This window comes from Eutrigla gurnardus (assembly GCF_963514095.1).
Source record: "Eutrigla gurnardus genome assembly, chromosome: 1".
Classification (NCBI taxonomy): domain Eukaryota; kingdom Metazoa; phylum Chordata; class Actinopteri; order Perciformes; family Triglidae; genus Eutrigla; species Eutrigla gurnardus.
The window spans coordinates 24838548-25401784 of record NC_139915.1 but is presented as its reverse complement, the minus strand read 5'-3'; the positions used below and the strand labels follow the sequence as shown (position 1 = coordinate 25401784).

The 563237-nt window shown below is 42.2% G+C and overlaps 16 protein-coding genes, 1 long non-coding RNA gene and 3 pseudogenes across 41 annotated transcripts in view; 9 read left to right on the top strand and 11 right to left on the bottom strand.

The window, feature by feature from the left end:
- Positions 1–14036, top strand: part of irx6a (iroquois homeobox 6a) — a gene marked incomplete at its 3' end in the record, with an annotated part of 16992 nt that extends 2956 nt beyond the window's left edge. Inside the window, exon 3 of the mRNA XM_084012241.1 lies at positions 13911–14036. Coding sequence (XP_083868367.1) covers positions 13911–14036 — 126 coding nt within the window. The remainder of the gene's footprint in view (positions 1–13910) is intronic.
- A 30403-nt stretch (positions 14037–44439) lies between these two features.
- mmp2 (matrix metallopeptidase 2) lies at positions 44440–57846 on the top strand. Its single transcript, XM_084003025.1, has 13 exons — positions 44440–44718; positions 44877–45103; positions 45992–46140; positions 46555–46683; positions 47356–47529; positions 48242–48415; positions 49590–49763; positions 50002–50157; positions 50428–50554; positions 53801–53937; positions 54409–54568; positions 54864–54973; positions 56678–57846. Exons 1-13 carry the CDS (start codon positions 44563–44565, stop codon positions 56779–56781), a joined length of 1977 nt encoding a protein of 658 aa, XP_083859151.1. The 5' UTR covers positions 44440–44562; the 3' UTR covers positions 56782–57846.
- A 782-nt stretch (positions 57847–58628) lies between these two features.
- On the top strand, positions 58629–70662 carry lpcat2 (lysophosphatidylcholine acyltransferase 2). Its single transcript, XM_084036097.1, has 14 exons — positions 58629–58913; positions 59293–59435; positions 61171–61388; positions 61932–62044; positions 62183–62243; positions 62811–62869; positions 63466–63500; positions 63672–63726; positions 64690–64772; positions 65121–65246; positions 65995–66148; positions 66767–66865; positions 67753–67894; positions 68076–70662. The coding sequence occupies exons 1-14, from the start codon at positions 58803–58805 to the stop codon at positions 68252–68254; spliced, it is 1578 nt and encodes a 525-aa protein (XP_083892223.1). The 5' UTR covers positions 58629–58802; the 3' UTR covers positions 68255–70662.
- Positions 70663–76854: 6192 nt separating this feature from the next.
- slc6a2 (solute carrier family 6 member 2) lies at positions 76855–237979 on the top strand. 2 transcript variants are annotated; one of them, XM_084035392.1, is made up of 15 exons: positions 76855–77188; positions 79089–79220; positions 80386–80623; positions 87859–87997; positions 88537–88671; positions 89254–89357; positions 91071–91195; positions 91427–91539; positions 92582–92710; positions 93517–93616; positions 94048–94148; positions 94869–95036; positions 96473–96544; positions 96796–96822; positions 237970–237979. In XM_084035392.1, the coding sequence occupies exons 1-14, from the start codon at positions 76894–76896 to the stop codon at positions 96817–96819; spliced, it is 1875 nt and encodes a 624-aa protein (XP_083891518.1). In that variant the 5' UTR covers positions 76855–76893; the 3' UTR covers positions 96820–96822; positions 237970–237979. The 2 variants fall into 2 exon arrangements, with proteins under 2 accessions (XP_083891518.1, XP_083891517.1); XM_084035391.1 differs by lacking the exon at positions 237970–237979 and having other exon boundaries at positions 96796–96938.
- On the top strand, positions 125737–144424 carry slc12a4 (solute carrier family 12 member 4). The gene is made up of 24 exons (XM_084008796.1): positions 125737–125903; positions 134444–134544; positions 134630–134761; positions 135142–135288; positions 135792–135846; positions 136161–136291; positions 136430–136671; positions 137000–137214; positions 137382–137546; positions 137803–137901; positions 138022–138079; positions 138194–138368; positions 138567–138685; positions 138832–138930; positions 139047–139166; positions 139346–139450; positions 140413–140581; positions 141275–141470; positions 141988–142157; positions 142339–142470; positions 142678–142785; positions 142983–143170; positions 143270–143403; positions 143518–144424. The coding sequence occupies exons 1-24, from the start codon at positions 125768–125770 to the stop codon at positions 143607–143609; spliced, it is 3288 nt and encodes a 1095-aa protein (XP_083864922.1). The 5' UTR covers positions 125737–125767; the 3' UTR covers positions 143610–144424.
- Positions 144183–152106, bottom strand: dpep2 (dipeptidase 2). Of its 2 annotated transcripts, XM_084008917.1 has the most exons (12): positions 152030–152106; positions 151445–151599; positions 151214–151340; positions 150937–151066; positions 150465–150615; positions 149912–149981; positions 148870–149046; positions 147279–147363; positions 147091–147166; positions 146379–146514; positions 144508–146159; positions 144183–144308 (listed from the first exon to the last, which is right to left on the bottom strand). In XM_084008917.1, exons 2-11 carry the CDS (start codon positions 151594–151596, stop codon positions 145977–145979), a joined length of 1287 nt encoding a protein of 428 aa, XP_083865043.1. In that variant the 5' UTR covers positions 151597–151599; positions 152030–152106; the 3' UTR covers positions 144183–144308; positions 144508–145976. The 2 variants fall into 2 exon arrangements, with proteins under 2 accessions (XP_083865043.1, XP_083865042.1); XM_084008916.1 differs by lacking the exon at positions 152030–152106 and having other exon boundaries at positions 151445–151985.
- On the bottom strand, positions 161108–163354 carry LOC311022956 (ribonuclease P protein subunit p25-like). The gene has a single exon (XM_084024586.1). The coding sequence runs from the start codon at positions 162491–162493 to the stop codon at positions 161609–161611; it is 885 nt and encodes a 294-aa protein (XP_083880712.1). The 5' UTR covers positions 162494–163354; the 3' UTR covers positions 161108–161608.
- On the bottom strand, positions 212393–348582 carry celf6 (CUGBP Elav-like family member 6). Of its 10 annotated transcripts, none has more exons than XM_084037557.1 (13): positions 348222–348582; positions 338945–339027; positions 255480–255528; positions 245361–245489; positions 241388–241467; positions 230652–230825; positions 229581–229728; positions 228218–228367; positions 227367–227429; positions 226696–226776; positions 223377–223520; positions 219129–219278; positions 212393–213408 (listed from the first exon to the last, which is right to left on the bottom strand). In XM_084037557.1, exons 1-12 carry the CDS (start codon positions 348469–348471, stop codon positions 219151–219153), a joined length of 1479 nt encoding a protein of 492 aa, XP_083893683.1. In that variant the 5' UTR covers positions 348472–348582; the 3' UTR covers positions 212393–213408; positions 219129–219150. The 10 variants fall into 10 exon arrangements, with proteins under 10 accessions (XP_083893683.1, XP_083893687.1, XP_083893685.1 ...); XM_084037561.1 differs by having other exon boundaries at positions 226696–226773; XM_084037559.1 differs by having other exon boundaries at positions 229581–229725.
- Positions 348583–382307: 33725 nt separating this feature from the next.
- Positions 382308–400535, bottom strand: LOC311018279 (protein mono-ADP-ribosyltransferase PARP6; the record flags this gene model as incomplete). 5 transcript variants are annotated; one of them, XM_084017162.1, is made up of 23 exons in its annotated part: positions 382308–383926; positions 384664–384748; positions 385352–385415; positions 385785–385864; positions 386696–386765; positions 388458–388530; positions 389794–389906; positions 390069–390117; positions 390598–390665; positions 391008–391073; positions 391403–391528; positions 391766–391858; positions 392129–392224; positions 392443–392574; positions 393021–393171; positions 394541–394690; positions 394915–394981; positions 395152–395242; positions 395449–395509; positions 396188–396282; positions 398232–398309; positions 398672–398831; positions 400292–400535. In XM_084017162.1, 22 exons carry the CDS (start codon positions 398672–398674, stop codon positions 383824–383826), a joined length of 1914 nt encoding a protein of 637 aa, XP_083873288.1. In that variant the 3' UTR covers positions 382308–383823. The 5 variants fall into 5 exon arrangements, 4 of the variants coding, with proteins under 4 accessions (XP_083873288.1, XP_083873286.1, XP_083873287.1 ...); XM_084017160.1 differs by lacking the exons at positions 398672–398831; positions 400292–400535 and having other exon boundaries at positions 398232–398339; XM_084017161.1 differs by lacking the exons at positions 398672–398831; positions 400292–400535 and having other exon boundaries at positions 391008–391070; positions 398232–398339.
- A 1390-nt stretch (positions 400536–401925) lies between these two features.
- On the top strand, positions 401926–419637 carry pkma (pyruvate kinase M1/2a). 4 transcript variants are annotated; one of them, XM_084013482.1, is made up of 11 exons: positions 401926–402034; positions 409465–409649; positions 409839–409930; positions 411949–412080; positions 412204–412390; positions 412516–412786; positions 413028–413178; positions 413776–413928; positions 415571–415737; positions 417601–417782; positions 418339–419637. In XM_084013482.1, the coding sequence occupies exons 1-11, from the start codon at positions 401988–401990 to the stop codon at positions 418443–418445; spliced, it is 1674 nt and encodes a 557-aa protein (XP_083869608.1). In that variant the 5' UTR covers positions 401926–401987; the 3' UTR covers positions 418446–419637. The 4 variants fall into 4 exon arrangements, with proteins under 4 accessions (XP_083869608.1, XP_083869609.1, XP_083869607.1 ...); XM_084013483.1 differs by lacking the exon at positions 401926–402034 and adding an exon at positions 404089–404223; XM_084013481.1 differs by lacking the exons at positions 401926–402034; positions 415571–415737 and adding exons at positions 405809–406095; positions 416171–416337.
- Positions 419638–419963: 326 nt separating this feature from the next.
- dhdh.2 (dihydrodiol dehydrogenase, tandem duplicate 2) lies at positions 419964–422838 on the bottom strand. Its single transcript, XM_084013516.1, has 7 exons — positions 422727–422838; positions 422263–422374; positions 421992–422155; positions 421471–421723; positions 420762–420886; positions 420387–420537; positions 419964–420144 (listed from the first exon to the last, which is right to left on the bottom strand). The coding sequence occupies exons 1-7, from the start codon at positions 422814–422816 to the stop codon at positions 420035–420037; spliced, it is 1005 nt and encodes a 334-aa protein (XP_083869642.1). The 5' UTR covers positions 422817–422838; the 3' UTR covers positions 419964–420034.
- A 1897-nt stretch (positions 422839–424735) lies between these two features.
- Positions 424736–429497, top strand: LOC311023045. The gene is made up of 2 exons (XR_014598173.1): positions 424736–424892; positions 427822–429497. It is a non-coding gene; the product is annotated as an uncharacterized lncRNA (long non-coding RNA).
- A 2022-nt stretch (positions 429498–431519) lies between these two features.
- On the bottom strand, positions 431520–435085 carry LOC311012705 (trans-1,2-dihydrobenzene-1,2-diol dehydrogenase-like). Its single transcript, XM_084008317.1, has 7 exons — positions 434839–435085; positions 434630–434741; positions 434366–434529; positions 433515–433767; positions 433143–433267; positions 432798–432948; positions 431520–432438 (listed from the first exon to the last, which is right to left on the bottom strand). The coding sequence occupies exons 1-7, from the start codon at positions 434926–434928 to the stop codon at positions 432329–432331; spliced, it is 1005 nt and encodes a 334-aa protein (XP_083864443.1). The 5' UTR covers positions 434929–435085; the 3' UTR covers positions 431520–432328.
- An 18689-nt stretch (positions 435086–453774) lies between these two features.
- hcn4 (hyperpolarization activated cyclic nucleotide-gated potassium channel 4) lies at positions 453775–508273 on the bottom strand. Its single transcript, XM_084021609.1, has 8 exons — positions 506913–508273; positions 490430–490853; positions 478613–478774; positions 475554–475772; positions 465987–466133; positions 465479–465719; positions 458004–458168; positions 453775–456188 (listed from the first exon to the last, which is right to left on the bottom strand). Exons 1-8 carry the CDS (start codon positions 507596–507598, stop codon positions 453928–453930), a joined length of 4305 nt encoding a protein of 1434 aa, XP_083877735.1. The 5' UTR covers positions 507599–508273; the 3' UTR covers positions 453775–453927.
- Positions 508274–510142: 1869 nt separating this feature from the next.
- rec114 (REC114 meiotic recombination protein) lies at positions 510143–517225 on the top strand. Its single transcript, XM_084039127.1, has 6 exons — positions 510143–510283; positions 511904–511993; positions 514936–515019; positions 515339–515512; positions 516691–516756; positions 516975–517225. The coding sequence occupies exons 1-6, from the start codon at positions 510206–510208 to the stop codon at positions 517137–517139; spliced, it is 657 nt and encodes a 218-aa protein (XP_083895253.1). The 5' UTR covers positions 510143–510205; the 3' UTR covers positions 517140–517225.
- A 136-nt stretch (positions 517226–517361) lies between these two features.
- The window catches only part of LOC311031861 (neuroplastin-like), a 220274-nt gene continuing 174398 nt past the window's right edge, over positions 517362–563237 (bottom strand). The window contains exons 2-10 of one of the 2 annotated variants that reach the window (XM_084038394.1): positions 543688–543770; positions 533365–533712; positions 528615–528789; positions 527254–527348; positions 523787–523920; positions 523356–523629; positions 518813–518834; positions 518625–518698; positions 517362–518532 (exon numbers count right to left, since the gene is read on the bottom strand). In XM_084038394.1, coding sequence (XP_083894520.1) covers positions 518638–518698; positions 518813–518834; positions 523356–523629; positions 523787–523920; positions 527254–527348; positions 528615–528789; positions 533365–533712; positions 543688–543763 — 1185 coding nt within the window. In that variant the 5' untranslated portion in view covers positions 543764–543770 and the 3' untranslated portion in view covers positions 517362–518532; positions 518625–518637. Of the gene's footprint in view, positions 518533–518624; positions 518699–518812; positions 518835–523355; positions 523630–523786; positions 523921–527253; positions 527349–528614; positions 528790–533364; positions 533713–543687; positions 544294–563237 lie in introns of those variants that run through there. The other variant, XM_084038395.1, reaches the window with a different exon arrangement.
- On the top strand, positions 545147–547714 carry LOC311012880 (calcium homeostasis modulator protein 6). The gene is made up of 2 exons (XM_084008670.1): positions 545147–546051; positions 546276–547714. Exons 1-2 carry the CDS (start codon positions 545587–545589, stop codon positions 546426–546428), a joined length of 618 nt encoding a protein of 205 aa, XP_083864796.1. The 5' UTR covers positions 545147–545586; the 3' UTR covers positions 546429–547714.
- On the bottom strand, positions 550001–551590 carry LOC311030220 (UDP-glucuronosyltransferase 2A1 pseudogene; annotated as a pseudogene). The gene has a single exon. The product of its transcript is annotated as a UDP-glucuronosyltransferase 2A1 pseudogene (transcript).
- On the bottom strand, positions 552912–555353 carry LOC311030457 (UDP-glucuronosyltransferase 2A2 pseudogene; annotated as a pseudogene). 3 transcript variants are annotated; one of them, XR_014599330.1, is made up of 3 exons: positions 555223–555353; positions 554894–554986; positions 552912–554741 (listed from the first exon to the last, which is right to left on the bottom strand). The product of XR_014599330.1 is annotated as a UDP-glucuronosyltransferase 2A2 pseudogene (transcript). The 3 variants fall into 3 exon arrangements; XR_014599341.1 differs by having other exon boundaries at positions 555293–555308; XR_014599352.1 differs by lacking the exon at positions 555223–555353 and having other exon boundaries at positions 554894–555120.
- Positions 557347–562110, bottom strand: LOC311030307 (UDP-glucuronosyltransferase 2C1 pseudogene; annotated as a pseudogene). Its single transcript, XR_014599319.1, has 2 exons — positions 562014–562110; positions 557347–559700 (listed from the first exon to the last, which is right to left on the bottom strand). The product of XR_014599319.1 is annotated as a UDP-glucuronosyltransferase 2C1 pseudogene (transcript).

Genomic DNA, 563237 nt, shown 5'->3' with positions numbered 1-563237 from the left:
TGTGGCTTCGTGTCATTTTGCCTGATGTTAAAGAGAAAAAACTTGTCGGACATACAAGTTGACCCATAAAAAAAGGACCGGATCCCCTGTGTTGGGCGATTATTTTTTTGTCATTGTGTTAAAAAAAAAAAGAAAAAAAGTGAACTTCTTCTGTGTTTGCCTATCATGGCATTTTTTTTCTTTTCTAAGAATACATTTTTCCCCAAGAGCCTCGATTGTCTGTGTCATGGTTATTTATAGATCCCGACGTCCAGGCGGCCAATTAAAACCTTCGCGGATGTGCATTTGATCAAAGTTGATCATCTTAACTCGACGCACGAAGCCGCAGCACCGATGCAAGGTCATAATTCAGAGGGACTAAGGACGTGAGTGAAATCCACAAGTTGCGGAAGAAAGGGGGACATCGTGCCTCTATTGTCAGCATCTAATCAGAAGTGGCGTCGAACACTTTGTTACTGTTCAGGGCCGAGCAGCGAGGCCGGGACATAGGATGAATGCTGCTTTGTCCCCTGTGTAGCGAGCCGCTGCGCTAACTTAACATTGTGTTCATTAAAAGGTCATTTGTATGATCAAACCCGGGCGGAGGAATTTCACATAGTCCATCAAAGTCCCTTTGATTTGACTGTTTTCGCCCCGTCTCCTGACTGGGACTAACTTTTTTGGGGGGACTCTCATACAGACAGCTGGAATAAGACGATCACTGCTGTCAAAACCGCGTCTCATCCTCACACTTCAAACTTTTAAATATCAAACAGATTCGCAGCGCAAGACAAAAAGTTTGCGGTGTAAAACTAATTGCAGTTGGTTTATTGATTTTGACCCGCTATTAAAAACTATCAAATTTGACAAGCCGGTGAAACTTCTCATGGGGCTTTAAAGAAGCAAATTAAAATACTGATAACTTGTGAACAACTTGCTTAAAGCTAAGAGGGGGGGACTATAATTTGAATTGTTCAAATAATATTATTCTATCAATGATGTCCTTGCCCTTTTCTGTTCCCTTTCTGACTTGATCTCCTGAATTATTATGACCCCAGCTGGCAAAGATTTACATTTTACGACTTAATTTGATTCCAGCACTGAAACAATACCTGAGAAGAGTCCGCAGCCTCGCAAAAATGACATTTGAGGCCGTGGGGCTATTTGTGGGATTAGTCTTGTAATAAAAGTATTTCCCGTATTAGGGCAATTCGGGGCTCAACTCGGAGGCGCTGTGGTCATCCTGTGCGTCCTTGACCAATGGCGGAGCCGTCAGTAATGCGCGGGGGCCTGCTAAATCCAGGGAAATCATGATGAAGAGGAGGACTATAATTTATTCCAAGTTCAATGTTCCCCTCTGTGTTAATCTGAGCCCTAAACCCAAACAACTACCATATATATATATATATAATAAATCCTATAATAAATCTATTTCTAAGGGCTGCATCTCTACTCGTGAACTCGTTCCATAAGCGATGACAAGGACACGTGAGAGCGACTGAAATCCTCTCCAGTTGATTTATTCTCCACTGAATGAAAGATGGTAACAAACACGCGTGGAGGCAAACAGGAAGCGGTTCACTCCACCTGATGTGTGGCAGAATTACAGCTTTTATCCATCACGAGCGAGTCAGGAGGCCGATACTGTAACAGTCCGTCTGATAATGACAAGCTGCTAACAGTGCGCCTCTCTCCTCCTCCTCCTCCTCCTCGACACTAATCACTCATGACGCCGGATGCGATGCTCTTTACGTTCAAATGTAGGCTAGGTGTGTATCAAATATTTACAACCAGATTTAATTAAATCAGAGGCTGTAAAGAAAAAAAAAAGCTGCCGTGTGCTATTGAAGGTAATGATGCATGCGCAATGGGATTAGCGCCACGGCGACGTACCTGAGGGGGAAAGCATACATAATGGCCATGATGGGCTCGTATAGCAGCGATATGCCCGAAGCAGCTAACAGGTCAATTAGTGTGTCGGTCCTATAGCCTATATGCGCGATTTGAGGCGCAGCTATAGAGCAGAGACGCAGCTGGTAATGGAAGCTGGTCTGGATGGATCCGAGAGCACACATCACTCACAATTAAATAACAAAATAAAAAAATAAACTTAAGTGAAGGATAAGTAAACAAAATAGCATCATTTGGGTGTTATGGTGTTGGTGGACACAGGGGGTGGAGGGGGGGAGGTAAGACGTTGTGTTTGTGTGACATCTTTAATCTGAGGCGAGACACCAAATCTGTCACAAACTGCAATATTACAGAATAATAGGTTCCTTAGGTAGCCTATATATGCACCACTGAATCTCTTTAACACACGCTTTGCCCTTGCTAAATTACATTTTCTGTAGGGAGGGGCTAGATGATGAGAGCACGTTTGCATAATCCAAAACAGATTTGAGATAATCTGTGAATGAGGCACAAATATGCAAAAAAAGAGGGAAAAACAAGCTAGGGTAAACATGAATAGGTTTGACATTATTAGTCTCTGACCATCCTTTGTATGACATCAGAGGGCGTCTTTATGATCATATGTTGTTATTATCAAACACTGTGTGTGTTCACACAGTCGACCCCCAGTCCTCCTCTACTGGATCATTGATCTTTTCTGGGCCAACTTGTGCCCTATATGCTCTTTTTAAATGAACAGGCCAGCTGACTGTCAGCAACGACAGGTGTTCTGTTCAAGTCAGTGTTGGGACATTAAGACTCATGGAAGTGAATCCCCTGAGACGAGTCAAAGAAACGTAATATCCAGCTGCATCAGTATTTTTTACTTTAATTTTTGTAGGTCACCTTAAAAGTTAATTATTATTTATTTCTTTTGCCTTGCACTATAAATGTCATTAATCATAATGTCGTTTTAGTCACTCACACAAGGCAGTGGTACAAATGAGACACACACTTTCAATTTGTAAGTGTCACATGCTTAAAATACGTAGGTGTGTGATCATCGTTTTGCTTAGAACATCAGATTAAAATGTTCACTTTGTAATAAAGTAAGCTTTTTGTAGCTCATGCAGAAACTACATACATGCACATTTTTTGGCAAATTTGAGTTCAAGGGCAACTCGGTCAAATCCTCCACGTGAATATCACTTTTGGCAGCTGAAATGTCTCGGAGCAGCAGATGCCATGAACAGTCATTTGGATCTACTTTATAAATATTCACTTCTTTCACTTTCTTTTGCTGCTACACATATTGTAAGACAGGATTAATGACAAAATAAAAATTTAAAAAGTATATGATATAATGTACATTTCAAAAAAGGATGGTGAGAGAAAGAAATAAAATCTTATAATAACAAACTTTGAGTGGCATGTGAGTGAAGCATCACCTGTGCATTTGTTATTTGTATTGCTATTTCTCTGAAAGGGGCTCTAAGGGGCTGGGAGTTGTTTAACAATGACTGTTACTGTTGTGTGTTGAACGATATAATACTACAGGTCAATGAGGGGTTAACCTCTGACAAAGCTCCGCCAGGACCATCCATCACATGCTCTTTACATTCAAGCCCCCCACTTAATGAGCATGTGCCTGCGGCGTAAAAAAGAATATGAATTATCCGAACATGATCGCAATGGCCTCTTCGGCGAAATGGGAGCCGCACAATAACAACAACAACAACAACATCTCCAACAATAATTTGCCCTCTAGTCTGACAAAAGAGGCAGCATGGAGGTGCCATTTGATGTGTCCCACGCTGGGCAGCTAAGGCTCGTAAAACAAAGTCTTTGTACCGGCGGCTCAGAGTTCAGACGAGGGGGACAATATACACACTTCATTACATTTTGTCAAAAGGCGCAATGAAATGTGTGTGGGACATTGTTCCTGTGCATGTCTCCCTCCATGGAATTTCTGATTGCCGATGTTGCTACAAGGTCTCCGCTAATGAGTTTTGTCAAAGACAATTATGGACTTGGTGGAAATGGCCAGAGAGGGGATGAAAAGCTGGCTTTGTGCAGTTTGGGTAGATGTTGCATTGCGACCCCGTGCTTCCTTCTGTACCCCGTGTTTGACCCGCACTGTTCGTGTCCGAAGGAATCCAGGCCCCCGCTCCGTCGCTGCTGCTGTACTCGAGGCGGAGTGATTTGCTCCAGCACCTTTGCCCTTTTTCATGCGGGTCCCCAAGTGGACCCGAATGAACCACATCAGATCGTGGCACGGAGTGACGCTAGTGCTGCAGCTGCCCATTTTCATTTCCCAGGGCCTTGATTCCTTTGTAGACCTCATTCCCTTTAAAGTAAGTAAGTAAGCACAGGAATAAGTCTTCTAAGCAAATTCTCAGTTTCTTTTGGCCTCTCATCTCACTTCACTGACAGTTTGTCGCTGCTTAATTGTAAATGAGGTGGCTAGCCACTCGCTCCAGTGATACAGCATGAAGGCATGATTTACCCCGCAACACAGTTTTGAATATTTGCCTTCGTGGCTTCTCTCCCCTGGTGTCGATCCCACTGCTAAACCACAGGGAAAGGTCAATCTCACTCCTGCACCATATGTAACTCCTGGAAGGGAACGTGGAAATGGTGCTCGGGGGGGATTATGTGAGCAAAGATTGCCATGCTTACTTTGAACACATCCATAAAAGAAGCAGGTCAAGAAACCCCCCGATCACACAATAAAAGGCTAACAGACGAGGAGGCACAATTAAATAAACTCTTCCCGAATGCCGACGCGAGAGGAGCTTTCATGCGCGGCCCACGCGTGTTGACTCCCCCTACATTGTACCCGCGGAGTGCTAAACTCTGTGCTCTCTTGTTCTTATTATCTTGTTTGTTCTTTTATGTTTGTCCGGTGGACTGGCAGTTTTCTGTACCGCTGACCTTAGATTGGCATCCCCACCGTCACAATAATCTCCTGTGTCTTTTTAATGCCCTTTAATAATCCCCCGCATCTCATTTTTAATCTCGCTCTCTTCCTTCTGTTTTTCTTCCCCTTCACGTCGGGCATCTGTTGGCCTTTAATGCCTTGCTTTTGAGTCTCCATTTGACTTTTGAACGATCACGTCATCGACCACAAACTAGACATGCGTCCCAAAATTCTCAACGAGCCGTGTCCGCTGTTGCTAAAGTCAAACCAAGTTGTAGTTATGAAAAATAACACACCGCATACGCAATAATATGAGTCACACGAAAGAGGAGGCCAGGCTCGTGTGAACCGACGGAGGCAGTGTGTTGACACTAACATAACATGAACAGTAGTGTTGTTGAGGTGGTGGATGGGCACGTTAACGTTAAAGTCTACACTGCCCCCAAATTATGTTTTATGGTTGAGTCCATGCTGTTCTAATCAACTTCTCTAGTCTTATAAACCCACTTTAGTTTGAGTCAGCGACTTGCTGCAGAACACAGTGGAACAATTAGCAGCTTGGGACCAAAACAGAGCTAAAAGTAGAGCGAGTGTTTTTCCGGCTTTTAGAGCCACAAGCAAAGTGCCATATGGAAAGTCACACTAAATTAAAATAGATTAATATATTGCACTACAGGCAAGAGGGAAATACTTATTTTTATGTATATATTCTTATTTATGTAAACTAATTGTTGAAGTTACCTAATCCAACAAACGTTTATATGAATCTTTAGTTGAATGTGAGCTGTTATTTAAATTCAATTACACAGCCGCAGTATAAATCAGTTTTCATGTAACATATCATTTGAACATTGTATGAAAACATAATGTGTATTCAGGTATTCCAGTAACAGTAAAAGTGTTTTTTGTTTCTTCTTATATAGAGTCTATGGTTTGTAGACGAACAGTCAAAAATACAGCATGTAACTAGAATATAGCGCCCCCTGTTGGAACCAAAGTCTCTTTCTATGGTCCCAGATTTTTATAGAAGAGATGACAATATTATAATGTTGCAGTCGTTCTGAAGCTGTAAAATGTCTTAGTTTTATGACATTTTGTTTTCAGTAGAGAAACAGAGACACACACAATTTAGCAACTTCACATTACATGACACAAATCACATTTCAGGTTGAACTTTTGCTTTCGGCTGATTTTCGACGAGAAGAATGTTGTCACAACGGGATTCTTTTTTTGTGAAACTGTGCAGGTGACAGCCTCCGGAGCAGTTCATTTGGACTGCAGACAGCAACAATGTTCGGCAACAGTGCAAAGCGGCGGCAGCGCCATCAATTCTCCTCAATTTATGTCTACCAATTTCCTGAGTTCAGCCTGTGCCAAACACCACTGCAGATTTGACAGATGAAGTCCAGCATGTGAAGCCAGACTCTCTTGGAGACTCTGCACCTGACTGTCCTGTCCCCCCCCCCCCCTGTAGCTGTTGCAGTATAGCGCCTATAATGAACAGCCTCCTCCACCGGAGTATTTGCACTACATTAGTTTCATCGGAAACGAATGCAGGAGGAAAACTCGCAGCAGGGCTGTGTAACAGTATGGCGTCGACAGCATTCTTCTCCAGCGGGCTCTGCTTGGGGGCCCGCCTCTCTGTGTGAAGCTCCTGCGTGGGATTAGACACCTGTGTGCAAGTCAAATGGTTGCTCGTTCTAATGGAGCCTCCACACCTGCCTGACGTCTGCATCGGCCCTGCTTACTGCTAATCATGGCCCTCATACCTCAAGTGCACTCACGCTGATGAATGACGAGACATTTCAAAGAATCTTCGTGATTACAGAACGCATCCTAACTGAGACAACGTGACCTCCAAAACATGCGTATCCAAAAGTGACTAAGAATGACGGAAGAGCACTCCGGAGCAATTATGTCATTTTGAATACCTACAAAAGGGCTTTTGAAGTACATTTCAGACACTGGGGAGAACCTCGCGGCCTGTAAATCAAATGACGTCCATTAAATACATTGCATGGAGGCCATGAAATGTGAAAAATGGCTTTGTTTTTCGCAAACAAACCGAACGGGGGCTCCCATCGAGCGGCATCGATGCACGAAGCCATGAAGTGCCCCAACAACAAGGCGTTGTTGGTGGCATGCCAGTCGTAAGGAATACGAGGCATCGAAGAGGGGCCGGGGCCAAACAAGCTCCGTATTCTACAGCAGCAAAGGTTAACAGCTGAGAGAAGAGGAGGAGAAGGAAGGGGGAAGTGGTGGAGAAAGACTGGGGAGGAGCAGAGCGAGGTGACACACAGACCACACAGTCTCAAAGTTCACTCTTAAACACAGTACGCTCATAAAAGTACAGGTCCCATTATTCACGGGTGGGATTTCTCTCTCTCTCTCTCTCCCTCGTAGCATGCAGGCAAACAGCCCAAACCCCCGAGCTGTGTCAAATGATGGAGCATCATAATTACGCCCTTTTTATTGGCCATCTTATTCCAGCTATGACTGATGCGGCTCCCAACCCTAAGTGTTTCCATTTGCACTTTCATGTGGCAAACGAGCAGAGAAGCCGCGGCTCGCCTGCCTTTCAAAGGTGGGCTGACAAATATTTATGGGCTGACGTGGAGTCACTTTTAATCAGAGGCTGGTGACCTGTTCCTGTGGAATCTGGCCGCTGGAACACGCTTATCTCCTCAGTAATAAATGAGCCTTCAAAGGGCCCACTGTGCTTGCATTATGCAGTTGTCTAAAAATAATAACTGACACATTTCTTTAGAATCACTCATAATCAAGAACCCAGAGGAGGCGGAAACGCAGATCCCCCAGTGTAACGTGGCATAAATAAATCAATGACCTCCCTCTACTGGTCAGAGGCCAAACTACAGTAGAGTGAATTACCAGCCCTGCTGTCTGCTTTCATGACCGGGGTAGGAAAAAGGTGAGCTATGGTTTGCCAAGGAAATGTTCTTACAACATAAAATATACTACCTAATTTTCTGTTTGTGTAGCCACACACTTCACATATTAAATTTGTTTTATGTATCCTTTTAGAGAAATTTAGGGGCATGAGAAATGATACACACACAAGGATGAAAAACAGACATATTGCATTTAGAGGACAAATTATCCACATCCCATGAACCCAAATCCCCATAAAACTCATGGATAACGTGTGTTACCTAGCGCCGGTCAAAAGTAAAGACGACTCATATCAATTTGAAAAATGTGCCGTAAATCCTTTGTATATTGGGGAGGCTGAGGTTGTGATGGATGGCAAAGGAAGCCAAGAAGAGATCTGTTGATGAAGCACTATTAATAGAAATTACCTCAAACTTCCAGACTTCGTATTCCAAGCCAGTCAAGATGTCCTGTAATCCTCATGCTTTTGGTTTAACTTCTTCACTGTCGTCCCTATCTGTAATCCCGCATGTTTTACGCTGTCTAGTTTGAAATCTAGATTTATGGCACCAATATGTTCTTTTCCATGCTTTAACAACCTATAAGGCATTATGGGAGGGCTCCCTTAGTGAAAACAGATATTTTCCCTCCATATTAGGAGTTATGGGGAGAGTGATCCTTAAAAATGAAAGCCATAAATCATTTCCCCTTCACGATTATGCCATTAACGGGAGCATGGTTTTGTCGTTTAGGTCATGCTAATAGTTTGGGCTTGAGGCTGTGGCCGTGGGGAAGACGCATGGAGCGACGCATGCTCCCCTCTGCCAGCGAGAGGGAGGTGTTGTGAGAGTCGAGTTTGTCTTGGTGGTCCTAGTGTTAGTGCTTCAGCTTTCTTAGCCTGATCACTACAGACGTTATCCGCATCTGCTCTGGATTTTGCCTTTCTTACCCCCCCCCCCCAAAACACCCACCCATCTTCCAATTGGAGTTTCTATATTGGGCCCTGGCTGTGGTCTTCCAGAGAGACCCCAACGACAAACTATCGGAGCATTTTGCACTCTACAAAAGGCACCGGATGCCAGCAGAGTACATATTAAATTTGTTACTAATTTTGAACTTGGCATGGTGGACCACGTAGCTGCCACTAGCTCACTGGAAGCAGGCGGGTTCAGCCCCACTGTGACCACAACCACAATACAAACAAAGCATATGGAACAGCAGCTCCCAGTGTACTACTGACAGTAAATGTTTAGAAAAGGAACTTTTAAAAATAACCCAGTGTAATAGAATTAGTGGGAGAGAGGCGCCTGGCGGCACGTCCCCCCCCCCCCCCCCTTTTTTTTCTCGACTCCTGTACCAGATTAAAATAATAGTTTGAGAGGCATAACCAAAACTAGGGAAAGGATGAGGCTGTTTGTGTGTTTTTAAGATCACTCTCGTGAGCTGCCTGTGGCCGGGAAATCCTGGGGCGTCTTTTCTTCACTCATTTTATTTGTGTGCCTAAAAGCTTCCTCAAAGAGCAGTTATGTTGCATGCCATGGTAGAGTATTTAATAAGGTGTTACATATTGTTCAGAAGTACTCAAATCCTTTACCTAGAATACTCTGTTACAAGTAAAAATAATGAAATCAATAATTAATTTTTGTAAAAGTACTCACTGCGTAGAATCATGACCGATTTCAGAATAATATGTATTATTTATAATTTATATATTCAGGTATGCAATTGTAAGGTGAATAACTACTTTGAATAGCATCTTTCATAATATATCATTATTTATTTGTTGATCATATCTTGTATAAAAAATCTTAAACAGCAAAGTAAGAAGAATTTGCGGTAAAAGTGCAACTACTTACTTACTAAATACAGAATATTAATCATACTTTCCACCACTGGTGAAAGGAAGCTCGCCGCACGAGGACTTGGATGCATTTGATTTCCTACCTTGTCAAGCAGCAGACAGTGAGCTGCAGTCATGGAGCGTTCAGTGTCACTGTGAAAATCAGCGCTATTAGCACCCAACAAAGCTTCATGCGGATTTTGGATCTGCAGCTTGCAGGGTTTGTGTCATAGGTGTGTGTCTGCCAGCGAGTGGCCATTTGACACGGTGAAACTGTGATATTCCCCTGGTTTCTCTCAGCTTTTGCCTCCTCTCTCCAGTCCATGCCTATTGTCTAAGTGGCTGTGTTAAACAGGATGTTGTTGCTGGCCCCGGCTGCATCGTCACCCATGGAACTGCAGTGACCTCTAGAGACAGCTCTCCCCACATACAGTGTGGAGGCAACCTGAGGTGTTTTGGCACAAATCAGGTGAAATGGTAGTAGGGGTGTGTGTGTGTGTGTGTGTGTGTGTGTGTGTGTGTGTGTGTGTGTGTGTGTGTGTGTGTGTGTGAGATCTAAGACTGTGGATAGCTCCGGGGGCCAAACGCAAGGTGTGATAAATGACAAAAACATTGGAAACCGAATCACACACATATGCAAAACCACATACACACACACACACACACTCTCACATCATTAAAAGTGCATGGCGGCCCTCACACACACACAGTTAAACAAACACAAGCAGACGAGACCCTGGGCCACCCTGCAGATCACCCTGATCAGTGTGGGAGCTGCGTCTCCTCTGATCTAATATGTTTAGCAAACATTCATTTATTCTCCCCCAATCAATAACACGGAGCAGCATGTGTTTATGACTCTGCCTCCACTCACTCAGTTCATCTGCAGTTCATCGAAGCTGAAACCCCGGTTTACCCTCTGGCCCGTCTCTTTATCTCTTTCACTCAATGTCTCTGCCATCTCTCTTTATATCACCTTTCTCTCTCTCTCTCACACACACACATACATACACACTCCTTTTATTTAATTATCAGCATTGTTTTGAACTTGCATTGAAACATTAAAATCTATACTTAGATGCCCGGAGGCGTGTGGTTTTTTGGGAGAAACACAATTTTATGTCATATTTTCAGAACAAATATGTCTCTCTAGAGTTGCGAGTGAAATCTTTGACACAGCGCTGCAGTACAAGGGATGCCAAATAGCATTTTAGATTCCTCTTAGCAAATGGAAAGTGTTTTGATAAGGAAGCAGATTGAAATATACACATTTTCATCGAGTGCGAGCGTTACCTTCATTTGCACTTTGAAAGTGGAGGGTCTCGAGCCCCCCCCCCTCTCCCCAAAAATGATTATATGGCATCTTCAAACACGCTGAATGATTCACTATGGAGCCTTTACACCCAAATTCCCAAGGTAGAAAATTATCCCGAATAAAACGTTCCAAAATGTAGCCATGAATCAATATCAGATGCAGGCATGAGTTTCATTGGAGGGGAAACCAGTGCTTGCTTTAACTCTCCGCTGAGAAACATAGAATAACTAGAAAAGTAGTAAAGAATAGAGCTCATTCATACTCCCAAGTGCCGTAAAGGTTTTTTATATGGGTAGTTATTATTGTTATCATAATTATCATTCTATGTGTACCATAAAAGTGGATGATGGAGGATATATGGATGGCTGAGGCCGTAAATACTGGTTGCCTCGGAGGGCTGTAAAGCTGTCCCCTCTTTTCTGTGGCAGAATAAATAACACGTGTGCACATGCTCAGTGCACATCCACACTCATCGGAAATCTGCTTTGTTCTGAGAGGTCAGCCAGCGACGGGATGGGAAGCTGCGGTTTGTGTAGATTTATATTCAGATTTTTTGTAAACTGGGTAAAAATTGTTTTAAGTGAAGGGACAAGATGTGTGAAACGCTCGCTGAAGAAACACGGAGAGACAATACATACCCCAGGTGTGCCTGTACTGTATGTGTGTGTGTGTGCATTTACAGTGCAATATGTGCTTCCCATTAGCCGCGTACAGTACAGGGGCCGATGCACAGATGCCCTGAGTGGTGCCATACGGCCGATGGCTCATTAGAGCTCAGATGGAAGACATGAATCAAAGGAGGAGAGGAGAGGAAACAATCAATCTGCCTAATGGGAATCCCCTGTGAGGAGCGTGGGCCAGCCTTCCCAGTGCAGCTGTTTTTTTTTTTTTATATATATACATATATGTGATCTCCCAGTTTAAACAACCCACCCAAAAATGTCCCCACGGCTGCCGTAGCCACCGCCACCGGAGAGCACCAAAAGCCCCACAACAAGCTATTAGCGCTGGGGGGCCTCCCACAGAGCGTGTGGGCGCCGCGTGGTGATGATGTGGTTTCTTAAGTGGAGGCCGGGAGACCTGGCGTTCCCATGCGTCTCCGGCATCCCCCCCCTCCGCACATGTGTCGTCCATATCCTCCATACCAAGGAATGACACCCGGCTTAATGTGGGGGGGGGATATCAAAGAAGCGGTGGGGACTGGATTTATAGCGTGGAGGGCGCCTGTGTGCTGGGAGGCATGCAGATATGGCGTGTTTACTGTCAGCGTGTGAGGGTTGTGGCCACGGTTAAGACATCATTGTTGTGGTAAAGCGTAAACAGCACTCCGTGAGGTCAAGGTCAGGTTCTCTCCCACAGTTTACCTGAACTTTCTCTCCTCCCACTTTAGTGTTCAGACGGCTTTGGCGAGCTTTGATCCGGTACGCCGCGTGCTCTCTGCTTATCTATTCAGCATGGGCTTTGCTAGCAGTGCTTTAAGAATCGAGTTATGCTAAGCAGAGGTTGATTTAAACCAGAGGTTGACCTCTGACCTGGGCTTAGAGGATAATGTCCCAGGCAAGGAGAGCAAAGTCCTGTTACCGTCCATGAATCAGGCCCTCACCGACATTATTTCAAAATTGCTTAGTTGCATGGAACTCCCTTTAGTGCTGAACGGACTTTCATAAAATTGATTTTCTGAGTACACCCTTTTAGCAGCTATAAGCTTGAAATATGAACCCTTCATTGCTGAAAGCATTTCATTTTTTTTTTTTTGCCCCTGTGACTAATGATCCAGGGAAGAAGTGTGTTTGAAATTCTCCTCGGCAGCCATTTCCATAATTAAACACTGCTAATTATAGAGCTTTGGCTGACTTTAAACAAACAGGCACAGTTGCCGAGCATGCTTTCACGCCTTCCGTTTGGAAATTTATGCAAATGGTGCCCGTATCGTGTGTTTCCTTAGATGAAACTGACAACATTAAGACACATTGCTCACGCTCGCGAAGATCAGACAGCGACGCCGAAGGTGGCGGCGAGGAGCAACATTGGCAGTTTGGAGGAAGTGTGCCCCCCGATAAGTACGATATCCTATACAATGAAGATCAAAGCTCCTACTGCAAAAGTATCAGATGATTGAATGCGTTCACATACATGTGTGGATGTGCGTTTGTGCATACATGAATATGCATTCATTCATTATCATGAGTGCCCTATGGTAGAACCCCCCCCCCCCCCCCCCCCCTTCTTGGCCAACAAACATTTCTGCATTGTTGATTCTAGTGTTATGATACTGCTTGTCAATTTATCAGCTGCTGACAGCAAGCCACTAGAAGCCATTATAGCAGACAAATGAAAATTATATATGAAGATTAACATCAAGTAATTTGTTAGGGAGAAAATAATACTGCTCGGAAATAAACAGCTGAAATAAACTTCCAGCTATGCTGCCAGTAATTCACATATCAACAGCATTTAAATTATTAAAAAGATTGGAAATCATAATTGGCCATATATTTTTCCCCCCATTCTTCTCCACACAAATGGCTCGCCTGGGGTACTTGACATTCACCAGTGGTTTGTAATGTAAATGACAGAACCTATTTTCTCCATATCTTAACAGCGGATGGAGTGATTGACTACTGAATATAAGCCATCCACAGGTGGGGGTCAATTATCATTTGAATAATCGAGCATCAGCGGCTGCCTGGCTTGGCTGTGAAGTGTGACACATTTTTATCTCTATGCATTTCAATGAAGTCAGACTGGTACATAAAAGGTTATCACCTAGGAAACATATTTGCCTAGGCGCAAGTTAAACAGGCAAGTGAGATCAGCATAGATATTCAATTTAACCAGTCAACCCTGACCTATAAATATTTCAACAAAACCCAATGAGGACCCCTCCCTCCTCCCCAACCCCCTTTTCTCTCCGTCTTTGATCCAATTCCATTTCAGCAGCGGGAGATACGAGGGGAAGAGAGGGAGAAAGGACGCGAGGGGGAAAGAGGGGAGGGTAGGAGCAAAAAGAAAGTCAAGCATATTGTAGCTTATCTATTAAGTGAATTGTTTAATGCATCTGCCATCTCTTCACCCAGGGGGACGGGCGCCGGGTGCGAGGGGAGAGAGGGGACAGATTCACACTACGGGGGACACTGGTGGCTCCAAAGTTGCGGAGGAGACGCAGACTAATCTATAGTTGTGAGCTGACAAATCTGGCCTGACACGGCGCTCTGTAGCGGGTGGACTCGGGAGATGGGCATTAATCACAGCGTGTGCTCTGCTGAGAGCTCCGGCACACTGGGGACACCTCAAAGTGAGCTGGAGGTTATGCAGGCGAGGGGGATTAATCAATACGGCCCCATAATAACAGCCAACCGCCAGCACTTAAAGCCCCACTGGTACCGAAGGCACAACACTCACCACTGGCCAGAAAGTATGCACACACACCTGTACGTCTCCCAGTCAAGACGTTCCTGCAGCCGGAGCACTCACAGTGCAGGAATATGTAGACACCTCGGGCAAAAAGGGAACGCATTCAATACAAATCCATTCAGTTTATAACTTTTTTTTTGCCATGAAGGGATTGGTACAAGAACAAGAGTAAGTATCTTTTCTCCTGTGGTTGCCATAATGGGGAGTGTGCAATGTTCAGACAATAAAAATAACAGTTTGGTGGGGCAATTTCAAGCAAAGATATTTGATATATGACAATTATTAGGCCAAAAAAAAAAAAAAAGGTTTGTTAGTCATTGTTGCACAAACCCTTTGACATCTCATGACTGCGCCTCTCATACCTGAGAGCCAGCCACACACGCTGTGCTGTGATTACAACGCTGCCTTGCCAACACCAAGCTGACAAGCCCTCTCAGCTGGGAGTTTACCGGGTTGGGTGTGTGTGTGTGTGTGTTATATAGCAGGCCAGGATGCGAGAGATAACTGCAGTCACCAATGTGCAAGGAGCTGAAAAACTGGCTCAAGTGTTCTGTCAATGGCCAGCGCCGCCGCCACCCCACCGCCCCTCCCTCTTTGTAGGAGTCTGCCACCCACAGAGACCTCGATCAGCAGCCCCCCTGCATGACAGCAGATCTGTCAGCCCCCCCGTTCCCTCCGTCCCCTCATTTCATACAGTCAGCGAGGGCTGGTTTAGCAGGAAGCAGACAGTGTAGCAGGAGGTGAAAACTCCAGCTATTTGTCAACGTGGCGCCCGTGTCAAAATGTCAGGCCCGGGGACATTCCCCCGTGCAGCTGGGCTGTTAGCTAAGGAGACAGGCCGTATGGTCGGAGCAGGAGCACGCTGTCACCGACCAGTCAAACTGCCCGACACCAGCAATCAAGAAACCCTTTTCCCCTCGCTCACTCTCCCCTCTTTATCTATCTATCACAACTCTCCTCCACGCTCTCACTGACTCGTATATCCGCAGTGTTTTTCTCTCTCTCAATCTCTCGGCCAATTCACTCTTCTCACTCTGTCATCCTCAGTTTCTACCATTTTTTCTATCTGCATCTTTCAGCACCTGCACATTTCCTTCCCTGTTCATAATTCATCAACTGATCAATCTATCCTTCTTTATCACTTTTCTTCAACCAAAATGGAAATGGAAAACCGTTTTTTTTGCCTCCTATCAATCAAAATTATTGAACTGTGTCTCCCTCTTTTCCTCAACATTGTTTCTTCCCCCACAGTTTTGAAATACAGTAGGATGAGGGGAAGAAATTAGGGGGAGCAAAACAAGTGCAAAAGGACCTGCCAGATTCTGGATAAGCTAGAGGCATGCATTAAGATTCAGCCAATCGCTGACAGGGTGCTGTTATTTCAAAAATATTATCCTTACGTTGTGAATTTTGTTGCTCGTGGCAGATAGGTTGTCAACAAGCCGTCCGGTTGAAATCTTCTACATTGAAATGGTAAACATCTTCATATTTGCTCCAAGTCTCAGGTCTGTTGGTAATGTCATTGTCCACCCGCCCGGCCAAGATACAATCCCAGAAGATTAAGAGCTGAAATAACAACAACAGAAAATCAAATCAAGTAACATATGAAACGTGAAAAAAACAACATTAACTGTATTCATGAGCAGCAAATTCATCTTTTCCTAAGCTCCTTTGACTTGGCATTTACTAGGAGAGGGTGGAGGATTTACTTTGGCAAAATGCAAACAGGGTATTTATGGGTCAAACACAGCCTAGCTGGCTTTATGGCAGATTACAGCCCTTTTTTTCCAGAGGAGAACACAAATTCAGTTTGATAGTGGTTTGACAACATTTTACAGCATTTAATTCGGATTCTTATTAGGTCATATAGTCAGTTTGGTGTGTGTGTGTGTGTGTGTGTGTGTGTGGTGGGGGAGGGGGGGGGGGGGGGGGGGGGGGGGGTGTTGGCAGATCTTTCATGCCAATTCTCACAATGTTGTTTATGTGTGGGTGTGTCTGTGTTTTGTCTCTTCGTCGGGCCTGTCTATCTCACCCCTCTTCTGTCCATTTTGTTTCGCCTATCTCACCACCCCTCCCAGAGTCCATCTGGTACCTTTGCTCCCCCTCAGAACACGGGCCGGTGGAATTCCCTGGCCTAATTAATGAGCAGACACTCACAGACGGCCAAAGGCTCACATGTCTGTCTCTGTGCACCACGCTGCCTCAGGAGGCCCTTTATTGAAAAGGGAAATAAATTAGATCAAATGGACAGAATGCACCGGCCAACAGCCTGAAATATCACACGTGGTTTGTGACCAATCAAGGTTTCGAAAGATGACTAAAGTTACAGCCCAATTTTGTTTGTGGTGGTTGTCAAAAAATGTGCTCCCATTTCACAGTATGGCGTTTCCTCCAGAATAATTGAATATATTACATATCATTCAAGGTGCAGCATATTCAGAAGGTATAACTCCCACAGTATTAAATAGAACAAGGATATGTAAAGAAATACAATGTGAAAAAGAATATAAATCAAAAACCAACAACAATCTAAACATCCAATTGAATATTGTATGAAAATATGACTAAAGAGAACTTCTCTGAGAGTGGCAGAAAGGCAGCATGAGGCTATAGTAGCTGCCAGGCCACCCAGAGAGCCACTCCAGGATCCCCAAAATCCTATCAACCATTTCATCATTCTCTCTCTTCCCAAGTGCCAAACAAGTTCTGGAGAGCTCCAAAGACAAGAGTGGAAGGAGTTGCAAAAAGATAGACGGGAAGAAAAGCTCCCTTGCAGTCGGTCTTTGGCAGAGAGAAAACGAACAAGAAGTGATGTGCTTGAAAATATTTGCCTTTTTCTTGTCTCCTTTTGAGTTGTGACATTATTTGTCATGTGGGACATCAATCATGCAGCGAGTTAATGACACATCCAGCCCATGAATCTTTCAGCTCCTTTCCCTAACCTCAACAAGGCATGCTGGGGCTGTTCCTGCTCAGCAGCTGCTGGAGCAAGGCTGCGCAGGAGCCCGGGCGGATTTGCCAGCACCGGCACTTTGATCTCAGCTTGTGGAACAGATAGCTGTGAGGCTGGGCCTGGATCTGGCTAGGCTGGAGTCTGGATGCTGCGCAGTACGAGGCACGTGCACAGTAGGCCCGTTCCCACAGGCTCCCCCCTCCCCTCCCCTTCTCACACCTAGGACCCTATATATGTTCCAAAAACAGTATTGCAATACCTTTTTTACATGTGTAGAAAGTCAAAATAAAAAATGCTCAGAATAAATTCAATAAAATGCACCAAACACAACCTGGATTAACAATTAACTGCACAGCCCTACTTCCGATCTATTTCACTCCCAAGGAGCCAGAATTCAGGAACAGCCTGCTCCATTCACACTCCCTGGGCAGCTCCACTGACATACTTTCCCTGCTAATGGGGCCACCTGCAGGTCTGCGTAGAGCCCCGTCCGGGCAGTGTCAGAGGGGAATGCAGACAGAGCAGGCGGTGACGTGGGCGGGTGGCGGTGCTGGGCATCTGTGACTGGCATCAGCATAAGAGCTCTTTCATTTCCCCCTGTTCTGCTGAGTGCCACGGGCACACACACAGAGCCCGGGCACGGGTACAGGCCAGGGCCCCAACACATGTCAGGAAATACTTTCTCTGTGATCAGAGCGAGCGGGGCCTGACTTAATGCTCCCCTGATATTTGGACTGCAATGTGAAAGCTAAACACCAAAAAACTGACATACATTATACGAAGATTCGGTGTGCTTAAACTGGCACACTCAAATTGTGTCCTTAGCTGCACATAAAACAACAACTCTGGTGTATATAATGATGATATGTGATAAAAAACAATATGATACATAACAAAAATGTTATACAATACGTAACAACATGATACAATATGGTTGTATAACATAATATTACACAACACGGTGCAGCCAAGCAGAACATCCGTGTGTTGAGAAATTAAGCCAACGTGCCAAAAAAAAACCCTGCAATTCTTCAAATGGCCACACAACTGGCTCCAAAAGTGAGTCAATTTCTTTACAGTTGAATAAAAATCTTTACAGCCTGGTACAAAAAGGAGTTCATTGAAAATGTCTGTGTTTTATATTATATTGAGGCTTAAACACGAGATGATACAATACAAGTAACAAAGCCAGATTAAATGACAACATGCGTCACTCGCCCATCAGCGTTTTCTGAGTCACAAATAACCGGTTGAAGAATTAATGGGTTTAATATGCTGTGTGACAATGCTGTGCTTTGGGGAAGAACGCGGTTTCGGTTGAAATGACTACCTCGTTAAAGTTAAGCGAGCTTTGTGATCATGTTACGACGATAACCACACGATTAAAGTTTCGGGAACAATTGTGGTCATACTCCTGTCATTGTCCCTTCAGCTTTCTCCTCCGCTTAACCTCAGTGTACACATAGTGTAGGCATGGCACATTATCACACAACACAATATAGTATGTATGACACAATAATGAACAATAACAATACACTGTAATATATTGTACAAATACAATACAATGTGATTTACGTCACTGTCCCATCAGCAAACTCACAGCACAGCTGCTCTGTTATAACTACACTTGAAATCAAACAAAAGTCTGTCATTAACTTAATTAAAACATCCGAGTCATACATGTTTACTCATCTAAACACTCTTTGATGATTCACGCATTAATGACAGGCACTTAAGCAGTCATTATTTGCAACAGAGACATATTCATCACTTCTGTAGCAGTGAGTCATTTAACTGCCAAATTCATAAATGAACATGTCGAACAATTTCGGAGAACCCTGAGTCTTCCACCTCAGGCTAAAAGCCATATTTCAAAGCAGAGGATAAGACTACGGCCAGACACAATTTACTTCAGCCTGTCTGATTAGAGACAGCTCACACAATAATTGCATTTTAATTTGTGTATTGAAAGCCATAATTATGAAAACAAAGCTCACAGTAGGAACCCGTTGGACAACAGCCATGAAAAGGGCATTCAATTAACAAAGCCTGGGAGTGTCTGCTACCTGGGCTGTAATTTCCTTAAACACCATCCTCTGCAGTTAAAGAGGGGTGTTAAAGAGAAAACACCATGCCGTCCTGACACACTGGGCCCTGCCTCGAGGCGGCTGAGCAAATTTATGGGTGTACTTTGCTCATTACACCAGAGAATAATCAGCCCTTTAAAACAATCCTATAATTTTCTAGTTCTCTGAAGTCCACAGGTCTATTCAAATCATTATGCCGCTCTCCTGTACATTGCAAGCGAGCGTACCTGTCTGTACACATGTGCTACGAGCTTGTTTCTTATTTATTGCACCTGCTTATGCATGTACAACGTGTAAATTATATGTTGGTGTGGCGTTTGCAGGTGCTTTTCTGGAATAATGATCAATTTGTCACCCTGCAGCTCATTTGTACAAGGTTGTACTTTTATAATAGGTCTGATAAAAGCACTTATTAGCATGTAAAACTTGCACTCATACAGAAATATTGTTGATTTTGACATTTTAAAGCTAATAGCTATACGGAATATAACAATGTGGTTTATGCTACAGTATTGGCATTAGATGACATTAGCTGAATAATGATGGATTTCTTAGTTGAAAATGGCAAATTAAATATCTGATTGGTGATGACCTCATATAGGTTACCTCTTTTAGGATCTGTTCTAACTCTCTCATATAAGCCTTAATAAGGCACTCATCAAATGACAGGAGATTTATGAACCCAATCAGTAAAACAGTAAATATCCAACCTGAAGGAGTCGAAATTCACGACTAAAAATATGAGTCATGATACTTTCACTGCAATAACTTGCTTTAAATGACCTCATCAATGGGCCATAATTCTCATGGACAGGCTACTAAACATACACACACAGCTATACACGCTTCACAAAACACTCCATCACCGAGAGCGGAAACCTTACCCTCTATTCAGAACAAAGTGGAAAAAACGCAGGCCGAGTTAAGAGGGAATCAAAAGGGGGAACGATTTTAGAAATTCAAGGGGATCAAATGGTAGCTTTATTAGGAGCTGAAGCTGCAGGGCTGGGTGGGAATGAAAGCCCGGTCTGTGCTGGGGCTTACTGGCCAGGTCAGGCGAGACACCCAGTGAGAGGGAAGCACTCAGGCCTGGAGGAGCCTTCACACCGTCAACCAAACCCTCCAGGGTCATCCCACCCTCCTGCCTTAGCATACCACTACACAAATGTCTTTCTCAACAGGTACAGTGGGCAGGGTGGGGGGGCGGCCAGGTAACCCAACGCTGATGGGACCACTCAGCCTCTCTGCAGGCAGGGCGGTCATTTTTTTGTGATCATCGTGTTAGCACGGCCGCTTATGAGATGGCGAGCTTTTAAGTGAATGGGCTAAATGAATGGTGAAAAAGGCACCGGGGCCCCCGAGCAGCAAAAGCAGGTGACGACAAATTCGGGTCAGAGATTGTCTTGCGTCTTGCAGGGTTGTGTGGAACAAATCCAATTCCTGCAGCAGGGACAGAAAGTAAAGCAGGCCAAGGAGGATATCATTCATAATTACAGGGCTTAGCCAAAGCAAATGCTCCCCCATGGAGATCTGCAACAATGGCCTTAATTACATTTTTTTCCTCCAACCCCACCTCAAAGTAAAAACACGGGATGACAAAATTTGGCATTGGGATTCCAGCTCATGGCTACTCACTGTGCCAATTTCACTTTTTTGCTTTTTGCCAAGACAAATCATATTAACATGTTACTAAAGAACACTAAAACCTTTTGGCTTCGCACCAGCCCACCGGTGCCAGTAAACTTCATTAAAGCGAAAAATGCTTTTAGGAAACCTTTCCTCAGTCGCAATTATAAATAAGTTCCTCAATGGAGCCCCCCGTCATGGGTGGGCTAACAGCCCAGGGGCCACTGGCGAGCAGACAACTGATCACTAGCCTGAATGGAAAGCAAGCCCAGGGAGCCGGCTCAAGTAACTGCTTTGTTGCGGAATAAATGTCGCCAGCAACAAAGTTTACAAAGGGCCATTTGTCAACATGTTTATGCAATAAAGGTCTATAACTATGGTGACGACAGCCAAAAAAAAAAAAGAGTATCTGAGCCCATCAGGGGGAAGAAAATCGCCTGTTCTGACATAACACCAAATAGCCTTGGTGGGGACTGGCTAATAGTGCTTGACTGAAGAGCACAAAAGCCTCAGTGGTTGATCCAGTGTGAACGTGTAAGGTGAGATGACTGGAGCTTCTGAGAACTACAATACAGGAGACTCTTACACATTCCCGCCAAAGGCCTCTGTCTCTGCCTGCCGTCACTACCGATTAAAGCAAACCTCTCTCACTTGCTTTCCCCTAATTAAATCTAACTAAAACACACTGAATATGCAATTCACAAGAAGTGTTTCACAAATCTGGCAACGCTCACAGTTTTTCCAGCCTCCGTATAGACCCCCAGAGGTATGGGCAGGCACATAATAACATATTAATTTAATCTTAAATTGCATTATTTATTTCTTCATTTATTTGCTTAAGAAGCACTCCCACATCGAGGAACGCGGCGTGTACTACCTGCCTGCAAATGAGCAATCTATTGAGACGTATGTGGAGGAAAACAGGTTACAGCTCGCAAACAAATACATTTGAGCAGATTTTTTTTTCTCAGAATATTGCCCCCGTCTCTCGGCTTCGTTGTTTGTTTTATTTCCTACAGTGGCCCTTGTATGCCGTCGTAGCTCAGCACTCAGAAGTCACAAAAACAAATCATTTTAAAGTTAAAATCGTGCAATATTCACAACAATATTTGGTCCCATAAGCAAAAACACAGGCCACAAAGACTTCCTTTGTATTTCTCTCTTGCCTTGATCAGCCCGAACATGGTCTGGTAGTTTAAAGACAATTAGAGATAATTATTAGAAACCACTTATTGGATTAAAGATTACAAGCCTGTACCTAAAGTCATTATAAAGTCTTGTATGTCAACATGCTTCCACTTTGCACAAATTGTTCAGCATGGCCACTTTTCTAAAAAAAAAAAAAAAAAAAAAAAGTAGCAGAACAAGATCTGGAGGTTTGTTTCTATTCAAACCATTCTTTTCATATCCTCATTAGATAAGAAGAGCTGCCGAGTGTTGAGATCCGCTGACAACCTATTAGGATCTTTTCATCCGCGGCTTGCCTCCCGAGACGCGCAACAGACGGGGCTATGAATGAGGGAGCTGTTCGGAGAGAGGCCAACCGAAGGCAGCTCGCCGTCTCCTCGCCATCTCCTCGCCACTCCATCACTCAGTGACCCCTACACAGGACACGCCAAACCAATCATAAGAGAGGCCTTTAAAAAAAAAAAAATCACCCTACCTGTCCCAGGCGATCCCTGGTCAGTTAGCGAACCCCTCCCTTGATAGGCAGGGGCTGGGGGTAACTGGAGGAAGGCCTTCTTTTCAGAGAGGCCCATTAATCTTTCTCTCCTTTCCCTCTCTGACACCTGAACCAGACCCACCCAGCGGCCGGCCGCTTCGCAAACAACCTCCTCTCTGGATCTGATCAGAGCCACGCGGCAGGCCACCCGCCGGCAACCAGCACCGCCAAACTACCTCCAAACACATGTAGGTAAAAAAATATATATACCGACACACAAACATCCACTTTTTCTCAGCTCACTAACAGGAAAACCATCTGAGGCTGACGCCGACAGCGAGCTGGTCCCGTCCCCTCATCCCTCCCGCACTCACACTCGTCTCCGCCTGACAGTGTCTGTCATTGTAGTCAGACGCCACATGGAAGGGAGTTGAGGGCCTTTAGAGATGACTTCCGACACTCGCTGCAAACGAGGAACCTTAAAGATGCTCTCGGGGAATGCGGGTTTTGCCTAAACGCGCGTTTGTTTGAACACACTCACGCACACTCAGGTGCGCCCAGATGTTATTCCTGCGTCGCTGACACTAAAATTGACGTTTCTAACCGAAACCCCTGATACTGGTGCTTTCCTCGTGAACCGGGGTTGGATGATGTGATGACAGTGAGTTCAAGGGATGCAGATGACGTGCAGTGATACGACAGCTTACAGCTGTGATACCTGTTTAGACAAACCCGCTGACAACAAGACGTGTCACTAAGCAAGGCTTTAGCACAGCCTATTCCCTAATAACAAGATGCGGATTTGCTTGCCTCAGAAGTATGGGGGGGGGATAGTCTCGGAGCCGCTCTTATGACGGTTCGCGCTAAGCCACAATGTTTACACAACCCCTCGGGGCTATTTCACTTGCCAGCACCAAAATAGCAGTCATCTCCCAAATCTTCTTGTGAGGAGAGAAAGTCTCATTGATGAGGATAAGAGGAGAAAGGGACAAGACAAGCTCGGGGATTAGAGGCCCTAAACTCCTGCACAGCACACTCCACCGTCTGGTACTGTGTATTGAGCCGTCTTGACAGGAGGGGGGGCCGTATGGCATTTGAAGAGGTGAGCCGGGGTCATGGAGCGTTGCTCAGCGGGGATTAGGAGGCGTGTGGCCCCCTTCGCTTTTAATCAAACCCTTCCAATCAGGTCAGATTACAATGGGATAAGCAGCTTCAGCACATTGTGTGGTTAATACTCCCCTCTTGACGAGTCTCCCGAAAGTCCCCCGTCTCCCTGCAACTAGAGGAGGCCTGCATTGTGTCAAGAGAATGCAAATTATTTTTCATTATTGCGTTTCGTGAAGTAGGTTAGCCAAAAGTGGTGAAGCAATATGTATTAATGTTGGACTTTATAAAGGACTTTTCTGTGATTTCTGCACACATCTTGTTTTCAGCTTTCAGGCGCTTTCTCCAGTCCTGTTTACACCCTTGCTCTTTTTTTGTGCCTCGGGGCAAATGCTCTGTCCTTTACTGCCCTCATGTTGCACATTTCATTCAATTTGAAGAAACCTTCGTATCGAGCAGGTTAGTCAGAACTAGTTCTTACTTGCTGCTCTTGAAAACAACAAGATCTGGCTGTCGGGTCGAGAAAAGAAAATCCGTTAATGTCATCGATGAGCGCGGCTGCTGGTTTTGATTCACACGCACCTCTTTAGATCCACGTCAGGCAGATCACAGAGGGGTTTTGTCACAGCTGACTGTTTTACTAGGGTTTTTTTTTTGTTCAACTCTGCAGAGCTTTTCTGAAGAGTTAGGTAAACAGTGTTAACAAGGTGGAGGTTTTCATGGCCTGACTGAAAAGAAGCCAGAGATGAGGCACTTCGCCGGCGCTACCATGCAGCACGATTATCATCCTTAATCTGGGAGTCAGGTTGCATACCTTCTGATTTCTCTGTTAGAACATGGAGAGAGGAGTGGTCCGTGGAACTTCAAAGGGGGGCAGGGAGACACACATGGCTGCTAATTTTTCAGACCGGGTATATGTGGCGAGAGCTCGGATTTGAGGCTCTCCTCTCACTTCAAAGCCGGGGCGCCTTAAAAGGTCTGGCTGTGTTTTGACGTGGATCTGCAGAGGTGAATGAGAATCAAGTACCCACTGCAGACCCTTCAGAAGTCAGGCTCACTCTGTTTAACCCCCCCGCCCCTCCTCCCAGACTCTCCCTCTGCACACACTCTCTCCTCCCTGCCTTGACAAAGAGAAGAAGAAAAACAAGAAAATTCAATAATGCCTTTGAGAGGCAGGATTACCTGAGGAGACGCCTGCGCTGCTATGCCGCGAGTGAAATCTCATGTGCCCTCCTCTCCGTCTGCTCTCACCCCCCCCCTTCCCACTCCGGCTCTCCCTTCTACTCCCGAACTTGGCTAAAGACAGCCCTCAAAAAGCACATCAAAACTCTCCTTTGATGCCGTGGCAGGCAATTAACCCCTCGAGTCCAAATTTACAGATTGCTGGGGATGTGACACATTTTGGATTGGGTTGGGTGGCAAGTGTGCACGTGCCATGCTCGGAGGGGTTTGCGGGATTGGGGTGGGTAGGGTAGGGTGGGTGGGGTGCATTGTTTGTTTGTTTTAAAGCGGGCTACTTCTTTAATGAAGCGATGCCGTGGCAGATTTGAGACAACCCATTTCTGTCAGTTTGAAAAGTAAAGTAGGGTAAACCTCTAGAGGAAGGGCGAGCTTCACCGGAGGAAGTGTTTGCACTCGATTATTTGTACTCCTGCTCACTTCTGATGAACAATGCTGCAATACGGAGGGAACAAAGGAGCCAGGCTCCTTACGAATCTTAATTAAGTCGTGGGCGCAGCCAAACAATGATGAGGTCTATCCCGATTTCAACTGAGTTTTTTGTGTCACTCCTCTTGTGTTGCTCTGCATTAAAAAAATAAATAACTGTGGTGGCTCAGAAGTGGTGGATGGAGATGGCAGATAAAGACCCTTGACTGATGTAGGCGATGAAGTTCAATGTTTTGGCACCGCAAACGATTTACAAAATGACTTTATTTCCGAGACGGGGGCAGGTGCGTCACGAGCGTTGCCAAGTTGCGCAATGACACCGCGGGTGCAGGTGTGACAAGTTGCTGGGCGATGTGACAAGAATGGCCTAGTGTGAGCCCAGTCACCCTGCCGTGCCGTGACTGGTGACCCCCAGCAACAGGGGCTGTCTGTCTGATGAAGTGCTGTGGCGGTTGCTGTTCACGCCGCTGACATTTAACAAATCAAAACACCGGAGAGCTTCAGCGCGAGGTGTTTGGCCCTGGCAGTGTGCGCACGCCAGATAAAACACAGCACAGGCCAAATAACACTGTTAAACCTGAAGGAAGAAAAAATTACTGATGAAGATGTGTGCGCACACAGATTTCTGTGCTTCGACATTTTATCATTCATGCAAGCGAGGACCCACCACAGCTTCCTCAGGGCGAGTCCCGTTTGTGGCTTGCACCCGCGGGTCTTTCACCTGCCAGCTTGAGAGTTAGCGACGCTGTCAGTCACGGCGGCGGGGCGTCCTCCACTCCGTTTCAGAGGCCTCGCAGTGTTTCTCTGTGCACTGCCAGGCACTAACACTCACAATTATCTAAGTTCAAGCAAACACGCAGCACTCTGATCTCGACAATTAGCACATATCACAGTGGTTGGGCATAAATCTGCAGTTTTCCCCCCTCTGCCGACGACCAATGAGTCACTATTTCCTCCCTTTGCTGCAGGCTCCCTGCCTTTTCATCCTGCCAGATACAGGCGAAGGCTTCTGATCTCCTCAAAACATTGTTTTACGGGAGGGGGGGCTTTTTTTTTCACGCCGCCCTCCCCTGGCAGACAGTGAGATTACACAGTGATTATAAGCATCTCAATATTGTATGACAGCCTCTTCCACGTGAGGGACTTACAATCATGTTTCATTAATTCAGCTTGAATGAAGCCTCATTTCAAGCATACAGGAGCTTAAGATTTATGTGAAATTAATAACATAACAGATGTCTTCAGAATACTGTATCTCTGGTATAAATAAGGGAAATTTGATTTTTTTTTTCTCCAAAAAATGTACGAATAAATACTTCAGACCTGCGTACAACCAGGCTTACAAGGGTGGCACCTAAGAGTTCAAGGAGCTCTTCACTTGCATCATGCACCGCGAGGTACCAGAGGGGGTGTCAAGTGACAGATTCGTATCAAATGGCCTTATCTAACACTGCCTCTCGGCTTTAATGCTGCCAAGCAATAGCAAGAGCATCGTGTCGGATATTTCAATAGCATGTAATCACCCGGGGATCTTGCTGAAACATGGTATGCATCAGAGCCTTCCTGTTTTTAATTTTCATGAGTTGCCATTACCTCTCATCTATTCTTTTCTTCTGTTACAAAATGCATCTGTGTTTCGAAAAATGTCTCACACACTTTGTTCAGGCTCAGAGAGTCCTACACAAGATCGCCTCAGGCCAGAACCGCTGTACTCCCTTTCCCTTTTGTATGCACTGTCTCTCTGCATAGACTAAATATGGGGACAAGAGCTTCACAGCCTACCCGTCTTGCATGGCGCTGCCCTCCCCAGGTGCTCCGCCAGAGCAGCTCAAACGGAGGCAGTGGGGAGACGCCATTTCTCTGCTTCAAAGAGGGGGGGGGGGGGAAGATAAATCATTCAGGTTGGGCTTTTGTTCCAATATGCCACGGTGCCGCGATCACAATCCCCTTTTTTTCCCCACTCTCTTTGTTTTTCAAAAAACTAAAGCGTCTGGATGTGACAGTGAATCTGACTTCCTCTGCAGGTTGTTTATGCAGCTCAATCACTATAATTCTCCAAATTTGAAATGACACCGTTGACGTGCTCGCTTTGAGAAAAGTGGAGCCGTGAGATCATCTTGTGCAAAGATTCGCCACTCGTCATTTAAAGAGACAAGTTTACACACACACTCCAGCAGTGTATATTACCAAACACTTAAATATGAACTAACAAAGTTTCAAACTATACAATACAAGGCAATAGGGTGATACAACAATACGCGAAAGCGCTACGAGGAAATGTGATTAAAATATGATTAGTGGAAGTTAAACTGACAATGATCAATGTTATTTTTGAAGCTATTCGAGTCGAGACAGATATTGATTGACTCTGTAATTAATTTAATCACATTTATTCAACTGAATTCAACTTTTTTTCCCATCCTTCCCGGAGAGGGCCTGTATTTATTCATGCTCTCAGCCATTGATGTGAGCCCTGTGTACGTCTTTGTCAGGCGGCGCTGCAGAAGTCCTGTCTACCCGAGCCTGCCACCGCCCGCCTGGTTAAGTCGTTTAAAGGAATACAATGCAAACAGAAAAAACAATAAAGGAAAAATCTTAGTTATTAAATTGGATATTGCGGTAATGCATAATCTAACTTCATCTCATTGGATCCGATGGAAATTCTTTGTTTAGCCAGAGAGTAGAGCTGAGGCACTGGAATAATTGAAAAACCAATTCAAATCTATGAGTGCCGGGTGTCTATGCAAAAGTGGGTGGATGGAAGAATGAGGTGTAGGGGTGCATTAATCTTTATAACACTATTATTTTTTTTTCATTTCCAGAATAACAATTGTCTGCTGTATAATGGGATCAAAGTGAGTTTGCTAATAATGTCTGAGGAAGAAGGGGGCTTACAGTATGTCAGTCAAACACTTTCTAATGGTGTCTAATTCAGCCTGAACCCAGCAACCCTTTGCACTGCTCACTCCGAGCTTTACACATCAATGGGCACAGTGGCCCTCGAGCTCCTGCCAAGAACACAGTGGTGCAGAATAAAACCGTGCATTGTGCTAAACTGTCTTTAATCTATTCACTGTTAGGGCTCGGCTAATGTTCGGTGTTCCTGTTTTATAATTACATCCGGACAACAACTAGTACAACCCTCAACATTCATCATACATTCGTTCTACATCGCAACATCACCGGTGAAGTTGTAAAGAGAAAGTCCCTTAAAAAGAAGCCAAGCATTCTGCCTGCATAAATTCTTCTTCTTTTCCTTTGATTGACATCAAGATACTTAAGGTCATGGAGGTGAGTTTGGAGATTTGGGGCAGGTGGTGTTGATGGGGGGTTTGAATGTGTATCAGCGTGACATGTTGTTAATTTACTAATAAATAGGGAAAGGGAAGGGTGACAGGGGGGTCCAGAAGAAGGAAAGTGCTCCTGCTTGAGGCCCCTGGGGTGATGTGTGGTGATGTGTGGAGAGACACGGAGCCCAGAAGCTCTGGCCACTTGCCAGCGCTAACTGTACTTCTCCCGCTCCTCCCCGCTGAGAGAACATCCATCTCCCTCTCCAGCCTGACACTCCGTTTATTCCCACATTCATTTGTCATGTCCCCAATCAGCTGGATGAATAGAAATGCTGTGACCATGATGAATGGTGATTCTAATTAAGACCAAGAAAAAAAATCTCTCAACTTGAGATGCTATTTTCTTTTTTTCCCCCCTCTACTCTTTCTGTTTATAACCCCAACCCATCTCCCCCCCCCCCCCCCCCCCCCCCCCCCCCCCCCTGCTGGAGGTGAGTGATGGCCTTTGCAGTCACTGTCAGTCAGCTGTAGGTCATCTGACAGCAGAGAGAGAGAGAGAGAGAGAGAGAGAGAGAGAGAGAGAGAGAGAGAGAGAGAGACTGGGTGGAGGGGCAGCTGAAGTAACTCTGGACTCGGGATGCTTTTGTTTGTTTGTTTGCTGTGTTTAAAACAAAGAGCGCATGGCATTGAGAATTCCATCTGAAGGAACTCCCCTCAGAGATTAGTTATTCAAAGGCATGCAAATGACATCGCCATGTGCTGGTTTACAAGGGGGTTGTGTTCATTTTGGATCTGCTTAATTGCTTCATTTCTAAAATAACTTCTCTGTTGTTTACCAGCACAATACAGATAAAGGCAGTCTACAGCAGAGCTGTAGCACATTTGATGCGTCCTTTTTTTTTCTCTCTCGTTTTTTTTTTGTTGCATTGTGTGTGCATTATTTCAGTGCTTGGTGTACAATGTGTTCATCAAAAATTCATGTGCTGCTTTTTAAAATACAGAATGATGTGGGTGAGGGCGTTTTGACAGCAATATCGCGAGCACAAAAACGTCTGTATTGAAATCAATATGGGCAACTAAACTAATTTACAATTTAATACATCTCAGTGTGTGATTCAAAGATGGGTTCCAGTGAAGGGAAACGCTAAACAACAGTTACTGCTACTTTGTGGAGCCAGCAGGGATTAAACTAGGATTTTTCTCTCAATCAATAGTAGAATAAACTATTGTAAAGTAGTACATTTAGATTTAAATTTGGTCATGGCTATCTCACCAGCCAGTTATCACTTGATATCTCTTGTTTTACCTTCTTGGCTGTTTTTCTATGGAAGAGTAGTGCAACAACTGTAGGTTATCATGTAACCTACTGCCTATAAGAGATCACCAAAACAATGTGGGGTTAAAGCAGAATTCAGTAACTACAAATTGCTGTTATTGCGTTTTGGCTTGGTTTCTAGAAAGTTCTGTTTTGCAAAGTTTAAAAGCTGTATTCACATAATAGATTTGGCCTTTCTTTTATAAATTCAACATATAGAGAAATCAAATCAGGTCTTTTCTAAATTTTGAGCAAACATTAAGTAACTGCATCTCGTCTTTGTACAAAAGTATTTCTGTCAGTTAACCATGAAAAGAAAAAAAGCACAAACCAATAACATCGGCATTTTCAAAGCCAAAATCAAGCCGAGATAAGAGCATGTGAATGTGTGTCATTATGCATGAGATTACATGGAGAAAGTGATAATCAATGGGCATAATCCAGGGGAGGAAGTCCAGCAGCACTCGTGTACCAGGGAGTTAATCACCTTGGTTAGGTGCAAAAAGGGCCAGATTGAATTACAAGAAAGCAGCGTATCTGCTGAAGTAAGCCATGCGTGACATGCCTGCATTCCCTTTAAAACATGCAATACTAGCAGGGGCCTCTGCATTTTAAAACCATTGAAAAGAATCAATTACTGTAAATGCAACAGGGGCAGCCAAGCATGTAACCCATGACATATCTACGCATTGCAGTTTGGGGAGCCTCAAGCTGCATTTGGACTATCTATTATGAGATTCTGTAGGGAAGCCAACATTATTCTAAACTAATACCCATAATACATGGCACATACATCCCCTCAATGATGCAGGATACATTTCTAATGCGTCTTTTGTGAAAGGCTAATATCAGCCCACAAAGAGTGCCAGACCTTTTATATCAGATAGGCCACATGGCGATGCATTCAGCACGATCATTTCCATCATAGCAGGGTAATGATGTTTTCCAATGTAATGAGAAAAAATACCACTGAAACCTACACATCACTTTTTTTTAATACACCATTGATGGCATTTTGGTAGCAGGTCGTCAAACCAAAAGTCTCCACTAGTGAAACTGTGTGTGAAAGCAAAGCTTTTGGGACCGCTGTCCTCAACTAAGCCTCTCAAAATAACCCCAATATTGCCCAAATATTCTCATTATGTACACGACATAACCTGCTTTACTTCCAATCAGCCCCAGAAGCCTTACTTCAGCTTTATATCAGCGGGAACACGCCTAATCCCGTGTTAAACGGAATAACACATAATAAAAGGAAAAAAATAAACATCATGCCGTGGTCAAGGCCTAAATCTCTTTTCCATGTCCGCCCTGAGTGGACAAGCAGTGATATTCATGGCGAAACAAGGCGGGGGACAAGCATCGCAGCTCCTCTTTGGGTGCCATCTGAGGACTGAACCACTGTTTTCGCATCATATCCCAGTGTATACAAGCTGTAAACCCGCATTGGTACGGCCTAGGCCCGTTGCTAACACTTGTATATCGGTCCTCTTCTTGATCAGACACACTCACAAATATTGATCGCTACAAATTTTTCGACATCATCCCCATTGCCGAAACAACAACCTTGAAAAAAAAATAAGGGGTAATTCAGTAGAGGATTGCCCGTCTATTGCTCTGTCTGTGTTGTGGAATGACACCCTCCCCTCCCCTCCTCTTCCTCAGTGCCTGTGTATGCTTATGCTGGCTGTTCTTGTTTGAGGGGCATTGCTTGATCATTCATTATTAGCTCACGTCTGTCAAAGCAAACAATGAATAGACTGCTCAAAATTGATGACTATATAGAAGTGCATATGAGCAAAAAGGCTTTCATTTAGTGCCCTACTCTCCATGTAGGAGGTGACAGCCATGATGGATATGACACTATACACCAGATTTATCTTGGAAATGGAATAATTATGCACTTAATGCATGACTGGTGGTCTGCATTTTTACAGATAGCTAACAGGCTAGGCAGCAGGATAAGCAGAGGGTGTTGGAAAGTAAAATCCCAGAGGCTTTATAGCCCCGGGCCCCATTGGAAATCTTTAACTACTGAAAAACACATTTTCTCCGGTCAAGGTTAAGATGCAAGTCTACACATGCCAAGCGACACCCCGACAGTGTCACCTCCACAGGGACGGTCGGCTCATTGCAAGGTGACCTTAGAACAGCTAATGGTGACTAATACCCCTGTAGAGGGAAGTTAAGGGTCATAACACTCCACACCACTTACAGGGGAACGACACGGAGACACCGGCGAAACACCGATCAATACGCTGCATTACAAATTCCACCATCTTTCTTTGTTCCTCTCCACGAGACCAGACACGGAGACACATAATGTAGAAATAATGTAGATTTCCATCCAATCTCCTGTGAAGGAAGAACACAAAACACCTGGCATGTAAAATGCTCGCTGTTTCAAGAGAATGACTTTCTATTACAAGTTCTCCGTTTGGCTGTTGCTCAGGGAACTGAACAAACAGCTTCACATGCAGCGCTGCCTTTATAATTGAATGTGCATTTTCCCAGACATCAAAATGATCTGAATGTTGCAGTGGAGGCCTCTCTCTTCATTTTACCTCAACCCAACTTCAGACAGGGTTTCTTCTTATACCATAGGGGGGGAGGAAGATGGAATCCCTCAGTAGTATCGCTGAGTGTTTTGTGTAACGCTAGACAAATAATCCTTCCTTCTCAGAGGCAGCAATGTATTTTACAGGTATCCGTCATCCAAGTGTCAATCCTGCCGACAGATTTCACACGCCACTGGCACCACTGCACCTCCGCCTGCTCGCTTCCTGATTGCATAAATACTCCCGGTGACACAGTGGACTGCATCCAATTCCACACCCGCTCGGAAATCTCAGGCAAGTACATGCACAAGTCATGAGGGTGAAAAACATTAACTAATAAATACAGAGTGCCAGTTAAGGACAGGGCGAGGCTTTTATCTGCAAGACTGGCTCCTCAACTCCTTACCTCGAGAGGTCCCTGTGTGATGCTCTTCATCATCAGCATAAAAATGAACAAAAGCTGAGAAATTTGTCATACGGAAAAAAGGGTCATCAAGGCGCCTAATAGCTCATATTAGCTAAATACTCTGTGTCTCTACACCTCACAGACAGCTACTCTATGATTAAAGTAATTGTGGTCATTAGCCTTGCATTTTTTAATAATAAATTCCCGGAGGCTTAGTATGATTACACTGTTGTGCCGAGGCCCTTTGAAAAGCCACAAATCCACCCTGGCGCTAAGCTATGTACGACAAATGTTACAATGCCAAATTCCAGGTACGGGATGATGAACAGTGGCTGAATAGGGAAAAAAGAGTTCCAATCCATCTGGCGGGCTCCCATTCATTTCTGCTCCTGTGGTTTTTGGAAGTGTGCGGTGGAGGTGTTCTGCTGTGCCTTTGATCAGCTGATGGAGACAATGCCGCTCTCTTCAGCCCCGTGGCACGGGGGTTTTACCTGCTGCTAAGTCAGGTATCACAGCCGGGGACCGAGCACCTTAAAGAAGCTTTAACCCTCCTCTGGATCAGGCTGACATGATTCATGTGGGCTGGGTGTGGATTTGAGTCCCTGCTGTGGCACAGCGTCTTTCATGTCAGGCTGTTTATGAGAATATGGAGATGGGTTTTGCGTGCGCACGGGTGTTCCTTAAAGCGGCGATACGACCCCGGGCTGGGCTTGATCCCTGACGAGTCAGAATCTACCTCTCGATGAATCTCTTGTAGCACACTTAATACCCATAAGAACATGGTGCACGAGGCTCCTCATCTTGGTAACAGAAAGGAATTTGAGAGCAGATTAATATTATGAACAGTAATATTCCCCCGGCGGCATCTGCATGCGCCAGGGATTACAGGGCTCTGGGGTGATTACCGGCAGGAGAAGAGGGGTTACAAGTCCACAAAACTTTTCATCTTCACCCAGGGCACAAGGGCACACACATAGCAAGACATTCAAACACATAACAACAAGAGCATGTGAATGTGTATCCGTGTCTCCTTAAATCTGTGCCTTGTTATGTTTATGACCCGTGTCATGATGCATTTTCTTATAAATAAAACCACCTTTTGACCCATATCCTGTACGTATCATTTCAATATGAAAGCAAAAATTCTGCATTCCTGAAAGTAGACAAAACATATCAGATGGACTGCATTAAATTGAGTCTAGCATTTGCCTGATTCCATCACTGGGCCTGTAATTCCTTTTTTGGTACACATTATCAATCATATGAATTACCCAACTCCATCCAATTTGAACAGAAGCCACTTTCTGTGATGATTTAATCTTTTTATTCACTCCCTGATGTGTGCGAGTACTCTGTTAGTTTAGTGAATTAAGAAAGGCAGCATACAAGGTGAAGGGTAGCAAAGCTAATCTCCCACAGGACGGCATCAGAGATCCCTCAGGGCTCCATGTCCGGCCCACTCCAGATATCAGTTTTCTGTGAAGCATGAGGAGCTGCCAGGTTTAAGGCCCTTCTCAGTCTAAGCCTTATTATTCCCCTTGCCACTGGGCTGACGCCAGGCCACGCGTGCAAAGCAAGCCAAGGAAATCGCCTTCAGGACTTGTCTTATGACAGAAGACTCAGCAATTTCCTCAGCACCTTTTGCGTGAGGATAACACGCAGTCCACTTGGGCCATGTGCAACCAATAAGTCGGCTTAATGAAGGCCAGGCCGTGTGGGCAGAGGGGGGCCGGAGAGGGCTAAGATGGGCCTCTCATGTCTGAAATTATCCAGAGGAAAGTGGTCTGACACGCTGTTCTGCTGCTAGGTGGTGGCGTGAAAGAAAAGAAACAACACTGTTTCCATTTAGAGTTAAGTCGGAATCACAGTGTGCCAAAGATTGCATACATTTGTGAAGGAAAAACAGCAGGATATTTCCCTTCTTTAGACTCTCATGTTGACTTTGTAAATTCCACAAGGTCTTTGGGATTGAGCAGAGGAAGGAAGGCAAGGGGCACTGCTGTACGCCGCCACGCCGAGTCTGAGTTTGTCAGCAGCTCATGAGCCCGAAGTTCAAAGAGCAATCTGATAGATAAGCTGTCTTGGCAGCAGTTTCCTCCCGTGTGTTTGCCAGCAGACTGCTTCTGTCGGACAGCACCCAGTAGTCATCAATTAGAAAACTGAAGGGTGCCATCCACACACAAGCAAGGCCACTATTTGGGTGTGAGTTGAGCAGATATAGTGTTGCTGAAAAGGCTCATAATCATACGGGACCAATAAAGAGATACGTAACATGATATGTGCTTTTAGTCAGTTAGTTAGATATGACCAGTCTGCAGCAAACTAAAGAAAAGGGAGTTTAACATTTGCGAATAGAAGAAGAATAAATCATGCATTCTATGACCTTTGTAGAATCTGATATAAAAGGAATATATCACTGGTATAAAAGGGGATTATGTTCCAGGCATACTGTATAGGGACAGGGAAGGGACTCCAACTGTCTTACAAAACCATATTTAAGTTTAAATGAATGTATTATTTGGCAGTAATGCATCATCAAAGTGATTAGACCTGTAAAAAAGTAAGTGGATAACTTAACCCAAGTGTGATGAAAAGAGTGGAAAACTGGATTGATTTTTTGCTCCCCTCTCTTCCTTACATTATACGTTGAAATTGATTGTTTTTTCTGTATCGGTAAAATATGCAGATGTAAAGACAATTTTGCAATTAAGTAATATATTTTTAAAGATTAAATTCTATTTGAATGCCATAAAGGCACTCAACTCAACAGGATTTTCATCCGCAGCAGGCAGCTGTTTTCAGCAATAAACCTCTAACTATCCCAACTGTCTGGCACCAAACAGCAAACAGACAATATGGTGAACATAGTGGATATTTTAGCGATTAACGAGCCAGATTTTTCAGGAATCGTTTGAAACCAAATCAAAGATAAAGGAAGTTACATTTGTATTTGCTTTGTCCAGCTGGACAGTTTTCCCTCCAGGGTCCAACATGACTCCAACAAAACCCCAGTGTTGCTCCATATCTGCCCAATGTATAAACAAGAAACTGTTTTCTAACAAGTGTGCTGTATCGACTTAAAAGATGATAATAATATGTCACTGTGTTCACAGTTTGATTCTGCTGCCCCCCAGTGGCAAAAAATAAAACCAGCAGGTTAATAGATAATTTTAGTGACATTTAAATAGTTAAAGATAAAGAAAGAAAATTAAAAAATCCAAATAAATAAATATTTATAATACCTGTTTTACTTGTGCATAATTGTATAAGACAAAGGCCTGCCGAGATTTCTCTGTCACAAATTGCTTTTAGAGAACAGAGTCTCAAGTCTGCAACAGCATGTGAGGAATTTAACAAAAGGCTAATGATCCTTAGACCTTTTACCTAAATATAATTTAAAGTCTTGTGTGAGGAAACATCCCAATTCATAATGCTTGAAATTTATCATTATTGGGATAATGCGTTGGATGAATTACTTTGCGAGCGCCAGGCGCCTGGAGGGTGACCTGTGACAATTCCATACAACACCTCTTCAGAGCTGAGGGAATTCATTTTCATCTCCCACTGGCTGTCTTAATCACCCTGTTTCATTGTGACAGAGAGTTCACTGCGGCTGCTCGCATTTCAAGAATGGGACTTTAAATGGGTTTCACCGCTGTCCCGTCGCATTCTTCCTGAGTAGTAACACGGATTTTAACCAAATTCAGACAGACGTCTTGATCAAAACAGCATCAATTACAGCTCAGTCTCTATAACGTCCTGCTTTTTCGATGACAGCCTATCATTTGTGAGGACAGGGTTTTAGAGGGCACGGAGGTGACGGGCAACATCACGTGGAATATAACTTTCACAATATCAATCACAGCTGACTGTGTGAAAGGTTGACAGGATTAGCATTAAGGACACATCATAGCAAACCATCTGTTTCAGCTCTGTATCCTCCTTAATCCCCTGATCTTCCATTGACAAGTTTCATATCCGCAATGAGATAAACAGATTTAAATACTAGATTTTAACAAAAAACAGTCCTAGCTGACTGTACTTACAGAAGAACATCAAATAAACACAATGCAAAAAAGTCTTTCAACATTAGCAAAAAACAGAAAAGACCATATTTGTTGTTCCGGCTGTTTGAATGACAATACGTCTGGGGTTAGAGATGTGGATGGAAACTGTGGAGTAAGAGGAGTAATGTAAGTGCAAGAGCAGGGACTGCTGCAGAAATCAATACCCCGGCATTTGCATCGCTTTGATCGTGTACAGCAGGACTGGGAGATTATAATACACATTCTGCCTGACAGGTCGATCATTAACACTAGTTTGCAATCTGCCTGTGCATCCACTCGTCCTGTCTGACGCCTTGGGAAACACAAGTGTTCTACATGAATGAATTTAGGAGGGCACATGTAAGACAGTGGCTGTAAGCGGGCCGAACAGCGCGCTGGTCGAGCGTTTGTCTCCGTAAATCATCGCCTGACTTCAATCACGCCTAAAGCCGGAGCCACTTTAGTAAAGAAAGAGGTGGAGGTGAGATCAAATGCTACGATTTCCTGAAAGAAAAACAAATCATCAGACCGTGGGTAGCTGAGGATAGATGGAATTTGGGTCAACAGTCACCATGTCGGAGGGCAACCTTTAGCCTTTGTCGCTCGCCGTGGTTCACCCTCCTGCCTCTTATCCAGTCAAGGGTCATTCTACTTAAATGATTTAGCACACTGATCCCAGAACACAAAGTAATATTTCATATGTCAGTGATATTCGCTCTACATATAACTTTCCTCGGCTCCCATTGGCGTCGTATTAACACAAACACACATGAAATGATAATACGGCCCCGGTTGTGGAAATCGCCGTCCACGAAACATTACAAAGATCTAAAATATAATAGTAGGGGATTATGCTTCGATATCAGCTCTGTGTTACTACTGTGTGTTGGGGGAAATACCTGCCCTCTTTCCCAATAGGATCAGCGGATTAATCTTGGCGAGACGTAACACACACAGATGGTCAGACAGGAAAAATTAGAAAAATATGCAATATGAATACATTTGTCTTGCGTAATATCAAATATGATTCATCTATCGCGGAGGTAATGGCTTGATGCATTGGTGTACTTAGCAAAGAGACAAAGTTAATTTCTTTATAGGCCAAATATTCCTACCAAGATCCCCCATAATAAAAATGATTCTACGGGGAATATTATATAAATTAAATGTAAGCCATCTAGCTGACTTGCATAGCAATAGCAACAGCGCTACCTTGTGCACTGATTCATTTCTAGTCACATTTCAATGCTGCAAACACAATGCACTCAGGAAGATATGTTACCGGCTGCCATATTTTATACAGTAATAAATAAAATCAAACGGGAACCACGAGATCACGTCTTTTTGCAACATATTTCAAGGTGTTAAAAGAAAAGGAGACCGTTGCATGAGTAATACCCATCAGACGTTTGACTTTGTTGATTATTAGGATGAATAGAGAAAGGTGATATGGTAATTTGGAGCAGCACGATCACTGCTCCCCAATGGCCAGTGGGCCTCAACTTCCTGACAAAGGTCTTTTTCAATATCCTGCAAACATGGACGGCGGCGAAGTGCATGCCATCCGGTACTAAAAACACAGGGGGCTTATGGGCTGCAGACACGGCCCGACAAGACTCAGATCACAGGTGGCGGCAATAGGAGGAGGCACGGTTTCCAGGGCCAGAACACTGGCTCATACATGGACACAACACTGCTGCTATATCACACAACAAAGCTGTTTTCATGCATATCGTGTAGACACCGGACTTGTGGTTTAATCAGCCGCATGCAACGTGAAATCAGCGATAAAACACCCATTCAAGTATGTTCGTATGTACTGTCTTTTTAAGAAGAGCATGAACCTAAAATGCGTCTTTCAACATCGGAGAAAGCTACATCCTGCATGCATGATAGTCCAGCATGTTTCTCGAAAGCCTGTAGGGTTCTGTAATTCAACCCTGTCGTACTAACAAGGTGACTAGGGGTCAAAGAGAAAGAAAAAAAAGAGAGAACTTTATTGAATCATGCTCCCTCACCTTCAGAGGTGACATCGAGCTTGTTATTGACAGGGAATAGGAAATTCACTTTTGTGTGGAATTTGTGACGGTGGGCCCGAACCATAATAATGAATGGCCTATTGAGCTTTAAAGGCATTACTGTGTTATCTTCCAGGAAGCAGGTTCGGTAAAGTGACTGTGGGGATTAGTTTGAGCCACTTCAAATGTGACTGATGTTTGAAATTAGGAGGGAAAAAAGGAAGAGAAAACAAATGAAGTCCAGCTGTTGAAATTTGCTGTTGTAATATAGCCATGCCAAAAGATATGCATCAAATCAAATTAAATCCTGTTTGCGTGCTCAAATCCGATTAAAGCTGCTTACCTGGATGTATTACCCTTTACCCGGACAAAGGCCCACTCCCCCCGAGGGACAAGCTGCTTGAGACCTCACCGGACTGAGTGAAGCATCTTCCCAAAACCGATGCATTTATTTAAAATGTTGATGATGATCTAGCTTGAAACTCTGGCGAGTAAGGAGATTGCGTGGCAATGAAAATATGTCAAAATGAGGCTCGGCAGGTTTTAAATCTGAAGGAGACGAGAAGGAGTTGCCAGGCCCGGTCGTATCCTTCCTTTAATGAGTGAAAGGAAATGATAGCGAATCTGATTTCCCAAAGGGTCGCAAGACTATTCTCATTCTCTCTTAATAGACGATTATTTATCTTCTGATTGTTTTCTCATTCCTAATTACACTCCAAGGGAGAAAAAAAGCGGCATTAGCATAAAAAGCCGGTGTTAATGTATGAACTCTGAGTGAGTTGGGGATCCTCAGATTAAGACAATCGCTATTCAGATAATCATATTGGCCCAGTGAAGGATGAACATTCGAGTGGAGTAATAATAATAATTATTGCTGGGGTTTACAAACTCATACGCTCAAAGTGACTAACAGACAGACAGGGGCTTCCAAAGCCGACATGTGCAAACAACATAATAGCTCATCTGTGGCACAACTCTCCGAATCAGGAGCATCAGACAAACGGCAGCATTTCAAGTGCCTTTCACTCACTTGCATCATTTCCTTTTATTCCAACAATCCAGGTAGCAATGCTTCTGACTCATGAATGCTATCCATTTACTGTGACGGCCAAATCAGATCACTGCTGAAAAATTCATCCCCCGGTGTCAACCCGAGCACAACAAGCAAGAGCCACGGCACTCCCAAAATTACCACCGTGAATATTTCAGAATTACTAAAAGCAATCCGAGGTAGACATTCATATTTCATCTGCGTGTCCGCCGCGTACCTCAAGATATCTTCAAGTAATTTGTTTTTGATGTCAGAAAAAAAGGCATCAATATTTCAATTTCTTAATTCCTCACGCTAACGGGCCATCAGGAAACACAGCATTAACAAACAAGCTGTTTAGTTGTCGAAGTCGGAAGCTCACATTTAACCTGAGAGCGGTGAGGATGTTTGGGTAATGTGTCACTGCAGAAGCCCTGGTGTGTTGCAGCATTGCAGAGAGCTTCTTCAAACATGAGATACTTGTAAACAAGCGGCCTCGCAGACAGAGAAGAAACAAGACAGGGAAATTAAGAAAAAAGCTCCCAGAATTAAAACTCAAAACAAGGCTTCAACAGATAGAGTGAGAGAGGGGAAAAAAGAAGGAGAAGCAAAAAGAGAGAACAAACTGAAGAGCTGCAGCGGGTCAGCCCTCCCCTCGCTTGCTTCTTCCCATCTGCTGTTGCCAGCCTCTGCCACAGAGTGGTGCCGACGCCGCTGTCTTGGAGTGAGGCAGGGCCAGCCCCGTGTCCTATAAACACACACAAATCATTTACATGCTGTACTCATCAAAGGCAAACTCTTCCTCATCTCCGCCGAGATGATCTGAGCTTCCAATATTGCATCTCAGAGCGTCGCGGCTAACCTTTGCATTCTGCCAAGAATGTGATTAATTTTTTAAATACAGCTGTTGACCTATTATTGAGATGGAGGGGAGCCACGGGAGACACTCATCTCCTCTCCTCTGTATAATGGAATGCATTATTGCATCAGTGTTTACAAGGCGCGCTAAAAGAGAAACAGAAAGTGGGAGAAAGCATTAAATAAAGCAATTGGGCTAATGTCGCTGTGGGCCTTGCACGCACGCACAACGTGTCAATCACAAACACGCGCCATTCTTTGATTCATCGCAGTTTGCTCTGGCAGTTGTATCTGAGAGAAGAGTGGTGACACAATGTGGAACAATAATTACCCTGCAGTGTTAAAGTCCTCCAGTGTGTCGGCGCGTTCATAAATAAAATATGTTCAAGATAATGGATTTATGCTCAATAATTCATCATCGGAATGTTTCCAAACCGAGTGATATAATATGTGTCACAGTGTTCTGTAACACAGTGCTTAGCCAAATTAAGTTATCTTGAAACGGATTTATTGACAGGGTTGTTGCTGCATTCATTTACTCAGCAACCATTGCTTTAATTACTCCTGCAGAGCAACATAAAACAAACAATGCCAATAGACTGATTCTAAACCACTCAGTGTCAGTATTACACACCCGGGCTAACTACGCATTCGAGCTGGGACCAAACAGCAACTGAACATTATGCACACCATCCCCTTCACAAGCACGCCGAGCGCCTCTCAGGGTTGGATTGAGAGGAGCGGGACTCTGATATTTGTCATTCATGACCTTGGTGCTAGCCAACCGTACAGGCAGTTTGGTTTGATGACCCATCAGAGAATCTGTCTGGGTCCTTGCAGGAGCCAGTGGACCGGGGTGGGAGAGAGGAGGGTGACATCCAGGGCTGCGGTCTGTTCAGCTGGACTGGGGTCAATCAGTGGGCCTGAAGACCCAGAGCCAGCTGGAGGACCATGATACGCCTGGCCCCCGTGTCCAGAATGTCCCATTCCCAGTCACAAGGGGGGGAGGGGGTGCTGGCAAGCTAGAGGAAGCCACTCATGCTCATAATTAATGACATGAACTTGGTGGTGTAAGGACCAGAACAAGCAAATTGCAGCATCGCGTTAACTAGCACGTGTATTACACGTCGAAATCCCTGAAAGTCATCCGAACTAAAAATAAATTGTCCGTAATGAAGGTGACATGTGTGATTTATGTGCTGCGGTGTAAAAACGTTGAAGTACAAATCGCCTCCGCTGTTGTCGAGCATCGCATGCGACCAAGATTGTGTTTAAATCAGCCATCTGGGCAACACACAAATACAAACGGAAGGGATGCACTTGCAATCAACAGCAACAAGACACATTTTCTTTTTAAAAAGCCAACAGTATTTCATCAAAACACACACACACACAAACACACACACACGTTGTGTGGCGCTTCAATCTAGATGGAGCTGAAGCATTCAAAGGGAGCAACAAAAAAAACAGAAAGAAAGAAAACAATTTACATGCAAATCAAACCTTATCATCTCAATCTCTTTATGCCACTTTCGCTTGCAAAATTGCATTCATATGCACAAAAGGCATTCAATTACTGTAGCTGTGGCTCAACTCCTCACATCTCAGCATTTTCTATTTGGAGAGGCAGGCCCATGTACATTTAATAGGTAGCCATTCTGTTTCCCCGGCTCTGCCAGAGATCACTGTGAGTGTGTCAGTTAGAGGAGATGGCAGCATGTATCAGTGCATGAAATAAAGCTCCTGCTCCAAAGTGACAGGCCCTGGATATTGTTGGAAAATGGATGTTAAATTCACTCTGCAACCACCAACAGCAGCCCCAGCTATGAAAAATTAACTGTACTCTGGCTAAAGGGAAGGGAAATTGCTTTGCTAGATATACCACAAAATCCTGTTTGTGAGCTATCCATCTGTCAGATCTCCTTTGGAAAAAAAAGGAGTCCTTCAGCTTTCTCTAGCCCATTAAAGAGTCCGCATTCATGTGCTGTTCAGAGTAATCCAGTATGAGAGCGGAAACAAAGATATGTCAAAGAGAGTTAGAGAAAATCCTTAATCTATACCGTTGACTACAAGTCAGTAAAAAAAAACCAAAAGACTGGCTCCAAGGGCCTCAGGAGAGAGGGAGATGCCAGGCGTATGTCAGCCACCAGAGGGCAGTGAGGCTCTTTGCTACCTCAACCCCAACTTACTCTGTACAGTTTATTTCTTTGTGTGAGTCACAGCACTGTGGTCTAATTTCTGGCAATGATAAGGAGCTTACACTCAGGCTGTGATGAATCAGCGACCAACATGGTTTCATGCAGCACTTGATAATGACCTCCGCGGAGTTGGGCACGGTACAACGGTTAAAGCAATAAAAAAAAAGGCACAAATGAAAATTTAAATAAATAACTTCCAGTGCACCAGAATGACTTTGGCGACATCTGCAAATATTTATGGCACAACACAAATTTTTCCTCTTGCTCATCTATACGGTGGCCTTTCATTTTCCAAACTGTATGTACAAGGGTTAGAGGTGCAACATACCATAATTAATATAGCAGCAAAGATCTATTTGCCATGAAAATATATAGAGGAGTAATGTCTACCTGAGCAGAATGAAGTCACTCTCATGTTATGAGATGTTGACAGACAAAAGACATGTCCCCAATCTCATATATAGCACCTGTAAGTGACAGACAGCTCTCAATTTTAACAAATTAGCTCCACACAATTTGGTGTATAGTTTTAATAGCAATGTATCAGGTGATCAATCTATTCATTAAATTATGAATGCAAAAGCTACAGATGAGAAAAGGATAAATCAGTGCAGCAATTCTGTGGCTTTAGTTCACAAATCTGTTCACTGGAGCCTTTTCAACCTGACGTGCGCTTCCACATCCCGCCACCAGATGTCAATGTACCACTTTAAATCAACGTTTGGCCTGTCTACAGCCCGGGGTCTGCGTTTCTCTGCTGACAAAGTCACATATCGTGTCATATTCACGTCAAGAAATAACAGCCGTGTGTCTGTTAAATTAAACAAGTGGATTAGAAAGACAGAATGAGGTAGAAAGTGCAAACCTAGTTGAATAAAGGAGATGGTTCCCACCTTAATGCCAAAATAGTTTAGGATAATATTATGACTGCTTAGCTGGAACATTTTTTTCATAATGTGAAAAACAACGCACTAAAGAGTTATCATGCGCAAATAGTGATGGGCATTTAGACGCATTTTATGTTCAGTTTCCCAATTTAACGACACATTAGTCTACGTTTACAGGCCGTTATGTAAGTGGTCTAATATGGAAATATGTATTCTAAAGGTTATAGATTAATTAACCATCACTTCTGGACATAACAGGCCATCTTTTAAATCCCCAGCACCTCTCTCCAAGTCATCCCGGGTTTGTAAAAACAAAGGCCGAATGAGGAGTCGATGGGGTTGATGTGAGTAATGATGAAACCATCCGTGTGTTTGAGTGCGGCTCCCCTGCTCCTATTACTCAGGCCGGAGACTGCGCACAACGCCGTCGGAGGGGGGAAAGTGCATGTGCAAGCAGAACTGAAAGTTCATAGAGCCGAGTTGCAGGATGTCCCGTTAAGGAGGAAAAAAAAATCCCTGTAGAGGAGCAGAAGCTACACAACCTGACGGCGTGAAAAGGAGAAGCCTGCAACCTAGAGCGCCTTTTATCATAAATTAACGGTGTGAAAATGGACTTTCCGACTATATTTAGTTGTCGTCGGATTGTTCTCCAAGTGTTTTTGGTTCAGTTCATCGCCTTTCAAGCAACATATGCCGCCCCTTCGCCTATTATCAGGTTTCCTGGAGACGACACTTCTCCCCAAACAGACAAAGAAGTTGCTCTGGTAAGTTTTATTGGTGTTTTTTTTTTCTCCTTTAAAGATGTTTAAGCGGTGAAGTAACAGTGTTTGCTGCTGAATTATAAGAGTTTGTAGGTTCAGTTATTTATTTACATCCAGGAGAGTTAAACCGTCTGTATGTCTTGTTTTTTTCCCTCCCTAAGCACTATCTGAATAAGTTTTACGGATGCCCACAAGACAGATGTAACCTCATGGTGCTCAAGGACACCCTGAAGCAAATGCAAAAGTTCTTCTCCCTGCAAGAAACCGGAGAGATTGACGCCAAAACCGTGGATATCATGAAAAAGCCCCGCTGTGGCGTCCCAGATGTGGCCAATTACCAATTCTTCCACAGGAAACCCATGTGGCAGAAGAAAGACATCACATACAGGTCAGGGGATTAACGTTACATACCCATTACTTACACATTCACAGAACAAGCATCGGGTTATTCTGCACTGTACGTGCTAAATTGTGTAAATTGTTCCCTGCAAGGCATTTTACAATGGGAGTGGGTCAAATAATGACATCATGGAAGTTTTTAAGCAGTATGGTTCATTAGAAAGGAAACATGACGACTGGGCCCGAGATGCGTTGCAAGCATCACCTCAGGACGTCATATAATGTTTGCAAATCACAGAAAGGTCAAATAACTTGACCCCACCCAGCTGCCGTCCGTCAATCCAACAGTATTTAGAAACTTGCAATATGACGGAGTCAGTCTGTAATTCCTAAATCTGTTTTATGTTAGTGCACAGAGGTATTAACGCAAAGCCAGAGTCTGTCCGATTTGAGAGCTGGACCACAGCTTGGCCCCACCTGACCCCCCCCCCCCCTCCTCTGAACTTCCAGTCCACCCCACCCCCATCCTCACAGCCGAGCATGCTTGCATCCAGCGTCTTGCTTACACCAGCATTCCTACGCAGTATGTGTCAGGTCTTTTGTTTTCGTTCCGTTTGAGGTTTTTACAACAATGTGGAATGGGTTTATTTATATCAGCGGTTTTGTGTGCCCCGATCATTCCAGGCCGTCTGCCTGTGTGTTTGGAAGGAAGCCTGCGGGCCAAAGACAACACAGATCTTAGACTGTTTTGAAAGAAAGGGCTGTGTAGACAAGCCTACACGGTTTGTGGCTGAACAGTGTTTTGGGGAAGCGTTTTCACCAGATAGACCGAGTCATGGCTTTTGAAAGACCTGAAGTTGAAGACCATCATATATATTGTGTCTATTTTGTCTTATTTGTTTCGTCTGAGAATGAAACTTGACTGTTAACTCCGTAGAATCCTCGGATACACTCCCGACCTGGACGAGGAAGTCATCAACGATGCTTTCTTCAGAGCCTTCAAAGTATGGAGCGACGTCACGCCGCTCTCGTTCGCCCGCCTCATGGACGGAGAGGCCGACATCATGATTAACTTTGGCCGCAATGGTACGCCATGTTTAAGGACAATAGACGGCATGTTAGGTCATAACCCGAGTTGGGGAACAGTTACAGCGACAGTGGCTCCACACAACACAGATTTTGTTCACACAGGTCATTCCCTTCATTGCAAATTAAACAACCATTTGATATTTATGCATTGTCATGATATCTTCTGGCCAGACATAGAGTCTGATTATTATAGTGGAACACAAACAAAAAACATGGCCACAAAACAAGAAGCAAAACAAAGGAATATTTATATATATTAACATGTCAAATATTTCCCCGACTATTACTTTTAGTATTTCCACTTACTAGCTAGTAGCCGCACATCTGTAGCAGTTGTTCCTCTATAGAAAGAAGTATATGACTTGTGCTATTTTGCCTTGACGTGTCAATGTGGAATGATGTCATCGACAGAGCACGGAGACGGTTACCCCTTCGATGGCAAAGATGGCCTCTTGGCTCATGCTTTTGCTCCAGGGCCAGGAATCGGGGGAGACTCCCACTTCGATGATGATGAGCAGTGGACGCTGGGAGATGGCCAAGGTAATGTGGAAATACCGTTTACCGATTCAAGCAGTAACGGTTTATAATTTGTATGAGTTTGTCTTATGAGGCACTGAGAGTCAAATAGGTGGATTTTGCATATCAATCAGTCTTTTATTCAAAACAAACTATTGACACAAAACAACATCGATAATGCACTTAACTTTCAACTACTTTGTTTGGATTTTTTTTTTTTTTACTTTGTCTGAACTTTCTGGCACTGGATGTGACAAACCTCAGCCATCTGGAAGCTGAATAGAAGAAAAACAATATCTCAGTTACAGGCATTTGTATTTGCGCGCATTGACCCAGATAGTTTCACGTATGTCCCATTATTCAGAATCGCCTTGTCTGAATTCATCATTTGTGTAGAAGTTAGCTTCTCCTGTCTCGTGGTGCAAAGAAGCCTCTTTTCTTATTATATCAGTGCCTTCGAAGGTTTCATCCCATTTACTACAATGCATGTGTGCCACATATGTTTCATATGCTATCCCTCAGTCTAGGTAGACACTTTTTTTCTATTTAGATCAAAACAATATTGTAGTTTATTTGCTTGAGATTAGTTTAGAAAATTGTAACATAATATTCATAAAATATTTCAAATGTTTGTGGTAAAAAAGAGGAAAAGTTATTGTTGACATGTGTCAATATGATTCTTAATCTTCTCAACAGTGGTGAAGGTGAAGTATGGAAACGCTGATGGGGAGTTCTGTAAATTCCCATTCCTGTTCATGGGCAAAGAATACAACAGCTGCACACCTCAGGGTCGCGACGACGGCTTCCTGTGGTGCTCGACCACTTACAACTTCGATGAAGAAGGCAAATATGGCTTCTGCCCCCATGAATGTAAGTTTGTGCTTCTTTTTTATTATTTTTTTAAATGTAACAATATGGTGTTGCGGTTCCTACAATACATCTCTGTATAGATTTATAATTTTGTGGCCCTTGCTTGACCTCCGCAGCACTGGTGCCCTACTTAGATCTAAACCTTAATTGAAGCAGTGGCATCTTCTTCGATGGGAAAGTTACACTTCATATCAGCAGCTGTTCTGCTGATTTTAGACAGACAGAAAGTAGGTTGAACAGTATGCCAGGAAAGTGTTGTTTTTTTGTGTTTGGAGTGGATTATGGAATATTTATTTTCCAAGTCACTGGCCCACTTTTGAACACTGGGCTTTGTTAAACATTTTGTTTATCTGTGTTGTATCGCTGTCCATGGTATGAAGATTACATGCCCATTATAATTATGTGCCAGTATACACATGTACCGAGTTGTTTTATATGAAAACACAAGTGAGGCTTATTTGTACTGGAGCTGTCTGTCCTGTTTTGTAGCCTTGTAGTGATTTTTTTTCTTTATTCAAATTTCTCCTCTGAATACCTTCATCTAACATTATCATCACTCAGGGGTTAAAGGGTCATAGTTGCTTCAATGGTCATGTAGGAATTTGGAGCTTATTTCTTCAAAGCTTTGAAATAAATTAAAAAATGTTGTATAATGATGTATTATAAGGTGACCTATAACACTAAATTTTATTCGTTGATATTTATTCCACAGTGCTATTCACCATTAGTGGAAACGCAGAGGGAGCTCCATGTAAATTCCCCTTCACCTTTATGGGGGAAAAGTATGACAGCTGCACCACTGAAGGCAGGGATGACGGTTACCGCTGGTGTGCCACCACTGAGGACTACGATGTGGACAAAACCTTTGGGTTCTGCCCCGAAACCGGTAGGTGGTTGTCATCTACTGCCTGTAAATGCTGATCGAATAGTAAAGTAGTGCCTCCAGTAAACCAGTATCCCCTATCTGTGCAGATATCCTGACTTGGGGTATACTAGTGTATACATCATCCTTCGTTAATGCATCCTGTTTAAGGGTTGCTCCAATGTTACTTTTGCACAATTTCAATATAAAAATATTTCCCTTTAATAGCACTATTATTTACTATGCTAGGTCGTATGGCATGATTCGTTGTGCCCGTGTGTTGAATTGTAACATGCATTACACTCAGCAGTACACTCTCCCATCAGATAACTTGCAGCATCCCAAATAGACACTCACATCACACGTGCAACTCACACTGCTGCACCTTCTGAGTCAAAGGACTATGTGCTTTCCTGTTAGAAGAGATTATATTTTATTTTTTTCATGCAATTTCAGTGAAGCAGCAAGCCTGAAGCGAAAGTGCAAAGTTTATACATTGCTAACACCTTAAGTAATCTAGTTTTCTAGTGGTTTTGATCTGCATGGAAAATACAGCTTGAGCAGTCATTTTATTCTCATTATTTCCCATAAATTCCTGTTCCCGTGGAAAGTGTCCACCATATATATTCCTGGAATTTTGCAGTGCATTTTACTGTTTGTGTTTGTGTTTTGATGTGCAGTGTTTGGTTCCCTGCTAGTGTTGGTCTATAGGAATGCTCCAGCTGGGGTTTTCAGTCTTGCTCGTGGTCTGCTGTATAACTGGAAGTATTTTAATGTGCGGTGGCTCTTTTTCCATTCCGTCAGTGGGACTGGCTTTCGGGTTGAGGTATTGTTACAGGGAGGGAGATAGACCATTGGAGCTTTCATCTGGTTCTAATTGATTAGGAAAGTTGCTTTGTTGTGAAGCCCTGTACGATAGCTTGTGCTGAATAAGAAATTATTTATTTTTTTAAATAATCAAAACAACAGTAAACCAGTCTGCCAGATTGAAAATAATCTCTCTTTGAAAGAAAATCAATTTGGGCGGGTGCTTTTTGGTTTTGTGCCCAGTGGATTAGGTATTGATGTCATGTGTGTTGTGCCAGTGCTTTCATGATGCTGTTTTCTAACATCATCTGCACTCACTTCACAACACAATTCAAAACCGGTTTCACTATGCATTGCACTTTTTACAGTACACTTTTGTTGCTCCCACTAGCCATGTCAACGGTGGGAGGAAACTCAGAGGGAAGCCCCTGCGTCTTCCCCTTCACCTTCTTGGGGGACACCTACGAGTCCTGCACCTCATCCGGACGCAGCGATGGCAAGATGTGGTGCGCTTCCACCAAGAGCTACGACGATGACCGCAAATGGGGTTTCTGTCCAGACCAAGGTATGAACGGAATTTGCGGACAGTCCTACTGTATGCATTAATTAGGACAGGAGAATAAAGGCAAAGGTCAGGTTGGTTGTCAGACTGACTTGTGCTGATGAGAAAAATTCACTCCCAATAAAAAAAATTCATATTTGTGTGTCCCACCATCATACTCCACAAACTGGTAGACTGCATCAGTATTTTCTGAAGGGGTCTTCACAGTTTACAGTTTATTCGTTGTGCTGCATGTTTCCAGGCTACAGTTTGTTCCTGGTGGCAGCCCATGAGTTTGGACATGCCCTCGGCTTGGAGCACTCTCAGGACCCCGGAGCACTGATGGCCCCCATTTACACTTTCACCAAAGACTTCAGACTTTCTAATGATGATGTCAGAGGCATCCAGGAGCTCTACGGTGAGAGGAAACGTTACATGTGGCTAGTTTCTCTGATAGGGATCAAACCTCATACTAGAACGTCTTTTCACATAATATATAGGTACTTTATTGTCCCCTTAGGGGAACTCTTTGTCAGTCATTGGCATGACAATACAAAAACAGAATCAACACCTAACCAGTCATAATCACAGTTGTTTGTATCGTCACCAGCATAGAAATATGATTATACTGTGATTGTGTAATCACTCCCTCAAAGATGAAATATTCTGCTAAATCTCTTACAAACAGGCGTGCCAACAGACAAGCCTCTGTCTCCGACCCTGGGTCCAGTCACTCCAATGGACATCTGCAAAGAGCCGGTTGTGTTTGATGCTGTAGCGCAGATCAGAGGAGAGACCTTCTTCTTCAAGGACAGGTAATCCAATCAAATCATGCAAGAGTCCTGACTTCAGCAAGTGTGTGCATGCTACATTAAGCCCAAATGAGGTAAGAGCGCTGGCAATTAATCCGTCATAAATCAGTGTTTGTTTTCAATATGCTGGCTGCAATGTTCCCATGAGCTCTCTGAGTCATAAATGTGATGGGAAGTCTGGTGTTTGCAAGTTTCAACAGCATCAAACACAAAAAACTGGTTCAATTTCTTGTTTCTTGATCTATGGGAAGAGCGACAAAGAAAAACCCTATAGTACTTCTGGCTTTACTCTCCAGTGAAGAAAGTCAGCCTACACAAGTTGGATTTTCATTTCCCCACAAACAGTGACCAGTTTGACATGAGGTCTCTTTATCATGATTGCTTCTCTTATTTGCAATCCTGTGCCACTTTAAAGGCTGTGGTTAAGATGCTTGTTTCACGACGTGACAATTAGTAAGAGGGGAAAAACAAACCATTCCTCTAATCGCACAGTGACAACCAAAATACTTATCAGTCGTAAACACAGTCTACAGTCCTCCCCCCCACCCCCAACCCCCCCACTGGCGCCAGTGAACGCAAAGTCTTGTCAGCTGACTGTGGCTCACTTCTAGCCAACCCAGCATCGAAGAGGAGTTTCATGAAGTGCTGTGGTCTTTGTGAGTCAGTGAATATTCCCGTAGGAAGATGATCGTTTTTATTACAGCAGCTGAAGTTTGTTAGGGACAAATCCCCCCACGGATCCACTCAGAACAAAAGCAATAATGTGGTCGAAAAGGAACCGATAACAAACGCGCCCTTGTTTGTTCTGATGTGAGAACGCTTCTAACTGTGCTATAACATCGACTCCATGCAATTCTATGTTTCACAGAGCTGTATACCTGTCATGGCCACAAACGTGTCCAAAGCAAACAGGCCAGCATACCTCCGTACCAGAGAGTGTCGCCTTTCAGTCAGCCTGCTTTTCCCCTCCGAGAACCTCATGTTAGAGACTCTAAGAAACAAGCCACAATCCTGCTCACAAGTCCTGCTTTAGTGCAGAAATGACTTTTCACCTCGCCGTGGCTCCCTTCCACACATTGGTAATCGTCAGAGCAGCACAGAAATACTTTGGCATCCCAGTCCCATGATCATTAATTAGAACGGCAATGCCAAAATGCAAAAAAGGCGCTTGTATGGTACTGGAAGGTATGGTATTCATTATGTATTTGCAGCTAGGCCAATTACAACATATAAACTATCATAATCCACAGCAATGATTTTCAGCAAGTGAGGGAATGCCATGTACAGTAGCTGAATATGTCAAGAATTACAAAGTTGCATACAGATATAATGCATTCACTTAAAATGAGTTGCTTTTTTAAAAATTGACATCAAAAGGTGGTACTTCATTGTTTGGCTGAATTCAGCAGCTCACCGTGTTTGATGGCTTCCATGTGTAACCATACAAGGCTTTGTGTGATGTTTTCAAGCAATGCTTCATTTCAGTGGCTATGTGAAAATGTTCCCAAGCACCAAAAGACTGGGAACTGGTGTGAACGGGGGAGAAATTGACGAGTAATCTCCAGGCAAGGAACATACAGTAGGAAATATTTCTGAAGTCTGCGATTAGTGGAGTGTTAGTACAGGGCCTGTTGTTCTGACCTTCACAGAGTGTTAATTAGTTGCCTGAAGGCCGCGTCAGGTTTGTAAGCTTTAAAGCCAAGTTTTATAGCTTCAGAGAAGAATAAAAGCTTTGCCCCCTGGTTTTGGCTCGCCTGTTGTAAAAGTAGGATCCCACCTTTTTCTCCTGCCTCAGCATATTTATGATGTAGGACATACCTTGACATGATGCAATGAGTAATACTTACAGTATCCTGAGCTCAGCATAAAACTGTCTGTCTGGAGGCTTAAGGAGGCAATTACACAGTCTGTCTCATAGAAGGTTTGTCCAGTCTACTCACTCGAACTGTGCAACTCTACAACGACTGTACAGTATTTACTTGAAGAAGCAATCCTCAAGCTTTCAGTCGTGTTTTATTTGGTGATACCGGTGGTTACTGTGGTTTAACACTCTTTGATGAGCTACTTCACTGTCCTTGTGAAGCTCTCGTGCTAGGTTGGCAATATGAATCCAGTAAAACAAATGACCATACTGAATCTAAAAGTATTTGATGGCTTTTGCAGAAGAAATGTGGTTTGATCTCGTGAAAATCTCGGATAGTTCAGTACCGAGAACACCCCATTAACTGCCTGGCCTTTCCACTGATGGCACAAACAGGTTTTCATTTACGGGAACTCACATACTTTACATTACTTAACCTTTACTGAACTGAAAACCTGAGTGACATACAAAATCCATTAAAGTGGACGTCGGAGTTACATCATGGTTGCACTGTAATACAGGTTATCAACCTGCACTACCACACAATCATTACAATGCTTGGATAAGAGCAAATGCAGGATAAACCGATGACCAACTTGAAGGATTGAAGTCTCATCAATGGTTTGGAAAGATCTCTTCCAGTAATGTAAATCATATATACTGTATATATGGCTATATCCTGTTAGTCTGTCCTCTTAAACAGACACCAGGCAGATCAATTATTTCCATTTTTTGTTTTTAATGAAATACAGACAGGAAGAAAAAGACAGAAAAGCCCTCTGGATATTGTTGGTACACTCCATGAACTTGACAAATTGATCCACAAGAACACTGCAAAAAATAATGCAATTTGGAGATGGTTGGGTCAGATTGAAATATGCCTCCTCTTTCCTCTTGAGAAATAAATACAAAACTTAAGCTGTATGCTAGTGAAGTTTCATTCCCATCTTCATTTTATCATTATTGAAACCATTTTTTTTTTTTTGCAATTGGCAGATCTATTTCTTTTTTAAAAAATAGGTCAGTGGAAAAAAAAAGTTTGGGAAGCTGCCGTTGTTGTGCAGCTGTGTATTGGAAATCCGGGCAAGATAGGTCTTGTTCCGCTGGCGTCTGCAACCTAAGTCCTAACGAGAACCAGATGCTCATGAATCAGGCCATTGTGGCTGGCTCGGCCAGTGAAGCACTTGCACTAAAACCTTTCACACACACACACACACACACACACACACACACACACACACACACACACACACACACACACACACACACACACACACACACACACACACACACACACACCACCTCCTCATCACCCCCCTCTGTCCTTCTTTCACTCATTTCATCCCCAGCTCATCTACCTTACGACCGCTCTTTCTCTTCCCCTCCAGGTTCTTGTTCAGGACAGTCAATTTCAGAAGCAAGCCCAGCGGCCCTATGCTCGTCGCCACCTACTGGCCAGACCTGCCTGCAAAGGTAGACGCTGCCTATGAAAACCCAGTGGAGGAAACATCCGTCTTCTTCTCAGGTACGCTGGAGAAAAACAAGAAACTGTGGAGGAATGGTCGATTTAGACCTCACTGAATATTGATGTCGTATTAAACTCATCCTCCCAGTACGTCTACGGTGATCAGAGAAACAGACAGTTCCACCTCCATGAAAAATGAAGAGGTGTCTTCACCGTTTCACCATTTAGATTGCTTAAACGGTGGCGTTTTTCTACGAACTGATACATGAGGAGAAGCAGGAATATTGGCCGAGCTCTCTTGTGTGCGGTGTGCACTCTTGGGAAACATGAGATATTCCACCATAGTTATTAGTGGTTTTTGATGCATTCTTTGCATTTTACCAATATGACAACCTTTCCTGAATACTGATGAAAGTTACATATATCCGGCAGCCTCCAAGACATTAACAGCATATTAATAAAGCATATGTCTTCAATGTTATTTTATCCTACTTATTTTATTTTTATTATTCACTAACTCTTCCCTCCCAGGCAACGAGATGTGGGTCTACAAAGCCGATGAGTTGCAGAAAGGCTATCCCAAGAGACTCTCCAGCCTCCAACTCCCCACTGATTTGCAGCAAATCGACGCCGCCTTCAACTTTAGGAAGAACAGGAAGACTTACCTGTTCGCCGGGGACAAATTCTGGAGGTGAGTTCAAGTAAAGCTAATGCAAACATGTGTGAGTCCTGAGCCTGTGTCTCACGCAGCCAAGCTTGTGTTGTTGGTATCATCACCTCTTGTTGCAATACCGGGCCACATCTGGATCTAGTTTAGTGTGACCTTAGCTGCACTGTAAACCACAACAGCTCTGTTAGCCCTTTCACAACTCGGAATTCACTGTGGACTAACCGCTTTATTGGTGTGTGTGTGTGTGTGTGTGGTAATTGTGAAGCACTCATTGAAAGGATTATACTGTACAAATGCACTTTTATTATGTTTACAGATATGATGAAGTAGCGAAGACAATGGACCCCGGCTTTCCCAAACTTATTGCTGATTCCTGGAATGGCATCCCAGATGGCGTAGACTCTGCCTTCAGTCTTAATGGCATTGGTAAAAAATATATATATATCTCTCTTTTTACATAATTTGTGAATTTAGAGGCTCTGTATGATTTAACCTGAAGCTACCAACGTTTATGAACTAAACTTAACCTATTAGAAAATGAAAGGACCATAATGGATGTTTTGTATCAGGTATACATCCCAAATATTACTGGAAACCATTTCCCAAAGTATAAAAGATTTTTCACTGCACTTTGCAAGCAGCACGGATTTCAAACCAAGACACCACAGAAGACTAAGAGGCTACTATGCACAGTGCTTTGAGCTAAATGCTACACAATTACAATGCTAACATACATATAGCAGGTTTAATGTTAACCACCATCCACATCTTAGTTTAGCATGATATCATTACATGATATTTAATTAAAGGCATTAGAATAAATGTCAGTGGAACAACAAGTCATTAAGTCATTACAGTCTATCCTCAGGAGGACATGAATGCATGTCCCAAATCTCAAAGCAATCATCCAGGAGTGGTCGAGACATTTCACCAAAACCCACAAATGTCAACATTGTGGTGGCGCTAGATGAAAGGTCAGAGGTTAACAGATGTCATTAGGATTTATCATCTGGGGACCCTTCGTGTTTGTACAACATGTATAGAAATACATCCAGTAGAAAGAGTGAGATATTTCAGTGGGCCGGTGTTTAGACAGACATTACCATGTCCCTAGAGGCTCATAACTCACCAGTGACCACATCATTTTGTGACAATATTAATACTTAACATTAACTAATCTTTGACAACATAAAATAAACTCTACACTAGTTTACCAATCCCTTTTGACACGGCTATGAAAAAACTGAAGAATTAAACCAACAATGCTCACTGTATTATTTGGAAATCATAGAATAGAGCCAAAATCGCCACGGGCATCCTCGGCCTCCGTTGGAGTTTTTAAGAAGACCGAAGGGGGAAAAGGGGATTTTGCGATGGTTGTGGTGCTTCGATTATAGCTGGATAGTGTGCTAGTTTAGTGTTCAGGCTGACATTCCTTCTGGTTAGATTGCCGGCACATCCAGTCAGCTCTATCAGCGAATCTGGCACTGTTCCTCTGTCAATAAAACCACTCATATATACCACATCCTAGCAAGCAATGACGCCATCTAGCCAGAAATGAAAAGAAGAAATGAAATGAAGAAGTCAAACTGCGGCCGAGGGGAGTAGCTGTGAAGTTAGGGAGTCATCTGTGGCCTGGTGTTGATAGAAGACAGTCAGAGGAGGTAACAGTTGCTTTATGTCTCTCATGCTTTCATTGAGGGTTAGCTTTTTGGGGTCATTGCAACTACAGTGGGAGAAATGTGGATCCTGTGCAGATTTTTGTTGATGGCAAGCAACCAGGGGATTTTTCCATCACTGCTCTCAGAACATACACGCATTACTGTGAGCATCACCTAGCCCCCTTGCCCACGCAGTGGACAAACATATTTCTATAAAGAAAGTCTGTGCCCCTTTACAGAGGTGCCTGTATGCTTCCTGATTAGCATGATTCAGAGAGAAGCTCGACATCGGCTTCAGCAGAACCGGATTTGATGTTTTTATTGGTGTCCCCTTGATGGAAAGTCATTCAACTGTTGTTTATTTTACTGTAAAGACACAGTAGTTTTCCCTTATTTTACACAAGCAATTTAAAATGGAAATTCTAACTTCAGCAATTAACCAAGTGTGCATTCTGCTTATCTCTAACAGATTACAGCTACTTCTTCAAAGGGAGCCACTATTTCAAACTGGAAGACAGCAGCTTGAAGATCGTCAAGCTGGGTGAAATCACAAAGGACTGGCTCGGTTGTTGAGCGTGTCCAAAATGTCTTGCAACTGGCTAATTCCTGCAATGACATCTGGCCTCACGAGGACATTGCCTCAGCATCGCAATACAACTTGAGGCCGCCGCTGTGCACACTGTTGTAAGTTTTTGTCCTGGCAACTCTGCACGTGTCTGAGGGAGACGCGTCCCTTCCAGCCTGTATAACCAGCCTCCAGCTTTGTAGACAGGCACCTCGGGACCTTCTACAAAGGCTGAACATAGGCAACTGGATATTTGCTATATTACTGTGTGATGTTGAATTTTTTTTAGTTGTTATGCCGATGCAGATTGATTTCAATATGTACCCCCGTTTGAATTGTTTTGTTTTATTTGTTTTTTTTTTAAACTCAGACATCAGGTATGTCAACACTGCAACGAACGCAGTGCTACACTGTGCTGTGAGATATTACCGTTTTTATACAAATTTAATTCTGAAAGACTGTTTTACACCATATGAGGAATTCATGTTGGCTTGGAATGACTTCTATGTCCAGTGTACCGAGTGTCGTTTCATAAATGTATCACTTTTGATTAATTTTTATCATTGTTGTGCAATACATTTGACAAAATTAATTTGCACAGTGTTTGACCGAAAATGGTGCTTTAGAGATTGCTTCTTTTTTGGCTTATAGTTCTATCTATATACAGTATATATACATTTTATATTCTGTGTAACTATGTCTACTTCGTATCCTCTGGATGTTAGAACGTAGTATTCGCAGGCACGCATTATTCTTCATTTGGTTAGCACTTTGTATAGGACTATCTAAGGGAACTGCTTAACGTGGAGGCCAAATCATTGTTAGGGGACCTCCATGTTGCATTCCCTTCACTAATGGTACAGGAAGACTAAAGGCACAGGTTGCCTCTGGAAGCTATATTGGTTTGCTGCATGATGGAATCATGACAAGAGTACCGCAGTAGTATTGTTGTTTTGTTTTTATATTTTACTTTTTTCTCTCTTGGGTTTTCACAATACAGTAATTGTGTTTTGTGTCGTTTTTTTAATGCTTGTGCACTTTGTTACTGTCGTCAATAAAGATGGTCAATATAATGTGGATCGGTGATGAACAGAGGAGCAACTTCCTATACAGCAGAAATAATTAAAGAGCGGGACTGGTGCAATTATGGGCCTCCACCATTAAGCTGAATTCAACTACTGTATTTAACCGACTAGTATTGCTGCAAAATATATATACATATATAGTGGAGTAAAATGTAGGCAATAGTCTCTGCTAAAGTGGAGTGAAGCACAAGTTTAAAAAAGGAGCACAAAATGAAAATACTTAGTTAAGTACAAATCAAGCACCTTAAATATTGTACTTACTGCTGCAGGCCTCCCAGAGAAAATAGACGACTTACTTTCCACCACTGCTGCGTAATATCTATGGAGCGGAGCCCAGACTGCCTTATTTTTTTATTTTTATTTTTTTTGGAGGGGGAGGATTGGGGATAATTGTTTATGAAACTGCGCCATCTTGTGGACATGTGTGCAAGTTTGTAAACAAATATGTGACTGTAACACGTCACAGTTTGCCCTGGAAACCGGCGCTCATATGTTATGCACAGATTGATCAAATACATATATATTTCTTAATCAGTAATCATATATATATATATATATATATATATATATATATATATATATCAAAAGCACACGTCTGCAAGGTATGTGTTTACTAGAATGCATTAAAGGACAAATAGCTAAATAGATGCAAAAATGGATGCAAATCCGCCCTGCATGTTCGGAAGAAAGAAAAAAACAACAGATCTGACGACCCGAGACCTGCTACGACCACGTTGGGGGCGGAGCTTGTGCGCGCGGAGAGACGCTCGTGTGGTTCCGCTCTCTCGCTGTGTGCTCGCGCTCGTCCGTCCGAACGACCGTCTGGTAAATGGGGCTGAAATGAAAGAGCGGGGTCCCCGGTGGAGGAAGTGAAATGATAACATAGCGGCGAGCTCGACTAAAAAAATAACACATTCGCCCGTCTCTTCGTTCGCTGGACCGCAATGCCGCCGCAGCGAGTGTTCACCCTGCCGAGGCAGCAGTCTCTGCTGCTGCCCGCGGTCATCAACCCGTTTGTTCAAGACACCAAACTCACCAAAGCTGCGATTATTAAAGTGAGTATGGCGTTTCGCATCAATGGTCGTGTAAAAAGGGCAAGCTTTTTGTAGAATTAGTCATCGCTGTTGACACCGTTAAGACACACACGAAACGTGTGAGGTTTCATGCACTGGCTGCTGTGTAACCAGGGCCTGTAATCTTCTGCAGCGAGGCTTTAACAATCGGCTTGTGAGGCACAAACAATGAGAGCCGTTGTGTGCTTTCTAGAAAGCCGCCGTCCAGTGATGTGGATTTCCATACTCGTGCACAACGTCTGCTGTGAAGAATGTCAACAGCCAGGGTGCAGTTATATGAGGCTTCCCTTTATATGGTATCAGCCTGTATGATGTGTGTGTGTGTGTGTGTGTGTGTGTGTGTGGCCCCCTCTCCATGCAGTGTGTCCTCCTGGGAATCTTCCTGGTCCCCATCCGCGCTGTCCTCCTGTCCCTGGTTTTGATGGTGACGTGGCCGGTGTCTCTCATAATAACCCTCAATCATCCTCTGAAAGGAGCCGTGGAACCAATGACCGGCTGGAGACGGTAACTAGGATACAGTACACCCATCCCACTGCAACACTGCTTCCCAAGGAGCTGGCCCCAGATCCTCCACACTCACCAGACCGGCATCTTATCACATCTACAACTTAGACATGTCATAATTGCACATTGCAGCTGATCATGGACATCAGATTTGTTTACTTGATATTACATTTTCTTACTTGCTTACTGAAGTAAATACAGCTTGGCCTCGTGCGTGTACTGTTCTCCAGGCTTTGGGATTAGAAACCCACTGGGACATTGTTCGTTTTTTTTCTTTTTATTACGTTCTTCTACCAGCGCAGCAATGTGCAAAGAAACTGCACAGGCAAACATTGGGACCATGATTTTCCCACCGTATATTAATTTTGGCTGACAAATGGCCTCTAACACCATTTTTTGCAGATGCCCTATCCAGCATATCTGACATGGTGCATTTCACAAAAGCAAGAAATAGCAGAAGCTGTGTGTTTCCTGGGTTCATAAACTCTACAAGAGAACGCAGCGACGGCAGCATATTCTCAAAATAATATTTCCTGTCATGACTTTAAGAATGTGCCACAGCATGCACTGCTGATCTAGATCATATCTGTACCGCAAGCATTACTTGAGATAAGTTCTCAGACAGCAGCGGGGCTTCATAAAACCAACAGATTTATCTCTTTATATATAGAAAGCATCATCTAATGGTTATTATCATTATGTATGTGTATTAAATTGGTCATCCAATTGGACCATATGAACACACTGAATATGTTTAAAGGTATTTAGCATGTCCAAATTCATACATCGATGTATTAAATGTACGTCTAGGAATACCAAACAGGGTGCGGCATTCTGAACCGTTATTGTGCAGATAGCAGCTGCTGTATACACAGTGTGAAGGGAAATAAAACTCTTGTGAGCGTATCCAGGTTTGACCATACATGGTGTCAGTGACGGAAACAAGAGAGTATCTTATCTTGCTCAACTGTTTATTGCTTTGCTGTTAACAGTCTCAGATATTCTTAGGAGGGGGGGTTAAAGCACTAAAGCTTAGATTTCACAAGATTTGTATTGTCATACACACAGTTGAGACATAGTTCACACTGAATGACATTCTTATTCTGCAGTTTCCCTTCACACAGGAACCTCAAATAGAAAATACTAGTAGAGAATAAAAATATATACTAAAAACTAAAGTATGAATGTATAACAATATGTACAAAAGAAAATAACGTGTTAACAGTCGCAATGAAAAGGATCAGATTATTAAACTGACTATTAAATGCCTTCTGCATGTTTAAGCAGACATGTCTTGGCCATAATAACGTGATCAGCTGATAGTACATGAGGCTTGCCATGCGCTTGCGTGTGAAGCTTTCTGCTTTCAAAACTGCGTTACGTCGGCGTTAAGTTTGTTGCCTCATTGAGCAGAAAAGATTAACGCGGCTTTAAATAGTCAGAGGTTTGTATACTTGGAATGAATAAAAAGTTTCACGCCATTATTCATAATTTTGTCTCAATCTTTACTACGACTATCTTCCCTTTCTCTAGATTATGAGGAAGCAAATGGTCCTTTTTTTTTAAGTAGAAAATGATGCAACTCTTCCTGTTGCTTAAACACTTCTGCAGGGTCCATTTGTGTACCGGTAAATGTAATTTAGCCTCCTGTCACATAATATCCCTGGAGGTGATAATAACCAAATAAACATTTGAATGTGGCTGAAATCACATTTTGAAACGGGTTCCTCTCCAGGTTCATGTGTCGCAGAGTGATGGCCGCCCTGGGGAGGACCTACTACTTCTGCATGGGCTTCAGAGTGGTGGTCAAGGGCAAGCAGGTGAACAGCAACGAGGCCCCCATCCTGGCTGTGGCCCCCCACTCCACCTTTTTCGATGGGATCGTGTGCATTGTGGCGGGCCTGCCCTCCACGGTCTCCCGTGTCGAGAACCTGGCCACGCCCATCTTTGGCAGTGAGATACTCATCTTTTGCTTCTTCTATACAGGAAAGGGGGGGTCTGCTTCTCTCAACCTCCAGCGCGTGTGTGCGTGTGTGTGTGTGTGTGTGCAAACATACACAACGGTGTGAAACATGGTTGTCATTTCCTGGTACAATTCTGCTCACTGTCGTCTTACTGCACAATTTCCCACGTTCTATATAGACTGCTCCTAATTACAGGGGGTTGTAATACATGTACAGTTCTCATCTTATACTGCCTGTTCGGATAGTCAGTCACTTTAACTAACATTTACAAATGTGCTTTGTGACGTAAGAATATTCTTTGGACTTTATAAATATTACTTTTCCATCCATATTTTTGATAGTGACACCACAGAGCTTGTTTAATATAATTAGCTGTCACACAACAGTGATATGATCCTGAAGTTAACATTGAATGAAATGACCTTGCCCTATTTAATGCTGATAAAAACCTGCAATTAACCAAGGCCTGTGCATTAAATTATCAGTGGAAAAATAGGCCAAAAACTATTTTTTTGTTGTGCCTGCTCTGCAGGGTTTGTGCGCTGCCTTCAGCCAGTGCTGGTTTCCAGAAAGGACCCAGACTCCAGGAAGAATACGATCCAGGAGATTGAGAGCAGGGCCAAGTCAGGAGGCCACTGGCCACAGGTCTGTCCACACACTAAGTACAATAAGCAAAAGCACGCACAGTGTTGATTCAAATAAGTACCACGTTTTCAAATGCCTATGGCAATGCTGCAAACGGCACACTTAATAAGACTTAACTAATGATGCTTTGTTACTCAGGTTCTGATATTTCCAGAGGGAACATGTACAAATCGTTCATGCCTCATCACTTTCAAGCAAGGTAAGATGACAAAACCAACAAAAAGAACTATGAAACAGTTCCTTCTGTTGCTTACAGCACGTTTTATGCTTATTTCCAGGTTCATACTTGTCATTTGGGTGTCCTACTAGAACACGTTTACATGCTTTAAAGTAAAAAAAACCCACCTAATTCTTCTCATACTGTCTGTCTGCATATACATATCGTCTCAAACACTCGTTTGTTAAGCGTCTGTCTCTTTAAGCCGACTCCTGAAAGCCCTCCGGATACACACATGTATGTTCACAAGCACAGTAAAATAGTTTATCATAATATGTCGCCTTTAACGTGAATCTGATCCACTGAGTTGAAAGGCTACACAATCGAAAATGAACACCTGATAGGACACCGCTCCATTCATTTATAACGTGATGCGGTTTGTCCATTGACTTTCTGTTAACCGATACCCACAGAACTGCCTTTGACTGAGGTTGGAGAGAGGGATCTTAGTTTTACTCCTATGTGACGTGATATGAAGCTTCGGCTTTGACTCATTCAGAATGAGAAGTTTCCTTTATGTTTTTCCCACTGTGTGTTCCCCACCTCTAGGTGCCTTTATCCCAGGGGTCCCTGTTCAGCCTGTGATTATGAGATATCCAAACAAACTGGTGAGCAATTGTGATTGTAATACAGCGTTAATATATTTCACCTCACATCTCGGCAGCCAAATTCATAGAGGCCATGCTGTACTAGTTTGCATAATTTATATCTTGTTAACAGTTCACACATATTTTAAGTGACATTGTCGGCATCCTCTCACGTTGTTTTCAGTCATTGCCATTTCAGTCTTGAACTTTCAGCAGCCCTAACGAGGGAGTGATAGCAACTCAGCATATGAAAACTTCATGTCACGATTATTTTGGCCAAAATTGTTGACTTTGGTGTAGTTACGCGCTGAGTCATGCCCTTTTGAAGTTCCCTGGCCGTATCTTGAAAACTAAAAAATAATTGGGATTGATTATATGACCCCGATAATCATCAAAATATGCTTCAAATACATTGTTTTTAGAAATGATCTCGAAAATTTACCACAATCGAGTTATTATGTGTGTTTTTTAGTTCAATCGGTGATACAATCCGATTCCCTCCCATCCCTAGTAGCTACGCTAGAAGCTGGGCTCTATCACACAACAATGTGAATGCCATTGTATCCCAATGTTAATGTTTTCTAAAGCTGTATGCATTCCACTCATTTCTTCTCCAGGATACAGTGTCTTGGACTTGGCAGGGTTTCAGCTCGTAAGTATGCTTCCTACATTTTGAATCGATATGCGTATTTGCTGAAGGTGGTATCTGCTCCTGCTTTTTCTTAGAGAATGAACATAATTACAGCACAGTAGCAGAGATATATTTTGCCTTGTATTGCAACATCTGTTGGTATAATGGAATCAATATATGTGTTGTGTGCAGGAGGACGCTGCTGCTTCTAACTCTGAGCCAGCTCTACACCACAGTAGAGATAGAGGTAACAGGCATTCCCTTTATGAGCATCCTAATATAATGGCAACGATAAAACTGGTTTTGGTCTTTAGATATATTATGTGTATATTTGATGGGAAGAAATTGTAAATTACTGGGGGAATTTCTTCAAATTTGGACTCAGGCTGGAGCCGATCCCAGCTAACATTGGGCGAGGGCAGGGCACACCCTGGACAGGTTAGGCTAGTCTATCACAGGGCTGACATGTAAAGACAGAAACATTCACACTCGCATTCACACCTACGGGCAATTTAGAGTCATCAATTAGACTACTCTGCATGTCTTTGGACTGTGGGAGGACGTTAACACCGGGAGAACACGCAAACTCCACACAGAAAACACCCAAACCCGGATTCAAACCCAGGCCCTCTTCCTACGAGGTGAAGAACACAAAAACTCTCTCCTGGCTGGACTCCCGGCCTCAGCAACTAAACCATTGCAGCGTATCCAGAACGCTGCAACACGCCTTGTCTTCAATCTACCCAAATTGTCCCATGTCACCCTCCCCTCCTCCGTGACCTCCACTGGCTCCCTGTTGCAGCACACATCCAATTCAAGACGATGGCACTGGCCTTCGCACTGGGAGGGTGCTACACTTCCGCAACTACAGCGCCACTTAGGACGCCGTTCGTAGCTGTGGTATGTGCTCGGGGCAGACTCCCATGCACTGACTACATGTATGTTTGCCTGGCTATGTAAACAAAGCACAGAGAGACTCGGATTACAACACACTCAGAGGGAGAGGGACTTCATTTTCTACTCTTTACAAATAGTTGTTTGCTTCCATATGAATGCCCTGAATATCTTGTAGAGAACCTTTAAATATAGTTTTAGTTTTTAGTTCTGTATCACACTAAGCACAAGATTGTGTTTTGTGCATTCAGGGATTTGCTTTCCATGTTTACTTTCTGCTCGACCTTCCTCGTGACCTTTTTTCTCCTTGTTTCAGTTCCTGCCAGCTCATATCCCCACAGAGGAGGAGAAGAAAAGCCCTCCTCTGTTTGCTTGCAGAGTGCGAGAAACTATGGCCCGGTAAGTGTTAATTAGTCCGAAATGCACATTCCACTGTGTGTTGCACAACGTACAACAAGTGTAGCAGAAAATTACAATTATATGAGTTTATATAAGTAAATACAAGGTTTAAGACATATGGAGTACATGTAAGTTGATGAGATAATTTGTTGAGCCGTGGAGAGTTATTATGTTAATTATGATGGCCGCGATTTAAATTGAACCAATAATTCTGCATTCTTACTGGCATTAGAGGTGCATTAGTAGTTCTCACATTGAGTATGGTTACTGCATTCCTCGTGTCCGTCTGCATGTGTTCCTGGCCTGCTGCATGCTGACCGCTGTATGTGCAAACACTCTGCTTTGAAGGGCTTTGGGAGTTCCAGTGACGGACCACACATATGAAGACTGCCGCCTGATGATCTCAGCCGGTGAGCTAACGCTGCCCATGGAGGCCGGCCTGGTTGAGTTCACCAAAATTAGCCGTAAACTCAAGTAAGAACATTTCACTTAATTACACCGTAGGCATCACCAGACAGGGATATTAACGATGACAAAATATGGTTTGGAAGTTTTCTTTTGGGTTCTAGCCCTGTAGGAGCAGAACCATATTTAGTTTGGGTCCGTTTATTATTATCGTTATTGTTATGATTAGTTGTCTGCCGAATCAGCTCAAATTTCTGTAACTAATAACCTGATCTTGAAAAGAACATACCACTCCACAGCAGAAATCGGATTGATTTCTGCTGTGAGGGGCCACACTTACTAGACTTTTAATAAAAACATTTTTGACATCTAAATTGTGGGTCTCATAGCTACCAGGTTTATTGCGGGATGGTATTTCAGCTCAGCAAACATTATCAAAAGATTAATGATATCTTATTTAGTTTTCAAGATATGGCCAGGGAACTTCAAAAGGGCATGACTCAGCACGTAACTACACCAAAGTCAACAACCATGGGGCCATACATCGCAAAACGTCCATGATATGAAACATGAAATACCTGAAACATACAGCAAAAGTTTAATTCAAATCAACCACTACGGGGTGCTACAAATGCAAAAAGAAAAATGAGTGTGGTATAACAGAAAATAGGAACCCAGAATGGCCACTTGCAGCTATATTTTGTCTTCGTTAACGTTGCCTATCACACACCTGACGACGTCTGTAGCTCGAGAGAAATTATGTAAAATGCAAAGTATGACATACACCACAACCTTCTCCTTTGTCCCGCCCCCTCAGTCTGAAGTGGGACAATGTGAAGAAGGAGCTGGAGGGCTTTGCAGCCATGGCCACTTCTTGCAAAGGGGGTCGGATCACCATCGAGGAGTTTGCCGCATTCCTTAAGCTGCCTGTCAACCCAGCCCTGAAGGAGCTGTTCGCACTGTTTGACAGGGTAAGAGACATGTATATACAATATTTATTTGTTATATCCCCAGAGCATCTTGGACCACCGACTAGTACCATCAAGAATGTCGCTTAAATAGTGAATTCTGGGTGACGGACTAAGTCTCGGTACAGTCAAATTGACATCGACATACCCAGCACAAAACTGTCCTGCACTATAAATAGAACGGTTGACATCATAATGTGCAACAATCTCAGTATTTCAATTTACAGAATTGCATGCATATTACATCACTGCCTATCATGTGTACCGATGAAAGTAAAATTGGGAGTACTTCATGGTGCGGGTTCAGGATTAATACAACCTGACAGAGGAAACTATGATCAGAGTAGTTTGGCCTCTTTCACTGACGTCAACCAGAGGTTTGAGTGGGAATCACAGTTCATCCAGTTCCATGAGCATACTTTTTCCTCTGAAAAATCACTTATCAGTTATTACATATTAGCCCTTTAAATTCCCATTTCTACACTTTAACATTCAAAATAGTTGATGTCAGACAAAAGTATATACTTGCAGACCATAAAGGTTGAAGTAGCATCCATCATGCACAATATTCTGTGGATTTACAGAAGTATTTGTAACCGATGTCCCTTTGTCCCCGTCTAGAACGGAGACAACACCATAGACTTCAGAGAGTACGTCATCGGCGTGACCATCTTGTGTCGACCAGCTAACACGGAAGAAGTGCTTCAAATGGCTTTCCAGGTACGACAGAAGCATTCACTGCTGAAGAACGTGCAGTGTTTTTATTTTTAATGTACACTGAACACAGATACATGTTTTTTAAATTTATTTCAAATGTCAAAATTAATATAGAAAGTGTCATACAAAAAACTAAATATTACAAAACTAGAAGGCATGGATATGAAGAAGAAGATGGGAAGAAGTATACATCTCTCATGTATTCCCAATAGATATATATTATAGTTTCTTGCATATTCATTTAATTTTACCCAAAAAAATATAAACATGGTGATATTTTAGTATTCAAACGATGAATTAATTCAGAATTTAAAATAAATAAATAACAAAAAAAAATTGCTATTAGTATCGAAGTATCCCACACAAGCTAGTACTGGACTGGATTTGATGAAATTTAAGTTGTAGCTATGTCAGTCTGAGATGCTTTAACTAGAACCTGTGACACATTCTGTCTATACTATATCCAAAGTATATAAGATGTGTACCTGTTATACTAAATATAAAAAGCAAATGTTAAAATGACAATAACCATAAAGCACTAAATCTAAGATAAATGATCCAGCCCTGCCTTTAGTTGACATTAGAGCACAGCAGTCAGTGCTGTAGGAAGAACAGATGCAGCGTTCAGAGAGGCTTGGATAATGTCAAGTTAACAATAACTGTCTGTTGTGGAGAGCGTGGAGTCATTTAGCTGGCCATAAGGTCAAATGTCGCTTTGGACAAACGGTTCTGGCGCTGTTGTAATGCGAGATTAAGTTATTTTTGTCTGACTAATTTACCAAAATTCAATTTCCCCAATCGTCTGTACGCTTATCTAACCGGCCGACCTATTGTCACGCCTTAAATGAACGTTATTTTTCCTGAACATGCCAAAATCCTCTCTCGTGTAGCTGTTTGACACAGATGAGGATGAGAAAATCACCCGAGAGGAGTTTACTGCTCTGCTGCGCTCGGCTCTGGGTGTGTCCAATCTGAACATGGCCAAGCTCTTCAAGGAGATTGATGCCGACGGCTCTGGTTTCATCACCTTCAGTGAGTACACTCTCACAACGCCAAGCTCCATTTGGGACTTCTAACCTCCATTTGCATTTTCCACTGGGACATTACAGAATGCAAATATGTGCAAAACATGTTTACAGTTACTGTTTTTACTTCCTCTTCTCCTGAGCTACAGTGTGTCCTAATGCTTTTCTCTGTGCCTGCGATTCCTCAGCTGAATTTCAAGATTTTGCCATGAGCCACCCGGAGTACGCCAAGCTCTTCACCACCTACCTGGAGCTTCAGAGATACCAAGCGATCCAGGAGGCGAATCCAGGGGATCTGGAATTAACCGGTCCGACCAGTTCGGCGGAAAAACAAGAAGACAGCACCTCTGACAAAAAAGACGACTGAGACCGGAGGACCGCCGCGAGCTCTCCTCGGCTGCACTGAGAGACAGAACACTGTACCGACTGCACTGAGAAGGGAAAAAGCAAAAGCGTCATCGGCCCTCTTGACTTTTAGCAGATTCAAATCATTTGCCACAGCAGAGCCACATTATAGGTCATGTGCTTGCCTTTTTATAGATCATTTTTAGAGTGCTTCTATTTTCAATTTTAGTGCCTTATAGAGATTTCAAAGAACCACTTCCCCAAGTCACTGCACAAGAAATGTCGTGTTGCGGACTCTCTTTTTTTTCCCATCTCTAAGGTTTTGTGTGCGTGTGTTGTGATCATGTGTTCATCAGAAGAAAAAAAAAGCTAGGCATAGGATGAAAATATGTCAGAAAACTCTCGTGGGCACTCCTGTTTTTAAAGGTGCTAAATTGAAAAATTCTGTACTCAGTGGAGTGACGGCGCCCCCTGTTCTTGTTGTAGTCGACCTTCAGGTTGACCCTGTCAGCTCTGTCAGTGCAGTTAGCTGTTAGCATCATTAGCTGCAAGCCGCCGACTCAGCCGTCACAATGTTGAGAGACGCGTGGAGGCCATCCCATCATCATAGATATGCTCTGAATTTGGAATTTAGCACCTTTTAATTTTTATTACCCTGCAATGTTTAGATTTCTACTGTAAGTGACAGCGTTTTGTGATTTACTGCCTCACTATGTTTTTGACTTGGATACATCGTTCTCTGCAGCTTCCCCTCCCCCGCCCCCTGCTTGGACTTAGATGAACATAGCTTTGTGTACCTTCTCCTTTGTCTTTGTGGTCCTCTGTAAATAAGTAAAGAAATTGCCAAACCAACACCTTTTTAAATATAAGCAAAGATTCCTCATGCTTCTGTGTAGCAGTATCATTAGTGTACAGTAAGCTTTATTAAGATCTCTCCAATCTGGCAACCCACAGATGTTCTGTATTAAAACTCTGTCTATGAAGAGCATACATGCTGTGCATTACACTTTTTTCCAGTGCTCAGGGACACAGACCTTGTAAGACGGCTGTATAATTAGCCAGAGGTTTGCTTTGCATGTGTATCTATTTGCATTTCTACTGAAGACTGTTGTTGCTGAGACAGCAGCACGTCTGTGTAGCTTTAAGTTTACTAAAGCAAATCAACCACTGAAAATAGGGCAATTTGTGAGCAAAAAGGCAACAGTGCTTCTTCACAACAGCATATCCCAGCGGGGTGTGCTTTCAGATTAACTAGCGGCTCTGTTATTTATTTAGCAAGGCACATTGCAATTATGTGGATTTTTTTCTTTTTTGTTAACACTGCAAACTTTGCTTTTTAAAATAAAACAAGAATACAATTTTAATCTCGCCAGTGTTTTTGTATCCGACACTGAGGAAACTAATGACTTCTGCAGACTTTGTCTATAATGAGCAAGGCAAGGCAAGGTGCAGTTAGGGGCTACGGATGTACCGCCGATACTCTAAAACACCACCAGGTGGCAGTAGTGACCCACATATTGTATGTGTGTGATTGTTGTTCTGCTTTCTAGTACCACTTTGACTTGTACACCTGTCATTATGGCCTGTCCTTTAAATTACTGGTAGAGCTCGACAGCAATGAAGTTAGAATCAGATTTATAGTGTTGCATGTAATGATGAGAGCCAATGCATACGTCTGCACATTTTACATTGAATCATAAGGCACTGAAACTGAAGATAAGGCATAATTTACATTTTGTTATCACCTTAATACTTTCATACCAGCAGACAATTAACGTCAATAGATCTTGACCATAAAAATAGAGATTGAAATGTTTTTGTTTAATGCACAATAGCAATATCTAAACTGTGTTAGTATGACTTATGCGCTATAACTGCTCAATTTGTCTGCATTGCGTCTCTTCATTCTGCCTCTTTGTGGCCCAACCTGTTTACGTTGTGAGTTGACTGAATTGTGAACATATGCAGAACCACTTTAGAATACATGTGTGTTTATCTTTACCATGTGAGTGTTTCCCCGATACCATATGTGCTTTTTTCTTTTGTTGCCAATTTGAAGGTAATTTCAACCCCAACGGTGTTTCTCGCACTTCTAGCATGGTGTGCAATGGGTTCTGTCTTATATCTGGTCTAAAGTTTCCAAATGTTGTGAACAACGTCCTTCCATTTTCTAAATGTAATTCTGGAAAATTTTATATCATTTATGCCAATGCCTGGATCTTTTTTAAATGTAATATTATTCAATTAGTTAATTTGCAGACAAGTGTAATATGATTTAAAAAAACATCATGAATCTGTTTCCGGAAGGGTACGTCAATATTAATTGATACATCTTTTTCTCTTTTTCCCAGTCTGCGGTGGACGGTTTTAATTTTCACATTTTGACAGTTGTTTCATGGATGTTATATTAAAGTCAATTTTAATAATTTATGTTATGTTTTGTGTGTTCATCTTGCATAGATTTCATGTTTTTACTTTACTTAAAGATAACTTAGAGTAACCTATAATCTCATAATGCACTCTAACAATGATTAGAATTCATGATGTAATAAAGTTTGGAATTTGTATCATTGAGTTTTTTTTGTATATATATCAGATTGATTGAGTGCCACTCCTACTCCCTGTTCAAGCTCTCTTTCTAGTGTTTGCTCTTCCCTTAGTCTTTGATTGGGGGAGCAAAGGATTATTATATTATATTAGTTTCCCAGAGTTGTATAGGGGAAGTTGCTGAGTCATTTTATTCCAGGAAACATGTCCACTCTCTATTCAAGTATGTGTTGAGGTTAGAATCTGCAAGTAAAGATGTGGATGAAAAGTCATCTTGTCTGTGGTTTAATGGTTTTCTGCATAAAAGCAAAGCTTACTGGGGTGTGGTTGGAAATTGGATAACAGGATGGATTTTAGTGAGGAAGTTATTGATTCAAGATTTCAAGATAAATAGTTGTATTGATCACCTCCGATATAATAATCTTATAATGTGTGCAAATTACAAGATAATTTGGTGTAACTCACATGTGAATAAGTAAATTAACAAATAAATAAGCATTTTCATCAGCTGGTCCGTTCCCCTTTCTAATAAATGACTTATCTATTTGCTCGTTTGTAAGGAGTCCACGGCGCTCATACAACCCTAATACATGCTGATCTAAATACAATCATGAGAGTTTTTAATTCAATGGGACTTTATTGGCATGAACGTGTCAGTAACAATGATGCCAAAGCTTCAAAATACATATCATTTGTCCAAATATTAGGACAGTGCACCATAAACTGTACTCTCTCTCCCTGCCTCTCTCCCCCTCTCCCCCTCTCTCCCCCAAACCCCCCCACCCCATTTGCACAGAGGAGGCTAAAATGAATGATGGAGAGTGGGTCGCTTCATTAAAAGCCCGCTGTTAGACAAACTGTGATTACCAGCTGTGATTTCCAACTCCGATTTGTTTTAACCTTTTCAAATGTACAGAGGCTCATTTCATTTTAATCAAAATTGATGAGATGCCATAGAATCCATTAAGTGACATTGTTTCCGCACTTACAACAGTGCGACTCCTTCCCCTACCCAGAGCTCCCGCTCTCCTCTTTGGCCCCCCACACAGCCCCCACATCCAACCTTCCTCTTTCCTCTGCATGGCTGTTGTATATTGCTGTATCCATTCCGGCCCTGCCTGGGGGGTGATCCTGTCGCAGCAGATTGTGGGAGATATGTGTTGGTAATGCGATTTGGTCTCCTCAGGACCCGAGTGAGTGAGCAGCCTCTGTTTGTGGACACAAGCTGGACATATGGATGGGTGGGTGGGGGCTCGCTGCACCGGGCTGGAAGGAAAGGTCAGAGCCGACAGGCCTCGCAGCTTAAGAGATGTGACACTACCGTGTTCCTCAATTGAACCAGGTAGACCTGCTTTCTCAGGCCAGATGAGAATGAGTCCTGGTGGATGCTCCACAACTTTAGACCCAGTCAGCTATTTGTTTAAGAAAGGCTATGAGGGTATTTTATCTGATGGGTACAACTTAAAGGGTAAATACTGTATGTATTGTAACAAGTTAATACATTAACTTAAAGTACTACACAGATGCCCAAGATCCAAGCTTTACCTGCATCACTACAACAACAGACTGACTGTCAGTGTGATGGACCAACAGATCATTTATAAAAAAGTGAAAAGGCATTAGGCCTCGTTAGCACGAGGACATTACAGCAGTGCTACATAAAAGGATTATTATTTTTGCTGCATGCTCCTATAGAATCGACCTTCCTGCTTATAACAACAGGATACCTGGGTGTGTCTTAACACTCCTGTGACCCTCCTTTGTCCTGCGTGACGAACGTGGTATGTCTCTAAACATTCAGCACAGTGTGCTTCAACATTACAGGTTATAGGTTAGTTGCTGGCTGGAAGTACAGATGAAGCCAAAAAGCTTTTAAAAAATGGAAATGTGAAGTATAAAAGTAGTCTATTATTCCTCATGCATGTCTGAAACAACACAATTTTAACTCTCTTTAACCCTATAATGCCTGACCTAGGAATAATGGACAGAAAAAAAAAAAAAAAATGATCTGAAGTATTTATTTGGACCCATAACAATATTAGTTAAAGGTCGTCTCTCTCTCTTTCCTCACGCATGACTGAAACAGTGCCTTTATAAAGGTGATGCCCATTGAAAACACCTTTCTCTAATCCAGCACTGGTACTGGGTTGTCGTGGTTTTTTTTGTGTTTTTTTTTGGCAAACCATCCAACGTTGGAATGTCCAGGATAATTTACAGTAGAATTCTCTGAATTTGAACAATGCTTGGCAGCATGAGCTACCTTTGTAAAGATGGACCCACTACGTTGTACAACTCATATGGCTGCTGTCCAGCTCATCAGTGCAAAGAGGTTATTGAACTCTGATGGGTGTTAGCTTCAATAGACGCAGGCATGGTGTGGATATCTACACATTTGTGTTCACGCACGCACGCACGCACGCACGCACGCACCGCACGCACGCACGCACGCACGCACGCACGCACGCACGCACGCACGCACGCACGCACGCACGCAAACACCACCCTTGACTCCTGCATTCTCAAGCCTGGCAAACTGTCTATTTCAGCTGTTCAGGGAGTTCCTCCAAACCTCATTGTTACGTTTCCTTATCACACCATATGACACCTTGTTGACTTTCTCTCCCCTATTATTCTCTCAGGGAAGTGATTGTTCCTCATTTCCTGTGTGATGGTTTATAGAAACAGTGAAGGTCCCTGCGAGGGCAAGGTTTGGGGAACCGTATGAAACGCCGGTGGTCCGGCAGACGTTATCTGCAGCGGCATCTTAAGCCCAGGTTTGTTGGCCAGCTTCATGTTTTGGGTGTTTCACATATCTGCTGTTTGATTCTTTTCCAGATGTTTCTTTGGATGGCTGGGCAACAACTTTTTCTTGCGTAATATTCAAGGATGGGTCAATCCAAGGTTGTGGCAAAAAAGACATTTGTCTTTTTTCTTGTAAGTGAAACTTGCCAAATAAGGCGTGGACGTGTTTATATATTGCAAGCAAACTCAAACTCATCCCTCTAACACATCACAGTGATTTCACATGTTTTTCCAAAGCAGTGTTACAGTGTCTCCGAGGACAATATGTCTTGTGCAACGAGTACATAAGGGAACATTAGAAATGTCCTTATGGAAATTTAAAATGCGTCTCTTATGGGAGATGTAAGTTTATTCTGAATCTTATTGTGAGACTTGCCAATCAATCACTTTTTTTCCTCCTCTTCTTTCAAACACTCACAGTTCAAAATGCAATAATGCCAACCCTCCCCGTTGTCAAGCCTCCCCTTTTATGCCCCCTAATTACTACCCACCATTCAAACTCAACTTGTGTGTGTCCCTATTGTGTTCTTTATCCACCAGTCCTCTTGGAGATTGAAGAGCTGTGACCAACTGAAAGATAAAACTCTTTGATATAGAGATGAAGGAGACTGGTTATTGTGTTAAGCGTTTTGAGGACAATGGCACCACATTCTCACAGGTTTATTATGGAGTGCAGGTCTTGGGCTGAAGTGGGAGATGCGGTGCTGATAAGGAAGTCGCTTTTACTGACCTGCACCCTTTTTTTTATTTGGTATACACCACATTTTCCCGGATGCCCTGCTGACATCTGACCCGCAGCTATTGCTTCTTACCAAATGTATACAGCATGTAGGGAATGAGACTTAACATTGCCGAGGTGCTTAAATCTTAAAGTCACTCGTAAAGCCCAGATAGAGAAGCTTATTAACACTCCTCCTTTCGTGAGGCCCGCAGAGAGTGAGTTTTAATGTGGTTCAAAACAAAACAAACGGCACTCAACGCTAAAACCACGACCTGATTACGACAGGGTAATTGACCTGCTCCTTTAAGTCTATGGAATGACAACACAAGAAATGTTAGACTTGGTGGTCAAAACGGCACGATAGGCCTTTTTTTCCACGGCAGACATTAACAAGAGTTAAAAGGACGGCGAAAAGCAGGAACCTGACATCAAAGTGTCCTGCATTGTTCCTGTCTTCCAGGCCTATCTGGAAAGTCTCAGTTAGGGTTGACCATTTGCACTATGGAGTTTATGTGCTTTGGTTATGATGTACTGGGCTGACTGGGCACAACAGAGACCGAAACCGCAGGGTCATGATGTAAAGAAGCAATGGTGCATGTCGACACAAGTAAGCAAGAAGGGATAGAAAGGAAGGGAAGTAGAGGTCTTTGCCGTGATCCTAACCGAAAGCACAGGTTAAATCCAGGCGGTCGTTCGGTGACTGCAGAGAGGCTGCGTCTTATTTCATTAGCTTCCCGTCCTCAGGTCAACATGGCAGAGCCTTCAGAGAGAGAAGGGATTCGTAATAATTGTACGACTGCTAGAAGGTGGAATCCAGGATGATCGAGGTGGAGGATGACATCATTTCCCTTGGGCAGTCCTGTACACCTCGACAGGTTCACTTCCTACTTGTTGTCTATCTCAATATGCACCTGTTTTACATCTGTAAGTCAGGGAGTGTTCCTATCAAACAATGCTAATGCAGATTACCGAACATTTTAAGAAACCCGGCAATTGAATGTACATCTTCACATTAGAACGTCTTTAGAAATACACTCCCATCAAACACGATTTGGTATTTCTTGGGTGGAGATACCTGATAAACACAAAACAAAGTGCAAACGAATAGAACTAATTCAGGAGGGGGAAAAAACAGTAATAACACATTATCCTTCCTTGTTACCTGGTCCTTTGCTTTCCCATCACTGCAGTTATTCAATCTCCTCAAACAAAACGCCCAAAACCAGCCCTATTAGGGGTTTTATAAAACAAGCACTGGAGAGCAAAGAGGACATTCATTGACTTTAATGGGATGAACTGATCAACCATATCTAATAAAAATCATTGCCCCTGGCTAAAGCTGCTGTAGAATTGAATTACACATAGAACACAATGCTTTCATGGCTTCTTAGAAAACTGTAATTCAATCTATTTAGTACAGAGAAGAAACAGATAAAGTCAGAATTAAAACATTTCAAAAAGTTTTTGCTGCATGTGAAATTCAAGCACTAATACGAAGCTGAAGGTAAAGTGCTCTCATGTCTCCTGAAAACAATTTAAATCCATGAGGCAATCTGAAAAAACAAAAACCAACCAGCCGTGATCCGTCTTTATTCTGCTCTTGGCACGGGAAACTCTTCATCAAATAAATACACAAGGCCATAGTTTATAACGGTCGGATCAGGGATTATTTGATTTATTAAAAAAGGTAAGGCGTGGGTTCATCCTGGACGGACTGTTGCACTGACAAGTCAGAAGCAGATGCACAAATTTATGGGAACTTGAGCTCAGACAAAAAAAACAACAAAAAAACAGAAGAAAAAAACATCATGCCAAGTCAAACATGGAGAGAAAGTGTTCAATTATAAAATATCACGTGGAAGAGAGAGAGAGAGGGAGAGAGTGAGAGAGAGAGGGGGGACGCCAATTTAAAAGCTCGCATTTGATATCCCTTCAGCTGGAGAAGACGAGTCTTGTAGTTGCTTCAGAATGGGCAGTCTTCCCTCAGATGCATCTGGACAACAGCAGCATCGGGTCATGGAGACGGGTCCCTAGCTCTACCAAGTACGGAGGACCACCTTTACGCCGCACACCTTCACCTTTCTTTAGTCACGGCGACATATTCAAATAACCAAGTTAAGCTTTATTCTTATGGGGGATGTTTTCAGGGGATTGTTTGATTGGGTTGCCTGTTTAGCGCGCAGTACGCCCTGCGCGCGCGGTGTGACGTGGGGAGGATTTCACCTGCTATTGCTGGGCATCAGACTACACGTGCGATGTTTTATCGTAACGCTGTACAGGTTTATCAGGTCTAGGAGGGATCATGTCACCTATCCCGCTGGCACTCACACGTGTATCGCTGTTACTGAAACTTTACGCACAAACACTAAACCTCTCCAAACTCTTTTGTTTGCCTCTCTTTCCCTCCTCTCTCCCTCTCCCTCTCTCCCTCCCAGCCCGTGTACGCGGAGGTAGCGGCTGTGGTTTCGGTTGGAGAACACTCGCTTGGAATCGCCGTCCTCAGGAGCGCCGACTCGCACCATCCGCGCCGCTAGAGACCCGCAAGGGGGGGCCGTGAGAGCACCTGGCCCGCGTGGGGGCTCCGTCCGAAGATGAATATCCAGGTGCTGCCGGAACACAAGCTGTCGTCGGTGGCCCCGCTGAAACAGTGCAATGTGGAGAAAAAGGAGGTAGAACTCATACTGGTGAAGGACCAGAATGGCGTCCAGTACACCAGTTCCTCCATCATCCCCACCCCCCTCCATGTCCCGGCTCCTCGCGGACTTGACGACGAGGAGAGGGAGACTTGGGGCAAGAAAATAGACTTTCTTCTGTCGGTTATTGGCTTCGCGGTGGACCTGGCCAACGTTTGGAGATTCCCCTACTTGTGCTACAAAAATGGAGGAGGTGAGTGAACCGTGGGTTTATTATCACTTCAACGGGTGCAGCTTCAAAAATGAGAAGGGGTCAAAAAAACTTAAGACGCGCCAAATTAGTCAGGTAATAAATCCGTAGTCACATAAGAATAACGGTAAAAGAAAAAGGCGGGACAGTGTCGGTCAGGTACATTGCTGCGTACCATATCAGCTTTTTTTATTTGCTGATGTTCTCCAGGAGTCAGGTGCTCTTATTTTTACTTTGAACTCAAAACAGCGAATGTGTTGTCAAAGCAAATAACACAGCCTTGTTACTCAGATTAGATTTAGATTGCAGTTGTCGTTATAGTGCCTTGTAATCTACAGGAATAAACTTTTTAAACGTCCCAGGAGTATTGATGGAAGTGTATTTACTGTGACGCGATGAAGGAAATACCTCATTTCATCCAGGCATGCACATGGGGAACCAAACTGTAAATTGACTCTCTGGGTTACTGGATACATAACCAGCCTTAAAACGACTGGAAGCTGAAGGTGCACTGTGGTGAGCGGGGAGAGTAACCAACAGGTTGTTTTATCTGCCTTTTGTTTGCTTTTCAAGTGTTTAAAACAAACTCTGTACTAATAAACTAATTACACTGTTATTATAGAATTGCCCACTAGGATTGGCTCCAGACCCTGTTAAGGGAATGTGTGAAGGCCTACAGACAAATGATGGATTGATATTAAAATTGCTTTAATGTGCCATTTTTTTGTTCTGTTAATCCAGCAGTTAATAAGAAAGTGTTTTAAGTGTACACAATGAAAAAAATGGCTCTTTTTGTAAAGGCATGAACAATTAGCGGCGCCGCAGTATACCGCCATTGATGAGAACCGTGATATATTATCATGAAATACCGAATGTTTATAATAATCGTAATAAGCGTATAAATAACCCAGCACCTTTTGAATACGTTTGTACCTATGGTGACACATTTTTGAGTGTAATTTATTTGCTGAAGAACAAAACGCACGATAAACAAAGTTAACAATAAACACAACACATACTTCAAATTCTCTAATAGATGTCACAACAATATTGTTTTTCGTGAATTCCTTTGGCCACGATAATAATGTAGGGGAAATCTGATATTCCTGATAGTGTAAAGACACTGCTCTGCTGTGTTTCATATCGCTAGATGATTAATGAAATGATTAATATCTGCTTCATTTAATTTAAAATAGATTGTAAGGTTTATATGTCTATTCTAAATGAAAATTGAAAAATAAGCGCCTGATCTCCGGTTTACTCAGTAAGTCTGAACACAAGAGGAACAGATCGCCGTCTTTCACTGTTTTCAAAACTACCGGACACTGAAGCTGCACAGTGTGTGGTGTTGCATCAACAAAGGATTGTCGTTTCACCGTCGCCGTTCATCAACAGAGTGCTCACTAGAACGTGAGCCCCGTCCTCTTGTTTGCCTTGTGTGTCCATTCACGTGGTTGAAAATCAACATGTTGTTGCTCAGTGCGCCCCCAAAGGGTCCACTCCACCGCTGGCCTGTCAATCATATTAGCCCTCAGCAAAATGTATTCATTGCTGTGGATAATGTGTCATTTGAGATGGACAATGTCAAGCACAATTCAATTATGGGAGGTCATTTCCTTGTTGGTGGATGTGCGACTGAGGCCCAGCATGAAAATAGCTGTGAGCCTTCCTGCACGCATGTTGTGGTGTGCTGGTTTTTTTTCTCCCCCCCCCAACACCACAATTAATTCCACATTTTGCTTGTTGAAATTAATTAATTCATAACCCTTGTTTGGCACTATACAAGACAAGACATTTGCTAATTATTCCAACTTCGTGGGCGACCCCTATACATATAAGCCACACAAGCAGGAAAACACTCAAAAATGTACAGAATTAAAAAGGTAATTATTTTTCTTTCCAGGTGCCTTTTTGATCCCGTACATTCTTTTCTTGGTCATCGCGGGGATGCCATTGTTCTACATGGAACTCGCCTTGGGCCAGTACAACAGGGAAGGGGCAGCTACAGTTTGGAAAATTTGCCCCATCTTCAAAGGTGAGCTTTAACACAAATACACATTCGCTCCGCTACACACACGTGAACCTTCCTCTAACCTCGACGTCGTGCTCCTCGGCGTCTTGCCCTTTCATTCCATCCCTGCGTCCTCGTCCTTTCACCCTCACGGGTTCATAAGCGTCACTTGTAACTAATCTCTCTGTCACGCTGCCTATTGCACTTTTTAACCTCTCTGTATTTTTTTTTTTTTATCTCTCTCCGCTTGTACTTCTAACCTTATACCCCCCGTCTGTTTTTTTTTTTTTTCAAATGTCAATTTCTAATTTGTGAGGCCGAAAGCAAACCGGGCTGGCGTCCACGGCATGAGAAACACAGGGGTCAATGTAATCACAAGCCAATCAATTAAAGTAATCAGAGACAATCAAAAATCTCAACTCAAGCAGGACCGATCATGCGCTTTTGTCCTAGAGAAGGCTTTGAGTGCATTATAAATGAACTGATGTATGTTATATATAATATAATATATATAATATACAAAATATATTTTCGCTTGTGGTATTGACTTAAACTGCCCCCGTACGTCAGCACTAAAAAGAAGATCCAAGAACTTTCAACTGGAAAAACAACAGCTACGCTTTCATTGTGAACTTTTACACAAAAGATTATTATTCGAAGCATCGCGTTTCAAACCTATGTCTAATAAGTATCTTGGCCTGCACTACTGAATCAGCACCAGCCTGTGCTTTTGTTGGCTTCGGGGGTGAGGACAGCTTGTTTTTTTCCTGCTGAGAATGAGCGGGTGATGGATTTATAGTGATAGCTTCTCCGTTTTCACGTAGGGATTTCACATTCCAGTGGGCACAAAACAACTCATCCCAGATCAAACTAAGATGAAAGTGCATGAATGATGGAAAAGCAAGCAAGGAGCCCTCGGTGGGATGTGTTTGAATGTGAGTGTAGCTTCCACTACACTGCTGATGGAACGGTGTGTGTACCGCATGGAGCGAAAATATGTTGTAAGGTGAACAAGGCCTCAGATATGAGGCAAAAATGGCATCAGTTTATCAGCAAAACGTTACTATAGGCAGCTATTATCTCTATATAGCACAGCTAACAGCGTGTGGAGTCCTGAGAGTTGCAATTACTAAATGAAACCTATGTTCACAGGAGAAAATATATCATAATATGACTTGGTGTTCCTCAGGTGTGGGCTACACTGTGATCATCATAGCCCTGTACGTTGGTTTCTACTACAATGTCATCATTGCCTGGTCCCTCTACTACCTGTTCTCCTCCATGACCAATGAGTTGCCATGGCTCAAATGTGGCAACTATTGGAACAGTGAGAACTGCACCGACCCCCAATCCTTCAACGCATCCACCCTCGGCAATGGGACGTCCTACGCCAAGTACAAGATCACCCCGGCAGCAGAGTACTATGAGTGAGTACTATTCATTTATCACAGTGACCCTTTTAGGCCATTGTGCACAATTTACATTGTATGCAAATATGTAATAGAAACACTTTACGATATCCTTCTCCAAGTTTCAACAGGACCATAATATCCTGTAAATCACACCTATTCATGAGTCAGACCCAATTAAATTCCCTAACAGCACAATCAATAGCAACAAAACACATCAGATCAAGTAACACAGTTGGTTTAATTTCTGTTGCTCTCATGTAACTCCCTCTGGCAACATCAGCTTTTTAAGACATGGAGGCTGAACCTACTCTGAGCTTGTTTAAGAATCAAAAAGTCAAGCTATTTGTTAAATGCTAAAATCCAGTGAGATCTTAATCACTGTTACATGGATAGAGGCTAATATTTTAATTACAGGACATTGATAATTGCAAAAACATCAAAGCGTTGGCCTGCATCCCGAATACGGCCACCGTCTCTATCTGCAGCATGTTTATCTGCAGCGTGTTTATCTGCAGCATGTTTATCTGCAGCATGTTTACATGTACACTGCTGTTCGTTGTCTATTCGTGGATGTTTGTTTCATTTGAACATTTAATGCCGATACAGTTTTGCTGAGTCAGCATCAGTGCTTTCACACGTTTTTTCGAAATAATACCATCTGCTTTTAGCAGTGTATTATGATTGTAATAAATAGTCCTAATCATCCACAATGCTTTATAACAACAATCATAACAAATTAATCATCTAAAATGACTAATTAGGCCAAGTATAAAGATTTGTGTTCTTTACTTAAATAATGTTATTCTGTTATAATGCATTATACAAAGAGTACAATGTATTACAACAATGGGAATTAAAATACACTGACCCTTGCAAAAAAAAAAAAAATACACAAATGTCAGCTATCCTCAAGTATTATGATTGACCCATTAAACCATTATATTATGCATGATGATGTGTTGTTATAAATCATGAATTTTCACGAGTGCTTATAATAATTATATAGTGCAATAAGCAGATTATAATGTGAGATTATAGACATGGGGCTTCATAGCAAATGTTACCAATGCTTGAACTATAAAAGGAGTATACATAAGTTCAAATGCACTCTTTGAAGTGCATGAAAAAAAGGCTCCATCTGTTTATACTTCAAAGACAGCCAGTTCTTCCTCAGCCTCTAGAAAGACTGACTGTGCAGCCCAGAGGAAGTCTGTGAAGGGACTTGGACAGTACAAGGGACACGTGCTAAGCGTGACGCATTGAATACATTGAGCACGCAGCCCAGCAAATAATTGAGCTTGTTAAACTAAACTAAACTAAAGTTCCACTCCCACTGGGCTGCACTGTCTCGTACAGTATGTTTACTTGATCAGGTTCCCTGGAAATCTTTTAAACCCCCCCGGGAGGCTGAAGAGATCAGCATTCACGTGAAAGCTCCAGCATTGTGAATTACGACACTTACAAAAAGAAAGTGATGCAACATGGAGCATTAAATCAGAAGGCAGACTATATATCCCACTGTGGACGTTTACAATTCTCTCTTAGTATGAAAAAGTAAATGTGCATAGACAGAAAATAGGGCACTTGCATGGGGTTAGGCTCTGCAGGGGGCAATAAATCCTCCTGCTTCCAGCGAGCTTTGAGCACAGGAGCAAAGCCAAGGCACAGCAGGACAGCGTGGGGCCAACTGAGTAAACAGTCTCGTCACCTATTACACTCTTCAGATCCACAAATCCTCTTGAGCCTACCGTCCTCAGCTATCACGAGCGTGTAGTTTGCAAAAATTAGACTTGGTTTAGACCAGAGCTGACGTGGCGTTCAGGTGCTCAAGCTTAATTTATTGTTGATAAAGTTCAAGTTATTCATGATAACATGCAACAGCACTGTGCGTGGTCATAAAGCGTATGCCTTTAATTTTAATACAAAAAGGGACGTGCAATTTCATTGATTCACCGACACCAATGACGACGACAGCAAAACAGAGTACTGAGACCACTTTGTGTCCTGAAAGCTGTCTTAATGGATTTTAAAACAGGGTGCTTTATTACCAAATATCATGTGAGGAACACTATTCCTATTCCCATACTATTCCCCAAAGTTATTCAATAAAAGTCAAAGTTTACACCATGTTGCTATGTGTAGCACTGAAAAACAAATAATCAAAATCATTGTTGAACAAGCTGGTACATCATGTGGAAGCTGTGGAGTGAAATGGGCTATCTGAATGCAACCAAAAACATGGTTTCTGCTCAAAACCAGACCTGAAAACAAGAGTTGTTGGCATCCATCTGTGATTCATTGGATTGTGCAGCCTTAAGAGCTCAGAGAAACCTCCAAAATGTAATTCCAAAATCACAGCATCGTGTCTTTGACCTCAACAGAATAAAGCGGTTCCGTCTCATCGCTTCCAGGCGTACAAGTCATGAAGCAGTCGGGCTACGCTTCATTATACCTGTCAGTGATTGAGCGGCTTTTGTAACCCCCCTCCCCTCCAGACTTTCTCTGTCTTGGTAATATCTATAATTTTCGGAAACCATCAACCTGACATTGGCGTCCACTCCCAGCAGGTCCAGGTGTGTGGAGGTGAGATAAAACCAGAGCTTACACTCTGATATTGTTCTTTCCTGCACATACACGGACGTTTCATTCCCACTCTCCGAGTCCCTGTGGGCTATGTTGCTTTTTAATTATGTCTTGTATTGATGTCCTGTTCGGGGTGTAACCTGCCTTCGCCCCAAAGTCAGCTGGGATTGGCTCCGACCCCCACGACCCTTAACAGTATACGTGGTTCCAGTTAATGGATGGATGGATTGATGTAATGTTTTCTTTGGAGGACCCGTTCAATAATTGTAAACATGTTCATGTGTGTCACTGCAGCAAATACCGTGGGACATGTGAATAGCAAAATCAACCGTAGTTTTTTTAACAGAGGAAACAAGGAAAAAATCAATAATAATCATCAAATCAATAATTTCTCGTTAATAATGTATTATTTCAACCACTTGCAATAGATCTGCTATTAATCAGAAAGTTGCAATATTTCTGTCTTATTGATAGTAAATTGTCTAAATCAACACAAGATTTGCTCAACTTGCTCGCTCAACTAGGCACGGCCATTTTTATTTTTATTCAACCAACTCTACACCTGCATTGCATCTGACTTACGTCATCAACCAAATATCCAATTACGAATGTAAAGCGCCTAATTGCCGTGCCCGCGTATATAACCGATTATAGAATTTATATGATTGCATCTTACACATCTCTATTATGGTCTGTTTTTTTCTAGCAACTCTCAATTACATGATTCATACAGACAGGAGTTTAAGTATTGTGTTTTTTTTTAAAAAAGTAGAGAAGGTACAAGGTATTCTTCTCGCAAAAAAAGTTAAAAAGCCTTACATTTTTTTGTGTTAAGATTGAGTTCCAAACAAACAGCCTTCCTCAGGGAGGACCCTCCGCACATTTCCCCAGTAGTAAATAAAGATGATTGCAAACATCTGATACTCCAACTGCAAATACGTCAGCAAGAAGCCAATAAACATATAGATGACAAATGTAAAGTATAACCTACAGAGTGGCTCTACAGGGAAAATAATGAAACAAATTAAGAAAACATAGATGGATGGACTACAAAACGGGGGGAAAGTCTTATTGATGTGTATTGATGTGTAAATCAATGTCTCCATTTAGTCCTAAAATTTCAGTCGATCACCTCCAGGATATACATTTTGATGGTGTCTAGGTCCAATAACCACAGGCTGTTTGGATTGCAGTTATGCATATAAAAGTGTGTAAAAGTGCCTCGCCGTAGGGTAATTATTCACTTCTGTGATTGCATACTTGTGCTCAGAGATTCTGTCTTGCAGTTGTCTGTTTAAAATATATAACTGTACATAGCAAACGTAGTGTTACAGTTAATTCTTAAAGTTTAGTCTTAGAGTTACTGAACTGTTTACATGCGTCTTGTGGGGGCCCTCTTGAAACGTATCTTAGAAGAAGCAGGAAAAACAATCCCGAGGGCTGGGCTTTGTTTTGTAAGCATCCTGGACAGTTTTTGTTGAGGTTGAGTAGCCTGCTTTTCAGACGTTTGGTCTGTCTTCCTATGTACTGTAGTGTGGAGCTGACCAACCTCACCCTTGGAAATAGTCAGAGCTAGGAAATTATCATTATACTATTAGTATTCACAAATATCATGTAACAGTAACAGTTTCCCCCTCAGAACCAGTCCTCCAATTTATTTGATCACTATAGTTGTTTTCATCCATGAAATCCTTTCCCATAAAGCTAAAAGGAGGTTAGTATAATTGAGAAAAACAAAAGCTCACATAGCAGAACCCGAACTTCAACATACAATTGGCCTGGGAAGAGAAACACATTATTTTGTGTTGTGTTAATAGTATTTTTATTTTTTATTTTTTTATCAAATTAAGTGTATGTACAAAACAACTTATACCTGGCCAATAAAGCTTGATTCCGATCAAGTGTGTACAAAGGGGACATGCATGTTTAAAATAATTTACATTTAGGTCATTTAGCAGACGCTTTTGTCCAAAGCGACTTACAATAAGTACATTTGTCAAAAGAAAGAAACAAAGTTACCACAACATATCATTGCCGATAAAGTAAGAGCTAAATGCATATTAAATCTACTTCCATCTATGAACACCACACTGCAAAATCAAGCAAACTTTTACATCTTTAGACAAAAAATCTTTAGACTTTCCATCTAAGGGTCCCTGCTGGCAGCCGTGCAAGATTCAGTTTCAAAATAATACGTTTTCGGGAATATAATTTTTTTTTTTTTTTTAAATGACAACACTGACCGCACCAGCTCATTTAATTAGTGCACAGTCTTATCCTTTCTCCTTGGATGTAGCCTGAAGCAACCACATCTGATTTCATGTCAAGGATAACTAGACTTGATAAATAGACCTCATTTAAACAAAAATAGATCTAATTACATAGACACTTTCACTCAATCTCACATGCAATTTATCACATTTGTTGGAAGGATTACATTAAAAAATAACACATAGTACATTTGTTATTAAACCAATTAGGTTGAAATTAGATAGAATCCCCCAGCTGCATTCTGATGCCCAAGTGAGTATGTAGTGATATTTATGTCCCATTTCTTGTTCTGTAGCCAACATGAAGACCAGGCCACATCGTGTGCCAGCCTAAAGTATACAGAGACCGACTAATGGCAACAGTGAGTGTTAGGATAGCAGCATAACCAGCTCGCTGAGTGAGCAGCAGATGTACAAAGAGGCCTTGAAGCATTATGACACAACACCAAAACGAGGCCTCCGGGGTCACAGCGTAGACTCTAAAATTCCCTTCCCATATTAAACGACGTCTTCGTGCCGCTATCTGCGTCCCCAAAGACCCCATAGCTTTGGATCTATTCATTATTCTTATCAGCCAAAGATAAGTAAATGCTGAAGAGGAGCTTCACAGATCCTCGGGTCCCTTCGGACTGCATGTATGAACATACTTCGGATTGCGTGTTCCTGAGGGTGTTTTGTCTCCGGCCGTTGTGTAAGCAAACTTAGATCCAAATCCAGTTCCGCTGTTTATCAACCCATAACATCACATGTCCACTTAATTGAATCTTTCTTGAAGTAAGATTTAGGACAAATGTGAAGGGAACAAAAGGTGCTTTTAAACCTTCTACAGCTGATTTGATATCCAAATAAAAAAACAAGTCGCTCTTGGTTGTGAAATACGCTGTGCAGCTTGATGTTCCTCGAAAGGTGCAGGTGACCATCTATGATGATGTAATGACTGTCCACAGTCCCTCCCCTCAGACAGTCTGAGTCTGCTGCTGGTCTTGTTTTTGTTTCTATCGGCTGAGACTTGGTGAATACAGTTTTCCAACATCCCGGTCTCACTGCCCAAACCTGCATGGGCTTATCATAAAGTGTCTGTAATCACCAAATTTAGCCTTAGTTATTTAACCCTCTTCAGCACGACATGGTCGGTCGATTCCTTAGGTTTTGTAGTTTCATATGATATCAGTAGCTCTAGCTTTTAGACTGAGCCTTCTAAAGCCAGTAAAATACATTATATTGATCTCAGAGGGTTTAAAGTAGCCAACAAAAACACAGGCATACCTGTGCAGCAGCGTTCACATGCTGAGGGTTGTTATATATTTATTTGCTCGTGAAAATTGCTCAGCTTTCATTCATTTCTGCGATTCTGGCCAGTCTATACAAGCCGTGGTGTTGGCCAGCATGAAAATCTATAAAGCAGCAAACACTCTTCAATTGCCAAATATCTTTGTGCTGTGTTCACTTTCCTTTCTGGCATTGTAGCGTGACCACCAAGGATGTCCTAAATGTAAGTGGAAATCCTTAGAAAACATTTGAATTCTAAGAATTTTCTTAGAATTGTGTCACGAGGAAGCTTTATGAATAATGCCCTGAGATGCACAGAAGTAATAGTTCCCAAATATTATGTAAAACATATTCTCATCTATTAGGCCCATTTTCTGTCACACTATTCTTCAGAGACTTTGAGCTGTAGGCAGGTGAGCCCCTAACTGCCACCAGATGACAGGGCAACATACTGAAAGCAGCTTCTGACACTTGACACATACTTGTCATTCATACATACATACTCTACTTCTTACTTATAATCTAGTCGTGCTAAATCGTACGCTTCCTTCAACCAGACGTTCAATGGATGAGCTTGCAGCTGGAAACAATATTTAGATAAGTGGAAAAGACACCATTTTTCCAGGTATAATATTTCTATACATTTTTAGACCAAATATTTAATCTAAATGAGTGTTGAGGGAAAAACATTAATTAATTTGTTGTTATTCTTTGGCCAGTGATGAACTGTATGTTGAAGGGAGTGTGCTGTAATGCATGTCTGAAGAGAGCCTCCATCCAGCACTTCTTCATCCCCACCTCAGACACCTGCAGTGTGGGCTGTTGTGCTTCGACTCCCCAGGCTGCTACAGAGCCTTGGTGGTCCCGTTTGACAAACGTGTCCCTAAATGTCAAAGATGTAGCCAAAAGAAATAACATACCATCGAACAATGACATGGGGTTATATCTGCAGGGTTGTGTTGAAAGCTCATTATCAGTGCTCATCGCTGTGCTGTGATTTATGAGACTTTTTTGTTATCTACTAATAATAAGAAGTAATTATTGGTTTCTCCCCGATGACAGTAGACGATATATCAGAATTTAAAAAAAGTTTGGGGATCATGATGGTTTATACATGTCTTTCTGCAGACGGGGTGTGCTGCATCTCCATGAGAGCAGGGGGATCCACGACCTGGGCCTGCCTCGCTGGGAGCTGACCTTGTGTCTCGTCGTGGTGGTCTTCATCCTCTACTTCAGCCTGTGGAAAGGTGTCAAGTCCTCGGGGAAGGTACGGGCCTGCACCGCCCAAACATCAATTGTTGCTTTTCACGACTTCTACTCCATTTGATCAAAAGAAAATACAGAACCCAAAGCAAGTGCGAGTATTTGCAGCTGGGATTTTCCTGTACAGAGACATTTCACAGACATCTTGTAAAAAGCAGCGCGGTATAAACTGTTGGTACTGGGTCAAAAAAGTCAGGGGGCGTTGATAAACAACTGAGGACTGGAGACTATTCTCCCACTCACATTCCAGCCGATGTAATATACTGCAGTTACTTGCATTCACGCTATGAATTAGCAAACACTAGGATTCATCTCACCAGCTACATATTGAGTGTACAGTCATGACATGCTGTATTAGTGTAGCACATCACAAGCACCTTACAGATTCAGACAGTAAAGTGAAGCTGTGGGATTGTCCCCCCCCTCCCCCCCCCCCCCCCCTTTTTTTTGTTAATATATACTGTCGGTTTGTTTATGGAATGGTTAAAAAAAGAAAACGTTCCTACATACATGTATTTTCCTTGTATCCCTGTGTCCATACAGGTGGTGTACATCACAGCCACCATGCCCTATGTGGTGCTGTTTGTTCTGCTGATCCGAGGTGTCACTCTACCAGGGTCCATGGACGGCATCAGGGCCTACCTCCACATCGACTTCAAGCGGCTCAACAACCTAGAGGTGAGAGACACCCCACCCATGGCTGGGGGTCACCATGGGATCACTGGAAAGCTGCAAAAAGGGAATGATTCTTACTTTCAGGATGAAATCACAGGTTTTAATGGTGGACAGAGATTTGTTGATGCCTGGTTTATTATTAACCACTAGGACTTTCAGATCTATCAATTTAGTAAAGCCTTATTTTTGGGTTACTGTAATTCACTCGTGGAGTTTCTCAAACCCTCAGAGTTTAAGGCTCGATTCCAAAAGGTGCCACTCATACAGAATGTGTGTTATTTGAATGAGACATACTTAAGATGCGATATTTCACCAACACCAACCGAGCTTATATGTGGCTAGTGTGGAAAAAAGTTAATTGTTTTGCAGAAATGCTCTTAAATTAAGGTTAAGCGTAACTAATTTAAAGGTTTTGCAAACCAGGACCATGTGTGTGGTCGGAATCATGGAGACAATGGCTTTAAAAAAAAAAGAGAGAAGAACTAAACATTTACCTTCAAGTCAGTCTCTGCTTGGTAGTTTAGTCTGGAAGCATCCGTTTTTTAGAAATTCAAAAGCTTTGTTTGTGCCTTCTTGTTGCCGTAGGTGTGGATCGACGCTGCCACCCAGATATTCTACTCGCTGGGAGCAGGATTTGGGGTGCTCATTGCTTTCGCCAGTTATAACAAATTTGACAACAATTGCTACAGGTAAGAGCTTGCACTTTATTTGTTTCGATAGTCCAAAACGAGTCCACGACAACACAACATCCTGCCGGCTTTAAGCAGCCGGACATTTACTGTGTGTAACCGAATCACGGAGCTGCGGATGCTTATCTGTGCAGCCGACCCCGCCTGGCCAGGTGTTAACAGGACAGATAAAGTCCAGGCCAGGAAGGGTTGCCAGATAGCAGCCAAAGGCTGTCTGTTGACTGGTTTGTCATAGTGCTGCTCTTTTTCAGAAAAAAAAGCAGGCATCATGTGAGCTTATCTTTCTTTTCCGCATTAATGGGTCGCATTGCGGATGTTGGAGGCAAACGCTGTCGGCAAAACTGCATCTTTAGCCTATCGTGTTTGTAAATTCACTACGCCCAGCGGACAAGACATATCTCTGTGGAGCTACACAAAAACTGCTAATGTGACACGATCTCACTGCTGCTGTACAGCTATTAAAAGAAGCAAAAAGGTTCTTATCAAATACATTATGTCCCAACGGGCAAAATATAATGCAAAGTGTCAACACGGATGTTTCCAAGCCAAATCAGTGCTGTGGTTTAAGGTAGAATCATTATGGACCCGTCCTCTCCTGCCGCTCTCATCTCCTCCACTCTTCTTACCCCCCCAAAATGGGGCCTCTCGCCTTCCCCTGCTTTCATGTCCAATTTAGGGAAGTGTGTGGACTGCTGGCAGGTGGGATTCACATTATGAAGCAAAGGAGAAAAAAATCTTCACCGGGTGAAAAGGCAGCAGTCCGGAAAAGCTGGCGCTGTTAGAAAAACAAGCGCTGAATACAGACTTTCGCTTGAATAGCCAGACAGAAATCTGCATTTGGGGGATAGTGCAGTAACTGAGTAGCAGCGTGACCTCCGTTACACCTACCTGGAAAAAAAACATAACCCCGGGAACCGAGGAAAAACATTAGGTATAAATGTTTTTATTTCTCGCCTGAAATCCCGGAGCAATCAGGAGAGGACAAGATGTGGATGTAGGACTGCTGCGGCTCGTTTAGTTATGTAAAATGCATGCTTTTAAAAACGTCTTGTTGCCTGCCAGATGCAAATAAAATATTCCAAGTGATTGATCTAAAATCATAAGTGAATTGAAACAAGTCAGTAAAAAGCTTATTTGATAGTTTTGTAATTAGACTATCCAGTTGTAAAATGTACATAAATTCCCTCTTACTTTCCTACCTTGCCTCAACAATAATCTGTATAGAAATGAATTAATTCATTTTAAGTGACACATGCTTGTGACATGAAGCAGCTCTGTGTGCATCGACCTGATCTACTAGACTGAAGATAAGCACCAAATAAAACCTAAAGGGGTTCTAACACTGCCTGCACACAATAGGAAATAAAACATCTGGCTGAAAGTCAGTGGGAATAAAATGCTTCATTGTGAGATTTCGGCCCCTTTGATTTCGACTGCGATCAAATCATCAACTTAAATCAAATTAACCTGAATATCCGTTTCTAAAACAGTGTTTGGCAGACGATCAACCCATGGAAGAGTTTAGATATCAAGTAACACATGGCTCCTTTTTAACTCACAACCTGTCTCTGGTTAAACATGTAAAGTTGGGGACTCCTTCGGCAAAACACAAACGTAGAACATCGGTAACCTGGGAAATACGAAGTGTAGAGATGAAGAAACCAGACTTTCTTTTGACCTTTTTTTTTTTGCGGTTGTGTTTTCTTTCTTTAGGGACGCTCTCTTGACCAGCACTGTGAACTGCGTCACCAGTTTCTTCTCAGGGTTTGCCATTTTCTCCGTGCTGGGATACATGGCTTACAAACACGGGGTGAAAATAGAAGATGTGGCAACAGAGGGTATGTCCAGTGTCCAAGATACAAACACTAAAGAACATTAGTAACACACTCCTGCACTACAAAACCACTGCCATCTTAAACACTGTGTACTTCTGTAATTCATCCGTGTATGACGTGAGTATATTTGTTATCCTCACTTGATATATTAAGTGTATACTGTTTGGTCATGAATACACATTTGCACATTGTAAACCTTGATTATGCGAAGTCATAACATTTGTGTGTCTACAGGGGCAGGATTGGTGTTCATCATCTACCCTGAGGCCATTTCTACACTGCCTGGCTCAACATTTTGGGCTATTGTGTTCTTCATCATGTTGCTGACTCTGGGCATTGACAGCGCGGTGAGTCCCGATGACGACTCCATAGAACTCAATTACTTTCTTAAGACCAGACGTAGAAATATTTTTAGCAGTTTCAAAACTTAGCAGAAAGAACAAGTATATAAATCGGAAATACAGGAAAAAAAGACACACGGTGCTTGCAAAAATTACTGGATGTAGGTTGACATAGTGCTTCAGCCTGTACTAAAGGAAAAAGGCATGGTTTTCCCCATGTGTGACCCAGTGCTAAGAACAGAGTAGATGTCGAAACCCCTTCGAGATAGTAATGGCATCCGCATATAATGATGGCAGACCTCCTTTGCAGAGTTGCCCATTTAACTTGACATTTGACAACTTGACATGGCCTTTTGTTTAACCCAAAGCACACATTTGCTTTGAATGATGTGAGATTACCACAATTAGTCTGCTATGACATTAAAATAACACAGTAGCACGCCTTCCAACTCAAATCTATCAAACACATGTCAGGTGTCATGTATTCCTGATTTTCCCCCTCTTTTTATACTTTCCCTGGTAGAAACTTGTAGAACGACAGTTCAGTATGTTAATGAAACAACATGGTTAAATGATGAATGTAACATCTAATAAAACATCCAGGCTTTAATGCTCACGTACATTCAACACGATAACACCAGTGACTTTGGTATTTGAGATAGCTACTGCCAGCTGTTCAACTGTATCCAGCACATCTGTGGTTTGCAAAACGACCAGTTCGATTCCTGGCTGATGGGTGTGGGCAAATTGTAGAAATTAAGAAATAAGAGTTAAGCCATGTGTAAGTTATGTGGTCATCGTTTATTTCTCTGAGGTTTTGAAAAACCAGCAGTAATTTAATAAAACATCTGCCAATGAGTCACTCACTAGCTAAATAAACAGGATAGTTGAATCCCTTCATATCTCTAGTAAATGTCCCCAAGTACTTAACTTATCCCCTCAGTCATTTATCAAGTAGATCAGATGAAGACTGTGTCAGTATCATATACAGTGTAAAGTACTAGTTTTCTTGCCAGCATGCAAAACTGATTGAAATTTCCATCTCCAGATGGGTGGCATGGAGGCCGTCATCACAGGCCTGACGGATGACTTCAAGATTCTCAAGAGAAACAGGAAGCTCTTCACTTTCGCCACGGCTTTTGGAACCTTCCTGGTCGCCCTCTTCTGCATTACTAATGTACGTATGATAAATCTCACACTTACAATGAATACTTGGACGAACTTTCGACATAATGCCTGCTGATGTAATGTTTCACTTTTTCTTCCAAAACCTAGCTTGGTGTAGTATTTGCACATGACTGAAAAGAACACTAGGAACCACCTACACTACAACATTACCTGGGGATCAGAAAGACATTTTTTAGATATTTAAATTTGAAGTGGGGATGTCAAAACATGGTGAATGGGAGCTTTAAACTGCATGTGGCTGCTGCCTGGAAGGAAGTCTCATGATGTGTTGTGACAGGAAAGCATCAGAATAATAAAAGCTTCAGAATAAAGGATCAAAAAGCACCATTGCATTAAATGTCTTGGGAGTTCATGACAAATTTGAATTTAAATAAAAGAAAAGGTTTCATTTTCTCTGTCCAAATTCATTCACATGGCACCAGCACTAAAAACAAACTTAGTGATCACAAAACCAGACTTTGTGGACAGAAAGGTATTATACTAGTGATTCACATGATTTCCTTCCCTTTATTAAATCAAGGGAACTGTTGTGTAGTGAATGATGCCTTTCCAATGCTGGATACAAATCAAAGAATTATTGTACATCTCTAACACACACAGTTTGTAAGGCTCATTTATGTTCACACGACATCCTGGAAGTGCTTACCTCAAACGGCAAAACAAGCATGCAGTATAAAGTCTGAGAGGCCATTACTTGTTAACTGCACACAAGGGTCTACTTCTCTTCAAAAGGGTACAGATTTATGTCCTGCACTCACACACTAAACTAATCTCTCCCTCTTCTCCTGTCTGCAGGGAGGAATCTACGTGCTGACCCTGTTAGATAAGTATGCAGCAGGGACCTCCATACTATTTGCCGTGTTGATAGAGGCCATTGGAGTGTCATGGTTCTACGGTAGGAAATTCTACTGTACTTTGAGTTTTTATAAAAAGAAAATAATGCAATGTATATGATATGATAATGATATTCCATAACTGAATAACATGCATGCATGCGGGGAAGAGACATTTGCAGGTCTATTTAACCTATCAAACTTAGGTTCTCTTCACCATCTGTAGACCCTTAGCTAGAAAAGCGAAGGTACATTTCAGAAAAGAAAACAATAATTTCAAATGCAACTGGGCAAAAACAATGCAAATGTTTGATACGGGGGATGAGTTATGACAGCTCCAGGTCAGCGAGGCCCAGGTCAGACCAGGACAATGAGGGTGTTGGCTCCTACTGTCCAGTGAGAATGCATACTTGGCCCAAAAGTACCTGCTATAATGCTGTAACTCTTCTCTCCACATTAACCTTTGCTCTGTAACGTTTTGTGCTCACTGCAGGTGTGGACCGCTTCAGCGAAGATATCGAGCGGATGATGGGCTTCAAGCCAGGTCTCTACTGGAGGCTGTGCTGGAAATTTGTCAGCCCGGCTTTTCTGCTGGTGAGATAACGGTCATTCACAAATGCCTGTGGGCCAACTTAAGCATTGAAACGAAAAACAAGTTTAGTGGTTAGGGTCTCCCAGAAACTGTCAATCAGAAAGGCCCTCAGGCTGATTCATTCATTCTAGCATGCATGCTGTAAATATGTTAGTTTACATGTCAGTTACCATCAGATGGTAAGAATTTCACTCCATACTGCAATGCAGGAGCACTGGTTCTTCCACGTGGTGAGGAAAAGGGACAGATGCTAAAGTAAACTAGAAGGGCACTCAGAGCGCAAAGCTCTGCCAAAACCAATCTGCACCAAAATGTAATGGGCTTCATTAAAATAATACCAGTTGTTTACCCGTAATTCTGCTGAAAAAAAAAGAAAGAAAAAGAAAAAGAATCACCATTATTTATATATATTTTAGCACATAGGGTACTGCCCCAGGTTTTTGTACTCAGAGTACACATTCATGTCAAAAATGTCCAACTTAATGGAGTGAAACAATTACACATGCCCCTCGCTGTTAAGTGTTCCACCATTGTGCTAGTGACCCACACCACACCTACCAATTATATTCCACTTCATCTAATCAATTTCATGTAGCATCCACGGACGTGCACTCTCGTTATATTAATGAGATGTCAAATATTGTAAAGCAGCTCTGATACAAATGGATGTAACACTATGTCTCTGTGCCCCCCCTTCCTCCCTCCTCCTCTCTCCATAACAGTTTGTTGTGATCGCCAGCGCTGTGACATCGTCAGGCCTGAAGTATGACGATTACGTCTTCCCGTACTGGTCGAACGTAGTTGGCTGGGGTGTGGCCATGTCCTCCATGCTATTTGTCCCCGTCTATGCCATATATAAATTCCTCAACACGTCAGGCACTTTGAAACAGGTCAGTGTGAATGTGTGGTCTTACTGCGATTCTATCCCGTCTCCTTCTCAAATGTCTTCTTGAACTTCACTCTAGAATTCAGCTGCCAGTATTATTACCACATCTCCTTCTAAATCACAATAATGAACTCCCTTTCTTCAACAACTTCATTGGCTCCAAATACCATATTGATTTCAAAATATTGCTTCTCACTTTCTAGGCCCTTTCAAGTTAAAACGTATTGACTCACTCGTAAAGGTTTATTATAATATATATATAATAATATTTGCCCACACCCATATGTATAATATTACAATTTAGTTTGATTTGATGATGTCTTGGTACATTTCTCCTAGTTTATAGTTGTGCCTGTAAGGTGTCTTGAAAGGCATCTATGAATGAAATCCATTATTATTATAGTTTGTACAGTATGGCACATGGGGTGAAAAAGACATTGTAATCAAGACATGTTTAGATATCAAACATTTAGACACTGACAAATTATTCAGGATCACTGAAGAGGAGGGAATACGGTAAAAATGGGTTCAAGTGACTCAAGCACTTTTTACAATGTATTCTGACATTGATGCTACAAATAGAATAGGATCTTGCACACAGTGTACTTGCAAATGGTACAATTGTTACTGAAGGACAAACAGTGTTTCTTTTCCCAAATAAAACTCAAACTACCTGATTTCGGAGTGAACTCTTTCAACTTTCGACGCTGGCACCGTGAGAACACTTTCAGATGAATAATCACTTCAAAGCATGGAGAGTTTATGATCGTAATCATCAAAGCATTGGAGAGCTATTTTCATCCCTCAGCAGTCAACCAGTGTCAGCTTCACTCTACTGTAACTATTATCACATCCCATTGGCATTTCCCGTTGGTACTCAGGCTTTCAAATTATTCTCAACTTCTTGCGACACACGTTCTTTCCGATAACTCCTGTCACTGCCTGTGAAGTTTGTCTCCTCCTTGTAAGAACCAGAAACTCTGAAGTTCTTGATAAGGATCCTTCACAGGTCACAAGAACAATTGGCATATTTGCACAGAGATAAAGTCCATAATGACTGTTATTAATGATTTGATTTAATTCCCTCTCGAGAGCTCCATGACAATATGCAGTGAAAAGTAATTTGAGTGAGAGGGGAAGAGAGAGTGAGAGAGAGGCTGCCGCAGCATACAGCATGCATGATAGACAAAGAGTGGGGGAAAAGTATACCGGCGCTTTGCACCACAGATACAAATGACAACGGCGGTCTATGATCAGACTAAAACAGGCAACTGAAAGGTGTTTGATCATCGCATGATAATCCTTGTGGAGATAATAAAAAAAAAGATGTATTAACAAAAGGGCATATGTGGCTTATGTGTGCCTACATAAACACACTTGTACACTTGATTTGTGAGAAGTGCTGTGAATGATGTGTTGTAATTCCTGTTTTCCCTCCAGAGGATAGCCTATTGCATCACCCCAGAACATGAACATCATTTGGTGGGTGAAGGAAATATAAAACAGTTCACAGTAAGTGCAAATGTTTGTGCTTGTTTGTTCACTTTTCTTTTCATTAATGTCATTGAAACATATTGCATTGTTTGGGAAATGACTTGTGCATGAACCATCGATGTTGACAGAAGGGGCGAAGGCCTTTTAAAGTGTGACTTACAAAAACAACTGAAACAACAACTTCTGAAATATCATTAGCAAGGAGAAAAGCAGGCATCAGTGAGTAAGCAAGAACAAGAAGGTAACCACCATCTCTTGTTTTTTCCCAGCTCAAGCACTGGTTGGCCATTTGATGATGAATCACCCAGAATTCCCTCATCCATCGTCACAGCTGGGGTTTGGAGTTCCTGTGTACCACCGGTGGTCAGACAGACGCAGAGAACCACCGTCTCCAACCTCTCAGCAGCCTGCCTCTTCTTCCTGGACATTTACTACCCAAAGCCTTTATCAACAGTAGCGTCAAGCACGTTGTTTCAGTTATACCTGCTTGAAACCATTCAACAGCTCCAGCTCATAAGGGAGGTGCACCCTATTGGGGGACAATATACTATTATTTTCCCATGGACATGTTTTTTTTCTTCTTTTTTTTTCTAAATACACCATCATAAATTATAACTTAAGTCATGATTTAGTTTGTGACGTGACTGTTACCTCCTGAAAGGGGCAAAAGCTTAAATTAAAACCAAAACAATCCAAATATTTCAACTTTTTTAAAGATTATTTATGATTCCGTTAATATTGGAAAAAGTCTCCGTTCTTGCTATTTTGTTGGCACAGTGGCTTATGTCTGTGTCAGTGCCTTATCAAGCGAGACACTCCACGTATCTTACACTCCATAGGAGGAAGAAATTAAATAAAAAGTGTTGACTCAGGAACCAACTCAAGCCACAGTTTGTGGATGGCAATCTCTCGATTTGAGCCTTGACCTTCGATGCTCAAGTCTGTTGACCTCCAGCTCATCAAGGTCAAGCTCCTTAGCAAAGATTATAACATATTTAGGTCTGGTATTGTGCTTTCATGTCGCATTCTGTTACAGAAAAGGGAATAATGAGCTTTAAAGAACCGAGGCAGGCTTCATTCACCTCTCATGCTTTGAAAGGCCAGACTCCCAACCAGGCCTTAATCTGAAAGAAAGACGAAGGCCGGACCAGGTCAGCGCCTGGCTGCTTACCGAAGGTGAAACAAAACCCATCAAAACTAAATGGCGGAACTGTTACCGTTTTTTTAATTTTGTATTACTGTTGTGTGACTTTTACTTTTTGTCTGTTCAGTGCTTTCGAGGAGTATATATGTGTTTTTTCCTCCAAAGAGAGAGTGAGTGTGTGCATATTGGGATTTTGTTGCCAACCGTACAGTAAGCTGTTAATGTACAGCACACACTCTTTCACTGTATATGACCTTAAATGCATTATAACAAACTCTTATATTTTCATTTGAAACATATCGTTTGATGTTCCACTTTTTGATCACCATAGAAGTGCCAATATGTTCCTTTAGGGATATTTTTGATTATCTTATTGAATTTCTCTTTTACTTCTGCCTAGGAGATTATGTTAACGCTTCAGTTTGTCTGTTAGTTTGTCTGTCTGTCTGCAAGATTACAGAAAAACGAATGGCCTGATTTTCATAAAACGTGCACGGTTGTGGCATGAGCCAAGGAAGACGTTTTGGGCCTTTTTGGCAGAGGTCTGTGCTCCCAGAGTGCCCTAATAGCTTATTTATAGGAGTTAAGTTCAATATTAAACATGAATCCTAACAGACCCGTACTGAAAGGAATAAAGCCACAAAGAAAAAAACATCAAATACATGTGGAATATATAAGACGATATAAAAAAATATATAAATATATTCTTTTGTTACGTATAATCTTGTATTTATCAAATTGTTTATAACAAAAACGTGAATGTAAAGTATTTTAAACGTAACTGTCCACAGTCATAACATGGTGTTTGATGTATAGTTAAGATGAACTATTTAGAAGAAAAAAAAGATTATTCCTCAGTGTAACCCCAGGCTACATTGTCACATGAATGTGAACAAATACACCTTGGCTTGGACTATGTTTACATAGATACTGTGTACAATACCAATGTCCTGTTGAACGTGAGTGACAACTATCTATGAAGAAGTCTAAAGTATTCACACTATGATAATAAACACAATTTCCTCTACACATGTTTGATGACCGTGTGCTCTGATTTTAATGTCACTTTTCAGAGACTTTCAGGTGTGTTTCCCTCAGTTACTGCTGACTCAGGGCTTCTCATAGTGGCTGACTGTGCTTTTCCACTCCCTCTCCCTTTGTCAGCCTGCTGCACCACCGCTGTTCGGCCCTTCAATGTCCATTCTTTGTGCCTTTGCTGGCTAAGCTACTATTGTTAATGATCCTCTGCTGCGCACACATACCAGGTTTCCACGCACACCAGTTAAACAATTTCAAATCATCTGCAAGACATAATACATACATAATGTGTTGGTCTTATGTGGGATGAATCTACTGTAGCTTACTCATAATACATTTTCTGTTTCCAATGTATCCTAAGTATACACTGAACAACAACAATATACATTATGAACAAAATCAAATCATAACATGATTTCATATAATGTGAACACACTTTAAACTACAGTAAACATACCTATGGCTTGCGTGGCTCATTTTCAAGAAACTGCGAAAGCTTATATTGCCTTTTCAGGATGAAAAACACCGGGGATTTAAGAAAATATGACTTATATTTGCAACTGTCGGTTTTGAACTTAACCAGAAAGAAAACCAAATCAAATAAAAGATCATAAGTATATATCATAAGTAGGCGCAAAGTGTGTGAAATTAGAGATTGTTGGCACTTACAGTATATTGAACAGAAAGCTTTTAAGCTGTCTGAAGTCAGATCATTTATAGCAGGTTATTTGTTGACTTAACCCGGCTTTGGTCTCTGAGTTGAGACACAAAAGCGCCAAAAAATTACATGCTTCCTATCCAACAAACAGCTCCTTGTAAAAAAAAAAAAAAAAGCCAGAGATAACCACTCTAAGATTAACTTTGTTAAGCCAGTGGAGATACGGCTTTGACCGTTTCTCACCCAACAAGCACTCCATCACTCGTACATAAGGGTTGGCTGAGAGGTGGAAGACCTGCAGCTCAGGCAGTCAACTTCAATATGCTCCAACTTCACCCACACGGTTTGTCTATTGCAGCAGCTCTGTGACTGAGGACCTATCCAGATTGTAAGCCACCTCCTATAGGCTCCATGTAAACCCACAAAGGATAAGCAGGTATTGATAATGGATGGATTCATGTCGTGGGCCGGGGCTGGAGTGAAAATATTTGTGAGCGTGAATCATTCCTCCTATGACAAGATTGTGTTCGTGGAGGTCTTGAATTATTCACGCTGTAAATCACTTGTAATAATGCATCTTAAATATAGTGTCATTCAAAACTAAATCTGTCTTATCTTTATCTGTTAAAAGGCATCCACACACATACAAGAGCCGAGGGTAAAAAAAAAAAAAAACACTTCTTGGCAAAGATCTCAGGAGTCTATTAGCAAAACCAATGGCCAAGACGGAAGAAAGGACAAGATAAGTTCAAAAAGGAAAACAAAAATAAAAAACCTCACCCGATAGCCGTTTATGGATTTTGGACTAACGAGTAGCAAGTGTTACAGTTTTATCGGAAAAGGCAAGACCAGAGCAAATTCCAGGAGACCAAAAAATAGGTTACTAGTAACTACAAGATAGTTGTTAGTTTCAGGAAATGTAAAAAGATAAATAAATAAAAAGCTGGACACTGACGACTCAAATATGTCAAAGTATATATTGACACTATCTCACCAGCTTATGTTTGTCCGTTTCACGGTGTTGTCTGTAATAGGCTCTGTTGCCCCATGTAACCAAGTTCTACTGTGAACTTTCCGACTACTGGAGGACTTACATCACTGCAGCAGAGGGAGAAGTGAAACCACAATCTTAGCACTTTAACAACATCATTCCAAGGTTCTATATTTAAGCTATTTAGTAAAACTAGTGATATAGCTTACTTGTGGAACACGATTACACCAAAATGTATCTGTGCAATTATTAAGACTTCTTTTATTTACATGACATACTGAGCCTGCGATGGACTGGCGACCTGTCCAGGGTGTACCCTGCCTTCGCCCAATGACAGCTGGGATCGGCTCCAGCCGCGACCCTGAATAGCAGGATAAGCGGTCGACAATGGACGGATGGATGGATGGATGGACATACTGAGCTCCACAATGTGAAATGTTCACATTGCCTCTGCTGCAGTATTCTTGGCAATGTGAGATGTAAAGAAGAATGACATGGTCCTACATGTGGTTTGGCTATGAACAGCCATATTTATTGAGTTATCTTTAAGATTATTTGGTCAATACATTTTCAAATTCAAACAATGCCATCTTCTTTTACACCAACCTAATTAGATATTGAACACTTCCATAGCCGATAATCGAGTCTTTCTGACTTTGATCTCATGTTTTCAAGTGGGGCTTTATTTGTCTGCATTTTGCGTCTCGTTTCATCTCAGTCCGGCTCCTTAATGCAGCAAAAAGGTCAAAACCACAAACTTTCAACAAATTTGTTTAGCCAATAAAAGTCAAGGCTGACCACCACAAACTGGTCTTTAATTGGCAGCTCTGTGCAGCACTAATGTGATTGGGTCAAAGTAGGGCCATTTGTAATGCTCTCTTTAGACTGAGGACTTGTTCTATACTCATAATCCAATTGCCGGAGAATAATCCATGTGACTGAGAATTCAAATCCCTCTGTGGTTGGCAGGAGAACTTCATGAAGAGGATCCTGACACAAGGAGATCAGTGAAAGTGATTTTATAGAAAGTTAAGAGCCCTGGCAAATGGTACAGGAGGATTACAGGCTGCCAGGTCATGGTGATCTCTGAAAGCTTTATTGTAGGCAACTGGACTTGTTTTGTTTCTGAAGACGTGTCTCCTCTCGTCCAAGTGGCTTCTTCATACCTAGTTCAGGTATTTAACTTCTCGTAGGGTCACCCAGCCCTCTGGGTAAGGGTTACTGTGGGCTTCACAAGCTGGTTGGGTTTAAAAGAGAATGTGAAGATCTTTAGTTCAGGAAAATACTCCCTTGTTTTTCTTGGAAATGTGAAGAAAACTCAGTGAGCGATGAGCTTTTCCACCCGGATGTCCAACTGTGACAACAATAATCTTTCAATGCTTGAGCTTTAACAAAATATTTGACGGTACTTGCGGCCATTTTTGATGCTCCAGTGCACGTTTTCCATTTCTGAATGCCAAATGTTATGATTAATTTCACATTTATTTCTTTTGTTGATGTTTTTTATTTTAATGAAACACTTCTAATGTGACCTAGAGTTAAAAAATGAAGGATTTATCAAGTGACCCTCAATTCTTCATTCAGAAGGCTCGGATGTCAATACCACATGGTTAACTTGGACAGTAATCACAGAACAGCTGTGGGCATAGCAAAGCCAGCAATGTTTCCAGGCAGAAAACTCCTAGATTATGCATTTCCTTTTTTATTTCTTGGGACACCCCAATAACTGTGAATACCACAAAAGAACTAAGCCCAAGTAATCTTCACACGAATCACAGAACTGCAAAGACAACGTGACCCGTTCTTCCTCCTTCATTCAATTCTTATTTATCCATAGTGGCAAAGGTTTCTATAAAAAGTAGCCTGTTTCCTGTCTCCAGAGCAAAAACAGACATCAATCTAATAAACATGAAATTTGATTCCCACATAAGATATGGGTTACATATGGCCACAGCTTCTCAGAACTCCGGCAAAACATTTCTGACCTCAGGTCATGAATGTGACCTGGACACTGAAGTTTAAATAAGCTCATGTTGAGAATAAACAACTGTTTATCTACCTGTTACGGTAAAAAGTTATTTTACAGAGGCATATCTGTGCCACCTCCACAGTGGTCATACACATTCAAAAAGTTTAACTACCGTGTCTGTCACAACATGTTAAAGTCTTACTCTTAAAGCTGCCAAATGTGTGTGTGTGTGTGTGTGTGTGTGTGTGTGTGTGAGAGTGAGAGAGAGAGAGAGAGAGAGAGAGAGAGAGAGAGAGAGAAAGGCCAATGGCGTGAGTAAGAACACACATTCTAACATGCCTGTGTGCATATGCATACTTTTACATGAACAGGGGTGCACGCATACAAATATTTGCGTTGCAGACCACAACAATCTGATCTTGGGGATCTCGGGTTACTCGGAGGTTGACGTTTAAAAATAGGCAGAGTTGCAAATACTCCGTTAATTTCACATAAAGCTCGCATACACAGACAGAAGCAATTTGCTACATTCATTGTAATGCGGTGTGAATGAATGGACAGAATTCAGTGTTTATGTAACACTGTATTAAATGACATTTCCGGGGGGAATTTCAAGGTGATTTACCAATTTACTAGAGGATAAGACGTCTGGGGATGTATGAGCGATCGGCATGTAAGCATGATGGATAACTCGGTCTGAACAAAATGTTTGCCATTGACACTGAGGACATTACTGTTTATTCAATCATTAAACAATCAAATAAAAAAAGGAGATTCAGTTATGCTGACAAGTACAGTTCAGTTATCATCTGTGCTTATCTCTTAAAACATCAACAGGAAGCGTTCTGTAGTTCTAGATCTGCCTTGCCTCCACATACAGGGTCAATCCAATCAGAACCAATGGGACTTGTAAAACAAAGTGCAAGGAGGATGCATATGTGACCGGGTGAGTTATCTCCCTCCTGGTCACTGCATGGCGCTGTGTCAGCCTGGCGCAGGTGAATGGGGGGACGGCACTGTTAGGTGATTTAAAACAGCTGTGTTGGTCGACATTTTCCCTCTCTGCTTCTGCTGTGCGGTGCGTCCGGTGAGCTGGCCGGCTACTTGTTTGTGTCTTCCCGTCGTATCATTAAGGTAGGAATTCTGCGTATTTGCTGGTTTGTGTTTGCTGTTATTGGGCCTGAGGCCTCATCCTTTCGCTCCGTTGCAGTGCTCGGAGCGGCGGCGAGCTGGTGGAGCGACGCTGTGTGTGTGATTGGGACAGGTGTGTTTGGTCGCTGTTCTCCCTCTCGGCCTCTGCTGTGCGGCGCGTTCGGTGAGCGGGCTGGCGTGCATGCCCGAGTCTCCCCGTCATATCACTAAGGTAAGCATGCCGTGTTAGTTATTGTTTGGTGTTTTACTTTTATTGGCCCGGGGGCTTCATCCTCCCGCTCCGTTGCAGTGCTCGGAGCGGCGGTGAGCCGGAGGGAGCGAGCGGTTCTGGTGGGCGCGTGTTGGGTGCAGTAGAGCTCAGAGGTAGGCTGCTCTAATTGTCTGCTGTTGCAGTTTTACATCATTGCGCTAGTTGTGACACTGTCTCTCTCTTGCTTTACAGCGGGGCGCTGTAACCAGCAGCCCCCACTCTCCTAGTTCTGCACACTATCCTGCGTCCTGGTGTGTTCCGGTCATCGGCCACCATGATGTTTGCTGCTGTTTTGTTTGGCTCGATTACATGGTTTTGATTAAATGATTGTTGTTGCCGACGATAGTGACCTCGGAGACATTTAACAATTTATTTCTTTGTTTTCTTGTTTTCCTTTTTTTCTTTTGTGGGGGGGGGCGGGTTTGATAATTGTTTAATTGTTTTCCTCTAATTTGTATTTGGATATTTTAAGAAGACTTCATTATGTTTAATTTGGTTTTGTATGATAAATAATCTCTAATTGTTTTTGGTGTGTGTGTGGGGAGGTCAGCTAGACTGCGGCCATCTTAATTTTTCCCTCTCTCCCTGTGGACAGGTGCTGTAGTCCAGCGCGGCGGCCCAATCCCTGGTGGTGGCTTCTTCATTTCTCCATTGCGTGTGTATGCAGTGTCACGGGTGATATTATTTTCTTGGTTTGTTTCTCCTTCCCCTTGGTTTGGTTTAGGGTCGCCGTGGCTGGCCCAGCCCGGTCCATTCCCCTTTCTTTGGCCCAGTCTTTTGTGAATGTGAAATATTTTGGCAACTATTGAAGTTTTATAGAAATAATATTGTGACAATAAATTATTATTCTTTTGATACCTGAACTCTCCCCTGTGGTGATTCGAGCCTGCGTGACCTTTTTCATTTTTATAAAAAAACAGTAACTATTTCCTGGGGCGAAACTCCCCAGGTGGCGTTGTTGGCAACCACACACCACTACTCACCACTCCACCTCGCCACACATACTTAAAAAAATAACACACACACACACACACACACACACACACACACACAGGCGTGTGCCATATAATGATTCCCTCTTTATTTAGAATAAGTGTAATGTAGTGTGCACCAGAGATAATCACGTGCTGTTCCGGCCCATTTATACGAAAGGTGCCAGACTGGGTCCAACAACTTGTGATGAGGAAAGAAAGATAAATAGTAAAAAGGTAGCCAAGTGCATTGCAGCTGTCTACACATGCTTTGGTTTACATGAATAACCACGACCTGTTTCATGCTTCAAGTCCATTTTCCTCCATTTTATGTGATGCTAGTTGTGTCTGAGTGCTGCCAAAACATGGGCTACCTACACACTACTACACCCTTTGGACTGAAGCTGCTGCTTTTTCTCTGCAAATATTCAGGTTTCATTATGCAGCATTAAGCTGTATAACACACACATTTCAACTAAATTGAGGCGTGAAGTTTTTGTGGTTTTGTATTATTATTATTATAAAATCTAAAATAAATGAACCTGTGGAGATTTTTTTCTACTATAGCAGTTTTGCTATGCGTTTGCTACAATCTGCTCCGCAAGTGTTTTATGAGGAAGGAATAGAATTTGTCACGTTTATAGACCTCAAGGTAGACGTAGACACTGTTCCTGATGAGTATCACTGACTGTAAACAACTTTTGTCTGTTTACATAAAACTCCACTTGACACCTTTAACCTCCAGAAATGTAATACCAAACTCTGCAGTCTTTAGTCCTTTTCTAATCCTTGTTTTAGGTGTCTTGTACGCACAGATCGTATTTTATGTATGTTTGAGTCTCACCGCCTGTTACTCCCCTCAAGTCGAAATCACGAAACCAAGTCGTTCCTTTATGTTTACTGGCATTTATTCACACGAATGTGCAACTGTGTGCTATGAGAACTAGACATACAGAAACAGAAATACATACAAACAAACAATTACTCTCTTATCGAGGCCACATACATAGCGCTACATGATGTCACGTTAGCTTTAACATTTAGTAGCAAGATAGCAACTGTACCTCATTGGCCGCTTTGCTTGAGGGAAATAAAAAGCAGGTCTTCAGTTCTTCTTTAAAAGTAAAATCCTCGCTTTAATGTAATGCACAAAATAAACTTGCGGAATACAACTTCTTACAATAGCGCTCTCTGCGCACTGAGGTACTTCCGTACCGCGAACGTGGTCCAAAACAACAGTGCCTTCAATAAAACCCGCCCCCGTCTGTCACTTCAGAACTTTGGTTCCTACGTGAGTTATGTCTCACTTCGAGACCGTAAGACTTGTAACTTCAAAGAAAACAAAGAAAACAAAATAAAGGCAGTTTGACATTAAATTGTTCTTAAGTCTTACTATTTATGTGTATGTATTAACTTGTGTATGTATTACTATGTATGTGTATTAACTTATGTATTTATTGATTGATTCAAATATATATTAACTTATTTATTTATTTAACCTATTTATTCAATTGTCGTTGATGGCAGCTGCACTCCCACCAAATCACTTGTGATTTCACTCATAACTTACAGACTAGTATGGATGATAATAAGACTCTTAGCAAGAAAAAATGTAGTTAGACTACATCACTCTGCTTCAAGCAAGGTGACTGGTCTTATGGATGGGCCTCTCCAGGTAGACCAACTTTCCAAGACGCTTTCCTTGCTTATCCAGTGTTGAGTCACTGATCAGCAGCTGTAGTTTCCTCACACATCCATCTTCACCAGGATAAACCTTTGTGACCTTTGCCAACTTCCACTCAGTTCTGGGTACAGTGTCGTCTTGCACAATCACTATGTCATTGATCCTCGCATTACTGTGTTTCCTTTGCCATTTCTGTCGCTGTTGCAGGTTCAACAGATACTCTTTCCTCCATCTGGACCAGAATTCATTGGCCAAGTATTGTACCTTGCGCCATCTTTTACGAAGATAAAGGTCTTCCTTTACAATCTCTCCAGGAGGTGGAAGAATGATGGAGGATTTCATCGTCAGGATGTGATTGGGTGAAAGAGGTTGTGGTCCTGTGGGATCATTCAATAAATGAACTGTCAATGGTCGGCTGTTGACGATTGCCGTGACTTCATAGAAATAGGTCCGTAGTGATGAACTGTCAAGTCTTCGGGAAGACTGATCCAGAATGGATGTCAACACACTTCTTATTGTCCGAATTTGCCTTTCCCAGGCTCCGCCCATGTGGCTTGCAGACGGTGGATTCATAACAAACTCACAGCCTAGCACCTTTAGGCGTTCTTGGTCCATCTGCTTTAATGCCTCTAGGAACTCGCGTCTAGCACCAACAAAATTAGTGCCTTGGTCACAACGGAGTTGTCGCATGAGACGAGCGATGGCCTTGACTAACCTTGTCCAACAGGAAAACTTAAGGAAGCGATCCAGCAGCGAAACTTCTGTCGCTGTGGTCTTGTGTACGAAGATGTTGCGTGCTTTAGGGTCCTCCACTGCTACGTCTCTCAACACAACATCTCCACTGGGAAGTTCTTCATGCAAGAGAAAGTCTGGGCCAGAAAACCAGTTGGAGGCAATGAGCTCCTTCGCCCTCAGGCCTCTCGACGCATGATCGGCAGGATTGTTTTCAGAGCTAACATGTCTCCACTGATCTGGTCTGTTACTGCCCTTAATCCGCTGGATGCGGTTTGCCACGAAAACGTGGAATCTTCTTGCATCATTGTTGACATAACCCAAGACAACTCTTGAGTGGTTCCAGAAGACTTCTTGAGCATCTATTTCCAACTCCTTTCTGAGCATGTCACTTGTACGCACGGCAACGACTGCTACTGATAGCTCAAGTCTTGGCACAGTTGTAACTTTAGTGGGGGCCACTCTGGCCTTACCCATCACTAAAGAACAGTGGATTTGTCCTGTTACGCCAATTTCCCTCAGGTAAGTACATTCTCCGTACCCTATGACACTTGCATCAGAGAAGTAATGGAGCTCATACCTTTGGACTTCCTTGAAATCTGCTGGGAGATAACATCGCTGAATCTTGACATCTGCTAAGTTCTTCAAGTCAAAGAGCCAGCACTCCCACCGTGGTCTTAGATAATCTGGTAGCGGATCATCCCATCCAACCTTATCCCGACACATCTGCTGTAGGATTTGCTTCCCAATCAGAATAAAGGGTGCGACAAAGCCTAATGGGTCAAAGATGGAGGCTACTGTCGACAAGACTCCTCTTCTTGAAAGTGGGCATTCATTCACCACTACTCTGAAGCTGAAGTGATCTGACGTGACGCTTGACACCTAGGGCTCTCTCCATCTGTGGTTCACCCAGGGCCAAATCAGGACTTCTTGAAGCGTCAGCACAGTCTTCCTTTGGAATGGATGCAAGCACTTCTTGGCAGTTGGAAATTAACTTGTGGATGCGCAGTTTTCCAGAACTGCAGAGCTGTCTGGCTTCACTAACTAACTGTTTGGCTTCTTCATCCACGTAAAAATTCCTTTCAATGAAGCGGATAGATGTTTCACTAAATCGTCCTTGTCCTTGTGCGGCAACGTGCTTGAGGCCGTAGTTTGCACAGACAGGTGACGAGGCTGCACCAAATAGGTGCACTTTCATCTGGTAGACTGATGGCTCTGACTTAAGGTCTCCGTTGTCCCACCACAGGAATCTTAGGTAGTCTTGATCTTCTGTCCTTACATGAAATTGATGAAACATGCGTTCAATATCGCACATCACAGCTACTGGACCCTTACGAAACCGACAGAGAACACCTACTAGAGTATTAGTTAACTCTGGTCCAGTGAGTAGATGGTCATTTAATGATACACCTTCAAACCTTGCAGAACTATCGAACACCACGTGGATCTTCCCCGGTTTCTGAGGGTGATAGACCCCATGGTGAGGAATGTACCAGCAAGGGCTCTTCGTGTTCTGGAACTTTCTCAGCATCTCCACAGGCTATGATGTCACTCATGAACGCAACATAATCCTTGTGGTATTGATTGTCCTTCTCAAATCTTCTTTTCAAGCACCTGAGTCTGTGATCTGCGCATTTCACATTGTTTGGCAGACATGGTTTTTTTCCTTAAATGGCAGGGGCATTTCACAGCATCCATCTGCCTGTATCTTTATACCCTCCTCCATTATTGAGATGAAGCGAAGGTCTTCCTGAGAGAAATGAGCATCTTCCACATTCCTTTCACTAAAATCTGACTCAAGAGCCTTCAGCACATCTGTAGGAGCGACGAGTTCCTTGACTTGCGTTCTATGTACTGAACTTGACTTGTTAGGTTTACAGGTGACTGTAGACAAGGTGTAACCTTTCTCACAACGATTCGATGGCTGCTTCCAAAGGCATCGCCGTAATCAACACAGGGGTTGACGCAACCAACTATGCTCCAACCGAGATCGGTTCTTACTGCAAATGGCTCATCATCTTTGCCTGATACAACTTCTCTGGGCAACAGGGCTTGAGAACAGTTGTACCCTATGAGCAAACCGATGTCACAGTCTATAAAAGGAGCAATTTCTTCAGCAAGGTGCTCTAGGTGAGACCATGCTCTTGCTGTTTTAGATGTAGGAATGTAACTTAGACTAGCAGGAATAAACTCTCGGGAATAGGTCACTGGAAGAGGGATTATCTTGGAGGACTGAAAGCCTCTGACCTGCAACCCAGTTAACTTCTGACTTGGAATAACAGTTTGTTTAGATGAAAATGTGGAGAGCTTTAATTGTACAGACTCCCTGTGTGTATCAAGAGTCTCTGCCTTTTCTTGTAGGATGAAGGTGCTATCGCTCTGACTGTCCAGAAGAGCATATACAAGAACTTCAGTCTCTGGTTTACTTGTTGTTGACAGCCAGACTGGCACTATTGTGGATGCATATGTGCTATTCCTGTTTTTTATGTCACTTGATTAGACGTAGCCATGTTCAATACTTCACTACTCTCTTTAGACTCTGTCCATTCATTTGACCTTTCTTTCTCCTTCAGGTGTTTTCCACTCTCTCTTTGTCCATGAACTTGATATTCCTTCTTTCCTTCCGCCTTGGTGTGGTCTTCATGTAAACATGTGGGATGTTTCCCCTTGCACACGTTACAAACACTTCTTCTTTCACAACTCTTTGAATGATGTCCCAGCTGTAAACATCCACAACACAATTTCTGTGTTTGCACATACTTAACTCGATCACTGATAGACTTCTCCATGAACTTTCGACACGTCTGAATGCCGTGATTTGACTTCTCACAAAACATGCACACCTTAGCGTCGCCCCTTTGTACCTTGGTGTCTGGTTTCTCTTCAGATCCACTTGCTAGCACCTTTGCACCAACACTTCGGACCTTGGGTGACTTCACCTTTTCACCATCACCAGACTTCAGAGCATAAAGAGATGTCATGGGGTTACAAGCTATCTTGGCCTCTCTAGCCACAAATTCAACAAACTTGCCGAAGCTTGGAAAGGACCGGGTGTCTTCTTCAAGTTCAATGACCTTTCTGTTCCATCTGGCGGTTAACCAGTCAGGAAGCTTGCTAAGCATTTTTTGGTTTTCGCTACAGTCGTTTAGGAGACATTGCTGCTTGACAGCCTCGTAGGAAGTCTGTGAATTCTCTTAATTCAACACTGTCTTTGGGTCCTATTTTTGGCCAGGAATTCAGTTTGTCTCGGACTGCTTTAGCGACCACGAAGGGGTTGCCATATCTTTTTTCCAATATTTCCCATGCTGACTCGTAGGCCTTGTCAGTGCCCAGCAGGAAAAAACTTTCAATTGCTTTCTTCGCAGGTCCTGTGACATATTTGCGGAGGTAGTAAATATTTTCATTTACAGGAATGTTCTTCCAACCTATATGGGTTTGAAACGACATCTTCCAGTCTTTGTATCTTATTGGGTCTCCATTAAAGGCAGGTGGCTCTGGCACTGGGAGACGGCTTGCATTTATGGACTCTGCTATTGCTTCGGCAAGTATTATCGTGCCACTGTCTTGATAAGTGGGCCTAGCAGGTTCATGGCTTGTGGTGTGGTGTCTTCTTATGTTCGCGAGTCTTGCGAGTCTCGCGAGACTTCTCTGACGGTAAGCGATTTGCGTCATTTCCTGTTTCTCCGTGATAGTCGCTACAGGCTGTGTTTTTCTCTCTAGCCTAACTCTGTTAATTTAACGTAGTTTCCCTGTTCAGTGGCTTACTACCGCCAAGTTTAAACTAAGCACACGCTATCCCTGCTTCAGCAGACACATCGCTCACTCTCTGAGTTGCCTCACTTAATTTGCTGTTGTTTATGCGCCATCTCTGCTAGCTACTTTAGCACAACAGCTAGCCTAGCGGCTACGATGGCTTCTCTCTTTCCCTGTCCTCCTTCTCGTCTCTCCTGCCCGGTGTGTCTGATGTTCAGCTACTACTCTGCCTCCTTTACTGATAACGGTACATGTAATAAATGTAGTTCACTTTTTGCTTTGGAGGCGAGGATAAATGAATTAGAAGCGCGGCTCCGCACCAACAATCCTCCGTCGGCTGCCGCTGTAACCAGCCAGCTGACGCTAGCTGTACAAGGTGCGGACCGACATAGCGTAGCAGCTAGCCGTCCCCGGCAAACCCCGAGCAGCCGGGAGGCTGGGTGAATGTCCGAAGGAGGCATAGTTCTAAACCGAAGCCCACGGTTAACCACCATGTTCACATGTCCAATCGATTTTCCCCACTCAGCGACACACCCGCTGAGAAGCCAACTCTGGTCATTGGTAGCTCCATAGTGAGATACGTGAAAATAGAGACACCAGCGACCATAGTCAAATGTGTCCCAGGGGCCAGAGCGGGCGACATCGAAGCTCAATTGAAACTGCTGGCTAAGGATAAACGTAAATACAGTAAGATTGTTATTCACGTCAGCGTTAATGACACCCGATTACGCCAATCGGAGGTCACTAAAATTAATGTTGGCTCGGTGTGCGAATATGCAAAAACGATGTCGGACTCCGTAGTTTTCTCTGGTCCCCTGCCAAACTTTACTAGTGATGACATGTATAGCCGCATGTCATCTTTCCACCGCTGGCTGTCGAGGTGGTGTCCAGATAATGATGTGGGCTTCGTTAATAATTGGCAGCCTTTCTGGGGAAAACCTGGTCTGATCAGGAGAGATGGCATCCACCCCACTTTGGATGGAGCTGCTCTCCTATCTAGAAACATCGCTGATCTCATTCGTAGTCCTAGAACATGACAAACCAGTGTTGAGACCAGGAAGCAGAGTTGCAGTCTTACACACTTCTCTGCGCCTCCTCTAGAGCAGTCACCCACCCAAAACCAAAACCACATAAGAACGGTGTCTGTCCCCCGACCAACCAAATTAATTAGGTCAAACAGAAGAGAGATTTCACATGAAAACCTAATAAAAATTAGCACTTCCGATGTAGTAAAACAAAATAAGAGAATTAAATGTGGACTCTTAAACATTAGATCTCTTTAATCCAAAGCAGTATTAGTCAACGACTTAATATCAGATAATCATATTGATTTATTCTGCCTGACTGAAACCTGGCTGCATGATGAAGACTATGTTTGCTTAAACGAAGCTAGTCCTCCCAGCCATATTAATACTCATATCTCGAGGCAGCAGACGTGGAGGAGGAGTTGCAGCCATTTTTGATTCAAGCCTGTCAATCAATCCTAAGCCAAAACTAAATTATAACTCATTTGAGAGTCTGATTCTCAGCCTTTCGCACCCAAACTGGAAAACAATGCAGCCAATTCTGTTTGTTATTGTGTATCATGCTCCTGGTCCATACTCTGAATTCCTATCTGAATTCTCTGAGTTGCTATCAAGTTTAGTCCTTAAATCAGATAAAGTTATTATTGTGGGGGATTTTAATGTCCATGTGGACGTTGTAAATGACAGCCTTAGTGTAGCATTTACTTCCTTAATAGATTCTATTGGCTTCAGTCAGAGTGTACAGAAACCAACTCACTGTCATAGCCACACTCTCGACCTCATCTTATGGCGTTGAAATCGAAAACTTAATAATGTTCCTCAAAATTCTTCTTTATCTGACCATTACTTGATTACCTTTGACTTATTGCTGCTGGACTTCGCTCATCTAGGAAAAAGCTACTACTCTCGGTGTCTATCGGATAGAGCAGTAGCTAAGTTAAAGGAAGTAATTCCGCCAGTCTTGAGTTCACTTCCATGTCTTAATGAAACGGAGGACTTCTATGTTAATCTTAGTCCCTCCCAGATCGATTCTCTTATAGATGAATCTGGAAGCCTACTGCGAATGACTCTCGACTCTGTTGCTCCGCTAAAACAGAAAACTATAAAGCATAGGAAGTTAGCTCCCTGGTATAACTCCCAAACTCGTAAATTAAAACAAAAATTGCGTAAACCATCTGGCGCTCCACCAAACTGAAGGAATCCCGCCTAGTTTGGCAGGACTGTCTTAAAATGTATAGGAAGGCTCTCCGTAATGCCAGAGCAGCCTACTACTCATCTTTAATAGAGGAAAATAAAAACAACCCTAGATTTCTTTTCAGTACTGTAGCCAGGCTGACAAAGAGTCACAGCTCTACTGAGCCATGCATTCCTAGAGATCTTAGTAGTAACAACTTTATGAACTTTTTTAATGATAAAATTCTAGCAATCCGCGACAAAATGACTTGCATCTTGCCTTCAATTGGAACCACGTTACCCTCAAACTCAGGAGTTTTAGAACTAGCATTAAGACCTGATATATATTTAGACTGCTTTTCTCCAATCAACCTAAACCAACTAACGTCAATGATCTCTTCTTCTAAACCTTCAACCTGTCTCCTAGACCCGATACCAACCAGGCTACTGAAAGAAGTCTTACCCTTAGATAGCGCGTCGCTATTAGATATGATCAATGTGTCTTTATTAACAGGCTATGTGCCACAGTCATTTAAAGTAGCTGTAATTAAACCTCTTCTTAAGAAGCCTACTCTAGATCCAGGGGTTTTATCAAACTACAGACCAATATCAAATCTTCCTTTTCTCTCTAAGATCCTTGAGAAAGTAGTCGCGAATCAGCTGTGTGACTTTCTCAACAATAACAGTCTACTTGAGGATTTCCAGTCAGGATTTAGAGTACATCATAGTACAGAGACAGCTCTGGTGAAAATTACAAATGACCTTCTTATTGCTTCTGACAAAGGACTGGTTTCTGTACTTGTTCTGCTAGATCTTAGTGCTGCATTTGACACCATTAACCATGAGATTCTAATATGTAGACTGGAAAAATTAATTGGCATCAAAGGAACCGCATTAAGCTGGTTTAAGTCCTATTTATCCAATCGATCTCAGTTTGTGCATGTCAATGAAAAATCCTCCAGGCACACTGAAGTTAAATACGGTGTTCCTCAAGGTTCTGTGCTCGGACCAATTCTTTTCAACTTATATATGCTTCCTTTAGGCAACATTATTAGAGGACACTCTATAAACTGCCATTGTTATGCTGATGAGACTCAGTTATATCTATCGATCAAGGCTGAAGAAACCAATCAGCTAGTTAAACTCCAGGCATGTGTTGATGACATAAAATCCTGGATGACCTGCAATTTCCTGATGTTAAACTCCGATAAAACGGAAGTTATTGTACTTGGGCCTAAACTCCTCAGAAGCTCGCTGTCTAAAGATATAGCGACTATTGATGGGATTGCCATCGCCTCAAATGCTACTATAAGAAACCTTGGAGTTATCTTTGATCAGGACCTGTCCTTTGACTCGCATATTAAACAAACCACGAGGACAGCCTACTTTCATCTGCGTAACATTACTAAAATTAGGCCAATGCTGTCTCAAAAAGATGCAGAAAAACTCGTCCATGCATTTGTTACCTCAAGGCTGGACTATTGTAATTATTTATTATCAGGCTGCTCTAATAAATCTCTTAAATCTCTCCAGCTGGTCCAGAATGCTGCAGCTCATGTTCTGACTAAAACCAGAAGAAGGGATCACATTTCTCCTGTATTAGCTTCTCTGCACTGGCTCCCAGTAAAATCCAGAATAGAATTTAAAATCCTTCTCCTCAATTACAAGGCTCTTAATGGACAGGCACCATCATATCTTAAAGAGCTCATTAAACCCTACTGTCCTGCTAGAGCACTACACTCTCAGAATAAAGGGTTACTTGTAGTTCCTAAAGTTTCCAAAATTAGAACAGGGGCCAGAGCTTTCAGCCATCAAGCTCCTCTTCTGTGGAACCGTCTTCCGATCCTGGTTCGTGAGGCAGATACTGTTCCCACATTTAAGAGTAGGCTTAAAACCTCTCTCTTTGACACCGCTTATAGCTAGGGCTGGCTCAGGTTTGCCCTGAGCCAGCTCTTGGTTAAGCTGCTATAGGCCTAGACTGTTGGGGGATTATAGTGACACACTGAGCCTCTCTCTCTCTCTCTCTCTCTCTCTCTCTCTCTCTCTCTCTCTCTCTCTCTCTCTCTCTCTCTCTCTCTGTATGTTCCCCCGGAGTCCCTGTGCTCTCTTGCCTAGCAGGTCTCCCTGGACCGTGGTGGAACCTGATCCGGACTGCACCGATGTTGTGGTCTTACCGCAAGTATTTTTAATTAAAGTAATTGACTAAAATCGGCATCTCTACTGTCACTAACTTGACTACTCCCGGGATCACTCCCGGGAGTCTGGCTATGCTTTCTGGTCCAGCAGAGTCCACTGAGGTCCTGACCGATGCAGACTGCTAACTGGCCTGATGCTGGAAACACCACATTGTAGCTCCACCTTCCCGCTGTGTGACTGCTCAACTACTCCTGCTTTTTGGTCTACGGCGACGTGGTTGGGAGGGATCCATCTCGGCGTGGCTGTGCCTGCTGCCAGTTTTGAGCCTATTCTAGTCCTGCTCAATGTGTTAAGTGTCCTGAGATGATTTCTGTTGTGATTTGACACTATAAATAAAATTGAATTGAATTGAATTATGGCAGGCTGTGAAGGCATATGATGCTCTAGAAGAGTCTTTGGTTTGGGTGAATGCCCTAACAGGTTATGATTATGTAGAAGCTCTGATATCTCTTCATCTGAGCTTGCATCTTGTTCATAAACTTGTAGTTTTGCCTTGGCAGCATTCATCCTTTTAGTTGTTTCTAAACGTTCTAACTGCCTGCGCTTCTCTTCTAGCAACTTTAGTCTTTCAGCATTTTCTGCTTTTGTAGTGCCAGTTTCTTTCTGTTCTCAGCTTCAAGTCTTTCAAACTCTTGTTCTTGAGCTGCTGCTTCCTGTTTCCTTGTGAGGACAGGCTTGAAAGTCTTGATGCCTTACTTGAGATATGTCCAGAGCTTGAGCCTTGGTGGCTTGAAATGGACCCTTGGGATTCCATAGATGAAAAGACTGAGCCAGTGTTAGTCCATGGTGCTTGCCTTGAATCCTTATTCATGTTGTCCTCAAGAAGACTACGTAGCCGCTCCATGATCTGCCTTGATACAGCGTCACAAGTGTCTACCCGACGGCGGGTGTCTCCATCAGGAAGGCTGTGTTGTCGTACATCTTCATAGCGTTGCTTTACCTCTAAATCAGCAGAATGAATTGTAGCACATCTTGTAGCAATTGTGAACTTGTAGCACATCGCTTGAGGATTGTAGGTTGAGTACCTTTCTAGCCTCCTTAGCAAGAACTTTCCACTTATCGTATGTTTTGATGAAGTGATGTTGAAGCCTTTTCAATTTGTCATTATGGAGTTCTTGACCCTTTTCGGTAAGTTTTCTTTTTCTCTGACTTCTTTCTAATTCTTTTTCTGCAGCACTGTTGGTTTCCATATTTAATTCAATTTCGTTTGAAGGGTTTAATTCGAAAGGTTCATTGTCAATGTGTTCGGACATCTGCTCTTCACTCTCACTCCTCATGTCTGGGTCTTGGGTTTTAGTTGCAAGGTCTTTACCATCCATTTTTGTATATTACTGTTGGTGGTTAGTGTGCCCTTTTATGTTAATCAGGCAGGGCTTCTAAATGTGCTCTAAATGTGTATTGATGTAAATGCTTTAAACTGTGTAAATAAAAGTAAGAGTGTAAATAGTGGAATGGCTTTAAGTAGCCTAGCTTGCTTGTATCTTAAAATTAAGTTTAGCTTACCTATGAATATTCCACTATAACAAATTACTTAACTTGTTAGCTTGTTAACTTGTTAGCTTGAGGTTCAAAATGCAATAACATCAATACGAAACCACACTGATACAAATGTCATGTCATAATTACCAACACAATGCTCTTAGGTTACCAGTGCGTGTACAGTCTTTGATGCGCCGTCTACCATGAAACGTCCGCGAAACTTGCTTGTAGCTCCGTCGACAGAGGGCGAAGATCATCATCCCACTGGCTCCCACTGGCTCCCACTGGAGTTCTCACTGTTATTCCCCTCAAGTCGAAATCACGAAAACAAGTCGTTCCTTTATGTTTACTGGCATTTATTCACACGAATGTGCAACTGTGTGCTGTGAGAACTAGACATACAGAAACAGAAATACATACAAACAAACAATTACTCTCTTATCGAGGCCACATACAGCGCTACATGATGTCACGTTAGCTTTAACATTTAGTAGCAAGATAGCAACTGTACCTCATTGGCCGCTTTGCTTGAGGGAAATAAAAAGCAGGTCTTCAGTTCTTCTTTAAAAGTAAAATCCTCGCTTTAATGTAATGCACAAAATAAACTTGCAGAATACAACTTCTTACAATAGCGCTCTCTGCGCACTGAGGTACTTCCGTACCGCGAACGTGGTCCAAAACAACAGTCCCTTCAATAAAACCCGCCCCTGTCTGTCACTTCAGAACTTTGGTTCCTACGTAAGTTATGACTCACTTCGAGACCGTAAGACTTGTAACTTCAAAGAAAACAAATAAAACAAAATAAAGGCAGTTTGACATTAAATTGTTCTTAAGTCTTACCATTTATGTGTATGTATTAACTTGTGTATTATTACTATGTATGTGTATTAACTTATGTATTTATTGATTGATTCAAATATATATTAACTTATTTATTTATTTAACCTATTTATTCAATTGTCGTTGATGGCAGCTACACCGCCCTTTTCAACTATCCTTTATAAAACTGTAGGCTACCTTCAGCTCCGACAAGCAGAAGCTATCGTGCCCGGCACCATACAGCAATGGTTAGCGATCAAAGTAAATAACTAGCAAACTGAAGACAAATGTTGGTTTATCAGAGTAAAATGAAATATTGATGGTATATTGTGGCTCTATTTGTTTTTAAGTTTAAGCAATTGAACCCTTGTGCCCAAAATATTTTCAGGAAAAAAAAAAAACGTTCAGAAGATCTCAGCAAATGGTGGGCTAAGCGACTATTAATAGAGTGGTGAATTGTTATGCAACACCTAAATAAGTTGAACTGTATTAGCCTGAACAATGCAATAGCCTACAGTTGAGATAAGCACATGATGGATGTGCTGTAGAAGTCTTGAGGATGTGGATCAATTGTGATTTATATTTCTGCTTTTTTAGCAGTTATACGCTCTAATGAAAGGATTCTCTACTAGTCAGACATTACACCTTAATTTGAATTTTACTTATTTCTGTCAAGAAAAATCTTCTTTGCAAATGTGTATAGCTTGAATTTAGTCTAAGCAAGCCATAGTTCAGATGGACCACAGGTCATGCCTGTTAGAAAAAGGAGATAGCTATCCTTTCTGTCCATTAACAGTGCTCAACTCTTCCTGTAAGGATTTCACAAAATGATCTGTGCCTCCTTAATTCTGATTGGACAAATCAATATAAGAATCTACATGTAGAATGTAGTATGGACCCTGTGCAATTCAGTCCATGTGCTGAGGTGTACATCAACACACCTACTGTAACATACATGATCAATGCATTCAGGCAGCTATTCAGCATCAAGTCTTTACGATTACAAATTGTTAACATTTTTTTGTTTACCGTTACGCTGAAAAGTACAAAGGTCAGATGATGTGCAGTGCTTATCTACAAAGATAAAAGCAGAACAGGATAGGAGAAACACAAACATGTCCTGTGGAGAGTGAAGGGAGAGTTTCTTTTTCAGCTAACCCTGAATAAGTATCTTCTTCTGATGTCTGGTTTCCTCTTCCACCCTTGTTTTCTCCTCTGTTTCTCTTTTATGCTAGCGTTTGTAATCCAGTTTGTGCTGGTTCCTAGTCTGCAATCTGTCACAGATGGGAGTTATGGTCTCGATGCTATCCTGTCCATCGGCAGTAGATTATAAAGCATGACATTTATCATGAAGCCTCAAAATACAATACAGTGTATGCCATAGAAAGTGGAATAAAATACTGGAATAATAAACTCCCTTGTAGACAACAGAATGAAAAATGCAACAAAAGTGGATTCATGTGGTACTACTTATTGATAGGACTGTACTTTCAGAACAGGTTTATGTGATTCAACAAACTGCACCTTCCACATCACAGCGAGTTATCCTGCTCTGCCACCATATTGCTGTGATAAGACACAACTCGCGCATTAAACGTGTATGAGAAGAGACATAGGGCATAGTTATCGGAGCTAATTTCTTATCAGAAAAATGAATAGTCTTAGCCGGGGCATCTGGTGTAGGTCCAATAAATTAGAGGAATGACGTGGCATAGACAGGGAATTATAGTAACTGGAAGAAAAAGCAGGTCTTTCACAAGATGTTCATAAAGTGGAAAAATACAGAAAATACATAAGATGCTGGTTATTACTGGCCCTTTTCACTGGCTGCTTTGGAAGGGCAAAGCACTACGCTGCTTCAGTGTCTAGACTGGGTTAATTTGTCAAATCATGTTATCTCTTGATCACATCTGATCAGTGTTTTACTAATATCCACCTGCTGTAGATCACAGTATCTCATAGAAATAGAAAATGTATTCGCTCAAAGTCTGCGAGTTGACCTGGAGGCTGACAAAGTTTTTGCTATGACCAGATGATGACATTTGGATATGCAAGATGTGAATGTAAATGTGTGTAAATATGGCATTAAATCAATAATCAATCAATCAATAACAAAAAGTGTGTAAACTGTACGGGTGGGAACCTCACAATTCGATTACGATTCAGAGGTCAAAGATTTGATTCTAAACTGATTATCGATGCATCAAGATGCATCTTGGAGAACGATATTGGAGTCTGAAGCCTAGCCAAAACTTTATATGCAGGCTTCACATCTGGGCCTAAGACATCATTCTCAGGTTTATTCTTCAGTCTTACAATTTGGTTTCCCATCATCTCGCAAATTTTAACTTAACTTCCACCAGTCAGTAAACAACTGTTACGTCATTTTGGCTCAGATGCCACACGCTGCTTGGGTGGTGAGGTGGTCTTGGTGTTTGGCATCCCATAAATCACAGGTAATAGTCAATGCCAGACAAAGAGATACAAAAATAAAAAGAAAGGGTTTTGTCTTAGTACATTTTCATTCATTGAAACTAACCACATTTTCCAACCAAAAACAGACACATTTTGTGTTTTTTGTCAACATAAAACACAAGACACTTGCAAATTTGAAAATAGATTTGCTCAAAATAGAAAGTACAGTTAGTGACAGAATATCAAAAACATTTCAGGCAAATGTGTTACTTACAATGCATTCACATGACTGAACATCACTCCAGTCTAGTGAAACTGAGCAAGTTCTTGTCTAAAGTAACAAATGTGTCACAGCTTTAAACCAAATCTAGCATGAAACATTCCAAAAAGTAACCACCAGCCCTCTGCACAGGGTACAAACAATCACTAATAACATACAATTACTTGACAACCAGGATAATAAATGTAAAATTGGGAGATTCCATATGTGTTCAGAGACCTTGTCCATAGTGTTGAGGTTCTCTGGGCGGCACACACACACAAGCACATTTTACCAATAGCAAGTAATATAATATGCAATAGCACTATTCACAGCGATCATTTTGCATTGTCGTAGCAGGAAAACCACAGAAGTTATGAACAGTATTAACATTGTCCAACATAAACTGTGCGAGTCAGCATGCGTATTATAGGCTAGCCTCCCAAAACCAAAGCAGCTAAATCGAACTCAAGCTATTATTTAATTAAGTGCTGTGCAAAATGTAATTGTCATTCATCCAATATTAATTTAATTACTTACAGCTTCTTCCCCACATTTCAAAATGTCTTCCATGAAAAGGCCTAGTGAAGGCTACAGTTCTGTTCACAGACGGGCACGGCGGCCATTTTTTTCAGTGAAGAGAAAGAGTGAGCAGAGAAAAGTGGGGTGTCATATGAGAAGACCACGGCCCTTCATGGTGGCAAAATCTTCAATAACCCCGTTGTTTCCCATTGGAATTGAATTCTCCCATCACAATATTTTGGCCAGCTATCTCCTTCCCACAGGGCTTCCAGGTAGGCCTATACTCTCTTTATTCTATGTGAGGTGCACACCCAGTTACAGTAGTAGCCCACCTTGAGTTTTTTGTAGACGGTTGATCATTTTGTACAGTTCAGGAAATCCAGACATCCACCTTCTGCTGCAGTTTCACTAGCTGTCACGGTGGAGGGAACACTCAAACAGGATTGGACCCAAACAGGATTAGGTCATAAGTGATTTATCGTAGATTCAGGTATAAATTGAAACATTCACAATAGGAAGGTCCGACAGGCAAGCAGAAGAGAGGAACTGGGCTGGTATAAATAGTGAATGCTTATTGGGAAAGTGACACCAGGTGAGCAAGAGTTGACTAATCAGGGACAGGTGAAACTAAAGAGGGCGGGGCAGACAATCAAAACTGGAGGGAAACACACAAAGACAGGAAGTCAAGTGATCCAGGAAGAGGGGAGAGGGGAGTAACATAAAACAAAATTGAGAATACATGACAGGAACAAAGAAAACAGACTGTAATTAATATTTTAAGCAATACTGAAAAACATGCAAACTCTCCAGGTTTCTTTCTTTTTTTAATGATGTTACCGATTTTGTACGGTTTAATTGGTGCAAATTAAAAATGCACCAATTACCAATGCACTAGTCTCATAGATAGATAGATAGATAGATAGATAGAATGATAGATAGATGGATAGATAGATAGATTATACAGAATGTAAAATTCTGTTTTATAACTGCCCTTTACCAAAGACAATCATCTGTAACTGCTGTTTTGAGGATGAGGAGATAAAAAAAATGCAACTGTGCGTTATTGGAACATGCCCACATGACCTTAACAATCAGGTTAAAGGCCCAGTCCCATCACATTTTTAAAGAGGATGCACAGCAGATGTAGGGATGGGAGACCGGTTCAGAGATTATTCCTGGAGACAAGCAATACGGTTAAACAAAGTATAAATCAATATTAAATAGAGATGATCATTTATAATAATAGAAAAAAATGAAGGTAGCAGTATAACACAAGTCAGTTAAACTTCAGGAATTCTATCTGTCGACCTGTCCAGGGGTGTTCGCCCAATGACAGCTGGGATCGGCTCCAGCCCCCCCCCCCTGCGACCCTGAATACAGGATACGCGGTAGACAATGGATGGATGGATGGAATTCTATCTGTTCATTTAGGAAGCTCAAGTGATTGTGAATCAGTTTCAGCTGCTCTGGTGCAAATGACGACAGGTGCAATGGAGACAAAAGCAAGACAACCCCCAGAACGGGAATGGTTTTGATGTGGTGACCACAGATGTTCTCTCCTTCTCCTCCCTGACTGCTGTTAGGTACCAGGATGAAATCATCAGAGCGATTGTCAGCTCTAACGTGGGTTCAGTGGGTCCTGGGTTCAGACTGTCCAGGAGATCCCCCAGGACACCACGATTTTGGTTTCCATTAACTATTACGTAACCCAGTGTACTTTATCACGTCTAAAGGCGGTTTGTTAATCTATCATTTGAGGGGTGAGTTATGCCCCATTGGCGGAATAAAATTCTCGTTATGTAATACAGAGACGGATTTTCCAGTATTCGCATTGTATGGCAGACCCAGACCCACAGACTGAAAGCACTAAAGGTTGCTCTCAGTCTCGCCATACAGATTGGTCAAGCTGCTTTGGAGACATTAAAAAAAAAAACATGGCCAACCTTTCAGTCACCATTGCTGCCAGGCTGCATACCATTCATTGTCCACAGATGCAGATCTTCAGTGCCAGAGACAAAGTGAAGGGGCCCCTGTGGCCACATCAAGCTAATGATGGCAGCCAAAGGTAATTGGATCAACTTAAGTCCCCTCAGGCACAGTATTAGAAAATCCTAATCAATGTCGAAAGACAACGAGTGCTTAGCTTTCCCAACCAATTAGATTAACCACGTAACTAAAAAACATTCATTCAAAACACAGAGAAATCCCTTCTTTCAGACGGTGGTCGGTACATGGTTGTCTTCAAAGTTGTCCTATCTCACGAAATATCAGGAACTAGACAGGGTGGCTGTGGGAAACGTTTGGTGTAATCAGGAAAATATGCACCATTTTCAAGAATCTTTGACAATGACATAATAGCCACATCAGTTTAAAAAGATGGTGTAACTATTAATTTAGTTTAGATTAGAAAAAGCAGATTACTTCAGATCTTTGTATCTGCCAACAGAGAATAACTTTTGTATTGTAAGCAGACGACTTTCCCTGTGACTTCTATAGTTTGGACTAAAGTTTGATTTAAGTCCTTAGAAATACACGTACAAGCACCAGAAAATGTTTGAATCCATGTTTTTCATGTGATAAAGGTTTGTTTACATCACTCGTGTTCCTGAACACCTGAGTAAGAACCATAAATGTTTACTGTATATGTTCAGGCTCAGTCTTAATTTCTGTTCAAGAATACTATACTTATTATTCATGGTGCCTTTTAAGAGAAAATCAAAGTGTTTTTATGACATCTGAGATTATGAGATTGGCTATACATTAATATTTGCCAAATCACAAATTGGGAGTTTATCTTGGAATACAACTTTGATGCATTTGTTAGATGTTAAAAGCAGGCCACCTAGAGGGAGGCCGAAAAGACCAAACGCATAAAGCAGATGTTTGCGGTATTGTAAGACTGCCATCTAGTGGGGGATAGCCATAACGGCAAGTCAGAAAAGTATACTGGTTGAAGTGATATAACAATCTTTATTAATTCAGGTAAACAGACTCCTCTCTTCTTGTGCTATCACAGCCGTTCAATTGCCACATTATGTGAAAATGCATGAGCCAAAATACACAATGGCAGTTGTCTTTACAAATCCAAAAGACATAGCAGCAAAACATGAATAGAAACCTTTTTGTGGGTCCTTTAAATGTAGTGTAAAACAAGTTACACGCCTGCCATCTTTAACCAAGGGACCAAGGGACTGCGGATGTAAATTAGCAGGCTTGCTAACTCCGACACATTTACATTTGTATTCACATACTGATGTTCATTAATGTGTATTGTCCCTTTCAAATAAATAATAATAAAAAAAAAAAAACCTCAGTTAATCAACCAATCAGTTAAGCTATGCTGGGTAGGCCCGGGTAGGCCCAGCAGTGATGCAGGACCAGAGCAGGGCAAATGTGAGTGGCTCCCATTATAGTAGTGTCTCACCTCAGTACCTTCACCAGAGTCTCAGACCTCTTCCTGTGCTTTAAATAAGTTGGCCAAAGTTGGCCCTGTGTCTTCTGGGACTGGTCCCTCCTACTCGCATGTCTTCCTGTAAAGGCTGAGTCATTGTGGTAGAAGAAAAGCCCTGTCTGCCTGCCTGCTGCTCACTGACCCTCACTTGTACTGCATGGGCTGGTCGCTCTATAGGAAATAACCTCATCATGTGTAGTCAGTCAAGAAAATGATTAATTTATTTTCCGTCAAAGCTGTTAAAGGTACATAGGTATCACTAAAACATATTGTAACCTCAAAGGAAATTCTATACTTCAGTAATTGTCAAGGCATCCTCAGCTTATTGTTGTCAATACATAAAACAGGGAAAGCCATCTCATGAGCAAACATCCCTGAACAGGTGACCAAGCCTGTATTTCAGTTGATTATTAATATATAATGTTCATCCTCAATTTTTGTTTCTCATGTATCCCATTACTCTTGAGTGTAAGGGTGTGTATTGTCTTAGTTTGCTGCGTATGCCTGAAAAAGGTCTTGTTTGTCATTGTGTGCCGATCCCAGTGTGCAGTAGCTCTTTATTTCCATACTCCGGCAGATGTAATTGTCCCTCCAACACCTCAGTCAAGTAAGTGAATTAAACTTGAGCTCTTTCGCAGACTATTTTCTAAAGTCTTTGTCTCTGCATGGAGGATAGTTGTTTCTTAAATTAAAGTGAAAAACCCCAAGAGACACTAACAGTTTTCAAAGCTTCTGCAATCCAAACAGAGTGGTAGCAAGCTCCAACACTGCCTCAAACAGGACCTCAAATAACAGCCTTTCTAGAGAGCCTTTGATGTGCTGCTTTTATGGCTGAGCACTATTCTTGGAAAGAGGAGGGTAAACTTCACCCTCTGTTAGTGATGTCATTGTAATCACCAAGCAGCCTGTCCTCACAACTTCAACAGGAGATTTTCTCAAGTCATCGTACATTACACTTTCATTTAGCATCATGTAATGGATGATTTAGCAAATGTTCATCCAAATGTTCAGATGATCTGCTGATTTTTCTTTCTTTCTTTCTTTCCATCCCTCCCTCTCTTTTCCACTCCGTCCTTCCACTTCAGCAGGTCAATTTGATAATTTTCCAGACTGCCACGTCGTGGTCTGTGTGTTTTGGGAATGGGCCGCGTACACCAGGCGACTGTGAACAGGACCTTGAACTAGACAAGGTTCACTCTGTTAGCTGTCATGATGACACAGGCAGCAGAAAGGGGGTCATCCTTCTTTCTCACCCTCTCACTCATGGCTCAGGGATGGCAACTCTAACTCCTCAATCAAAAATTGTGTCACTCCTACTTGAGGAGGGGTAGTTGGGTTTGGGGGGGCCTGAGACCTCCATACCCTTTCTGTTCACTCAAAAAAAAAAGTCCAGGAGGGGCCGGCCTGTGGGCGGGCAGTATGGTAATAGCCTCTAGAGGAAGTGAGCGCAGTGTAGTGGAATGTAGTTGCCATTAGTGGGAGTTGAGCTGAGGCTGGCTAACTGCTAGCCTGCTATGTTGAGTTGCTGAACCAGAGGACGCGGAGGATAGTGATGAAAACATGCCTCACTTCACAGTGGTACCGGTGAAGGATCAAGCTCAGGCCCGCTACGACAGCCTAGAGGGGATTAACTGGGTGGATTACAGGGACACTGGACAGGACTACCCTGATCATCAGGACTCTGTCAACTCTGATGGTAAGTCTCAGCTAACTTATTCTAAACCTCTCAGCTGGGACACAGCAGGACTAACTTTTTGGTTTTGAACTTGATAAATGTGTCCTAGTAGTGATACCACATGAGTCAGACCCAGCACAGTATGGGAAAGCCTTGCTTTGTCCTCAGAGCCCTCTGAACAGCTGGTTGTATGGTTACCATGGCAATTCTCCAGAGCCAGAAAGCAGGCTTCCTACAGCAGGCACGTCTGTTTTTTTTCACAGCTCACTCTGGGTAAAGTTGAAGGAAGACTACTTTCGAGTGTTTTCCCGCTCGTGGAAGCTTTTTAAATTGAATTCAGGGACAAATGAGTAACAAAGGGAATGACAACTGTGGGGGAAAGACACAACGGGGGTGGGTGTAAGTGGGAGGGGGGGCTGGTACCGCCGCAACAAGAAAAGGCCTCGAGGGCTTTCTTGCACAAAAGATGGAGCTCTCTTTGTGCCAAAGGAGGATTTCCTTTCACAGAGATTGGCTGATCAACAACACAGGAGCAGATTTCTCCCTTCTCACTTGTTTCTCCACTGTATGTATCAGTATGGAAGGGGGGGTGCAGTCCCAGACAAGGGAGGAAGGGAAGATAGAGCAGCGAGGAGTTTGTAGTCGCTGGGTTAAGTCAGAGCAGCACTGATTTCATTTGGCCGAGACAGCGAACCAACCAGGGGAACAGATATATATATATATATATATATATATATATATATTTTATACACATGGGTGTGGCCCTCCAATGAGGCACCCACGCTTTACATCCAGGAGGCCGGGCTGGGCACAAACCCACACTGACTGGCCACGCACTTATACCACCTTTACCATCATGGTAACTGTGAGCTCCCTACGTCTGAATAACATCGGAAAGGATGACTCCTCAGTTGAGCCTCCTGGAGTGAATTATGTGTGTGTGTGTGTGTGTGTGTGTGTGTGTGTGTGTGTGTGTGTGTGTGTGTGTGTGTGTAGGATTGGGATGCATTTGTTAAATGTGTGATTGCTTATGTAAAAATTTGCAAGAAAACTGCAGATGAGATGATCTACACTTCAGTGAGACATGGGGATCAAGTAGGCGTTTGAAGCATAAAAAGAAAGGAATGGAAGCACATGTTGACCTCACTGTCTGCTGCTCTGTATTTCTGGAATGCATGGAAGTTACCCTTTAGAGTCAAATGCCATTCTCAAACAGCAGAAGTGCAAGTTAATGCACTTATAAGAAATGGTACAAATCAGTAAAAACACATGGCTCTAACGTTGTACCCGAGCAGAACTGCGTTTTGATGATAGAGGGGGAAGCAGATGTCCTGATATAACCCTCAGAGTTTTTATGGGTGAGTTTCGTGCTTGTTACTGCCTCCCTTGTGTTCCTGCTGTCATAATTCTCTGTAACCCACCCGAGGAGGGCTTCCTGAAACCTGAGAACAACAACAACCACCGTGAAACTTGGCGGGTAGCTGCAAGGATGACTGTGTGCTGGAAAAAAGGGGGCAGGAAGCAGGAGAAGAAAGAAGGAAGTGTGACTGTGATGAATGATGAGATGGAGCGAAGGATGCACCGTATGTTACCATTAAGGTTCAAACACATGTGGGAACTAAAAAGTAAAAGCTCCACTTGATAAGAGTTATTTAAGCACCATACCTGACTTATCATTAAGCATAATGATAACATCTTAAGAGAGTGTGGCAAGTTCCGAACACGTATGAGATACTTGTTTGACATTATGACTTGTTCAAGCAGTAAAAAGTTGGGTGGGGGAAGTAATTGCTGTGGTGAAACCGTAGAGTGGCTGTGTGTGCTGGATGATTTCATGTTGGGAGTGGTGGGCTCTGAGACGGTGAATGTTGTGTGTCTCAGCTTTACAGCGTCACGTCTGCAGCAGGGTGGAAGTGACACAGTGCACGGTCTGTTTCAGGCTGTTAACCCGACTGTGTTCGGCCCAGCACAGAACCAACACTGCGGTCGTTGTAGCTGAGCAGCCGCTCCTCAGTCAGAGCAAATACTCTGAAGTAGCCTTCACATTTCAGGGAGTTTCTTGCAGAGACTTGCTCCTCTGAGTTCCTTACTGGTGCACCATTGTTTGTTTGGTACAACTTCAATTAAAGATGGCATTGTGTCATGCCAGCGATAGCTGGTTATAATCTTGTTGGCGCCATTTCTAGTTTGGAAAAAGAACAGTTTGTCATCCATCATGTTTTCTTGCTCATTTACTGTCTGTGTGCCTGCATTTCTCAGAAGTCTGATGCAGGAGGAAAATAAACCACCGCCTATGTAGTATGTGAAGTAAGGCAACAAATTATATCCCATGAGCTAAATAAAATTCTAAAAATAATGTGAGATAGATATGAATGTTGATTTAATAAATTACCCATCATTAAAATTACATTTATATACCTACACTCAATTCACTTCCTATGAATATGACATAGTCGTGTTATCCATTGTAAACATTTTGACTTGTTCAAGGTCTACTTTTCCTTTTGTTATTAGAGAGGAAAATATGTTCAGCTGGTCCTGGGTAAATATTGTAGCCATGTAGTGCAAATATGTCTTTTGCTCATATTGGCCTCAAACTAAACAGCTGCTTAGAAACGCGTGTGATGAGTGGATCATTTGGAGAATGCCGCGGTGTGTTCCCTGACTTCTCCCAGGAGAATGAGATGACCATTCCTGTCACGCAGTCTGGTGTGCCGCTTAGATAACCCTCGAGAGATAAACACACTGTGGTGGAGCAGAAATGTGGAACATATTATGTGATGACGGAGCTAGAACACATTCAGACAGCATCACATAAACACACACACAAACACACACACACACACACACACACACACACACACACACACACACACACACACACACACACACACACACACACACACACACACACACACACACACAGGAAGTGCAAGTCTCTGTAATACTATTTAGAGATCACCACAGCTGATAGAGAAGATCATGCTTCAACTAAAATATTTGTCACACATCATTTCCTATGATGCAACTGGCTTACAAATGTGATTACGTGCCATCTCGGGCATCTCTGGACAATCACAACAATGTGATAACAATGCAAGCGAAGCAGCTCAGATGTTGTTGTTTTCTTTCCAGTGTTTACTTCCAGTTCTTCCTAACAATCTCCTAGCAATCAAATGCATTCAGTGTTTTTTCTGTTTTTTTAAACAGATCAAAATAATAGTAGTACCCATGAAAAGATGAATATTTCAGTGTCCATGCATTATTTTTCATCTGTGTATGATGAATGCCAGACGACATGGAAGTGATTACGGCTGTAGTGCTTATCAGATTGTGATGACAAGATAAGAGCGTGACGCGTGAGCATATCGCTTTCAAGATTGCCGGCAAATTCTAGCAATTCCAATTTAACGGGTTTGTGTGTGCTTCCAGATTCTTCAGGCAGAAACGGGTTTGTTAGCAGCACTGATCAGGGAATCATCCTAGGAGACGTTACGTCAAGCAGAACAGCAACGGGGTGCTACTTCATTGTATTTACATAGCCTGTAGCTAAAATGTGTAATATTCTGTCCTTATTGAGACTCATTTTTTGACATAAGAGTGTAATGAAATATGAAATGTGCAATGTTCAGTGCTTTTGGGCATTGCCTTACAGTAACTATGTTTTCGTTAGCTCCCAAAACCTTGAATTAAAAGTGCCTTCATGGATGATTCTTTAGTTAGGAATGTGATTTCTGAAAAATGAACAACACCTGTACATACTTTCTTACCTCTGAAAGCCAATGCTGAAGGGAATCTTCTTGTTCACTTTCCCTGTTAGTAAAGGGCTGTTAGTCAGGATCCAAATACATTGGTGTATAGTGGGAGTAAATGCACGTATTTGGAACATGTAACATTTATGAGTACGAATGCAGCAAATGTTCAGCTTGAAAATCACAAATCAAGCCATTTTGTGAATACACCACTAGTAATCAATTCTCTTGGATAGACCACACTTTGGGTCTGTTGAGTCATTAGTTCTACACCAATTGTACCCATTTAGTTAATTTGTGTCTTTTTGAAAGTCAGTTGTAAGGCACCTCTTCCCGTCCACCTTTACCCCCCGAGGTAATCAGGCTGAGCTGCCGTCCTTTTCTCATCATTAGCACGCATCAAAGCTAATATGTTTTGCTGTACGGCTCAGCGGGTTAGCATTCCGATGCTCTGTTCAGATGCTGCTCCGCATGGAACACAGCCATTACAGCTAACATTAGCCTACTGCTACAGCACGACAGTGATTCTTGCCACGGGCTAGAGAGAGGGGGGGGAAGTACAAAGCAAAAAAAACAACCTCATATAAAGCTATATTTTTGAAAAAGAAAATAATTCAACTTTTTTTAAAACTTGGATTGGTGGTGTAGTTGTTCGAAAACCGGGTTTGGGTCGGCCTTCTGTGTGGAGTTTGCATGTTCTCCCTGTGTCAACGTTGGTTCAGTCCAAAGGTGGGTTTATTGATTACTCTAAATCTGTGCAAATGAATGGTCATCTGTCTCTATATATCAGCCCTGTGATAGACATCCCATGTCAGCTGGGATCGGCTCCAGCCCCCCCTGACCCTGAGGAGGATAAGCCTGGCATTTGGAAAATATGCCTATCCACTATGTTGACTGTCATAACAGGTGCACTCGCCACATCCCAGTTATGTTTTATTACTTACGACTATGACATGTACCATGTCTACGCTGTTGGATCCTGCCTCTACAGGGGTCCACTATACTGTAACTAACTTAATGCTAGCTGGGTTAGCGCTGCACTGTATATTAACTGTATCCTAACTGGCCTTTGCTTATGCTTCTGCTTGTAATGGAAATGAGGTTAGAGGTGGACGAGTTCCCACAAAGTAATACTCCAAATAAGTCATGCCAAAGTTTAAGTTCAGTATTATGCCTTACAGGGGAGCATTTGGATCATCTTACAGGCCCAGAAACATAAACAATGAGCTAAATGCAGCGTTTAAATGCAATGGGAGGTAATTAAATGAAGAAAGGAGCATGTGTCTCTTTCACTGTCTGTCCCTCTCTTTTCCACACACACACACACACACACCCACACACACACCTTCAAACACATAATCAGTAGAACATTCTTGCCAACTAACTGCACAACTGGAGTTAGCTAAGCTCTGCTACTTCTCTGCCTCTCAGTGTTAAGTCTTCAGTGTTTATTAAAAGGGGAAGTTTAGCAAAGAGGCTTTTTCTAACCCTAAGCAGCTAATGGACAGGGATATTGTTTTCCATGACTAATCAGCTTTAAAAAAAAAAAAAATGCTTTCCTTCTGCTTGTGCCAACGCCCTGTTTGGTGAAAAGTATTGAAGAAGTTTTGCAAGAGCCACTTTCTGCAAGTTGTTTGTTTGACCAAGAGCAAATCATATTGATGTTGTCTTTGTTGATTTTCCCAGAGACATCGTTTTTCGCTCAAGTCATGTACTTTACACTTTGAAAAGACTTGACAACGTAGCATCTTGTCTTGGAATTGATCTAGTTGTAAACACACAGAAATGCAAATTATACCCAGACACCCCTGACATATAGGCAGCCTGTCAAAACATTTGGTTTGGACTTTACAATTGAAAGGTGGTAACCAAAAGCATGGTAATCTGTTGTCTTGGATGCCTGCACGTAGAGATGCTGCTGGTCTATTCTATAGCTCAAATATAATAATGAATGTGTGCTTTTTAAAATTTGACACCTTGACAAATCCTCTCAATAACTGCAAAGTCAAACTGTAGCTTTTCTCTAGTTAGAGGGTCAGTGAAAAGTGAAAGTCATGTAAGCCCTTGCTTAACTTCCCTACCTTGATACAGCCTTCTGTAAAAGTGCCAGTCCTGCAGCATGGACAGTCTTTAATCTTCTGGCGGTGGGGGTGAGGGGGGGTGACATGTCCGTACACGTTGCTGTCAAGCCTCTGTGCTTTTCTGGCCACGCAGCAAGAACTCTTATGTGCCTTCATAACAAGCCAGTTAATCTTTAATCTTTTTAATTAGACATTTAATGTGAGGTTATTAACAAGAGAACCCCACTGTCTTCTCATTGTTCAAGTGACTTTTACTTTTGCCGGTCCAACGAATGGAATGAGCCGGAAGCTAAACTAGACTTTAGATTATTTGTAGTATCAGTATTTGGAGCAGCGACCGATTGAGTAACAGCTCCTGCTGGGAAACATATGACCATATCTCATTCTGTGGCTAATTGTGGAGCAACATCCATCTGCATTTCTCCAGAAATGCCAGACATATCTTTAAATGAACCAATGCATCATCTATTTTTTAAAGTGTGTGTATGATTGAACATGTTAGAAATGCACAGCAAATCTCGCCGTACAATGTGCAATGACAAAAAAGGCAGTCTCCCCTCATTGCTGTTACATATCCATATTACCATATATTTATTATGTCAGAAATAGGATTTTGTATCTCCCAATACACAGTATGCCAAAAACTAGCAGGATGTCCTGCTGCACCTGGTTGCTATTTTGCAGTTGGTCATATGGAAGCCTGCATGCTTTTATGGCTATCTTCACAGTCCTCTGTGGATTAGATATATGAGCAAGAGGGTCAAAGTTCATGGTGCAGTGTCATGACGTTGCATGTCCCAATTGAATACTTACTTAATGCAATAGCACATACTTTGTAAGGCCAGCTGCAGTATTTACTGTAAGTAAAAAGAAGAACTAAGTGATTTGGAACGCAGTGGTTGTATTTTTTATCCTGTGCCACTGACAGCAAGATGACACTAGAGGGCAGTGTTGCCATGTCTCATAACTCCCATCCAGCTGTGTAGTTGTGTGAGTATTTTGATATAAAACCTTGCTTTGGTTGAGGAAAATAAACATGTTATCTTCTGTCACAACATCGAATACATGTAAGATTGTATTGTTTCTTAATGGCTTGGATGAAAATGAATGACACCTCCAGATTTATACAGACTGAACACCAGCACAATATAGGAGTACAGAACACACCTCTTTGAGATGCCTTCAGTCCCACCCAAGGCTCTCCTATCCCATTGAGCAGACATGTGCACATGTGCGTGCGTGTGTGTATGTGTATGTGTGTGCCTGTGCTTGTTAGTCCACCTCTAAACCCCCCTCACCGTGCACCATGTGTTAAACCAGGCCCCCGAATGAGCATTCCCCCTGGGTGACCGAGTGTCCTGGATAGTAATCGACAATTCCCTGAGCTAGAGCACAGAGCACTCTGCTGCATCCTGCACACAGCTCATAACCATGCTTACCCAGAGTGATAGCAGTGGGACACAGAGCACAGGTGAGTGAAGACCAGCATGGAAGCTCAACCAACTCATTTACCCAGAAAAAAGAAAAAAAAAAAAGTTGTTGTATTGTCAACACTGTTGAGAATATTTTTTTTCATATTTCATGCCCACTTGGTAAGTTGGCAGAGCTTTTTGTTGCAGTATTAATTCGGGCTTTGAGATGCCACTGTTCAAGTTGACATGCTCTAATAACCCAAGGTTAGGTAATTTCTAGGTAATGAGGTGTGGACATGCATGTGAGTGTGAATGTGTTTTTGTGGGATTATGTTTGCAGCGCTACTTTGCATGCAATAATTGCCCCGGGCACTGCGCTCATCTCTGCTTGATTCCTTCCTTCAGAACTTAATGAGAGTAAAATCTAATTATATGCCTGTTTATCACCTGAACTCGGCTTTGTGGGTCCGTGCTGCTTTTGGCCTTTCATGCATGAGTTGCTGCACTGCATGAGTTGTGTTCCTGAAGTTTACTGCTACATGGAGATTATTAAGATGTTTAAAGTATCATTAATTACAGTTAAAAAAGCTGACTGAATATTGAAAAAGATTACCATGGAGAAATTTGGATCGAAAATAACATTTTGTTGTCTACTTTTTTTTTATCAATTACTGCACAGGCGATGGTGCTGGGCTGTATATGTTAGTAATGGCAAATATTACACAATCTATCACAATCCATCAAGATATTCTATTTTTAAAGCAAAATGGTGACACTGATTAAAACCATGACTGTGACTAATGACTGTGGACCCCTTGCATATGAAACTTATATAACTTAATGTTACCAGCCACATTATTTTACCAAGTATCCCATGTGATAGAACAAAGGTGATGTCATTGGGACCCTTTTAGCTCATAGCTCCACAGTTGAAATCCATCTAAGTCATCTTTTGTATAAACTAAAAGTGACCCAGAATGTAAGCTGTAAATTATACATTTATGTTTAAATGGATTTTCAAGTGAGCTTGGTTTATATTCATGTTTTGTGTTGTTTCATTAGAGAAGCCTCTGAATCAGTATACTGACACTGCTGGGCATCTTATATTATCCATGGACGTCTGGTTGTTACAGTAAATAAGCATCGTCTTAAGCAAGTCTGACGCGGAATCATTGCCCGTTTTTTACAAACTTTCGAAATCAGTGAAACACATTGAGTTCATGTTCCCAGGATGCCAATAAGAGCTGTTTTCCTGATCATGGTCATATAGCATTTTGAGTTTGTTGTTAACATTAACATGATCCTCTCTCTAACAGGACATGGGAATCATAAAGAAGACAGTCCATTTCTCACCAGTGGTGATGCTGCTAGCAAGAGGACTTGTGACTTCTATGACAGGAACTTGGCTTTATTTGAGGTCTGTTGTATTCATTTTTACAATATTTTTGATATTAGACTTACCTCGACCAAAGTCATTTTAACTTCTTCACCCCTTTCTTCAGGAAGAGCTGGACATCCGGCCGAAGGTTTCCTCTCTGCTCAGTCGCTTGGTCAGCTACACCAACATCACACAGGGAGCCAAGGAGCATGAGGAGGCGGAGAGTGCCGAGGCATCGCGGAGGAAGACCCCCAAGGTCAGGAGTCTGGGCTCAGCAGAGAAACACTATGTCCCTCTGTTTTTTGTTTTTTTTTAAAGTCACATGTTGTACTTTAGTTTTTGGAAGATTAGAAACATAATCTTCCACGTCTTCCCTGCTTCGCTATCCAAGGTCTGGTTTTGTATTAAGAGTTGTTGATTGATTGCTTATGCCTTTGCACGCTCTGCAGTCAGACCGTGGCTGTGTAAGACCTCGATACATGCAAAGAGCTGATAACGTGATTGAATGACCTTTAAAAAAAAGTACATCAATCAATAGAAATGATCAATACACTTGTTTCCTGAAATGTCATGGTCAATATTCTCCCCCTCTCTCTCCCTCTCTGCCACTCTCCTCCCCCTCTTTGTCTCTATCAGTCTCCCAACATGGGCACTCTGATGGGAGTCTACTTGCCGTGTCTACAGAACATCTTCGGTGTCATTCTTTTCCTCCGACTGACGTGGATTGTTGGGATGGCGGGCATCATGCAGTCCCTGCTGATTGTCCTCATGTGCTGCTCATGTGTTAGTATGAGCACACACATACAGACATGCTGTGCTGTACTGTACTGTAGGTTAGACCCCACAACAATGGGAGCCAGGTTGTATTGCTAAACCAGTCAATGGGATCCACATGGGTGTATTATTTAAAAGGGACAATTCACCCTGAAATCAATTTTTTCTATTTTTCCTCTTACCTGCTATTTGTCAGCCTTGATTGTTTGAGCGTTATTTAGTCATTTCATAAAGGGAATATCGTTGAAAGAGCATAGTTCCTACATTAAACTGCTCACAATAAGGTCTGTGAGTTTAACTAGCCAACTCACATCTTAACAGCTTTTGCTTTTTTGATTAATATCACTACATGAAATTCAATTGATTATGGGTTGAACTGTCCCTTTTAATATTACTGACTTGTGTATGCTCTATCTGTCTATTTGATCTGGGAATTTTAGTGTAAAAACCTTGCCATGACATCTACGTGTGTCCTTTTCCTTATGAATGACTTTTTCTACGTTCCTTCACAGACAATGCTCACAGCCATATCAATGAGTGCCATTGCCACTAATGGTGTTGTTCCAGGTAATATTCGAGCCTCATGACTCCATTGTTTACTGAAAAAATGCCTCAGCGTACTGTACATTTAACCTTCATCAATATTACAGATACTTTGTGAAATAGTTGAATTGGCATTATTGGGATATACATTTTTCAAATAATTACTTGCTGAGTCTTTGATATCTCCGGAACATGCTTTGAATTGATGCAAAAGTACAATTTTCCATGACATTTTCTTCCACTTGGGGGCAGCAGAAATGTACCGTTGTGTCCAGTGCATGCAGAACAGACTGTAGACCTTCTGGCTTTCTGTATAACACTTTGTTTTACTGCTTCAGCTGGAGGGGCATACTTCATGATCTCCCGCTCCCTTGGCCCTGAGTTTGGTGGAGCAGTGGGGCTGTGCTTCTACCTGGGCACCACCTTTGCATCGGCCATGTACATACTGGGGGCCATCGAAATCTTCTTGGTCAGTTAGCAAAAATATAATTTGCAGTTTTATTCCAGCGTGCAAAGATATGATTCCCAAATGTTCAAATATCCGTCATAACATGTTTTTTTACTGCACATTTTACAGTAACTGTCCTGTCATTTATTTTCTCCTCAGAAATATTTGGTCCCCCAGGCAGCCATATTTCACGCCACAGACACCCTTGGGAGTGACAGTGCCATGCTGAACAATATGCGAGTCTACGGCTCTATCTGCCTCAGTTTGATGGCTGTAGTGGTTTTTGTAGGAGTCAAATATGTCAACAAGCTGGCCTCTCTTTTCCTGGCCTGCGTGATTATCTCAATTGTCTCCATCTATGCCGGGGCGTTCAAATCCATGACTCATCCCCCAGAATTCCCGTAAGTCTGCAGAGGGAGTTTTCTTCGAAATGTTGTCTGAACAGAAAGCGGAGTGAATTATGGGGACCATAACACTGATTTATGGGGGAGAATGCAAATATTGTCCCTTCCAAATGGAGAATACCTGTTTCTGTATTAGTTTAATCATATTTTTTTTGTATTGTTATGATTCTGGCTCCCTTCCACAAACAATTACTTACAGTGTGCTTTTTCAGTCAAATAGCTTGACCATAATTCAACTTTATCAGTGATGAGAAAGGAGATGTGCAGTATGGAGATACTGGCTAATGTAGCAATCATTCTATTCGTGTCCATGTCATTGCTCTAGGATCTGCATGCTGGGAAACAGGACGTTGGTGAGAGATCGCTTCGATGTGTGTGCGAAGACCGTGATGAAGGGCAACATAACGGTGCCCAGTCAGCTGTGGGAAAGGTTCTGTCTGCCGGGGAACATGAGCAGCGCTCAGTGTGACGACTACTTCATCCAGAACAATGTGACCGAGATACAGGGCATCCCCGGACTGGGCAGTGGGATTATTAGAGGTACATTCATCATTAGTAACAGAGGGATTCATGTACACAGCAAAGGGAATTTTGCATTTTTACATATTATGCCATTGAATCAATGTCCTGCTTCAAGAATGAAAAGCACACAGGCTTTCCAATTGTAGTTTCTTGCCAATGATTTTATGTCTGCCCTCTGTTGATAGAAAACATGTGGGGCGACTACCAACAGAAAGGGGAGATATCAGAGAAGGCGGGTCTACAGTCGGTGGATACACACGGCGGCGCGGAGAACTTTGGCATGTACGTGTCAGCAGACATCGCTACATCCTTCACACTTCTGGTGGGGATCTTCTTCCCGTCGGCCACAGGTACAACAACATCATGAACCAGAAACAAACCTTAAACTTGAATCTATCATGCGCACATGAGTTGCAATATAATATCAAGACATTAAATACAAATTGTAACTTTAGCCACCAGCTATATTATATTTTATAGATTTTAAAACTTGCACACAATGAAATAAGTAAGCTTTAAACAGCTCACTCATCCAGCCAGTAGGGGGCATAGTTAAACAGCTTTTACATGTCATCTGTTTGACTGTATTGTGATTTTGTCTTGTAGGTATCATGGCGGGCTCCAACAGATCTGGTGATCTCCGTGATGCTCAAAAGTCCATCCCCGTGGGAACCATCTTAGCCATTACTACTACTTCACTTGTTTGTATCCTTATGTTTTTTGGCTAACCACAATAAAACGAATAATCATGCTCCTGTGATCGGGATAGGAAAGAAAATGTGATATATTTGTGTCACCTTGAACTCCTTGACCGGTTGTAATCAGATTTCAGTTCTGTGGTCCTGTTTGGGTCTTGTATCGAAGGAGTAGTCCTCAGGGACAAGTAAGTTCATCCGTGTCCTACTGCCAGTTGGCATTTTTATCAAAAGACTTTTGATTTAAAAAAAAGATAGCCTCGTCATATTCTTGGTCATATTTAATCAGCATGTACTTGCAGGTTTGGAGACGCCGTTCAAAAAACCTTGGTGGTGGGAACGCTCTCCTGGCCGTCTCCGTGGGTCATTGTCATCGGTTCCTTCTTCTCGACGGTTGGGGCCGGCCTGCAGTCCCTCACTGGGGCCCCCCGACTTTTACAGGCTATTGCCAAGGACAACATCATTCCTTTCCTCAGGGTGAGATAGCACGCTGTTGTTGATACATATCCTGTTCCTGAAAGAAAAAAAATGCCAAGACAAAAATAGCTACCAGAAACCTGACTGACATAACCTTTAATGATATTTGACTTGCAGGCACATTTGAATATGACGCAGTACCGAACATGAAGTGATTTGCATTGCTGCATATAAAGATTTTGAATTTTTGTGTTACAGGTGTTTGGTCACGGGAAGACCAATGGGGAGCCGACATGGGCCCTTCTACTGACCGGCCTCATAGCTGAGCTGGGCATCCTTATTGCCTCACTAGACATGGTGGCGCCTATTCTTTCCATGTAAGCGCACATACATACACCCCATCAGGCGCTGTGTGAATGCATTTCTTCATTTCCCTGTTTCGTTAAGGCTGTTGACACCATCGATGAGATAACATTATCTACTTCAAATGTGTTGGAAAATTCTCCCGGTCTTTATTCAACAGGTTCTTCCTGATGTGCTATCTCTTTGTGAACTTGGCGTGTGCCGTTCAGACTCTTTTACGCACGCCTAACTGGAGGCCAAGGTTCAAATATTACCACTGGTGAGTATCTTTCTTACAAGGGAAGGAAGTGCACTTCATTATTCCGGCTGTCACACTTAAACTGAATAAAGATGCAAAAACAATCACTTCTGGCTTTTTCTGTGTCACACCCGTAGGGCTCTGTCCTTCCTTGGCATGAGCATGTGTCTGGCTCTAATGTTCATCTCCTCCTGGTACTACGCCATTGTGGCCATGGTAATCGCCGGGATGATCTACAAATACATCGAGTACCAGGGGTATGTCTGGAGTCTAATTAGCATTTGGATTATTACAGTGCCTTCTTGTGTGGTACGGGGCTACGATGGTTGTGTTTCTGTTGGCATATTTGTCGTGGATGGCGGCAGACAGCCAGCCTGTGAAATTGTCTGTCGTCCCTTATGTGTGTTTTTTTTGTCTCTTCCGTGCACAACAACAGAGCAGAGAAGGAGTGGGGAGACGGTATAAGAGGACTGTCCCTTAGCGCTGCACGATACGCCCTGTTAAGACTCGAGGCGGGACCGCCGCACACCAAGAACTGGAGGTATACGGCTACACCTGCAGGAGATGCTCTTTGTGTTTTCCACACAAACGCCTTTGGATTGCATCTCCGAGCCATGTTGCATGTTGCCATAAGTTCACATCTGGTTTCATATATCAGCAGGACCTATAAACTCTAAATGACGCAGCATCAAACATTCCACGCTTTTTCTCTCAAAACATTCACAAATATGTCACATTTTTAATCAATATAAATATAATACAATAACGTGGATTAGAGAAAAGCTGCACGCTCGATCACAATCGTGTCAGTGGCTTTTTTTAGAAGTGTGTGGCACTCAGATGGACAAATGTAATAAAAATTAGGTTTTCTTCCTTTTATTAAAATGGCCTTCCAAAATGATGGCAATGCCATACAAAATAAACAACATGTGATAACTATCATCTGATGCATTTTTACACACACTGAGTAATGCCATCTGTCAAGGATATGTGTACACTTTTGGGAAGTGGTTTTCCGAGGAAGGGTTTAATTCTTTTCAGGTTGTAGCAAGTTTGCTGGGTATTTCCAGGGAAGTTAGCGTGTCATCTGTTTCTGTAAAGTTCTGCTGTGATGCTGCACTTCCTCTTATGCCACTCATATGAATGCAATAACAATGAGGTTAGAACTCAGTTATAAATAAATTTAGTTGACAAGAGAAAGTTACTTTAGATGTTTAGGTCACATAAAACATTTCTGTAAGGTATGTAGTGAGGACCGGATTCACAATGAAATACTGTCATATGTACCCTAATGTCTACACATTTTGACATTTCTATTTATCCCTGTTTAAGCTAGACTTTCCCCCAATGACCGATCAGTGTATCGTGTTTTCGATGAATGCCTACATGGCTGTGCTTGTGCATCCAATTCAAATCATTTAAATGTTTCTCAATACTTATTGCAAAGACACACATTTATGCAGGGTCTTTGACCCATAATGACATTGACTCTGTACATTCCAGACCTCAGGTGCTTGTGCTGTTGAAGCTGGATGAGGACCTCCATGTAAAATACCCTCGTCTGCTCACCTTTGCCTCGCAGCTGAAGGCAGGAAAGGGTCTGACCATTGTGGGCTCTGTCGTCCAGGGCAACTTCCTGGACAGCTATGGGGAAATGCAGGCAGCTGAGCAGGTACAATACTAGAAAGGGTTGTATGCTCTGCACGCCCCCCACACAATCATCCATTGTATTCTGTTGCTGACAGTGTTGCAACTAATTGTTACAAATGACCACCTTTTGTCATTTTGAAAAGCACAATGAAGCGAAAGCATGCTTCATTGTGAATTTTCCAATTTTTGTGACGGTTCTTCCTCAGCAACTGTTTTTCAATGTGTTACTTTAATCAAAGGACATGGCTGGAAACAGCTTGTTATTTTCACGACAATATGGTGCCAATGAGCCATTTCCGATAAAATAAGGCACTGGTGCGGGAACATTTTTCATAATGTGATGTTTGGTAAAAAAAAAAATATATATATAAACAAGTGAAGTTTGCTCTTGTTTATGTGACAACAACTGGTGAGATTAATGACTCATCCTTGATTCATTTAGTGCTAAGGCAATATTCATGCATCACAGGGAGGTAGTGAAGGTAAAACCGTATTAATTTAATTTCATTTCATTTCAACTGTTGAACATTGGTTTTGCTATATAAATCCTTATTATGTAAATATAAGGCACACACTTGAGGCTGTTAGGGCATATCATCTGTTAGATACTTTTCATCTGAAGCATTATGTATTTATTTATTTCTGAGTATGGTTTATCTGCTTACTCCTGATTGTGGACTTAAGTTCTGTTTGCACACATTTTTTTCCCTGCCAGGCCATTAAGAATATGATGGAGATTGAGCGAGTCAAGGGTTTCTGCCAGATCGTGGTGGCTTCTAAAGTTCGGGAGGGTATTGTCCACCTGATCCAGTCCTGTGGTTTGGGGGGCATGAAGCATAACACCGTGGTGATGGGCTGGCCGTACGGCTGGAGACAGAGTGAGGACCCTCGTGCCTGGAAGACTTTCATCAGTAAGAATCTCACTGAAGTACAAAATGACACTCAGCATCATTATTTTATTTTTTATTTCTTATTTTTTTATTTTGTTTATTATCTTTTTATTGTTTTTCCTATACAAACTAAATGTATGATTATTTAAGTAAATCTTAACACAATTATTATTATTATTTTCAATTATTTTTATTTTCTCCAAAAATGGTAAATAAAGATTATCAAAAATAAAGAAGGCCCTAACAGCATCTGCGGTACAGCCCCCCTTTTTAAATGACTGCCCCCCCTAATCAACTACATAATGTTTTCAAGAATAAGTAGGTAGTTGGCATGCACTCTCATGCACTTAACAAACAGCTCACTATTATGAACTTGAAGTCCCAGCAGTCGTGTGCTTGAGAAAGCTCATATGAATACGCTATTGGGAATGCATTTTGTGTTGGTTACCATCTGGCTCATGCAGAATGTGAGCCGTTGCTAAATTAATTTGTACAGTACAGTTAATATCCATGCCTCCGTGTTTTCATCTCGACTCAGACACGGTCCGCTGCACCACAGCTGCCCACCTGGCCCTGATGGTGCCCAAAAATGTGTCCTTCTACCCGAGCAACCATGAACGCTTCACAGATGGCAACATTGACGTTTGGTGGATTGTCCACGATGGGGGGATGCTGATGCTGTTGCCTTTCCTGCTCAAGCTGCATAAAGTGAGACAGCAGATATCTTTTAAGTGGTATTCCGATATACAGCTGTAGAGAAAAGTAACTGTAATCCTTTCAAACGTACTTGCTGTCCTTGAATAGTCTTTTCTAGTTTTTAGTTTGCTGTTAGTTTGAGTTTAAATTATGTTCTCTCTGGAAACAACACATGGTTATTTTTGCATTGTAGGTCTGGAAGAAATGTAAGATGCGCATCTTCACTGTAGCCCAGATGGACGACAACAGCATCCAGATGAAGAAGGATCTGGCCACGTTTCTGTACCAGCTGAGAATAGAAGCTGAGGTTGAGGTGGTGGAGATGGTGAGGATTCTTCTGACACCACAACTTGTGAAGTAGTGAAGAGGATTTATGTGGGGCTTTTTATGGCTAGAGCCAAATTTAACTTGGAAATAAAACCCAGATGCCCCTGTTTGTTTAAAAAAAATCAGGGTGTTAAAAAAATCACTGCTTTACTTTCACAAGTTGAATGAACCACTAAAACATTTTTTTTTTCAAATGTTTCTTTAGCATGATAGTGACATCTCAGCATACACCTACGAGCGAACGTTAATGATGGAGCAGAGGTCCCAGATGTTGAGGCAAATGAGGCTGTCCAGTGCAGAAAGACAACGAGAGGTGTGCTTTTTTGTTGTTGTTATGTTTATTCCTAAAATATATTTGCAAAAAAAAAAAGCATGATAAATCACTTGCATGGTGCAGTATGGCAACGTGGACTGCTCAGTTTTAAATCTGTTAATTACTAAAGGCTCCACTTTAGTTAAATACAATATATTGACAGCCACTTCTCATGATATTCCCAATGGCACTTGCAGGCCCAGCTGGTTAAGGACAGGCACTCTTTGGTGCGTATGGGAAGTCTATACTCGGATGAGGAGGAGGAAGTTGTGGAGGCTCCTCCGGAGAAAGTTCAGATGACATGGACAAGAGAGAAGTGTGAGGCGGAGAAGAGGAACAGGAACAATGCACCCGAGAACTTCAGAGAACTCATCAGCCTCAAACCGTGAGTTGTAGTCAGTTAATCTCAGTAAAAAAAAAGCATAGCATTTAAAGCCAATTCCTTGACTTTATTTCCCCCTCTTTTGCATCTTTCTCACTCTAGGGATCAGTCCAACGTGCGGAGAATGCACACGGCCGTAAAGCTGAACGAGGTAATCGTCAACAGGTCCCATGATGCTCGATTAGTGCTACTCAACATGCCAGGACCACCCCGAAACGCAGATGGAGATGAGAACTGTATCCTTTGCCAATCTGATTAAAAGAGGTCTTGTGATTGTATAATAGATGTTGGGCTGTAGTAAAAATCCTGTATTGTTTGGCTGGTTTACTTTCTTTAACGTGCAACCTCAGATATGGAGTTCCTGGAGGTGTTGACAGAAGGCTTGGAGAGAGTGCTGCTGGTTCGAGGTGGAGGTCGGGAGGTCATCACCATCTACTCATGATCCATTATTAGCTGCTGCACGGGAGAATCTGTCTCGTCGCGTCGCATTCCACCTCTGGAAAGGAGGCAGCAGCTGCTTTGCTGCCGGACAGCTCTGGCTCGACGTATGAATTTGACACTTTTATTGTGAAGTAGGAATTTTTCAGTACAAATGGTTTATTTTATTCTTGTAGAATATTGGGACACAATAGTGTACATATCAACGTGTATGTTCACCACTGCCATTCTTTACAAATAAGATCTGCTATTTTCTTCTTCTTCAGAAATCAGTATTTGTGTGTCAAACACAACCTTTTAGATAAGCATTTTGTTATTTATAATACCTCTTCATAGGTGATAATAAACCTATATTTGACTGACTATGGCAGAATAACCTGAGTAGCACACGTGTTGGTAGAACAGTTTTTATAATAGATTTTTTATTCTGAAACCGCTCTTGATCATTTTGGACGCACATCTCTATTTATTTATTTATTTTGTTAACATTTCCCCACTGAGGTAAAGAAGATGTTACTGTGGATGTTGAACACAGTGCTCGACGTTGGTTGCGCTGTTGAGGTGGCACGCCAGAGATCACGAAGCAAGTTTTTAAGAAGAGTTGTAATTTATGGATTTTTTTTTTTGGGACAGATATTTGTGTTGTTGATATGAGAGAAAACTTTATATGAATGACTTTTGAACCGTTACATTTGTACTTTTTCTACAGACCCGAAAAATATGGGGTCAGTTCAGTCTCATTAATAATGAATGCACAGAGAAGGATTAACAAATATATTTATGGATTTATATTACATTTATTTAAAACGAAATGTATTTGTGAGAAGAGAGTCATTTATATATAAATCACAAAATATATTTGTGAATCCTTCTCTGTGCATTCATTATTAATGAGACTGAACTGACCCCATAGAAAAAAACCTATGTGCACACAAAATTATGGCTTAATTTAAAGTTATAAGCCTTAAGATTTCTATGAACTCAAACATTACTTTTGATACCGTTTATGGTCTGCGTTTTTCTGCAGTAGCCATTCGATTATATATTCGCACTGAATGGCTATTCTAAATACCTTTCTATATGGTTGTTTTCATTGTGAGTCCGCCGTTCCCGCACAATTTAATTGAAATTGGCTTACTTCACATTCCTGCAATGTGAGTTTGCTCAGTTTTGCTTGAACAAATACACCAGTTGTGTTCCTAACAAAGTAGCTGCTTAAGGAGTGTTTTCTGTAGTATTAAACAGCACTAAGCTGTTAACCACAGGTATTGGCAAATCAACCACGGGTGAAATCTTAACGATTACATCTTTACGCAATTCTGGCCTCGGCTACATGACGCTGTTTTGTGGCTTTTTCTATGAAGCTGAGTATTTCAGGCCAGCACACGGTGTAGAAAACAACTGTTTATTTTCATGAAGACTAAATGTTCTGTGCAAGCCAATAATGTTTTATATGTAAGTGAACAAGCATGACACCCTGCGCAGTTATTAAAAAACTAATCACATAAAATTAAGAATGCTCCTAGTCTTCTCTTCACTTTAATACAAATAGGTTCACCGTCACTTACCACCCATCCAAATATACGTCTTTTGCTAATTAAAATTTTGGCATAATAAAAGCTTTAAATGGAAAATTTATGTTGGCAGTATTTTAGTGAAGAGTCTTCATTTTTGAAGTGCATTTTGAAGTGTGTTGAGGCTATTATGTCAAAGTGGTAATGTGAATATCATGCACACAGTGGAGAAAAAACAAGTTCACCGAAGAAAATTCCTATCAAATTTGTTGTCGGTACACGATTCTGAACCTTCACAATTTCACACAGTTGTGGTTTGCTGATCCAAGTTACAGATTTATGTATTTCTATGTACAATTTTCTGTTTGGCCAAAGGACAATGCATAGTTAAATATATTAATAATGTAACATTGTACACTTATATACCTTAGCGACCCCCCACAGTAGATAAAAAACACCTTCCCAAACTAAAATAAAAATAGGCAATTTAAAAGGGCCATCTCTCCAGTTTTATTGATCAGCTCTGTTTGTCTTCATGTCATAAGTTTCCAAAGAGATGATGTCATCACAGGTACAAAACATTAAATATGTAATAAATAAATACATTGCAAGATGAATGATCCAGTCCTTCCTGAGGACTGATGTTCTGTACATTTTATTGTATTGGCTCCTTTTAAAGAGGTTGGCATTTAAATAACCTTCCAAATGGGGCTACACATTGAAGAAGAATGTGATTCTCCTTTTATCTTTACTGACCTTTACCGAGTGCTTGGATGGCCCACAAATGGATACTGCAATCTGATTAAGGTCACCTTATTTATATTCAAAATGACGTGCTTTCAGGTGTTTCTCATTATTCATTCAGTCATAATTAGACTGGAAAGCAGCAGAACTATTGCAAGGATTAGCAGACATTTGGGTTCATGTTGGGCTCTGGAGGAGGGGCTAGGATGTCTGAGGGCCAGCCTGCATTGGTTTTGCACCTCCTCTACGGGGATCTGAACCTCACTAGGCTTGTTCGAACTCAACTGATCACGGACCTGGTGGGAAAAACAGTGAGACAAGAGAGGGAGATGATGCACACTTATTATACTATGGACATTTTCTCCCAAACATACAGCCTTTTATCCTTCTTTATAGCCAAATCACTCCTGCGGCCCAGATATTAAATGAAAATGTGCCTTTCAATTGCTTACATGCCCTTCATTTGTCAGAGAAGGCTGTTCTTTGACATAAAATATATTAATCTTCTAGCTCACCCTCTCCACCTCCTCGAACACTCGCAGGAAGTTCTTTCGAAGGACATCGGCCAACTCATCCTCAGTCCAGTTTCTTTGCAGGAGTTCCTGGATGAGGGCGGGATACTTCGACACATCCTCTAAGCCCTGAGGAAAGCTGTGAAGAAAAAAAACAAAACACATTTCACATCAAAGATATTATTTTGCAAAACAAACTACTCATTCTCAGACAGTTTTGGTGTGACAAAATACATCGCTTATCACAAAGTAACTATAATAAACACTGAAATTTAGTTTGTCAATATCATTTGTTTTGTGACAAGCCTGACTGGACTAGATTGTCTCTGGATGCAGGGAAGAAAAACAAACAATTCAATGTCCACCATTCTGCAGCAAATCTACTGCACCAGCTCTCTTTATGCCTGTTACAAGTACAAAGTCATTGATTTTTTTTTATTTTTATTTTTTTTACCATTTTTCAGCTTGGTGACAGCTGAGACAGCCAAATTGCTGATATCATGACAGGCTAACAAAAGCACAGTATTGATCTGGAGAGTGCCTGAACAGAGCTGCCCTACTGAGCTTTGTATTATTTTGGTCTGTATGTGTGTAAGTTGCGTCTGAAGATCCCCATACATGCTAGTCATGGGGTAGAGGATATGTAGATTTACTGCCCTTTGACTTCGTGCTTCCAGCTATCTGCACGTTGTGTTTGCAAATGAGTATTTCTTACCTCACAGCACCTTCAAAGTCTCCTCCAATTCCTATCGACTCGGCTCCGATTACCGTTTTGATGTGATCAAAATGATCTGTGAAACCCAGACAGAATAATAAATCACCCGAGAAATAAGAAATACAAACTACAGATTTACTTCATGACGGAGAAGAAAAAAAAAAAAAAACCCGACATGGATGCCTCACCAGCCACACGGGAGACGTTTGCTTCATCCCTGCAGGATATGAATTTGCTGTGAAGATTCACCATGATCATCCCCCGTTTCTTTTTCTGAAACGCAAGTGTGTGAATAGAAGTCTGGTGAATAACAAGACATACATAGGAGAAGCTTGAACTCAAATATTCTATATAAACACATTTTCCAGACACAAGAAGTCTTTATTTCTTTCATTTGCATTCACTGGCTGTAGTGTGATATGTGGTAAACATCGGGTTTATAGCTGTCTTATCTCTAACGCTCCATAACTCTGCACCGCTGTGAGTAACACAGAAATCTGTACTACAATCAGGATTGTGTCCCCTCAAGTGGGGGATGGGAGGGGGGCAGAGGTGGGTCGAGGTTAAGTAAGAGAAGTACATCCATGTTACTACGCTTTATTGATGTTCAGTCTTCATCTACTGCGACAACAGGTTCGTGTATTGTACCTGCTGAATTTACATTAAGAAGCAAATAAAAAACAACAACTCAGTATATTCCATGATGTTTTCAGGAGGATTTCAAAAACAGCCAATTGAAATTTCTAATTGTATACTGACATTTAGAATGAAATGCAGTACACCGAACGTGGCTGCTAACAACCACTGATATTAATATGAACAAAGTAAGACAAGCAGCAAATACACGTTTTAACATATATTGCTGTGAGTTTTGTTCAGCAGAAACAGAGGAATACATGATCAAATCAATAACCTGGGATGAGAATACATTTTTCATAATATTATAAAAGCGCTATTGGTGACAGATTGGTCTTCTATTGTAAGCAAATTCTATTCTAGACTCAAGTGGGAGGAAGTCAGTGGAAGTCAGTGATGAGTGGTTGCTATCAACTGAATGTGGGCTAATGGCAGCTGGGAGAGAAATTCAGAGGAGCGTTAGGGGAAAGAGAGGAGAAGACACAAGTAAAAATTGCATCATCTGATACTTCCTTCAAAATGTTGAACGATACATTCAGATTTGATTCTTTGATAAACAACCTCATAAAAATGGAGATAAAGCAGATGAAAGTATAGTGGAAATCGACTAAAGAGCAGTTGGAACAGTTGTTGGAGGAAAAACACTCATTATTTGTTTTATGTTCGGAACTGAAACACACAGACGACCGACTGCCAAATATAACATCCTAAAATATACAAAGCGCAGTCCATCTACTGTCTTCAAACTCACCCAGTGTGTCATTATCAGGCGTGTCGTGTTTGGTGAGACAACAGTGGAAATTAAACAAATGGTCACGGAAATTATAGACGACATGAGACAATGAATAGACAGCAACGAGATGTTAACTTGATTTCTTTATCCTGCAAATATACCCTTCGGATTTAGAATCAATTATACAGAATGTTAGTGGGCTGAAACGGAATAATTGGGGAAATCGGCTCGGAACTTTTTTTTTAATCCTGTAGATACACAAAAAAGCCAACATTGAAAATATATTGTATTGTTCTTTGTCTGATGTATAAATAAGAATTATGATTACTATAAATTAACCAGTGGCTTGATTACAATTCAATCAAGCAACTAAGCAAGCATTTAACCGCTCAGTGAATCAATTTCCTCACCAGATCGTGCAGCAGCCAGTCAGGTACGTTGCGTCCGTGGCTGCAGACGGAGAAGGAGGACGAATGGCTGAAAATAACGGGAGCCTTGGAATGCTTCAGTGCGGCCCAGGCAGTGTCCCAAGAAGTGTGGGAGAGGTCCACTATCATTCCTAGTCTGTTCATCTCCTCCACCACGGCCTTGAAAACACAGTTAAACAGACGTTGGCGGGGGCGTCAGAGGAAGTCAATTCAGCCGGCAACAGGAGACGGTCATATCTACATGCATGTAAACACAGTCATGCAAGAGGCATAGCATTTCCTATGCAGATCCACCTTTAATAATAACAACGTCTACTTTCTTTGGCACAATCCATTACTGCAGTGTCTCAAGGCTGAAGCATTTATATTCTATCATAGCATCTTTAAAAACTACAACTTATTCTACTGTACTACTACTGCCACTAATTCCATCCATCCATCCATCCATCCATTGTCTACCGCTTATCCTGTATTTAGGGTCACAGGGGGGCTGGAGCCGATCCCAGCTGTCATTGGGCGAAGGCAGGTTACACCCTGGACAGGACGCCAGTCTATCACAGGGCCGACATGTAGAGACAGACAACCATTCACGCTCACATTCACACCTACGGGCAATTTAGAGTCACCAATTAACCTATCCCCATCCTGCATGTCTTTGGACTGTGGGAGGAAGCCGGAGAACCCGGAGAGAACCCACGCTCACACGGGGAGAACATGCAAACTCCACACAGAAGGAACCCAGGCCGACCCGGGAATCAAACCCGGGATCCTCTCCCACTACACCACCGTGCAGCCCCTGCCACTAATTATAAAAAATAATAATAAGAATAACAGAACTAATACAGTGCTGTGTGCAGTATGTGATACACATAGCTTCTACTCTATTTCAAGTCTATTCTAATATAATGGTAATATGTTGTGACTGGTTACTTAAAAAGGCATTAGTTAGTACTCACAGGATTTGAAATCAGTCATCAAGACCAGCAAACATGTTCTGTAAACAATTACTGGAGAATGAGCTTACCTTCCCAAAGTGGGTCAGGCTGTTGTTCTGTCTTTGATAGACATTGTAATGTTTTGAGGATGATTCAGCCCTGCAATGAAAAAGAACACTGTCAAAGCCACAAATCATGAAAGTGTTATAGTGTCACCTCCACTATAACATCTATCCAAACACTGCTCCATTTAGGTCATTCAAATGGGCACATTAAGCTACATGCAATGTCAAGTTACAGAGAGTCCAAATGCAGGTTCATTTGCATAGAGGGAATAAAATGTAAACACATTCCACCTTTCCATTCAGCCAACCCTGTAAATAAACTCTTTAGCTACAAACAAAAAGCTTTTAGGAAAGACATCGTTGTGGTTAAGGTCTGAGCTGATGAACGTTTCAGGCAAAATTATTACAAAATAAATAGTAGTAACAGTTAGTGTCAAGAAATCTAGCAACAGTGTTGCTGTGCCTCTTGTATTGATACCCTGTTGAGTCATGTGGCCATCATTGCATTTCTCCAATATAGTATATAAATCATATGTGACAGTCTCAGTAAAATAATACATACAGAACTCTTACTTACCAGGGTGTATTGCAGGTATGTGTGAGGGCCATGGAGCGCACCCCAAGCTGGTAAAACATCCGCAGGGCTGGCAGACTGCTGTCGATGGAGTGACCCCCCTCTATGCTTATTAGACAGGCAATCTTACTCCTCATCTTAGCATTATTTAGCTCTGCAACGGCAGACACATGTATCACTCACACACTGGATGAACATTATCCAAAATGAACGCCTCCAACCAAATAAAATGATGAACGTCTCATTGTGACGATAAGATCATCAAAACTTCAAGGCTCATATTTTCAAACATGGACTGCAAATAAGACATGTGTAAAAGTATGGATAAATAAATTAAATAATCATGGATTACCGGTATTCATACTAGAAAGAAAACAAAACACTGATTTAAAATTGTAGATAATCAACTAGATTCAATCCCTCTTTCATCTCAATAGCGGTTTTGTAGTTAATTCGCCTGCGACGGGTACTGTACCCTTGGACGATGTGACCAACTCAAAGTCCTTGTACTCGGTGCACATGCGTCTGACCACATCTATTTGTTCCAGAGTCAGCCTCACAGCATCCTTCTCCTGGGCCCCACACATCACATAGACCGCAAACATCTGACAAAGGGACGGCAACATGACACAAGAGACATTTAAGTTACAGCTGACTGTTATTCTAGGTGTGATCTCACCACAATACATAATTAGAGGATGCTATTATACAAAGGGGGCAGCTTATACTTTAGAGCAGATCAGTGTCAATACCTGTGCCTGTACATGGCCTGCACGGAGACGGGTGATGTCTGTGGCCACTTTACTGACGTTATGAAGGTTGATTTGGCTCAACCGATTGTTGTGATGTATCCTCAGCTGGAGAGCTAGGTCATTATGACTGAGAGGTGGAGATAGAGGATGGAAGGAAAAAGGCGAGGCATTACCTCTTTGAATCCATTAGTCATATCCGTGAATGAACTTAGGACAATAAACATCCTTTACCCATCAATAAGAGGATATCGGGACATCAAGTCATGTACTCTATCTCTCTCAGAGTATCCGGACACCAAACAACACAGAGACGAGAGAACCGCCACAAGGGACTTCATCCAGAAGCCACTTGAAGGACTTGCAACACTTTTCCCTGAAGGCATATTCTGAGGAGAGAAAGCACACCAGTGCATAACAGTACATGAGTCATATGTATAACATTGTCTATTTTGGATGTCTGATTAATTATGGAAGGGAAACTAACAACAGGACACATAGAAGTCCCTTCTGTATGACATAAATAAGACATAAAACATGAGAGCATCACTGTAAACGTACTGCTTCATATCTCATGCATATTTGAGTCCTACTAGGAATACATTGCACTTTAACTGATGAGATTCAAATGTGTCTCTCCTCACTACTTATTAGACCATAAACACAGTAAACACACTACTAAAAATATTGTTGCCGTGTTAGCTATTTGATAGCGAATTGGTAAAAAATGCTCACTGGACACTAAAACAATGATACACCCTCATTTTCAACAGTTTGTATCTTTACTATAAAACAAAACATTTTAAACAATATACTCACCTGCAAGGCCGTTAAAAAGCAACTTGTTAACCACCTTGATGAACAACTGCATAAACAGTGTGAACTTTCCAGCTGTACGCCCAGTAAAATGTAGAACACTATACAAAACAGGCAGCTGTGCTCGCTGATGCATTCAAGTCCTAGCGGGAAAAACACCAATATTATATTATATATTTTTTTCTCTTAGAATTCAAAGGTGTTCAGCCAAAAGTAACACATGCTGCCATTATAATGACAGTAGCTCTATTTCTAGATAGAGCCTAACTTCTACCACTTCAATGCAGTTCTACTTCGTTATTTAATTGCTTTGCTTCTCACGAAGAGTAGAAATTTACGAGCAGCACTTGAAAGCACCGCAGGGACTTGTGAATTTCATGTTGCCATCTGTTGGAAAAATGACGTAATTGCTAGGCTCACATGAAAGGAAATACACATTGCCTTAATTACCTCTTATGCAGCTACCGTGTTTACATTTGTAACAGGTCGCTAGGCCACCGAACCACCATATTAAAGTTTTGTAAGAGTATTTATTCATAAAAAAGCAAGAAAAAACAACGTTGAACAACACTTATCCGAAATACGCTCTCCAAAAGTTCAAATCCTGCCCAGATTTCCACGGTGTCGTACGAGGAACGGTGGCCTTGGAAAATGACAAGTAAGTCGGAAAATATTATGCATTATTAAGCACACAAATAAATACATAAATTAAAAAGATATAGGTAAACAAACCCATTAAAAACAAAACGTAGCCTATATGTTAAAGTAGGCCAATTTATTGACGCAAACAAACTAGCTGTTTTGTTATTTGTTTCGTTCAAACTCTTCAACGCTTTTTGTTTTGTCACAGCTGAACTGAAGATGATTCAAGGAAGCTGAAAGTCTTCAAAAATAGGCGTAAGTGTAACGAAAATAATTTAAACATCCCACAAATGGCCAACCAACTTGCATTTTGGAGCCTTAAGCTGTTTATTTGAAGGATAGGGCCTCTGGTGTTGAAATGGACGTTAGCTTAAAGTTGATGTTTTTAGACGGGAATGTTCAAGGGGTTTGAATCTTTTTTAAGGGTTGTGGATGTTGGGTCCCACTGACTATCTGGCTGGGGCAGCATATGGATGATACCCAGGGTGAGTATTGAGGAGCGTCAGAGGACCTTTGACCTGTGCTGTCTTGTGTTGCAGCTAATTGTATGTAGGCCTACACCTGTGCTACTACTGTGACATGTCAAAAACACCAGCAAAATGCTCAAATCTCAAATGTAAAAGTGATGATTTGCAAAGCTGACAGCATATCGCACACAGCCACTTTCAATACTTTGATATAGAAACAATGTAATTCTTCAACCCATGAAGTCATGTGTTTGTTTTGTGTTTTTTGTTTCTCATGATGTCTATTGTGTGCCATTTTAGGTTTTTGGAGACGGTGGGAGTTTGGCGTTTGAAGCGCACAACAAAAACAGGACAAGAGCAAGATCCCGAGGTTAGATTTAATTTCTCTTTAATGGTTGTCAAATGTTGACGATAGTGCCGTCCCTGTTTTGTTTCATTGTGTGGGCAGTATGTAAATTGCCTAATTACAATAGGCTGTGTAACACATCACGACAGGTCCACGAACACCAACTTTTTGTATGCCGTTACATTTGTATGAGTTTGATTCTTTAGCAGCCAGCGGTAGAGCAGGTCTAAATAGTTTCCCAGAGTGGTGGCGGCAATGGTGAATGAATTAGCTGTTAATGGCTTTGTGGTAATTGTTTTTTTTTGCTTGAGTAGTACTTTGGTTTGCTTTGGAGAGAGGAAAGCTTTTTGCCTGTGGTGGGTAAATAGTGCGTGTTGTGGGAGAGCATAATAACAAACTGTTTAGGACTACACGTGGTGTAAAACAAGGATGGCGGAAAACAACCATTTGGCATGTGGTATATTAGTGTCTCATGAATGTCAAAATGCATGCATAGTAATAATCACATCTGTTGTTTAAGTATTTTGAGTTTTTTTAGAATGCAATATTAACCGTCTACAGACATTGATTCCTTCCGTACATACATCTGTGAACTGCAGCCTACAGTCTGGCCTGAAAGCTGAATGCGGATAACAACCTCCGCTTTTTTACGTACTTTCAAATTTAAAATGTGCTCGTGCCTAATGAAACCGTGGTGGATTGTGCAAATGTGAATGAGTTGGTGTTGATGGGGAGCATCGGGGTGCCACAAATGAATTTCAATTAATTTCAGTGGGAAGATGCAAAGTCTGATTCCGTGGTCCACCCACTGAGATCTGGCCTTGTAGTCTGTAATGAGGAGAGTGATTTGGCTCTGATTGGAGCACCCTACTGCTTCAATGCAGTAATCACAACTGTGTTGATATTACTCTACCAATCCTCCCACTGCGTGGAGTGGACCCCCAGCTGACACTGTTTGAATTCAAATTAACCAAATCATTTAGTCACATTGTCGACCTTGGTGTGGAATTTGACGAGCAGCAAAATCTCTCACATTTAGCTGAGTCTTCACTGTTCGACGATGGATCTTAAGTCAAATGATTTTCAATAGTGGAGCTGGCTACTGTGGTGGGAAGTATGGCTGCATGGGGTAATATCACTGTCAGGTAAACATCTTCAGAAAATGTATTTTTCTGAGTAATTAAGCCTTTCTTTAAAAACCCCTAATGAAAGCATGAAGCAGAAAAGTACTTTGAATCATCATGAGGAAGAAAACACCACTCAATTAGGAAATGTCTCACATGTATTTTACCACCACAGAATGGCACTGATGAATGGCAGACTGCACGATTAAATCCAAATCCACATTCAAATAGTCCTATCCAAAGTGAATCATTGTTTTAATTTAAATCTTGATATGATTCAAATGTTTGTAGGCTAGCATTGCGTTGGAAATGATAATGTTGCTGTGGAGAATTTAGTTGCAACATAGCAGGTTCTATAAAATACTTTGCTTGTGTGGAGGCTACATTCACACAACTCCGTTTTCGCTCTAAAATGTAATTTTCATATTAAAATGTTCTCTGTATTCAAAGCTCTCCATTTCTGCCTGTCCAGATTAAAATGCAACCCCAGAGTTTTCAAAGTAAAGCGACTTCAGCAGCGATTTCAAGCACCTCCTTTTTAGGGGTTCTAAAAGTAAAGCTGATACTTGGCATTAATGTGGCAAAAGTTGTGAGTCTGTCCCTCTTGATAGCTATAGCGAGCTAGCAAGAACTCTTTATTAATCCCAAAGAGACTATTAGCTGAGCAGTAGTAATGATGATGATGATAATAATAATAATAATAATAATAATAATAATAATACAGTTTTATATAGTGCCTTTCCAGATGCTCACATACATTTTGAAAGCTACTAAATCAAACAAAACAGAACAGAGCAAAACAAACAAATAACAAAACAAGTTTAAAGGTTGAATAAAAAAGTGAGTGTTGAGGGTGGGCTTGAAGGATGGAAGAGTGTTGGCCTGGTGATGCACACAGCTGAGTAATCACTTGGGGCCACTACTGGCTGGGAGTAGTGAGTAGTCAGTGGCAGTATATATGCAAGGTGTTTTGAGAAAGTCACTGCAACCATGGGAGATCCTTGAGCATGCAGCCATAAATGAACATCCAACATATTAAGCAGTTTGGTGCAGCAGTTTATGCAAGATTACTGTGGACAGACACAGAGAGGCACATACGCTCGCACTTCCACACCTGGTGGGACGAAGGGGCGAAGCAGATTAAATAACATTTCAAATATAAAATAAGACACTGAGAATACTAAAGATGGGACTAACGTAGTAAAAGTCAACTAGTGCAAGTTGAAGGTGCTATTGATAACATTAAACCACTAGAAGGCGAACTCTACCATTGTACTCGCGTCACGAGAAGTCGTTGCCAGTTCCGTCAACGATGTACGTGGGAGTGTGCATCTTTTTGTGTTTGTTGGCTCTGCCCCCACTGCTGGAAAAAAATCCTGGAAGAAACACTTCACCACATATTCTGCACCGTTATTTAATAAATGAGATAAACCGAGAACAACGGCTCATACCTTGACAAATTTCGCTGCACAACCTGCGTATTTTACGGTTGAGTGGAGTGAGACAGACAGCCATGACAAGTGATGAATCTTTTGTAGAGACATGAATTCATTTTGCAACATGCAGCTATAGGCCTACATTATAGATTTAGTTTACGTTGTGTGGTGGCGTTTCAAGATTCAAGGTCATCTTAGAATATGGCTATCTAGTTTTTGGTGACCTTTAGCTGGTCACCTAAGCAGTGGTGTCGTGCGGATGAACAACATAACTTATTCCTATTTATTGGTTATTGTTTTTCAGACGTTTAATCTAACATAGCTAATATGTGCTTACATCAGTTGTCACCTGTTGCCACAATACATTTTCACGTATTCTGCAGCCTGATGGAGCATCAGTCAGATACCAGTGAAGCCAGGCATTGCAGAGGCAGCCTCCTTTAGTTGCTTGAGCGCCTGTGATTGGTAATGGAGTGAAACTGGGCACTTAAAGTAAAACTCAAAGAGATACGTGATACCAACGTTGTTACACGATTGACTCACAGGCTCTTGTTCTAAGTGGCAACCACATTCATTTTAGACCCATCAAAACGATTTAATTATTAATTTGCAATCGTAACATTTTTTTTTCAGGAAAAGAAAAAATAAATTACGGCACCTTTCTAAATGCTCTGTGGATATATTAAAGTTATCTATGTCAAAATGTTGTCATTATGACAACGATAAAAAAATAGTATTTTGAGAGGTGTTCTGTCCAAAAGTAAGATGCATATAACCACTGTGCCTTCTTTTCAATTATTATATTGATCACACTTTCCAATTACCCTGATAACACTGAGTGGCAGCAGCTCTTCATCACTCTATCAGTTCCGAGTAGAAGGCCATAGAATGTTAATATGCAATCCAAGAGCACTGCACCTTATAGGTTCACCTCTGAACACAGCCAGTGTATTAGAGCATTTCACTCATCACAGCATAATTGCATTTTCCCCACGTGTGTGTGTGTGTGTGTGTGTGTGTGTGTGTGTGTGTGTGTGTGTGTGTGTGTGTGTGTGTGTGTGTGTGTGTGTGTGTGTGTGTGTGTGTGTGTGTGTGTGTGTGCGTTGGTGTCTTTCCTTTCTTCCTTTATTTCACAAATAGCAGTCCATGAGTGTAGAGTCTCCTGTTTCTCATCAAAGCCTTTGAGAAGAAACTCTGCTGAGTATATTATCATGAGTGCTTTTCATAATATAGGAACCCTCCTTTATGCTCCAAATTCGTTAAGCTAATTAAATCTGAAGTCCTCTCATTATTGCAAGGATGATGTTAAAAGGGTAGAATTTAGGTTTAACACTTGAAATTGAAGTCGGAGAAAAAGCAATATTTCAATGGGCTAGCACTGAGATTGCCATCAACGATTTAAAAAAAGAAAAATAACTCGGCCCACAGCTCCCATTTGTTTGCTGTAAATTCTGTGTTATAATGATATATGATTACAGATAATAATCTATTCTGTGACCATTTAGCATTGTTGGGTAAACCCTCTAGTGCACAAGGCCATAAATGTCTGTCAGATATCCCAATAATAGCATCCTTGAGCAAAGAGGTGGAACTTTTTCTCCATTTGACTTTGGACATATTCCTCCACCAGAGGGCAGCAACAGTCAGAACAATCCGTTGTTAGTTTTCTTTACCTTTGCAAGCCCATCCCTCATGTAAGATAATTATTTATAACATACAAAGAACTGACGGATGCATGCACGGTAATACATGCAGAACAGTGCATATATCATTTGAGAAAATACTTGTTTTTACCTAAAAATGTCACCTCAATCCACGTTTTATGTCAACAGCACAATACAGCAGTCACAAACCATTCACAATATATGTTGGTAAACAATAAGGTGATTTTTTTAGTGTTGCATGGGGATGACGGCTGTTGGTCTTTATTTATTGTGAATACGGTGTGCCCTGACTTTCTATCAGGGCTTTTGAAAGAATGCTGAAGACATTTTGGTCTCTGAACTTCTCATTTCTTTTTGCCCTGGATTCTGGCAGCCCCGTAGTCAATGTTCATTATCTGCTCTTACAGCTTTGACTTCAGCACAGCAATTACATCCTCAGCTGCACTGATTAATCCAACATGGAGGCATTTCACAAATGGTTTTGAAAAAGACCTTTCCAGACACTTACCAGGGAGTAGCTGTGGCGCGGCGTGTTTATGCAGATAGACTGCAGCCAGTCATATTTCCATAAGATGCTTTCAATAGCTGCTTGAGTGTTCTCTTAAACTCTAGTGTATACTGTGCGGGGAAACAACAGTGTGTCGGGAAAGTGATTAATTCAATCTATTTTACTCCTGACATAAAATGGAGGTCTGCCCTATGTCACGTTTTGGATAATGTGTTGGGTTAAGTTTCTCTTTTGTTTCCCTCTATTCCCTCCGTGGCCATTCGTTAATACGTCTCCACCGCTCTCTGCTTAACTGCTTAACCTTCCCATTCTCTCCTGACAATCACATAATCAATCACTGTCCCATTACTTGACAAGGCAGACAAAGCGAGTGTATGAGTGAGAAAAACCTTTTGGCCTGTCTCGACAAGCAAGAGGAATGTCGACTTCAGAGGGCTAACACGGGCGGAAAACATAGGCCCAGTAAATATTCAATTTAAAGGATTCCCAGATAAGGCGAGTTGAAAAATTGAGGCAGCACCCATTCTTCTAGATAAGAGAAGACGGAGCCATCTGGAGGCTGGGAGATAGCGAACTCCCACACCATCCCGGAGACCTCTCTCTCATCTGCTGCAGCGGCGGAGAAAGGGAAAAATAGAGTGCCAACACTTTCATTATGTTAACTTCAAAATGAATTTATTCATATTCGGTGCATGTCGTTATTGGCTTTGGTAAACAGACTGTTACTATTGTATCCGCCATAATAGATAACTACGCGCTGGTCAGTCTTATGCCGTAATGACTTAAGAACATACAAACTATTTTAGACATTATTCAATTAAAAATACAGTTTTCTTTGCATTACCACTTTATGTTCATCATTTAAGATAACTTCCATTTGTTCTGAAACAATGTCACCCCTTCTACAGTTAGGTGTATCTTTTAAAACTGCTGCATTAAAAGTTACCATGAGAGAAGCGTCACTGGTCCTTGAAGGCATGGGTCATTTGATTTTTTCTTTTAACTAGTCTGTTTCATCGAAAGATCAGATGTTTGAAACCGTTGCTGCCCACGGTTTGAATACACTGGGTATATAGTTCAAAGTGAACCAAACAAGACTGATGCATTTTAGTTGCAGGCCTGTATCTCCTCCAAATCCACCATGACTACACCTTTGAAAACAAACAATAAAGGACGAAATGACTCTCGGCTTGTGAATAATCTTGTCCGTATCCTTATAATGCACTTTCTTGACTCCTCCACCCTGCTATTTCGTTTCAGCCACATCAGATTTAGCTCCAGGATAATGCTTTTGTCAGTGTGTTTTATCTGTTCTCTCACTCAGGTACGCCATGATGTTATCCATAATTACCCCCCACCGCATTTTACACTCGGCCCAGAATTCCTAATGCTAGATGACCGATGCTGGGTCGATTTTTAAATGTACTTTTGCGGCATTATCTTTTTGACCCGCATCGCATGCTGACTATCCCATAGGCTCCTGGGTGATAGCTGTTAATTCTGCGATAACAACGACCTGAAGTGGTAACCTTCCCGCAGTCTCGAGGACACACAGTTTGCTACATATGTGCTGTATTGCAGTCACAGCATTTCTTTTTCAACCTTGGGTGCTCTGCTGTGCTCTGATTCATTTAATGGGATCGAGAGGGAGGTTAATCACTATGTCCGCCAAAGACTGTTAAAATGCTGGCTGACCATTATATGAAATATTACGATTTGTATTTCTTTGAAAGAGAAATTTAAGCGCAAATTCCAAAGATGTGAACTCTGCTTTTCTCTCCTTTTTTTAATCTGTAACAGAATTGTCTCCCCCCGGTTAGGATTCACTTTGATTAATTTACTTTAGGAGGCCGACATCTGCAGTTTGCAGATTTTCATTAAGATCAACAGTAAAAGCTTCAGACAAGTTTCCACTTGTCGAAGTTATTATCCCCAGAAGACATGGTTGATTAAGTGGGGAAAAAAAGCTCTTAAGTATTCGGATAAAATAATGCTCAGGAAGGTTTATTTTGTTTGTCTTGTTAAGGAGGACTTTTTAAGACGTATATTAGAAATCTTTAATCCATAAAATTCAATACATGCCCTGCAAGCATTATTTTTTCTACCACCGTGCATTCTGCACAGAGTTGAATTTTGATCCGATTGCATTGATGTTTGCATATTCAGTCAAGCTTCAGCAATCAATCAGGGGCAGCTTTTTTTCCAACTGGTCTCTAAATGGTGTGAAAATACAGAGGCAATGCATTAAAAAAATGTCAACTGTAGAAAGTTTCCAGCCATTTCATTAACGTCAGCCAGCCCCAAGTGCAAAATGTTACTGTGAAAACTTGGCTTCTTTTTAGACCACATTTAGTCTGCTTGAGAAAAGGTACAATATAGCGGAAGAGGTACACTGCTATACAGTACAATGGATATGGTGGGTGGGTATGCCTATTGGCTGAAAGGGGAAGGGATACAGCGTGTTGCCTTGGTTTCATATTCTACAGGAACAGTGTAGTGTGAAGCTCTGTCAAGCCTAGTTTTAATCCTTTTCTCCACTGTGTTGTGATGTTATGTTGTTATCTTAATGATAATCTGTGCCTGTATTTCTGCCCTAGGCATTTCTGTCAGCCTGAGTTGGTTTAGGAGCTGTGCCTTATCAACAGCTTTGTCATTAAATCAGCTTTTTCTACAGACAAATTTCACTGCCGTTATTCTTATCAACAGATCAGCACACTGTGATTTTCTGTTCAATCAGAGCTTTGCAAATTCAATGATGTTTGAGTAAGAAAGATGAAACAAAAATTCCCATTGGGGAAAAAACCCCCCAATTTATTTAATTTTGTTTTCATGAGTTAATAATCAGACAACTAAAATTGGTATGCTTTGCATTTGTCACACATCAATGGCTTTAAATTGTTTTTTTTATTTTATATTCCGGGGTCTACCTTGTGCATTGTTAAAGGCTACACTTAAAAGAGGATGGAGGAATAGAAATGGTTGCAACATGATGATAATAAATTATTTTATCCACAGGCTGTCGATCGTTTACAGCAAGCAGGAATCTGGAACCTGTGCAATTCATGGCTTTTTTTCTTTTGTCAGTGTGAAATGGGATGTGAATCTAAAGATTTTATAGCTTGGTAGCACACATCGCAATTATGTGGACGTGAGAGATCATGTGGGACGTGCCGAGGAACACGTCCCTTAAATGCTGTATGTACAGAGGCAAGCTTTCAGGTCCCGGTCAAACTGACCTCTGCAGGCTGGAATTGGTACTCAGTTCTTCGGATAAAGCACTGTTCTGTCTGAGTGAGTGTTCTGATTGTCTCAGCATTGTGCTTGAGTGGAGGGCAGCGCCAAAATGAACTCTTCTGATTCAATCTTCTCCACCGTTTCGACACCGGTTCAGCCAGTCAGCGAGGAGGGTGGACTGACACTCCTTCTCCCAAACACACTCTCTTACAGTGAGGGAAACCGCTGTATGGCAAAGGTCCAAGGGGTCTCTTGCATGCTGCTTGCGAGGCAGATTCGACGCCCTCTCTCTCATCCCACAGTGCACTGAGAGTCTCTGGAGGCTGATAGCCCGGTTCCTGGGGATCCAGCGGGTCTTTGGAAAGAAGGATGCTGATGGAGGGCACAGTCCTGTGCACCGTCATCTCCGACGTCCCCCCTTCGCTGCTCTCCCACACCTCCTTCACCACCTTGTAGCGCAGTTTGGTCAGCTGGTGCAGAGAGCCCACTTTTCGTTTCATGATCTCGGCACAGGTGATGGTCTTCGTGACCGCACGGCCTGACCCGGTGAAGACCACCTGTCTGAGCCCGCCACCGCTCATGCCATTAACAGCCTTCTCTCCCTGCATCCGTGCCATGGCAAATCCCATTAAGTTGCGGATCTTACTTCCCTCCTTCACGCGCATCTCCAGCACCCCAGAGGCCAGTCCTGGAAAAGGACATGGGCTGTCCTCCTCAGTTCGGCAGACTTTCTTAAACCCTTCCTGCCCTAGTTTGAGCGCAGGGGGAGGGACTGGCAGTGGTGTTGGCTTAAGCGGGCTGGAAACACTGTTGACCACTGCTGGCTGGCCAGCATTGCTGAAAGTTTGACCGTGGTAGACGGCGCAGTTCTCCGTAGTCACCCCATTCTCCATTTGCATTGGTCTGTTCACCTCTAGTCCGGGATGTGGCCTGACAGCGTCTATGGTCAGGTACTGGTTCTGGCCACTGACCACTCCACACCCTGTGAACATTTCTTCTGTTCTCAACGCTGACAATATTAGTCCAGACACACACTCCTCCCACATGGAAAACAGCTCAACATAATTCTGTCATGCATGTGGCACTTTTCTCTTCCTTCAGTCAACAGCTATAAAGTTTCAAGACTTCACATAAGAAATATTACCCTGGTCCCCGAGAGTGCTATCAATGAAGTCTTTAATGCTCCCTCTCAGAAAGAGCTGGAGAAATAAGATAAACGCCTCGCTGGTGAATTAAGAGCACTGTCGGGACCATTCAAGTTGTTCTTTAAAGAGCATCTCCATTTCATACCACAATTTGCTATTTTGACAGTGCTCTGGAGATGTATTAAAATAATAGAAAAAAAAACAAAGATAAATTATCCTCTTTCCGTCATTCGTATGTATTTCATATGGTGCTTTTATCCTTAATAGCTGCAAAAGATATACAGCACTTTGTTGATTCTTCTTTAACAAAACTTTTCTAAAGAGAAACTAAAAGCTCAAATCAAGACTCCACCTTTTTCTCAAGGGTCCAGTCCAGCGCTGTTGATTTTTGATCTGCTGATCATGTCGCCTTCAACTCAAAATTGACCTCTAGGGTTGTCCAGCTGTTAGGTTCCTCCTCCTGTTTTAGGACCTCTTGGTGTTTTACTCCAGCTTGAGCAGGTCTGTGTTTTCTCTCCTTGTGCTCATCTTGGCATCCACGGCAGTTGAGGCCGGGCTTGCACGGAGTTCTGCACCTGGGGTGTCTTCCCCAGAGCTGTGTCTTGTCTCCAGTGGTGCTCTGGGAAGTCTGTTCTGTTCCCCACAAAGAGACATAAGGGACAGGAGCTGCCTCACAAATGCTCACAGGAGGAGTGTCTGTGTGGTTGAGGGGGAGCATGAGGGAAAGGGGAGACAGCCCTCTTAAAGGCGCAGGTCTTTTCATCTTTTAGATGAACACCCTCCCCTCCACAACTGAAGCCTGCCATCTGAGGGGAAAAGAGAAGGGCAGGGCTACTTTGTCCCTTTAAAACCTAGAACGCAGATCCCCGGCAACTTTGTCAATCTCTTTAGAGGACGTTCCAGTGTTCAATGTACATGACTGATTAAACCTGAGTTCTGGAATAGAGACTCAGTCAACCTTTAAAAATGCATTTTCAGCTACGAAACAATGAATTAAATTAGCTCTGTTATAATTGAAATCATCCTTCAAAGAGCCACTGAAAGTCAGCGACACTAAATTGCACTGTACTTTGCATTTATCCTATTAGATGTTTGTGACCATTGCAATTTACATAATACAGCATTAATAGCTTCATTGTTAAGGCAATCAAGTGGCACAGTAAGAATGCCCGTCTCTTAACGCTTGAATTGTTATATTGTTACAAGGCTGAAGAGCCCTTGTGATCAAGGACACGAGGACCACAAAAAGCACAGAGGCATGACTCCCATGTTCAAGGTGCTGTATTAATAGTGACTGTCTTCATTAGTCTGGCGTATCTGTGCAGGTGAGGAGATGGGGCTGACAGGTGGGGTAATAAGCATCTTAATGGGCTTTCCATCACCAGTGGAGGGCGCTGGCTCGCTCCCTTCTGCACAGAGTCAGGCCCAGACAGCTGTAGCGTTGCCCTGTTCAGCCCAGTCTCCTGGTCGACAGGTGGATTTGTTTTTGTGCGTGACTGACAGATGGGAGAATAGGTAAAGACAGCCCACTGAGGCTGAACCTATGAGGCTGAGGGAGAGGCAGACAGTCCTAACTACACTCTGCTCAGTATATCCCATGGTGCACAGTAGTACACAGAGAGTATAAACTCACCGTGGCTCAGCCCAGTCCTTACTGTGAGGCTAATACATAGTGGCATGTGTATTATATTGCATCCCTATGGTCATCAAGAAAAAAATAAGGAAAAGCCCCCCACACCTCTGGCAAAGTGGAAACTGGATGTGGATGTCTTTTTATTAATAGCATTTGAATCGCAATCATCATTGAAGGATCAATGGATCCATGCAATGATTATTGCTCTTCTTTTTTCAGACGGAGTCTGAGAGCTATTTATCTGCGGAGACATTCCAAACACTGCAGGAGACGTAGTGACAAATCTGTCTTTTTCTTGCCTTTTTTGTAAGCTTAAAAGAAAACCGGAGAGAGGGAAGACAGAGGGAGGAGGGGAGGGTCTGTAGCGCTCACCACCAAAGTGATCATTCTGTTGTTTGGGAGAAATTACCCTCATCAGTCATACAGAGATGCACAGCTGCCTAAGGGGATCTGGTAATGTTACTGCATAATAAACTGTGTTTGTGTGTGCGTGCACGCGTGTGTGCGTGTGTGTGTGTACAGAGACGAGACGAGAAAGAAATGCGAGAGGGCAGGGGGTTAAAGCAGTCTGATTTAACCACAGAGAGGTTAAAATAAATGACAAAAGCAGCTCTGTAATCATCCCTCCTTACTACATGATGTTGGCACTGCTCAGTTTAACTTAAGGAACTTGTTTGCTGGCGGGTAAGTGATACATTATAAAAGTAGGATTGCAGGTCTGTTTTTGTGTCTCCATCAAGACAAAACTATCCCCTTGATGGCTAAATAAAACCATCAGTGCTTTGCAGAAGTGCCGTGGATTGACCTTTTAGAGCGAAGCCTTTTTTCCCTTAAGTGGCTTCATTTAATGATGGGTGGAGGCAGCGACGCTCATGCTTTGTCACTCCCTCCTTCACACCTCCTCCACAAAGCTGGCCTATGCTCCTGTAGCTCGCCAAGCACTTATTCCTCACTTTACCTGACCTTGGCATTCTCTCCCACGCGCTCACCTCCCTGTCTTCCTTCAACAACCACCTTCGGCTTTCCCTTCTGCCCACCAGAATTTAAGTAAAGCAAAAAAACATTTATTCCCAAAGACTGTGACAAATAGCAGAGGTTGTGTCTTGCTCCTCTCCCCTATTTGCCGTGCACTTCAGATGTCTGAAGTGGTCGTTATGAATTGTTGGGCTGTCCCTTTTGTTGTGTGGTGCAGCACTGCAGAGTCTCGTCGTAGACAGGGCTTGTTGTGCTGTTGTCAGGGCTACACATAAGCGCGGTGCCTCACTGTGACAGCCGGTTGCTCACTTTACGTTAACCGCAAGTGTTTTCACGGTCATCAACCAATGGTGGCCTGGAGGCTGTCATTTCGCTCCGTGTGGAGCTCGCCTGCGGCTTGGTTCTGCCCCACAAACTCACAGCCGGCCCACATGGGGGTGGGGGGTGTGAGATGGCGCAACACACACACGCATGCATATGCACACACTTACAGACGCGCACACGCCCACTGGATGGGCACACACACACACACACACACACACACACACACACACAGAAAAACTATATGTTCAGCATAAAGCAGGCTGTTGGAGCAATTACAGAAACATGGCAGAACACGATGAAGCAGGCCCCGCTATCAGAAGGGAAATAGAGTGAGCAGAGGAAAAATGATGACGCCATTAATAACAGAACGGCTCGGAGGGAGGTGGGGGTGAATGACCCTCTCTTTGATTTCCCTGTGACAGCATTTTGAGGCAAATGGTTATGTTTGTATTCGATTTTTGGATGTCGAAATGGACATTATTTTTTTCTGTGAAAGGCACATGAAAAAGTAAACCAGCAGTGTAATATACAAAACGATGCTTGGAGTGCTGTTGTTCTTTCACTCAGGCATCCATTATTTTTTGTTAAATGACAGATCAAACTCCCTCATTGTCACTCTCTCATTTTGCATCTCTGTCTCGAGCCTTTTTCATACACATCTCGTCTCATTCAGGCGCTGCTTTCCCCTTAGCACTGCAATGCAGATGTGTCTCACACAGTGGCAGGAAACTTTCACTGAAGATGCTTGTGAAAATGGAACATGAGAGAGAGAGGAGCGAAGAGCATGAAAGAGAAGTGGTTGAAATAAATGCAATACTACCAGAAGTGATAGAAGATATGTACAGAAAACCCCAAGCGTTACAATGTGGAAAAAGTGGAAGCATATGGTAGACAAAAAAAAAACAGACACGGCAACTTTTGATTTATGAGGCTTGTCAATGAAAGTGATGTCTTTAGCTTCATCACCTAAACAGCTTTACAAAGCTATCACACCACCTTACGAACAGTGTTGATGTGTTTGCAGTTCCACCATGATATAAAAGGATGGTATTTTTAAATTGATTTGGGTAGAGCTGACCCCCGTCGATCCATGCTTTTTAGGTGTGTTATTGCACACAGTTTGATTAAAAGTGCTGTCTCTAATTTAAATTGGCAGCAGCGGTTGATAATCACATTTGTATTTGGTGCTTCTGTTTTGTTTGTCCTCCGGCTAAAAGTTAATGGACTTTATAGAACATTTTTGATCAATTATAACAAGACTTAATTTGCCATGTTGAAACAAATGCAAAAAGTAAATGAATGCCTCTGAGCAAGTATTCACTAATTCTACAGCTTTCAATTTTGGAACGTAATGCAGCTTACTGTATATTTTTTTAGAGAAACAAACGGACGTGTGTCACAACGAGATGGAACGGTGTATCTGAAGAGTAAGCATCAACATATAAACGGACTAGTGCTGTCAATCGATTAAAAAAAACAACTAATTAATCGCACAATTTGCTGTAATTAATCGCAATTAATCGCAATTAATCACTTTCTTTCTTCTTAAGAATAAAGTATGTTATAATGGATATTTAAATGTAAAATTATGGAATTTTTGTAGAATCAACACAAAGGAAGTATTGAAATTCAAATACTATTGTTAAATAGCAGCTTTTTTAACTTTAAGCAGAGATTCTCTCATGTGAACTACAGATTTCCAAAGAAACCATCAAGGCCATCAAAATTAACTGTCAGCTTGAAAAAGGCATATTTCTTATATGCGCTCCATCAAATATGGAAAAAAGAACAAGGAAATATTCTGCTGTGAAGTCAGAATGATAAATCCTTTTCACTCCATAGAACAAAAATCCCCCCCCCCCCCCCCCCCCCTCCCCGCTGCCAAAATCTTACGCTGAACTCCGTTAAAAACGAATGGCTAACGGCTTTGCGACACACGTCGTCATAAGTCTTACGTCAGCCGCCAAGGGAAGTAAACAAAACACGTTCTCGTTAATTTCGTTAAAAACATTTTTTACGTGTTAAATATTTCATAATTAACGCAAAGATTAACGCGTTAATATTGACAGCACTAAAACAGACATAACTGATGTTGGTGGCGTGGCTGTGTCATGTTGTTGTTGCTCTAAGGCAGAGATGCCAGGGTGAAATTGGACAGGGGGCCAGATTTTTTTCAAGTGAGACCTAAGGGGGCCGGATTACACTTTCGGACTGAAAAGGCCAAACATTGACTCAACACATGGATAGGTAGGCTATTTGAAATTATTCATGAAGGCCTACACATCAAAAAGAAATTGCATTGGCACCAAAATAGCCTCACAATGAGGCCTAAATTACATACATTACAAAGGAGGATGATTGACAGGTGCTCTCCTTCATAAAATCACGTGCACACTACGTGGCTGCACCTGATTGGACGGTCGCTTTCACAGCTGTCCTGTCTGCTCCCGGATTTCAAACCGACCAACATGGCGGCTCGTTTGAAAACTTTCTCTTATTTTACGACAATAGTTCACCGAAACGTGTTTCTGGAAACATTTTAAGCGAGAAATAAGCTATGCAGTTGCTGAATCTGTCTTTATTTTACAACAACATTCAGTTTAAAAGATTTTCGAGAGCTTGCGGGAGGCAGCGGCGCACCATCTCTCCACACTCGCCGTGAGTCGAATGCATTGCAGGGCATACCGTAAATCCTTTAATATAGAACTCAGCCAAAATCTTTGCGACGCGAACCTGACTGAATGAATGGGAAGGGTGGAAATAACGCTGCCTGTCGACACTTGCCCCGGCCAATGTGACTGGCCGGTAATAGAATACAGGCCAGTATTAGAGGATTTACGGTATATATATATATTTTTTTTAAATAGATAAAACAATAATTAAAAAAAAAATTCTCCCCTTATCACCCGCGGGCCGTAACCCTGGCATCCCTGCTCTAAGGGCTTATTTTCTTACTTAAGTATAGCATGCTGATTTCATTTTGTATGTATTAGCCCATTTACTACAAACCACCTTTACTTTTTGTTTAATAATTTTGAATATATGTGTCCGACCTTCAAGGAAGCTATTTGCTACCATCTTTCCATTCCATTTCATTCAATGTGCAATTTGTAATCATCTTTTTGTATTGTAGTTTTCATCTTTCTGGCAGACTCAGCTTTTCCTGTGCGATAGTCAAATTGCCTACACACCCTCGAGGTATTCAAAGTAAACATGCATGCATGTCCTCCAGTATTACTGCTCATAATTTTATCTCATTGATAGAAGCCCCCCTGTTTACAGATCACTCTGGTACAGCCTTATCAGGGTCGTAGTTGTTACTGCTAATGCAAAGCAACATTTTTTTTTAATGCTGCTGCATTAAAATTACTCTCCGAGATAGTGGTTCTTCGTAGCACCACTGTTGTTCACTCAAAGTGGTTCTACACAACAATATGGGGACATATTTGTAAGCATTGAAAAGACGGAATGGAACAAGAGGGAAAGGCCACAGTAAACTGTGAGGAAGAAGCAGTCAACACAGATTTTTTTTGTAGCCTCATTTGCCAGACAATACCATGTTTTTGACGAGTCATTCTCATCTATACTGATTTACTACATATACTACATTCTTCCATTTCATCTTCAACATTATACCATTTGCAGCTTTCGGTATCTCCAACCAATTCATTGATCTATTTATATTTTCCTCCTTCGGGTCCCAAAGCAGCCTTTTAACAACACTGCTCTGGATCAGTGGCTTCTGTAAAACAAAATGAGACAAAGTAGGCTGTGGCTCTTTGTTCCCCCCAGTCTCTCATAAACATCTTCCTGTCACTGAGTTTCCAGATGGCCACGCTCCTCTGTATCCCACAGTTCATAGCTCTAAACTTCCTAGCGCACACATTTGCATCGGGTCACTGCTTACTCCGACACGCTAGAGGAAGAGGGGCACTAATCCTACCCAGCATGCCTCCCTGGAAATGCTCTCTATGCAAATAAGTGTTGTTTTTTTTATTTATTTTTCTATCCACAGTGAGAGTAGTTTGGTTGCAATAACGAGCATTCTGTGGGTTTGCTGTAACAGACGTGTGGCTTCGGCTCAGAAGATGTGGCACTTTTGGCAAGTGACCTTCTCAACAGACTTGGTTATGTTTCCTAGCTGGGGACTGGTTGTTAGAAAACACAGCAGTGAACTTTTAAAAGATCCGTTCACAGGTCCACACCAGATTTATCCTGTATTTAATTGCGTCGGAGAGCAATCACTCTCTGCCCTACAAATCCTTGGTAAAGCTGCGCTTTACAATAGAGCCATAATTGCAGGAGTTTAATTGCTTGCCAATGCTCTGCTCCCACTGCCTGCTTGCATTGAAGAGCCCAATAATTAGAAACAGGGAGAAATTAGGTGGCAATTTTGTCTTGGCAATTATCATAATGCAAAAGAAGTGCCATTAGTATTGTTAGCCCCACAGTACATAATCCTTTGACACCGTCAAGTCCCCCTCTTAGCTGCTGGGTACAACAACTCTTGATTTCCCTGTAGCCTTTGCACTCCCTCAGTCACTACTTTAGTCATCAGCTATCCAGGCCAGCCAGCACACTCGGAGTCAAACTAGCAGACTGAGCACATCCATGCCTGGAGTGCCGGGAGGATTAGAAGCTACGGCATTAGTGGTCTGTGTTTCCTTTAAAGGTATATAAATGGGGTGTTAATCCTCTTCCACCATGTCAACCATGAAATTGTGTTTGATATAACTGAAAAATGAATGCAGTTGACAGATATTGTATTCGTACCGGATTGACATTTCATTTTGCTTTGACTCCCAAGTTGGATTTGTTCCTTTTTTTTTTTAAATTTTAGTAGAAGCTGATAGATTTAGCATTGACATGGACATATTGCAGGCATACTGTATCTGCTGAAAAGTAATTTTAATGCTGAAATTAAATTTAAGATCTGCATAAGACATGTCTGATACTTTGTTTGGTTATTATAGCAAACATTTTATACGTACTATTCAGTATGTCTCTAATCTTTGCCTGAAGCCATTTTTCTGTTGGACCACACACACAGACACACACACAGACACACACACACACACCCACAGACAAACACACACATACACACAATCTAATCCATTAATTTCTATGGTATAGGAAACAGCGCAAATTAAAAACTAATGTTTGTTGAATATCTAGCAAGGTGTTATTAGACCATGTATGTAGTTTTTTAGCTGTTGAAAACCATGATCCATAAATTGTATATTTAAATACGTAATTTATACACAAATACACATTTACTTTTGCAAACATGCTGCTCCCTTTCATCAGACAAAAACACGGGACAGCCAGCCACATTTTTAAAGCGTTTCGGTTTGGAATTCTCTTACTTGGTGGTGCAGATGGGGGGTACAGCCATGTGTAGCGAGACTACACATGTTTCGTTAAGCGTCAAACTGCAGATTGCCTCCAAAGCAAAAAAAGAGGTGGAGAAAAGGATGCTGAAGGTCATGCGGCATAATCACTTCCAAGGGTTTCTCTTGTTATCAGCTAATGCCATTAGCTTTGCTGTCTGGAGAGAGTTTCTCATATTCCTTATTACTTCAAACAATGTTTGTTGCTCTGGGCCAATTTATTTTATTTATTTTTTTGCTCTTGCTTTGTACATTTTGTCATATTTATCAATACTTTGATATAGAGGGGGACGTCACCTCGAAAGCAGCATAGTTAAGTCATTACAGCTGCTATGAATGGTTAGAACTGCAATAAGGAAGAAAACCAAGACATTACTATGCAGTACTATGCAGTTGCCTGTGGACATTAAAATATGCACAGTAGCCAGAAATGTAATAACTGTCTGCACAATAGTCTTTTTGCACACATACCTTTTTATAGGTCTTAAGTACAAACTAGGCACTGGGCCATTTACATTTTTCAGTATAATGCTAAATTTCAGCCCAGCATGTGTATTTTGGTCTGTTTCGGGAAAAAAACAGCTATATAAGTTAAATCAAGCTATAACTAATTAAGTCTACTCCAACATTTTATCAGTATCAATGAGGGAGGGTGAATATAATGCAATACAGTTCAACTGCACCACAAACTGCAGTCTCCAAAATGCTTTAAAAAAACCCTGTTTTAACAAAAACTTAATATTATAACTCTTATGAGTCATGAAGGTAGGATTTATTGCAGGACTGCTGTATTCGGCTGCATTAGTTATAACTCGGTGTACCTAATAACCTGTCAACAGAGTGTAGACGTTTGTCCATTTCTAATGCAGGATTTGTCTGCCTCATCAAAATCACAAGGACTTCAAAGAATACTCTGGATGCCTGTGGGACACATTTTCTAAAAATAATTTGATTTTATTATGTTCCATTCAGAAAAGTACGTCGGGCGAGTTCGTATTACTCAGCCCTTCAGAGAATCTCACTTCACACTGGTTCTCTTCTCTTTAGCCTTCAGCAGTTTGTAAAAAATATTTCTGCTCATGCAGCCCATTGCAAAATGGCTTTTTTTTGTAGCATTTTAGCATTTTTTTTTTCATGTGAATGCATGCCACCAGACGCTGACTGTTGTGTTTGCCACACATGGGGAAGTGACCCCTGTAACTGCACATTCGATGACATCGTGTGCAATACCCTCCATTGGATACTTTGCATCTTCGCACAGATGACTTTATGAAGGCAGGCAGCTGGCCTGGCTCTTGCTGGTACACGTTGACGTGTCACTATGTCTCTGCAGAGCAGGTGGCGCAGTAGTACACGACACCTCAATGTACAATAATAGTTTTTATTGGCTTGTAACTTGTATTGTGTGTGATATCTGACAGAATATTTGGCTCTTAAATACGCACTAAGAAGCAGTAGAACACACATGCTCGCAAATACGCCCTAAGAAGCAGAAGAACACACACACACACACACACACACACACACACACACACACACACACACACACACTGAATTTAGAAATAAACAAAATAAACATTTAGTCATTAAAAAAAGGTGTGATAATAGCTAGGAAGTTTCATTTAATTTGATCCACATGCGTAAAGAGCCCAACTTAGATTGGAACTCAACACTGGGGACACACTGACGCAGATAAGAGGATTCAGATGAGCTGTTTGTTTCCTGAGCTAACTGTGTTGTGTGAGGCAGTTTAGTCGCAGGGTGTTATCTCTTCATGGAAAACGAGGTGCTAATACATGCCTGAATAATGAAGAGAAAATGACTTTGGGAATCAGGAAGTCCTTCACCATTAATGTTGAACAACTCTCAGTGGCTCTCAAGCAATCAAGCAATGGGATTTACAAAAGATTTTAATTTGGATGCATTATCCAAACTCCTTACAGACCAAAAGGCAGACAATTGCTCCGACAAAAGATATGCACTGATAAGTTTGAAGGTCAACAAGCTGCTGCAGTGGAGATATCAGCAGCTGGTCCATACCACGTGGAGTCAAACGCAGTAAAAGGCAGACCCGATGTATATACGTACAGATGAGAGGTTGACCAGGTGGCATAAACACTATCAAACACTAAAACTGAGTGTACGATTACTCCTCATCAAAGTTTACGACCAGTAAAATGCTTCTGTTTCATCACACATTTGAAAGTCGTGTGGAGCACAGCTTATAATTTCCAAATGCCACAAAGGAGAAAAAGCTAATGAGGCCCTATGTAGAGAATAAAAAGGGGATTAATGAACAACACGGTTTTGAAGAGGCTCGGCAGCCCTCGTCCCAAAAACCCTTTACAGTGTGTGCATATACTAGGTGAGAATATTCAGGCTTTCACACGTCGCCACAGTATTGAATGGTCTGTGCCGCGCTTGGAGGAGCATTCTGCTGATGGAATCAAAACCCCTTTTCACAGATTCAAATGAGGTGCACTCAGCTGTGATTGGTATTGGAAAAGCATTTGTCGGAACAGAGGCTCACAGAAGGCTTCTTAAATACAAGGCAATCACAGTGTCTAACGCGGAGACGAGGCGAGAGGTGTGCCCGGACTGCAGAGTGGAAAACAGGACAAAGGATTATGATGGTAATAAGCAGTAAACCAAAACAAAGTCATCCCCTGATCCCTCATTCTCTCTCTCCCTCCGTCTCTGTCTCTCCCTATCTCTCTCACCCCTAAATCCTCGAACACACTCTCGCCCCCCCTCGACCCCCCTCCTCTCCTCTCTCTGCATCACACACACTACATATTGACAGGGCCCATTTTTTCACAGTGCCTGAGCCACAATTTAAAACTCATTTCTCATTATTTGCGGTGAATCCTTACACACACAATTTCTAATCTGTCGAGACCATGATGGCTGCTGGCAGAAGCAGAGGCTTTTTATGCAGATGCCCGACTGTACACCTATATGCAATGTCAACTCTTGTACACCCGGCTGGCCTTATTTTATTACAGGCGTCAGCAAATCTGCATGCTGTCAACTGTGAACCTTTGTGCTAATGTCCCCCCCCTCCCCCTTTAGCTGAGCTTGTGGTGTACAGACTGAAGTCATTTTTACACCTCAGTGATAATGTGCAAGTGCAGATCAGAAACAGTTTCTAGCACACAAGCTTGAAGAGATACCCTACTGTGACAGACCTGAGATATAGAATCTGCAGGCTGGTGACACAAAGGATAAGGTGGAGGTGGATGAGCTCGGGTGGCTGGGGTTGCAGGGGGTTTACAAACCTCTAATTTGGCCTGTTTAATGAAAGGTTGTCAGGGCTCCACTATATCTCAAAGTGGCTCCCCTCCTACTTTCCCCCAGATCTTTGGCTGACACTAGAAGGTTTAGTGTGTGTGTTTGTGTGTGTGTGTGTGTGTGTGTGTGTGTGAGAGAGAGAGAGAGAGAGAGAGAGAGAGAGAGAGAGAGAGGGAGAGGGAGAGGGAGAGGGAGAGGCAGGGGACAGAAACAGCCATTATTATGCCTGCAAGAACGGGTTGGCAGCAGAGGAAAGAGAAGAAAAGAGGGGAGAAGATTGCGTCTGGAATTGTCCAAGTGTGGCAGTAGTGGTCCTCAGTCACTTTATCAGTGCCACAGTAACGCTTTTTCCTTCCATCTATCTGCCCAGCGACTATTCTTTTCGTCTCTCAGAGCAGGAAAACAGACCCCCCCACCCCGGACTATCCTGCTCACGCTATCTCTTCACTCAACATTGCTCTTTGTCTAAAAGCTATTCTTCTTTTTTTTTTCTTTTTTTTTTCTTTCCATCGCTCAATCCCATCATATTTGTGGAAGTGCAGAGCACTGAAAAATTACTACACGTCACCGCCTCTGCACATGCTATTTCTATCTGTTCACTTAACAGAATGGGTTGGGTGTAAATACTACACCATGTCGTCTGGTTACCTACTGGATTGCTTAGGCATATTTTTTTATTTTGAAGAAACTGAAACAGTTGACCCAGGACTTTATTTCTATAAATTCTATTTGGATTTTCACATAACTTTCAGGTGTATTTGCAAACTGACAAGGCAATATCAAGCCATTTACCTACTTCATGGTTATCTTTAATAGTACATCAATTGATTCATTATTTTAGCCTTAAATTAATGAGCCCTTAAGTCAGTATTAGCAAGCTCCAGCAGCAAGTTTCTCAACAACGGCAATTTCATAGGACAAGACAGCTTTTTTTTTTTTTTTTATCTCTGTGGTTATTCTTGTGCTCTCCTTTCGGTTCCTCCTCCCTGTAATTCTCCCTCCATCCATCCCAATACTTTATTATAATATAAAGTGAAACAAATTTGAAAACCATGTCAACAATGTTGTCTCCAGCTAGTATCTATATGGAATTGGAAAGCATGATAGAAAACATGGAATGCTGCAGGGGATTCTCCTCAGATAAAACAATCCAGGAAACACTTTTCTTATCATGAGTGGCACGAATATAATATGTGACATAGAAAGGTATGCGGTGCAGCATAAGCCTGCAACCATGGGAATTGATATATCAGAGCAATTTATTAACATCGGTGTCTCCAGTTCGCTGAATCTATGCCGCATGCACTCACCTCTCGACGATATGGAGTCAATCAGTGAGGAGCATTCAGCAGCATTCAGCATTAGTCTAGTCTAGTAATCAATATGAATAGGTTGAATTAACATCCTTGAGGATTATGGTGGTGATGATGAGGGTATTCAGTTGAGTCTATTCCACTTTACATTATAAAGATGTACTATAAGGATTTTGCACGCAATGTGCATAAAATGCTCATTACAATTTCCTAAAGCCCAGGATGATGTCATTAAATCACAGTTTAGTATTAGAATATTAAGCAGTTTGAATTGGGTCATGTTGAACATTGAAATAGTAATCTGCACTATTTCTGAATTTGAGCATTGCAATTAGAAAACTTCCTGACGATGATAGTCATCACTCTAAATGTTTGTCACAAACATTGTGTCCAAATCATACGAGGTTCTCCTGCTATTTCAACAAAATTCAAGTCTGACTTCTGGCAAATAAATACATTCTCTTCATAACTTGATTCATGACTAATTTGCTGTTGATTTTGGCATAACGATCATAGAAGCTGCCCATGCTTAGTCAGAGAAATATGTGAAAAACAAACTTCCCCATGGGAATAGAGTAGATGAAGCAGCGGTGCTATCTGTACATTTATACCATCATGCTGCACAGGCGAGACATAGATGCTTGGTCAGACATCGAGATGAAATAAGCCAGTAATCCATGGACCGCAGATGAGGAGATGGGTGTCCTTTGTGTTTTCTGAAGACTGAAATAGCTGAGCTCCAAGAAAGTTCAGAGCCTGAAGAATGAATCTGTGGCTGTCATCATAAGAGTGAAGAGGGCAAACGAAAGGATAGGTCAGCATACAGAGAGAGAGCAGGCAGATGTGTTCACTGTGAGAGCGAGGCCAAAGAGGTAGCTGCCCAGTGAGCAGAGCAACGGTAAAGGGTTTGTGGGTTTAGCACCGCAGTATTGTAGATTGGCATTAACAGTAGCATTTAGCAGGGGAAGCTGTACTTACCATCAATTATATCGGGGGACAGAGGGTGGTGAGTCATGTTTTTTTCAATACAATGTGACTAGTAAACAGCAGTTAGATGTCTACTTAACTTAACAAAGTGGTCTATTTACAGAGGTTGCAGAAGGTTTGAAGCGATGGGGGAGATTTCTGAGACACCTAGGAAAGGGACATTTCTCTTCTTGTAGTTCTCTGTATGTAAAGACATGATGCACACATCTTTGGTTCAGTGTGACCTACATTTTCTGAGGATATCATTATCTATAATATCTATCTGATGTCTGTTGCGAACAAGTGCCCACAAATCTTCTTAGAAATTGTGGAAAAAAAGATGAATAGATATGTCCTGAGAATCATGAGCACGTTTTGTTCAGTGTCAAAGTTATCCTATGATTGCCTGGGATTGATAACTAATGGGCTAAAACAGGGGTGACATACAGTGCTATGCATAAGTTTAGGCACCCCATGCTAAAGTTGACTAAAAAGAGGAATAAAAATCATCTTTTGGGAATTGATCTTAATACTTAATTAAACAAATGAGGAAAAATCCTACCTTTTAGGACACCAATTTTCTTTGTGAATGAATAATGTATCGTAAAGAAATCTGAAAAGCACCATGCCAGTCTCTAGGTATGCGAAGGGTATGTGAGGATTTGGATTTTTTTTTAACGCCAAAGGCAGGATACTAAGAATGCTTAGTATCCTGTATCCATGTAATAACTGGCATGTAATACTTGCACCCTGTATTTTAATGAAGAACATTTATTTCTTTACGATACATTATTCATTCACAAAGAAAATTGGTGTCCTAAAAGGTAGGATTTTTTCTCATTTGTTTAGTTAAGGCATTAAGATCAATTCCCAAAAGATGATTTTTTATTCCTCTTTAGCAAAACTTAGGCATGGGGTGCCTAAACTTATGCATAGCACTGTAGCTTAATAGATCATTATCCACGATAATTAAACTGTTTCTTAAAATTAAACATTTGTTAGTGGCAGTTTAAACGACCTAACAGCACAGACTTGTAAAAGTGCCGTCATGTTTTTTGGAAAATCGACTCTGCTACAGTAACTTGTTTTGTCGTTGCACACAGCAGCGCATCAAAACAAGCTAAACTGCAAATGTGATGAGCATGAGTGGATAATTGATCAGGGTGGAATTGCCAATGGATTTCTGCAGTGCTCACGCCTGAAAATCTATCGTGCTTCAGGTCATCTATTGGGAATCATAGAGGTATGTAATACAGTGCAATGAGCACAGAACACAGTGTTAATAATCTGTTTACACTTCAACCCCCTTTCCATTGATTCCCGTTCTCACCAAACACCACCTGACAGGCAACACCTCCCCTGGAGACATTAGTCTTAGAAGGAGCACAGACATTTCAAACAAAACCATGATACGTAACGTATTATACATCTACATTTTGTATTCACGTTGTTGGTTTGTTGGCGGTGAGGTATTCTCAATCAATATTGATTAAAATACGTATTGATAAGCCATCATTTCTTGATCATTTGCAGGGCATACCATGGAACTGTGTATTGAACTGTTTTTGCTTTGTTTACATATATTATTCTTGTGTCTTGGGTTCTTGACTTCTGATATATGGCCTCTATAAAGAAAGGTCAAAACTAAGATGGCCTGGACAACATATTTCATTGGTTCGAGGTTCACCATAGGCAGTCACATGTACAAGGTACCTGTGAATGTGTGTATGTGTAATCAAAATGAATAGATTAAATTCATTTTATTTCAAGTAAAATAAATCTATTCATTTTGAGGAACGTTTCTGATTGCTGATTTTCCTGACCAGTATTGCAATAGTAATTTAAATTGTGATTATTTTGTGTTGATTAAACCATGTGCCTGTATTTGCAGTCTAAGTAGCATTGAGGGAAATATCTTTGTGCTGTTATCAAACATGCATCTTGTTTATGTGAAAATAATTGTTTACAAATTTAATGTTTGTTCTTGAAATCTTTCCGGGGTTTATCTTTCCGAGCAGTCGGTTTGAGGAAAGTAAACTTGATTAGTTTACTAAAAAACGGACCCATTGAGCTCACCAAGGGGATACTTAACAGAATAATAATAATCTTTAAATATGATCATGACTTTTCAAAGTGGTGATATGGTTACCAGGTTACAGCAGCATCGTATTGAGTGCTGACATTTCATATTGCCGACAGCTCTGAACTGTTAATGCAGTACGTGAGCTAATGTTAGCGTCGCAGACTGACAGGGCAAACTGCTTTACAGCCTGAGCTAGAAAAGCTACAATGTATAGCTTTAAATGTGATGATGAACTTCAAAGAAAATTGACAGGAGATCTCATAAACTCTGTTCAAATCCTCAACAAGTACTATTTATACCTGCTGTCTGAAATGTACATGAAGCAATTAAGAAAAAGACTTGCCACTGTGTTGGCCATGTATATTTTTGTTGTTTGATTGGTGTATCATCTTCATCTTTGGCCAAGCCTAAATATTGCAGTCAGTGTTATGAACCAGGTAACAGCCAAGGGGTTCTTCTTTGTTGTTTTGCCAACTCTCACCATAAACGTCAATCGACTACAGCAGAATAAATTGAGTTATTTCTGATTAAATCACAGCTCATGTCATTTGGCAATTGCACTCTTCCCAATTTTGATTTGAAAATGATTGATCATTTTATTTATATGATACATTGCTGCTAATATGCGATGCATCATCGTGGGCAGACTTATTCTTAAATCGTCTATTATCCACTCCACTCATGGCTGCTGTGTGTGTGTGTGTCTGTGTGTGCGCGCACACCGTACCTTCTTCCATTACCTACACCTCCTTTCATCCATGTGGATGCTTGTGTGTGTGTGTGTGTGTGTGTGTGTGTGTGTGTGTGTGTGTGTGTGTGTGTGTGCCTGTTTGTGTGTCTCAATGCAGCTCTGTCTGCCTTTAAAGAGGCTGTGAATGATCTTATTTAGTGTGTGCTGATTGCTACTTTAACCTGGCGGCCACGCTGGCTGCTGCTGCATTAATAATCGCAGGGAGGCAGGAGAGCTGGCGAGGCCCGCACCTTGTTCGCCGCTCGCTTGCTCACTCGCTCGCTATCTCCACGGCACCAAGGAAAGAGCCAGCAAACAGCAGGGGAAGTGTGGCGGAAAATTACAGTCTTCACATGCCAGCCAGGAAGGCTGCTGCTGCTGCTCGGTGGGGGCCCGGTGCTGTGTGAAGAAGACAGAGGAATTGGGAGGACGTTTAAGTGTATTATGTCTGTGTGGAGGCAAAGAGGCGGGGTGTGTCTGTGTGTGTGTGTGTGTTTGTGTGTGTGTGTGTGTTTCCTTCTCCTTGTGTCCATGTTTAAATTAAGTTGAACTGAAGATACTTTTTCAGGTTCAGGTTTGGATTTTTGAAAGGATGTGGTTTAGTTAGTTAGTTTATATTCAGGCTTGACATTTGAGCTTAGAAATGGAATAAGAATGAATGTAGCCAGGGTATGTGTATGTGTGTGTGTGAGAGCGTTGTTTTCGTGCCTCTTCCAAACTGATTTTCTATGCTTTGGTTCCCTCCCACAGTCCAGAGAAAAAGCGGGTGGGGTGAATTGGAAAGACTAAATTGGCCGTAGGTGTGAATGTGATTGCGTTAGTCTGCGTTAAACGACCCGTCAAGGCTGTAGGCCTTTGTCCTGAGCATGTTGGGTTATGCTCTTCGACTCTGCAAGTGAGTGGATGTGCATGTATTCTTGTGTGGTATGAGGAGGTGAACGGAGGGAAAGAAACACGGGCAACAAAGCGGTCCACCAAAAAAGACCTCCTTTGTGTCAATATTAACTAGACGGGTGGAAACTGCTGCCCTTTTTAAGCGTGGCCAACAATTCCCTCTTTCAGTCCGGTCCAGACGACATTTTGATTGGTTGTGTGAAGATTAAAGCTTCGCACTCTCTGCCAGGGAGAACAGTATAATTGATATTTCAGCTCTGGGCAAACTTGCTCTCGCAGGCCAGTGGCTGTTTCAGCAGAAAATTAATGTTAGCACAGCTTGGCGGCAGAACGGTCGGCATGTTTCAGGAAATATATTTTGAGTCGGGTCTCTCTGGTCCACTGGCTTCTGCTGCAACCCTCTGTGTGTGAAATGAACATCTTGTGTAAGGAAATGCTCATACTTTTGTATCTTTTGTGTGTGTATGCGCACACACAGACACAAAGTAAAGTATTTTTCTACAATTGTGTGCTAATGGCAACAAAGCTTAGGTAGGTTTACCACTACATATTTATCTGTAGAAATTCTTCTTTTATGCTACATCTCTTTTGCCACCTGCTCTTAATGCCAAAGTATTCCGACACATTGAACGTGTCAAGAACACTTGAAAGAGGAATACAACAAGAATCTGAGGAGGGTTTTATCAGTCCCAGTGCTCCTCAGTAATATCAAGTAGCCCAACAATGAGGAGCATCTCTTGTCTACTTCATTAACACATGTATCATGCAGCCAGTCTGAAGAACATAAAAATCGACCTAGCATGAAACAACGCCGGAGTCCTTGTTCCGATAGCACCCTCATGGCACACTTGTCCTGAATGGGCCATTTAAGTGGACACAGGGGATTAGGCAGATGATGGCAGCCGAGGTCCTCATATTGGTTCAGTGCGACTCGGACCACATTAACAGGACATTAGTCTCATTGCCATTCTGAAGGCGTTCATTTTCACACAACACTGGAGAGCCCGACCAAAATCATTGTGACCCTCACGCTCCTGCCTTTCATTTCCTGTCGCCATTCAAACCTTCCTTATCTCTATCTCTCTCTCTCTCTGTTCTCCCTTTCTCCTTCTTGCCCTTTCTCTGCTGTCGGTCTTTTTTCCCTTGTCCTTGCCCTCACACACCCCTCCGTCTCCTCTGTTTCTTTCTTTCCTTCTTGTTCCACATCAGCGGCTGGGTGAAGCCTCTCCCCGTCACGCTCGGCCGCACTCCCCTTAATTACCATGTATTCTTCTTTAGCTAATAAAAAACGCTGATGAAACCGATTACATGGCAGCAGGGCTTTGTGTGGAGTTGGATTTAGGGAGTGAGAGAAAAATAGAGGGAGGAGAGGGACACTGAAAAAAAGAGAAATAAATGGAGAGCGAGACGGTGCGGGAGTAGTGACAGAAAATGCTAGACAAAGGGGGTTGTGAGAGATGGAAAGAAGGAAGGGAAGAGAGAGAGAGAGGGAGAGAGAGAGAGACGGGCAGAAAGGAATGGAAACGATGGAAGTGGGGGGAAAAAAGGAATGGTTTGGGCAGTAACCCGTTTGTTGTCTTTGTTGTTGTTTGGGTCAGAGATGCTTTAGGCCCTGAGGGAACTTCCTCATCTTATCACAGTGAGCAGACGGCTGGCACATCTTTCTCATTACTAGCCTCTCAGTTATAGATTACTCCTGCCTTACTCCTCTCCCCAGCCACAGGCAGTCTCTGTTACAGTCTACAGAGCTACGCTTGCAACAAACGCAGTTTGAACTCCTGAATATAGACTTTGCCTTTTTCTTTCCCCTTTCATGAGCATTAACTCACTCTGTCTGTCCATGTAATTGTGGTTTCAACTGCAACCAACTGTGGCTCGGAGGAGAAAATGAATTAGGGCTTCTTGGTTGATTGAAAAGCCTTTTGAGAGGAGCTGGTATAGCTGCTTCGTGATACACGCTTTCTTTTTGCATTATATTGTGTCCCTGCTCAGCTGGATAAAGTGGTGCTTGTTTAGTTTCAAACGACATGTATTTCACTTGTGTGCTAGACTTTTAGTTTTAACACATTCCAAAAAAAGCTCTTACTGTTGCAGCAATTTGTCTGTTTGAGCAGTTGAGAGATACCAAGAAGTTCATAAATGTGATTTAACATGGGCGTGAAAGGCTCCCTCATTTTGCACTTTTGGAGCTTTGCGTTCCAATATAGAAGGATTGGCTGCTCAAACAAAGTGACCCCTAATGTTAGAAAATGGTTACTGCTAAAATAAAGATACCATTTCTGGGGAAAATGCTGACACTTTCTGGTCGGCATGTCGATTGGTTGGTCGATAAGACCGTATACTCTTATCTTGACAATCGCTGCTGTAACATTCATAAGAAAAAAAAAACACTTCTTAATCCTTTATTTTCAGGAATAAAAGGGATGTGTGTGTGTGTGTGTGTGTGTGTGTGTGTGTGTGTGTGTGTGTGTGTGTGTGTGTGTGTGTGTGTGTGTGTGTGTGTGTGTGTGTGTGTGTGTGTGTGTGTGTGAGTGTGTGTGTGTGTGTGTGTGTGTGTGTGTGTGTAAGAGTGAAAGACAGACTTCATATCTTCAATGACGGATTGATTTGGTGCTATTCACCAATAAAGAACAGCGTTTGGAACAATTTGTTTGTTTAATTAGCTCAGATCTTCCCACTGCTCTGGGCGAGGCAGAGAAAGTGCAGTCCGGATTGTGTAGCTGCTCCGGGGGGAGCTCTGAAGAGCGCCTCAGAAAGCGTTGTGCCCTGTGGAAAGCAACGCAGCGCTCAGTGTCCATGTCCTTGTCTCTCACTCCTATTGTGCTGCTATAATGCATACAGTTGGCCGTTTCCCAGTCAGGCCGGGTCATGTTTGGGTTGTTGATGCATATTTCTGCAGGTTGGGCGTTGCCGACTGGCCCTCAATTAAATGCCCCTTCCCTACTTATCACTACTTCAGCTTTGAGTGTGAGCATATCAGAATTAGTATACTTCAATATTTTTGGTCTAACAAGTAGCCTATCATTGTCAAATTGAATTGTTGAAGAATAGGTAGAATTTCAGTCAACCAATATTTACTTTGATTGACTACAAAGAAATATATATATATATATATATATATATATATATATATATATATATATATATATGCGGGGGATAAAAACCATGCTCCTAATTAACATTAGAACATAAACTAAAACCTTTGTAACCACAGGGAGTGCAATTTTCTGTTTGAATATCTCGACCCATTAGCAGCAGAAAAGTGCTACACACCAACCGTTGATGCACAAAAATGCTTTGGAACAAGCTGTGCCATTACTGGTTTGTTGTCCTATTTCATGACCCCGTTTCAATGAATCCGGAAGCCCTGTGAGGCATCCTCCACATTTACATGTTAATGTTTGCAATTTGTAAACATAAATTGAAAATGTCAGAAGCTCAATAGCTAAATGGAGATAAGTAAACACATTATTGAAACGCTGTGACCACTTAAAGTCGGACACCCATTCCATACAAAAGCCGAAAATTATTAGGGGGAGGAGGAGGAGGAGGAGGAGGAGGAGGAGGTAAGAGGAGGATGAAGAAGACAAAGAGGAATAAGAAAGAGGAGAAAAAAAGAGGGCAGGGGCGCTTTAATTCGCACAGCACGTACTTGCCGAGGGGGTGAGACGATTAGGTTTGTGATGAGAGGCAGCAGTGTGACGGAGAGGGCATGGGGGGTGTCAGGATGAGCGAGGATGAGGGAGATGAGAAAGAGAGAAGTATTATCTTGCTGTGCTTTCAGAATCCTATACATGCACGTGTACGAGCCCGTTTATATGTGTAGATACATATGCACTCAAACTGTGCATGGTCATGGCCACACGCACAAACTTAAATTGCACCCGTATGCACGTATTGTTCACACTTTCTATCACTCTCTCTCTCTCTTTCACACACACACACACACACACACACACACACACACACACACACACACACACACACACACACACACACACACACACACACACACACACACACACACACACACACACTCACAAACACAGTCAGTGGAGAAGAGGAGTCAATGCAGTTCCCCTCTCTGCACACACATTCATCACTCAGGCGTGGGCCTGACAGAACCCTCTGCCCCACAGGCCATGCGTACACACACACCCATACACAAAAGCAAACACACATCTTCACACATGCACGGACGAGAGCGGTAGAATACGGAGACATCAGCAGTACCATCAAGCAATAAAGCTGCCCACAAGCCAGACCTGCACATAAACACACTTATGCCATTGCAAACTTTTTTTTAGATGAATCTCTTCACTGTAAGTATGGAATACTTGTAGAACTATTGGAAAAAAACAAACAATTAGCATACAGGCACAAGAATGGTATTTGATCTGAAGGGGTGAGACAAAGGTATCCACTGAAGAAATGCAATGTTTACCCTCTAAAGTAAAGTTGTTGTTATGAATTCATGTGGATGAAACAAAAAAGGCACAAGACAGCTGCAAGAGCTCAGTGCAGCTCCTGGAAGATTTAAAGTGCACTCACACTAGAATTATCTTGTAGTTCATCTGAAAAAAAAAAAAAAAAAAATAGAAAAAGCTAAGCGTTTGGCCGCATTTTGAATTTAATAGCATAATAATTAGCTTCGCAAGACAAAGTATTTTGTGAATACTTCCATAACCTGGAGACTGACATTAGCGTAGCAATAACCCAAGTGTGGGAGGAGGTCGGTGAGGCTATAGAGAAGAGCTTGAAGGGCAAACCTTACCTATGCCCCTGACAGAGGTCTCTGAGAAAGTTAAGAAGGCTCAATCAATTCAATTCAAAAACTTTATTTATCCCCGAGGGGAAATTCAACAGCACGCTGAGCAGTTCAAGTAAAATCACATGTTGCAGTAAGGCACCAGGTGTGGAGGAGATTCACCCTGAGATGTTGAATGCTCGGGACATTGATGGGTTGGCTTGGCTGATTGTACCTGGAAAGGAGGCTCTGACTGAGTGTCCAATCAAAAACTGATTGAGGCAGTGTCAGTGTCACCGGTTATGCAAGCGTTCTACCCAATAATGGTTTGATACCGATATATGGTTGAATAAACAAATACCCCTTTTAAACCACCATAATGACAATGGGGCATTGCTATTTGTGTCACTGGCACACTATTTGTTATGCAACCAAAATGTAATCAAATCTAAGCTACAGGATGATTATAGCGTTACAATGGAATTATTACACGATGTAAGACATTGGTGCTAGTGCCACAATCTAGTCCTCTGAATGGATATAATAACACACTCAGGCCCCGGTTTGGTCAAATAAGTGGTGGGTTGTGTTAAGCTTTGTCGCCATGTGCAACAGTCCTGAATGCTTAATATATCAGTTTGTTTCTGCTTAATAAACAGTTAGCATACCAAATGACAGCAGGGTGAATGTGTATAACGCTGCACTAGGGGTGTCACAATTTCGATTCTCCCTATGTTTTTGCTCTCTACCCCTGCCAACTTGTGCACATCCGAAGGTGAAAAAAAAAGAAACATAACACTCCAACGACGAAACCTTCCCGAGACCCCCCCCCCCCCCGCACACACACACACACTCGATTGTGTGTCTACATCAATATGTACGGTAAAGCGTTCGGGTGCCGACAGGGACTCTAAGGTGCATTAAGGTGAACCTCCTAAACGCTGAGAAACTCAAGCTGTTGTTGTAAAGTAGACATGATTCCATGTAGTTACTCTTTTCTTTTTAAGAAGAATTTGAAAATGTGAATGTCGTCTTGAATATGGAGTTGTCAGAGCACTAAACCGCATGATCTGTTGATCTTAATGAATCCAGACTACATCATCTCACAGTGGCATAGACATCAGTAAAGTTAAATTTGAAAATTGAATCGTGACACCCAATATTCTGCACCAAACACATGGTTTACATGTAAAAGTGGTTGCAGACACTCAGCAGTCATCATGGGAGGCAAATGTCAACCCACAACAGAGAAAGAGACAAGCTGTCACTGCTCTGAGGAATGAAAGATTGTCTTACAGAGAAAAACTGTCAAAAAACTTCAATATGTTTGAGCACTGCAGCTTACACCATCAAAAGGCATTCAGAAAATGGCAAGAACTATACTTGGGAAAAATCTGGAGCTGTATGTCAGATACGCACACTGCTGGCATTAATAAATACTCAGTGTTTGTTCTGATAAAAGTACATATTTGAGACGGACATTCTGTTTTTCTTTTTTATTCCATAGATTTAGATAATTTACACAATTAAATACACAATCACTTAATCACATAATAAACAATTATCTGTTACTCAGTCCTTTAATATATTTAGATAATTCATTATTAGGCCATTGCCTGAAATGAGGCTGATTTCACCAAAAGATTTAATGGTAAAAACCTTGAGCAATAAACCGTGAAGTGAATCAGCCTCCTGCTTTCCTACACACACACACACACACACACACACACACACACACCAAAACAATTTGCTCTATACGCAGCGTGTGTTTACCCCTGTCCTTCATCTTACAGGCAGTTGAATTTAGCTAATAACACAAGCACACATCACATGAGTAATGGGCTGTCTTGCGTGAGCTATGGTGGTATTACCTTTTATAACTTATTCCTTGTTGCTGTCTGCCTGAGAAAAAAAATGGCAACCAACAGCAGGGTCTCTAGAACACATGCTGGTAAATAACTCCATTTACGGTAACAAAGTTGATTTTGAGGGAATCATTTCTCAAAACTGCCCACGTCCCCAGTTGTTTTGTTTGGAGGGCTAGAAACACCGGATTACAAGGCAGTGAACGGGTTACAGCCATTCGTTTTTTTTTTTTTTTACAAATTGCAGCTGCTGTATTTGCAAATCGCCTCAGATTCCCTTGCAACACAGCCAAAGCTAATTTTCTCTGGAATATCTAAAATTCCTCGTTTGATCATAGCAACCATTTCCAACATGTTTTTCCTTTTTCTGCTTTCGACTGACCCTTCTGGTATGTGATGGGTAAGGTCTAGTTGCCAGGGATTTTTCGTGACTCAAAATAAAACGGAGGTGATACCATCCTGATCATGTGCACGCTCATGCACATGCACCATCCTGGATCTTGTATGGTCAATGTACTAAATAGTGTCCACATTGTCACAGGGGGGTAGTCGGTGGTGTCTATAATGTGAATCCCCAGACATTAATTGTTCATTTGCAAGTGACTGCAGTGGTCCCATTTGTTCCTGAAGTGTACCAAAGTAGCTTATCGCATGACATGGTTACTTTTGAGAACCAACGTTGGAGACTATGAGAATAGAAACTGATGTACTAAATATCTTGTGCACTTTTTGATACGTTTCAACTTTTGTATTCTATGTCAGTGGAGGAAATATTGCTTAAATAGGCTATAAAAATAAAATAAAGTAGTTTATGTCCTTACATTTCACTGTAAACAGACACAGCCTGGTGTTTTAGTCTAAGACGACTTTTTCAGCCGGGCATGTAAAATGAACATTTACATTTAGCAGATGCTTTTATCCAAAGCGACTTACAACAAGTACATTTGTCGAAGTGCAACAGTATATTGCTATCAGTATTGAAACTGTATTAAAAGATCGGAATAGGAGACCAATAATGACTTAATCGGCTTTCCATATTTCATATGATTGATCACAAAGATGTTACCAGCGTAAACTCTGTTGTGCATATTAATACATTTTGAAAATGCGTCAACAGATGGTGTGATTTCATCACTCAGTCATTCAGTGACAGTGCTTAGAGTTTATGGGGCTGTCTCCCACTTTGCTGCGGTCCAGCCTAAAACATAGATTATTATCTTCCTCACTTTCTGTCTTCCTCTCTTTCTTTCCTATCACTATGGTGATTAGGATACAGCGCCACCACATTGGCTTAACGCCGCTGCTGTAAATGACAGATCCGAGTGCTACGCTTCAAAGCTGGTGGTCTTAAAGACAACACAATGTGAGCTTTAGTGTTCCAGTATGTAACATTTAGATGGATCTATTAGCTGAAATGGAATATATTATTCATAAATATTTTTTCATTAGTCTATAATCACCTGGGTCCCCTTCACGGAGTCGGAGCAGCGCCATGTATCTACAGGAGCCCAGATAGGATAAACCAAACACGGGCTCTAGGGAGGACTTTTGCATTTTTACGTTACCTGAAAACCACCTTATCTCTCTGACACACTTGGGAAGGGAGGGGTGAGTGGAGGGGTATTCAGTTGGATGCAATCTGTCGGCTTACTGCTAAATGTCACTAAATCTTATATGCTGCTCCTTTAAAGTAGTCTAAAGGCAGAGTGCAATTACTGTTTTCTGGCATGTTAAAGACTGTTAACACCAGCTGTGGTTTGGTAAAGACCATTCTCGAGGTCTTCAAGTATAAAATACAGTAATACATTTATGAAGTATTTTAAATACATTTTAATTGAGCACTACATACACTGGAAGCAAGTATACAGTATCAAATGCTCTTAAATATCATTTCAATTTAGTGTAATATCAAATGTGACAAAGTGTCACTACACACCATATTCTAGAGTAAAATTCAGTGATTTTTGGTTTTTCTCTGCAGTTAATCTCATCAGCTGACCTTTAGCATAGATACCTTATAGTCTTCTCTCAGCATGTGATTTCAGTCACAGTGATGTTTCCCTTTACAGGTGGTACAGCAGATCATGATGTAAAAGGACATCATTTATAGACTATATAAACTATATATATAGTAATAATATGGAAATCTGGAAATTACATTTTTGTAGTGACCGACATTTTAAAGTATGTGCAAACTCCAATTTGTAAAGCAAATGCTTTAGTAGATTACACCATATGTTAACATTTTTCTATAAGCACTGAGTTAAAAAAAAATTACCTATTTTGAGAAAACACATTAAAAGTGTCGTGACTCAGTATAAGCACAAGGCACACAATTTGTTTTCATGATACATTAGACCTTGTTTCAAAGTGCAACTTGAGAAAATTGCAAATGTGCATGTATGCGAAGCTTTGCCTAAAGTCGTGCGTCTGTGTGCCTCTGGATGTGCTCATTTGAATGTGAGCACTTGTGTGTATTGCGATATTAATGGACGTTCCAGTACATTTGGTTTGACGCCAATGGACCCAATTGCTTAGCATGCCTGCAGGACATTAATTGATGGCCGGGTTACGCTTCCTAATAAGTGTCATAAATAACGGTTTAGCAGGACGAGGGGAAAAATCTCGAATGCATTAACCACTGCGTTGACATCTTAATGGAGATTCAACTGAGATGTGATCAAGTGGAATCCGTCGAGTAGGAATCCATTAACGTGGGGCTGAACCCTCCGCGGCGGCGGGGCCGGTGACAGTGATGACGGGGATGGGACAAACCAGCTTTACTGCTGCCCATGTGTCACGCCGCAGCTTTAATGGACAGCCTTGTCAACATCCTCATCCCCGCTCGCACATGGCCCTCCACCAACACAGCTGTTGAAGATCTGTCAAACCTCTGTGTCGGGGAGCCACACACACCTCCCTCCCAAATGTCGCTGATGGAGACAGTAAAAACCACAGGCCGTTCACTGGCGGCATCATTGATTTTACCCCCGAATTATTGTTGAGGACACACCGTGCCTTGCATACCAATGGAGGGTCTTTCGCAGGCAGACAGACAGGAGGGTCAAATTAGCCCCAGGTTGCCACAGATTTTGTTGGTGGAATGGAATGGAGTTGGAGAAGCAAGTCCTGGCAGCTTCGCCCGGCTATTTGTTGTCGGACACATGCACTCGCACACTCAAACACACACAGGCACACGCGCACACAGAATGAATTCATAGAAACACACCCACGCACAGTTTGCCGGATTTACCTCCGTATTGGGTATGCAGCCAGGAAGCTCATCAGTGGAATTGCAGGTTTAGCCAACTGAGGATTTTTCTGTGTAACCAAGCCTCAAATGAATAGGATGAAAAACCTCTGAGCTCCCACGATATACTGTAAGTGGTGTGCGACTCAGAAAAGGTGCGCGCATTAGTCCCATGCCATGTTACAAAGACGTGTGTGTATTCCACTGCATGTGTGGGACAGACAGAGTAGGCATGTGGTGTTTGTACATGTGTGAATGAATTCTGGATGTGTGTAAGTGCATGCTTGTTTGCATGTGCGGTGTGTGTGTGTTTGAATACAGATAAACCTTTATTTATTTGCTGTCTTTTTATTACAACAGGATTTTTTATTACTACCTTTTTTTTTCAATTGGGCATTGTTGTTGCGGCAGCCTATATTCTAAGTCAGCTATTCCTAAAGGTTTCCACAGGCTTATATCGGGGTTGCCAAATAAATTCAAATTTTTCAATTTTACACATACTGGCTGAAAATTAGATACTTTTTACATTCATGTATTTATATTACATTGTAAAATTACTGTTAACATAAATACGATTCCTTAAAATAAGTGCTTTAATGTCAGTGAGCCATTTTATCACCCATGCTGTCGATCTCTTAGTAAAAATGTGCCATGCACAGCTCTTCCAGCAGAATGGCGGATGCAGTCTATCATTAGCCTACATACTGTCTTGACAGGTCCTTTTGTTAAAGGAATTCCCTCAAGTTTATCAACTAGGTCCTGTGAAGTCTGGATTGTAAATGTGCCAGTGTTTAGGAGGTGAGTAGCACTGCTGCAGTGACAGCCACTGTATGTGTGCCAGGGACTGTGCATGCTGGTGCGAGTGTGTATTCGTGCTTGTATGTGCATGGAAATGTCTATTGAGGCCCGTGGGGTGACAGTTCTGCTCTCGGCAAGTAGGTAATTAGCATGCATTATTCAAATGAAAGATGGAGGGAATGAGGGTGGGGACCTGTCCACCTGGTTGTCAGCACTGGAGCCTGTCTCGTTCAGCGCCACTTACTCCGCACATTTTGGAACATCAGAGCATGTCTCTTGTCAATGTATTACCCTCCTCAAGCGGGAGGATAATGCACTTTTACAGGTCACCATTATGAGGCAAGATATGATCGAAGTAAGCCAAAGTCGAAAGACATTTATTCTTCAAATTGGAACAGAGATGCCTGTTGTCCACATTAATATTTATGTCAGATCAAGTCAATTTTGTTTGCACACAGCACATTCACCAAAAAGGTCTCGCAAAGAACGTCACACTTCATACACGAAAGGCATAAGTAGACAAGCATTCACATTAAAGCAGGGAACACTCAACACATCCAGACATACAGAGCTGTTGAGGTCCCATCTAAAGGTGGTTGTGTGGTTATAATGAGCCCAGGTGTGTCTGAAATAAATCTGAACTGCATATTAATAGCCCATCCTATCCAACATAATAACCCTGCAATAAATCCCACCTTTGTGAAGCGACTATTTCTTTCTGTGGCGGATGCACAGCATGAGGCTGTAGTTTGTGGTCTTACTGGATTACCATATATTGTACGGTGCTCTGTTATTGTGTGTATTCCCCTCTACTTACTCACTGAGGCTTTGTATTGTTGGTTTACTTAAAACTCCACTGCAGGAAGCAGAATTGGAAATGCTTTCCCACAAGGCAGTAAAAGCAAATTGTGATATTTTTTTGGACCAATTATGGACTTTCATGCACTGCTCTGGGTGTTCGGCCAGCAAGTCTCTGCAAAGGCTGAAGCATCTGTATCTCCACAAACATGTCCCTTTGTTAAGCGCAAATTAGCTAAATTACTTTTCTGCAGCAAGTACACGGGCAGCTCAACTCCCGGAGATAGTACATTGTGCATTTGAGTGCAACAATTAAAATGTAAGACATGAAATCTGTGCCATAAAATAACAAATGTAAAACTAAAACACATGCTAATCCCTTAATAGTATCCCTTAATATTTACTCAGCATTTCTGACATATAGCATCAACCACCGGGTGCTTCCTCTCTCGCGGTTGCCACTGCTGGACTTTCATCTCCAGACTCATATTTTCGCCACAGATGAGTCATTAGCACCTTGCCTTATCTCCCACCCATTCTCCAGCCCCACCACGACACCCCTGCAGGAGCGGCCTGTTTACTTAATTGATCAATTAGCTGCATGAGAAAGCTCCCTCTCCTCCACACATCCCATTTAGCTAACATTTACATGTGTCAGTTTAATTGTGTCCCTATCTCCTCTCCCAAATTATTTACCTACTCACTCACCCACGCCGCAAAGCTCCCATTGTCCCCAGGTGACTGATGCCCTGACTGGAATGGCAATACGTTGCCCGGATCATAATTTGACATTTTTTACTGGGAAATGATGCTAAAGCTAAGGCCAACATCCAACGAGTAATCACTAGAGTATTAACCTACACACTCCCTTAGATTCTCTTTGTTAACTACATAGCTGACAACTTTTACCTGTCAACTGCTGTTTGTTGTACAATATTTGAGCAACAGTAGCTGTCTCCTTAGGTTTGAACGCACTACTGAAATTGAATTAAAAGTGAGTCCCGTACGTGGGCAGACATGAAACTAAAGCCAACAAATATCCCCAAATGGAAACTGCAGAAACGAAACATTGCAGAGGAAAGGGATTTTTTTTTGTGGTTGACTTTATACAATGGCCTTTTCCCCGCCGTAACTAGTCAGCCATGGGTCTGCTGGCCTGAGGTCCATTTCCAGTGGGTTGACTGGGCGTGAAATCAGACTGGCATAAACCTCCTCTCCCATAGTGGATTTACATGATTTACATACAACAGTCTTTTGATTGTGCTGGACCACCAACTAATCCTTTGTTCCCAGGAGGGCTTCAGCTGTACGTCGGCTACTCTTTGTCTGTTGTAGACTTTTACTGCCCTCGAGTGGTCAAAGGTCATATTACATCATGGTACAGGAAATAGGAAATAAATACAATCAACTGACCAGATTGTATACGTGTTGGCACTTTCACACATATGTTGGAAAACAGTAATGCATTGTCTGTCGGCTGTGCATACACCCAATAAAAGGGATACTATCATTCAAATGATTTCCAAAAGGCAAAAACAATTGATACCTGAAATTGTGTTCAGAAATCCACAATTATTGCAGTTACTCACACTCCATTACATCACACTACATACAGTGAATAACAAACTCAGTTTAATTTGTTTTTACATCAAGTCAACACTTAAGATTGTGTTCTAATAATGAGTCTTTTCCTTGCTCTCTATGTAAATTCCCACTTTAAAAAAAGACTGTGAATATGTTTACTTGGCAAATTATACTATTTCTTTATACATGTGCAGAAAGGTTATTATCATTGTTTCTGTTCTTTTAATGAAAGAGGTCATTTAATTTAGTTCCCTTCAGCAACCACAAGGTGGTGGTAAAACACCAAGACTGATTTGGATTTCTGACCTGTGGCTTCTGAAACGCCAAAATGTGTCTTTTTCGTTTTTTTGCCCCACGGAAAATAACAATAAATACTGTTTGTATTCATTTATTTTTTGTATCAACATATTTCCTGGCAGTGTTGCATGCTAATATGAATGTTTTTGACGTTTGAACTCGTGCTTCATCTTCTCTTGGAGAGTGAATGTTCTCTTTGCTTCAGAAATGGAAAATAAACACATTGAATAATATTTGTTCTAGGACTGACTCTTTACAAAAGCCTTCTACCGACCGGGCTTGGAATAATTTAAATGTCAAATAGCAAATTGGTTTTGTTTGGTTATTTTCACTGTTGGAAATAAATGACAAGCCATTATTTTAACTACAGTAATGACCAGCTATTAACCAGGCTTAAACGAAAACCCTCTTCCGGCAGAATCTGAAACACTATAATCAGATTGTACCTCATGAACAATAGTCTGTAACTGTGCACAGGGAGTAGTTTGTCCTGTAAGGAAGGAGTGGAACCTCCTGTCCAAGTGTCCTTGAGCAAGACTGAGCCCCGACCTGCCCAGGGCTTCTCTGACTGAACCTCTGCTTCAGTCTCCAGGATACAGATGAAAGTCAGTTGTTATCTTTGTGGAGATGTTAGTGTGAGCTGGAGGCTAAAGTACCACGACGTATAGAAGCTTCTACTCTATTGGTTGAATACATATTATATAGTGGTAAATATAGGGCTAGATGGTATTATTGTTACATCATTTAGTATCTATGTTTACCATCACAAATGAGAGAGCATTGATCTCATCCTGATATCAATATTTCCAGTCCACCTCAGTCTAGTATGGTAGATTTCTGTATAGAAGAGTAAAGCCTCATATAATGTAATCTACTGTAGTATGCTTTTATTCATTATTACTATTTTGTATTGTACCATTTCACATTTTGTATGATTATTAAGTAGTTTTTACAAAAATAAAAAGTGTAGTATCAATAAATGCAATGATAAATTAAAATATATTAGATATAATTAAATAGTATAGTGTTTATAATAGCCCAGTACAGCATCTAGGAATGTTGAAACATTCTGTGGTGTGTGTGCGTGTGTGTGTGTGTGTGTGTGTGTGTGTGTGTGTGTGTGTGTGTGTGTGTGTGTGTGTGTGTGTGTGTGTGTGTGTGTGTGTGTGTGTGTGTGTGTGTGTGTGTGTGTGTGTGTGTGTGTGTGTGTGTGTGTGTGTGTGTGTGTGTCCTCTTGCAGGAAGCTGAGGTGGTTCAGTAATGACTATTGCTATTAGACTACATAACTTTAGCTGTTTAGCGTGGAGTTGAGGCAGCAGTGTAGGAATGGGTGTGCATACATGTGTGCATCAGTACTCAGTTGTATACTGGCGTGCTAATGGTGGGGACCTCTGTCAGATTCCGGCCCCCATCACGGGCATCCAGCCATCAGAGTTCAAGCTGGATCTGCCCATTAACACGCGAGGCCTGAGGATGCAGACACACACACAGAGAGAGGGAGAGGAGAGAGAGAGAGAGCGAGCGAGCCTGACACAGAGCAGGTCGCTCTCCCACAGCATGCGCACCAGCCTGCACTTTCCAAGGACATTACGGCTCCATTCCACCCGCTCTCCGGTGGCAGGCTATCATTAGTGCGCTCGCGAGAGCCCAGAGAGGTGATAGCAGGGGAATTGTGGGCTTTCATATCCACAAGCTGGTCCACAGGATGCCAGGCAGAGTGTGGTAATTTAGCTCAGAGGTGATGGAAAATAGTGGGTTAGTTTAATGACAAGTTTGTGTGGCCATGTAAAAGCACTCATCAGAGAGTGGGCGATGGAGAGAATGGGTGAGAAGCACCAAAATGAAGAGAGAGAAGGGACTTTGTCAGTGTGTTTTTAAGTGTGTATGCAAGTCCCTTTTTCTTATTAGGGCTCTGTTATTTTCTAGTTATGTGCCGGCTTAATGCCAATTTTCTGTGCAAATAATGTTTACTTAAAATAAATGAGATGTTGAGGGATAAAATCTGAACTTTAAATCCTCTAATTTTTTAATTTTTTTTATATATATTAAAGTGCAGTCTGTAAGATTTGAGATACATTGCTTCTAGCGGCCTCTTTGGTGGTAGATGGGACTGCAAGCGAGCCTCTGGGACCTCATCTCCCTCACCGAACAGTGTCGACTGTCTGTCAGCTGCGTGATGCCTTCAAATACTCCACTGAAAGGAGGTCCGTCATTTTCCCTAGTTCGTGGTCACTTTGCTTCTTGATTACTTTCCTTCTTCATTTGGATTAGTTTTGTTTCTTTTTCTTGGGACTGGAAGTTGAATGGTCTTCTTTCTCTGCCTGTTGATCCTCCATTGTGAGATTAGCAGTAATGAAATGTACCTGGCTGCTCCAGATAAACATTTTAGACAAGAGGCAGCCTGACTCAGCAGTTGGAAGTTACCGATTTCCGATTACAATGAAACGCAGCATACTTCCGTGAGTAGCTCCACCTGGGCAGATCAACCGCTGCTGACTGACGTAAAAGCGTCACTAATTTTGAATTTTGGCGGGAATGTCCCCACATACACGGAGATCCCATTTATGGGCAAAACAGTACAAGCACTTTCATTAGTGGGTCATGTTATCAATCACCATTGTTTTAACTCACTCTTTTAGTAACTTAAAAGACAATTAAATAGATGAAAATGTTACGGACTGCCACTTTCATTAACACATCACTAATATTGGAAATTCAAAGACGGATAGAAATAAAGACATGAATAAAATGGTTGATGCTCTTCTAAATAATGCAACATTTTTCTCTAATATTGTTCATCAATTCACTGATTAAATTAAATCCAAAGAGGTCTTGTCCATAATATATAACTATTAACAATGTTAATGTATTATAATGTATTGTCAAGTCACATTATTTTAAGTGCGCATGATGCCATACATTATTTCCTTTGAAATATATCTAGTACCTGGTGTGTTTAAGTTAAAGCTAACAAATGAGTCATGATTTTATTATATAATGGGTTTATGGCCAGCAAAGCTCTTTTCTATGACATTCATATAACACATATCAAATGAATAATACTAATAGGGCTGCCCCTACCTGTACTCAGAAAATCCCATAGAAAGCTTCCCATCATAAAAACAGGTATTCTGTCTGCTAATCTTTACTCATCTATATCAAGATAGAGTATAAAGTTCACGGATAAAAGCGTAAATGAAAGACGTCACTAAATGTTAGTGTGCCCTGTCTGGATGCATTGTTTATTCATGCATCTAATTCACTTTGAATTTCATCCCTAAAAAAAAAAAAGAAAAAAAAAATCAATCCTCCATCTCTGTCTCCCTTGGCAACAGGTTATAATCCATAGTTACGAGGAGCGGTTGCTAGGTGCGTTGCCGAGATACAGACCCTTCTCTCCACTGGCGCTACGTAGGAGGCCACCGGGTCCTTGATGATGGCAGAGAGATGAGGGACGGGTGAAAGGATGACAGGAGACAGGACAATGAGGATAGGAAATAGACGCACACACCTGACAGGCTGTATGAGCGGAGGCACAAAGACGTGCGCAGGAGAAAAGGCTGAAAATGAGTGCAGCGAATGAAAAGTAAACACAAAAAGGATAATGTAACAGTCTAAGTGGGCAATCTGCACACACCCCATTTGCCACGGCTACATTTTAGTGTGTCGGTTTCCTGTGTGCGTCTGTTTTCTGTGTGTGCGTGTTTGTCATGCATGTGAAAAACGGAGCCACGGTGGAAAAGAGAGACGGAGAAGGGGTATCTCCTTTGACTTGAAAAGCCTGCTATTACATTAAAAAAAGAAAGATAAAAAAGGTGCACTGAAGACTTCAATCACTGAATCCTTTGTGTGTGTGTGTGTGTTTTTTTTTTCCCCTGGGTAGTGGGGGAGTGAACAAAAAAAACATTATAAGGGAACTTTGTTGTGTGTCTTCTGTTGGACATAAATGAGAAAATAGCATTATCTTCACCATGTTTGTATTATTTGGATGACAAGTCAGTTTGAAAATGTAATGATGATGCAGAGTCTTAAAAGAATGTAGTTTCTGGATGTGTTTAACTTCAAGACTGTTATTTGTCACTGGGGGGCAATTGGTTTTGCCGCAGTCAAGCAATAAAAGCAACAACACAAGGCAAGATCAGATAAAAAAAGGAAACACACATAATAAAAGACATACATATGGAGTAAAATATGAACACACACATTACAAAGGTTTAAGTATTGGTGTAAAGGAGGGAGATGTACCCGTACTTTACAGACATGAGCAGTGAAATGGCAGACGTATGAAAGATAATTTATACCTGTAAGTTTTGGCTAATGCTTGTCTGAAGGCAGGATCTTGAATTTTAAGTGCAGGGGTGGCTACTGTCAGATATAATGGATCCTGCCTTCTATAGCACAGTTTTTGTTTGTTCTACCTGTTAGACGTTTTCACATATTCCTGCGGATGTTGCTCACCGAGACAGTAACGGCTCCCTGTTTATCAGTGCTCATGGCCATATAACCACCTGAGTTACGCAAGCTGTCATTTTTATTTTTTTCCGAAGGCTGATCCGATTAGTATGGTGATGATAGAAACCCACGGGAGTGCTTATTCCTCACGAGTTTTCTTGTTGGTGGATAGAAGGAGTGTTCTTCGGTGCTGAAGTTGCAGGAGCCATCTGCCGCTCCCAGCACCGATCGTCCCGAGCTTGTCCCCCAGGGGGCAGTAGCACCGTGCGCACGACCACTCTGCACACTTGACTCTGTCCCAAGATCAAAGGCGCAGCGCTTCCTTCCTTCCATCGCCTCCTCTCGTCTGTCTGCTTTGGTATAAGTTTTCGGCAGTTTTATTTAAAAAAAATAAATAAATAAAAAAAAAGGCTATTAACATGGTGTCATAGAATGAGAAGCAAAGCTCTCTGCTTGCTTTGGGTAGGTAGTGCAGCTCTGCCGTGCCCATCGCTTCTGACAATGTTATTAGGAAGATAATTCTCACCAGCACGTAAACACTGACTAACACCCCTGTGCATTTTCCTTTTAGGTTGTGTTATTGTGTATGTATTTCACTGATATTGTGTCATCCAGCGAGGGAGCAAACATCAGGGTTAGTCCAAGGTTCGGCTTTTGATCTCCTTTGAGGGTGCGGATGATCATGAGCAACTCTTTACATTCAGTTGAAATCCCACCTACATCAGTCACAGACGGCAGTTGAAACATGAAACAAAATGTAGTTTCACATTTGCAGTCGGTTGAATAACTTATATGCAAGTTCAGGTCTCTTGTTTTTCCTTATTTATCTCCAGACTAATTTGAGAATCATGAGGCTTGTAAGAAGTACTTAAATTGCTCCACAATTTATTATGATTAATGAAAGTTAATGAATTTTGAAATTTCAATTGTTGGACGCCCAGTGTGATTGCTTTGATGTTTTAATGTACCCGAGCAAAAGGAAGGAAATGAAAAAACAGAGGCATAATTAAGTGCTTATTAGTTTGTGATTTACTTTGTCACTGAATATAGTAATCAAATCAGGAAAACAAATTATGTACAATGGTGGCAAGAGACTGCTTTTCTACTTTTTGGTAAAGTGCATTTTGTTTTTACCGGGGGAAAAATGTATTGTGAGATGTTATGCAAATGTGGATTAGAGATGGAACCGTGGCTCGGCGTCTGTCCTTCAGCTCAGCAGCCTCTTCATACTGTAGGCTTTGCTTTGAGGAGAGACCCCTGTTGGTTGATTGGAATGACTTCCCTAATTGGATTCAATTCCTAATTGAAACGTAATAAAAATGCATCAGTAGACGTGGCGCCAACAATTACCTCATGCAAATCTCTTGATGAATTGACGTGAGGGGCGTAATTGCAGCTGTTAAAAAAAATGCATTGATTTCTCCTGGAATAACATCAATTCAAATCAGTTCACACTCACGCTCCAACCTGCGCGAGGAAAGCATTTGTCACCGCTCAGTGTCCCCGTTTGGTGGTGTACAGGGAAAATGGAAACATCTGCACCCTGTCACGCGGCTACGTCAAAATGATTGTGCCTGTGCGAGACTCTGTATCAAATGCGCCACATATGCATATGGAATAAAGTACACTCAACAATTGGAGGAGGGAAACAAAAGGAGAAATGTCTTTGTTCTTTGTTTCTGTTTTCACTCAGATGGTGCACGGGTTGTGACTTTCTTTGGTTTGTAGAGCAAACATATTCTACTGAGGATCGCACGCACGCACACACACACACACACACACACACACACACACAGACACACAGACACACACACACACACAAGGTTGAATACAGTTGGAGAGAAAAAAAGAAACAAAATCCGATCCACACAGAATGGAACGATGAAGGCTTTGATTCCTCCCTCCACCAAATGTTCTGAACATTATCCGTCTGTTTGTTGATCGGGATTGGCAGTCTAGTGAGAAAGAGTTAAAGCATCTTCTGAGTTATTGCCTACCACCGTAGCCATAGCAACAGGTTAATAAGTAGCTTCTCTGATCTTCCTCTTTTGCTGCACAGGTTGCTAAGATACAAATAGCATTGTGGACCCAGTGGACTGAAGCGCAAACATCTTTTGATAAGAATGAACTTTAAACACATAAAACTATTGTGGAAGGCAAAGAGCCCTATATATATATATATATATATATATATATATATATGCACTGAGGGATGTAAAGGGGGGGAAACCACAGTATTACACTTACAGCCACAGCGATTGCATCTACCGCATTTGACCTACCTGGGCCGAGGAAAAAAGGAACACAGCAAAACAAAATTGAACACTTGCTAAATCCAGCTACCTCATACCTCGGAGGCTAGTGGTTGGCCCATGTCTAAAGGTAAGCGGGCCAATCAGCTTTGGAACAGAGTGGCTGTTCCTAGACGCGTGTGTGAAACCAAGGGCAAATTAAAGCATTGCCTCTGAGTTGCATCATTCTCCCTGCACAGCTCTATTAGTAGGCTAGCCACAATGTCTCTTTACGAGAGCTCCTCTCAGAGCAGAATTAGGCACACTCCCCTGCAGTGATATGTCTTTTTATGAACCACACTGGCATCATGTGTGCCAGTTCCTGCAGGAGCAAAGCTGCAGATGAATTACCGGGAGAAATGCATGTCTGGATGTCTCGCCGGGTGACGTAATGGCAAAAGTGGCGGTCGGATGTTGAACTTCTTAATGTGATTCTGTCCTGATGAATTTCTCAGACATAGATGAATGTGAATCTGTGCTGATTTTGAAAAGATGAAAAGTAGGTGGAGTCCCTCACCTTTCTGTAATCACCTGAACTTTTTTTTTTTTTTTTTGTCTTTGTTCTATCGCCCCGCGTCTCCTCCCGACGGGTAATAAAAGCCGCAAAGTGCGTTGATTCAAAAAGAGGGACCATCCACGCTGACACAACAAACAAGCGGACAGCTCGACTGGAGGAAGCTGTGAGGCCACAGTAGGGAGCGCTGGAGTCGTTTTTGATGATAATGCTTGATCCCTCTGTTCTCTCTGTCACTGGGCCTCGCGCTTTCACTCCAGCTCAGCCTGAGCTGTCAGCCGGCAACGACTACTCACTCAAGTGCCCGTGCACACGCATGAGCTCACACACGCTCGCACAGTAACCGAGGTGACGGGATTGTGTCCGTGCCCGTACATAATTAATACAGACTTTGGTGGAACATATGATGCGGTGGACCGATAAAATGTGCACACATGCTTTTGCGTATCGTGTTTTCAGAATAGTGTAACTATCCATGTGTGGTAATTTGGACGCTTATGAGCGGCAATAATTGTGTACTTGTGTGATTAAGACAGTAATCAGAAAGTAATGACACTTCAGTGTGATTTATGAGAATGGATGAAATTTCCCAGCTGAAAGGTGGCAGGTTAAACAACATTGACCCGCGCCAAATACCAAGAGAGATTTAAACAAAGGCCAGAGCTAATGCATCAGCTAAACAAGGGGGGTTTGGAGAGGAAAGGGGGATGTGTGCGTGTGTGTGTCTCTCTCTCTCTCTCTCTGTGTGTGTGTGTGTGTGTGTGTGTGTGTGTCTGTTCCAGTGCTCTGGGCAACATGAGGTGTCTGGAGGTCATGTTAACCGAGGGGATGATGAGGTTACTGTGCTTACTTCTCATGGGTGAAAAACAAGTACATACAAGTGTTTTCTGAAGTAAGAAAACTCTCTCACTGCTCTTGTTTTATTCAAATTTTTAATAATCTCTGAACAGATTTTCCAATGTCACAAGGGTCATGGGACTCAAATCTGCGCACTCGTAAATAAAAAGATCACCAAATTTGCAATTGCGTGGCTTTAACTACGACAGTATTATGCTGCGTACAGCTACAGATGAAGGCAACGCTCTCCCCAATACCGTTTAAAGGCTCCTCGCTCCCACTGGACTCCAGCGGTTTTGGTTCATTCAATCTCGGCCTTGATTACTCGATTGGACTCATTGATTGAAGTGGAACTTTAATGACCTATTATCTCAAGTGTTAATCAGGTGTCGACAGACAGCTCTCTGCGGGACTGGGCAGGGCCGTGGGCCAGAATGGACAGAACTCGCCCGGACTCCTGCCGCTCAGACGAGTCAAGGGCTCGAACAACACGCGGTGCAGATGCGCCGCTCGACAGGTTTCCCTCCGGAGCGCCGTCTGTGCATCGCGGTGACATCATCTTTAGCATGCCCAGGTCGACTATGACTCAGATGTTTTGCTGCCTATTTTTAACGCGCTCATTCTCACTCATGATATCTTCCCTCATTACAGTTTTACCACCCTGTGAAATACCTCGGAATGAGACAGAAAGGAATTGACATATAAAAATAGGAGACCTGTGCGTGCCCTCGATGTGTTCTCATTTTGTTTTGTTTCTATGGAAGATAGTTACTTAAATTTAAAGGAACTGTGTTAACCTTGTGGAATATTACTCACTGGAAAGGCCGGTGGTTTTAACGGGAGGAAGGACCACGACATTACATTGAGTTTATGATTGTACTTTGGCATGAAATTACTTTTTGCATTTGTGGTCGCCCATAACCTCAATTGCATATATTTCTCTAACTTTGCTTCATGAGGAATTGAAACTATATTTGAATTATGAGTCATTCTGAGGCAGATTCAATAAGGAACCTGTCAGTTGATGCTTTGTTTGTTATGTTGTATGAAAACATTGGGATGTTGTGCTGGTGTTTAACTGCAAATGTAATTGTCGGCGTGTAAGGTTTTCTGTCAGGTTGCTCTGGAGGAATAAATTGAGATGCAGTTGTTAGTGTTAAAGAAAGAAATCCTTTTAATTGCAAACCCTTGACAGAAACTTACAACAACTTCATAAAATTTAAACACAACATCAAATTCATCTTTATTTTTTTCTGCAATAGTTTGTCTGTTGATCTTAGAAAATGCACTTCCTGTGGAAAACAGAGAGACGGCGACACATCCGGGTTACACCTGTCTGCATCACCTCCTGGATCTCCAACCTAAATCTCTAGTTTCTCCCTCCCCCACGTCTCCCACCGCATCCCTCCCTTTAATTATCCCCCTTTTCAATCCCAGCGTCTTCAACGCTCATCAATGCTTCTTAATTTCCATCAATACCACTGCAGCCTAAGCTCTCCACACCTGTCCAGTCACCATGGCAACCTCACCTCTGACAGGAAAGAGCTCTGTAAGACATGGCATGCTGTATTCCACTTGATTAGATATTGATTAAGCTTTTGTAATACATAATAGGATCAAAGGGATTGTGTAGCTTTGCTTACCCAGGTCTTCTTCAGACTTTCATTTAGTTGTATAATCTTTTGTTATTTCGGAATCTGAATGTTAAGAGGGATTGAAAATTGCCACCTTTTGTCATAGCCATTCGGAGCCTCCTTCGGGGACCTTTTTTAAAAAATAATAATTGTACAAAAAGAAGTGGAAAAGAGGAGCCATAAAGACTTTTCTATGCAAATTCATAGACAGTGTTGACAGCACATTCACGTTTCTGAGTGGCGTAGCTTATGCTTAGTGTTTGCAACATGTTTCCCATCAAAGAACATGTTAATAGGCCCGTTGGAGTGTGCAGAGGCTCCCGAAAGCTTGAGTGTCCCTAATGGATGCATTGATAGAGTAATGGACGATAAAAGTCAAATGCTAAATGCATGGTAAGTGACAAGTGATAAGTCAATGTGGTAAATATTTGTGTAAGACATATTTTAGAAGTTCAAAGGCCATTATTCACAATTACCTACTAACAAGCCATCCGTTGGCATAATGAGGCACATGGCATGAATTTAAAAGCATATGAAAGGGATGACCTAAAGTGCATTTCTGTCCATTTTATGTCCATCTATCTATGGACCAATTGATCGGGTTAGATCTCTATATAGATATAAAGATATGGAAAGATAGAGATATAGATAGTGTCTGCTCTAAATGAATCAGGAAGACATAATAAAATGTGTTTGCTTCATGATAAATTCATTGAATTTATATTTTTTAATCAAATGGTCCATGCGAAGAACAATATGCTCACCGATTTGATAAAGATGATGTGCTCTGATGTGTTCCCAGTGATCATGTTTTTATTTTTGGCTGCCTGATATAACCAAAGATACAGTTGGAAAAGATGTTTAACGTCATTGGAAATAAGACAATATCATTTGCATTTGCCACTGATGGGTGGTACATTTGATTGCTAAATTTGTTGATGTGAATGATGTATTTCTAAAATCCTAAAAGACACTTGTGTGAGGATACTAAAAGGACTGCGATAGATCTTTTAAACCTCAGTTTTCTTCAAATGTCTGTGTTGTCTGTTGTAATGTTTGAGCTTCCCTGAGTCCACTCGATCGCAATCACCATCACCAATAAAGTAAATACACAGAAGAAACACTCCAGCCAGACAGGAGGTTGTGTATTTGTCAAATTTACACTGAAGATTTAGAGGGACACAGGGTTGAGATTGAGAAAAAGGCTTTTCCCTTCCCCACACTGAGTAGGGGAATCAGAATTGCGGATAAATCCAGGAACGGCAAAGAACCATGTTTGGAACAATCTGTCCTTTTTTTTCTTACAACTCAAACAAGGATAAAGACAACAAAATGTAATAACTTTCCCGCTATCCAATCCATACTTCATGATTATCCCTCACTCCAAAACATTACAAAAAATGGAACTGTCAAAAGAGTCTTGTTGTTCCATTTTCTTTCCCTTGGTCCCCCTCCTGGAGACAAACAAACAAACCCCTGTTAGCACATTTCATTAGCTTTAGGGGTTACAGAACAGATTGAGTATCGACAACGGTGGCTGTCGAGGCTTATGGCTCAAAGGCAACAGTAGAGGGAAAATCTCAGGGGTAGGAGATGCAATCGAAAGGACCAAAATAATTCAGCAGGACTCACTCGAGGAACAATCCAGTTTGTCATGTGGAATCATGGAGTGTCTGCCGCACAATGAGAAAGGGTCCCCGGAGACTCTGCACAGGAGTCAACATGTGAACGGCCAAGAGTTAGTGCCCCAACTGGCCACTCTTTGCCTCTTTATCACCAGCAAATTTAGCAGTCATAAATCTGTTTCCATGCCAATGCTACCACGGGGACGCGCCGCAGAGCCCCATAAACGAGAAATGATGTTTGGTGTCTTGGGATGGTTTGGTCATCGATGTTCCCTGGGGTGTCATACTGCTCTGGGAACAATTACTGTCAGTGAATTTGATGTTTTTCTCTCTGTTGTGACGGACAGTTGCGCGTGCTTGAAATTGTTCAGCCACGTTGATTCGCGAAGAAACGAGTCACATGATTTCACCCACTGTGCCCAGGGGGGATCGGGTTGTTAGACACAATACTGCAAGGACTTTTCATTCCACTGTAATAGGTTTTGAGGTGATTGCTGACCGACTCTGAGGGTTAATGAGGGAGGAGGAGACGCTGGACCATAAAAAGGACACTGACCAATGTGACCCGAGCCTCCTTATCGTAACGACTCTGTCAATAAAATGCAACATGAGGAAAACCTCTGATTAATCGATTGCCCCTGTGTTTTTTATTCACAGACGATAACCAGCAGCCCACATTGCACCTGGTTTGTTTCCACTGTAACGCCTCCAAGAGACAAGGGCTGAATATCCATTTTCCATTAATCAATTCACAATTTATTCCCCTCCCTCTCCCAATCTCCCTTCCATTTATTATGCATTATTCGCCCTTTTTAAACGATTTTCTACTAACCGTCTCATCTAATTTGGTATTCGGATATGGTTAGCGCTGTTAGCTCAATTAATACACTGACATGTTCTAAATGCATTCTCTCCACAATCCAAGTGACAAGAGGACGCAGCACACTTCACATCTTTGCAAACAGGGTCATGCATACACACCACAATGGATCCAAACCTTCAGGAATTATTGAATCACCCTATGTGGATAGATAAAAAAGGAAGGACAAAGCAGGCTCAATCTTCTACAGGACTGTGCTTTATTTTAGTCTAAGCAGAATATAATGAACTAGAGAACTACAGAGTTCAGGAGCACTATGGGAGATATCACCCCGAATCAGGGAAACGGACCCGAGCCACGCTGTTTCAAATTACATCTCTGTTTCAAACAAAAAAGAAAACAGTTTGTTCAATTCAAATCATAAAATACATGATAATCCCATTCATTGTGAATATAAAGACCCAAATATATTGGTGATGAATTAATTTAGCATGAGAAGAGGATGCAATTAGATAGTGAAGCTGGGAATGTAATGATTCATGATACAAAGATTCCATGGTGCAAAATCACCTATGACTAAATGTGAATTCTTTAAAGGCTCTCATTGAATGCTTGATTGGAGCAAACTGCTCAGTTAGCTGAGTTTGTTTACATTTTGGTCCTTGTAACCAATGAAAATGGAGGTGGATGACCATGTCCTTATTTGTCTCAGAATGGGCTTGAGGCAAAACCGACTCAAAATGTGTTTTGAGTGTCAGATTTTTTTTTTTTTTTTTTTTTTCAGATAGGAAAATTTGGCATCCCCAGAATACAGTGTGTATGACCACTGCACGCAGGTAGTACTGTCAGAGAGAACAGGCTGGGTTTAAGGCAGAATTCCCTCCTCACACTAACAAATCAACCTGACTGGAGAATAGCAATGTGGCACTATCTACTGTTGGTACAATTACTTCAGTGGATGGAGTCACATTAGATAACAAACTGCGGCAACTTCCCATGGGTAAGAACAGAGAAGAGGAAAATCAGAGATATGTCGATGATAACGATCAATAAATAAACAACCTAATTACATTATGACAGACAACATTACAGGAAATCATCTATGGCTAAAACACAATGAGATATGGCGGCTTCAGTCTCAGAACCAATCTGAATGCAAAGATTTTTTTGTCTTTTTTCCCCCGAAAACAATTAAAAGGCCTCGAATGAGATTCTTTTTGAACATGCAATGCTGATTCATTTGAACTCAGTTGTGCAATTGACTCATTTTTCTGAATCCACATGACCGTGACCATCAATCATCAATCATCCTTTTACAGTGCAGTTTGTTAATTCTTGTATAGATGTTATAAATGATCAAAGTATATCTGAATAAACATCATGACAATGGGTCTATCCCAGCTTTAGCACGTAATAACAAAACAAGGGAAAACAAAAGAACCAGTCACCAACATGAGTATAAAATCCCATTTTTGAACATCAGTGCTTCATTTTACAAGAAATAACATCATTTCATTTTCAGTTTTGGATAAATTATTTCATAGGTTCCTTCTCTTAGTTTCACTGAAATATATTAAGTATTCTTTTCATTTTAAAATGTTTTGAACATGATCTATTGTACGGACTATAAAGAAAGTTCAAAGGAATTGAAAAATAAGCTATATTGTATGTACAGGAGTAACGCAGCTGTGTGGTCAGGAGAGTTTGTGGCAGATCGGGTCAAGCTGGGAGGTTCTGCTGGGTTCTCCAATAATTGCGTTATTGTTTCTCCCCTTCATCCAGTCTCTACCTAACCATGTCCATGTGGGATTCCACCGTGTGTATTAAATGTTTGATTTCAAAATGATTTATGTACATGTTGAACAAACTGTCACCTGGAGATTCACTTTGTAAAACTAACTTCCTTAGACGTCGTCAAGCCAAAACTTTCACTTCCAAAGAATTTGACAAAGAAAGTGTCGTTGGAGGCTGATGTGTTTTTTTTTTTTTTTTTTCGTTTTTTTTGTCGCACTGTCAAGCGGTAAGCATGCAGATGGATGAACTCTACTGTCACTGTCATATCTGTTCATCAGCCCCAATTGGACTAATCCAATTACCGCACAGGCGATCTTTCTTCTGTCAGAAAAATCATGACATGTTGGTGTACACAGAATCTTAATTAACGGATCACTCCGGGGCTGTGGCTTAGGTTTGACACTAAGTCAAATACTCTCTAATCCTTGGTCCGATGCTTAGGGTTGTAGGATGCATGTTCAGAGCCCAAACTTAAGGGGCTTAAAAGAACTAAACCTCTCCTAGATCCCTGCACTGCTGTGGATACATTTTATAGTGACATCATTGTCCCACAGAGTTGGGCTTCTCAACACAAGCTGCTATACAGCCGTCCTCTGTTTTTTTGTGTTTATAGGCTATTTACATTAAGGAATAAAAAAAGTCTTTGTCTTCGTTACCGTCAGCCGTGTCGTTTAAGGTAATTGCACAACTCTAGCAATCCACTGTGCGTAGTTGGATGGAGAATGGCCTCTTTTAGTTTGCTTGTTTGTTACCTGTTGGAATTGGATGGCGATACTATAAATCCAAAGCACAATTTAGGCGGTTCATCAGCCCTTCTGCTGGCTCAGCGCTTCCCCGCGATGGGACCTCATATTTCGTGATTCTGCTCGACCTCCCTCAGGATCAGGGGTAAGGCAAGGCTCTGAACCTCTCCACTAATCATGACATCATAGCGCCTGATGCCCTGAGTATTGGGAGTGATTTTGTGGAGTTTCAGTTTAGCACACAGCACCCCCACCACCCGGTTGCCCATTTCCACCTCCACAATTTTCCAATACGAAATCCCATTTCCACAGCAAAACCCTCTCTCTGCGCCAAAGTGAGATGACGGAAAAGCTCCCTCCCAAATCAGCCATTAAATGAGAGGCATTAATTTCTTCCCTCCTGTCCAACAGGTTCCTTTAATTATCTCTCCACTTTCAGTCAATTACATTTCACTTCCTTTCCCTGACAATCACTGCTATTTTAGGGTGAGTGTTATGCACCCAGGGGGTTGGAGACTCATAGACATGCTCCAGCAGTTCCCTGCTCGGCCCGCCATTGGTTGGTGCCCTCTAAGGATTCGTCCTCCTCTAGAGGACTGACCTCATGAGCAGTGGTGTAGTGGCAACTGAGGAAACGGGTATACTACATGTATATACCTCCCCCCCGATTTTTCATTTAATGACGCAAGGTCAGAGTCGGTACATGCATCAGTGGCAGAGAAGCAACTGGCTGTATTTGCGCACTAAACCAATGATTGTGAGATGCTAAATAAGGTCAGTCGTGTGGCCACAGAGAAGAGAATCCATATGCTTTCGGGGGTATGGACATAATGTTTGACATTGCCTTGTAGGTTCTGCCTGGCGTGCTAAATGCTGCACTCTCACAATTAATTTGATTCATACTAATTCCTTTAGGCTATAATGCCAAGTCAAATTTTCTATTTGTAAATGAGAGGACAAAAATCAAATGGCATTTTGGCAGCAGCTTGGTGAGTGCCTGCTGGGCTGACATTTGTCATTGCTCTTAGAGGTGAAACGTGGCCTCGACTAAATACCAGACCAAGGCAAGCACAGACTTATGTCAATAAATGGGGCGGGTGGAAACAAGAACTGTCTTTTCTTGTTTTGGAAGTTCGTAACTATTTCTGTTTTTAATGCACATCCCTTCAGTAACAGCCTCCCCGGGGCGTCAAAGTAATAACAGCACCCTTGTTAAAAGTGTTGTAGTGCTGATTTCCCATCGCCTAATTTAGCCCTGGCATAGCAGAGATGCTACATGAACACTGCACTGTTAGCCAAGCAGACAGCAGGATGCTGAGGCTAGGCTGGGTTTTTTGGCTCGCTGGGAGCTCAACCTGCCATTAGCAGTGGGAACTAGTACAGCATCTGATAGAAGACGAGGATCACGTTCAGCCTGACAGACCCTCGCTCGCAGAACATATTCTAAAGATGGCCGAGACAAGCTGCAGGGAATTTCATTGCTCGTGGAACATTAGATTTGCTATCGATTATTTTAGCTTCACATGAATTAATGAGCACAAACGGTTTGCAGAACGTGGTTTTGTTCGGACCTGCTTCACTTCACTCCAATTCATGTAGCTTCCTGCATTTCCACATAAAGTCTGATCAAGGGCTGAGGAAGGAGGGCTGGGTTTTTACCCTACTTTTATTTGAAGGCAGTTTTATTTTTTTGATGGGCATCATTTTGTATCTGAAGAACTATGCATCAGACATTCTTTCAGCATTGAATGCTGTGCTTTGCAGGTGTCCCAGCAGGGATGCAAGCAAGAGAAAGAAATAACTGTATTTTCTATTTTGTAAAATATTGTGGCGTCTGAAGAGATAATTGAGACACAATTACATGCTGAAAGAAGAAGCACAATGACGCGGGCCTCGCCGCAGCTGCTTCTACAGAATTGAGGATTTCCAGCAAAATTGTTGGGTTTCGACCTGACTGAAAGCAACTGTCGTCGCAACATTTGTGCTAAAGGAAAAAAAAGAAAACGGTGACATACATTTTATCTTCTGCCTTTCTCTTTTCATTTTTGCAAATGTCAATGTACTTCCTGATGTTAACACCTCGCTACAATGTGGTAGGTTTTCTCCCACATCCTCCGGCGCCTCTTCGGGTAAATTCGACAGTATTATTGGTGCCAGGTCAGCTGTCGGCAGCCTTGCCAGGGAGTAGGCACAAACATAACTCTCTCTAATCTTCCTTCTGTCATCCATGTGCATTCAGGGGACCATCTCTCCCGTCAATTTGGTCCAAGTGATTATCTCGGTGATTTTTCACTTGGTTGCTGCTAATGTATAGAGGCTGGTGATTACAGTGTGATTAGAGGGAAAGGTGAAATAGCATGTCTAATACGGTGCAGGCGATAATTGAAGGGTAGTGAGTAGAGACATTAGCCAGGTTTGAAAATGCTGTTCCAAGGGGAGAGATGCTGAGGAGTTGGGCTAATGTTTGGAAAGGCATGGCTACCGGGGAGAGGGGGGGGACCAAATCGAGACCTTCTGCTTATTTAAATGACAAAGAATTGTAGAGGATTGAAGAATCTGCTGGCACATTTTTCACCTTCAGTGATTTCGAGTTTATTCGTTTGCTTTTCTCTCTAAAGAAAGCTAGAGAACGAGGGAGGGAATTGCAAGGAAAGGATTTTCAGTAGTAAATAGGAACTAGTTGGACTGAAGTCACGAGATCCCCATCCTATTAGAACCCTTTAGTCCCGTTCTTTGAAAGCATATAGCATGGATATTTTTGTCACCAGGAGCTTGATTACAGCTTCTAATGTTCTGGATTAAGTCATTGGGTAGCATCCTAGAAGCATCAGTTTAAAGGATCTCAATGTCATGTTTGGTTGTTGACTTCCTCTCTTCAGCTCCCGCTCTCCTTTTTTTTCCCCGCCTAACCATGCCTCTTACAGCCAGCTGCCAGTGCTCAAAGGGCTGGTGTACGGATGTGAGCTGGTGTTCGACAGAGAAAATTGGGAAGTGTTCAGAGTGACTGATACAGCGTCGCTCTTCCCTGTAGACTCATTCCAAACGTATTGATCTGCTTTTAGAGAAGAGCCTGCATCCAGAGCTCTAAAACAGTCAAAATAAAGGCTACGGGACCCTAAATCAAGACATGACAGTACTCCAGTGCTTTACTCTGTCCTGCCTGGCGTCGGTGTCGGAGAGGCTACAAGCGAGCTGAACGATGCTTAAGGGTGACTGTTAGATCTAATTTAGATATAGTATGTTTAAGCAGTATTTTTTTTTTTTTTTCATTGGCTTTATGTATAATATATGAAGAAAGCAGGACGGGGAACATGTTAATAGTGGAATTTACATTATATTTGACAGGGCTAAATCAGCTCTAAAAGCCTGCTCTCCTTTGCCATCAATACAGTAAATCAAGTTTGTCTTAAGAGAAATGTTTGTATCTATCAAGAGAAGAGGCATTTTTTTTCTCAATCTGGAGTTTTGTAGCAACTCCAGTGGACACATATCCTTGGCATGCCACTTATATTAAATCCTGGTTGTTTTCAAATGGGCATACTTAAGGTTTTTGACAGAATCCCAACGCCATGTATTTGTGTACGGAGTTCGTTCTGCTGGCAGTTTCAGTAGCTGTCACCTTACTCCTCCTCCTTCTTCTCTGTTGCCTTCGTGACCATCCATTTGTCCATCCCTCTTAGTAGAACCGTCACCCTTGAACAATTTGTGGCTTCAGAATTCACACTCCTTGTTGCAATACAAAAGGTAAAGAAAAAAAAAAAAGAAAAAAAAAATTACACCCCATGTCCATTTTGCTTGGTCTTTACAGTGGATTGTCGCTTGAACACAAAGGCTAATGTGTAGCCTTAAACGTCTGCACCCTGTCCAGCACAGACATTAGTAAGTTCTGTCTTTTTTTTCACTTGCCATTCTTTTTTTTCTTTTTTTCTTCATCCAGAACAGTCTGTTCATTGCTGTCAGAGAGTGCGGTGACTTGTATATCGTGATGAGCGAGATATCCAGTGGCTGATACCTTTAACATCCAGGAAAAAGAGTCATTGCGTACAGGAGCAGATCAATGTCCCCCCCCCCCCCCCCCCCCCCCTACACCAGCCCACCCCACACCCCTCAACCCCTCTTTTCATTACAACTTCAAGTATTATTTTTTTAAACAACAGCAAAAGTTAGCAAATCTACATTTTTTTCTAATCTACTTTACTATTCTACAACCTGGCGCTAAATCAGCATCCAGAGCAAAAGATCACCCCCTATACTACGATGCCATGTCTTTTTTTTATACATTATTTCCATTTTCTTTTATTCATACTTACAGTAGGCCACTGGATATTGATTTAATGTTTTTTTTTTTTTTTTACTACGAGTAAATTGTAATACTTGCAGCTACAAGGTATGAGTTTTTTAAATATATATTTATATATTTATATATTTATATTCTTTTAAAAAGCGTTTAGTCCTTTGGTCCCTATTTCCTAAGGAATGATGCATGTAAATTATCCTGGATTCTCCTCTTCTCTCCTCTTCTTCTCCTTCTCCTGCTTCTTCTTCATCATCTTTTTCTTCTCATTTTCTTCTTTGATCCAGAGCTTGCCCTGTCACAGAGCACAACACCTGTGTAGGCACAAAAACCAAAATGGCAGCAGGCTGGTGTGTGTTTGTGTGTATATGTGTGTGCGCGCACACGCATGTGTTTGCGTCAGTACTTGAGTTGGCATTTGCACGTATTTATACATGTACAAAGTTTTTTTTTTTTTCTCTTCATTTTTCATTTTTTTAAGTGTAGCATCTTTAAATATGTATGTTTGGCTTGTTATCTGTGTGTATGTGTGTTTATCTATATCCTGTGTCAGTATGCATGCTTTGAGCATAATGAGTCTATAAAGGTTTTTTTTTTTTCCCCATCATGTCTAAAAAACAGCAGCAAAAAGTTGGTCTCTGCAAAAAATCGTCTTCCACAGACGCCCAAAGCAAAACAGGGAAAAAAGAGGCATTTGCGAAGAAAAAAAAAGAAAAAGAAAACACAACTCTGGGATCCCTCTCTCAGTCACCCAATATTTCAGCGGGTTTCCAGCTGGATCAAGGGGCCACCCTTCCTTCATGATATGTAGCAGAGCAAGAAGTCTTTGTACTTTTACTGCACTTGTGGAAATAAGGTGTTGTGGCCCTTCATCCTGTGACAGAGAGAGAGAGGAGAGAGGAGAAAGAGAGGGGAGAATAAGGAGAGTGGATTCAGCGAGGCTGCGGCAAACATGCTCAGGGTTGCTGGCTCCTGGTTATCACACAGACTGACAGGCACAGCCAACAGCATGAGAAACAGACGGGGAGGAGAGGGGGGAAAAAAACGAGGAGCGTGTCAATCAAAACCAGAAATAAGTGGACTAGAGGTGGGGTGGGAGATTTGTGTTTTAACCATATGGAACAGACATCCACACTGTGACAGCACTAATCCAAGGAAGGGCCTCATTTAAACTGACTACGTCTCCCCGCGTGAAAATAAATACGGCTGAATGTTGCCTGACATGTTGCTGCCATTCATCCTATTATTAATTCATTATGGACAAACTACCAAGAGAACAAGGAGGAAACATAAGGAAAACAAGACGGGACGTGTGGGTGTTAAAACTGTGTAATGATTATGACAGAAAAAAACGATGGTTCGTCCAATATGAAAGTAACCTCTAATGAGGACCCCGTGAAAGTCCAATCTCATAACCCCAGCCCAGCCCTTGTGCTTACTTAAAATGCCGCATTGTCACTAAATGCGCCTGTGCTGCTGTGATTTGGATATAAAATATCTAGTTTGCAGCCTATCATCCCTAATATGTTGTGAGCTATGATGTGGGTGAAGAAAGGCTACACGAAATCACAGCAAATCACTCTCTGGGAGCGAACATGAAAGAGGCTGACTTTGTGATGGGGAACACGCGTGCCCGGATGCTCTTTGTTCTACCTTTCCGTTCCTGTAAATGAGCTTGTTACCGTTTCATAATAGGTCTGCTTTTTAGACGTGAGAGCGGAGATTGTAGCTTATTTCTTATGTGCGCCGAAAGCGAGCCCAGCCATTAGCAGTAGAAAGCACTAAGAGGCCCGATTACAGATGCACTCTTTTCTAAGCCACTAGCGCTATAAATTCTACCACAGAACGGAAAAAAATGCACAGTGGCTTTAAAATGGACTTTCTCCCCCTCAAGTAAACAGCTTCTTTGCAAGCATCGCAACCTCTAACTTTGTCGTATAATAAAGAATTCATTTTTTTCTTCACACGCTTTTTGTCCCAGCATTATGCCCTCCCACCGCACTGCCACCTACTAAGTTGTTCCATAAAAGGCACCTGGAAGTTAAGAGGCATAGTTGATGCCAGAAAGACCTCATCCCTACTGGCTTGGCTAGACCCCCCCCCCCCCCTGACTTCATTGGATAGACTATGGGAGGGAGAGTCACCTGCAGGGCTTCTGAAAGAATAGGGCAGTACGAGTTCGATGAAAACGACTAACTCTTATCAGGGGTTTGGCCTGGAGGGATAGAAACAAACTCACTTAGAAAGAAAGGACCTTTTTCACTGTGAATCTGTTCAGCGGCCTTTTATTCTGACAGAGCCAGTAACAATTATATCCGATCCGAGGCACAAAAACCCAAGCTAATTTATCTGGTGGCGTAGTCCTACTTTAAAAACAACAGGCAGCAGCAAATACTCATCCCGGGTATTTGTATTTTGTCCTCTTTCTGCAAGCCTGCTGACAGCGCGGCTGTCTGGTGGACGCATTTTGGCCACGTGGGTCTGCAGCGCTGCCTGCAGCTCCGCTACCACAGCGTAATTGGTTTGCGTCCTCATAAATAAATAAATGGGGAAGTGATTCTCATGTTAGGTAAACAAAACAATCTTGCAGAAGTACTCCCTGTGCAGAAGGAATCCACGGAGAAGTGGAGTGTCAACATTTGCCTGTGCTCTCTGCGTGAACGGAGGAGATTTAATTGGCTGCACAAACACGGGGTCATCTTGACCGTCTCTCAACTAAACAGCTGTCGAATTGGGAGATAAGAAGGCAAAGGAACGCCGTCCATGTGAAGAAATGCAGAAATGAGAGAAAAGAAAAATACAACACATCCATACACATGAACCCCACGAGAGAGAAAGTAAAACATCACAAGGGCACACGGTACGATAGCACAAAGGGTTGAAGGCCACTTCCAGTTATAATCAACCAACCAGTCAGCACATCAGTTACATCATGTACAACAGGTACCAGCCAAGAGAGGCGTCATTTTACTGCACTCCACAAATTGCCAATGTACAATATACAGTATATAAAAAGGAGGTTAGAGTATAAAGAGAGTTTAGAGATATCAATCAACGCCACGTCATGCAACGTAGTCACAGTCCCACCACATGACGTCATCCAAAAGAAAATGACACCATGGGTTCAACTTACAGCTGTGGGAAACTGGCCCCATGACAGGTGTGTGGGTGGGGGGAGTGGCTATAGCGGAGAAAGGCCACCTCACACTGTGATTGGCCATGTCAGGTTGCCAGGTTGGTGCGGGTGCAAAAGAAGGAAAGAAACAAGTGGGATTTTCTTTTCCTTAAGTCAGAATTTCAAAGCACCCTTTCCATACGTATTCCACACACTCACGTATTCTGCCTGACAAATGAGGTTATTAGTTATTAACATAAAAAAACAGAATTGACAAGTAAAACAGAAATAAGCGAACAAATAATCTTCAACACAGCACAAACGGCGGCCCTTTTCATGTGCTTCAATGTGGTGGTGAAATATTCTCAGGCTGACAACATTTGCAGGTTAAAAGGTTGAATTGATGTGTTTTTATATTCACAAAGATAACCCTTAAGGCAGAAATGCATATTTCAGGAAGTTGTCCTGTCTACAGTAATTGGATTTGCCTTGCATTGTTTGCTATGAGGGTGGCCGTACAGTGAGTGCTTCAGCTTTTTTGCATTAAGTTTATCTTTAAGACACAGAACGCAATTTCAGAGTAGCAGGGCTCCTGAGACCAGCCGAAGAGAATGCTGTCTGATCGTGTTTTTAATTCAACTTCAAAGCGAAATCGTCAGTATTAGAAGAAAAAAAGGGGGGCTTCTGAAGTTATCTCCATATTGAAGTTTTTACCTAAGGAACACACACACACACACACACACACACACACACATGCACACACACACACAAAATCATAATTTAAGTTTCACCAAAGTTTTTCATCATTATAATTCAGTTGGATTTGAAAATTAAACGGTAGCAGTTGAACTTTACTTATTTCAGTCTTTTGCTCAAGAACTCCATGTGCTCTCTTCCACAATAGGGGCAATACATGCATATAAAAAAGAAAGTTCTTTAAAGTTGGTTGGTCAATTTTCCCATATCCAGGTTGTTAATATAAGATCCTTCATGGTTTAAAAAAAAAATCTATAAACCAGGAGCTGGCTTCAGAAGCCCCACTGGGGCATTTTTTTCTTTAATGTTTTCATCGGATTGCTGTTGGTTTTGGTCTATTGGTTTTCCTTAACTCAACAACAGAAGTGGTGTAATAACAGAAGAAAAACACAGAGATAGATTGAACCAGACCAGAGAAAAAGGAGAACTTGAACACACACACACACACACACACACACACACACACACTTCCTGAGAAAGTGATAGAATGTTATTGCGGGAAATGTCTGTACTTGGAGACATTCTGAGTACATCTCAATGACTGTCCTGTCATTCTATGCTGTTGGAGGAGATTTTCCATTTGCACCTCATTGATGTGCTATACTAAATCAAAATCCAAACCCTCAAAGCCCCCCCCCCCCCACCCCTCTTTTCAGGGTGTCTGCTTTGAAAGCCTCTCTTCAATTAGCAGGACACGGCTCTATTCAAATGCTATCAGGCAAGAGATAAAGGGAGCATCTATCATTTGTATTGCATACAACCTTCCATTAATGCCATCTTGTGGCTTTTAAAGAGTCACATCTAAAACAAACAAATGGTATTACCGTGCTTTTATTTATGGAGGAATATAATCCAGGCTTATGCTATTGTAATGAAAAGTTGTCTAGGCAATTGGGCGAAGAGAGCATGCATCTATATTATTTTGCGTTGGCAGCTGCACTTTGTAACAGATGGGTGATGATTCTTTGAATCAAGGCTGACACTGTGAAATTAGTCTTTATTGAAGGATGGCGCCACTTTAAGTAAACCTTCTTTTTATTATTTTGTGTGAAAGCGCTGTGTTTTAAAGAGCTAAAAACCGGGAACTGTTAGAAATTGACATCTGTTGGCAGATATACTATCTGCACAAGTAGGTTACCAAAACAAAGCTTTTCTTGCTTGCTCTGATTTCATACTCAAAAAATAAAATAAAAAGCAAGCATCGTTAAAAAGTAAAAAATAGTAAAACAGTCAGATAAATATTCAAATTCCCAACTATTCCTTAATGGATCACCTTGATTTCCGTAGGTTTTTATTTTAACTTTAAATAGTTAAGATGGTTTTTAAACACATTTTCCTATAATTTTATTTCCCCAGCACAACACGCGCAACATGGGTCTTTAAATGAAAATGTTATTCGGTGTTAAAACACAATTTCCTGCTGTTTATTTCTATGTATTTATGTTATGCATGCAGCTGATTGAAATGAGATATGAGTGCATATGCACATTGGATGCTGTTTCTTTGCAATGTTTTTGCTATTTGTGAGAATTGGCAAACAATAAATGATGGATTATGAAAATGGACTATGTCTGTTTTAGTTGACAAGAGTTTGGTGCAGCATCATCACTTGCACTAACCAAATGGTGCTTAGTGGTGTTGGTGCTGTTCTCCGCACATTATAAAAAAGCCACTGCAGTTTGTGGGGCGACTAAGTGCTTTTCCATTAAGCGTCTTTTTGTTGATTTATTTCCTGGAGCCCAAACTTTTCTTTCACACAACATGCATTTACTCATCACGCTCATCAGCAGTCTTGTGAAAATTTGTTCTACTATAAATCTGCTCTGTATTACCGTGCGTCTCTTTGATGCATTTTCCTATGAGGTTCAACTGAAAAGGCCCATAGATTTTAATAAGCAGCTGACAGAAATCTAAAGCAGAGCTATTGTAGCAGAGCTATTACTGCTATTTGGTTTCATGAATTTGTAGCTCCACAACTTGCATCGATTCTCAACGCCATCCTCAGTAGACGGGTGATTATGCACAGCTGGGTATTGATGATGTCATTGCTTTTGCGCTGGAGTGTCCTGCAGGTACAATTAGATTAAAAACCCCAGAAGAAACAAAAAGCAATTCAGTGGAGCAGGGCAACCTGACACAACATATCAGAGGTTGATTCTGTGTAGACGGCCTGTGCAATCGAGAAACTGGTGCTCTGACGCTTTCACGGCAGGAACTAGCTGTTTTTAATATGTAAAAAAAAAAAAAAACACTGTCCCTCTGATGTGAAATGAAATTTACATACATTTTTTTAGCTCAGATAATGACTAGAGAATTGGAATTTTACCTGTTTCCCTATTGACCAAATGTATTACTAAAGTAGGTAGGTCATACCTTTTGTAGTCGTATTAATCTGATATATATGTATATGCATATTTCAACAGAGGATCTTTTTATTCAAATAATGGGTGATGATGTTTCTAGTTGGATAACTGGGGAGTTGTTGTAGTTACTTTAACATTTGTAAGATATTGATGGTTGAATACAACTCAATATTTAATATATTAAACATATTCGGCTTAATAGTATTTAAGATTTAAGGTTTAATTAAGATTTGGGCCAATGCGCTCTCAGATATTCACATCTGAAGCAACAACTTTTAACCATTCCAAGTGAAGTGGACAGTTTGCTTTGAGAACATAGCATGTTCAGCACAGTGTATTATGGCATGGGTGCTACTATACCTGGGTATGGACAGCAGACGAGTCAGTAAGGTCGGTTGGCATCCTTTGGCCGCTTTAGCTGCACCTTCAGCCTCTTCATGCCTATCTGAAAGCCATTCATGGCCTGGATAGCGGCTTGAGCACTGGACGGGTTATCAAAACTCACAAAGCCTGAAACAAGAACACAGAACAGGAGAGAGATGGGGAGGGGGGGGGGAGAAAAATGGGAAAATGAAAAAAAAAAGAAACAACACATGAGGCGAGAAGAATGGGGGTGAGATGAGAGAAACAGGAAGAAGACAAAGGGAGAGTGAACGAGACAGGGAGCAAAGACAGGCGAGATGAAAGAGAAAGGGGAGAAGAAGACCCTTTTTAACTCTCAACAATGACACAACAATAGCTCTTTGTTTTCTCTTTTCAGCGGATTAATTGAAAATCTTTGAATTAAAAAGATTACTTAAAATACCACAAAGGCTAATAACACAGATATTCAAAATCAAACGAAAGGAGAGCTGTTAGGAGCCGCGAGTTTAACTCGAGCGGAGAACAAAAAAACATGAAAAGGTTTTTCAAAGATTAGAGAGGGAAAAAGAAGTCTCATGTTACGTGTGGATTTTTTTCAGAGCAAAGTCTGTGAATGTTACCTGGGTGTTTGAACTTGGTAAGAGTGGCAGGGCCGTGTGTGTGTGTGTGTGTGAGACTGAGCATGTATCTGAGTAAAGAGTAAAGGGCACGGGGGTCGTGACGACATGCTAGGAGCAAGGTGTGTAGGACGGAGGTGCCTGCTGCTCTGAGTTATCACCTGGGTGTCGAGGCGGAATGAGCCCACAGCTTTCCACACCGGGACTCCTTGCCTGCTCTTATCAGACACCTCCGTGATTGACGGCCCGAATTTTCCGCCTGCCAGCTGATTTGATCACACCGCTATGGGTCCAATTTAATTTGGGGGGAGAGGGCAGGCTTTTGTCAGTGCGGGTGAGATAAGGCTGCCGCTTTTACAAACCCTTTAAACAAACTGAGCAGCGAGCGGCCTGTCAGTTGCCAGTGATCCCCCTCCCAATCCGGCACGCACACACACACACACACACACACACACACACGCACGCACACACGCACGCACGCACGCCTTCCCTGGCTTCAACAAATCTCCATACCTCACATTTACATCCGCATGCCAAAAAAGGAGATAGGATGCTGGGGGTCAGTGTACGGGAGGAGAGGACAAAGACTGCACTGCAAACTTTTAAATGTTTGAATCCATGAACATTAAACTAGTCTAAAAGCAGGATATTAGCTATTTGAACATGTTTACAGTTTGAGCTGTTTTTGCGAGACAAAGGAACCGGCTGATGTTTCAAATCTTCGATGCAGCACTGAGGGTGTCGTGCGGTGCAACTCAATACCCAGAACGCTACTACGGGTTGACGTGTGGCTCTCACAGCAGCCATCCATATTAGTGGAATGTCTGCATGCGTTGTGATGTTATGCATTTTTAATAAAAACAGGTTGGATCGTTGCAAACATTATTAGGTGGCAATGGGGAAAATACCAGTCAAGGACCAGGTTGAGAAGCTGAGAATGCTTCAGTGCGTAAGTCTCACATTTAGTGATGCGTTGCGGTGTTGCTCTTTGTATGATGAAAACCCTTTTCTGTACTAATGTGCATGTCTAGAGGTGAGGTCCTGGTTCAAACTGTCCACTGGAACAAGTCAGTCGACCTCCAGTTGAAGCTGCTTAATCTTCTGAAATTGTTCATCTTTATAAATGTTTGTTATAATGTTTACTTTACATTTTGTAGTGTTGATTTGGTGATTTGATTGTTCTTTTACAGAACATATATAGTTTTGGATTAGCTGTTAAAAACTATTTAAAAGTGTTACATTAAATGCGGATGCAATTAACATGGACAGTCAACTTTTCTTGAGTTAAAAGTGGGAAATGAAGCAAAAGGGCTAAAAAAAAACAAAGGTCTATCCAGTCGTCTGAAGAACTTCTGCGGCATGTATATTTTTTTCCCTATCATATCTAAAAGGAAGTGGGCTACCTACGCTAGGTGCTGTGCCTGTGTGTTATTACATTCTCAGAAGACCTTTTGAAATTCATGTTCAAGCTAAATCCAGCTAATTCCACTTAATAAGGTACGCTTTGATCACTTTTAAAAGTCAATATTGAGTGACTAAACACAAAGGATTAAGACTAATGTTATATCCATACAGTCCCTGGTTTAAGATAAACACAAGCATGGCTCCTCAACAGTAGTTGCATACATTTGCTTTATGGATGTTCTTTACGTTCTTGTGATTAAAATAACCACTCTTTTGTTATCTTATATTTTAAGTGCTTTTTGGTGTAAAGTTTTATAAATCCCGAAAAAGTCTTTTCATCATCTCACCTGTAGAAGTGTCGCTCTTTGACACATTCGTATCCCATTTTATCACAAAGCAAATACTAAACTAAACAGACATGTGTCTACATTGACAGTGATGCATCCCTTAAGAGTATACTCCAGATCCATCTCCAAATACTCCAGAAATACATCTTTTATAATAACTTCAAGTGCTCCTCCGGTGACCTTTTCATCATATTCAAATTTCCAAACATCTCGACGTCAAAGAGTGATGTCTGGTTATCTCCTCTCAAAATCCCCAAAGTGTAGTTCACCTGTGCTGCAGAGAAATCAGGCCGTGTACGCAGGGATGTTCTGCCGCCACAAGCAATTTTCTAGTATTTTCTTTAAACGCATTAATAACATTAACCAAACATTTTACGTTCTTTACCTCAATCTTCAATTTGTTTTTGCAGAATGTAAGCTGTATTTAGATGATGAATTTGACTTTAAGCGTTTTAGATTTTTAATTAGAAAAAAGTGCATTATCTATTTTAGAATATTTAATATGGTGTGCTGTTCAGAGGGAAGTGGGGAATTAAAATATTAGTTACCTTAACGCTGACTTACAGATCATTTGTATGTTATTGATATGAATGATTAACTTGTATTACAGATTTCTCCCTTTGTCTTAATTGAATACAGGGAATTCTTCCACAAACAACAATGTTATTGGCTTTGTACTAAATGTCTATTTGATATACATTGTTGCAGAAATACTGTGCATGTTTCCTCAGTCCATCCGTCTCTCTATTTTTCTATCTGTGTATATCTGTGTACACAGTTTATCCACACATGTAAAGTATATGAGTGCCCATTAACCACATCATCCATGTTAAACTCACACATTTTTAAGATGAAGTGTTCCACGTTGTTAGAGGCCTAATAACTTATCCCCCTTAATGCACAGCATCTTCTGTCTAATTTGTTAATGTCTTACAAAGGAGCCCTGGGGCTTCTACTATAAAAGGAGGGAGAATTGAGTGGGGGAAAAAAATCATCCCCACAAAAGAATCATGGGTTAAATTGCTGTTTTTCAGCCAAGATCTTAATTACAAGCCGAGGAAAATAAGCCGGTGAGACTGATGAGGTCACCGCTCCTTTGTCCTTCCCCCTTGTTGACTGACGGATAGTGATAGCGAGAGGCATATGTTTAGAGGAGAACACACAAAGGGAGAGAGAGTCCTGAGATGGACATAACGAGACAGACAAGGGTAGAGAGGAAGAGAGCCTCATAGGCATGCCATGTTGAAGAGAAACGGAAAGAAAGCCAATGCTGGGAGTCTCTCTCTCTCTCTCTCTCTCTCTCTCTCTCTCTCTCTCTCTCTCTCTCTCTCTCTCTCTCTCCCCGTCTCCTGGGTGCTGCTGTCCAACTGAATCAACAGTAAGGCCCACACCAGTCTATTATTATCTCTTTAAGCCCATGGATTCCACCTGCACTGCCTCCACCCTGATGAACTGGTTTGCTGTGTGGGAGGCGAGCGGAGGGGATGGGGAGGGGTGTTGGGATGCTGCTGGTTGCCGTGCTGGAGGACCGGGTGGCGTCTGGGGGAAAATGCTTTTCTGTTGGGTAAACGAGTCTGGGAACGGCAGAGAAGGGGAGGTGGATCCTGATTGTATTAGGAATGCTGTGATGGAGAGCGTGATGAATTGATGTGTGGAGCAAATGGCAATTGTTGGCGAGATGTTTGGGTCAGTAGCTCCACGAGGTATTCATGGCAGGTTAGGTGTGTGTTATTTTAGGCGGTTAGTGAGTGCACCTTCTCATTGAGCACTTTCCCTTTTTCCAGTGCCAAATCCCACCACCGTGCCTGCATGGGAGAACTTGTGCATTGCTATGTTCATTTTTTTATTTATTTTTCTCCCCTCCACTTTTGACTCACCGAAACATTTGCTCTGATTGGTCGCTCGGTCCACAAAGACTTTGGCGGAGATGACGTTGCCAAAAGGCAGGAACATTTGCATGAGCTCCGCATCTCCGAACTCCTGGGGCAGGTGATAAATAAACAGGTTGCAACCTTCTGGCCCTGGTGATGAGAGAAAGACAACAGGAGGGTTGCATAAATGGTGAGAGAGAGGCCGGCCATAATAACACGAGTGGAAAAAAATGACTCAATAAAGCAATCAAGACAATAATCCAAGGAACACAGGAGCCATGTAAATACCACATACTGATTATGTTACCCGTGGCACAAATAACAGTTGTTTTAAACCTAGTTATTATAGAGCACACACCTTCATCCTATTTTTAAAGCCCTGTAAGGTCATGCACATTGTTTGGTTTGGTCAGCTCTTTTTAAGCTTTCTATTTGGCATAAAATCTGTATCTAGATCAGCGGCACTTAAATACATAATATTAACTGCTAATTTTGAGAATTGTCTCAGAAAGTGTGCAGGCAATTGCTGTGCACATGTAAACAGCTGTAGAGAAGCAGAGATATATGTAAAAGAGATAAACAGCCAGAGATTTAAAAAAGGCAGAGGCAACAGGAGGGAGTAAAAAAAAAAAAAAAAAAAAACGCAAGAGATGTTGATTGGAAGAGAAAGATAAAGACGGTTGTATTGAGAAAGAGAAACGCTGAGACACAGAGGAAGAGAGAGGGGGGGGAGGCCGAACACAAGCCAAGTTTTTGTCCCAATTACTCTGTGACAGTAGGACTGTCTTCCAATCTCTCTCTATCCCTCCACACTCATCCACCCAGCTGCCACATGTTGTACAGGCCAATCTGGATAAAGGGAGGAATGGACTGGAGAGAGAGAGAGAGAGAGGGAGAGAGAGAAAGAGATGTGATGGACTGAGGGACAGTATGCTTGCAGCTGGCTGCCTGGCTAACGTTCTCCCCTGTCTCATTGCTCTGGGTGATAGCATGACGAGATGAGAGCGGGGCTGGTGAGAAGGCTGATAAGAGGGCTGCATCGGTGGCTGGCTGTACGGCTGCTTTGCCTCGGCAAGATAGAGGACACACACACACACACACACACACACACACACACAGGTTGACAAAGTGGGAATTTGTTTATTTTTAACAGTTAAAGGCTGAAGCTCACTTCTGTCTGTTTGGTTTTATGTGGTTTAGAGAGTTCATGCTGTGAAAAGATGTGTTTTGTTTGAGGGGACGAAATGTGTTGATAGGCTGGATTTAACTGCAGTTGTTCCGCTACTTCCTGCAAACCTAACACCACTTCTGGTTGATTTGCAAATCCAAAAAGGCCCAAAATACCTAAAATTATTAAATAAAGTAAATAAAGTTTTTTATACTATGCTAACTAACTTGTACAATTAATATGTTGTCCACAGTGGGAAAATGGCTGATATAATATAAGTGTATAATGATCTGTAGCTCATGTTGGTTACTTCTTCCGGCTGCAAGGTTTTGAAAGGGGAACTACCGATTTTGCACATCAAAATCTGTTTACAGGTCTTGTGGAGTGTGAATGAATATGTTGGAAAAAAGGAAGTGTTAAGCCCTTTGTGGCTCCAGAGGGAGCTGCACAAAGTCTGTTAAATTTCCTCAAGTGAAGTCACTTGAAGTCAGCGTTAGTTGGAGCTGAAGACCACAAGTCACACCTCTGTATCCTGCTCCTCATCCACACTTGAGTCTATAGGGACTGAGGTCTACATTAGCTGCTACCAGTATTATAAATGTGAAACCCTGCACACACACTCAGTTAGTTGTGGAAAATATAGAGACCAGGATTTGACAAGAACGCACAATGTATGGCATTCACCTCGAACCACCCTGAAATGATCTTATTAGAGTCAGCAGTGATGTGTTCAACCCTCTTGAAAGGGTTCTTGTTATTCCCATCATGGGCAGATGTGTTGAATTTGATATGGAACAAAATTCAAAATTCTCTATGCAGGTGAAACCTTGATACTTGTTTTTGTAACCAGTGTGTTTGCTCCACTGACTGTAAACCTTTTAAAAATAATTTTGTTATCCATAAGCATTTAACAGCACTGCATTTTCTGGTTTATCCATGAGTTGACATTTGTTGTGTCAGTAAGTGTTGCTGTCTAAGATGCTTCTCTGATGTGGGAAAAAAAAAGACACAATTTGAAAGAGTACAGTGAAGATTTGTCTGGTTAAAATCACTTTTTGGGATTGGAGGGGGGGAGGTTAGGGGGATTTTATTTCTTGACACAGACACAGACTGATAGATTGTATTGTTGCAATTGTTTGCTTTCCGAGGGAGGTTGAAGCTGAGGCTAGACGCTGCCTGTGTATTCAGGTTTAGGTGTCTCTTGTTAAATGGCAGGGCTGCAGACTGTGGCAGTGGACTGAGACAGGCTGGGAGTGCAGCCAAAACCCAGAGGAGGCCAGAACTCAGACAGGCCCCTGGCTCAACCAATAATAGCTGTGTGTGTGTGTGTGTGTGTGTGTGTGTGTGTGTGTGTGTGTGTGTGTGTGTGTGTGTGTGTGTGTGTGTGTGTGCACGTGTGCATGAGTGTGTTTGAGTGAGAGAGTGCGTGTGTCATCATGACTTCTATAGTTCTCGCTAATGATGACAATGTTTAAAGGTAGCAGTGAGCGATGAGATGTCCTTAACCATTATGTCTGCATGTAATGCCAATAAGCCGCTGACATGTGAGGATAAGCCGGCGTCTACACTTTATTCACACCCTCCTGCAACCGTGACCCTGGCATGCACTTACACTACAGAAAAATTGCAAACATATACCAACTTTTTCCCTCTTGGCAATGTTGGAGCCACTCAATTTCGGAGTTCCTATATTGAATATTCATGCCACTCTATGCCGTCTCATACAATCATATAGATGAATAATTAAGACTGACAAATGGCGTCAAATAGAGTGATTTACCATCACAGTATATCCTATGCTTTATTACATTTGATGCCGTGGTATAAGAACGCGCACTAGACTAGGAATGGTAATAAATGATTATGCATGCAGCTAATTAATCTGATGAATATTTATAACCACTTAAACACATTGTAATGGACTGATTAAGCAGTCCAACGCTGCGAGTTTGAATTAGTGCAGTTTTTGAATAATGACAGAGTAACTTTCCATCTCACTGCTAATGTTCTTCTCTTTAAATGGGGAGCCTTTTTCTCACATTTTCCCCAGCCAGCTTTTTCCCTCCCTCGCTAATTCAAAGCAGCGCAGCTACATTAGAATGGAACATGGCAATTATCACCTTTTATCTTGGGTGGGCGCGCTCGTTTCGCTCTTACCTTCCCTCTGTTGCTGGGGAATGATGGTTGGTTGCTGGGGGAACGCTTGGCTGATTGGCGCATAGGCGGCAGGGTAGGCTGCTGTTGCAAAGGGAGAACCAGAGTTGAATTTTTCACATCTCCATTTTCATATTTGACACAATAAAAAACTTAAAATCATTATTCCATTGTTCATTTGCATCCTCTAGACATTGCATAAATAAATTGCATTATGGCTGCGGGCCGGGGTTCATTTGGCTGGTGGATCACTACACAAAGAGTATGGCGAAAGGCGGAGCGCAGTTCAACTAAGCAGATGCACAAAGGCAGAGAGGGAGACTTACACTGTGTTAATGAGAGCCGATGTCAGGCAGAAAGCAGTGGTTGTGAGAGGTCTATGGCATCTCTCATGTAGGAGGCTATGGCAGGTTCAGACCCTCTGCTCTCAGTGTACTTTCTTTTGGAATTGAGATTTCTTTGCGTGCGTGTGCGGGTGTATAATCAAGTCAACTGAAAATCCTTTCGCAATCCTAATGTAAAGCAGCCTAATCCGGGAGGATATTGGCTGGTTGTCCGGCTACCTCTACCTGTCATAGTGCCTACTGATGTGGCAAACAGAAAGGGAGAGGGGAGAGGGAAAACGGACAGATGGAGGAAGTGAGAGAGTAGAGGAGGTAGGAGAGAAGGATCACCTGCGTAGTGTTGGACGCCAGCATAAGCCTGTTGGAGAGGGTCGTTCACCGTTGGACTCTGTGCTGCAGAGAGACGAAAAGAGAGACAGAAAAAAAGAGGGGGGGGGGGTAAAAGCAGAAGTGATGGAGAATGGTCAAAACAGTCACAGAAGCAATGGGAAATATGGAGAGCATGTTAAAGAGCGAGGCAGAAATTGGCTTAGCTGTAGAGAACCATCAGGGGGGAAGATCACACAGGGAGTGGGAGAAATTTGGGTTGTCATATTTCAGTTCTTCAAAATGCCTGTTTGCCCCAGATGTTTGCATCAAATATTAACAACATGCCAAACAAACCACTTTGTAGTTCATTACAGTTGCAGCTGCCTTTGCATAATGCAGAAACGGGGAGTGTACGTCTGTCAATTCTTCAGGAATCAGTCCCAGACAACAGTGAGAAGCCGAGGACGGGCTTGAGACACATCGAATTAACCGTAATGTGCTGATGGATGGACTGATGGATTTATCATGATGCTGGAGCTGGCTGCTCAGAAATCTGCAACAGACGCTGTTGATTGACCCTTGAGTCTTAAACGCTTCAATTCAAATCAGAAATAAAAGATGTACTGAGAGTGTGAAGTAAAAAATGGTCTCTTGTCAACTTTTTAAACAGCGCCATGCGACATAATTCAGTTTGTCACCACTGACGTGTTGAACTCGTATCCCGGCAATTAGGTGATGTTCTTATTCAGATCAAGTGCAACGTTAGAGTGATTCACCGTACCTCCGTCAGTGCTAGAAGCTAATCATAAGTGTCAGGGTCAGAGCAACAACTGTATTTCATCTTTCTTTTATGTAGCTCTTGATTGGCTCACCTGGGTAAGGGTGGATACCGTTGGTGTAGATGGGCTCAGAGGTGGGCTGCCCATTGCTTTGAGGCGGGAGGGCACTGAATCCATTGACCCCGATAGGGGTGGCTATGCTGGGCACGGCTGTGGCGGAGATGCCAGGGGGTGTGCTGGTGCCTGCAAATAGACACAGAGTCATTACAGAAACTGCATGGTGCACGCTTCGAGACTACTTTTTTTTCACCCACAAAGGTATGAGTGTATAACAGGCACATAATTGGCCCTCATGAGCACACATTCATACCTTTTCATCCACCGTGAAGGCACAGTGTAGTTTGATTTAAAAAAAAAAAAAAGCCTGAACCAAAGATACAGGTGCTAAATCAGTCAAGGCACACTAAAAAGTGGTGTGAGGGCAGCACAGGGGGAAGAACATGCTCAACAGAACATACCACTAATAAAGGTAGCACAAAATATTAGGGTATTAGGGTCTCATTATAGGTATATAATGAGGTATAACAAGTAAGTAAGAATACCTAATGTACACTATATGTGATGCGGAGACATATGCATCTTTTTCCAACCACCTTTCCTCCTTGTGGTGATATTCTAAGTCTCTCACCTTGTCATTGCCCTTTTATGCTGATGGATTTTTATTATTTATCTAATCCAGGTGAAGGGCATTTAAGTCATGTAGGATTATGTTTGATAGGCATTACCTGGTATATGTAGGCCTTGTGGATTACAAATGCCAGCTACAGCGTCAAGCCACTTTATTTAATACATTTGCAATGACCCTGCCTTCGGGCGGCCTGCCTACTTAGTGTCGAGCCATCAAAGCTCCTCATGACAAGGGCCAAAAAGATAGTTCAGACTGGGGTCTAGGATTATCTCACTCAAATCTTTGCTCTTATATTGTATAAGCCAAGGACTCTGCATCCAAAGTCATCAGATTGGCTGTGTTCCCAGAAAACACACACACTGTCACGGAGACACAGAGGGAGAGAGTGACAGACACACACAGAGAGAGAGACACTATAATGTGGCTGCCAATGAGTGTCAAGGAATGCTGTACATCTTCTACAATTGTGCCTCATTCGGTGTGAGACACTGCTTCCTTTTAATTCAACACTGGCGATGTCTGCTTCAGCCCGGAAAATGGAGCCCACATCTTAAAAAATGTAACAAGGGCAAAAGCAGAAAGGCCTTGAATGAATACATTACTACTGCTTCTATAATTCTTGCTAATGATGAAAATGTTCCAGGGCAAGAGTGAGAAATGGAGGGAGAAGCTCTGCGCGTGTGCATGTGCCTCTGCTCTTGCACCCGAGCCAGTTAGTGTGTGTGTGTGTGTGTGTGTGTGTTTGTGTGTGAACCCGTTGGCGTATACCTGAGGACGGTGTCATGGGAGTCGCCACCAGGCCGTTGACATTGAAAGCTGCCATTTGCTGCATTTGCGCGGCGGCGATGGCTGCCATGGGGTTCAGGTAGGACCCTTGTGTTGCCGCCATCAGGGCTGCTTGCTGTTGCATCATCTGCTGTAGGATTAAAGAGCAGTGGGGGTAGAGGCGCGTGGCAAGAGGGATGGAGGGAAGGACAGAAAAGGAAAAAGGAGGGTGAAATAGCCGCAGGACCAGAGCGTGTTTACTCTCACATCTCTGTTTGCTTGGCCCGTGCCTTGTTCTCGAACAGAGTGGTCGGTGTTGCCCTGCAGCGTTGCTTCCCAGCGAGTGTAACACCGCTCTGGCCTTGTGCTCATTATACTGACACAAGATAAAGGCTACGTGGTGAGATGAGTTGAGCACGCTAGAGACTATGTATATCTATATGTAGTATATATGTAGAACTCTGCCGCGGTGGCAGAGTTAGTGGAGAGGTTGTGCGTGAGTGGGCGATTCTCACCTGTCAGGGTGAGTTGTGAGCTACTGTGTGAGTGCAAAATCTCACAGACTCCTCTGGCTGTGACTTTCATGTGTGAATATGAAATGGGGGGGGCGGGGTGGGCTGGCACCGAAAAGGGGTTGGGGGTGAGAGGGTGTGGGTTCTTGATAATGAAGTGCACCTCTGTTTGAGTGTAACAGCATATGCGTCAGTAGATGAAAAGTTAAAAAGACGAGCTCAGGGTTGGCAGCTTAAATTCACAGACAAGAGTTCAGTGAAATGCGGCAATGGAAAGTGAAGATGAAATGGATGCTCACAATTGTATGAAAGTAAAACAGTGTCTGAGCATGCAAGATAAGAAGCTTCCCTGGACAAATGAAGGGATAAAAAGACAATACAAAAAGCAGTGCAGCATTTTTCTATAAAGCCTTTGCAATTGTGGCCAAAAACAGTCATTGAATAGTGTGAATCACTTAAGGAGCTGTTCGCCGGGATTGTCGCATGCCTAGTGGGAGAAATGGTGAATTCAAACCTCAAAAAAATCACAACAGTTTTTTTGTTTTCTTTTTTTAAAGCTCACCGTCTCCTCCCCCGCCGGGCTGAGACTTACAGCATGAGAGTAGGCGCCATAGGCCCCAAACTGGATGGTCATGGGACTGAAGATGCCAAGCTGGCCTGCCATCTGGTGCATCCTGCGCAGGGTCCTCTCCTTATCAGTGTCTGCGAATTTGACCACCAGACTGGACGAGGCACCCTAGAGGGGCACACATATTTACAAGGTTAGTGGAATATGTAACTAAACTTTCATATACATGTGCAGATATGTACTTCTTTTTGATGTGTGTCTACATAAAAAAAAAAAAAAAATGGTTACATGGACACTTCTCAGTGTATTATCATGTTTCACTGGCTGCGTGGATTAACAAGGGCAAAGGAGGTAAATTGGGCTGTCAAAGTTTGAACAGAGTATGACAACTAATAACACTAACTTTTGCAACTACTATGGTTACTTTCAATCAGCAACTTTTGCAGATTGCACCTGCCACTTCAGCTGGCCAGCCAGCTGATGAGCTTGTGTTTGTTAGCCAAACTGCCTGTGTACATCCTTAGACTGAATAAATACTTATTCACTGTGGAAAAAAACTTAAAAGAGGACGAGACAATAGCACATCTTCTGTAAGAACAGGTCTATTGCTCTAGTTGCTATGTGATTCTTTGACTGGAAGCGTGCAGATATGTGAACTCATTGCACACCGTCAGTCTGGCCATAACCTGAATAGAGCCCATTTGAAAATAAGGTTGCTGAGTGCATGCGTTGCATTTCCATCTTTTGTTGCGTAGTTGAAAAATAACTATCTCAAAATGTATGCCTTTCCTTTGGGAGATGACCTACAACAAAATATGTAGAGCCGATCTGTATCAGTGCATCCACCTTCTCTTATTAAAAAAAAAACATGAGTGAGTGTACGCCACAAAGGATAAAACAGTGGTGAGCAGGTCATTCATTTGATGTCCAGTGTACACAACACGCAAGCCTTCCGACACCTAATATCTTTAAGCAACGGAAGCCGGTGGAATGTGCACCGCTCATGACTGCATTCATTCAGCTGTCAGCTTTAAATGGAAGAGAATGGTGAGCGATATTTGCTTTTGTGAACTTTCCAACTCCACTGTATACACTGAGAGTGAACTGTGATCCTAACCAGATCCCACAGGAGTCCCAGTCCCCCAGTGGTGACGCTCCACTGAATACAGTACTAGGTAATTAGGTCTGACAAAAGCCTTCGGCATGTGGAGGACGAACTATTGACTAATGGCTCTGCCTTATGGCAGATATAGTTCCGTATTGATGTCCATGCTCCTGAGTTTGCATCCAATTAAATCATTTGAGAGACAGAGACCAGAGTCAGTTCCTCATGTGACATCCAGGCAAGGGGGAGAGGCGGGGAGAGTGTCTCTGTGTGGGTGAACGACAGAGAGACAGATACAGAGATAGAGGAAGAGGGTGAAGAGGCTGCCAGGCAGAGAACGTAGCCACAGACACTGTCAAGAGGACCAGGCTCCTATTTAATTACAGGCAATGCATGCTGGGAAAGAGCATCACCAGGACAGAAGGACACAGGCAGCCAGGGGGCAGTCAGGATATGATTAGTATGATCATAAAAGCAAAGACATGGGGAGAAAAGGACTCCATAATCATAACTTGGATTCATCTTTCACAAAATGTCTCATCCTGACAGGGTCAGTACAAATTCAGGCTTTGATTTAGATTTCCATATTTTCTTTGGGTGTGCAAAGTGGAAATGTGAGTGCAGAGGACACGGTGACAGAGAAAGACTAGACTGACCCAGTGAGTGATGAAAACACCTGTTTTTTTTTGTAGTTTTTTGCACACATTAATGTGACCCTCTGTACGAAATTGAAATTGCCAAAGCTTACAAGAGGCTTGCAGGAGGCACATTACTAAAGCAGAGCTATTCAAACAGAAAATCATAGAAACAAACAAACTTATGCCCTGTGAAGCTGAATATGGCAACTGCACAGTAAGAGAGTGTGTATTCAGCCACTGAACAAACAGTCTCAGCCTCGCTGTTGTGCAGCCGAACTTCATGCAATTTCATAGTAATTCATACAACAACAAAAAAGTGTGTCCTATATTCGTAAGTGCTTCATGAAATTTTAAACAGGAACAGCTAAGCGATACGCCATTGAGAAGGCAGTTTGCCGGGGTGGTCTTGTGGTTTGGTTAGTCATGGCTGCTGCAACAATCCTTACATAATGTATCGTCATATATTTAACCTGCCAAAATGTACTGTTTTCTTTCTGTCCTATCATTCCCTCAGCTACTGTTTCGTCATCTATTTTTCATTATATTCTTCATAAAAAAAGACACATTTGCATTTTCTAAATGCAAAAAACAAAACAAGGTCTTGTTCAGAAGCATTGCGAAAAAGCTATTTGACTAACCCATGTGGAAAGTGCTCCAAACATTCTATTAACACAACCAAGAGAATGTGTTGGCCGTAGATAACTGTGAGAAAGAAGCAGGGGAATGAAGGAAGGCATCAGCATGGACCCCGGGGACATGGCGTCTCAGATGGGATCCTATCGGAGCCAACCAGCAGCCCACCTCAGGCCAGAGGAGACCCATCTGGTGTTTCTCCCTCGATGCCATTTCAATTAGCTAAATCAATACGTTACCGGCACAGTTTTCCCCCCCTTCTAATTTCATTTCATCCCACCTCCTGACCTTTTTCCGGTTATTTTCTCAACTTTGCAGGCCAGTTGAAGGGACTGGGCTGTTGGATTTAATGAGGCTGGCACTGAGCAAACATCCTCCTCCAGCGTTGTTGCTTAAGCCTGCCCACAGCATGTGGGGTCTGGCATTTAGATCACATTCATTTTCTGCTTTGTGTGTCTCTGTATTCTTATATTCATTTAATACCTCATGAAGAATGCATTGTGAGCATTGGGACTGTGAAAGCCCGAGGCTGCCTGTACTCACTGCACCGTGACTTGAGATGAGGCAAGTCTGGCCTGGTCTGACTTCTCCCAGCAGAGTGCTCTGCTGTAGACGACGGCACGGGAAGAAGACCCAGCCTCCGATGTCTACACTGAACAGACTTGGCAGCAGCATTAAAGCACTACAACAGCCTCTGCAGGTGTTGTCAGCTGTGCCACCTGCATCAAAGCCGAGGATTTCTGACTTCCATAGCATAAAAGCCAAAAATAAATAAATAAATAAATTCACTTTCTTTCATTCCTCACCCCAAAACAGGTGAATTTTAAATCCTCACATCTCAAGCGGAGGTATAAATCCAACCTAATCAGAAAAGGGCAGATTTCAGAGCGCGATCCCCTTCACGGATGAAGAGGTTCTATCCACATAAAGAAAGAGTAATATGTGGCCAGGTAATGAAGGAACAGGTGGCAGCAGACAACAGGCACTGGATGCAAAGCAGCCACTACTCACTGGTAGCAGAAAATCACAAGCTGACAAACAAACAGAATAATAACCTCCACCGGCATGACTCCTATACCTGGAGAGAAAATGAATTTGCTGAATTTGATAAGGGCCAACGGGGAGCCTTCACTTTTGACAGGTACAACTAAGGAATTTGTCACAGGTTCAAAAACTAATCTAATTTCTTGAACAACACACTTGACTTGTGAAAATCTCCCATATTGGATTGTGTACAGGCCGCAGAATGTGTTGATGGGGAAAACACACACAATGGTAATTGAGGGATTAGAACTCAACTACACCAGTGAAATGGCATTATGCTTTTATCTCTGTATTACTGTGATACAAAGACTCTGGTGTTAAGTGTGTACTAACAGGTAAACAGACACTCATCTTTCATTGCCTACGGAGGCTTAGAGCAATAAGACGCCACACTCGTCGCAGGGAAAACTGTGATTTTGGAAAGGCGTTTTAACGATTAACATAAAATCTGCCAAGAAGATTATTTCTCCCCCTATTCACCAAACAAGCAACAACTACTTGTGCATGACAAGAGAAACTTCTTAAAATCGTCTCTCGAGTTCTACAGATGTATCGGATCTAAAAGTGTTAATCAAGAATTTGTAAGAAATTAATTGAATACACCATAACAAGTTCATATGGTAATTGGATGAACCCCCCGTGGGCTTCATATTCAACTCTCTGAACCTCGCTACATCTCAGCTATAGCCTCATGGGAGGACTGTCTCTCATTAGCACTTGATGATGCCGTCTTGGTCCGGCCTGGCTGTCCACCACATACTGCTGCCACACAGCATCGAGCCAAAACACACAGAAGAACAATACTGTCGTCCGTAATGATATTTCCACTTGCTCCGTACACTGCATTTTGTGATAACAGTTTTCATAATATGTGAGGAGCGCAACAAAAACTCCATGTAATATGTCAGCTACAAGATCCTACAGTAGTTTCGCGTGACATTTGATGAATTGTGTGTTACAATGGCAATGCTCCGCGGTTTTGTTCTTATCTCTCATTAATCCAAAACTATAGTATCGCACACACATGCACACTCTTGTCGCTGCCAACACCAGCGAGCTCCACAGGCCCTGTCAGCCGCGCCGTGACACCGAACATGACAATGTCTGCAATTTGCCGGGTGCTGTCTGCCTGCCCCCAGCTCTGCCATTTGAAGTTCTGCCACCTGTGCCTCTGCAGCTCTACTGTAATTCAACTGATGAACCAGTGAGGGTGTCTGCTCTGTGCCCAATCGCCTTTTAAGTTAATTTTGGAAGCACCTGCAATCCACAATAAACATCAATTAAAACCATGACCCGATCTATCAGCGCATGCCCTTCGGTGGCATCCCCTTGCCCTTAAGCTTCATTAAGGCCGTTCATTTTTTGGGCCAGCGTATTTTGGTGCAGGTGTTATTTATGGCATGTGTGCATGTGCCAGGTAACACAGATGCCGGGGAGAGAACATTAAGAGGGAGAGAGAGAGACTGAGAGGGAGTGAGAGACAACTCTTTGTTCAAGGTTCATCCAGACCTCACAGCTGGCAGCAGGCAGTGAGCAGAGCAGCCCATTCTCCGAATCCTGCCTCCTGTTACTCTGTTGTTGACGACATGTGGCAGTGATATTATCCAAATTAACTGCAGCCCCCATCGGTACCGAAGCCTTAGTTGGATACTAATGGCCACCTTGCCTATTAATCTGAGAGGAAGTTGGATTTGGAGCGAGGAGGATAACAGGTGCAGAGATAGAGGGGAGAGAGAGATATGGATAATATAGATTATTAATGAACTGTTGGATGGCACTTGATCTGCCCCAGGTCTGTTTGGGGCTCCATATGTTGCCTTGGACAGTTCATCTGCCGCAGACCTCAGGTGGCTCAGTGGTTCAACCTAATGCGACTGTGCCTGAGCTGCAGCGACACAAGCATAGTGTACAAAGGTAATCCACATGAGCCAAATCTGTGTACAAGAAAGCAAGAAAAAAAAAGTCCGATTATGTAAATCATCTGAATGTAAACATATTCTGTTGATTGAGTCGACAAGATATTTTGAGAACAAGGTAAATATCTTGATTATAATCCATTTCAGTAAGAGGCCCGTCATAATCGTGCACGATCAGTGTTCCACATTATTGTACTTTGGCTCATGGCCACACTGTTTATTTAACGCTGCGCCTCGCGGTGCACACGCCAAAAAGTTTGGTCTTTACTGAGCACAGAAACCACACACACAGTTAAACCGACTCCACCACTTATTTTGCCTCCCTCGCTACTTCAATGTAATGCAAAATGAGACGGCATCAAAAAGATGTGTAAATTACATCTGGCTTCCAGGACACTCTCTGGCTGCCAGGAAGCATCCGTAAATATTTATTGCGAAACATCAGTGGAGTGTGTGAAGGTGTGGATGTCTGCCAGAAAGAGCGTGGCGCTCATGTGTGTGTCCAGCTGTGCACTACTCAACATACACCAAGCACTGGCAGGGAGATGCTTCCGTAATTCATCATTTCTTTCACTTAAGCCTTTTATGTGGCCTTGTTCATGCCGACAGAAGTATATCCAATTCGTAATTAACTGCAGCCTTGCAAGCGTTACAGGTTTGGTGGCCTTATTCTTCAACGAAACATATGAATACCAACTATTTCATGTGTCTCATGTCTACTGTATACCAAACAACATGACTTGCTCTCTGCAATTCTTTGTACACTTGCAGCTAACTATAACTAACTATATTCCACACCACTGAAAGAGACATTCAAATCTGTTTTGTAGTGCAGTATAGTCCACTGACCATAGGGATTCTTTCCCCATTCTCTTGCATTGCATGTGAGATCTTGTCCTCTCGTTATATGTCAACATGCTGTGTGATTCTGTGTAATGTGTCATATGTGTCATCAACAGATCCATGAAAGCAAACACCTATATTTAATAAGTTAACCCTGTGCAATCTGATTTACAGTTTGGATGAGCAGCTACACAACTATTTACAATTTAACATTATATAAGGATAAATACTCCGGTCTTGTGTAGATGATACCCAGTCTATGAAGATTAAATATATAAAAGCTTGACGTTAATGGGAGGCTGATGAAGTTCAAGTGTCCCACTATATTACTGTTTGAAAGACTTAATGCTGAAATATCAGGAAGCAGTTAAGGATGTAAAAGCGGCTTATTAATCTGACCTCATTTTGAAGATCCATCCGAACTCTGGGGCGCTTTTCAATATTATTGTGTTACTTGTTAACCTCCCTTCTAGTCACTGCACTGGAAGCCTCCCTTGATAAGTGTATTCAAGTGTTTAAGTGTTTAGTATTCTTTAACACAAAGTATCCTTTTGACAGGGGCTAAACAGTCACTGTTAATGGTTCTTCTGTGATGATCTGTTTTAAAGTCATTTCTCTGATGTTGTTGGAGAAGGCAGTGGCTTATAGGAGCCGCATTGTCCCCATCAATATAACAACATATAATGTGACTGTATGTAATCTTTTATCTACCTCGCTGGTTTAATTTATTTTTTAAACATGCAGTTGATCAGAGAAAGTCTTAACCTGGTCTTCTTCTATGTTATAAAATATTTACAACACAACCCACAATCTTAATCTTCAGTAAAATATACATCCTGGCTTTTCAATTGAGTTTAATTTTTCAACCTCTTTTGTATTCTTATGGTATTCATGCATTATATTACTTGGACGCATCAAAAACAAACTAAACTAAAAAAGGTGCACTCATCAGAGATTGCAGATCGCCATCAGGTACGTCTGCAATCACCATTGCTGTAATGTGTGATTTTGCTAGACACTAACGGGCTGTTAGGCCTCATAAAAAACACTTCATTCCAACTCATAAACAAGTGGTGTTGTTTGCAGGGCAATTGGCTCTAAGTCTTCATCTAAGACATTTCATAGAATCTTGCCAAATCAAAATTAAACGTACTAAGTTGTCTGCCCACGTAGTAATGTTATGATACTCAGCATTCTGTGTACTGTTAATTCGGTTAGCTGTTACCTGTTATCCAAACACACTGTCCAAAAGTGTGCAAACTGTTTCCCCCCAACTGTGTCTATAGCCGCAGTGCAGCAGCTGAGAGGTACTCAGCAGTGTGTGTACTGGCAGTTAGCTGCTCAACTTAACTGTCTTATCACTTGTGGCCCCTACCAACCCGGGGCCAGTTAAGAGCAGTGAGTGAGGAGTCAGCAGGCAGGCGGTTGTAGTATAAAACAATAAAACGTGTTTTGAGAAACTGTGAGTCCCTGCAACCACGAGGGGTCCTAGAACATGCAGCCATAACTGGCTATCCACAATATCATACAGATTAGCCATGGACAGCACATACTCACTCACAAATGTACGCTTGTGACCGATCGCCTGATCGTCCCGGTGGAAGTAATAATACAAATGTCACTGTTATGTTCATGACACACATTTATATCTAAGTGTACGGAATTCTAACACCACCTGTCTAGCCAGTCCTGTAAATGGCCTAGACAGCATACAAAGTGTCAAAAGTTAATTACACCAATTCTGAAATAATCTTTTTTGGCCTCCTGCCGCAATTAAATTGCTTCCACATGAAGATGACACACTGTCTCGCAATGTAAAGCGACTAATTTCACACTAATTTTAAAATTCAGGAACAGGTTAAGAGAGCTGTACAAACTATTAACTTTTGACAGAGGACTTTTTCCTACTTATTTCATAAGTAATCAGAAAATAAGCCATCCATGCATTGGGTTGTTCTAATTTAGTTAACAATCCTGTTGGTCACTTTTGCATTGATCTCATGACTGTCATTTTTCAGAGCTGAAATGTTCCTGGACTGTATCAGTTGTATAAGAGACATTTTATGCCATATTGCCAAAAATGCATCCAGATCTCTTGTGGCAGCTTCCTATTGGCTTATTCACGTTCTGTTCAAAAACAAGTGACTGCTAGATTCTAAACAACCTCCCAGAAAACGTACACACATCAAAGCAATATTTAATTAGTTATCCCTGCAATATGATTATCAGTTTTACACGATTCCTTAAAGCTACCCATATGCACCTTACTTTTGTGATACTTTTATTCTAATGCCTTATTTTACTTTTAATTGTTTTTCTTTTAATTATTTTCTTCTTTTTTTCAGCAGTTTCGGACCGATCCAGGACTACGATGCCAGTGAATATTGAATTAAGGTCAACAGCCAGAAAAGGTCTTCCAATGGGATGCTCTGTTTCTTGTGGACATGTAAGTAGGGCCTTTATAAGCTAACACATTAGTTTTAAGAACCAGATAAGCTTTCCCTGTGAGTTTGTGCCAGACTGCAATCTCTGGGGTTGAAAGGTGCAGCCAAGGCAGAAGTGCCTTAAACTTGCATTATTATTTCTAAATGCCAGCAGGGGGCAACTCCTCTGGTTGCAAAAAAAACAAAACAACAACAAAGAAAACCCTATTTCTCACTTTTTTTAACCTTGGTAAACATGGGTTTAAGTCTTCAATACAGCCTAATGGTAATTATGTAAATTATTGTTGTCTGGGATTTTGATTTTTGTTTTCATCCTAGAACTGTAACCCTTTCGAAGTGTAGTTTCAACTCATGAAAGTTAGTTAGCCTTTTTGGTTGCCTAAAATTGTCCCATTCAGCGTTTTGTAATGCTTATCTCCACCCTCTTGTGTCAATTCTGGTTCCAAAAAACCAAGATGGCGACGGCCAAAATACCAAACTCACAGCTTCAAACCCGCAATCCACAAACCAATGGATGATGTAACTATATCCACTACTTATATACGGTATATTATGTAACATAGAATGCATCCTTAACCTCATTACAGTTTAAGAATGGCTTATTGTAATGCGATAGTTATAAGCTAGTTGTAGAAATTAAGATGATGTTTCTATTAACAGAAATATTATGGAACACATTCTGTGATATTGTATCATTGTATAATAACTAACATTGGAAATTAAGAAAGGAACAAACTCCTGCCTACAGTATTATTTCATACAATGCTTACTATGGTTTTATACTAGATTGAACCATATACTTTTATTTCTATGTCCATTATTCCACAACTTCAGTTTCAACTTCATCCATAAATAACATCATGTTTATACATGCAGTACAATGTCTCCTGAGAACACATTCGGGGATTCATATGCGATGCACAGTAATCATATCTTTATAAGACTGTGAATGTAAACACTCCCTATGTGTCTGCTGAAAAGGTGGTGTGAATAGCAGAGAAGGAAATGGATATTGAGTGAAAAGACAGATACAGAGTATGCAGCTGTGCGCTGTAAGGTGGCGGATGCTGACTGGGGGATTCTTTTGTGTGCAACAGCACACGCGGTAATGTATGTGAGACTGTGGCAGTTGACGTGCTTTAAAAAGAGTCATAGTGGTGATTTTATGATGCTGGTTTTCTTCCACTGAATGCGAAAAGAACCTGTGCATCACACTGTTTCAAAGTGTAACCCATCACTTAAGAATTGGGTCTGTTAATTGCACTAGTTGTGTGCTAGAATAATTCACTAAGTATCAAGAGGAGGTAACTTAGGAGATGGAACCTTTGTGTGTTAGTAAGTGTCAAAGTACTCTTGAATTAGTTATGAGCAATGTAATGTGGACACTATTGACACGTGGTTTGTGGTTTGTTACATAATGGTCCATATTATTAGTGTTATTAAGAGAGTATTACCTTTCTTGTTGTCCTACCAATTTATAGGCCCACAAGAATATTATGATCAAAAGTCATATAAAACAACTTCCTGACTCCCTATCAGTGAGCACTAAGTAGGGAAACAAGTTGTAGAATATGGTCATGCAGACTGCAGAGTAAGGCATTAATGAGTGCTTTATAATGTCTAATAATGAGCCAATATGCTACTAATATGCAGGCTAATAAGCCACTAGTTAATTGGAGATGAAGAAATAAATAGTAGACATTTTGGTATATTTTGTGCATGTATGTTATTGTCTTAAATCTATGAAATTATTTCCAAACATAAAAAAAAAAAAAAAAAATTCAGTATTGGATTTTAAAAAGAGGCATACACAGTCCAGTGGCAGTATGCATATGGGATAGAACATTTTAAAGGAAGGCATAGAAGTGTCTCTGGCCAGGTCAGAAAAAAAAGTCCACCAATGTTTTTTGTAAACTCAATACATTTCATGAAAGTTGGCTCACAGGCAAAAAAAACTGGCATAGACAACCACATGGCATCACATCACTTGCAAAACTTTCTCTTTCTGACCATCCACATCGAGTGTGGAATTGTTTGGAACGACGTTGACATACAGTTGTAAGGCGGTGTAGTGTGGCATCAGCTTGTGTTCCAAAATGTTACTTACAGGCATAGTCTGTCCACCGTGCAAGCTGTTGATGGCGGCCTGTGCTTCAGCGTGGCTGGAGAACTTGACAAAGGCACAGCCTGCAGAGAAAACGAGAGAAATAGAAAGGAGAGGCACAACATCAGGGAATGGCCTTGAGTGTGGGGGGAGGGGGAATACCATTCATTACCATTGTTTTCATGTTATCTGGTTTGTAAATATATTCTGCCATTTGTGTGTTCGGTGCATAACTCTGAATAAATCAGTCTAATTGTAGTGAAAGCATTAGCTGCGTGGAACATCCTGTCCCTCGCCCATTTCTAATTCCACCCCCTCCCCTTCGGAACATGGCACCAAGGCATTTACTATCCTGACTTGTTTGTGATTATTAATCTGTTTAATATTTACACTTTGTGATTTGTGTGCAGTCACTCATAAAAGAGATTATGATGACAAAGGCATAGTATTATAATCTGCCTATCCAACCAAATCTTTGCTCACATGTAATTTCAGTTGGGGGGCTGCTTTGCTCAAGGGGCATTCAAATCATCTTAAATCTGTTGTGTAGTTAATGCACAAAAGGAAAAGTCAACATAAAAAAGTTGGCTGGAAGACAAGGGAGCGGGTGGTTGGCAGCAGTGTTGTGGAGCCTCATTGCATTAACATTTCAAATGATGTCAAAAATTATTCGAGTAGATAATAATAAAAATGCACAATATGTTTTTTTCAAAGGTTACATATACTAACCACATGATGAAATACAGTATCGGTGTGTGGGTAAGGACAGGCACTAAACCCCTACAACATAAGGGAGAAGTGAAATACAGTATAAAATGTGGTCATTTTCCAAAAACCATTAAATTAAACAGGAGCAATTCCTCTAAGCTTTATGGCCGTCATAGACTGCACAAGGTATTCCGTTATGTCCTATTCTTATCCTTGCCTTCAGGTAGCTCGTGTGTTAAGTCAAGAGATACCTAATTAACAAAGTCGTGGATTAATTACGCCCCCTTTTCATTAATCGAGTACCACCAGTGTCTTTGAACCAGACAGGCTTTTCCTGAGTTCAATCCCTGTTTCTTTGAGAACCCGCAGATGCCTATTTGAAACGGTAATACACGTTCGTATACATTCATCCACATGATTTGTTAAACTGCAAACACTTATAAATTGGCTCAGGGGGGTCTGGCAGTGACCCGTTGACTTCTCCGGACTGAAAGATTGAACCGAGGGACATGTACTATGTGCGTAACTATGGAAGACAATGTTCACCTTAACCCGAGGCTTTCCTTCCACATTCCGACCACACAATAAATGCCACGCAGCTGAAATCGTTGTGTGCAGAAATATTGCGAGTTGTAAAGGCCATGTGTTTCCTGTACCGTCAAATGTCCTCAAAGCTGTATAGATCTACAGAGGCAAACGGATAAGTCAAAGACGCCTTTGATTCTGTCACAGCACTCTAGCAGCCTTTTACTTCGCTTGAACGCCGCCCCGGGTAGAGGCGGAATGGTCTTCATTTGTCCAACTGAAATGTGTCAGCCTGTACTGTGTGGTGTTTGACTGCGAGTCTGTTTTTGAAGGGACAAATGCATTTAACCTTTGTAGTTGAAATAATAAGGGCCAGCTTGTTCTTGAAAAAAGCCTTTTTGTACTGTATGACGAGATAACTTGCTGTTGGTTCCCCTAACAAGGTTATCGGATATTGTTGCCAGAATCCCACTGACCCCAGCAGCTCAGCCCAACCACAAAGACCCTCAAAACTGCAGGGCTTGGCGTTCACCATCAATGTCAATGTCATGTCAAACATGCAATGTCCTCAAATTTCTCCTCATAAAAAAAAAGAAATAGAAAACAAACACAAAAAAATAAAATAAAATAAATAAATAAATGCTATAGCCTCGCTTTTCCTGACCTAGAAGAAAAAAAATAAAAAAGTTAAGGGACACAGAGCACAACATCTCAGAAGAATTGCAAGTTCTACAGCCTCATAAATTATAGTGGAGTTTCTGAATTTGATGGCTCAGAATGAGTTGGATGAGGGGAGGGGGAGGAAAAAAGAGAGGATCTGCACTGCCTTTTGAATTCCCGGGGTAATAATATGTATGCATGAATTCCATCCCGCTGGATGGGTGACATTTATAACACAACTTAATTATAGACCTAAAAGCCATCTCTCTATTTTTCCTGACAATCCAGGGCTCTATTCAACTCTGGCAGCAAGTGTTGCACTTTGAAAGTACTTTGAGGAGCGGCGCCAAAGAGAGATGGATGTTAAACTTCTCGGCCTTTTTACTGGGTGAAGAGGGGTGCTGAAAAGCTTCTGAGTAGCATAAATTTACATCAACAGGGGACAAAGCCTCCATCATGGAACAGATAGCACTGTCAATTTCAAGGTCTGTCTCATTCAAATTACGGGAACCTCATCCCAAGCGAGGCGGCTGGCAAAATAATTTGCCGTAACATCCCGTAATGATTGCGTGGGACTGTTGCACAGTGAGTGATAGGACCAGATACCTATATATGAGACCTTTGTCTGGGAGGGGGGGGGGGGGGAGTTAACATTGCTCTACAGTTTCCCCTTTTCATAGCAGTGAAAACTTGAAGAGGTAATGATCAAGCCAGTGATAATAGAGACAAATAGCAACAAAGGAAGCGTATGACATGTGCAGGGAGGAGAAAGCATAAAGAGCTGAGGTGCAGGAGGGTGAAAAGGAGCGAAAGCACGAATGAGACAGAAAACTAGCTCCTGTCTGACACAGCAGCACCGGCCTTATTTCATTTTATGTGCTGTCAATCAGCTTGAGGCATCTGAGCAGACAGGAAGAGAGGGAGCCAGAGAGGGAAAACGCGGGAGACGGAGAAAAGAAGAAACAATCCGGGGAGAAGGTACCGGGCCGGTGGGGCGACGGCGACGCAGAGCAATAGACCTGGGATTAACAGCGAGAGGAACAGATGTAGACACAGATAGGCGTGTGGTTCAGTATAGCCAGCCTTTCTCTTCTATATACTTGGAAGGCCTGAACATTATCAACCCCGCTCCCTTGTCTTTCCACTGATCCTTTAACACTTCATATAGGAAAATAAATCACAGTCAACACAGAGAAAGGAAGGCAGCGGTTTCCAAGCATCGCCGGCGTTATCGCCCCCAAATGTTGCATTGAGACAGAGACCCATCAAAGGATGATGGGGGAGCCTCTCGTTCTCAGAACAATCACACCTGCGTCGCACACTTCACAACCATTTTTAATTCGACCACGCTCCGCTAACTAAATAGCACAACTGCCGGAGACATGAACGCGTAAGCCTTTTTCCTGAATGTGGGCGAATCTGCTGCACGGTGAGTGACAGCAGTGAAAACCCAGAGCCTGTCTGCGTTATTTACAGTAGGACATTATCGTCCAATGGTGTCTCTGGGGAGGGATGACGGGAATGTGGGAAACAAACATGATTACACCCCTCCGCTTTTCAGATAAAAGGAGGAGGAGGAGGAGGAGGTGAGCTATGAGCATGAAAGATGAGATGTTGTGTGATGGATTTGTTGACTACAGGTCCGGGGTGAGAGGAGCCGCTGTGATGAAGAGACAACAAAAGGAAGAAGTTTGGGAGGGAAAGAAAAAAGGAGATAGAGGAAGGAGAGTGAGAACAAAAAAGAGGGAAAGGGAAATACAGCAGAGCAGTGAGGAAAAAAAGGGTAGTGAGAGAGGAGGAGGTGTTGGAGCACAGTGACAATGAAGTATGAAAGAAATGTGAGCGAGACACATAAGAGGTGGCGGAGAAAAAAAACTGAATAGCTCAGGGGGAGGATGAGTTATTCAGAAGAGCGGAGTGGATGTCGCAGACGATGTCAATGAGTGCACAGCAGGTGAAGCATGGTTCTAAAAAAGAAATGCAAGAAAGAGAAAGGGAGATGGCCTATGTGCAGACAGACAGACAGAGGGATTGAGAAGGACAGACAGGGGAAAGAAAGAGTGGGAGGTGTGTGGGCTCTGACCCTTACTGGCCCCATCAGGCCCTCGCAGGACGGTGCATTCCTCGATCTGGCCGAAGGTCTCGAACAGCCGGCGGACGTCGTCCTCGCTCTGCTGCTTGCCGAGCATTCCCACAAACAGCTTCCTGTCTTCTGGATGGGAAGAGAGGAAGGGGGGAGGGAAGGAGGAAGAGGGTGGAAGAAAGGAGAGAACAGACAAATGCTACAGCTGATGGCACCGTTCTGCTGAGCTGAGAGGAACTTGTGCAACTCAAACCTCTCCCCCCCCCCCCCCTTTTTATCAGCAGTCTGCTGTGTTGAGTCTACGCTGCTGCTGTTGTTGCTGCTGCTGCTGTTGTTGTTATTGTTGTTGTTCTCACTGATGTGCAGTGTGCCACCCCACCCTGGTATGAGGGAAATATATTCCTGTTTCCAGTGAGCTATTCAAGTCTGCCACGGTGACGTTTGATACGGATGATGTTTGGAGCACTGTGGGTTTCCGGTAAAGGCAGAAAAGAGAGCGGGAATGTTTTGCACAGGTAGACAAAGTGTTAGATCGTCTGGATGCTTAAGTTGCCGAGTTGAAAGGGAACATGGAACGAGAACATGGCGGTACATTTCCTCATCACCAAAGGAGGAGGCATTATAATAAGCAAGAGTAAACTCTTGCAGCACAATCTGTCCCGCGATAAACTAAAAGTAATACAACTAAACAGTGTCTCAGCCGGTGTTTACTGTTCTCATTCAAGACTATCTGCTCCACTTTCTGCTGACAGAATGTATGATATGTTGAATGCAGACACATTTCTCACATTACTGCAATAAATGCTTGAAGTAAGGGAAGCAATACTTTGGAAAAAAAGTTGAATTTTAGAAGTAGAAGAAAAGTAGAAGGTTTTCAGCAGAATGTTGTTTGTAGATAATTGCCAGCCAATGGTTTGCACGTGTGTCATTTCTTTTTTTTTTTTTCTCCAACAAACACACAAATTTAGCTGGATTCACAATTCGGATAAATAAGTTGTCTTCCTACTATTTCGGCACTGCAAGCTGCATAATTATTTACACCTGCATTTGAGTTAAAGGATAAATGAGATTTCTTCCTGCTTAACGTAACGACAATAACCATGAGCACGACCCTATTGCTTTCACAGCCCAGTAATGGAGAAAGGTCTCATGCCTAAAAAAACCATAATGTACTCCTGACTATCACATTGCCAGTAGAAAAAATGCTTGTGAGATGCTTGGAGCAGATCTACTTCTTAACGGTCATGTATTGGTGTATAATTCTATGCCATAAGATAAGTGCACTCAAAAGCAATCCTTGGTATGAATTATGGAAATATCTGGGCTTCTTTCTGACTATCAAACTGACATCTTTTGTATAATGTATCAGTCGGAAAAGGTTGAGAGTTAGTAGTCAAGGAAAAGTGTTAAAGTGTAAAATCAGTCCCCTTTGTACAGTCTAAATGTAAGCTGTGATTTAACATTTGGACTGAAGTTGACTTTTCCAAAACTTCTGAGCAGTATTTCAGCTGGAGTGAAATTTGCTACTCATTATGTTTGAAGGGCAGCTCCACCTACACCGATATCTTCACTGCCACAACATGTCAGAGTAGCTTCCTGAGCTCCAGACGGGGGCACTCTGACTCAGATGTATGGGCTCCATACCACGACATTTCGGCCAGCCACAAAGCTGGATTTTTGTAATTAATCTTCCCAGAGCCCTGCCATTAGACAGAGCATTCATCTTCTTTACATCTTTTACATTATGCATTCCCTATTCCGCCTTGTTGTGGAATGAAATGGCTACTAGCAAGAACCCCATCGCCGGGGCTGATGAAAAGTGGCAGGAAGAGGAAGAGGAGTTTATTGGAAATGACACTGTTGATCTTCAGTGTGAGTCATTTGACTGGTAGGGAGCGGGCGAGGAGCGGAGGGCGAGAGCATCACCTGGGCCTCGACAGATGTGACGCCTCCTGTACCTGCCAGGCCCCATTAGACGCAGCTGTTCTAAAAATAAAGCACCAGGGCTTCCTTTTTTTTTGCAGCGGGGGAAATCGCATCCTGTTCCATTCCTCTAAGTTCAAATGAGACGCGTGCCTGCTACCCGCTTGGCCACACAAACGAGCACACGCATAATCAATAAGGCCATGCTACCTGCTCACTACTAGCTGTGGTGTCAGGCCGTGTTCCGGTGGTCACGCCTCACACAGCGGGGGATTCTCAAACCCGCCAGCTGAGCCTGGTGCTACTGCTCATTACTGTCCCCCCCACCCCCCCACCCCTTGGAGCTCGAGGGTTGGAAGTGAGCAGGAACCCTGAAGAGATCGCCACAGAGACGGCCACTTATACTGTCGCGTGGGATTTAGCAGGCGCCGACATGGAAGACAGACATCTTGCTGGGTATCGGGCACCAGAGGAGGATCTGCGTAGCTGTAAAGTCAACCCCCGAACAGCTGTTGGAGAGAAATGAGCTTGACCCCCGGCCAATCGCAGCAAAGGCGACAGCCCGTCCAGATCACACATGATGTTGCCTCGATTGTACCTTCCATCTTTCAAATATCCGCCGAGGTGTCACTGTTGCAACTTAAATGGGCAGAGTACAGTTTTACAGGCCTCCTGCAGTGTGTTAATGTTTTTGGGACAAAAGTCTCATCTCGGTCCCGGACCCGGGGTGATCAAATGGCGGCTTTACAGGGCTAATTAACAAGCCATGAGCGAAGTAATGAACTTTCCAAATGTGCTGGCAAACGCAAAAATAAATTACACCCCAGTGAAGGCATTAAAGGAAGTGTGAGTGTACTTGGGAGCCTTCCTTTGGGAGAGCCACGGCGAGAAAATGAATTTGGAGCTGCTATCTTTTCATTGCCTGACCTGAGAGCGTCTCAGTCGGCCCACTGCATGCCCTGGCCAGAGTATAGATTGTTATTAATTAGTCCACTTTGCACCTGTCTCCAAAGCAGCTCTTATTGGATTCCGCCGGTTCTCGCTCATGGCTTATGGCCACTCACAAGCTTTAAATTGGCATTTTATGAATATGAATAAATATTGTGTATTGCACCCACTGCACGACGACGCCATGACTCCAAAGAGTTATCCGTTGAACAAAGGGAGAGGAGAGATAAAAAAAAAAAAAGAAAAAACCCAACCTCTTCTCAAGTACAGTCATGTATTTGCATTAAGAGGGGTGAGGACCTTCATATAGAACTGTGTGAGGATACAGAAGTGTGACAGAACTCATTGAGCTGACTGTTTGACCTCTTGGTACTTATCTCTCATTGAGAGGGGCTCATCTTATCCCTCTAACGGAGCTGAGCCACACAGCTGGAGAACATTTGAGCTCTACAGCACTACTCTGCTCTACTCTGAAGAGACCTTTGTAATCTGCACTTTCAAAACCTTTGCCGCTACTTTAAAAGTAATAATGCGTGTGTGCATGTGTGTGTGTGTGGTAGCTGCTACTTCTGCTATTTCTATGGTTAAAATATAATTCTCAGATTCAAGGATACATAGGCTACGTGTAATGCCTATACAGCTATGCACAAAGACATACTGTATAACAATATTGTCAGGTCTTTGCCAGCGCACGATCACTCTCATACACAAAGCAATCCACACGTCTTTTGTTCTGTTTTCTCATCTCCCGACTGAAGGTGGGAGCAATTGTGTGGAAAATGGTTCCATGTCAGTCTCCAGCCATGTCCAAACGGAGGTGGCATGTGGACAGCCCCGCTTTATGAATGCAAATAAAATAATAAAAAAATAGGAGATCAAAAAAGTTATCAAAACGCTACTGACATCTGACAATTGCTTGTCTCAGGAAGCCTTTTCATTTCAGCGCCCGGTATATTAAAAATTAATGGATTTTGCACAGACGCCATATGCTGTCAAGATTGATGCTTCTCTCCCTGGAATAAAGTGCTACTTGTGTTGTACGCTGCAGTATATGCATATAGAGTGTGCTTTTTCTTCTTCTCTCATCTTCTTTTGTCTCTCTATTGCCCTCCCTGTATCTTTCTCTTTACCCTTTATTGTCATCCTTCACCCGACTCATTCCTTCCAGGCAAAGTCTCGTTGCTGTAAAGTCTACTTTTCAAAAGTTTCTGCTTTTGTTTGGCAATAATGGGGACATTCTCTTTAAATAATTACTCACCCGCTCCTGTGTCGTGGTAAATATATATATTTTTTTCACGATTCTATCGCTAGCTGCCCGCTGGCAGCAGTCGGAGGAGCTTGGTGGTAGTAAGTGTTCAGAAAGCATGGACAGCTGCATCTAACGATAAAAGATGCCTGCTAGGCCGCTGGGTGCATTTCAAATGCGGAGTAATGTTCCAGGCAGCACAACAGAGAAGTTGTGCTTCTTATGGTCTCATTAGAAAAGCCTGACGCTGGTGCACTGCTGCCTGGGAGGCCTGCCACCAGACACTGCTCACACATGTGGGCGTGCAGACCGGGGTGTACAGTATAGAATGGCTTCTTCATTTATCAGTCTGACTTTATTTTTCACCGTCTACTGTATGTGCCTGTAAAAGCAGGAGTCTGTTTGGAATCAAAAGGTGCCATTTGCTTTCAGAATAGGGCTTTTTAGATAATGGGCATTATACGTTTGCACATCAGTGTGAGAAAAAAAACCCTAATAGCCACTTTTGGGATAGATGTTTTCAGAAACCGTCTTTTGTTGTCTAGCATTGTTATAACTGTGATCATCTGGAGTGAATAGTCCTCTGGCCATGAGACTTTCGCATCCTTATCAGACTTAATTTCCCTTCCCCAAATAACTTCAGGGAATAATTCACCTCTTACACGCCTCATTTACTCGCACAAAGTTTACCTCAGTGCCACTTTTTGTAGAGACATTAATAGATAATCATTATCTTTCTTATGAAAGAAATGGATCCTAAAACAGTTAATCATTTGATTAATTATTATTGGCTAGACATGCAATTATTTGCAGTCAATGATATTTAATCATTACTCAAGTTAAATAATTTGTAGGGTAGTTATTAATATAAGAATAATAGAAAATAAATGAATTTTAGGTAAATTAAGTGGAGAGTGGTCTGTATCATGTACAGTAAAGGTCCTCAGAAAACAGAAGACATTACTGCACATCCACAAATGTGATAAGTCATTTGTCATTTAAAGGTGGTAGCATATGCCACATTATATCTAAGATTAGTTCAGTCACCAAATAATAATTGTTACCATAAAATTTGCTCTATGACACATTTTATTTCCTGCCATTTTAGAATTATGGCATATATAAGTCTTTTTTTTAGATTAACATAATGAAGCAAAGGGTCAGTGTACAAATACTGAGATGCTGCAATAGTGAGTGAGTCAAAATGACTTGCTATAGTGGCAATGAGTACAAAACTATGACTGAACAGCACATTAAATACAATCAGAATAGAAGGCTTTCGGAATGGACCGCAGAAAAACTACATGAAGACAAATGGGAACATTTTAACAAAAAAAAGTATTTTATGTAGCATTGTCACGTATCTCACATATCCAAACCCTATCCATAACCAAACCCTCAATCAACGATGATTTCAGCCAGTACATTATATCACAGTACTGTTAAAGTTGTGTGGATTCATTTGAGCCTATGTTAACATGAGCTGGCAGTGATTATTGTGTTTGTTCTGCTGGCTGTACTACAAATTGGCCCTCTGGGATAGTAAAGCTACCTTGAATCGTGGGATGAAGGTTCAAGATGCTGTATGTAAATGGGGTCAGGTTTTCTGCACCTCCTGTCGTACATGGTGATGTGAGCAGATGCACCAGGGAGATTTCCAGACCTGGGTTACCGAGTTAACTGAGATTGCTAACATTCTCAAGTTGTTTTAGTGTTATGAACTTACAAGTCCTAGCTGGTAGCATAAATGTCCACTTTTCAAGTTGCATTTCTCATCCCCTATGATCCTCTTCCCTTTACGCAGCATCTTCAGCTACTTTACAAGCACCATCATTCTCCATACCTTGAACATATGTTTAGTTCCTATCCAGCTAACAGAAGTAATTAGACTCCATCCCAGTAAAACGTATGTGCAATCGCACACTAAACCTTTTTACTGCTGCTGGTCACAATGTGATGTATGCAAGTGGATTATCCAGTATAGTGAGGTGGTAAATGGAATAATCAGAGGAGAACAAACATTCAATTTGTCAGTGTATCAGGCATGATGAGAGGATACAGGCTTTGCATTTGTAAACGCATTACTTCTACCACTCAAGCTGTCACATCCGTTTACCAACGGGTGTGGGTGGGAAGCTCTAAACCTTATTGTATGCATGAACAAAATCCAGAGTGAACAAGTGAGGAAACTTCCTGTTGCAGATTAAGTCCAAATATTTAAACTTCTTTACTAGTGGCCCAGCCATGGATCTCTGCAATAAAGCAATTTAAATATATGCCTTAAAACCATAAATGAATACCATGCAATGGTCACTGTTCGAAATCCCTGACATATTATCCTGTCCAAGCGTTCCCTGTATGTATCTGCACACGCACACACGCACGCACGCACGCACGCACGCACACACACACACACACACACACACACACACACACACACACACACACACACACATATCAACTGCTGCCAGGGTTTTTTCTTGACTTTTCCGAGTTTCGCACGATCGTGTCCAGAGGCACAGAGGGATCTTTTGGCTTCATTTGCATGTAAAGTGGAGCGCGCTCTTCTGTGGGCACGAGGTGCCTCCAGACAGCCCCTCCCCTGTGGCCCCACCAGACTCAGCCAGCCAGCAGCCCTCACTCTTCCCTACCTGCTGGGGTGGGGCATGACAGCACAGTACGGGACATCTTAAGGTCCTGTCAATCTCTTCACTGGCCCCGACTGGGGTCAACCTTCTGAAGAGCAGCAGGTTGGCAAGGACAAACACGACCCATTTACAAAGACTCCCCCTCAGCCAGACAGACAAAAGGCATGGATATTAAAAAGGCTCACACGGAGCTGCCTGAGTATAAAATGCAAGGATCGCAGCGCTCCTGGCACTCTATAAGTATCCAATAAAGCAAAAGTATGGGGAGCTAATAAACAAGTAGGGTAAAGAGACTGCGCCTAGACAAATGCACTGAGAGTGGCACTTTGTGAAAAAGTCGATGTTGATGGAGGTTGCTGGGCATTTCGGAGTGTTGAAACCATCTTATCAGAGTTAATAAAAGGAGAGGGTGTTGCTGGCTGACCCGTCATCTCTCTTCTCATCAGTGTGGTCTCCAGTCTCACAGCAGTAGCTAGAGGAGTGGGACCTGGCTCCAAGATTGTGTTTAGATAATGGCCATCTCCAATCATAGATAATCTGGCCCCATCTTTTCTTCACAGACACAGCAGCAGACAAGGTCAGGGGGAAAAAGATTCCTGGCAGGGCAAGGAGGAGATAGGGATGGGGCGGCTCTGAGATGATTTACTGCTGAGATTCACTCAGCTGCCTCCATCACCCTCCGTTAACTTTCTCATCCTGTCGTCTCTTCCCCTCTCGCTCCTTTTGTCTTCCGTCTCTCACTCTCTTGCATTCCTCCGTGGGCCTTGTGCTGAATCCCCACCTCTCTCACTATCACTCGCTTCATCTCTCCCTTTGCACTGCAGCAGCGATGAGACAGAGAGAGGGAGAAAGAAGGGAAGGGAGAGAGAGAGAGAGAGCGCGAGCAATGTCTACTTTTCCTCATTTCTGCCCCTTTTGGATTGAAACAAATAGCTTAGGTTTCAAGTGTAGATATAGGAGCGTGTCTTTTCCTGCACTGACCATGGAGCAAGTGAGCAGAAGACTCATGCCTTGATAGTGTCTCAGTATCTTTGAGTTTAAATCACGGTTTGATAGAATTGGGCAGGGGGAAAGAAAAAAAAGTGGTGTTAAGCGCATCAGATAAATGTGGACTTTGTGGGGAAGAGGTTGGCCGATTCGAGGAACAGGAATAGATTTAAAAGCCATGAAGCTCCCCTACCATGCTCCATTCTTTCTTGATAATCCAAGGAAAAAATAAAATAAGACATGAGTCATTGTAATAGACAGCCAGAGAATCGGCTCTGTGATTCACAACGGCAGCCGAGCGGCAGGATTGTGTGGCGCCGGGGCCCCCCCTTAGTCATTTTCTGAGCGCTGGTTTTACTTCTCCTTCTGACACTCCCATACCCCCAGAGAGAAGACGTCTCTCAGGGACACCACAAACAAAAGAGGGGCTACTGGATTCTCCGAATGGAGTAATGGGCCCTAATGCCTGCACAGGCACGTAATCGAGACCTCTGCACAAGTTCCCATGACAGATAATTGCTGATGTCTTGGTAGTGATAAATGTGACTCCATTCTAGAGGTACAAATGTCCCGGTGCAGCTCTGGGTTTGACAACCGAGATGCCCCGTTGGGATTGGTGTACCTGGCTGTTCCTCAGCCTTCCACAGACGAATCCCTCGCTACTTCCTCTCCTTTAGTCAGTCTTAGCTGGGCTGTCTATTTCCTTTTAACCACAGGCCTTCATAGTAAATCTCATTTCATTGTCAGCCGTGACTGTGGTTTACTTCCCTGGCCTGTCTGCTGACTTCCTGTTGCCATTAACGCTCAATATCTCTGTTGGGGCCTGTCTGCTTGGTCTTATTTCATTCTGTGCTGTGTCCTATCCTGTCCTCCCATATAGAAAGTGCATCTGACAGACTAGTAGGGGCTGTGCCAGCCTTAGAGCTCTCTGTATTTCATTTACACTGCCTGTTCATCTCCCTTCTCTTTCTGCCGAAAAAAGGGTAGTAATTGATATTGGGACCCATCCATCCTCCCCTCTTAAGTCCAGAGATCCAATTTATCTTGGTGAGAATGCCGATTGGCTCTCGCCCAGGCCTTGTCGGTCAGACTTTGCCTGTTTTTAGATGGCCGTTAATTAAAGTGCCGCCATGACAAAAAAAAAAAATCCGATCCACAGGGGTGTGTGTGGCAATAGAAATGGGCCATCTGATTCACACTTGACCACATAAATCAGTGAAGTGGCTCAGTCTAATCTGACCTAGGCAGTCCAAATCACCACTTTGAAATGCAAGCACAGGACAGACACAGATCGGTCCAATTAGATCCAATTCCACCCATGTAAATCTTTAACAGGCCTAATCTGCATTAACCTCGGTGATGTTAGTCACAAATGGCTTCAGAATGATCTAGTCAATCACCATGTCAGTCAGACTAAAGATGGAGGGAGGAGGCTGCGCAAAAGAATCAGTATGATGTCAAAGCATAATTGCTACATTTTAATGTTTAGTGATTCATGCTTTAAACTGGCCGGTATGCTTTTTTAAAGAAGGGCATTCTTTTAAAACAAATGATCCAATTTAACTCGTGGAATTGCACCCATTGATGCATGTGCAGGATGCCGAGTGGAGTTCAGCTGAAAGCCGGAACATTGGATCACACGAACCTCACGCCGCTAACTAGCAGATGGTTCAACAATCTATACTGACAGTACTTTATGATACAATATGATATAATGAGGCAGACGGATAGATAGGTAGCTTAGTGGACAGAACAAGAAGTAGGTAGGTAGATTGGATGGCAGTATGGGTTGTGGATACTGCACATGTGAGTGTTGAGTGTAAGAAAGTGATACGGCTATTAGTTGTGCTCTTCTAGACAAAAAGTATACTTTGTACGCCACAAAGAGGTTCCCAACTCCACTTGAGAGCCCTACTGTATGCCGTCTCTTTCCTTCTTTCGGTGACTTCTGAAAACTGTTTCTCTCTCCATGTAGCAGCTCTGGGGTGTTTCCATAAGTTTAGTGTATGTGCTTATTTTTTGTCCGTGCATATTTGGGGTTGCATCCCACTGCCTGTATGGAGAGCCTCCTCTCCCAAATTCATTCTGTCCCCTCTCTCCCTTTCTGGTTCTCTCCATGTCTCCGCGTGTTGTCTTTGAACCGCTCCCAGTGACTGTGAACCTGAGACAGCCCCTCTGCTGGCACAGATGGGAAGTCAATAGAAGCAAGTGACCTATATTGCAGGCTACTCTACCAACTCCCAGTGTGTCTCAAGTGAGAGCAGAATATTAAGGATTGCGTGTGCACTGTTCCGGTGTATTTGTGTGTTTACGTGTGTGTTTTTAAAGGGGGGTGTGTGCAACAGAGACCGGGAGAAGGTTAATTACCTCCTCGTCCTTCGCTGTCGGCTGGCTTCACCTGGATGGGTCGGTTCATCTGGAGAGAGAGAGAGTAGAGGGAGAGGGACAAAAGGGAGAGAAGGGAAATCCCAGGTTAGCACAGTACGATAGGAGCAAAGGCTAAGATACACAATGCAAAGTCAGAAGGGAACGAGTGAAACGTGGCAGCGTTCTTGGCATCTTGAGTTCGTGCTGCTCAGTGAGCTAAACGCAAAAAAAAAATCTAAATGGTGACGATGCTGTGAAAGAGATAAATCTATTCAGTGCTCCATGCCAACGTGTTTAATTAATCCAGGGCACTGCCTCTAGAGATGCCTGAATTCCCCTCACAGTTCAGCAGAATTAGCACTTTTCAATGACAGAGCCACACTGGGTGTCAGATGGCACTTGGAGATTAATGCCATTACATCAGCCACTCCCAGCCCCACGGGGAGAGGTCCTTTCAGGCTGGCCCTTGCTCTTCCTGTCCCCTCCTGGCTCCAGACTCCCAGTCACCGACTATATCCTGCTAATCCCTGACCCTCAGCAATCTCTCTTTTTCTCTGCCTCCATCCCTTCCTCCTCTCTCTCTCCTCTCCACCCAGAAGCCCTTTTTACGACTCATAACCAATGTGCCACTGGTCTGGACAGCCGGCCCCACCCTGCCCCAGCCTACTCCTCCTCCTGGAAGCTATTGAGAGCCACCGAACAGCGTAGCTGTGAAACAGCTTGTGAAAGGTTAACAGTAGGGAATCGATAAACAACCTTTGAAGAACCATTTTATAGTGAGGTGAAAGCAAAGCGTCGCCAAGCTGACATAAAAAAAACCTTTTAAAAACTGCATGCCGTGAATAAAAACTCCCCTGGCTCTCTTTGCACCCTTTTCTATGGTTTTGTTTTTTTTTCTCACTCCCTGGAGTTTAAATGCAGAAAAACCCGAAAAACACTCGATCTTGTGACTTTTCTGAAACAGGAATAATATCCCCCTCTTTCCTTTTGTGAAGAGGGTAGGTGTTAAGAGCCACCCTCGAAGACCCATGCTTATTGAGGCTACCCACGCATGTCATATTTGGCATTGAGTTTTATATTTGGCATGGTGTTTTTCTGGCTACAGTCAGCAGTGGGCCTATCTTTCTAACTAGGCCATGCAGACAGGTCCAACATGTGAGTGCCAGTGAATGGCACACGATACTGCCCCCTCAGATCAGTCAGCTAGGGCAGCGCGGGGGGGTGTCGGGCCCTCAGGCAACGCAGCACTTGACAGCAGTTGACCATGGCCAAATATAGACCTAAGACTCTAGACATGTATAGACAAGCGTATACATGGTGACACCCTGGGGACGTAATGTACTCGCGGAGCAATATGCTGTGACACTGGGACAAAGCTTAGAGAGATGACGGGCACAACACAAAGACAGACACACACACACACAGTGACTCAGACAAAAGCACAGGGACAGTCACATCAATACAAATTAATGCTAGCTGTAGCTTCTTCTGCTAATATGAGAGGGAATAAGAGGTAAATATGTATCATTAAGTAATGTTTTTCCTTTTGTGCACAATATTGACAGTGTTCAACTTTGCAGACACTACAAGCAAATGGAATGATGGAAGTCATCACTTAATTTCCTTATGTTCTCAAGTGGGAAGGAGTGTATGGTTGAGACTGGCTTACTAATGCTCTGAGAGAATGGAGTAGACATAGGGTCCTGTTGGTCTTTATTTATAGTGTGGATCAAGGGGTGAAGCTGAGCATCATTTTCATCGTCTTTGTTGAGCCCAAGGCGGTAACAGTGTCATTCGTCACTATTGCACTGAAAATGTGCATTATGTGCATGAGCATTTTAAGCCACAGGACTTTCAACTAGCAGACTGCTGTTCATGTCCCGTATGCAATCAAAAGTCCACGTTATTTTATTTGACTTTACTTACGTCACTAACATAGTTAACTAACACCACCTACATAAGTAATGTAACAAACCAAGTGAAGCCAATTCTGAAGTGCCTTAGACTTGCATTCTTTCAAATAGACAGTGTGACTCTTCTGGTTGCAAAAAGAAGTCTCATTGTATAGAAGTCTGTGAGCAAAAGGACCCTACTTCTCGCTTGATTTATTACCTCAGGAAACATTTAGTTAATGGTCTCAAATGCTAGTTTCAAGTCTTCGATACAGCATTTTAATTAACAATAGTCCAATTTAAAGTAAAAGCATGTTGCCTAAACAAATTCTGCACTGCACAAGCATGTACAGGTACAATGATCACTGGTGTTACTGGACATTTGTAGAAGAATGTATGAATAATGAGAAATAACTTTCTGTAAGTATCACATGAACCACTGTATGAGGATAGGTTGAGCATTGATGTTTGTGAAGAGAGAGTTGATGTCAGCTGGAGCATCGTAAGCAGCTGGGTAAGGTGTGTTCTGTGTACATATTGTAAGTGTGTGTGTGTGTGTGTGTGTGTGTGTCTTGACAGCAGCTCAGGTTGGGGGGAAGAATTTGTCTCACATAAGAGGTTTAGAGTAGCCCAAAGTCCCAAGATCCCCGTCCAGTGATCAGTCAGCTTCCTGGTCTTAAACGGCAGCGATTGGCCAGGAGGCTTCATTAGTAGCCCCTGAGCCTCTGCAGCAACAAGAGTCATTAGACAAGCCAAAAGTACACTTTGGGTTGCTAGGCAACCGAGCGGAGGTGGCCCGGCAGGCAGGCGAAGCAAGCTGCCCGTTGGTCTGTGGGCTGCTGGCCAACCAATTGGCACTCCTTTCTTTTTTCTTTCTTCCTTCTTTTCTTCTTTACTTGGTCCAAGGAGGTCATAGTGAGAGGGGAGGAAAAAAAGATTCCTCAACTCCCACCTTCCAGCATGTCCCACTTTCATGTCCCTTTTTAGTGACTGTGACAATGATTTTTCAGAGCGAGTCTGCCGCAACGTCTGCTCCAGCTTCCTGCCAAATGATGGAGTTCAGCTCAATGCCAAAGTATGGCGTTGCGAGTAGCGCTCACATGCATATGGCGGCGGTCGGGATGTCTGCTTCTTTGAGCCACCTTATAGTGTCCTTTACACACATGTTCTTGTGCAAACAGAGGAAAGGTTTCTAGCACACGCGCTTACTGCACAGAAATCTTGAAGTTCACTTAACTTTTATCCTCTCTCACTCTCTCTTCTCTCTCTCACTGTTGCGCGCACACACACACACACACACACACGCAGGCACAAAAAGTCTAGGGGCTCAATAACAGCAGGTGGCTTAGGTGACATTTTAATCCCTTATTACTGAGTGCAGGATTAGCCAACAGATCAAGGCAGAGTTAATTATATGAATTCATCAGAGGCTGGGCGAAGAGGCAGCCTGCTTTCCCCTAGGGCCAGGACCCACCCCCACACCACCCACCCTTTGCCTACACACACACACACACACACACACACACACTAAGGAAGAGGACAAGTGACATTCTGTCTGTCTGTGAAGCTAGCTAGGTCCCTATTAGCATTTCAACGGCATAAAGCTAAGATAAAACATACATTGGAGCCTCCGGAGACGCTGTAAGACAAATGACATGCACTACCTTTCCCGTTGGACCCCGCAAAAATGAACTGCAGAGACATCGGAGTGGAGGACTATGGGGTTTTTCATCCTATAGATGTGTGGCTGCCAAGGCTGAAAGGAGTTCAACACCCCCCCCCCCCCCCCCGTCTTGCTCTATCTTTGTCTCTTTCTGCCCCTTTGGCCTCCAAAACCAATATGCTTCCCACCACAGCCCCTTAATGGGTTGATCAATGCTGACAAATAGGCAGCTCATGCTGTCTTGCCTGGGAACTCACTGCTCTGTGCCTGTGTGCTGCTGCACTTGGAGAGGCCATCCCTCTTTCTCCTGGTCTCTCCCTTTTTTCTGTCTTTCGCTTTCTTTCACTCACTTTTTTTTCCTCTCCATATTTTCCCCTCCTTCATGCTCTATTTCCTTTATGTCTATACATTCTTTTGTTTTTTTTCTTTCTTTGTACTAATCTCTAGGGGCAAATCTATATTTTTCATTCCGCTATGATGAATAAAAGTCAGGGGGTGAAAGGCCAACAGTGTGGAAGAGAGAAACTTGCTTACATTTTTCCAGTAAAGGATTGTGGGAACATTTCAGAGCGTATGGCCCTGTGTGTTTGTGCGTGCAGGCTTTTCAGTCCATCTATCTTTGTTGAGCTTTCTGATTGATAACAGTGCAGTGGAGAGAGAAAAAAGACAAGGACACTGCTGGCCTTTGACCATGTTTGACCATGCTTTGTGAATACCACTGCTCACAAAGCAAGCAAGGTGAAATGCTATCTACCAGAAATGTTCTCTGAGGACCATGGCAGGAATGACAGAGCTTGTCCACTGTCGAGTCTCTTTGGCAGAAACTTACCCTACTTCTTTTGTTTTAGTGGTCCAAAGTTGAATTTGGCAGAATAAATGACACTTCTAGGATCCTGATGTGTAAATTGAAATGCGTTTATTTTCTCTTACTTAATGTCAATTGTTACCTTCTATCTTCTTTTTTTAAATAAGTCCAGAAAGGCGGGGTGATGAATCATTACATTCTCAGCCAGTCACATTGTTTAATTTCACAACTTTTAAACCACTGTGCCAAACATATATACGGTATATAACTATGGTCTATATACATATGAGCTTTCACACCGCCAAAAGGCATCAACCAATCATGTTGGTGTGGAACAGATATATTGAATACATAGATATATTGTACAAAAAAAAAACACCCATGTTTGTGCTCGACCACATCATGTGGTTCAGCTACACTGCTACAGAGCAAGCTCTACTGTATTTTTGAAATGCATTGAAACATTGTGTGCTGCTACATGCTGCTATTGCCTCACTGTGACCAAGTGATTGGTGAGAACTTGCATCATTCTGATGAGAATAGTCCACATGTAACAGTATTAGGATTTTTCATGAAAGCTAAGTGGACACATTGATTTTATTGTATTTCTATACTTTCAGAAGGAAATGTTAAAAACACATCATTATATGCAAAAACGAGTAATGGCTAGTAGTTTGTTTCTCTTTGCTGTTATTTCATTTCAGCTGCTTTCATTTCATCTCACACATCAGATGCCGCTTAGTTTTCAAGTCATCAGGTACGATTTTCTTGATAAGCCATCCTTTGTTTGATGCCTCTCATTATCATTCTGCAGTTTTGCCGTCAGTAAATTCATTGGAGCTGTTGATGCCATTTACAACTCTTTAAGCTCAATTAAAGATGTTTATTGCAGACTGGCTTTTCTTAAAGAGCCAACAAAGAGCCGTTGGCTGCGGTTCAGATCGAAATGCATCATTCCAAAAGCAAACAGAAGGATGCTGATGCTGATGCTGATCTTTGACCATTTCAATGCCACTATAAGTGACCTGACCACTGTCATCATCATCATTATCATCATCATTAGGAGTATTTTGCTGTTTCACTGAATTAAATTAGCATTTTTGTCACTGCTCATTTGACATTGTCATGATAAACCTGTAGTTAAAAAGATAATAGTAAAAGCAAAATTCTTCGACCGAACATATCCAGATTGGCTTTGTTCGTATAATGAGGATTTTCAGGTAAAAGACCTGAAAAACGACAGCATTTAAAAATATGATTATGTCACTGTAGGCCTGTCTTACTGGCAAGAAAGTGTCCGTAACCTGCACAGCCTGTACCTTACCAGCCTAAATTACTCCTTCCATCAACCCATCGCTCACATGTCAAGACCCTCATTTCTGTGTGGAAGGGAAACAGGGCCAGCACAGCAGGAACGAGTCTTTCTCTCAAATTGGTATGTGAGTTCACGGCAGCCTCCCTGTGAGGCCAGCGAGTCAGGAGAGGTCGGCCTTGCCGTGTGTGTTGGGAGGAGATGGGTTAGAGCTGGAGTGATCACACAGTGCTGTCTCCCTGGAAAACACATGAAGGAGGGCTGTGTCTGCCTCACTGTGAAGAAGAGGGAGAAGGGGCGCTGACAGTTCAGTTCAGGGTGGCTGGCAGTGAGATGCGGCCTATTTTTAGCTCCAAACCCCAGGTCCTATTTAAAGAATAGATACTAGGGGTCTGTTTGGGAAGGGCAGGGGGCTGGCAACAGCAGAAAAAAAAAAAAAAAGGGGTTGCTTGTAACCAGCTAACCCAGTTTTCCCTGGTGTGATGCTGCAGTATCATAGGAACATCTCTCTGTTTGAGAACTGAAGAAGCCTCTTAGATGAGAGGCGAAATCTCTTCAAAAACCTAAAGCAAGTCCAGTTGCATACGATGATTTCCATGAACTGGAGCACTGAGAACCACATCTCTGTGTTTGTGTTTTGTCTCAGTAATCTCTGTCCCGTTCTCCACAATTACCTGGCATTTGATTCTCCCCGGAGAAGGATTTTGGCTTTTAATTTATCTCTATGAATCCGGCATTGGCTCTTTGGTCCTCTGAGAGGCCCAGTTGAGCATCTGAACCAATCTATACAACACCCACCCTGCTTGGCTCAGTCCAACCCAATCTAGGCTCGGGAACAGTAGCCCAGCCTGCATTCATAATAGCCCTGTTCTCCCTTCCTATTTTTATTTTCACTCTGCTGGTGCTCAGCGGGCCTCCTCTTGAGGTGGGACAGAGGCGGACAGGGACAGAAATTGGATGAGAAATCGAGCCATCATGTGATCCTGTGCTCCATAAAGCCTCTTTTCTTCCTCTGACTGTAGATGGATTGCTGTGAAGATCACAGCAACCAATGGCCAGTGCACTATATTACATTTATGGCCCCCTTTTTTCCCTCCCTGTCTCCCTCCCACCTTTTCCCCGTGAATACGAGAGGGGGGGTGGAAAGAGGGACGGGAGGAGTCGGGGTAGAGGTGCGTCAGGGGGACGACGATTCGACACAGTGAGACAAGACTAACAAATTAGTCAAAGTGACAGGGAGTTTTATGAGGTCTGCTCTTGTGAGGCGACTGCTGCTCGCTCATCTCTCTTTCTTTCTCTGGGCTATAGGGACACTATGCCAGAGCCGTGTGTTTGTGTGTGTGGTACATACTTGTGCATTTTGAAACGATGAAGGATGAAGGAAGTGGTAAAATAAGGAAGGAGAAAAGGAGCGGCAATCACAAGAAAGATAGAGCATTAGGAATGAAGTGGACAGGGGTTCAATTTTGCTCTGACTTCAGCTTTCTTTTTCATGTCGCAATGTAACAGCCACTCATACACATTTGGCTGTCTTCAGTGTTAACATTAATGAAGGAGAAGTATTTATGAAGTGATTAATTCACCTTTTTTTTAAAGTGAAGGTGTGTGTGTGTGCTGTATATATGACAACGATAACAGAATACACACTACTGCCAATGCATGCACCAAGAATGTTAAATACCCACTCGAGCCGTGCAAAAAAAAAAAAAAAAAAAATCTTAGCTGGAATCGCAACAATACACTGAGCATCTATCACTCTGCAAGGCCACAGTACAAATGTTTCTGAGCGGGTTTGGGCAAAAAACAGCGAAAGTGGCTCACGGTTTAAAGAGGAGTGGGAGAATGATAATAAGTGGAGGGTAATGACACACCATGCATCTGTTGGATTTATGAGTGTGTATCCTGCTCCGCTCCTCTCGTAGACCTGCCGGGCCGGGTCTGCACTCTGGCCCCGTACACACCATAGTGCTGATGAGAGGAGTCAGTGGTGAGCAATCACAGGGCGAGGGGAAGAATGGAGCTTGGACTCGCTTCGCTGTGGGCAATTACAACATCCAACAATTGAGCACTCAAGGTCCAGATCACACACTAACGCATACGTCAAAATAGCCTGCAAAAAATGCACAGGGTCACAGAAACAAGCAAGCAGCCAGGATGGAGGGCCCATGTGGGGCACAGAGGAAAAGAGCCTGTGAGCCCATATATACATATACACACACACAGCAATGTATATTCATTGAAGCAGTGTGCTTAAAAACAGATGGCAGCATCGCGCAGCGTTAACTTTACTGTTCATTCTGTTCCTGGAAGGTGCAACAGTGCTTCCATTTCAATTGAGCACATTTTTTTTCTCTTTTCTCCATCAGGCTGCATGTTCTACCACTTTTCCAGGTTAGCTTTTGTTCTACTGTAAAAGGTAGCTTTGCACAAGAGAGGAGAACAATAACACAGCTGTGTTAACAAATGTGAATTTAAAAAAAAAAAACGTTTTATGAAGTAAGAAATGCATTTTTAAATTGTTTGTTTAGCCCTTAGGATACACATAATCAACCCAATTTTGGCGAGAGGCATTAAATGTAAATAAAACGGTGTTGTTAACAATGGAAATTACGGTTTGTATATTGTAGCCAGAGGCTGATGACTGGTCCATAAACGGCATATTGTTTATACATAAGTTTATCTTGGGTCAGATACACACATTTGTGGCTGTTTTTATAGTATACATATTGTGAATAGACTTCTTTGTCTGTCCATGGGTAAAGTTCACATTTGGTGAATATACAGTAGACCTTGTAATCGGGGGTTTGCTGAAGTGCTTACTTTAATCATTATTTTAACGTTTGAAATATGTGTATTTATTTACACTAATATTAAGGAAACAACACAAAAAATAGACATTGTAATTTTAAAATGTAATAATGCATTGACTGAACGAAATCACTTGATTAACTCGCTAATCATCATGCACATTACCATCTACACAGACACACATAAAACAATTAAACCCTCTGCTTTCACCATCACAATAATGAATATATTCAACCAAATTAAACCGTCTACCAGCACATTAGACAATCTGAGCCTCTGATCTGATCAACCCCGAATTATCTTAATAACATTTCTAGCAAGAACTGACTTAAGGTAAATATGAAAGCATGTTGACTGTAAACATATTATGTGTTTCAGACACACTGCATAGGTGTTGGGTTAATAATATAGACATGCACACGTATTTACCAGAGGGAGGGTGTCACCACATTAACAGCTCTCTCCTTTGTAAGGTGAATGTGCAAATTATAGCAGGACCAGGTGGTGTTCCATGTCATTCCAAGTCAAACAGGAGCCATACTTAGATTTGATTTAAATAAAAATAAACAATCCCGGGGCATACAATTTACTCATAAGATTCTGCATTTTTTAGATCATAGTCTGCAGTTTTTGCTATCACCACTGATTATTGAAGCTTTCTCCAGGGAGCCAAAAACAGTCCTTTAACATGTTAACAGATGAACACGTTGGCTCTATTGATTACATTAGGTATAATACCAAATCTCATGCCATTCTTACACAGGCAGGCTGCAGATAATCCGATGTACGTATTACACACACGTCATGCATGTGCACACAGATTCATAAACCCACGCTCACTAATGGGAGGCACGAGGATGAGGATGCTCGTCAGACAAACACTATCATAGAGAAATGGTCGCGTAAAGCAAATGCCGAAAGAAAATAGCAATAATAATGGAGCAGAAGATATGTTTTTGTAATGAGCAATAGACTGCAGGCATGTAGATAACTAAGCACCCACACACTAATGCATGCTTGCTCAGTTGCAAACAAATGCATACATTCATGAACGCACACACACATTCACACACATGCCGCCAAACTTGTGCAGAAATGCCTTTAGACACACGCACACACACACACACACAAGCACGCAGCCCTGCAAGACGCCGTTAGCACAGAAGGCTGTTTGTGAAAATGATCACATCAATCGAAGTGATAGATAAAAGACTGGGAGCAATTGATAAAGTGCCACAATTATTTGGAAGATGAATGGCTGAATTTGCTTTTGAAATTGGACTGGATCTCAAGTGCAATGGAACAGAACTCATCATCATCAATGAGCCTGCCATTAGATTGCTTTCTGTCACAGCCCAATATCAGCCCGGACAATTGGATCCATCTGCCAAATGGGATCAAATAGACCTACTCACACACAACATCAGAGGTGATGTATAGTGACCGTGTGTAAAACATATTACATTGGGAATGCACAATACATCATTGTGTATGTTGTTGTGTGTGCGTGTGCTCGGGTCTAACGTCTGCCATCACCGCGGACGAGTATGCTCAATAGAAATGATTTGAGATACATTAAGGGAGCACAAGTACGACATGGACGGAAATGATAGCGCCAGCTATGCAAGGAGGGGAGGAGGGGAAGCACGATGCTTAAATGCCACAAATGAACCCATCAATTCATATAATGTGCGTGAGATGATTGTAAAGAAAAGGTACAGTGTGAACAGCGTGAGATAGATGTGCAGTTAAAGGGGGGAGCTATAACAGTAGGGAGAGAATCATTTGCTCTCATCTTCCAACAACACCGGGACATTTTTTTCTTCTTCTTTTATTATTATTATTTAAAATAATATTTGCAAAGTTGCAACTCATAAAACTTGTACTATCATATCACATAATTTATTTAAGCCTATAAATCCTTTGGCTTTTGCAGTTACACGCCTCATAATGATGCATTGGTTAACACGGCCTGAATATTTGAGCCACATAAAAATGGTAATAGATTAAACCAGGGGAGTGTATGGAGCTGCGATGTGTGTGTGTGTACGTTTGTGTGTGTGTGTGTGTGTGTGTGTGTGTGTGTGTGTGTGTGTGTGTGTGTGTGTGTGTGTGTGTGTGTGTGTGTGTGTGTGTGTGTGTGTGTGAGCTATCAGTAAAGAAGTATTACTGCAGCTTACGCGGGCCTTAGCAAACAGAAGGGAGCATCAGAATGCACTGTATCTTCCCCTGCATACACATGGACAAAGCAACAGAAAAGGGACAAACACAGCGGGGGGGTTGGAGGCAAACACACTAAGTAATGTATTGTGCTTGGAGGGAGGTGACAGGGGTCTGGTGATTCAGAGCGAGCGTGTAAATGGGCCGCTATTAAGGAAGACGAAGGCTGAATGATTGTTTACAGCCACGGATCTGCCCGGAGAAACCATCTTTGCACTTAAAATTAGTTATTTACCTTTTCTGTCGTGTCTGGGAGCATCTACAGCAATCACTACATTAAATTAACATGCTTTAAATCACAAGCACATCTTCTGCAACCTACTAATACGTCGGTGAGATGACACCACAGTGTTTCGCTGTAATCTTTTCAATATGTTTCTCATATGCTCTGAGAGACTTGTCGGTCCTGCTGGATATTCAATACCCCTCTATTAGGGGTGGGCGATACACCGAAAATGTACCGATACCGAAATTTACGACGACACCCGACGTCATTTTGCCCATGTCGGTATATTCGGTTTAAAAAAAAAAAAAAAAAAAAAGTCGTTTTTTTCTTGTTTGGCTGTGTGTGTAGGTAGGCTACCAGTATGTTCATGTCCCTTTAAGACGCTCGGCTGTACTGTACTACGTATACAGCGTGTTCAGTCACGTGACTCCACCCCATCCAGTCTGTAACAAGAAGGGAAAGTGTGGGTGAGACGAAAATGGAGCCCGCCGGTTTAAACGATGAAGCGGCTGCTGCCGCGGCAGCCGAAGTGAAGGTGCGTGTCCACAGGCTGCGGTGTTTCCCCGCGTCCCATTCATTGTCTATGTGAAAAGCTGTGCAATGCATTCTGGTAGCGTCACGGTGAATGGCGAGTTGGCCGCTTCTCATTTGCCTAAAGTTGAAGTCGAATCTACTTTATGCTAATCAGAGGCGCCGGGCTCGACTCGCCGCCTCGGGAACGCTCGCGAACACTCGCAAAAAATGTGTTGTTTAAAGGAGAGCGCCTGTCAATCATCCTCTAGTGGCAGCCCACCAAGCGTGCAATACTGGGAAGCGGCGCGTCCACACGCGTTTAAAATCGCCTCTGTGGACACGTACCTTAAATCTGGTCGAGGAGGAAGAGCACCTCGTTCCCAAAAGAAATGCGTCATCGATCGGTTCAGCGAGGACGATGTCGATCAGAAAAATGTGAAATGTAAACTGTGCCTAAAGACTGCCTTTGCACAAGTCATTGTTTACTTTTCCAGTGGCAAATGTGAAATGTATTTTGTTTACAAGGGATGCAACTTGTTTCTCCCGTTATAGAGAACCTGATTACTTGACAACTCCATATTTTGAATTTGTTTATAGAGACTGTATTTTTAATACTTTATTTTATACTACCAAATAAATAATATAAATCTTAACTACAGTGTAGTTTTACAGTCCTTTAAAGTGGCATTTTTTTTAGCCGCGGGGGGGGGGGGGGGGGGGGTTACTTATCGTTCATTTATCGTTATCGAGGTGAATTCCTCAATATATCGTGATATTGATTTGAGGTCATATCGCCCAGCCCTACCCTCTATTCATATGTTGTATGTTTCCCTATAATGACCTGACAAAAGAAATATTTTCTGTTGTATTTGTTTATATTCTATTCTATTGTGTTCTAGTGTAATGTCTAGGGTAGCTGAGGTTGATGTTGACTATTGTCTAAAGCATTGACAGGATAAACTTAACTGCATTGTAATTTTACTTTTCAACACAAACATTGACACGCCCACACTGCAACTTTTTCTACCCACGTTTAAAATAGAATTAGCTTCTTTCTGCATCCTGATATACCCTTCGCCATCGCATCTTTTTTTAAACTCATTTTCTCTGTCAAACTCAAGCACATGAATCAACCCCCCTCACACACACACACACACACACGTTGTTCTTGTGCGGTCAGTGTCTGTGGGAGCTCTGCGGGGACCTGCGCTGTCAGAGAGCAGACCACAGAGTGTTCCTGGTCCCTGCTCCACCTGCTGTGACAGCTAATTAGGCCTCGCCACAAAGGCTGGCCTGTCTGGGTGCTGGAGTGGGTGTCGTGGCATGGCACGGCAGGGCATGGCATGGGATGGCTTGGGGGATAACGTGGCCAGCTGATGAGGTGCCCTGCCGTGTTGTCCGGGGACAGGCTTAACCCCGGCAACACCCACGACCACAGTGATGTGTTCTTGTCTTTGTTAAGGTCCCCTTCAGTCATTAATTATGCTCGCACACTTATATTAGCCCTCCATTTAGGCTAATCAACAAGCAGGGCCCTCCACTGACATCATTAGCTCTCATAACAAGCGGCAGCATTGGGGAGGGGCCCTTCAGAGCCGCTTGTGAACATTAACCCTTTTTGTGCAATAATGAGCCACCCTCATCTTGTGGCGCACCTCAGGGCCTTTTGTCCCTCTCCTGTTGTCCAACGACCCCCCCAGCATGTTCTTCTCGCAGCGGCGTCATTATGGGACGGCGGCAGCAGCGAGTGCCAAAGCCGAGGTCGCTGCAGGCAGACAAGGAAGCTTAAATAGCATGGCAGGAAGTTAACACTGCAATGGGGCCAATGTATTTTTGGGAGGGTTGGGGATCAAAGGCGCTGAGGAAATGGGATGAGACAGGGCAGTCTAAGCCCTTTGGGTGTGTGTGTTTCGTTTGAGTTTGTGTGACTCATATTAGATATGAGGAAAAAGGAAAGAAACACAGGTTGAAGATGGTGACAGGGAGCTCAGCCGCTTGCCTGGACCAGCAGGGAGCATGGAAAGTGAGAGCGGCTCCCTGAGCGACTGCACAACCTCCTGGGGTTTGAGCTGCTGTTTGGACACAAAATTAAAAACACACACACACACATATGCACACACACACACACAATACACAGACTGAGCTCACATTTGACAGTTGTCCTCAAGGAATAAACAAGCTTAACTTAAAAGTGTATGTTATCACTTTTTGATTGTCACACTCACACACCACGCACCCACAAGCGTGTAACCACACACACACACACACGCACACAGTCCTAATGCTGCTGCACACATGTGACCTGTGCGTCATGAATATACATGCTTGTGTGCACACATGTACATGTCTGTGCCTCTTACAGATGCACGCATGCCCACACATGCTTCTACACGTCGCGTGGTAGCGGGTCCTTGTCAACCTCCACAAAGTGCCACCTATCGCAGAGATTCACACCTGAACACACTCAAACTCATGTTCTTTAACATGCAAGTATGTATTTGTGTGTAATTAATTCCACCTCCCACACACATGCACGTTTTCCCTTATGTGACTTATGACTCATACGTCAGGCAGGAGTCACAGGCGTGTGCATATATGTCTCTGTGGAAGAAAATCAGCACCACGGTTGTGTTATGAGGCAGCAGTGTCTTAGTTTCCCTACACGCTTTTCACAGTCATTTACTTTCAAGCTAAGGTCTTAGCTGTCCCTTTTGCTTGCTACGACTGCATCAAATTGTCTAATACACCGTTTGCTGTAACTAGCTTGTATAGAAGCCTTGGACGTTGTCTTCAAACTTTCCAGATGCACATTTAAAACAGGCAACCGTATCATGATATTTTCATGCAAGTTGTGTGGGCGAGTTGTTTGCCATGAAGATCCAAATAAAGACACCATGCATATGCATTATTGGCACAGAAGCTGGAAGTAAGACAAAGGAAGCAAAACAAACTATCTGCCTACACAGTTTGCCATGATGGCATTTCATTTTATTTAAGATATAATTCATATACCACTGGTATTCAATTGGTATTGACAAGTATCAGCAATCCGTATGAGGAGGGATATAATGGTGTTGTATTGGAACATCCCTAATTGGAATGAATGAAGCACTACGTTTGAATGTTCCATCCATTGTTTAACACATCCATGGTAACTAATCACAGGTGGATCAAGGACCACAGACCACATTCAATAATTTAGCAGATGAGAGTTGTGGACCACGCTAAAAGTAAGCAGAATAGGCAAGTAAAGTACAACAAAGTCAGAGAAACCTTCATTAGTCTCATCCGTGTGGCTTCAAGTTGACTCTGAAGGCACAATCCTAGCCAATTACTGCATCCCAAAACTTGTGCTCAGGGCAATGTGTAGCCCTCTCTGTTCTTTACTTATTAATTCCTGCCAGGCCCGCTGCATGCTGTTCTGATTGGCTATTCATGGTGAAACATTCATCTCATCTCATTGTCTCCCTCTGTCTCGCTCACCTCCCTCGTAACCATTGCTGACCAGTAACTGAATTTTCCCCGTCTTCTAAGCTGTAATTTAGAAGGGTATGCATGTGCTGCTGCCGTCTGTGGGCCATTGAGGCAGAACCGTGAAAAACAAGGCTTTAAAGTTGTCACTGAATAATGTAGCCGTGTTGGTGAATGCTATGTGACACATAAGCTGCAGCGCAACTTTGAAGTGCAAGTCGTTTCAAAGATGTAATGGCGAAAGCGGAACTTTTCCTCCGACGACAGAAGACTCTCAGAGTAAACACACAAACTTCAGAGCGATTTTCAGAAAAGGAAACTAGTGTGCACTGTGTGCAATACTGACATACGTTAGCGTACCTACGTCTGTTTGTTTGTTGTTTTGACTCATTTGTTTGTTCATTTTGCTCATTTGCAAACGCACAACAAACAAGCATATGCACACAGTCAATCATGCATGCACACATGTAATTTGTGTCAAGAGAGGTTTGATATGAAAAGGGTTAACACACTATTTTCTAGCTCTTATCTGCACTTGTAAAAGGATAAGGAGAGGAAAAGTGAGCGATAGAGGGAGAGGGGGGAGCGAGAAAATGCCATTTGGGGGGAGAGCCAAGTGGGTCTGCTAAACGAGTGGATTCTTATGCTAATACATGCTAATTTATGCACACAAGGCAGTGGCAGCGCCCGAGGCTGCTTTGATTGGCAGTTGCAGGTCTGTGTGTGCTGAGGAGGGACGCTTGGCTCCGGGTGCTTCTGTGAAGTTGGGCACGGCTGCCTCTCCGTGTACTACATGCTCTGGATCCACCGACTGCACACGTCTGTAGCCTTGCCGGACTAGTCCCAGCGACCGGCGGGGCTCCCATCCAAAAAACTCTCCACACACCAAGAGCTCAGCTCAGCCAGCTTCAATTCCTTTATGGCTGGAAGCGGCCAGGGCATCATTATAAAATCAATGCCCCAGCTTCATTTTGCCTGTGTTTGTGTGTGTGTGTGGGAGCAGGAGGACCAACGTTCCGGGCTTGTTTGTGTTGATTCTAGCGGGTGTTTGTGAGTGGCAGAACAGCAGAGGCGCTGATGCAATGCTCTCCACGCTCACTAATGGGCTGACAGCGAGGCTCTAGGTCAGGGCCTCCCATTACTTCAGGAGGCAAACTGGCTAAATGAATAGGAACCTGCACCGAGCTACTACCCAGAGGAAATGTAAATGCCATTTGTTTCCGTGGCAAGTTGTTGTCATGCAGAGCAGTGGTACATCTTGATAATGTAAACATAAATTCCTGAATACGGTGATGCCGGAGTAATTGGGTGGCTGTTTTTTTATTATTATTTTTTTTTTTTATTAAATATTTCTTTGTCGTTTTTTTTTTTATTTTATTTTTTGTATTCGCAAAGGCAGCGGGAAGAAAAACAAATTTAGCTGGGCGAGGATGAAGCCATTACTCTGTCTATTACTCATTCACACAAGCCCCCAGGCCAATAGAAAAACACTTGGAAATCACCAACATAAAATAGAATATGTTCCCTAAAATATAGTGCATTTTATGCCACCTCATAAATATACTCTGTCATGATGAGGTTTTCTTGGAATGAAACAATGGAGACATTTCTCCACTATCCCTCTACAATAATATATACAGTATGTATGGTAATACTTATGCATATGTGTTATAAACATCTCATTCTAATGTGCAACCATGCTTGTCCCACACACACATACACCACGTGTTTGTGTACATGACCCCCCCCCCCCCCCCCCCCCCCCACACACACACACACACACACACACACGTGCCAACGCTAGAATGGGTGTTTTTTAAGGTCTGCAATTATACTCTCTGCAGTGTGCAGGCAGCAAAATTACTCGGTTGGCACCCCCAGCACCCCAATCCCACACTCCCTGCGCACCCTATCTCAACGAGAAATAAAGCAAAACCATTTCCACAGATCTGGAGCAAACACATCCAAACCTTTTGTTTGTCACACCTGGGGACCATAAATTGATTCCCATCACACAGCAGATTGAAAATCTATGCTTATTTATGACACCATCCCTCTCATTGCAAATATTACAGGGATTTTTTTTCTCCAGCCACCGAGTGGCCCTGTATCCGCCTGTGATGTCCTCACTCCACTAATCTCCCCTCTCCAGCTTTTGATGACACCAGAGACACAATGCGATGTTCCCTCATCACCCGTCACATGTCGCCCCGGTGTTGGTGCTTCTTTTGAGACGGCACACGCACGGCATATTTCACCCTCCCCACAACCGCCCAACTGTAGGAGCAATGAAAAATACATCTTTTATCATATTACTGCAATGCATTTGTAACACTTGAAACAGAATGCAATATGCAGTTTATCTCCATGCATGGTGAACACAAGGTGCTTCCGTAGCGCACGTCTGTTTTGCAGGCGAGAGGGAACAGAGAACAGAGGAAACAAGCTTGCGTTACTCCTGACAGTCCATCAGGTTCCCCGGGGCAATTATTCCCCCGGCTGAGGGGTTGGGTGCTGAGGCTGATGACGGCCTTTGTGCGTGTCTACACACTTAAACAAAGGATTTGTCATTTTTAACATGTCTATGTGCTTTGTGTAACTTTTCAAGCTTGCAGCAGCTCATGTCTGCATACATTTGCTATTAGCTATCATTGGCCAAATTCCTGTCACAGCGATTCGGCTGTAATGCCAGCCATATCACCCGATAATATCTTGTCTATACTCGTACGCAACAACAAAACACAGCAAGTTATTAGAACGTGGCAGTCGCTCTGAAAAGTAATTAAATAAGCAAGATTTAATCATTGAAAAAAGTTTTCACGGCTGTACCTTTTCCAGGCTTTTTGTTCAATTCGCTAACCTTTCAAGACCTGGAAATTATTACATCCATTTCCCATATTCTGCGTAGTGTTGAAAATCTGGCATTATTAAAATCCTCCCGTAATCATCACGCGCCTTTGTTTTCCCGCTGTTACTGTGGTCCATTTTGAAATTTAATTTCCTGAAGTACAGGGTCGAGAGCCGATGCCATTTTAAATGGAATAATTGAAGTGTTTTTTTTTGTGCCCTACATGTGTGAGCAGCGGTGTTTGTCGTCGGGCCTGCCTCGTCCTTTTAGAGATGGAAGGGTGAAAGCACGCTGAAGGCCTGCAGAAATCCCTCCAGCCTCTATCGTTTAATTTGACGAGGGGGCGTGAGGTGAGCTGGAAGAGGAAATGCGTCTCGCTGCTGCTGTATACCACTTGAGAGCTTATTCACTGCCCGGGGCTATTGACCACGCTGTGTCAAGCTATGCTAGAAATGCGTCCCCGCACAACACTTAAATTGCATTTGGACCTTGGCTGGGGTGAGCAAACGCCTGGCCAGAAATCAATGGGAGGATACAAGCCTCAGTGGACACAGGAAGGCGTGGGCTTTCATTCCAGCTATTGATGAATGCCAGGTACATTTCATCAAACAACTGTAGCTCACTGACTTTTTGTTGACTCAGAATTGCAGAATTTGAGATGGACTCGTTGATTAGAGAGGTGTTTACTGTCAAAAGTTGGGCTACGACTTTGACGATTTACTTCCGATAGCCAGGAGCTGAACGTCTTCAGGGAGATGGGTTAAATGTTTAAAAAAGAATAAGTAGATGGATAAATAAACATTGTATCCCAGCTTTGCTTCAGTGATCTGTGACTAACTGGATAGCCATTAAGGTTTTAAAATCCCAGAGTGTGAAACAGACTGGAACACATTGAGCTTTTGGCTCAGCATAATAGATTTTCATTTCCTTAATCAACTTCCTTATTCATCCTTTTTTTTCCTTTTTTTTCCCAAGGAATTAATATAGATCAGTGTAAATGGGAGCCGCATACGTGAGTGGCAGCATGCGGGGTGCAGGCTCAGTGGAGGAGAGCAAGCTTTTCTCCTTCACCAGGAGCAGCATCTGTTGCTCCCCTGCTCCATCGCTATTTACAGATAGCTGCCATTATTTACGCCTGATGAGATACCATCCAATTTGCCGATCCACACTGTTCACAGACTCACGGACAACACAAATACTGAACAGGGAAGTATCACGGGGGGCGAGTATCGCGGGGCGAGTATCGTATCTTGGGGCGAGGCTCGTCAGTCAGCACGGTTTCAGCACTGGCCGAAACAAATGTGGGGAAAAAAAACATTTGTTGCCATGTGACAAACACAAAAAAATGATTATTTGTTTCTGCGGAGGCAAATTGTGATGAAAACCGTGCACACACACACTTAACACGCCAGATTTAATAGGTCAAATAGCAATTTCAATTTCTAATATTGATGGCTATACCATATATAACATATACTATAACATACAGTCGGTATTGCACACTGCTTAGTCACTGTCACTGGGAAACTGAGGCGCCCCAGTAAAGAGACAATACGTATCGGAGATCAGGATTACACAAAGCTCTTAGGATAACATTCTCTCCTCACCATGTAACAGTCCCCCCTTCAAGGGCCACCAGAGCCACATTTTATGTACACCTCTGCCTAAACACTGTGCCTAAACCTCAGATGAATCCTTGGAAAGTTTGACGTGCCAGCTTTCGCCTCTAGGTGAGGTGGGCGAGTGTTATTTTTAAAGTGAAATAATGCACTGTGTATATTATGTGCGAGTGACTTTTTTTTGTGGGGGGTGAAAATCATATTCTTTCTGACTTCAGGGACTTAGCAGACATAGGATTTATTTGTGTGTGTGTGTGTGTGTGTCTCAATGACGATAAAGACAAGAACCACGAAAGAAATGACAAAAAAAAATGCTGCAGTGAGAGGAAGTGACAACGAAACAAAAGAACAAGAGCAGACCAAGACAGAGAAGGAGCAAGTGACAAAGGCAATGAGAATAAAATGAGGCAACGGAGAGAAAGAGAGAAATATATATTTTTAAAAAAAAACTAGGCATGTTGAAAGTAAAATAATAGAGGAAAGGAGAGAAAAGGGGAGAGAAGGGTGGACACAGTTTCAGACAGAGAGGGGAAACTTTAAGCGGGATTGGCTGTGGCAACAAAAAACGATTTCTCTATGATTGCAGTTCTCTTTGCAAATACCACATAGTGTCAGTTTTAGTCTGCTCCAAGAACCAGATGGATGTTTTTCCCCCCACATAACTACAATTCAGATGCCAGAAGCAGAAAAAAATATACTAAATTGTCAACTGTAAAGACATAAGTTGACTTTTCAAACACTCTAAACTGTCATATGTCAACTCATCGGACTGCGGGGAGATTAAAGCAAAAACAAATGCTTTAGAGGCTTTTAGAGGCAGAGATTCAGCACCGTCCTCCATCAGTATTGCCTGAAGACATGTCAAAAAAGTCTTCCTCAGTGGCCCCTGCAACTTTTTTTGGTTTCTAATAAAGTTGGCCTTTGTATCACAGCATCTTAGACTTTGCTGCGTGTAGCAGAAGAAAAAAAACATGAGTCTGCATCTGGCTGTGATGAATCTGTTTAGCCCTAGCTCACCATTACTAAAAGAGAATAATTGCTGATGATGCCATGCTGCTCACGACTAATGGATTCCTCCAGAAGGACACACAGGTTCAGTATGTACAGGTTCTCTCTATTTTGTTATTCATTGAAAAGAAAAGAACGTTTTATGAAGTTGTGACATATTTCTCTCTTTTTGTTTCCCTCTTTCCCCCACGTCTGTCGCACACACACACAAACACACACTCCCCATCCATCCCCTTTTGCCAGAGGATAACCCTGTGATGTTATACCCTTGCAGGGTGCAGCATCTATAAGCTCCTTTTTTGTCTATTGAAGAAAAGCGTTCCACTCTGGTAGATTACGGTCAGGGGCGATTAAGATCTTTGCCTCACTGAAGCAGGGAAAAGGGAAGAGAGAGAGAAAAAAGGGGACGTGCTCTGTGTAACCTAAAAAAAGAAGACAGAGGAGATAAAACAGATGAAATCCTTCCTTCACTCCAGAGCCCCAGGCTGCTCAGTGGGCGTGGCGATCCCAATGCATGAGCAGCATCATTGGCTATTCTCGCTTTGAATGACTCTGTCTTTCTCCTTGTCTCTTTTTTTTTTGTAACTCTCTCCAGACTGAATCTCCTCATCTCTTTTCTCACCTTACTGCTCTCTCCAAAAAAAAAGAAGAATAAAAGATCCCTTTTGTGTCTGTCCTTCACTCCGATCATTCTCTGAATATGATCAGTGCAGTCTGGGTAAGTGGATCAGTGCCTAAAATGCGTATTTGAAATGGTATCTTCCACAGATTTGTAATAAAGTAGAGATATTAAATCAGAAACTTCCATTCTGTGATGTTTGACTACATATGTTAAAAGCGTATTTAACATACATGCACAGTATAAAACATGAGTATTATTTTCATGTTGTTTTTTTCCATTGATGCAATCATCCACACATTGTTTTTATCAGTCTTATGAGGTACAAAAGGAAAAATCACAAGACATAATTATGCCTCACTATTACACTATTATCACTTAGTTAGCTAGCTCTTGTTTTAGCCTAATCCCAAGATTGACTTATTTTTTTGTTTGGCCAGTATTTTTGTTTGTTCACTAACCCACATTTTTGAAATAAATCCAAGTTCTACTTAGTGAGTTTTTTTCTTCTTCTTTCAATTCTCAGTTTTGAAAAATGGCCCTGTGAACCACACCTGTTCTTGGCACTTACTGTATATTATAATAATGAAGAAAAACATATGCATGATGTATAATTTTGAAATATTTGACTTAATGATACATTCAAACACATGCATCTGACTAGATTTCGAGGAACAAAAAGTGACAGAACGCAACTTTGATTAGAAATGAGGCTACACCTTAAAAGTTTAAGAAATAGCTGTTTCATGATGAAAAACAAATGGTGAATAGATTAAGATAAAACATTGGATTTTTACAAGAATATCTGTGGTGAGCAAAATGTGCAGACACTGATCGAGTTGAAGCCTAATGAGTGTTTTTTTTTTTTAATTCAGGCAAGAATTAAGATAAATAGCGGAGCCCTCCCTGTGTATGAAAACTTCTCTTTGCTGATTTCATTGATCCAAAGCTGTGTGTACCCAGCTGCAGCTGCAGTGACTGATTTAAGTTATCTGATGACTGAATGTCAATTATTTAAAGTCGTAAGCCTCATCAAGTGATGGAATCAGCTGCCTTTGCTGTCACAGCAAATTCCCCGGCCACACCAGCAGAGAACGAGTCCCTAAGAATCTCGTCTTCTCGCTGAGGATGCTGGAATTTCAGAATCAAGAGGCGGTTGATTTTCAGCCCCTCCTAAAGGCCCATCATCACTTTTTTGAAATTACTTCTTCATCACTGCCCTGTGATGTCTTGTTAAGTTGATTTAAATGATGAAATGTGTCGCTCTAAAAACAAAAATGGGGCATAAATATTGTAGGCCTACATCTTACAGCGGGAGCAACAGAAAAGGCTGCGTTTGTGTCTTGCTTGTGCTTTTGGTGATGGAAAGCCAAAACCATCTTAAGCTAAGACGCCTAATGTCATTATAGTTAAAGAAATAATTTTGCTCTGCTGACGTGTGACTGAAAAATGAGCCCTACGAGTCCCCATGCATTATATTTATATGTGTGATAGCAGAGTCCATCGACTCTCAAACTTACTGTGGTCGGAGCACTGTCTGCTACCATTATCTGGATCCATTCCAAGATCAGACCTTTCTCCAATTAAATTGAAACAATCATCTGAAAAAAATGATTGGCCCAGTTGTGTGTACATCCCTATGTAGTGCACTATATAGGGAGTAGGGAGTGATTTCGGACACAGCATGTCGGAAGGTCATCAGCCACCAACTCTGGGTGGTGCGTTTTCGGCTACTTTGGTAGGTCATCAAACATGCTGCCTGGTAAACTTGTAAACGTATCTGGTGAATTTGAGGAGAAATATACCACTCTTGGTTGTATTCCTGTCTAGTATTACACAAGGAACATCCATACGTTTCAAAAAGTAAAAGTCTACAGAGTCCTCTTTCCCAAAGCTCCGGTGCTTTTGCTGTTGGCCTACATAGAGAGGCGGGGTTCTGGTAGGCATTACATCTTCCAGGCACGTTCTTCAAGAGAGGGAGAGATGGCAAGATAAAAGGTCTTTCTGTGGCTCCCACCCTCTGCTTGCCTCTCGTGCCCTCACTGCGAAAAAAAATAATCACATTAACAATTCAATTTAACTGGAGATACAGGTTTAAAAATATCCACGCTGGGATTTTTCCCCCCATTGATTTGTGTTTCAGTTGTTTACCATTTTGTCACTGAAAGAACTTGCATGGGCTCATCTTGTTACACATTGAAATGTGGCACGATAATGTCAGCTTATTCAGAGTGGAGACGCGAGATTGCATTGGAATCAAGTCGGATCATCTCGCAACAATGGTAGTTTTCCTCTTGAATTTAAGGAAAATAAGATGCTCTTTCTGCTTGTCTCTACTGCCTACACTGTCTCGTCTCTCTCTCAACCCGAGCAGGGAATTTGCCATATGGCAAAGAGTCCCTCACTCCTGCGTGCTCTCCATGCCACCTCCCATCGCCGCTCCTCTCCGACAGCACACACACTCATGCATGCAGGAAAAAAGAGTAGAGCGAACCACAGGGATGTTATGGGTCCCGGTACAATAGGGCATAGCGGGGTGGGTGACCAGAGCAGATGTCTCTCCCTTCCCCTCTGTCTCCCTCTCGCCCAACCCTCCTGGCGGCGTGTGGTATCATTCCATGCCAGGGCACTGGTCCGGGCTCCGCGGTGCTCCACATTGACTCAAATGTATACAGAAGTTGTCTATGGAGATTAAGCGTCTCTGCGGTGTCGGCAGGATGGGGTCAGAGTTGGCTGGTAACAAGGAGCGGCAGCACAAGCGCAGGGCAGACAATAAATCTTTCCCGTGTGCCAGCAGACCTGTGGACCTACTGCTCACTGAATGCTTTGTTTTTTAAATGAGCCGAGTTGACCTTAGCGGCGCATTAATGCACATTTCAGATGCAAAGACATTTTCAGCCAGCAAAAAAAAAAAAGGAAAAAAAAAAAAAACACTGCTCTTGGCTATATAAAAAGGAAAATAGAGAAAGAGGGTTCACTGTTATGACTGTTCACCTTTTTACCCGGGCTGCAGAATTAATTTCAGCCTTCGAATGGTAACGCTGGTGTTTGGCTGAAAGATAATGCCAGTGCAATGATCCTCAATAAAGAGCTATGAGTGCTTTACATGGGAAGAGACATTTGCCATTTGCAGTGGGAGGCCCATTGGATCACTTGCTGAGGGCTTGGGGGGCAGCAAGGCTTTCATGGGAAGCAGATAGAATAGCCTCAGTACATTAAAGCTATGTCATACTAGAGCAGAAGAAAACACCATTCTCTGTACTCAGATTATTGGTTGTTTATGCTCCATTTGGAATTCAAATGGTATTTCACACTGACGAAGAGACAAAGCTGCAGAGATAAAGGCAGCTGGTGTTAGAGTCGTCATTGTGGCAGCGATGTTGCTCATGTCTACGGCAGGTCCAGCCGTCATGGGCAGATGGCTGCTGTGCAGAAAAACCCAGCAAGAGCACCCAGCACAGCGCCCCCTTCAGGCAAATTCCTTCATGCAGCTCCTCTAGAGAAGCAGAGACAGCATGGGAAATGTCTGCCAGGCTGAGCCAAGCTGTCGTTTTGTTATAAACAGCTTATGATTGACAGTTATATAAGTTTCTCAACCAGGCTGCCTCCTACCCCAACACCACCCACCGCCCATCTTGGCCGCCTCTGGGATGTATGTCCATCCTCCGATCAGCCTTCGCTGATACGGCCTCATGGCGGCTCCCTGGAAAGGCCGGGAGTTCATATAGCCTCGTGAAACCGAATGCCAAGATGAAACGAGGGATGAAGGGGACACCAAAGGAGCACTAGCCGGGGCCAGATTAGCCATTACTTTCCCGCAAAAAAAAAAAAAACCCTCGTGATGCGAGGCCAAGGTCAGACACGCAAGCAGACACAGCTGGGCGAAAAGACTGAGGCATCCCAGCGGCAAATGGCCAGCCTTTGATCAGGCGTGTCATTTCTGTCACAAAGGTGACCCACACGAACACACCATGTGGACTCGCCAAAACTTGCAGCTGTGGCAACGGATGATGGCTAACGTACAAACTCTCTATCCACCCTCCCAAGTAAAACTGTAGAATATATTTGTTTTGGGGCCGTGTCAGCCTCACAACAGAGGTCACACTCTGAGTGAGATCTGTGTGCCTTACCAAAGCCCTGTTTTACTTACCCTAACCTCTGCTTTATGACGGCTCATCACAGAGACAGACGGAAACAAACTGAGAGGCAGAGAAAGCGGAGGAGGGGGGAGGGGCCCCGGCAGACAGAAGCAGAACAGCAGTGCCAGCCACACTAACGGTGCCCCCTACAGTAGACTGGAAAGCATCCCATGATCCCGCATACCACATACCCCCTTTAGTCTCCCCTCCTTTGCCTTTTCAACTATAGGAAGGCGGGCTGACACTCAAGTTAATTAAGATTTTAATCCAGGGTGAGAGTGTCAGTGGAATACCACACAACAAAGGCAAACTCGGGCCTATCTGAAAGGGGGAAAAAGGAGATTTGAATGTGCGCTCCACAACATGACAATATTCACCCTTCCTCCCAGAGGTCAGGCAGATTCATTTTGTGGAGCGATCAAGTGTTCGACATCTAGGTCCATTTCTCCAGGCTGAGGGCTTGACGCCATTTAAGTTCTATGGCATCTACAGCTGAAATGATGAGTTCATTTCCAAACACAGAATGCATAATCAAAAGCCATGTCTGATGTTGTAAACATGAGGAAACAAATTACCCACGATGGTAGGGGAGCGACGATCCATTACTGACTAGAGGAAAAGGAGGATGAAATTGACTTGGAGACATTTGAATGCCTCTACTTCTTCAGAATTCTCTCGCAACTCGACTTCAAAACAGGACAGCTTGCAACGGGTTGATGTGTTCGGAGATGAAATATGAGCTTGCACAAAGGCTGATTCATTCCTCATGTTTTTCCACTTAGTTCCGAATCACATTTGAGGACCTCTCTCTATCAATGTGCCCCCAGGTTCAGCGTAGCCAAGAGTAAGACCTTCTGGGAAATGTAGTTGGAGTGAAAATGCGAGCAAACCTTCCCACTGGCCTGATATCAGATCAGGCAGCAGGCTGCGGGAGAGGCAGGGGCCCATCCCATATTAGGAGGGTTCACCTACGTGGCGGGGTGTGTATGGTGGAATAAGTGGGACAACTCCCGGCAGGCTGTGAGAGCGCTGACCAATAAATGATAAAAGAGCAGGACGAGTCCCCGCGCTGCCTTATTGAAGTTTACCTTTGTGCGTTTACTCTGAATTCCAATTTGCCCTGCCTGCGTTTTTAACTCGTACCATCACCCCTCCGGAAGTCTAGGGACCAGCGAACGCATCCCGAACTGTTCTACCTGACTGACCTTTGTCACAGGGAAGATAAAGGAGATCAAACTGAGCTGCATGATAACTACTACTGGAAGCTGTTGTTGATAGAAAAACTGCCCTTCATTTCCCTGAAACATAGTAGTATTTGGCACAAGATTAACTTCTTAACACAGCTCGTTCTTACTGTTTTATGAAGCCCTTCAGACACCAATGAGCAAAAAACAGTATTTGAGCATGGCACATATTTTCAAAATATTTGAGAAAAGAAAGGTGAGAAATTGATGCTGTAGTTTTCCCTTTGTCGGGTAGTCTAATGTGCTACCACCAACTGGGGAACCCACAGACACCAGAGGTATACTCATATATATTAATTTCTTTATTCTATCATTCCAAATTTGTATGACTTTGCTAATCAATTTGTTCCCAATTACTTCATATAATTTTCAGTGCTTTTTAAAAAAACGTCCTATATACTGATGTATGTCCTAATGCACCCAATTGCAGCCTTCACAGTTTTGATAAAGTAGAATAGATAGTTGGTCCTAATTTACTATCATAATGCTCTTGTTTTTTTGTTTTGTTCAGATGACATGAATTACATACTGAGTATGTTTTGACAATAAATACGTTAGTATTTTGCTGATGGTTGTTTCTTAAAGAAGTGTATTCATGTATTCTTGGTAGGGAGTGAAAGGAACCAGACCCTCTTTAATTACTGTAGATCAGTGATGTACTGTTGCTTCTTGCCGAAGTGAGAACTTTTTCATTTTGCACTGATGAGCAAAATGTGTAATTGTAGTATATTAATCTATTTATCTCCCCACGGATGGGTGCGAGCAGCCATGTGATGAGGTGACATTTAATGAAATCGTTGTTTGTTTTCAATTCTTTGTATCGATAAAGTGTTTCAGTGCAGGATCTGAATGATAATTAATGTCAATGACGTGAAGCAAACCAAAATAAATGTGCACTAGTTTATCTTTCATCAGAAGGATATTTCTGTATCACTTTTCATCCCAGTGAAGCATCATGGATTCCTTCCTATCCTTTTCACGATTCAACTAACTCCAACTTCAACTAAATCACATATTAAATATTGAATAATTGAATGCAGTGGGACGGATATTTACTTGCAACTTTTAGAGATGGTTGAAACCTTCATTCATAAGCCCATATAGGATGTGAATAAATTACAAATTTTTTAACCTTATACAATAAGAATTGCAAGATATGTTTAAATATGCTGTTAAACTTGTGAAATAGGCAAATTCAGTGCAACCCAGAGCAAATGTAAGTGCACATCACCTCTGCTTCATTAGACCCGAACGGACATAAGCCTGGTTATACTCCAACCCACCTGGCTGACCTGGAAAACTGTAATCATATTTGCACTGATTCCCAAATATAAGCACTTTAACTTTACTCAGATATGCAAATATGACTTCATACTGGCGCCTACAACACAAACTCTCGGGGATGTGTGAGCTCAATACCACTTAATATGCTGCCAAGTTAATCAACGTTGGTTGAAATCCGAAAGATCACAGGCACTTTAGCTGCTGACGCGCCTGACGTTCCTCAAAGGCAACGGCTGATGGATCTCCTGTGTTCATTATGGAGAGAAAGAGTTCTCTTTAATCAGCCTGGGAGTCACTTATCATAAGGACGCCTTGCCACGTGCACGCGCGCGTGCACAATACACAGATGGATGAACCTCCGTGTAGAAAAAGCACACATGCAAATGTGCATACATCAAGATGCCTCGCCGCATACAGTGGTTATCAAGACACTTCCACCCAGGCGTACAAAGGAGGCAGAATGGTCTGGTATGATCACAAAGAATAAATGTATGGATGCAGAATATGTATCACGCATACACGCTGATGTCTTTAAGATCTACTAACCGACAATCCAGAGCAGTTCAGGAAGATACTGTCTGTTGTACATATCTTACAGGACCTAACATGGGCTTGCTTTAATTACAGTGCTGTACACATACACACACACAAGTTCAGCAAGTTGCCATACGCGGTCTCATGTGACAGGCCGAGAGAACGTGATCTTCTGGCGGACCATCTTTAAGACTGAATAAATATTATTTTTTTTTATTTTGAGTTCAAATGCTTGTCAGCGAGATGAAAGTAAATAGATATGTTGTACTTTGTCACTGTGTGTGTCTGCGCGGGTGTTTCAGGTGTGTATGTTGTTGTTGTTGTGTGTGTGTGCCAATCGCTTTGGATTGTGAACAGGCATGCACTGATTTAATCACTCCCCAGGCAGAGTGTGGGGGAGGCAGAGGAGGCTGTGAGGCAGATAGGAACAGACAAACGCGACAAGGCAAAAAGAGGGAGAGAGCACGCTCGCCCCGCGGGCCGGCTCTGCTGCGCAATAAATACAGACTTGTACACATACGACACTGACGTAACACCTACATGGACACACACATACACACACTTATACTGTAGACCTATACTGCCCATACAAAGCCTTACTGCAGTAACTACATTTTTGGTTAAAATGGAGTTATAACTACAAATTAACACCTTGATGTCTGTTTTATCTTGTGACAATGTTTTAGGTTTCAGTTTAGTTTGATTTCAGAAAAATAATTATATAAAAATTGCAGCAACTACAAAATCCAACTCAAAACCAAAGCAGACCGCAGTAATTGCACTTACCGCTGTAATTCATTGTGTTGAATAGTGAAGACAAGAATAACAGAAATTCTAAGTCTATTTAATAGGGAAACTTATATCTACTGATAAAAGAGACAAAATTATATTAAGACTAAAATATAACGTAACTGTAAAATATCAAGTCTAAAATACACAAATCTTTGAATAGAGTTGTTAAACCTTTTTAAATACACTAATAAAAGAATCAATTTGTCACTTTTGTTCACTGAAAACAAAATATTAAAGCTGAAAGAAGACAAAAACCTTGTAGTTACTGCACTCTTCTTTTCCTTTACTATGAGAACGTTTCACAGCAATACAAAACTAGAGTGCAGTAACTACATTTTCGGGGTCAAAGGTCAAATATATTGTGATGATTTTTGAGCATAAAAATTACATCATCAATACATGTAGAAATAAGTGTCATATCACCTACCTATAACCCATTTGGCTGGCCGGTTAAAAAAAAAAAAACGTTACAAACCTTTAAAGCAGTTTTTCTCAGTTTTACCCTTTACGTAGTTACTGCAGGCTAGGGCAGTATAATAAAACACAACAAGTGTATGCTCGGTTGCATGTGTTTCGGTGATTTGTCTTTGTGTGTACATGTATGTGGTTTATTGCGTGTTGCCTTGCTTTTTGGGAGTTTGCATGCGTGTCTTTGTGGAGTCCGCATGCACGTACGTATACTGTATACGTTTAGTCCCAGGCAGAGGTCACTAATGGAGAACAGGGTGGTAATGGGCCTGGCAGTTCAGGTTGTTCTGTAATCGCATCAAGCTTAACTCAATAAGGTAAAGGTCAGCCTGCCCCTCGGTAGACGCCCTGTCCCTGTTTTGACCTGCTGAGAGACAGAAGGCATGGCACTGCAACCTCGGGGCCTCTGATGGGGGCTGCATCTCCACTTATTCAGTTAGAGAAATTCCCTTCAAAGCTCTTCCTCTTTCCGGGAATTAACAGTTGCAGATCATTTAAAATGCAGCATCGAATGGCAAAGACAGGTAAATCAAATTTGACACTATTAATCCTGATAGTGTGCCAGTATACTGCATACGGCACACTGATTGAGAGTTTATAGGAGAAGTATTATATTCCAACAAACAAAAAACAAATATCTAATGTTGATGAGTCGAGTCTTCTCTCCCGTGCTGTTTTTTTTTTTTTAAGTTTTGCTTTTTTCAGGCTTTGCTGTGAAGAAAAAAACAAATTTCATGTGGGCAATGAAGCTCATTGTGAAACAGATGCTCTTATCTGTTTCGGCGCCACTTTGTAATAGTGATAAATCAGGATTATTACTACATTAAGATAAAGTTAAATTAAAATTAAATTGCACGGCGAAAATCATGATCCTTATTGGTTCACAGTATGTAACGCGAAGATGAGGCAAGCCTTTATGTGTTTCTGTTTTTCTTTGCTTGAATAATCGGTAAAGGAGATTTTACAAAGGCCCATTCGGGTCGCCTGTTTGTAGCTACTGCGGTTGTTGTGCCTGTTTGTGTTTGCTTGGTTGAAAGATGTCGACAAAACTGAACAACTTGTTCTGAACACTTTTCAATCAGAAGTGCCAAGAGACTGTTTCTGTGCCTTCCTTGTTCAGTTCCCCACCCACCCTCCTTCCCTCCCTTCCATAGCTCATCCCTCTTTTCTCACGCGCCATATCAACACCATTATCCAGCTCTGATCTCTCTCCCTCTGCTATAGATTTCATTTAACCTGCGAAACATAAAATAGACTTCCGAAAAATATGACATTATACCCGGAGTAACCGCCCATACGACATGGATTTGATGATAACTGTAAAAATTACAAAAACACTGCGATGTCAATGGAAATAGATCATTCTTCCTCCCTCTCTCGCCGTCTGCCTTTCTCTCTCACAGCAGCGAGCGGGGTACCAGTGTTGACAGAATCAGACCATGTGATCAATCAGAGCACAGCGGTGACGATGAGGACTGACGGGCGAAAGATTACACACTCGCATTCGCAGAGTGGAAACCGGAGACGTACGGCGATAATTAATTCGGAACTTTCTGTAACACACACACACACACTAAAAACACTGAACTGAAAGGTAACATCAGTAAAAATATGTGGGCTTCCTCCTGAGTCGTCTCCCTGAGTCTCGGGTGTCTGACATGGCAGGCTAGCAGGAAGGGGAAGGAGCTTAAAGACTGACCCGGGAGTCTCCCAGTGAAATGCCTCTAATCAGCCCCGGGGGATAACATCCTCGCTGGGCTCTGGCTGAGCTGCGAGCCGGGGGCAGGCACATGGCAAGTCTGACAGACTCTCTTCCCAGAGATCAATACCCAGACTTTCTTTTTAAAGCGTGACATGTTGAGAGGCAGACAAGGAATTCTACTTCTGAATTCCCAGGGAGGAGATTTCTTTTCTTTTTTTATTCTATATTTTTTTATTATTTGTTTTTTGTGTTTTTTTATTTTCTGGTGAAATTGCCTGACATATAAGAGGTGTGTGAACATCGGTATGCAGTTATGGGTTTTGTGTTGCGCTGGATTACATCAGCCTCGTCTTCATCAGGAGGGAGGGACGGTGCACAATGTGGGCACAAGTAATGTGACTTCTGTGTCATTACTGGAGTGGAATCGTCAACGAACAAGTGTAATTCTTTAAGACACGCTCTAAAACGTGTGTTTCTGTCTTTCAGAGCAGTGTTGAGACATACATTTGTTAACTGTCTTTTTATAAATGAAGCATCATTATGTGATGTTTTTTTTATGTGCCACTTTTTTAAAACATACTCTAGGTAGGTGTAGTTCTTTTCAAAACAACCTCACCCTTCCACCTACGAGAAAGGCAGCGTGGACCAGATCCACTCCTTCTGCTCTTCCCTTTCACAATAAAAGCCCTAGACATACAATGTTTTTTAGCAAGAATTACACATTTTTACGCCCCAGTGTGTAAAGACTAATGTTTATCTATGTTTTGGCTGGGGAGGATATAGCCTAGGACCAGTGGTGGAAGAAGCATTACACTTTTTTTTCCTACCAGGTAGAAAAAGTACTTGTTACACAAACAATTGACCCTTTGTGTTTCCTTGAACACAGACCGGCCAATCATAGCGTAGTATTGGCCACCTCCGGCTGGCGTCCAACAACTATCCAGCTCTGCAATCGATTGAGGTTTTCTTCATTTTCAGGCTGTTTTTGTGGATTTTGAGATAGCCATGGTAAAACATGGTGCCCGAGAGTGTAATAGTGATACTTCTTGTGAATACATACGCATTCTGCTTTGGCTTTTTAAAGATTGTAAGAGTGAATAAAGACCTACCCGGCTTTACAGGAACACTGTTTTAACTTGATTTAATTGCCTGATTTGTCAGCTTTTAGGTTCTGTCTTTATCTTTAAACTGGTTTCCACTTTCGAGTTTCACATACTGGATATATCTTTCAAAGACATTTTGTACCTCCTTCTGTCCGCTTCTTTATGATATCACTTTGTGTTTTTTTTATTATAGAAAAATAGATATTAATTCAGGTAGGGCGGTAAGAGACAATGTGTGTCAGTTGACCCCTTTAATTCTTATTATTTTTAGTATTATATGTTGTCAATAGTGATGCAAAAATGAGTAAGCAGCATGTTGTAGTTGTTGGAGTTGCTTTTCAGGTAATTTCCTGGGGATGTTTCAACATTCTGACACTCCTGTTTGTTGTCTTATGTGGCAAACACCCAACTCCCCAGTAGGCAAACTGTAAAAAAAAAAAAAAAAAAGCCAATACTACCTGATCCAGACCCCCTTGTTCCTCTGCATAACTATCTCTGCCATCCATCCCATCTGACATCTGGCACCGGCTGACTGGGCACAGCTCAGCCCAGCTCGGCTCCGCTGCTTTAGGGGAGGTCAGCGACTGGGGGCTGAGCACTGGGGCCGTCAGGGAGATTGTTCTGCATACTGAGCAGCCTGATTAGGCAGAGGAGCACAGAGGGGTTCCAGCCTGAGAGGGCCAGTGGGGAGACAGGCGTGACGGCACACAGCCCTACAGCTTCCTGCCACCACTGACCAGGTAACCGATGACAACCCACAGACCCTTTTCCCTTGCACAGGAGAAAGTTTCCCTCCAACCCACTGTCATCAAGGGGGGAAAAGAATCCAGCTAAAAACATTGACTCAATAAAGTTTTGTGAAAAACAACTTTCTAGTCTGACTCTGATTGGACCACAGTAATAGACAAATGCATCTGTGGTTGATTTATCTCCACATGACACAAAATTACAGAGAAAATATCAAAGCGTTAATGCATATATTTGCATACTAATAGAGGGCCCAGCTTATTTTGCTTATGAGTAATTTGTCTACTAAAACACTGTCTGCTCACCACTGTCCCCATGGTAAGAGCAAATTGATAAAGATAATGAGTCCATGACAAGCTGGCTCACATTGAGCACCAGCACAGCTGACTGCCCAGAGCAACGCGTCCCCTGCTCTGCCTCCACGGACGTGTTGCCAGTGTGACGGATAATTTGTGTAATATCTCTCCATTCCACCTCGCCGTACCGGTTCGTCTAATCGCACCACCCCGCACCGAAAAGAAATCATCAGCATCTGCATGGAACATGCTCAGGTGCATTATGGTAACTGATGAGTGTTATCACGGTAAAAAAATACATTCTAGAGGGACGTAAATCAGCCGATGATTGTGGGAAATCGTCGCCGCGACACAGGCACAAGGTTTATGAAGCGTCCCCGACGTACACTGATTACTTTTGATTCTCTCTGCTGTGTCTTCGTTTCCCAATGAGGTGAACGACGACGGGTGGGGGGGGCTGATATGAAAAATAGGAGTGCACGGGGACGACTCAGTGGTTTTCTCACATCATTCCCCATGGCTCATTGTTGTTTGCACTTTGTCAGAAGGGCCTGTCATGCACAAGCATGCACACAAAACATGCCAAGATGAACAAACACGTGTGTCTACGCGCGACTATTCACACCTAACGGCCAAACATTAGGGAGAAGAGAGAGCCCGCCACTGCCAAGAGCAAGGGAAGGGAGTGCAACGGAGTGAGAGTGAGAGAGGTAGAAGGGTCAGCCATCCACTGAGATGATAATGAAAGAATAATAATAGAGTACAGGATGAAATTACTGAGCTTTACCCACAATATCTTCTCTCATTAGCTCCAGCACTAATGTTGCCGTTTATGCTTATGTTCTACACCAGCTCCCCCTAATTAGGCGTGGGCTTCTAAAAATAAACAGCAAACTAAATAGTGGCGTGAAAGTACATGCAAATCTGTTGATGTACAGGAATAATGGCGGCGGGGTAGAGGAGGGGTGGGATGGGGTGGGGGGGATTAGTGGTGCGCTGCAGACTAAAGTAATTGAGTTGGGTAGTGTTGACACCCGGTCGCAGTCAGAGTGCCCATGTTGTGGAACGCGCGGCATGCGTGTGTGCAACAAGGCTCAGCCGGCATTTGTTTTGTGCAGCTGGTGTCATGGTAAAGGTGTTAGTTCTGGATAAAAGGCTGGAGAGGGATGCACAGATACTAATCCCCGCATTGCTTTGAAAAGAGCGGAGCTGGGTGGAGGGTTTCCTCCTGTGAAACAGAGAGGACAATCTGTTGCAACACCTGAGTGGAGCGTGGGACTAACTGTCAGCTGTCATTCAAATCCAAGACCAGAAAACACATTTGGGAACAAAAGAAGAAACTAAAAGTTATACTGCTGTTCCAATGCAGGGTCGCGGGGGGGATGATATCCCTAAAAGGCAGAAAACAACACAGTCTAAACAAAATCACATTTTTTTTAGAGTCTTCAGCGTTCCTTCACCTGCGTGTCTTTGGGCTGTTGGAAGGCAGAGACCCCTGATATGCTATCGCAAACACGATCACAAATTACAAGTCCCACACTGGAAGTGACAGCGGGCCACTGCGCTGCTCTCATGTGTAATTTTACCAGAACATATACTTCGAACCCTAACAAAACAACATTCATTCAGCAGATCTCAAATAAAATCCAGTATGCATGGAAATGGGTGGAATGTTGACAGTTTAATGATATGTGAGAGATAAGCTAATACAGTGGCTTAGAGCAATTTTCACAGCAAAGTGCCTGTTTAAGCACGTCAGGGGCGAAGTAGGGCCGGGCTCATCTTGATAATTCCTTTCTTAGCCTTGTCGCTCCAGCTTTACGACTTAAAGGAATTCCTTGATCTCTTGACATTGACTTGGCTATTTTTTTTTCTTTCCCTGGCATTTATCATACCTTCACTGAAATGGAGTTTTTATCATTGAACATTTTCACAAACATCGCTGACTTATGCAGGGTATGGTTATCTGTACTGGTAGCAGTGGCTAGTTACAGTAGCATTGATTTCACACTGTGATTCACTACAGTTTTGGGAAAAGAGTAATTGAATGATATGATATGACCTTATACCTTATCTTAACATGTATCCCCCAGTTTTGTGCTCACAGGATGCTAGCACTATGTAGAACTTTCACTGTGTATTATTTTGGCCACATAAATAGCCAGTATTAGAAAAAAATGATGATTATATGAATATATTTGTGTATCTTTAGATTAGACTCCCTCCATTTGAGTCATGTGGTATTTTTTGGGAATATCCTGTATTACAAACAGATTGCACAACTGAAACATTAAAAATGTTGTTTCTTCCTGCCTTCAAAGCAGTCTGGCAGTCCAATATTGTAATAAATCCACGAAAATAATTCATCTAAAGGGTCCAAACATCAAAACTAGGGCAGGGTGTTAAAGGATTATACAGAAAACTAAGTGATCACACAGCGGCGGAAAAAAAATGTTGGTTTCTTAAAATGACTTGTATTTAGAAGAGCTGATCTATGTGTATTTCAAAAAAGATTATTATGTTATTAGTCTGGACATAACGTCCACTGTAGATCTAAAACACTAACAAGCCACTTTATAAAACCTATAAAAGTGAAAACTTTCACACTCAATGTGACAAATGTCTATTGAAGTAGAGTAAGCAACCAAAGTCATGGCTAACTGGAATTACAGGGTGAGGATGAGTCTGTCACTACTTTGCTTCTCCGGTGCTTTAAGAGGCACTTTCCTATGAAAATAGCTCCATGCCGGTGTATTGTCTACCTTATCTGCTGCATATCATAAAGCTGTCAACACCCCGGCAAATTCTCATATATAGTAGATGTTATTTGAGAGCTATTGAGTTTGATTTTGTTCTCTGAGGAATGTCACTGGAGGACACCAAATCTTTGTTATGGTAATTACAGCTCAGTGACATTATGTAGATTAAACAAATGAATGGACCAAAGTTTCAGCAAGCAAAGGCACTTGGGAAAATGCAGTATTTGTGTGGAGTGAGTACAGCTCGATCGGAATTCAAATCAAAGCAAAGCATTATGCCAAAACATCACATCGACTAAAAACGATTTGTGAACGTCCTCCCAGGGAAATCTGTGACATCCCAAGTGGAGAGGGATTTGAGAAAATAACACTGAGGCATGTCATGTTGGGTGAAATGTCCTCTCACCTATAAAGAACAGTCTTTATCTTTCCACTTTTTTTTTTTTTGCTTGGGTCAATAGGTAGTTGAAACCTCAAATGGATAAACTGTAGATTTACCACTGGCATTACTCACTCCTCTCTGCAAAGGTGTGGTGTGTTCAGAGAGAGAGAGGGACGTGTGGTGACTAATTTCTGCCTTGAATGCGGTCCATTTGGCCTCGCTTCGAGCCCCGGCTCTGTCCATTACCGCAGCTCTGAGTCACAAACCTCCACCCTGGGGCTGGGAGCAAGAGTCACCCTCGCAGGTGAGGCATTCTAACACGCAGAGAAGCAGGCAGACATACGCACACTTTTTTGACCACTTCTCACAACATCATACACAATCTCTGGCCCATCCTTTCTGCATCTCTCTCCCTCACACACACACAGTCTTACTTCCCCAGGAATCTGATCTTTTTATAGAGCGTCTGTGTGTTGGCGTGGGTGGCGGTACGGCCGTGCTGTTTCACCCAGCTCAGACTGGATCTCAGATCAATATCCTGTCCCCCGCCGGCCAGCTAGTTCAGGCTGGACAGACCGGCTTCTGAAAACCTGTCCTTGTGTTTTCTCGTCGGCCGTCCCTCATAAAGAAGCCTGGTGGTTATTCGCCCAGCTTTAATACAAACCCAAATTTGAGACGCAATGTTATCACGTGTATTTTTTGTCAACTATTGTTGCAGTGATATTCAACCATTGAAGTGGAGCACTCTTGTGCACATGTATGGAACATGCTAGTTACCAGAACCAGAACGCTGAATTCATAATGCAGGCTGCAGTGTGCTTCTTCAGCTGGTTCTTGTTGGTTTTGTGTTTGTCACAACCCCCCAATGAATAATATTGTAATTTGAATATGAAATGTTTTGGTTTTAGTGAACATGGGCTCTTTAGTAGCACAAAATAAATTCTCTTAGATACCACATGGGTCATTAGCCATGTGAAATTCTTTCACACAAGTTGTTTAAATGCAAATCTGTCCAGGCTTATAATTATGTGCAGAGATAAACATCCAACAGGAGGGCTGAAGTCAGAAGAACTGGGATCAGAACCAAGATGTATTCAGTTTCAAACAAAGTAAGTGCAGATACCATGGTAAGCACGACAACCTTCACTTGCCAAGGACACCGTTCATCAGGTGTACATGACAATTTCTTTATTTACTTAGGGGCATAAGCCATAATATTTTCACTGGTAGCCTGAATGTGGAATTCAGGCTTTATCTAGGGTCTGTATGAAGAGGATTTTCTGTTTGGACTTGGGACACTCTCTGAAAGTGATTAAATCAAACTTTTTCTGTATGCTGAGAAATTCTGCTTAATTTAATTTCTGTTTTTTTTAACTCATATTTTGCACGATTCACATGAAAGGTTCTCCAAAAGGTTATTTAATTTATTTGTTTTGTATTTATTTTAACTAATCAGGAACTCATGTATCTTTGGTGAAGTGCACAAAATCATTTGGTCAATATTTTTAAGATAAATCAAGCATTTTAATGAGGTAATAATGCAACAAAATATGATACCTAAACTATTTAAAATGTATTTCTTAACTTAAATAAAACGTTTTTAAAAGGTAAAAAAAAGGATTCTGTCAAATTTGACAAGATTAATTTCCATCATTCCATCCAGCTTGATCACCTTTGAAAACACAAAACACACACAAACCTAACTTTCTTACCAAACCACAGTTCAGATCATGTGCAGTACATTTCATTTCAGTCTATGAGGCCTTGAGGGCGTCATCGTGACCTCTGAGGCTCTAAACTCTCAACCCCTCGGGTTGGGTAGATTGTGCAGCTAAGCTGGGCTGCAGAGATCTCTAAGACTAGTTGGGCCCTTTCACAACGCTGTCAGTCCCTGACGGCCCTTCGTGATCAAGGTGACTTATGTAGGAGCGTCTGGAGCGATGACGTTGTGGTTGGGGATCTCATTCCCTGACAGATTGCAGTGTTGGACAAGCTGCCACTCGGAGCAGTGTGGCTGTGATGGCTCTGATAATTGAAGTGCTCAAAGGTGGATGGGTTGGACAGATGAAGCACAGCAAGTCAATGGATCAATACCTGAGCTCCAGGTGCTGGACCTAAATGGATCAGTTGGAATGGGCCGTAGCAGGAGCATACTAGCAAAGGTCACAGGGTCTTTTGTGGCATTCAGTCATTTTTATTCAAAATAAATTTGTCACACAACAAAATGTGCCATTATTGAGCTGCTCAGCACTGACACCTGGGTCAGCAGGCCTACACGTGGCAGCTACCACGCCTTCACTGAACTTTCTTCACTTCAACTTGTTGTATTTTATTTCATTATAAATTAAGAAATGAGACGTTTTAAGAAGCGTTGGTCATTTTTTGAATAACCTAAGCCAGAGAGAAAGAGAAAGCTTTGGCAAAATACTTCATATTAATTTAGCTATGTGGAGTTTCTGCTATGAATACTCGATTTCAACAACCAAAAGCCAATTTTCCAGTAAACACAGTCCTGCACAATAAGCCCTGGGTGAAACATTTAAAGGGTTTTCTACACAGATACACCAATGCTTTTGATTTGAAAAAGTCAGGATGTGTTGAGTTTCAAACAAATGTCTGTAAAGGTTCTCCAGGTCATGGTTATTCTTGAAAGGTTCATCACGGGAAAGTGGAGTTGCTTGAGGTTTTTGAAGATCACCCAAGAGGCTTCTCCAGTTCAGAACTGAAGAAAACATTACTGAGTCTTTACCTGTTAACACGGGCGCTGAAATGAAATGTTCCACGATGCACATGCGCTGCTCAGGTTGGCAGTGTGGCCCCGGCGTGATAAATCCCATCAAGCCATATGTGCCCCAGGCAACATAAATGATACAGAAACTGACAGCAGAAAAAAAAGCCCTTTAGTAATGATATGACAGCCAATATCTTCCAGCCAGTATGTGGCATTTATAGAAGTATTGGTTAGGGTTTAGCCTTTAGATTCAGCTATTATTGTTTTATCTCCCCAGTCCCATTTCACTGATATAACCTATCTTCTTCCTGGCAAATAGACAAACAGACTGCTCAACATTCATTGTGCGGGGGCAAACAGATTCCATAATCGTCAGTGGCGTTGCTCGCAAGTCAATAGCTACGACTTTATCAGCAGGAAAACACACAGAAGGTTTGTTCATGGACTTAATTGAATAGGAATAGCTGAGCCGGGGCGTTGCGCACGCAAAGTCATTTTCATATCGCTGAAATGTCACCAGCCGATGGGGTGACAGGCTGGTCTGGCCACCTGTCAAGCCTCCCTGCGACAAGTACCAGCGGAAAAAAACACCCTGAGCCAGGCATTAAAAACCGACTCCTGCACAGAACATGAGGATCAGCGTCTCTGTATTCACTTTAAAATTACACGTTATCGTTATCAACTCGCACGGTTACAAATGCGTTTGTCAGATGTCGCACGGGAACAACAGCACCTGCTGCAAATGGACAGCGAAAAACAAACAATACGTTACATACTATAAATATCACTTTGCAAACATGTCATTCAATCAGTAGGTGCATCCAGGCAACGCGGCGTATGGAGAAAGATGAGAAATACTAGCTGTGCGATTCGCCAAATGGAGGCGTGCATATAGGGAGAGCAGCCACAAGGATCCGTAGGGGGGATGAGGACGGAGAGAGACGGCTGTGTGCGAGTGAGACAGAGATGATCATTTCTAATCTACGGAGGTCTATCGAGAATGAGAAGATCAGTCACCAATAGGAGATGGCCCTAACCAACTAACCGTAGCCTTAATACACACCCCTACTGGTAATTTACACTCATCCATGCCGTCACTGAGCCTGAATGAAGGTGAAATGCACAACGATGTGTATGAGAAGGAGATTTATCCCTGTCTTTAGATGTTAAGAGGATGCTTGGGTGGAAGGACAAAGGATTGCATTTAACCTTTTACATTTACCTGATGCTCTCAGCCAGGGCCACCTATCAGAATAGGATTAAATTGTTATATTGCCAACATGACAAGCAACCGGTGATAAGTACAGTACATGTACGCGGAAGGGTCAGAACCGCATGGCGGGGCCCTGGGATGACAATATAAATGAGTGGCACAAGAAAGTGAAATAAATAGGCGGATGAGGAGGAAGGAAGTGATGGGGTCAGATGAAGATAAATGCCAGATGCTGGAGGCCAGAGTTTTAGTCGGGCTCCACGAGAAGAAGGAGCCCAGAGTTTATACAAAAGAAAGAGCCAGAAAGAGTTAAAGAAAGAAACCAATAGAAAAGTGAGAGTGGAAAAAGAAACACATCTACAGCGGATGGGGAGCGATACAGTGGTACAGAAAGGGAGGCAATCCAGGGAGGGGGAGGGGGTAAAAAAGTTAAAGCAGAAACAGGGAAGTAGTGTGAAAGAGAAACAGCCAATTAGCAGGAAGCCAGCAGGTGTGCTTTCTCTCTGGAGCCCCCCTTCCCTTACCCCCCATCCCTGGTATGGGGTAGGGGGGTGGGCTAATGCTGTGCGGGCCTTAAAGAGCAGCGAGTTGCTATGGCAACCGCCTGGCACGCTCTGTCTCCAGGGAAACGGAAATGTCACAGCTTAAGAGGTCTCACAGAAAGCGAGTGAGGAAGAGAGAAGCAGAGAGAAAGGCAGGAGAGAGAAAAAAAAGATAGATACAGGTATGTGTGAGGAAACGCAGCAACAGGATCGATGAATTCCTCCTTATCTTTGTCGCGAAGCCGTCACATTATCTACGGACTTTCTGCGCAATCAAATTAATCATCTGGCATCTCTCTCTCCGATCTTCCCACACACCCCTTAACTTAGTTTACAGCCAGAGCAGATGACAATGTAGAAATTGGGTAATTTAGAGACAGTCCCCTAGTAAGAAACTGAAATCCAAGTCGCCCCTGCGCCCGAGCACAATACAGTCCATTTGCTGGTCCTTTGAGAGCCAATCAACCTTCATTCATTGAATCAAATATTTACTGTTATAAGCAGCCAAGGAGCCCGAGGGTGTGGTGGGGAAGCAAAAGGCTGCATTGGCAGCGTGTGGCGAGGATGAATGTGACTGGTGTTTGCCGCTGAGCTATGGGCTGACCCTGCAAATCACACATTAGCCAGGGCCGAGCAGCCGAAAGCCCATTAACCTGAATGGCCGCTGATTGCTCCAGTATTAACACAGTCTGACTCCCCTCCTTCAGGGCTGTACCCACTTATACACGTGCTTCAGTACCCGTCAAGGTCTCGGATTAATCAGGGTAAACAAATGTTGTTGCTTTTCTCATGGCAGTACCTCTTTTGTTTAATGCATGCCACACATTACAGCTCGAGTCACTCCCAAGTTTTCTCCCCCAAATCTTTCTTTTTAAAACAAATTTACTAATTGTGCCCATCTGGCGTAATTGACCTTTTGTGTAGCCTGTCGTGATTCAAAAAGGTTGTTTCGATTATATTGGAAAGTCACGGAAGAAATGAAAAGACTGTGTGTGTGGGCGGGGGGTGGGGTGTTAGCATGAGGACAGTGGGTTCTCGACAGTGGGAGATGGCCAGCTAAATGGAGCATTTCTCCAGCATGCTGCTGCGTGCCTGAGAGTGTGGCCTGGCCATGCCTAATTTATTTCCTCTTTTGTCGTTGTTGTCTCCATTCCTCGGTTGATTAAACCAACCTCATGCAGCTATGCTCAACAAATAGCCTAATTGAGTACGACCTTGGCAAATGATATATCAGCCCTATCCTCCAAAAACACCACCTGCACCAGACGCCCATCTCCCCAGCCCATCGCTCTGCGGGCCGCCGCACCAAGCACAACAAACGTAAACAGGGGATTCGCCTCCTCAGCCAAAGTCATTTCTTGCACGACCTTTCCCACAAATCACTGAGATGACACGGGGCTGGATGGATCACTGAAATGGGACACATTTGTATCACTTAGACCTTTCATCAGATGCAAGCAGATACTCATCTATTATTCCCCCCTTCCATTTGCAACTTTCACCCCACAGCCTGCACACGCAGAGGGCAACATAAGTGAACAAAACATTCCTATCTTTGCTCCATGCAGCAGCTGCAGCGGGCTTAAGCAGCGCAGAATTCTCATTAAATTTCCATCCTGTCTCTGTGTTTAGATGGGAGCTGGAATGAGGAAAGGAAGGTGTGGGGGGGGGGGCTGGTAGTTTGTGTTCAAAGGGGCCTGCTGTAGAAGATCTGATGGCTCTCTCAATGCAGTCTCTGGTGGGATCTCTCACAGGATACAGATGCCTGCTCCGAGATGGCTTCATACCTAATGAGTCTGAGCTCCAGCAGGGCTGCACACAAAGCAGCGCTGCCCTCGATTCTCTGTTTGTTTGCCACCGCCAGCCCCACCCTCGCTGCCGCGCTCACTCAGCGTTGAGCGATGTGCCTGCCCACAGCCAGTGTGTGACACTGATGTGTTTCTCAGGAGGGATGCGTATCCTGCAGGTAAACACCTGGAGGCTGAAAAATCACCCTCCAAAAAGCAGGCGACAGGGGCTGTGCTGTAGCCAGAGACTGTTAACAAAGTGAGACTCATCCCTCTGCCTGTCTCCGTGCTGGCTCCGGCCTCGGCACCGGAGCACTGGACCGAAGGACCCGGGTCCTGTGTGGAGGGAGATGCTCACCATCTATTTGTCTTCAAGATTTCTCTGAATTTCTTGTGCGGTGAGCGGTTAGACTTGCAAATGATTTACAAAATGGGAAATCAGTAACCACAAATGAATAAGATGTTGTTGGGAATACATTAATACGTTTAACATGGGTTATCACGCGGCAATGACTCACCTGACTATGAGAAGGGATTTCACGCTGACAAAGTTCAGAACGTAATCTTCAATTTCTATACAAAACCTTTGGCTCCTTGAAGATACAAAAATTCAATTTTGAGTAAAAACAAAAAGGTGCTTGTTGAGGGATTCGTGTTAAAACAACAATTAAAAGCATGTGGTAAATTTCAGGTGTGCATCTTCTTAAATGTAGAGGAGCTGTTATTGTCAGTGTGTCTGTTATTGTCAGTACGTCAGTATATGTGTGTGTAGTGTGTCCTTGTGGCTGTGTTGGAACGAGGGGGCTCATGCTGTGGTGACCTCTACTAAAGACATGGAGGGGGGGGCGGAGGCTTGGTAAACAGCAGATCTTCCTTCCACGTTCCTCCGAGCCATGCCGGATCTGGCCTGGAGGTGGGAGAGGGACGTGTTGATAAAAAAAAAAAAAATAGGTCACACTGCCAATAACCAGCCTGAGAGGATGGTAGAGAGGTTACCACAGCAAGGAGAGGAAATGGATGGATGTGCCTGTCTTTCCGTCATCCTCATCCTGCTGTGAGATTAGAGGAGAGACGTAGGGGAAGAATAGGAAAAACAAAAAAGAATTCTGGTTCAATCTCGCTGTTACACAGAGGTCAGGCGCTGTTTTGAACACTTGAGCTCTCTGCACTGCTGATCATTTCAATGACAGCATCCACAGGCATCCACTTTTAAAATCAAATGGAAAAATCACACTGGGGGGTAATGCATACTGGAGCTCATTAAAATTTCACTTTAGAGCTCTTTGACGAGCTTGGAGCTCCAAGACAGCATGCCATCGAGGGCGTGCGAGAGTAAGTCCCCCAAGGCCGCTCGCACAAGACAAACTGCATGGGGCGACGTTCTCCGTCATCCGGGGGTGATTAATGCATAACACATTGAGGGTCCCATACAGTCCGACAGTCCTTGTGCCATTATAAGCCCTGAATGAGTCGTCGTCATATAGGGGGCTGGCTGTCCCAAGGCAGAATGGCTTTAATCAAAGCCTGCGAGGAGCCGACAGTCACTGGGGACAAGTTTTATAGGGAGTTAAGTTATAAGAAAGAAGATGCCGCGCAATCTCACCTTCTCCCCAGATGGGATTGAGGGATTGAACAGTGAGGAAGTGGTGAAGATGGATGGAGGGGAAAAGGACGTTTCTACACGGCCCTCCCCGACTTTACCTCGGCGAGCTGTCATGATAGTAGGCCCGGGCCTGCTTATTTATAGGGGAGCTTTCATTCACGAGCTGACTGACTGGGAGCATTTAAACAGACCTGGATTCCCTGCCCCTCGGTGTGCCTTTGCATCCTTCTGAAGCGGGCCCTCCTTCATAACCATCAATCAGTTGATAATTTCATCAAGCGCCACACATCGCTGACAGTCCACGCAAGACAACACGAGACCCCCAAGTCGCGTATCGCTTTCAACTCCTCACTGCAAACGTGCCAGGGGATTTATTAAAAACACTTCCCGTGGTTAATAATTTACATATGGCCAATATCACAAGACTTCATTAAATAAATAATCTGAGAACAGATCTCTCCTCAGATGCTTGTGAATCCAATTATTGCTTTATCAAATTGGATTTTCGCTGTTATTATTTTTATTTTTTTCAGGGTGTGGTGCACCGGCAGTAGCTTCGTGGCATCGGTGCAGTTTAATATCGGCGTTGCTGATAAATGTGTTTGGTTTCATCTCTGCAGCTGTAGACAGTCCAAAGGGCAGGCGCAGTGCTCCGGAACACAGGGCCGCTGCTGGGACGACTCCTGCGTTAATCATATTACAGCGCCTCTCCATGGTGTGCAGAGGACATTTTCACAAAAGGAAATGTGTGTAGGACAAAACTGATAGGCAAGGCAGTAACCCGGGCCACTGCAGGGATGCTCACAGTGCTGCACAGACAGGATAGTTGTGTTTACTGTTTAAAGACGCGGAGAGACTATAACTTTCTACAGGGAGCGTAATTAGCTGTGAAGCGTCAAATAGACAACAAAGAGCGCAACATGAAACCGCTTCTGATGCATATCCTTGAACTCTCTGCGAGGAGATGGAATCTTTTACAGAACAACAACAAAAAATACTACAACTCTGTCTCCCGTGTCCTCTGATCTTTTCTCTTTACACTACCATCTACATGTTTTCAAAATAAAACCAAAGGCAATAGAGAAGGGAAAGGATTCTCCATGGGGCCAGTCTGATAAAATAGTTTTCCCTGGAAGTAGAGAGAGACGGTCCCCAGAGCGCCTGTGTCCACTCTGAATGACACTCTGGGAGCCCTGCTCTCTGGGGAGCCACTATTCACGAGGCACAGGAGGGAAAAAAGCCCCCCCCCCCCAAAAAAAAAAAAAGCCTACAAGAAAAGTAAAAACAGGCTCCTGCTTCCTTTTCGTCTCGCATCTTTGATGCTCCTCTGGTACAAACCTGGGTTTTCTCTTTCTCTTTGTAGCACCACGCAAATGAAAACATGTGAGGAGAAGCAGAGAAAAATGAGGCACCCTGAGGTGGAGAGAGAGAGAGGGAGGGGGGGGGCACTAGGGCTGTTTTCGCACAAACAGCTAAGCCAGAGAGAGAGGGGGAATTGGAACATCGTGTTAATGTGCTGCCTACAGTACAACCTTGCCCTTATACCTAATATTCCCAGAAGTGTGAATGCATGTGTAAGTCTTGCATCCGTATAAGAGGGACCTATCTGGTGACCCATGCTGACCTATGAATGAGCAAGCGTAGTCTCAAATGGACAGGGGTGGTAGCAGAAACGAAAAAGCCTGTAAATTCAAAGTCCCTGCAGAGTGAAGGTGGTTGGCAAGTGGACACACTAAATACATACGGGGCATAGTGGGTTCTTGCTGGCTAATTAGCTCGACATGCTAACAGCTCTCAACTGTTGATTCTTATTCTAGTGTGTTCTGTTCCATGACTGTATAAAATAGAATCTATGAAACCTAATTATCCAAAAAACAAGTAAGAAATTAGATGATTCAGGAGAGAATAAGGCTGTTACCCTGTTTTTTTTCTCAATTTATCTACATCCTGTCTCTGTATGGGTCGTTGATGATTGTACTCTTTATCCTCCTAACACACACAAAAAAAAAAAAGAGTTCTCCTAATGCAGATAGCAGCTTAACGACTCCAAATCAGGGGAGATGCAGTGCGTCAGCCCAGGAGGTCGATAGTCTAGTCGGACCAGGCCATAGCAGCATCAACATAAACCACTAGACCACTAAAACAGCATCGTAAAGGGTCCAGGCTGGGAATTAAACAGGAGCAACAAGGAAAACAGCCATTCCAGTGATTCCCTCACACTTCCAGACCTCAAGAACTCAAAGGGAAATAAAACATTAAAAAATATGATGCGAGTGACTCTCATTTGGATCACCGAATTGAAAGATAAAAATTGTTTACAGTTGAGACAGAAAAAATGCAAAAGTTAACATTAAATATGATCACAAGCAAAATATACACAAAGAACAAAAGGACAAGAATGAATTCTGCTGTGAAGCTGACATGCATAAATATGGAGTGCTAGCGCATTACCAATACACACAGCTCTATGCCAGCCCAGGACCTCTCCTGAGACCAGAGGGTGTTTATGATATAGACACTATATGTGTCCTCGCCTGCCTTGGAGAGGAGCTGTGAAAATGGGGGCGGAGGCATAACTGGTGGTGGCAAACAGGGAAAAGAGGTCTATGCTTTATGGCCCACAGATGCCTCCACTCCCAGGCCCTCCTCCATGTATTCCTCCTGCTTGGCTGCCAGACGTCCATACAGCATCCAAAGAGAGCCTCACAATGTTATCTGTGTTCTCTGCCTTTCCTGTGCCCGGTCCACCATTGTCTATTTATTTATCCTGATCTTGAAAATAAAGAGGGAAATGAAAACACACCTTTTTTCATTATTTTCTTTCCTTCATTCAAGTGCTTTCCACCTGACTAAAATTCATATTTATGCTAATATGTGGCACCTCTTTCCGCCTCTGCCTCACAAGGGAGATGGGAGCTGGGCTAGAATTAATGACATTGCATTGGCGGTAATGTTTGCCGCGTTTCATTAGCTGGTATATCTTTAATTTCCAATAAACACAGTAATTAGGGGAGGTATCCGCGGAGACAGGCCCTGGCAGGCTGCTGCCGTGGTAACAGCTGTAACCGAATCTGCACCGAGGTAACAGCAGTCAAGGAGGACTTTCAGCTTAACCAAATCCTGCCTCGCAGTGGGAAGGGCCTCGATTCAATTATATGAAAATGAAGCCCACCACAGATATCAGCCCGGCAATTCACAGAATAGTGAGAGGAAAGGAAAAAATCACAAGAGCATCTTCAGAAAAGAAGGACCCATCCATATTTATGCAGACATATATGGTATTAGTCTACTTGCCAGCCCATAGGGCCCCATTGTGAACCCGGAAATGTTGAGTACCCCAAAGTTTTATGTTAGAAATATATAGTATGGGTCCCCAGCATTCAGAAACTGCCGGATGCTAACTTGTATATATAGGGCAATTAGCATAATTAGCATAATTAGCATACTTAGCATAATCGCCTATATGGGCAATATTTCAACAACTGCTTGGCTAATCAGGGCAATATTGGAGTGGTTTTAGGGGTTATTGATGATGCTGAATCCATTTCTGACATTTCCAAAATTCAAAATGGCCGTTTAAACCGGAAGTGACCAGATTTTAACCGCCAGTGGGCCGATTTTGATGGATTTTAAGCCTCTTTTTTTCCTGTTTGATTGTTTTTTTTTACCTTGATTTATTAAGGTAAGTTGTAAGAGGTTATTTAAATATTTATTACATTGGACCTGCATTTCAGAATCAAGAGCGCTCAGTGTTAGCAGCTATTAGTGTGTATTAGTGTGAGAATAAATGCGTCTTCAGTGCTGCTCCCTTTTTTGCTGCGTCATTGCTCTGTCGTTGTTGCCGTGGTAACTGCTGCTGCTGCTTAGAGTAGCCTCCTTTACCATACTCTATCAAAAGTTGGAAAAGTGAGGAAGCCTATGATAATTTTAGCTAGCTAATGTTAGCCAACTATTTAGCTAGCCAATGAGCTAACCTTTAGTAGCTAGGTGAAGATCAACTTTATTGTCAATACTACTAAAGGTGCGTACAATACACAGGTTTGAACTATTAGCTTTTTGCTAATGTGCTAACTTACAGGTAAAACTGAATTCTTCAGATCCATAGTTAGCTTACTCGCTCTATGTTGTTTTAGAAATATATTAAACACGTATTCATGTCACTGGAACAGCTGACTTGACAGTAGAAAGCTAGTGAATGCCACACAGAACAAGCATAATAGGTATGTTGTATTTTTTTTTTCATGACAGGGGAAATAACAACAGAAACAAACACCTGAAATCAAAACCTGAATTATAAAAAACGTGGATTTGTTCAAGTCATCCGTATTCAGGGGACACAGCCTTTCATTTTTATTACGAGGTGAGATTTTATCCTAATCTTATACAAATCTTGAATCTTGATTTTATCTTTATCCTAACCCCTCCTTTTTTTAATTTTAGGTGTCCATAATTAGGTGCATACAATCTCATTCAGCACTTGACTGATGCATGCAACAGGTGCACTGTAAGTCACCATGATACATCCATACAGAGAAAATTTGAGTCTATATTAATAAATACTAAACTGATACAAAAAAAAGGTAAATCTGAATTTTCCCTTATATTAAATTTTTTTTCAGGTTGACATGTCAGGGAAGGAATGTCTATTCGCCCCATGCAATGGCAAGGAAAGTGACTTCAAAACATGTGGATCCACAGGCATAGCTACTCTCCTTAATAGAAGCAAAGAACGTGAAGATACAGCTATACATGAGACTTTGTTAAACATCATTTCTGCCCATGGTGTTCAGTCAGCCTCCATATTATGTCACAAATCATGTTATAGCTCATATACGTCTACAACTAGAAATGTGATCAAACGCAAATCAGACTCAAGTACAAGTAATGGTCAGCCAGGAAAGCGAATTCTTCGCTCTGGAGTACCTGCCTTTGAGTATTCAAAACACTGTCTGTTTTGTGGTCTCATTTGTGAACATCAAGATCCCAAACATCCTGATAGGTGGAATCCAGTTAAACAGTGTCAAACTGTAGAGAGGCCCAGTAATCCATCCTTTAAAGATTTCATCTTGTCTAAATGTAAGGAACGGCAGGATGATTGGGCTAAGGTAGTGGAGCTACGTGTGAATGGCGTTGTGGACCTGCCTGCAGCTGATGCCCACTATCACACTAACTGCTATAACCACTTTAGAAAGGTGTCTATTAGCTCAAGTGTAAGTGCTAGTTGCAAACCAGTTGATAGCTGCTTAGCTGCTGTGATAGACCACATTAATGCAAACAAATCAGGGACGTGGACTGTGTCAGAGTTATATGATGTATATGTAACTAATTCCGGGGACCTCTGCAAGAAGCAAATGCTTTCCAATTTGTGTAATTATTATGGTGACACTTTAATTGTACTGAGAGTTGAAGGGTGCCAAACTATTGTTGGCTTCAGAAAGTCCATTGGTAAATCACTCAAACTTGTAAAAGAAGCTGAAACCTCTAGTTATGATGATGATGTTGTCACCAATTTGGTTACCAAAGTGCGGGCAGAGGTACAAGAAATTCCATTGCCCCATGAATACGACCTTAGCAGCTTCCGACATGACAAGGTTGTTCAAGACACAAGTCCAACCCTCCTCAAACTTGTCTCCAGTCTTGTGTCCAAGGATGGAAAAGTGACTAAACCCTCACTTACACTTGCTCAATGCATTCAGCAGCACATCAGTAGAAAATGGAATCAGACAACTCTGGGGCTTGCTGTAAAACTCCACCATAAGCATGGTAGCTCAGAACTGATCCAGAATCTAAATGAGCATGGCATCGTCACTACATATGATGAAGTCCTGCGATTCCGAAAGTCAGCTGCCAAATATGCTAATGAGGATCCAGATAAGTACCTTCGTGCAGTTGGCCTTGAGAGGCGAATCGGTGCTATCCACAGTTGGGGTGATAATTTTGATCTTGTGGTCTTTACACCCAATGGTCGCCGCACAACTCATGCCATGGCCACTCAGTTTGTGCAGAATCCAGCAGGCATCCTGTTCACTGGAGGAGCCACTCCTGGTGGTGGGGTCATGTCATTAAAAATACCCCGTCTCACAAAGCTCGAAGCTGGGAAACTTTTTCTAGCAGATAAGAGCAGTTTTGTCATTGAACATTACACAGGCCCCAAGAAGATAGACCCACCAGCTCTGAAAGAAGTCCCAAGAACTAATGCTCTCCAACATGCCATCAAACAAAGTGTCTCAAGAGCACAGAAGAGGGATACTGCTTGGCTCTGTCAGCTCCACTCCTCCCCTCTTCCTCTGGACTGGTCAGCCTACAATGTTGTGCAAGATCGTGATGGTGATGACAGTGCTCCCAAACTGAAGACAATAAGTGTCTTTGGACCGCTGCTTGACTCCTCCCCTGCACACCCTGATACAGTACTCAGTACCATGGCCTACTTAGACACATCACTGAAGCAGTTTGGCATGAGCCATACTCATATAACCTTTGACATGCAGCTGTACCAAATTGCTTGTCTGATCAAGTGGAGTGATCTGCAGCGATGGTCATCAGTGGTGCTTAGACCTGGGATGATGCACACTCTCATGTCATTCATTGGTTCAATTGGAGGACTGATGAATTCAACCGGTTTGGAGGAGCTAGTAGGTGCATCATTTGGAGGACTTACATCAATCTTCAATGGGAAGGCCTGGCCCAAAGCAATGCGAGCCTACCGTATGGTTGTGTCTGCTCTTCTTCATGACTTCTTAGAGGAGGGGGAAAAGACTCATGTTCAGATAATGGCATACCTGGAGAAAGCGAGAGAGCACCCCACAGGCCGGCTATGGGTGGATTGCTTCATCATTCCGACCCTAATAGCGCACAAGTTCTGGCGAGCAGAGAGAGAGGGTGACTGGCTGCTGCAACAATACTGCCTTGAGGAGATGCTACCCTATTTATTTGCTGCCGGTCATCACCACTACTCAAGGTGGATAACATGGCATCTGCGTGACATGCAGCACCTTCCTGCTACAGTCATGGATGACCTCCTCTCTGGAAGCCATGTGTGCCGCCACTCAGATGGTGCAGTCGCAGTTAGTGCAGATATGTTTGGTGAGCAAACATATATTAAACAAGGGAAAGGGGTAGGAGGCATGAAGGGCATCTCCACCAACCCTGAGCAGGTTGCTGTGTGGATCCAGTCTTTCAGCATCTGCTCCCATCTCTCCATGTCATTGGATGAGATGTACACTGAAAATGAAGATGTTGAGGCATCATCAATGACAATGAAGCCCAGCAGACACAAAGAAGAAGGTAAAGGACGGCGGGAGCTTGATGCAGAGGATCGGGCTAAAATTCTGGGAGTGCTTTGGGAAAACTCCCACCCTCTCAACACAGAGTGCACTACACTCCACCATATTATAAATGGCCAGGTTGCAGATGAAAAGGTGAATGTGCAGGATGCATTGACAATTGGACAGAATATGAGCTCACTGTTCTCCTCATCGCTTCCTGGGGGATTTCATGCTCCCATCTCAAAGAAAGTGGTGACAATGAAATACAAGAAAAAAGGAATAAAGGTCAATGGGAAGATCATACCTGACCTTGAAGCACTGTTTGCTCGGCTGCTGGTGGTGGGGAGCAGGAGAAGAATGGAGCTCTCTGCCCTCTTTGACTACGAACTTAGCCCGGTCCCTGCATCCATCATTGATGAGTATGGATGCCTTAGAAAGGGTAACAAGTCTGTGATAGTCCAGCGCCTTGGAATCCCTGTCTCAAATCCCCATCCACCAGATGTTGTACTTGTTGATGCATCACAGCTCATCTACCATGTGATATGGCCATTAACAGGCACCGTGGCTGACCTAGCAAACAACATGAGGCACCGGCTTAATCGCTACATCACCGAAACATTTGTCATCTTTGACCGGTATGAGCTAGTCTCTGCCAAAGACCATGAGAGGCAAAGAAGAGCCGGTGAGAGCTCTACTGAGTATCACCTCTCACTGACAACCCCTCTACCTGGTCGTGACAAAGTGATGAAGAACAAGACAAACAAGCGGAGGCTAGGTGAGCTTCTTTGCACACAGAGCATAGGAAGTCACATCAACATGGTCAGTAAAGCAGATAGTATTGTCACTCATGATGAGGCTGATGTCTCCATTATATCATACATGTTGGATGCAGTCAGGCGTGGAGCTACAACTGTCCAGATTCTCAGTGACGACACTGATGTGTTTGTGCTCATGGTCTATTGGTGCTGGAAGATGGGTATCACATGTCACCTGCAGATGGAGAGATGGAATGGCACTGTTCTCAACATCAATGCAACAGTGGAGAATCTTGGTGATCAATGTCGCTCCATACTAGCTATGCATGCTCTCTCCGGGTGTGACACCACTTCCTATCCTGCAGGAAAAGGGAAAGTATCTGCACTCAAGGCCATGAGAGTAGTACCTGGTGACCTGCTTCACTTCATTGGAGAGGAGGGAGCAACTGATTTGCAGATCACAGAGGCAGTGAGGGGATTCTTCCTGGCTCTGTACAACCAGAGGAAGTCAGCATCTCTAAACATTGCCAGATACAACATCTATAAAAATTACAAAACCCCTCCAGCACTGAAGAAACTACCTCCTACAGAGCGCAATGCACACCTCCATGGACTGCGTGCTCATCTGCAGGTGCTGCTTTGGAAAGCAGCAGACCGACCTGATCCACCAGCTGTGGACATCACAAAGTTTGGATGGGACAAGAAGGAAAGTGAGAAGGAAGGAGAAGTTATGCCTGTCCTGGATGCAAGCCCTGTGGCTCCTCCTGCTCTGCTGGAGATTATTAGCTGTAGTTGTAAAGCTGGGTTAAAGCCATGCACATCAGCAAAGTGCAGTTGTGCGGCTGCAGGCTTAGCTTGCACCAGCTACTGCTTTTGTAAAGGCCATGACAGAATATGTTGCAACCCGCTCATGTACTCACAGCAGGAAGAGCAAGAGTCTGGAGAAAATGAAGATGATGAGGTTGATGATGAAGAAATGGTCTACAGTTTAGAGTGGTAGAGGTGCTTCCAACATCCACATTATTTTTTGTTTATTTATTTATGCCCAGCTTGTTTTCCAACCACTTTGGTTTTATTTTGCAGTTTGTTTCATGACACAATTTTCTGTGATGTTGTATTGCATTGAAATTGTAATGTTTGAAGAAATCTTTGTGTTTTGCAAGTTTGGTGTCCTTAATGTGTTCTGTCCTCTTCTGAGCAACATTATGCTGTAACATTCTAGATTATAAATTGAATGCATTTTAAATTATTTAAAATACATCAGTTATATGTCCAACCAGCATCCTCTAAAACTTGAAGAATTGGCTTAAAATCCATCAAAATCGGCCCACTGGCGGTCAAAATCTGGTCACTTCCGGTTTAAACAGCCATTTTGAATTTTGGAAATGTCAGAAATGGATTCAGCATCATCAATAACCCCTAAAACCACTCCAATATTGCCCTGATTAGCCAAGCAGTTGTTGAAATATTGCCCATATAGGCGATTATGCTAAGTATGCTAATTATGCTAATTATGCTAATTGCCCAATATATACAAGTTAGCATCCGGCAGTTTCTGAATGCTGGGGACCCATACTATATATTTCTAACATAAAACTTTGGGGTACTCAACATTTCCGGGTACTCATTGTTGGCAAGTAGACTATATTCAAATAAAGAAATATATCTATCTATCCACAAAACTGATTTTCTTCATTTATATAAAAAAAATCAAATGTCCACATAGATGTTAATACATCTTGTATTTTTCTTTAAAACTCCCTTTCAAAGCAGTATCTCCCTTTTGCTTCAGCTTCTAAAAGCCCACTCTTTAAAAAAAAAGCACTTAAGAGGGAGGGTAAAACATTCACAGAATGTTCCAAAAATCAGCCCCTCACATATTACACTGTCTCTTGCTCACTGTGAGCACAAAGGGCACTGGAATGGATTAATCCTGCACACTATAGTCAAAGGACTAGTGAGACTCATGTACAGAGAGGCAATTTACCATCCTGACCTTTCAATCTTTAAAAACGTTCCGCATATCCCTCCACCCCCCCACATACATACTTTTGAATGCTCTCCTCCAACGCAAGTGCTGCAATCATCTGAGGATTTCTTCATCTCAACATGACTCGATGAACAGAGTGAGATAAAAATTGGAGGAAGAAAGACCATCAGAAAGAGTAAAGCGAAGGTACCAGATAGGAGAGAGATATAATGATAGAGACAAAGAAGTGAGAATTCCTCCGTGAGGAAGGATACGGGCCAGGTAACCGAGTGTCTGTGCCGTGGCGGCGAGGAGAGCTGTAATGGAAGCTGACACTGCCTGCATCCCCAGTTATGACCTCCCAGTCAGACTGTCCTGTTTATTTAGAAACAAACAAATAGTGAACCGTGGAGAGCTAATGGGCTCCGCTAGATACTCAAACCCAGTCACCGCAGTGTAAGGCGTGGATGATGAACTCGAACTGGATGGCACCAATCTCACAAGGGCTGAGATTGGTTACCCGTTGGTTTTGAAAAAAAAAAAAGATCCCACATACGTTTCAGATTCGACGTACATATGTAGTATAGATTGTGTAAAAACGGTATTTAGAGTTGACAGGGAAAATGCTGCATTGTGCTTCCATTGCCCCATACATTGTATCTGGTGATATTCAGTATTTCATTTATCAACAAATCACATGAAAAGACATAAGAGACTAAATATCATAAATGACTGACACCTTAACCCTGTGACATGTTCATTCATCACCATAAACCCTAGTTTATTAAGTGTCGATCCCATGTGCACCATCCCATTAGTGTATTAATCCGCAGCTGAAAATAGTCCCCAACAGACACACTATTTTTGCAACAATTACAGGGTCTGGCTGTAGGAAATTAGTTAATATTTATTTAAAATAAAACTATTGGTGACCAGTTTTTAAGATCTACATCATCAGTAGGAACGAAAGGTGTCTCGGTTACACTTGCTTTTATTTGCCAGGTTTGCCAACCTCTTCAGTGTGTTTCTGTGCCATCTCTACCTTTGTTCCTCACATCCTGTCCTCTGTTACCCGTCTAAGGGCTGTACACCTCACCAGTATACCAGATCAGACAGAGGCTATGGAAAGGTCATACCTCAATGGTGGGTCCCTGGCAGACTCTCCTGCTGTGCTCTATAGGATTAGGCTCTGCATTCAGGTTATGGGAGCCCCAGACCAGCCTTGCTTCCCAGTGGGTTCCCTGAAGCCCCAAAGCCCAGTCTGGTCTCCCAGCATGTGAGATCCATAATGTCAGACATCTCCATATCCCCAGTAATCACCACATCAACTTGGGACCATGTGGAGGCTGCGATTAGCGAAAGTGGCTTACCAGTCCTGTTCAGACGTCGCAAAGGAGAACAATGAGAGCTGACGTCTCCATCTGCCGCCGTGAATTACTCCGGTGGCCTTCCTTCGCTCCCCTCGCGGAGAGAGAATTTCGCGAGGAAGGGCTCACTCACTTTGGAAGAGCTTGCACCCTAAGTCAGAAAGCAGCGGGCTCAAGCTGTTCCTCCTCACCCTCCCATCTCAGTTGATCTTTGGGCGAGCATATGGCCTGAGAGTCGACAAAGTGCAGCATCTCGGCAGGCTGGATTAGGGATGGAGAAACAGGCTGTGAGGGAGCGGTGATGGGCACTTTGGCTGGAACATGGCGTAATCTACCCAGGAAGGCAGAGCACAGATGCTGAGCCAGGCAGGGAGGCTTACTACTCGTTAAGGGCCCATTACAGAAAAGTCCTTGTTGAAGAAACGCAACCGCGAGGAGAGACCGTCCGATAGATGAGCCGGATCGTAGGGAAGATTTGATTAAATAATTAATTAATCGCCCCAGCGTTTTCAGTGTGATCATGTCTCCATTTCCCCTCTATTAAATATACAGCAACCTAGGTGGGAGGCTCATGAATGTGTTTCCTTCAAAAACTTTGTTTTTTCTTCCTCCACATCTCTTTCCGCCCTTCTTCTGACTAAATTCCGCCTACCTTTTCCACCCGTGCTTCCTGACAGGCTTATTTGAGGAAAATGCTTTTGGTTAGCAAAGCAAGGAGATGTGGCGAGAGAGGGAGAAAGGGGCCTGAGGATTTCTGCTCAATTGAGCACTGGGGAGGATGTTAACATGGGGCCCTGGCACCTCTGCCAAAATGAGTTAGCTGTACTTGATGTTTCAGTGTTGATTAAGAGACAGGGATGGGAATAGGTTTCAGCTCTGCTTAGTAAGGGAGCAGCAGGTGCAGGCTGGGACAAGCCAAAGTGATGACGGTGTTGACTAGCAGTCAGTTTGTACACTGCAAAAAAAAAACTCTTCCAAAACAAGTGTTTCATAACAGCAACACCTCGGCATCGGTGTCTACAAAAGGCAAATTAATCCTTCAACTTGCTTTTTTACAAATTCTTTGAATATGTACTGGTTGAGGTTAATCATTGAGAATCAGATCCTATCTAAATATAAAGCAAGGTGAAATTATCAACTTAATAAGCATGGACAACATTCTGTTCTTCTGTGGAAGCAGGACTTCCGAACTCTGCAAACTGAGAATTGAGCACATCGTCTGCAGCCCATTGACTGCGATGATCAATGAGCGGTCCTTGACAACGCTGAAAGCAGCACTTCCGGGGGCCGAGCACTCGACCCGCTCCGCCTTCTGGAACGGCCACGCGGTTCAGATGGGCACCGCACTAGCAACTGATCAAAGTTGGAAGTTGAATCACTATGAAGATGTAATCTTACTGCAATAGGCACATGAGTTTTGATGGGAATATTTTGGTTTGGTTGCTCTTTGATCAGTTCAAAAATCAAAAATAAATAGATAATTGCATGACAGCAAGACTTGTATTTTGACATTAATGACATGAATTTAAAATAGCAGCCTCTATGTACTCACAGCAAATGTATCGAATTAATTCTATAATTATTAACTAGCAACCCAAACACTCTCCTTATGCCCGGCTTTCTGCCGATAGAAAACATGAATGTGGTTAGTAAGTTTTCACCAGAAGACAAAAACCTTTTTGAAGTGAAGTGATTGCGTTCAAAGTTGAAAGTTATGTCACCCTGTAATCCAAACGCTTCATTCATTTGAACAACAATGAGATTTAATGATCAAATGCAGTCCAATAACATTTCACGTAGACATTTCCTGCAGTGCAGAAGCTGAAAGAGATTCTCTAAAGAAGCACGTAGGCCGAACTGATGGAAGGAAGATTATTCCTCTCCCTCTTTTTTCACTGTAACAACCTCCCTGAGCATTTCATAGCTGCATATGCTGCTGCTTAAAGCACCGCTGAGATTTATGCCGTTGTCAGCTCACAAGGGTGCAATCAGGAATAAAGATCCCATAAACCCCTCTGATGTGTCCACAGGTACAGCAGTACTAGGTTATTGCTGATGGTGGATAAAAAAATAAAAAACACGTAACTGTATGTTTGGCATGTTTTTCTTATTCGAAGTGAAGGCTCACATACAGCGGTTAAGTTTTGAGTGAGTTTCAGGACCCGTACTTTGGAGTCCTGATTAAAGAAAGAAACACATTGGCATCAACAAGAAAACAAGTTGAGCTCTCTCCCCTCCTTCATCTAACAACAACAACACCACTAGTTGAAAACGAGGGACGGGGAAGAGGAAGAAGCCATGCGGAGTGCCAGAGAAAGAGATTAGGATGGACGAGGAAAAAAATGCACGTCACGTCAAAGCTTTAGGCCCCTTTGTTTTAATCCTAAATATGCTGATTTCCTCTGGGTTGCTGGGGTTGCCAAGAGTGCTAGTGTGTGTGTGTGTGTGTGTGTGTGTGTGTGTGTGTGTGTGTGTGTGTGTCACCGTGTGTACAGTATGTTTGTGTGTTTAGATTGTTTGTCCACTTGTGAAGTCAAGCCAGGTTGGCATCTGCTTCATTGTGTATGCTGCTAGTGTGCGTCCGCATAAATGTGTGTGAGTAACGCTTGGACCCCACAGATTACCAACTGTGTCGTGTGTGTGTGTTTGTGTATATGGGCGTGTGCCCACCTGGCCATCTCTCAACGGGTTACATAAGTATGTGCGAACCCTTCGGGGGACTCCCTAGCTCTGGGTCCAGCTGGCAAACCGCTCCCGCTCCAAACGCCTATAGTTTTTTTTTTTGTTCCTTTCAACTCCATCAAGCAACCGACTCTTCCTTCACCCGTGCAAAATAGTTTTCGGTATTTTAATTGATTTATTTGCTCTCCGGATAGTCCCGACTGGGGTGACTAACGGGGCTTATCTGATACAAGACCACAATTCACTTTTACCGTCCCGTGTTTTCATGGTGAGGTTGTCTGTATTTTACAGCCGGCGAGATAGTATATACTCAATCCTGCCTGGCTGGAATACGTGGTCAACACTGTACACAGAGGAAAGTGTCTCCTGTATACCTGTGCAGTTTGATGACTGATGGGAAAAGTATTTGCGTGAAGGCCGAGGTATGAGAGGTGTCTCCGTCCTGTCTGTGTGAGATTGCAGAGTAGTAATCAAAGAGGTGGCACTGTCTTGGGTCTGAGCTGAGGTTGTGCTGCAAATACCCCTCATTCAACCCCCGACACCCCCGGGGTCTCCCAAGGGCCGTCTATCCCACTCTATCGCATCACTGTAGCGACAGCTCTCCCTCGCCTTCCCATCAATCCCCTGGCCGGTCGCAGATTCCCGATCTTACTGCCAGCTCCTCCGCCAGTCAGCAGCTGCCCAACAACGCCAGGCCTGACAATCGCTTACCCTGCCGGCTTCAAGTCTGTCAACCCCCGGGCCTGTCAAATTACTGTCAGCGTAAACAGTCGGAGGAGGGAGGGGAGGGGAGGGGGGGAGGAAGGTGTGAAAGTGGATGGGAAAGGAATAGAGAGAGGAGGGTGGGGTGAAATGGGGAGTGTCTCTCACACACACACACACACACCACAACTCTGACATATATATCACTCTCGTCCCATCTTCGTCTGATGCTGGCACTCACTCACTCCCATCAATGCCCCCTCCCATCTTTCTTTCAGGTAATTCCCTCGGTCACATCAGTCCTACTCATCTCTCTGCACCTTTCCTCCCCCCATTTCTCCCTCTGCCCCTCCGCCACACATGTTCTATCTCTATCCCCCTGTCTCAAAGCACCAGCTCAACATCTCTTTGATTCAAAAGAAAAGAAGACGGCCAAGAAGAAGAAGAAGAGAAAAAAAAGTAATGGGCAGAAAAATGAAATGACTTTCTGGGCCCCTCACGTAAAAGCATGGCTCGCTCTTCAAGACAGGCAATATTCCCTCAATTATTGCCACTCACAGAACCCTCTTCGCCGGTGGATGAAGTTTTAATTCCGGGCCTCCAATAAAGCGGATGCCCTAGATATAATGTGGAAATAACTCCTCAACGTTTCGGGATTTGCATGACAGCACACTGTACGTCTGAGTGCTGCACACACGCATGCCCGTATCTACCGTTGAGGACACCGAGGTCGTGTCCTCGTTTTTTTTTTTCTTTTTTCTGCAGGTTCTGTTTCGTTTGTTGAGAATAAAACTGAGGAGATGACCATCCCTGCAGTAATGCTGCCTCTTGGGTGGTTTTAAACATGTAGTTAAACATAAGAAATTAAAGTGTCTAAAGGGAACAGGAGTGGAGAAAGAAAGAAAAAAGCGAAGGTGAGTAGCCTGTAAAAAGAGGTGGGAAGGAGATGTCAAGCATATATTGACAATTTTATTTTGCTAAATAAATAAGCTATTTTTCCCTACTAGCTTAAGCTCTGATACGTGTGCCCCCACGGCTACGGCCTTGCACACATGCACTACACATATGAATCGGTGTGTTCTCATATACTATGAGTATAGGAGGTGATGTGGAAGCTTCATATTGGTCTGACAACCAGCCACAGGATCTCAGTTGTGAACTCCATCCTGTTTTTTCCCCTCACAACCGGAGTCTATCACCTGTCACTCTCAATATTTATTAACCAAACACCACCAGACCGAGGTCTGTACCTACATGAGCCAATAAATCAATAATGCCTCGATCAATCATGCAGCTACTTTCTAAATCACAATATAGCTATGAAATCAGACATACCCATAAACCAACTATTTTAGCAATACACATAATATTTTGTGTTTGGGTGACTCAGTAAAAAGTGAAAAGAGGAGGGCGAGAGACACAGTTGCACTTGTTGTATGTAAAGTGAACATAACTTTATTTCCAGTGGTCTTCATTGTTATTCTTCTTCTTCTTGTTTTGGCTAGCTATTTCTATTTCTACTCTCTTATGTTAGATACATTTCCCTTTAGTTATATTTCTAGTTCAATTTGCATTTTCAGTTGGAGAGTTATTTTTTCAGTAATGTTTCTAGTGCTTGTAGTATATTTCCAGTGTTAAGCCTAGTTGTGGTTCAAGTTGTAGTTTTAGGTCTACCTCTAGTTTTATTAATATTTCTAGCACTCAGAGAAATTACTATTTCTTGTTTAGTTCTAGTTATATTTTAAGTTCTAGTTCCAGCTGTATTGTAGTTTAGTACGAATTTGAGTTTAATTTCCAACATACCTCTTGTACTACATCTACTTATAGGTCTAGTACTTTATCTAGTATTTGTTTTAATTCTACTTATATTACAAGTTCTCATTCTAGTTGATTTTCACTTCTAGATTTAGTTCAATTATTATTTCTCGTTCTAGGTCTAGCAACAACAGAAAAAAGTTCCTTTACTCTACTGGACTGCCTTTGCATTTGTATAATGGCGCTGGTCTAATTTTCCATCGTGACTAACCTCAGGCACTCTGGTTTCTGATTGGTCAAGGGAGGGGAGTGGCCCCTGCTGTGCATAGATGAGTGCTCAGATAATTGGTTGAGAGAATTGGGAGTCGTCAGCGGCCACTCTAACAGAAATGGGTCTGGCCAGCTGAGCTCCCTGCTCCTTAAGTGCCATTTTAACACCATCATTCCCACCACCTTTTAATTGCAACCCGACTTTAAGGTCATGGATGTGGCCCTGGCCTTCCATCGTTAACCGACGGACACGTTCCATACGCACACATACATAACTAAACATACGCGTTCGGGGGGGACAGACCTATACTGCCGATCTGAAAATGTTTCAGATCCTCACTGCTGACACACCAGAGGGAATAAACATGGCAGAAAATTCAGCTTAGTCTCTGACTCATGGTGAGAGAGAGAGAGAGTGAGCTAGGAAGAAGACAGCCTTTGTCTTGGGTGTAGCTGTGTGGCTGTGGGGATCGATAGGTTTAACCAGCAGGGGGTTGGTGCTGTGGAGCAGGAAGAGACACAAGCAGGAGGTAAGGGCTGGGCTGAACAGCCTGGAAATGCTTTATCACCACTGCCAGCGAGGCACTGTCTCCCATCAGGGGCGCAAGAAGCTTAGGGGCTCGAGAGGTTGGGTGTGTGTGTGTGTGGGTGTGGGTGTGTGTGTGTGTGTGTCATGCAGGGATATGTCTGTGTGAATGCATGAACTGTGCGTGACAAATATTACATTATCATCCGGGGTGTTTCACTTGCATGCTGATATTGTTTGATTCAACCTGGCATCTGTGAAAGACCTCAGGAAAGCCTCCCTCTATTGTTTCTGTGTTGCCCTCCCTCACCCAGTCGGATTCAGATGAAGCTATCAGAGAGAAATGAATCTAAACTGTCTGGTGGAGGAGAGGAGAGCAGAGCATATAGGAGATACAAAGGCAAGGGGAAACCAGGTGAAAACTGCAATATCAGGCGAGGGGTGCTGCTCCTCCACGCTGACATTAGCCCAAAGACCAAAAAAAGGCATATTATTCTCCGATCTTTCTCTTCTTCTATATGCATGAAAGAAGTGAGTTGCTTGAGAAGAGAAAAAGTGGAATAAAAGGAACTTGAGGCGAGCTGACATGCAGAGAAAGTATGATTAGACATCCACACAGGAGAGGGGAAAAAGACAGAGTTGAAGCAACATGCTCACCTGTCACACTTTAGTACCCAGGAAACACTGGTGACAATGACATCATCCAGCTTAGGGCGAAGGGTTGCAACTGGATACAAATGCTCTATTACGACAGCAGTGGGGCCAGACTGATGCACCCAAACCATGCAGGATGTGGAAGTATTGGTATATTACAGAATTACCTTCCCATGTCACATCCCTGCATTTTGCATTTTTGAATTTTATAGTTGTAATAACAAAAATCTTCATAAATATAATAGGGCACGTTTAGTTTTAGTTAGACAAGAAGATTACTGCATGTTAAAGAAACCGAAAATGACAAATTAATCTCCCGTGAGTTATTCATCTCAAATACCGATGGTTCTGGTCTCTGACAATTTCATTCATTACCAGACAAGTCATACAGTAATTGAGCTGAATAAGTTGGCCTAACGTCTAAGTCCTCCAAAACAAACAGTGCTGTCATAATTTGTTTTTAATCGGATTGCATTGTTTTGGCTGATAAAATATGCTAACTTGCATTATTATGAGTAATGAGAGGAGCGGCACTTACCGAGCGGCGTTCCTCTCCCCAAACAGCGAAAGAGACCGATTGTGATGCAAATCAGCCCGTCTCGCTGTTTATTGATTTAGAGGACACCGTCTGATGTGGATTTCTACCTTTCACCTGAATCACACCGTGATCCCAGTGTTTTAATTAAAATGCGTTCCTCGGCTCAATATTTGGATTAGTTGAGGTTTAAGCGCAGACTGTGAAATTTAATTTGGCGATTTTTTCAGCTCTAACAAATGAACAGGTAAACAACTACGAACCTTTTTATATAATCCTCTCGATTTCCAAGCAGCATTTGCGTTGTTAAAATACTTTTATTTCTTTAAAGCTGAAGTGTGGTATACGTCAGTGAAATGTACTTTGTGAAACCATATTTGTTTTCGTTCACTGAATTTCTATACGTTTGTTGGAAAGCCTGGTGTTACCCGAAGATTAAAATGAGTCTAATATGCAATCAATTAGCCATATTCCAACAACTTCAACACATTGTATTTTCAAGTGTGCTTCTGAAGCTGCATTTAATGTTTATTCTAATTCTGCTGCAAAAGACAAACATTATCCTGTGACTTCTGAGTGCATTAGTAACAACAAGCATAGCTTAATTTTCTAAACACCCAAATTTAGCTGGAATATGGCAATGGTCAAATAATCGCTTGATGCAATTTATAAGTAAAGCAGTCTATTTCTATTCATGTTATAACAGTCCGGCAATCAGGAAATGTGCTGTTTAATTTTAACACTCCAAAAAAACAACAACTACAAATTAAACGGTTGACTGAATGAGTGCAAATCAACAAGAGTCGGATTTGTCAAACCTGCCTTCAAACACCAGGAACCTGCTCAGACGCCGACATGAATGACTTAAACAGTTTGCGCTCCGCTCTAATTTTCCTATTTAACTCTGTGGGTAAAAATGAGAGAACGGGATCAACTGCCAAGTGTTGTTCCTCCCTGTCTTAAAAATGGCACTATGTATAAAACGAGATTCACAGAAAGAAATCTGCATGAGCACGATTCTTTGCAGTTCATCCAAATAATTTTGGCACTCGTAAAGAAGGGAAAAAGAGCTGCGCTGCCCATTGAGAGGTGTTACTGTACAGCTGTTCCAATTCAGAACTAATCCAACGAGTGTTGGCGTAAAAAAAAACTGCAAACTGATAATACATGTGAATTACATATCCCTCCTAATACACATGAGGTCTGACAGTAATAGCCTGAATGTATGGGGATAACAATCATTTGACCATAACTAGCCTGTCAATCATTGATTTTTAGCTGAAAGATATAAGATATAACATAAGCCAAATGTAATGTGCTGAAAGATGTAAAATGCCATTGTAGGAAAAACCAGACACTCCAAAAATAAGGATGACCTGTTTTGAGGCAAAATAAAGTCCACTCCAAAGCACAAAGTAAGCAGGATTGTATATGCACTTTTCCCCTTAAGTCCATAAAATGTAGTTAAAAGCTCTAAAATAAGATACCTTTCGGTGTTTTTGACAGTACGTGTCTTATCCTCGTACCACTTACTCTTAGTATATGCACCGAGACCTGCCTAAGCACTGAGCTCGCACATTACATACATCTCACCTTCTTAAATGAAAATTAAACGGCTGCAAAGGAAATGAGATGATAATAAGACCTTTCCATATGCCTGGATACTTGAAGCCAAAATGGATCTAAATAACCCAGAGGTAAGGCAGAGATAGAAACCCGGGCAGCTCAGAACACTGATAACGGTTTTACCTCCATTACAGGGGCTAAGACGAGACTCGGGCCGCCGTGGCTCTGGATTCCAAGCACGCGTCTGATTTGTCAGCTCTGGGAGAATGCTGTAATAGTGGACATAATGGCAGAAGGAGGGTTGTTGTTGGAGTGTGTGTGTGTGTGTGTGTGTGTGTGTGTGTGTGTGGAGAGATGTGATGAGGTGTGTGTTGTGGCTAGACAGAAGGAGTGAATGACTGTAGAAACATTTCTGCAGATGGATGTTGAAACAGCCATACATCCTCGTTAGACCCCCTGTCTCCCAGCGGCCAGAACCGTCCCCTCATCTCCCCACACACACACACACACACACACATCTGCACGCTTCTGCAAACGTACACCACACAGAAACACCCTGTCCTCACTAACTGTACATATTGAATTGTTTTCAAAAATATGGAAATAATGGATGGAGTTTATATAACACTAGGAAACAAACGTCAATATTATTTATGTAACGACTAAAATGTGGCAAAAGGTGTATCAAAGTAAAACTTTGCATTGCCTCTTCAGATTCCTCATCCTCGTTTACTTTTTATTTGATTCGTGCTGATTTAAATTAGATTTGTGCTGTTTTTAGACTGTATTTTCATTGAGTTTGTACAGAATTTGATTGAAGCTGTTTGCTGTGTTTAGGTGCAGCGCTGTCCATGGTACTGAAACGGAGCAGTCAGGATCCATAGACAAAACACATTTTCAACCTGCTTTTCATGGTTGTTAATAGAATTGTTGGTCTCATTCCATTTTAGGGAGCAAGCCGCAAATAGCTGTTTCTACACACCTCCTCCTGCTGATTTTGATAAAGAATTGTTCAGAAATTTGAAATATATTCAGCGCTCTGATAATGCTGCAACTATATATAAAGAATATATAAAGCATGTATTATATGACTTCGAAACAGTAGCCAAGATGTGCTCTGATGGTCTGGCACATCTGGATAGCACAGTGAAGTTTACATGTTATTTTTAAATTATATTAATGGTATAATTGATAGGCTGGATTTTTTTGGGGAGGATTTATTGGTATAGCCCAAATGGAATGATGCTTTGTTTACTACATTTCCCACATCCCCATTACAACTGCATGAAAGTGATGTGATTTTATCCTCACGCATTGTTTATCCTATCCTCAAGGATACCAATCTGTCTGCTATAAAAACAAAAATGAGAAAAAAAAGTGGCTTTGACACCAACAGCCTTCCCTCTAGCCCAAGAGACACTACCAACCCGCCACCTGACAGGATCCACTGGCTAATTCCCCCCCGCCCCCCCAGCATCACTAACAGCCTACCGAGTCACGTCCTTTCCCATGTTGTCACCTCCGCCTCCGTCCACCCAAAGCACAAGGCACTTGCCCTAAAGAAAGCTGGCAGAACCACAGTGAAGCGAACACAGATACAAATGGCGACAGCTCGCACTTACATCTGCATTCATTACCTCTCATTTTTTTTAAAAACGTCTCACGGAGCCGCCTTTGCGTGCTCATGAAGGGCTTCACGGTGCTGTCACAGCGGCCTTCAGGGCCTCGCGGCGTCCACGGCTGAGACAGTCAGAGGTCAGTAATGAATATACATGTGTGGTCTGCAGCAGGGACGATACTGGGAGAAACAGAGCGAGGGAGGAAGATGAATATTGAGTTAACGTGCTGAGCAGAGTAGGGCTACATTCCCAGTTCCCCAGTCACAATGTCCTCTGCTGTTAGTCTCAGTCTGGCTTGTGAACATAAATATTTACACGGCTGTCACGATCAGGATTTATAGGACATTCTCCGCTCTTCCCGTAAGAGAAATATAAAATATGCTTTATTCCCTCTCTTCTTTTTGCCGAGATAAGTTTCCTTTTGTGCGACGGCGTTGTCGTTTGCTCTGGGATCTTATGGAACTCTTTTTTTTTTTTTGTCTATTGGATACTGAGTGCACGGGGTATGAATATTGTCTTATATTGACAGTTCTCATCCTTCCCAGTTTCAATAACCAGCATTCAGCAGAAGAAGTGCTGCGCATAAACAGTTTGGATATTTCCAATTGATGGGCTGGTGAAGTGAGGGAGAGGCAACAGAGGCAATAAAACACAGACAATATACCTATTGTCTTTCTTTGTAATACTGGAAGCAATAACAATGCTGCAGGCTAACCTGTCTGATGTTAATTTGTGTGTGTGTGTGTGCTTGTGTGTGTCCAAACAAACTCTAAATGTTTGTGACCGTTACTGGAATATTCTCAATTGATGCAGTACCAATGCAAACACCTTTCTCTCCCTCCCATTTTTTTCTATTCTCTCTCTCGCCTACTCTTCTGCCTCCTGATTCCGTCCTAATCTGCCAATGCCAAATCTATTTTGTCATGTAACTCCTCTGATAGGTTGGCATGTAATTAACTCCCTGGCATGCGCCGTGGGTTGTCATTTGCATGGTAATAAATCCCCCTCCTTACTGTAGGTGTGGGGGAAGCATACAGAACTGTGTGCTTTAGCTTGGGCAAACATCCCTGTCTAACCCTTATCAACTCCCCCGACTCCAACCTGTTTGGTCCGAGAGGAGTAATCGTCATTTCCAGGTGGCGGACCATATTGATTAAACATTGCGGCTAGTTTTTTTTTTTGTTTTTTTTTATGAATGTATTTAAGGGAGAGAGCGCTGGCAAATGAAGCTTTTGGACAACTGACTGCTATTAATCCGGCGGAGCATTTGGAGCGTGTATTTATTTGTTCCTACAAGCCTTCTGCCATCCATTACAAAGTCATTTCCTTTTGTCCACTTTATCAATTTTGAGGGCCATCTTTCCCTAAGATCCCTGGCTACCGGCCAGCTACTGCTTATATACGATGTATCTGCCAAAGCCACAAAGACGAGGCCAAGCCAAAGGGTGTGGTTGTGTGTGTGTCCCTGCGTGCACATGCACACACACAAATAATATGGCGAAGAGATGAGGGATTTGGGGCAAGGGGGTGTGGGGGGGTGTTGGTGGTAGTGAGGTGATTATATGTGTGTGTTTTGAGAGATGGATGAACGGAGTAAAGATTGCACTCATCTGTCGTGCTACAGTGCTCCCATCAGGTCTAATGAATGTGTCGCGGTGACCTCAGTCTCATAGGTTCACAGGCCTGATTAAACATCGTCTCCCAGTCGGCTCAGGGGATGTCGGGCAGACCAGCACCGGCTCCCCGCTCCCCTCTGTGCTCCCCACTATCGTCCTAATGGCTCCTTCTGATCTAACCCCATCTATCTCCATCACCCCCCCACACACGCCTCCTCACCCCTTTTTACCCTGCGCTTAACTCTGCAAGTGATACTCCCTCTGTTTGACTGTCATCTGTCTTTATTAATATTTATTCTCCTGGCTTGTGTGTGATTGGTTATATCAACAGTCACATGTTTCCAGCTTATACATTGGAAGGTTTTATGTTTCCTTTTGCCTGTCATCAGGGTAATGCATGTGCTGACTCCCACTTTTTTCCTCGACTCCCCTCCCTCTGTGTTTATTCAGGGCTAGTAAGCCATAATGAAGCTGAGGTTGATGATGATGAACTGCAACAGGATCCAGGAACCGGCGTAACTCACGATAAGACAGCTTTCTGCGGAGACTTTGATTTATTTGGCCGTAAGGTGCGGGAATATTGGCCATTCCTCAGAGCCGGAGGCCCTGTGGGGTCACGAGTCGGAGACACGCCGTTAAGACGCAGCCAGCCAGTGCGTTTTAATCTTTCCCTCTTCACTTTGATCTCAGTAACTTCAGTCGAAAGCTTGCTCAAATCATCACCAAGACATTTTAAAGAGTTGCAATTAGGGCCAAATAGCCCGCCATTTATCACGCTCCTTTCATGTCCACCATTTTATTTTATGAAAGCAATCGATTGTCTCCGTGGCATGGAGGCGCAGCCCGACCTGTGCTTGTGCTCCTAGGTGAAAGCGATGAGCGCGGTCAGACCGTCAATCCGGCATGCGAGTGGGAGAGATAGAGGGCGATTTGGCTGGCCGGAGCACCATGACGGACACTTCTTTCGCATTTGCGCCGGAGTAATCAGACAGCTCGGTCTGGCTAAAATATAGCAGCTAGTCAAAACACCAGAGAGCGCCGGGCATCTTATGTTTGCTTTCGGGGTGGGGCTCGGGCTTGCTTGACGGGAGACTGAAGAGGAGAGGGAGAAAAGCAGGCAGAGGTCAAGAGAATAAGGCAAGGAGAAAAGCAAAGGAGAAAACAAAGCTGGAGAGCGCTACATTTGTGCGTTGTTTATTTACAGTTTTGTGTTATTTACATCCCCACTCCAGAGGAGAGCTCGGCTTCTTTGCAGATAGACGGCCAGGGAAAGACATGTGACCGACACAGACTTAGACAAGAGAGAGGGAGGCTATGCACACACACACACACACACAGTCGACTGGGATTTGTTCATCATAGCAAGAGCTTATTCGGAAAATGATGTACAAAATGAGCACCGTTCATCAATATTTAAATCCTCAAACTGTGAAATGAAACGTATTTAATACATAAAATATGCATGCATTCTTTAAAGATTTGGTCTGCGGGAGACTGTGTGTGTGTGTGTGTGTGTGTGTGTGTGTGTGTGTGTGTGTGTGTGTGTGTGTGTGTGTGTGTGTGTGTGTGTGTGTCTGTGTGTGTGGGTGTGTGTGTATGTGTGTGTGTGTTTATTTTTGATGGCAAGTAATACAACAGTCTTTACATGCATATTTATTAGCAGCCTATATTAATGGATTAATGAGAGGAAGACCCACATACATACACAAACGTCCACACACATACACAGGCAAGCAAATTATCTTATATCCACGTAGTGTGCACTTCCATCCACACACACACACACACACACACACACACAGTGAGGCACGCAGAAACAGAGCAGAGCTCCAGCAGCGAGGGGCAGGGGAGGAGGCTGCAGGGCCCTGACCACATAATCATCTCCTAGAGAGTGATCATCAAGGCCTCCAACATCACTGCACAAATACACCAACCTTGGACCCCCTGGCATGACGGGAGGAAGGAGGGGTGAAGACAAGAGTGTTTACAGGAGAAAGGAAGGGAGAGAGACAATATAAAGTGAGGGTAAAGGAGGGGGGAGAAAATATGAAATTAAAAAGTGGAAAGTGTGTTTGCAGGGGGGAAATGGAAGGAGGGCAAAACATTAAGGCGACAGGAGGAGAGAATTTAAAGCACAAGGAGGAGTGGAAGATAGAAGGGGAGGGGGAAGAATGGATGTTGACAGGAAAGGGGAAAGGAGAAAGAAAATGAGCAGAAGAGAGAGAAAGAGCGATATATAGGCCTATTTTGATGGGGTAAAGGGAAGGGAGAAAATTGGGAAGGGTGTAAGGCAGAAGAAAGTGAGAGAGCAAGAAGGGAGTCGGTGTTTACGGGAGAAAGAGGAAGGAAAAAAAGTGAGAAAGAGACACAAAGAAAGAGTAGGGGAAGGAAAGAATTAGGGCTGAAAATGGGACTCTGTTGACAGGAAATGGCCAAAGTGTAAAGAAAGAACGAGGTGTGGTGGGGGGGGGGGGGGGGGGGGGGGGGGGGGGGGGGAATGAGAAACAGGTGGGAAACAAACATAAAGAGAGAGAGACAGAGAGAGAGAGACAGAAATAAGTGAGAGAGTGTATCTGTTTGCCACGCATGAATGTACAGCAGTGTTGCCCTGGAAACGGCAGCCGCTTGGATTATGAGCTGATTAGTGTCCCCCCCCCCCAACCGAGTTGTCTCCACAACAGGGTGTGTGCATGCTACCTGGGACATGGTCTGATGAACACACACACACACACACACAGTCTTCATTCAGATATGTATTCACTGTAGCCAATACCATTGCACGTCAACATCTCAATCTTTCCCCCCTCTCTGCTGGACTCTCTGTCTCTCTGTCTCTCTGCGTGTGACGTGGCAGGGTGCTAATCTTGGCCCTTATCTTTGCCCACAGCTCTGCTCACATTCCCTTCTCCACAAGCACCTTATCTGCCATCGCTGTCAATCAGAGCAGATCAGGCTACCTACAGCTGAGTCCGCTCGACCACCCTCCTCCCCTCTCCCCCCTGCCAACCTGCCTTCCCTACATGTCCATTACCAACACACATGCCCCCCACCCCCCCCCCCCCCCTTCCCCCAGAGCCCCGCAGCGTCTTCCACACGTCTCACAGGTGCACACAAGTACACACACACACGCATTATTAGAAGAACCGTTAACACTGGAATCTGTTGTGCAAGTTTGCGCTTAAATTGGCTTTTTTATGTTAGAACCTGATTAGCATGTGTGACCACTAAACTCTGCATCCTTACCAGCTAATTACCAGATCGGTTCTTGTACCAGCTCATAGCAAAAACAAGGGTGAAATTTGATTTTGATTAGAATTTTCCTCAAGGGAATAGAGCCAAAGTGCAGCAGTAATTAAGTAGCAAGCATTGCAGCAAAACAGAAGCTCTTTTGCAATCACAATTTACTGTATATATATTGCATGGTGAGAAGCCAAAACAAGTTTGCTTTAATTGTCAATTTTATACATTAAGAAAGAAGGAAATGTAGCACAGGAAAAAAAATTTGTTTAGAGCATTTTAGGCTTGTACGGGCTGATACAATATATTCTACAGCAACTTCTAATTTGACTATCATCACAATTTGCAGTAGTCCTGAGTTTAATAAGACAAGCAGATGAAATAACTAATGTTTTAATGCTGCTTTAAATATTTTGATGGGCAATTTAGTCTTAAAACGTGCGTGGCAGAATGCCAAGTTTAGTTTAGATCATGTTCTTGGTAATGAAAGTTTGTGTTCCTTCCCAAACTGCATCACCAGAATGTTAAATGTATTACTGTAACAGTATTAACATTTTCCTGACTGATGCTCTTTTAGCACAAAACTGCTCAGAACAGGCGGCGTTATCTCACACAAGGAAAAGGTCGGTATACATAGCGGACTAGTTATTGGGTTGATCCTGTGCAATGTGAAAGAAATCCCTCTTTGTATTGTTTTGCAATGGCTGTGAATATGTGCATGTACAAAGTACAGCAATGACAAATGAACACACAAACTCCAGCCCTTCAGCACTCTCCTCCAATCAGTCAGGGCCAGTGACCTCCCACCTGTGATCACGCTGGGAAACCCACCCATCTAAATACTGTGCACACAGCCCGCATGACCACCCGCCCGCTAATCAGAAGAACTAATCTAGCCCGCCGACATTTTTGCTTTACAAGCCTCACCATGAGGGCAGTCGCACTGCAGGTACAACAAGAGGGAGAGAAAAATAAAATGGCACAAATCCCTTTTGGGCAGGTTTAATATTTTTTGAGGCAAGGGCACTTTTATGTGGGGGCAGGTGTGCTCTGGCTCCCTAATGCTGAAGTAATTGTAGATAATGGAGTTTTAAGGACAGCTGCTGATGCAGGTTTAAGTAGGATTTGGGTAGAGATTTATTGTGGAGGGAAAATGGGCGGATGGGTGGAAAAGTTGGAGAGGTGCGAGCGTGAGGGAGTGAAGGAGGAGGAGAAACAGGAGATATAAAGGGGGGGGGGGGTGGAGTGTCTGACTCCGTTTATCCCAGCAAAGGTGAGAAGCAGGAGGAAAGGGAGGGTAGATTGTAAAAATGAAAAAAAAAAGATATGGCTCTATCTTCTTGCAGAAAAAGCCCGGGGAGTGAGAGGATAAAAAAAAAAAAACTCATCCATAGTTTAGTGTGAAACGAGAGCCCGTCTGGCCCGGTGCTTCTCGAGAAAAGGGGGTTATAGAGGGCACAAGCTGGATGACTAATTGGGGAGGATACGAAATGAGGCTTGACTCAATCTACACCCTTGAATCAACTCTGCCCTACAGTATGCATCAAATGGGCTCCCTAAGTGGTGCTTTTCCATTGATTATACCCTTTCAATGTTACGCTCCAACTCCTTGTTGGAAAAACTTGACAGAAAAAAAAAGGGTGGGGAGGGGGGGCAGTTGAAATACCGGTCAATACTTAACAGGGGCAAACCAGAAAAGTAGGAAAGCAGAGAGTGAGTAATATCATATAAACAGATAGTCATGAAAGTGATTTGAGAGAAAGAGGGGGAGAGGACAAGGTGTGTAAAAAAGGTGTGCGTTTGGCTTGCCGTAAACGCAGCGGTGCGTGGCACTTCCCCTGGCCTGGCACTCACACTTTATGAGGTGTGGAGGGGCCGTCTCCCTCGCCTGTCTGCCCGTTTTAATGATACAGTTTAAATGGAAAAGCTGGAGCTTCAGTCGGCACCAAGGACTCCATTTCTTCTGGACCGCACACACACACACACACACACACACACCAAGTTTACACCTGCACGCACATCAGCATTGATCTCAGGGAATTCTTACGCATTTGTACAAATGAAGATGTTGTGGTCGTTTTTACTTTGGAATAACCATAAAACTACTGAAAAAAAAACCTGAATCAAATTCAACTGAACTAAAAGTTCAGGTTTGTAAATGTTAGATGAAAATACGACATCTGTACTTTTCACAGGACAGGAACCAAAACAGAATATTGTTCACATTCCCACACACACACACACACACACACACACACACACACACTATGCACCCTACACAGGCTGTATAGATGATCATAGGCCCCGAGGTGGAGGCTTGGATGAGGGCAGGGAGCGACAGCGATGAAGCCAGGAGGTGAAACCGGCTGTCAGAGCTGTGAAGTCTCCTCAGATCTGCCCCATGTGCCCGGCCACGATACAGACAGAAGAGAAGGTTTTCACCCACAGCCCTCACCTATCACTGTAACCTCTCAGAGGAGAACATACCGCAGTAATGCAATATTGATCTGACAACGTAGCGAGTGTGTGTGTCCCTGCACAGGTGTGTGTGTGTGTTTGGCTGCTCACTAGCCTCGTGTACAAGTGACTAAGCTGCACGTTGTTTGTGGTGTGTGTGTGTGTGTGTGTCAGTGTGTGTGTGTGTGTGATAGGGAGAAGGCTATGAGAGCGATGAATTAATAAGCAAGAGGTGAGGTGTTAGCCTTGGTGCTATTTCCGACACTTCACTGTCAGAGCTTTCCTCTGCTGTGGCGGGTCTGACTGAACACAAACTAGAGGGTGCCTGTGCACCCACATTTCACCTTTCACTCCTCTGTATCGCCATCTTGCTCGCTCTCATTTTCCTTCCGTCCCGCTGTCTACCAGTCTGTGACTCTTATTTACAGTTAGGATTGCACTTATAGCGTACAGGCGAAGTGAGTAACGATATGGAAATCAAGCCTTTGAATAAATATTTAATTTATTTAGAGTTAACTTTTGAGTTTGCTTTTGTAGGTGTAGCAATGTATTCAAATACTGCATATTTTGAAACATGCATATCAGCCGGATATGTAGTATAAACTCAAGAGATAGATGCGGACATGTTTTTTTGTTTATTATGTCTGCAATTATTTTTTATTTAGAAACATGAAAATAATCTATCAAGAAATATAATTACTGCAACCACTGAATAATAATAATCAAATAGTTACAATATATAATTTGCTATCGTACTGTAATATCTTGTTTATCCCAATTATTGAGCACTTTAAATATGCATGATTTTTTTAATTTATTGTTTTAACATGACAGTCAATGTAGATGTAGATAGCTGTGTTTCTTTGATGTTGTCAGTAGAGGATGCAGACATGAAAAGGTTGATGCAATACTTTGGTTCCTGTCGAGCTAATATTGTAGTGACACGAGAAAAAAGACACAAGACAGCAATAAGGACTAAGCAATGAGAGAGAGAGAAGGAACGGACTACAACGTTTCAATTGTCTTACTATACATGTGAGGACATTTAAGGATAGGTCTGCTCTGTATTAAAACAATACTGTACAATGTACATTGAAACAGTTTTTGTTTTCTGTAATCAAATTCAAGCCCTTTCTCAAGTGCTGCCAATATAGGGGACAACCCAGAGTTCTCACTCTGTGTTAAAGTGCTTTCCAAAGTTGAAGCTTAAGGTGAGATTTCTGACATTAAGGGTGTGTATCTTCAAAATTCCTCAGTACAAAATTCCTCATGAAGTGTTATTTTGCTGTTCTGTGGTGGAGAATGGGGATTTCTTACAGAAATAACTTTGCAAGGTAACTTGCACTTAGGAAAGGATCACCTCAAGGCTAGTATGAACAGGATGAATGAGAACAGCAAGCAACATCTGTGTTAATGCCATACACAGGCACGAGACTATTATTAAAAAACAGACTTGATAAAACACTAGCCATGGCCCGTTCTTCTCTGCCTGATTAAAAATAAGCCAACGCTGCATTGTCACTGGCTGAGATTGTTATGGGTTTTATGGTACAAAGAGTTGCAGCTATTCCAGAAGTAAAGGAAAGAACAAAGGGAACAGAAAGGGGGGCAAATACAGCAGGAGGGTTACGAGAAATGGCCTTTGTGTTAAGAAACAATAACCACAGCTGTACCACTGGTTTAAGAGACCTGTGAGTCAACCATAGTCTCAGCTCTTTAGGGTGGTTTTCCCAGCAAATGACACATTTAAAAGCAAACATAACTCCCTTAATCCGAAAGCAAAGAAGAACCATAAATTGTCCTCTCGATGAAACCAAATGCCCCTTAATTCAAAGGCTGAGCATTCAAACTTGGTTCTTACGAGGAAAAAGAAACACAGGAGCACACGCACACACACACACACACACCAACAGACAGGACAGACAGACAGACAGACAGACAGAAAGACAGACAGACTCTTAGTATATAGACTGACTGACTCATAGGAGCCCAGAAACAGCAGTTGTTCCCAGTGCAATAAAACGGGCAGACCAACTAATGGAACCACCCACACACCAAACATATTTTTTTTTTTTTATCACACACCACCTTCCCAAAACAAACGCATCTGCGCGCACACACTCTTTTTGTCCCAGCCCACTCATTGCTCGTTAGCTGCTGCTACACTGGAGCGGTTGGGGGTTTTTTTTGTCTTTTTTTTTTTTTTTTTGCCTTGGTACTGTGACACAGTCTGGCTGCTGCTGGCTGTATCTGCTGAGAACGCACCACCAAAAATACTTCACCGAACAAACTCTTCTGATAACGGTTTGACTTTCTCGCTGTCTCCTTCTCTCCCTCCTGTCTTTAATCAGCATGTAAACAAGCGCAAGGTCATTTTCTTCCTTAAACGAAATGGGGGAAGATAAGAGGAGCGTGGCGTAGTTAATCCTTTGGACACGCTGATGGAGGAGTTTGTCCTGGTGATGCTCGGGTGTTAATTATGCAAGGATGAATTCCCCCCCCCCCCCCCCCCTCTCTCTCTCATGGTGACTCATAAGTTCATCTATTTCCTCTTATGCTTACTCTCCCTTGTCCCCCCTCCCTTTCTCTCTTAACTCCTGAATATGTCAAACATCCATCCAATCACATATTTTCCACAAGTAGATTTGCCTAAAAGGTCTTCTATATGTGTGTGTCTGTGTGTGTGTGTGTGTGTGTGTGTGTGTGTGTGTGTGTGTGTGTGTGTGTGCGTGTGTGTGTATGCGTGTGTTACGTTATGTAGAGATCATTTTTAAATGAGCACACCGGGGCATCAACGTGTCTCTACCCCCCATTTTTGTCTTTCTGTGCAGATCGCCCGGATGTCTTCAGTGATTAAGTTGTGAATTGCAATGAATGGCTAAACTTATTTGAGGGGAGGAGAGAGAAGTAAATTAAAGGAAAGGGGACAAAACTAGCAGGGGGAGGGGGATGGGGGGGGGGAGTAAGGATACAAAAGATTTTTCAATTTTCAATTGCGCTGTCACCGTAAAAAGGAAACACTCTTTCTTATCATCAGCTCATTGCAGGGTGCCAACACCTGTTTCTAGTGAGACATCACATCGTCTGAAAGTAGACGGAGGCATCCTTTGATATCACACAAACTTTGAAGGCAGATTTACACCTTGATCTTCTCAAATTGATCTTCTCAAATCGAACGCAATGGGAAGTTAATTGAGCCACATCCACTGCATTTTTTTTTTTTTTCGTGATGATTTGGAGGTAAAGATCCATTCTTAGGTATTCATGTTTTGGTTTATTTTTTTCCCAATTGTTATTGCCAGACAGCCTGATCCAGATCCAAGGGAAAGTTTTGATGTTTAATTGGTTTAGGAAATGTCATATTCCAGCGTGTAACCGAGCTAAGAGACAGCGATCTAAAGACTAAAAGCATCATTCTTGGAGGTATGACAGCAACCGGGCCTCATTTCCATCCTTCTCCACTCTCTCGCAGCTCTTCTCCTCATCCCCAGTGAAGCAGCAATGTTAACAATGCTGTCCCCACATTTACCAGTTCTGCCTCATTACAGCTAAAGAAGTGGATAAATTAGCACAGGAGAGCATGCATGGCGGAGTCTGACTCCACCTGTCAGCGCGGGAGAGATAGTGAATGTGTGGAGGAAGGGTGTGAAGGAGCGTGTGCTCGGCTTACATGCTTTCAACACATATTAAAACAAAGCCCATCCAGGGAGGATGCTAATCTTTCCAAAATCATTACCTGTGGTACGTTTTTCAGCACTTTTAAAATGCAGACGATCATACTCTGTAAGGGTATTCTCATTTTGTCAATCAAGGATTCCTATTGATCTATCATCTCGAAGAGCTCCATATTTATTTTTTGTTTTTGCAATTTTCCGTCAATCTGAAAAATTGTTTGTTTGTTTGTAGGCATCATAAATGGAAAATGACAGTGTTTCTGACAAATATTAACCTTTACTATCCAGTTCACCAGTATTGACAGATGGCAGTGGTAGTGTGCGTAATAAACATATAGACAAGAAATATCACAGATTATGGTTTAATTTGAGCATTGTTATTCATAGAATCCCCAAACAGACTACTTATGTAATTTATATTATTGCTTCTATTGTGATCATGATGCTGCCTATTTGACCTCCTCTGCCACTGAAGCTCAGGAGGACCAGTACTGGGGTTTTGGTGGTGTGATGAGTGACTCTGTGTGTCACAAATAAAACAGGATGACATCCAGGGTCGGTCATCAAGTAATTATCTTATAGGTGTTTAATTACTACTGGAGCTGCTCTGGTGACTGTGGCCTCTAGATTTTACTGCCCAACGTGACTGTTGCAAATCAAATGAACTTTAATGTGACTTTGAGTACTATGGAAATAGCTCTATAAATAAAATGTACAATCATTATCACTAAAGAGTGATATATATATAGAATGATACACAGACACGTGAATAAAGTGGTTCCACTGTGTGAGTAGAAGGCTCTTGAATCTCACGTATAAGGAAAAGTCCCAACTAGCTTTGTTCATGAATCCATCTTTTAATAAATTGAGGAGGTGGATTTTTTTTTTTTTTCGCCTGAACAACCGGGGCACGAGCCTTTTACTGTATTGCAGTATATGTTCAAGATCAAGAGGACAAATGGGCCTTGGTGCTGCCACCCTCTGAACACCAACACTCTCCTGCCCCCAAGCCTTTTAAAAGCCACTATTTCTCCTGCTCATTTGTTCGGTGCCTCCGGCTTGCCATCTTTATGGCCTGGTTAAGGGCTTTCTCACAATCAACTATCAACTTTCACCCTGTCCACATTCGCCAGTAAAAAAAAGAGGCCGTTCCACGATGTCCACTCGCCCGCCCGCCCGCCTGCTAGGATTAACATTTCGCAGTCTTCAAGGTTGAAAATCCCATCAGATGGAACCAAATTAATTTTTGCACAATATTCAGGGCCACCAGCCACATAATAGGAGACAATGCCGAGTGCATCCCTCGATTGTGATTCCATTCACTCCCTAATCGGTAGGATGGCCGTGCACGGTGCGGCAGCGTAGTAAATGCTTTCATCCCAGGGGGATTAGAAAAACAATGGCCCTTTTTAATTTCTTTTCTAAAGCGGGCAGCAGAAAGAAAATGATATAGACGTAATTGATGATGAGGAGAGCAGCGGGAGCCTTAGCAGAGGTCTCACGTCCACTGCCCGGGCCTTTTTTTTTTCACTTCATAATGGCTACTGCTCAGGGGCACTGGAGGTTGACAAATCTGGCACGGAGGACAAATTGATCGGCAACAGAACGCTATTTGTCCCTTAAAAAAAAATGGGTAAAGGCCCTCTGTGGCCTGAGTAATTAGTTTAAACTGCAGCATGTCTGTCTAGGAGTGGACCCGCTGGAGAGGGGCTCAGTGTGTCCTCTGATAAGACGTCCAACGCTGCAACACACACACACACACACACACACACACACACACACACACACACACACCTGGAACAAAGTCCTTAGTACTGAATATATAAATTAACACATCTATTTTAGACAATAGGAAATAAGGGGGGGGGGGGGGGGGTACTCATGTACAATGCATGCTGTTGCATTTACAAGAGTGAGTGTAGTGTGAGAATTTGTTTATTTATATGCGTGTGAGCGAGCATCTCTTACCACCTCATAAATTGAAGACACTTTTATGTCAACAAAATTCTGCTTCCGTAAAGACTTAAAGAAAGAAACAAGCTCCCAAGAACATTCACACAAATTAAACTTTTCACTTTGTGCATTCATACTCGCTGCCTATCTAAGTCACGTGTGATTTTGGGAGAGTTAAAAATGCCACAGGGCGTAACGCTGGTTGCTGATTCCCAGCGTGCACTGAGTCACAGGCAGAGGCATATGGCAGGTCTGAGCTGGCCACATCGGTGGTGTGATACAGGAAGAGAGTGTCAAGAACATGGATGCATCGGTCCATGGCGCCGTGCTTAGTGACACATAATACTGGTATTGCACAATCTTCCTTGTGTCCCATTTTTCGTGTGACACACACAGAAGTCTGCACTTTTCATGCACCGAAGAATGTGAGAAACCCAAACACGTGGCTACTCTCTTTGCTGGAAGCTGATACCTTCAAGGTTACCCTTCCAAATTTGAAGAGAAAACATTTCAAGAAGTTTTTTTTTTCTCTGCTATCTTGTTCGCTGTTGTGCTTGGCTGCCTCGTTATCAATACAGAGGGCCGGTGCTATTCTGCACATTCTCAGAAATCCTAAAATGTGCACACAGTCACAGACACCTACGTAAATGACAGGTATAAGTTTGGGTTGCCGCCCCATACTCAGCACTTTCTACAGAAAGTGTGGAAGAAAGACAATGGGGGAACGAAAGTGGTAGAAATATGATTAGGCAACGGGGGGAGGGAAGAAAGAGAGCACACGTGAATGAGACACAAAGAGAAGCTGGATCTTTTTTTTCCTCTGAAATTTTAATTGGCTTTTGGGCTTCAGTAGCACCCAATTAGCATGCTTGTTACATGCGAACACCAGGAGCTAATTGGCCTGAGAGGAGAAAGCAGCGTAACCCTGAAATGATTCATTTGAAGGTTCGCGGCTCCAATAGCAGCATGTTGGGAGGCTACTTGAAAAACATTTGTAAAAAAACACAAAAAAAAACATGTCTGTTGCTGCAATTGCAAATAGGGTTTATACTTTCTTGCTGTTTTTATTGCCAAATGGTGTTGCAAAAAAAAAAATCCGGATCCAAACAAATTGTCTTTGTGTAGAAAGTAAATGTGAATGCGTTGAGTCGGTGTGTGAGCGTCCTAGGAGTTAATCTGTGGAGAAATCATTCACAGGCGTGACCTAACCTGTCCACATGCAGTGCCATGCTGCCCGACATCGCCGGGTGTGCTGAATGTGCACGTAAACACAACAACGCTAGAGGCTCACCAAGGGCAGGAGGCTGAATCTCTGATTACATTTACTGTACAAACCGTAGCAGCGGGATCGGGTGCACAGGACATTGAGAGCTCATTATGCTCTTTACATGCAATTAATCAAACAATGTAAACACCGCTCGCCTCTGCCACAACACACAGAGCCAGCATCTCTGGTGGCAAGTCGGATGCGGCTGCGCGCAGTACGAGACTTAGCAAAAATAAAAGGAATGTGAATTATGGAAAAAATGTAAGATTCACAGCCAATCTGGAGATGATGTAAGAGTCGCGGCATCCCGCTGAGACCACACGCGCTGATGTATCTGCCTCCTTTCTGTCACACTGTTAAGCCTTTATTCTCCTCCTTTTGTGAAATGCACACAGTGCGTTACGATATGAAAGTATCCACACTGTGCGGGGAAAAGTGACACTTCGTAACAATGGAAGTATTACATGAAGGATGCACAAGGAAGAAGACGGCAGTGTGACTGCGATACCGATGAGGCCGGGCAAGTGTACGTGTTCCTTTAACCGGGATGATCTGGGCTCAGTTGGGGAGACGATCTCTGCAGAGGGAAGTTTTCACTTTTTGGAGTAGGTTGTTGCTTAAAATGTAGTGCTCGGCATAATCAGTGAACATAAAATGAATGTTAATCTGCAGTCATGTCCCATTAGCTGATTGTAATTCATATTTTTATTCAGGTAATTATAGTGATTATTCTACCACAGCAGGTAACATACTGTTTTATTCCATGTTTTATCAGAAGACATTGGGAGTTCACAGCCTCTGCTTCACCTGCCTGAACATTCAACCTCCTCAGCCTTTTGTTTAATGCAGCTCATATGTATCCCGTATGAATGATACCTAAGACATTATTATAATACTCTAACTTGGTCTGTTCGGCTTCAGCACCCCCTCCTGTAGCAGACAGACAAAAAAAGGGAGATAGGATAAGTATTGGGAAGCTCTTATCACCTCTTCCCAGAAGAAACTACTCTCCTTTGGACAGATTTCAGAAAGATAATGAGGCAGGCCGTGTTCACAAGGCTCTGGCTTTGTCCGTCGCAGGCCGAAGCCGAATGGTCACCGAGAGAACAGCTCATCAAATCCACTCGCACGCCGCTCCTTTCCCCTCCTTTCCCTTGATTTTTTTTCTGTCGGTATGTTTTTGAAGTACCGGTCGCATATGTGGGCTCTATTTGGAGAAACCAAAATGTTATAGTCCGGATCATAAGTGGAAGTTAAATGGGTGAAAGCCAGCAGTTTTCTGTGCTCCAGAGCATTTGTAGATGAGTACATTGAATATAGATCGAAGTGAGGAAACCATACGGGGAATCGTGCTGGATAAACACGGTGAAAGACTTATGACTTTCTGAGCTCTTCTACTGCAAATGCTGTTGACCTGATTATCTTGTTCACTCAAGATTTTATGAATTTTGTTTCATGTTGTGAGAAAAACGGGATATATATATATATATATATATATATATATATATATATATATATATATATATATACAGTATATATAAATGTTTTTGCAATGCTGTGAGGAGCAGCCTCTGAAAGGGCAGCATTATACGAGAGAGCATCTCAAAGCGTCAGGCCATGACAGTGACAATGAGGCTTGTCCAGAAGTGTCGCCTCTCCCGGTCTTTGTCCCTGTCTCCCTCCAACTCTCCTTGTTTTCTCTTTTTTTCTCTCCCTCTCTGTCTCATGCACGCATCACCACCCGCCCACACACACAGAAAGACAGAACATCTTTATTAGCCCTCTGTATGCAGGCTGAGCACAGCCAGAAAATTGCAGGACTGACCCCTCGCTGTGAGCTGTACTGGGGGGAAATGTTTACCCAAACCTCACCAGAACATGCCATTAACCTCTTTCTCGATAGAAGACAAACAAGAATGTCCCTCCACGAGGGTAATAAAGACGGGAGCACCTATCCAGGACCATCATGACAATCATCTCATTATGAAGCTGCGGGGAGGCGGCGACTAACCGGGGAGCTTGGTCTCCCAGCGACTCTTTCGCCGCAGTGTACCTGTGTGCCGAACATTCAGCGAAAGTACCTATGAAATGCAGTGGAGCGCAAACAGCTGATTAACCCAACAGTGAGGAACAATATAAAGCCCCCCCCCCGCCCCGAAGTCCATCAACCACCTCTGCCCCCCACTTTTCAAAACCAATCCCTACTTTCTTCCTCTCCTACTTCCTGTCTCTTCCTCCCTATCTCCCTCTGTCTCTCTACCTCTCTCCCTCCCCAGAGATTTAGAGGGATATCCAGAGACTGATTAAAGCCCCAACCTGGAAGGGTGTCTTGGTTCGTGGTGAAAGGAAATGGGGGGGTTGGAGGGGAGAAGCAAGGAGCCACTGGAGCAGTTTCCCGTTCTTGAGGACCCGCGGGCGTAATTCAATCACACCTCGATAATTCCCCTGATGTGAGAGTCGAATCCCCCCTCACACAAGTACAGATACACCACAAGCTCACGCTGATCCCAGATTGAGGGTCTCCTCCTGGGTGGGCTTAAGAGCCCACTACTGGGTACGTTTTACCTATGTCGTTTGAAGAGGCCATTATTTTAATTGAAAAAGTTACTCGCCCGCCTAAGGCAGCCGATACAGAAGAGGGGGAAAAAAAATTAAAATAATAAAAAAAAAACAGGAGAGAATTAAAACAAAAACACCAGATGGTGACATACATGGTAAAAATGATTGTTTATACTTACTATTTGATTATATGTGATAATGAGAGTGGGATTCCTCAAGGCAATTAGTGTCTGCGGCAGCCATATTGTGAGAGGACAGGGGAAGGACGGCGCAGGCTGTTATGAAGGAGCTCTTATCAAATATCTCCGCCGGGGTGATTAGTGTAATAAGACACTGCAAGGTGAGATAGGCCACTCACACTCTTTTAGCATGTCTGCATGTGTGTGTGCATGTATGTGGAGGTGAGCGAGCAAGAAAGAAAGTGTCTCATACAGTGAGCAAGAAAAAGAAGCTGAGGAAGTATGAGTGACTCTCTCCATCTGTTTTCACATACCTTTGTGTGTGTGTGCGTGTGTGTGTGTGTGTGTGTGTGTGTGTGTCTGCCTGAAAGTGTGTCTTAATGCATACTGTGCGCCCATGTGCCTCGGCGTGTGTGTATGTGTGTGCGCAAGTATGATATAATCCCTATGTTAATGGAAGGATCCCATGTCAGGCTGGCTGCCCAAGGGGCTTTAGCCTATGACAGGGGGCAGATCAGGGGCACTTACCCCTGGCAGAGTCTTCTGTTCATGGAGGGCGCTCTGGGCCTTCAGTGCTGACTCTCTGGCACAGTATGTTAGAAAGGCACATCCTAGAGTATCAGGGAGACAGGAGAGAGATGGGATTATTTCACAATGAACCGCCATTTATAACAAGAAGGAAGAAAAAGTGACAGAGAATGCATTAATGCGTTTGAAGAAATAATACATGGTATGTTGTGCTTTTTCTGGGATGTTAAGTAGTCTTAGGGGCTTTATAGTAAACCGCAAAACATGAAATCCAAAACATGTAAAGTCATTATGATGATCAAGGGATTTCAGCATTTATTTAATCAAACAATGTCTAAAATGTAAAATAAACTGAAAGCACAAGATATTACAGATTAAAAAAAAAGATCAACTTTAGCTTTCTCCATCATCCTTGTGTAAGCCCATTTAGGCAGCACAAATTGTACTAGAAAACACAGATCTTGATTTTTATGTTATTGTTTTTATATGCACCACGTGAAGCCAGTGTATCTTAATAAGATTAAGCATCCTTCCAATACACTTCCAAAAAAACCAAACAGTAACCTTCCAGATGGGGATTTGCGATTTCACCGAAGTAATTCCAATCTACGCAAGCCATACTATTAGACTTTACAAGCTATTCCCAAAAACATTATAGTATTATATTAAAAATTGAATTTATATACTGTGCCGACAATTGGAATGTGTCTCTCTGAAGTTAATGGCTATGTACCCTCAGAGAAAATAACATGCTGGTTGAGAAATTAGACATTTTACACATTTCTTTTCAAACATGACAACCTCTTCAGATTACATTTTACTGAAGTCATGCGTGTGTTCATTGTTTATGAGAATCAATTTTTTTATATACATATTGTTTGTAAGTTTCGTTGTTGGTGAGTTTTTTTACCCATCCAGTTTAATATAGTAAAAGCAAAATTAAACTAACAAAACTAAAAAAGAAATGTTGAAGAGACGGAGGTTACGTTTATAAAATGATATGCTGGGAAATGCTTAGTCACCCAAGATAGGCTGTTATCATTTTCTTTTCATTACTCAAATAATATGCAAACTGCTTTCTGATGAATGATCACTTTCAAAGGTGAACCGGGCACAAGGGGAAAAAGTCAAAAGTCCCTTTTTTTATTATCTGCCAAGTAATTAAAATCCTGCGCTGATGAGCTGAAACTGTAACCCCCCCCCTCTCTCTCTCACACACACACACACATCTCAGGAGACCGTACTTTAAGTCAGAACATTTAGGAAAACAGAATGAATATGCATCGATAAATAAGTCCCTAACAAAAATGTGACAGCTTTCATTAAAGGGTGAGCGGTTGCTCTGTTATGCGCTTTGCAGAGCTGACAGTGGGTGACCCCGTTCAGAAAAGGTTTTGCACTGTGCAGCATAATTTCCCATTACTGCATGTCTCACCTGCTGCCAAGGATTCCCACGGGAGAAACGATACACACACACACACACACACACACACACACACACACACACACACACACACACACACACACACACACACAGATGATACCAGAAATACAGCACATAGCACCCATCGCCCCCAAAACCCAGCAAAGCACTCTGGCGCCCGGCCAAGTGAGCTCCCTTTCACGACAACCTTCACCCACCTCCACAACGAGGCACTTACTCAAGAGGAAAACTCACCTAAACGACACTGATGAAACAGCATGCCACACAGCAAAGCAGGGAAGTTTGGGAGCCTGGGGAAACACTCTTCATCCTTTGTGACATTACAAAACCGTGGGTCGTGAGCCGAGGCCTCCCAGGGGGGGGGCAAAGGCTTATGGGAATCGTAGGCTGTTGCTGACACTCCTAGGCTGATTTCAACACACCATTTTCTGTTGTGTCTAAACTCTGGTTAACCTTTTCTCAGTTTTGCAGTTTTATTTGATCATTTTTAAATATTAAAGTAAGCCGAACAGATGGAACATAAACTCCTTTACATCGCATTGAAACACCCACACTTTGGGTTGAATCGATTCTATAATTTCATAAAATGTTTTCATTATTTATCTTTTCATTTTTTACTTTTTCTCATCACTTCATCACTTCAAACTTGTTTAGTCTTTTACTTACATTTAATCTGGAGGTACTTACTACCTAGCACTGTATGAAGCAATTCAAATAAGCTTCCCCCTAATGCTACTCGAAAATTGTATTTCAAATACTTATTTTCAGGAACATTTTGAATGCAGGACTTCATACTCCATTGTAATGGAGTATTTTTAAACTGGTGCTTTATTAAATGATGTGTAGATCCAAAAACAGAACCACAGTTTTGCCACAAGCACGCTTAAAGCAAGTGGAATTACATGTGAAACAAGTGGAGCGATCACTCCCTACTGCAGATTTCTCTAGTTGCTTCAAGAAAAATAGCATGTGATACCATTTGGTTCAAATGGTTTGTTAAACTGGACTATTTTGCGTCGTGTAGCCTTTAATATTCAGGTCAGTTAAGTGGCTGCTTCTGCTTCCTCGTGTTGGTAGAAAAAAAAACAACAAGACTTTTGAAAAGCTTCATGTCCAACAGTGCCGGCTCATGGGACGTCTTACACCCCAAGGACTCGGTGACTGGGGAAGCCAGTTGTGGAACAGATGAGCATTCGGCTTGAGGAGAGGCACAATGATACCGTTTGAGGGGAGGCAACAAGGATGTAGCAGCTGGTAGCAGGTTAGGGCTGTCAGCTTCAAAATGTAAGTTGACTAATTGGCATGGGATTCCATCCACACACATATTGTTGTCCTGTTGGCATTACAGTATGTGCGATCTTACAAATTGAGCTTTCAAAAAACACACCACTCTCATTGGCCTGTGGCAGCAGAAAGTGCAAACTGATTTAGAATGCCTGCATCATTTTACCACAACAAACTTTCACAGACATGCTTGGGGAACTGAAGCAATACTTTTAAAGCTTCCAAATATTTAGCAGCAGTGTAAAGTGCAGATTCTTTGGAGCGAAAACCTCTAAACCTTCCTTCGTGAATTCAAGTTTGAATCGACCAAATCTTAACCGAAGACTGGAGGAAGTAATTTGCAATGCATTAAATGGGAAGAGGCTCCGATGGCGCCTTACCAGAAGGACTGGTGGCTTCCAGTGATGAGCAGGTTAAGTGGGGTGAAAATAATACTTTGGTAATCAAAGACAATTTACCACACTATAATTTCAGTGGGGGACAAAAGTTCAACAAATTATATTGAAGGCAAATGAAAAAAGAAAAAAACCTGTAAACTAGTTCAAAGACAAAGCAGGAGAATGTGTCCTTGCGTTTGCAAGACACGTTTTGGGTAATTACTTAAAGAACCCCTGTAATGCTTCTTCTAACAGTTTGTTTTAAAATGGAAATTAGTATGTGCTCGCAATTGCATGCATCCAGGCATTAAGAGTAAATTGTGCTTTTTTAAGGCATCAGGTATCTGTAATTGAAATAACTCCATAACAAATTTGTATAAAATTTCAATTCATTAGCTGTGAATTCATGAATCATGAGCAATTTGCTTTCCTCCAGCCCCCTCACATGTGTCTGATCCAAGAATGTTCATTAAAGTGGGAAAAGAATGCAAATTCATTTCCAAAAAAGATCCAGGCACAAAACGAAAATTATGTAAAAACAACTGGATGCTGCTGAAATGTGACAGCCTGACCCTCTCATGGGTGCTGAGACAAATACGATGTGAGGAATTATCAAGCGCTCCATGTTTCCGTGTTAACCACACTATTACCTGCCGAGCGTCTCTCCGTCTTTCAGTCCATCTACATTCGGAGCGGGCTGCTCGGAGCCGATAGCTGTCTGGTTCACACGCGGCCCCCTTTCTAATGATCAAAGAGGTCATCTGTAGACTTACGCTACACCTGTCACTCAACTTACGCAAACTGTCAATCACTGTCTGACGCTTCCTCTTCAACACTCCTACTGTAGATAAAACCTACATACGGGGATGGATCTGCAACTCCTCGTGGCCGTTGCTAAAATCTCAAAACTGTTGAAAGCAGAGTTGAATTTCACACGTAACCACAAAACTGTCAACAACAAACGACACTTTGTTGTTACATTCTATGTCTTATATGCAATTAGATATTAGTGCCCTACTGTGGTTTACTTTTGACATTTCACTACCTAAGAGGTTTTTTTAATGTCAATTTCGCAGGCTATTTATAGCCAATTACACTGCGTGGACCTACCGAGGAGAAGAGAATGGATGAGGATATTTAACGTCTCTTTGTATCTCTTCCTTCTGGCTGTGTGGTGCAGCTCCGAGTCCCTCCTCTCAGCATCAGAGACGGATTGATAGATAACGCTACTCAAGCAAAAGATTTGCCCCCCACTAACATTCAGCATGTCTGAACAATGCATGCGTTCTGGCACTGACACTAAGTATTATGATAATGTAGTGCTCAGCGAAATGATGGATGTTAAACAGCACGACCTGGCTGCACAACGCGCTGACAGGCACCGTGCCCGCCAATAGTGTCAAGTCATCCCACACGCTGCATAAGGCTCCCTGACGACACACAAACTATCAAATCGACATTAAAGGCAACGGTGTCTAACAACTACGAGGCAGGAAATAATCGTCTGTTAACAGAAACAGATGAAGGGAAAAAAGAAAAAAAAAAGTCTCCTGAATAGACATCAGCATACTACACTAATCCACTGGAGTGTACAGGAAAATATAAACTACCAAAAAAAAAAAAAAACATTCCCCAGATATTCAGACGAGTCCCTGGTGAAACCCCTAATGCACAAAGCCCAACATATCTGTTTCAAACTGATGCAGTACAATCCACATGAATTAGTCATGAGCAAACATGACATATTTTGATCTGCCCTTAAATCCATAATTATGGTGCAATTCTGTGTCACAGGACTCGGGCTGTGGAAAAAAGGTAGTGCTGCAAATCATCCATTAGGTACGGTTCACTAACTGATGCCAACAGCCATATACATCATCTATCCAAAACAAATCAAATCTGCTCTCGACCCAAAACTAAGCTCAAAGAGGGATTTCAAAGTAGCAGTCAAACTAAATTCACGGCACTGCACTAAATCTTTATGAACTTTATGTTTTTAGGGATTGTGGATGCCAAGCCAATTACATCCCCTTTGCTCTGCTGTTAAAAATGTTTGTGTTACTATTTATGATTTTAAAAAAAGTGGAATTAATTTGTGACCGTGTAACGACATTGGGAGCCTCCCGGGCCAATATCCAGACATATTGTGCATTTTTGTGAACCAAACTGAACACAAACTACTTTTTAAACCACTGTGCAATATATATACTGTGTGAAAACGTATTGAGGCGGAATACTTGACTCAAGCTGTATACTACTCATGATAATAGGTACACAGCTGCAAAACTTTTCAATGTATTCATACAGGCAGAACAATATCAGGTAGAAATGAAACTATCCACTGGATAGTTAGTTTTCATGTCTTGTGAAGCAGCAGACCAGTAGAAATAATAAAAGCTCTCGGATGAGTACACTGTAAAACTACAGGCCATGGATAATTTCACAATGCTAACGCTTATAGGCTATCGTAGTTGTATTCTTGTACAGTTGAACAAATATTGTTACACTGTATAAATATGATGGAACACCAACAAACTGAAGTCATTTCACTCTTTAGAAATCTTCTCTAAACACAGACTTCGTAGTGATCACTAGTTCATTTACAAATCCAGCAGACATTAGCATTAATATTCATTTGGAGTTGTGGCCACCTGATGAATTGACGTCCGATATTCACTCTCTACTATCTCCTAAGGAAAATGTATGGATGCTCTAATACATCCAGCTGCTAGTCACTAACTGTGTCACTGCCATGATGTCACTCATTGGTTTGTGGACTACGGTTTTGAAAGCCTCAAGTTAGCCATCGTCATATTGGTTTTTGGCCATTACCTCTTGTCTTCTTCCAACCAGAAGCAACATGAAAGGGCGGAGCTAAGTACAACTGAAAGCTAAATAAGATTTTTTTTTTTACAAAATGTTACAATTAACTTTCACAAACTAAAAACACACTGTAAAAGAGTTAACGTTCTAAAATTAAACCACTGACAATGCCGTGGTAGCCACCTGTCAATCACAAGGTAACCACGCCCTAAAGCATAGCCTGCTTTATTGTCTATTTTACTCTAAACAGAACCATAATTTACAAAGTGAACACCATTCTGTGTTTACTGAGATAATAAATCAAGTGAGAAATACAGTAATTTCTTTTTAGACTTCTATACAAGCTGACTTCTTTTTGCAACCAGGGAGTCGCCCCCTGCTGGCTATTAGAAATAATGCAAGTTTAAGGTCCACATTGGCTTCACCTTTCAGAATTTGAGGTTGCCGTCTGGTCACTAACTTCGTCTGCAGGTCACCTCCTGCTGGGCAGGTAGCGTATAATTGGTTTTTAACTGGTTTTCGCTGTAAAAAAAAAAGCTGTCGGCTACAGCTGGAAACAACACTTTGAGAGCGGTGAGGGTGTAGGGATGATGGTGTTAAGTGTTAAACTGTAATCCAACCGGAACATAACAGCTTACATACTCCTAAATAGAAAAAAAAAACTTTTTACAAAAATATAAACTTCACTGTCAAGTAAAGGTTGTATATCCCTATTTATTTCAGTAGGTAAATAAAAGAGGGAGGAACATGTTTAACAGTTCAGCCAGTTTTCTTTATTAGTATCATTATAATTATGCTATTATTATTGGTGTTGTTGTTGTTGAAGTCTGTGTAATATGGGTAAAGCTGCAGACATCAGCCAGTAAGTGGATCTTGAAATGGGATTGCTTGTCAAATTAAATCTCAATTAATTCAAAAGTTAGAAACCTACTCATAGAGAAGACTGCTGTGCTGACCTTGGCGTGTTGTTTACAACTGAATTCAGTTTGAAGAAACCCAAGTACTTTCATAGTAAATTAAATAAGTAATTAATTCTACCTCCAACTCTCCTGCAAAGTTACAGAATGGGCATTCATTCAGTGTTTCAAAGCGCTCTCCTTGAGTGACGCAGCATATGATACACTACCTACTTCTGCTTTGTTAACGACACTAATCCCATTTTCTTACTCCAGTCTTTTCTTGCTCCGGTCTACAGGTATCACACATCGACGCAGCATGAGGCATGGACATGGTTTAGGTAAGTGGCCAATAAGAAAAACTCATCCATATAATGCATTGGTGAAATCTTATTAAAAGTGCACGCTTGTGCTCCCAAAGTGACTTTGAATGTCATGCGGGATGAAGTGGGCATAATGCATACATCAGAGTGGCCTTGGTGGAGGATGATTTGAACGGGCATACGGTCTGGCTTTGGAACAGGATTATCCGTCCCGAGGCAACCATCCTCCAGAGTGTTGACATTCAGGGATGGTCGAGGACAGGCGTAAACAACACGAACATCAGAAAATATTGTTTTAATCGATCATTGGGCTCCAAAGGAGGAGCAGCGGATACTGGAGGAGCAGGTGGAGCGCCGGCGACTGATGGCTGGTGGAACAGGTGGCGCATGGAGACCTTCAGGGCTGCACACATAAAGAAAGCAGCGCCGAGCCCACACTCATTTCTCCTGCACTTGACTCACGCTGATCAATATGATCATGAACTGCAGCCGCTGACTAACATATCATATAGAATTCTCCTTCCTTGTGAATAGATTATTGTTGGGGCGATTGAACTTATTGTTAAATCAGTGCTACATGTTGGCATGTGTGTGTGTGTGTGTGTGTGTGTGTGTGTGTGTGTGTGTGTGTGTGTGGTTTAAAATGATATCTAAATTACAATATAATTAATAACTATCTACAAAGTACTATCATTATAAACGGCAGTAGTGGTGCCACATTAATACTGCAGGTTACTTTAGCTGATAATAAACTGTAAGGCAGCCTGCTCATGATGAAACGGATAGTGCTGGAAGTATGACCTTATTTTAGATTCCCATCCTAATAAAATTGATGTGTAAAACACGACCAAATAAAGGTTGAAAAAGTCTGAAATTATAATAATAAAAAAGTAATAATAATCACTTTTATTATTACATTTGAGTGATTATTTGATTTCCCTTAGCCACAATAGAATAAGGTCGGACACTATTGGAAACACTGGTGGGCTCGTAATAAAATAGATTTAGAACACGCAAACAGAAATTAAAGACACTGCCTTATGAAATATGGTTATCGTATTACATATTCTATCGTATGTGTTTCTACATTAAATGTACAAATATTTTTAAAAAAAGAGTGCGGCAATGGAAAATTATTAAATTAGAGTGTGTCCAAACCAGACTTGGAGTTTGAATTTTGGACTTTGGATTTTATTTGTGCCAAAAAAAAAGACTCTAACCCAGACAGTATTCTGGCAATCACCACTATAACTATCAGTAGAATTGATCGATCCCTGACTAATTACTAAGTGAATACTGATCCCACTCGTTTTGGACAATTGGGGTGGGGGGGGGGGGGCGGCGGGGGTGAGAAAAAAACACCAGAGAGGACGATGCATGCTGGAACTCAGCCTCTACTATTATCCTGTTTTGTACTTCCTGCCCACGGAGCAGCGTTACCACACAGCTGCAATGTAAATAGTATTTTCCACAGCTAATGACGTCCGAAAACTAGACCACACAGTAGCCCGCCGAAAGGTCAAAGCAGCATGCCAGCACCACCTTAATCACGGATGCTGATTGTCCGATAATGGTTTTGCTCTTTCCGCTCCCCTGAAAGCATCTCTTTCTGTCTGCTGCAAATGGACTCCGCGATGCAGAAGGATTTTGTGTGTGTGTGTGCGCGCGTGCGTGTTGTTTTTGTCTTTTTTAAGTTGTGCAGCTATTTCCACGGCAGCACAGATAACACGGCATCGAGCGCTTTGCCCGTCCCGCCCCCCTTAAACCGGGATGCTCAGCACACGAGAGTCCGTGTAAACACACAAAGGCGTTTTCAGCTGTAGTATTCACGTGGATCGGCTGGACGCGGTAACAATTAACCCTGCGCTCGCGAGCCATTCACTTCCACGTGTTACGTCTCCGATATTGTGTGTGTAGGTGTGTGTGTCTGTAGAGGTGTGTATGTGAAGGCTTTACGGGGCTCCCACTCTGTTCAAAACATCTGCACATTAACACACTCTGCCCCAAAACTGAATTGGGACGCTCTTTGATCTCTCTCCCCTCCCTCTCTCTGTCTCCCTCCCTCTCTCTCCCCCTCCTTTTAATTTGTAAAGGAACGCAAAAGTGGAGATACCAACAAAAAAAACCAACCTTTATGCATTCCCGTAAATCTGTCTTTCAGTACAGTGAGTTCGTATATCTTTCCGAATTCCTCAAACAGGGGTTTCAGGTCTTTTTCCTCCAGGTTTCTGGGAATCTGCCCGATGAAAAGCTTGATGGCGTCGTGGTCCTTCATTGGAATGGTGTTCTGGCCGATGGTAAGCCCGTTCATCCTGCCGGCGCTGTTCGTGGTGCTGAATCCATTCTCTTGCTGCACTCCGTTTGCAGTGACTGTAGCCATCTTTCCTCAACGGGCCGGCGAGCTGCTCTCTCTCTCTCTCTCTCTCTCTCTCTCTCTCTCTCTCTCTCTCTCTCTCTCGCTCTCTCTCTCTCTCTCTCTCTCTCTCTCTCTCTCTCTTCACTCACTCACACACACACTCTCCCTTGCTCTCCTCCCTCTCTCTCTGTGTAGTCATCTGCACAGTGCACACTCCCCCCCTGTTATATCTTCCTCTCTCCACACTCCTCCTCCGGTTTTCCCTCCTTACTCTCTTCCTTTACACCCCTCTTGTTTGGAATCAGCCTTATTTATTTTTTCTTGTGCTTTATGTTATCATTTTTAACCCCCCCCCCCCCCCCCCCCCCACCCACACATACACACACCACCACTAACACCCCCCCCCCCCCCCCCTCCACTCTGCCCGTGACGTCAACTCGTACTCTTATGAGCAGGCCACGCCCACCACAGTATTTGCATAATGAGCGCAGCTCAGGCCAATGGGAGAGCAGGATGACTGAGGGTCCCACAGGGCAGAGTAAGAATGCCAACATTTGTTTAGAGTGGAAAGTTTGTGACATTAAAACAGTGCAAAGGCAGCATTTGTGTGCTACACATTATGTCCTGCTTATGTCCGGTCATTTTGTTTTGTTTTACAAACCAGGCAAAATTGTGGGTCCGTTTGGGGGTTAATAGTAGCTTTTGTCATGTATTTTTAAATATTTAAATAAGCTGCTGAATCTACATTTTAGTGGTTCTAAAGAATGTATCCTTTATTTCTGGTGATTAATATATTTAATAAGTTTAATTATTGTACACCGTACAGTGGAGGTTTCACAATATGTAGACTATGTTACCAAAGAGCCCTTTCATAATACTTCTGGTCAGACGGACCCAGGTGTGCTGCTAAATAGCTGTATTCATCTGGCACACAGGGCACCAAAGACGTGCCTATCAGATGTTTAAAAACAAAACCAGCAGGGCTGAAAAGAGGACTATTCATGAAATGCACAGCTGTGAAACCTAGAAAGGTTCTCTACAGCTGTGGTTCTTAATCCTGGGCTGATTTTCATTCTAACTATCTAATGGGGGCTATTTTACAACTGAGATGCCAGGTAAATGCTATTAAATACCTGGGACGGTAGAAAACCTGTAGAACTCTGAATCCTGCGGACTGAAAACCACTACTCAAGGTAATGTAGGAGTATAGTCTAATATTCTAATATATATATATATATATATATATATATATATATATATATATATATATATATATATATATATATATATATATATATATATTTCTATCATTTCTTTTTTCATGACATAGTTGAAAGCCCTTTTGAGCAAAAACCTTTAATGAACTTTCAAATATTGCATGCTTTGAAATAACAAAGAAAACGTGTTGAGTTATGGTTCTAAATAGCTTCATCATTTTGTCCAGCCAGAACATTGATTTTAATGTATTGCTCAAGGACACTTCAGCACATTAAAGTGTTCCAAACATAACTTTTGAAAACAGATCCTCTTGCTCCCTCAATAAGAATTCCATGTCAAAACTCCAGAAGGTAAACATTTTAAGACAGATTGAGACAGTTTTTACCTCCTGCCATCAAGTCGTTTCATAAGTCCTCATCTGCGTTTATGATCTTTCTTCATGCTTCACAGTATGTTTATCTCCAACAGAGCACCAGGAATTGTACTTTAGTTTTCAGAGCATATTCATGAATGCTTTCAAAGCCGAGCTTCTTTCATTTACAGGGACGATTTGGAAAGAAAGCGGAAGCTTGGTCAGGCGCTCAGATCAAAGGCAGGTGAATAATTAAAAAGATAGTAGCGCGCTGGAATGCGACACGCAGCTGCCTTTGGAGTGAAGCACGGTTTAAAAACAAACACGCTAAACCATTTCTCCTCTTCATGAAGACAATGGGAACAGATGGAGAGACAAACAAGGAGGGCAATAAAACCCTGTAGTTTGAAAAGATGTCAGCTCAGACCTCAGGATTCAGAGCGGCCTTGTGTCGCTGTCCATGGTGCTGAACCAACGCTGCCATTCAGAGACCATGAAATAGATTGTTGGAGCTCCGATTTTAACAGAACAAATTGTCCACACCCTCTCCTGTGCACCATCTTCAAACTGGCCTGTCCTTTGCTCCACACGGGGAATGATGCATTCAACACCACCCTTCAGAATAGTTTTGTTATTCATGTAAGTGAGCATGTGCACTGCCAGAGTTGCATTACCCTCACACAGAAAGGTCTAATTAGTGCAGATGGGAATATAACATCAATACAAGGGCAGTCTGGCTCACACTGATATGACTTATTATGCTTGATATGACGGCATTTATGTGGATCATATCATGTATCAATGATCGATTGTATGTGGCAAATTCATTATGAGAATTGTTAATGAGGGCAGCAAACTAGCATAGAGTAACAAGATCTACCTTGCTTAAGGAGGGCCTTTTTGCAAGACGTGGAGGCTCTGGCACCTCCAGAGTGTAACTAAGCATGGTTAGGTCCGAATCTATCTATCTATCTATCTATCTATCTATCTATCTATCTATCTATCTATCTATCTATCTATCTATCTATCTATCTATCTATCTATCTGTCTGTCTGTCTGTCTGTCTGTCCGTCTGTTCGTCTATCTATCTATCTTCCTATTCTATCCTATTCTGTCCTACATTTACAGATTCTATAGAAGTGATTGAGGACTTTTTTTATCATGACAAATCAGCCTTCACCATAACTCAGTTATTGAGCCGACCAGTTTGTTCCCTCCTTGAATCCACTGGAAATTTGACATTTGAATGCCTTCACTGAGTTACTTAGTCTATCTTATCAGGTGAATCTTATATCAAATAAATAGACAACGGGATAGCCACCTTAAAAACATTTGTTGGGGGGTCATCCCAGTGGGAAGTGTTGCAATGTACCCAATGAACATTTTGGTCACGAGGCAGTTGAGAAGTCAGCTTTGATGGATTATGCGCTGTTCGCTTTGCAGGCCAGTGGTTTTGTGTGTGTGTGTGTGTGTGTGTGTGTGTGTGTGTGTGTGTGTGTGTGTGTGTGTGTGTGTGTGTGTGTGTGTGTTTGTGTGTGTGTGTTTGTGTGCGTGTGTGCGTGTGTGTGTGTTTGTGTGCGTGTGTGTGTGTGTGTGTGTTTGTGTGCGTGTGTGTGTGTGTGTTCACCCCTGATGCCTGTCAGAGTGAATGATCTTTGGGGATAGTTGTATTCTGAGAGCAACTAAAAGTAACATCTGGCACTGCATTGGCTTTGTTATGAATATTTATTTATTTCCTATTTAATCATGTCTTTGTAGACCATCTAAAAAAAATCCTTTTTACTCTGAATGGGGATCAAAAACACAACGGGTCTCCCTTGTCAATACCATCAGGGCCATTCTTTCCCACAAAGAAATAGCTAATTTAGCTTCAGTGCTGCTTATTGGCTTTGTGATTTTTGTTTCCTTGCTTTTGTCATTTCTCTGCGGGATAGTTTGCCTGCACAGCTGTGAAGACTTGGAAACTGCCTGGCAGGAGGATATGCAGGTACTGCATGATCTCTTCAATTATGCCTGTCTGTAAGCATCCTCTTTGTTCAAACACAGGCAAGCGTATCAGAAAGGTTGACAGGGTTCTTCTTCTCGTCTGTGCCAAGCTCAGCACCTGGATGGTTGAACAGGGCACCTCTGCCGATCGCTCTGCTTTCAGACAAAAGCAGCAGTCGGAATAGTTCCAGCTGTGTTTGTGAAGTAGGTATGAACTTGGAAGAAGAAGAAAACAGAGGAAAATAAGTCCCTTTAGGATCTTTGCATTTCCCTCATTTTTTCCCCTATTATTTCTGGATGGAAACTATATTTGCCCATTAGCAATGAGCAAGGATTTCCCCCCCAGTAGGCCAACTAGAATTGGAATCAGGACGGGGTTTGAACATAGCAAATGTGTCAGCAAAAATCATTTCCAGACTAAAATATTTACCCTGAGTGTTTCACACAGTACAACTGTTGTTTTCCAGTCCTGACTGAGTGCCATTTCTGTTTTTATTACCAAAATTATTCACACCGCAGTCAAGGTGACTTGTTGTAATGTCACAGACACACCACTTGAAACAGGTCCCAAAAATATAGTCCCTTGAAGGTGCAAAAATCAGTGACATAAGTCATGCATTGTGCATAACAGCTTGGTGTCATGCACAATTCCTTCATACTGTGTGTTCATTATCCCATTAAACTGGATATATGGAGTGGGCCAGGTGGAACGTAGTCATGCATGAACATTTTTCACTGTCTGTTTTGTAGAGTGAGTCCAAAAGGAGAGCAACCATTGATATTCATGGCACAACCAGTATGAGGTGTGACAGTATTTTTTTGTGAATCTGTGAGTGTATATGGTAATACCAGAGCAGCCTCAAACCTCAACTGCTGTCTCTGCCTGAGGGAGGGGTGCACTGCCCCCCCCCCCCCCCCCCCCCCCCCCCCACACACACACACACATACATACACATACATACAGGCTCTAGATAAATAACCACTCACTCAAAAGCCATCATTTTCTCTTAAAACACAATTTCTTGCCAGTTTATTTGCTTCTACGTTTGAGGAAAAAATGCAGAAGTCATTGTTGGTCTAGTCCTGCACAATGTTTTGGGGAAATTACTTTTTTTTTTCTTTTAAATCTGGATTACATCTCTATTTCCCCCTTTATGTGTGATATGTATTTCATGCTGCAGTTGATGTTCCGGTGAATGATAAGCATGGATGCATGTTTCAGTTCACTAGTTGTGCAAGGTAGTGAATAAATGAGAGAATAACAAAGAAGAGGTCAGGGAGACCACAATGAGTCATCCTCTTTCTGGCAGCTAATGAATCCCAGAATACTCTATGCAGTGCTCGCATTCGTCAACAGTCGCATTGCCAATACTTCCATTGCTATCGCATGTTTATGCAGTAATTTGCTTTTTGTTAAATATAAACTGTAAATCAGTGTGTGTGTGTGTGTGTGTGTATGAGTTCGTTAAAATAATCTCTTTTTCTTTTTTATAAAAACAGGGTTATCCTGCAGCAGGCTTGAGGTCATTGTTACAATCTTGTAAGAAGAATAGTTAAATATAAAGTCTAAATACGTGGTGTGCAGAGATAGCTGCACGTTCTTGCTAAGACTGAAAGTATTGCTGATGTGGTCATTTATATTGCACCTGAGTACGACAGAACACTTCAATACCATCGTGCAGCTCAACAGTGTTAATACAAGAGTTGTGTGTGAATATGTGGTAATGCATGCACACACACACACACACACACACACTCACACACACACTCCTCCCACTCCCCTTCCCTCAGGCTGTTGTTGCAAAACTGATGTCACTTTTCTGTCAACCTAGATTCCACTGATATGACTTAAAGAGTACCTACGGCAGTTTGAGAGCACCGTTTCCAACAGTAGTTCATGCAACTTTTTTAAAACTTGTGAAAGTTAGTGTGTGTACTGTTTAATAGCATTTACTGTAATAGTTATTATTTATTTTTTTATATATATAACTTCAGTGAAAGGTGCAATAATCTATCATGGGTTTTATATCATTGTAGTGTATCTTTTTTAAGTATCAAAGCTGTTTTCAAAGCTGCAAAGAAGTAGCTTTGTTTCATAGCCATACTTTGATATGTTGACCTATTTATCTTTCTATCTTTAAAAAGTTTCACACACACACATATCCGCATGCAAAGAAAATGCTTATGTGCATTGAGAGTTGAAACACGCTTCAGTACTAGAGAGGCAGTTTGTGGACTATTACACAGCAGTGAACGAACGAAGATGGGGCCTCAGCAGAATAAGGTGTAAAGCTTTATTGCGGTGTGAATTGTGAGAGAAAGTGACTGCTGAGTGGAGGTGATGAGGTCAGGGCATGATGGAATCTGGTGTGGGGGTGAAACTCAGGATGCCGGCAACATCTCAGTATGGTAAGTCCTCAGGCTACCCCCGAGCGTCCTCAGGAAAGAAGACATTGAAAAGAGATTCAAGGAAAGGTGGCGGGAGGGAGATATTTGTGAGAGCTTGAAAATCAGAGAAGTCCTGATCTGTGTTTCTTGTTGATAGTTGATACCACATTCATATTCAGTTGTGTTAAGCTAACTGGCGGCCGGCTCCAGCCTCTTTTAAATTAATGAACATATTATCAATGAATATAAACTTTTTTGTTTATAAGCAAGTTCTAAACAAAAAAGGTAAAAAACAACATATCAGTGTCTCCTGTACAAAAATGTCACATGATGGTTTTAACATCACGCCATAACGTTATGATTTCAAAACCCTGATGAACCCTCTTACATAATAAATGCAACACTGTGACTCAGCCATTTCTTCAGAAATATGTTTCTTTATCCACTTCAGTCGGAATCTGTGTCATTTGTGCAGATGTAAATCAAAACTCCTTTTATGACTACAATGACTAGGCTGAACTGCCGAAGGACTGATTGTGTGGAAATTTCATGTATGTGTAACACATGCCTCTAAATGGATCAGATGGAAATGGAGTAACTCCAAATGCGATGACTCGCCGCATCTGTAACCATGACCTTTATTTCACTAGATAGACGCTTGAGGGTTAAAAATGTCTTTCTTTTATAGACCATGCAGAGATGTCGACAGAGTTATGAGTATTGCAATACATTTACATTCACATTTAAGGCATTTAGCAGACGCTTTTGTCCGAAGCAACTTACAATAAGTACATTTGTCAAAAGAAGGTTAGGTCCTCATCTGAGTAAAGTAGTAGCTGTTCAGCAAGGATACCGTAAGTATAACAGTGCTAGGATCAAAGTGCTATAGGTAAGAACATAGAAGTTTTTTGTTTTGTTTTGTTTTTTTGTTTTTTTTTGGGGGGGGTCATGGTATGCAGAGTCGAGGTGAAGTCTGAACAGGTGAGCCTTGAGTCTTTTGTGACCCTGCTGTCCTGACATTGGTCAGGAGTTCATTCCACCACTGAGGCGCCAGAACAGAGAAGAGTCTGGACTTTGCTGAGCGACGTTTGTTTTATTTCAGCGATGGTGGTACCAGCCGGCCAGCTGAAGTAGAGGAGCGAATTGCTTGCGTCGGGGCGTGTGGGTTCACCAGTGTTTGAAGGTAGATGAGTGCCGTTCCATTGATGGCCTTGAGGGCCAGTGCCATCGTCTTGAATTGGATGTGGGCTGCAACAGGGAGCCAGTGGAGGTCACGGAGGAGGGGGGTCACATGGGACAATTTGGGTAGATAGAAGACAAGGCTTGCAGCAGCATACGCTGCAATGCCGGGAGTCCAGCCAGGAGAGTTGCAATAGTCAAGGCGGGAGATGACCAGTGCCTGGACCAGGAGTTGTGTTTTGTCTTTTCGTGAATGTGAATGAAAGTCTGAATCCTGTGAATATTGTAGAGGGCAAATCTGCAGGATCGGGCCACAGCAGTGATGTTGGGGGTGCAGGATAGTTGGTCATCGACGATAACACCCAGGTTCCTCGCAGTTAGCAATAGCAAGCAATAGCTTGGAAAAAATAACTCTTCAAAGCTGTATTCATAAGTGCCTTTAAAATAAACACCTCTCTGAGTGCGTAATTACCAATTACCAATTAACAATAATATCAGCATCTGAAAACATTATATAAGCAAACTGAAATCAAATTGTCCAATCACATTGTCCTTAAATTACAAGAAAGGGCCCCTGAAAGCATGGAAACCATTAACATTGTGGAAATAATTATCAGTTATCTGTTGATAATCGTTGACACAATACAAAATCTAATTGTGAGTAAGTGTGTTTGAGAGATTAGCTTAGTAAAATGTCAATAGAGTCTGCCCTTGTGCTTAAATGCTAAAAAAAAGTGATGTTCTCACCAGTGGCAGCATTTTTCAGAATTGCAGTCGACGTATACTGCAAATAAATGTACAGGGATTTGTCTTAGTGACACTGGTGCAGAGACACTGACAACTTACAGAGTTCCACAGTGCATACTGAAGCGCTGTTGGCCCAAAGACAACTGGACTTTATGCACGGTGCGATGCAAACGAAAATGAAATATGTACTTCAATGAGCAGCATATAAATGTCTCAGCACAGTTTGCAGAAATTAGCCAGGAGATCAAACCAAATACAGTGTAGCAATGACAGATGTACAGCTGGTCAAATGTAATCCTGCATTCCAATTTGCAGTTGCATCAGTGAGACGCTGCCTGCTCCGAGGCTGCCCACATCTGTTAAGTAGCTTCAATAGCAATGATGATGACACTGGTGTGCGGTTGGTAAGTTGGACTGTCATGCTTAGTCAGGGATTGTGCAAATGACCAACACAAAGTCAACACAACTTTAAATGGAGATAGACACAAGAATAGAGGCATGTTTTAAGGTGAAACTAAGAATATAAATAATCTACGCATGGTTATTGATGTAAATTGAAATGACTCAGCACTGCAAAAGTACAATATATTTGTCAAATTTTTTTCCAGTGTACTTTAAGTTCTCCCACTGTAGGTGTCGGACTCAGGACCTTTTGAATGTGGGAGGCCTCTAACCCATCTGCCAACGATCCCACCGCTACATGACGCGATACCCCCTGATTCCCACAAAGAGGTGCCCACGCAGACACAAACATTACGCACATTAGTACATGTTCATGGTATATTACGGAGCATCAGAAGAGGACACGACGGGCCCTCACACTGTGCGGCTCGGCACAAAGAGCACAGCAGAGCTTACCCGGCACTCAGCTATTGTCAGGCTCGATGCCATGCCTTGCACCAACAGCTTGCACTCTGTTTCCATCAGATGTAACACACAGTCTGGCTCTGCAGCCAGTCAGACCTTGTTAGTCGCTTTAGCCCCTGTTTTACAAAGACTAGGCATTATATCATGTACGATTTTGTTTATCTTATATGTGTTAGGGATTGTTTGATCAAGGATGGCAGTTGGGTTTTTTTGTATTATTTTTTGGGGTTCTTTTTTTGCTGTGGGCTGCTCCACCAGCTCAAGGTGAGCTGTGTCTGGATCCCTCTCCCAGCAGCACCAGAAACACACATTGTTAATGGGCATCTTCATGGCACCAGGGTGTTGTCGTCACTGTCTGTTTTTTTTTTACTTTGGTGGAGGCTGCAGGATCAGCAGCGTGGCATTTGAAGCTCACGCCGTTGACTCACAAACAGCACTGCTTCACAGAACCTACACAGCTAGTTCACAAGCTGTTCTGTCGCACATGTTGCCTTCCATCATGCCGCTTTGGAGGGACTGAAAATAAAGTAACGTGTTCCCCCCTAAATCTATTTTTCATTAGCTTTTAGCGCTGTGTTGTGCAAGCTGTTTGATTTCGGCAGTAGCTGCCTTTAGAGCTTTGGCTCATCACATCAAAACTCCTACATCTCCTAGCAACTCCCGAAAACCTTTGGAGGATCCTTTCTTGTGTTTGAATCCCCAAATAGAAAATAGACGTAGGCAAACACATGTGCCAAAGAGGCAATTTGATAAAGCATGTGCATGTTTTTGTTCAAAGCTTTAAAAAAAAGAATCCATCTAAACCTGCACTACAATGTTATTGACTGAAGAAGAAGAAAAAGAAGAAGAAAGCAAGAGAATGAAAAATAACACAATGTTATTTTCACTTTTTCTGCACCTGTAACTGTCCTCTCTCTTTTGCTTGTGCTCAATCTTTTTCACATATATATATATATATATATATATATATATATATATATATATATATATGTGTGTGTGTGTGTGTGTGTGTGCGTGCGTGTGTGTGTGTGTGTGTGTCTATATGATTCACACACTAGCCTCTGAGTATGTGGCGGAATCGAAGCCCACCTCTCTTAAGATGTCTGAGGACCTCAGGGGCTCAATATAATGTTGTTGTTTTCTACTTATTTTCTAAGAATGTTCCATTCCCAATAGTGTGCTTACATCCAGTATAATGCTGTTTATTGTGCTGGAAGGACAGGATATATTTGTTTTGCAGTCTAAAGGATGTATTTTGTGTCTCCGAGCACTGAAGGTTGTCCATTGAATACTGTATAACTGCACTGACACAGAGTGCAAATAAAGGTCCTGCTTGATGTTGCAGTTCATAAACGTTTTATACATTTTACTCATGAAATACGCTCTTCTTTATATTGTGCAAACACCGATGTGTCGCTGACTTAGTCGTTGCCGTAATAGTTCTCATATCCAAGCACCAGTTTCCAAGACAATTTGTTCCACTGAGTGTTTCATAAACCAATCAGCTAATGTTGACCTTGGGCTGAAACTACATTAGAAATAACATTTGGTTATCGAGTGGGTGCAGTTAGCAGTTGTGATTTTGTCGACACAGCGATCCGTAAACAGAAAGCTGCTGTGTGTTCTTTCACACAGTTTGGTTCCGGCCTTGAACTTTTTTCAGTGCAGTGAATTCAACATGCATTTTTACCCATTCCTCTCCAAGAGGTGTTTTTATTTATTCATTTATTTATTTATTTATTTATTCATTTATTCATTAATTTACCCATATGTCTGAGCATATCACACTTCAGCAACCCGGTCTCACTCCCAACTCAGCAAATATGGACAGTTGGTCAGTGCCTCTTGGCGTCTGATGCGTCAGCTGACTCCAATGTAAACCCATCCGCATCATGATTAAACACTCAGAGCAACTGATATATTATGAAGTAGGTCACTTAGTTGTGACGTTCCTTGTTAGTCAGTCAACGTTAACGTCAAACGTGCCCTTTTCCTAAACCTAACTAAGTGGTTTTGTTGCCTCAACATGTGAAGTTTACTTTGGAAAGACGATGAATAAGACGAGTGGAAAGTGACACGCCAACGCTGCTAGAGAGATACTAGAGCATCATATATAGTTTAGTGCATCTGAACAAGCTGCTGTATTTGTGGGGAATAAGAATATTTCAGAGAATACTGTAGAACTGTACAACAAAGGGAGGAAAGTTTGAAGATACTTCACCTTTAGTTTTAATATGTACAGGACGTTACGCAAGTTACAAACTTTACAAGGAGCACTATATTGTCAAAAAGAGTAATACCGTTACAGCGCTATATATATAATGCTGAAGGGTGAAGAGAGGCATGGTGGAGGACTTAAACTAACTTATGTCTCATATAAAACTCTTCTTTTGCTATCAAGTCGCGTACTTACAGAGCTACTTCAAAGACATTAGGTGAAAACGTCAACCGGTGAGCTGGATTGCATCCATTGTTCCTCCTCTGATGGATAATTTGCAACAATCCAGAGATAAATCTGCCTTCTATTTTTGGGCTCTGACAGCCTCTACCTGTATCCAGCCGCCTGCTAGCCCCCACCCAGACAGTGACTGGCCTAATGTCTGGTCGCAGTGGCTTCCTTGAAGTGCTCCTGCGAGTTAATAAATTCTGGGCCATCTGTTTCCATACAGCCCCTTTCCATTACCAGGTGCCCCCCCCCCCCCCCCCCCCTTTTCTTTGGACCTCTATCTAATTAACTTTCCTCTCTCTGCCTCTCTTTGTGCCCACATTCAAACTGGGGAAAGAGAGAGAGGGGACAGAGAGAGTGAAAGGGGGTAAAGGTAAATTTGTTTAACCTGATGTTTTGAGGCAAAGTAAACAGTGCGGTAACCTATTTAGGCGCAATGTTTTTTTTGTTTTTTTTTGTGTGATTTAGCAATGATGTTATTAATAACCATGTGAATCTGAAGGGTACTTAACCATGCAATAAAGAGATGGGGCATTGAGTGCCACTGCTCTGCCTTCGCTTTGGAGAGGAACACTAATTGCTAGTCTGGGAATCTAATGAAAACCCTCCAAACAAATAACAAAGCAGACAGTGAAGAGTGTATGGAGTAGAACAAAGGGAGGAGAGCGACGCACGGGCGAGAGTATACAAAATAATGACAATAATAATAAACACCGTTGGTATGGCTAAGGCAGTCAATGCTTCACAGACGGAGAACCAACAATAATTCAAAGTCACGAGGAGAAACAGTAAACATGCCAGCCATGAATTGGAAAAAAGGTATTAGAGATCAATAAAACAAGTATCTATAGTACGGATACGGTAGGTAAAAACAAATCATATAAAAGCCTTTTCTGTGAAGCATGTTTTAGGAAGAGATTCAAAAGCTGATACGGAGGGACACGAAATGATCTTATTTCATCATTGGATGGCTTTTTATCAAATAAACATGAGCACCAAAGTCGGCTCCCACAGATTTCGTGTCCTTTCTCTGGATGAATGCTGTTGTTGAGAACAGAAATGGCAGTGGGGAGAAAAACAGCTCCGTGACGCTGAAAAGACTAGCAATGCCCAAAGTATATAACGCTTTTAACTACTTTTTGCTGTCACAATCTAACCGAAAGCATCAACCATCAAAGCCATTAGGGTGCCAGAGTGCCCCTGTGGTTTCGCCATTAGCCCATAATATATTTGCGACAACATGCCAAGACAGCGCCACAGTATCAGCATACATAGACTGAGGAGAAAAAGGTGGCACATAAACAGCATAGACAAAAGAGCACAACGCACAAGGTTAGGGTTCCCTATTGTGGAGGGGAACGTAAGTTATGCATCTACATTAAGCTGTAATGTTCTCGCAGACGATGATGCCACTTTTTATGGTAAGGCTGTTGACTATTCATGAAAATCATGAAGGTGGCTGTAGGAGATTAGATTCCTGCTGTTTGTGGGAAACCCTCGTAAGTCCGACTTGTAATTTCCATGTTTCTACCTGAGCTGAAGGTTTATGTGGTTCTTTATAGGAAGTGCCAGCTGTGTGACCCCGAGGCCCACAAAATCTATTCATAAACTACAATAAGGACGCATGGTTGTCAGTGTGACAATAAGGCTGCTTTTTCAAAGATACAAGTTTTCCACCCAATGGCGGCTGTATAGTCCGACACGTGTTCGAGGAATTTCATTTGCATGAATCCCATGCATATTACATCGCTCCGACCTGTTGGCTGCCACGGGAATTGTCATCATCGGTTGCAGGCAATAATAGTAAGTTACTGCTGCTTGTCATATGCCATCCTGCTTTCTGCCATAATTTATGTGCATAGGACCATTGTCTTGTGGCCCAGGGGGCATTTCGTGTGCCTCCGATTTCAGCTTTATGATGCAAGGAGCGGAGAACCTCCACCAATGCCAAGTGAACCAAAACCTGGTGCATGCCGAGAAAGCCCTCTCCAAATGAATGTTTCACTTCCCTCCCCAAATTGAATTTGTGAGATGCGGAGGGGAAACGCATTGGCCTTTCCTATTGACGGAGTCAGAGAGGGCCACATATGAAGAAAAAACATGGAAGGAGAATGATCGGGATGGTTTACATCTCTGAGGAGTGCATCCGGAAGGGCATGTCCCTCATTACAGCTGTTTGGAGAGAGGTCTCGCTTTTTGCCAAGCACGCTCTCTGTCCTCCACCTGCGGCGGGTCAGGGAGGGAGGGAGAAGACTCTGACATGACCTCCAGTGAAGTGAGCATGTCGGGAACCGCTGGAGATTGGAGGCGGAACCGATGCCGAAGAGGGAGAAACACATGCCTTCGCAATCAGCCATGAAATGCAACCTGGCAACAATTGGACTGGGCCCCACAGGGAGCCGCGATAGACCTGAGCCTGTAGAACAACAGGGAGGGAATGACGGGTAGACGGAGAGGGTGAGGGATGCGGACGGTATGGAGAGGATTGTGGGGTGCGAGGTCATTCTACCTCACAGGGTGTTTTATTAATGTAATTAAACACGGGCGAGCTCTCTGGCTCTGCATCATACCTGACCTCCAGAGTCGAGGGAAGGGAGGGCGGGAGTAACAGACAGGGAAAGGGAGGCTGAGGAGGGGGGGGGGGGGGGGGGGGTTGGAAGGCGGAGTGGTAGGGATAACAAGGACATGAGATTGGCAGGATAAGGCAAGATGAAACAAGAGAGGACAGGGCTAAGCAAGAGGGATAAAAAGAGATAGATGCAGGATGATGCATGAGTGGGAGGGGAAGATGTGAATTTAGTCAGAGAATTAGTGTTTGGGACAAGGTAACTGAGCCATGGCGGAGTCAAGGCCGGGGCATTCGAGGAAAGAGGGGTCAACACGAGGGCAAACAAAGGCCTCTGGGCCTGGTGCGAAACGTGAGGAATGTCATGTAATCATATTAGACACAGCTCACTGCTCTGTTTAAACACAGGGCTCTCAGCATAATGATAATGTTTATTCCCCCCCACCACCACCACCACCACCACCTTTAATCTCTCTCAAGCTTAGTTTTTCATTTTCAGAAAAGGATTCCTTATGATGATTTATTTCTTCTTATTAAATATGCTATACAGGGGTGGGTATAATCATTCAAATACAATTCACATAGAGCCTTTAAAGTCCCTGTTAACTTGATATTAAGTATTCATTTCTGACATTGAATATTCATGAATAAATAAGCAAATTCTAGGTAAAAAACAAATCTGGGATCATTTGATTATATGCTTAACCCTCAAAAAACACCTTCATTAGAACTCTGTTGGTATGGTCTGATCACTTTGCTAAACTTTTATTGACACAACTTTTTCATTTCTCACTTCAAACAGCAAAGAAAGGTCAAAATCAGAACCCTCTGATGTTTAATAACTGCTATCATAACTTTTGCAGAAGGTTTTTGTATCTGTGCAAATTTGTATTTTGTTCTTGGCTTCTGATTTGTCACTTTTTTCCCTTCGTGTGGAGTGTGTTAGCGACCTCACATCAAAAAGCAGTTGCCTAATCTAAACAGTAGAGCCAATCTCTTATCTCATTTAAGGTACAGCGGCGAATGCTGTCAAGGGCTAAAAAAAAAAAAAGCTTACATCTTGGGCTTGTTATCAAAGAAAAAGCAAGTTCAAATAAGTCTTTCATGATTTTTCTTATACCAGAGTTGGCTCAGAAAGATGAGGACCACAAACTTCCAACCTGAAATGTTGCTGCTTTATTGTTTCTTGATTCTGTGTTTCTCTACTTATAGCCACATAATTAATCTATAAAATTGATTTATATTTTCCTCTGTTACGGGATTGTAGCTGAAGTCAGTCACATATATGTAGACAGAGGGACATATGCCTTGAAATGCAGAGCAGAAGAAGTGAGCTCTGTAATAGCTCAGGGCGTCTGCAGAGTGCTGCTGTAGGGGAGGGTTGGGCGAGAACTCACCACCGTATGTGACAGCTTGAAGTACATCCCGTCACAATCCATTTCTCATCTCCACGGCCCGCATTAGACGCCTTGTCACAATAATTACATTTCTCTGTATTAATTGATGTCTTATAATGGAAATAAGAGCTGTCGGGGAATGTATCAAACCGCGGCAACAATAATAGCTAAGGCAATAACCAAACAAATATCAAATGGACAAATGAGGGAAGCGTCTTAGACGTGATTGATGAAGGGAGCAGGTCCAACCACACACACTGTGTATGTGATGAGGAACTTCTGTGGCTCTACAGTCGACAGGATTGTTTGACTGTGTGTGTGTGTGTGTGTGTGTGTGTGTGTGGCTGAGAGAGGCCATGCATGCGTGCATCCAGAATTCACTTTTAGTACGGGCTAGAGACTCTGCTGCTTCGGGGGAAATTATAACAACTAATAGAGCAGGAATGAGAAATTTGTAATCCTTGTCAGAATTGAATTACTATCCAATAATGCGTATTTCAATACACAAAACCATAATCCCATTCATCTGTAAGCTTTCCCATTGTCATGAAAGTTTACACAGCAGAATATCAATGCAGCAACACGCAAATCATTACATTATTGATAGGAACGCTCATTCGTCCCTTGCCCTGAGTTCAGCATGGCTTAATGAGGTATATCTGTTTGGTGTTTTTTTTCCCAGGTATAAATATTTACAACTGCTGCATAATGGTTATGCGGAATGTCATTGGAATGTGTGCTTTGCCCGAGTGTAATGGACTGAGCAACCATCACATGCAGCTAACGATGCGAGCACAAAGTGTGTCCACGTATACAATTAGTGATGCTACGATGTCCTGTAATCGTCTGCTTTGACTTTGCCGTTTATCTTATTGTGTCTTTCTGGGAAATATTGGGCTACTGGCATTAAAAGAGGGAGGACTGGCAATCTAGTGGCGCTTAAGACTGAAAGTAGTACCTTGACCTTTTTGTCAAACCAGCAATCCTCCTACATGCCTCCTGTTTTCATGCTTTAAGTTCTAAGAGAGCTGGAGAAGCAGTGTTTGTGAAGCAGCAGGCTTTGCAGAGTATGGCTTTATCTGGAAAAGGACAGATCTCCAACATCTCACAATAATCATGTCAGTTGTGTAGTTCACTGAAGTCTACACCAATTGTTGTGTTGTTCTAGATGCAATACATTCATTTAGCAGCAAACAACTATTTCTGATGTAAATATATAGTGGAGTCATGTCTACCTGAGCGGAGGATGACGTCACTCTCCCTCTGTGTGTCGTAATCCCAGCTTCTCTGTGCTTCCCATTCATGAAATTATGTTCTCAATCAAATCAAAAGAGTCCCCTAATTTTAACGTTGAGTCTGGAAGAGCCACAATTACTGTGTTTCCCATTATCTGGCATCCAGGAAGGATAATTTTTAGTCTCTGAATGACTTGTCCTCCAGTGCTTTGGTGAAAGAAACATGGTGGTTATGTTGTGGTTGTTGTTGCATTTTACTCCAGTGAACAATAAAAGTGAGTGTTGTTCAAATAATGATGGCAGCACCGATTACCAGAGGGCCTATTGTTGTTTTAGTTTTGATCCATCAGCAACCAAAACCAAGACCTGTTCTTGTGATCCACCAATAGGAAGAAAAAATAAGAGAGGGCTTGAAGGTGGTCCCAGAAATACCACCCACTAATCTATTGATTAGAGTATGATCAATAGTGTCAGAGGTTGTGTGAAGGTAATGTAAGACCAATAAGGCACACTCTCCTGAATCAACACCCTCCAATAAATCATTGATAACCCTCAGAACAATATGTGAGAACAAAAACACACTAAATCCACTGTTAAGCTCTGCTAAACGTTACATTTTGTCCATGGTGAGAGGATCATTTAAAAATTGTTCTAATTTTCTACTTCACTCCCCGTACCAAGGCCAGACCGTTTCAGCACCCCCCTCCGAAGATATCTGGAACACATCCAGATGAAAGAGAGCTGTTTTGAATAGGCCTACAGCCGTCATAACCCCTCTGAATACATATGCAGGGGTTACTATCAAGGGGGGACTGGAGGAGAGTCTCATATGTGACACAATCTCAGAGAGAGTGCCAAGAAATCGGCCCAAAGCGATTCAACAAATTAGGGAATAGGCAAGGGAGGTCCGCAGCCGAAATTAGAGGAGTTGCAGGAGTGATATTAGCCCTTCCTCAGACTGAGCAAACCTGGGGAAAAAAATATTTCAAGACTCTTTTCATGGCCATCAGATAATGCAAACATTTAGAACTCATTTCAGAGTCCCAATGATATCAGCAATATTTTTACCTCTCCCTTCCGGGAAATGAAGCTGCGTGTCGTACAGTATGTTAGCAGTGACAGCTTCCTCTTCGGCTGAATCTCTACCTCTTAGCAAACTTAAAGAGTTTTGACAAAAGATGATGGTATGAGTTAGTGATGTAAATCAGCTTAGGTTAAGTATCCTGTTGATCTGACTGGTCTGATTGGTCTGATGTTTATCTCAGCCACCTAACAGCAGTTTTACACTGTCACACTCCAGCCAGAGCGCTGAGGTCGGCAGATCAGCTGCTCCTGAAAGTCCCCAGGACCAGACTAAAAACCAGAGGGGGCCGAGCCTTTGCGGCGGCTGCCCCGAGGCTCTGGAATAGCTTGCCTTGGCATATTAGATCAGCCCAGACCCTAGAGGTTTTTAAGTCCCTATTGGAGACCCACCTGTTCTCCATGGCTTTTAATTCAGGCTGAGCATGACACTCGTCTACTGTATTTTATGTATATTTTTATTAATTTATTTTTATTATTCTCATTGTATTGTATTGTATTGTTTTACTGAACTGTACAGCACTTTGGTCGACCATTGGTCGTGTAAAATGTGCTCTATAAATAAAGGTTGAGTTGAGTTGAGCTCTTCACTGCATTTCACTGCATCAACATGACATGTTAAACATTTTAAAGCATTTTAAACTTGAATCCAGCACCCAAAAACATGAAATGGCATTCGCGGATATGCAATAATAGCAATGTTTTTACAGATTATTTTTTTCTATTGGTTATTGTGGTTTCAATATTTTAGTTTGAAGACAAATTCAAAGCCTTGTCATCGCACCCAAGACCTGCTGTATTTCTGTCTACACAGTATCTCTAGGATTTACTGAACATTCATATTGGATGAATCTACTGTGCAGGATTTAGTGCCAGTGCCACCGCTCAGTGCCATTGTATACCGACTCGGATAAAACACCAAATGTGTGTTCTCGTTTCACCAACATGAGTCAGCACCTTCTCAGCGGAGACACTGTTATGGTTACTATCAATAGTACAGATAGCATTGTTGTTATGAGGATTTACAGAGATGATAAGGCCTTTTTTACATTTATAGCTGTGCTTAATGGTTCTATTCAACTTTTTTTATTTGTTAATTTGTTAAATTATATGCAAGTCTTATTTATGCAACTTTTGTAATGTGAGGCAATTTTATTTCATACATTGAAAAATGAGAGTCATGGAGAGGGAGAAGTTGCTGTGAAGAATTATAGTACAGAGTACACAGAGAAGAGAGTATTGACCACCTACATAGATCAAGTTTTAGTTTTCTTCACACCTCAGGTGTGTGTGTGTAGCATTAAGTATACTCCGTGAATGTCAAACACAGTTTTGACATCTTGGGAGCCCATCACAATGCCATTAAGATATTTAAACTTGATAATGGGTAATTTGGTAGCACTAATTTCATATGCAATATTTCCTCATCAAGCTCAGTAACAAGATTAGCTTGATGGGAGCCGAGCGCAATGTAAACCACTATGACAGAGCCGGGACACTCCTTCATGGTAAATATGCTTTTCTTTACTTGTTATTGTAATTAAGTGTTGGTGCCACTGTTTGGGAAACATGAGTCAAAGCCTTAAGGGTTAGGCATTAAAATGCCTCCTTGCAGGTGGTGAGCCCCATAACAAAAGTATACATAATGTATATTGCTCCATTATTTAATCACCTTTCCTTCACCACCCCATGTTGTTTTCGAAATGTGTTACTGACTACAGTGCTTCGGAACCATAAAGTTTTTCACTGCATAAATAAAGTGGTTGATACCAAGCTGTTGGATGTTTGGATTGTCACTTTGTAATAGATTTCATTGGCAGATGACTTATTGGAAAAGTGACAAATCCACAACAACTCATTAAGTCGAGCTGGAGCAGCATTTCAAGAGTATCTAGCATCAGCATGGTGACGTTTGTCCCAGTGAAACAGGATCAGCAGGTGGGACATAACGTTGGGAGGGATTGTATTTTATCGTTCAAAAGATGAGCTCATGACCTTCTCTGATGGATGGATAGACTGATGGATGACATGATAGTATTCGTAGAAAATGGTTGGTACTAGCTGATGTTCACATGTCATATTTTGTTTCGCAGGAAGAATAAAATTATGGGTTACTGGGTTACAATACTGTTTTTTCTCTGCACACATTGTTGAATGGAAGCACAATATGACCGCGGATGTGATCTTAATGGGTTAAAAAAGGCATTTTTCATTTAATACAAGCTGAATTTCCTCCTGGATGATGAATAGTATTTCATCTTACTTAATGTCAGTGAGTCATTGTTTAGTCTTTGTGTTGATCAAATGTCATTTTGGCACTGTTTCAGATACCTGATATCGCAGGTCGTCAAGTTACTGGCATTGGAATATAAGTAGCACGAAACCCCACCGAACAATTGGGAGGCTGTAAGAATCGATATTCACATTGAGAAAATCAATTCAAAACACAAACACTTCTGCTTGGTATACATAAAACCTCGAGTTGCAGTTGGCTAAAATTACAGTACACCGTTTTTTTTATTTATCACAAGACACTTATTTATATTCATTTCAAAATATGTAACCATAAATACTGCATGTTTGCCTCTGGCCTCGTTTTCTGTCTTTCCAGTCCTATTTGCAAGTCGCTGTCATTGCTGGAACATGAGTTCAAAATAACACATTTGCATGGGGGGGTGCATGAATATTCTCTTGAGATTGTAGGCCAGTACTCCACATAAAAATGGGAGATGACAAGTTGAACATCTGGAAGGAGGAAGGTGACAAGGAGACAAGTTAGGAGCTACAGGGGCATCTGTTTGGCTCTGCTTCCTTCCCCAGGCTCTCTTGGAGCAGAATCTCTCCTTCTTCCTTGTTTCTGGCATCTTTATCCAAGAAAGACAGATGGATTTGCTTCTCCCTGGACACACACACACACACACACACACACACACACACACACACACACACACACTCGCTCTCTCTCTCTAATGCCCCATGCATGTACTGTACACACACAAGTGCATCTATAGATTGATATACATAACCAAAGGCACAAATAACTTACAGAGCGCCGGCATAGTGACTTTGACAAACAAATAGACTCCAGCGGGCACACTTTCCTATGTACACCCAGGGCTTGGGAGACGGACAGCTGTGCAAATATGCCCGGGCCCTCATTCTTGGGATCTGAGTGGCGCTCCAACCACAACAGCAAATATTTCCCCTGCTGTCATCTTCCTCATTTTCTCTCCCTTATTCATCAGAAGTGTGCCCGGGAAGTGGCAGGAGAGGTTCAACAGCTTCTCGGTGCGGCCAGGAACCCGCCGTGTCCCTATTTTTCCCCATTTCCCTCTTCTTCCTCCCGGAGCCAGATGCTGATTGGGAGGGGGGGCAGCGAGGTGGGACCTTACCTGTCCCCTGGGGAAGATGAAATGTAAATTTTGCGACGTGGGCTCATTTGGTGCAGTCTGGAGCTGTCTGATAGGACCTGACTGGAGGCTTATTTGATTAGCTTAATTCCATCCTCGTGTGGACCACCGCAGCAATATTCCTGGAACATTTGTTAGAGCATTAGGCCCACAGTTAATGAACAATTTGTTCCGTTGAGCGACGAACCACACGAGCCACCGTGAGCCGTCCTCAAGCTCCACGGAAAAAGGTTTTCATATAGTTGTGACACCTGCCCAAGAAATTAGATTGGAGAACTTGGGACTGTAAAAAGTACAGCTTCATTAAGTTTCCTGTGTTCAGATCATGGCCAAAATAACTGCTTTGTTAACCTCTCTGTGCTTGGATGATGCCTTAAGTTGATGGCTAGCACAGGCTTTGTATTATCCCAGAGTCCTACTGTGAATATTAACAACTTGCATTACATGTTACCCACTGCTGTGCATACAAGCTGCATTTCCACCTGGGACAATATATAGTAATTTATCTTACATTATGTTGCATATAAAGAGGTTTCGTTGAAAGGTTCAAAGCTTCTCAGCATGAGTTCAGACATTACTTGTGGCAAAGTCATTACCAACTCACCTTACATGGTGCAGCCTTCACCCCCCTCCATATGTTACATTTTAGCATATGTACATCGCCACATGAAAAAATAGCATCGTTCATAACATCATCATCCAAGGAAGTAGTGTGGATGTCGATGCCGTTAAAACACGTGATGTCAGCGCCTCACATATCAATTATATTCTGAGGATGTTTGAGAATGTGAAAGATGAATGATGAATTCCAGCCAGTACAATCTTCTGTGGCAAAGTCAGAATCTGCTATCGAGGTATAACAGGTGTGATTTATGTCACAGAACTAAACACGAAAGTCCTGCAGGCTAACAGGTGTGTTGACTGCAGACCTTGTTTTCTGCATAAATCAAGAATGCACAAAAGCATCTGGCAAAGGGAGCCAATGGATGAAATAGTACTACTCTATTACTGTAATTTAATAGGGTTTTTATGTTTAAAATTGAGGCATATATCAAACTGGAGCTAGTACATTGCTTTGTTTTGTCTTGATTCTGCCATGTTGCTCCTTGAGAAAAAAAGTGCGAGGGAACTTTGCAAAGTAAAGAAATTAAAATGATTTGACAATGATAAGTAGCATTACCACTACATGGTTGTATCGTCTGCCAGCCCAGGCCTGAATCAAACCTGGAATGCTGCAGTTATATAGCATTCCCTTTAACGTCTCTACCAGGAATGTGTCAATGTTGTGGGACGACACTCCATTGTGTTGTGGCAGACTTTGAGCCATGTGAAACTTTCTTGCAGGCGTCCTCCACTGGGCTCATTAACACCAATGTGGCGGCTGCATGTTTCAATGAAACGCTATAGTCTGAAAACAGCCTTAGGTCCACTCACTGTTGTTTTCCACATTATGTGAGATTTTTTTTCTTCTTTTACTTGCATTTTTTATTTTGCACATTGTGTGAAACAGTAGCCATGTGGCTATCAATAAACTTAAGCCAAGCTAATTTTAAATTTGAAGGATGAGATTTTCACCTTGACCTTAACTGTACCAAAACCTTACCCAGACCTAAAGGAATAGTTTAACATTTTGGGAAATTGCTTGATTATCAAGAGTTGCATATAAAATATTGCTCACTGCTTCCAGTCTTAATGCTAAGCTAAGCTAATCATGTGTCGGCCATTACTTTAGATTTAGTGGAGAATCTTCTCATCTTCTCATCAACTCTCAGCAAGAAAGTGAATGGACGCATTAACCTCAATCATCTCTGACCTGCAACCTTAAAGTAATCATCTGAGCAAAAAAAACATGCCATTTGGTATCTTGCTTGCTTGGTCACACCAGTGTTCAGTCATATTTGTCAACCTTGCCATCCCCACCCACTAACTAAAAATAAACCTTTCAGTCTCCCTCCTATGTGTCCATGTCTCTGTTCCTCCATCCCTGCAACTCCTCCTCCTCCTCCTCCTCTCTTCCTATCCATGTGTTGCTCTCTCTCTCTCTCTCTCTCTCTCTCTCTCTCTCTCTCTCTCTCTCTCTCTCTCTTACTCCCTCTGCCCTTCCTCCTCCGGCCTGCCACGCTCTCATTTGTCACATTTACAATGGAAACATCCAAATTTACAGATGCTATCAATTAATCACCTCCGCTCTAATTACAATCCAATTAACCTCTGTTTCCATGCGCCATGCTGCAGGACGGCTAGCACCTTCCCTCCTCAATCACACTGCTCAGAGAGAGACAGACAGAGAGAGGGAGCAGGAGGGAAAGCAGAGTGAGATTTAATGGAAGAAAAACTGGGGAGATAGATACTGGAGAAAGGCCCATAGCTATACTATGTCTATGCCAAAAGTATGTGGACACCCCAGTTGGTTGGTCTTGGGCTGTTTTAATGCTACAACATATAAAGCTATTTTAGACAACAGTAGGTCTTTGAACTTGGCAGCAACAGTTTGTTTCCTTTTCTTTTTTTAACATGAAAATGTAATGTCCAATATCCCCCAGTGGATAGATGGATGGATGGATGTAATATGTACATACATACACATACGTACACATAGATGTAGGCCTACGTATAAACATACATATATGGGTGAAAAATGAGGACGATAAGAGACATTTGGGAGGGGGGGAACAAAAATGAGAGATGATGGGAGAGGAAGGAATAAAAATGAAGCACAGCTCAAGAGCTGATGTCTCAGTGGAGGATCACAGGTGTGACTTGTGCGGAGACAAAAAGAAGAAGAGAGAGCTAGAAGAAGGTAGACGGAGGGAGAGAGAGGGAGGGAGGATGAAGAGCTGTTGCTGCTGTTGTCAGGAGGATTGAAGAAAGAGGAAGGATGTGTCCATTACAGACAAGACTCTCCCGGTGCCATGGGAGACCAGACTGTCACCACGAACCAGCTGTGTATGAGTGTGTGTGTGTGTGTGTGTGTGTGTGTGTGTGTGTGTGTGTGTGTGTGTGTAAAGGCATATGCACAGAAGGACACACACATACACGCAAACGCATAATATGCCAATATCCACTCAAGCGTGCACACACATTTTATTGCATGTGATTACACAAACACTGACATTACATCCATACAAAACAGTTTATGGACATAACTTATATGCAACACACATTAAGATTCACAAATACGTACGGGGTCGAGGTAATGAATAACTTTTATTCTTGTTACCTTTGCACAGTGTTTTTTCTGTACTTTTGTATTTTTGTATTTTTTTTGTATTTATCACAATAGATGTACTTCGTAAGAGTAAATGCAAAAGTCACATGAAAAACGTTCTGAAACTGGAACGCAACAGAAGAACAGAGATAAATCCTCAGCAGCATCGGAGATACGGGAGGATAAAGAGTTGTGTGCAACTGGTGTGGCCCGCTAGACCTGTATGGGAATTAGGAGATCTGCATGCTGATCTGGGGTTACTTAAGCTCTAAGCACAGGAATAATCCTGCTGATTTAACCAGTGAATACTGTAGTCACATAGTGATTCTGTGGCTGCCCTTACTGGTATCAGTCATCAGGAGCTGCTTTATGGAAATATGTTTGTTTTCAATAATTGTCATTTATTTATAATAATAATTTATAATCTCTATTATTGTTACATTAATATGGAAAGTGCAAGTAAAATGTTAAAAAAGTTAAGAATTGGACACAACAATTATAATCACATGGGAAAACAGGTCTTTGTGATCTCCGCCATGAGGCTGAGACAGTTGAGCATATCGTTATATGATGCAGGAAATTTACTCAGGAAAGATTAGTTATTTTGTTTTTTAAGTACGACTGGACTGGAAAATATGGATTTAAAGATAGTTCATTAATCTAATCAATATTCAGGTATTAGGGTCCTAATCAATATTGTGCTGCAGCCTCTCCTTTTCTGTAATGTGTGTGTTTGTGGCTGCAGCTGCTGTGGAGATTATATTGTTTACATGTTGTTTACAAGCGAGATCTGCCTCTTTTCTGGTGAATTGATTTGAAGCTACAGTGAGGGAAATGTTTCAATATTTTTAATTGATAATCAGTGGCAGTTCTAGGAAGTTTTTTAATTGACCTGACCCAGGGGTGACAAACGGATGCCTAGAGTTTGCCACCAGGGATGCTAATGTGCACGCATACTGCATGGTAAGTTTTAATGCATCCAAATTCTATTAATAATTTATTAAAATATAAGTCAAATGTTTACATGTATACAAAAAACTGTTGATGACAACCTGCTTTTGTGTTAACCTTTACAGTTAAATAGGCTAACAATAGAAATTGACTATGACTATATTCAAGGCTGTTAAAGTCATGGCCTTTGTTCTGCAGAATAAACTGCAAGGTACTGGGCAATAAACCGCTTTCATCATACTTAGGTGATCACATTTGTGTTTGTGTGACCCATCCATCCTCCCCGACCTCAGCTCAGCAGATGGAGGGAATGGATGGCCGGAGCGGTTGCTCTGAGAGTCTATATCACCATGTATGGGTTTACATTGGAGTTTGACTTGAAAGCCAAGTGCGTCTCACACATGCTTAAGTGTGCCTGGTGCGTCCGTATCAGACGCCGAGGGCCGTGACGAATTGGCGCCGTTTGACCGGGCTGCGTTCCACTGAAAGGTCCTGCTCCCGTGCTTTCAGGTGTTTTGTTTCCATTAAAGGAAAAAGTGTCACAGCGCGGCATCGACCATACGGTCACAACTAAACTTGCTGGACAAAAACCCGCCCAACAGCGAGGTAAAAGCCAATGATGTGGCCGATGTTTGTCACCCCTTTAAAACCATGCATGTTGTATGCACTGACTGCTGGTTTGGACATAAAAGGTCTTTTGGTTGATCTACATGTCTATAAGGGCACATTTAATAATGTCTATTCTATAATTTAACAGTAGTATCAGTATCACCCACCCACCCACACTCTTTTAACATTTTAACTGACCTACTTTTTACTTACTTGCATACATTTTTGCACAAGTACTTTTACTTGAGTACAATGTATTTAAAGCAACAGTACTTTGACTTGAGTACCCTAGCTTCTTGCACTCGTTGCATCTCTGCAGATGTATCATATATGTGCACATACAATAGAACGAGCACACCCACATTGAAGCACACACTCTCATCCGGCTCTTACACAGATGGATATACACCACCACTATTAGCAGCTCTGGATTTACAGTGACCCGTCAGCCTTCAGCTTTTAATGCCACGCGGGGCCTGTTTTACAGCTCTGCCCCAGGGCCCCAATCGGCTTTCAATTAGCAGGTGAGCTGCAGCCCTGTTCCCAATCAATAGCCCAGTACAGGCAGGCTGCAGGCACCCTGGGGCCCTCAGCTTGGAGGGGGGAGAGGGGGAGGGAGGAGTGAGAGGAGCTGGCAAGAAAGGGCTGAGGTGGAATCATGCCATGCTACTGGGCCAGAGGGCTGTTTGAAGGGGTTGGACCTGTCACTTCCTTTCTTTCTTCACACACACACACACACACACACACACACACACACACACACACACACACACACACACACACACACACACACACACACAGCAAATGCATTAAGGCACCATTTGTCTGCAAATTTTTTCTTTTCTTAAACAAAGCCAGACTAACCTTGGAGGAGGAAGCGACGCTCCAGTCACACTTCTGGAAATAAAAGCTGTGTTTGTATGTGTTACAGTATAGGCTGTACAAATGCACATTTTGAATTCAGTTATTTAACAGAACCCTTTTCACAATCTGAAGTTCAGTTCGACAAATGAATGCCAACGCTGGTTTTGCTGGCAAAAATCTCTCCATAGACAAATTAAATTTGACATTCCTCGTGCAGTTTTCTTGAAGCGTTTTCCTCAAAATAAGTGACGGTATCTTCAAAGATGGCGATTACTCTGTTTTCAAGAAAATGTCATTCTTTTAAAAAAGGCACTCATAAGTGACTGCGTTGTGTCAGACAAGTGAATGTGTCTCATTTTGGTTTTATTGTGTAAAAGGGCTGATTTAAAGACAGATAATGGGATGAAATAATACAAGATAGACAGTTTTGGCAGTGCATCTTTCATCGAGTTGTCTGGAAAATCAGACTCATCCTTCTATCCAGGGACATCAATAAAACCAACATGAGTCAAGTCGAACTCAGCTGATAAACTGCCTGACAAGAGCACCACCGTGTCTACACTGTGTGGTCAGGACATTTAAATACCGCTGCATTTGGAAGTTACATTATTTATGGCTATAGGACTGAATACAAATTAAGTCACTTATTAAAATTTGTTTGCAGGGCACACAGACACACACATGTACACACACACACATGTGCATCCGTGTGCATGCTCAGCTGTCAAATTTGTGCTCTCATCAAGTCTCAGTTCGGTCCAACTCCACAGAGAGGAGGAGCCAGGTGAAACAAAATTAAGTGTTTCAATTCTCATCCACCTCTCAGAAACACCATTGCATGGCAAAATAGCCAAGTCATTTTAATTAGACTCACAGAGCGCCACATGCTTTGGTCCCTACCTCCAACACATGAAAAAGGAAAAAATCTGATTCCCCTTAGTGACAGTAGAGAGAGAGAGAGAGGGAGAGGGAGGGAGGGGGAATCTGCCAAAGCAGGCAGCTTGGCACAGAACTGGCTTTGACTGAATAACGGAACAGAGCGCCATTTTTACATCATGCTGTACTGATTGTCAGAAGAACAACCCCCATCAAGCAATTTTTCCCATCTCTATTTCTTTGTTATTTCTTTATTTTTTCCTCCTCTGTGTTTTGTAACCTTGTGAGAAGCTGGTAACAAAGGGAGTGTGTTGCACAGAGGAGAGGTTAGAGAAGGCTGGGATGAACTGAGGAAGAAGAAGAGGAGGAGGAGGAGGAGGAGGAGGAGGAGGAGGAGGAGGAGAGGAGCTACGGAGCTACTGGAGTGACATGGGTGTCTTTGAAGGCATCATAGCAGGAGGAGGGGGGGAGCGGGTCGAGGTGGAGGGGGTTGGGTCATAAGGGAGAGGTGGGAGAAATCACTGTGTCCCCTCAACTCTCTCTCTCTCTCTCTCTCTCTGCCAGTTTGATCAGAGAGGAGCAATGAGGGTCTTTGAAGGCGTCCCAGCAGGAGGTGTGTGATTGTGTGCGTGTGCATGTGTTTTTCACCTAAATGTGCATAGAGTCATACGTGCAGATGGGATGCATGCGCCATGATTGACGTGTGCAGTAAATAAGGAATATGTAAATGAGCTCAGGTGTGTGTACATGTGCAACCGTACAATCAAGTGCAAGTGCATTGCGCAAGTGCGCCCGCGTGTGCGATGGGAGCGCGGCCCCGCTACAGTACATCTCACTCTCAGTGGTGGAGAGGCAGAGCTGGAGCCGCTGGAAGGCGGAGAGACAGGCGGCTCTTCCATCCACACATCTCTGTTCAAAGGCGCCATCAAAGTCTGGCAGAAATGTCAGTGCTGCAGGCAGGGGACCGGCCTCTGAATGTCAGTCCTTCTCAGGTCAACACCGAGAGCCAGTCTGCCTCGTACAAACAGAGAGAGAGAGAGGGGGGAGAGAGGGGGGGCAGAGAGACAACGGGGGTAGATGGAGATGAAAGGGGAAAACATGGGGACAGTGATTATGGGAACACGATAAAAAAATGATGGAGAGAGAGAGAGCGGGATGAAGTCATGGAGGAAGGGGAGCGATAAGGAACGAAAGGTAGATTGCAGGGAGAAAATAATAACAGAGATCATAGGAGAACAAAATGTTGGCTTTGGCTGGTTTGTGGCAAGACTTGCTTTCAGTCTGTCAGTGTGTGTTTCTGCGGGTGCAGCAGGATGTCAAGTGACTTCGGGGGTAGAGATCTAGGGGAGACTTTGAGTGAGGGAAGTAATAAGGAAAGAAACGGAAAAGCAAAGCAGACAATGCAAAACATCCTTGATTCTCTGTGTATGTGAAATGTAGGAATACACTCGCAGAGACAGATATCATAGCAGACAGACACACAGAAATAGGCAAGAGAGAGAGCTGCACCCATACAGCAGACACACACACACACACACACACACTAGTGATTGTCCCAGTGCAGGCCACGAGGAGCCTGTCAGATTACAGGAGGGTAATTGAATGGTAAGGGAGCAGACAACACATCTAGCACAGCCGGACTCCAGAGGCCGCCACCATACCAGAGCTCAGGGGAAATTCAGGGCCCACTTAATAGTGAATTGAAGATGGGACATTGCATGTGTGTGTGTGTGTGTGTGTCTGTGTGTCTGTGTGTCTGTGTTTTGTATCTGAGCACAAGTTTTTTCCTGGTAGGTGTGGGAGAAAGGCGAGTGGCCATGGCAGCTGCGAAAAATGGTCACTAAAAATCTGAAGAAGGCTGATTTGAGAAACTACTTGACATGAGCGGAAGAAAAAACCACCCGAAAAGAAAACAGAGAGGCGTCACATAGGAGAGAGGAATGAGACGTGGAATGAAAGAAACAAAGACAAACAAAGAGAGACAGAAAGAAAGGCAGAGGGACAGAATGGTGCAGATGAAAAGGAAATAATAGAGGGGGAGATGGGTGAGAGATTAGGCAAAAGGGAAGAGGTTGTGCGAAGGGGAGTGAAATGCAGAAAAACATGAGAGGAGAGAGGGAGGGGGGTAGAGAAACAAGTCATGGAGGTTGAAGGAGAGCTGCTATGTGGCGAGCCCGAGTGTCCGTCGACAAACAAGCAGAGGAAATTGACAAGTGAGAGAGTCAAAGAGAAGCATCATGGAGTGCTTCACAAGGAGAGGAAGACAAGTGACAAATGAATGAAGTTTTACTTTTCTGTGGCACTTTAATGGCAACCAACGCTCGTTCTGTTCCCATATGTATCGGGAGAGACGAGCGGACATGATACACGCTGTACACACGCACATATGATGATATTGACTGAAGGATGTGGGAGGAAGAGACAGGCAGCCGACTTGTGTTGGGCAGACAGGAGCCCAGCGGCTGGGTAAAAACGAACAAGTAACTTCACTCTGGTGAGAAAGACAGAGTGGGGAGGATGTGGATAAAATGGATAGAAAGGGAAGAAAGGGAGTGGGGGGAGAGAGAGAGAGAGACATAGACATGGCATAGAGAAAGAGAGAGAGAGGGAAAAGAGAGGAGAAAACAAAGAAGTCTGCTGGGTGTAAAGTTTCCCCTGGATATGATATGTGGATATGGGGATGTCATCAAGCCTGTGAAGTGGAAATAATAAAGAATTAGGATTGTCTCTGAAGACAAGGGAATTAATCCAAAATGAATTACGGAGGGGGGAGGAGGGGGGGAGAAAAAAATCAACATCAGCTATTTCCTTTTCCTCTGCTTCAAGGCAGATAGGGGGCGGTTTGTGCGAGTACTGTGAATCCCATAAAAATTAAATTAATAACAAAGGGAAAACACACACACACACAAATAGAAGCGGGAAAAAAATGTAGTAGTACGGGGGTGGAGGGAGATAGTCGTGCAGAGAGCAAGAGTACAGATGGAAAAAAACCACAAGAAAAACAAGAGAGAGATTTGAGGGAACTGAGGGTGGGCACTGTTGCTGCCAGATTGCACTGCTCTTTTGTTCCCCCCTCGTCTTTTTGGAAAGGGCTGCCGGTGTTAAAGAGGAGATGCCGCGGAGGCCATTGTAATAAATGCCACTTGTAAATTGCGGAGTGGAATTATACAGCGTGCAGATGGATCCATACGCCCGAGCAAAACGTGGCCAAAAAAACCGGGAGCGATAATTAAGACTTAGGGGGTGAATGACAGAGCCATTTGTGACGACGGAATATGGCGTCTCCCAGCTCTCTGGGAAACAGAAGGGCTCGGAGAGGCTCGGTGTCACAAAACATTACCCACACAGCTGTTGGCTTTATGAGCAGCAATGGTGTACTCTCTTCCTCCCTCCCTCCCTCTCCTCCTCATCCTAGTCTCTATCTCTTTCTGCCCCCCCCCTCCCTTACACACACACCTGTCTCACCTTGGTCATTTTTACCACCATCAGCTCTGCCATCCATCGCCAACCCCATTTTTTTTGACTCACACCACCATCCTCGCCCATCTCCAAGGGACTAGACAAGAACTTGTACTCCATCATTCATATCCAGGGAGGAGGAGGAGGAGGAGGAGGAGGAGGCACTCGGCATGCACACAAATATAGAGTAACACCCGAGCTGAAAATTCAATAAAAGGCACCGACACTGACAGTGCTTGGTACTGTTTTGAATGGGAGTTGGGCTTACTGGAGCTCTGGGCTGACTGTAAAGTAGGAAAATCCAATTCTGTTGTTTTTCTTCTCCCTCCCTTTGTTAAAAAAACAAATTTTTTGTATGCAATCCCTGCGCTCACAATGTCCACACGAGTCCTTGGATGCTACGCCGCTTGTAAGATTCAGGAATCACGTCTGTACTTTGTTCATACTGTACCTTATTTCAAGTATTTATCTAAAAAAAAACAGCAGCATTAGACACCGGTTCTGTTGCACTCCTGGGAATTCACCACACCTCCTGCTCAACAAGTGCGACTGCCGTGTACCTGGATATCTCTTTTGCTTCGTGTCACCGCATAATTCGTCGCCGTATCTCTGCGCGAACAAGCGAGAAACTCCTGCACATTCATCCTACTTGCCGGATAAAGTGATTCCGATTCCGATGTGTCCCCCAAACTCTGCCCTCTGTAGTCTCACTCTCACTGTTAAGTCTATCTATCTCTCTGCCTGGCTGGCCAGCCTGTCTTCTGGTCCCGTCTACCTCTTTGTCTCTGTCCCGGGGGCCTCCACGGCGTGCGGAGTAGCCCGGCGAAGTCTTAACTCAAACGAGACCCCTTCGCGCCCCGTTAAACCACCGACCTTCTCTGTCACTCCCGTCGCCCGCTGCCGCCGCCGACGGGGGCCTGAGCTGCAAGCTAAGAGACCACGAGCTCAATAAAAGTGTGGGTGATTAAACAACTCCCTGTAATTGCTCCTTTTGTGAAGGAATCAAACGGTCACACTTATTATGGAGGCGGGAGAGGAGGAGGTCGGTAGCAGCCACCTCCGCCGAGGGCCAGACACCCTCGGCGACCTTTAGCCCTCCCATCACTATTCCTTTATCTGACCAAACAACCGCTGTGCAGTGTGTGTGTGTGTGTGTGTGTGTGTGTGTGTGTTTACCTGTGCTAATGTCCAGTTTGTGCACCAGCGTGTGTGTGTGTGTGTGTTAAGTATGCAAAGAAAGCCGAGGAAACCAGGCAAAGTTGAACAACACCAGAGCTCCCCCCAGTGGTAGATGGTTGAACTAGACAAGACGAAGCCCCAGTTGGAATCTAAGCAATGTGCAGTTGTGTGCCACCAGCCAGCTGGCTTTGGTAATGGGGGACAAAGCCAAACCAGGGGACCGTGTCCAACATGAGGGCCGGGTTTCAGAGATCATAGTAACAAGTGAACCATACACATCATCTGGTCGTCACACAGACATCAGTGCACGGGCCCAGCCGCAGGACCCTGTCAAATGGGTCAGCTTACAAAGGGAGGGGCCCAATTACCGTAGCCACAAATACACACATAAAGTGCCTTTCAAGGGCCCATGAGTGCCTCGGCTTCCCCATGATTATGCCCACTCTCTACACACCCAGCACTTGTCGTACACATACAGGGCCTCCATTGCCAAAACAGCCATCAGACTTGACTTTTTGCAACAGAGTGGCGATGAGATGCGTTCAGCTGAAGAGTTTTCTGTGGTCAAGAGAGAGGGAACGAGAGACGGAGAGAGGGAGGACAGAGTGAGCAATTGGCTTGTCGACAACTATTAGTGATCTGTTCTCTGGTGGAAGCATACCATGTCATATTAGTAGAGAGTAGATCTGAGGGAATCAATGTTGCCTTTTTTTATTTATTTTTTTATTTGTGATGCAATAAATCAATTAGATGTAGTGTTAGCAAGCCTGTAGGTGCTGCACTATATCTGTCCTGCACCACTTCCTCCAGAACTAAATCAATATCTTTTTGAAAACTGTTTGAATGGGGAAGCCCTGCTTAAGTACTGTGGTGCTGTTTCTTCCTTTTGCTTTTATTCTTTTTTTAAATTAGTTTAGTACAATGTGGTGGAAACAATAAATAATATAGACATATATTTTTTATTATTATCCGATGCATAATGTACATATTTACTCCCTAGTTTAAGGAAAATTCAGTTTATAGACTTCTTCAGTTATCACGACATCTCTTATTATACCATTTGCATGGTGAGTGAATTAACCTAATCTATGTGCAAATAGCAGGATAAACATATTCTGTTAATTATTCTTCTCACTTTTTATTTTGTCAGCATGAGGATCACAATAAGAGCAATGTTCCTAAATACAGGACATAATTGCTCTGTGAATAGGAGTGCTGATTGCAGCTAATTGATTTGTGATCAGATGAACAAAAGAGAAAATTTGATTCACGTGAAAAAGTTCCACAAACTAGGATTATAAAAAGCATCATACTTCCACCTTTTATAGCATCAACCTTTTCAAGGTATTCTAAATGTGCAAATCTGATTTAATTTCATGAATAGACTTGAAATAGAATAGAAGAGTCAGGTAGTCCCTGTATATGTCGGTGGAGCAATGGTGCCCCCTTCTGTCCAAAATGCGAGCCAACACTTCAGCTGCGACAGAGCGTTCTACATTTAATGATCACACTTATTTTTTCCACAGAGACATTAAAGAAAAGGAGGCCGTATGTAAAACTGTGCAAAATCAAGCTTTATTCTTTTTTTTCTACTTTTTTTTTCCTGCATCGTCGCCTTTCATCATCATCATCATAATCACCATCATTGTCGTCAACATCATCTTTGAAAACATTACTCACCAGAGACACAGCCAGAGAATAGATCCTCAAAGAGACTCGCAGCTCGAGCCTCTTGGCAAAAACAGCCGTCAGCAATCATTGCAAAACCCCCGCAACACAATGAGTAAGCTGTACATGTCCACTTCTTTCCAGGCAATACATTTCAGCGAGGTCTCCAATGTCCTTATTTACATTTTGCTCTCTTTCAGTGTCTCAAGTCCATCCAGAAGTCTGAATCTTCCGTTCCAGGAGACACTGAAAGCCCATCTCAGTCCCTACATGGTTAAGATGTTAGTTATCATAGTCTTGCCGACTCCATAAATACTTTTTTTTTCTCCACCACTTTTCCTCCACTACCCGTCTACTGCAGGTCCGTCGACAGTCCAGTTTCTCCTGTTTAGGCAAACGTTGAATAAGTGCAATGTCTAGTATAATGTCAAGAAAATACAAACCCACACGTACATACATACATACAGTACATGACTAACTGATAAACTTGATTAGCTATACAAGGTTGCCATTCTCCAAGGTGAAACCATAGAGATGTACATTAATGCCGATCTACAACATCCAGCGTCCATCGGGGGGGAGCTCACCCCGGACCGGACACTGTCAGTAGATAGTTTGGTAAAGTTGTCCATGATTCTGTACAGTGGATTTCTGTAAGTTGACTCCGTTAGGAAGTGTAGTCCAGACACAAAGAGATTCAATTTGAATGTGAAGGAAAGAAGTGATTACTTTTAACAAAATGTGGTCGCTTTTTGAACATAGAACATAGGCAACAAATATAACATATCCACAGATTAAATCCACTGTTTTTTAAATGTATTTTTTAAATATTGTGACCCTTGTTGTTGAGCCTGCCTTGTCACTTCTGTCTTCAGATAAAAACTTTTTTTCCCTTTTCAATACCTGTTTTTTTTTTTTTTTTTTTTTTTTTACATTTGGGGGCTGTGAGGTTTTGAAAGTGCATCGTCAAGGAGAACTGTCTTAATTCTGTAATGAAATATCACTATTGTATTTTTTGTATTTTTTTTTTTTACATTTGATAATGTTATCAAAGTGCCTATAGTGAATGAAACGTGAGTTCAAGCCACACCTCGCTTATTGGATTCTGGTAGTGAACAGCGACAATATGAGAGAGTAGTGCTTGCCCCTCAGACAACCATGTAACAGACCTTAATTCATGTCATTAGTCAAAGAATATTAAATAAACGGATCGGAGATAATGCTTTTGCAAACACAATAAGAGAACAAACTTCTATGTGCATGTAAATCCATCACAAAGGGATCTAATTATTGTTTTGTTTTTTTACTAGATATTCATGAGGGAGAGAAATGATAAATAGAGATAATTAGTCCAAGGATCAGTGAAAGAAGAAAGACCAGTCGACAGAGGGTTTAAAAGTGTGTGTGGAGAGCCATACAAGTGACTACTTCCTTTTTTTCTTCTTCAGCTGTGTTTAAACTGAGGAAAGCAGACTGACTTTAGCCAGGTTAAACCTGAAAATGTCACGGGGAACCACTCAGAGGAACAAAAAACAAAAACAAAACGAGATGACCAGAACAACCCGACTTTAGAAATAATGTGCTAAAGAGCTCCCTCAGCCTTCAGTGTCAGGCCTGAGGTCAGCTTGCCCAAACATTCGCTGTCTGCCTGCCTGTGTGCTTCCGCCACAAGGACGCACGGAGAACCGCCATTAGCTGGAGTAGATCTGGGTTCCGATCACACGCATGATCTCCTTCTGCACCTTCGGCTCCTGGGTGTTGATGTTAGCGTCTCCTACTTGGCCATCCTCATACCTGCACACATACATCGACATCTTGATCACTCCCTCAATTCTTCTACTACTTCTTGGTACAAGGGACCAGTTTGATGATACACAGCCATGTGTATTCTTATATTGTCAACAAGACGTCATATTGACGATAGTAACTTTTCCATAGACAAATGGGAATCTGTGAGTTGCTCTCTACTAGGAACCATGTGAATCACAGTGTTTTTAGAAGAACTTTGTTTTTATTCTAATCCTATCAGCGTTTCTTCAAGCTGAAAAACACAACCATACGCTGAGCACAAGGTCAAAATTGAATTATATTTAGCTGTGATTTAAATTTGATTGCGGGCCATCTGAAATCTAATTTCCAACTCGGAAGACAGCAGTGGACACAATAATAGTCTTTGCCATCTGGTGAATGCCCGTGTCCAAAGCCCTAACATCAGCAGTCAGCGTGGATGCCATGTGTTATTTGCTGAGCTCCAAAACATAGTTTTAAACATCATAATGAAAGGCTATGACTTCACAGGAACCCAGTTTAGTGGCGCGGTAACGCCGTTCACTGCTAATTCAAAATAATGCCGGGCGGTGAGGGAAAACTGCAGCAATATACTGTAACTTGAGTGATAAACAACGCCTGTTAAGTCTGGTGATACTTTTTTTATTTTTATTTTTTTTTATTTGTATTTTCTATGCCAACTCCTTTGGTAATTATGTATAATTCATGTAGAAATAGAGTGAAAACTTGTTGGTAATACTCACACAAAAAAGAAGCGTGTACAGACGTGGTCGGATACTGGACACACCCAGATGTTACCGTGTTTCTGCAGATCCTTAGATGTGATAACTGGTGAAGAGAGAGAAGCAAGTTTCACCACAAAATGATAGATGGTGGGTTGTATTTCCTTGACTGCTATGGCATTTGTTTATCTTTATTTATGTACTATCTTTATATTATTTATTCTCACTAATTGACATTAACTAACACATTTTTTGTCCCTGTATCTTTCAATATTTTCTTCTATTATAATGATGATGATAATTGCTGTGACTTATAACCGCACATTAATACATTAGTGAGATTACCCAGTCTTATTTCATTTTTAATTTTAATTAACTTGAACTTCATATCATTCTCTTCTTGTTTTGCTTTACTTCTGTTAATGGTTTTAAAATCTGATAAATGAGATATTGTATTCACCAAAAAGGGTGATTAGGTAATTATTTCAATAATTCAATAGTTCAATTTTAAATGAAATCAAATCAAATAAAGTTGCCTTTGTAACCCAATTAGATCACATAACGTACCCAATTGTGCACCTGACATTAAACACAAAAAATATTTCTTGGTATTTTAATATCAAAATCCAGACAGAAGACAAGAAGAAGAAAACAACATATCACTATTATCTCATCTTTAACATGCATGAAGCCTTCCGTTTGTGATTACCTTCACACAGAGCGATGCAGTTCAGATTTCGACTCTGAAGAAACCTTGATTGTATTGGACGGCTCTATTGAAAAAAAAAAAAAAAAAAGTCCCATCAAGCTGCGACAGTAAATACAATGACCTTACCATGCTGATCATGGTATCCATGGTAACATCTAGAATTACAACACACTGAAACTGTGCAGAGTGTGATAGTCAGATCTAGGGCATAGGAAATGTAGGAAACATCTAATCTCGCAATACAAAACATTTTGAAATAACAGCCTTCGTCTTGCAATCAGTGTTGACTCATCGCAAGGCTTTAAATTCTTCCACGTCTCTGCCCCTTTATTTGCATATCGTCTTTGTGTGCAAAGGGAATCTGGATTCATAGTGCCCAATATTATACAAAGATATGGCATATGTGAGGACGTAATATGCCCAGTTCCCTCACCTGTGGTATGGTGTTCATGCGGTTATAACGCTGCACTAGTTCGTCTTTGGTGGGCATGCGGTGCTGTCCTTTCCCCATTCCTGCAACAAGCAGCACACAGAGAGCAAACAGCCCTGAGTCAGAGTGACCTTGAGTCCTTCAAGCTGTGAAAAACCTTCCTCTAGTAGTCTTGAGCTCCTTATGCAGAGAAATTATTACCCACGGTGCTAACCTTCGTATGAAGGTTGTTCCCAAACGCTACTGAGTATTATCAATACAAAAAACGTGATACAGCAAATGCCACTGTTATCTTTTTGTCATTATTATCAAAAATGCGTGCTTCAGATAATAGCGTACATTCTGATAAAATCTGCAATCAACTCAAGTATGTATTTATTGGCTTTGATTGAGCAAGGTCGGAGAAGCCAAATGCATATGAAGTCTTTAGCTGATGATAATTAATTCCTTATAACAGGGAAACCAAGGCTGAGGGGCTTTAATAATGGTAACTGGTGGGCCCCGTAGTCAAGCAACCTCCGAAAACACAAGAGGAAGAAAAGGAGTAAAGTTTAAATGTCTTTTCATGCCCACCACATGAACAGACAATGCTATAAAAAGCCAACAAAGTACAAGGTAACACACACAGATCCACTGACAGCTCCAGTTCACACAGCCACGACATAAAGTATGGTTTATGGAAGGTGGCACACAAGCTCGGAGACATGGCCCATGGCCCAGAACCCAAAGTGGACACACAACACAGAGCAGCACAATATCGCATGGAAAGCTCACACGTAAAAAAAACATGAAGTGTTCCAGGATGATAATCAGGCCATGATACAAACATAGTGTACTCAGTCAACATGGTGGAATAAAAGAGAGGGGGGGGCGGGGCGGAGGGTGCTGAGTGGCGAGGGATGAGCCGTTCCTACCTGAGTATCCAAAAGATATGCTGGAGATGGGGCTCAGATAGATGCCCTTTCCATACGCTGCCCCATGCAGCTTGGGTTTGAAAAGAGCAGGAAGGAAGGAAGGAAGGGTCACTGAGCAGTTGCACAGGACAACCTCTCTCTCTCTCTCTCTCTCTCTCACACACACACACACACACACACACGCAACTCACACATACAGTGCACAACATACTAGTCCTATTGTAGTTATGTCACATGAAAGCACTATAAGTCAGTGTTTTATATGTTTCCTCCAACCAGGCATACTAAACACACACACACACACACACACACACACACACACACATGAAAATCCAAAGACAGTGGATCGCAAAGAGCCAAAGAGAGAAAAGATAGTTTCATTATTCCAGTGACCACACAGTCACGCCTGTAAACTGCCAACTTGTTTCTCTTAACAACATAACAGAGTCCAGAGAAGATGATGCTATTGGATTTTTGTGAATTTAATTTGTGTATGAAATGTTCAGGTATTCAAGCAAGGCTGAAGTGAGACCACGTATTCTGGCTTGAAGGTAAAGATGGTAAAGTATGAAAGGGACGGATAATGATGTGGAGCGTCCACATGAAATCCTCCAGAATGAGGAAAAAGAAAAGGACCATATGGGGGAAAAAGATGTTCACAAGCCACGGTGGAGAACAAAGAGCAACTTGATCGTTTTGCAATGAAATATGAGGGAGATGGAGGTCAGGATGTGGCACATCTGGAAGAAATCAAAAGGAACAAAAGACACAAGGTTTTGTGAGATGGTTGGAGCTGGAGGCAGACGCCGTCCTCCTCCTCGTCTAGTGAAAGACAATGACAGAGGAAGGGGTGGGGGGTGTCAATGCTGAAGGTGAAACAGAGAGGAGAAAGAGGTGGCAGATTAGCACCGAGGCGAGATCAAAGATGGAGAGTTCAAAAAGTTGGAGAACAAAAGAAGGCATAAATGAAACACATCAGCATGATGGAGCAATCGCCGCCCGTTTCAAAGATCCTTGAGATTTCACATTTAATTGTTTTTCATCTATTTTCAGGACGTGTCTGTGTATCTCTGAGAAGTCATTATCTGCCACATTGTGCAAATGAAACGATCCGGCGCTCTTCGGTGCTCGCTTCTTCTTTTCTTGTTTTATAATTATTATTTATCTTTTTTACAGACCTGGGTCTCAAAGTCCACCTACTCTCCTGGCAGAACAACTATCTTTATGGTCCTCATCATGGGAACCATCTGGTATCGACAAAGTTTAAATAAGCTCTTTTATTGATTTGACCCGAGTCTGAATAGATTATGAGTGGTGCCAGTTACTGACCTTTGCTGGGAACCCTCCACATTCACCCGCAGGAAGTCTATACTCACTACCACGGAGCGTGTTCTTTGCATCCTTCAGCGTCAGACCTATCCTACTCATTGCTCTATGTGGTTAACCCCAACGGGGCACACAGGCAGCCTCCCAACATCACAGCTGACACCACAGCCCCCTCCCGCTGTCCCACAACAGGAGGGGGCGTGCTGTCCGCTGCTGTCGACGACAACAGAAAGCAGCACGACATTTTGGCCGGGAAAATCTCCCAGTGTGCCCCGCTCGCTAAAATGCCAATTGCAAAGCTGATGAAAGGGAAGCTGGCATCCATTAACTGCAAAAATGAATCAGCCGGACAGCGAGCCTGCTCTTTTCAGAGAGCAGGTTTACTGTCCGAGAGGAGATGCATCGTAAATTCCACCCGACTGCCAGGGCTACGTACCTGCAGTTTGGTATAAGAGGCATTGACTAGTCCATTTCTCAGAACAGAGTGCCAGTTCTCTATATGGGAACCACTAGAGCAAGTGTAGAGAGAGGGAGAGATAAGAAAGAAGAGATAAAAAGTGCTGCGTGAATATAAACAGCATGGATCTCAGTGTGCGACCGCTGATGTGTGGTGGGCCAGATCCATGCTGTTCAAAATAAGACTGTGGTGCATTTTTGTGTGCGACCTCTGATTTACGAGAAGAACGAAAAAGAAACCTACAATAAGATATTTGTGAGGAAAGAAGATTCAAGTTTCTCTTCTGCCAACCGCAAAGAGCTTCTGTAGTCGTCTATTTATACAATTCGGGACATTCTATTACATCATCATAGTACTCCAAATAGATATAATTCAATATTAAATAAAGTATTAAAGATCAAGATCAAAGACCACAGTGCTGTCTTTCAGCACGGGATGTTTTTTTTTTAATACATCCCCCAGCGCAGGTATCTGGACTGTCTTAAAATAAAACACATCAGACACAGACAGCAGTGTCAAGAGTGCTGTTATTTTTAACTGAAGCAATATCGAATTCTTCTTCCCACAGTCTAATAAATACACAGCAGAAAAGATCTTCATTTCAAGTATCAGCTGTTTATGGAGTCCCTCCTAAAACTTGCCGACTTGCCATTAAACCGACTCTGAATGTGTATTTGGAGTTTCTGTTTCTATTTATACCAGCACAGAATGATGGTAGCCAAGCTTACATACACATTTGGCATTTCCCTGTTCACAATTTGTAGCACTACCCGGCATAAAGAGAGACTGTTCTGCACTGCTCGTGCGTTAGCTGCACCCTGCGAGTGCCCAGATGGGCCGCGTGTATCTAGACTATTCGGTGAAGCCCCATCTGCTACAGTACAAATGTCGATCTGAGATATTTGCTGGCTCCGTGTGCTGGCTAAGCGAGGCGCTTGCTCCGTCCAAGAGAACGGTCACTGCTCTGTGCTATTGTTTGTTATGGTTCCATAAAAATGTGCTAGAGTGGCTCCTCCATCCACGACATAATGACCAGGTGTTACACCGAGACGTGCTCGTGTTCCACAGCGTGTACTGCTGTAATGCTCGAAGCTGCGTTCATTTTCGTGACCATGCTTGATATGTGATCAATTATTTACAGCAAGTGATCTCTCACATTATATATATTTTTAAGCTATTTAAAAAAAAATGTAAGTTATATTTTATAACTGCCTAACTGATTGTAACTGTAGTTTTACAAGCAGTAAGCCTCAAAATAGTCATTTGATGAAAATGAATGCTCTGTCGGCTAATGCGAGGAACAAAGTGGACTCACTGGAAGGCGAAGGTGCTGCCATATAGCTTCTTGGCAGTGCGAAAACGAGCCTCCTTAGCCGGGGGGCTGCTGAGCAGCAGGAACTGGTGGGAGGTGTGCATGAATTTCAGTTGCTATCACAATGAGATCATAAGGGACGAGTGAGAGCAAGAGAGAGAGAGAGAGAGAGACAAACAGACGGATAGGAGAGTGAGTATGAAGCATTAAATGACATCAGAAGTAAGAAACTAATTTGATATGGTAACACTTGAGGGGATGCCATTCTGGTTCCCTACCCTACTCAGAGGCAGCTTGACGATATGAGACCTGTTACTGGAAATAATCCTGCAAAAAAGACAAGAGACAACATTGTAAAAGAAGATGTAACATCATTTCAAGTACCCGCCATGTTGCTCGAACCACAATAGGCCTTTTTCACAGCAGACATCTTGACTTGGAAAAACACGGGTGTTGCTAATAACATTAACAATGCTTCCAATCTATTTAAATGTCCCAGTAAGTCATGCCAATGTGACAATGAGCCAATAGCACAGGAGCTGAAACCATGAAGCCCGCCAAATGGAATCCAGCAATCAGCATTTACAGCTGTGCTTTTCCTGCTGTGAAATGTCAAAGTCTTTGATGAAAAAGGCCTATTGGCATAAGCCCATACACATGAATGTGTTGTCCGTGATCATTTACCTAATATGATAAGTTTGATATGCTTTCTGCTGATAAGCAGTGCTGTATATTATTTTCTGAAATTCAGTGAAACATGCAAAGCAGAGCAAAGCCATTTTTTCCGACCGGATCCTCTCGACTCACCACTGTAGCAGAGGATGAGCCAAAGGGTCCAGTTTGTCCATCTGTTTCTTGATCTCTAGATATGAGCCCTGAAAAAAAAAGCACACATGAATGTGTTGTTCTCAGGAGCCAAGTAAGCCAGCCTTTAGATCTAGACATATTTTATGTTTTATGCATGACACAGATGCAGTTAAGCCGCAGTGGGTGAATAAGTAATAGAAACAAGAGCAATACAGAAGACTAATCAATAACAACTTTCACTCTCGTAAAGACCCATGCAGACCAGACTCACACAGTCCACTAAATGCAGGACTGTGTAATGGGCACGTTCAGTGGGCATAGTGTGATCATCTTATATTAGCTAAAATACACCTAAACATTAAAAATCAAGACTATAGCCTAGATCCACATCTCCCATCTTCTCCTTGTACCTGGGTCATTTCCCGAATGGACATGACGCTGTCCAATGCTTTCTGCAGTCTCTCATAATTCTTCTTCTGTGTTCATCGGTTGAGCCAAACATCCATTGTATGCAATGAGAGAGGGAACAACATACAGACATCTAAAATCACTTGTAGGGGTTAAAACGTTTGCTGAAATATTGTTACTGTAAATTCTTTCCATCCCTTGTCTGAAAAAGAAAACAGTAATTGTAATACACTTACAGCTAATAATATCTTCTTAGGCATTTACATTACTTAATGCATTTGGAAAACTACAATTATATTTTCTAGTTTTTAATAAAGTAGGTGTGTTTCATCTTGTCATTACATTTATATGCATTGGTTTAGGAGGTAATCGTGGTTCGAGCAGTGAGGATGCTGACCTTTGGGTTGAAGGCCAGAGTCTTGGGGTCATTGGGGTCAACGACTGATGGGTAGGGCTCAAAGATGATGCTCTTACGGGGCGACTCAAGAGCAGCTCGACACATTGCCACAAGTAGGTCCACCACCTGTGAATTTCACATTTTATGCCTTTATATGTGAAGGTGTTATCGACTCATTTTGATGCTTTTATTACAACAGATACAACCTCCAATAACGCTTATAAACTCCAAATAATATTGAACATCATCACATGTGCCATTGTTTTGTTTTTTCTTACATTTATATGAGGCTTTTATTTCTTTAAAAACAAATAATTACAAATACTCTGAATGAAATCGTATACTATGTTGTGTTGTTGTCACCTCTGCTCCGGTGGCAACTTCCTCTGCAGCTCCGGACATTACACCCAGAGTGTAGAAGGAGAACACACACAGCTCCCTGGTGCACACCGCTGGCTATATAAAGACACACACACACACACACACACACAAAGAATGATGAAAATACAGTCATCGTCATTACATATCTACACAAACCCAAGTGCACTCATGCCCACACATACTGACACACTCTCTCACTCTTTATCTTGCTGCCTCACAACTCCAATTGTGGAAACTCCATTAACAGGATCATATTACTCATCGAGAGATAAAACATTACGCATATAAACCATTCATGATGTTTCTTTTTTTAACTAAATTGTTTCTCTTTCTTGTCTCTGATACCTTCAGCATGGATCCATTCTGAAAGACATGCTGTTCGTCACACACCACGCAGTACTCGTTGAGCGTGGGGATCCTCTGCTCTGAGTACTTCATTATCTGTTCAGAAAAAAAGTGGAATTTCCAGTTATCACTCCTACTTACACGTAAAAGGAACAAAGACTAGTTCTGCAGCAGAATTGGTACAAAACTAAACATTTTGAAGTGTGGCTACGACTGGCTGAACCTGTTTCAAGGTCCTAGCACAACAATGAACCGTAGGGGCCCAGCCCATTGTGGCTGCTGGCTACCAGCAGATATTTCTCTTGATTTCTAACCTGCACTAAGAAGCCATACTCCAAGGTAGGGATGTTCTTGCAGTGGCCGCCCGCCTGGGATGAGAAAAACAATTCAATCAGCTGCCTCGTGGTAATCTGCGCAGGGGCCCTGGCCGCCGGGACAGCCACAGTCTGATGAGTCAAGTGAAGACAAAGAGTTATGGGAAACAGCGCTCCAGCCATGTTACTGTAGGGGTAAGGAAAGGGCTCAGGTTGGGAACAGTGCAGGTGGCAGGTGACTGAGAAAAGGGTCAGAGGTGGAATCTCGGTGGATTAAAACAGAAATGTACAGTGCCATGAAAACAGCTTTCATCATCAACATTTTATAGAATCATTGATGATTTTTTAACTCCTTATCATGGCATCGGGACTTACATAAGCAATGTCACAAATGTAAGGAGTGTAAAGTTTAGAGCCTAAAAAAACCACACCACTATGACCACAACTTGACATGTGAGTGGGACACGTTAAAGACGAATAAGTGGGAGGAGGACAGTGACATTTAGTTGAGATTTTAACTGTAAGGTATCTGACTCTGGGAGATGCATGGGTGCTGCTTTGTCCAGACTGGCACTGACCTGGCTGTTTGGTGGATAGCTGAAAAGCTCGCCTTTGGGGTTCTTCATGGTACATGAGATAGAGCGGTTCATCAGGCGGGTCACTCTCAGCTCAGGGACACTTAGCTTCCCTTTTAAAACCGTGTCTTGGATCAGAGGAAAACTCGGAGACCTAGAAAAAAGGAAGACGTTGTTTATTTGCATCACTTTTCCACGATAAGAAAATGCTAATGTCACTGAAATGACAAAGTGGAGGATGTGGTTTCAAAGGCCAAATCAGAAATGCCAGAGTGTATTATTCTAATGTAAATCTTAATTATCTTGATATAATTTGCAACATCTTCTCAGCTGTAATATTGCGACTGTGGTGTGTTAACATAGTCAGTACCTGAGTCATTTTTTAGTGACGTGTTGAAGAAATACACACTCTGTATCACCACACTCAGGATAATACCTGCTCTGACAACTGAAATCTGTTTGGGCAGTGGCTCAAGTCACTAACTGTTAACAAACAAGAAGCGTTGTTACTTCCACCATCACTCTCAGTGCATTATCCATGTACACTGTTGACATGAGACTCCTGTCACGTTGTGAGGATGTCAAAGAGAGCCTCATAGTTAGTGAGGCTGACCTCCATCGAGTGGGCCAAGATTCAATCCCAGTGCACCCATAACTGTCAAAGCATCGCGGAGAAAGACAGAGGTCGAGAAGGGTACTTCCTCCCCTTGGGGAAATTGGGCGAGTGTGTCAAATTTTGAGTTGAAGTCAATCTGCAACATGCGTTGTCAGAGGTTCCTTTTCCCTGCTTGTCTCTCTGCACTTCATTTTTCACAGACAAAACCGTCTCAAAGTATTTCCATCACTATCTTCCGGCGTAAGCCTTCGGAAAATAATGAATTTGATTGGAAGCGAATGTATTCATTTAGCTCCCTTTTCGCTCAGATATTGCAAAGTGTTTCAGAAAAGAATAAACAAAGAAGTACAAATGAGAGACACAACATGGAATAAATACTTTAGAAAATACAAATAAAACACACATGCTAAACCATGAGAAACTAATCTACAGTTGTCTGATATTTATTTGACGAAAGCAGAACTTTCTCATTAAAACTGCTTCCACTTGAGTTCCAGGAACCCTTTCAAATATCTACCTTCCGTGTAAAATAATGTGAGAAAAAACTGCAGCTGGTGTGCCAAAATAACACCAAAAGAGCCTAATTGCTTTCTGTTCTCAAGCTAAATTCATCTCTGCTCTTCTCCACGAATGACTGCAGACACTTTGAAATGGTGTTTAGAAAAAAAATGAGGACAATAACTAATGAAAGTGCTTTGTAGAGCTCCATTGCTGCAAATAACAGACAGGTTTTGCAAAATGTTTTTTTTCATATTGGCCAAAATGTCTATTTATATGAAAATGTTACATATTTTGACTGATTGGAGTGTCAATTACAAGCCTTGGAATCCGTTGCATGCTGCATATGAAACATAGCCATGGCTGTTATGTTGCCTTGATAGAGATGAAGAGTGAAACAGGGGCCTACTTGGGTATGGGGGAGAAGATGCTGAGTCCAGCGCGGAATTTCTTGATGGTTCCTCCGGCTTTGAACCAGCTGTGCCTCTTCTCCTGCTGGGCCTTGAGGAACTCATTACTGAGGTGCTTCCACTGCTGTGAGGTGAACGTGCTCAGGATCCTGCCACACGAGGCGAGTCAAGCAGGAAGATATGAGTGAACCTGAAATCACTTTCTGTGTTTTTTGTGTGGTTGGTGTGCAGTATTATTTTGTGTGAGTGGATGAGGCAACTAAAATAAAAAACTAAGTATCTATGATGCTGTTATTTGGTTGGTGATTTGATTATGTGAAACCTGAGGTTAATTGTGATATCTACGACAATTTTAGGTGTTTCAATGACTTACTTTTTGAGCTGCAGGCCCAGGCTGAAGCCTTCTTTATTGGAGGGCTGGAACACTTCGACTGATGGCTCTGCGTAAAAGATGACTAACATTATTACACAGCCTCTGTTACACACAGACGTTCTTTCACCATCCCTCTTGTATAACACATGTTGTACTCACCTCCTACGCCCAATGACTGGCACAAATACCTAAAGTCCCTCCCAGAAAACCAATATCCACACTGACACCTTTACTCACCAGGTCCATCAAGGTACTGAGAAAGAGAAAAGCGCAGTCTCAGAATAATGGGCTCTGTTCTGATAACTTTCCAAGCTGTCGCAACTTCCTCCTGAGTCAGACACACACACACATACACACATACACACAGATACACAGAGTTAGCATCCTAATTGGGGCCATTTCTCATGACATAAATAAATTATGAGCGCACGATGCATTAAGAATGACATGTTACTTTGCAAAATGTCAACGTTGGAATGGCAATGGGCAAGGGAAGGAGGAGGTGTGTGCAGAGGAAGAATAGTGCTGACTCACATCTAAGAAACCGATGTTAATGTGAAGATCGATGTCCACGTCGTCAATGGTTCCATACTCCCTGTTCAGAGACGCAATAACAGATACGGTTCATTCATCAAACATAATGGGATGCATTGAACTCTAACCCTTCCAACTGATTATCCCTTGAGGGAGAACATAGGGTTGTTTTTTCCTATTTCGTCTGCCTAGTTAAAGGTTCTCTATATGATATTCAGAGCATTGATATAGCAGCAAACTACTATTTGTAGTGTAAGGATATAGTAGCCTGAGCGGAGGATGATGCCATTCTCCCTCTCTGTGTGTTGTAATCCAAGCTTGTCTGTGCTTTGTTTCCATAGGCGGACCGGCCTTTTTGTGCACGTTGGCGCGCATGAGACCAAATGGCTAGCTCACAGCTGCCGCTCTGCATTTCTTTCACGTGGCGAGTACAGCTGATAACGCTGTCCCGACCGACTGAGTTGGCGAGGAGGTGGAGCTCCCACCCGTCCAGTTCCCCCGCAGGTAAACACTGTTACCTCTGTCAGCGCTGTTGCCATTGTTTGCACTGTTAGCTGCGAGCCGCCGGCTCATCTGTCGCCATGTTCAGAATCATGTGGAGGCAATAGATAGGCTCTGAATTTCATATTGATCACCTTTAAAATGAATACATACATATCTTTGAATTTTGCCGGTGTACAAAATCTTTCAAATAGGTCTCAATTTGTTGTGTTTGTGTGTGGGTGTGGGTGTGCTGTACCTAACAGAGACAGCACTGTCAGTGTAGATGTCTTTTACTGCCTCAATATCTGCATCCAGTTGAGGGTGGCGGTACAGGTCAGCAGCACAGCTCCCCTGTAACAAGCAGTATATTAACACTGGTCACAATTACAGCACAGGTAATGCTACAGTGGTTGGTTCCCAACTTCCGTTTAGTCTGACGTACACCCACAGCCCTCTCAGATCAGTTCAAGCACCCTTCGCTGACACCATTTATTACAAAAGTGTGAAATTAATAATTTATATTCTGGGAATCATACAACATGTAGAATTAGAACCCGCAGAGCGCAAAACATGAATAGCTGCACAGGACAAAATGCTTAGACTACTTGGTAAAACAAGTATCATGCAATACAGGCAATAATACAAAGCAATGTTAATCAAATCCCATTAGAAGACATTAAACCAGCGATCAGACAAACAGTGAAAAAGCCAAGCAAGCGAGAGCAGACAAGGCAAGCATTTGACTTAGTATGATGGCAGGTCCAAATAACAGGGGGTTGCTACTCTATTATTTTGAATATTAAACGGGCATGTGGAAATTTAATAAGATTTCATCAGCAAAGGACACCATTGCCATAACATCACCATAGGAAGTATATAATACAGAAATGGCAGCGAACAGAACTTGTTTATATACAGATTGCACAGGCTTTAGCATGGAAATAAATCCTAGCTGCTTAATTTTAAGATTATTTGAAAATGGATATTATTTAACCCAATTTATTGTATTATATTTTTTAACACGTTTCTTTTTAAACCATCAATATATTATTTTTTAGCTATATCAACTATACATCCATTGCTTTTAGCTCTCTGTTCTGACTCACTTTCTAACTAAGCTCTCAATAGCAAATATATACTGTAGTGTTCAGGTGTTACAGGTGACTCGTAGCTCTGATCCAACACCAGGCACATCTTATATTTGCAATAAAATCAGAGAGTTACATACTGTGATGCTTGACAAAGAGTAAGGAAGTATTTTATAGATTTCTAAAACTGTAGACATGTATTTCTTGGCAGTTTTTAGTGGTCATTTTACATTTACTACATTTTCTTTCTGTATTAATAGGATTTTTAAGTGTTAATAATAAAAATTGACCTAAGTTTGTCATATGTGTTCACGGTGTCTAGACTTGAAGTCAGACTCTCATCTCCTCAGCTCTCCTCTGTGTGTAGAACAGATCCTACACTTTCATCCTTATCTTCACTACGCTGCTTTCATGTCCTCTGACTGCATAGAAATGAGCTTTAAGTCCCAGACTGGATTTACATTTCAATCACTGGACTTAAAAGATAACAGTAAAAAAAAGGATGGCTAACGGATTAAGATCTCATGTGTAAGTGAGGCATTGAACTTTTACGGGATGAGATGATACATTAAATGGGAGCCGGAGAAATTAATGTGGCAGAGTTGCTTTGGATGGATACTTGAGATCACGTAGGTTACCAGTTTGCAAAAAGTCATTTTTTGAGACCAAGCCCAGAATGTAAAACATTGATATATCCTTACATTTATATTCTAACTGAATATCCTGCTTCAGATTAACTACAATGTTTGCCCTGCCAGCGGTGAGGCATTCAAATGAAAATGAAAATGAAAATGAAAATGTCAGTCAGTCGACCCATCTGCTCTGCACTACCAGGGCAACATATCTTAACAAATATTCACCACATTGCCATGACATTTGGTCGCGCTATTCATAATCCCCTTAAGATTTATTCCAAATTGTTTTGGTGACCTCTGACTTAATGCCTGGTGCCAACATCAGGTCAAAAACTCCCCTTAACCAACACCTAGCACTCTTGAAAATTTGTGGAAAATCAGCTGTAAGTCTTGTAAGTCAGCAACACACATCCTATCAGAAGCTCTTTGACAGTTTGTTGGAAGCTGAAATATTATTTGTATTAAAAACTCATAGATCTTGTAAGTCAGAAAAACACAAGCATCATTATTGAAAGCAATAGTATCCTGACCAAAACCAAATGAAAGACATATATTGAGAGTAATACAGTTGATGTACCTGAATGCCATACAGAAACTGTTCCGACTCGTTCTCCCCATCCGACTCCTCGTCGGTCCAACACTGGCCTTTGATGTCCTGTGGGCGCACACATTGTGAAAAGGCCATTATAGTGGAGCGGAAGGGAAATTCAACCTCTCTCCACCATCCTTTCATCTCACATCCTTTCTCACATCTCCCTATTTAGCCTCCTGTTCAAAACACCCGGCTTCAAAACACTGCTTTATATAGCATCTCAAAGGGAGAGACGACGATTCATTTCCAAAAGACAGGAAGAATTGAACTTTCAAAAGAATACTCAAATCATAAGCAATGATGAGTTAATAAAAAAAAATTTACATTATTTATCACTTTATGAACCTTAAAACAACCCATGAATGGATGACACAGCTTAATTGCATATAGTGATCATTACACCAATAGAATCCTAGCTGTCTTACCATTGGTTCTGCTGTTCATAGGGCTCACTCAGACAGGTTTAGGCATTTGAATACTGCCAACCATTGCAGCCTATTTTCCAGGTGGAAGGAACGAGAACAGAAAACAGGAGAGCCTTAGCTGACCACCTCTCTTCCTTGCACTCTTCAGAACGGCAAAAACCTGGGAGAAATGGAAATTAAAATTCAGTCAAGGAAGAAAGACACGAAACAAAGAATCCATTTCCAGTGATGCCATGCTTTGTAAATGGTGCCCTCCTCCTCTTTTCTTTAAATGGTCTGCACTTCACCTTGCCATGTATCCTAGCAACAGCCATCTCTGCCTCCTTTCAGAGTGGCATTAATCACTGGGGAGAGAATGTGTGGGAGATATGTGCTGTACGTTCAGTACCCAGGATGTATCCATTTCTTTGTTTTGTTTTTCCAGGAACTTAATCTATTAATAACAACTCAGCAAAGGTTGGCACACCTTAGATGCACAGCGAATGGTGTCAGTACATTGTTAGACTGACGTGTTTGATTTGCCTTGGCAAATAAATGGAAGCAAATCCATAAACCTCTGTGTGAACATATGAACAATACATTGTGGGCACACAGTGTTGACTAAAAAAAAAAATCATCAAAGGCATCTCTCAAGAATTTAACATAATGAAATAGTAGTTCCTACAAATGACTATCTACAGTCATGATGAAAAGGGATTTTAATTTGATATGGTGCAGATTTAGAGATAAATTATGACTAAATCAGAAAAAAAGGACTTAAAGGGTAAACAACATCGCTGATGTAACAGAAGCAGCTACAGTGCACTGCATTTCATGGCGGCCCATCACATTTTGTGTCAGACATGTAAACAATGAGCGGGGTGTCCTTTCAACAAGAGCTGCTGATGCACGGTTGCATATTTCACACTGCAGCATCAGAATACCAATTTACAATTCCCATGGTGCATGTCAACCCAAAATAATTAAGACTACTTCATCATTATCGGCACTGAATCCTGAGACATGTGCAAACAAAGACCGGGTGGCAATGTAGCTTGGCACTACGGGGCAGAATGCCTTTACAAAACCATCTAGCATGAAGGCATCTATGCTATATATATATAGGTCAATACAATTAAATGAACACCAGAAATGGACTAGCATAGGACACTAGCCCATCTCTACCTTAGATTGTGCCATTATGTATACATAAAATAATCAGAATACTGTGTTTTTCTCTCCCTGCTTGTGGATATTCATTGTCGTGTTGCAGTTCGGCTCCTTTCTAGTCTAAAACACCCTTCCAGACATCCACTGCATCGTATTAAACAAGGCTCCCCCGTCTCAACCATCTTCCACTTCAGCTCCTCTCCTTGTCATGTCTGCTGCCCAGCCATGTCCTCAACCCTGCTAGCATCTGCACCCCTCCACCACCCCTACTCCCCGCCATTCTCACAGCCTCTGTCGTCTCACATACCAATGGTGTCGCTGGCAATCTGACCCCCCCCAACAGACACACACATCCACCACCATCATCCTCACTGCGCTTTCCGCTGATATTTAACACAAACACAGATTCAGTCGGGCGGATTTTCCCCTCCCCCCACGCTCTGAACCCCCACCCTATCCAGCCACACTTACCTTCACAGAGGATGGAGACTGGGATGCCGTCCTTGCCTCAGCTGCTCCCCCTCTTAAAGGGCACACCTGCCTCTCTCTCTCGCTCACTGGCCGTTTTTCACTGAAATGGTAGATGAGAATAAGCCCATTAAAATAGGATATTAGAGGAACCGCAGCCACGACTCTACAGCGGCTCTCTCTCGGTGCCTGTGGTGCTGTGTCTGCGAGCTACCCAGCTGGTGTGTGCGAGTCTGTGTGTTTATCTATTGCAGATCTCTGCTGCTACTGCTGTCTTATATTTTGCCTGACAACACTGAGGGGTCTGAGCATGCTCAGTAGGACCAGGCAAGCTAGTCATGTGACCTGCAGCTGACTGCACTGCTGCTGAGAAGTGAGAGGGAAAAATGGAGGAAAAAATGTCTCTGCTTGTGTATGCATCTGCCTGCATGTGTGTGTGTGTGTGTGTGTGTGTGTGTGTGTCTATAAGTTAGTGTCTATTATTGTGCAATCATGCTATGGAGGCAGCTTCTGGTTGATAATCAAGTGCATGTCTTGTCCAAATGTATTCAAACAAAACAAGTGCTACATTTATGATATAAACTTCAATAATAATGATAATTGATCGAATATTCAAATGATATTACTATAGCACAATATACAATAGTTATATTTCAGTAACAGCTTCAAAAATATAAATAACATTACCAAATAATATCATATCTTATGTGTTTGTGACACCCTGTGTCATTGTGCATATGTGTGAGACAATGACCATTAGGCTTTTGAGCTAATCAGTCTTTATCCTCATCATCTCAAGGTATCTATTTAAGAACTGACCTACAGAATTAACAGGTGTTAGGCCAACTGATCACACACTAATGAGTCGGCTGTAGTCAGGAGGTGAAGAGAAAATGATCATCTCGTCAAACATGTATTTAGAACACATGGCTCTGACAGCCGAATATAAATATGGGGAAACAGTTTGATATCGTTCCATGGTTGCTTCATCAACCACGGTTATACTGCCTAGTATTTATTGTACATGAATAGGTTTTCCAGGTTAATGAAGAGTTCACTATAGTAGCCCCAGAATAATCCCCTATCTTCCTATATAGTGCAACTGCCCTTCACTGTACAGCAACGGTCGTATTATTTCTGGAGGGAGGTGAAAGGGCAGATTTCAGCTGAAAAGTTACAGCACTTTTCATTGCTTTGATCCATTTGCAATTCAGTTGTAATAACCAAAAAATAAAAGATAATTTATTTGGTTTTCATTAGTGTTATTTCACATCTTTCTGTTTTTTCATTATGTTATTATGATCAATGGCATCAGTATATGATTGTACTATTTTGTATTTTCTATGTGTACCATAGTTGCATTTTGTTTATTTCCATTTCTTGTTTGTTTTTTTAGTTATATTGGTTTATTCATAGGTTGCAGTTGCTGTTTTCATGCAGAAATAATATACAGCGAAGCATGAAGGCATCCTATCTGCTCATCTCTGAGATTTATCTGAGTATATTCAGTGTCTTACTGTACCTCGTGGCCCATGGGTTAGTAGCCATTGATACTGACTGACAGCCAGGAGCTTGGCCAGTGGACAGGGTGACTGGATGGCAGATCTGTCCCTCACTTGGACAGGTGTGTCCATTGGCCTCAGGTAGTGGAGTGGAGTGGGTCCAGGCAGAGGCTGCCAGCAGCCAGTGAGACAGCAACATGGGAAGTGGAAGCAGCAGTGCTAACACAACCACAGCTCTGAACAGGTGAGAGCAAAATGGGGGGAAGAAGACATGGACTCGGTGAAGAGTGCAACCTTACAATAGGCTACAGGGACTCAGGGACTCGGGAAAAAAACTAAAATAACATCAGCATCATTTTGTGTTTGTGTGTGTGTGTGTGTGTGTGTGTGTGTGTGTGGATGTGGATTTTCAGATTGTGAAGTTAATAGTACTATGAAGAGTTGCGAGATTGATTTCTCTTGATTTCTCTGTTGCAAAGTTTGAATGTTTAGATGTATACCTCACTATGGTTGAGATATAGATAGGCAGTTGTGTCTGTGAGGATTTATTTCCTGTCTGACATCTCCTTGGTAGAGCAGATTATCACAACATTAGAATTAATCACCCTGGGGAACATTTGTTATATCGCTGTCTGGTGTCTGCCCTGGAAAAACAACCATTATATCAGCCATTGGTGTACCACAACTAACAAAGGGATGGCATTACCTTAATTGTGTCTTTAAAAACAACAACACACTGTGTATCTTCAACAGTTCAAATAATGGCTCAGGCTTTGTCAAAATATGCTGTTTTTGAATGGGTAGAGAACATGTAAATGGGGGGGTTTAGCTCAGGAGGTAGAGCGTTTGGCTGGGAACCGCAAGATTGCCGGTTCCGGCTCCTCCTAGCTGAGTGCCTGGTGTCCCTGAGCAAGACACCTCACCCAAATTGCTCCTGACGAGCTGGCTGTCACCCTGCGTGGTTGACTCCACCGTCGGTGTGTGAATGTGTGAGTGAATGGGTGAATGTCAGTCATTCCTGTAAAGCGTTTTGGAGAAAAGCGCTATATAAATGAGGCCATTTTACCTTTTATGTAAATTAATTTAAACATATGGTATTATGTGAAGAAGCGTTACAGGTGTCTCAAAACAAGAACGAGCAGATTCAGAAACAGTCAGTGACTGTCTTAAAGAATCATAACAATCACGAGAAAACACACTAATCAAGGCACTGCACTTTATTATTGGTTATTATCTTTCTTAAACATTGCTATTATTTATATAATGTATGTGTGTTTGATTGTGTGAGCTATTGCAGTTGTTTTATGTTTTTATCTATTAATGTGTGGTTTCAGCACTTTGCTGGAGCAGCGCTCCAATTTCCGTTGTATTTTTAATGCAATGACAATAAAGGCATTCTATTCTATTCTAAGAACTATTCCCAATATTTATCACATTTATTTAATTTCAATTTAGTGACATCTTATTATTATTATGAAGAAGAAGAATACTACTTTTATATTATAATAGTATTATTTTTTCAAAACATGAAGTAGATACACCTATTGTAAATGTACACAAATGCGTCCATGTCTTTGGGAAAAAACATTTAAAACTGTTATATAATTTTTCATCACTAGATGGAGGAATTGCCTCAAGCACTGCACAGTAATGCAAGTACCATGGTACTATTATATCACGAGGGGCCTTAATTTATCACTCAACCATGCACAAGCATGCGTCACTGCCGTATATTGTATACAAGTGGTGACTACTGGTGCAATAAACCATAGAACTATTTGGGTCATTATTGCATCAGTTAGTTTGCTAACCCTTAAAGGACATTTACCGTATTGCATCACGTGTGGTGATGCTTCCCATGAGCCTTTTCGGCAGCCGATGATTTGCACATCCGTTGGAAAATGGATCCAAAACAAACTGACAACATGATGACAAATTACTATGAGAGTCTCTAAAAGGCCCCACTAAACTAAGAAAGACGTTGAAGCACCATATTAGCCAAACCACCGGTTTTTTTTTCAGGAAGCTACAGCATGCCATCTGTGGTCACATGTCGGACTCATGCGTTGCCGATTCATTCAAGCGCAGCGATTGGCTCCCTAACTTTACAAAGCACTTCCATCGCGTAGTGTTTATATGTATCATTCCGCGTAGTTTTTAGATTTTTAGATTTTTTAGATTTCCTGACTTTCTGCAATTATATAATGCTAAAATAAAACACACCTTCGAGTAGACTGTGATGACTGATGTCAGCGTGAATGTGTTAGGACGGTGTATTGTTTTTCATGTGTCATTTCTCGCGGATGGATATGTCTCAGCATCCCTAGAAAGTAGTCCCGTAGCGTGAGAGGGACTAGGGGAAATCACCTTGAGCTGCTCGCAGTATATGTAACGGCAGTTACATTGGTCTACGCATTTGTTCAGCGACATACGGTAGGTATCCTGTTCCCGGGCTGCGACTTACGAAGTTATCTGACAACTCGTGCGACACTTGCGCGTCGCATTATTGTCTTCTAAACATCCTTTGTCTTGCATTATATCCGTTTAGCTACATCGTGGGAGCCGGTAAGTCGGGACATGTAGTCGTTGACTGGTGGCTTGTCCCCTTCTTTTTTTTTTATCATTATTGAAATTATGTTTTAAAGTGCCAATATGGACGTAGCTTTTTGCAATCGGCTTACATGTGCTTTAGTCCTGCTATGCTGGTTTGGTCATTACTAAGCAACGCCGTCTACTTGAAAATGCAGTTATTAGATACATAAACTAAGGGAATGTGTCCATGAATGAGGTATATCTTATCCTAACGCGTTAGCCTTGTTGTATGACTAAATATGGTGGTTTTGTAATCCAAAATTACGAAATTAAATGCGCTGCGTGTAGTGTTGAACGTTGGAGAATCTTTCCTGTTGCCTCCTGTTGTGGGTGTGGCGGCTGCGTCTTCTCGGCTTCCTATTGGTCAGTCTCTGTGATGTCTCTGAAGCAGGAAAATGTGACGCAGGAGGAGAACGTGACCTTTAGCGCATCGCTTCGTCTGCAGTGTATTAAAGTAAATTATAATTAAATACTGATACTTAACCGGTGACACAGATGAACAAGAGTTTTAACTTCACCTGCATTATTAGACTTTAACACAACAGCAGTCTCTAGATAATAGACATTTATCACGTTCATCCTTTTTATACATCAATCTTTCCTCAGCATCTTAAATCAGCATCTTATGCTGTAGGAAATAATCATCCTTTGATAAATATGTACTTTGCTTTAGCAGCTTCACTGCAGTAGATTGCTGCAGTGTTGCCACAGCTAACAGGCCTTGCTGACATTGGATATGGGCAGGAAGGGAGGTCTAACCTTCTCCGGCTAGGTTGTAGTAGTAGCTACTGTTGTTTGGTGTGTAACAAAATTCAGGAGACACTATCATTGCTTTGTCGTTCTTGGCCCTGTTGCTAAAATGGAGTCTTCATTCCAGGGGCTGAGTCAGGCTGTAATACTCTGTGTCTGCATTCATTCTCACTTTGGCAGGTAACAAACTGTAAATTTCCTTTCTGGAGACTAGGCCTTTTGCAGCTGGCACTGTTCTCACACAGTCCCTCCCCACCATAGCTGCATGTGTGTGTTTGTGCGTGGGGTGGGGGGGCATGTTGTGGAAGACTGCCAATTATGCATATCCCTTTGCCACTGCAGACACCATGTCTGCATCGACAAATGTAAGGTGCCTGGGTTAAAAATGTTACCAGATGATTTAGGCATGTGTATTTGAAATGCATAAGAATATGCCCAAAATCCTGTACCCAGGAAGTAGTCCATCTAAGGTTTGTTTTGAAGTCTACAAGCCTAGTTAACAGACATACATAGTATATAGTACTAGTGTAAATACCATCGTACATTCTGTGTATTAGATTTCAACAAACACACTCTGTATGCTGTGCGTTATTATTAGCCACGACTCTATTTTAGAGTTGGAGTGCTGCGCGACCTCCGTTGGTGCTAACAGTGGTGCGACACTGCTGTGGTGCGTCTTCGTGGAAGTCTCATGTATTTCTTCTGTATCCGGTCATGGCGTTTGCCCGGTCACAGCAGACGCTCTCTTTATCCTTTATCCTCATTGAAGGGATTTACTCTCGAGCACCTGAATGTGTCCTACGTATTCACGTGCGCTGCAGTGGTCAGTTCTGCTTGGGGTGCTGCTGCAGGGAGTGGTTCGCTCATTGGCATTGGAAGCTCCAGCACACTGGGATTCTTGTGGAGGTCATTGGTTGTAACGTGCCTGTTTGTCCCCAGGAGGAACAGAAAGATCTACCGGGGGTATGTAGTGCATCCGGCAATTAGTGCCATGGTTTAGCGAGTGTGACTGATAGAAACCATCTACTGTCTCTGTGAGCCAACTTGGATTAGCCCACTGTTACGTCACATCTACAGTTCTATGTCATGTCACTGTGACAGCGATCCTACTATGACTGCCAATGATTGCACTGGCAACTTATCACAGATAAGTGATAAGGAAATTGTTGAGAATGACGGGGGAAGATAGTGACTGAGGACACGTTACAGCAGGAAAGTATGTTTGAAAGGTAGAGGTGTTGGGAAGGGATTGGAGGGGATTATTAGCAGTCAGCTCTAAAGTTAGCCCTGCATCTGTGTCAGGGTGACTGTGGCTGCTGTTGGCTTGTGGGGGCTGCTCACTAGCTCTCCTGGGGTCAGACACGCTATCCATGTCTGTCAGTCAGCCTTTATTTCAATTATGTAATTTTGTCTTTTCATAACAACCAGGAGTTGGCGAGCTGGATTAGACGGACCAAGACGGTACTGCATTTGGTGAAGGATATTTACTCCTACCTGATTTTCAAAAGTTATATCAGGAGTGTGTTTCCTTTGCTAGTCATATTTCCTCTCATAGTTCCAAAGTAACACCTCACCTGATGATGCAGGCAGTACTTGAGTTGCCAGGGGATTCCATTTGATTAAAGTGACAAAGATACAGGCTATGACTTGTTTCCTAATTAAATTTGACCCCTTGATAAGTAATGCAAGATGATGAGAAAGAATGTGGTGGATGCACGTTTCAAATCCTAAAAACATAAAACTTTCCCTATAAAAGCCTCGCTTTACATGGTTGTCATTGACATATTGCAATGGTATTCAAAGCCAGCCATGTTCTTTTGTATTAGGGCTAAGCTTTTGATGTAATCACTGTTACTACTGTTGGCCATACATGTTTCGTTTTTTTTTTTTGATTTTGAATCCATGTTTTAGATTAAGTAGCAGAAGAACAGAGAGAGAGAAAATGTGAATCCCCTTTTAGTTTTGCAATTGCAACTGTCAGTGTTGCGTTGTCTTGAGTATTGAACTTGTGATCTCTATGTTGGTCATGATCCAATAGCAGACCAGTTTGGAAAGATATTTAAAGAAGGGGCCCCTATTTTGCATGTTTAGGTAATTATTTGTCTATTGATATAACTGCATCTATATTTATATGAACATTCTGTTCCTTTAAAATTATCCTTAAATAAATAAATGATGAATGAAAACCGATGACACGGAGCATTGTACAGTGGCTGCCAATATTTCAGACTCCTTTCCCCTCTGCTGTCTCTCCCTGTGGTTTAACCCACCCCCCCTCCACCCCCCCATTTCATGGTTCTGTGTGCTGCAGTAGGGGGATGTGACTGTGCTCACGTACAGCGCTGGTCTCTCCATCGCCTGTTACATCATCAGTCAGCAGCTCCATTTGAAGAGGTCTGTTGGCATAGTGGCTCTGAGGAGGAGGAGGAGGTCTGAGGCAGACTGTAATATGAATGGAGCAGATACTTAAAAGGCCACCATGAACGTGTCATTAGTTGCAGCCACTTGCCGTCAACATTTTCCCATCCCGTCAGTTTTCCAGCCCTTCTATACAAGTACAACATCAGCCTTTGTAGTCTGTTCTAGATGGGGCTAAGTAGCCACTTTGTAATAGAAAAGCAGAACTATCCATCTTGTCCCGTGTTTCCACTGGGACTTCCTGCTCGGGGTCAGTAATTCAGGTCAGGTCTTGAGTCTGTATGGCGCAGATCAGAAAAGAACGAGGGTTTTTGCCTAAAAGGGAAATCAGTTTGTTATCCTGTTGCTCTTCAAAAGAAGCAACCAGTGGGGGTGTTCTTTTTTTGAAGTGCACTTCAATGTATAATTTAAACCGGGAACTTAATCCTGCACTGGGTGGTTTGGACTGTGGCCTCAGTTTGCACCTGGCTGGGGGGTCATTATATTTTTTGTAATGACTGAGTATAATGTACATGGAGCTATCAGTGTCTTCTATCAACTAACATTACATATCCTATATATTTTTATTTTATTTTACCGTTACATTAATTCCTTCTATCATCGTCGTAATCTAGTTTTGTTTAATTTAAATTTGATTTCCTCTTTTTAATCTGTTGTTATTTTAAATTTAAAACATGTCCTATCCCTGTTAGGGGTTACGTTTAGAATTTATGATCATATACAGTATCATGAAACACTATGAATTCTCACAGGTATACGTGTAAAGCATTATGTTTTCTCACCACCTCGTGAGGACCCAGTACTTAAATCAAACGCATTTCTACTCCCTGTCATATCACCAGATTGACTGCTCAACCAATTCATTTCAGCCTTAGTAAACTGGGGTGTAGTCATGTAACCACAAAAAGTAGAGCCATAGTGTAAGTGACATTCATCTTTGTTATAGGGTAGTCATGCGGCACCAACATGCTCAAATACACTTCGTGAAATATGCCTTGATGTTAATGTGTAGTGTCTGTCTTAATTCTGACCAGAATTTAGGAACACACATGCGTGACAATATTGATGCAATATCCCTTTGTCCTACCATGTGAAGCCTACAGTATGTCAGTGCTTCGTGATACCGTGGGTGACTCGGGGAAGTGGGTGGGAACAAAATGTCCAAAAAAGTGTAGTTCTGAGTTCCTCAGTGTGGAGTGTGGTGGCACTGCAGTGCAGAAATACTAGTCGTAACATATTCCTTAGCGTTCCTTAAGGCGGGTTCTCTGTTTTATAAGCACCGGCTTATTCACTGTATAAGATATTGGTTGTGCAACATGAAAGGCAAATACTAACGCAAGAAAAGAAGCTCACAATACCCTTTTTTATTGAAAAAGAATTGGAGAGGAGTAATTCCACACACCTACTCTTATTGGCCTTTGTTCTTGGTGGCTGAGGTTAGTTGAAAATGGCTATGCTGGAGGTGAATAAGTCCTTGTAATATGTAAGCAATTTGATCATATATAATATGTAAATATAATATGATAAATTGATTCTGACTTGAACATTTTCCTTTCCTTTTTGATTTCTCTATCACAAGGTTAGCTTCACAGCAGGATTAGACACACAGTATATTGCTAAGGACACTCAGGATGTATACAGTGCTATTACTGGCCAGTGTGCCCTCACATGAGATCCTGACTTTACTGAGTTATACATGAATACAACCACATTGTGAGTTTCAGCTACATTTACACGGTCTCGCTAAAAACTCGCAAAAACTTTTGCATTTTTGAAAAGTTCTGCAGTAGATGGCATTGTTTTGAAAACGCTCCGCAATAGATAGCCCGACAGTGGTAAACCAAAGAAAGCTGTTGTCATTGCAGTGACCTTGATGTTAACTTTTGTTTCTCCTATTTATTTATTTTTCTGCAGAACTTCTCCAGTTGCACCATTGACCGCCATGCCACAGTTAAAGTCTTTAGACATGGGTTCTGCATTCATCCAGACACAGCAGCTCAATGCTGCCATGGCTGACAGCTTCTTGGAACACATGTGCCTGCTGGACATCGACTCTGAGCCTACCACCGCACGCAACACTGGAATCATCTGCACTATTGGTTGGTCAACATTTTAGATAGTGAGATATAGTTGCTACTAGGGCTCCACCATTATGGCTAAATAGTCACAATTCATAAATGTAATACTACTGAGATGAAATACTGAGATCGCAGTTTATTACAATCAACAATTAATAATGAAAAGGTTAAGCTATGTCTTAGTCTTTTCCTTTCAATAACTGCCTGCAGGGCCAGTCTCTCGTTCTGTGGATATACTGAAGGAGATGATAAAGTCTGGAATGAACATTGCTCGCTTGAACTTCTCCCATGGCACACATGAGGTAGGTCTTTGCACAATTCTGTCTACTGTGTAAATAAGTTGGTCAAGTACAACTAACCAGTCACATTGTCAAGTCACGTTTAAACAGTGCTGATAACTTTTGTCAAACATAGTTCGGTGCTTTATCAAGGAATGGTATCGGTTGCTATCTTGACTTTAGTGGCAGTGCTGCTGTTTCTTGAATAGCTTTTTTCAACCATTGTTGGTAACTCTTTTCATGAAATAACTATCGTGAAAGGGTCAACAGTGCTCGCGGTGAAACGACATGTCATTCATTATTTACTCCGCAATCAGCTCGGCACTGTGAGCAAGACTAAGCCAGCTTGCATGAATGGGGAAAATACTAATGCTGCTAACTTACTTAAGATTAGAGTCTGGGCTAGCTTACCAAGTTCAACTCAAAGTGATGCAGTCTGATTAAGTCTTTGTGCCACACAAGGGCACATGCTCTGTAAAGTGATTACATTTAAGATTTGTTGGAGATGGATAGATGAATAAATAGACTTATATCAGCTGGAGATCTCACCTGAAAGCACCCAGCTGGTTATTATCTCAATGCACAATCTGGCCAAAAAAATATAGGACACAGTTTTAAAGTTACCATTTAAAAGCAAAGGTCAAAATCCAACAGGTTTCACAAATGTAATCTTCAAAATAGGCAAAAAAAATGATACAAGTTCTCAGCTAAAAGCTTGATTAGTTATGTCACTTTAACAGCTTTGCTTTTCTAATGAAAAAGACAAGCCGATTCTATGAATATATGCCCCAACTGAGTTCCAGCAACCAAATGGATCCAAACCAAACAATCCCAAGAGGTGGAAGCCTGGAAAGAGAACAGCTGGCTTACTGCCAACAGCTTACTGTATATACTATAATCAGGCAATGTCAGGTGAGCTGAATCTTGTTGACAACCTGACTCTGCTCTCCAGGCACCTGTAGAGAGTATTGAGAGAATCCTGTAAAGAAGGTCAGTTAATACAAACCAAATGGAGAATTATACATGTGATAAGTAGGGCGTTGTAAATGAATTTTAACTATTTAATGTGTTTGCAATTTGCAACACTGGATTTTTTGCAGTTGAGAGCATTCAAGCTTTCTTCTAGTCAAAGTGCAACTGCAATGTTGGCTCAATGTGTTGCCATTGTGAAAGGCAGCCAATGTGATTACCTGCCACTTAAGTAATTAATGAAATCTCAGGTAAAACCAGGTGGACATTTTAAGCCATGTGCAGCAGGGAGCTATCTTCAAAGTCACCACCTCTGTGTACATGTTCAGTAGCCTGCATGAATGGGCCAAGATGGCTGCAACGGTTATGTGATGGCACTGAACTTTCAGTACCCTCACATAATTTCAAAGCCTTTCAGGCTCAAGGCCGGCCACCATATTCTGTTGACGCGGTGAACAATATCGGACTACATGAGTGATGTTTTTACGCAAGTCTGTTTACATTTCTAATTGTGACAGTTTCCTTGTGTTTGTTGTCTTCTGTGAGAAATCCTCTCGATATATTCTGCACTTCCTCATGTTGACTCACTCATACGCAGTTGAGACAAAAGACATTGCAATCCACAATGACATACAATGGCATTCTATATCTATAATACTACTTTAAGTCTTATTTAATACCCCTTCTTAGTGATGCTGAATTATAAGGCATTTTCACTTAAAGGCTCGCAGTTATTCTGCTTAGTTCACCCAGATTCCTCAGTAAGACTCTGTCATACCAGTAAGGGTGGTAGGAAGCACTACATGACCCCGTAGTGATGCTGCAGTATGACTCATGTTTATGACATGGTGAGTTGTCAGATGCACCTTATCTTTCTATTGCCTTGGTCTGACTTTTATGATCGCTGGATAAAACTTGTTTCTTTCATATACCAGTGCCTCTGCCAAATTGTGGATGTATGTCAATGTGTACTGAAAGATAGGTCACTGGTGTGATCAAAATCAATAACTGTGCTGTTCAGAACCTTGCTTTTTTTCTTGAGAATGATTCAATGTGTGTTTTCTTTTTTGTAGTACCATGCAGAAACCATCAAGAACATCCGTGAGGCATGTGAGAGCTTTGGGCCTGGCAGTATCCAATACAGACCTATCGGCATTGCACTGGACACCAAGGGCCCAGAGATCAGGACTGGGCTCATCCAGGGAGTGAGTTTAGCATTGCCTAGTAGTCTCTAAAATGTATTTCTTAGCTGGCGTTCACAATCAAGAACATTTTGCATGAAAACAATCCAAACAAAAAGCAAAATTATATCTGTTAATGATTTTCAGAGCGGCACAGCCGAGGTGGAGCTGAAGAAGGGCAACATGATCAAGTTAACCTTGGACGATAGTTATCAGGAGAACTGCAGTGATGAGATCCTCTGGCTCGACTACAAGAACATTACAAATGTAGTGGAAATTGGCAGCAAAATCTACATTGATGACGGACTCATGTCCCTGCAGGTCAAGGAGATTGGTGAGTGGAGATATGGCAGACATAAATAAAACCTTGTGTGATCCATTAGAAGATTTACAAAACCCTGCGGTGTATTAATACCCAATGAAAGGCTCAGACAATTCATATTTTCTTGTCCCTCCCAGGTTCTGATTTCCTCATGTGCGAGATTGAGAACGGTGGAACCCTGGGCAGCAAGAAGGGAGTGAACCTCCCCGGTGCTGCTGTAGACCTGCCTGCTGTTTCAGATAAGGATGTCAAGGACCTGCTGTTTGGTCTGGAGCACGGAGTCGACATGGTGTTTGCCTCCTTTATCCGCAAAGCAGCAGACGTACACGCTGTCAGAGCAGTGCTGGGAGAGAAAGGCAAAGACATCAAGATCATAAGCAAGCTTGAGAACCATGAGGGTGTACGCAGGTGTGTGGAGATGAAGTGTTTTACATGTGGGCTCCAGTACTCTAGATCTTTTGTTTATATCATGATATATTTGTGCTGAATATATTTGTAAATTGTTATCTTATTATATGTTATACTAGTTAGCTGTGTTTTATGACACTATTTACATGGCCTTGAAACTCATCACATCCTATGATACGTGATGATCAGTTTTCCTTTGTGATTTCAATTATTGTGTTGTTATTTTCTGTCTCATGTGCAGATTTGATGAGATCATGGAGGCCAGCGATGGCATCATGGTTGCCCGTGGTGATCTGGGAATTGAGATCCCCACAGAAAAGGTCTTCCTTGCCCAGAAGATGATGATCGGACGCTGCAACCGAGCTGGCAAGCCTATCACATGTGCCACTCAGGTTAGATAAAAGCAAAGGGCGTGTTGTTTTTCCTTAAGCTATTAAGCTATATTTCCCCTTAGAGCTGAGGTTTATTTGACTAGCTGCATTGTTCAGGTTACATGTGATGATAACTGCTTTTATGGGAATGCGAAGCAGGCAGGAACATGCACAAGGCTGTGCTAAAGTTGCCAGGCAAGATCCCATTTGCCCTCTTTGGCTGAGCTTCCTGCCTGGAGGATTTATTTTTTATACTGTATATGCAGCCTAAAAATGAGTAGACCATAATTTCTGAAGTTACACCAAATTAAATCATCCAATCAGAGAAGAAAGGCTAAATACATGCCTCTTCATAATGATTGTAGCTGGGGTTTTTTTTCCTCAGGTCTTAATTAAACAATGACTAAACAGACCTTTTTCTTTGTATCTAGCTGCTCGCCCTTTTTTTCAGGTTAGAGTAACAGCTCCTGAACATGCCTGGCCATGTCCCTGGAAGATGGACAGTCAGTTTAATCTTCGTAAAGCATAATGTTAGCATTCATTTTGTTTGTACCAGTGAGAAGGTTGTTATTTTGAAATTTGTGGTTCCCTCTAACACCTCACATGGACACCATGCAGATGTTGGAGAGCATGATCAAGAAGCCCAGACCCACCCGTGCTGAGGGCAGTGACGTTGCCAATGCCGTGTTGGATGGAGCTGACTGCATCATGCTGAGCGGAGAGACTGCCAAGGGAGACTACCCTCTGGAGGCAGTACGCACTCAGCACATGGTGAGTTAATATATATATATTCAATATAAATATTAGAAGAACATATTTCACATCATGAGACTGGGAGACTGCTCTTTTTCACTTCCTAATTTTTGTGTTCACCCTGAATGCATCTATGACTTTGCATTTATGCAGCATCTCTTTTTTTTCTATTGGCTTAAGAGCTGCTAAAGCATGTCAGCAGGATTGTTAGACAAACTGGAAGGCCTCTCATTTATTCATTTCTCCATCTTATTTCCAGTCCAGACGTCAACTGCCTTTTAGCTATGCTAATGAGTAATCAATGAATGATTATTATTAAAAAATCCGATCAGTTAAAGCTAATGGTATTGACAACACAAGGTTGACACAACACTATTTGTGCATCCCTGGGGTATAAGTTCCGGCTATGCAGTTTTGAATGGTTGGACCTGCATCATTTCCATACAGTTGGGATGATTGTGACGTTGGTTTTCCAGAAATAGGAACAGTTAAATTACCGTAATGGCATGTTTTGGATGTATACGTCTATCCAAACGGGGGTAATGGCCTACAACTCTTCCATCTAATCAATTCACTGTGCTGCTCCTCTTCATTTCTTAATTTGCCATGATGTCCAGCATGCGAGTTTTATGTTTTTATGCAGTTTTAAATGATCCCAAAGTATGACATTTAAAAAAATTAATTAAAAAAAAATCTGCACATAGGGGTTTCAAATATTACATGTATTGAAGAATTTATACATTTGTGTTTCTTTTCATTATTTTCAGTCAGGGTGAGACGCAAGAATACAGTACTTTTTTGAAGTCTTTGACAATACTGTTAATAATTAGGTCTTAATGAATTCTTACATCAAAATAACAATTGGTATTAATTGCATAGATGGATAATGCACTTAATGCTGTTTTGCATGTCTCGGGTACACTCGTTTTTGCACTGCTATGCAGATGCTGGAGTGACTCAGCAGTACTGCAGGACCTCCTGCTTTGGAGTTTGCTGTCCTCATGCTGAATTTGCATGTTTTTTTTTCTTCTTCTCATTTACTTCAACCTACTTTGCATACTTTTCTTGTTTATTCCTACTAATCTTGTTTGAACCATTTCTTCACATTCATGTGCATTGCATGGCATTTAACTTCAACCTCTCTTTTTCAACTCCCAGTTGACTTAAATTTGTTATTTTTTCAATAGTTTTAAGTAATTTATTTTGTAATATTACTGTATTGAGCTTGGCTCTGTTATTTTGGTATTAATAGTCCTTAAAACCGTCCTTAAAACAGTCCTTGGTAAAAGGTTATCTCAGCAGTACAGGTGCATTAACTCCATTAAATTGGATTATATTGATTTGTATGCTAATACCCCATGTAATGATGGTTTTGGTAAAATGTTTACTCCTGGATATGTTGTTAATGTTGATGTTTCCCTGCCCCCCCTCCCCCCACCAACTGCACACCTAAACTCTGCTGTGCACTGTCCCTAATGTCCTTTCCTTCTGTCCCATCTCTTCTTAACTTCTGATCTTCTTGTGTGTCTTTAACATTGTTCCTCTCCTGTGTTCCTGCCCTTTCTCCTTTTTTTCCCACCCATTTTCCTTATTTTTATATCCATTTGTGCCTGGTGTGGGAATGCCTTTGCTTGATGCATCTTGCGCTCACTTGTGCCAGATTGCTCGTGAAGCCGAGGCAGCCATGTTCCACCGGCAGGTGTTTGAGGACCTGCGTCGCTCCACGCCGCACTGCAAAGACCCCGCTGAGGCAATTGCAATTGGTGCTGTTGAGGCCTCTTTTAAGAGTTTAGCCTCTGCAATGATTGTGCTCACTGGCTCTGGAAGGTAGGCAGGTTATCTAATCCTAACAGGTCAATATCTGTACTTGAGTAGTCTGAGGGAGAGTAGGGCCAGACAGGGACTGACTGATGAAGTAATTGGGAGTGCGTGGCAAAAGGTTTAAATAGACTGCTGGTTGATTTTTACCCATGTGGACAAATTTAAACACATTTCAAAGCCTTGCAGTAAAAAGGCACACATTTACACATAAATCCAAAAGTTTGAGTGATGTCTTTTGGCCTTTTCAGTTTGATTTAGTGTTTAAAGGAACAATTAGCCCATCATTAAACTAACAAGTAACATCGTTTAACCAGGAGTATAGCTACACTTTTGCCAGTGACTCCCAGTGGTGTGACTGACTGGGCGTGCAGTAGTGGTAGCGTGGGTGATTGAGAGTAACCCCACCACCCCACCCTTCCCGTGGTCCCTCTGGGCTCAGATTGCACGAGAGGCCGAGGCGGCCACCTTCCACAGACAGCTGTTTGAGGAGCTGAGGAGACACTCCCAACTGACCAGAGACCCCTCAGAGGCTGTAGCTGTCGGTGCCGTTGAGTCGGCCTTTAAATGCTGCGCAAGTGCCATCATTGTTCTCACCAAGACCGGAAGGTAAGAAAGACAAGGGTGGAAGTAATATGATCCCGATCCTGAAGGTAAGGCATCGCCAACACAACTCCTAATCTCTTTTGAGAACCAAATCTGCTCTTTCAGATCCCCACTCCTTTGATTGTGCGTGCGTGCGTGCGTGTGTGTGTGTCTGAAGTGTGCTGTTACATAGGGTGGGTGGAGATAGCAGCAGATTGCAAGGGTGGGGAGGTTGTCATTAGGCCAGTCCCAATGTCCGTCCTTCACATACTTCATCTGTCATCCTTGTTTTTGACATTATATTTAATGGTAATTGACATCACAGTCCAATTGTGTGAGTGGGCATTTTGATTGGGCCACTGACGACACCTTAAGCCTCTACACACCCAAGATAAACCAGTGTCACTTATTTTGGCTGATTAAACCTGTCAGGGCTAACCTTCCCTGATTATCCTGCTAGACCTGTTTTGAGCAGGAGAACTCCATATATGTGTATATGTGTTGATAGTAAATAAAGTGGCTGTTTGTTGAGCTGTTTGTTGAGCTCAGCAAAGACTCCCAGCGTACAGTTCTGCTAAAGTTTAAATCAGCCAAAATATCTGGAAAGATACTGCATCTGGGCATGTAGGGTTTTTTATCACACTGAATTGCTTCATCCGAGAATCCATCTGCATGCAGTTAATTAACATTTATGATGTATTATGGTTAATAGCTTATAAAGTACTAAAAGTGTTATTCCCCATAAGGTTTTATACTGACATGGTCAATGAGATTCTTACTAACCAAAAGTAAAGACATTTTGAGTTTAGTATTTAAAGGGATAGTTCAGGTGTTTTCCAATTGGGACTGTATGAGATACTTATCCATACTCTGTGTATTACCTACGGTAGATGGCGGTCTGTACACTCCCACTTCAGAGGAAGTGTATTGCTGTGGACGGGGGCAGAAGCAGAACGTGTTCTAGCCTCTCATAAATATCCGTTCAATCAAGTGTATGCTATATTTGAAATATGTTCCAATGGAGAACTGAACTGAGAGTGAAACCTATCCACAGTTGGTGTATTACCTATAAGGGAATCTAAAAGGTGCATCTATGCTCTCTTTTAAGCCACTAGACTCCATTTGTAACAATGGTGTGTAGATAAGTACCTCATACAACCCCACTGAAAATGGAATTTGTTCAGCTGTATCCCTCCCTAATTGTAATTATTTAGTCTTAATGATGCAGTCATTAGTTTAAAAGGAAACACTCAAAATGAACCTGTGTGTATGCGTGTGTACATGTAGGTCCGCCCACCTGATCTCCAGGTACAGGCCCCGTGCCCCCATCCTGTCTGTGACCCGTAACGCCCAGACGGCTCGCCAAGCCCACCTGTACCGTGGCATCTTCCCCGTCCTCTACACCAAACCCGCCCACGATGTATGGGCAGAGGATGTGGACATGCGCGTCAACTTTGCCATGGATATGGGTAAGTAACTACCATATGTCACCTTTTAGTATTTTGCCCAATTATTTAACAGTGCAAGGAGAACAAGTGTACATTTTTAAATGACAGTCCCTGTAAATGTCTCTGCCATTTTGGAGGGTGCTCTTAGTAAAATCCTTGTAAGATGTCACATAGCAATATTTTGTTAAAGTTCCAGCATCTTTAGCCTCCGCACCGAGTTATCTCAAATGAAATGCAATATGAAGCATACAATAAAAAGAGATTTAAATAAAATCCTTCAGGGTGGGAAAAAAAAAAGTGGGTTGGCTTATGTATGGTACCTCCCTTGTTGCAAAATGTTATATTTTCATTGATGGATGTCATGATCTGACAAATTGATCGGTACTTGCATCCATAAGCACACTTCATAAATATATATATATATTTTTTTTTTACAATTATTGGATTTTGATATAACAAGAAGCAGTCATTGTATATTGGTAAATAGGTGCACTATATACCTGGGATGTGATCTAAAAGGGCATTTTTCATTTTATCTTGACTTATGTTTTGCTTATGTTTTACGTTTAATTTCCAGGCAAGGCCCGAGGCTTTTTCAAAGCAGGAGATGTTGTCATCGTCCTGACCGGCTGGCGTCCAGGCTCTGGTTACACCAACACCATGCGCGTGGTTCTGGTGGCCTGAGCAGCAAACAGCGTTCTCCCTCCATGTCATCTACCTTTCATAGCATTCCACGCCACTCCAGCTCACAGCCGTTAACATCCAACACCCAGGCTTAAAGACTCCAACCCTGAACAAGTGATCATTTAGGCACTATTGCAAAGCAATTAGAAGATATATAGAGTATAGCCTTCATGGCCAAAGAGCTGTTTCGGGTGGGAGTGGAGGCTAGAATCGTACAATTACACTATATGTCTCCATTCCTTTCACAATAATTCTCTCAATCAAACCAGTCTTCAGGGCCTCAGATTAATACACCCTGACCAGAAACTGCTGTATTTATTCACTCAAACACTCGTATTATTATTAAAGATGAACCAGTCTGAGAGTGACCACATTCTGGTCCGTGTGCATGCGCACACCGACTCTTGTTAGGGTGGAGTTGGCGGGTGGGGCAGGCTGATCTTAACAGAGCACCTTGAGTACTGTTGCAGTTTACTAATCACACTCCTCTGCCGACATAACGAACAAACAGGTGGCATCCTAAATCAAAGGGCTCCTCCTGAAGCTGCCTGGGCTCCACCACTCCACCCAAACAGACCCTTCTGTAGTGCCGTCTGTATGAAGTGTCCTCTCTTAATGCCAGCTATCACTGTATTTAAGTGTAAGTGTTGCACTCCTAATCTCCTCCAGATATTGTTACATTCGATATTATACTTGACTTTTGTGAGTGGTAAAGTTTTTGCTGTGGGACATCCAATACTACCTTATATTTTGTCTGACTATAGAGAAATGTTAGTTTTGGATGTCCACCTCAGAGTTGTTTGAGTTAGTTACTGTATTTGTGATTATTAGATGCGTCATAAAGCCTTCACCTTTTATTTGTATTTGGATCATATCCAAGTTGGCACTTATGAATCATGTATGGTTCACTAACATTGACCGATATGAGTGAGCACTTTTAGGGTTTTTTCATAGGGGGCCTGCTGATGATGTGACTCCCTGTCCCTTTCAACCCCAGTGGGTGATGGGTAGCTTGTCCTTCTCCTTTTGTGTTGGTGACCCTCTGTAACTGTCTTTGTGTGTCTAAGATGCTTTTGATTGTAATGCTAGAGTGTAAGAACTTACAAAATGTAAAGGGGTATTATAATGTTTAGCTGGTGTACTGAGCTGTCCTAAAAGACTGGATTTCCATCAATAAAAGAGATGAGCTCCACCTTAACGTTTTTCAAGTTTTGTTCCATAATTAATGATCGTGAATTTAAGTGGTACTGCATTCAATGTATATTAAGTGAAACGCTATGGAAGATATTATATAAATGATCAAAGGTTATTCAGTGCTTCAATGCTTGCTTAGACCTAAAGTATCCAGTGAGTAAGTTTAGGATGAATTTAAGAGCTTACAAATACCAGCAAGCATCTTCATCAGAACATTAACCATAAAGAGGCTAATCTTTGTCAGCCAAATGAGATAGTTTAGCTTTCTTTGTCCTCACAAAAGGTTCTTCACTGATAGTGTATTAATGTTAAATTCAGGTCAAATCATGCTGAAAAGAACCATTTATTCTCAATTAATAACAAACAAAACAGGAAACTATTCGTCTTCATGTTATTTACTGGATGTCCTGGCTGTACACCACCCCCACCTGCCTGCGGATCTCGTCCTCCACCTCAGCAAGCAGAAGGGAGTCAGCATGGGACATGACTGAACTCTCCTTCAGGCCTACAAAAAAAAAAAAACTATGTCACAACATGAAGTGAACTCAGTGTACACAGTCAATGGCCACACTTGACTTCGGTGTTTCTGATGCCATCTTGTGTTAAAAGTGTGTATTACAAGTCTAAACATTCCTGGACATTCAGAAAACCACCGATTAATAATTTTATAATTGTGGTTATTTTGTTAATACATAAATTATTGAAGTGATATAGATACAGAATAAACTATGCTGAATGTCACAGTACCTTTGAGCAAACACTGTCGAACCTCCTCTGCTTCGTAACGCATCCCTGTACTGTTGAGGAAGTTGAGAGGCAAATAGGGTTCTGGCACTGGGTACTGGGTCTCCGTCCCATTCACCACTAATGATGTGGGGCACCACATATGAGCAGGGACCTAAAAAGCATGCAAATATGGTATATACACAGTATAGTGTGTAGCGAAAATACTTCATCTTTGTCTTACACAACACACATTTTGTTACTAATTTCCCTCCTACATTACTTCAAACTTGACCTTGGTTCAATTACTAACCTTTAGTTTAATTATTCAACATGCAAATGCACATTTCTGACTATTTAAACGTTATTTGATTATGCGTCCCGCCTGTGATGACCTACCCTGATGGTGCCCTCTGTGCCTGCAATAATGGCATCATTGGTCAGCTCTACCCTCGAAGAGCAGGTAAACACAGCCATCCTGTCCTTGGAGAACTTCAGAGTGACATCTACAGTCTCATCCACTCCTGCAATAACATACAGATATACGATTCACATATGAAGAAGTGATTGTAAAACAAAATGTTGAGTCTAATCATTCCACTGTGTTTTATATTGAAGAAGAATAGTGTTAAGAATAGAGGGCAACACTAGGGATCTGGACTACCTTAACTTTTATTGTGCCAGTTAACACAGATGAGGTGAAGTCTTATCAGACAGGAACACTCCCCTTGGTTAAAAGTCATCACTTCACATACAGTTGGAATCACGCTGGCAAAGATTTTACAAGCTCCAACTTAAAAAAAACTCATCTATTTCTATATATATGGGTGTTGCAAATGAATATATGGCTGAGTTCAATAGGTAACAATCCTGCCAGTGTCAAATGTGTGACCTGTGTGTGACGTGTTTAAAACAGAGTAAGCAGGAGTGGGGAGGATTACAACAAGACTTCTATCACTCACCTCGTGTGAACAAATGTTTTATTGTTTTTTGTTTTTTTTGGGGGGGGGGGGCAAATTAATTAATGTTTGCAACACTTCCCCCGTATGTTACTAACAGAGCTTCAGAAATCACGTTTGTGAGACACTGCTGTCTTCGTTGTAATTACCTGTCTCTGTGCAGACCCCCGTGGCCTGGATGCACTCTGGCTTCTCTCCATTATACACCATGCATATGAACTGCAGGCAGTAGATGCCGAGATCCAGCATCGCTCCTCCGCCTAGCTCCTTCTGCCCAGATCTCGGCACATGCATCACCGGCACACCGAACTCAGATCTCACCACCTTCACCTCTCCCACCTCCCCCTGGGCCAGCAGCCTTCTGATCTCCACTGAGGCCGGGAAGAAGCGGGTCCACACAGCCTGAAGTAAAGGGCAAGACGCAGTTCATACAGTTCAATTTTAGGTCCCTGGTGTTTTATTATGCAGTTGTTGACCTGCACTAGAGCTCAAACATTACAGCTCGAAATAAGTTTTACATTTTTCTGTCTCTTAGTAATTTTTTAAGAGATTGCTGTAGATGAATTTTGAACTCCGACCGGAGTTCACAATGATTTTGCAGGTAAAAGGTGGAGAAAAATAAAACTAAGCTATTAGATTGTTTTTCCTTTTTGGTGTACTTCATCCATACCTCCATGAGGAAGACATCATTGCTTTTGGCAGAAGCCAGGATCTCCTTCACCTCCTTGGTGTTCATGGCCAGCGGCTTCTCACACAGCACATTCTTCTTGGCCTTTGTAAAGAGCAGACACGTGGGCAGATGGTAGGGGTGGATAACTCCAACATACACCACATCTACACACACATGAGCACACAAATGTAGAGATTGATCAGTCAAAATATATGTAATAGTAAATGTTCCAGTGGAAATGAACACTGAAGTGTAAAAAACAAAACCCCACCAATGTCTGGATCTCTGGCCAGATCCTCATAGCTGCCGTATGACTGGGAGATGCTGTGCTTTTTGGCAAACTCCTCTGCATCCTCTAACTTGCGAGCTGCCACCGCCACAACCTGTAAATAAGGTTACATGATACTATTATAGCAACAAGGCGCACTTAAGAGTTTAAAAAAAAATGTAGATGCCCATCTAGTGCGTATTTTACGGTAAAAGAATGCGAAATACTGCAAACCGTGACTTGCATTGTATTTGAACTAATTGGTGTCCAGTCCCAGTTGCATTTACCGCGTTACAGCTGCACGTTGCAAATCTACATTTCATTAGGACCTGATTTTAACAGAGTGAACTTCAGACCGGTAGAACCGACCTACAGACAGTCTGCTAGGAGAAGCCTCGCCGAGTCCCGAGGAGAGGTCTTCCATTTGAAACCAGTATTTGTGTCTACTCATCTAATTGTACTGATACCTGATGGTCCTCAGGAGGAAGAGACTTTAGGGCCACGGTGAAATCATGACTGATCTTTCCGGCGCTACAGATTCCCCACCTGGTTGCCATGTTAGTTAGACAGAAACTGACAGAGCTCATATATTTTCTGCCACAAGGAGGAGCACGGTCGTTTTAAATGTGTGACGTTACACGGAAATAATATGGTGATGATTTGTATTGATTACATGATTATAATTTCCTTATGAATTATTTTTTTCTCTCCTCTAATGATCAGTATAACACCCCTTTTACGTTTTAAAGTCCTAAAAACTTTTTTAGGGGGAGAAAAAAGTATTAACACTGGGACCATGCGGAAACTACGGAAGCCCTAAACGGCCATGCATACATATATTTTATTTCCTCCGTTTTCCCGTGATAACGAGATAATTCCTCCGTTTTCCCGTGATAACGAGATAATTTTACTCCGTTTTCTCGTGATAACGAGATAATTTCCCTCCGTTTTCTCGTGATAACGAGATAATTTTACTCCGTTTTCCCGTGATAACGAGATAATTTTTCACCCGTTTTCCAGTGATAACGAGATCATTTTGAAGTTCGTTAAAATTGGAAAGACAGAGTCGAACTTCCGGGATCAATAAATCAGAAGTGAAACGTTTTTCAAACACAAATGATGCCTCTGTCTCACCGTAATATCAAAGACTACGAGCTACAAGCACCAAAACCCCGATTTTTTTACATAAATAAGCCGTCCTGCGAGCTGAACGGAGAACATTGATCTCCATGCGCAACCGGCAGCCGGGCGAGTGCGCAGGCACCGTCTGCAAATTGCAAGACAATAAATAACTCCACAGTTATACAGTAGGCCCACAGAGACTCCAAAATCACTACACACATCAAGGGTCTCTTTATGGTCAGTTCGAATCTGTGAATATCTTTCCAAGTTTACCGAATTTGAAATCTCGCCTATCACGTTTCATTTGTTATCTCGTTATCACGGGAAAACAGAGGAAAATTATCTCGTTATCACGAGAAAACGGATGAACATTATCTCGTTATCACGAGAAAACGGACGAAATCAAATGTAAGTATGCATGGCCGTTTAGGGCTTCCGTAGGAAACAGCAGCACCCGCTCCCCTCCCATTTAGTCTCGTGCTGTGACGTCACTGCCGTTCACGGCTTCCAGTTCAACAAACAGCCAACCAGTGCTAATACTAGTTAACGATGTGCTAATCTGCCGATAAACTCGTTCGAGATGAGCCAGACATGTGCAGAATCGATTACAGGCGATCGCCGCACAATGCATGCTGGTTAGTTTCTCTGTCGTCATGAACAAGTGGGCAAAAACCCGGGTCATGATGGGAAAGATGGGGAAGCTCTTGGTTTTGACAACAAACAGCAAATTTAGTAGATTATGCAAATTTCCTGTGTGAGTCAAATATTTAACGCTGGGGCATAGAATATTTAATCGTGGGCTCATGTTGTGCAATTAAAGTTCAGTCTGTAAACAAACATATCTCATGTGGTTAATAATATTAATAATAATCACAATAAAGACAATAAACGAGGTCATTTATATTAAAACGAGAAATTAGCTTACAATGTGATTTAAGAGGCAAACACAAAACAAAGCGCCAGAAAAAACATTTAATATAGTCCAGTATAACTGTCAAACTTCACTTGTGTGCACTAGAGTTTATGATACTACTACCTCAACGGCAGATGCACTACTATACCGGATAGTATTGTATATACTGTATATTATGTTCATACATTTGCCTACATATATTGAGTGGCATTATTTTTTACTTATTTGACTCTCTTTCCTGACTCTTATAAAGCAACTGCAGCTGTACAATTTTCCAATGGATAACTAAATTATTCTGATTCTGAGTTCCACATATATTGATGCACAAATATAAATAAATGCGAACGTGGTCGCAAACTACAGATAGCCTACAGATCGCGTCTAACAGGATATAACTTTTTCTATGACTTCCTTCAAATCTTCGAATGCCGATGGAAACTGTCCGACTGGAGCCTCTCGTCTACTTCCAGGCGATGCGCAGTTCATCCCGAACGAGCCAATTGTTAGCTCCGCAGGTTTGGACTCACCCATGACACTGCTTCACAAACGAGGGTCTGGAGTGAATCAACATGGATGAAGTCCAATAGTGAGTTTTGAGGTCAGTAAGAGGCTAAAAGGACACACAAACACAAACAGACACGCCTTTGCTGGCTGCATCTTTGCTAGCTTAATGCTAAGTTTTGCTAACGTCTTTGGTTGTTTGAGACGTTTAACGAAAATAAACGTTAAATGGTGATTATTTGTATTGCTTACACGATTATAATTTCCTCGTGGATTATGTTTCTCTCTCACATGATCAGTATAACAACCCTTTACGTTTTAAAGTCCTACAAACTCCATTTAGTCGCGGCCTGTGACGTCACTACCATTCACGGATTCCAGTTCAGTGAATGAATGCTCAAAGGACACACAAACGCAAACAGACCATCTTTTGCTGGCTGCATCCTTTGCTAGCTTAATGCTAAGTTTTGCTAACGTCTTTGGTTGTTTGTTGCGAATCAACAGACTCGGCGAATCATGCAAGGCGTAATTTGAGGATTATTTTGAGTAGAAAGTTGGCGTTTTATGGTTCTTTTGCTATATTTTTCCAACGGATACTGTCAGCGGAAATTATTGTTGCGAAGCGCAGGTCTGGGCTGCAGTCGAATTGTCAAAAATAGGTCCTAATTCCTATTACTAACGCCTTTTCCTTGACCCCTGGGGAAAACGTCACGGGGTTAAGGAAAGGCGATAGATGAACTCAAAAGGATTTAGGAAAAGACGACCGCGTTGCTCAGAGAATCCGACGGACTTTCACTAAGCTACGTCATTATCATGCGCCCGCTGATGTTTGACAGCTGATGATCCACACCGGTGATTGCCGTGGGTCTGCGGTGGAGAAACTACAACAATGGACTACCAAAAGCCCATCGTCCACTTCTCCCCATGTTGTTGGTTTTATAAACAGCTCGTTGACTGACCGGCCTCAGTTCCAGCAGCTTCTCCTTCCTCCTTCCTTCCTACCGTTTGCTGTATTTACATTTAATTTGTGGTTTTAGTTTCGTTTTTGTCAAACATTTGTAAGATGTTTTAAATAAATAAAAAAGTACCATTCAATTATTATCACTGTCCACACACATTTAGGACACACATATTGTTTGTTTTCATGAAGGGTCGAGGTGTGCAACACTTTAAATGTTGCTCTTGCAAGGAATTGTGGGGCAGCGTAATCTTCTTTCCTTTCGTGAAGGAAGGTCCGTTGTATCCTATGCTAAAGGAGATCTGGAAGGAAGTATTGGAGCTCCTTTCCTTTGCATTTAGAGAAACTGCTCTTATCATAGCGGCCACTTGTTTACTTCCGGGTCACTTCTTCAGTTTGGAACCTTCCTAAGCAAAATAGACTATTTGACCGCAGCCCTGGAGTCAGCTGACTGAGGAGGAGCAGGAAGGCTTAGTTTCATGAAAATGTAGTTTTGTATGTTCTCACAGTTGTGTAAGTGTACAATTTTAATTGTATTTATTGAAGCAATAAAGTTGAGTGCAGTTAAATGGCAAATGTTCATGATTCTGTATTCTGTTGACACATTTTCTCTTTGTTAAATATGTTTTGTTAAGGTAATTAATCTGTGTGTAGCATGTTCAGCATGATGTCTGTGAAGGTTCTGTCATCCAGGTCATGGTGATCTTTGAAAGCTTTATCGTAGGCAACGGAACTTGCTTTAGGTTTTAGAAGCCTCTCTATGATATTGTAGTTTGTCATAAAATATGTCGTATTGTAACATTGTAAAAAAAAAAAAAAAAGGGAATAGCATGGTAAAAACATTTTCAGTAAATAATAGTATTCCATGAAGAAGTGTTGGCTGCAAATTATTTTCATGATCGATTAATCGATGTTTATTTTCTAGATGAATCTTTTGGTCTACAGAACGTCAGAAAATAGTGAAAAATGTCCATCTAAACTTCTCAAAGCTAAAGCTGATGCCTAAACATGTCTTATCTCGTCCAAACTTTGAAGATATTGAGCTAAAAGCGAAATCTCTACATTTGATTGGCTGAAAACAGCATTTTCGGTAATGTTTGCATGAAATATGATGAATAAATTATCAGAAAAGTGATTATTTTCCTCAACTAATCATCACAGCTCTTAGAGAAAATAGCATGGCGTGTCATTAAAAAAAAGTAATGGTATAGTATGCCATAGAAATGTCATCAAATGTCAGATGATATGTCATAGCAATGTATAGTATGACATTTAAAAGTTAATAAAAAGTCCAGAATCACCTGTTGTAAAAAATGCAATAGTATAGAATATCATACAAAAGTAATAATAAAAAATATCATAGTATTACATACCATACAAATGTTGTAAATACATCATAGTATAGTATTTATAGTATAAAAAAGAAATATGTGGATAAAAATGTCATAGTATTCTATGCCACAAACGGTAATATACAATGTCAATGTAGTAGGCCATTAAAAATAATGACAGAATACAGAAGTTTATAAACATAATAATAATATAGTAGACGTAAAGAAGACATATGCCTTTAATGTAAAAAAAAAAAGTAATAGTATGTAATAATAAAATGTGAAAATTAAAATGGCATAGTTTTGTATGCCATAAAATTGTCTTTAAAATGTCATTGTATATTGTGCCATAATAAAAGATATAGTATTTCATAAAACATTCAATTTGATAGTATATCATCTTACAACATTTATATTTTAGTATGTCATAAAGTACATAGTATATCATAGTAGGGTGTGGCATACAAATGTCATAGAATGCCATAATCATCCAAAAATGTCACAGAATAGTATACATGATATAGTAGTAGTATAGCTTTTCATAAAAGTAGAAACTGCATCCTTAAATTGGCACTAGTAGGACAACATTTGAGAGTCTGTGGAAGCAGCTGTTGCTGTTGTGGTAGCAGTTGCAGTAGTGTTTGTATGTGATGATGTAGTAGGTTGTTGTAGTAGTCGGCAAAGATGTATGTGGATTTTGTGCAAATACTCAGGTCCTTCTCTTTTTTCCTCCCCAGATGAGTGCAGAGTATCTGGACCAAAACTAGGGATGACAGAGTTCTACTTCTGCTGCAAAAGGCATCATTCCTGCTGTTGTATTAGCACCTGAATGAGCTATTCCTGAACTTCACAACATGTAACATGTGCGTTCTAAGATTTGTTCCCCACACTACTGAGGAAAAAACTTGGAAAATATCCAGATCGGTCAGGTTTACAGGATCAATGATTCGATCCTTTCAATTAAGACTTTAAGGCAGCAGCCTACACTATATTGCCAAAAGTATTTACTCACCCATCCAAATAATTGAAATCAGGTGTTCCAATCACTTCCATGGCCACAGGTCTATAAAAGCAAGCACCTAGGCACGCATACTGTTGCTACAAACATTTATGAAAGAATGGGTCGCTCTCAGGAGCTCAGTGAATTCCAGCGTGGCACTGTGATAGGATGCCACCAGGGCAACAAGTCCAGTCGGGAAATTTCCTCGCTCCTAAATATTCCACAGTCAACTGTTAGTTGTATTATAACAAAGTGGAAGCGATTGGGAACAACAGCACCTCAGCCACGAAGTGGTAGGCCACGTAAATTGACGAAGCGGGGTCAGCGGATGTTGAGGCGCATAGTGCGCGGAGGTCGCCGACTTTCTGCAGAGTCGATCGCTACAGACCTCCAAACTTCATGTGACCTTCAGATTAGCTCAAGAACAGTGCGTAGAGAGCTTGATGGAATGGGTTTCTATGGCCAAACAGCTGCATCCAAGCCATACATCAGCAAGTGCAATGCAAAGCGTCGGGTGCAGTGGTGTAAAGCACACCGCCAATGGACTCCAGAGCAGTGGAGTCGCGTTCTCTGGAGTGACGAATCACGCTTCTCCATCTGGCAATCTGATGGACGAGTCTGGGTTTGGCGGTTGCCAGGAGAACGGTCCTTGTCTGACTGCATTGTGCCACGTGTAAAGGATGGTGGAGGAGAGATTATGGTGTGGGGTTGTTTTTCAGGAGCTGGGCTTGGCCCCTTAGTTCCAGTGAAAGGAACTCTGAATGCTTCAGCATACCAAGATATGTTGGACAATTCCATGCTCCCAACTTTGTGGCAACAGTTTGGGAATGGCCCCTTCCTGTTCCAACATGACTGTGCACCAGTGCACAAAGCAAGGTCCATAAAGACATGGATGAGAGAGTTTGGTGTGGATGAACTTGACTGGCCTGCACAAAGTCCTGACCTCAACCCGATAGAACACCTTTGGGATGAATTAGAGCGGAGACTGAGAGCCAGGCCTTCCCGTCCAACATCAGTGTGTGACCTCACAAATGCGCTTCTGGAAGAATGGTCAAAAATTCCTATGAACACACTCCTAAACATTGTGGAAAGCCTTCCCAGAAGAGTTGAAGCTGTTATAGCTGCAAAGGGTGGACCGACATCATTAAACCCTATGGATTAAGAATCGGAAGTCACTTAGGTTCGTATGCGAGGTGAGCGATAAAGTGTACTGTTGTTAGAGCCCCCAGACTGAAATGCTGTACCTCTTTAGATCAGACTGTTTTGCATTTTGATTTGTTGTTTTTGATTTTGTCTACTTTTTTTTCTTCTGAGAAGTAATTTGTATTCTTGTTAAGAAAAGTGCTATGTAAATTACATTTATTATTATTATTGCTGTAAACTATGGACCCCATCGAAAATAAATCTTCGATCAGACTGAAAACTCCTCTGTTCTGACTGCACTTTGGCACATAAAGATAAAAAGTGTTTCAGATATTGAAAAAAGTCATGCAAACTCAGTAAAGTATCCTGGAAAAAATCTTAAAAGCATAGTATAGTATGTCAAAAAAATTAATAAGGGTCACAGTATAGTTAATTGAAAAAAGCTTGTAATATAGTATTTTGAAAAAGTCATTAAATCATGTTTAGATGATCATCTAGACTTTCCAAAAAGTCATTAAAATGTCATGTAAATTATCTTAAAAAAGTCGCACCAAAATATTTTAGTAAAACAACAAAAAAAGTAAATAGCTTGTCCAAGACAGTCATGAAAAAGTCATAGTATGCCGAAAAGGTCATAGTATAACATGTTGAAATAAGTCATAGTATATAGCATGTCGAAAAAAAAGTTATAAAATAAGTCTTAGTAAAGTATGTCAAAAAGTGATTAAAGTCTTAATATACTAATTAATAATATAAGACTTTTTTGTCATAATTTACTATGTTTAAAAAAGTAATAGTATAGTATTTCTAAAAAAGTCTAAGTATAGTATGTGGGGAAAAAGTCATAGTGTAGCATGTTTTGAAAAAAATAATAAAAGAAGTCTTTGTATAGTATGTCGAAAAAAGTAATTAACAGCTAGCATAACATTTTTAACGGAGGGATATTAGGACGTAACCCAAAACCTTCAGTCTCAATTAGACAATCTATTTGTCTTGCCATAAGTAGCGGTCATTGTGCTACTTAGTCTAGTAATTAAAATGGACTGAGTATAGTATGTCGAAAGAAGTAATAAATAAGTCTGAGTTTAGTATGTTGAAAAAATTCATAGTATAGCATGTCGAAAAAAGTAATTAAAAGTCGTAGTATAGTATGTTGAAAAAGTTATCAAAAAAGTCTTAGTATAGCATGTCAAAAAAGTCATACATAAGTCATAGTATAGTATGTCATTAAGAAGTCATATAGTATGTTTAAAAAAGCATGTCAAAAGTCATACTAATTCACAGTATAGCATGTTGAAAAAAGTCATAGTATAGTATGTTGAAAAAGTCATAATATAGCATGTCAATAGAAGTCATTAAAAGTCACTGTAGCATGTCAAAAAAAGACATGAACAACTCATAGTATAGCATGTCGAAAAAAAAGTAATTAAAGTGAGTGTAGCATGTCAAAGAGTAATTAAAAAGTGATAGTGTAGGATGTCAAAAAAGTAATTTACAAAGTCAGTGTAGCATGTCAAAAAGTCATAAATAAGTCATAGTATATAGCATGTCGAAAAAAGTCATTAAAAAGGTAATAGTGTAGCATGTCAAAAAAGTAACTAACAAAGTCATAGTGTAGCATGTCAAAAAATATATTATATCATTATATCATGTCGAAAAAACTTAGTTTTAGTAAAATGTCATAGTATAGTCGGTCAAAAAAGAGTCATAGTAAAGACAAAAAGTCATGAAATAAGTCGTTGCATGTAGAGAAAAGTAAAATAAGTCATATTATAGTGTTTTATAGAGTTCCAAAAATACTTTGTGTAGTATGTTGAAAAGAGGCAGTGTATAGTTTTTGTAATAACATTTTCTGGATTATTTGACTACTAATACCTAATGGTCTGTAGGAGGAAGAGTTTTTAGGGTCACATTGAAGTTATCACTGCATGACAGATTCCCCGCCTGGTTGTACTGGACAGGAAACTGGCTGAGTTAATATCAACAGTGGTACTTCTCTGCCACAAGGTGGGGACACAGTGTTATTTTTAACTGAGTGACAAAAAATAACACAATGATATATATATATATATATATACATACATACACACACTCTTTGATTAATTGCATGCTATCTATCATGCATATTGTGTTCGGCCTGCTGTGTATTATATTGCTTGAGGCCGAATGGTCCATTTATTTAACCTCTTTATTAAATGAGTAAATGTAATAGGATAAAGTTGCGGCAAAGAAACATGAGATGAGTTGTATTTAATCTACATGCAAAATGTCAGCATTATTCATCAACCAAACAAAACAGTGGGCAAAATAACCTTACTGCAGCAGAATGTGCCATTTTCCAATCTTCCACTGCAATGAGAAACCCTCCAGGTTTTCGGAGGCCTACAGAAAGAGCCCAAAAGGTTAGAGAACAAGCATTAAATGAGCCATGCTCTCTGCTGACTCATAAAGGCCTTTCTCCGTCCTAACCTTGAAAAGCAGGCAGTGCGGCCTATTTTCGTATGGAGAACATGAGTCTATTTGTACACGGCTGCAGGGGTCAGACATGACGGAGCACTTGGATTCAAATGTGTCTCTTCCTCTCTCCTGCAAATGATCGGATTTGAAATGAAACGAGGCTTTCACAATCAATCCTTTATTGGATTCATCAATCACACGCCCTGCAGTGACAGCTGGGTTTGCCTTTAAAGGCCCAGGACTTTGATTACAGGACATGGCTCCTCTCTTTGTTTACTTTGTGATTCATTTGGTTTAAGACATTTTTAAACAGACATTTTTAAACTGACAGCGTCAGTGTTTGCCGTAACTGCATCACGAGGTGTTTTACATGGTGGCAAGGTGCAAAGAAAGTAAATAGAAAATAAACAGTAACAAATGCGCCCATGATTTCATCTTCCAGTAATTTGCCAATTGTATCTTTAAAATCAGTGGCAGATCCACGTCCCGGCTGTCTCAGTGACACTGCCTCTCTTCCGGCTTTGTCACACAGTGCCGAGAGTGATCTGCTTATACCAAAGATCCAAAGCCTGCCCCAAAGCGGCTCCCTCTGTTCCGCCTGAGTAGGTATAGGTGGGGTGAAACGACCCAGCTTTGGAGCGATGTCACTGGCTGTCCTGGCTGAAGACGACGCCCACCTGTTTCCTGATTTCATCCATGATCTCCGTCAGTAAGACAGAGTCCGCCAGAGGCATCTGTGGGCTCTCCTTAAGTCCTGCGGATGAAGAGGAGTTTAGCAGGAAAATCATACTCAACTGTTTATAACCACGGTTAAATTATGCACATGCACAATGAAGCATAAATATGTCAAAGCAGGGATGTAACGATTATGTTAATTCATATAGGGAGCAAAACCAAGGAGTGTAATGCTGTATAAGCTAGAGGACATTCCAAGGACTGAATAGAGCATCGATTCTGAATCAATCTGATGAGTGCCTCCGTGCATTCATCCACATTATCATAAGAAGCTCCAAGGAAGCAACAGTGTCACTGAATTGCAACATTCAAACCCACCTCACTTTAGTTTCACCTCTCTGTCGACAAATACACAACTATCCTTTTATCGTGACCCACCTTTAAGCAGGCACTGCCTTACTTCCTCTGCCTCATATCGAAGCCCAGTGCTATTGGTGAAATTCAGAGGGAGGCAGGGTTCAGGCAGGGGATACTCCTTCTCCTCGTCGTTCACCACGAGTGTGGTTGGGCAGTGCATGGGGCCGGGAACCTGGATGGGGGGGAACGCATGTTTTATGTCAATTCTATCACTCAACTCGTAAATCATCAAATGCAGTGTGCACGGATCCTTGTCTGAATACTTTTTAAGTTTAATTGAATGTAAAAGTAATTAGCAGTCATCTCATGTCTCAATCATTTCTTTAATTAAGCAAAATGTTCCTATGCACGACTGGCGTGACATACTGTAATGGAGCCCTTAGTGCCGCTGATGACGGCGTCATTCGGAAGCCGAGCGGCAATCGAAAAGGCGCAGAAGGCCATCCTGTTCCTAGAGAACTTCATCACCACAACCACCGACTCGTCCACGCCTGTCAAATTTATAAAAGGTAAATATTTGAAACATTGGTCAGGAGGAATTAACTGTACCATTGCTGGGTTTTTTTAAAATTTGCCTTTCATGTTCCATTCAGCTCATTGAACCATTGCAATACATTGCCCTGTCGGTTTTACTGTATTCTCCGGGGAGGATGTGGTTTGGCAGTGATTCGTGTGGTGCGCTTAATGATACTAATCTACGTCCCACCTCCACTGCATGACGGGTGAGCTGAATCATACCTGAGTCGAGCAGAACCCCCGTAGCCTGGACGGACTCGGGCCTCTCTCCGTTGAACACCATCAGCACAAACTGCAGGCAGTACACACCGATATCCAGCAGCGCGCCGCCGCCCAGCTCCTTCTCCACCGAGCGAGGGATGTGGAGCTGAGGGGAGCCGAAGTAGGCCTTCACCAGCTTCAGCTCCCCTACTGCCTCCTCTGCCAGAAGCCTGCGCACCTCAGCGTGCACGGGGAAACAGCGGGACCAGATGGCCTGCGAGGGACAGATCAGACAACGCCACTGCAACAGTAAACAACTTATACTGGAGTTTTACCACAGCTCACCACCGCCAGATTTGCTGGTCAAACGTAACATGACGAGATGTTTTCCTGCCCCATGAGTCATAAATATACCCACAGGGATATTCAGGTTTCCTCTCCCTTGCTTAATACATTTACTCATAGCACTATCATGCACTTGTAGCCTAAAATGCAATGGGAGTTTGGAAATACAAATACCGCAATGTCATCTGCTGTCATACTGTTTGTGACAGCTTAAAGCAATAGGGAGACATTTTGGGAAATACGCTTGCAGAAAGTTAGATGAGAAGATCTTTCTGTAAATGGGAATCTACATTCTCATCTTGGCAAGAACGCAAATAACACTAAGTCTATTTGCCAAAATGATAAGAAAAAAAAATGATTTAACAGCAATATAAGCAAAAATATTTTTCTGCATTGGATACATTTGGATTTCACAAGATACTAAAGGGCTCGATGTTTTAATCTATAAACCTGCACCTGCAATGACCCTACTGCCAGCAAGTGGCCCCTTGGCAAACGTCTACATAAATGTATCCCTTCAAGCTCACCTCCATCAGGAACACATTGTTTTTCTTGGCTGCTGCGACGAGATCTTTAACCTGTCCTGAGTTCATGGCGAAAGGTTTCTCGCACAACACATTCTTGCCAGCCTGGAGGAGGAGCAGACCGACTCGCCAGTGCTCTGTGTGCAGCACTCCCAGGTACACAATGTCTGTGAGGGCACAGATGTTCCAGGCTCAGCCTCAAACTGCAACAAACGCAAGCTATTATCTCTGGCTCTGCAGCCAGGCTGCTCACATCTCTTAACTCACAAACGTCTGGGTCCTTTGCCAGCTCCTCGTAGCTGCCGTAAGCCTTAGGAATACCGTGCGTCTTGGCAAACTCTTTGGAGCGCTGCAGGCTCCTCGCTGCAACGACTGCTATCTGTGCAAAAAAGAGCAACACACATTCATTTGTTGCTCCGTCAGCAGCTCCGTTCGGTGCGAGGGAGGCACCATTGTGTAGCAATGGAGATGTTTGCCTGGTGATCTCCAGGAGGCAGAGTCTTCATGGCCACGCTGAAGTCATGGCTGATCTTCCCCGCACCACAGAGTCCCCATCGGGTTGCCATGTCGACACGGGTGGTATAAGTGACAAACAAGGTGGATTGGGTTTTCGTTTTCGTAAAGATCTGAGCTGCTGGCGAGTTGTGACCTTGAGAAAGGTTACACGTTCAGCAGAAGAAACCCACTAAACATGCCTTAGAGCCACAGGCACTTCTGCGAGAAGGCTCTTAAATGTATATGCTGTGGAGGCAGGATGTGTCACCTTCCTTCCTTTCATCTGCCCCCACCCTGAGGTAGAGGGAACAACACACTTACACACATAAACACACACACACACACACACTGACGTGTTGTTGCTGATACACACCTTTCAATCCGGGCTGAAGTGGCTCGCACCAGTTGTCTCTAACAATCTGTAACAGGACTATCAGCGGCGCTCTGATCATTAACACGCTGAAGGGGGGAAAGTGCACAGTTTAAAGTGTGCAGGGCCGAAGGCTCACCTTGCCCACAGATCACCGCTCTCCAACAGTAGCACAGGTCAAGTATTGGAATGCTGCTTTGTTTCCCACTGAGGGAGTCACTGATTAGCCCGCGATGGTCTGACAGCTGCACAGGAGCCAATGATTAAACCAGAGTCCCGTGGGAGTTGCCCTGGATAAATAGATATGCTGGGTTCACAGAATGCTCATAGCGCCCACAGCAGGGCAATTTAACTGGCCGGTAAGCCGAGCCAGGATGACTATGGAAAAGCATCAGCTCAGTTGTCCTTGAGCTAAATATTATCAGTTTAGACAAACAACCTGTGGTGTATGTTTCCTGCCGCATGCTGCCAGTAGAGGACACTATGTTGTCAGTGGAGTTTACTTTTTCTCTCTTATGCTCTGAGGATTTCCATTGTGAGGAATTATACAAAGGTTTGCCAAAAATCACAACAACACACTTTGGAAAGTATCTGCCAAAGGTCATATAAAATTCATAGAACTTATTGTAAAAAAAACCCAAGGATTTTCATGTCAGGTTAGTTACACATTATATTTAAACAATTTCTGCAATAAAATACATTGTACATATATACTTATTTGATATTGCAATCAATTTTGACCTATATCCTCTTCCTATTATTGTCCAATGATGCGTGTAAATTATTTTTTGCCCTAATTTCCGGCAGGTGTTATACGTGGTGATTAGATTTACATGAGAACTTACAGTATTGTCAATGTCAGCAACGTCGTTATTATGAAAGAAAAGGGGATTTTTATCAATGACTCGCCGGCTGCTCTCTTTTTGTATTTCACTTCCAAATGAATTGTGGGAGCTGTGTGCCGTTGTCATAACAACAAGGTGCCAGCTGGGCAATTTGTATGCAAATGGCATTGGGCTTGGCCTGATATCCCTGCCTATACCACAGGACCTGGTTGCCATGGGAATGCCCAACTCCTTCTTGAGTAATTTGTACCTTTTTTTTAACTTTAAGGACAAGGCTGCAGTGCTTTGTGGCGACATTACTACAGGTGTTGATAAAAGAGGTAGAAGTGTGAGGAAGGAGGTGTAACCTGACAAGTGCAACTATGAATTGGTTTGAGGCATTGAATGCTGCCTGACTTCCACGAGACACAGTGAGAGCACAGAGGCTCAGATGGTGAGAGAAGGGTGCTGTGGACAGGACTTGGATGGATCACCCTCACCCTCAGCTGAGCCATGGATGCTTACTTCTCAGTGGAGCCTGAAAACTCCAAATCTACTGCCGAAAGCCTCCTTCCCTCGCAGTAGCTCAAGGTCATGAGGAGAAAAATCCTGCAAACTGATCGGTCCTTCACTTTTATTGAATGGCTGAAGAGTGGATATCACCGGCTGGAGTTTGAGGCCCTGAGACCGGCTCAGTGACGGAGGTGGACGGTAAAGACGTCGTCCAGAAAGCGAACGTCATTAGGAAACCTGGCAGGCGGAAGGAAGCCAGTGCCTCATTAAGTCAGCACGGCCAGGACGATTGCCTTCCACTTCTATCACTTCTCACTGTCTTTATTTGATTAAGAATTCATGCATCATCTCTTGTCTGTTGTCCCAAAATCACTAGGACACGGAGGGAATGGCATCCGATGGGTCACATGAGCGGTCACACAGAGGGGGTGGATTGTTTTGGTAGCTGATCACAGCAGACAGTTTTGTTTCACACGTTGTCAATGTTAATGATCCTTTCGATACGAAAAAGAAAACTTTGGGATGGGAATAAAAGAGGGTTTTAACCTAAACATTGAAAACGTGGAACCTGGTAGGATTTCTATAAAGCTAGCCTGTTATTTGATGTTATTTTACTCTTCTTCTTCTTTTTTTAAATAAAGCTACACTGCGGCTCTGCAGCACCAGTTACCATGTAACAGCTCCGTATTTCATCAGCAACTTCAAGTTAATGGGAAATAAAAAGGACCAGAGAGAGGCATCCTAATCCTATTTTGATTGATGCGGATATTCAGAGGGTTTCCCCCCCTCTTCCTCCAGCTGTCAGTGTTAGCGAGAGCTATCAGTGTAAGTGAGAGCCGTCTCACTGCTTTGTATTTTTTTTTTTTGGTGGGTGGGTGGAGAGGAACAGCATCGCAGCAGCTATTGGAGCACCATCACTCCTTCATCTGTGTCTCAAGGTCACTGCGGAGGAAGGGTGACAGGCTAGACAAGCGCCAGGAGGTGCCAGCCATTTTGAAGGGGAGGTTGGGAGCTTGATGAATCCAGGGAGGAGAGAGAGAGAGAGAGAGAGAGAGAGAGAGAGAGAGAGAGAGAGAGAGAGAGAGAGAGAGAGAGAGAGAGAGAGAGAGAGAGAGAGAGAGAGAGAGACAGGGAAGTGTGCAGCGATGGAGTAATAAGTCATTTTGTCAATGCTACAGCATGTTCTGATGTGTGGGGCCGGGGTTATTTTTTTCCCATTAGAAAAAGTGTGATAGAGGGAGACTGAGAGGAGTGAGCAGAAATGGGAGCCTTTGAGCCGCCCAGCATTGTGCTGGCCCTTTGAGAGTCCTATCTTTGTCTGCAGCACACACACATTGGGAGGCTGAGCCGCGGAGCAATAGCAGGCTGGACCAGAGCTGACTTAGCAGCCCTTCATCTGGACGTTAGTGCTGATAGGGGAGGGGGAGCAGGATGCAGAGAGAGGACAGCCAAACATGGAGCTTTTACATCAAGATACTGTTCATTTAAACCCACCCTCCGTGTGTTCTCAGGGCTTATGTCAGCTGTTTTTGTGAGGTGTGATTGGCTGAAAAACTCACGTAGGGGAACACACATTAGGCAACATGTCAGCAGGTTTTCCATTATCTGTTGATAGTTTTATTTTAGTCAGCAATGTGCATGTAATCCCTGATGCTTGATTGCCTGTTTAAGATCTAATTGCATCACATGCAACACATTCCAAGCCCTTTTTTTTAAATCACCGAGATGTTACTTGCAATGTATCATTATTGTGTAATCTTTATACATTTGAACTAAAAAATACCAATTAGTATTACTCCAATCATGCAGAAGTACAAGGAGAACGGGTTTTCCAAGGTGAGTGTCCATGATTACAAATGTGAAAATATTCTCCTCTTTTCTGTCATTTTTACACTTAATGGAGCTGAAAGAGGTTTTTCCAACTAACAAATGAAGCCCTTTGAGAGGAGCCTTGCCCCTGTGGTGAATGATTATTTCTGTTTGAGTGCTAAACAAGGTGTCTAGTCTATCAGTGCTGTTGTTCCACTGGAGTAAGTACTATCCGTCTCCATTAACTCTCTCTCTCTCACACACACACAAAACCAAAAAGAAGTTGTGTCTCTATCCCAGTCTGTGTTGGTGCCTCCATGTCTTGGCAGGCTGAGATCACGTGAGGCGATATGGAGTCCATCACAGAGACCCTGCTGGTGTCAAGACATGGGACAGACAACCTCCATCATCACCCAGCTGATAATGTCCATTATGGAGTGTCGATCCTCCGTGATGTTCTGCATGTCTGGAGGTGAAGCATGATTAGGGGGTATGACACCTACATGATGTACAAAGAACCATTCGAGAAGCAGTTGTTGGTCTTCTTTCAATGAAGAATACCATTAAGTCCTGTTATGACTGATGCTATTGTAGCATATGCTAATGTCTTCAGGAGTCACCATTTTGAACAAATATTTGACAATGAAAAAAAGTTCAACCAGAAAATACAAAAAAATAAAAATTACCTGGATTTTCCACCAATCTTCCTCATCCGTGGGCCTTTGGAAGTTTTTTCTCGATGTGATAATAACATGAGGTGTAACTGCTGGTTGTCCAGGGACATCAGACTGTGGTGTTGGATACAGAACAGCATTAGAACTGGTTATTAATGGGTTTTACAAATCTTTAAGGTATTGACAATGACTGATTAATGATAAAAAAAAAATCTATAAATCCATTCCAACTTACAAAGCATTTGTAAAGAGCTGAAAAGAAACTAGAAATACAAAGACGGTTTTGTGCAAGTCACAACCTGGCAACCCAAGTTATTGGCTTATTACTGATACATAAAGCCTTGCCAAATGATTTATTAACCATTTATTAACCATCTATCTTCCATGAACGTTTTCTCAGTACAGTAAGACCCCATGAGCCCCTCTACCATGTGACAGAGAAAAATTGTTGACTGAGACCAGTGTAGCTACTTCACCCACCTTTTGATTTCCCACTCCATCAGTGGTCTGTGTCCCCCCTGTTGGCCAGCCACACTGGCTCCTCTGCGGGGAGGCCAAAGCCATTAAGCAGCCAGCACACTCTGCTGCGTCCCCCCTGTTTAATTGCCTGATAGGGCTTGTGATATTTTTATCAGCCGTCCTGTGGCGGATGGCTGCTGAGGCGGGAGACGTGTGTGTGTGTGTGTCGTTATGTGTCATGCCTCGGTACGCTGCTGACAAGAGAGCTTGCAGCAGGAAACCCGGGGCTTCTGTGCACCTGCATATCAAACTGTGTGACCCAGCCTCTCAGCCGTGACACAGCACAGAACATCCACACCTAAATTCAGCTTCGGCTTTGACGCCTCATCATCATTGCGCTACAGATAATGAACCATGTCTTTGGCACTTTGGAGCTGAAGACATATTTCCCCCCACATACAGTACACACTTATCCCTCCGCTGTGGTGATAGAATGTTTTCTTAGGTTACGAGGTTTAAAAGGTGGCTGTGGAAAATACGGTGGATGGATTTATCACTCCAAGCTGCTATCAGATATGGTGCTTTTTTTTAGAGACTTGATGTAGAGATACAGCTCAAAGGTTACTGTGGCCCTCTCTCGCTCTCTCTCTCTCACACACACACACACACACACACATAGGCAACGCTAGCATTTCCCTGCCGGCTGTTAGGTTTATTAACTGTATGCTCGTCCACAGTCGGAGTGATTTAGTGCTTCGGAGGGAGGTGAAGGGAGGACGAAGTGTCAGTGGGGGATCCAGAAAGAGAACCAGCACATGATCCTTATTGGGAGTCTGAGAGCCTACTAACTGCAGGCCAACATAAAACCGGGGGAAAAACCAATTCTCTCATCTTTCCAGCTGAGTTTTGGCAGGGGATTAGGAAGTGGATTTCACCTCTTTGAGTGCAAGCTCTGTCTCATGTGGGAATTATTGAATTTGTTCAGCAACTCCCCCAATGCGCTTTAAGACGTTTCACTGCGGTCACTCCACACACACTGATTGGACACAGCCAGTTAGTCACACCATCTCACAGAGCAAGCACAATTTCTCCCCAAAATAGGGTACGTGTAAAACTTGGGACTAAATAAATGGAAGAATATGCACCACATTTCATGGTGAATCATTTCTTTAGCATATTTTTCTGAGTGGACATCACAAACATTAAAATCAATCAGAATAGTTACTGTTGTTACATTTTTCAAGCTTTCCTTTCTTGCTTGGCGGTTTATCATGTTATTTCCCACTCGAAATAATAGATCCTTGTTATTTAAGACTGAGGCTAAACCTGCATGTTTGAGACAAAAAAAAGCCAGCTTCCTTTCCAGAATTGTTACACTGCAGTGATGAATTTTTAATTAAAAAAATCCAAATATCTCTCTTCATGGAGCCCTACACACCACTTCAAATTGCCATGCCCAACTATGGCTTGGACAATCGCTCTTCAGGAGAGGGGTTTAATGAACGGTCAATTGACCCTTAAGCCCCCCGCTGCTATATGTCAAGCTGTGAGAGCTGCCATAGAGCCCACATTGTCGTTAACTGCACTCCCCGGACAAATATTATCTAATTTTTTTGGGGAAAAAAAGAAAGCAATTTTAGAAAGAAGCACACAGAAGGTCAACAATATATATAGAAATAGCTGCAGTGAAAACAGGTTAACAAGATAAAGATGGAAGCTAAAGCTGATACAGATCACAGTGTTAACGTGAATCACCACATCACAAGTGCTTGTTCGTGTCACTGACAGGCTCAGATTATTGTAAGTGCCTGACACCATTATGGAACTGACCCTACAGAGATGCACCTTTCTGTTAAAGAGTAAAATCCTTTTTCTTTAACCAGATACAGCAGCTATATTCTCACCAAACACACCAGACTACATTGACATAAACAGTCATTTTATAGTTTCATAAAAAAACAACTTAATTCAAAGTCAACAGAAACAAAACAAAACCCACCAAACCCCGTCTCGGTTATCTTTCCACTGTTTGAACAACCAGCAACTCAAAGAAAAAACAACGTCAAAATAAACCCTGAATTAGATGTGAAGATGCTTCTCTGAATTTAGCCCTCTCACTCACTCCTCTCCTGACATTTTCACCCCTAACGCTGTGAATTAAGATTATTATGACGCTACACTATGATGTTTGTCTGCATTTTAAGGGCAGGATTTAGCGACGGGTCAATTGGGAGATATAGATCAACAGGAAAAAAACACAAACACGTCTGGCTTTTCTAATCAAACACAGCAGAACGGAGCATGCATAATACTCCACATTTCTTTGTGGTTGACAAAGAAAAGAAAATCATGAAATATTCAGAGTTTAACTGCCTCCTTTAATCCCAACGGCTGTGCCAGGATTAGAAAGGAAGCAGAACTGGATGTTCGAAAACGCCGCCTCTTTTTCTTCCCATCTTTCTCTTCCTCGCTCTCTTCAGAACACCCCCCCCCCCCCTCCTTCCTACACCATGGGTTCTCTCCTTCACCCCTCCATCCCCCTCCCACAAACAAAACACACACATTTGACATACTTACAGTTGTTGTGTCCTGGCACACACACACATACAGTTTCCCCCACTCCACCCTCTTGGTTTTTTTTCTCTCTTATGCTCTGGGGAAGTTGGCACTGACTGTAACTGTCTATTGTATCCACTGCTGCGAGCTATGTGCTTACACACTCGCAATTACATGCAATATAAATCTTTTGCTAATAAAAAAACGAATCCCTGCAAACAGGAAAACATCAAAGGTACAATAGCTCAGAAGGATCCACCTCTGCTAATGAAAGTGAGTCATCCTTTACACAAATTAGCATCTGCTTCCTTCATGTTATGTAAAGACTCGATAGCCTCTGTGAGACCCATTTCACTGATGGTGTAGTGATGCAAACATGGGGAGTGACCCCGCTCTCAACTAGTCAGTTTTTAGAAAAACAACAAAAAAATACCCCAAAACAACAAATGTTTGTGTTCACGTAACACGGTCAACTATATTTTTTCATAACCACAATCACGATCAATCCCTAACTTTAACAAAGTAATATCTGTGACCTCAACACTACGTGTATCACTGTGGCTCACATTTTGTTTTTCTATTTTCTACTCAACATTTTGGGGAAATCTCAAAAGTTATTTTTGATCCGTTATAAGTCTTCACAGGTACTTCTCTGATCCCATGTGTCTCTAGTCTGCTGGATCTTAGGAATGCAATGCTGCTCTGTGGAAATATGGGATTTAAACATTGGATTCCACCGTGGCTAAATCTTTTCATTCCGGTCAGACACGAAAAAAAACCCTCCTTTGATGGATGACAGGTCAGAAAAATAAATACGGTTTTGGCTCTTCCCCCTAAAGTTTAAACAAGGGGTTTAAAAGAAAAGGGCAACTTACAGTTTGTAAAATATGATGACTTAATTGTGTACGCAGTTTCCCAACGAAAGGACGGCGTAAAAATGCAGCTCTTTCTTTTGTAAAGAGAGATTTGTGATGCTGCTGCCATTTCTCTCCCTCTGCCCATCAGCACCAAATGCCTGAGTGACCTGCACATCTCCTCAAGAGGTATGTGACTTCATTCTTTCTGAACTCACATCGGCAAAAAGTGCAGAAATCATCACAACAGCAGCAAAAAGTGGACCAGACCTGATCAATAGGGAATGTCAATCAATTATAGAGGTTTCATAATTAAGACCATGTAGCCATTGTGTTAGACTTAATTAATTTTGCTCGAGGTCTCCCTTTTTGCACACCTCTCATTCTTTTGTCCGCCTCGCTCCTTCCTCTCCCACCCTCCTCCTCCTCCCTCTCTTTGTGAACGTGCAGCTGATCGTTCGACGGTCCTTTAAGCCGTATGGTGAGATCCATTTCTGACTCTTAAGCACTCCAGAGGTGGTCGGCGACGGGGAATTTTTTTTATGCTCCACAATGGGAGAAGAAAATCATTCAGTGAAAGGCCTTTCAGGCTGCCATTGTGCTCAGGTCCAACAATCACAGCTGATTTGGATTTCACTCACAGTGCTGGTAGACGTAACAGCTCTCCGGGTCTACGTGACATACTTTACAGGCCACTTCACATAAAGGAGGACGATCGCCATGTCGGCTGTGACTCTTTCGCCACGTGCATTCCATCCGTCGCCTTGTTGACGAGAAGCATTTTTTTCGTTTCAGGAATGCGTGTTTGTCTTTTTGGGACTCCGGCCCATTCATGCAAGGAATTCCAGATACGGGCATATCAAATACCCCCCTCCTCCCACCAGTAGGTAAGACATTCATTTGCAGGTGAGATGAAGCATGGAGGTCAGCGGGGCTGGTGTGACATTCGGCGCATTGGTTGGCTGACTCCAAAATTGCTCCTCTTCTCCGCTCCTCTCCGAGAGTGATTCTGACTCAACAGAGTGGCTCTTCAAAGTTAGAACTACGGGAGTCAGTAATGACACTCAAACGGTGTTAATTATTCTGAACAATGGCTAGGCATAATTAGGCCTTTCTAGATGCATATGGTGGATGATAATTTGAGCTCCCCCAGCTCTCCCTGGTTGAAGCTCACATCCGCATGATTTTTTTAAACGTACAACATATACAATAGGATAATAATTATTGGGCTTTTATAGCCAAAAATGATAAAGGACTGTCTTTCTGATCTCTCTCAAGGATGGAAAAGGGAAGCCATGGCAGGAACACAAGCCTACCAACACAGCCAATCAAGACGCTCCATTCTGAAGCCTGGCGATGGTTTAGTACAAGGCCATTTACTGTCAGAATTTAAACCCACATGATTTATGGTATGGCCGCCCTGGTCTGCTTTCTCTTCTTAGTTCAAAGGATGAGTCTGGCTGCAAAATGCTCAAGGGCACAGGCTAATATGATAAACAGGGAACAGAGGCTGCAGGCTGGGGGGGGGGGGGGGGGTTACCCCTGTGAAAAGCAAGCGCTGGTGTATGTTGAGGGATTCGATGTCTCTGGGGCCAAGGGGAAAAGAGGGATGAGATCTTTTCCCCCATCAACTATTACTGGAGGAGGAGGAGGAGGAAGAGGAGGATGGTATTGCAGGGATCACCAGTCGCGGAGGATTACCATTGCTACAAATATGAAAATGGTATTTTTCCTCTCTTTCAAATTAGTTTATTTTTCTATTATTATTTTTAAGAGGGAGAGGTTTTATGAAATATGCAGCAATCTTCCACTGAATGATGTAGCATGTTAATATATTTAAATGTATTTGGTTTATTTGCAAAAATAATATGTTTGTTATGGAGAGAAAAATACACCGGCTCACTGTTCAGCATTTCAAAACAACCGGCACTAAACATCACTCTCCTTTAAATGAAAAGCATCCCAAAATATCCACTGGAATAATTTACTCTCATGCAAGCAATCAGTTAAGCAGAGTAGGGGTCACATTTTGGAAATAGCGGATATCACATTTTGAAATTAATCTCCGCAAATTCCATCTCAAGGACCGATTCAATAAACACTATTTAAACATTTCATGAGCACTGCAAGATGGATTTAAGCCTCCCTAGTCAGAAATAAGCAGCTAACTCCATCAGCCCCCGAGGGTTCGTCTGGAGGGGGGATTGGCTGTGCTTGCAAACACAAATTTAGGACGGACTGTTAGCAGATGGCAGGGTGACAACTTGAGCTGCTGGTTCTTGTGTTGACATATCACAGTGAGGTCGCAGCTCAAGGCAGCACATCATCGCGTCAAAGTCTGTCTCACAGTTCCGATTAACACTGGCCAGATAACATGGAAATGGTACTATCAATGTACCTCCCAGTATGTGCACAATGTGAATATGGTAGAAATACTATCTTACACATCCTACTTAAAATCCAAGTAGAACAGTATAGCGTTTTTATTTTAAGTTCTTTCTAATTTGCCTCTTATTCAGCCATCCACACACCGGACCAAGCAAAGCACTGGACTATTAGAAGAAACTTCAGCATGTGTACCCTGTGTGTAACCTTGTGATTAGTGGACAGAGCCACAGCCGGCCAATGGAGTCATGAGTTGATTATGTGAGACTGTATTTTAGTACGTTTTGTTTCGTTGGGCCACAAACAGTTGTTTAAGTGAAATTGCAGGTGGTGAAATGTTTCTTTGATGGAATGAACCGCTTGTAGACCCCAACTTGACACTGATTTTATTTTTTGTGAGGGGTCACGACATGCCAAAAAAAGCTGGTATAATATTGAATTGCTACTTTAACAATGCATTGTATTGCATAAGCTTATTGTATTAGTATTATCATTAAAACATATGATCTGAAAACCTCACTTGTCAAATAGTGGATTAAAAAAAAAATGTCCCTCTGAAATGTAATCAGATAGAAATAGTACTACTCAAGGACAGTACAAGTACCTTGAAATTGTGCTTAAGTACATTACTTGAGAAAATGTATGTGTTTACTTTCCACCACGGGAATATAGAGTGTCATCTATGTCCATGTAACTCATGGACAAGGAAATCCAATTTGACATGCGTGCATTCACCGCCGGGCTAATCACATTTCACGTGTCTTCTACTGATGACGGGAACTATTAGCTTGGACCTTAACATCCTTTTATTTCTAATACTAACCCACACATAGAGCAGTCAATTTGTCAGCATTTTCCTGTACCTCTAAGTAGGGCACATGTGGCCCATTTCTGACCATCGTCATATTTCTGCAAGGGAGGGAAGAAGCGAGGACCTGAGCCCTTTTTGGGCAGGAGGGGGGGGTTGGCAGAGAAAGAGGCAATGTGAGGACATCAGGTTGGCAACCTGTGGCCAACTTTCTGATGTTATCCATGCGTATGCTTTCATGAACCCAATTCCAGGAGGCATACACAAGTACAGAGTCACCCACATGCATGAAAACACACATGTATGAAGACACACATACACATTGACACACACACACACAAAAAGAGAAAACTTTCAGCCATGCGCATCCAAAGCTCGAGCGCTGCAAAGTTGGCATTTGGACAATATTTGTGAACAAACTGGCAGATGTCAAAAGGCTTTGACGGCAGGGTTTTAGATGGAGGAAAAAAATGCACTAATACGGATGTGCGGTAGTTACTGTGTGTGTTTCTGAGTGCTCTGGGCCCTTGGCTGCCAAAAAATATAGTGCCAGCCAAGCCTGCATGCTACGAGCATGAGAAGATGTAGAAAGAGTAAACGCATTTTCCTTCAAAACAAACTTACAGTTATATAAGGGTAAATCAAATAAAGAGGATGTGATAACAAGATAATGGCACATTTTAATGTCTTGAATTTAAGTAACAATTCCTTTGATCGACTATTGGTCTATGACATCTTTCAGGAGACTCAAGTTTTCCTGAAATCCACCCAGATCCTCATGTCCTTCTATGACAACATCATTTTAATATTCCAGGCGTTCTCCCTCCTCCTGTACCAGCCTGGAGTTGAAAGGGGGGAAAAAAAAGGAAAACACTTGAGACACACGCATGTACAGTGCTTTAACCCTGAGGCCTGCAGGGGTAATGGCAGGATTAATTACTGTTGAGTTTGACCCAAGGAGAACTGGAGCAGATTATCCCAGATGCTGCGGAGGAAGGCATTAGCGCTGGCTGTCCCTCTATGGCGGCGGAGAAACAGCCACCTCAACTGTGAGGATGTCACCATGACCTCGCTGATTTGGCCCGTCGCACAGAAAACCTCACGGAGGCAGCATGCGGGAGGCTCACGTGGCAGCAGCAGCAGCAACAGCAGCAGCATAAGCTAAAGCAGCAGCCGCCATGAAGCGTTTACGACACGCTCCCGTGTGCTCTTTTGTCACCGTCAGATGCCAAGTGGGCGACTGGAAGCCAGCTTCCTCTCAGCAGGCAGGCATCAGAGAAGGAGAATAATGTGTAATTACAATAGACAATCTAAAACAAAGCCCTTCACTTTCAATGAGTTGCTCTCGGAGAAGGGAAGGTTACCTCAAGGGGGAATTGTAATGAAGCAGATGGTTGAGTGCTCACAGGGGCAGACGCAGACTCTCCTCCTTTCTACAGTCTGCCAACATTTGCGGCATTCTGAGGAGCTTCACCTGTCTCTTGACCGCTCTTAGTGTGCGTCTGGGTGCCAACGTGTGCGTGCTTATTGACACATCTCACAAGATGGAGGGCAAAAAAAAAGAAGAGCAATCTGCATGTTAACAGACAGAAGAAAACACTCCAAGGCAGGTTCCTTTTATATTTCCTTATATTTTTATTCTATACCGTTTTATTTCATCCAGTATGTGTGCTTATCGACAATGCAGTTTTTCCTCACTCCTTTCACCGCCACACAAACACTGTGTGTGTGTGTGTGTGTGTGGGGTCAGTAGCAATGTCCCGCATCCAGTCACACCATACCTGTACAGTTCCCTTATTGCTTTTTCCTCCCCCCCCCAATTGTTCTCGTGTTATATGCAGAAAAAATAGATATCCATTGATCAATAGCAAAGCGGTCAAAATACTGTCCTCCCCCAAAAATGTCACATTTCCTCGTAAGAAGTGTCGAACCAGTCGCTGCCTCCGCGAAAACAACGACAAAAAAAGGTTGAGCCTTCAGGTAGAAAGTCTTGATCTTTAGCATCATGAAACAAAACTGTCCCACTCCTGCACCGCACCAAAGTAGAGAGGTTACACAATGCAAATGACACGTTTCCTTAAAAATCACAGACATATTATGAACTCAGTTAAGTACACACAATTTGGTGAACATTGCTTATCTGGTATGATGATGATGATGATGATGATGATGATGATGACATCACTTATTAAGAGTCTAAAATAAATACAGAAATATAAATAGGTCCTATGGAAATATAGAAATCTGTATAAGTAAGTACCTTGTAGGCATAATGTTCCCAACATCAGATCAAGTGGAATTATAGTACATACTTCGGCAAATGAAGGTTAGGATAGGATTTTTTTTTTTGTGTAAACCCTTATCCCTCCAAATGTAGTATGAACGTGCCCTTTCTGTTTCCCCTCAAACTAATCCAGCGAAGAGCAGCCTCACCTTTGGCTTCCACGCGTGATTTTCTGATCCGCCTACAACCAATAGAAAAAAAACATACGAAAAAAATGTGTATTTTCAGAATCAAATCTGAGCATCTTAACCAAAGCGTGTAATTTGTCCGTTTTACATAACCAGGTCAGATTTGAAACATGAACAGGTCGGTGAAGTCGGACGAATCGATGACTTTTTATCTTGGCAGCTACGACGACAGACTCCGTTAGCTGCACGATGCGGTTCTTTAAGTGATGCAGTGTGAATTCATATGCTTCCCCCCACTGTTGCGTGCTATCCCTAAACCAGGCCATATCCAGGCGACTCTGTCCAACAGCTCACTTTGTGGTCAAAATAACATTACTGTCGTATTATTCCATCTCAGTGGAGTGGCAGCAAAAGAGGTCAGTCGCATTAGACGCTACGATAAACACAACTTTTTCGCCGCACATGGCAATCTTCATATCATATCCAATCACTCTGAGGTACATTGTCGTACGTAACACCTGATTCTGGCGCCCTTGTGTATGAAATAAATTGAGCGTTCGTGGAAGGGTAGGAGGGATTTTGTGGTCATGAATGAATAACGAAGGGGGGAAAAAAAAACACACGTGCCTTTTTTTTTCTCCCCGGAGAAATTGCAGGGTTCGATTCCGCCGCTGCTGCTACATCTAATCCTCAATCACAGCAAATGATTTCATCAGCGTGCATCGCTGATTCGCCAACCCATATTCGTGGGCGAGTAGGGCAGCATGAAGGGAGACGGGGGTTCAGATTAGGCAGAGGAATTGGATGAGCCCCAAACAGAATCTGAGAATGCTGCTTTACAGAAACACACATGGATTCGTAAATTATACCGAGGTGCCATGTGGAGCTCCACCAAAGCTATGCGATGGGTGCTGCTGCTGCAACTTATCAACCTTTTGACTGCAGAGGAAAAGATTAATCACTTTTGCCAGACATTAAACGTACATTAATTTTTCAAAAAACACAGTGCAGGATAACAACACAGACGTGTCAGGTGATTTCCACTATTACCTCTGAGCTGATTTCTGAAAGGACCACCTGGGAGCCTCTGTTGCTCTCATACAGCTGTTTTCTCCCCATGTTTAGATGGATGACACGGGGGGAAATAGTTCCCTGCATGAGCGGGTGAGTCACAGTTGTTTCCCTTATTTTGCTTCTCATAAAAGACACAAAGTTTCAAAGCCTCCTCATCTAATTCCCAGCTGATTCTTTCTCTATACAACAGTATGCTACATATGAGGCTGCAGCAAATAGTCTGGGAGGATGGAAATAGCAAATCTCCTTGAAGAATAAACATTGCTGTCAGGTGAAAGTCATGTTACTCCAATTTCAGGTTATTTCATGTCTTTCCTCGGAATGAAGGATTCACATGGTCTTCTGTGATCTCAGACATTTAATATGAAACCCCTTTTCATTTACAGTACCTCATTTCGAACCTGCATGGTCATCAATCAAAAACTGCTTTTCTTCATTTCATGAAAAGTTGGCAGTTTTCGTGCATAAAAAGTCCACGACGGGAGATTTTGCAAAGCTGTCGGAGCCCAGGCAAAACAGACAGGGCATCATGTAGATATCATGTCAGCTCTCTAACTGACAGTGACAGACTCGGCTGAAGCACTGTACGCCCCCCCAACCCTCCCTCCCCTAAACCACTTATCTGTGATAATGGACCAGACTAAGTCCAGGCCACTAATCAATCCCTGTTCAATGTCTATCTCTCCGTAAACTATGACCTGTTCCTCCCTGTCCCACCCTCCTCCACCGGTGTCCAGCCCCAGCCATCGACTCTGCCAGGCAGTGTGGGATACACACACACACACACACGAGCTGCTTGCTACAAAGCATTCTCTCATATCTGTCCAATCAATACCACATTGACAAACATCCACTGGCACTCAGGTACAATCATAAGGACGGGTGCAACATGCCACAAGTCCCCCGAGAAACCAATACCCCGTCAGCATGAGTATTATGCATCAACGTCCCCTTTCCAATTACAACTTTGTCTCACAGACCGGCTTCAAACTGTTCTCTAACTCCACGCCTTAATAAGGTCATATTGTTCGGAGGGAAAAAAGGGCGATTTTTTCCTGATGTGCGATGCACAGCAGTTTGTTTGCTTACATGCAAGGCCAGCAGGTAGAGGAAGACAAAGGTTTTAAAGCCTGGTGCTCCGCTGTGCGCAGACAATCAGTATTCCAGGGGCTGAACTGTTCTTTGTGTTTATTTTCTGCCATTTTTGTCGCAGAGCTCTCTCTCTGGATGGTGTTTCTGAATAGTCTCAGGCTTCCTACAACGAGGCCAACGTACATCTTTCAGATCCTCTCAGCTGTTTACTGCAGATGTAGACATGGTATTTAAACTGGGAGAGGTGACTAAAACCCAGCTCTGGCCATTAGTGACGCCCGCTTTGTCCGTGAAGAAGGTGAAAAGGTCATGCGTCTCCAGATGAAAGCTATGATCCATTATTGATTTCACTTAAGCAATCTAATTCAAGAGTAATTTTCTAATGATAAGCTAATCACAGAGTTCTTGTTGTGTCCACTTCCCCTCATTCTGCCTCATCTAATCATACGTCAGTTGTTTCCCATGACGAGTAAGACAAATCATGCCTGGAGATACTGCATTTAGCTGGTGGGTTTGCAGGTAATTAACTTGACATCATGTAAAATTGTCTACATTTGGCCACTTATCAAAACAAACATAAGTAAATGCATCATCAAACAACACAATGCAACCCAAGATGTAAGACATCAAACAATGTTGCTTAAAAACAGAGTTGCAGCGTTCCAAGAAACACCTCCCCTTTAGGTTGACGAGAGACGTTATTTTGTTGCCACAATACCTTACGAGGCAATTTAGGGCAAGTTGCTTGTTATTGAAGACTAAATGTTTATTCAAAATAGTTGAAAAATAATAATAAAATTTAAATTATAATCCTAAGTCTTTCAGGGGCTACAATGCATGTATGCATGCCTTCAACAAGAATCACACATGAAATCAATAGTGGTAAAAACGGCTCCCTATATAAACTGGCCTGGCTAATTTGACTGCAATAAGAAAGAGGAAAATAAATTGGTCATGGATTCGTTTACGGCAAAGTCAGTTGAGGATATTGTCAACAACACACAATTCTTTGGATAAATAAAAAGTATCGTCGAATAGCTCTTGCTTCTTGCCAGCGGCAGTAAACGTGTGCTCGTGCTGCTGTGTGCATGTCTGTAATGTGCATACGTGCAGCTGTGTGTCATGTCAGGTGTACCACTATACCTTACTACGGGGACTTCTGGGAACTTTAATGAGGGGAGCGCTGGTCACTGTGCACCTCTGTGTGTGACTCCACGATAGCCTGCGAGGGTCAAGGGATTACAGACATGTCTTGTTAAATTAGGCTGCTGTGGCTGAGTGCTGTGACTGAGTTAGGGACTCAGCTGTCTGAGTGGAACCTGGGTCTGTCTTGGTGATGAGCTACAGACAAACATGCAGAAGCATATCACTGCTCTGCTCCCACGGGAGTTTAGTGATACCCTCCTCCACTGTGTATTCAGTTTACTTGACCACTTTGAGGCTCTCTGACAGCTCCACAGGATTCTGAATGAATACTCATCTACGATGCACCTTTTTCCATCCTTCATTTTGACTTTTAACAGTTGAATCTAGATTTGCTCCATGTGTGCAGTGTATATTATATGAATTCAGTGATGCCTGTAGAGATGCAATTAAAACCAAAGTCCAAATCATTCAATAATGTTGACAAAAGTCAAACCAAAGCGTGTCAAATTTATCTCAGGGTAAAATAAGCTGCACAGCAGTATGGCAATATTCTAAGGAGCACATGCAGTGAGGTATGGGCTGTGTTAGGCAACTTACTGAGTCGTGTATCCAGATTGCCTCACAAGAATTGAGTTGGTTCTGTGTCTTGCTAAAGGACACTTCGGCAGGAGAAATGGCTGCTGAAGAAAACGTCTCTCAAAGATATTTAAACCAATTACCTTTTTAGTTACATAACAGTCTCTTAAGCGCCGGGGCGCACCGTGCTTTCAGTGCATCCACCATAGCTACAGTAGCAACACCAAGTATACATTCAACATCTCAAATCCAGCACTGGCCCTCAATGAGGAAACATGTCCATAATGATCACATAGCAGCTAGTTTAGGATAAGTAATGATAAGTAATGCACAAATTAAATATAAAGTGGCATATTTCCAGGTCCAGCACTTTTTGGGTATATCAGCTCATGCAGTGCACACACTGCATTTGCTCAACGACAGAAAGTCTAGTTTTAGGTCTATTGTATGATTTTTGAACGGTGCTACGCAATGCAACACGCAAGCTGTGGTTAATGGAAGTCCTAGGTTTCGTGTGAAAAAGGCAAACATCCTTTTGATCAGTCCAGGGGAAAGTATTTCCTTGCATCTGACTGCTCCACTTATCCTCACTAACACTCACACATTAACAGTTGAACACAGTCGGGAAGAAAAAACAACACATGCTTTCTACACACATTAGCGGCATGAGCTTGGAAGACAAAGTGAGCTTGTTAGGACATGGTTGAGGACGGTGCAGAAAAGCCAGCCGCTCACATACTGTTATGTCTCAATATTGAGATGGAGGGTAGCCCGCTGATCCCCTCTTCCCCTGCTTCAAAAAACAGTATTATCACGATAAAGTGGTATAAAATCAGGATTGACGGGCCAAGAGGAGGTGAATCATTACCCCACAGGAAAATGTCTTTTTGGTTTCCTAAAATCTCTTCTCCATCTCTCATTAGGTTTTAAAAGTTTACACAGAGGATAAATAAGTACAATCTAATAGATACATTTAAGGATCAACAATATGTGATCCTGTATGAGATGGTACAAGATTCTGTCTCGAAGAATGTTTTAGCTAAAAATTGAGATAATAATTTTTTTTTTAACACACAAAAAGCATTTATACATGCAGGTATTAGTGCATAGGTTCCTGCAGGAAAAAAGAGTAGTATTGTGTAGTCCATTGTCTTCTCAAACATCACCAGATGAATTTGGCATAGTTATAGAAATAAAGAAAATGACTATCCTTAAAATGGAGATCTTTTTTTTTTCACACCCTCCTAGTCCCTTGATTAACTTATCATTTAAATATATCTCTATCTATGTACAGTATGCATGAATAAAAAAGAGGACAACGCATAAAATAAATATAGAGTACTCTCAAGCTCCTAGTTACCCAGTAAAGTGTCTTTTAAATCACAGTACATTTTTAAGATCTTGGTAAAATGAGAGATGGAACACATTGAAGTCTGAAGACAGAAAGAAAAAAATGAAACACAAGGAGATAGTTTGTGTGTTTCAGTTTGGAGGAGCACAGGAGGGTGTGATCAATCCTCACAAATTGGAAGGGAGTTTAGAGCGGACAGTTTGAGGTTCTAGATCTGACGAGTAGGCAGCAGAGGCCCTCTGTAGAGGCAAGGCCGGGGAGGGGGCAGGGGACTGAGTCTGGTGAGGGTGCCCTGGAGACGTCTGGATTGGAGGAGTCATGCGCTCTGGCACTGAGCTACAGGGCTTGGGCACAAATGTGGGTGAGGAAAAGGGTGAAGGATAATATCCAGTTTCCACATAGGAGCAAGCAGTATGATGGCCTAAGGACTGGGCCACCTCCTGGGGCAGAGAGGGATGCGAGCTGGACAAAAGCTTTAGGTCCTCTGAAAAGTGACCCAGTGGTGAATCTCTCTCTGTTGTGTGTTGCTGGCTGGGAGGCTGTGAAGGGAAAGAAGACTGAGGCATGAGAAGAGAACTGTGGGATCCTGTGGTACTCGAAGGGTCGCTGTAGTGGAAAGTCCTACTTGCCACTGGGCTTTGAATAGTTGGACTGGGCGCTACCGGGGTAAGGCAGGGGGAGGCATTTGCTGAACCATACTGGGCCAGGGAGGCCAGGGCAGACCTCTCCAGGGACATCTGGTGAGGCAGTAAGCCAGACTGGAGGCCTGCCAGGCCAAAATGGCTGAAGGAAGATGGGGAGCCCTCAGCAGCCTGCTGGCTGTGCAGTCCTCTGCTAGAGGAGGGGGAGCCATGTGAAGGGGAATGGAAGAGGTTTATGCCACTGGTAGTCCTGCCTCCCCCAGCAAACTGCTGCAAAGGAGTCACCTGAGGAGGCTTGGTGGGTGGCTGGCTATGGTGAAGCTGCCCAGGCATAGGGCTGGATGAGCCGGTAGATATAGGACTCTGACAACGGGAGGAACTAAGAAGTCCAGCTGTAATTCCAGCAGAGGTCCCTCCGACAGGACAAGCTGTAGACCCTTCTATATGGCTCCCTACTGCCCCATTGGCACTACCAATATGTCCTCCAATCACCCCTCCCTCTGGCCCACTTAAACCTCCTGTACCTCCTATATGGCTAGTTGTGGATCCACCAGAAACCCTTCTCAACAATGCTCCACGATTCCCGACCATAGAATCACCAGAAACCCCTCCAAGTGGTCCACCAGAGGCCCCTCCTGTTAATCCCCTGGAAACCACTCCGATTGATTCACCAGAAGACCTCCCTAATGATCCTCCAGTGGTCGTGACTACCAGTGATCCTCTAGAAGTCCCTCCCATTGATCTCCTGGCTGCATCTCCTATTGACCCGCACGTAAGGCCCCCTGCTGATCCACCTGATGCTCCACCTGATGCCCCACCTACTAACCTGCCACAAGCAGCACCCACTGAACCTTCAAATGTCCCGCCCATCGATTCCCCTGAGATCTCGACTACTGATCCACCAGTAGCTCCTCCCCTAGGCAGTAGCCCTGTTGTTCCAGTTGTAAAGTCCTCTCCAGCCCAAGCAGTGTCTCCTCCTATAGCTCCTTCCCCAGACCCTCCCACCGCTCCACCTGAATACCATCCAGTAGCACCACCACAGGCTCCAACAGTCCCTCCACTTATTCCTGACCCTGTGCTTCCACTTGTAGATCCTTGGTGGAAGAGGTTTGACAGCGGTGGGGTGCTGGAGCGAAACGGCTGTTGATGCTGTGGTTGTGAGTGTAGCTGGGCCAAACTAGATGAGGGTGAAACAGAGGAAGAGTATGGACCGAATGGGAAGGCAGAGGCCCCTCCACCACTGGACCCAGAGCCAGCCCCACCAGGTCCATGCTGGCCTCCGCTACCTGAGGCCTGTTGGCTCGAGCCCGTTGCCCCTGTACCTGATGTCATGTGGGCCCTAAACGAGGCCAGCAATGGCATGTCCACCCCAGTGCGCAATTTAGTGGGTGTGCTAGAGGGAGAGTCCGCAGCGGAGCCAGGTGCCGTGGATGGAGGAACAAAGGTGTGGAACTTCTTAAGCCGGCTGGGAGGGTCCTTCAGGGACCCCAGAAGTGAAACCGGAGGCCTGAAAAGAGTTTGCGGAAGGTGGGGATGGTGTGTCAGAGCAATGGCTACTGAGGTGGTTGCAGCTGCTGCTTGGAGAGGGGCCTGTATCAGGGGGGCCCAGATGACAGGGGTAGGTGAAGGAGGCGTCGGGGGTGGGGCGTTTGGAAAGAGGTGGGCGCAGGTGGCCATGTCCCTGTCATGCTGCACAATCTGCTGAATGATCTCATTCTCGTGGTAGTTGAGTACACCAGAGCTGAGATCGTGTTGCACCTTATGCTGCAGGATGGAGTTTTTCTTGCCTATAAAAAGCACATGCAAACACAGAAACAGACACATTGTGAGTGACACGTCAGAGAAGGAAAAAAAGAGATAAAAGTTAGAACCAGGTTGACCTTTGGGTGTACTCGAGTAACCACCCTATCTTCCAACAACCATTTCCAAATGAAAAAGCTGGCACAGGAAAAGCTATGGAGGTATAAAATAAAGAAATACACGTGTACCTGAAAATCACAAGTGGGAGGAGAGTTGAGAAAGAAATGGATGGAGCAGAAAGGGAAAGACAAAGCACATAATAAGAGGAACAACCAAGATAATTGGGCGATGACTCCCTGGAGACAGAAGCTCAGGATGACAGCTTAAGGTATATGTTTGACCAGCTACTGTGATTCCCTTGGTAAGAGGGAACAAAACATAAAACAAATATTGTACCACAAGATGCAGGTTCAGCCTGTGATAAGAGAAGGAACTATAATAATAATGGGCCTACAATTATCTCTTTGTCATATTTTATTTCCTGTTAATATCAAAGGAAAGCACCATGAAATGAGTAATACACTCGGAATCATATTGTTCTTAAATTCTACAACTTCTGTGGGATATGCCACCCCATGACAAATAAAAAAAGGTAACAACAAAATTTGACATTCAATAAAAGTATGGACTTTTTCCACAGTTGTTGCTAATTGTTTCCCATCACCTTCCACTCTACGACCACATGTACTTCGAGGTCCCTGTGAGCTGAGCACAAGGTCGAAGAGACAAGTTGGAGTTGCATCACTGTGACAGGCGTACTAACTGCTGACACAACCTTTTGTGAGAAACGTGCGCAACTCTGACCACAAAGTCCATTAGTCATTGTTGAATGGTCGCACTAGTGATGACAGGGTTAATTCACATGACTGCCATTTTCAATTTGGTGCGGACAAAAGGCCGTGAAATCTGAAGATATTGTGAATGCAATTAGGCCCAGATCAATCTCTCCATTTTCTGGTATGACTGGTGGGCAGATTAGTCGAGATGTTGCATTAAGGTATTATATCTACATCCAGCTCGACCTTTGCACCACCCGACCCTTTATCACCTGCACACCGCCAATAAGATTGTGCAAAGTCCATCAAGACGGTAATTAATTTGTGGATCATTGCTGTGTGAGTGACTCAATTAGAGAAGAAGGGTGTGCATGAGCATCGAGCCCAGGAGAGCGGACGTGTGCAGGAGACAATCTGGGAGAAACATCACTATCAGCCCACCACATCTTTTCAAAGCAGCCATTTTCTACAAAGAGAAGCCCTAAAGCAATTTCTCTATCTTCCATTCTAAACATAGCTGAGGATAAAACAGAGCATGCTGCGATGGCTGAGTGATGATACAGGCGTGCCTTTCATTGTGAATTTTTCATCTACTCGGGCTGAGCCTGGGAACAGCGATGGATATGGAAAGAATATCAATTGTATGCGTAAGGGAAGTCACGCAGGGATTTCAAAACCAGAGCTCTAGCTGTATGTTCATATGCAGATGACTTTGAAAGTATTTTCAGTCATCGAGTATCAGTGTGGAATTATTATTTTTTTTTTTAACAGCATGCTGAACATAAAGAGTAAATAAAATGGAGAAAAATGAATTACAGATGCATCCTCTCCTAATACAAAAATGAATTCCACTCATTGATATACTGACTGTGTAGAAAAAGAATACTCATAAGCTTTATCTGCAATTATTAAAAATGGATATTGAAGGGATGGTAAGGTCTCTTATAGCTAATATCTGACACCAACTGTGGTATTCATGTCCAGATGAAAGTTTGCATTTCTATTGTTTAAATGTTATTGTCTTACCAATACGGTCCAGCCTGTCCAGGGCAACAGTTTCAAAGGCCCTTCTCATCATAGGATACTCCTCCAGCACCTCATTGAAGTTGTCCACAGACAGCGAGTACAGGCGACAGTATGTCTCCGCTCGGACACTGGCTGTCCTTCTGCCCCGAGTCAGCAAACAAATCTCTGCAACAGAACACAGCACACAAGAGAGAGTCATGTAGCGGAGTAAAACCCAGAGGCTCACCACTCTTTCAGTTTGACTGAAATTTTAAACAGTTATATCAGTTTTAGAGTAGATTTCTGTATCTTTAATATAACCTACTTCTTTCAACATAACCGACAGAATAAGATTCTATTTTTATAAAAGAGATGACAATTCCCCAGCATACTGTATATGATAAGCTAAGTGACACTTTCGAAGCAAAACAAGAACTCCAGAGTGGTTCGGTTTTATTTTTTCGCATTAAAACCTACAACTTTTGTGTAATCCATCGGTGCAGCACTTACAGTAATGCCATATTCAGAGCTTAGAGGTCTGCCAGCCCTCATCTGCCATGCCCACTCAGGAGAATAATGCTCCATTAAACAAGTAGCGATGTGTGTGGGTGCAAGTGTGTCTGTACTGTATGCAGATATTGCATGGATGCACGCACTATTCAATTGGGTAGTGGGAGTCAGTGTCTGCAAAGGGTGTGTGTGTGTGTGTGTGTGTGTGTGTGTGTGTGTGTGTGTGTGTGTGTGTGTGTGAAGACAAATGTGAAAGTACTATATGTGTTTGTATGCATGATGCCAGTGTTTTATTCATTAGAGCAAGGCAGTATGGGAGAGTATGGTGAAAATGCAGGCTATACATTCTCTATATACTTTATATACAAAATGTAAATTAATATACTTATATGAATGTGCTGTGTGCATCCAGAAAATGCTGTCTATTAAATGTATGTGTGTATTTATACGGACAGAGGTTAGGTGACTTTGATGTATGAATGTGTTAGTGTGCCATGTGTTTGTATACAGTCCCTAATGTCTTTTCTCTTTAGCTTTCATCTCATCTTCTTCCCTCCCTTCCTGTGTTTGCCATCACACGCCCTCTTTCTCAGAAACCCATTTCCAGCTCATCTACACAACCATATGCTCTCAATTCTTTCACAGAATGCAGTTTCCTACTCCCCCCACCCTGTAGACAACATCAAATCAACATTTTATAGAATTCTTCATCCAACTCATCTCCAGAAATCACATGCATAGTTTGACGTAACTATCTCTTTCTTCGGTGTCCCGCTCCCTCTGTTGGATATTGCAAATATATAAAATGTTGGTGTTTGTGGGTTGTGTATTTACATTTCAAGCAGGAGCCTCTGTATAATGTGTGGGGAAGGTATAATGACAATGAAATATGTGTGGGTGTGGGAAAAATGTTTGAAAAAAAATTAAATTAAAAGAAGATGCTCTCAATGACCCTGGTTGTGTTAGGGGGGTGGTAACAATCATCAATCATGCAGCCTGATGCTGTTTGTACAAGATTTGGTCAAAGTAGCCAATTGCAAATTTAGCGAGGCACACAAGTCACGTAAGGAGCTGCAGGTGGAAAACTTTCTGTAAATGATAGCTGCATTAGACAAGGAGATAATTAACCGAGAGGGAAAGCATTTCAGTTAATTAGCCACAGCATGCTAGCTGTTGTCGATGACAGATGCTGACACTGTAAGCACCAGCTATTTAATCATCACTCTGCCTTCATGGCACCACTGAAATAATCCGATATGATTTTTTTAAATCTGTAAAATTTGACGTGTACAATTAAAAAACAAAAGTTGGAGTGTTAAAGCTAAGATGAGTGACACCTTAGAATACATATGTGGACAGAAAACATAAATACATGTATTCTAAGATGAGTGACACCTTAGAATACATATGTGGACAGAAAATCTAAATACATGTACCATGCAAGGAGACCCTATTGACATATGAGGAGGGATTGCAAAAACACCTCTCAATACGATCAAATCCAATAAATACCACCAATAAACATAGCCTCAAACATAACCTTGTGAAAATAACCTTGTGACTGAGTGAACACGAAAACAATGTCAACACTACACATTTCACATCATTATGCAGTCTTCATTACACGGCAATTGTAATTGATTATATTAAATTGTGCAGGACTCTGCATTTTTTTATGGTCACTGATCGTAAAGTGGTTATGGAGATTGTGCGTGATGGCTGAAAAATGAGACAGGTCAGAGGATAAGGGAAGAATGCATGATTTGACAAGGCAGAGAATGAGGAATATGGACTCTGTATGAAGCATAAAAGCAACCTCATGCGCAATGTGTAAAAAAGAGCATGGGTGAATGGACACTGGCCAACTTAGCAAGAGAGCAGTGCTCTCCTATCTGTGCTTGTGTGTACACTGTGTGCTTGTACATGTGTGTGTGTGTACTATAAGTGTGTTTGTGTGTGTGTTTGTGTGTGTGTACTATAAGTGTGTGTTAGCGGGGCAGCCCTGGCTGTAGCTGTGCTGGGGTTCCATTTCCCGCAGCACTGCTCCCATAATCCCCTCTGGAGAGGAGCATCACAGCTCTGTATTAAATCCTCTTGTCCCGTGGCTTTCTGGATGAAGCCCACACTGCCAAGATGAGGCGGTGAGCTGCAGTGAGCCCTCTGGCCTCATCTAACTGTCTTTGCAGAAAGCAAGTGAAGCCCAGACACTTAGCATTGCCATTGGAACTACAAGCATGGGGGGGGGGGGGGGGAATAACACCATGGCAGGATCCGGGTCTTGTGCAAACCACTCAGGGCTCGACAATAAGAGATTAGTGGATATTTCTGAGTGCTGAGGGGCTAAATGCAGGGGTCTGCCCTCAAGCTCAATACTGTCCTGAATATCAGGATGCTGTTTTCCCTAAAAGTGGATTTGCTGTTGAGATACAACATATTTTTGTACAGAATGGTAAATGTATCTTTGGAGAAGATACACACACATCATATACTATTCATCTACCACTGAACAATTCATTTTAAGTTTTCTATTATTCTCCAAAAATCCATTAACCATTTTTGCATGAAACCAATCACATGTTTTCTACTTAGAGTATTGTGTCAAAGTAACAATTCAAAATGTTCAATAGTAGCCCATTAGTGTGAAATTACTTCACAGGACAGGCTTAGTTGGTGTAGTGCTGTCTGTATTCTATAAGGGGCGTGTGTTTTCTCTTCTTAATTCCCACTCCACAATTTCTGTGTGGTCCTCACACCCACAATCAAATGATTTATAATCAGCCCAAAATTGTGGGCTTTGCCAGTTCAAATTAATAAAGCTATGATATCATCATGACACATGATAAACGATTGACTGTGAACTAAATGCCATCATCCTCATTAGCTTTTATTCTAAAACCAGCATTGAGTAACATAAGTAAAAAATAAAAAATAAAAAAAAAGATGCAACTGTGACAATATAGGTCTGCTTGATGAATCTTCCCATCTACCATGTCCCCCTTCTGTCCTATTCTACTTTGAGCTATCGGGCCCAACTCTGATTGCACCTAAAACTGTGTTTGGCAAGTCAGTGCTACAGACGCAGTTTCCAGGAGAAAAACTAAATCACGAGAAGACGTCACTGTTCCATTGCAATGATGTGTTTTATTTTCACATTTAAGTGACAATGCATTCATCAAAAATTGAATGACACCAATTAAAATTGGATGCTGCTCTGGGAAAGGGGGCCTATGATGTCACATGCTGTGACCTTAGTGAGAACACACATGACTGGTCTTTTGTTGGAAGGTGCAGCCCACGTGTCCTGGGCTCTTACTGGAAAGATGCTTCCCCTGAGTACCTTTACCAGCTCTCAGAGTGGAGAGCAGACTGCATGCCATGCAAGACGTCAGTGTTAGTGAGTGAGTGAGTGTTTGTGTGTGTGATAGAAAGCTAGAAAGGAAAAACAGGGCATGTCTTGTGTGCATTACTCTCTTTACATTATGAATAATGTATGCTCACAGCGTAATGCCATGTTGTACAGATATATAGTGGATCACAAACTCTGCTCTCTGTGAGTTTTTATTGACTTTCCCTGGGCTGCATCCACACTGGGAGCAGAAAGCTGAGCAAAATACAGTCAATAAAGAACAATCGTCTATGACATGTAAAGCTCTAACAATCATTAACACCAAAGAGACAATGCATTGGAGAGTAAAGGGTTAAACGTATATCAGAGTGTAGCTGGCTTCCTCTCTGCTTATAAGTGTGCATGGATGTGAATTAATGAGTATGAGCAGGACTGCTCCGTGATAAAGTATCTGTGTCCTGAAGCCTGCGTCCGGCGAAGCTCACCTGGACTCTGAGTCCTGCTGTCAGCTCCCATCTCCCTCCCCGACGCTGCCCCCAGCGCACGGAGCGGACGCTCTCTAACCTTTGAAACATCCGCAGTGGGGCACCTGATTCCCCGTGACATGCCATGCTCACTCCCTCACAGCATTAGCATAGCTGCGCAACACCTTACGTTTGTACGTTTGGCGAGTGTGCAGAGTCATGCAGAGAGGCGTGCATAGACAGTTTGGGTCACAACTCATCCCTCTTTGTCCCATAAAATGAGGCTGGTTATGTCGGTGAGGCACAGAGGACACAATTAAAGAGAATTCAAGGGGCCAGAAGTGGTTTATAAATATATATGTACACTATATTTTTGAATATTTTTTTAAGCCTAGAATTCCACAGGCATTCTGCAATCTTCAACAAAAATAGTCATTACTACCATTTTCATGAGCAGAGAACACAGCTATGGTATGAGCTCAAGTTGACTAGGATCTCATTTAGTCGAGGACAGCCCTACTTACATGTATTTATATAATGTTGTTGTGTATTGTGTGGCAGCACATCCTGTTTCCTACTCGACTGCATTGCGCCCTTCGTGTTTGAATGTCTCACAACATATTGTGTCGTCTCACATCACACATCGTATCAAAACACAGCATTGTATCATGTTATCCCATCCAACCTGTCATATTATATAAGGCTACTCCATATATCATCGTATCCCCCATTCTGTCACTCAGTCAACTGCTGCAGTGCCTCAATCTTCAGGCTGATGCTCCAGAATAAGAGGTGCAGCGGTGTTAACTGGGTTAAGGACCGGGAGGATTACCTGGGCCTTTGCTGCTGCCAGGCTCTCACTGACTCACTCAGTCACAGAGGCCATCTGACAGCTCTATGGCACGGTCATGTCTGAACTCTGAGAGGTTAACCCCCCCCCCCAAAAAAAAAGTAGTCCCTACTCCTTATTCCCACTTTCTAACTCAGTTTCACTCTCCTCTTCTACCTCTCACTCACAGCCAAGCCACTCACTCAGGGGCAAAGTGAGCCATCGTAGAGGTGCAATCAAAGGAAGCTTTGGCTAAGCACCTCTGCCTGGCATGTGGGGTCACCACAAGGTCACCGAGCTCTGCTCCAACCGAGAGAAAGGCGCGGTCCACATTGGCAACACAATCAATTTCTGGCAGGCAACAAAGGATGAACTATAACAACACAATAACCTGCTCTGTCTGGGCACCGAGAGGGCAGCGGAGATGCTGTTCAGATAAGTGTTCCAATACTCAACTATAAGGAGAGAAAGAGGGAAGTGGAGGTGGGGGGGTGGAGGGTGCATGTTTTCTTTTGGAGCCCACAGCAGCGTCCAGGGAGCGGGCTTGGCAGCGATCCATGTGTCCCTTGGCATTAGTACTGCAGTCACATTACATTTCCCCTCTCCGCTGGATCGCTGTGTGCCCAGCCGACGCTCCCGTCCAGGACATGTCGTGTCCACTTTAGACTTTAGGCTCTCGGGCTCGAGCTAATCCAACAGCTAACAAACTGGAGCAGACCGCTGAGTATGTAATTGTGTAAATAATGCAGGTCGTCTATGAATGAAGGAGTTATGGTCTGATGAGATCTTGATGAGCATGCCGTGTGCTGTACTGTAAACGCTCAGTATGTTTGACGAAAAAAAGGAATCTCCTTGACGACTGGACGGCTGCTGCTCTGCATCCACACGCTCAAACGTTCACACGCATGATGGAGTGGAGGCCTGGTGATCCATGTGGAGCATGCCCCCTTGTTCTGCACATAATATTTAAAAAAAAATACTTGCCTGTGACTTCCCGCTTGTTGATACTGACAGACACTCTGAGATCCACATGTGCCACATAGTCCCTGTGCTGATCCTGCACCAATTAATTTCATGAATGACTAACTCGTGTTTGGTAACAAACTCCCAGTGGCTCGAAGCTTACCTCACTAGAACTCCACCCCCCACCACCCCCCACCCCAAGGAGTGGCACTGCCAGGAATAGTCGCAGGATAATGGAGTCAAGAGCCTTGTGCCTATAATGCACAGATCCAAGGCTGAAGATTAAAGCGAGCAAGCCAGTTACAGTTCCGAAACCAGTGCATTTTCACTGTTGTGGGTTGCACCGCTCATGTTTATTCAAGGAAAAAAAATTAAAAAATCAAATGTAGACGCATTCACTCTAATGCATTTAGAGATCTAGATTACACTCAATTCAGCGTCATCGAGCAGCAAAATGTCCAAACGTCCACAAAGCTCACGCTAGAAACAAGTGTTTGAGCTCTCTTTGAATCTGATCTCTGCCTTCCCGAGGAGGGACCGGAAACATTTTTGGACAACATTTTAGACAACATGGCCCCGGCTCTCTCCGGGGCCATGTTGTCTAAAATGTTGATTAGTTTTGGCGTGTGTAGAGATAGATTGCCTGCCATCTTTTCATTATTTCTCTGGAACCCCCCCCCCCACCCCGAGGAGAGGGCATGGAGATGGACTTGAGCAGGCAAGGCATAATTAAACTTCCACAGGCAGGTCATGTGCTGTTAAACGCTTTGCCACCATTTCTCATTACTTAACAGTGTAGTCTAAATGATACGCTGTCACTCGGCAAATTAATTGGTATTTGGTGAGGGCAGTATGGCAGCATTGTCTCCTACATGTGTCACAGGCTCTGTGGGACCGTGAGAGGTCTATGCATTATCTGACCCCGATTAAGAACATAAAACGAGTTAAGTACATAACAACTCTGGGTTATTGCACAAGTCTCAAGTATTCAAGTAGTGTGAAATTTCACAGCTTTCTGACCCCTTTGACCATCGAATGCATATTTCTTATTTTGCACTACAGCATGTATCGTTCATTTGGGTATGCCCTACATTTAAGAGACGGCTCATGATGTGAATTAAGGAAAACATACTGCATAAACCATGAAGCAGAATTTGAAGTGAGGTGACAAGCACTGCGCGACCAACAACTTCATGCTCACGCCGAGCTACAATGAGAGCCATATCCAAATGCCTCACAAACACACATTCAAACCCAAGCCAACCTCTTAAGGTACCAAAGGACAGCATTATTAATATTAAAACAGAGAAAGATGTGTGTGTGTGTGTGTGTGTGTAGGTGACCTTTCAGTTTGTGATTCTGGTGCGGCGCCAGCTTGTCTTACCTCCAAAGTAGGAGCCATCTGACAGCTTGGTCTCTTTATTGCCTTTGGTTAGCACGCTGACAACCCCGTGCTGTATGAAGTACATTTTCTTGCCGATGGTGCCCTCCCTGATGATGTAATCCAACGGCTGGAACACCTCAAACTTCAGCTTGGTGAGCATGGAGGTGACAAAGTTGGGGTCGGCGTTGGCAAAGAGAGGCATGGACGCCACCAGCTTCCGACAGTTAAAGTTGATGATTTCCTGCATGAGCACGCAGAGAAAAACAGTGCAGTTAGCGAGAAAAGAGCTGGCGCTTTACAAAAGGCCTGTCACAATTTCAGACAACATGGATATTAGAGTAACGACAGCAAAGAAATGTCAGCTGTGCAAACATTTGTTTTAGTCTCTCTGATCTCTTGTTTGGATTTGGCTTCAAGAAGAAAAAATACTGAAGTGAGAGGAATGTTGAGCAGTAAAAAAAAGAAGCTTTTAATGCATCACACGCAGAGACAGGAACACTCATCCCACCTCTCGGAGTGGCTCGTTCAGCTCTCCCAGGATGCTCTCCTCGTCGAACATCTTGCCCTGGTAGCGGTGCTCGTAGTAGTCGTGGATTCTCTGCCTCATATCTGCTGGTAGCTTGTGGAAGGACATGTACTGCTCCACCTGTTTGTACTGTGGGGACACAGAGACATACAACAATCAGGTTACTCAAAGGCCATAGTGCTGTAGCACGGATACACAGCCACGGGGAACAGCCGGCATCGAGGTCGCACCAACAAGGAAATGACCGATACATACAGGTTACAGCCAAGAAGGTAGCACTTTTCCAGTCTTTGATCCCGCCTCTTACAGTCTTTCTCCCTCTCAAAGGACAAAAAGTGATCTGACGTAATGTCTCCACCTTGTAAGCACACTGAATATTATTGTAACTATCGTACTGCTTTCCTAAATAATTAAGTCTCTATTGGGAGGTTATAGTACAAATACAAGTACAAGGACAATGAGCTCAATAAGAGACTCTGATGGTGTAAATTTTACTGCGTGTGTATGTGCATGTGATTTAACATCACATAGAGGAAAAAAGGAAATACAGTATGTTTTGTTATTCATTCAGTTAACATACAAATCATACAGATATAGGCAATGACTTAGTCACAAAAAATACTGTAATTGTTATATATATATATATATATATATATATATATATATACTGTAACCAGGTTTATTTTCTAGTAAAGACTAGAAAGTTTGTGTCTACACACTCCAGTCTTCAAGACACTTGTTAAAAATGCAAGTATTAAAATGTGTTGCATGGTCTTTCATTGATGCTACATTACAGGAATCAGAGAAGCAGATCAAAGCACACTGACAGCATCTTGGGAATAATAGCAGGTAGAATCCTTGACCCTCAGTGAATTGAAAAATAAAATAAAATTAACCATTCATACAGCAATGCTCGAGGTGCTCTTTGATCACAATTTCTACACTGCCAACAGCCTTACCACTCAACAACATGGCTGACCTCTGATGTCAAAATGGCTAAAATATCTCTGGATGTACAACATGGAGACGCACAAAAGAGCCTCTTGGAAGTTTACCCAAAAATCAGCCATTTTTAATTTAAGGTTACATTTTAGGCCATTTTTCGCCCCTGTAGAAGCTTTAAGATTAAAAATAAACTCCTCCTACAGATTTGACCAGATTGGCTTTAAATTTTGAATGTGCATTGTCAAATCTGCTCCGAATTTCTCATGCTTCATAAAAGTTAGGGCCTGAACATATCTACATGCCTATATTGACTCATACTCCTGCGTGCTATACTTAATCCACACCCCTTTAGTAAGTCAGGAACCATTTACACTCTTGTGGAGTGAACTGTCATGCTGTACGTCCAACACTAAGAAATTAGCTCCTCTGATGCTTAAAAAATGTGTTCACTGATTAGAAATGTCAAATGAAAGATTTGACAGTTTATATGTCTTGATGCTCTGCTAAATTAAATATTTGTAAAGTAAGAATAAGATGTGGAAAGAAGATTTTGCTTATCCGATCTGTGGAGAGATGGAGGAGTTCTGTCATGGGTTAAGGGTTTGAGTCGTTATCCCCGCAATCCGTTTGGCATAAAATTGAGCATTTACTGATCTGATGATGAAATAGGATTCTCGCACAGGGAAGAAGTTTTGCTCCCCGACGGAAAACTCTGGAAAACAATCGCAGAGCATCTACAGCTCCAGTCCTATTGGCTGCAGCGTAGTGCAGCGAAGATGGCTTGTCTGCGTGCCATGATGACAGGACGAAGATGACAGGTGTAACCCACATTTTGCATCTTGTCTAATGTCTTTATGTCTCACTCATTAGACATGCCACAGCATGGCGCTCTGTTTCAAAGGCGTGGATTATCATCTCCTTCATTCATGAAAGAAATAAAGAAATAACCACTTATCCTCAGCTTTGCAGCATGTGACGATTTCATTCTGCCAGCAAAAGAAAGGGCATCAGTCAAGTGAACAAACACGAGATAATGTCTTATTGCTATTATATTGTGACGAGTACAACTGTATGACATACAGTAGCTCAGTGTCTCAGTCAAAGCAATTTTATATTAAGTTATCACGACCGAGTCTGAGAGGAGGAGCTGACAAGGATGTAAAGACACCGACCACGGGGATGCTGCTATGGGCTGATAACACCCCCTGTGATGGAAAATTATCTCATTGTTGCACTGCCTCAGAAGATCCCTGCTCCGCCGCTCTTCTTGGCGAAATCAAATTATAGTCAGTATTAAGGAGGTAACCATTCGACCATCAAACTCCCTCGGTTCAGGCTGCAGGAGATCCACAGGATTGATTCTTTCTTTCCTTCTTCCTTTAGTTCGACATTTTGGATTGTACTCCCAATCGATCAAAAGATACATACCATCATATCTGTATGGTACGAGCAGTCTGTTAGCTTAGCACAGGGGAAACATCTAGTTTGTCCGAAGGTAGCAATATCTGAGGGTAGAGTCTATTAGCTTTCCATCTTGGTAATAATTACAGAAGTAGTATACCTTGCCTATTGAGAAGATATATAATTGCATTTTCCATTTCATTTCACAAGTCCCTGTCTCTCCCTGTCTTAGTTTTGGCCATTCTTTGGTCTGTTTCCCATTCAAAACTTTTCTTTTTCTTTCTGTTTTTTTCATGCTATTCATTTTTCCCAATTCCCCTCTCTCTCATGCAGCTCTCCAAACAGATGCAAATTTCTACCAAATAAAATATGAATAATTCATTTCCCTACAGAGATGTCAGCCACTTAATTATACTTTCTAAACATTTATTTTTCTCCACTGTTCTGTCTCCGACTTAATACCGTTGCATTGCATGGTCAAAAGGTATCGGCCATGCAATGAGGCTAACTGAAGTCTGAAATATTTGCACCCACAAATGTATGAATAAAAAATGGACTACATAGTAGTTTGCACTTTATAACAGATGCTCCACCTACTATGTGTAGCTCAATCTTGCGGATGTGAACGTGCATGAGAAGTCATTTGTATACTGGAGTAAGTATTAAGCTTCTGAGAGACAGGTAGTCTCCAAAAATACAGCTATCAGTACATATCATATCTCATTTAACTGGATTACCAATAACACTGGACACATTGTCATTACAGAGATTCATGGTGCCCAGAGGATGAAGCCTAATAACTTTGGTGATCTTCTGACTTTTTCTGTAGCACCGCCATGAAGTTCACATTTATTGTTTTTGGTGTCAATGTCTTGAAAACTATTGGATTCATTGCTATGAACATTCATCTTCTGCTCAGGACCAATCCTGAATAAAATGTTGCATTAAGTACTAATAAGTAAATGTTAGGATGTGAACACCCCAAAGCAAAAAACATGGCAAACTTTATACCTGCTTAACATCAGCATATCAGTACTGTCTTGTGAGCATAGTATTTAGCAAACAGCACCTTTGTGCCTAAGCAGAGCTGCTAGCACAGCCGCCTGCTCTATTTTATTGCTTAAAGTCTGCAATAAACGCATAGATGCACCATTATCTCTTTCAAAGGTCTCGGAACACATTTTAATTCACACTTAAAGATAACTACAGTAGAGCAATAACGCATGGGAATGACCATCAACATACCCGACATCAGCAATCCATTTAGAGGATCATCAAGAATGCCAAGTCACCTTCTTAGTTGCCAAGAGAAGAAAGTACGCATCATGCATTGATCATTAAGTGCTGTATTACTTATTGACGTAATCAGGCAAAAGTTAAGAGGTTGTGAATGATCAACGGTTGAGGAGATTCCCTTTGCTCTTCACAAACACCATGTTGCTACTACATATTTGCATATAGATACAATTCTGTAGAAATGATAACGTGACATGAACACGGCAGATGCTTTAGAAAGCATACATTTACCGTGATATTAAATGTACAGTACTATATACTGACACTATATGCCCATTTGATGTGGTTTTGGTTGTACTATTATATTACCTCTGGGGCTTGTCAACAGTCCTTGACTCAGCAATAAAAGTTGCGTGGCAGACAGGGAGGAAAAGGGAATGTAACAGGGTTTATATTAATGCCATCAGTCAGGTCCAGACTAATGAGAACAGCTCTTTCTGTAAGGCAGAATCAGACTTAAGCCCCTCAACATGTTGACAGCTGTGTCCTTAGGTTGATTGTATGGGGGGAAGCATGAGTTAACCTCTACATGGCACTGAAAGTTATTGCTATTGTTGGATCAAATATATCCTTTTTTTATCAGCACAGACATGATGTAGCTTAAATGAGGAAAACAATAAAAAAGGGTTTTTTAATAGTTCCCTTGCAGCATTAATACACTTCTACGCCTCTTGGAAAGAAAGGGACAAATCTAGAAGTGCAAATAGCCTCCTCTGATGACTATTTACTGTATTTCCAAAGGTCTTGATTGGGGGATTGAAGCAGGGGAACAAAACATCTCTAGAGCCTCTTCACCCACAAATAATCAGCTTTGGGCCTCTTATTAACTATTCTCCAAAGAGCCATGTTTAATTGCCATGTGTAAATTGGAGACTTAGAGGGGAGGTGCTGCAGCACCCCATTGCCATTTCCTTCCAAAGCCATTTGGGACTGGCATGCCACAACACGCTACTCATATTCAAGTCCCTCCTGGGTTACCCTGATTTCATCGCTAACTACCAACAACAAACAGAACATCACTCAAGATATCACACGCTGAATTATATGAATATTATACTATTAAAAGAACCTGAGAGGAGAAATGAAAGGATCAGGGGTCTTCTATAAAGTAAGTAAGACAAGATGGATCACAAAGTCACCTACGAATGAGATTATCTCTTTTGTTTGGTGTCCTCCATCCCCATCTCTGTATATACATTTCAACTGTAGAGGGCCGCGGCGACAGATAAGCAGCGGCTTACAGAGAGCTGGAGTGGCAGGCGTATCCTGTATGCACGGTCACATGTGTAGCCATCTTGTGCCCCCAATCTGGAGCGACGTAATTCCCTTTGTGTGATAATGGTTCTCAACATGACGGAGACAAGAGGGAGGAATCCTTGGGGGACTTTGGCTGATGCTTAACCCATTTCGGCTCACAATGTTTTAGGCTAACTGCTCGCCTGGTAATACAAGAGTTCAGTGTGGGGATGAGAGGCCCTAACAGATTATTGAACACTGCTATTACTGGGGTTTTATAATACAGGAGTCTACCCTACAATAAAAACACTAAACACTACAGTATTGTTCTTTTGTGTTTTGCTGTATAATTTGACAGGAGTGACATTATACTCTTGTACGGACAGTTACAGTACATTCAATTAAGGTTGGTAGATACAATAACTGATGCAGAAAGAAAAAAGAGTAAAAGAAAAGGCAAATAACTTTACTTTTAAATATCCAATGCCAACATAATGTGAAAAATAACCATTTTGTTAATTTGACTAATTATTTATTATCATTTATCAAGCAATGTTTTTCTTTTGGCATTTACTGCTTTTTCAGTTTATTATGGAAATTCAATATATTTGGGTTTGGACTGTTATTTGAAAAAAAAACTTTCATTGTGAATGATTCATAATGGGACATTATTGCAGTATTTGCCTATTTCATAGATCAACGATGGATTTGAAAAATCAGTCAACTATATCAGTATTAATATCAGTCAAATGTCAGAGCCCTTGGTGCAACTGAACTGAACCGAACCAGCAAGGAGAACAGACTTCAAATCAAAATACCACTTGTGTAGTGTGTATCACTTTAAAATGTAACTAAAATCCCATGACTAGAGCATTCGGTGACTAAGGCTCTGCACCTCGAGGACTTTAGAGTCACCGAGTACATAAGGGAGTGCTGAGGAGAAGCTGACATGATGTCCAGCTTCAACCTGTCTCTATTCCATTCAGATCTGACGTGGACCCGACGTAACCTGTGCAGTCAGATGCATCTGTGACAGATTGAGTTGCAAACACAGAGAGAATACACACACGTTAATATTCTGCACTCCCAGCCTCTGTTTACACACAGAAAAATACTGGCATAGTGAAGATGAATGTAATAAAGCAATTTTTCATCTCAGAGGGAGCCACATTTCAAGCCCCAGTATTAAGTGTGATTGTTGGAATCTCTACTTTGTGTAACAGTTAACAGACTGCCTGATTCCTATTTAAGAGCTCATTTAAGTCTGCTTGCTAGCTTCTGACAGCCCGGGCATTTATCACATGGTGCCACATTGTAATAGAATTCTATTCAGAACAGATTATACTCCGGCTTTCTGATGATAATTTTCACCATCATTGAGGGGAGAGCTTTTTTTTTTCCTTCCCGCTTTTCTGTTTCCCACTGTACTCTTCCGAGGTTTCCTAATAGACTGATTTTCTTCATCATAGTTCCCCAGAAGGGTCTCACTCATTTGTTTCCCCATCTAAAATGTACCTGATACCTGGACATCACCCCTACATGCCAGCTGGACAGATGGCCTCACATACAGCCACGCAGCCGTGTGTATGACAGCTCCATGCTCTACTTTTTACAGCTCATTTGCAGTGGATGAATGCAGATCCATGTGTCACATCGAATCCAGCGTGAGAGTCAGAATCTACCCTCCACGCCACTGTGGCAGTAGTGGGTGTGAATCTGTTACAGCCTGATTGTGGCTAATGTTCATGTTTGTACTGCCATTCACACTTGCATTTTGTAATGTAGTAAGCAAAACTATCCTAGCGCATGCCAGTGATCTGTGGGGCTGCATAGCGTCTACATTGCAGATAAGTCACGTCATCAATGCTACTTCACAGATTGGTGGTGTATGCAGATGATGCAGTTTTTAAGTGTTGCTTAGAGCGTCTTTGGAATATCAACATAACGGCATATTTTGGCATCCAAACACAAAAACTAGCTTGCCAACTGAGTTTTTTTTCCAACATTTACTAATGAGTCCAAATGTCTAATTCTTCATATTTCAAGGTCTGTAATCAGCTATGCACGAGTTTAGTCAGCGTACCAAATTAAGTATTGGAAGTGTCTCTGAACACTGCAATGTTGTTCAGAAACCAACAAAGGCAGTGGGACCAAAAAGAAAGAAAAAAAAAAAAACATTTCATGGCTTTACATGAACACGATTGAGAACTGAAAGAATCATTCAACTTCATTTTCATGAAACACTGAAAACACAAACAACCGCTTTGTGCAATCCTGTTTCATATAACGTGTTAGAAGGACACATTAGAGCTTTTCCGTGTCCTTGTACATGAAGTACCCACTCTGAGACCGAGTTTCAATAACGCTCATAATAGTGCCGACAAGAGAGAACAGATTCATATAAACGCATATACTATTATTAAAAAAAAAATCCACCATACATTATGCAAATATTTAAAGAGAAAACAATTTTCTTCTTTGAACAGTGTCTCAGAACAGTGAATTTGATATTTCAAACCAGCTTAATGTGAGTGATTCATATTTACTCAATGTGTGCCATAACCCTCTTCTTTTTAAATTATTATACCAGTCATATGCTGCCGTGTTTCACATATAATTTATTGTATTGTAATGGTAAACATATTACCATGTGCATGCTGTGTGTGGGATATATGAATTGCCTACTGACAGTAAGCCCACCTGCAAAGTACATAAGCCCTTCAGTCACATCATAGGTTGCTTAAAGAGATGACTGATTACTTAAGGAGATGACTATTTGAGATGTTACACAGAGCCACTGCATCTTAGTTCAACTAATGAGATGGTATAAAATCACAGGAGTCTATAATAACTTGGCGTATGATGGCTGCTGTGTTAGTGGTGTCTCAGTCAGCAGATTTCTCTCTCCAGGCTGACTCCCAGCAGACGGGAACAGCTGTCCCTGTCGTGGCGGCCCAGTGGCCATCTGAAAACAGCCACCTGCCTTCTCAAAACTCCAGGGATTGACCGATGGATTGTCCACTTCTTGAGTGTGCGGATTATGGTATTAGTCTAACACGGAAAAAGCAGAGAGCGAAATCTCCGGGAAGCAGATCCCATTGTCACACGACTGATGCGAGAGCCCAATGACAAAAAGGGTTTATGTCTTGGAAGGAACTAACCCTGATAAGCAGGCAGGAGGAGTGGGTATGGTACAGTGAAGTAGGAATGACTACTATCTGGCTCCCACAGCCAGATGAGCACAACGGTGACAGTGCACCCATAGAGGGCCTTATCACTGAGGCATTTGGGAAGATAAATGAGGAGAATTTGCACTCCTATAAAACTAATTGCAGTCTGCAGTAATAACCTTTCTGCAGGCTGGCACCGTGGGAAGCTGTGCGAGAGCGCAGGGGAGCCTCTTTAGCTAGCTGGGGGATTTTTAAGGAGCCTTAGGGGCTGATCCCAAAAAACGTCTGCAAATGGCTTTGGTACCACTTGCTGACTGGTGCTGAGACAGGCCAGCTGTTCAGTCTACTTGGCAGCAAGGCTTCTCTATAAAGCAGGCTAACAGACGAGTGGAAAGTGCTGGATTCCTCCTCTTTCATGAAACAGCTACTCAGATCAGCAGCATTAGTCAGGGGCCGATTTTACTTTTTGGACTTTTCACCTTTTTAGCCGGTGAGTATCTGGTGGAAAACTAGTTTCTCTTTTTTTTTGACTCCCCCCAAAATTAGTGAGGGGTTTATTTATCCATGTGCCCTTTTCTGCTTTCCAATATGTAGTAACACACAACCATAACATCATCTGTTCCTCGGCTCTTTGGCCTGGTTCTTTTTCTCTCCCCTCTTTCACTCCCACTCTCCCCATTTCACATTGTGTTTTTTTGGGTGGCGGGGTGGGTGGGGTCTCTGAAACCTCTGCCTGTAATCCGTAGAGGTCATCCTCTCCTCTCTCCTCCTCACCACAGACGGTGGGCAATGTGGCAGCCTCGCATCTCAGCTCATTATCGCCCATGCTGGGTCCACAGAGGCCACGGCACTGTGGAACACGGCTCGGCCTTCACAGCCAACTGTCAGGGCCTTCTTTTCCCTGAACCGGGGAGGCTACGGTTCCTGTCTCTCTATGGTTCCACCGCAAAAACCCATCCAGCCAAAAACAAGTTTCTTCTTTTCGTCACAGTGAGACAAGCCACATGAAACAAATACTGCACTGCATGAGTTGAAAGACAACAAAGGTGAAACCCTTAGCACCCAATTGCCGCAATTTGAGTCCAATCTTATTCTCTTTCTCAGAATCATAACTCAATCTATTACTTCAGTATCAAAAGTGATAGTTGTCAGTACATCTATTGCAATCCGAATCTTCTAACAGCAAATGTAACTGTAATGTGTCGTGTTTTTTTCATCTAATGTGTTTTTGACCTTGGAGTTGTCTCAATGTCACACTTTAAAAAAAACCCTGGTATAGAGGACTGATGATTGTTTTCTCTTTTTGGAAGGGACGTCCTAGCGTGTTTAGTGGCTGAACAAACACCAAGGGAACTACATTTTTGGGGTGAACTGCTGCATTAAACGACCAAATAAAACCAAAGCTCTTAGACGAGGACAAACCAGCATCCTGCCTCACCTGCCTCTCTTCAAAATAAAACCGAGGCAACACAGCTGTCAGCGACACGTCATCTTGACTCACCTTCTCCTGGTACTGCCGTCGAGACGAGTCGAGGGATTGGATTAGTGCGGTGGCGTGGCCCACAAACATGGCGTAGCAGGTAGCGCCCACAATCATGCTGAGGATGGTCAGCCACACGTCTGTCATGCCCACCGGGGGGTACATGCCGTACCCGATACACAGCATGTGGCTCATAGCTTTGAAAAGTGCGTAGGAGTACTGCTGTCCCCACGTGTCATTCTGGAGGAAACAGAGGAGATGGGGTGAGTTAGGGTGAGTACATTGGGGCATTTTATCTTCCTATCTCTGCCTCTGTCTCTCTCTCTCTCTCTCTCTCTCTCTGATAAGGGTGTTGATTGCACATTAAAGGTCAATGAGAACCCCAGACAGCTCACACACATACACGCACACATCCAATTACTTAAGACAAAACTAATGGTAGAAGTCCACTCCCTGATTGCCTGGGTTCAATACAGAGCAGCCGGCGGGTTTAAACATACTTTACAATATGTAGACATTTGGAGCAGGCAGACGTTTGGGCGAGAGCCTAAAACAGAGCCCTGAGAACGGGCGGATGGAGCGTGAGACACTGGAGGCTTGCATGACAGAAAGTAGGTCAGCTATTTAGAAAAAATGTGATTTCTCTGTGAGTTTTTCTCATTTGTAGATAAATTGCCCCCTTTTTCCTTTAGTTCCCGGTGGTAGTTCATGGCAAATCAATATCAACTCTCTCCTGGGGGTGACATGTCCAAATTGCTTTCAAACTCATTTCCACAGTGAAAAAAGCTGAGAGAGATAGCAATTTTATTAGTGCCCTCCTGCAAAGGTAAAGGAGCGATGACCCAGCAAGATAATGGGACGGCTACTGTAAAAGAAGACAAAAAAACGCCTCTTAATGATTCTAATCAGAGCCAACCCAACCGCGCCTGAGTCAATACACACTCTTTGTCTAGCAGGTAATGTGAGCAAAACACGAGGAGCTCTCCGTCAGAGAGGTGGATGCCCTCGGGGCTTGAATTCGCTCAGAAAGATATATTTGTTATTCTGTCACATTTAGAGCCATTCTTCTAACTTAACGCAATTAATTAGACGGTGTTTACTGTGTGGAACAAAACAAACTCTGTTTTGATGTTAATGAGAGGCTACATCCCTCACACAGGATTTTCAACTAAAGTACATTATGAGCGTTCCTCCTCACATCTCAAGGCCTCTGCTCTCCGAGATGCAAAGGGCGGCTTGTGGGTGCAGAAATCTGAGGAGGCGGCTAGTTGCAACCTCTGGAGAAGTTTTGGAAAAGTGAGCCCATATTCTTCCAGAGTTACTGAGATGGAGGTATCAAAACATTTAAGAAAGGGAAGACTACATTTTTAGTGTTTAATGGTCATGAGTAAAAGTAAAACAGCTTGTTATTTAGAACATAACAGGAAAGGAAATATGTATAAATATATATATATAAATGTCTCATATTGCTCTGCAGGAGTGCCTTTCTATATTGTAGTTTTCTTTATTAAAGCATCTGTAATGTACCTATGGTTTAAATATGTTTTTCAGAATAAACCAAAGAGAAACAGCAATGATATCCTTGTTTATAGTTTATATTATGTTGCCTGACAGCTCAGCCTTGTGGAATTTAAATTAATCCTCTTGCAACTTGGAATAATTAACTTGTATCTGAATCTAAAAGCATCTTCAATGGTGATGATGATAATAGTCAAAAATATTAGAGGAAATGGTCACGGTTTCGAGGTCACAACATGCAGCATCTTAGTCTGAGTGTTGCCGGTTTGATCGCCAGCGCGGACGTTGCCCATGAGGAGGACCACCTCAGTGTGTGCATCAGACAGGTATGGAAGACAAAACTTAAATGAGCTAATGTATGCAACATCTCAAGGGACAGTGGTTTGCAACATCTGTCGTTTCTTATGATTAAATGTAACAAGTGAGCATGTCAGGGACGCAGTGAGGCATGATGAACCAAATGCATCATACCTTGAGCGATGTAACTACTCATGTGACATCTGTTCTGGCACGGAGAGCTGAACACACAGCTGACTGGAAGCTGGTTTATATATAACTCAAATTTGGCTTTCCTTTAATTTGTTTCATCTGTCATCTTTCTGTGAATAAATGTAGGAATGTGTATTATTATTATTATTTTAGCCTGTATTATGAGTATCAAATCATCAGTATCATTTTTTTTTTACAACAAGAACTGTGACTGAAAATGGCTGTGATTATTGGATGGTTACTAAACCACAACATATCAGATAAACTGACAGAGGGAAACCTGCTTGGTTTAAAATGTCACCAATAAACCCATACAGTCCAGGAAGCTTTCATCACACAAAAGCCCAAGCATTGCCCTATTGGCGCATATATCGACATGAATATTGATAAGCCATCAGATAGGGAACCACTCTTCTCCACTGCATTCCTTAAGGGTTAAACATATATTGATGTATTGGTCGGTGTACTGAAAAGAGAAGCGTTGACTTCTGTAGGAGCAATCCTTATTGAGTGTGCACCACAATACCTGGAGCTACATTCTTGTAACGTGCTAGTTTAGCACGAGAGCCGCGAGCTGCGGGTGACTCGCCATCCGTCGCACATCAGGTGTGACACAGTCCGCCTCCATGAGCAAATAAAAGATGACTTTATTATGAGTCAGGCTTTAACAGAGACTCTACTCCAGCAGCTGTTTTAACAAAACAGGAAAATTAAAGCACAGCAGTGCGCACTAGAAACTGTCGATATCCAACCAATATTGAATAAGGGCCGTCTGCCCTCTTCGTAAAATCAATGTCCCCTTGCATAGCCTCAGTATCTCGTTCCTTTCACAATATGGACAGATGTCAGGTGCTCCAAATAAATTACAAAAATAATCAGCAAATTGAATAAAGAGATAGATAAATATATTTGATTCAGGGCTTAAAATGACAGATATGCGAGGCAATCTTACCCAGGATGCTAAAGGGGTTTTAGTACGGTAATTACTGAAGCTGACAGATGAGATAAGACATAATCTGATTCTGAAAGACAGGGGGGGGGGGGGGACTCGGTCGCAAGGAAAAAGCACTCACCACCATCTTATTTTTGGACACCCAACAGTCGGCGGGGAAGTCCTGCAGCATGGGCACCAGGAACTGCAGGCAGCCGTCCCAGTGACACAGCAGCAGCATCATGCCGATCAGGTTGACTATCCTCACCATGGCACTGGCGAGGTCATAGGTCATGTGGAAGATCTGAGGGGTGGGAGAGGAAGGAAATGGGTTAGGGTAGGTTGATGGTCAAATCCCTGACATGTCTCTCGATTACAATGCACACACACACACACACACACGTCCTCAAGGGAGATTTTCTTCCTCCATAAGCAGTTTAATACATTCTGGGTGTATTCTTTGATCACGTCATGCACGGGGTTTGTGGTTTAGGAATTACACGACAGTGTACTTAGCCTGTAGAAACCACCATTTTGCCTTGTTTTCTACAATGCACACAGATGAGCTGGTGGAAGCAGATGTTGCTGTACTGAAAACCGTCCACTGGGGACGGTCAGCGGACTGGGACCAGGGCTTTTTTCCCCCTCTCCCCTGCTGCTGAATCGCTCTTATCATCAACCACTCAGCCCAAACACAATAATGCTACAAGGGTAGAGGTGGCTGCACTCCTGGGGTGACAGTGTTCACAGACTGGGTTTGTTAATCCTAATGATAAATATACTCATAAGGCGCTCCAGGACTTCTGGGCTGGTGTAGATTTTAATGGCCTCAACCATTCAAAGCCTCTTAATCCCATTGAAGACCACGGTGTGCACTGCTAACCGCTCCACTCCTAATTAAAATCCACTCAGCGCCTTTTAAGGGTTCGTGACTGAGAGGGGATATTTCATCTGCACTGTAGTTGCCGATGAAGAGCAAGATGAAGACATTGACATTTTTGTCACCCTAAATTTTAATCCAAGCCCTTGTTCCAAGCACTGGGCTTGTTTATTTCTTAATGCATATGTTGGTACACATCTGTGTATTTTCTGCGTGTGCGTGTTAAGAAGAAGGCTTGCAGGGATCAGTGTGGTGTTTGTCCGGGACAGTGTGGGTCCTGCACCATCGAATCACATTAATTTAGCTCCGTCAACAGGCCAGCATGTAGCCAGAGGTATGCCCGGGAAAATGTGCCCGGGCGAGGAGGGGAGTCAGACTCTCTCAGAGTGGATGTAGACATCTCCGCTCACGCACTCGCTGTGTCCACACAAACACACACACACACACACACACAGAAAACTAACACATTCCTCTACCACTCTGTCCCTTTTCTTCTTTCTGTGGGCTCTTGTTCAAATGTTTAGCCTTCAGCACTTTTACACCTCAGCAGCACCTTTTCTTGCTCAACCCACCAAATCCCCTCATTTTCAACACTTTAGGAGACAGTCTTTTCTTCAAACGCAACATAAATAAGTTACATTATGTAATAAGCAATTTCGCGTGACGTCAAATTTCCTACTTGAGCCGTAATGGCGTTCCACGACATTAAAGTGTTAAATTCACTCTGTGGCGGATGAATAAATTACGAGGTACTCCTTTCCATTTCCCACATTGAGCTTGATATATTTTTCATTTGTGAAATAGTATGTTCAGACAGGAAGGGGAAGCTTTATAAAATACAGGCTGTCCTTGAATCTAGAAAACTTGCTAAGGAGAATGTGAACTCCAATACAACAATTTCTGGGGCAAAAACATGAAGCATATAACGCACTCTGTGTACATTTTAATTGACAATTTACCATTGCAATATTACATTTACCCTCAGCCTCTCTGCAAGACACTTTATGCCTGACTACAAGCAGGATATTTAAGTGTAAAGGGGTGATTATAATAATAATGAGAGGAGAGAGAGAAGCGTGATTGAGACAAATCAATGAGTTATGATGCAGAAATAATATAATTAATGTGAGAGCAGCGCATTACAACACAATAATCCACAAATGACTTTGTATTTATTAATTTGGGAAAACTTATCCAATTACTCCTTCCGTGCTTACCTTTCACAAGAAATGCCACCTGAGGTTAACGTTTAACTAACAATCGTGAACAAAAGCACATTTTAAATATATACCTAGTTACATCTTGGAAGCTGAAATTAATCCAACAACAGGAGAATTATAACGGTTTTCTGCAACACTGATTTGGTGGTCGTTTGTGCTGTATATTGTTGATAATCTGCAGCAAAAAAAATGTAATTGTAATTGTGAATGTGCTTTTCACATAGATCAGGACAAGAACACGCTCATGATTTTAAAAAGTAAATTAATTTAAGAGTCCCGACGTTGCACGACAAGACAGTTCCCCATTTAAGAAGATCCGAAATAAGATATAACACTGGCTCATTGGGAAATTACCCTTGCTCTGACTCATGGGTTGATCTACTGTCTTAAGTGTGTCATGCACGGTCCCATCCAATTGCATTGCGTGGGTTGTCCTAGAACCTGTTAATATACTGAATTTGTAGTCTCTACAGTGTCATTTCATTTCTGAAGCACTATAAATACCTATCGGCCCTGCCTGCATGACTCACTGATGTTCAACAATAACTCCTGCTACATTACGACTGTACTGTGCCCTCAAAAGACCTCTGGCACTTAACCACTGTGTGGAGAATAAAGCCTATTAGAGCTGTCACAAGTAATGCCATGCAAATCTCCGGTTTGTAACCCAAAGTGTGCTGTCACTGGAAGAAGGTGATTCCCCTATCTCAATCAATTCAAATACACCCGTTGCATGCAGGGAGACTTTCCAGTTATGAAAAATTGTCCCCAAGATTGGATCTGTTAGAAGGTTGTTAAAGGATCATTATTCTGAGGCAAAAATGAGATGTCTGTCTCCTTTCCCTCCCCTTTCTCAGCTCTACCAAATTGTCACTGAGTCCGTGCTCTGTGGAATATAACATGTACTGTACTATAACAATAACGCACATGCAAATTCAAACACTGTTTGCATACGCGGCATTCCACAACAGCGCATTACATGGAGGATGATGGATTGCTGACCACTTCCTTTTAATTGATAGGAACACAGAGTGAGGCTGGCAGCATTAGCATCAGCATAAACAAGAGTGCTGTGATTGATGAGGGCACGGAGATGCAACACAAAAGCCTGTTGTTTCTCTCGCCACCCTCATTAGATATGCTGATAGCTGCCTTTTTTTAATTTTCAAACATGGTTCAGAACACGTAACCTATATTAAGTCAACGCCAATGAAGCGGTTTCATGAATGCAACGAATGAAATAACATGGTTGTAAGCATTTTTGATATCGAGGCTGTATTTTATTAATACTAATCATGTGGGAAATAAACACTTCAGTTACCGCCACTTACACGGCAAAACAAATATTAGAATGGAAATGAAACTGAGAATAAAACAACTATGAGTGCAACTGGAAATACTATGATTAGTACAGTGCAATCTCTTGCTCTGCTGACTACTATTGCTGTCTATTACTATCATCACCACAGCCTCCACCATCACTACTGCTGTTTACCACAAACACAGGCATCCTTATGTACACAGTTTTACATATACATGCAGGGAAACCACACGCCGAGTGGGTGAAGGCAGCTGCCGAGTCATCGCAAACAGATGGAGTGAGAAGAGCGTGATCCAGGTGAGAGAATAGATGCATATGTCCCATGGTGCTGATGGTAGCTGCCCAGACACATTTGATGTAGCACTATATATGGAGGCAGCTGTTGTTTGGTGCAAGCGCTGCTAATGATGATGAATGTTTGGCACGAAGGGCAACCGACGTAAGAAAAAGCAAAATTATTTACCCATAATGATTTTTCTGATGCCGTTTTCCTGTCTGAACCTCGACACATGTCCCCATCTACCTCAAATCTCTTTTGCTTTTGAGTTTCACGGCTATGCACTAAATTAAACCCTTTATTAATTCAATTGTTGAATTACTTTTTGGGTCGGTTCCCCATAATTCAATGATTAAGTTAAATTGTACAAGTTAATTTCTACAGCAGTTATTTAATGATTAGCAACGCAGTTTTATACATGTTTTAATATTTTATACTACTCTGTACATTAATCTGCACTTAACTGCTTTTCACACTTCTGGCTGGACGTTAAACTGCTTACTAATCTAATCTTTTGTTGTAGTGCAGACAAAAATGATGAACAGCTCTCCAATTAAATAATTTACTATCATGTTTAATGCACTAATAAATCATGTAACTCATTAAACTTCTCATTTTATAAAATATGTGATGGATATGCTGCTTGTGTCATCTTTCTCAAGAAGTAGCGTAAATGTAATTAATTGACTGCACGGTTTGTATTATATTTAACAGATATAGCGTGTTAATAGCCACACGCTGCATCCTCCTGTTGATGAGTACCAACGTTTATCAGCTAAATCAATCCATGAATATCGTGGTGTAATTTTTAATCATCCCACATGACGGTAGATTCTGGGAGCAGGCTGTGGGCAGGGGGTTAGATTTCTCACTATAAATGCCTTGACCAAAATGTCATGCTCATGCATGCTGTCATGGTGGATGAAGCACATGTGGAGAATGAGAAGTAGGCTTGGGAGTGGACCACTGGGAACACCCTTCCATCATCTGTCTAAACAGGCCTGGAGGGCTCAGATCACAAAAAACACTCTAACTCTGCTCCCCTACCAAGACGTGGGTTTGTGCAGGATTACATATTTTTTGTGTAATAGTTTAAGCAAATCCACTCTGGGTATTGATATCACACAAGGCTCATTCAGAATGTTGAGGACCTGTCACCGTTGCCTGCAAGCCTCATTGTGCACTCAATAATGGCCCATTAAATATATTCTTCCTTCTTTTCTTATCTCTGAGAGACCAGTCCTTGGCCAAGGTAATGGGTCAGTGAGTCGGAGGCTGATTAGTTAATTTACCTTATTTAAATATTTTTGTATAGATTTACTGGGTGGAAATGAGCGGCACATCACTCCTTCCTCTGGACCCACAGGGCAGCCACATGGCTGACTTCCATCAAAGCACCTTAGCATTTTATTGACGTATCGCTTTGTTTCTCCCTAACTGCAGCACGCAGCCACTTAGGCGGACAGTCATACATCTCGACAATGCAAGATGCCAATATTAATAGAGATCTTCCTCCTTGTGATAAATAAAAACAGTTAGTGTGGCATAGCTCCTTGCACCGAAAGTCATTTGACTTCACACCTTAAAATAAAAATCTTCTTTGTCTTTCAACTCTCTGTAAAATGCCTCAGCTCTTGTCTCATAAATTAATCTCCATCCACGCTAAAAGCAACATTTACTGGGTCGGCGGTTATGTTGTAGGCATCAGGCACGACGGGAGGAAGCCCTCGGAGCTCAGTCATTAATGCACTGCCTTGAATCTGATTTAGCAGGATGACTAATCTCATTCGAGTCATTGGTTCGACAACAGGAGAAAACTCCAATGAGGAGAATATCCAGCCACAGTCGTATTTTTATCCCGGTGGAAAGTGACAAGAGGAAGCTGACAAGAGGGAGACGGGGGAGACGCCATAAGGATGGCCTGCTCTGTGCGTGATGGATAAATGCTCACCATGTTGAATGCCATTACGCATGACTATATAGCCACCACAACCGAAACCTTTGTAAACAACATTCTGCCAACATGGCAGTTGTAAAAAAAAAAAAAAATTAAAGTGGAAATGAGAGCAATCAGCTAATTAATGACAGCTGTGATTAAAAAAGGACATTGATGATGGAGATAAATGGGCTGGTGGGGGAATGGGGCATTGACTCAGTTATGCAAAAGGATACTGATGGTGTTAATGGTGCACCAATTACAGTCTTTGAGGAGGTGAAGATGATATGATTGCAGTTTTCTTTCACTTTTTTTTGCTGAAATATCTAAAGAGCATTTTAAGATCTGGATTTAAATGAATAATTATAATAAGTTGTGAGGACCTGCTGACACAATAGACTTTACATTCATTTGTGAACAGGCTGTTTACTGTCAACATAAATGTTACATCCCATACTTCAGAGTGACTCAGGAAGAACTGAGTTACATTTTACGTGGACTATTGAACAAGCCTGACTCGACTGCCGATCTCACAGTCTAACCAGCTTAGTGACGGGAAGATGCGGTGATTAAACAACGGATCATTCATTAATAACAGGGCTACTTCAAAATCAAAGAATAGGCCCACATTTATTAATCAGGGCACTCTCATGAGAAAGTGGCGCCATCAAAGTACTAGATGCATTTTGAATTTAATAGCGATAATCTAAAAACAGCTGGGGAAGCGCATAGAAACAGCTGTTTGCGGTGCTATAACAGCTGTTTGCTGCTTGCGTCTCTCTCTCTCTCTCTCTCTCCCACTGAGAGCCCATTCGCTTCCCTTTTGTTCCCCCTTCTGTCTGTGGATTGCTACAATGTGGAAAATAGAATTAGGACCATGAAGTCTATTTACATCCACGGGGAACAAACAGCATAAGAAATGGTGTGTCAGTACTAGACTGCACCCGTACCACACACACCCAGCTCCGTCCATTATTCTGAAACAACTAAGCAATACTCACGTGCATCTCGACCAATAATGTTGTTGATTTTACAACTTAAACAGAGGGAGATCAACAACCAAGAAAAAAAGACACCCTTAATACATAATAAGAATAAGACAGTAATCATGTACAATATGTTTTAAACAGTACCAATATACTTAAATCCAATGGAGGAATAAGTAATCATGTCTGTTTTTAAATATCAATAACAGTATGGTTTACAAGTAAATATCCTGCATTTATTATTACCGTATTATTATTTAAGTATAAGCATTAAAATAAAGTAGACATTTAGAATGCCTCATATCAAAATCATATCCTTATTGATGCATTAATAAATGTTTTGAATTAACGTTGCAGCTGGTGTTTTAATCATTCGGGTAACACTTTAGATTAGGGAACACATTAACCATGAACTAGTTTCTTATAAGCTTATTCTTATTAAGTGGTTTACAACAACTCCCTAACTATTGATTAACTATCAATAAGCAGTGATTAGGAAATTATTGATGGACAACTCCCACAGTAGTTAATGGCCTAGTAGTTGCAGAATATGATCATGCAGAATAAGGCATTAGTAAGTGATTTATAATGGCTTAAAAACAGCCAATATGCTACTAATATGCATGCTCATAAGAAACTAGTTCATGGTTAATATGTGTTCCCTAATCTAAAGTGTTACCATCATTTGATATACTGCTGGATAGATTTGAAGATATAGCTATATTCATATTCAAAAAGATAACATCATGGAGGTGCAGTATCTCCGACAATAATTCATAAAATAATGTAGGTCTTCTTTGATTGTCTTCTTGGAAGTCCCACCGGAGCACTTTTGGGGGTCAAGCATCATGCTCAAGGACACTTCAACGATTGGTGGTTATGTGCCAACCTAAACAACCCAAACTGGCACAGTGTGCCCTCCTAGGACATGCAATTATACTCCATGTCAACAAAGCATGCACACACAGGAAAACACACTCAACATACATACATACATACATACATACATACAATATATTAGAATTAATTGACACTTCATTCATTGCAATGCACTCAATGAAATATTTGCCAAATATGTACGTGCAGATGTCAGATTATGATCTCCCTTGACCTGTCAAGCAGTTTCATTGAAAAAAGGATGGAGGCAGCAGTAGATTTTGCACCTTTATATCTTCCTGTTTTTTTGTGATTTCACTTATAAAATACTGATGTTGTGGCTGAGGATGATACCACGCATGGGAGTTAGTTATAGTCCTCGACGGATTATGAAACAGATTTACGACGTGACCGGGTTATTGCTGTGCATGTCCAGGTCACACTGGAATTTTTTGAGTGAGAATGTGAATTAAATGATGAGCGTAGTCACCTTTTTTCTGAAAGGTTTTTATTTGGTCTCTATGGTAAATATGCTATAAGATTTTATGAATCTTTTTTTAACAACTTGACAACAGACAAGACAGTCTCTTGTCCATTGCTGAAATGTTTGGCGACCCCCTTTAGACACTTCACCTGCAATACATTTTCCCTGATTTTGGCATGAATTACTTCTCATCTCTTCAATATATTTGACATTGTTTTGTTTTTTCCTTTTTCTTCTTCTGAATTCCTAAAATCCCTTATTCTCCGCAGAGTACTCGAGAAGAGATACTAATTTTAAATTTCCTCTCCACAGTATCACTCTACGAGGCATTAAACCACGCAGTACAGATCACTGAGCTGTATTCAACACTTCCCGGAAGAAGTGTCCTCTGTGTGACTTCTTGGGGAAGGAATGAAACTCAAACAATAACACTCCAAATGAATTTGTGCAGGACTATTTATAGCTTGTGGATACTTGTGAAATGTGAGTTAAATAAATCAGCTTTGCCTTTGGGAGGACATCACGGGTCTGGGACTGGCACATGTGCATTTATCTTTGTTAAAGCAAAAAAAAAAAACACAATAGAACACTTGTTGGACAGCATAGTATAAATATAAAAATCTCCCAAGCCAACATGTTCTAATTCCAAACACATTAAGCCCTAAGGCAAACCTCTCCTATGCACACTTAACAACTTGCTTAGATTGAAGAAAAGATAGTGGTTTGGGTTCAAAATAAAAATGTTATGGAACATTACGTGACTTCAGATAAGCTGACTTTTGATTTCATTTATCTTCCCCGACCTCTGCGACCTTTGACGCCATCTGACTTCCTCGTAATTTGAACCACACTACTGACCATGAAGCGATGAATAGACCAATCTTAGGTCCGTGTGAAGTGTTCCCCGAAATATTCAAATAGTGATGAGATACATATACATTGTCTGAAGTGTAGCTGTCAATTGGAAAAGTCAAAAAGTCAGTCAGGTGGTGAGATCTTGGCGACAAGTTATTCTGCGCTGACAGATGACATTTCTGTGAGGTTGCATCTGGAGTACTCTGGCGCTGAGGCAAAGCTGGCCTTTCACTTTGTCTGCCTAACTAGCATTCATCAGCAAACCTCTCTCTCTCTCTCTTTCTCACACACACACACACACACACACACACACACACACACACACACACACACACACACACACACACACACACACACACACACACACACACACACACACACACACACGTAAGTGGCAGCTGGCTCTGTGCGTGCAATGTTCTCTCTCTTTCTCGTATTGTTTCAGTGGTTTTTAGATGCTGTAGTCATCACTGGCCTGCAAAGTCTTTGCAAGCTTTTTTTCAATGTCATGAATATGAATTATTGCTCTTCTCATCTTACCATCGTCCTTTCCTTCTAAAAAAGACAACGAGTCTGCTGTTGTGGTTGATTACCACATAACAATATCGAAAGTCTATAAGTTAGTTCAGCCGGCTATACTGTTTTTTTCTGTCAAATTTTTCCCTCCCTTTTAGTTCCTTCTGTCATTTCCTCCTCTTTCCCCTCCTTCCTTTGTTGCCTGATTGCACTGGCTGAACATGTGACAGCTCACTGTCTGCCCTATTCAAATGAGGGCTGGCCTCTACTGCATGTATCCCTGCCTTCATTTTGGGCTCAGAAGTGCAGCAGCAGGCATGCATGGAGGTACAAGGTGGCAAAGGGATTCTCCCCCAGTGATTCAATTGAACTTTTCCCTCTCTTTGAAAATGGCATCACAGAGGCCTTGCATGATTAATGTCTCCACACTTATATACAGTGTTCTACACAGAGTGCCAGCTGAATATTTGAAAACCGGAAGCCTTTCAGAATAGCTGTGGGCAGGCCTGGGAATACTGTGGTTTAATTAGCAATCAGCCTGCTATTCAACCTTGCCAATTGTCCATGTAATGCAATGCACTCAGGTGAACACACCCACCAACTCATTGACATGAATTTGACAACATTGTGCAGACAGGTAGAATGGATATCGATACAGTATTGTAATTATGTAAATGTGAAATTAGAGCAAAAGTAGTCCACACAACTGAGCCAAGGATCTAGTTTCTGAACATGTTCTTGATTACATTAATTGTTCCATGATCATTTTAAAGTTTTTTTGTCCATTAGAACCAAGATTACGTGTATTTGTGTGTCTTGCGTAAATAAATAAAAAAAGATCCAATCAGTGATGCAACAAAGAGAGGCATAACATGCATAAGTCCGTTTGCTGTCACAAAAAATATGACACAACAAACGTGGAAGTGACCAGGGAAAAGACGCAAGACTACGCACAAGACAGGAGATCTTTCTTCCAAAAATTTAGAAGCTAGCGATCCAAGTTGTTTGTGCACTGATTTTCAGTGGAGACCAAGGAAGAAAAAGAAAATAATACAGAGGAGAGAATGGTTGGGGAGACATGGGCAACAAGACATTGTCTGTTCTGCAAAGAGAGTCGGAGGTTAATAAATAAATAATTATGACTGCTTCTCTCGTCTCATATCTTGCACTCTGTTTGGTTTTCGGTCGTTGCTGCTGTCATAGCCGGTCAAAGAAAATTCATATTTGAGGGTTTGGAGTTGCAGAAAGGTCCAGATGTTTAACCCGCTAGATGCCTCTGCAACGCAAAGGCGTCTTGAAAATGCACAGATAGCAATCGTCACTCACGGCAGCAAGCACCAATTCACTTATGATCTCGGGCTTTTCTTCAAAAACTCACAAAAATTGAATTCTAAGTGGAATAGCGAGAATTATACAGCACAGATTACTAACAATTAACAGCACCAAAATAACTTTTTATTTCATTCCTTGATACTTGTAATTAATTCATTAATTAAATTATATATATTGGGTTAAATACATCTAATCACAATTTACTGGGTAATACATGAGATGTAAGGACTGCTTACTTTAAGTGCACAACTCATCTGCTAAATGGCCTCTGGGCCTGGAGGTGCACAAACTGACTTGGAACATGTTGTTCGTAAAATGTTCCTTTGATCCCGACATCAAAAACAGTGTGAACTGCAGCAAAGCAATATCAAATCTGTATTATGACCATGCATGCTTCTCCTCCAACACCAACCCTGAACTAAAGCCTCCACCTTGAACTGCCCAAAGAAATACCAGCTTGTAGGAGGGTTTAATTATCTTTAGGGAGGATACGTGGAATGACAAATATCAGATTGTTATGAAGCACCGAGCCTCCAGGACGTAGTCCTACTCGTGGGTTGCGTTTATGAAATTATTCAGGGTTTTCTCATACTTTGTGACCGACCAACATAGAAGCCCTAACAACCCCGCGCTATCCTCTAGTGGAGTGTCTTCTTGTTGACTCCATGCCGAGACTCTGATGCTTCACTTTGCACCTTTCGCCTCGGAGACTGAACAACAAGATTCGTCAAGTGAGAGCAATGGGAACTTGTCTAATTATTGCCACAATTATAATCATGCTTGTGTCGCAGCAATGCCTCTCTGGGCTCTGTGGTCCCGTTGCTAGCTGGGTGGGCACACAGAGGGGAAAAATGCTAATCAACATCCGGCCTCATCAACTTATTGGTGACTGGGGTACAGCAGAAGAGCCTCTTTACTCCTTTCAAGGGTGGGATGTAATCAGAAGCAGCATCGAGCCATATTTCCTTCCCAGGGGAAAGGGGGAAGGTACAGCGCTCTGCAAACATACTTGCAGTAACTCCCCAGCATGGGTATGCCATTTGGATTCTAATTGGATTTAAGAAGTGAAGCCCTATGTGTTTTCAATAGGCTCATCAAATAGCATGATTGTATGGTTGGCAATCATTGAGATTTCCTTGGTATCTTTTCTCTGAATCTCACACTCTCTCTCTATGTGAATCCACTTGTCGACACCCAGGGAATCCAACTCAAAATAGCCCACATCATACAGGAAAGCAACATTCAGCCCAACAACACTTTCTACACACTTTCCTACCTCTTCCCATTGGTGGATGTAGCGAATGAGTCTGGAGAGGCGCAGGAGTCGTAACAAGCTGAGGATCTTTGTGAAGCGGACAATCCGCAAGGCGCGCGCCGTCTTGTAGAAGTCCGAGTCAATGCGCGTCTCCACGATGAGAAAGATGTAGTCCACGGGGATGGAGGAGATGAAGTCCACCACAAACCAACTCCGCAAGTACTTGATCTTGATCTGTTGCGGATCCAGGATGATCTCCGTGTTGTCCTCCTTGACGATACCCGTCCTGAAATTGAGGACCAGGTCCATGAGGAAGAAGGTATCGGAGACCACGTTGAACACGATCCAGGGGGGCGTGTGCTCATCCTTGAAGAACGTGATGCCCACAGGGATGATGATGAGGTTGCCCACCATCAGCAGCAACATGGTCAAGTCCCAGTAAAACCTTATCGGAAAAGAAAATGGAGAAAGACAGAGATGGGACGGTGAAAGAGAATCAGAACATAGTCAAATGAACATCCTGTCCAGTTAGAGTGCAACACTAACCTTTTGTGTGCTTTAAAAACTCATTCCATATCGACTGCATGATGTATGATAGACACACTGTATGTTCATTCTTTTGCGTCATGCAACAGCTTGCAATTTTCCCATGCCCTTAAAATGCCCTTAAAATTCAATAGGACAGCAACATTTAATTATGTTTTACCTCTTGCCCGATCAGGCAAGTGAGTCGCTAGATTTACTAGCCCGATGTGGCATTAAATTGGGCAGTCCTTATTGTTTAGCTATGGTATGCTGGCTCACCGTCATAGCTTACTTAGCCATCAGGATAGAAGGAGTCATTCATGTTAATTGTAACACCTGTGCTTTTCCTAATATGACAAGTTAAATGTCTACTGATAAAAAGGTCTATGCAATAAAGAAGTGTGTCACACTGAGATCATAGACATGATTCATAATTCATTTTGTATATTTACATTCCCATTGTTTGCTTTAGGCTGTGTACAGACTGTACATGTCCGTTGAAAGACCATTGATGGACAAGAGAAGGCGTGTCTGGTGCATGGGGGAGTTGAATTAGCGTGATCTGATTGGCTGACGAATCCGTCGGCGCCTGAAAAGTTTAATTTTTCTCAACTTTTCCGACGCAAGAGATGCAATGGAGCGGACCCATGCATGCAAATTTGCTCATGCAAAGTCAATGAGATCCATCAACGGACGTATACAGTGTGAATTGCGGCCCTACTGTTCAAATCTTTATATTACTTAACAGGATCACCAACCCACATGTACACTGCAACTGCTTGGCAGATATTGCAGAAGTATAAACAGTATATTACCTAACCACAATTCACTGATCCAATTTGTAAGTAATCACAAATCTAATTATATTAGGTACCTTTGGGTGTTGCATTTTACATTTCGTTGTTAGGCATTTGTGGTGGAAGCAAGCATATGAACACAGAGTGTAGTAATAGCCTAATAGCCTGTACATATGGAACCTCCCTAACATACCAGACAGCAGCTTGACATGAACACTATTTGTGGTTGTACTGTAAATCATAACGCAAAGGTCAATGAGGGTTAACCATTAATTACATACTGCACTGTGACCTCATCCATCTTTCAGGCCTGAGAGTTTGGGTATGAATTGCACTCTCTGGTGGCTTGATAATTGAATCCAAATTGGCTGTTTTGTAGTTGAGGGTGATATATCTTGGATACACCATAGATCGTACCATGAGGGGGGTTCTGCATGGTGGACTGGCCTAGTGAGCTTGGAGGATTTACCCACCCACCTTTAGCTGGGCCACAACGTTCTGCTAATTCGCAAAACCGATTTCAAGAGCCATGCAATAGGAAACAAGAAAGAAAGGATGCTATATTCATAACAGGGTAGGATAAGCAATTTTATTGCAAGCTGGCAAGTCTACAACTAATTACTGCTCTTTCAGTGCCTTGTTGCAGCTGATGTCTATTGATTTCATGGTTTATTCACAGTGTGTTGAAGTAAATAGCTCATGGCTCAACAATGAACTGTTGCTGGACAGGATGACAGGAACTGATTTAAAAAAGTCTCTTGGCCCTTGTCAGGACATATACCGTCTGCCTCACCAAAGCAAAAACACACAGATAAAATAAATAACCTGCAGAGTGTCTCCCATTTCTTTCCTCATGAGATTAAGAGTCTTGTGTTTTGTTCTTTGCTTCCCTGTGTTTCCTTTGTTGGAAGGTTGTACAGTTCATCATTGTGTTGATGATTTGTTAGTAGCCTTTTATCTTTAAAGTCCTTTGCTACATACTTCACAACAACTCCAGGTAGTTTTACCGTTATGCTGTACCTTCATATTCCCATTGCTGCTGCTACAATCACCGATGTCCCACGTTGTTATAAAATAAACGTAATAATTTAAATGGTGCAGACTTGGTCACAGCAAATAATTTGGGATTTTTGCTAAATATAGCTGCAAGCTTGACAAAACATCATTACTGATGCATTATGGAGACAAAACAAAAGACATCAGTGACAGCCAGCAATGTTATCCATGTTTCCATTTGCCATGAAATGCATTTGGATACAAGAGGTCTCTTTGCCTGTAAGGCATACATCTGTGGACTTTACATCCCTTAATAATTACTGTAAAATATGGCAAAACTACCCAGGCTGTTATGTGGGAGACATTTGAGTTGTAATGTGCCCAGTTGGCAGTTAACAAGAGCATTTTACACTTATACATGCATATAGAATACTGTACAGTATACACACACATATCTCGTTTCATGTCTATTGCACACACAGAAACATGGACACACACACACAAACAGAGAAAATGGTGACAGTAATTGGAATCTTCAAGTGTAGTTATATTTAGACCGAACTTGCCCCCACTGTGTTTGCTCATGTTAAGACCGAAAGCCCAACAGGACAAGAACAACTTCAAACGAAGAAACACAAACATAGATTATTACATTTGTTCTTCATATTGCCATGTTCCTTAATATTATAAATGCTAGAAAGCATGTGCATTTGTCACATTCCCCAAACTACACAGCTTACTAATAGGATGTGCTCCCAGTTTATTTCAGTAACTGACACAAATATTTGCCTTTGTTTTGCTATTTGTGTCAACTGTGATGACTTAACCGTCAACCTACTCAGCAGAAAACATGGCATATTGTTTTGCAAACCACAGATTTAATGTCAAAGTTTCCTCCCACTCGCCCTTTGTGGACTTTCTCGCCTCTTATACTCGTAATTACAACATGTGACTTATAATAACGGTCACCCAATTTACTATGTCACTAATACTGTATGTCATTTGCTATGACAATAATTTGCACTCTGAGTTCAACAACTGGATAGTGCTTGAAAGAACAATACAAGCCACAAAGGTGAAGTCTGACAAATATATCTGGCTTCATTTAAATTATGCTGTATGAATGAGTGAAAGAAATAGAAAAACAAGTACCAGAGGTGAGCTTCTCAACATCTTTGCAGAAGATGTGCCACATGTACAGCTATGTGCTGCAGCAGGCTTGTTTTTTTTTTTTTGTGTTTACTACTGGAGCACTTGGCATATGACAGAATACAATCATCAACTTTCTTTGGAAAAGGAAGTGTGGGGGTTAAGTGTCCACGGCTGACCACCCAGCCAGACCTGCTGGACCAAATGCCACTGGAAGTGGAGTCAACTGCCCATGAAAAGAAGAGAAAATGCAAATGTAACACACTTCTGCATTGGCTTCACTTTTCAGAAGCAGACACTGCACCTGAATTACAAAAAAATGATCCTTGAAAGAACAACAAGAAATAATTCTGGCAGAATGTAGCTACTGCTGCCACCTGTGTGATTAAACCTTGCTTGTTAGAGGATGGTGAGGACTGGTGCATCTTTTAAATAAGAAGTTAAATGCACAACATGTTCCAACACAAAAGAAAAAGAAAAAGAAAAGCATCATTCATCAGAGCATGGTACCTTCTTGTGGATTATTTCTAGAAAATCAATCAATCTACTAGTGGAAGACATCCTATGACCATTAGTCAGATAGAGTTTGAGGGCACCCCTTCTGCAAAATTGTGATCTACAATGTTTTAGTATGAAGAAAATCACTCAGAATGCATCATTTTCTGTGTAGGAACCCTCGTGGGTTCTAAGTGTTTTTGTGTGCACATGTAGTGTTGCATGCACATGTTTGCGTGTATGTGTGTTCATGCATGTAGAGTCAATGCTCATGATTTCTCCTTTTCACCCTTGTGGTTGCCTCCTAATGGAGGTCAGGCCACCTAAACATAGCAGGGATCCATTTACTGTGTTTTATTATTCAATGGGACCCTGACATAGAAGAACATTGTTCTATAAATACAGTGGGCGAGTGCGGGATGTTAGGCGGACATTTCAAAGGCATTAAACAATCCCATATCGCTGTATGCATCCCAAATCCCTGACTCACGTTGTGTATCAGTCTCGAAATAAAATGCAGCGACCTAGCAGTGATGTGAAGGTGATATTCCCAGGTGTTCAAGGAGAGAGAAAGATCTCATTTCAAATGGTTTTATTTTATGTGTTTTAAGTGAAGTCCACAAAAAAAGCCAAACTGATAATATGTAAAACCCCAGATAACTATATAGTGAAAAGTCCAGTTTATTTATTAAATCTATGATAGCAATTCAATATTTATTCTATATTATATTATTATCATTATATTATTATTATATATTCTATGCATGACAACAAAGATGAAAACTACTGATGCCTCAACATTTTCAGCCATTTTTTGTACATTAATCCATCTTTTCACTTGCATTTTGTTGTAAATTTAAAAAAAAGAAATGTAACAATAAAACATGTGATGATAAAAAGATACAATCACAACCTATGGAAAAACACAGCCAGAGCTGTTATATGTATTTGTATGATTATGTGACCACTGGGGAACATCAGAACTGTCTGCAGGACAAGGAAGTAGACAAGAGGAACTTTGAAAAAGAGGCCCAACAAAAGCAGAGAAACACTGGAAACATGGAAAATTGAGAAGTGGCAGAATAGCTCACACCTAACTTGTTGTGTTGCTGTGAGTTCAATGTACTGATGAAGGGAACCCTGACATCTTGCTGTCTGTAGGGACAGAGCCACAGCCCACTCTGTTCTCCGGTGGGGTAACCAGCGACAGAAGGAACATGTTGTCACCCTCAGAGTGCATCTGACTACACGATAAGCCTCTCTCATTCTCCTCACCCTGCCAACCAGGCTACCTGAAAGGGACTGTGAGAGCCACCACAATCAGAGATGGAGACACACTTACCTTTCAGAAGTAACCTATATTTAAATTGAGGTGGCAGAAGGGATAGACAAATGGGGTTCATAGAGTCCTGCATATACAGGGCATATATAGGGGGTATATTGTTGTATTTGTGCATGCTCGCGTGTGTGCATTTGTTGAGATTTCCTTGTGGAGATGTCTATATGTTGGCTGCCATGTTGGGAGAGTGATGGCATAGCATGCAAGCAGATCATCTGTCATGTCAGGTACAAGTGGCTGACAGCATTTAACAGTGCCTCCCTTTATTCTGCACCACGCTGACTGAATGGGAACAGCAGATGAATGGCGAGTGCTCCCAGACTGTGCTACCACCAACCAATACTGTGTGCCCTGTAAACGTGATTTGGGCTGGTTAAATGATTGCGATGAGATTTCCATGTTAAGATGCCAAACTCTGTAGCAGAAATAAACATGTTTACAGCCTGGTACAAAAAAACTGTATGTGGATGAGTTTTTATATAATTCACTGTTTAAATTCTATTAAGGCTTAAAGTTAGGTATAATTGAGGGCATGATCGCTTTGAGTGACAGGAGGGTGCTGTACTAGGTCACTTGTAGTTTGCTCGGCTGCATCACCCAGGCTTCAGCTCCACTGACGTTCCACCTCTTTGCCCAATTTTGGATCAGCTGGAAGTTAGACTCTGACTCCATCCATATTTTAGAGAGTATTTCGTGTGTGTGTTTGATTTGGTTATCAGGGGCCATGCTCAGAACTGACTTCACTATTATTCCTGATAATTCTGGCATGTTCTTAGTAAAAACATCCCCCTTTCATTTTCGACCACCACATACCTATGAACAGTTCTCACTTCTTCTCTTCAAGGACCTGTTTATATCTATTTTACTCATTAATAGTGACCCTGGGAACTGTGTTGTTGGGGGCAATAGCTCCTGGTAGGATCTCCTGAGGCAGAGTAGTCCCAGGGGATGTGCCAGACCAAGAGTGATTCAGTGTCCCTATATGAATTGTCAGACTGGGGGGGGTAAGCACTCTGAGGGACTCTTGAACCCAACCAACATAGGCAGAGGCAGAGCTTGAAAGGGAACACCCATCCGTTTACCTGGAAGAGGTCGCTAAGGTAGTCAAAAAGCTCCTCAGTGGAAAAAGTGAGTGCCAGTGTTGGAAGAGATTCACTCTGAGATGCTGAAGGCTCTGGACATTGTTGTCTTGGCTGAAATGCCTCTTCAATGTCACATGGAGATCATGGGCAGTGGATCATGGGACTTTGCTCATCCAGTCTTCATGGCCTTTGTTGAATGGGAGAAGGCTTACAACGGTGTCCCCCGTGACCTCCAGGGTCATTACTATGAGCCATTTGGTCCTTTGGCACATCCAATTCATAAGAGGCCTCTGGGTAGACCCAGAACACGCTGGAATCATTATATATCTCGGATGGCCTGGGAACGCCTCGGGGTTCCCCAGGAAGAGCTGTAAAATGTTGCCAGAGAAGGTTGTCTGGAGTAGCTCCTCTCCAGCTCCACTGACAAATGTGAAAGGGGGCTCACAACTGTTCCAGCCTGTATTGACCACTATTATCATTTATGATTAACTGAAAAATAGAACACAGGATCAGTTGTCTATACTTAAAATCCGGGTTATGTTAGCAAATACATTTTAACATAAATATGGTCATACTTTTAAATTTGGAAAAAAGATCACAGGGTAAAAATACAGAACATTGCTTTAACGATGATTCTCGTTTCATTGTTTGAATAGAATTTAAACCATTCAGTAGCGCAACAATCACTGAATTGCTCGTTCCTCTCCACTTCACCTTCACCAATTCAGTGATTCAGAGGTCCGGAACCAGGCTAACGATCTTATGGAAACTGAATACCACCAGAACATGCCCCAGATTCACTCATTGAAATAAGACCAGGCTAAACTTGTGCCCTATAGCTCTGACTAAATTCTGAAATAAAAACTAAATGACCAAAGCCACATTCCAAACTGACCAGATGTGATCAGAAACCCCACAGAGAAGAATGCTCTGAAGTAGCAAGGTATTTTTTATTTATAAGGGGGTTGGGGGGATGGGGTATCAGTATCCCTGTCCTTGTCTCAGTAGCCCAACATAGTCCTTCACAGCTTCCCAGAGCGCAACATGCGACCTACCTACTCAGAGGCACAAACACTGTACAGAGGTAGGCTGCGGTCAGCAAATAATATGCCCCCGTGGGGGGAAAAATAGAGAGAGACAGTAAGTGGCAGAGCTGCACCGTAGAAGACATGGAGAGGACACAACACTCTCCAGCAGGCTCCATCAGCATGCACTTATCCTACTAGCATGTGCCAGTATCTGCACTCCAGGTTTGTGGACTGTCATCCTGCCACTAATTGCATCAGTGTTTTATCATGATGCCTTGTTATCTCCCACAAGGTCCTTACGGTCATGTCAAAGGAGTCCCCTGTCAGCCAGCCACAGCGTGTTGCAGCGGAAACGCTGGCCAGTGCCTACCAACAGAATACATGCTGCTCTGAGAGAGCCATAGAAAAATGGAGCAACAGGCTTTCTCTTAAGACAGATGAAGTGCTAAGATAATGTAATGTCTGTAATACCAGGAGCTGGTCACACATACGTACGCCATATCCTATTGCCCTTGTTCTGGGCTGCACCAGTACGTGGCCATTATCTGCACTACTTCATGTGCTGCAATCAGCAAACCTTGCAGCCTTTTCTATCCATCTCCAAAAGGGTGATCTGAGGTCAAAGAGTGACAAGGTGAAACAAAAACAATAAATAAGGGGAGAGAAAATGTAGAAACAGTGAGAGAAAATTAGTCTCTGTATACCAAATTTGGACAAAAGGACAGACCCAGAGGGGAAGTATATGAGGAGAGATCCATATCAGAACTTGTGGGTCATCACATTTCTTTCCACAATGTTGTTGTGAGCAATATTACACAAATGTAGAGGTGAATAAAACCAAAATTAATACAGCTTAAAATCTGATGGGGGAAAAACAAACCCTCACTAAGAAGACACTCAGATCATGAAATCAAATCAAATTGGAGAGGAGATGCTGTTTAGCTGATTTTCTGCTCTGGTCTGCGTGAGTAAGCAATAGTGGAGGCTTATCTAACTGTTAAACCAAACAGGGCAGGATTTATCATGTTTATTTGTTAGCTCTATAATTTCTCGATTGTACACGCTAAACAGGGTCAGGGTTGGATTTATACACACCGGCTTTGCTGCTGCGCCCCATTCAATCAAATATTGGGTAACGTGGTACAACATTGACTGGTGTGGGCGGAAAAAGAGGACATGCTATCGACTATGGAGATGGTGAAGATAAATCAGGGTCTCCCCACAGCAAAAGGAGAGGGAACAATCTGTCTCTCACCACTGCATGTCTCATAATCTAGCCATTTGTCTGAGTCTTCTAGACACCCAGCATGTGGCAGGGCCAGGCCAAACACATTGATCCAGGGAAGTATTTCTTGTGAATCATGCCAGCCACACAGGGAGCTTTATTCAGCACAGAGGACTCTGGTCCTCCCTGAGTGGAAGCCCCACTGTTTCCAAAGTGTTTTAGCATTCTACACATTGTCACAGAGTGCAACTGGAGAGGTCATCAAAGGAAACGACATTCTCGTGTCATGTCTGATCTGCACAGCTGGCTGGGGCGATAGTAGCAAATACGAGCTAAGCTGAGAAAGCTAAGAGAGACAGCGACGATTGAGATGAAGAAAAATTAAACGTACACCACTCTTAGCACAATGCTATCTCTGTTACATGACACATGATTGCCCACCTGAGTCACCTGCAGGTGGAACTGATTATTGGTTCTGGCACATTCTGCTAATTGGCTCTGAACTAAACAGAACTCGTCTGTGCAGCCGACTTTCTAATGGGGAGCGTCGTACATTAAATGTAAAGTAACATTCATAGTGTTTCTAATATTGTGTCCACCACCTGGACCAGCATATCGGTGCCAGTTTGACGTGTTGGCCATTTCGCTATCTAGGCTGATAAGAAAAAAGCAATCCAATTTCAGAGAGACAGGGGTGTGAGAATCCACCTGGGACACAGGCAGGGCTGGAAAGGTCAACCTGTATGTACTAGATATAACAGAATCCACGTGAGAAGGAACGGACAGGCTGGGGCTGTGGAAGTCAACACCAGGGAAGTTGAGATTTGGATTTTGTACAATACAAACATTATGCATGCATAAAAACATAGGGTCTATTTTTGTTTTTTGGGGGTGGGGTGGGGATATTAAACACTACGCAGTCTCTCGGCATTCTTTTCTCTAGCTATAAGATGACTCTGGGTCAGAATATAGTTTGCACTTAACACTTGTTTATTTGAACCTGCGTGTGGTACAAAAGGATGGGCTTTCATATGTCAGAGCATTTTGTGTCTCAGGTCAAAAACACCGGTGTGTTCAGCTGCCTTAAAATGTGAGTGTTTGTGATTCGGACCCCCATTGCGTTTTAAAAGTTAGCAGACAGAAACAAGCAAACAGGAACAGAAACCAAGAAAAGTAGTTGCAAACATTATCCCACCTGTGTCTGTGTGTGAAAAGCGTGCCTGGATGCTGAATGAAAGACATCAGAGAGAATTAATAGCATACAGGAGGTATTTTAACCCAAGCTATCTTAATTATTTATTCAAAGCATGCTGACAACTTCAGTAAAATACTAATAATGCTGTGCTTTCTTGATTGCTGGAAAACAAGCAATTTCTTCTTTTCAAAGTGTTCATTTTTTATGTGCAATTTATTCTTCAGTCATAACACATGGGAAAGAAGAAAAATGAATACCCAATATCATATTCTTTAGGCTGGTTATCGATTAGGTGATGATGCAGAAGGCTGAATCATTGCAGTACCCGAAAGCAAAGTAAATAATTCCCTGTTGAGGATTACACCTATACATATAAGCTGTGTTGATGTTTATAATTTTTGTCCAGCGCTGATAACATGTAAAAAAAAATGCACACTAAAATGAAATCAAATTATGCAAAATGAGCAATCATAACCAGACCTACTATTTGGAGGGAAAACAATTGGTACTGTGCTACGGGGCAAAAGGAAAAAGAACAGCAAATTCAGTGTTTAATTCCACAGTTAAAATCAGTCGCAGCCCCGAGCACAATTAATATTTGAACTGATCAATGCTCACAAATCCTGCTGCAACTGGTTTCAACCTCTGCATGTGGACAGGTGAAGTTAACAAGGGAGAAGTGTCAGTCTGCTAATTTGTCTAAATTCTAACTCTTCTAATAATGCCATAGCATAGACAGAATGTAAAACTGGGAATGCAGAAACACACATGGCACTTCAAACATGACTCATCTATAGGTGATAATTTGTTAAAAAATAAAAAATAAATACACATTTTCTCCATCATCCACCCTGAAGTGTTGAGATAACTGAAACTGACATATTTACTTCTGGTCAGTGAGAAAATAATCACATCTCTCCAGTGGCAAGGGAGAAAATAAATTGACACTGAAATGTGTTAAAAGAAAAAAAGAAACTCTTGGCTGACTAGTGTTGTGTATCCACCTGGAGAGATTATAAATTGATGTTGCAGCGCAGAGGATGGTGGTGCAGGAAGGACACACAACATTACATCTGTCAGGTGACCAAAATGCATCAAGCATACCAGCTGGGTGACGGCAGGCTTTTCCCATTTTCAAAATGTATATGATGTCCAATCAATCAATATAATCTCACCTCGAGATTACCATCACTCTGCCAAGGTTAAACTCAGCTCTCGTAAAGCTGAATTAAATGACATATCAGGAAGGGGGGTAAAAAAAAAAAAAAAAAGAGGGGGGTAAAAAAAGGCCATTCTCTTAAACTTGTGATCTCATGTCCTGGTTTCACACTCCCACACAAAGTGTGCCTGGCGAGGTCACACGGTAACGCTCAATCATCCTTCCACTATGACAGGCAACCTTCCACCCACCGGCCACGCACATCATCCCTGGGCTCCCTCCATTAAATAAATTGTGCTGTAATAATCTCTTGGCTCCTAATATTCGTGGATGAGCACAGAAGCCTATTTTGATTACCCCACTTTCAGGCCCAGCCAGAACCATCTGTAATCCCCATGTTTTACCCTCACTAAATTAAAAGAGGAATTATTTAATGGAGACCAAAAGGAATAGGGTGTCATTCATCCTATGTAGTGTCAAAACTCTTTTTCTCTCTCTTCTCATGCGTATTAGCACTACAGTCACCTAGAGACAGGGAGACATGGGCCAGGAGGGCACATGCGAATACTGCAGCATGGACTCAATTCATGCATTTCTTGTATGGATCTTGCAATCATCTTCGTTTAAGACATGCTGCACTGAAAAAATGTCAAAAACGATTTAAATGGGGCTCTGAAACGTCTATTCCTCTGCTGCATCTCTAGCACCTCACCTTGGCCTCTGTGTAACTCTCACCCTCACTATGACTCCTGCCACTGCCACCGAAAGGGGAATCACCCTTGCTGCAGTCGTGTATGTTTCTCCATCTCATTTTTCAATAAATCCACAGATGGTAAGCTACAGCCCCCACAGACTCAAACAAATCAATAGCAAAACATACTCTCAAATGAACCGCGATCAACCTGACTCAAATAAGGAGCGATGTTGTTATATCTGATCCCACACGCTCACAGACATATACACACAAACACGGATACACATGCGCACACTCTGGTACAGTAAGAGTACTGGATCTTCAACAGAAATCCTGTTGGTGGCTGCTAATGCTTCATAAGAACTTTAAAGCTATGGTGCACAATATGTGCAGTATTCAAATTATCTCAAAAATCATCATGGCAATAATAACCAAGGGATTTCCCCCCAGATTCCCTGCAAAATATAAGCTCAGTCAAACAACAGCTGTCATTCGCTCCTCCTTCTTATCAAGTACACTCAGCTTTTCCTTACCATTTTAGTCTTTGAGCTATGCAAACATGCAAAGTCAACACAGTTATGCTATTGTGAGAAGCTGTCCAAAGAAAGGTTTCTCCCCCATTTGGAATAATAGAACAGACATAAGAAATGCTATGACTCACTGAAGCAATCGAGGCAATCATTTAGTCAACACTTTGCCTAAAAGTTAGTTCCCTTTAACAATATCACAGCCTTAATGTGCACATCAATGACTACATCTGCTCCACTTTTCTTTAATATATTCGCTGCAAAAAAAAAAAAAACAGTTGTAAGATGTCTTTTCAGGGGATTTATTTTTGCCAATGTCTAGGTAAGTGTCTTCTGGGAAACAGAACTGGATGTGTGGGAGGAATAAAAGGCTGTTGAGAAAGTGGACTTTGCAGAGGCCATGGAAGGATTCGCCTGACTGTTGCAAAGGGATTTAACTGATTGACAGAAACTGCAGGATGGCCGACCCCCCTCTCTGATAGTGTTGGCAACGTGGTTCTAAAGGAAAAAACGGGGGATTAATAGAGCCTTCGGTGAAAAATAAATGTTAAAACGTGTGACACCTTCTTTTCCATCTCTCTAGGGAAATGTGGAAGACTTTCCAACAGATGTGTCCTTTGGGCTCTGAAGCACAAGATAATTAAAAGGCACTTGACGATCAGAGGGCTGCATTCTAATATTGCGCCGCATCATTTGTCTGCATTGATAGAATCCACTCAAAAGGGCCCAATGCAAACAGGTAAGAAAAAATCATTTTCATCATGTACAGATAAAGGATCTGTCGTGCCAAAAGGCTATCATTTTGTCAATCAAGCGCAGAAATATTCCATTATCTTCAAACGGGGCAATGAGCATTGTATGACTTATCAATCTATTTACCACCACAGACATGCGGAATCGATAAGTCTCAGCACAGTTTATGGTACAGCAGCTTTTCAACAGCAATCATAACATCATATTTTTATGACGGTGACAAGAAAGTAGCAGAGCCGATATTAAACAGAATCCAACGAGGGCAGAGGCGGCAGTAATCTCAACACCAATCAATTATATGTATTGTTGAACAATCCGTTCAAACCCCCATATATACAGTATATCATGGTCAGAAATGTTCTTAAGGACAGTAATAATTATCCTTCATTTAAAAAGAGTAATTTCATAGAAACTCCTGCGTCTTTTTTCCAGTGTGAAGATGTTACTCTGGTTAACTGACCACATCTGCTCATTGGGAGATGCTCGTTTCAGAATCGAAGGAGGCTGTGCAGCTTTGGATCTGCAAAATGAGGCTGTAGATTGGATTATGATGCCATTTTTAATCTGCCTTTTCCCCTTGCAAGATATTGCTCCTCCCTTGCTTCTTAGCGTTATACAATACTTGACAAGAGCAGATTTTGCTGAATTCCGCCACAGTGATGACTAGTGATTCCTTGTGACACATTAATTTGAGCTTATAGTGCCAAAGCTTTGATGAAGACATGGGAATAAAACTTTTAGTCACAGAGACCCTTCTCTTCTCTTGGCCCATTAAAACGGCCGCCTTCATCTCCTTGTGTACTTTAATTACAGCCATCTTGTCCTGTCTCTGATCTGGACTTTGGAGGAAGTAGGTGCCCAAATACCACATTCTTCCTTCGGTTCATTAAAAATAAAATAGTGATGGGTTTCAAATATTTGAAGCATTTTAATACGGATAAAAAAGATTTATAGAGTTTTACTCCCTTTAGTAATGGAGTATTTCATGTTAGTCACAGAAAAATGTACAAGAACATTTTCACTGAAGCACAGGGTCAATAGGTTGATTGCAACATCTGTGATGTTAATTGTAGAGTTGGGTAGTGTAGAACGACTGAAACACAATCAAATTGCTCTCAGATTGGCAAAATGCTTAATTATGGTAATATACAGTGTCCACCTTCAGACCCTGAACAAGTGGGAGGCTAACCTAGTTTTGTAGAGCACTTCCCTTCCAGTGCATTTCCATTACTTTAATACATCTCACCCATCCATCTATTCCACTGTTTCAGCATCTTGCTCAAAGACACTTCAAAACTGCTGACTGGTGCCAAATATCTGACCTTTCAGTATCAGGACAGTCTCCCCGAGCCCCGAGTCACCCTTCCTGGTGACATTTAACACGGCGAGTGAGAGAGCAGAGGGGGTCAGAGGAAACACAACCAGCTGGGGCGGAGCATAACAAAAACTGTCTCATACGTGTTTCACTTCCTGATGATGGCCTGTCGACGCTGGGGTTTTTGGAATAGGAATCGCTAATCAGCTTAGTGTTTCAGAATCCCTATCGGCAAAACATTATGCTTGAGTATCCCGGGACAGCCTTGCCCTTATTTAGAAGGCTTTGCCTGCGCAGACAATGGTAAAATACTATTTGGAGACAGACGGATTTCTTTATACCTGGGTAAGGTTTTACCTGAATCAAGTTTAAGGTTGGCTAATTGTGCTGTTACAAAAAAGCATTTTTCTTGAATGCACAAAAAAATCCATCTTTGTTGCACATATATCTCTCACATACACACAGAAGAAAAGAAATGTGATGACAGCTGATGAATGAGTCAACCTTAAATTCAAAAGAACACATCCAGTGATGTATTTGTCCTTCTCTCAGGATAAACAGCCAGATACATGTGTCTGGTTTCTATTCAAGGAGAGTCTTATTTAGCCTTTTCCCACTGACACCCCAGGCCTATAAGAAACTCGCACTACAACTCGCATGTGTCTTATACTCAGACATCTTGTCTTGAGGTAGAAAAATACACTTTTGCGGTAAGCAAGTTTTATATCACATGCCATTACACTATCATAGCCAGTCAAACACCACGCAGGCTGGAAAACATCCAATGTCACAGCCAAGGAGAAATACAGTACGTATATGTAGGCCTAACTGTGATGCCCTTGCTCCATACATTTTACAACAACACAGATTGTTGTGACAATTAAAATGACAGGTCCACATGTATACATGAAAATGCCAATAACGACTCTTAAAAAAATTAAACAATTTTACCTGAATTATTAAGCCAGAGGAAAACATCCTCAATAATAAGCTTAATTATTCACTAATAACACAAGCTAATATGCAGTCAATATAGGTTTATTTTTGCCCAAATTTGATTTAATTGTATAAGTTGAAGGAAGCCATATGAGGCCCATCTAATAAGATCAAGATCATAAAGACAATATGACAAGTGTGTGTACTTTTCAATAGTGTGTAGGCTACAGTAATGTTTTTGGCAAAATAAGTCAATGCAAACAGTTCACTGGAACTTCTGAGAAAGTGGTCATCTGATATAAAAAAAAAAACAATCAATTAGATTTTTTTTCAATTTCACTAATTGTTTAAAATGTTTGTATGACAATCCTTTTAAAATCCTAAACGCAAGGATGAAAGAAATGAAATCAAGACCCTCCATGTAGCCATGAATCAGATATGGCCGATAAACTCAAGGCCACTAACCACAGAGAGGAATTTGTAGGCCAATAAAAGAGTGCCCATGGACTTTCTCTGTGCAGTTCTGTAGCTGAAGTTTGTCACTAGAATATGCGTCACTATTACATTCAAACATATAAATAATTGATCGTTTGAGAATTGCTCCAGAACTTTTACTATTAATCAAAATCAATTCAAATAAAATTACGTATCCCTTGTATGTTCAAGTATATCAAAGACGAGTAAGAAAATCAATATGTTCGCCTGTAAAATGATGTGAAGTGAAGGCCTCATTATTAACCCTAATCAATGATAAATGATGCCTTCTGAGCACAAGTTTCCTCAAATAAAGAAGAAACCACTAAAGGGCTCCAAGTAGCCTATGTATCACATCTGGATAGCATCTGCCTGAGATAGGTGAATTGGTCGAGTAAAATATTGTGTTGTCTGTGTGTTGTTCCATAACACGGCAGAGTGCATCTCCTCCTGAGTTCATATTCTGAAACTAAAGACTATAATTCACCTGAACTGTGCTGTGGCAATGAGAATAAATTAAATCAATGACCTAATAAGAAAATCACAAGGATGTGTATAAAGCATGTGAAGCCAATTGATTACAATGTTTTATTTGGCAAAATGTAAAATTTCAACGTGAATGAGTAAGATAAGTGATGTAGGTGCTGAATAAAAAAAAATGAATGGGAAGCTCTTGGGCTGATGATGCCCTTATAAATGATAAACACATTGGAGAGAACAAAACAACTCTGTGAAAAGGGGTCGATGTTCACGTGACGCTCAATTCTTAAGCTTGTGTTGTTATGGCATGTGGGCTGTAGGGTGACTAAATTTACCTGAAATCACTGTACGGGTGAATTATCCAAAATCCGGCGGATTTAACCCGCTCTTGTTCCCGTTCAACCGCCTTCTCACTTCCAAACATCCTCAGGGAGAACTTGTTGACCCCGGGTTGAAGCATTGCCCCAAACTGTCTGTGTATGAAGCCGGCTTGATATAACCGCTCGTCGTCCGGCAGAATTTGATCAACGCCGTCCAACTTTATAAAACCTGACTGCTGGTCTGGGGAGTTTTTTTGGGTACCGCCGCCACCGCTGGCCCCTTGCGCGCCCTGATCAGGCGGCCCGTCGCCGATGGCTCCGGGGGGGCTCTCCTCGCTCGGGGTGACGTCCCCCTCGGTGATGAGGCGCCTCTCCTCCACCGGGTCAGAGTCGTGCACATGGCGACTTGTGATGGACGAGAGGCTGCCTCGAAATCTCCGACAGTCTCCGTTTGAGCTGGTCTTCATCGGTCTCCCTATGTCCGTCTCCATGATCACGGACTCCCCACTTTTGGTCTCCCCGATGCCTTTGCAGCTTCCCCCAGAGGTCGGCGACGGTGACGGCAGAGGCTTCATCCTGAGACTCTTCCTCCGGGTGTCCTTGTCTGCGTCTTCTCCCTCGCCCATTATAGACGCTTTCTGTCCAATGTGCTGTGGCAAACTGTAGAGCCTTTTACGCATGGAGGAGTGTAACCTGTCCATTATGACACCGAGACTCAGTGGGGGGAATTATAAATGAATCCAGATTGTTAGGCTGTATAGTAACGAGTATTGCCAGCAGCCCCGCGTTCCCTATCCGTTTGTGAGAGCGATCAGTCTGGAGCTAATCTGAATCCCTGAAAGCCTGCTACACATGACATGGACCGCCGCCGCTTCTTACTGAGCCAGATGAGAGACACTCTCTCTCATAATTAGACTACCTGACAGTTTGCATATGTCCTCACGCGCAGCCTGGGCAGTCCGCTTGGCCGCTGCGTCCCCGATGCTCATCTTTGTGCCGCTCCGACATTGTGCGCAAAAAGTGGGAAAAAACTGCTTGAAAGTCACCTTAGCGTGACATGTGAGGGACGTGCCGACGGACGGTGATATGGAGACGAGGAAAGGTCACGCACGACGGAGGATGCTCTTTTCACCACAAGTCTTGCCAGCTGCCACCAAACAACGCGACACAATCATGCAAAAAAAAAAAAAAAAAAAAAAAAATACAGTAGAGCATTCCGGCGACCGCTGACATCACTGATCCATAGTCACGGTGCGTTTTGGCGAATTGTGAATATTCATGATGCTGATCTATTGGGTTGCCATAGGAGCGAGAACTGCAAATAAGCACAGCCCACCTTGTTTAAAGGGGAACGCTCTTCCCCATTCTTAAATCGCTCTCCCGTTCTCCCAACTTAAGGCTACAGGTAGGTAATGCAAACCCCATTGTTCAGCCCCGGTGTGGGCTTCACGTGGAAAAACCAAATAGCCCGTTTGCCGTCCCTGTTATCGGTCTGATGCGCTGCGTAATTTGCACACACGCGTGTACGCTTGAAGCTAGAAGAGGCTCGTCTATAATTTGGCAAAAGACGCGTGACCTCTGAAGTAATGCATCTAAATAAGTGGGCTACAAGCATATACACATGTAATGTGATTTAATGTGTTAAGGATTTATAATTTACAATATCCCTCTTACAGATGGTGCCACGAGATGCACGCCACAGATATAATGAATAAATTAGTGTGTTTTCGAAATGTGCAATGAATTTTATTCCATGTCTAGGTTGATGACAAGCAGAAATGCAATGATATATATGTTTTCAAATATAATAATGCAATAAGATATATAATTAACGGTTATGATTTGTAATGGCCATTAATTATATATATATCATTTTTGCATGATATAATTTTGGCGCCCCAATCAAAAGTGAATGAACTGAATCATAGCCAGAAACATTTTGCACCCAATGAAAATCTTCCCAGTTGTCAAATGATGTACATTGTAAGCAGCCCCTTTCCAGAGTTTTATTAATGAAACCACGTATTGGCTGCAATTTCAAGACATACAAAATACTATGGGTTTGCAAAAGTTAACCAGCCCAAATCATTTAAATATTTCAGGGTCCTTGATAACAAAGAGGACACCAAGGGTGCTTGTAGTCAGCAACATCAAGTAGCTCAAATGGCATTGTCCTAAAAAATACAGCATCAGTCAAGTAATAAATGTGAAAGTGCCAAAAGTGGATCACTGAAGGAGATGACATTTGATTAAAGTCACACTAATCATCAAACATTGGTGTTCAAATAATTCAAACAACTTCTGTATTATCCAATTTTTTTAAAGCCGTTAGATCATAGAATTATGACAAATGTTTGGGGGAAATATTGTTTAGGGCATGTGTGAGTGATCAAACGTTTAAATGTATTCAGTTTGTTTGAATTATTTGAGAGCCATCATCCCCTTTCTTCCCATCTCCTATATGATGTAGCCTACCTGTGCTGTGCCATTCTGGTTGTTAGACAGGTGAGCAGCTGGATCAGAGAAGAACAAAATAGAGAGGCGAGATGAGACTGGAGGTTGAAAGCCAAACTACATCTACAGCCCATATATCTGCTGATTGCAGATGCAGTATATAATAATAATAATAATAATAATAATAATAATAATAATAATAATAATAAAACAATACAATATGGAAATAAAATACACAACATATACAAAAAGACAGATTAAATACAAGCGATAATATTAGAAATGATATTTCAGACATTAAGTAACAAGAAATTGCATAACTGACATTCCAAACTAGGTTTAAGTTAATTTAAGAAACAGTGTCAGCTGAGTTTGTGCACCAGAGAGCACAAGTTGATTTATTATTATTTATTTTTTTAATGTAAAATGTACAATACAGAACTGGTTACCATCTTCCATCCATATACATCCACCTGTTATCATGCGTTCCACAGTTATGTCGCATGTTGTGACATGAGTCAGCTCTATTTGCTGAAGAGGGGCAAATTTGCATGAAAGTTTTAAAAGACCGACGTTGAAATACACAATCACAGTAGCCTAATGTTTACATTAACATAACAATACATTTTATTTATTTACCTAAGAAACACATGTTGTCACCCCAGTTCATAAGAGACACGTGCATCTATATATAAGTCCATCTATCCATTAATCCAGAGCATTCGTTTCCTGCCGCCGAGAAAAATAATGTTTTCACTTATAGACATTTTTGGTCAACAGGCGTTTGGTCGCGCCGCTCGCTAACACGCTAACACGCCAGAAAAGTACAAATAACTCTCTTAACGTTACTGGAAATGGCCACCAGTCCGAAATGGAGGTTAAAACGCTACGGGCGTTTTCTTCCAGGCTCTACAGGGAAGGGACCGTGGAAGGTAACTGGGAAGTGATTCAACCGCGTCATGCTAGCTAGCTAGCCAAGATTGGCTTTCGGTCAAGCTAACGTTAGCGTCTCGTTACACAGGCTGACATTAGCTGACTGATAGTTAGTCAAAGCTCGGCACCTAACATAAACCGGTTGGCCAATTAAAACATTAAGTCAAGCACACTTAAACGGACTCATGTACTAAGAGTGTTTTTTTCCTTCGGACCTACCAGCCAGGTAGGACGCACGGCCCAGTTTGTGACTCCCATGTGCGTCATTGCACCCAAGTCACGGGCTTAATTTATTGGCCATTTTCTGAAATCCTGAACCTTTGGTGTCATTTCAAACCCTCAGAATATTATTTAAAGGGAGACACCCCAGGTGAACAGGGTACACCACTTTACCGGGCTACTAAAACGTAACGAGTTGATTATTTAACGTGACAGTAAGATAATTTTCTGAACATTAATATTTTGAATCACTTTATGTTAATCAGGCTATGAATGATATGAACAAAGCCCTTTGTCATAACCTTCAGAATATAGATTAAAATGAAACTGCAAAGTTTGGTGTATGCAGGCGCTTCTGAAGGAAATATACGTGGCCCAGTGTGAGAAAAAATACCTTTAAAAAGATATGGATTTAAAACTACATAATTTTGTAAGACACTATGCAGAATAGGGTAAAAATAGGGTTATAAATAACCCTGAAACCCCAACAGTTTATGACTTGCAAGTTCTGAAATTCTATGTTTAAATATGCACACAAGGCAACTAATGCCAACTTCTGGTGTATTAAGGACAAATCACAGGCATGAAAATCCAAGTTGTTTTTGGGGATGGTCTACTAGTCTGAAAGATGACATGTTATAGAATAGCCCAAAAATAAAAAAAATGACCCAAGATTCACTGGTTGAGTGCAAACGTAAAATGATCAAACATAATTTTTAGGATGTTGCCATTTGAATGTAGTAGCCTACCTATTTTAACCATTTGTTAATTTGTCTCTCTTTTGTTGTATGAGAAGTTAATGATTAAGTGTTTCAAATCGATGACCTGAAAATGCTTTATTTTGCCTGAGTAACAATCAGAAAAGTTAAGTTATTCACTCAAATTATATCAAAATTAGAAACGCAGCTTTCACTGCATACCGCTTTAATTTGGGAAGCTGTAAAAAATAATTTAGAGCCTTTTCACTTTGTGTTTGAGATAATTCATGTTGACTGATAAGACCTTTGTGTGAAGCATTTCTGCAGTGATTCCCAGCCCCGTTTTAAAATTAGTTTTGGTACTTGCATGGCGGCTGATACAAAAAAAAAAAAAAAAAAACCTCACATGCAGTGCAAAAAACAAAAAACAAAAAAACATCTTGATTGAAAATACAGCAGTAGCTTATTAAAACAATGAAAGTGATAGCATCAGTAGCAGTGTTGGCCTTTTTTCAAACATCAGGCATTTTGATTTCTCCAAAAAGAAAAAGTACTACTGTTACTAATAACCTTAATGGTGGCTCTGTTTTATTCAAGTGTCCCAGTAAGCAATGATTGTAAGCTAGTATGCTCAAAACTGGTCAGAAAAACGAATTATTCACTATATTTTTGCACCAGCTAATATTTGCTTCTCTTCATCAGGTATTTGAGGCAAATGCCCAAAAAAAAGACATGTTCATCACAATTGTGGAATCTGGATATTTGCTGGTATTGCAAGGACAGGAAAGCTTGGTAAGACTTTGGCATAATTTAACATTTTTGTTTTGTTAACCATGCATGTTCCCATATGATATGGTATACTGCATGTTTAGACCCAGCCTTATGAGTGTGCTTGTTGGGCTATTCTTTTAATTAACTTGTTCCTTTACACCTTTCAGAAAGTTAAGATGGCATTTAATATCATACATTTGATTCCAGTTCTAGGTGTGGTCGGGTATTGTGTCACGATTTGAGAAAAGAAGCTTTGCAGCAGGTGCTTTTTGCTGATTTAAGGACAAATGTATAACTTACAGGATGCAGTCCAAAAACAGGCAGTCAAAAGAGATATAACACTAAACCACTGGTCCTCGCGAAACCTCTCATAAGGAAAGAGGGTGAACGGACACACTGACTACAGTATATACACAAGAAGAGCAACGTGATATCACACAGAAAACACACAAGACAGGAAGTAAAACAGACCAGGAAACAAAACAAAACAGAACAGGAAACAGACTAAACACAAATAACAACAACTAACAACATGAGACAAGCTCATAAAACCTGTAAAATTCGTCTCTGGACTGTAGCAGGAACACTGTGTTGCATAGGTGTTGCAGTGTACCTGTACTTGAAGCTCTGCAAAAATAAATTGCTTGAAATCATTTAAGGCTGCAGCTGTGATTGTCATGCTCTGACACTAGCAATCTGTAGTATGTCACAGTTGTTATTAGTGGTTGTCCTCCCCCACATGGAGGGAGCATTTAATATGAATTATATGAATAATTAGTGATGCAGCTCCAAAATGTAATTCCTGGATGGGACACAACTTCCCTGCCACTCATTTCAAAGTGTCAACATGTATCACGTGCCATTACATTGTAGCTTTTGTGTTTACTTGTATTACCTCTAATTTATATGCCTCATAAAACAAATACTTGACATTTATTGCCCTGTGCGAACATTGGTTTGTTCCAACTTTGGCAAAGCAGAGTGACTGTGGCTCAGAGGTAGAGTGAGTCGTCCTTCAATCAGAAGATTGGCGGTTCGAATCTTGGCTCCTCTAGTCTGCATGCCGAAGTATCCTTGGGCAAGATACTGAACCCCCAATTGCCCCCTGCGTGTGAATGTGTATGAATGAGTTAGATCCTGATGTGCCATCAGTGTATGAATGTGTGTGTGAAAGGCTAAAAGTGACTTAAGTATGTGAAGCTCCTTGAGTAGCTAGTAAGCTAGAAAAGCACTATATATATGCAGGTCCATTTACACCTTATTCCACAAGTGGGCGAATACCAGTTGTGGATCAGGGCAAGTAAGAAATGACTAAAGTCACCACCAACAACTTTTTCCACGGGTAACCCTTATAGATAGGTGTGTTACCCTGCATCAACAAGGTACATAGTATAAGTGGAAAAATAATCTATGGCTTTAACCAATTATTGTGGCCTTTTGGACATAAAAAGTTAACTTCCTGCCCTGGAGACAACAGATATTTGAGGGACTACTCAATGTCTCATTAATGGAGTTCTGGCAGGTGACACAGCTATCTTGCCAGGCTGTCGAGCCAGACAGATATTCAGGTCAGACTGCAGAGAGCTTTCACTGAGGATGATAGACTGGTCTATTAGATTGGTGCAGTGAATGCTCAGGGAGCTTCAATACAGAGCGCTTAGGCCTATAGGCTACATGATAAGGTCTGAAGGAAACTTTTTGGAATTGATTTGAACAAAACTGAAATTAGAGGGAATCAATGGGTCACTGAGGAGCTCCAATGCTTTCGTCGATTCCTGACTTCACAGGCATCACCCAACAAAGTCAAATCAATCATCTTGTAAATGTATATACTGTATGTATCCGGCATTCATTTTTACTGACTGTGCAACAGATGGTGACTATACAACAACATGTAGCAACATGTAATTTCGGTGGCAACATGTAGTTCCCCTAGAGCAGATTGAGCACTCTGTGTCATCGTTTTTGGAACATTACTGGATGGAACGGCATCCTTCGAAAATATATTCCCTCATTTGGTGTTTTGATGGTTGTTGCGAGCACTGGTCCAAAATCTCCCATATGTCTTCAACTGGCCATAAAATATGATTCACATCATTTCCATACTCATCAAACCATTTGGTGACCCCTTGTACCTTGTATGGAAAAAGCTACATGTGTTTTTCTACACACACTTATTCCGATTTTTCCTTTTCCTTTTTTTTAAATGCAAACTGTACAATTGGTCACCGAGTTTACATTTGAATGGGAATTGAAATCCAATAATGGGTTTCCCTATCATTCACAAAAGACACAAGTATGTCTTGATTACATATTTATTTGTTTATTTCCACAATTTACAATAACCAGATATATATTTATTGCACTTGAAACCTGATACACTGGCTCACTATTACTAGATTTCTAACCATGACACTGCTTTCGGTTTCAAAAATGTGTATTATTAACACTGGATGTGGAATGATGGTGCTACAGCACGGTAGAGCACCTACTCCCTGGCGCAGGGCCAATGTTCAAAGGAAAACACTGTTGATACATTTACCTATTTTCAAAGTCTGAACACATGTATTTAAAAAGCACATTTAATGAAATAGTCTGATCACAATCAGCTGTTGTTTTATACATATGCTTGTTTGATTCCCTGTATGAAGAAGCTTTTCATAAACCTCAAAGCTGAGGCTTGGAGGTTATTGAGTAAATAGAGACCCCTGCAGACAGTTGTAGGTAACTATCTTTTTTCAGTCAGCTTGATGAAAGTATGCTCTGTTTTCTTAATTAACTTAATCCATTATTTTCTATGAGTGAATGAGTATAAACTGCATTTATTTGGAATTGTACAAAAGAAGAAGATTTCACATTCTTAAAATTGCAGAAAGGGGTTATCCATGAGTTAATATAGCTTATGGATAAAACTGTTCCCTGTCCTGACTGCTGAAGACATTTTTTCTCGTCTTTTGTCTCAGGATACAATCCCATTGCACCTTGGATCCGATTTTCTCAAAGCACACCAGAAATCTGATAACTTGATGTTTCGATTTACTGTGAAGGTGAGTCGTGAGATGCATTGCAATCCCACAATCTGTAGTATTTTCTCAAGGTCTGTCCTAGTACCCAAATTACCTTGCAAGATCATTGCATTCATTAAATGATAAGAAATTAAGTGGGAAATCTAGTAGTATTCTAGGTTTGGATATCTTTTTCTTTTTTTTTAAATAGTAATTATTTCGATACTTTAATGAATGGCCTTGCCTGAACATTACATGTGTCATTCTCTTTCTATACAAACCCCCCTTAATGTTTAACTTAATGATATGTTGATAACAAAAACATACACACCAGAATGATTATATTTGTGGATTTCCACAGGGTGAGAGTCGCATGATGAGGATGCAGTTTGATGGAAGTAGCAGGGCAGAGGCAATAAAGGAGTGTTCAAGCGCTGTGGAAAAACTGACGGAGTACATGTCTGTCACCACTCTGGGTGCCGCCCCATTGCTGCCTAATCAGCCCCCTGCTGAGGTTTCTGCACCAGTGATTCAGGTTGTCCACTTTACAATTTAATAAATACAATTTCTATTCTATAATTTCTACTAATATTCTATTTTCTCTGCCAGCACTGATGCTTAGATTACTTGTTTTTACATTTAAAATGTGTTGCCACGAGAAATCCCCAAAAGGGGCCTGTGACATAGGTGGCAATTTGAAGTTTAGTACAGTTTATTGCTGTACAGTATCAAAGATCTACTGATTTTTACTTCCTGGTTTAGACTGAGTTTGGTAGAAATGAGACACTGATCTCATGTCACCATTTATTGTAAAGTATTTAGTACAATTTAGAAATAATATAAGCGTAATTAATTTTTTTAATTTTTATTTTTTTGAGGTTTGATAATCCGCACTGATTCCTTAATCAGCAGTAATGTGCTACAGACTGTGGTCAGTTTCATCAGCAGGGGTGAATATTATCCACACTAGATGGCGCTATTTACAATACTGTCTTATTGTTAGAGGTGACATTATAGCTACTGTAGGTGGACTCATATATTGAGTATATAATGTAGATGAATCATTATCCAATCATAATACAATATGGTGTAGAATATAGTGTGTCCCACCCCAAACACATGCACAGACAGTAAAGTACAACGATAATATAATTAATTTATAAATACAAGCATTTTTAAAATCACAGAGAAAATGAAATCCTATTGCCTTTAACAGTCAAATTGTTGATTCGGTCAATTGTTGATTGAAAAACAAACATGTTTTACCTTAAACTTAAAAAAAACAACAACCACATTATAATATGCCCTCAAAGCATTTCACCAGTTGAAGTTCTACTTCAGTGCGAATGACACACTACGCACTTGTTTGTGCTCTATTATACAATTGTTCTTCATTTCAGTAGCAGCCTTTCTTTTTTGTTTTACTTTCAAACTTGAAAACACTCAAGAGCATACGGTTAACTAGTAATCGGGTTCTGAGTAAAAGTAAGGTGGTTTACAACGTTTAACATGAAGGACAGAGAAACGACCGGACTCTGCCTTGGTTTTGAATGTGACCTTTCGTGAACAAACACACTGAAGGAGTTCACAGTGTAGATGAAAGGCCTTTTGAAGGATGGATGCGTTTCAATTAGTAATGAAGCCATTGATTGGCCTCTTAACCCTGTGGAGTCATGCTGTGTTCATCAAATCTTTTTTCTTCTTTTGTTTCAGGGAAAGGCCATGGGAGCAGAGCCTGAGGTTGTCCAAGGACCATTGTCCATCAAGCGTCTTGCCCAGGTAGTGATTGTTAAGTTAAAAGTGAGAGCTAACAACATCCAATGTACAACATATTAATTGTAATTTTGTGTTAGATTGAACTGAAGTGCACTTTGATTTTCGTGACAGCCTGCTCAGTTCATTTACTTTCTAACATTATAAACATGACATGATAGAACAATTAATTGAGAAGCCGTTCTCATTTCACTCATTTCAAGTATTTGTTGGACCTTCCACAGCACTTCTTGGAGGAGACTGCTCTGACTCTGCCTCAAGTGTATCACCACAGTTCTTTGGCACACGGTGACTTGGAGCCCATCCTGCGTGTTTGCCTGCTGGATCCCAGCTTTCTTGCCTTTGTGGAGAAAATGGAGGGGGAGCTGAGGAAACTGCTTCAAGAGTGAATAATCTCTACAACAGCTGAAGGCAGAAAGGTCAATTCATTGTGATGTGTTTTTCGTATACAGTTTGTGTAGGCAGTGTGTCGTGGTGGTGGATCGTTTCTTCCTGTGCTGATGTTGTTGTTTGAAACTTCACACATTGGTTGATATCGTTTATGGCTTGAATATGATGGCTTTGACTGTATTAAGGTGATTAAAAGGAAGAACTTGCAAAACCCCCCAAAAAATTTGATTCATTTTTAATGTTTTATTCAGAAAAAAAATATTGGTCTCACTCATGTTTGTTCGTGGCTATATACTCTGGTCCCTCTGTTCCCACCTTAATGCAGGTCCATTTCCACCGCAACACACATGGATACATTGTATTGAAAGAGGAGTCATGCAGCTACAGCAGTGAATTTTGCTATGCCAGCTTCCAAGTGATCCCACAATATTAAAGCTTCACTGAGTAAAACAAACTGCCCTCCATATATCTATTTAAGAATACATATTGCATAGGATTATAGCCATGCTATACAGTTAAAGAGAGAAAATAAAAATCAATTAACGAAAATTGGGAAATATAAAAAAAATATTTTTTTTCTTTACAGATTTCCTATCATTTGAACACTCATACTTTAACATACACAAGACACCTAAGTTACTCTGGAAAGAAAAAAATAATAATACACTTATCATTTTTGTTTAGATAGATAAACACACAGTAGTCATTTTCTGTAATCACTCTCAATTAAATTTGAATACTGCCAGTCATTGAAGCCCTTGCTTCACAATAAAAGTTCTGTTAAAAGTGGAGTCATTGTCACAAAATTAATCATATTTAAATGACCATGATATGCTGTACACATTTTCAAGAATAAAACTATATATATATGTATATATATATATATATACATATACATATATATATATATATATATATATATATATATACTATAATAATAATATATTTATATTTAATTAAAAGGATGACTCCATAAAAAACGTAGGTCATTTCAGATGCAAAAAAAGCCACACGAGGGATAACAACAGAAAATGTCTATTCTGAGTATCCTATTGCGTAATAATCTTGCATGCATTGTACATGATATGTAATACAAAAGGGATCACCTCATTTGAGGATATGATACAATGAATAAAGGAGACATCAACAGCACATTAAAAATGTGTACACCTTTGTGGTGATTTTAGTCATTATTCGTCTTCCTGAAATCTCCACGAAAGACTGAATAAGGCATGCTTAAGACAGCCATTATGTTCTTTTTGTTGCCAGTGTTATGCTGATATTGTTTCTCATAAAATGAGACAGGAAATGCTTTTTTTTTCAAAACTGCCCGGATCTCTTTCCATCTCTGATACCTTCAGGTAGTCAAAAAATGCAGTTTAGCCATCTCATCTGCAAAGAGAAAACCAAGAGAAGGCGTGACTATGGATAATCCTCACAATGAATTCTATATTTAGCCCCCATACCCTACAACAGTGTCTTACTTGAGCAAATTGCTTATTTTGTATTCCTCTGGCGCATGTTTTTGTCCTTGTGGTTGTTTGTTGAATTTGTTTTCCTAGGGAAAAAGGAGTTATGATTTAGTGACCTACAGAAAAATGCAATTCAAATCACAGTACCCAGAGTTATGTATGAATTATATGTGTAGCTATCATAATATGTATTTACTTACATTGGTACAACTGGTTCATCATCTTGACACGAGAAGAGAATAGGAGAAAAACAGAACACAGAAGTCAAAGATGAGATCAAGATAAAAGCAAAAATGTTTCAACATATTTAATGCAAATCATATGTATTTTACTTTGCTGACATTTTCCTTTTATTTAGTGTACTTTCAGAATACTGAAATTTGCTAAAGATTACCAAATCCTCCAGTGAACAAATCTTGTGGGATGATGCAGCTGAAAGCACAGATTGCTTTGAATACTTGAATGCTAGTGTGGCAGAGTCGTGCACTGGTGGGAAGCTCTGACATCACAGACATGGGAGTCAGCTGCTGAAAGGCGTTGTATGCACGAGCAGATTCAGAAGGCGTCAACTACACAGAATTTAGTCGCTTCTCGCAAGAGAGAAAAAAAAAACTTTCGGACACTAAAGGCTGCTATAGTGTGACATATTTCTGAAATGTGAAAAAATAATAGATAACCACATCTTTAAAGCCAATATTTCAAAACATAACCTCATACGCTATCTGAATCCATGGGGTTCCTGTTCATTTGAGACGAAGCATATGTGTAGGAGGGTTACAGATGGCTCACTTAAAGCTATCTTTTAATTACACTCAATTTCATAGTGCTTCTGAAAGAGCCTCGTACATGGGTGTGACTTTGTGACTGCCTTGGCATAAAAAACACGAATCCCTTCAAAGCTTTCTCTCAGCATCAATTCCCTGCAGTGCACAGTAGTTAATATGTCTCTATTCAGTGCTAATTCCATTCAGATTATCAACATAAAATTAAGAAAAAAAATACACACTTTAAGTATTCATTTTCTCAGTTGGACCACAGTATAAAATTACTGTAACCATGAGAAACACTGCCGGAACTGGTGAATAATAGTGAATAGTGTTCCACTGAGTGATAAGTTAGTTTAAAAAAAAAAACAGGGTGGTTGGTGTTTGGCATACAGATGAAAATGTGTCAACGGGTAAGTAACCAGTCACAGTGAGAGATTTTCCCATGCAGTTAAAAGTCATCAGCAGCATTCCATGACATTTATATGGCGCAGATTAAGACAGTTATAATGTCGGACAAAAAAAAACATGGTTCTGTGATCACTTGGAGGAGGAACATCCGCCAGCATAGTTTCCACACCTCACGCCACAAAAGCTATGCTTATAATGCCTTCGCAAGCACACAACAAATATCAGATTTTACTGTGTGAGATCGATAGTTGAACATTGATAATAATCACTGTAGCGCATTGGTTAAATTAGCTGTTCATATGACCTTTAAAGGTTTTTAGTTTGGAATTTGACTCACTACATAAGGTGATGTTATTTAGCAAATCATCACACAGCAAAATCTGTCATTTTAGCAGCTGGTTTTGGAACAGAATAGAAATGTCAGCCTCTGCCTCAAAGCTCCTGGCTCTGGAGTATAAAAGTGTTCAAATACAGCTAAGCCATCAAGAGACCAGAATTCATAATGCACGCAGACAGGGGCCAAAACCTCTGGGAATCTGGGACGCTAAAACGAGATTTTAGAGAGGCTTTGCATCGTGAGCTTGGGGGTCCTTATTCCTGATTTGAATGGCATAAACATGGCAAATATAATCCACCTTAATCGCTTCATTTTTCCGGTAGATGAAACTAAACTAGAGGACATGCACAGAGCTTAGTTGAGCCGTGTAGTTTGTAAATGTGCATATATTTTAAGCAAGTATCATAGGAAAACATTTTTATTTTCCAATCTATATTTTAACAGGTCCCCACTAAATGTTAAATATGATAAATTAATGCACTTTGAATAAAGATAAAAAATTATTAGAGATGCAGTTAACAAACAATGTCTTATTGGTTGGCTAAATATTTTCAAGTTGAGAAATGTGTTTCAGATATTATAAACTGATCTAGTTGTTCAATTAAATTATAGGTTTGTTTATCTACTATATATACACACACATTATATATTTGACTTTAATTCAAGTTTTGACCCATTTGTTGCTGCATTAAAAGGTTCACACTTGAATTGTTAATTCCTGTTCAATATGAAGATTTTTTTTAACCAAATTGCTGGTGCAGGATTTATTAATTTAATAAATAAAAACTCAGAACATGCATGTCTTTGTCTTTATTTGTAACATTTTAGCTTACAATGTTAAGTCGAGCCTGATGTTGCCTTACAGGCGTGCAGTTATTGGTATCAGGGGCCCATCCTTAATGTCTGTAGTACTTAGTCAAATTAAAAGGAATCATTGGAAACGCCACATAATATGCTCATATTATAATTGCAATTCATCTTAATACTCATTAATGGTTAAGTGGATTGTGAAGCATCAATAAACACTATTTTAAACCCAATTAAATAATGAATACATTTTTAGTCTGTCACCCTAAGCCCGTGATTGCCTGAAAAGCGAGTAAGTGTATATGGGGAGTTATGTGGAAGAGAATGAAAAAGAAACGGCGTCATATCTGATCACTTTTAAGACATCGATGCCTAAAACAAGTTTAGCGGCTTAATATTCCACACACATTTAACTGAGTAAATATGATGTATGGGTGGATTACAATGGCAATTTTAGGCTGCCACAATAAGGAAATGAAAAGCGGGGTGTACCCTGAAGCTCTGTTTGTTTAGTCTGAATTCGAGGGTGGACTACGACTGTTGCCCAGTTGAAGTGATTCATATTTGTGGTCGTGGTTTTGTATTTTGCTTGTGTTCATGTTTTAGTCCAAAACGAAAAGAAGACAAAGCCACATGAGCAGAGGTCAGACAGAACCTGTGGTGACTGGAAACGCCCTCGGGCTTTCCAGACATTTTCATCTTGTCACATTCTTACTGCGTGATTTTGTCTGCCTCCTGAAGCCGTGCCATTCCCCCCCCCCCCCCCCCCTTTTTTTTAAATATACATAAATTGGTTGTGAACATTTATGAAATCAACAAAGAACGGGTAAATAGATTAATAATTAATTATATATTTCTGTGTTTTTGTTTCATTCCTGTGTTGACTTTTACAGTCTTTGGCCACATTAGTGGTTTTGATATTTCGGCATATTGTTCAGACCCAGACTGCAGACGCTTCGATTTAACCTCAGTCAGCCACTAGAGTAGGGGCCCTCGAGGTTCATTTTGTTCTCCAACAGTCAAGTAGCTCTGTAGTACTACAACTATTGGCCTGAATAGAGCAGTGTTTTCTTTTATTCTATAACTTACACTGGAAAAACAAGGGCCGTTCTGTGTTAAGGACTAAACATTGTATTCACAACAGTAGATGTTCTTACTGAATGAATATATAAACAGCTTTAATACTGATAGGCTATGGGACTAATCTGCCCATCTACAGACGGCCTGCTTGAGTGACCGAGCCCAAAAAGATAAAATCATTTGTGTGTGTTAGCATTCCTGTTGTACTGTCGTTAAATGTTTTGCTAACACAGTAAAAGTGGATAATTTTATGTTCTGCTTACTCCCAAGCCTGAAGCTTTCGCCTTTAATTTTTCACTTCTTTCACTCACATTTATAATTATAATTAGGTTGGGCTGAAGCTGCAGTTGAGAAAGACAAAACGTTTATTTGGGCTTTTAATATGACTAAAGGTTATGGCTCAATGTTGATTTATACACAATATAGTCCAAGTCAAGATTTTGACCATCACCTGTGGAAACAACTTTATGAGTTTAACCTAATAAAAAGGAAATTAATCGAGATCAAAATATTTTTTTCATGGGCTGTAAGTTCGTACTAAACATACAAATTGACACATATAAATACAATCTCTGAAACCATGCAGGATCTCTCACTTACCACCCGTTTAGATAATGTTTCCATTTGGAAAGAAGGTAAAGGAGAAAAAAATAGTAACCAATTAAGTTATATAGTCGGACTGATATGTTTTATAGCCACATGCCGATAACCCCACATGTTTATGAACACTGTTATTCTGCTATCAACACAGAAACTGTAACCATTGCAATTGAACACAGTGCACAGCCAAATTCTTGGAAATTTGTGCTGTGAGCCCTCTGTTGTAAACCCTAATAAAAGGTTAGAACTGTATGCATCCAATATTTGAATACCTTCCTCTTTTTGCCACACTGGTGAAGAAGCAAGGAGGCAAGCCCTTTGACAGTTGGCCACTACAGATTTCCTCTGACAGCAGATGCAACCTTTTGGTTCTTGCATAAGCAAATATCTGATAGGCTCCTCTTTTGATGACATAACCTTACAACCATTGGCCTTTTGGAAAAGGAAGTTATTGTGTAATTTCTGTACTTGCTGAAATGTCTTATCCTACTGTTCAAAGCAAACCTTCAACGGTCTACCATAATGTCAACATAGTCTTCATTTCAGGGGAGGTGTACAGTATGTCATGTATTTTTTATATTCTAATATTGCAATGCCTTTACAGCAAAGATCAAACACCAGACAAATATACACTTTGCAAATTGCAATGTTGTAATTTGAATATAAATAACGTCACACTACTTCCATAGGTAGTTATTAACCTGGTAGTGCCTGCTGCTAATAACAGAGAAAAGGTTTTCTTACCATCAATTATGTCGTCTGGCGTCTTGCGTTTCTCGTACACAACGATGATGACCACTAGGATTATAATTTCAGCAAGCACACCCAGGAAAGGCCAAAGCGGCGCGAGCCGGCTGCGCACCCGTAGAATAGTGGTCTCAGCGTTGTTTCCAATCACGTTGGTGGCATTGCATTGGTATACTCCAGGGTCGCTGTTTATATCCAGGTTTAGTACGTTGAGCTCTGTATAGTTGTCTCTGATGGTGATGAAGAATCGTCCAGTGGAGTTGTCAATGTCCTGGAACACAATGACCATTTCTTTAAGCTGATTGAATTGTGTGGTTATGTTATGTTAAAAATGCTTATTTTGGAGTAGATATATAGCATGCCTTCTATCGTGTCTACCTAATGTGCCTCTGTAATTATCTCTTAGTTTTTATACAGCAGGCTTGTACCGTGTAGGATGTTCCGTCCATTTTACGCCATGTCCAGGTGGGATGTGGGTAACCAACAGACTTGCAGTAAAGCGTCGCATTTTCCCCCTCGTTTTTATTTTCACTTCGCTTGTGGCCAGTGATATGAGGTTTTGCTGGAAAAATAAATAAATAAAAAGGATCATTAGCCAAGTTGGCAGAAGCAAGACATGTAAAGGCACCTTTTAACTCCTACCAGATGGCATGAATAAGGAGAGCATGATTCCCTGTTCTGGCAATGGTAATAATTTGTGTTATTCCATTGTCTATTTAAGACAGAGGAGTGTAATTAAGAGTCTCTATAGAGGTGCTGAAACACTGAAGTGGCTCGTTCTCCTTTGAACACTGAACACAGATATGTTCAAAGATCGTATGCATTGTATTGCATTATGTAGTTGAAGTCATGTCATTACTCCATGTACTTCGCAGTATGTCACACAGAGGTTATGGAATTTGTTGTACCATGTTTGTTTCATTTCAAAGCTATCCTCTTTTCACCTGCATCTTCTTATAGTTGAAAAAGAAAAGATTTTAACATCAAATGATTTTAGCACACACACTGTATCACTAATTATATTCTAATTATTAGAGTAGACAGCTCCCATGAGTCTCTGAAAGAGGCAGCACAACCTCATGGGGGCTGGAGTTGTGAGTGCTTAAAAAATAACATTGCGTTTGTTTATCAACTGACAACTATGTTTCAATAGACTCACTTATTAACTGCAGAACAAACAAGTGTTTGTGGTGCCAAAGGGGAAAGACTTAAAGTCACTGCTCACCTTGAATCTCTCTCACTGGAGACTTAAGACTAAATCAGAGATATTGGTGTACTATCACCTCAAAAATATTACAAGAATTCATGTCCCTACATGACCTTGAAAACTTGTCCATGCATGTATTTTTAGTCGGCCCTACTAATTAGTAGTATATTTACAGGTGTCTGGAAAAAAATCTATTAGACAACTGTAGTTAATCTAGAATGCTGCTGCCAGGGTTCTAACCAGAACTAAAACCTATTTTTTTCTCTATCCTTTAAATCTGGTCTTAAAACATTTCTGCTCGAAAGGGCTTTTTAATTAATCCAATGAAACACTCATTTTTACTGTGCCATTTATGTGCATTTTTCTTTTAATCTTGTGGTCTGTATTTCTGTTGCACTTCCATTGTAAACTATTTTACCTTTATCATTTTGTTTTATTGTTCTGTGAAGCACTTTGAATTGCCATGGTGTATGACACAAATAAAGTTGCTTTGCTTTGCTAATATAAAGATGTTTTGTTTTGTTTGTTAGCAGATACTAGTAGTCTTTTAGTAGTATAGCAGTATATAAGTATATAATAAGCTTAGACAAAATAAGGATTTAGTTGTGCAATTACCAAACTCCAGCAATGGGGAATAATACAATGGAAGAGATAAAAATCATTTCAATACAATTCATAATGAGGTCAGGGAAGAGAGGGAGCTGTGTGATGTGAGGGTTTCCAGATGTTTCCCATTCCACAGTGAATTCCAAAAGAGAGATATTGAGCCAAAAACGAAAACAGTGTAAATTGTGCCTGTAAATTGTGCAACACAAAGGTTATGAATTCAATAAATGTTGGCATATGTCACAAAGCAACAGATGCCTAGTCATAGCGATCCATCAATAGAAGTCTGTCCCAAAGGTGAGACACAGACTCTCCGATGTAACTCTGCACAGCATCAGGAAGATAACTGTTCCTTCTTTTCCACTAATCCTCAAAATTACAATAATTCCTTCCATGCAATTAAGCAGGATAAGAGAGAGGCCTGGAGTGAGCATTTTTCAGCTGTGCATGGATAATGGAGCAGGAGGGGTCTGAGCTCTTTGGTGACATCACCCCACTCTAATTATGGTGCACACGTGCTCCCGGAGGGGGGGAGTGGCCAAGCTCATTTGTGCCTTATCGTGACCATATTATCTCTGTGACAGACACCACAAAGACAGACCTCCAAGTGGCACTAAAAGAGGCAGAAACCTTCATTCCACGCTACACAATTGCTGTGATTATAAATCCGTGTGTGCCAGACGGAGGTAAAGTGACGTGTGAATGTGAGGAGGGCGTGTTTTTGCGAGGAGAAGCAAGGTCAACGCTGTCATAAAGAAGAGACAAGAAACTGATTAAGATGACATCAAAAGTGATTGAGCTATTTCATCGAATATTTTATGTCTAGGTGGCGACATGTCTTGACTTGAATGAGAATTTATGTAATATTATATCAATGTAGACAATCAATATTTGTCTTCTTGAGGGTAAATGTGACATTGTCAATATGCATGTTGAAACATATTCATAGAGAAGTGTGCTTGGCTTTTGCTCAAATTTGAGAAATATAGGTACCAAGTATGAATCTGAGGTAAGCTTAGTATCACAGACAATCAACTCCACTGCTGCCACAGAGATGGCTGGGACCAGATTCAGAGCCTTAATCCTACAACATCACAGAACCCTCCATCTGTTGCCTCTGAGCCGAGTCCTGCAAGGATGAGTGTGCCAAGGACACTGTAGGCGAGGGATCTCAGTGAACTGCTGCCAGAAGCGCAGTGCAAAGCTGGCTAGCATAACAGTGGGCTTGCTACCTGGGTCACAAAAGATCTCAAAAACCTCCAGAAAATCACAACAGTGTTTAAGAACAGAAGAAAATGCTTAGTTGGATCCAGTAGCAGCACCTCCTCGAAACGTCAAAACATTATTTTAATGTTTTTATTTATTTTTTAGATGCAGATAGCCTATTTAAAGGGCATGCATGACCAGTTTAGTTAAAGGACTGACTTTTTCTCCAGGGGACGGATAGTCATAGGCCTGCAGTGTAGTGATGGCTAGGACATTTCAGTTTGAATGCCGATGAGTCCCATCATCTCACAGCCCAGTCAAAGCAGAGCACACACGGTCATCACCCATGTTATGCAATCGGGCAGTGCTTTAAGACAGCCGCGGTATAAGGGGCAGGGCATGCTCAGTATGCACCATAGCCTTGCCACAGCTATTTGGCTTTAGCACCACACCACACACAGGCAAGCTTCTCTTGAAATGGGTTTCAATTTCCCTTTTTCAGAGAACATTCCTTAAGTTTACAAACCTTCAATCGTCAGTTCAATTCAGCTTTCAAAAAGAGTATGAATGCTCTTAAGGATGCCTCGGAGTGGGCTTTGTGTTTTGCAGGTTTTGGCGAGCATGTGCAGTGCCTGTCCATTTAGACTGTTGTCTCAGTGAAAGGCCAGAGTGACAACAGCCTCAGGATCGCTGCCCGTCATCACCACTGCACTGGATGAACACAAGCATCTTTGTCAACAAGGACCCTCTACACACAACCTCTTAGTAGAAAACAGCTGATGACATGGTAAAGACTTCATTTGGGGTTTTTACAGTTTTCGTACATCATGGAGAAAAAAATGCATGTGACAGTGGTGTTAGTATGAGAATTCTTACCTTTTACTTCAATTGTAGCATTTGCATTTGGTGCCATGGGAAATGTGTAAACACACATGTATTCCCCCGAATCATCTGCCCTCGGTTTATTGATTCTATAACAAAAATACAAAAACATCAACTTATTCAGCCAGACACTGACACCGTAAGTAGTCAAGTACATTAAGTCACCAAATTTCACTTTAACATGAGTAATTAGTTTGGACTACAGTGGTGAAAGCTTGAGGGGCCTACAGCAGTGCGGGAGACAAAATGTTGGCATTGTGCTGTTGTATTATGGAGCAGTGGCTCTGGATTCTGCTGGGAAGGACACCACAGGCATTTTAGCTGTAATCCTCAGAGTATCACTGATGTAATGTGACAAGGAAGTGACCAATTGGTCTTATCTTGTGGCTAGGAAGAGTCTGTGGGATGTCTACAGGGGCAACAGTAGCTATGTGCTCCAGTGATTATACTGTGTGACAGCAGGAACTAACAACTGGTTGGTACTTAAGGGGATGTTGTGGGTTCTTCATAGCTAAATGCATAGGTAGTGCTCATTATTTGGCTTAAGGCAGTGAGTTGCAGCATGTTTTTTTTTTATTATTATTAAATATGTGAGAAAGCCAGAAATTACCTCAACATTTATCTTAATCAGTAGCAGTCTGGATGTACTTAAAGCTTTTCATGATGTGTTTCATGAAGAACACAAGCCTCGAGCAAAGACTTTCCATCGCACATTAGGACAATATGTATTTATTAAAGGTGCAAGATACGAGATTAGGAGCATTTCGATTGCGCTACCATGCATATAACACCCTGCTGTATAAAGAAAGCAAGGAGAAGCTCTGATAACAACACACACAAAGGGAGAGCGACTTCATTCTCTGCTCAGGTAGACATTACTCCACAAAACTCTACATAGCAAATAGCTGTTTTCTGCTGCTATACCAACCTTCCGAATGTTAAACACAACTCCTTTAATTTCCTCAGTTACTGCCTGAAGATGGCACGCGTGCAACACATGCACAATAACTACTTATTGTAAAAGGTCTGACCCATTTACAAGCAAATACCGACAGTTATCCAAGCAGAGCAACAAAGGTCACAGAAACAGACAGGACAGAAAACGTTAGCAACGCAACTATTTTGAACTTAGATCCAATCAGTACACTGCCTTTGTCTCTGCAAGATCCTGCTATGCATCATTTTCTGACAGAATTTCTCCACACCACCACTGTTTGACTATGCAAGATTACCTCAGTGCTGTTGTTTTTTTCTTGCATACCAAAATTCTCATTCACTTTCCACCGCTGGGAGGTCTTACTGTCCACAGCTTCCTCTGTCCTACTTACCACACAGAGGCAAAGCTGGTTTGTTACCTGTACGTCGTGCTCTTCCGCTCTGTCCGCGTTTTTGTGATTTCCTGTCCATTCTTCACCCAGAAGCTTTCCTTGTGGGTAGTGTGGGAAGCAGTGAGGTTACAATGCAGGGTAACTTCTTTGCTAGGGGTTTCCGCTGACAAGACGATCTGATCAGAGGCATTGATCTTTGGTTCTGGAAGACAGAAAGAGTCAAACCTTATCACAGAAGTGGGGCTCAACACTGTTTCAATGCTTCCTCCCATGCTGTAGTAGCTGAGGGCCGTATGCTGTTTTTATACGAGCTGCGTGGGAGGGTGTCTATGTAGTGAAAACAAAAGTGCACACAACAAACAAACAAAAGACATAATACGTACATGAAACGGTTGCAAGGCTTTGTATCAGCCATTAATCTTTAGGGTAAAGAAAAATGGTGATTAAGTAGTATTTCTGGATGGAAAGGAGTGTAAGAGCACCTCCTAACGAACCGTTAGAAAAAATTAAACAAATGGTAATTTGATTGATTATACCTATCTCACACCTATCTCTTGTCAGAGTGCTGCATTTATAGAAGAATCCTCTATAAGTACGACACACGGTCAGACAGAAGATATACTGTAGCCGATAACTGTAGTCGTTTTAATGTTTCGTCTTAACAGAGGAAACTGTATAGGCTCTCAAAGATGGCTTACCCCAAGTGTGCCTGTAAATGCCCATCAGAATATAGAGGTAATAAAAAAACCATTGTACTTTGAGATCCGGGCTGAAGATTTATACAACACTGAACAGTCCTTTGACATTTTACATTACTGCTGAATTACAACCTGCATTACTTCCCCCTCTAAATTGCTAAGCACACTGGTTACTAAACAATATAGGGGTCCATTTCTCAAGGACGTTCAGGGAAGCAGGAGGTGTCATCTGAGAACGGGGTGCCCTTTGCTCTGCCTTGAGTATGAGCAGGGAGCCTCCTCTGCCCTGCCCCTCCCCCTCCTCCTCCACCTCCAGGGCGGGCCAACCATGGCAACGACTGAGCCCCCAAGGGGAGGAGCAGAGAGGAGAAGCATCATAATCTTACTACTGGCTGGTGCTGCAAGGCCATGCAAGCAATGCAGAAGGGAGGAGAGGGGGAAGAAGGGCTACTGAGACCTGCAAGTGTCTTCTATTAGAATTCATGGCACCTTCCTTTTTGCAATTCTGTAAACTCAATAGCTAAGCTATATCTCTTACCCCCCTTACATCTCTCTCTCCCCCAGCAAGCAGAACCACATGTGCTATTAATAGTATCTTAGAGACATGCATACACACACACACACACGCAACATGAGGTACATAAATTAACATTTAACAAAACACGGCACAGTGGTCCACAGGCAATTTAACCAGAAGGTTGTTTGTAGGACACCTTGTCGGAACTTAAAATGTGGCAACCGTTCACAGATCACCATAAAGGTAACAGATTGCCATTTCAGAATGTAACAAAAATATAAAACGTTGCACCAAATTAGTTAAGCTGTAGGTGAACCTTATCCCTCCCTGGTCCTATAATTCAGAGCTGCATTGAGATCGATATTGTATCAAATTCACTGATAGATAGATATGTCTGATTGAATATCAAGTAGAGCTGTTGCATTTTGACATTCTGAGACATAGAAACCAACTCTGGAAGTCTATATTTAGGGCGGCATTATATTATTCTAAAAAGGAAAGGCAAGGCCCAAATCAGGATACTGTGGCACATTACAATACAAAAGGTGCACCGCCAGAGACAACCCAGCACAGAGAAGCTAGTGGGCCTCATGAGCATGCAGTTAAGCTAAATCATTCGTAATAAGGATATGCAATTTTTAATTTGGATTAGAACATCACACATTGGTGTTACTTTGCAATACAAACAGCATAACCTCTCATAAACTTATGTCTGTTTTAAAAAGCAAAGTCTCACAAACACGCTTGATGTCAAACAGCTACTTTGCTTCTAAGTGTACAGAATCTACCGGTCTAAGTTATTAGTAAAGGTGACTCTACATACAAAATAACATGCATGCATGTATTTGAGTATAAAACACCTTGCATGCTTGAAAAGGTGTACAGAGAAACCAGCTGTGTTCAACTTGAGTTCATGTGTCAGTTCCAGAGGCGAAAAAGCTTTTCAAGGTTTAAACATTCAAATCAGCCACAGAAACCTCAAAAACCACTCCCAGCTGCACCACCATCTACTCCTCTGATGCCTATGTGCATGTTCAATTACATTCTAAACTGAATTCTCACCAAAATACTACTTGAATGGAAAGAGTTTGGAGAAGGGTGATGAAAAGGCAGCCATGTTTTTGGTGCAGCAGCCAACAATGATGTGCGAGTGGTTAGAGATGTTTCTACAAGGTTTTAAAAACTTGCCACCATTGGAATAAATTGCATGCATGCGACACAAATAAAACGCTAAACACAGCTGATGCTCTCTGTTAAAAGCAACAGTGTAAAATTTTAGGCAATATGCTTAATTGCTTTCTTGTTGTGGGTTAAATGAGAGCACTCCTCATTATAATTATTTTGGGCAAATTAGCGCAGTGCCCAAAAGTAAAAGTAATTCAGTAGGGAACCTTTTCTTTGAGAGTTTCATATTAGAGTATTGCTTTAAGGACATTAGCAACTAGCAACGTTAAAAAAGGTCTACGTAGCTTCTGTAGATGTTGCCCATGCTAGCGATGTCACGGGAACCGATAATTCAGGACAAAGTTGGTGCCATAGTTTGAAAACGTGATGGTAATTCACGTACGTTGTTTTTCTACAGTAAAGTACCGGAAGTGGAAAAATGAGTTTTGAAACAGACGAGCGCAAAGCTGACTAACGTTAGCTGTGGATCTAGCTAACTTACGGGGAAGGTCAACGGCAGGTGTCACTTTTTACACTATGATGCGTTACATTATCAGGTAAAAATAAATACTATGCAAAGCTTAATATACCGTTGTAATGATGCTAATCTCATGTAATCTCGTAAAATGTACTTTTTAGCGAGAAAGTTGAACAAACAAGAGGTTTTCACAGCAATATAAAATAGATATTAAAAGGGGGAATTATAGCCGGTTTACAGCTACAAGTGTTTTTGTTTTGTTTTAACCATAGTATATAATACTGGGTATTGTGGAATTTCAATTATATTGGTATTGACTATAATACATGTCTGGTATTGTCAGATCCCTAATCCATGCAGGCATGCATTTTTCTTTCCTATCTTTTGATAAAAAATGTTGTAATGGGAATTAATTACTACATAAATATACTGATTCCGGATGCATTGATTAGGAGTAATTTACATTCACTACACAAAAGGTGGGGGAACAATGCAGATCAGACTTGCATGTTTTCCCAGTCACATACTATACTTTCACATCGATGAACTAGCATGTATAGTCTGTTATATACATGTAATAACTTTGATATTTTACATGCATATGTGACAAATATTTACTCCTCAGTAATGACAGAATAAGTGAGGACTTGAATCGCAGGTTTTCTGTGGCAGGAAACAACTGTGAACAGCTGCTGTCCTTTGCACTTCTTATAACAGTTTAAATTTCATCAGCCCTACATCTAATCAAATAGTGCTGACGCAGAAATCAAAATGTGTCAGTCCAATCAGAAGAGCCAGCCAGGATCAAGCTCCTCTAAGCTTCTCGGAGAGCCTCACTATGACTAACAACATTCCACATATCCCCGTGCTCCACTGGGCAGAGCGCTGAAGCATGTACAGATTAGAAGGATCCAGTTGAAATTCAGTTTGTTTGAATATTTGTGTGCGCAGAGCAGAGGGTTAAAGGATATAATGTCATTACTGATTCACAGTCACACGCTTAATGGTTGAGAAGGCACAAGGTTTCACGGCGCACAGAGACTTGTCTCGTACAGCAGTGAAATCTCTTCCCCATCTGAACGAGAAAAGAGGCATTCAAGGCCGCTGTGTGGTCTTATCCTTTATTGGATTACCCCACGTTCTCACACGTTATTTGAAAGCAGAAAATGTTGGCTTTTATCAGGAGAGAGTTGACAGCGGGAATCACTCTTTTACACCTTAACGGATCCCCCCTTGTGTTTTCTTACACTCCCATTTACACTGTGCCCAGAGTAAGGAAGCCAAATCAAAAAGCACCGTTATATCAAAGCACCATTGGTTTTTTTCATGCATCTAGCAGGGCTTTTGAAGTAAATAAAAGAATCCACGTAAAACGCAGGAGACACAACATAACGTTACAGGAATAAATATCACAAATAATTTCAGGAGAAGGAAATGGGGGAAATTAGGACACAGAGAAAAACAGATAATGATCAGAATATCGTAAAAGGACGCACAAGACAGTATAAAGAACAAAAGTTTAGTGTGGGAGAAAAGAAGGAAATGTAGATAAAGACCGGGTAAAGTTCCTGGGTTTGTGGTCTTTTACAACGGCATGCTCAAGGGATTTGGGGAGAGATGGAGCGTTTACCGAGTTAAAGACTGGACATAAATATTTACCAAAACAAATCAAAGAAACAAAAATTGAATATTAATGAAAAACAAAGCACAAAGGGCAACCGCTGGCATAAGTGATATCGACTATTTTAATAGTTTCTCTATTTATATGTGTAAAAAGAAACTTTTGGGAAAAATTTAAATGAATAAATAATGTGTTTTATTTGTGTCTGGCCAGTGAGTGCTGTGGTGAGGGGGGGCTCTTGAGAGGTTGTTGCAGGCTGGCATGGTTGGGACAGGTACTACAGGACATAAACCACTCACTCTGTAGCACCAAAATGGTGGCCTGGGCGCGGATCCAGGTGATGGAGGGGTTTTGTCGGCGGTCGTTGCGCTTGGGGTCGTTGCTTGCCCGGCACTCATAGGTCCCAGAGTCCTCCAGTATGAGACGCGTGATGCCGAGCACACTGACCTCATTGGCGCCCGATGCCGTGGTGATGGACACCCGACGCTTGCGGGCGCCGTCCCACAGCTCCTTGAAGTTGTCCGCTCGGTTGATCTCGGCATACCACCACTCGATCTGCGGAGTGGGGTTGCCGACCACGTCGCAGTACAGCTCAAAGGTGTCCCCCGTGAGCTTAGTCTCAGACATGGGTGACTTCACAAACCCAGCTGGAGAGGAAAAGTGTATCGGGATGGCAGGGAAGGAAAGGGTAGAAGAAGTAGGAAGGTGTGGAAAGGCCGAGGGATGGAGAAGAAAATAAAAGAGGATCAGAGTACATACAAGCAAAAGAGTAGATGATTAAAGGCAAATCAAAAGAGAAGCAAGCATCAAATCATTGATAGAAGAAAAAAGAATAGGTTCATGATTACCAGTCTGTTAAACGTCAGGGTTCCTTGGCCCACTAAGGCCATACAACCGTCAAACTAAGTCAGTCCATGCCAGCAAGTAGTGCTGGGATCTTGTCTTTTCCTTTTTCTCTTTGTCTATTTCTCTCACGTTTAACCTTATAAGGTTGCAAACAACCTGATTTGCGAAGCGTACACCTTTCATGCGCTTACGCCTGAGCAAACAGTGTCAACATTATTCACAGTACATTGACTTTGTACATGGAAAGCACACCTTACCTTCAAAATTCGCACAACACTCAGTAGACATATGGTGAAATAGGAGGGGGGAGAGCTATTTGCGCATTCTCGCTGAGATTAATCGGCCTCCTTAAAGGTTTGCTTATCAGAGAGCTTTATCAAGTAGGTGAACAATCACTCAAGCCCTTTCTACACTCACTGTGTGGCAACAATCAGTGGCACCACTCCTACTTGACCCTGTTGACATAAAAACACGTGCACATTTGTCAGTGGAGGAAAATAAATTTGATTTCTCCAAATCATCAGTTTGGAAATGTTCCCCCCTGAGCTTCAGTCTGTCGCAGAAAGGTCACTTATCCTCACTTAAGAGAAACCTGCTGAATGTAATGCTACGATAACATGTGTTTCTGGGTCTAGTGCATAGTCATGAAACTGGTCAGGTCAGGTTAGTGCCTCCACCAAAGATGTTGGAAAGTTTGTTAGTTGGAGTATCGCATCGATATAATCTTTTAAAGTTTGGCCACAATAATTTTAGTTGGGAAAATGCCACATTACGGACATGTACAAGGCAATTGTTGTTGCAAAAATAATATTTCACCAGTTCAATAAATGTGTCTTCACCCAATTTGGTAATTTTTTTAAAATGATCATTAATCTTTTGATATGCTACACCACTTTCCTACGATCCATGAATCCATTTTCTGTCCCCCGCCTGTCCTGTTCAGGGTCACTGGAGTGCTGGATTCTCTCCCAGCACACACGGGTCGGTGTGAGACACCCTGGACACATCACCAGTCTGTCACAGGACTATTGCAAGTAGACGGATGAACACATTCACAATCATATTCACACTTGCTGGCAATTTAGAGTCACGTCACGCGGTTCACATGCATGTCATTGGACTGTGGGTGGAAACCAGAGATCCTGAAGTAAGTCCAATGCAATTCTATATATCATATTTGTTGTTAAACATACACATCAGTTTTAAATGTCTACATTCTGTAAAAATACTGATATCAATTGTCATTGTATTTTTCGCCCTCAGAGCTTGAAATGTCTATTAAAAGCAATTCACAGAAATTGTCACAAATAGATGTAACTGTATGCATGTATGTATAAACCTAATCTCTTCATCCATATCAGCTCTTGCTGGCAACGCCAGAAATTAGGTCAGTCGGCTCTCATTTTAGATAAGCTGGACTTTAAGAGCAGGTTGAAAAAATTCCCATATGGTCACAGTGGAACAGGATAGTTAGGACAAAATCACACCCAGCTGTCTTGTATGCTTTTAAAGCAACATCTACGTAATTAAAGTAACACTCATTTAAGTATGCAAATAAAATGTATTCTTAGGGTGTTGCAAAAACAACGCCCATTTTTTTTTTTTATCTAACCGATTTACTGCCCCTTGGAACTGGAAACACATTTCAAATACAAAAATTGCAGTGGAATTAATAATAAAATAGGATCCATAAGATGTGAGTGTACCGTGATGCGTCTGTGTCTGATTCATGACCCTGTTTCACATCAGTAGCTAGCCCAACAATGCAATGCCAGCCTTAATGAACCTCATCTACTGACAAATCACCTGGACCACAGACAGCGTTCTCTGCCATCCCTGCAGCCTGTCAGCTGTAAACCGCATGTGCTTAAATCAACCAGAAAGAAATAAAAAAACTTGCCTTAACTCTGCCCTGAATTGTTGTAGAGGAAATGGGAACAAAGAGCCTGTGGTCTCTCGAGTGTTAGACTGTGTGTTGTGTCTAAATACAACAGAGGCCCTCCCAGATCTGTCTGCCCTGCTCAAAGTAATGTATCATAAGCACTGAAGAGATGTGGAAGCCTGAGGAAGGAGTGTAAACAATTACATTCAGTTCACCCCTCTCCACAATGAAGCCGGCTACGTTTTATTGATATAAAAGCACAAAAATAGCACCCATACAATCTATGGTACATCATACTCCGGACTCAAAAAGGCAAAAATATTTCACATACTTGGATTTTACATGGATTTTAGTTAGTGCCATGGTGACAAGTGTGTTTCTTAACACCGCTTTTTGTGACTCACAGCCGCAAGAAAATTAATAAAATGATAAGAAACAAATGGGAATCGTGAGGAGAATTTATCAAATAAATGTAATAATAAACGCAGTGTTCCTGCTCGGAGATGCGTCTGAGGATATTCGGTGCTTCCAACTTGTGTTTCTGTGCATGATGCCTAGGGATATGCAGGGTAATTAGCATTTGTTTCTTTTCTCTGGAAACATCTGGGCGCATCAAGCTCACCACATAATCCCACAGGGTGAATCCAAGCCTATCCGCCTACACTGTTAAAGCAATATTTCATTTTGACAGTACATTTACTATTGCATCCTTTAGTATGATTACGAGTATGACAGTAAATTGGCTCGGCGCATGGCACGGATAACTATAGTCAGCCATGCGTAAGTGCTCATGATCACAGTATAGTATCTGCTTTAAAAAAAAAAAAAACTAATGAGTGTCCTCCAAGGTGATGGCAAATTAAATCAGAAAAAGGGAACAGATGACTTCATTTGAATTCACACTCAGGGAGTCTGTGTGGAGAAAATACCCACAGAACACAACTACAGGCATGAGCAGCCCAATTTTTCGTGTTGTTTAAACAAGGAGCTTATACTGGCCGTGAAAACGAAACACAAAGCCAGCCGGTGCTCATTCGTTTTCAAAGGCGTGCTAGAGAACAAGAAGTGGCGAAGTAATGGATGGCGGTCAGATCTCAGCAACTTGTGGACAGAAGAAAGGCGAGCGAGGAGTTCTTTCTTTATGCATGGCGTCATCTTGTGTTACAATGAGACCACGTTCACTACTGTGTGGTGTATTTATATGTATAGTAGGATTGTCTATATCCGTAAAATATTCAAACTGATATCTTTGTTTGAAATGAATATGTTCTAAACTAATGTTTCAATGCATTTTACAAAAGATTAACCGTATAGATAGATAGATAGATAGATAGATAGATAGATAGATAGATAGATAGATAGATAGATAGATAGATAGATAGATAGATAGATTAGGCAACTCACAGCACAAGACATATTTTTGGTTTTATGAGCAACTTTAAAGTATCTGTCTGTAGAAGGAAGCTCTGTTGCTAAAAGTGGCTAATTACTCATTGCTAATTCTTGCATAGATATCATGGGCATGACAGTGGCTGCTCTCATTGCTGTGCATTTAACCCCCCCCCCCCCCCCCCCCCCCCCCCCACACACACACACACACACACACACGCATCTCCAGTGTAATTTTGTTTGTTTGATTGTTTTCTTACTTTGTATAATATCTTGATGGCCCTGTACTTTGCAATCACCTTTTCAGACAATAAAAAAAAGAAATGAGTGAGAGCTTCACTGAAAGAAGACACATGTTTTTTTTCTCTATTTCAATTCACAATGTATACATATCAATTTGAACATGTGCAGACGGGTGGTTGCTACGGTGGCTTGTATGCAATCTAACCAAAGAGGTCAAACATTAACATGAGCAGATGATTTAAGCGAAATTATTCCACCCAGAATAATGAAATCTGCAGTGCCATGTCTGACTGGCATGCTTTAGCTCACTTTTTTACTCGTGCACAATATTATCACAAAAATGACCCGTAGTTTTCTGTGACAAGCTCTTTTTAAGTCTGTGTGCAAGTCTCATTACACCCCACGTAGTCGACTGATGTAGGTAGAGAAGAGAGCTCCCCTGAGGACTGACACACACAACCGCCATGCAGCCTGAGAGTGAGTCAGCTTCCTTCCTTCATCCAGAAAGCAGCAAGTAGGAGAACCCCCCAGGGCCGCCCAACTGGTTATGTGCTAGGCCGTTTGTGTGCATTTGGGCGTGGGCGCATCTCTGTTGTACCCATGGTACTCTGACAGATATGTGCGCGTGAGACAATAGATCATTTAGTTGGAACGATCGCTTGAATACTTTTCGCTCGCTGTTGAGATGAGAGAGTTGGCAGCAGTAGATACAACATTACATAAAGTATGCCAACTCTGTCTCGCCCAAACAGGGGCCACAAAACAAGTACGGTGAGTCAAGGAGTCACCAGTCAAAACACGTTAGTTTCTTATGGGCGTCTAGATCAGCCAGGATATCTTGATATTTTGTCACAATAATATTATATGGGGCAAGACTCATTTTGTTTTCGTTCCCTGTCTTTAGTCCTCTCTAGCATTAAAGATGGCCAATGTGTTGTTTCAATAACCAACTCTTGAACCTGTTTTGTGTGTGCACAATGAAGACAAACCGTCTGTATAGTTCAGGTTATGCCATCCACAACTCATTTGTTAATTTGAGAATAATAGAATAAAAACCACTGGATGTTCGGTGTTGTTCTTAAGTGATTCTAAAAACGTGATTCTAATGCGTGTAATGTGCAGAACAATGCAGAAGCCAATACATGCAAAACACCAATTGTCTGTCCCTTCGAGTTATATATTATATAGTTATATCAATATTGGCATATCATGAAGGAAAAACGCTGTTCATTGTGTAGACGTCATGCCATAGAATCTCAGCGTGCACTTTGTTAGTGTAATAAGTCGTGTGCAGCAACATTTGTGTCAGTGGAGCCGTACTGATGAATAGTCCTGCACACACGGATGACAGAGTTATAGCTTTGCCACACCGCTGATATACAGTAAAATGCTTAATTTGATGTCACCGCGACTGGAGCAGCGTGACAAAAAATATTTCCATTATTTGCAAAGCTAAATCTGGGCTGACAATATACATTCAGTGACAGTTGAGTCTGTCATTCAGATCGCAGAAGAGAGAGGCAACAGTTTAATGAGATTTAAATCCCAATAACCCCTGTGCTGGTCAGAAATGTTCTAATCCCATCCTCTAATCGCAACCGGCGAGCACTTCCTATTCCTCTTTCAGGGGTTAAAATAAGGGAAGTACAGAGACAGATGCGTCACTGATTCCACCATTATCAACACGGCACAATCATTCTAAAATTAGAAGAGTCCTAGTTTTTCTTTGCAGGGGACACGAAAGATATCCCTCAACCTCCTACAAACTTACAAGTGTTACTATATGTGATCTTAAATGACCCCATCTTTCTCAATATCAGCGAGCATGATCTGGGCGGTAAAAAAAAGCAACCTTGTGTCTGGGTCACAAGTTAAAATACTCAGGCAGACGGGAAAAATAAGGCCAGGTATAAATGAAAGCAACCTCTTTGAGTATTCTGTCTGTGAGCTGCCCCTGTGGCACACCGCTCCAGCGGAACAACCCGAGTACAAGGCTGTGGCTAAATTGGGGAACTTCCAGCTGTGAATGTGTGTAACTGTATGAATGTGAAGCAGGCTGATGCTGCGAGAAACAGCATGCAGGCTCAGCAAAAAAAAGACCTTCTACCCGGACAAATGACTATTGAAAACAAATATTGCTCACCTTAAAGTTGTGCATCAGTATATATCTGCAGTGTGTTTTACACAGTATGATGCTGCATGTAATTAGTGCAGTATCGGGAATGCACCAACCAATCGATTAAAACCAATTATGAAAATTGTTGGGGATGAATTTCATCATTGATTAGTTGATTAGTAGTTGACGCAACTGCTTTTTTTAAAGACACTTAAAAGCTTCAGAATTCACAAGAGGGATATCTCCTGATGTATTTCATACAAACTTTAAAATATCTGAAGCGTGTCAGCCACAGACCTTGTTTCAGGCATCAGACCAAAAACCCATTAAAAAAACCCCACTGACTTTGAGACAGCAGAACCGGAAGTTCAAAAATGCGAACTCATTTGTGTGTTTTAGGACTCCTGTGCTAGCCTATGGTCCCGGGTGGTGGGGTAAGCCAGCCAATGCCTCATGAGTGTAGCTGATGTGATGAATTACAGGAAATGACAACGAATTTGCAAAATGGCACAGGCAGAGACTGATACAGGTTCTGATTTAAAGACAAAATTAAAAACATTAAAACGTAAGTGATAGAAAAACCATCTGTCTTTTTCTCGCCATTTTGTGATTGGCCACTGACGAAGCCTTCCTGTCTGCTTTGTTTTCGCGAAATGAGCCTGTGCGTTTGTCTCTGTCAAAACGGACACAAATCTGCCTGAGACAGCATATTTACCTCACACTAATCAGCTGAAGGGAGGTTGGAGAGACAGAATAATGTAACGTTAAGGAGTTTACCATCATTGTCTAAAGTGAATCCTTTATTTCTTCTCAACAGAAACCAAAGCAATATCTGATCAAATTTATATTACATATCCCTTTAATTCTCGGTGCATATCCCCAATGCCCATTTATTTAACTTCGTATTCGTATTAAAATCGTTTTTATGCAGCAAAGGAGCATTGTACAGGAATGTGTTTTGGTTTTTGAATAAAGCCCTTGAAACAAAGTATAAATATGTTGCTTTTTTAAAAATCCGATAAATAATCAATAATCGTTACAAATAGGCGTTAGTTGCAGCCCTAGTGCAGCCCATATCAGATTTCACAGCAGACAAGCGTGACTCAGTGGAAGAGTTGGCTCAAGCACATTTTCCATACTCACAAACGTGCCTTTGTCCAGAGCTTTGACAGAAACTGGATAATGGACAAGATGCTGCTACTTATCTGAAAACACAATGTTGGCCTCTGTTGATGGTAAAGCACAAGCAGCATAGAGAAGAATCTGAGGGCCACATATTCACAGAAAAAAACTTTTAGAATTGCCCTACATATTCTAGTGCACATGGGAATATCTTCCCCTGGATCATATCTTTATACTGTGATTGTGAAACCTCAACAAGAGCCAATGTTTTGCTGTGTGTGTGCTCAATCTTAAGCAACTGCTAGCCAGTGAAATCAGAGAAAACTAATAAAAACAGGGGATTTTTAATAGGGAAGTATCAGCTCGTTATGCTGAAGTTGTTGCGACATCTTCTGCTTGTTAAAATTCACACAGGCGGCGATAATATAACAACAAAGTTGGCAGCATGAGCAGCGGCAGGCTTCATGCTTCGTGGTGGGGGGAACTTACATAAGACACAAAAGCACTTCCTCAGGTCAGGCCCAGCCAGCTCCTCGACAGCCTTTATTTTCTTTTCCATAAAGATCGCATCATCTCTCAGCTTAAAATCGTTCACACAGCCACCTAGCGAGTCTTTAGAGGGCTGCGCAGCTGTGCACAAGGAGGCCGTCCATTAAGAGTTAATGAATTCACTTTCACAAAAGGACCTTAAAGCCACAGTTCTCGGTGCTGTGTCTCGGGTGGTAAAAATAGAAACGAGGCAGAATGGACGGATGCTATTTACAGTCCTCCGAATATCTGTCGCAGAAACAGGGCCGGCTATAGTGGGCCCTGCTATCTCCCTCAACACTAGGGGAAATAATGACATGAATTCCCACAGCCAGATATGGTGATTACATCTCAAGCACTTATAATTATTATCCTCCACACACACACACACACACACACACACACACACACACACACACACACACACCACTGCCTGAACTCTGTCATATCACAGGGAAATCTAGGATTGCATAAGAAGGCATGCCATGCACCAATTACCTTTCAACTGTGAGGGAGAAATGAAATAGCCTTTTTTCATGTAAGCGATGTGAGTAAATATCACAAGTTTAGACTGTTACAACTGTGATGAACGTTTGACATGTGGGCCGTAGATTAGCTGTGACTTCAGGATTTCCCACATTAAACCAGATAAAAGCACCCACGCATTGAGTGACAGAGTGGCACCGGCCTGTCTCCCACTGACCCCCCCAGGGGGGGCTGCATGTGTGTGTCTGTGGACCGGGCCTCGCTGAGTGGGCACTGACACTGGGCAAAGACCACAGGAAGTGTTTGGAATGCCTTTGCTTGAGCTTCATCAAACAATGGAGGGCTTATCGGGTATTTGATTTTCCAGATAGCGAGATCACAGCGGACACCTCGTCGTGCCTGCACACCACTTCAAGCACCTCAGAGAAATTAACAAAAGAAGAAAGAAAGGAATTCATAATATTTCATTACATAACCGCTGTGGTGTTTTAATTTCTTCGTCTCTTCTGGCAAACTGGAGACGTAGGTTGCTTCTGTGCTTGCTTGTAAAATTATGTAGATTTGAAATGTTGCGCATCTTTTATTACAAAACAGTACAAACGGTTCCAGTGTGTTGCATTTAGTTTAGTTCTTTGGGCAAAAATTATGTGGAATATTTTCCAAATAAATCCTTAAAAATGTAGGAGTGAGATTTAACACAACTTTCTTGCATAGTGGGTGTCCGATTATTCCACAGAAAAGACGAGGCGGACTTTAAGCATTAAAATGTGAAGAACTTGGAGTAATTCCCTTCCTTATAGTTCTCTGAAAGGGGATTAAACCATGCCAGTGACACTGATTTGTCAACACAGGTGTCTTGACAAACGTGGGCGTCGAAGCTTCTTCAACGTCAGAAATACAAGCAGTGATAACCGTTTGAATATTAAAGCGCCAACATCTCCACATCAGGCTAGCTCAAGGGACCCATTGAGGTTATTTGGGAAAATTGAAAAAAAAAAAAAATAATAAAGATTCCACTTCCATCTCATGAATGGCTGCAGATTTGTGCAGCCCCCCCTCTGGGTGATGTGATTCAACAGAATCCGAAGTCAGGACATGCTGTGTCAGAGGACGGCCGCCTAGAACACCCCAACAGCATGTCACTGACATTCACTTCGACCGAATCGCGTCCGTTTTACTGCCGTTTAATGCACGGTGAACTTTTGACATTGAAGTCACGAATCAACATCCTCTCTTTTTTACCGACCTCTCTCTGCATATTTAGAAAGAAGTGGAAGGATGTGGTTCGGGTATGCATTTTCATGTTTGAAAATAAGCACGAGACCGAGCCAGTTGGCCATGAGACAAAGATTCACTAAAGCAGGCGTGACAGGAAATGTGGTATAATGGGTACTGGCCCCCCCATAACTGTGATCCAGAAGGGCCTGGCATTTACAGTAGCCCTGCACACACTGGCCCCGTCTTAAGCCCCTCTTGGGTGTTGATGACATGTTATTAGATCTGCAGCCTTAGCAGTTCAGTGTTGCTTGACACACTCTGCTGCCCCCCCCCCCCCCCCCCCCCCCCCCCTTTGACTAAACAAACTGCACACTGGCAGCCTAGGGCTACCCAGAGGCTACTACTAACCTATATGTAAATATTCAGGACTGATCCCATGATGGTGCAAACCTCAGCTTCGTCCCCACTGTCTAAAACACATTGAGCGAGGTGGCAGTTCATTCCTCTCACAGACACACCTTCAGTACAGCCTCGAAAATAACCTTGCAGGAATGTCCCAGCAGCTTCCTGGTTGATTGACTTCTGTTTTGTGATCACATTTTTTTTCTCCCGTTTCCCTTTCGTCTAACTCTGGCCTTGTCTGTTGAGATACGTGAAAACTATAGTAGAAACATTAACGCAGTCATTCTCAGGATCCTCTTTACGCTCGGGCGTCCTCACGCAAGTCAAGTCACTTTCCCCCCCTCAACGCGTTGTTTACAGTCACGCTTACGGTCACATCTGCTTTCTTACCGTTTTGAGCCGAGGCGAAAGGCAGCATCAAGTTCCCCAGAAGGACCACCGCCAGCATCACTGCGTTAGGATGCATCGCTGGGGTGGGAGGGAGGGGGGCTCGATGAGAGGATAGTCGCTCGGACGAATGTGGGAGGAGGAAATCGTGTATTAATCACGAGATCTAGTGAGATGGGCCCAGCATAGCACCGGAGTCTTAAAAAAAATATCAGGATGATTTAAAAAAAAAAATGTCTCCCCCCCTCCGATTCAAAGACCTTTCGAGGACAGCGATGAGTTGAAAGGTCCGGGACGCGGCCGGCGGCTCAGGGATGCGCGATGTGCGGCCATAGAGGGGGGTGAAGAAGAAACCTCGTCGGGTTATGCAGAGAGGAGAGGAGAGGTCTCCGGGTGTCAGGGAGATTGTCCACGGTGTAGTTGTGAAGATTCAAAGATGCGCAGACCGATGCGCATTTGCGCACTCGCGGTCACGGTTCGGTGATTAAAATGAAAGTAGCGCAGAAATGATCACCGACGGGAAGTGATGTAGCCCGAAACATAAGTGTGTTAGTAAAAAAAAAAAATGAGGAGCAGATGCTGGCGGAACACCGACGACAGCAAGCTGCGCGTGCCCTATGCGCTCTTGGTCGTGGATAAATACACACAGGCGCGCGCGCATGCACACACACGCGCACACAACACGTATGTAATTGATGTTGTTTGTGAAGTCAGGCAGACAGTTATTATGTGCTTCATTTCCTGGTCGGCGGACAAACTTCGTTTTTCTTTTTTTTTTATGACATGCATCCATTTAGAGGATGTTGCAGTATTTACTGAACTGTAGGCGACTCCAGTAATAGCCTGCCCTATGCGATTTCCATGCTCCTTTCCACACCTCTTGCAATATTAATGAAACTATAAATTGTCAGTTCGCTTATCGCCGGTAGTCCAGTCGGGACCACGAACAGCAATTAAATGCGTTGCTATGCAGGCTAAGATTTCAGCAGTTGCATTTTTTTTAAAGCAACTTGCAAATGCAGACGAATGCAAAAAGAAATCCAGTGTTTTCAGCATGTCACGTCTTTCCGAGCCCGTCCCACACAACGTCTAAATACTTTCTCCAACGCGAGGAGATTACGGCGATGCTCTTGAGCTCACTGAGGTCATTTATAAATTATGTCATCACATCGGTGGCCTGGGTGTTCTCAAGCTGTATGCACCGCATCCCCTTGAAAGTTCAATATGGCCTCCTGTAATCCTCTCTAGCCTCCTCGATCTGTGTGCTGCTGCATGGGCGCCCTCGTGTGACCAGTTGAGGTATAACACAAAAAACACCAGCGAGAATTCCGTTTTTATATTTTTATTTTATTGCTGACAAAATTCTAACAAATGAACAACAAAAAAACACATAAGCTCCTGATTCACAACGTGTAGTGTGGATTCATTTTCTTTTGTAAACTACTCGTTTTAACTGTAGTCCTTATTTTGACCTTTTGTGAGTCTGTAACTTGATTCTTCAATGCAAAGGCTCACCTTTATTATACACGCCCTACACCACCGTCGTGCGTGGTTTTTTTTCTGTACTATTGCAAAGGGCGAGTCGGTGGTCAAACTGCAGAACAAACTTCCCTCCACTTTACAGCCCTCCCTCCAGTTTGCCCATGGGAGCACATTTAAAATGTAACCCCACCTGAAACCTCGCGCAGACCAATCAGCTGGAGCAATGTCAGAGCCGTCGGCACACCCTCCTTTGTTCGAAACCAATCAGAGTGGAAGTGTGGCATTTTGCCCGAGGGGGGAAAACTTTTACCCCTGGATGCGTTAATTACGCATCACTTAACTGTTGCCAATGTGTTCACAACGGTGCACCCTCCTTTGGGCTTTTTACAGCGACTGCTTTCATTTTTCGGTCAATCTAGTATGGAAAGTAGACAACAATGGCTCACCAGGCTGAAAAATGAACTTAGCAACAGTCCTCTGGTATCAAACGTGGCTTTTGGCTTTATCCTGATGGGACTAGAGAAGCTGGTGGAGCTGGAGTTTGAGTGCCCTTGCAACCCTACGTGGAACGGCGTGTTTTCCTCCGCCTTCTTCATCATCCCCGCCGTCATGGCCTTCACCTTGATGCTGATCATCCAAGGGTGCAGATGCGATACGTGGTGCAGGAAGACTGTCTCCCTCTCCAGCGTCGTCCCCGCCGTCGTGTGGCTCATTCTGTTGTTCCTCGACGGCCAATACTTTGCCTGCGCGATGACAGACTGGGAGGGCAGATTCGTGCTCGTCGACAAGGCGGCTCCGCAGAAGTGGTGCGAGCCAATTAGTGAGGGAGATGTCACCCCGCAAGAACTAATGCTCCGCTCGCAGCAGCTGTTTGTGTTTTCTCAGGTGAGTGGGGACATCAAGTTTCTAGCACGGTGTGGAGTGAAAGAGTGGAAAGCATTCCTCTGTAAAGGAAATCTAGAATGTAATTAATTTAGCCTTTGGGAACTATGAATGTAACTCTGATAATACACTTTGTTCAATCAAACTAATGGGTAAACAAATAATACACATTGTCTGTGGATGTTTAATAAACCAAATGTTGCTTTTGCTGTCTTGTGCCCCCCCAGGTTATAGGCATAATCCTCCTCATTTTCATCTGTGTGGGTCTCGTGGTGTATGTAGTAAGAGAAAGCTGCCAACAAGAGGTGGAGATGCAGGATGCTGATGTAGCCGAGCTCACTGTGCTGAGGATGAGCTCTCTACGGACCAGGACGTCATGAGAGGACATAGCCGCCCCACCACACCTGCCCTGCGTGGCATGCACACGTCGTAAAATACCCTGAACAGACTTTACTGTGACTGTTCACAACTCTTGTCAAGAAGTGCCTTTTGAAAAGCGTTTGCCCCATACACAAATTTGGACAATGCTGCCATGGTCGGCGATGCTGCCATGTGAAGTTGACGTAAATGTGGATATTATTGAGAAACGGTGCTTCTGTGTTTTTCAGTGTGTAACCAGTCTTATGTCGTACTTCAGTGCAGCGACTTTTCAGATTTTTAAGGAATCTTTCAAAGAATGGTTTGGTATTTTAGGAAATATACTTATTTACTTTATGAGACATGAGAAGATTGATACCACTCACATGTTTATCCACTGAATATGAAGCTGTAGTCAGTTAGCTTATTTTAGCATAAAGACTGAATAGGGCGAAACAGCTGGCCTGGCTCAGTCCAAAGGTAAAACAACGCTTGCCAGCATCTCTAAATGTTAACAGTTATTCCATTGTCTCATTAATTTGATCCATGCAAGTGTAAACAGAACAATTTGCTTGTTTTATGTTGCGGGCTATGTTGGACTATCACTTGTATGGAAGCAGTTGCCAGGCAACCAGAAGAGATTCCTTGAAATTATAGTGAATTGTCCCTTTCCCCCCTTTTCAAGTCACTACGGGAAGTTTGGCTCACTGACTGCTGACTCCAGCTTTATATTTAACATAAAGTCAAAACTCAAACTCTCAGCAAGAAGGCAAATGAGCAAATGTTTCTCCAAAATCTCAAACTATTCCTTTGAAGAGATATTTCACTTTGGCTTATTGTGTTTAAAGGACACAGATTGTCAGCCAGAAACTGTCAGTCAGTACTGCTCTCTCTTATATACCTTTAAAATAGCTTTTCATTTTATTTTTAAACTGGAAGTGCCTTTTGTATTAGCTGCAACGACACAAGTGGAATCCACCAGGCAGCTAATATTTATCCGACGAATATAAGTTGACTTTTGCTATTGTTTGAGGTGTGTGTGCTCCAAAATGAAAATGTTCCATCAAGGTTAAAATTTCACTTGAAATACTTTTTTGTTGCCCCGCTGCAACCCCAACCCCATCAGACTGAACTGAAATGCCTAATGATTTACCTGTTTGACAGCTAGAGATGTAAAAACATGTACATGGTGATCTGTATCATGGCTGCAACCAGCCAATTGTAGGATGTAGACGCAAATTCTGTAACAGAATTTTCAGTATGTGTTTTTTTTTATTGTTTTGTAATAAAAGAATTTATTTATTTAAGAAAATAACCCTCAGGGATTTTGTACATTCATGTCATACAAGCATTTTATAAGGAAATTGTTTCCACAATCTTCACAAACCTGCCCTGTTGGGAACTCGAGTTTGTCTTTAAAAGTGTGTTCAACTCAGTTGTGAACTAGATTTAACTGTTACATCTCTCGAGCAAGTGAATTGTACAAATACTAACACACTGTGAGACAGACCATAATCATTTGAATAACAAGTAGTGTGGTTTGTCGTTCAAAGCAACGCATGGAAACATTGGGAATATTCTTTCTTACATTACATTGCAATAACACAGCTGAAAGTGAGGCCCTTTTTCTCAAAAGATTCTATTACAGTGTGCAGGTCTGCCTGAACTGATGCATAGCAGTAGTGCAACTCTGTATTTCTTCTTATTTACAACATTTCCCCAGTGCCAGTTCAGCCCATTTAGTGTAGAAATTGGAGCAGACCCTGCATGCTCATCCTGTGGGACGGTTTATTCAGGACTTCCTGTATGAAGTTCTGAGGAAGTTGTTTGTCTTTATCTGCTCCGCTCCCCTCTCTTTAAGACACAGCAGGGCGTCACATTCACAGGCAAACAAATGACATCCCAAAACTCAGTGGCGTCATGAGCTACTTGTTTTCTTTCTTTCATGAGCAATAACTTGCGTAGAAGCCTTTGATGCCTAAAGTAGCCATCCTGTCACACTTATGATGAAGTAATTTGGCAAATGCTGCAGCTATCTTACTTGTTGTGTTACAAGAATTTCACGAACAAAAATCTCAAGAGACAAATTCACATTCAAGAATAAAGCTTTAGGGGTAATGGTGTCATGTTTGGCGGACTTGGAAACAGGCATGGACTCGAAAAACAGGTGGTGAGGACCCAAATGCAGTTAAAAAGGAGGATTTATTTAATAATAAACTAAATACAAAACCAAAAACTAAGACTAAAACAAAGTATCAACTGAAGGAGACCACAGGGGCAAAAACGCCAGACAAAGAAACACTTACGAAACGGAACCAAACACGAAGGGACACGGGAGGCAGGACGAGGTACAAAATATCCATGGGCAAGACGTGAGACCGTAGACAGGGAGTGACAGACAGCGACATCAACGACGACAGCAACAACGACATTCAACAGCAACAATGATCCGACAAGGACACAAGGGAAACACACAGACTATATACACACACAGGGAGGCAGGGAGCTGACGAGGAACAGGTGAAACACATTAGGGCAGGCAAGGTAATCAACACGAGAGGATGGGGGAGTCAAGACAGCGGAAACAACAAGGACCAGGAAGTACGAGACAGGAAATCACACCAAGGGCAAAAATCACAAAATAAACCAGGGAATCAAAACATGAAAACACAGATCATGACAAATGGGACAACACACGATGGCAACTCTCCTAGGCCACATACTATAACATGACATGTTATGACATTCATGTTCACCCTCCCTTCAGGGTGACAGTCAAAGAGGCATGAGAAATGTTCAAAAATAGCGTGCAAGCCTTTCCAGACCAAGGCCAGAAGAAATCAGAAATGCTACAATACATGTGAATACCATTCAAACTCACATGTGATTATTTCTTTTTACAATGCTTACATCCATTCAGAAGGGGTGTTATTGACTTTTAGAAGGAAATCTGATCATATACACATGTGAGAGGCTCCCCGTCAACACTGGCAGGTCATATTGTGAGCCAAAAATATAGTCCATGTTACAAAATCCTCCAGGTAAAATAACCACATTAAGGCTTATTTAAAGAAAGGATTTAAGAGTATATAAGGGCCCAGTATAGCACTGGTGTGGTACCCTAATCTTTGTGTGTGAAATAGGATGTTTCAAATCCATACAAGCCTACACTTGGCTTGGAGATTAGAAGCTTAATCTCCAAGACTGTGCAACATTGAGGAAATAATGTAGTCATTTAAAAATGGCAAAGTAATGAATGTGTGATGCTAAATTCTGACAAGACCTTTTTCAAAATAATGTTCTTGCCAACCTGCAAAGACAATTTTTATTCAGAGCAATATATAATACATAGTGTAAAAGATTTGGTGAAATACAACTTCATTAATATGCATGTTCATCCTTGTTGATGAAATAAAACAATAGAAATCACTCATTGATTTAGGTTTGTTTACTTTTCCCCCCCGAGAATTGGACGTTATTTCAACTTATTGGAAATTCATTTTAATACTGTTAAATCACAGTACAAATATCCAAGACAAAATTCTCATGTGTACATATTAAAGTCGTATTCGTGGTTTCGATTTCATTGCGATTGCTATTTTGATTTTTTAAAATCACTTTGACTTTTTCTCCTGAAACACATTGAGCATGAACACTTTACTAATGCTGCAAAAGTGCCTAAAATACTCAGGACAACTCCCACTAAGAAGAGCATCACATCAACAGAGTGGTAGGAATACCAGGGCATTCTGTATGACTCTGTTCTCAGGTGAGCTGCTCCTTTGTGTCTCATGACGAACTCTATCCAGAAGAGGGCGACGTCTAATGGCTTCATTGGCTGATCTCTGTGCAGCCTGGAGAGTCTCTGCATGTTCATCCTGTAGGAGGGCTCGTTCAGGACTTCCTGAATACCCTGATGGAAGATGTTTGCATTCATACTAAAAATATCAATTATTTTCCCTGCTCCTCTCACATCAACTCTCAATAGATTATCACGCTGATCAAAAATCAATGGTAGCCCTACGATGGGAACTCCGTGGTAGATAGCTTCTTGAACACCGTTTGTTCCTCCATGAGCCACGAACAGTTTTATCTTGGGATGTCCTAAAAGGTCATTCTGTGGCATCCAGTCTACTAGTAAAGTGTTGTTGCCCAGAGTGGCTGGTCTGTCCCCTTTATATCTCCAGATGACTTTCTGGGGTAATTTAGCAAAGGCTGCAGCCATCGCTTCAGCCAGGTCATTGGGAAGATCTCCAATCAAAGTCCCCAGAGACATGACGACGACCCCGTGCTCTCCAGAACTCTGCACAAACTCCTCCAGGTGTTCAGGTAGAGGTTTTGCTGGTTTACACTGGAACCCTCCCATATAGACAACATTAGGCATGGTGGGACGAGGGAACTCAAACACAAAGTCCACTCTCATCAGCCACAGGTCTGCTGCTTGAAACAGGGATGCAAAGTCTTTGTCTGGACCTAAATATTTATGAATCACACCAACATAATTTGGTAAAACATAGTGCGCAAATTGATATTCTGTGAAGGCAAACGTGATAACGTTAAGGAGTCTGTCTAGAAAGCTCATTTTATCTGAAAGCTCGGTCCCTGTCATTGGAATATAAGAAATAGGAGAAGGCGCAATTAAAAAATGGCCTTCGCCTTGACTGGTCCATCGGACATTGAAAACAAGAGGCAACCCGAGGTAGTGGCCAAGTATAACACCCCCCGGTAGAGCAGGGTCTGTGAGGACGAGGTCATAATTTGCATCCTGTAAGGACTGTATCAGTTCTTTGGTTTCAAAAAGGGTCTCGAGCATTTGGCACGCTTTCACATGCAGCTCAAAGGCCTTTTGTGCTTGTTCCATTTCCAGTTTGAAACGATTCCAGGGGGACTTCCCTTCCCTCTGAATTTCCAGCAACTGGGCCACAAACGTAGTTGCAAAGTCTTCACTAAATCCACACTCTGCATTAACCATAATTGAAGTATAGTATGGGGAGGTTTCCTTGATGTACCAGCTGTCTGTTGATCGCAGGACAGAAACCTGGTGGCCCTTTGAATGCAGTTCCTCAATAATGACTTTCATGTTCACCCAGTGGCTTCCATCCAGTGGAAAAACAAGAACCTTCCCTCCATAAATTACAGCTGGACAGAGCAAGCAGAGAGTGATCCAGACCCAGGGCAAACACATTTTTATTCTAAAATTGGGAAGAAAGCATTTCATATTTTAGCAAATGCATAGTGTTTTCATCAAAACATCACAATAACTTAAAAATCTGTGATTTGTCATTGAAAACCTTGCTCTTTAAGCTCTATCTTAAAAACATTTTATAATTGTTAACTTTTTCATTTTTGCTCTAATATTTTTTCATAGTATGTGCAGTTAGCAGGTTTGCAACTGCACTGCAAATATATTTCATGTTAATCAATAAGATATTTGGAAAAGCAGGGTAATTCATGTTGATAGCTATCAGTCATTTATATTGGCAAAATGTTTAAAAAGAAGTATTACCTTTTTGGCATCCAAAGTATTGTGTTTAATATTCTCTTTTCCCCAGAGAGCAGAACATGTGCTTGTCCTTCCAGGTTCCAACCTGAGCAGGACTTTGGTATACTGCATGTCATGGTCTTAAAAGCACAGGTGATAAGAAAGTACAAAGTGGAGTAAAATGTTTCCATGGTGTTTAACTCTTAAGCGAATTGCCGTAACAATACTGAATTATTGACTCTGAAAACAACAAGATTTTGCTCCAGTGTGTCAACTGTTTAGTCATATGTGGTTGAGATTATGAACATTTAGTTTAATTGTTTATTTTTTTGCAACCACGTAATATAGTCCCATATTTAAAAAAAAGGCTACAACAATATTCCTTGATGATGTGCCCAACTAGTTTTGCTTAGCTGCCTACAATTGTCAGGTGCGTGTTCCTTTGTCTACTGAAAAATGTCACATGTTAAAATAACTGGTATTTGACTGTAATGACCTCGGGTAATACTGTAAATGGTGGAATAACATCACCTGCTGGCTATTAATGGTACCATTATATCCTCATTTAAATCAGTAAAAAAAAATGAAATCCCATTTAATTCAACAAAGCCAGAGTTTTGCCATTCATCAGGCCAAAGATAAACCAGCTACACAGGTGTAAATGTAGTCAGAGCAGACGTTATGTTTGCATTGGGGCCCCTGCAGTAAGGGGGGCTTTAGAGAGCAGACCTTCCAACAACATGTTGGGCAAAGCAGAGGCCCTTTGGAGAGGTTCAGATTATTACTAAATCTAAATTGGAATTTTATCACATTATAATTATTAGGTGTGTATGTTGATGTCATCCAGTGTCAGGTCTCTTTTTCATCATCTGACAAGACATACTGTAACTAGTTTTAAAAATCTGTCAAAAATGACAAACTGAGCACATCTGCAAGCTGAACAATCTGTCATCTCTTAACAGAGAAGAGGCAGGAAGCAAGAAATAAAAGTGCATGACTTTGCTCCAGTGTGACAGTCCACATGTTTTTATTGACAATGTGAGTCACAGTCACAGTACACAGATCAACTAAAATGATAGATAATCAAGCAGAATTTGTGCTTGCAAATTAGCGTAATGCATCATTTCTCTGTACACTAACTTGCAGTAAACTAAAAGCACACTGCAGAAGTAAATCATCTACTCCTTTCATTAAGCAACTGTCACATAGTAATGTATTAACAAACATGCAAATTATTCCACCTTTCCCAGTTAGTCAAATTTCACTTTTCTTTTGAAACACAATCTAAAGCAGCACCATAGTAACCCAACAGCAACTAATAAAACAAACAACGCAATTGTTAGTAGAAACAGTATGACATCAACAGAGTGGTAGGAATACCAGGGCATTCTGTAGGACTCTGTTCTCAGGTGAGCTGCACCTTTGTGTCTCATGACGAACTCTATCCAGAAGAGGGCACGGTCCAGCGGCGTCATTGGCTGATCTCTGTGCAGCCTGGAGAGTCTCTGCATGTTCTTCCTGTAGGAGCGCTCATTCAGGACTTCCTGTATGGCATTTTGAAATAGTGTCCTGTCCAATTCAGAAACCTCCATCACCTTTGCAACACCCTTTGCTCTGAGTCTGGAGAGGTTGTCGGCCTGATCGAAAACAATGGGAATGCCCACAATTGGAACTCCGTGATATATGGCCTCATATATTCCATTAGTTCCTCCATGACTTACAAACAGTTTCATGTTTGGATGTCCTAAAAGATCATTCTGTGGCATCCAGTCTACTATTAAAGTGTTGTTGCCCAGAGTGGCTGGTCTGTCGCCTTTATATCTCCAGATGACTTTCTGAGGCAACTTAGCAAAAGCTGCAGCGATCTCATCAGCCAGGTCACTGGGAAGCTCTCCAATCAAAGTCCCCAGAGACATGATGATGACTCCGTGCTCTCCAGAACTCTGCACAAACTCCTCCAGATGTTCAGGAAGAGGCTTTGCAGGTTTACACTGGAACCCCCCCATATAGATAATATTCGGCATTATGGGCCGAGGAAACTCAAACACAAAGTCCACCCTCATGAGCCACAGGTCTGCAGCTTGAAACAGCGAGAAGTAGTCTACATCAGGGCCAAAGTAGCGGCTGGATAGTGCAGAATAATGCGGTCCAACTACCTGCTTGTAGAGATGCATTCTCATGGTGTAGAAAACAATGTTTCGGACCCTCTCAAAGAAGGTCATTTGATCTGTCAATTCTGAGGGTGGAAGTGGGACGTAGGACAGCGGCGAGGGTGCAATAGCGAAATGCGCTTCCCCATGAACAGTCCACCGAGCATTAAACACCAACGGCAATCCGAGACGGTGAGCCAGCATCACTCCTCCTCCATTAGCAGGGTCCGTCAAAACCGCATCATACTCTGCAGCTTGAAAGGACTTCATCAACTCTTTATTTTCAAATAAGTGCACAATCACTTCACAGACTTTCCTGTGCAATTCAAAGAACTTGTCTTTTAACTCCATGTCTAAGGCAAAACGGGCCCACGCCGACCCTTCGCCTCGTTTGATTTTAATGACTTCGGAGACGAAGAGACGAAAAAAGTCCTCATTGGCACCGCCGGCAACGTCCACAGTGACGGTGTCGTAATGTGGAGATGTTTCACTGATGTACCAGCTATCTGCAGCCCGGATGACTGTCACGATGTGTCCCCTTGAGTGCAGCTCCTCCACAAGCACCCTCATATTCACCCAGTGGCTGCCATCATGTGGAAATACCAGAACCTTCCCGCTGTGGGCAGCAGGAATGAGGGCGGCCAAAATAGAGATGATCCAAGCCAAGGACAAAAACATCTTCAAATCCCTTCACGTGGTGCAGTCTGAAGTAGAAAAAAAATAAAAGGCAGAAGCTGTTACTTCAGGATTGCAGGAAATGTGTGTATAAAGATGGATGACTTAAGACAAAGCTGCAGCTATGTTCTTTCAATTGACTGTCTGTATGTGTGGAAAAATTCCTTTTGACAGCACTCACGTGGATGCAGCAGATGGAGCCTATCGCAGGAAATGAGTGAGCTGTTCGGTGCCAAGAGCTCTGCATGTATTCTGTGCTGAACCCCCAATCTCCCTGCGCAGAAGTGTTTTCACAACCAGAACTGCGTTTATTCTGCATGACAGAAATATTCAAGAGCTTCCATCTAAGAAAACACATATGGAGTATGTGTAACAGCATGCACCTATTTCCTATTAATCAAATGTCTAATCTACAACTGAAATGATGCAATAACATTAGCTGCAAAAGCTAGAAACACGTTTTCTTTTGAGTAACAACTGCATGAAACCCTCTCCAAAAAGATTACTTACTCTTATCCCATGAACCGAAAACTACATCTTGAAATGTCAACAATTCATTTTCAGTGAAAGCTTTCCTTACACTCTTGTAAACAAAGTCTCTCGCCAGATAGTTACGACCCAAACAAAACAAAGCAGACCATGGAGCTTTATGTTGAACCAGTGTGGCTATAAAATACTTCCTTGTTTCTTTGGCCCCTCCCACATGACAGCTGTTGCAAAATATTGTGTCCCTTACTGGGGAAGCTTAGTCTCATTGTGAAATAAGCCAGAGCTGCAGTGAAATCAAAAGGAAAGAGTTACTTCATATTTATTTTGACAGTCGTGCACCACATGCTTTTAAAATGCAGTGGAATCTTGTGTTGTATTAGAGCTAGTGATGTCATAAAATAACCCAAAAATTGGAAAAACATCTTTCTGTTTATTTATGCTTCCATATATTTGCCCCTAAAAAGGTGCAACGTGTAAGATCTGTCCACGTGCTCCAGGGGAATAGGGGGCAACATTTCACCTCTAATAGGCTACTGGGTCCATACAATCTAAATGTATAGTCATCAGTTATTATAGGGCAAGATCACAAAAAGTTTTGACAGAACTGCTCCGGTCAAAGTAACACTGCTATCTTTTAATCATCATGTAGCGTTGGCCTATTTTCCACTCACCGGTGCTGGACAGTCCACATACATTTTTATTGTTTATTGGATTAAATCCAAAGTGGCAGAAATGAGAACACAACTTGTTTTTGTTCCCATCCTCCTCATCACCAGGAGACCTTACTGGGAAGAGAGTAAGACGAAAACAAGACACCTCACTAAGCAGTGTGTTTTGAATTGCGAATAGTTCAGTATATATTCAGTACTTCAAACATTAGCATTTGTACAAAAATACATATTTCTTACATACATATTATCATGCATATGTGTATCTTATGAAAACGGTTACAAGACAGGAACAAATCTATAAATAGCGAACTTAAACTTCCGCCAAACATCTTGCGAACTTCTGCTTTATGGACCGACAGTGCTGTATTCAAACCAGTTGGAATGAAAATCCACTTCCTGATTCCTTTGTTGTTGTTTTTTTTGTCTTGCCCATGATGATTATTGTGCTCTCTCGTTAAGAGATGTTCATTCATTAAAGTCCAATCGGGCAAAACTCCAAAGTTATCTATAGGAAAGTGTTTCTATACCATGGTCAATTGACAAGCTCTAAAACTTATAAAGATGAATAGAACTGATTTAGTTGAATCTTTAATCTAACATCAAAACACTGACATGCTGTACACTTCCATCTGAGACAATTTTTATCTTGAGCTTTGGATTTCTCAAACGGCAGTCACGGATTACGCCTCTTTAATCACAGTGCCTGCATACCCCTATCCAAACCCTTCTAGAGAGAGACTCCACTTATACGGAAACATGTTTACTGTAGGAAGTCAAACAGGGAGAAGAGATTTAATCATCAAAAGCCACTGAGAAGCTGCTACTTTGAGACTTTGTAATGATGTGCGCTTCCACTAAATATAAAGTTTGACAGATTTATCGTGTGGCTTTTTGAGCTCACCATTTGGTGATCCAGTATTCTCAAATATTTGCTTCAAACAAAGAACAAACCACAAATATGGGTGGCTCAGCATGGCAGGAGCATGTTCAGAATGGTATGTTTGTTACATAACACAAGGAAGCAACACCTGAAGTTGATTGCAGTGACCTCCTTAAGTACACCTGCAGTTATGTTGGAGGAAAGATGCACCACCTGGTGGTTGAAGGTGTGAAAGTGAAAATGGCTCATGACACACAACAAAAGGTGAAGCACTTGTAGTTCTCCTTGTACTTTAAGGACAGACATGCTTCGACGGGATATTGAGCCCTGGCCTCTGGGGTCAGGGAGCACAGTTTAACCAACCACACCACCACACCACAAACCCACTGAGGTCCCATGGACTCCTCAAGATACCACTCCTACCACCACCAGATCAATACGCCTGTGCAAAAAAAAAAAAATTAAAAAAAATAACCTGAATTAACAAATCCCAACCCTAACCCTAACCCTTATTGCCTGGTGCTATCTGGCCAAACAAATCCACAATCATTACCAATATTGGATTCACAGGATGTTTGTATCACTATGATGATTTCATTTAGATATTTCAATTTTATTTTTCTTAAAATATTTTAATATATTCATATTTATCTCATCCACATCAAGTGTAATACAATGAAACCACTTTGAATCCCAAACTGTATTTTCATTTTGATGTATTAAAAAAAATTACAATACGTATATCCATTGAAGGTTAGTCACATTTCATTTTTCGTTTACACACAGCAGCACATAAACACCTGATGGAAATGAAGAAAGTTAAAAGCACAAGCAAAGGTCAAACACAGATGTAAATATTCACACTGGGACAATACAAATACATCCCGATTCATTCCTAGTATTTAACTTGAAGAGGTCATTTTCAAAACGGTTACACTATCAATTTAGTTAATATAAATATAAAAAATACAATAAATCAAATTCAAAACAACATACAGAATAATGCCATTACCAACTGTCGAACAAATCTTCTCAAAGTTTTACATTAATTCCAAAATCCATTTTGATATTGATGCATTTTTAAAATACATTTACAATTCGTATATACCTTGAATGATTAGTCACATTTGACTCATTGCTTATATACACAGCAGCGTACAAAACATTTAAATACAACCTGATTTACATTAATTCGTAGTATTTTAAGGTTACAACATTAATTTAATTCATACAAATACTTTACGAAAATACAATTAAAACAACATACAGAATAATGTCATTGCTAACTGTTGACATGTTGCAGAAATGTGCAGTCGAGCAAATCCTCTTACATTAATGCTAAAATACATATATCCCTTGAATGATTAGTCAAATTTCATTTTTCGTTTACACACAGCAGCGCATAAACACCTGATGGAAAGGAAGATAGTTAGAAGCACAAGCAGCACAGCTGCAGTCAGGAACAGAAACACATCAACAGAGTGGTAGGAATACCAGGGCATTCTGTAGGCCTCAGCTTTCAGGTGAGCTGCACCTTTGTGTCTGATGACAAAGTCTATCCAGAAGAGGGCATTATCTAGCGGCGATATTGGCTGATCTCTATGCAGCCTAGAGAGTCTTTGCATGTTCATCCTGTAGGAGGGCTCGTTCAGGACTTCCTGTATGGCTTTCAGAAAGTTGTTCTCTTTGTCCACTGTTTGAATGTTTAAAATCTTAGCTGCTCCTCTCTCTTTCAGACGCAGCAGGTTGTCGTATTGGTCGAAAAATAAGGGCAGACCCACAACTGGGACTCCGTGATAAATAGCTTCTTGAACTCCGTTCGTTCCTCCATGAGCCACAAACAGTTTCATCTTGGGGTGTCCTAAAAGGTCATTCTGTGGCATCCAGTCTACAAGTAAAGTGTTGTTGCCCAGAGTGGCTGGTCTTTCACCTTTATGCCTCCAGATGACTTTCTGGGATAATTTAGCAAAAGCTGCAGCCATCTCGTTTGTGATATCAGCAGGAAGTTCATTCACAAACGTCCCCATAGACATGACGACGACCCCGTGCTCTCCAGAACTCTGCACAAACTCTTCCAGGTGTTCAGGAAGAGGTTTTGCTGGTTTACACTGGAACCCTCCCATATAGACAACATTAGGCATGGTGGGACGAGGGAACTCAAACACAAAGTCCACTCTCATCAGCCACAGGTCTGCATTAAGCACCAACTGCTTAAAGTCATTATCAGGCCCAAGATATTTGTCACACATCTTCTGGTATATTAGCTTAATTATCAGCTCCTTCTGTGTTTGGGTCATCATATGCATAACTATGTTTTTAACTCTCTGAAAAAAGGTCATTTTATCAGTGTTTCCAGATCCTGTTATAGGAATGTATGATAGAGGTGAAGGTGCAATGGCAAGATGACCTTCTTCAGCTAAAAGCCAACGAACATTATAAACCAAAGGAAGGTTCAGATATTTGGCCAAAATGACTCCAGCGCCCCAGCAGGGGTCGGTAAGTACCAGGTCAAACTTGCTGTCCTTCATGATTCTCATCAACTCTTGGTCATCTAGAATTGCTGATAGAAATTCACCCACAATTTTGTGTGCATCAACAAACGTGCCGAACATTCCTACAGCTATGTTGAGAAAACTCATGAAGGGAAGAGCCCCCCTATCAAACTCAATGGCCTTGGATAGTAATTCTGTAATGAAATCTTGACCTATGCTTCTCTCCACTTGAACTGTGTAGGTATTGTAATATGAAGCGTTATCCTTGATGTACCAGGATTTACTGGAACGAACAATAGTTATATTGTGTCCTCTGGAGTGCAAAGCTTGAAGTACAACATCCATGTTTATCCAGTGGCTGCCCTCTATGGGAATGACCAAGATGTTGCCTCCTTGACAGGCTCTGGGAATGAGGACAAGCAACAGCAAAGCACTGCAGCAATAGATCAGCCTCATCTGGAATGAAACAATGGACAATCAATTGACTTGAGTGAAAAAAATCTCATTGCTATGTTCATTTAAACAAAAACAAAAAAACATTCTCAACACTTGTGATGCTGTCCATGCTGAATGGACATGCTGAATGTCTATTGAATCCTCCTATATTAGCTTTACTTTCTGTTGGTTTAGATATCATTTTTTGATGGTGATACACAGGTAATACCCTCGTGTCTATATTAATCCTCATTTTCTTCACTATGCTGTATGTGGGCTGTTTTTAGTTTTCAATGAGTGATGACAATGAAATTACCATTACTGACAAACAGTGGCGGTCCTAAGTTTCATGACGCCCTGGGCGAACCTCACCTCCAGTGCCCCCCCCCCCCCCCCACATACACACAGACACAAATGGACCCCCCCTGCCCCCCTGTTCAGACCAGACGGTAATTCTCTGCGACGGTCGACAAGCTCTTCTGCTCATCTGTTGTTCATTCAGAGCTATTTTTTTTATCATAACCTCATAAAATAAATATGCCATGTTTCTGTAACCAAGAAGTTTGTACACTTCTTCTATTTATCCGTTCAGAGAGAGAGAGAGAGAGAGAGAGAGAGAGTGAGAGAGAGAGAGAGAGAGAGAGAGAGAGAGACAAACACACACACAGAGGCGATTCTAGAGTCTGTTGGGGCCCCAAGCAAAATTTTCAGTGGGGCCCTTCTGACTAAACAATAACAATAATAATCTTCTAAATAATCTGACGCCAACGAAAGATGTATGAAACCAACGTTTTTTATATTCAAAATGTGCATATATAAATGTCAAGAACAATAAAAACAATTTCTTCCTCTTCTCACTGCCAGATGGATAACTCCTCTTCATTTTCCATCAGCTCCATCAAATTTATTTTTTAAACATTCATAAAACAGCCCTCGGGCCGAGTCTCGGGGGCCCCCTGGCAACTCGGGGCCCCAAGCAGTTGCCTGCCTTGCCTGTTCACAAACAGCGCCTCTGCACACACACAGACAGACAGACAGAGAGAGTGTGTATGGTAGTAGACAGTGTAGATATACAGTTGAAATACACACATTTGTCTATCTACTCTTCAAATTTATTAAATGTATTTTCTCTTCCTGTTTCCCAGTGCGAGTTTAGATACACAAATATCGCATTTGTCAATTGCGGAATTTTATTTTGAAAATTGCTTTAATTTTGAAAATTGACCGGATTGTCGTGTTTCTTTGTGTGATTTCCTGCCAGAATTGACATCGCGGCACGCGCAAAAAATAGAGCAGACGCCGAAACGATCGCTTCACGGCGCGGGGCGGCCGCGCCTATTCGCGGCGCTTCCGACGGCCGGTGTGAACCAGTCTCTCTCAGCATCAGCAGACGCACCTTTTTTTTGTGCGGGCGCTCATGCCGCCCCTCCACTATTGCCGCCCTGGGCGGCTGCCCATACTGCCCATATGAGAAACCGCCTCTGCTGACAAACAAAATATATATTTAGTAGATTTTAAAGTAGATTTTCTTTATATGTCTTTGGGTAGGTTTGATGCTTTGGATATGGTTTGGTTAAACTATTGCAGTGAAAAGTTCATACCCATTTTTACATTTTAGTCAGACAACTCACGTGTGAAAACTTTATTTTAGCAGCAGAACATAGTTAGTGTTTGGCTTCTAGACTCCAGTAACGTCACTCCCCATATATGATTACAAAGAGATGATGGGAGTTGATGAGTAAATATCTTAAACTGAGAGAGCACCAGTTATTTTGGCATAATTGTCCTTCAAATTGACTGGGCGTGGTTATGGATATCTGAAGTTCAGTTTCAACCACCCACCCACACACGCACACACAAAAGAGTTTCAACCACCCACCCACACACGCACACACAAAAGATCAAAATCCATCTATTGTCTACCGCTTATCCTGTATTCAGGGTCGCGGGAAAGATCAAAATGTAATGCTTATTTGTATTGAGAAATACTTTGAACAAAACATTACTCCAGCAAAATTACAAACTTCAAACTTCACTCTGTCTGTGTTAGCAGCACGTGACAGCTGCCTTGCTAAACTGCTGCGTGTCTCATGCATGCAGTGTCCACACAGACAGCGTTGCTGTTGCATGATGGTGCCAGCCTTGATTTCTATATTCAGTTTGCTTTTCACAATGGCCAGAATAGTCAATTTCATTACATTATGCCATTGTGATTTATTTTAGACCCCCCCAAAAAGTGGTGTAAATTCCATTAATATACATTAAATGCGTAGCCTATATCTATGGTCAGACAAATAATAATAATTAATATGAAGCGTTTATAGACATACTTACTGTGATTTGTTGTCCCTCCACACAGGAAATGAATGCGATCAAGCGCCAGCCTCCCCTCGAAAAGCACTGTCAAAGCAGAGTCCACGTTGTATTGTGGTACGTGTAATACTATGCATTACGGTAAGAACGTAGAGCGTGTAGGAACTGATTTCAAAATAAAAGCAACTTTCCGGTGAACATGATTTCACGTTCACATTCCTCAACAAATCAGTCAATAACTATCTCAGTAATAAATTAGTTAGTTAACCATCAAAACAAATAAAAACAAAAGACATACATAAATGAAATAATATAAATGAGTAGGTAATAATATTTGTATGTACAATTAATTCTAACTAAAAATAAACTGCAATTGAAATGTTTGTATTCCAATTGTGTGAATATTGACTCAAACTAACTTCAAGGATGGACTAAGTGACTAATTTGATTTAGGATTGATTGCAGACCACCACCAAATTTAATTCAGATACAGTCAGTACACCCTAATGTAGATTTTCAAAATTAAAGGCAATTACAATGTCATTCAGAGGCTATCTTCGCTGTAAAATCTGATTAGAATAAAGAGGAAATAGTGAAACTCAGGGAATTTCAGAATATTCTGATAAAGGATGTGAAACTTAAAGACCTACCAAATCTCAACTATGAGCTATATTCCCTCTAGATTAAGATTAGATTTAACAGGAAATATTTACATCTAAAAAAAAGGATTAAAAAATGTAAGCCCTTTAAAATCGCGTGTATCAGCAAATTTCCCTTTAGATTCAGATATGATTTAACAGGAAATGGTCTATAGTTACATGCTAACTTTAGTTCGGATTACTAGCACATCACCTCAGAATATGCTTCAGAAGGTATCAGGACAATCTGATGTAAAATTTCATCCTGGCAACCGCCAAACCTAGACTCTTCCATCAGATTGCCAGATGGAGAAGCGTGATTCGTCACTCCAGAGAACACGTCTCCACTGCACTAGAGTCCAGTGGTGGCGTGCTTTACACCACTGCATCCAACACTTTGCATTGCACTTGCTGATGTATGGCTTGGATGCACCTGCTCGGCCATGGAAAACCATTCCATGAAGCTCTCTACGCACTGTTCTTGAACTAATCTGAAGGTCACATGAAGTTTGGAGGTCTGTAGCGATTGACTCTGCAGAAAGCACTATGCGCCTCAGCATCCGCTGACCCCGCTCCGTCATTTTATGGGGCCTATCACTTCTTGGCT

What these genes read in the sequence shown, in the direction of transcription:
- celf6 (XM_084037557.1), bottom strand. Translation starts at nt 348,471, where the DNA reads ATGGCTACAGTCACTGCAAACGGAGTGCAGCAAGAGAATGGATTCAGC. An exon ending in ACGGTGGACAGACTATGCCT is followed by an intron (nt 230,826 to 241,387) that starts GTAAGTAACATT and finishes GTGCCCCTCTAG; the next exon opens with GGTGCCTCGTCCAGTCTGGT. An exon ending in TCCCCAGCAACAGAGGGAAG is followed by an intron (nt 223,521 to 226,695) that starts GTAAGAGCGAAA and finishes TCTCATCACCAG; the next exon opens with GGCCAGAAGGTTGCAACCTG.
- lpcat2 (XM_084036097.1), top strand. Translation starts at nt 58,803, where the DNA reads ATGCCGCCGCAGCGAGTGTTCACCCTGCCGAGGCAGCAGTCTCTGCTG. An exon ending in CAGGAGGCCACTGGCCACAG is followed by an intron (nt 62,045 to 62,182) that starts GTCTGTCCACAC and finishes TTTGTTACTCAG; the next exon opens with GTTCTGATATTTCCAGAGGG. An exon ending in GTGCGAGAAACTATGGCCCG is followed by an intron (nt 64,773 to 65,120) that starts GTAAGTGTTAAT and finishes TCTGCTTTGAAG; the next exon opens with GGCTTTGGGAGTTCCAGTGA.
- slc12a4 (XM_084008796.1), top strand. Translation starts at nt 125,768, where the DNA reads ATGCCTCACTTCACAGTGGTACCGGTGAAGGATCAAGCTCAGGCCCGC. An exon ending in ACATCATTCCTTTCCTCAGG is followed by an intron (nt 138,369 to 138,566) that starts GTGAGATAGCAC and finishes TTTGTGTTACAG; the next exon opens with GTGTTTGGTCACGGGAAGAC. An exon ending in AAATGCAGGCAGCTGAGCAG is followed by an intron (nt 140,582 to 141,274) that starts GTACAATACTAG and finishes TTTCCCTGCCAG; the next exon opens with GCCATTAAGAATATGATGGA.
- LOC311012705 (XM_084008317.1), bottom strand. Translation starts at nt 434,928, where the DNA reads ATGGCAACCCGATGGGGACTCTGTGGTGCGGGGAAGATCAGCCATGAC. An exon ending in GGGGGTTCTGCTCGACTCAG is followed by an intron (nt 433,268 to 433,514) that starts GTATGATTCAGC and finishes TAAATTTGACAG; the next exon opens with GCGTGGACGAGTCGGTGGTT. An exon ending in AAGGCAGTGCCTGCTTAAAG is followed by an intron (nt 432,439 to 432,797) that starts GTGGGTCACGAT and finishes CTTCATCCGCAG; the next exon opens with GACTTAAGGAGAGCCCACAG.
- dhdh.2 (XM_084013516.1), bottom strand. Translation starts at nt 422,816, where the DNA reads ATGGCAACCAGGTGGGGAATCTGTAGCGCCGGAAAGATCAGTCATGAT. An exon ending in GGGGGTCTGCACAGAGACAG is followed by an intron (nt 420,887 to 421,470) that starts GTAATTACAACG and finishes ATGTTATTGCAG; the next exon opens with GAGTGGATGAGACTGTAGAT. An exon ending in GCACAGAGGGCACCATCAGG is followed by an intron (nt 420,538 to 420,761) that starts GTAGGTCATCAC and finishes CATGCTTTTTAG; the next exon opens with GTCCCTGCTCATATGTGGTG.
- slc6a2 (XM_084035392.1), top strand. Translation starts at nt 76,894, where the DNA reads ATGAATATCCAGGTGCTGCCGGAACACAAGCTGTCGTCGGTGGCCCCG. An exon ending in AGAAGATGTGGCAACAGAGG is followed by an intron (nt 91,196 to 91,426) that starts GTATGTCCAGTG and finishes GTGTGTCTACAG; the next exon opens with GGGCAGGATTGGTGTTCATC. An exon ending in CTCTGGGCATTGACAGCGCG is followed by an intron (nt 91,540 to 92,581) that starts GTGAGTCCCGAT and finishes TTCCATCTCCAG; the next exon opens with ATGGGTGGCATGGAGGCCGT.
- mmp2 (XM_084003025.1), top strand. Translation starts at nt 44,563, where the DNA reads ATGGACTTTCCGACTATATTTAGTTGTCGTCGGATTGTTCTCCAAGTG. An exon ending in AAGAAAGACATCACATACAG is followed by an intron (nt 45,104 to 45,991) that starts GTCAGGGGATTA and finishes TTAACTCCGTAG; the next exon opens with AATCCTCGGATACACTCCCG. An exon ending in TGGGTTCTGCCCCGAAACCG is followed by an intron (nt 48,416 to 49,589) that starts GTAGGTGGTTGT and finishes TGCTCCCACTAG; the next exon opens with CCATGTCAACGGTGGGAGGA.
- LOC311012880 (XM_084008670.1), top strand. Translation starts at nt 545,587, where the DNA reads ATGGAAAGTAGACAACAATGGCTCACCAGGCTGAAAAATGAACTTAGC. An exon ending in AGCTGTTTGTGTTTTCTCAG is followed by an intron (nt 546,052 to 546,275) that starts GTGAGTGGGGAC and finishes GTGCCCCCCCAG; the next exon opens with GTTATAGGCATAATCCTCCT.
- hcn4 (XM_084021609.1), bottom strand. Translation starts at nt 507,598, where the DNA reads ATGGACAGGTTACACTCCTCCATGCGTAAAAGGCTCTACAGTTTGCCA. An exon ending in TGAACGAGCCACTCCGAGAG is followed by an intron (nt 465,720 to 465,986) that starts GTGGGATGAGTG and finishes GTGCTCATGCAG; the next exon opens with GAAATCATCAACTTTAACTG. An exon ending in AGATGGCTCCTACTTTGGAG is followed by an intron (nt 458,169 to 465,478) that starts GTAAGACAAGCT and finishes GTTCTGTTGCAG; the next exon opens with AGATTTGTTTGCTGACTCGG.
- pkma (XM_084013481.1), top strand. Translation starts at nt 405,824, where the DNA reads ATGTATTTCTTCTGTATCCGGTCATGGCGTTTGCCCGGTCACAGCAGA. An exon ending in CCTGCAGGTCAAGGAGATTG is followed by an intron (nt 412,391 to 412,515) that starts GTGAGTGGAGAT and finishes TGTCCCTCCCAG; the next exon opens with GTTCTGATTTCCTCATGTGC. An exon ending in GTTCTCACCAAGACCGGAAG is followed by an intron (nt 416,338 to 417,600) that starts GTAAGAAAGACA and finishes GTGTACATGTAG; the next exon opens with GTCCGCCCACCTGATCTCCA.
- dpep2 (XM_084008916.1), bottom strand. Translation starts at nt 151,626, where the DNA reads ATGCACTGGTGTGCTTTCTCTCCTCAGAATATGCCTTCAGGGAAAAGT. An exon ending in CGATATCCTCTTATTGATGG is followed by an intron (nt 151,341 to 151,444) that starts GTAAAGGATGTT and finishes TCCACCTCTCAG; the next exon opens with TCATAATGACCTAGCTCTCC. An exon ending in CAGGCCATGTACAGGCACAG is followed by an intron (nt 151,067 to 151,213) that starts GTATTGACACTG and finishes TCCCTTTGTCAG; the next exon opens with ATGTTTGCGGTCTATGTGAT.
- LOC311022956 (XM_084024586.1), bottom strand. Translation starts at nt 162,493, where the DNA reads ATGTGGGAGGAGTGTGTGTCTGGACTAATATTGTCAGCGTTGAGAACA.
- rec114 (XM_084039127.1), top strand. Translation starts at nt 510,206, where the DNA reads ATGGCCACCAGTCCGAAATGGAGGTTAAAACGCTACGGGCGTTTTCTT. An exon ending in CAGGGAAGGGACCGTGGAAG is followed by an intron (nt 510,284 to 511,903) that starts GTAACTGGGAAG and finishes TCTCTTCATCAG; the next exon opens with GTATTTGAGGCAAATGCCCA. An exon ending in TTTCTGCACCAGTGATTCAG is followed by an intron (nt 515,513 to 516,690) that starts GTTGTCCACTTT and finishes CTTTTGTTTCAG; the next exon opens with GGAAAGGCCATGGGAGCAGA.